The sequence below is a fragment of the Atractosteus spatula genome, chromosome 13, assembly GCF_055471065.1.
Source record: "Atractosteus spatula isolate fAtrSpa1 chromosome 13, fAtrSpa1.hap1, whole genome shotgun sequence".
NCBI lineage: Eukaryota > Metazoa > Chordata > Actinopteri > Semionotiformes > Lepisosteidae > Atractosteus > Atractosteus spatula.
In genome coordinates, this window is record NC_142718.1 from 17,009,072 (window position 1) to 17,511,405 (window position 502,334).

The window sequence follows — 502,334 nt, forward strand, 5'->3', positions numbered from 1 at the left end:
GCTGACCAGCTGCACTCAATGCAGGCAATTTCCTGCAAACTAGGTCTTTCTGGCCTAAACATACATTCTGTGGCTCTCCAGGACTGGGGATTTCTGCGCTTGAACAATGTTCAGGAAAATGCTTCAAGTCAGCATGTTTCTAAAGTGTTTTGAGAATGGTGTATTATAGGGCAAGAATGAATTGTTGGCTTAAGTCAGCTGCTTCACCCTGCTACAGAAGAACACTTCTGTCCAGTAAGAGAAACATCTGTCACATCCTGTTCTACAGCTGAGCAGGTAACTATCTGTCCCAAAATGCTTCTCAAGTGTGCTATGTGGATATAATTCTGGGGAACCAATTCTGATCTTGGGGATCCACACACCTGCTAGTTTCTCATTACAGCTTAGCTCTTTACTTAAATTAATCTTTATACCAACAAATTGCTTGAATGGAGCATTGTTTAAAACGTATATGCAAAAAACCTGTTAGGGTAAATGTACCTATTAAGCCCATGAACCAATATAATTGGCACATATTTTCAAAAATCTAAAAGAAAAAACAAACATACCATATTTAGTTTTGCTAGTCTTAATAAATCTAGTGGTTTGTTGTATCCAAGTAAAAATTAAATTTTAAATTAAAAGCTGTCAGTTATATAAAAGTTAATTATAAATAAAAGTTTATGATTATGACAAAACCAAAGATGTCAGGAACTAGACTGACTTTAGGTGGCATACAGTGGCCAGTGTATTCTCACTCTAATCAAAGTGTTCAAACACAAAAAAATAACCCAGGTGATTGAAGGACAGTTTTCTCAGATGCCACTCAATCACCGCATAGTAGGGGTTAGCATGTTGAGGTATGTTGTGGTACTGAGCCACTGCAGACTGGACCAGGGGCTGATGTCAAGGACCAGTAGGTGGAAAATTAGGACCCTGTGTGGGGTTGGTGTAAGGGGTCGAGAGAGAGAGAGAGTGTTCTGTAACTGAAGTCCAAATCATTAGGCAGGTCCGTGGTCAGTAGGAGGGCCAAGATCCGTAATGCAAAGAGTAGTATCGAGTAACCAAGATCCGATCCGTAAGGCAGGTCCGTAGTCGTTAGGAAGGCAAAATCCGTAATTCAAAGAGGTGAGACAAACAAGCGGCAAGGAAGATTTAGCTCAAGCGAGTAGAACTCAATAGTGAGCATGGAAAGGTGCAGTAGAAAGGTTTAAGTCGAGTGAAAAGGGGAAAAGTTGTTGGATAATAGATTAATTGCAGTGAACAGTGCGTGTTGGAATGTGTAGGCGAGTGCATGGTTACGTGGAGACTCTGACAGCCGAGGGGGGCAGGAAGAAAACAAAAGACAGAGCTCCATGACATTTGGCTATCTGCAGTCAGTTTGTTAATTAGCCCCAAGCTGTTGGCTCTGCCTAGACCCAAGATATCACAAGAACCCCCCGCATACCTCACAGTAAGCCCTGAGCCTTGTCCAGGAAGGGGTTTTATAACCCCTTGTCAGAAAGACTCAAGCAGAGAACTGACAGAGAAGAACTACAGATAGCAGAAGAAGAAGCCTCAGGCATCACTATCATTCTCCCTATGGACTTAGAGAAATTAGGGTGGGGGTGGCATAAAGGACCACTTTGTTCATGACACCCTGGATTAAAGAGGTTCAGGTGGGCATCTGCGTCAGCATGCGTAGGCTGCAAAGGAACGATAGGTTTATTCCACGCTGAAAAGAGAAGAAAGGAAACACAACATTTTGGCTCACATCCGAGGAAGGCTCCACAGCCGAAATGTTGTGTTTTTGTTCTTCTCTCTTCAGCATGGAATAAACCTATTACTTGTTCCTGGACTAAAGAGGATTCCTAATACCATTGAAAGACTGCACAAAGTTTCCTCTCAGCAACAAAAGGGAGGAGGCAGGCCAGGTCACTGGGGCTGTTTTGGAGAACAGTGATGCTGGACTTATCATTTGGGACATTTGGCTTTGGGTAACTGTGGTTCACAAGGGTTTGTGTGTTTCGGTGTGTTTCCCTTGTGCATTCTTATGACGCAAGAAAACATTTGTCATGTCAGCAGTGATGCTCAATACCATAACTGCTAGTTTAATAGAATATAATAAAGGGACATTAGATAGGGTAACTGTCTTGTCGGGTCTGTGGGTGCACTGTTGGTTCTGGGAGATATAAAGAACCTGTTGTGGTTCCCCTTAAACTAATAGGTGGCCTGATAGTCAACTACAAAGTATCCTGCAGATTGGGGTCACTATACTATCTACACCCATGGCAATTATTTTCCAACTGCCAACCTGAAAGCTACTTTGGATCTTCAGCCTTTGGACCACCCATAAAATTACAGATTCATTTCACACATGTACTTTATGTATATTCATGTGTATACTAATGATTGTTTTTAAATCAGGAGATTGTGTTTTACCTAGGACAATGAAAAAACTGTAGGGAAAACAAACATAAAAATATGGATTTCTTACCTTTCAGTAATGTAAAGAAACCTTTAAGAAGTGGTTGTGATTGTAATCGACAAGTGTGTACATGATCATAAGAGACAGACACACAATATAAGCCTTTAATTAAACAGCAGAAAAGCCATGTCTGGGGAAATATGGTGGTGAGTAGCACCACCTAATGGAAAGAAAAGGATCCCTGTACAAGTATTTCATTTACAACTTTCAAGCTGGATGTAGCTGCATGAAGAGCATACAAGTTACATGTAAGAAAGGTACACTCACAAGAATCTAGTAACACAATCCACGCTGTACCAGTCCAAACTACTTCAGTTCCCACTTGCCATCACTTGTGATCAAATTGGAATATTGTACTTGTTCACTATGGACAGTTAATCCCCTATTTCTAGAGAAACAGCACTATTTTGTATGAGAGAAGCAGACCAGAGATTTGAAGGTAGAGACCTAGCCCAGCCTCTCATATCCAAAATTGAAATGTTTGAGAGCAGACATTGATGATACTACATTATAAAAGGAGGAGGGAGGGGTCTTTGTAACTTCAAAAAGTCACTCGTTGTAGTCAAAGGTGGAGATTAGAATCAGTGATGGTGTTGCAAAGTAGTACATTTTGCTCATATATTTGCTTAAATAATAATCTGATAAATTGCAGCATCAATCCTTTGTCCAATTGTATGAAATCTATAACTGTTGTTACATAACCATTCACGATAAAAGACCAATTTGTATATGAGAGGAAGCCATTCAGCACATCTACATAATTTGTTTCAAGATAATTCAGATGTATATCTTACCAAAAATGTTTTCAGTTTTGAACTGATAATACTAAGAGGGAACACAAAGTATTTTTCAAGGTTTTATAATCAACAGTGAAGCAAGAATAGGAGTACACAGATGGAATCTACAAGGATGTGCAAATACAAGGGAAACTTTAAATTGAAAACAGTATGTACTTTCTGACACAAAGGGTTGCATCTAGAATAAGCTATCCAGCCATGTTGTTGAAGTCAAAACCCTTTACAGTGGGATGAGATCCTTGATCAATTAGCTTCTAGAAACCAAATGAGTTAGGTGGATTGAATTGCCTCTTCTCACAAACACGATGTTCTTACATTCACAACCATCTGTTTCTGGAAAGAAAGCCTGTCTACTTTTTTATTACTGTCTCTACATTTGTGTAGAACAGTATTTCCTTGTTCTGGTAATGGCAGAGCCCTGTAACAGCCTGTACTTATCTATATTAAATATTGGGTGTTTTCCTAGACTTCTATTTTTTTAGCTTCCTGTGCAGCATTTCAAATGTTTGCTACTCCTCTTTTTATATAATAATTTCTTTGAGAAAATAATAACTTGACCAGCTGGCTAACTATACCAGAATCCAGATCATTGGCAAATTAGGAAGTGCAGTGATCCCAGTACAGATCTCTATGGTATTCTGCTAAAACATCACTCCAACTTAAGCATTCTCCCCTTAACAACACTTACAAATAATCAAGCACCTGTATTACACCATATTCAGCATGAAATCTCAAAGGTTGTTTAAGAATTCACTTACAATGTAAATCATAAAATTAAATGTGGTATGTTTAAATTTGTAGAATTTATTACTTTAGTAAACAGCATTCATCATTTACACAGGTCTACTCAGCTTGTCTTCCACGATCTCTGTATCGTTTAACACAAAAAGAAGAAGGAAGAGTGCAAATTAAATATCATCAGAAGGTGATACCAGACGGTGAAAATGATGGCTCTAGGTTCAGTGGAAATTATTATTTCTTATGATCAAATAACTGCCACGCTGCCCAAGTACTGTCCAGGGTAGTCATGAAGCTCATTAATGATGTCCTTTCTTGGGTGGGAACAAGGCGTACTCCACTCCGAGCGCAACCACAAATGCTGCAAAGCCCCACTTGAAGCCTCTGAAGAGGACATTTGTGAAGGTAACTGGTTTAGCAAAGCCACCCATGAATCTCCAAGCTTCGTTTCTACAGAAAAATGGAAATATATTAGGATACTTTTTCACATCCTAATGTTATTTACATATAATGACCGAAGGCACATGGTGGGTTAAAATCCCAGGATACTGTGCTTGTATCAAAGTACATTGGTCAAATTGCGTCAGTAAGTCCTCTGTATGTAAGTAATCTCTAGGTTGTCATTGTAATTGAGGATTTGTTGTCCATGGACTTACCTGTATCTGCTTAAATAAAAAGACTTAAAAATATCAATATTAACAGGTCATTTTGCTAAAAAGCAGCTAACCTGGTTTCGATCCAGAAATGCAACAATATTAAATGAGCTTTCTGTATCCAATTTCCAAAATGATTCCAAAAATATTAGAAAGTCTGCCTTTGTATCTGGTTTGGAGCTTATCCTTAGCTATTTTGCTGTGGATGTAGATCACAAAATTGTTAAAAAATGTATTCGCACCAGAAAAGAAGTAAATATTCCATACCGGGCCCAAGGATCTTTCAGCCCCAGCTGAGCAAGTCTCTTTTGTGTCACTTCCAGGGGGGTGCCCTCAACTTTCCACTGTCTGTAGTCTGGCATTTCCAGTTTGCCGTGTCCATGATCGTGACCCATGCCTGAAAAAATATTGCGTCTTATTTACACTCCACCGTCCGCTTAAAAGTAAAATATTTCATCTAAGTATCCCAAAATTAACATACACTATTGATATCCTACCATGGTGTTTAACTTATAAGGGGACTTCGATGACTAAAATCTCCAGGCAATCCACATTAAAAACATTGTGACAAAAGACCGCAAATTCATACAAAATACCGGCAACACAATAGTTTAAAAGTTGATCATTTTAAAAACATTATTCTTAATTATTATTCATAGCAGAACAGATGATTGTTTTGTAATATAAGTGTTCTAAAGTTATATTGGCGGATATTATTTTAAAACTCTGTTAAGACATTTTCAAACAAAGCATCGATTCCTTCATATGTTTTTGTAACAAAGAAACTATTCTTATGCAAGCTGATCTGTAGCAATAAAGCAGGACCTAGGTGTAATTGCAAACTAAAACATTCTCCTATGTATCCCTGTTTCAGCACCTCTGCACAGTTCATGCCCGTACGGACTGTTTGCAGAGAAATATTAAAATTATATTTTGCAAAAAACGATTTACAAATTAAAATACTATTAGAAATGATGAGAATATCATAAGATTATAAATTATTTTACACTAAGTAAAAAATACCATTCCTTTTACAATGGCCGATTTATTAAACCAAAATGTACTTAATGTACATTTTTAGTTCACTCAGATTCTAAATATAAACTGTTTTGTTCTTTGTTTTATACCGTGTTAAAAAGTGACCACGACTGTTTTTTAATTAAACATTGTAAAAACAAACCTTGAGTATGCTGTTTCTCGACGACCTCTACTAAGAAACAATGTCCTCACCCCTACGACAGTACGATTCCTTTAAAACTATGGCAAGCACGAAAGCCCATACTGTGAAGAAACATAAAATGCGTTTATAATCTCAGCATTTGAAACAACCGATTCGTTATTTTTAGATTATTATTTCTGGTTACGTATTATGTCTAACAAAAAGCATAAACTTCTACGCTTTCTTTTTTCCCCATTTTTAAATCATAAAGCAACAAAGCATAATGACAAACTTGTTAGTTTTTCGAGAATTGGTCTGTCACCTAGTGTTCACAAGTAGAGATGCTGCTTTTACAAAAATACACGTAGATTATAGGTTTTAAAGGAACAAGTAAAGGTTAATTCCATGTTGAAAAGAGAAGAAAGGAAACACAACGTTTCGGCTGTGGAGCCTTCTTCGTGTGTGAGTCGAAACGTTGTGCTTCCTTTCTTCTCTTTTCAGCATGGAATAAACCTTTACATTTCATTAAATACACCAACAATTTGAGATTTTGTTAAATTTTTATTGTGTTATGAGGTTCTTTATCAAAAACCAGTTTTATTTTGAGAAACCTTTGCACAACTCTGCATATAACAGAGGTGTATAGTGTCTCAAAGCTATACTTTGACCACTCCCTTCCAAACCCCCTAATTTCATCCTTTTATTGAAGAACACAATATTTGTGATAGTTTATAAATAACATTCTTCATTTTTTAGAACAATTGTGAAAATGTCTCTGGCCCTGGAGATTTAATTCTGCTATGTGTTCTTAGACCCTGTAACACTTCAGCCTTTAAACACGGAGAGATAGCTTAAAACACACAGTTGGAGATTCAGGAAAACTTCCACACACCCAATCATTGTACTGTATTTCTCTGAATAGAGAGATGCCTGATGACCATCACTTCTATTTTACTGGGATGCTGGTATTTGAATCCTGAATTTTAACTTCTATTTTATGTTGTGGATTTTCTTTTTAATTTTCTTGGAGATGGACAAATCACACTGGTTTTGCTGTTTTGGGGTTTTATTTACTACTACTTTACTGATGAATGAGACACAGTAGATTCTGTTGCTAACAAAATGCTATTAATCATATTGTATTATTTTAATTATTACCAGGCAAGTAAAATAAAAACAAATTCTTAATTACAATGAAAACCTGAAGACCCTTTTATACAGCAGACCTTTTATACTGGAGCAATTTATTGAAAGTCTTTGCACAAGGGTACAACGACAACATCCCACGTGGAATTTAAAACCTCTAGGCTCCAGGCAATTTACATAGTCTTCAACACTCCTGTAGTTCAGGTGGGTAGCTGCTTCAGCATGCGTAGGCTGCAAAGGAACAAGTAATAGGTTTATTCCATGCTGAAAAGAGAAGAAAGAAAACATAACGTTTCGGCCGCGGAGCCTTCTTCAGGTGTGAGAAAAACAGGGCAGTAAGCAAAGGTAATGTAGCAGGAGAACAAAAGCTGGGATAGAGGAGGAGCCAGGGGCGGGAGCAGGGGACAGAAAGAGAGTCCAATCAGGAGGTGTGAAGTCAGAATAGGTTAGAGAGATTAGAGTGGCCATGGCCGTCAGTGGTGAAATGAGAAACAATGGTCTTGGAGAGATCTTTAATCTTCACAGCCCTAACATGTTCTCTGAAGCGGTCTCCGAGTCTCCTTTCTGTTTCTCCAATGTAGATGGCTGGGCGTTTACTGCAAGAGATACAGTAAATAAGGTTGCTGGAGGTACAAGATGCCATCTGGGTGATCTGCAATTGCCCTGAGGGGCCTTGAATGAGTGTGGTGTTAGATGTGTACTTGCAGGTGATACAGCGAGCTCTGTTGCAAGGGAAAGTGCCTGGTGTGGATGGTTGCTGAGGGTGGTCAAGGGAGCTGTGAACAAGAAGGTTACGCAGATTAGGTGGTTGGCGATATGAGATGATGGGGCAGTCAGAAAAGAGGGCCCCAATAGAGGGATCATCCTGTAGGATGGAAAAGTTGTCATTAATAGTCCTGGGGATGGGAAGTGTGTTGGGGTGGTAGGGAAGCACCAAAGGAATGCGGTTGTTACGGTGGGAGTTTCTTATTGTGTTGAGGGTCCGAGGGGTGTTTTTGGCTCAGGCAAGGGCCCTGTCAATAACACTGCTAGGGGATCCTCTGTTGGTGAAAAAGGAGTACATTTTGAGGGCTTGGTTCTGTAAATCTGTGTCAACGCTGCATAATCGTTGTAGCCGAAGGAGCTGTGAAAAAGGAAAAGAGTTTTTAGTGTGTTTGGAGTGAAATGAGCTATACAGGAGATAGCTGTGTGAATCCGTGGGTTTGTAATAGACCGAAGTAGAGAGTCAGAGGTAGTTAATGGAGAAGTTGATGTCTAGAAACGGAAGAGTAGTGGAAGATATGTTAACTGTATATTTGAGGGATGGGTGGAAGTTGGTGAAATGATGCAGAAAGTGCTCTAGCTGGTTGTTAGAGCATGTGGCGGCACCGAAGCAGTCATCAATGTATCGCTTGTAGAGGTCAGGGACATAGCCAGTGTAGGAAGCGAAGAAGCGTTCTTCTACTCAGCTGACAAAAATATTGGCATAGCTGGGTCCCATTCTGGTGCTCATGGCAACTCCACTAACCTGTTGGTAAAAAAGGTTATTGAATGAGAATGCTTTCAGTTCCTTCACCACTCCTGGTCAAGGTTGTTATAAGCAACAGAGAATGTGCTAAAGCAAATTGACTAGCCCCTCTGTTGTTGTACATTGTCATGTTATGTCATTTACCATACAGTGTCGCAGGAGCCTACCCAGCAAGCAACGAGCACAAGTCAGGGTACACCCTGGACAAGGCGCCAGTCCATTGCAGGGAAGTGGAAGCCAGTCATACATGGGAACACTTTGGAGGCCACAGTAAAGGCCAAGGGGGGAAAATTTGGCCTGGACACCAGGATAACTACCTACTCTTATCGAGAAATGCCCGGGGATCTTTAATGACCACTGAGAGTCAGGACCTCGGTTTAACGTCTCATCCGAAAGACAACACTCACTACAGTATAGTGTCCCTGCCACTATACCGGGGCATTAGGACCCACACAGACTACAGGGTGGGCACCCCCCGCTGGTCCCACTGACACCACTTCCAGTCGCAACCATAGCTTCCCAGGAGGTCTCTGATCCAGGTAATGACCAGGTTCAACCCTGCTTAGCTTCAGTGGGTAGCCAGTTGAGAGCTGCAGGGTGATATGGCTGTTGGCTGTTACATTATTACATTGTTTTAAGATGACGTATTATATTTGCTGGACTGCGGCTCTCCAGGACCAGGGTTTGCCACGCTTGAACAATGTCCAGGAAAATGCTTCTATTTTTTTGTTGAAGCCTTAGAGATTCTACAATGACACACACATAATGCATTTTGAGTGCATATCTGAAATTAATTATTTTTGGATTCTGACCACTTAACTATTCTTTTTTATTTAGAATTTTCTATTTCACACTTTTCACTCTCGTGCTCTGTGTATTTTCGCAGTTGGTGATCAGTTGACCAATGAATGTTTGCAAATTCTGCTTTGTCCTCATTTTCCTGCTTTTTGAATTCTGATTCTGTAAAGGACAAAGTACAAATGTTTAATATTTTTCTTGACTACTCTTGACACCTTAGCTCCTCTTATAACTCAGAGCATCTCCTTTACTCATTGTGCCCACTGGTATGCTGACCAGCTGCACTCAATGAAGGCAGTTTCCCGCAAACTAGGTCTTTCTGGCCTAAACATACATTTTCAGTCTTGAAAGGAGCACTCGACCGAATAAAAGGATGCACTAGAGTCTGCTAGATCAAGCTATTTCTCCCATGTCATTGAGAACAACCATAACAATTCTAGACACTTGTTTTCCACCATGAATAAACTGCTAAAGTCAAACTGGCCCACCATATTACCCTTCCAACCCCAACTTGGCAATACATTCTTAGAGCTCTTTAGCCTCAACATTGACAACATCCGGTATCAGATTCTCTCCACAATGCTTGCTTCCACTACATGAAGCCCTCACAGCCAAAACATTGTGTTTCTTTTCTTTTCAGCATGGAATAAACCTTTAATACTATAGCGCTTTCGGGTTCTCGTGGGTTTGCACCCTCGCAGCTCCCGCCTAAGGTCTGCCCTTGAACCCGGGTCTCCGGCGTCACTCAACAGGGAACCAGCCGGCTGAGCTTAAGGGATATCTCCCCTCAGCCTGGTTGCTGAGGTCCCTGCTCTTCACAGGAAAGGGCGGTGAAGTCACCGCGCTGGCAACCGGCTCGCACAACCTGTAATGTCGGCCGTGTCCGTTACAATACCTTTATCGCTACGTGCGGACTTATCGTTTTAAGCAGTGACAGTGATTGCAAGTGTAACTGTTCATAATGGAACCATCATTGCTTTGATCTCTAAATCCCACAAAACTTGTCCTCTTGCTTGTAATGATTCTGTTCATATTTACCAAAAAAATTGCAAGATTTCATTATGACTAAATCGCAGTTGAAATCTGTACAAATTCTGCAGCACTGGACACAATCATTAAACTGAAAGTGCCAGCCAAGTTCACCAGAGCTTCTACATGCGTTCAGTGCACAACGTAACAGGTTGTACATACACTGACACAAGCATTGCTATGTTGTAATTACGAGATAAGGGGGCAATTTTTTTCCCCTTAGTGGCAGCAATGCGCTTCCATAACTTTTAAAGCCACTATATAAAATGTTTTTTTTATTCTAAAAATCTGATTCATACAAGAAAAGTATCTCCTCATCCACACTAGCATTATTATAGATCTAAAATGTTTTTGTTTGCAGTATTTTTTTAATAAATACATATGTAAAGTGCTAGAGTGTTCAAAAAATGTGACTAAAAAGGGCACAAACACAATATGTTTTTAAAATATTACTGAAGGCTGAAAGAGTAATGGAGGTGTTCAGGTAATGCAAGAGTTGCACAGGCTTCCGTGCTTCACTGAAATGTACAGTATGACACAATTATTTCTTCATTAAGGATACTTTATCACATATGCTAATTTGTTAAAATTAGTTCATAATCATGAAAAATATATTTTGGGAATAGCAACACAAGCATGCAGATCTCCCTTTAGCTCAGCTGCTTGGGTCACTGTTGAGTGATGCCGGAGGCCCGGGTTTGAGTCCCAAGCGGTGGGGGGGGGGGCGACCTAAGGTGGCAGCGGCGAGGGTGCATACCCACGTGAACCCGAGAGCGCTACAATGCATTCTCCCTCAATGCATTATGACGCGCATCTAAAAACAAGCAGGTAATCCAACTGCAGATTGGCGATTTCCGGAAACCGTCGGTTGCCGAGAGAAGGGAAATAAAAAGGCAGAGAGAAGTTCTGAATAAGCAGGCAGAGAAAAGGCTAGTTATACCGGCAGGACAATGAGCCACGGGTACGTTTCAGGTAGAACAGGGTCAGGGCTAATTCAGGAATCGGGCGTTCGGGCTTAGAAGTCAGGACCTTTTTTTTTCTAAGCTTCGTTCAAAAGAACCGAGAGATGCGATGAAAGGACAGAGCGTAACACTCTGAGAGCTCAAGTGACAGAGCATTTTCTCTATGGCAGTTCGGGTCTTTCATAGACGATCGGGTTTATTAGATGAGGACCCGGCTTGATGGAAGAAGGGGCGAATCTGTACACGACCCGAGCGTGTAATTGGATTCCCGTGAGGAATGCGTTCATTCGGGGAAGAACTGCATTCCTACCTGATTACCGTGGGATGTGAGCCTCTTTATTTCTGGGCGTGATACAATGTCTTGCTAATATTACAAAGTAATCCCTTACATAAAAATTCTAACTGTAATGGATTCATTAATTAAATTAACTTTCCCCTGCTGATACTGACCAACTTTAGCAAGGAACTCCCCGGATTCTCAACTGACATAGTACCAGGAGCTGTTGAGTCAGAACCAATAATCCTTTCATGGTGGTGATTTATATCTTCATTTGCAAAGTAAAAATAAACCGGGTTCATTAAGCATGGATAGTAGAACACATTCAAATGACATATTCATATTATGGTACATGCAAGTCAGTGCACAATACTAATGTTACAAAATAATAAACTTTATTTTATATATTGCCTTTAAAAGTGGCTTCTCAAAAAATACAAACTGAGAGGAGACAGTAGATAGGGATATTGAATAGTAACAGTAGGAAACCCAGGGGGTACGCTGAACCAGTTAAACAAAAGCTCTTCTAAAGAAGAAGGTTTTGAATCTTGATTTGAAAGATCTTAGGAAATGTGACTCACTGATATACTTAGGGATAGAATTCCAAAGCTTTGGGGTGTAGTAGGAGAAGGCCCTCTCATTTATGGAGTGTGGAAGGGCTTGGGGGACATACAGGAGACCCGAATTAGAGGGACGAAGGTTGTGAGGTGGGTGACAGTAACTCAGGTGAGTACCAAGGTGCCAAGCCATCCAGAGCCTTATAGGTGAGCATGAGGATTTTGAAGCTGACACTAAACTAAAACATGAGTAGAGATTAGGAACAAATGCTTTTTACATTTGGCTGCATAAAAGGGGAAGATAAAGAGTACACAGAAGTGACTTCTGTAATGATTATGGCAAATAGTGACTAAAAAAGAAACTACAATGAGAATTTATCTAGATTTCTCATCTTTGCATTGTATAACTGACTGAACTAGACTTAAATGGGAAAACTAAAAGATAGCTGAAGTCATTGATTCCAGTAAAATGGGGAAAAAAACCCTGAATGCAAAGATTCACAAGCCTGATGAACAGTTAAGTCACAATGTCCTGAAAATGTCCTTTTTGTGCAAATAATTTGTTGTATCAGCTGATAATTAATACTGTGACCCTTAATTCCTTATTTTAGAAATTCCCATGAACTCTTAGTCCTTTTAAAGTCAGAAAATCCTTATTTTGAAAATCAGAAAAGTGTCTATACATAACTAATGCTACTGTGCATGAGGCTATGTAAACTCCAATAGAAGTCCCTTGTGTATAGTGGAGCTTTTAATTGATTAGCAAAACATAAAAAATACTAAAACGTTTACTGAGTGGAGTTGTTGAAATATGAAGTGCACAACACTGTGAGAAAAGACACCGAGTTAAGCATGAAGAAATGCTGGAATGCCCAAAAGCCGTGTTCATCAGTCTATTACACGTGTCTTCCTTGCTGTGAAAACAAATTTACAGTGTGAAGAGAATGCTTTGAAGCTTACAGGTGAACTGATACCAGGGTAACTGGATTATTTAAACTGTACACATCAATCCACTTTTACTGATTACTATAAATTGTATTAAACAGAGCCTCAGTATAGATAAAATGCAAGAATGCAAAAGAATGACTAAAACTATTATTTATTATCTCGTCTGTCATCCATCCCATTTCTCACTGAAAATAAATCAGTAATGTAGGGAATTCCAAATAGCATTTCGGCCAAACAAAGTACACGTAACAGATTACTTTACAGCAATCGCTTTATGCCCCTAGACAAACTGCAATACTTTAAGTCACGCTAAAATACTGTCCAATTGAGTAGCGTGTTAAAGCTCTAGTAGTGGTTGTCCAATGGCTGGACACGTTAGTGAGAAGCCGCAAGCTGGCAGGAAGGAGAAGATGTTATTGTAGAGTCAATGAGACAGAAAGCGCAGACTGAAGGGGGAGCAGATGTTACAGAGCTATCATGAAATAGTAACACATGCACAGGATTGTACTTTGGGGGGTTTGTTGATGTTTTTCTGTGGCATTTTATCTTTACACACAGTTGGCATTTGTTTTGCTGTGATCACGTAGCGCTGATTGCTCAAGGACTTGTTTCCCATTACCAGGACAAACAGCACAGGCTGGACCGTGTTAAGACCAGTAATTCTGATACAGGTAGGTTTACCTACATTACATATCACACTGGCTGCTGAAGAAATCCATCGTAGGTTCGTGATCTTTATTTACTGTAATGCCACCAATGCATATATTACTTGATGTTATACATAGGCTGCTTTGCAATTGCCTGATACGTGTAAGCCTCGTAGTGCATTAATGTATGGGCAGCTACCTTCGCTGCAGTGGACAAACAGACCATGATGTGTGTGCTGTTCGTAATGCATTTCAAAGCCATGTATTTTAGTGAATTCTAGGGTGTTTAGTTTAATCGCTTGGGTCAGTACAAGGATTGTCGTTTTGATTTCAAGACTGGAATTACAATTTTACATATGAAGAAAAACCTTTAAACCCAATAATGCTTTCACAAGTAATTTTTTATTAAGTCGTATTATTTCCCCACAAACGGTAAAGGAAATAGTATTTTTTAGAACTCGGGGTTACTATTTACAACAAATGTACCCTAATTCTTTTTGAAGCACGAATATGTATGTACCTTTATATATATGCGTGTAATTGAAAAAAAAATCATCCACTTCCTGCCAAGTTATTGGCCGAAGTGTGCAGTATATTACCATTTGACATGTCTGTGATGTGGGAGGGTAAAGGGATGAGTAGTTACGTTTCCTGGGATACTGCCACATATACAGTCGGAGAGATGCAGATCACTAGCTTTAAACATGCTTATCATAGCAGCCAGAAAACACGGAAATGCACAAGATGAACTCCGTTGAACTTTCTAGAGATCATAGTTTTTTTTAATGTTGCTTTTTATCTAAGATACATCTATTTACCTCCTATGTGTGACTGAAATGCTAAATTAAATAATTCAGCATTCTCAGAATTTGAACTGATTCAATGCTCGAAAACCGATATCTTGGGAATCTTGAAAATATGAGAATGATTCTTAGCATTTTGCATCTTAATGCAAGTAGTTGAAACTTTATAGTTTACGTTGATTCAGATTGCGGTATCTCTTTTGTTGCATGCTAGATTTTGAAGTTCAATGTCATATTATCTTTGGATTCCAACTGCGAGAGCTGTTTTACGAGTTAAATATTGGTGTACTAATTATTACATTTGCTCAAGGCATCTTGGGCGAATTTGTAAAATGACTTTTTTGTAAAAGTAAGCATGACTTATAAATAACACCTGGTAAGTTAGGAGGACTAGGAATTTGCTGGGTGCTATTAATGAAAATAGCAATACGCCTGTAGTCAATAAATACAACATTGATTAATTCCTTTTAATTTTTCCTGGTCCAATAAGCAACATTATTCATGGTTTTAATTTTAAACAGTGTACTTTGTATTTTAGAGAGACAGGTGGATTTTATGTATAATGTTTGTTTCAGTTCAAGCCATGAATTCCTCACGTCTTGGCAAACAACGGGTTCTGTCATTTTTTAATATATTTGCCTCCTTTTTAATATTTGCTAAATGTTGTCACATTGAAAAAAATGCACTTAAAGAGTATAAATCAGAAGTGAAAATTCCTGGCCTTGGAGAGCCACAGTCCAGTGTGTTTTATGGGTCACTCTTAATCTGTAAATATTAATTGTCATTTCATCATTTCTTAAACCTGAGTAGGGGATTTGTGCAATTTAGAGACGTTTATTTGTTACATTGCAATTCTCAATTTTAGAGATTAAACCTGTAGCTTCCTAGTACCAGAGTCACATTCTGTGACTATATTGAATAAATTAATTTGCTGAATTGACCATAGCTTGCATGTGTTTCATGGTTTTGCAAATTGATTACTTACGGATGACATATGTTAAAGGCTTTAAAGTGAGAACCTTCAGCATATCTAGATTGTTTGGTTCTAGTTTATGTGGTTTCAAGAGCTCCTCTAGTGGATGTTAGTTTTGAAAGAAGGCTTTGTATCTGCTTCAAGATTCCCAACACCCTTTATTTAAAAGGGTACCTCCTGATCTGAATTCTAAGTACACGTTTCTGAAGTATCTTCTTGTGTTCTCTGACTCGTGGTTCATTGGTGGGTCTGAAGAAGTCCAGTGGTTTTCACATAAGGCCTGCTGAATTGTGGCTTTCCAAGACCAGGGTCTTACACTTCTGATTTACAGGATAAGACACTTCTAGTGTAGGTATATTTAATATACATGCAAATCTTTTTCTTCATTGTTATTCTAGCTGGTTAAGAAGGTTATCAATGAATAATTACATTGACAAGAACAGCTTTTTTAAATCTTTTTATTGCTTGTATTTTTTTATTTTTATAAATATAAAGCGATTATCAGAATTAAGTTTCCAGTTGCCAGTAATCCCAAAACATCAAGTGTTATAAATATGAATGAGTGTAAAGTCTGCTAATTAACATTTCCAGTTTGACAGGGGGTATAGTGCTAGGGAGAAAGGAGGGTGGAAGAAAAAAGAACATACACTTAAAAAAAATAAAATCAATATTATTACTTGGAAGTAAAAATAATACACCTTTGCCAATATCTCTCAAAGATCCCCTTCTGGTATATTAACTGATAGATAGATTTTTCCCATCTCATAAATCTGTGAAACAATAACAATTCAGTTTTCTTTGTTTGAGGTTTCACTTTGGAACCATTTACATGATATAGCTTTTTTGCTTGCTGCAAAACATGCTTTAAGCAGGCATTTATCTACACCTTCAACCTCATCAGGCAGATTACCCAGATACAGAGCTGAACAAGATTTTGGTATTTCTAGACATAATATATCTTGGATCAAAAGCTACACTTCTTCGCACTAGGACTGAATTCTGAGACCCTGTCAATATATATGAGGATGACCTGCTTCCCCATTACCACAATCTCTCCAACATCGTTGTCGCAAACTATTTTTGAGGTTATAAATAGCCGAATTTGTACTTCATTCTTCTTATTGCCAGTAGGTTTACAAAAGAAACAAATGTAACACCACTCGTGCCACTGTTCCATATGGTAAGGTTTTTTTGTGCAACTGTAATAGTGAAATTTAAAAAACAACAACAGTTTCATTCATAAAGCACTTTTCATCCAAAGGAGCACATGCACTTTTTTAATTTAATGCACTTAATTCATCCACCACTCAAGTGCTGTATTCACCTTGGTGACACATGGTAGGATTGTGTACGTCCAGAGTGGAATTTACACAGGGCAGTAGGTTTAACACCCGTGCTCTTATATGCTGTGCCATATTATCTTTAATGATGAAGTAGTGACATTTTCAGATTGAAGTCTCATTTGAAAGAAGGGACATCTTCCATCACACTTTTTCCAGTAATCATTCTGGGAAATTTGTTTGAAAATTCTGGACTACAGGGAATTGTGCCAGTCATTGGTCCACCAACAAAACTTAACAGCCTGTTTTTGGTTTGAGAGCTCTTTTAAGTATATTCACTTAGTCTTGGGGTTCAAGGTTAATGACATTCAATTTTACTGTTAATTGTTTATTACTTTCATATGTTGAATTATAATTCTTGTTGTTGGCCATAGATGAGTATAATACAGACTGTGAGAAATTAACCCCTTGTTTCCCTTATACTCACGTATTTACCAACCATGGTTTTGCTAACCAGTTTTCAGGAAGTGGTTAGTGACAGAAACCTGTATTTAATATAAGATATTTCTTATACAGTAATAGTCATGACTGTGAAACACGTATACTGCATCTGTATGTACAATGAAAAACATTTTTAATTCAGTGCATATAGAAGGAAGTACTTCCCCATGCTCACCAACCTTGAAAAATATATATTCTCTTTCTGTTTATGGTCCCTGAGTTTTGAGCACTGCTGGTTTACATCCTGGCTCTGCTGTGCAGCATATCTTGGATCTAAAGTAGTGTTTACAGTTGTTGTGGACCATGATAATATTTTATATGTCTCCATATAATTGTGAACAGTGCTGTACTGGTGTAACAGTGGGAAATGAGACATTTATAGTACATGAGGTTTGGGAGAGAAAACTAGATGTGGCCATTTTACCTCTTCCAAGCAAGCAGTAGATACATTCAGGTAGAAATTGGTTGGGAAGTGCAGATGTCCTGTCAAAATTTGTTTATTAGGGCTTTTTAGGCCACAAAAGTGGATTAGCTTTCATAGTGTGATCTCACATTAGAATTGCACTGGCCAGATGAACTTGGTTTGAAATTTACAAATTGAAGTCCAAACCAGAAAACACAATGCATTGGTGATTACCAGATATAAAAGTTACCTCTGTACTTGCATTTCAGTTTGTCAGTCCTGGAAAATGAAGAATTCACCCATGTTTTATATCAGATTGTGTTGTGATGATTTGGTGGATGTAGCAGACAGCTTAAAGCAATTTTCTCTTTTAAGATTTTGCTGCACAATAACCAAAAGCAAATTGGAAGGTGAAGCCTTGTGTTGTAATTCCACCATATTTACATAATTGTATTCAGAGCTGAGCAGTCAGCTTTTCCTTGAACAGGCGTCCATAGAATTTGAGTTTTTACTGCTCAGTTGAATAAGGCAAAAATCTGAAACTATACGATGATCAAAGTGTCTTCTAACATTTTTTTCTCTTGTAATGAGATTAAACAGGCAATGGAGTTATGATATAGATTAAAGGGAGTAGTAATTATTAGTTGGAGTTAAGGTACTTTATAGTCAGCCACATATCAATAGTAGACATGCTTGTGACCTATTTTACCATAACTCAACTATCACTGCAGTGTAATAGTAATGCTACTTGACTTGACTGACAGTATAATTCTGAGACTAGAGGACATACTGTATTTTCTCCTAGTTATCACAAATGCTTAAAATTGTGTTACATAATATATTATTTTTACTGTAATATATTTTTCACATTACATGCATTCACATTCGTTTTTTGTGAAGCTGCCATAACTGTCCACTTTTTCAGTTTGAGCTCTGCAGAAATGATGCAACCCTACTAGTCAAGTTGTAGGATTCAGTGTGAAGTATTATCTGAAGGATGGCCCTATCCATTCTATACTACTGTTCCCTCAGTGGTGGAGCTATGGGAGGTGCAGTTGTACTGGAGTACAACTATACATAGGCCCACTTTTAATATATGATAGAACACCAGGAGTTAAACACTATTTTTTTAAAAAAGTATGACACTATTATGATTTTTGTGATTCAATTAAATTCTTACACTAAGACTGAAGGCTACTGGTACAGCTGAAAAAGATATAAGAATTTATAGGAGGGAGAATATTGTAGTAGAGGCATAAATAATGCGAAGCATTTTTTTCAGTGTGAAAACAGTAAAAGTGAGTTTGCCAAATTAATGGGGGATTAATAATGGAAGACAATGAAGATAAAGTTAACATACTTTTTCAGGCGGGTGGTGTGGTGGCTCTGTGTTTAAGGATCTGCGCCTGTGGCTGGAAGGTTGCTGGATCATATCCCGCGGCCGGCAGAGGAATCCTCCTCCGTTGGGCTCCTGAGCAAGGCCTTTAACCCCAACTGCTCCAGGGGCGCCATATAAATGGCTGACCCTGCGCTCTGACCCCAAGCTTCTCTCTCCCCGTCTGTGTGTCTCATTGAGAGCAAGTTGGGGTATGCGAAAAGACAAATTCCTAATACAAGAAAATGTATATGGCCAATAAAGTGATCTTCTTATCTTATAAATTAATTAGTAAATGATCTATTGCAAACAATAGAATATATCTATAACATGGCCCCATATTATAGATCAGGCATCTATACCCGACATTACTGGGTAATTTTTGACTAACTTATGCTGAGTTTCTGGGGGGCTGAATGGTATGTTCTCAGACATACTTAAGTAAATGAGTTTTTTAACAGACCCCTAGCTAGAATATTTCAACTCTCAACTTAGAATGGAAACAGTACCCACAGTTTGGAGAATTACAAATTAACATCAATCCAAAAAAGGGGAACAAAACTAAACCAGGAAACTACAGACCAATCAGTCTTACTTCTATTACCAGTCAAGAAGTGGAATAGATAGAGGAGGAAGGAATTAAGAAATTGATCGTTAGAGCTAAATTAAAGAATACTTAGAACGTTTTATTGGTAGAGGTCTTTGAAGAAGTACATTAGATGACACTAGAACACAATATATATTTGGATTTCCTGAAAGCTTTTGATAAGATCTTTACCAAACATTGATTCTCGAATTAAAGGCTATAGGAATCCCAGGTAATGTAAAGTGCCAGTATAAGGTCTTTACACCCTTTCCAGAGTAACACATTTTGTGGCCTAACTCAAATCAAGACGCATTAAATAAGAATTTATTTTTTCCTTTATTTACATATTACACATCTTAATTGTAGGCTGTTAGGCCACATAATGTGTTTCTTTCTATGTGTTATTCTCCTATGTCTTTCGTGATTGGACAAAGGCCTGTAGGAAATGCAGTATATTGATTGTAGCAATTAAATTTGCTAATTATGAAATACATCTTGTGTATTTCATAGGTAGATTAAATAAAGCCATACCACATTACAAACCTGCCAAAAACGTAAAAGCTGGGTTCTCAAAACAATAGAAGAGAGCAGTCTGAGTTTTTCTGGGCTACACTTCTGTGGAAACTGGGGAGAAGTTGAACCACCTAGTGATGACCAGGAATTCCAACAAGTCCCTGGGCAGTGAACTTGAGTCCAGTTCAGTGAAGAGAAGCCAACTACTGTCTCAAATTGGCTTACAGCATTAGCGATGATTAAATTGCAGTAATGTCACCTTATGGTCAGTTGGAGATACTAATCTAAGGGACATCATACAATCTACTTAAAATATAACAGATGCACAAATAAAGCTTTATATTGTATAAAAAAAGCTCTTGTACACCCACTGTTCCTTTCCTGAGAGACATTACTCAAGATGTTGATTTCCAGCTTGGAAGATTCATTTCAAATAATTGAGTTGGCTCTTTTTTATTTTATTGTGGTGCTGCTAATGTCTGATGTCAGAAGACAGGGAGGGAGGTCCGTAACAATATTTGCACATGATGGTGAAGGTCTGCTACTGCGACCCCTTTTCAATGCAATATCACCTTGTATTTTTAATACTTGCATATTACGCATAGTGCTGTGCTCCTGTTTGCCAAAGCTCTTTCTGCTCCAGTGTGGTATTTTCTAATAATTTGCTAAACATATTACTGGTATTGGAACAGGTAGAGGTCTATTTCATGCTGAATGTCTTGAATGTATTTCAGATGCCCTGTGCGTATGAAGATGTAGAGATCAGAAAGATTGTGGCTGTTAGAAATGAGGAGCTTTAATGAATGTATGGTTTATATTACGTTTTTTGTTCAAGGCTACTAATACTGAGAAACTGAAAAAGGTGTGTAATTTGTGTTGTTTCCCTCCACTTGGAGCATGATCATGTGAAAATACCTTCATTTTAAATTAACCCCAAAATTGTTAGACAGAATGAGTGCTAAACTCAGAGTGGTTTGCTCTGTTCAGATCATAGTTGTGGATGCATGAGACATTGCAAAGAAAATGGAGAACCTAGACCTTATAGCTAGTGCTCAAAAATACCTTTCCTTCAGTTGGTTGAGCTTCTGAATGATGAAATAATGCTGATGTTAGTGAACACCATTTCACTGAAACTCTAGTTGTATTACAATAGCAACATAAGATCCAGAACTTCCAAATGAGTATTGATCATTCCATTGTGATGGATATTAAATTAAACAACACAGTATCACGAAGTCTCAAGGGCTGTGAAATGTATTATTTTATGCTTCTAATTGCTATTTTCTAAGATCGTCATGTAACTTTTACTGCCGTTTAGATGGCATTTTTATTGAGTAAAACATGTAGCAGTTTTTAGAAAACTAAAAGTCTGCCTGTTTTGGCTAAACAGACGCCATGGCATTTGCCCAGTATGATGGCAGGAAAAATGTAATACAGTGGCGGCAACACTTTTAGTTGCATGTAAAGATAGAAACAATGCATTTATTTAAATGGTTTAATAAACACACCAACCTCATTTTGACATGGTTTCCAAGTTGCCTCTTCTCACATAGTAGATGAACTGCATATTCATAATAATAATAATTGCTTACACTTATATAGCGCTTTTCTGGACACTCCACTCAAAGCGCTTTACAGGTAATGGGGACTCCCCTCCACCACCACCAATGTGCAACATCCACCTGGATGATGCGACGGCAGCCATAGTGCGCCAGAACGCTCACCACACATCAGCTATCAGTGGGGAGGAGAGCAGAGTAATAAAGCCAATTCATAGATGGGGATTATTAGGAGGCCATGATTGGTAAGGGCCAATGGGAAATTTGGCCAGGACGCCAGAGTTACACCCCTACACTTTTCGAGAAGTGCCCTGGGATTTTTAATGACCACAGAGAGTCAGGACCTCGGTTTTACGTCTCATCCAAAGGATGGCGCCTGTTTACAGTATAGTGTCCCCGTCACTATACTGGGGCATTAGGACCCACACAGACCACAGGGTGAGTGCCCCCTGCTGGCCCCACTAACACCTCTTCCAGCAGCAACCTTAGTTTTTCCCAGGAGGTCTCCCATCCAGGTACTGACCAGGCTCACACCTGCTTAGCTTCAGCGGGTTGTCAGTTGTAAGTTGCAGAGCGATATGGCTGCTGGCTCCCCATGAATTATTTATTTATGGGGACAAAAACAGCCCAACCTTCCATTAGGGAGTAAATAGCAAGGATTGAATGACTATATTCAAGGGGCCCTGTTTCCCTTCCCATTATTTTTTTGGTGGGGAGTGTGTTTCTCCTACACTGACTTTTTTATCCATAATTATTTATGTTTCAAATTCAAAATAGCATGGGATAGTGAGGCTAATGTCAGAATGTGGGGTCATCCATTCATTTTAAGTTTATCTTCCCATATGTCATTTGAGGGCTGGTTCAAGGGTTAGGGGAAGACAGTAATTACATATTGCCTCACCTCCACAAATTATTTTTTTGTCCACGAAATAGTTAAGAGTTTTTGGATCTTTCTAAGATAAATTGTTGTTAAGTAATCTCAGTTGTAAAAGAAGAATCATTCACATTCATGCAAACCATATAAACATAACTTTGGAAACAATGTTACATTGAATAAGTGAGTAACTATCCTTGTTTCAGAATGCTTGCACTAATGTCTGCTACTGGATCTACTTCATTTGACAGCTGAGATTAAAATTGTGTTAAAAGAGAGATAAATTCAAGTATTCTAAATTCAATAAGTAAAGAAAAAAAGTAAATGCACAATATGTCTATACTGCCTCCTTAATGTCTATCATGACATGTCTCCATAAGTAACTACTATATCATGATTACAAAAATCCCTGAACAAAGGGGATCTTTGTAGTTTACCAGTGTGATGAGAATGACGTATTCTGCCACTGAAAACAGAGACCCACTGGTGTTTTAAGATTTTGTTTCATAATCCATTTTATCCCTTAGAGAATTTAAGCATTGTTTCTGCAAAAACATGCAATTGGGAGACTTGTTCAGTAAGAACCAACATATGACAAAATTTCTGTTTGCCTTTAATTTGTAATTTAATTTAAAACATCCATAAAGAAGCTTCTTCGAAAAAGGCTGAGGCTCCTCAATGCATAGGATGAATTGTGTAGGTATTCACAATGACTGTCGCAGACACAAGAGCCCACCCCTACGACTTGCGACTCGCTACCAATTTGATTTTGTCGTAGCGAGTCGCAAGTCGTAGGGGTGGGCTCTTGAGTCTGCGACAGTCAACAGCCAATGAGCGAATGAGCGCTCAACTGGAAGTACAATGCACACAATGCCCACTGCCCACAAACAGTGAAGAACAATGGCAGCTGCAAGGAAAGAAGGAAAGCGAGTGTTTTAGACTGTGCAAATGGAGGAGAGGCTCATCAAACTTTGGAGCCAATACAGATGTCTCTTTGATGGTTCGTGTTTGTTGTTTGTTTACTTTCGTGCAGTGCTCCTCCTCTTATTCCGGTGTGCTCCACAGCCAATCAGCCTGCCAAAATGAGGCAACCTCGCGGTACTTTCGCGGTGCAATACAAGATTTGGAACCGTGATGAAAAGATGTGAGAGAATCATGTAATTTGTCACCCCCTGCGATTCATAGTTGTATAATTTGAAACCCTCTAGGACAGAAAAGGCAGCGAGATTCAGGAACTGCAGTTGTTAAAGTTGACATGCTCTCCGACTAGAAGTCATGTCGATGTCATGTAGTGTGACACCGGCTTAATTCATCAAGAACTGTGATTATGGGATATGGGCAAGTCTCCTACGAGCAATTAAGCCAGCACTTCCCTTGTTACCTCCAGGTGTGTAAGTCCTGCATTGACAATACCCTTTGCTCACTCATGGGGTTTTTTCCTTCTTGAGTCCAGCATCCTTTGTTCTTTTTGAAATATGCCCTGGTTTTGAATCTCCAATGTTTTTGACTATGGCTTTTGGATCTCTCCTGTGTTTTGTTTGCTCTCTCCTGTTGCATTGACCCTGCTTGTTTAAATCTATATTGGACAGATTCTTGTGCCATGGAACTCTGCCTGTTCTTCGACTCTACTTCAGACACTCCGTTGTACTTAAATCGGTTCCTCTCAGCTCATCTCCTTGCCTGTTTGACCATGGCTTCGGATTCTTAAAGAAACCCTTAGTTTCCCTTTTGTCTGCCTGCTTGTTTTCTTCCAGCAGAAGCTGCGTGTGGACTCTTTCTCTTGTATTCTGGCCAGCACAGCCTTCACTTCAGTGAAGTGGATTTGTCAATCTCCTAATGGACTATAACATGTCGGGTTTTTGACCCATACCAGTATACTTGTATACTTAATATAGTAAATGATCCTGCTAAAAGAGTCCTTCACATCTGAGTTAGAATTTAGACAAAGACCTGAGACAAACTGAGTTCTGCCTGCACTGCAGTGTTTTCTGGTGGTGTATATGTAGAGAAAGAACATATGTATTTAGGCTTGTCCTTTTTTAGGTGGTTTTATTGGGAAGAGTTTAGCTTTGTTTACACTGTATGAATTTTCCAGAAATCATAACCATTGTTATCTCCTGATTATTACTGGAGTATCAGTCAAAAATAAGTAAAAGTGCTTTCCTACTCAAAACATATTTTTAAGGGTCTCCTGTAGCTCTTTTGGCAGCTTCAGTTACCGAGTTGCTTCTCCTCTGTTCTTGATAAAAGGGATTTCCATGCCTTTTCCTTGAGACCCAAGAACAAGACAGCACACAGTTTGTGCATGGAATGTCTTTCTGTAATGCAGTCAAAGGAAAATTGTCTTATTGGAGAGTTAAAAATATTCAGCACAGCTCCATTCCAGATTTGTTTTTTCTTGAATTTGGGGTTCATTTTTATTACTGGTGAGGTTGGCTTGTTTCATGTACGTTTTGTGTCTAAGAATCTTTCTAATTAATACAGCAAACGAGTCTTGAACATCATTACTGTTGAAAAGTATTTTTTTATTTTCATAGAAATCAGATTAAACTTAGATGTAATTCATAGCTTTTTGCATATAATTCTTGCTTGAAATATAGTTAATATAGTTTGTGAAATTATGAGATAACTTAGGCTAAATGTCAGGGGATCATAAATTGGTTTTTATTCCCTTTTCTGTATATTTACCTTTTAAAGAACAGAGGCTTATAATTGTACATTAATTCATCTTAATAGAACATTCCAAAGACAAACCTTTATTAGTATTTGCTTATTAATTGTTATTTTGAATAAATAATGTTTGTATCCAGGATTAGCTCAGTTTGCCCTTTGTGAGAATCATCTCAACAGCTTTAATTTAAATGACTGTGTAAAGATCTTTTCAACCCGAAGTGGAAGTAAAGATTTGATATGATGTCTTGCTAGATTTTTATTAAAAAACAGTCTGAAAAAGGACTGTCTGAGAAGTTCAAACTGTACTGTATAATCAACTAAGAACCATTTTACTAACTTACTTTTACAGGCTTTTGGCAAGCATAAGTGCTTTAATAGGTTTTGAAAGCTTTTTGTTAGTTTTTAATCACTCCCTAACTTGTAGTGATACATTTCATGTTTATTTTGCAACTCTTAGAATACCTTTCCGACAGTATTTGCAGTCATAATGAGGGGAGCCCCTCTATCGACACAGTATGAGAGCATTTTCTTAGTTCTCTTTTATTAAAAATGGCTCTTTAAGAAACAGTTTCCTGTTGTGCATGCTGTAACAAAGTGAATTAAACTAAAGAGACTTGCTAAGTTTGTTAAAATAGGGTGGAGTATTGTACTTTAGTTCTAAAGATAAGTCATGACCTGCTAAAAGTTTCTCTGTTGTTGTACAATAATAGCTGGCACTAACTCCACAGCTTTGTATTCAGTGGCTTATCAAGCGTAACTAATCCTTACAATATCCTGAGATTGTTCAGTTTTAGAACAGAATGCTCTTCTAGTGCATCTTTTTTCTTTTTTCAGTTTACTAAGAGGTCAAATAAGGGGTGTGCAAACTTACACTGAACCTCAGTAATATATTTTTATATAACTTAGCATTTAGTTCCATATTGAAATGTGTTATTTTCAATATATATATTCATATAAATGATATGTAAAAGAAATGGTATTGGTGTGTGAAACTTTTTATATAATGTTTCTAATTTTCAGTTTTGGAATGTAATGCAATCTCAGTTTAGTAGTGTTGCAGTGTCTAATATGTTTAATTGTTAGCTGAAGAAGATATATTTTTCTTTTCTGTTGGAGTCGAGCAATTATTTTGTTGCTTTTACATCTGCCTACTTTAGGTTGTGTGACATCACTAACAGAGAAGAAAAAAATATTGAAAAGTAACCTTTATTTCCAGCCTTCTATAAATTCACACCATTGTCATATACTAAAACAAAATCTTAATAAAGATTAAATGAATGAATTAAGTGAATAAAAGGATATGTCCAAATATCCCTAGATTTGTTTGTGTAAGGGGCTTGTTGTGTTATTAATGGTGGGAGAATCTAAATATTGTATCCGTGCAGGATAGAAAATAAAGAAAATGGTAAAATAATATCTTAAGTTGCTAAATCACATTCTGTCTCAACGTATCAGGAAAAGGTTTTGATTAATTTTCTTGCAAAACTGGCTGATGTCGAATGCCTTGCATGTGAAGGTGAGTTCACAGACCTCCAGGGGAATTCTCTTACAAAGAGATTCTTCCAGGAGAAGGGATACTTGCGTTTTTGGCTTGTGAAAGGGTCAAGCATTGCTCCTCAGTTGACCCTACATGCCTCAACAGAGATCATTCTGGCAGTGACATACTTAGCAGAGACTGCATTTAATGCACTTGTGTCCATCAAGACAAAGGCACGCAACAGACTTCATTTTCTCAGTGATGTCTGACTGGCAGTCACCAATCTGACACCAAATATTCCATTATTATTATTAAAGGAAGTAATTAAGAGCGATTCTTAACAGTGGGACTGAGGTAAGACAGCTTAAATGTTCCTTTTTATTTAATATAAGAAAAAGGCCTACTAAACATTATTGTTTGGGTTTGAAGGTACTGTGCATTTTTACAGGGGGAAGAGGTTGCATTTTTTGGCGTGCGTGTTCAAAGGGGCTGTTACCTTAAAAAGGTTGGGAACCCCTGATCTAATTCATTTTCGTAGGGGAGCTGGAGTCTATTGGCAAGCACCGGACACAAAGCAGTGTACACCCTGGAAGAGACTCCGTTACGTTGCAGGGAACACACAGACACGCACACACTCACACCAGGGCCAATTTTCCCAGAAGCCAATTACCATACCAGTGAGTATCTGGACTGTGGGAAGATACCAGAGCAATCAGAGGAAACCCACACAATCATAGGGAGAATATACAAACTCCATGTAGAGCATCCAGAATTGAACCCTGTGTCCCAGCATTGTGAGGCAGTGATGCTAACCACTGTCCCTAGGATCATTGTCAGTCCTGTTACTGAAAAGAAATTCCCCCAATAAGTAAGAATGGTTTACACCAAAAAATGAATTCTCCTGGATATGGTATCATCTCATAGGAAGAAGAAAGAAAGCAGGCCCCTGGTTAAGACTAATTTTAATATGATTATTTCAAAACAAATATTTTAATGAGTAATATTAAAATAGGTGTCAGAATTATTGAATCTCCTGTTTCTAGTATTTAGTCCAGTCTCCTCTGGCATAGATAACAGAACAAAGCCTTTTACTGTAATATTTAATAAAACTGGGGAACACATTGTGAGGGATCTTTGACCATTGCTCTAATGCAGAAATTTTCCAGATCCTTGATGATCCTTAATGTGCTTATGGGCTGCCCTCTTCAATTCAGACCACGGTTTGTCTGGAGATTAAGATGGCTGTTGCAAAACAAAAAAAACTGATTTTGTTTTAAGTCAAACATTCCTTTGTTAATATTAAAGTGTGTTTAGGGTCATTGTCATGCTGAAAGGTCCAAACAGGTTTTTGGCCAGAATATGCTGATAATTAGTAGAGTTTGTGATGCCATTGATCTTAACAAGGGCTTCTGGGCCAGTGGCAGCAAAACAGCCCCACAAAATCAATAATCCATTGCCATATTGCACAGCGGGTATGAGGTTCTTTTCTTTGTATGCACTCCTCTTCTAACACCAAACGTACTGATGGTGTGAATGACCAAAAGTTTAATTTTGGTTTCATCTTACCATTGCATGCAGTTCCAATCAAAGTCCCAGTGGTGTTGCGCAAACCAGCTTTTTTCTGGCAGCCCTTCCAAATAGCCTGTTAGCATGGATGTACCGTCTAGCTGTTGATTAGGAGACTTGGTGAACCCAAGATGCAACCAGACATTGCAGTTCTCTAGCTGTGACCTTTGGATTCTTTTTTACCTCCCTCACTATTTTTCCCTACTGTGTGTGGGGCCAAGAAGCACTTGTGTCCTCTTTCTGGTAAGTTAACTGTTTTAGTAGTTTTGAACTTCCTGAATATTGCCCTAATAGTGCTAAGTGCTATATTTAACTCTATATTATATAGCTATATTTTTTAATATCCATTACCTGATTTGTAAAGACCAAGAACTGTTTGTCTCTTGTAAATTTGTCACTTTGCCTTTCCCCATGGCAATGGATTACATAAGGTTTTTTTAATGTGTGTTACCTCTTTTTTCATACCATGGGAAAACATTTATACCAAGTCCAAAAAAAACGTTCCTTGGGACTGAGTTGTATTTAAATAAGCGGGATTTCATTCTAGATTTCATGGAGTGGGGATGCAATAATTTTGACCCCTATGTTTTTGAGAAAACATGTTTTGTATTACCCATGTAATATATCCATCTTGGGCATAAAATATAGCTCATTATCTGTGCTGTTTATTTTATAAAGCTTTTTTTGTTCTTTAACAAGGGTGCCAATAATTCTTGAGCCCACTGAAAATGACATTTGAACTTTTGGAACATGGGGGATTAGCTACAAGACATCTAATTGTAAAGGTCAATGACTTAATATGACACGGTAACCCTTGGCAGCCCCAGAAATCAGAAATTCTTTTGTTTTTAATCATACTCTACTGAAAGCTGTCTTAGGTGCAGGAACTAAACTTTTGTGTGAGGTTGCAGTAAGGGATGTGTTTTTTACTGTCATGGAGTTGGGTGTTGTTTCTGGCATATTTGGAGGTGAATGCTTCTCACTGATAATTCTGTTTCTCCCCTGGGTGGGAATAATTTTTCTACTAAATACTCCCACCAAGTCAACTGCTGTACCTGTTCCTCTCAATTCGAGGTTCTGTCAACCAATGATGAAGATATTCAGGCAAGTAAAGCTGAGGCAGTTATCTTTCTTCATTAAGAGAGACTGAGCATATGAATAGACCCATTAAGATTAGATTCGGTTAATGTATTTAAAACCACAGGATGGTTGCAGTACTCTTTGCATATGGTGCATTTTAATTGTTCAGAGTTCCTGTAAACATGAATTTAGTTTCTTTGCTCGGGTTTATTTTTTTTTGTATCTGAAATTGAATCCGTACTGTTACTCTGCTGCAGATACAGTATGTAGTCACTACTGGGAGACTGATAGCTATTCTATCCATCCATTTTCTAACTGCTTTATCTAGTATATGGTCACAAGTCATACCTACCAGTATGTCTTGGTACTGTGGAAGGATACCAGTGCAGCCAGAAGAAAGCCAGACAATCTCGAGGAGAACATACAAACTCCAGGCAGTTAGCGCCCCAGGCCCGGAGATTAACAACACCCATTTTTTAATAACTTTTACCACATGTTTTTATTTTTGATTGTGGTTAGAATTCTGGGAAAGACATTTTCACTTACCACAGCCAAGAGTGATGTGCAGTGTAGTTTGCTTGTCTCTTAGTTGTGGACTGGCAGTACCTCCATTTTGGGCTCAAAGCTGTGGTAATATTCCAGTGTGCCTGTTCTCTGGACTCATTTAGTCACTCTTTTAACTGATTTTAACCCATTTCTCTACTGACCATTCACAGGCTTGCATTTCATCAGAACCAAATGGCAGATAGAGGTCATTTGTTTGTGTCTTAATGAGACATAGTAGATGCCCAAACATTTAGAACTGAACAGCACAGCTACAATCAATAATTGACTACTATTTACTGTGTCAACAGATACAAATTTAGCTAGTTGTTTTTTTGTGTGTGTGTGAAACATTAAAAATATCCTTGACCTCAAATGACAGTGTTCTGATTTACATGGGAGTGTGGAGTGCAGTTATAATGCTAAATGTAGTTTTTTGAGACTTGGATTTTTGGGTGGGTGGGGGTGATTGAAAACTGACTTGGATTGAGAGTGAGAGCAATAATGATCAGATTAAAATGAGACACTTCATGTCACTAGATTAGGACTCAGTGAAGTGCAGTGAAGTTTGTTTTTTGTTAGCGACTAGCTGCCTCTGTATAAAATAAGCAAAGGAGAAGTGGCCACATAGGAAAACTCATTGGCTGCCCATTTTTTAAAAGTTGGTTTTAGTAACACCATAAGATACTTGCTGTTTTATAATTAAATCTTGGAAGAATTTTGTCACCAAACTGAAACATGAACATCTTCTGAATGTGCCTGATTTTCAGACTACTGTTGTGCCTTCTTTATCCATCTGCGTTCAGTGGATGGTTTATTTATTTCTAGAATAAATACATTGTAGCCGTGTTCTGTATATGTTCTGTATATGAGCGTCTTAAATGAAATTTCACAGAACGACTTTGAAGAGGGACCCAAAAGAGACAGTTCTACTTGAGTTATCTAGTGTACTGTTTCATTTGTTGTTGCTAAGATTTATGTAGATAATAGAAATGCAAGTATAGGCAAAAATCAGACCTTTTAAAGGAATTGCACTGATTCTTTAAAAAAAATCTGTGTGATTCATGGTCCTGGTTTCGCTATTATGGTGTAGCCTAATTTAATTTCCCTTGATCCTTGTCAAAAGAACCAAGCATGATGTGAAAACATCAATTGAACAGAAAACAACAAATGAAAAGTCTGCATCAAGGCTTTATGGTTCAGCTGCAGTACTGCTTATATGCAGTCCCTTAGGGAAATGGTCATTCTTTAAGAGAATAGTGGCATAAAATATTAAAGAGCTGAAAACCCAGGTTTGCATAACTATAAAACATAATAGAGTCAGAGCTGTATAAATTCAAAAATTGTTCATCACTGACCTCTTGGAATTATGGGATTAAACTTTGTGTTAAATGCGTTCAAATAAAGAGCAAAATTATCTTAGTACTGTGTGTACTATTTTTCATTTGAAATGTTGGCATAGAATTCAAAAGCCTAAAACTATTCCAATGGCAGGAGACAACTAAAGGAAACTTCAGCATACTATTTAAAATGATTATCTTAGTATACAATATGAATGTCCCTCTACATTTTAATGAAGGGATAACTGGCTATAATGATCGTGGCTTTTTTGTATCACAATGATTTAATCGAATGGAAATCTGGTGTGAAAAAATCTGAAACATGAACTTAACCAAACTGCTATTCAGGTTGTATTCGCTCATTTTATAATGTCCTCAAAGCCAATGAGAACATCAACACAGCAGATTTCTTCCGAATGAAGCACAAACAAGAGGACACACATTAGGAACTATGTGGAAGTGCATTTAAAAGAGGGACCAGGAGGCACGCCTTTACTCAAGGAGTTGTGAGAGTGTCGATATACTGGCTTTTTCAAGAACCGGCTCTAGGATCAATTAAACTTACTACCAGACATGATAGATGGACTGAATGGCCTCCTCTTGTCTGTAATCTTACTTTTGTTATAGTGTAATAACTGCAAAACATCAGCAGAATTCAACACTGAAATGTTTTTCTCAGTGCAGCTTCCTGTGAGTCCTTCCGTAAATACGAGCTCCTGTACTGATGCTTGTCCGCTGTCATGTCAGTGGCATCACTTAATATCTCCATGGAAACATCCGATTTTTGCTATGAACGACACAGGGCAAAGGATTTCGCACAAGTCACAAGGCACATTTTTTATCCACTTTTGTACTTACATTTGTAGACAAAATGCTGCTGTGCAGCTGACTGCATATCCTTATTGGTGGAAGCTGTTTGGAAATGTGTATAAAGAATAGAAAGGAATACTGTATTTATAAAGAAAATTCAACAAGCTGGCAGTGTTTCTAGACAAGATAACTGATAAATGTTTATATTATAAATATAATATTTATAAATGTTGGCTGCTGGCCAGCTGTTTTTAAAGGATACAAAGGAATACTGTATTTATAAAGGTTATTCACTCAACTGCTGATCAGTATTATAAAATATTGATCAGTAGTTGAGTAAAATATTGATAATATATACATTAAAAGCTATTCCAACAGTTAGGTACATCTGTCATATAAAATGTTTACAGCCATTCAAGTTAAATGTTGTACAGTATGTATAAAAACAGTGGAATAGTTGCTTCAACTTCTGTACTTAATATAATCTAATTGCATGAAGTGCTCATAAAAGTCTGTCGTTTCAAGCTGTTGTATCCAATTTATCACAACTTTCAATCAAAAGCATAGAGGACTTGGGAAAAAAAAACGTAATTTTTTTTAGGAAATTTTACAAAGTTGCAAAGTTTTTTAGGAACTCCATAATGAATTAGCTACTACAAAAAATAACAGTTATATATTCAACCAAATCAGCCTAAATTAGATACAGATAATCCCAAAAATCTAACATCAAGAATAATTATTAAATGACAGTCTAATCTATTTAAATCTAAAAATATATGAAAATAATATTTGTAAGACATGATCTGATGTGCTTGCAGTGCTGGGGTCATGGGTAGGGCACACATACTGTATATGGATTCACTCACACTTCCAGGAGGCATTTCAGCCATGTAATCTAGAAAGCAGGTTTTTGGACTGTGGGAGGAAACTGTAGTGAAAACTCACAGGGCCTCTGAGAGCACGTGCAAATTCTACACATAAGGTGTGCCAGGGTGAAATTAAAACTTAAGAGCAATATCCACCATGTTGCCGTGTTATATTATTTAACAATTATAAAATATATTTAAAAAAAAACTTTTTTTTAATGGTTAGTCTGAAGTTGAAACAAAGTCTGCTGCCATCCTGTAATGCAGGACTGGCAAACTCAGGATTTTCAACTCCACTGTTAACAAGCTAAGTCAGCTGGTAACTGGATAAATGGTACCAGTTTAACAGCTTCTCTGAGTTCTTCTTGTGCTGATTCTTTAAAAAGACCTTGAAAACCTACAGATACAGTGGCCCTCCGGGAAAAGACCCCTGCTGTAGTGTATGCTTGGGCTGAAACTGTTTTTTTTTTAGTGTGTGCACTTGTAGGTACACAGTACCTGTAGCGATGACTGAAAGAGCTTTCCGAAGTCTGCCCAACCAGCTTAACTAGAGCCTCATCTAAAATGACTAAGAAATCATAAGGAAGGTTTATTATATTTCTGAGATGAGAGAAAGAAATATATATTTTCTCTCCCTTCTACATATATTTTTCTCCTTGATCCTACAGCATTCCCTTGGGATTCTTTAGTCTCTAAACTTTGTCAATTTGAACATGTAAAAGGTAATCATAGGAATAGTTTGGTTTTGAAGTCCCATCATAAAGACAACACTTTCTAGACCAGGAGTGTTAACTCATCTGCTATTGTGGGCCACATTTGACTTACAGTAAATGTACTTCTAGTGAGCTGTGCTTACCACTAATATTTGATCATACATAGTATTATAGGTAGTGTTTTGTTTTTCTGGTGTTTATTGATAAGCACTCATTCTGTCTTCACTAGATGCCAGTTTAGCAAAACATTACTCATTACACCATGGGATGGTGTTTAGATTTCCTAAACTAATTATTTAAAATATTTTTTATTATTGTTCACTACATAAATGTTTTGAAATAAATCCTTCTACAATTCAATTCAAGCTTTATTGTCCCATAGGGGAAATTTGTTTTACGGCACAGTCAAATACAGCACAATGACTAACACACATCATCAAAAGGGAAGAGAATACAGCAGTGTTACAGGAGAAAAGAAACAAGAGACAAGGTAGTTACTTTGTATTGTTTAAGAGTGTGATTGCAGTGGGAATGAAAGATTTCCTGAGTCTGTTGGTTTTACACCTGGGGGCACAGAGGCGTCTCCCAGATGGGAGAAGTGTGAATTCGCAATGGAGGGGGTGAGACACACACTCCCTGATGTTTTTGGCTTTCTTAGTCACCCTCTGTTTGTAAAGGATGCTTAAGCTGATTTGATTATTCCCGATTATTCTGACACTTATATTCACTAATTTACCCAGCCTATTACAGTTACCGGTACTTATGTTGCCAAACCAACGAGTGAAGCAGTATGTTAAGACACGTTCAATTAATGATTTGTAGAAAAGTGTAATTTTTATCTACCTTAGAGAAGCTGAGTTTTCTAAGAAAGAAGAGTCTCTGTTGGCCTTTTTATAGATCGTGTCACAACATTTGTCCCATTTTAGCTTTTTGTCAATGACCAGTCCCAAGTACTTATAGTCATCGACAATTTCAACAGGCTGACCATCAATTGTAGTGGGTTGAGGGGGTGTGGTGTTTTTCCTAAAATCAATAACCAGTTCCTTTGTTTTTGAAACATTTAACTTGGAGAACTCGTTGCACCAGTTAGTAAAATCATTTAGAATGGGCCCATGATGGTATTCTGTGTCCTTTAATAAACTGACCAGGGCTGTGTCATCAGCAAACTTAATGAGATGTCTATCTGTGTGTTTGCTTATGCAATCATTGGTGTACAAAATGTACAGCAGAGGGGACAAGACAGAGCCCTGTGGTGATTCAATTGATGTTTAGCGAATGTCAGATAAGCACTTCCCCAATCTGACCTGTTGAGACCTATTAGTTAGGAAGTCTAGTGCCCACCTCATCAAGTTCTTATTCAGATTGAAGTACTTTGATTTTGATTTTTAAGAACTTTATTTTCTTTTCACAAATAAATACAGGGAATCACAAAATAGAAAGCTTTACATTAATATACACACTTAAAACAGTATATATGATCACGTCTCATTAAGTTTTGGCACAGTAACAGTTACATAGCAACAATTTATCTTGTTCCGGTGCAAATCCCATTCTTTACTTTAACATGATAATGTTAGACAGCTTCTTGAGATACTGTCCTATGCCCTCTATTTCCTATAGATTTTCTGCTTCCTCCCTCCCTTCTCTCCACAGATCTCTGAGGTAATAGTTCTCTCGGGTAATGGACAGGGCCAGGCTACCTGCTGCCTTGACTGGGACCTTGATGCCTTTGAACACCCCCATGTTCCTCACTTTCCAAAGGGCGTCTTTCCCACTGTTCACCACGGCCCAAATCCTGACAATCACGTCAGAAGGAAGTTTGACAGGAGAGATGCCGTATATAACGAAAGCAGCAGTCAGGGATAAGTGGGGTGAAAGGGCTTGCAACCAGTCTTCAAACGGGGCCCAGAAAGCCTTAGCAAAAAAGCAGGACAACAGGAGATGGGTCGCAGTCTCCTCCTCACCGAAGCCCACCCTAACACAGCGAGGGCTGGCGGTGAGGCCCCTGCAGTACAAGAAGATTTGCACCGGTAAGCACTGGTGGACGACACTCCAGGCTAAGTCTCTGTGAACGTTGCACAGAAACTTAGTTTCCACACCTTCCTTCTTTGGGCTGATGTTAAAATGCCCACAGGGGTCTGCTTATTGTTCTGAGGTGCAACAAAGTCTTCCAGTTTTGGGACGCTGACATCTCGGAAGGGAATGTGGCCAATTGGGTGAGATCTTAGAAAACTTTTAACTGTCCCATAAATAGCAGGGCATTTCTCAGAGAGTGGGACATCCAGCTTGGGTCTGATACCCCACACTCTGAACACCTCCCTGCCCAAAACCTGGCAAAATAAGTCCAGGTGCTGTTGCAAAGCCTCTCAGAACAGAGGCCAGGAAAATGCACAGCAGCTTTATAGCAATACCTGGGACAGACTTCCTCCCTAAGGGTAGCGGCCTGTACATTATTTCCCTCCTGAATCTTTCCTGCTTCCCACCCCATAGAAATTGAAACATCAATCTCCTCAGCACCGCCGCAACACGGTGTGGGAATGGGAAGGTAGAAGCCAGAAAATTCAAGACAGGCAAGAGCTCGACTTTGATGACCAGCACCTTCCTTGTCATGGTGAGGTCTCGGTCCTTCCATTGCATCAGATTTTTATTTAAGATTGGCAGTTTGTTCTGCCAATTCACTGTTTCCATCTCTTCTCCAAAATACACCCCCAGGACCTTAATTCTCTTCTCTTGCAGCGTGAGATAATGTTCTTCTTTTGGCTCCCTCCAGTTCTGATAAAAAATGTCACTCTTTGATTTATTAATTTTTGCAGAGGAAGCCAAAGAGAACCGATCACAGCACTGCAAAGCTCTGCTAACTGAGGCATTGTCAGAGAGGAGCAGGGTGATGTAATCCATGTACAGAGACGTCTTTACCTCTCCTCCCTCACTTCCTTTTAATTGCCTTATCCTGTTGCAAGGCACAGGCTAAGGGCTCCATAGCCAAAACAAATAACAAGGGGGATAATTGGCAGCCCTGCCTCACCCCAGAACAGACTTCAAAGGGGCGTGATCTATAGCCATTAACCATTATTCTGCTGTTGCTACCTGTGTACAGCAGGTTAATCCATTTTCTCATGATGGGGCCAGACTTCATGTGCTCAAGTACTGATGTTAAATACTGACAGTTTAGGTGGTCAAAGGCCTTTTCTAGGTCTACACCTAAAATGCACAGAGGAAGGGAGCGGTCCTCTGAGTACAGACAGACATCCCTCAACAAGGCCAGGTTGTCACTCATCAGGTGTCCTGCTATCCTACAAGTCTGTTCTTTCCCTACTAGTGAGGCCACTACATTTTGTAGGCGCAGGAAAAGGGCTTTGGACAGGATCTTAGTGTCCACGCCTAACAGGCTGAGGGGTCTCCAATTCTTTATATAATTTTTCGCTCCTTTCTTAAACAAGAGAGAAATAGTGCCTTCTCTTAAGGAGTCAGGCAGCAATCCTGTCTTGAAGCTTTCCTCATATAGGTGCAGTAGCGGATCCTTAAGCAGATCCCAAAAGGTGCAATAAAATTCTTTTGGGAGTCTGCCAGCACCTGGAGTTTTTCCCTTCTGTAAGCTCTCCATAGCCTGTCTCAGCTCTTCTACTGTCAAATCCCTCTCAAGTACTTCCCTATCTTCTTCACTAAAAACGTTTTCTAGCTTTGAGGTAAAAAAATGAATTTCTTCATCCTTTACCTCTAGATCTGTACAGTCTTGAGTAGAAGGCCTCGATGCAGGAGAGGATAGCACTAGGGTCTGTTCTCTCTCTTCCTTCCTCATCAACTACACTTTCCATGACAGACTTGGAGCCTATATGTATGTATACATATGTATGTAGAGCATGTTGAACGTTTCAGGGGAGGGGTAGAGAGGTTCCAGCTGTCCCTATCACCATGCTCTCCTTCCTCCTCGTTCGGGGAGAAAACAGAGTCATTTTTCCTTTTCCTCAAGTCCAAATCCTGAGAGCACTGAGGGGTATGGGGTGCAGTCGACGCACCAGTCTCCTCTTCCCCCTCACCCACCAGCTGCTGCAGATCCTCCATGATGGACTGGATGTAGGAGAGGAGGGCATCTGTAGCATTTGCAGAGTCTGAGAATAGCAGCTCTGCTGAATCCTGGGCCTCCTCGCTGGACCCGCTCCACCAGGGAACCCCACACTGGCCCTCGTTCTGAGGAACAGGAGTGGGGGAGGGGTCCTCACTTTTCTCTGAGGTTTTTAAACCCTCGTGCTTGTCTGGTGCAGACTACGGTTGTGGGCTCGTGGTGGATTTCTCTTTCACCGGCCCCGGAGCCACAGCAGGACTGATCCTGGCTGGAGGCTGAGAGTCTTTGTCCAACAAGGGTTCTTTGTTTGATTTGTCTTTTGCTTTGGCTTTTTGGGCCGGTTTGGCTGAAACGAGCACTGCCTCATCCTTTTACATTTTGAGTTTATTGGCATAGGCGTGAGGGCAGTCCTTAAAAACGTGTCCTTCCGAGCCACATAAATTGCACTTTGGAGGCATTAAACAGTCAGAGGCTAAATGTCCCTGTTTGCCACAGGTCTTCCAGCATTTCACAGTGCAGGACGATGCCAGGTGTCCCACAGCACCACAGCGCCGACACACCTTTGGCTGTCCCACATAAAAAACATAGCCATTGCAGGCCCCCAGCCGGATTGTAGAGGGCAGGTGCCTTAAGCCTCCATTTACATTGTCTAGTAGCAAGCGAACCTCGAATTTCCTTGCTCCTGTTTTTGTACCGTCAACATCTCTAACCTCAGTTCCATGATGGACTGTGCAGTACTGGTTAAGCCAGGTGCGAATGTCCTCCGTCGTTGCCAGTTCCAAGAACATAACAACATGCACTGTTTTCCTCTCTCTCTGTGTCAGAGGCTGCAAGTCTGTCAAGGGCAGGAACTTTCCCTCTTTTTGCCTCAAACACCTCCACACATTGTTCAAATAGAGGGTAGGTGGCAAATACAATCTCACATGTTTTCTGACCTGGGAGAGTGAAGATGAAATCCAAGTGCCGAGGTTCAAAGCCAAGTTCCTTCTGTAACACTTTTCTGCTGAACTGCATACGGTCCATGAAGAGGTGATCCAAAAGCTCAAAACGTAGAGCATTCTTGCGGAATCCAAAGGCTGCCATTTCCTGGCCCTAGATGGCCCTCTGATTGACCAAGTGAATGCACAGCACTGCCTATGCACAGACATTTGCATTTCCATGTGGTATGAATGTGATTCACAGTGACCTGTATTTTAAGGGGAATAAAACTACATTGTTATTTGCATGTATGATAGAAACTCAGTATGTACTGTTTGCTAAAGCTCCTTTTAAGCAAATTATCTTTTTGGGGATGTGCAAGAGGTATTACTTTTAACAGATCAGGTGGGTAGCTGCCTCAGCATGCGTAGGCTGAAAAGGAACAAGTAATAGGTTTATTCCATGCTGAAAAAAAAGAAGAAAGAGAACAACGTTTCGGCCATGACACCTGACACCTGGTGACACCTGAAGAAGGCTCCACAGCCAAAACGTTGTGTTTTCTTTCTTCTTTTTTTCAGCATGGAATAAACCTATTACTTGATCCTTTATTTTTAACAGATAGCAACAGTCTACTTTTCATGCACTGATGAAGTACAATTTTATAAGCTCTCCTTGTGTAAAATAGAATCACAGACATTAGCATAGAAATACGGTTTTGAACTGATAATTTTTTGCAGGATTAAAACAATATGAACATAGTCAATATGGGAGGACATTTAGTTCCCATTTTATGTATGTCATGCATTTATGTATTTCTCTTATTCTTGACACTGTAAGACAAAGCATTACTTCCCATTTTTATGGCTTAGAACAAAAAAAAGTATTGGTCCAAACATTTGTAGGATGTAGGTTGTTAGCAACAAGGAACATATGAACAATATGTTAAAAAAGTTTTTATTCTGAGAGATTTCACTTTGCCACTGAAACCCATAGTGGTAACACTTTAGTTTATGGGTTGCAAATTTCCTACATGTATAACAAGCTATTAAAACTAAACTGGCAATTAATAAAACGCTTATACAGGGAAATTAAGAAGAATGGAAGAGTTTGTAAGTAGAATGAATTTTTCCTATTAAAAAGAGTTTAGTTCCTTACTACATTCCTAGATGAGCGCCTTAAAATTATTTTACCTCTGACAAAGCAAATAAACCAACACATTCAGTAACAATCAAAATGCACAGCATAATGCAAAATATTAGAAAAATTCCAATCATTACAGAGATTAAAATTACAGTCATCCACTGTAATTTTAAACTTAGGTTTCAGTAAAAATTTATATAAAAAATTGTACTTTGACATTCCAAGGACACAGGCTCACAAAGTCAGAGATGTGTTTCGTTTGCACAGAGATCATTTACCATTTGGTTATAGAGACTGTTAATCTTTTACAATGGTTCAGGTTACTATGTATTTCTCAGTGGAATTTGCAGTCCCTAATCTAAAGTAAAACCTGCATGCTCTAGGTTTTACCTGCCATGCAGTTTCTCCAGCAGCTATTGCTTTTATAATTGAGTATAGAAAGCTCGAACTGAAAAGTGAAAAGGATAGATCATTTCCTTCTTTTATGAACTGCTTCCGCACTCTGCCTCTTCCAGTTGGTTCTAGACACCTGTTGTTTTAATGAGGTTTAGTACCTCTTTCCATTATTGACTTCATAATATTCCAAGATAAGGCACCTGTGGAACTAAGATATTTCTAAATTGTCAATTCTCGCAAATGGCACAGCCAGTCATGCATATTCTCAGACTACAGGCACCTGCTAATATTTTAAAAGCATTTTAAAATGTTAATTCTCATTTGCAGAAAATGGACATTCATGCATGCTATAAATGAAGACTTTTCTTCTCCTAGATCAGTGGGGAAGACCACACATTGCTGTTGTTTTGGGACATCAATTTCAATCACTGCTTGTTTGAGCAGCATCTGTCAAGAACAAATCTTAGGAGAAACATCTTTCCTGGTTGTGTTAAACATATATGGTCTTACCCTAGCAACCCTGACTTAGCCATAGCTTAAGACAAGCCATTTTGAATGGTACAGGTGTTGTGAACAAAATTCCATATGTATGTAGAGCTTGTTGAATGTTGTACTTTAATACTTTATCACCATTTTGAAGGTGTATTTTAATATGCGTCCATTTTTTAACTGCTTAATACAGTAGAAGGTCACAGGGGAGCCAGAGCCTAACCTAGTAAGCAATGAGCGCAAGGCGGGATACACCCTGTAAGGGACACCAGTCCATTGCAGGGCACATTTTTATTAACTACTGAATTAAAACAAAAGTGTTCTCGCAAAAAGTGTTCTGGCTAATTAATTTTACATGGGAAAAGCTGAAGTAAGGAGGGAGTTTAACAGCTTGGTTTTATGTCTGGAAGCAGAGATAGTTCTCAGTTCTTAGAAAACTAATAAAATTAGAGTTCAAATTTTAAGTAGATGGGAAGAAAAAATGCACATTGTAATTAAGGGCATGAAAAGTGCTAGTGATCATAAACAACAAATATACTCAAAATAAATTTGAAAGAAAAGACAACATAGCATATGTTTTAGATGTTTACTGATCAGAAAACAGGAGACACTCCAAACTGACTGCTTAAGAGCAACATGCAACTGCAGTTTCATGACTACTGAGACTAAATACTTGAAGCAGTCAAGTGCAGGTGTTGTAGATTGAAAGTCTTGTCTTAAACACCAGCAGCTGGCATTCGCGGGATCGGGATAAAATAATTCCAAACAAAAATTGTTATATGCTGGCACTTACAGATTAATAAAAACCTGGAACCTTGGAAAAGTAGAGTACATATGTATGTTGCAATTATCAAGTACAGTTTTCACAGACTTGTACCAAAATAGCTTTGGCAAAAATGAAGAATGTAAGTGCATTTTTTATGAATAATGAATCCATATTGAGGTAAGCTTAGCAATGTTTATATATTGTACTGCTGTTATTTGTCGGGTGTTTTCTCTAAACAAAGTTAAATTAGGTGTTAAACTAGTTGGAAAAAGATGTGATATAATGGAATTGTCAGTTAAAATGGACAGATAATTAGAATAGTGAAACAGGATAGTGACCTAGATGTAAACATAAGTAGTTCAATTCATTACTCACAACCTGACAAACAAGAATTAAAAAGATTTGATAAGAATATTTGGAAACCACTCTTGCTTCCTATAATAAAACTAACTTATAGGACTGGATTAATGTATTGAAAGGCATTCTAAAGAAGGAAATGGTGAATCTATGACTCTCTTCCCAAAGTGAATTAGTAAAAACTAACAAGAAAAGGGTGGGCTCACAATGTTAGCCATGTGGGTGTCAGGAATATGATGAAAACAAATTTAGGGACATTTTCCATCATGTATCCTGTTTTGGAAAACTACTCTAATTGCTCAAGGGGGGATTCTAACCTGAAAGTGCTTCTTATGTGCACTTGCTGGAATGTGTGTGAGGGGATAGCAAGGCAGGTGGTTATTTAAAGTCTTAAAGGCTCTTCAGTAATCGATGGAAATGAAACATCTGTCCTTCCTCTGAGACCCATCAATAGATTGTATTTTGGAATTTTAATGTGTGTAAGCTTAGAAGATAATAACATGTGTGCTGTAAACACATATGTCAATAATACAGTGCTTTTCTTCAGTTAAAGGAGTTACTTTATTACTTGTCAGTAGCACTTGGTCACACTTGGTCTGCAAAAGATGACTAAAGTTAGTCCTCTGTTCTTTTTTCTGCTGAAAAGAGAGGCATGTGTAGGTGCCAGGGGTAGAAAACAACATCAATCTGCTAAAGTTCAGTGCTCTGTGAAAGAAGGTAGGTTACTTTATTAGCTGTATTTCATGTACTACATCATGGTTAAGTTTAACCAAGATACAGAGATCGTTTCTGACTTTTAGAACATTGGAGCACAGACACAGATTTTACAAAAACAATAAACATTGACAATTGTCTTAAGCCTACCAGGGTTTTGATTAGGCACTTGTGTGATTATCATGTCTCAGCACATAGCTACATTATGTTGTGAGGAAGTGTAGGCTGACTCTTCTGACCTGCCTACCTTCAAGCCACTTGACTTTTAACATAATTTCTTTTCAGAATGTCTGAGCATTTTTTACTTGGAGGTTGTGTGCTAAAATGTGTAAATAAAGGTCAAATAAATCTTAGTTTAATGTGTCATGATTTTAGGCTACAAAATGTATTACTTTGAAAAGGGTGTGTAGCCTTCCTATAGACGGAGTACATGTACAGTTTGTATAAATTATTTGAATAACATGATCTGTAATCGGTTCATAACACAGTCTAACTTGCTGTGTACAGTTTGTTCCCTGGCAAAGTAGTTTGAGGGATTTCTCAGCTCTCTTAGCACACCAGATGGCCTGTCACACCAGGCTTATAGAGCATAAGGGCTAAAGGGTTCTACTGATGGGAAGAAACAGTGTAAATGAACTTATGAAAGTGCTACAAGTTACTGAGATCTGATCTGTTTGCATTTGTTTTGTGTGCACAAATTTATAGTTGCCCAAGATTTCAATCTCATTTGAGAAGCATTTTAAAAATCTTAAAACAACCTTATATCTAATAAAATCATATAATTTTTGCAAGAGACATATGCAATGTGTGTAGACACTATTTACTTTGTGATGTGGCTCTGAAGGGTGTACAGAGAATGTTAATTTCAAAGTAGATGTGTAATGTAGTCACAGAACAAAATTAGTCATTTGTGAAACTTATTTCAAATAAGCAAGATTAAGAACGTGAAAGTTGGAGTCTGTTCAAGAGTCTGTTATTTAATACAATAATAGCTCTTTAGCTGACTTATTTTTAAAAAATCTTAATTGACATAACCTGGCACTTAGACAGGATACTTTTAAAAGCAGGTTGCAAATTTAACAACTAGGCCCAAACCCATTTCAGCGGGGAGGATGGTGACAGAGTATAGACAGGAGGCAAGTTTGCAGCTTCATAAAGGCATAGGGTTTATTGCCCTTGTAATTACAGAGGTGTGCTAATCATCATGGAGAGATAAGGAGAGAGAAGGGGAGCCCAGTTTCTCATAGCTTGCCATGATGTGCTAAGGGGGCAGCCCTTTTACAGCTGTGAGCTATGACTCAAGTGTTGCCTGACTAGGACAACGGCACAGTCCATAACTTGAGGAAGAGCAGAACACTACAGTATGTTTTAATTCTAGTATGTAAAGGTCAACAGTACTGACATCCTCAGTCTACTCAGGTATTATATGCCTTTTCAGTCTTACATAGTAATAGGGAGAATGCACATAGGACTCATAAACCTGCATTATGCAAGCAGGTTTTTTGACTGGTGGTTCTGTGGCAGGCAGAGGTTATGTACTTGATCTTTGTGCTTTCTACAGACATGGCTTCCTTATAGATCAAGGGCCCTCCTTACTCACTTCCAAAAGAGGTGTTGAAATCTTGAAAGATCTCAACACTATGCATGGTCACAAGTTTGATTTAAGGTGTTACAAGGATTTGAAGGTGATAAATTTGATTAAACAAGGCTCTTTTACATTACAAAATAAATAAAATACAAAATAAATAAAACATGTGGACAGTAGCTGTTAGAAGTGTGCAAGTCTTCCCTACAACCAAAAACTGAACAAATTAACAAAAACTTAATTGTGTCCTGCATCCTGTTTTCACAAACTTGTGTTCAACCAAAGCCTTCCAAAAGAGATCAAATATCAGGAGATAAAAACAAAATAAAAATAAATAATTTGGATTTTTAGAGTAAGGCTCCACAATCATCACAATGGTTTGCACACAGGAATAAAAAAACTACTTTACATGAACAATGAAAGGATTAACACCATCTGTAGACTCTTGCCTTCCGAAATTCGGTCTTCATCGTCTCCTTTTTTCACAGTCACTTCTCAGGCATTCTGGTGCGGTTAGCAACAAACTAAAAACAGGTTCCTCATTAACTAGGACATTGAACAGGGTAATTTCCATCTGAAACTCTTCTGTAAAGCTGTAAGACGTGATATTTCTAATTATTTGTGCATTATAGCGCTGAACCTCTATTCTTTTGAATGCTCATTTAGATGTATACATACCGATTTAACTTGTCATAAAAAACAGCTCCAAGATCATCCTTTCTTGCACCTTCTGGGAATAATCTTAAGATGGATTCTGAAGTATCTAAAGTAATACTTCTTGCATCCAGTTAAGAGTTCTTCATTTCAAGTTTGTGATTATTTTAATCATGCAAAAAGTAACACTTGGAAAGCATTTGCATCCTTTCACGTTCATTAGTCGGGGGTCTCAGTCCAAACAAACCTTGGCTTATCCTCTGTACTGACCATTGATCCCCAGTATGCTGGCACAATACGTCTCCCTTACTGAGGCTCAGAAAAAATGTGCATCCTCCCAGTTAAATGTGAAGTCCTCTAAATTGTCCTGCTTACGATTTAATACTGTTAATTCATTATACCACTGAAGTATGGGAATCTGAAACTAAGGAAAAAGAGAACTGTTTTTAATGCTAAAGACAGTAGCTGAGGTTGATTGACTTACAATCAGTCCAGGCCAGCATAGATCAGAACCCGGCCAAGGGCTTCACTCACTTGAACGTGCCTAATGATGGGAAATTGTATGCTTTTCCCAGAGAAACTGTTTTCTAAATCTACAATGAACAAAGCAGAATCATGACCAGGTCACATTCAAGCACTTGGAGTCCTTGCACTGGCTTCCTCTCAGGTTTCAAGTTGATTTCAAAATCCTCATGCTCACCTACAGTATAAGCATATGGCTTGGCACCTCAGTAACTAACTGACTCCCCACCTCACAACTTTTGTTCGTCAAACTTTCCCCCCTGCCCAGCCCTAGACATACTGTAAAACCTTTCTTGTTAGTGTCTGTGTCTGCTCCAGTTTATTCTATGTATTTTCTGCTGCACCTCTAACTGCTCTTGTTCCTTATGTGCTTATTTTGTAATTTGCTATCCTTATAACTGTTTTTTACACCTACTGTAAAATGCTTTCATGAGAGAAAATGTTGTAGCTGCCCATTTCTTTGCCAAACAGAAATGAGTCACAATCTTGTGATATTCAAGCAATTTCACAACTTGATTTTATTAAAACCCTACCAATAAATTAATATAAGTTTTATAACATTTTGTTGTAATATCATAATATCTGCCACTGGGATCTGGTTTTGTTCGACCTGTGGCAGTTAAGAATGAGTGGACTACATCTTTATAGAAAACTTAATCATGACAGATAGCCTTATTGTTTATTTTTCTCTGAGAAACTCCATTAATTTTTTTCATTTGGTCTAAACCTCTACATCCATTGTTTCATTAAGATATTATGTCAACAGCACCATGTTTGGAGTATGCTACAGACGACCAAATTCAGATGTTAAATAGAATTAAGCATTGTATAGCAAAATCAGGAACATGTAAAAGTGTAAGGAAAAACACTTTATAAAATTATTCAAAAGAACAGGACCTAGTAAAAGAAAAGAATAAGTCAAAGTGCAAGTACATGTTAAAAATATCAGACCAAAAGATAAAAATTGTCAGTGTTTGCACTAATTCAACAGCAAAAGAACAGTAAAGAATGAAGTAAAATGTACCTGGCATTGTAGAAAGCATATAGATGATAAAAAAATACAATACATTTAGGTGTTAATTGAATTCACTCAGGTGTTTAACAAAACTTGAACAAAACCAGATGAAGAAAAGAGAGTAATCATTATTAAATATTAGCATAAGCTGTAGTTTTACAGGTACTTCACACATTAAAAATAGTTAAATAATCCCCTCTACGACATGCTTGTCAGAATGAAGAGTACGTTCAGTAACAGGCTGATCCAACCACAGTGTGACGGGGAGCGCTACAGAAGGTCATTCTTGCCTTCTGCCATAAGACTTTAAAACCCATCCACTATGTGTCTGGGCAGGGGCAACATTGACATGTTTTTGGACTAAACATAAATTCTCTATAGCTAATTTTTCTGTTTACAACTGATGTGCAATATATTTATACTGTGCAATACATCTTCTTGTGTACTGTACATTCTTGGTTGTTTTTGTTTCTTCTCTACTGTGTGCAATACAGTATACTCCATTTTTTACTGCACTTCTCACTGACTTTACTTACTGTATTGTATTGTTGTATTATTGTATCATTTCATTACACTGTGCTGTGTTGACTGTGCCTGGCTGCTGTTGCACTGCAATTTCCCTCATGGGATTAATAAAGAATCTATCTATTTAAATGGATCGCCAGGACCTGAGGAATCTCTACCTGTTGTACTTACTCTTTTACAAGGAGATGTTATTCATAGGCTGTCAACAAAACATTTATAACAGTCAGTCAAGACAGGAGCCACACCCATTGAATGGAAATTTGCTAATGAAATGCTATAAAAAGGGGAACAAACATGAGCTAAGTAATTATAGAGTATTCTGACGATAACCAGAACCATAAAACAATGCTGTTACCAGTATGCTTTAACAGTATATAGATGGTATAGATTGAGTGGCCTGCTATGGCGGTGCAGTGTCTCTGTGGCTAAGGATCTGCGCCTGTGGATGGAAGGTTGCCGGTTTGTATCCCATGGCCGGCAGAGGAATCCTCCTCCGTTGAGCCCCCAAGGCCCTTAACCCCAGCTGCTCTAGGGGAGCTGTATAAATGGCTGACCCTGCGCTCTGACCCCAAGCTTCTCTCCCTGTCTGTTTGTCTCATGGAGAGCAAGTTGGGTATGCGAAAAGACAAATTCCTAATACAAGAAATTGTATATGGCCAATAAAGTGATCTTATCTTATGTTGGGTTTATGTGTGATGTAATGCTTTGAGATTAGATCAAACATTTCCAGTTGTCTGACCATATATTTGCAGTATCGCTAAGGTGATAATTTTCTCTTCTGTCTTTTGTTGCAAACCCCATCCCGGATATGAGATGATTTTTTTCAGTTCAAGCTGCCTTTGTGGAGAGACTGTGATATTGTTAACCCATGAATATTTTCTCCTGTTCAGCCACAGATCTCACTCTTTTCAAAGTTGCCATTGGCTTCTTCATAGTGGCACCACTAACAAGTTTCTCCTTTGCCTTGCTGCTCAGTTTGTAGGGACACCTTGATCTCTTGGCAGTGTTTGAGTGCCTTTAATGTCTAATGAATCACTTCACCACACTCAAAGAGATATTAAGGGTCTTTGAAATGCCTTTATACAGTATGTTTGCCCTGAGCACTTTCTTTCTACAACATCCATCCATCCATTTTCAAACCACTTCTTCCAATTCAGGGTCACGGAGGAGCTAGAGCCTGTCCTAGCAAGTAAAGAATGCAAGGCAGAGTACACCCTGGACAGGACACCAGTCCATCTCAGGGCAGACACACTCGCACCCAGGGCAAGTTTTCCCAGAAGCCAATTAACCTACCAGTGTGTTTTTGAACTGTGGGAGGAAACTAAAGCACCTGGAGGAAACCACACTAACATGGAGAGAACATAGAAACTCCAGACAGATTGCACCCAGATCTGGAATCTCCATGCTAATCCCTGCGCCACCATGCCACCTTCTTTCTACATCATATCCCTGAATTTCCTTCGTGTTCCTCGTTGAATTTTTGTAAGTTTCCTTCAGCCTGGTAGTGAATTCCATGCAGAGATGGGTATATTTATTCTAAAGTAATATCTATGTTAAATAACAGTTTATATAGGAACAAGTTCAAGGCACTTTAATTCCGGACTTGGCAAATACCTGACATTTAATCAAATTTAATAATGTAATACTTTACATTTAGACAAATGTAAAGTATTATATGCATGTCGATTCAGGATGAATGCTTTTAGTGTTCCTTCTAGATTTTATTTTGTACCTTATTTTTCAGTAAATCCTGCAGCTGAAGGGTTTTTGTTAAGTTTCATTTGTTAGTTTTTTTGTACTTTCATAAAGCCTTCTTGTAGCTATGACCTTGTTTTAAGAAATAAAGTACATTCTTTCACAATGGGATCACATTTCTATGGGATAATCAGTAATACCAAATATTTAAACAGATGAATTCCTTGTGTATAGGATTTTCCAGATATAATCTGTTGTGATCCATGGGTTGCCCTGTTCAGCCAGAAAGTTGGTTGCATATAAAAAAAGTTTGCATTTCTCAGGTGTTGATTCTAGAGTGATCTTTGATATGTTGATATGTTTAAATATTTTAAATATAAAAAAATAAAAATTGAATAAAACTTGATGTTCAACTCACAAGCCAAGTCTTCACCTCGACCCAACCTCGACCCAACGAGATAAACTTATTTTCTCAAATTTGTTCTTGCTCTCTGGACAAAGAATATCTACGGTTTCTATCATACGCTCCTTCAAAAGCTCCCCTTCAGAGAGCGGCTTGCTTTGTTTAGCAATTTTATATGCAGGCAGGTAGCTTGCCTTTGTGCTGGCCCCTTGGATAGTAGAAGGGTGGAAAAATACATCTTGCTGAGCCTGTAAACTAGCGGCTAGTTTGGAAGCTCTATTAGCCCACTCTTCGCGTGACATATTGCTAGCATAGTTAGCATGTTTGGTAGAAAAATGCCAACTGAGATTGTATTCTTTGAACACTGTGACACTTTCCTTACAAATTAAACATGTAGCCTTTGTTCCAACCTCTGTGAAAAAGTATTTTGCAGTCCATTCTTTGTTGAACACTCGGCATTCACTGTCAACTTTCTACTTTTTCACTTCGCTCATGTTGGCACAGGTTCCCTCACAGTACGATGGACCCACTCTAACTGGTGAATCAAATTGGTAAAGCAGGGGTTCCAAAAGTTTTTGGGTCCTGTCAAGTTTTCCACATGGCTCCCCTGGGTCAAAAATAAGTTCTATGGAAGTGTGATATTTTACAAAAGATTATACATTTTAAAAGGAAATGATGGGTCAAAAAAACAAAGTTGATCCAATTTTCTAAACCTTGATCAAAATAGTAAAAATACTTGACAACACATTTTATTGAAATTATTTGAATGTGCAAACAATATGAAAAAAAGTCAACGTCTTTGTAAAATGCAAATAAAATGACTAAAAAATGTAAAAATCAAACATCAATGATTTTTAGAAAAGGGGGAGAAATACAATGTCTTTTTGTTTTAACCTCTTAATGGGTAGGTGGGCTTATTTAATAAATTGTTAACATAATTCACAAAAAAATACTGGGTAATATTTTTGAAATGGTAACCTGCATCTCCTCAACATTCTCTTGATCTGTACTTGGATTTGATAACTGCAAGTGCTGAAAACCCAGCTTCACAAAGGCAGGATATTGCAAAGGGAAGCAGAATGCACAGAGCTCTGTTGCTTATTCCTTGGTACTCCAATAGTATGAGGTTTTTTGCATTGTGCTACTCGGTACGCTACTTTGTATGAGGAAAAAATAACTTTGCTGGGGAGTGTAGTTTTGTTAGAAAAAGCAGCTTTCTGTTCATTCATTAAACTTGCACGAAAAATACTCACGAGGGTTACTTATCAAACTACTGTGAACAGTTTCCAAATTACGTTTCAATTTATTGGGGCGCATGCTCTCAGCAGCCAACACTTTAAGGCAGACACCACACTGAGGACATTCTTCAGTGTCCACAATTGTGCATGTGAAACCGAGTTTCAAGAAACTGTCGTCATACTTTCTGTGTTTGCGTTTCCGTTTCTCTTTAGAACTAGGCTCCATGTCCTTCACGTTTTTTACTCATATTTAAAAACCTCTCAATTGCGATCGCGTAACAAAAAACTCACAAAATGACCACTTTTCATAGAAACATGAAACACCGAAGCCACGGTCAACTGGTACGCTGCTTACAGACTGCCGACTCTTGTGGCCAGTGTCGTGTGACACTAGCTAGATAGCGCACGGCTCGTACATTGTGAGTGCACGAACAGCGGATTTTGCCCGTATTAACATTTTTGACTGGCGATAGGTGGCGCGATGCACAGTTTGGAATCACTGTGGTAAAACATTCGTGTGCCATCTAACGGCACGAATAATGAGATGTAAGAAAAAACGGCACCGAAGTGGAATATGGCGAATATTGACTTAATTTATGTTTTACCTCAAGGGCGTAGTTTGCGCACAGGTGCTGTAGAGAGTAATTTGTCCATTTAATTAGTCAGAAGCCTAGACTCTCAGTGAACCTTCCAGCCATCCATGTGCTTAAAGGGATGTTTGCTGTCGGTGAGAAACAAACTTCTCTCCAATTGGCCCTGTGAGGCTGTGCTCCCTGTGATGTGTTAAAAGCTAAGTAGATCAAAGGAGAAGTCTGCCTAAAACTCCTTATTCTCCCCTGTTTGCAGTTTCAGACTTCATAATGGGGGGCTGAGATGAGAAACACATAGTTATTCCAAATCAGGTGGGTGTAACAAAAATGACAGATCTATTTTAAATGGAGCTTATTTTCATATTATTTTTTTAAAGTTTACATATATGTTTGGAGTAGCTCATATGTTTTAGAGACGGTTTATAGAATGTTAGCAGAGAGCATTCTTATTTTCCACTTATTCTTACTTAGTTTGGTATCATGGTATGGTATACCAGTGTGAGTATTAAGAGTAAAAGGAAATTGGCCAGAATTGTTAATATTGCTTGTAAAATAATTGGTCAGCCACACAAACAGCTTAAAGATCTCTCTTTTACTACAGTTGAAAAGAAAGCTCAGCTCATTGTTGAAGACCCCTCCCACCTGCTTTATTACCATTTCCAACTGCTACCTTCAGGAAGGTGTTTTAGAATGCCTGTGGCCAAGAAAAATGTCTCCAAGAAATCCTTTTTTCCCTGTGCCATCAGTATATTAAACACAGCTAAATGACTTTCCAGTATGGCGCTATTGGATTATGTGTAATGGTAATGAAACATGGGCGAGATGCACGTATACAGTATGTATTGTCTAGGATTGCTGCTTGTTTTTAATTTGTACTTATCTTATGTTGAGTGTTGTTTTTATGTAGTTTTGAATGCCAAAGACATGATACCAAAGACAAACTTCCACCCTTTAGATGGACAATAAAGTATATCTTATCTTATGTTCAAATAAGGAGGCAATAGGCCATTTTTCCTTCACTTATCCTTAGCACAAGCATTTTGCTTTTTCTGTGGCTTATCAGTAAAAGATGCGAAGCACACTGTGTAGAGCTTTGGTAATGAGTTAAGTTGAGCAGCACCAGTAGCGTTTGGTAAACCATATGTAGTTATGTTACTGGAGGCATTGTAAAACATAGAATGGTGAATGTCGCAAATTATTTAATAGCAGATGAGTGTTTACAGTTTTTATTTTCCAAATATGTTCACAGTATACATGCAGTAGCCTTGTTCTTATACTTATGCTTGGTGTATGGGTAATTGTTTGATCTGACCGTTGGCTTTAAGAGTGCAGTTTTATCGAAGTTGTTTTCTGCCAGTGCATTTTTGCACTATTGTAGGCTGTTGGTCAAGTCATTAATACTCCGCCTGCAGTGGAAGCCTGCTTTGCTCACTCTCCTAGGAGATATGTTAATGTAGTGATTAAAATAATTGTTCTGTGGGTTGCAGAACACAGAGAGCAGTCACGGTATGTGTCTTAATGCATCAGCATGAACATGCTTACACAGCTAATACAAAGTGAAACTCTTATATTACTACGGCCAGCAGCCATATCACTCTGCAACTCACAACTAGCAACGCACTGAAGCTAAGCAGGTGTGAGCCTGGTCAGTACCTGGATGGAGACCTGGGAAAAACTAAGGTTGCTGCTGGAAGAGGTGTTAGTGGGGCCAGCAGGGGGCACTCACCCTGTGGTCTGTGTGCATCAGCATGAACATGCTTACACAGCTGGAAGAGGTGTTAGTGGGGCCAGCAGGGGGCACTCACCCTGTGGTCTGTGTGGGTCCTAATGGCCCAGTATAGTGACGGGAACACTATACTGTAAACAGGCGCCGTCCTTCGTCCTTTCGTCCTTCCTGACTCTCTGTGGTCATTAAAAATCCCAGGGCGTTTCTCGAAAAGAGTAGGGGTGTAACCCCGACGTCCTGGCCACATTTCTCATTGGCCCTTACTAATCATGACCCTCCAAATAATCCCCATCTATAAATTGGCATCTCCTCCCCACTGATTGCTGATGTGTGCTGAGCGTTCTGGCGCACTATGGCTGCTGTTGCATCATCCAGGTGGATGCTGCACATTGGTGGTGGTGGAGGGGAGTCCCCATTACCTCTAAAGCACTTTTAGTGGAGTGTCCATAAAAGGGCTATATAAGTGAAAGCAATTATTATAATTATTACATGCTTGAAGTCAGACCGTTCCTTGCAGTAATAATGTCTAAACTATGCTTCCATGCTAGATTGTAATATATTATTATCTCTGCTAATAAAGTTCAATTTGATAAAAATGACTCAATGTGATGTTAAAATTAAAAATATTCATTTTTATATGACTTTAATCTCCTGTTTTAAGAATACATGCAACAGATGGGGTTCCTGGTTCTCTGTAGGTATGTAGCTGGCAGTTGAGTCAGTCGGTGAATGTGCAGGAACTAGGTTATTTTGACATGCTTTGCCCAAGGGAAAAAAGATGTTATTTAATGTACGTGACCCTGCTTTATGTTTTTTTTTACTTTTCAGAGACCTACTTGACCATTCTTCATGCTATGTTTATGAGAGATTTTTTAAGGTGACTATATAATGACATTCAGATCAAACTTTTGAGTTTGTTTTATGCCACTGTATTCCACACATGCAAAAAATTGAAATGTCTCTAGGTCTATTGTTTTCAGCCATTTAAGGCACTTTTGGTATCCTCCCAGTTTAAATTGCTCATTGAATAATTCACATTCACAAGCTTTTATTCCAGTATTGTAGTTTGTCTATTCAGTAAGTCTGTATTATTATTTAGTTTGTATTACTTTAATTTTGTTTTTTGTGTTGAGCTATTTTGGTTTTTGTACAGTTAATAGAGTTTTGTTTTGAACATTAGTCACATTTAATAATAGGATCAGCAAAATAAATTAATAAATAATTTTAATCACCCTCAAGTGAAAATGAGCAGTTCCATGTCAAATATGCACTGTTTGGAAATATTTCTTTTTCTTTAGATGAAAGTTGATTAAACTTGAAAGTGCATGAAAGTACAGTGGACATCATTATACTTACTATGGCATGCTAGTAATGAATAATGAGACAATATTCTGTCTTAGACATCTGGACTGGAGTCTTTTTCAAGCAGTGCTATATATTTTTTAGGTGTGGCACAATTATTTTAAAACAGATCAGATCAAATACAAAAAAGATATGGGTCGTTAACATATGTGTGGTAGATCAATGGTCCAGAACTCCAGTTGATTGAACTAATTGGCTCAAGTGGATATATTTACCCCTTTTAGCAAACTTTATATGCTGAAATGGTTATCTAAAGTGCTTGCGTGTCATTGACATGCGTTTCTATTGCAGAACATTGTAGATGTGTATACATTAACTTTCCTATTGACTAGACATACTGTATGACCATTAAAGGGGAAGTGCAATGCTATTTTTACATTTTGGGGTTATAATGAATTGGCAATGATGAGTGCATTTCAAACCACAATGAAACTACTAAGTACTTGGTAATGTGTATAACCTCCAATTTATATCACAAAAGAGCAAAAAATGTCCAGGTTTGCATAGTGCTATATTGCCGTCATTGCCTGCAATTCAGAACAATGTTTTTAGGTACTTTAAGTATTGCAGACAAGGAACAACCTGCCAATCAACTAAAATACACTCATATTTATTTTCAAGTTTTGAGAAAGTGCTTTATAATTTACATTGGTGGTTATTTTATGTTAAATCACACATAAAAGACAAATTTTAGCAGGACTTATATTTCTGGAGGACGTGCTGCTCCACAGCCTGTGCTGTCGTCTGACCAGCTTATTTGAATGAGTGCATTTGAATTCAACATATCGACTTTCAGATAGTTTTGCCAACAAATACTACTTATTTTTTAACTCAGCATGGAGATCACGTTCAAACATTTCTGTGGTAAACTGTCTGCTGTGTAACCTGTACTTATATGATCGTACATCGCGCTGAATCTTGTCAAGATACTTGTTGATGGGACCAACATCAGTGAGTGCCCATGTTTATTATTCATCTCTTGGCTAGTTAAACATCCCTTAGAAAAGCAAACAGTTTGAATTTTTTCTGATCCAATCCTCTGTTTTGTGTGCAACCACTATGTTAGGAGACCATCTTTCAATGACTAGTGAGCAGGAGGGGATGCTTTCACATCACAATTTGCACGAACTCTCACAATTGCCCACAAACAGTGTCTTGTCTTCCTGTGACAACGTGGTGACAAAACTGTACTTTCACGAAGTTCATGATTTTGTACTAATTTCAAATTTGTAAAATTTTGAAGCAACATCAATTAATTGATTTTTTTACCAAGATTTAATTATGGGTCTGAAAAATTGGGACTGCAGTTCTCTTTTAAGGAACCAGGAGTGCTACATTTCAAGCCTGGAGTTAAGCACCATAAGTGAGGCTTATTCAAAAGCTTCATTCAACATATGATTAAAAAAATGTTTCAATATCATCTTAATTATTCCCTTTTTGGTGGGATGCCATTTAAATGCTCCAGATGTCTTTATAATTTTCTCCCTTTTGAATAAATGTGATGGAAAGTTTGTGCCCTGAGACAATTCCATCTGTTTTCTAGAACTGTAGAAGCTGTGGACCTGGTGAATGTTTTTAAAACAAAAAGGTTAAAAGACAAAGCAGGCATTTTACCTACTCTTTGCTCTTTGAGTCTATGGTAGTTTATCATTAAAAGTGCCTCCAGATAGTGTCAATGACTGAGATTTTGTTCCACACATCCGCCCCCATTGTCTTACCAGCTGCTGTTTATTCTTGTGGAGGTTTTTATTTGTTTGCATGTTGTCATAGTTTCATCAGATGCCTTCTTAGACTGTTGGGCTTTAAGAAGCTTTTTTTTTGGCAAAGTGGAGGTTTTTGTTCCATTTGACTTTAGAGGGTCCCAGAATCAATTATATAAATTGAATGTCATTATCAGGAGTGCAAACTGAGCTCTAGAATTTCGGGATAGCAGGTGACGCACAAAGGTTTAGCACCACTGCACAACAACTATGACACTGAATTGCCACAGATAGCACTAAGTTGTTTTGAGAATGAATTGCTGGGGTCTGGTTAGTCGCCAACAGAACTTTGTATTGTCACAAGATAGTGTTAGTCCTTTCCTTTTGAAATAGTCACATTCTTGTGTGCTTTGTAAAGCTGTGTTGCTGTAAGGTCTTGAAAAACACTTTGTACTGTAGTTTGAAAAGCTAAAATGACAAAGTCCAAAGGAAACACTTGAACTCCTGTTTATTATACTGCTTTCCTAAGGGAGTATTAACTACAGGTGGTTAACAAGTGACCAACCAAATCAAACTGGATACTGGACTTTCAACCAAACAGGTTAGATGGGACAAATTGCACCAACTCATATGTAACCTTTTTTGGTGTTCTTAAATATGAGCGCTGCTTAAACTGAACAGGATTCAGTTTAATGGAACACATCTAATCAAAGTCGGCATTCTCAGAAAAAGTAATGATTACCTATCTTAGATCTAAGCATGGCATTATACACTGAAATAAACTGGTGCATTAAATATTTCAAAACTCAATGATTGAGTTGTAAGTAGGTAAACAATTTTTGCTCTTGACAATGCTGTTTCATTGGGAGTTACACACCTTGAGGAACTGAAGAAGGAGATTAATTGTTTGAAGACAAAGAGATACTAATTTTTCTAAAATACGTACGTTCCCTCTTGTGAGAATAGGAAGCTTTTAGGTAGTTCTACATGCAGTTCTGCATACATAATTCTACATGCATACAGTTGTCCATTGGATTATTATTAACACTTCAGCACATGGTGTACTCAGCAGTTTGCAAGATGAAAAAATAGCAAGGAAATATTGTTTCTGTGGCAACATACCGATTTTGCAGTGGCAGTTTAATAGTCTAAATGCTCACAGGAGCTGTACTGCATTTTTATTGTGGGTGGGAATTGGAGAAGAGTAAATATTGAAGAGGAAAAAAACAATTTCCAACTGTGGTTAATTCTTTACCTTGCCAAGTTGAGTATTGAGTGAATTCTTTAGTTGAAAGGTGAGGAAAAGTCTGACTTGTTATTCCTGGAAAGTATTAAACCAGTCAAATCTGAGATTTGTGGTTCTCTACCTGTGACATTTGTCCCAAACTTGAGGTCTGGGCTTTGACTGGGCCACTCCAAGACGTTAACCTTTTTGGTTTTAAGCCACACCAGTGTGGCTTTTGCTGTATGTTTCCGGTCATACAGCTGGACTTAAAAAGTCCCAGTGCTCTTGCGGATTGAAGCACGTTTTCCTCCAGGATTTTTCTACTTAGCTCCATCCATTTTTCCTTCTATCTTTATGAGTTTTCCAGTCCCTGCCGCAAAGAGAAGCATCCCCAAAGCATGATGCTGCCACCACCATGCTTCACTGTATGGATGGTGTTCTCAGTGTGATGTGCTGTTAGGTTTGCACCAAACATAAACTTCAATTGTGGTCTCATCAGATCATAGAATCTTCCTCCAAATTGTCGAGTCTCTCACATGCCTTTGGGCAAACTCCAGCTGAGATGTGATATGAGTTTTTTTCAACACAATAAAATGTGAAAAAGTCCAAGGGGGGTGCAGACTTTCTGTAGGCACTGTAGTAATTTGCAGACTTGAATCTCATTCAGCACCTGTGCACTGCTGTACATTATGATTCAGAGTTCAGTTTCAACCATGTTAAATCTAAAAAAGTTCCACATAAGGTACAGTCAGACAGAGATGAGCTTTTTGAGGAAAATAGTGGATACATGTTAAAGAAAATGAAACATCTCACAAACAAGTCATTCCCCCTTCGTTGCTCATTACATTGTGTTGTGTTTCATTTCATTATCCTGCTGAAAATCTACAGACCTCTTATGCTTTCTAAGGACAATAAGAATAAATGGTCAGTAAAGAATTATGAAATTTCAGCTGTAATACTATTTATTCAATTAGCTTTACCTTGTGTTTACTATAGTGCTGAACATGCAGTATAGATATCTTCAGGTCATCAAACCTGGCAGCCATATCACCCTGCAACTCAAAACTTGCAACCTGCCGAAGCTATGCAGGTGTGAGCCTGGTTAGTACCCAGATGGGAGATCTCCTGGGAAAAAACTAAAAATTGCTGCTGGAAGAGGTGTTAGTGGGGCCAGCAGGGGCATTCACCCTGCGGTGAGTGTGGGTCCTAATACCCCAGTATAATGACAGGGACACTATGCTGTAAGAAAGGCACTGTCCTTTGGATGAGACGTAAAAACTGAGGACAAAACTCACTGTGGTCATTAAAAATCCCAGGGCGTTTCTCTGAGAGATTAGGGGTGTTACCCCAGCGTCCTGGCCAAATTTCCCACTGGCCTTTACCAGTCATGGCCTCCTAATAATCCCCATCTATGAATTGACTTCATTACTCTGTTCTTTTCCTCAATAGCTGATGTGTGGTGAGCGTTCTGGCGCACTATGTCTGCCGTCGCATCATCCAGGTGGATGCTGCACATTGGTGGTGGTGGAGGAGTGTCCCCATTACCTGTAAAGTGCTTTGAGTGGAGTGTCCAGAAAGACACTATATAAGTGCAAGTATTATTATTATAAAACCTCAAGTGCTGGCATGTTGGCTTATTTTTTTACCAACGATGGGGATTAGCAAGATATTTTCTATTGTACAACCTTCATTTTGAAATATGCAATTGTTAGTGAGCACAGCTCACTGTTGGCGCATCTGCATCAGTGCTGGGGTCAGAAAACTGATTTGCCTACATCTGAACCAGATGCAACGTGACACAGTTTCTCATTGACTTTATTTGAAGCTCTTAGGTCCCTGCAGTTTTTGTCACAGTGAAACATGTAGATAGTGTCTGACTCAAGGTCACGCAACTATCACTCAGTGAATTGGCTTTCGGAATGTACTGATGAACATAACCCAGCCTAAAATTAGCAGCATTTAGAATGATGATTTATTTTGACCACTTGAAGAGCAGAGTGCCAGTTATGCTCAAGTAAAACCAATTCTTTTTCAAGTTATTCTCCAATGCTTTTCTCTTGGGTTAGTATTATTTTCATGCTCATCTGCCTCATGATTTAAAGAACTGTGTAAACACCTTTGGTCAATTAGTCAGTGCCATTATCAGGACAAAGAAGTATGTAGTTGTGGTTATTTGCAGTATGTTTGAGAGCGTGGCTTAAGTATGTGTGCAACATTAACAAAATGCTGTAGTACATTAGAGGGAAAAGATCTCTTGTACGTCACTACATACATTGTTACTGTGCATTTACAGTAATAGAAAGTAAAATGTATACAAATGTATGTGTCATTACTAACAATGTGGCTCAATTTGCTATAGTTTGCTAGCTGCGCTAAAGCTGCTGTATGGGTTATCTATTTCTGTATGTTTAGATAAAGTGAATTTTATATTGTATTTGTATTACGTTGCTAATGTACTCAGTGACTTACTGGGTAGCACTGGCAGTGTTGGGGCCCTGCTTTAATTCTGTACCCCCAGGCAGCATGCCAGATGACCCTGGAAATTTGTTGTTTGATCAACTAAAAAATTGGGACAGGTTTTCATATTTTCTATTTTAATAAAATTAGTTTGTGTCAAATACGCAGCCTACGTACTTAGCTATGACAATACAGCGCGCGCTAATACTTGATTGGACACAAGAGTTACTATGTAATTTTATTCCATCATATAGGAATGCGTGCTACGAACCTAAGTGACCAGTTGTATTAAAAGAAGTTATCTTTAGCAAATAGAGAGGTAGGAGAATGTGTGTGATTTTGGAACACTGCCAATCTTGTAAACACAGGAAAGCGTGATAGATAACAGAAAAATATTTCAGGACTGTTCTAGGTTAATTTGAGAAAAATACATTGGGCATCTCTGTGTTTCGCTCCCATGCGCATGAAAAAAAAACTTCTTTTAACTTCTGAGACTGACTCCTGACTGTCTTTTAAGGAGAAACAGGGAAAAGATTACCAATGAAAATGAATACCTCACAAAAATCAAGTATTATGTCATGGCTGAAAGGAATACACATCAAGAGTACTGAACTTTCTGTTTTGTAAGCCGCTACCAACAAGAACTACATGAGAGCACATATTTCAGCTTCTGAATAAATTTATCGAAGAGAATGGCATCGACTAGATAAAATGCCTCGGAGTTTGTACAGACGGTTCTAGAGCGATGACAGGCCGTCACAACTGTGTAGTTGCACGAATTAGAGAGGTTGCTCCAGAAATGAAGTGGACGTACTGCAGCATCCACCGCGAGGACTTGGCAGTCAAGAAAATGCCTGAGGATTTCAAATCTGTTAGACTCTACTGTCAAAGTTATGAATTGTATTAATGCTCAACCAATGAATTCACGTCTGTTCAGTGTGCTTTGTAATCAAATGGGCAGCGAACATGTGCAGCTTTTGCTACATGCTGAAGTAAGATGGTTATCAAGGGGCAAAGTGCTTAAGAGGCTCTTTGAACTGCACTCAAAGGTACAGATGTTTTTGCATGACCAGCAATCTCTCTTGGCAAGTCTATTTGATGATCCAAGGTACCTGGCTGATATATTCTCACATTTGAATGAGCTGAATATGGGGCTGCAGGGGCTCTCTTTAACAATTTTTGACATGTCTGACAAGATCACTATGAAGAAAAAGCTGCAGCTTTTTGTTAATAAAATCAACGCAAGTGATGTCTCTGCTTTCCCAACTTTGGAGAACTATCTGCACACATATGGTGTGGCACTTGATGCTGCTGTTTGTGATGTGATTGCAGTGCACCTCTTGTCTTTGGAAGAACAGTTCTCAGAGTATTTTCCAGTTGAAGCCACACCAGAGTGGATCAGGAACCCCTTTACTGTTGATGTTGTAGGAATACTCAAGGATCTGACCTGTGCTGAACAAGTTGCTCGAGTTATCATCTGATGCGACTTTGATGTCAGAATTGAAACACCAGTCACTGTTGGATTTCTGGATCCAAAGACTGAAAGCCCTCTCATTAAAGGCTCTGCGGTTTTTGATGCCTTTTGCTACTACCTACCTTTGTGAGAAAGGCTTCTCTGCTCTCACTGCAGTCAAGACAAAGTACCGCAACAAAATGGATGCTGAGCCAGATCTGCGTTTGAAGCTCACTGCCCTCATCCCTGACATTGCAAGGCTTTATTTGACTATCAGGCTCACCCCTCTCACTGAAATGGTAATTGCTCAGTGCTATTTTAATTATTTGTGTGCGTGCACGCGCTCATATTGGTCATTGAGATTTTCTGTGGTTCCCATGGGAAGATGACTTGTAGGTGGTCCTTGGATACTTTGGTTTGATCAGGGGTGGTACTTGGTCCAAAAAGTTTGAGAACCACTGTACTAGATCAATATGTACACTTGCTGAGCTGGATGAGGTTGCTTCTACACTTGGTGAGTAGAACATAATTTTTATAGACAAAATACTCTTGTAATATCAATGCCATGGTGCAAGCATTAATACTAGGTAATGGAAGATACTCAGAATGAAATTGTTTTGAACTTGTTTATTGAAAAAGTATACCCGTGTCATTTAAACTTTTTTGATTTGTTAATAGGTTTGACATTGTCATAATTGCCCCAGCATGTCTCTGAAGTTTCTTTTCTATCTGAAGTTTTATATATCACTTCCAAATTACACCTCTGTCTATTAAGGTACATAGTTTGTTTCTCTGAAATGATTAATGGGCTTTAAAAACCTCTCTTTTGAAATCGTTTTGAAATTTTAAAATCTCTTTACTACTTTTTGAAGAATGCATTTCTTGTATTGAGCCTGGACATCAACTTAACACATCTCTATCTGTAGATTAGGTGTGATTTAGAGAATAGTGGGAGCTGTGAAGTGACATCTCATGAGCTGATCTGTAAAGAAACTGCAGTGCTAACAAAGTACCTTTCATGTTATAGTGTGTCAGAAAATGTGTTTGTTTGTATGTATGTGTATGTATGTGATGCCAAATCCCATTAAGAATAACAGTGGGCAATACCCCATGGACAATAAGATTACATCTTATTTAAAATGAGTAAAAAAATAGTTCAGTCAGATTCTTGAACAATTTTATATCTTTTCTGTTTAGGATTAACTTATCTGTTTAGGGTGTAGACGTCCAGGGCAAACAACAGCCCTATAGCTATGGACATGAACAAATGAGGAATTGCTTTCTGTGTATTTCAATTGTTTTGTATCTCATCTCCTTCAAATTGCACATGTTTAAAACCATGGGTTTTTATAGCCATGGGAATATAAAACTTTGGGGTTTATATTCAAGTTTATTTTTGTTTTTGTCACAGATGTTGTACCAACTGATGCTGGTTTTATGATTTCATGCTATTAATATGATTAATAAATATTTAACAGCTACTTCAATTAACAAAGTTTTTTGTACATTATTGAAATCAGCTACAGCTTGTTTGTTAATTTATTTATAAATGGCAGACAAAATCTTTGTTTCCATAATATTTTTAATGTAGTTAACAACTCGTAGCAAGCAGATTCTTTGCAAAATTGTTAGTGTTCTTTGCCTAAGGTGTGGCTGACATAATTGAATCCCTTTTCCCTATAATGGATACTTTTGCTTTAAGTCCTGTATGTGAGGATTCCACGTGGCATTCTGCCTGGCTGTTCCCTAAGGCTCAGCCTTCACACAGATACACTTCATTCATTGTTAATGGGTATTGAAGCCTTGGGGGTGAGTAAATGTTGCCTATTTTCTTTGTTCTGTTGGGTGGAAGAAACCATTTCTTGCTTTATTTGTTTTCCATGTCCAATGAGATTTTTCAGCATAATTGTATCGTTGCCCAAATGGCTATGGAAAGTGGCGTAAATAATTTAATTAAAAGGTAGAAGAAGATAGGAATGTTTTATTTGCTACAAACATTTTTAAACCACCAACTGCACATTATATAATAGTAATGTATGACTGGGGTAAACAATATCAAACTCAGTTCAGTTTATTGTCATATGCACAAGTGCAATGAAATGCTTATTTCTATGTATGCTCCAATACAAAGACATTAAGGAAACACCAAAAACATAAATTCAGAACAGTGGCAGCAACAACAACAAGTTAAATAACATACATCTTAGAAAAACATCACTGTGAGCCAGTGGTGGGGGTAGAGTCCAGTAATCTGACAGCTTGCGGGAAGAAACTGTCTCTGAATCTGGAAGTTTGTACCTTTATGCTCCTATAAAGCTTACCAGAGGGGAGTGGGGAGAAAAATGAGAAACCAGGATGACTGGTATCCTTCGCAATACTTTTAGCCTTCCTGAGATAGTAAGTTGTAAAAATGTCTGAAATAGAGGGGAGATGCACTCCAATGATAGACTGGACTGACCTGATCACCCCATGTAATGCCTTCCAGTTAGACACCGAGCTGCTGCCAAACCAGACTGTAATACCACACATGAACACACTCTGAATAGCGCACCTGTAAATGTGGTAAGTACAGTTGAACATAGACCAAATTTGTTCAACTGTGTGAGGAAGTAAAGGCGCTGTTGTGCCTTCTTTGTAGCTCCAGTTACATGCTGGGACCATGTTAAATTATTTGCGATGAAGGTACCCAGGAATTTGAAGCTGCTAAGCATCTCAACAGCCACCCTATTAATGTGAATAGGGGTGTGGACCGCATCCTGCTTTCTAAAATCGATGACCAGCTCTTTGGTTTTGCTTGGAGAGATTATTTTAATGCACCACTCCACCAGGTTCCTGACCTCACCCCTGTAGGCTGTCTCATCATTAGCAGTGATTTGGCCAATGATGGTAGTGTCATGAGCATATTTGTAGATGGAATTAAAGCTGTGTCTGGCCACACGATCGTGGGTAAACAAGGAAAACAGCAGCGGGCTAAGCACACAGCCCCAAGGGGCATGTACTGTATATTGATGGTCAGCAAGGAAGAAAGCTTTCCATCGACCCTCGCAGTCTGTGGTCTGCCAGTCAGGAAACCCACAATCCACCTGCATAGAGAGGTTTTGATGCCCAGGTCATTAAGCTTCTTGACTAGTCTGGAAGAAAATATTGTGTTAAATGCAAAGCTGTAATCAGTGAATAGCATTCTGACGTGTGTGTCTTTATCATACAAATGAGCCGGGGCAGTGTGAAGAGCCAGGGAAATAGAGTCATCAGTGGACCTGTTTTGCAGGTATGCAAACTGCAGGGGTCTAAGCACTCAGGTACCATTGTGTTAATGTGCCTCATGACCAGCCTTTCAAAGCATTTCATTAGGGTGGATGTGAGTGCTACTGGTCTGTAATCATTAAAACAGATCGCAGTATTTTTCTTTGGCACTGGAATAAGGCTAGTTTTCTTAAAACACATGGGAACGCAAGATTGTAAAAGTGAAAGATTAAAAATATCTGTAAAAACCATGGACAACTGGTGCGGGCCGGTCACCTTCCGTGTGTTCACCCATCTAAAGGTTGGCCTGACTTCAGCCTCCATGACAGACACGGCTGTATCAGCAGAAGCCGCGACGGTTCTGTGTTTCCGTTCCCAAACTGAGCGTAATAGGCGTTCAGCTCATCCAGGAGAGAGCAATCGCTTTCAGTGGATGTAACACTGCTTATTTTGGCTTTATGGTTTGCTACTGTCTGAATATCCCACCACATTTGGTGCACATCGGCAAAGGCAGCTTGTATTTCTATCTTGTTACGGTACTGCCTTTTAGCGTCCCTGATAGCTCTCCACAGGTCATACCTTGCCTTCTTATAAAGGTCCAGATTGCCAGAGTAAAAGGCCTTCGATTGTACCCACAGCTTATTTTGGAAATCGATCTTAAACCATGGTTTCTGGTTAAGGGAAAACTGAACTGTCTTTGTGGGCATCAGTCATCCACACATTTCTTAATAAAATCGGTGACGAGCTTGTGCAGGTTCGCTGATGAACTTTAAAACACAGCCCAGTTCACAGATTCAAGGCAGTCCCGCAGCACTTCATCTGCTCCTCTATCCAATGTTGTACTGTTCTTGTGGATACATTCTCCTGCATAAGCTTCTGCTTGTGAGCCGGCAGGAGAAGCACCAACAAATCAGATCAGACTGTCCGAAATGCGGGCGAGGGATGGAGCAATAGGCATCTTTGATAGAAGTGTAGCAGTGATCAAGAGTATTCGCAACCCTTGTTGGGCAGGAGAAATGCTGGTAATAATTTGGAAGAACTTTCTGCAGGTTGACCTGATGAAAATCCTCTGCAACAGCAGATACAGCATCAGGGTAAGCAGTTTCATAGCTGTTAATGGTGGCATATAATTCAGTGAGTGCTGTTTTCACGTCCGACTGGGTTGGAATATACACCGCAGACATAATGACAGATGAAAGTTCTCTAGATAGGTAGAAAGGATGACATTTTACAATAAGATATTCCAGGTCTGGAGAGCAAAATCTCTTCAGAATTTTCAAGGCTTAACACCAAGAGTTGTTTATTATTAGACATATACCACCGCCTTTTTTCTTACCAGCCGAACCAGACCAATCCATGCGATAGGTGGAGAATCCGTCAAACTGAACGGCTGAGTCAGATGTACTGGGGATCAGCCAGGTCCCGATGAGACAGAATACAGCAATTTCTGATGTCCCTCTGATGGCTTAACTTTCCCCTTAGCTCATCCATCTTGCTCTCCATGGACTGCATGTTGGCCAAGAGGACACTCAGGAGTGTAGTCCGGTAGCCACGGCGCTTCACTTTCACTTGAAGTCCTCCCTGTCTACAGCACTTCGCCGGCTCTGTTCAGAGTCAGGTGGGGGGTCTGTACGCAATGGCACCCAAGATAGTTAATTTAGATTCAAATAGGATATATCTGTGTTTAAATCAATGATTCTTGATCCAATGTCCACAAACACTTGTTGGTCATAAATAATTGCTGAAAAGACAGACTGGATACACAAAGCTCACCATACGAAAACGACAAAGATGTACAGATGAGGAGTAACACGCAACATGTTGGCACTCTCCGGCCTATGCAGGGTAAATAATAAAAGTGAACAGTTGAAGAGCAGTATAAGTGTCAGTGTAAGTAAAAAGTCACATTGGAGCTTTTGCGATGCTTAACCAGTAAAGACAATCACTCAAAGGGCACATTGAATAGCCTTTCATGTCACTAGCCATTTGTTATCCGGGCTTCTGTGGTGTGTATTGGCTTAGTGCCAGTGTGGTTAGGTCGGCTTTTGTTAGCCAAGGTTCACTTGGCACAACAACTCCTGGGAGCTGCTTGATGCAAGATTATAGTGATGTCATCTCAATACATGGCACTCAACACAAACTCTCCTGTAGTGCACTGCGGAGCCTGCAGCCTATCAGATGAAGAACAGCTCGCATTTCCACAGGTCCTTATTGTAAATTAGTAAATAAGTTGCAGTTTTTAAGCCTGTCCATATATAATTACTCCAAACCTAGTAGGCATGAAATAGAATCAAATTGACAATTGTTTTTTTTTTAAATATTCCTTAATTTAAGATGTAACAGCACAGCTGAAAAAATTGTAGTGGTGCAGCAGAAAAAAATAAAGGTGTCATGGGTAAATAAAGCTGTTTTTTTTTTACTTCAAATATGTATAGAATCAGGAGGACAGAGGCTTCTATTTAATCTGCTGTGAAGGGTCAAATCCAGCTGGTCAGACCTAATTTCAGTCACTGTAATTTGAGTATGGCTCAAATTATCAAGCAGCACCACACAGCTAAAACAGAATTATTACAGTTTATTTAAAGATAAAAGTACCTATTTGTTTTACTGCTTTCTTCATATGCCTTGTACATGTTTGTAATAAAAGGAGCAGTCACTTACCTTTTATTACAGAAACTGTACTGCTCTGCTAGGTAACAAGTTGTAGATTCCAGTCTAAAGTGCTGGAGAAGTTTGTCTTGTGAAAGGTGATTAAGCTTCAGTCCCTTCATCTACCTGTTAATGATTTTATCTCACTGGAAGTCATGCTGAAACCTTACTTACTGTCTTACTTAATTACAACCTGGCAGTCAGTAAGATCAGTAGTTTCTCTGTGTGATATTCCTGAATAAAAAAAGTATGTTGGCTACAGGAACTAGTGTTATAAGAGAAAGCCAAGGTCTGTCCAGTCAATGCCTTTGTTATTGGGAAAATTACAGCAGAAGTAAATAATTCATCCTAAAAAGAAACTGGTATGTGTTGGCACTCAGATAATTCTGTCTAGGACATCTCAACATTGCTCCTTGAGAATTTGGAGTTTTTTGTCATTACTAATCCTATTCCCATTACAAAGACCATGTACCCACAGCTGAAATCTTTGATTCTTTTGGGAAAACTGTTCCTTTCCATTATTTAATTCCATTCACTGATATACCTCTTTTACATGTAATTCTAATTACGTTAATGTGGAAGTCAACAACACTGGCTGCTAGGGGAAAATTTAGTAATGAACTTTAAATCATGATTATTTTGTGCTCTTGCTAGAGACCCACAGTAATGGAGGTTTTATAGAATTTTATATTGTTTAATTCTTTGGACACAGCAGTAACAATGGCTTAATCTCAGCAATTTACTCTTTTCTTCAGACAATTCATTTATTAAGGGATACAACTAGACTAGGAGATCTTAAGATCTTTAGATCTTTAGAACTAGACTAGCAGCTTTCTAGAACTTGGGTTGGAAGCCCTTGCATATACTAAACAAGTCTTAAATAGGAGAAGGGTGTGCATTTCTGTAAACAAGGATTTGTACTCCAGTGTACCCAGATTACTCAACAGCCCAGTCTCATGTTGTTTAACACTATGTAAATTCAGACAGGCTGCTATTTACTCAACACACCTTTCTAACAGCAAAGCTACCTATTTATTCATATTTCCTAACTTTGCTCCGTAATGATCCCCATCAGTAACGAGCTGGCTTGTCTTTAATTCAGTTTTGCAAAATGCTTTGGCCTTCACTGCCACAGCAAGCTGGCATTTGCATCTGATCTGCTGTGTTAACTAAGAAATAACCTTAAAAGCAGACATGGGTAGTAGAGAAAATATGGCCACTCAGAGGAGGTTTGTATTATTAAAACCCCCCAGACACATTTTGTGTGTGTACTGCAAAAGCCAGTGACTGCTCTGTTAAACACTGTTTATATAAGAGGCTCTCTCTACTTCACTGTCTAGACAAAACATTACTAACATTACTGAAGCACACAGTGTTTGACTCCTGGCCTAGTGTGTTGCCTAGGTTTGTATTACTCTATCACATTAGATGTGTCTTATGGGAACTTACCTGTCTGCTTTTTTAGGAACCAGCACTTCTGTTTACTAGTTACAGAATCACTGCACGGCTCAAGCTCAAGTTGTCTGTGGAGATTGTAAGATCTACTTTAATTGTCTAGTCTAGTAAAACTGCATCTCCTTTGCCAAATCTGCTTAAATACATTAAGCATACTTTAAATGACCTTAAAACACCTTTAAAAATACAACTAAAAGTTCCTAATTTAGTTAATATTTTGCTATGAATATGTTTTTGAACAAGAACAAGAATACCTAGATGCCCTCCAGGTACTGAGTCTATTGTACAGACTTTTAATGATACCCTTGGCTTTGACATTTTTCTTCTTTTCAATATGACAGGAAGGACACATAAGCATAGTTTTACACTACTCTCATACAATCTGTAGGTAAAGCTTTTTGCAGAAAAATGACTAATCTTTGATTTCCAAATAACAGTAATTCATTCTATGGTATAAGCAATTTTAAAACAAACTTTTATTTTACTGTACCCTTGCAAAATGTGCTAGGTTGCAGCTAGACCCGGGGTATATATAATACAAAATCTTTTTAAATGCCTTCAAATGCAGATTGTGCATAATCTGAATTACATGTGGAAACTTCAAAACCAATTTTAAATAATTTTTAATATTTAGAAAAGGTTGTATTCACCACTAAAGAAACCCTTGTTTGTCAAGATGAGATCTCATAACGTTTTATCAGTTGCTTGCATTTAACCTGATCAAACTTACCTGTTCATGATCTTCTTAACCAGTGAGGTATGAATGAATGAAAGTTTGGCAAATGAAGACAGATAATTTCATTGTAGTACCAGTTTCTAACTATTGTAGCTATTTTTATATTACATATCAGTTAATTATTATTAACTATATGACAATATGTGTATAAACTGTGCTCCTTGTATCTCACCTTGGATAAATGCCTCTGCTAATTTAATGATATATTAATTTGTACTAATGTTTGTATACATCAATTAATGCCTTTTCTGTGGAAGTGTATTTGAAGAACATTTGGGTTAGGAAACAATTTTGCATTTAGTTATTTATCTTTCGGACTGAATGTGTCACATTTGAATTTGAAATTAATAATTTCTTAAATTTTATTTCCTTCAAAATTAATGTGTGTCCATGCTTGGTTTGTGCCTTAAATTAAGAATTAGACTAGTATATTTTTGTTGTCTCTACTTGTCTAATAAAAGTAAGATGAAAATACAGGTTTTATATTTGATGCAAGAAATATCTAATGATCAAGTATTTCAGAATAATGATGTTTAAATATCTTCAGCATTTATTTTATATTATCAGTTTACCAGCCAGTAAACAAAAAAAAAAACATCCAAGAATAATCGGCCTTTAAGATTGTCCAAGCTGAGAACTGTTTCACTAAAGAACCTGGAATTGAACCTTGTTTTTGTTAATATGAGGAAAAGTTTTTTTAGTATTGCACAGAACATTTTGCCCATCTACTCAACATTCTTCATCTCAAAGAATTGTGTGGACATGTTTACATACATTTCATGTATGTCAGAGAATATGGATTCATCTGGTTGTAGTACTTCAGCCTGCAGTATTTCAACCTGCTGATAAACTGAAAGAGTATTTGTTGTGTTGTAAATTCTGTACTTATTATAGTGCATCATGTTCCTTTAGTAAAGCAGTAAACAGCACTTGATGAAATCAATAGTTTGCTTTATTTAGGCTTTGTTTTCCCCACCTTCATACAGTCCTTGGGTTCACCCAAATGTTTGTGTTTGCTTAAACAGTGTAAAAAAGGAATATAATAACTTTTTTGTCTTCTTCATACACAATTGTGGTAGATTGTATTTAGACAAGTGTTTTAATTGTAAAATACTGTGCCACAGGCCTAGTACTTATAACATTTTATTTTGTTCTGATTAAACCCACAAATATATTAATGGTCAGTTCAATTCATTCAGTGACATTGAGAGGAAACAACTCTGGATTAATTTATCTTTTATATTCTGAAATGTAACTTGTAACATTTTAGTTTGTGCTGTTGTAGTTTCAAAAGTGATTTTTTTTAGGTTTCAATCATAGTGTTACTAACATCTTCACATTAAGATCATGGATGTGTTGGTCTTTTTTGTGTTTTTAAGTTTTCAAATTGAAGCCATTCAGCATAAAGTCACATTTTTCCATAATGAAATAATATTTATTTTAAAACAAAAATGGAAATTACAGTACATTAACTTGTGCTTTTCAGTTAAGTAGTTGGTAAGTATTTCTGCACACTTCAGGTTCTTAGCTGGTATTATAACTAATACTAATTTATCTGTCATGCTTAAGTTTACTGGGGAATGGCTACCATTGCTGCCTCACAGTGCTGAAGCCCTGGGTTCAATTCCTGGGGTGCTATCTGTGTGGAGTTTGTTTGTTCTCCCTGTGTTTGCATGGGCTTTCTCTGGGTACTCCTGTTTCTTACCACAGTCCAAAGACGTACTGGTACTGTATGTTAATTGGCTTCTGGGAAAAATACCCTGGGAGTTGAGTGTCCTTTGATGGACTGGTGTCCTGTACAGGCTGTATGCTGCCTCGTGCCCACTGCTTGCTGGGTTAGGGGTCAGCTCGCCTGTGACCCTGTATTTGACTAAGCTGGTAAAAAATAGATGGATGGATGTTAAAGTTAATTACTTTAAGTTGCATATGTATTATATTTATGTGGACTTTATGTCCACATAAATTTGAGTTTGAATTCCCAGTATGTTGACAGGATTTGTTTAATACATGGAAGTTGGACCTCCATGACTTTGATACTAGGTGAAGGTTATGGTTGATCTTATGATGATGATGTGAGAGGTTTGCTGGAATAATCTGTGAAAAATTTGTCTGGATTTGTCTGGAGATGCCCAGAATTTTGTATCATGCTCATGGACAGCTTTCCCACGAGCAACAGTGTAAAACCATATTAAAGGTGCTTACTCTGTAGGTACTATTTGAAATGTTAATAATATTCATTTTATAGTACACATTTGTCTCTGTTTATTCACAAAACAAGTGTTGCAAAATTTATAACCAGATCATGGCTGGAATTCAGCTCTAACATCTGCTGGGATAATGTAATTACTGAAGTACCACATGGATCCATACTAGAACTACTGCTATTCCATATTTCTATATTTAATTAATCTAGATTCCAGTAGAGTTTATAAACTAGTCAAATTTACAGATGATACCAAATAAGGAGAATTGGTAAGCATTATAGAAGCTGCAAATGAAATTAAGCAGATTGAAATAATTCAATACTGGGCACACACATGACAGATGGTTTTTAATGTATACAAATGTATGATTTTGCATGCAGGTAGCAAAAACATAAACTATAAATTCAATTTGTTATTATTAAATATTTTGCCCAGGAAAGGTGACCCGTCCTGCCCCATAGAGGGAGCGGGTTGTTGCTGGCCAGAGGCCCTGAGAGGCTGATGGGAAAGGAAATCTTGCCTTTGGGTCGTGGCTAGTCTGGGGGATCCGGGGTCAGAAACAGACTCCACCCAGTTTTTTGGGGGGGTTATAGTATGAGTCTTCGAGATTTATCTTGAGATTCTTATGTTTGATAATGTGTCTGTATGAAAGGTGATTGTTGTTTTTATACATGGCAATTAAAAAAAACTATAAATGCAAAATGGAAAGTGCTGAACTAGAAGAGGCTACTTAAAAAAAGGTTTTATTTTGATATTTAATTTACATTTTCTAGATATTGTGGGAAAGCAATTAAAAAGACAAACAATATGTTAAGATCTTTAATTAAAAGTAAAATTTGCTAATACTTAAATTAAGAAAAAATTGTATAATTGTATAATGCCCTAGTAAGGCCTTCTGAATATTGTGTACAATTTTAGCCACCACATTATAGATATTCCTGCTCAGAAATGAGCTCAGAGAAGAGCAATTGGATACATTCCAGGGCATAATGGAATTTCCTAAACTTACAGACTGAAGGAACAGAACATTCCCTTGAACAAGGAAGATTGGAAGGGAACTTGATACAAGTATTCAAAATCCTCAAGGGCATTGATAAAGTCAAGTCGGTAGTACTCTTTAGATTAAACTAGGAAGCATAAACCAGAGGAAAGGAGTGAACACTATGTGGAGGTGCATTTGAAATGGAGAGCAAGAGCTGCCTCTTTACTTAAAGAGCTGTGGAAGTATACTCAGCCCCTTTGTTGAAGCCTGGCTACCTTAAAAAATCAGCTGGATGAGATGCTTGCATCAATTACTGCTACTAACAAATGGACTAGATGGGCAGCGTGATCTCCTCTCATTTGTAACTGTTATTAAAATTTCTTATAAATCTGGATCTCACAGCTTCAAGGGACTCAAATAAGCACTGAACATGTATAGAAATCTAATATGTCCTACATTTCAAGTCTTCAGACTTATTGGCATGGCCTAATTGGACAAAGAAAATAATAAACCATAGTTTATTCTATGCTGCATATAATTCCCGTTTTTATGGAACTACTGTATAAAGTAATGGAGCTTTGTAAATATTCCTCCATGCAACACTGAAAGGATGTGTTTTTTCACCTTTTCTCTAATCAGCACCCATTCTGGGTAGATGGTGTGCATTCTCACCCAGAACTAATAAATGATCAAAATCAGACATTTTTCCTATTAAATAAAAAACCAAAAGGGGCTAATATTAACACCTGTACTTGTACATGTACTTAAAACATTTCCATAGAGCAAATGTTACTACACGCATTGAGCCCTGCCCTGCATGTACTGATCACTTTATGATGACACTAGGAAAATGAGGTGACAAGTTAAGACTTTATGCCTATAGTTAAGACTATTAAGTCCTAAAGAACAGCTCAAAGCCATGAAAAGAGAAATGTTTTTGTTTCATGGCTCAAAGCGATGAAAAGAGAAATGTCTGAGTCTGATCATTTTTTAAATTCTGGGTGTCACTGAGGTTATTGTCATTGGTTATTGCTCTTCCAAGACAATGTTGACATTGTAGAAAATCTTACTGTCAGCACTCTAGAGCAGATAAGCCTCTTACTAAAATAATGAGAATTTGTGACTGTTTCTCCAATCTTTGGAGAACAAAGGCTGACTGGTTTATGGATTTAGCTCATTGTGAGGACAACAGGCTCAGGCAAGATGGCACCTCTGGCCTAAACTACATTACCCTAAAAAACCGTAGGGAATATCCTGCTGCCCTCAGTCACCTGTCGGGTTGCTAGAAGACAGTTGGTCAGGTAATGATTGAAAGCCAGGAAGAAGGGGCTTCCAAGAGAGAAGAAAGCATGCTGTGTGGGGAGGGAGCAGAAGAGAAAGAATCCTGTGTGGGAAGAAAGCGATTCTGAGGAAGATATTCCCGGAACTGAAGGATTCTGTGTGGAACTGAATATGTTTGACATGAGTTTGGGAAAGATAGTGTTTTGAGGCCAGTATGCAGTTTAGGCTGATTGGTAATTATAGATTGAGTTGTAGAAGTTAAGTTATATGTCAAAAAGAAAATAGTGTTTTGTTTATATAATTTTCCTGCAATGCAAATAAAACACTTTTTTGTACCTTATGGTTACATTTGTGTATGTCCTGAAACCCACCTATTATAAAGATTCCCTTAGTTGAGTTGCAATATTTAAGAATTTTTAATAGGTGTTTACAGTCAGATATAATAGTTTCACAAGACTGCAGTTCTATTTATAATCATTTAAATGAGCACGCACTTCATAGTCCTTTATCTCTTGAATGGGATATGGAATATATGCGGTTAATGACCAACCAATCTTAGAAAGGCATTTCAAAAGTACTACATTATCCCCATGAATCTTTGCACACTTTTGTTTTTACTAAATTTGACTAAAATTGCTTCCACTTACAGAGTATCCAATGAAGAATGCTGTCATTTCATTTGAAAATATTCTTTCCTTGTTTGACCAGTCAAGGGTTATTTAATGTTTCTCTTGTAAATTTATGGAAATACCAAAATATCACTTCTTTTTTATCCATTTTAATCCCTCCCTAATCGATCCTTTAATCCCAGTACAATGGGTCCTTGAGAGTTGGTCCTTGAACTGGTTCCCATAAGAAATAATACGAATTCCATTTGTGGAAAACGAAGTCCTCAGTACATACAAATAATAAACTGAGGCTCACTCATTAGTATCGTGGGACATATTGCTTAAGGCTACTAGATGCAGTGAGTGTGGTTTTGTTCATATTAACATCCAACTATTTCTCTGTAATTTTGTGGCTTTTTTGTTAATAAACCTTTAAATGGTTGAGAAAGGAATAGTGACAAAGACTTATAAATTCTTAAAAAAGAGGCCCGTAAACTTTGAAATGAAAGTGAACATCGCTTTCAGTGAAATGGTGTTGACTTAGAATGTTTTAAGTTGAGAAGTAGAACATAACATTTATAACACTCGAAGAAGGCTCCACAGCCAAAAATGTTGTTTCTTTTCTTCTTTTTAGCATGGACATGTTCCACAATAACATTCATAAGGACAGAGTGTATTTAGCTGTTTCCTAAAGTAAAATAAAAAAAATCCTGAAAGATATGTGGGATTCAGTAAAGCGATTTGCCATGAACTGTAAATCATTGCCAATAGCAGCTTTGTCAAAACCATGTTGTATTGCAACTTTTAATCAAATGAAAGCAAAGACAAAAATAAGGTCAGTTATGTGATGTGTGTAAAAACAGTGAACCCTTGGAAGAGACATGTTTGTGTAACTACAGTATGATGATGCAAGCAACACTTCACAAAGAAAAGGGGACGTTAGTTATTCAAACAGTTTTAAGAGAATGTTGTCCTGTCTCCTTGTACTACAGCATACTTCAATGCCAAAACTTAATGGATTATAGAACTTTTATATTCAAGCCCTCTGTTAGGTACATGACATTTTACTTAATCCATTTATCATTGGGTCTGAATCTGAAAACACTGCAAAAGACTGAAGATGAGAAAAACAGGTTTAGGAATTACAGAAAAGTTTGTCGTTTGTAATTTTCAATAGCAAGTGTTCATATGATCATGTGAACTTTAGGTGTCACCACAAAATATATTTGTCATTAGTTTAAAACGAGGTACAAAGCTGTTTTCAAAATCAAAACAAAAGACTTCATTAAAGGAACAAAATGAATGAGGATGGCTGTTTGTTGTCAAATCATACCCATTATTTTTAGCAGGTTTTCAAGTTGAAAATTAAACTGTAGTCAGTGCATCAGGTTGCTTGTACCTGAGAGGGAAAAGAAATTGAGTTGTGGTATAAACAGCTACCTAGAAATGGAAGCCTCAAGAACATGATACTTCACACCAACTCTTGAATGAGGTTGGTGTAAAATATTCTTTGCCAGATATAAAGATCATTTATATTGCCATTGTCTTTCAAGGACATTTCAGTACATATGAGTCACCAAGTAGTCATTGCTGTGCATTGCTTTTTGTGTTGTTAAATCATTTGAAGCTGAATTACAAAGAATGCTTGAAATGAAGCAAATTATTATGATGTTACAGAAAATTTTCATCTTGCATTTGTGGTTGTCTGTAGTTCTTGTCAAACAAAACAAATTGTCATACAAGGTTTGCCAGAGACTAAGATATGCTTAGACAGCATTTATTTGCAGAATTTCTTTTTCTGGAAAAAAGTAGCTTGCAATTTTGTAGAAGCTGTGACAGCATGGTTTTTTGCCTTTTGCCTTTTCTCCTCTTAAGAATTTAATGCCTCTTTTTTCTTTAATCATGAGCCCCCATTCCTTGCATTTTTAAGTTACTTTTTTGGAAGGTAATTAAAATGCTATTTACTGAGCTAGTTGTGCCAGGATTCTGCAGTGGGATTAGAATGGAGAGTCTACCTGCAAAAGTTAAAGTTCCTTAGAATATTTCCAAGAAGTATTATGACTGTGAGGGAGTCTTTTGTTAATTTAGCAGAAAAAAAATAAGGCACTTGTTCTCGTGCCTTGTTACTTAACAGCATTTCCGAGCAAAATAAAGGAAACAGAATTTGATTATTAAAGTATTTCCAAAGTTGCATAGTATGATATTGCATGAATGTGTACCACTTTCTTTTTAAAGATGTTTAACGTATTTACAGATTCAATTTGCAGTTTTACAAGTAGACATGGAAAGGGTGTGTTCACATTCCCTTACTGCTGCGAAACCAACCACTGTAGTGGCCTTTGTATGTAAGTTGCTTCATGCTTTTTTTAGGGGTTGAATGAGTTTCCTTTCTTGCAGGTTTCCCATTTGGTATAAATAGTGACCATCCTTCCTGGTTCCTGACAGTTAGCCACATCATGTTAGAAAGTCGTCTTCAGCGAGTTCAGAACAGTAACAGCTCCAACAGCTGAAGTATAACGCCTCTTGTCATCGTCTCTGCCTATCCCACTCAACACAGGATAGTGAGTTCTGTGGCAAGATGCTGGGGTCTGAAAGAGGTGTGGTAGAGGAATGGCTTTCAGAATTCAAGGTAAGTCTCGTTCATTTTTCATGACCATATGTTAAATAGCAATGATTTATAACCATGCTTAGAAAGTAAAGATAGCTGATACAGCAGTATCCATTCTTAATTAATTCATACTTCTTACTCATAAGTGAAGTTCTTTCATTCATGACTTAAAATAAAAGTATTAAAATGTGGTTTAGGTTGGAATGGGGAGCTGTGTCAGCATGTGATGGCTGCAAAGGAACAAGTAAAAATCAGTTTCTTGCAGGAAACTAGAAAGAAGAAATAACATTTTGGCTGTTGAGTTTTTTCAAAAAAGTTTAGGTTGATATTTATCATTTTAAAGACCGCAAAATATTCACTTATTAGGTTAATGACTCCACAGGATGTGCACTCCAACTTGCCTTACAGTTGGGTATATGGTCACTAACTTAGATGAGGACTTCTGGGGCTGAAACCAAAATGTTTTAGAGCCAAGATTACAGAATCTAAGTTGTACTATTTGTGGATGGTGGTATACAGTAGATTGAAATGCTTCAAAAGCAATGCTGAGGTTAGGTTACGTTTGTAGATCGGATCCTCATCTAGATAAATGATGTGCCATTTGATTAACCAAGAAATTTGTCTAAGTGCATTTGTGAGTGATCTATTTTTTCCCAATGTGCATTTCTAACATACATTCCTTGACTCAAGAAACATGCAACCAGAGTACCTCAAGTAGGACTGCACTAGCAAGACACATTTTCTATCTCTTTAGTCTTTTGTAAAGTTCAGAATACTGGTTTGCAAAACTAAGTCTAAATTACCTAAAGTAATTGATATTCATATGAGTATCATATGAGTAATTTATATTAATATAAGATATGAATGATTGATATGAATATAGATAGATACTTTATTGATCCCATGAGGGAAATTGCTGTGCAACAGCAGCTCAACACAGTTAACACAGCACAGTGCAATGAACACAATTACTCATATCAAAGTTGCATGTTATCTTGAGACAATTTGGTATGCAGTACCAATCTGTTTTTCTCCTATTGTGTTATAGGCTTTACCTGAAAACCAGATACCTAGTTATGCAGCAACACTTCATCGAAAGAAAACACTAGTCCCTGCTCTCTATAGAGTTATCCAGGATTCCCATAATGAGGTAAGTGGGGAGTACTTGAACTGATTTAATAAAAATAATGTAGCTGACAGGAGAATTCCACAGAAACTTTATAATGCTGCAAGCATATTGTTTGCAGTTTTCAAAATGGTATCATACCCATATGCTTAAACTTGCCATTTGAAGTTTAAATTGTGGGTTACATGATTACAAAAGTACAGATAACACTTAAAAAAAGCTTATGATTTGTGATGTAAGGTGTCTAAATAGGGCACCAGCTTTTCTCTCAACAACGGTGTAGGAGGATGCATCTACTGAGATGGGAATCTCCAGGCTAGATGATTTAGGATTCATTTTATAAATGCAGATTTTTAAACAAAATTAGAGGTTCTGGTTTCTTGGCTATATGGTTCACACGTTCATATGGTTGACCTTGGGTTACATCACTAACTTAGACGAGGACTTCTTAATTGCTGGAACCAAAATGTTGGGATTAAATAGCTAGGATTCTCACACCTTCCTGCAAAAAACGAATCCAACATTTTTCTGATCACCTGCAATTAGCTGAACTATTTGCCTCTCCACAAGTCTACATTAAATCCCATTAAATCTCCTAACATCTCAAGATGAATAACTTGATGGGTGAGAAGGTTGGAGAAGCATCTTTGAACTCCTGCATTCACCCTCTTTAGGTCCAGGGGTACCTATAGGGTTCCCTGTGAGCCAACCATACATACATTGGGTGATGCTGAATTTATCATGTAAATTGTAATCGCTAATACTCTTTTGAAAAATATAATGGTTATTATTGTGGCCTCTACCAATGATTTATTCAGTAGCACTGAGGATTGCAAAAACTGTACTCTGAATCAGCCTTTTCCAATTGATGTGCCTTACACTAGTTACAGTACTGCCATTTGGAGAACCAGCGCATTTCTTACTGAGTGAGTACTTGGGCACCTGGTAAATCCCAGGGATTGCTGGTCTATTGACAGGGCAGCAATTCTAATGATTAAGCAGAAATTACTTGGCCAGCTGTGTACCACTGCAATGGAACTGCACTCACAGTTGTCTATTGAGAGTCCAGACCTGAACCAAGAAAAACTGGGCTGCAGGGTTGAAAACTGCTGAGTATTTTAACTGGTTGTGCGGATTCAAATAAATATTGAATGCAGATTGTAAGGAAATGTAAAATTATCTAAGAATTGTAAAAAGTATTATTTAATTAGTTCATGTATTCAATAAGACATCATATTATTTAATACAATAAGGGTAATAATAATAATAATAGTAATAATAACAATAAAAAACAATAATAGTATCAGGTTATTATTAATAAATATTAAGAATTGCAAAGGATACAGCAGTTAGAAAATGGATGGATGTTTTCACTGGTGCTGCTCATTTTATATTTTAGTTGGAATTTTTAGTTTAAAATAAAGGGGAATTAAGACCTTTTCTTATCATCATTAAAACATTAAGACAGCTTTATATTATTATATTATATTTAAATTGTGAGAGGGAACTAGCATTGTTTTGTTGGACTTAAATTTATAGGTTTTTGATTTCATTTAGCTTTTTAATTAGCTCCAGTTGTACTGAAGTGTAAAAATTAATCTCAAATTAATAATCATAATCTGGCAGATACTTTTTTTAAAGGGCTAACAGAGGCTAATGGGTGAACTGTGTACAAACAATGTTACTGTAGAGTCACCGTATTCCTTTTGGGTAATAATATTGACATTCACAGTCAATAATCATTTAACAGATACTTATATTCAGTTATTTGGAGAGACTAATTGGCATTTCAGCCAGTGAAGAAAATAAATAGGGCATTACATTAGACTAAATCACAAAAAGGGGGCCTGCTGAAAAGTCAGTTCTGTATTCCAGTATTTATCAAGTTCATAGACACTGATTAGTGCCAGTCTTTTGACCTCAGAGATGATCTGTCAAGGACTCAGTTTTGAAATTCACATGAGGCAAGATTCAAACTGCAAGGTTGTGGTTTTATATTGTATTTGATGGATGGGGTCATAAGTGCGTTTAAGCAACAAGAGCAATGCAAAGCCTTACCATTTAGATTTTTTTGTTTACACAACTGCCTCTTTACTTGAACACTAGTGTCGTTGCAGAAAAATAATTCCAAGACAAGCCATTAATGGTCTTTACCTGTACACCTCTCGTTATGTGTGTATAGCACTGCCAGCTCTTAACTCTTTGTCTGCCCCCCCTAACAACAATCAAGTTTCTTCTTAAATTGTTGCTTTCGTCCAAAGCTGTTCCAATCCAATCCATCCAATCCAATTCTCAAAAGTAGCAGTTTTTTCACACAGCTTTAATTTTAAAATCACTACAATTCTTTGTTCAATTCTACAAAAGTTTTCCAAGTGATTATCCATCAAGACGGACTTGCAGATTAAAGTTTTTAATGACCTTGTCCATAACTGTCCAGTTCTTTTGATATTTTTCCTTGGGAACACTGATCTGAATCTGAATAATAAAAATTACCAAGGAAGTTATGGGAACTTGACTGGAAATCTTAATATTGTTCTTGATTGAAAACAGTGACTCAGTAATATTATATTATATTAATAATATTAATAATAACACTATTAATAATACTGTATATCTAGTATTGATTTACTATATGCATACCTTCTGTGCTGATTATGAGCCTTGTCATATGAAGTTGTAATGTAATCATTTAATAAAAAATGAAAATTACCATAGTCTGTCTGCCTACAGAACAAAGAAAAGAAAGCTTGTTGTAGCGCCCTCGTCAGGTGACGAGGAGGAGGTGGAGGAGGAGGTTTTTCTGTTATCCCTTAATGTGTAATCACCCTGAATCTGCATACGTGTCCCGTTTACCTCCCTAGTGTATGTGCCAACCTTGAGTTCGACTTTGTCTCTGTTGCCCATAGCTGGGTGACGGAGGCGTAATAAAAGGTGTCTGTGGGCCAAACAAGAGCATTGTCTTGTTTCTTTTCCTGCCCGAACCCGAATTCACAGTATATGGTATATACTGATATACTGGTATGAAAAAGCCAAGGTGGATACTATGAAGGTATACTAAATGTTGTTGTGTAATGGGAATTAACAGCAGGAAAACTATCTACCATTTGAATGCACTCTTGCTATGACCAGCATGAAGCATTCAATGTCTTTCCTATTTTTTCCTATTTTTCTACTTAGAGTTAAAATATGGTTCTCTAAACTAAAGATTTTTATCATTCTGAGCAGTGAAATAAAATAAATATCAGACTTAAGCATGGAGTTGTGATCTTCAGGGACAAAAAAAATGCTGTTATTATGTAAGGCAGTGTACAGCAGACTACATTCTGTTGAATTGCAGGGAAGCAAATGCACAAACTGTTCTTGCATTTAATCTGGCTCTGGGTTGGTGGTGGGTGTTTGCATAGGATTGCCTTAGGAGCTGAGTTTTTTTAGCAACTGTGTGGCAAAGTTATTACAACACTTTGATTTTAAAGCACTTGGGAAATGGATTGATTACAGTGAAGTGTTACTAACTTTGTTCTGGATACCATTACAATATCTAAGATTTATTAGGAACGTACTGCACTGTATAATTAATGGAGTTGATTACAAAAGTTCAGGAGGGATGAAAACAACAAAGTTCAATCTGCCTCATCTATCAGTAATTGTAATCAATCCTGATGTCATGTACTTACCTAACTATTATAGGTACTATACATAATTTCTTCTCTCCCTCACATACATCTTTTGCATGGACTGTGCTTTGAATCTGCATCCTACCTATTTCACCACTGCTATTGCTTCACCTGCAATTGATTTTCAAATCTGAAACTCTGATGAAGAGCTTTTTGGTCTTGGCCAGGAATCCCTGGGTCCTCACACTGAGATTATATCTGTAAGTTTTCCATCTGCTGCTACGCCCTCTGTCTGTCACTTCTAAACCCCTAATGTTTTAGTACTTGGTTCTTTGTATCAAGCTTCCATGTCTCACTGTAGATCGATATGTGGAGTTGTCAAACCATTATTTGCAAAACATCAATCCTGTTCACTCCAGCTAATTCTCCTATAGATCCCAGCTGCTCTAGACAAACACAATCTCACAGCAAAATCTGCAAATTGTCTCCTCTCCATTCCGAAAGCTCTCCTGCCATCACCAATTGGACTGTAACAAAACTTCAACAAATTTTTCACAAATGTGGAATTGCATTTTAAAGAAATACTTCAAAGAAAGAACTGTTTTCTTTATATTTTTCCAAGAATCAAGTTCCAGTCTTCCAACAATCCTCCATGCCTTCTCATGAAGTTACTTGAGATGCTACAGTCCAGTCAGGTGCAAAGACCTCTGAGCTGCCATTGCTTCCACCTGCTTAGTCTCTCCTTGTGTCTCACACATCTACCTTTGTTACCTTTTCAATTTGTGTTTTCTTCTTCTCAGTTAAAACTAGCTCTTGTATTTTTTTCTCATTTTTACCCTGTTCGGACTTTTTCAAATTCTCAATCCTCTAAGTCTGAGGCCCCATGTTTGCTTCCTTCCTCCATGCGACTTAACTCAATTTCCATTCTTTCTTCTACCTCTGTCCACACTGTCCTATTCAGCCCTTAACCATCACTTTTAGTGTCTTTGGTTTCGTGTCTTTGGGTCATACTCACCCCAGCCTTTTGTTGTTTCACAATACTCTGATCCAATGTCCTCGACACAGCAATTTTCCAAGACCATCTTCCTAGGCTTTCTGTTGCAGCTCACCCCAATAATGATTTCTCTAACTTTACAGCCATTTCCCTTCCTACTTCTCGATTCTTTGATGTTTACTCCTGTTGCCGTCTCTCTCAGGTAGCAAACCTGACAAGGTGCAGATGTTATTCTTGTCCATCTTCTGTCTTACTCCACTGACTACTTCCAAGGCAGAACTGTTGCCTATGGTGCTTTTACTGTCACACTTAAATCTGCCTACCAGCATTTCTTTACTAGTATCACATTTTCTGAGTTGCGTCTCACTTTTATTTTTTTCCAGAGATATGTGTTTTGTATTTCCTGACCATCGCCAAGAACTGTATGCATATTATATTGGATCAATCTGTATGTTTTGGGGCTCACTTTTTTTTAAAGAAAACCACAAACAATTTTTGTGACAAAGTTGCTGCCCGTTTACTCCAGAGGAACCAAAGTTTTTACGCACGCAAAAACTGATTTGAGGCCTTTTCTCTACAAGAAGAAAATTTAAGTTGGTTTCTATGTTCAGTTATATCTGTCAGCCTCCTTTTTTATTCCTACCATTTTTACTGACCTTTAAATATTTCAATAATAATAATAATAATATATGAATTCATTGTAGTAGAGCACCTGAAAACTCTTAACATGCGTAACGTTTTGGGAAGTAGTTTGAAACTGGACAGTGCTTTGCAGAAAGCCTTTTGAGATGAGAGGAATTTGATGATTGGATAATTTTCTTATTGTTATAGGTTTGCAGCACCCAACAGTGTACAGCTTTTATGACAGTGAATATTTTTTAATATTGTATTTCTTTACTAATTCCTTTGTTTTATTTGGGTATTTCTAGCTCTGTATTTGACAGAAAGCCAAAATGTATCATATTTCCATTAACAATGCTGTATACTTGTGTTTCTGAAATCACATTCTCATTTGTTGAATCTTTAATCAGTCTTAGTGCTCTACATCTATAGTGCTCAAATCTTGTAAAAAATATTTTACAGTTCCCAGTACAAACTTTGCATTATAAGCATGAAAAGGCTTACTTGCTTTGATTTGTGTCTTTCAAGGGCTTATAAATGCAGTATGTCTCTTCCTTGGTCTGGAATCTAGCTCCCAAGTCGTACTTAACTCCTACTTACTGTCTTGATGTGAAGGTTCCTGAACATGCTCTGTTTGACTATTTAATTCAATAAATGGATTTCCTTCCAAAGAAACAACTATTTTGAAAATTAACCCTTCATTCTGTATTAACGTCCCGGTTTCTGTTAGTTTTTTAAATCAAGTCCATACGACAGAGTGACTTCAGTGGTTTATATGATGAACATCTTATTTTGCCAAAATAATACTGGTATGTAACCATAAAGTTAGAAAGCAGGCTATGAATCTGACTTGAACCATTAGTTTGGGGTTTCCCAACCGCAGTATTAAGGTTTTGGTAGTTGAAACTGAAGTTTTCAGTTAAATACTGCTAAATAAAATGCTGTTATAGCTAATTATTGTTAAGTCTAAGTAAGCAAATTGGTTTCTGCCATTTTTCTGCTTCTTGAAATTGTGTGCATTTTCTTCTCTAGCTGTTGGAGCCTGTGTGTCACCAACTGTTTGAGCTCTACCGCAGTTCTGAGGACAAGCTAAAGAGGTTCACGCTACAGTTCCTGCCTGAGTTGGTGTGGGTTTATCTCCGAGTCACTGCCAGCCGAGACAGACAGAGCAACGGCTGCATTGAGGCGCTGCTGCTCGGCATCTACAACCTGGTAGGCACCTTGCTCTTTTGGGGGACAATAGCAAGAGAGAAGTGGCCTATTTATGTTGATGCATTAGGGCTTCATTGACACTGAGAAGCAAAGGAGGTGAATGAGACTGAAGTTGAATGAGCACAGAAATAAAAGCACTATGTCAGGGGGTTCTCCTAGCATGCTCTCTCCAATGAGAGTTAAAATGCCTTTCTCTGAGTAAACAGATTTAGTGCTTAACTTTAAATCTATAAAAATCATGAAGCTACTTTTTGGTAACTCATCTGCCTTATTTCTTTAAATTATATTTGATCATATAGTTAATCTTCTGTTTTCATTCTTTACAGAAATTTCCTGAAACTGTGAATAAAGAAGAGAAAACATCACTTTTCTCTCTAATTAAAGCTTTAGGTCTTAGCGTTGTTGCATTTGTTTTCACAGGTGGAAATATCAGCAGGGTTTCTAACATGAGTAATAACATTACTCATGAAACTAGTATGCTGTGGATCTTGTTGCTTTGTGTGGGATGTTCAAGGTTATACAAGGACACTTAGAATATATAGCAGCATGCCTTGTTCTCTTTTAGCACAGATGAGGTCTTGAACTATGCCTCCATGCTGATATGTTTCCAAGGAAATAAATTTCCCACTAAGGAAAATTCCCACATTGTAGAATTTTCTCTAATAGATCGAGTTGAACTGAGGTTTACTTCAGCCGACCAGGAAGCATTTTACTTGTGCAGTTCAATGTTTGCATTGTCATGACTGCGTCAACTAATGGATTAAAGGCTTAGTAAAACCCCTTTTTAATGTAACTGGGGCTTGTACAACTTTTGTGTAGAATTCTTGTTTTTTTTTAATTTGTAGAATTTGAAAAGCAAAGGAAAATTCCAAAAGGGAGTGGTGTAGAACTAGATTTATCGAAAACATTTTCTCAAAATAAGTTTGCTCTACACCAAATCCAGATAAAATCAAGATACATTTTGCAAGGGAAAACATACAAACTCAGAAGTGTGAAAAGGCCATGTTGAGCTTAACTGTTGGGCTACTATTTTATTAACAATGTATCAAGTCTACTTTCAGCCTGCAGCACACACAATGGGCTCTGCTTGGCTGCCTCTGGTGTGTGCTCAGAATTACTGCTAATGTGACCAGCCAGCTTGAAATGGATACATACACATGAACTTTATTGTAAAACATGGTTTAATGGTATTCTTACATCTCATGGCATCTAAGTAATTGCTGTAGTAAATTTAGGCATTTCAAGATTTTACTCTACTCCTGGTGACTTCCAACTCATTATTAGAATAGCCACCATTGGTGTACTGTTTATTTGCTACTGAAAAGGGTGGTTTAGGTGAAAAACTAAATGTAGTAACTCATCATGGACTCATCAGACTTTTTACGGTCTTTTAATACCTGTCTTCTTTTTATAGAGATTAATTGTTTTACGGAGCATCTCTTCATGAAGTAATTGTTGTCTCTTGTTAATCATATGTTGGCCTTGGAGTAAGCCTTGTTCTTAGGCATTTTGTAGACAGACATTTTGTGTTCACTGCAAGGACACTGTAGAAACCACTCAGACAAAAATCAAACCACAAAATTAAAATATCGAGGGAATCATTTTCCATAGATTGTAAAAAGAACTATTTGTTCCGCTTTTCATTTTTCATCAGGTTAGTTATAAGGAATGGAATACTACAGGATTCTCACATTTCCATTATTTTTGTTTTCTTTGAGATCCCTCCTTGTTTGTAATAGTTACAGTGGAATTTCACAATTTTTGTAGTAAAATCTATAATTGTCCTTAATTCAACAATCCCAAGGTCCTTTTAAAGAAAAGTACCCTTAAAAAAAGGCCATTCATTTTGAGAGCACAAAAAGAAAAAGTGTATAAAAGTGTATTTTCCTGTTTTGCTGTGCATTCAATCATTCTCAAAGGATTTTTAGAATCTGAGTACAGCCTCAGTCAGTCTCTTGTCTTACATGTCATGTTTAAGAGAGAGAGAGACCCTTTCATTTTGTATTTAGAACCCACATAAAGATTGCTATACTGTATATAGTAAAACAGTATTTTTTAAAAGGTTTATCCCTTTTTCTCCCTTAAAACAACTTTGCTGTCCACCAGCATAAGTCAATTCAAATGGCTAACTAGAGATGTTGAAGGTTTTCATTAAGGAAATGAGGTCAACAATCTGAGATGTGAGTGTACATTCATTACCTTCAATACATACAGCAGGGTTTTATACATTTGCAAGAGTTTGGTGAAGAGAAATGTTGCAAATTGACAAATTCCCATATAACCAGGTCAACCCCAATCTGCCTTTCCAGCTAATTCCCTGTTCCACTGTATTGAAAGGGGCAATAAAACTGTCAGTTAGCCTATTTCAATTCATCTCACAATCCTAGTCTGTTGCACAGATAACTTGAAAGTTGCACTTGACCTTCAGCTTGGTTTTATCCCACTCTGGATGGATATACCTACTAAAGTGTCATCTTATGAGGCATCTACACAGTTATTGTTCTGATCTTGAAACAGGAAGGATTTGTTTTGAATTAAGGGCATGAATCATTTTACAGAAAGGCTTCTTTCACACCCATGTTTCTTGACAAAGATACTGTATTTCCATGGATTTCTTTATTTTAGATGAAAATATCTCTATAGGATACTATATATGCTGTGGTAGCTAGCTGTGTTTAATGATTTATTTAAGATCATGCTATAAGGTAAAAAATTATACAGCAGGAGACCTCTCCTCTCAGCTCATCTTAGCTCCTCTCATACTATTACTGTACTATCCAGTACTGTAGAATGCGACACTTGGATGCTCCCACCTTTAGGCCCAGCTGCTGAGGTTGATAAGAGAGAGCTGAGTTGGTCCTGTACAGCCTTCAGCAGCTGTTCTTTTCTCTCTGAAAACACACAACACGCAGATGCCAGCAGCAGGCCTACCTAGAGATCCCATCTGGCCTTGTAATTCTAGGATGCTATGAGGTGCTTTTAAATTAATCAATAAAACATAAGAGCAAAGTTATGTTTTCTAAAAAGTTGGTACCAAGTATTTACATGATATCCAAAAAAGGAATTAAAATTATTTTCTTCTTGTTTCAAATTTGCTAAGTTTCTTGATTTAAAAATACCACAATTTACACTAGCTTTCCTTGAGCAAATTACGTGCCATTGATCATCACCAAACAGGGCATGAAGGGTGGTAACTACCCACCACTTTTTCACTATTAGCTTATGTTTTTTGTGAATTTCGTCTTTTAAAATGTTTGGCCTAATTGACACCACTTTATAGGACAAAAAAATGGAATGTAAATCATAACAGTTCTGAACAGATCAGAATATTGTATAATATTATGCATATTCTTAATACATCTCTGTAATGCTGTAATGTACAATATAACTGCCAATTTCAAAAGTCTCCTAAGCTTGAAAGGACGCCTTTCTCTGTTAAAAGAAGGAGATGTATTTCTGCGAGTGATACACTACAAATTCTATGAGTAAACAAAGCTTTTGGCTTCAACCAATACACAGGGCAAAAATAAGTCACAAGCAATACAGTATTCAGCAAATTTCCACAATAATCAATATGATCTTTAAATATGTCAAAATGTGTTCTTGTTACATGTCAGATTGTAGATCTGCTGGCTGAAAAAAAAATGAATAACAAAATTTAACTGTCTGTAATTAAGTACAGTAAACACAGGAAATATGTTATTTCAAAAGACAATTTAAGCTCTCTTTCTCTCTGTTGAAGATAGTGTTCTGTTACCGTAGACATGAGGACATCAGCATTTTTTCTTCATTGATTACAGTTTAATAGCATTTGTTGATGCTAGACTGACACTTTCCCTTACTTGTCAGAGTCAGAACTGTGTACTAAGAAAATTCCTGTGAAGTATAAATTAGATCTCAGTCTGCCCAAACACACACTACACTGTAGAGCTGTAAATTATAGTCTGTGCAAACATGTAATACATATATACAGTTTTAAAGACTGATTTGAAAAGGACTCAGTGTGCTATGCTAAATAAACTTTAAGTGCATTACATGTTGCTTATGGCACAATTCTAAAAGGTTGAACATTTCAATATTCAAGGGTGGCACGGTAGCAGAGTGGTTAGCGTTGCTGCCTCACAGTGCTGGGGCCCTGGGCTCAATTCTTGGAGTGCTATTTGCGTGGACTTTGCATGTTTTCCCCATATTTATGTGGGTTTCCTCCGGGTGCTAGTTTTCTCCAACAGTCCAAAGACTGGTATGTAATATATATGCTGGTATGTAGATTGGCCCTGGTGTGAGTGCGTCTGTCTACGTATGTTCGTGATGGACTGCCTTCCCATCCAGAGAGTATCCCACCTTGTGCCCAATGCTTTCTCAGATAGGCTCCGGGCCATCTTGACCCTGAATTAGATAAGCAGTTTTCAGTGGGACATATCCAGCATTGCAATATTACCACTTAACCACATTGTTGCTGGGGTCTGTTAATTTAGCTTCCAACAAAAGTTATACTATATAAGCATTGGGAGCCCCTTGCAGTGTGTCTGTTCTGTGGGGCAGACTCAGCGTGCTTTGCTGTCCTTATTGAGCTCATTAAAACGGCACAAGACTTTGTTCTGCTCCTCTGATGAAGAATTTCCCACAACAGCAGTTATTGGAAATGATGTAGTGCCGTTTCAGTATTCGGCAATTTTAATCAATATGAAAGGAATTAACATGGATTCATTTAGAGAGAGTTCAGTTGTTATTGTGTGGTGTCTCAGTACTAGGTGTTGTCTTTAAAATGTTAAATAAACTAAACTATCTAAATTGTCTACCGTAAATACATTTCTAAACAATAATCGAAGTAATTGTTTTTATATCCAACACATTGTGTTATTCTCTAAAAATTGTGTGCTGTTGAACTCCTAACATTGATCCTACTGTAAAATACAATTCTCTAAATTTCCTACAAATCTTTCATTCATCTGATCTGTTTATTCATCTGATTATTACATGAGCTGACAATTAAACGCAGTGCAAAGTAGTTTTATTTTCAAGACAAAATCAACAAACCAATCCAAACCCTGTCTGATCACTAATCTAGAAAAGCAAGCCCAGGCTTTATCTTTCTCAAATTCCAGACCAACTTGTCATCCGGTTTCCCACTTTCACATCCATTTTCACTCTCTCTTACCTTTGCTTGTTAAGTCTTGCTCATTCTCTTGGTCGGCTCCTTCTGTCCCTGGTGCATGGCTTCAGGTGAATCTATCCTCTGTCACATATGGAACCCTTTCTCTGATCTGCAAACTCACCAAAATCCTCCAAATCCACTCTGCCTCCTACATGATTTGTTTTCGCTCATTCAATTCGCTCACTCTATCTCACTCATTCACTATTGGCTCTTTCTTCCACTGGTGCAAAGCATGCTAGCGGGTCTGCCCACCTTCTCCAGATGGCAAATGGCAGATGTGGAACCCTGGAAGTCTCCTTTCTTGACTTTAAATCAGTACCTGACAAGATGTCTTCCCCAGATAGTCGGGTGACAGGGAATGGCAAGACAATCACTACAGCTTCTCTGAGGAATTTAATTTATACTGTATTTTATGTACACAAATACATTTGGTAGGGAATCGGTAGTTCTGGACTTGGAAAGCCGGTATTTCTACAGGTGCACTAGGGCTCTTCAAACACCAGCACCCAAAGAGCAGGGAGAAGTTGTTAAATTTGTCCCATTAAGCCAATAATTAGTTATTTTATGTTGTTAGGAAACTGAGTTGGTATTTAATCCTGTAGACAAACTGGCCCTTTTTTATTATAAAATGGAATTAGCAATTATTTTTGTTTTGCCCCCACCAAACTCAAGTAGCCTGCGTCTATTTCATATCTTGGATCAGAGCTACAATACCATAACCATAGGCAGGGAAGAATGAGGAACTATGATCCTCCCACCTTCAGGCCACTTGTCTTTTGATGTCTCACAGGTTATGTACTGTAGCCCTGTCCCGGTTGTTCAGTGCTGATTAGAGGTATGTCGCTTGCTGACAGCACCACATGACTGCAAGTACCCAGGAGGCTATAGGGGTTGCTATGTCACTCTGACAGACTAACCCCACCTCACTATTGGCTGCTCTCAACCAATTGTGCTCTGTGCCTCATGAGGAATCCCACTCAGTTAGGTGATATGATCCAGGTTCAAACCTCATATCAATCTGCTCAGTCTGAGTGAATTCCTTTACCAGAAGAGCCACTTAGAAGGCACCATTGATTGATTAGAATGACGTCAATGCAGTGGTACCGGTCAATCCCTAGGAAACAGTGTACAGTAGTTTATTTTTTCTATTACCCATAGGCATTCTTATGAAAATTTAAAGAATGTTAATTTTTAAGTAGTGCTTGTACATGTGCTGCCTACATGAGTTTCCCTCACCTTCACTGCATGTGACTGTATAATGCTGTGATAATTCCATAGCTTGCCTCAGTGAAGAACATTACTGTAAGAAGATGGGGGGTTGAGACAAGATGGACATCCTTGTTTGAACCTGTTTTCACGGAAAACTTTGGGAAATGAGTTGCTGTCCTCCAGTCTCCTGACCAATATAGGGAAGACAGTTGGTCTGCCTAAGATTCCTGCAGTCTATCATGTTGTACTTTATCACAATCAAAAGCTTTCTAAAAGATTAAATATATCACATTATAACGCCATAGAGTTATATATTGCTGTTGTTTCTTGCTCAATGGTTAGTTAGGAACAGTGTACCTGTTCTGAATCTATACTTTCTGTTTCTTAGAGTACATTTTTTAATTAGATGCTCTTCTGATTTTGCTTTTGTATTTATTTTTTTAACGTTGGATGTAATTGAGGTATTCCTGAATGGCTTATGATTACCTGGTTCTGTTCCGTGTTTGTGAATGGGTCTTACGCTTGGAACTTTTTAGTCGGTACGCACATGTCCTCATCTAAGTCACTTGAAATGACTAGTAAGTAGTTGTTTGAAGTTACCTTAGACCCTTCATTCTCTAATAAAATAATTTAGAACTGACAGGATTGTCTTTTTACTAGTGGCATGTTACTTGTTGCATTTCCTCCTTTATGAATGCATGTGTAATATATACCATTTTTACACATCTTCTGGAATAGACCCATTTGTATCCCTAGGATACTTTATACAAAAATCTAATAATATTAAAATTAATCTCCCATCTCTTTATGAATGCCAAGTCTCTGTAACTTCTACGTTATAATAATGTAATAAAGTAATACAACCAAAAGTGTTAGGAACGACTACATCCATCCGTAATCAGAAAGTCTCTTATTCCTAATAGGCCTAGTGTTGCAGCACCCCAGAGCCTGTCTGGAAAGCATGGGGCAGTCTGCACTGGATACCAGAACAGAAATTCTATTCTCTAGAGCTTAGATAGACATTTTGAGCTTAGATATGAAAAAGAACTGTAGCAGTATCCCATTGTACACACTGCAGTAGACAGACTATAATGAATGGCTTGGTAGTTACAATATGGAGTGGGGTAATACATTCAACAAAGTAGTACATGAATGCTGAAGTGATAAAAGCACCACATTTAACTTTGCCAGTTGTTAAATAGTTATTTACAATGTTAACTTTTAATTACAATGCTTTGTACGTTATATCAATTGCACTTTGGTGTAATTATGTTTATGTTTGTGTTTATTGTTTTAGAGGTCATTTCAGCTTATTTATATTTTATTTCTCTTTAGTATGCTCACGATGTGTTTCATATGCTCTAAAGATGCAAAGTGTATGATTCTCTCATCATACACATTTGTGCAGAATCATATTTTGTGGTTGTTCTACGCATGTTCAAAAGAAGGGCTTGTCTCATTTTGGCATTGCCAATAGATTATGTGAAATTTTTTGGAGCAAAATCTTGAAATACAATTTTTAAGTTTTGACCTTTTGTTCATATAAAGTGATATTTGCAGGGAAACATTGTAATTGATAATAATTGCTTACATGTATATAGCACTTTTCTGGACACTCCTCCACCACCACCAATGTGCAGCCCAACCTGGATGATGCAACAGCAGTCATAGTGCACTAGTATGCTCCCCACACATCAGCTATCAGTGCGTAGGAGAACAGAGTGATGAAGCCAATTAATAGATGGAGGAGATAGGAGGCCATGATTGATAAAGGCCAATGGGAAATTTAGCCAGGATGCTGGGGTTACACCCTTACTCTTTTCGAGAAACACCCTGGGATTTTTAATGACCACAGAGAGTCAGGATCTCGGTCTGACGTTGCATCCGAAGGACAGCGCCTTTTTACAATATCGTGTCCCTGTCACTATAGTGGGGCATTAGCACCCACACCGACTGCAGGGTGAGTGACCCCTACTGGCCCCTCTAATACCTCTTTCAGTAGCAACCTTAGTTTTTCCTAGGAGGTCTCCCATCAAGGTACTGATCAGGTTCATACATGCTTAGCTTCAGTGGTTTGCCAGTTGTGAACTGCAGGTTGATACAGCTGCTGGTACCCCTGTTTCAAACAGTTTGATGTGTGGGGTTTAACTAGCTCAGACTTAAGAACAAACTGTACTAAAGAGACACCTAACATTTATTATTATTTTAACATATTCTCTCGGAATGAAGTGACAATCTTTATATATCAAAAATCAGGTGTTGGCTTATAGTACACCCTACATCCTGTAAATTCTGAAGGCTAAGCAAATCCTGTCTCCTATGTCAAATCCTGAATTACACAGTATCAACTATACTGTGTAGTGGGACTCTTGCTTCTCTGGTTTTGAACTTTAGGATGTTCTGTGTGATAATCTCTAGCATTAGCACACTCCCCTGCGAGACCCATACCTGTGATTAATAACAGCTCTTGTTAAGACAAAGAAAGCTTTGTTACCAGTCATTTTAAATGGTGTATATGGAACTTTAATGTAATCCCATTAAGGCCACTTCCACTTGCACAATGTTGAAAGGACACAGTTCACTAAATACAGGGTAGTGCAAAGGATTAGTGTATTGGGACAGAGTGTCTTAAAGAGAGATGTGTTTTCGGTGTGTGTGTTAATGCTTTTTCAAACCATCTGAGAACACTGTCATTGGCAGAATGCAAACAAAGTGCCAATACAGCAAACTGCATTTTATGTTTTTAAATCTGAAATTACCAATTGTTTTTAATTTATGGCCACCTAGCTTGGAATCACCAGTTGTTAATCAATTGTGCATGTCTGCCTGTCCCAAATGTTTGTCACTTGCGTACTGCCTCTTGGGAGAAGTTGAAGGAGTGGTAAGAAAAATTCAGTGTTCACATTATATGCAAGCCCATGAAGTTGCTGCTTTATCCCATTTTTGATGCTGTGAGTGGCAGAGCTCTTAAGGAGCGGTATGTCCTCAAAGCATCATACCATTTATGTAATATTTCCCCCCTACCCTTATTAGCAAGATCGACTATTGGGGCTATTGGCTGTGGAGTGGCAGCTGCATCAATTACCAAAGCAAAAGGCAGCTGTGTGCTCGTCAGTAGAACATATAAGCCAGACAGAGAGGGAAAAATACGAAGTACTGAGGAGAAGCCTGAAACCAGAACTCATGCCTATGCTGTGGTCAGGTCAGAGCTGACAAGGAAGTCGGCAGGACAGAGATAGGTATATGAAGCACAGAGTATTTGTGAGATTGGTACGAGTTAGTCCAGTTCCGTGAAATGCTGTGAAGACTGTGCCTGTGAGCCCTGTAAAAGCTGCATCCATGTGATATTGTATATATGGAGGAGATATGAGGCCATGATTGATAAAGGCCAATGGGAAATTTAGCCAGGATGCTGGGGTTACACCCTTACTCTTTTCGAGAAACACCCTGGGATTTTTAATGACCACAGAGAGTCAGGATCTCGGTCTGACTGTGCCTGTGAGCCCTGTAAAAGCTGCATCCATGTGATATTGTGAAGACTTTGTCTGTGAGCCCTGTGAAGATTGCACTTTTCAGCCCAGTAAAAGCTGCATCCAAATGATATTGTGAAAACTGCACCTTTTAGCCCAGTAAAAGCTGTATCCTTGTGATACTGTTAAGACTACACCTGTGAGCCCGAAGGCTGCATCTGTGCAATGTGCCATTTTGCATCCGTAAAACTCTGTGAAGGCTGCACTTGTGAGCCCTGCTGTGAGTCACGGCAGACACCCCACATGGCATCACACAAACTAAAGTTATTTGAGTACCAAGACAAGATGTCATTGTAAAATAATCACTTTTTCGGACATTACGGTGATAAATATAATTTTTCCTAGTGAGATTCTGTGTTAAGCCATGCAGGATGTACAAGGTCAAGCTACTAGGTATAATACTCTTGGTTTTGTCTGCATTTTGTGTTTGTGTAATGTGTACAACTCTGCTTCTGCCAGAATTTGCTCACAATCGCTCACATACTCAGAGTATAAACAGCTTCACTCTCTGAACAGCAACTAACTCCACTACACCAAAATGCCAGTTCTCTGCAGTGGCAGAATTCTACAGTGGTGGACATCACTTCTGTATCTGACATCATTTTCCTGCGCTGAGTCCTGTTACACTTGGAGTTACTGTACACATTATGATGATGTCAAGGCTATGAAGTTTAATATAACAAATATACAGAACATTAAGAAGAATCCAGGAAGAAAAAAAAATACCTTTAAGTAGATTTTGGGATTTATGGAAATGGAGTTATTTCACACAGTAATTTAGCTCTTTTTATTATTTAGAAGAATATATATTTTATTTTGAGACTGACATCTCTCTTTTTCCCCTCTGCAGGAAATTGTGGACAAAGATGGAAATGGTAAACTGTTGTCATTCACCATACCTTCGCTATCAAAACCATCTATATATCATGAGGTGAGTCTATGCCTGTTTCTTATCATAGTTAAGGTTTTGGGGATTGGGGATTATACTGTATAATTTGTCTTTGGAAGTGGTGACAGGAACAACATATTGCCAGCTGTACAATAACAGTACCACAGTACTTTAGCAAGTTTTGACATTTTGTGTCTCATATTGGCAGTCTCAGACTGCATTGCTCAGTTTATCCCTACAGTTTCCAAGTTTCTGTATATGTTGACCACATACCCAACTTGTTTGCACACTGCAGTCAAGCTGACAAACACACAGCGAGCAGCAGAGTGGATAACGAACCTGATCTTAGCCAAACATGCCTATTATCCACTGTGTTGTGGGTACATGATGTTACACTAAGCAGATGTGGAGAGGAACTGGAGAGAAAGATAAGGAGAGCACCATTTTACATCTTACGGGGGATACACCACAGCAGCGTTACCTCTTTCTACCATAATCTTGTTAAATTTCAGTTGTCAAGGAAGGCTGAATCTCGCAGTAGAGATCTTCAACAAAATCCAGGTTGCTGCTCCCTCTTGAGCAGAAATCCCAAACCAATACCCCAATTTGGTGACTGGGGGACCATGTATTGTAAGATGTTTGTTATTTTGAATGAGATTTTAAACTGAGGTCCTAACTATTTTGATTACAGAGTAGGGATGTTAACCATGGTGTCTTGAATTAGTTTCTCCCTGGGCTTGTGCTGTCTGCTCTATTTAAGCTTCCTTCTTTATTCAACTGAAGCAATTTCTCACTCTTCTGTCTAATGTGCTGTGTAGTTGTGCTGTTACCACAATGGCTACTATGCATCACCCACATGGGTGCTGCACACTAGTGGGGAAGGAAGTGGGTCTACTAAAATATGTAAAGAACTCTGGATCCTTTGGGATAAAAAGTGCTATATAAATACAGTAGACCATTGTCCAATGTGGAAGTTACATTCATCCAAAGCGATGCATTAGGCAAATTCACGTTGGAGAAATGTAACATCTTACAGTATATAATAATAATGTGAATGCAGTCTGTTAAAGTCACTTAATAATACCAATACATATGGACTGTACATTGTATGTTATAGCCAAATCACCCTATCTTTATATTATTGACAATCACCCTAACTTTACTGAACAATGAATGAAATGCAAATATAATTTCCCCTCCATTGTTAGGAGGCAGTGGGTAGAGCTGCACCATCTTCACCCCAGCGACACTCTCCCCTATCAGTGGATACTGAAGGGAGGGCATTTACTTCAGCCCTGTGTAGAGTACAAATCTACTGGAGACCTTTTTTCGAGCAGAAGAAGAGTTTATTGCATATTTGGCCTAAGAGAAGCACCTTCCTTGAAATTAGGAAGATGGTTCTGACAAGAAAATTTACAACTGACCTTTTATACACTTACTTGATAAGGAAGACAAACAACTTAAGTCTCAAAAAGGAAAACTTCAATTGTATTTGATTTCTATTGGTTAAGCAAACTTCTACGACAATTGCTCAAAAGATTCCCACTTGCCTGCAATCATAAGATGTCTACGTAACTGAGCTATGTCAGTGTTTTCTGATGGCAGGTACAGTTGTGATTGGTCTTCAACACAAAAACAATTCTTTTGAATTGTTAAAACAATCATTCTTTGTGTCTGCAGGCTCCTAGTCTTATCAATAGCCGATACATTAATGTTGAAGCTTGTGTTTTGCTGAACGGGGTGTACAGAGAAAGAATTTAACCCTTCACCTGTGACACACTCTCCCCCCCCACCCTGGTAAAACTCTCTCACTTGGACGGAGGCTTCCCTGCTGGCATCCCAGGTGCAAAACCCAAAACCTGTGCACCATCACCACCCTCCTTCTCTGGAGCTTCCAGTTAGAATGGAAATAGCATCCCTTTGTCATCTGTAGCTTGATCTGCCTTGCCTCCTGGGACTTGAGCATTGTTATTTCCTATTCCTTCTCCTTCAGAGACAGGGAAGTCCTTCATTGAGCTCCCTCAGGGATCTAGGTGGTTGCTGGCTTCTCAGGGAATATGTCAACTTTTCTCTCAGATCGAGGTTGCAAATGGCAAAATCCCTCTGGACAGTGCATGTCGATGACTGTTGATGACAGGGGCCTCCTCAGACTCCTGTTGTTTTTTTTATCACATAGGACCCATCATTACTGCTCACACTCTGCTTGCAAAGTTAGTCAAGCCTCCTCTGCCACTTTTAAATACTCCCCCAGACCTAGAGTCTCCATGACAATCTGACTGAAAAATTCTTGTGCACTTGGTCTGAACTATTGTAACCAGTGTTCTACATCTGTGGGCAGGATAATATGAACAACAGTGACTCTCCGTGCAGTGACTAGCACACCCCTCACTAGAACAGTAAACAGGACAGACACTGTCTTTTCCTGCCGGCAGGATAATCTGAGAGACAAGCAACCTCAGGGTTTCCCTCATACTCGTCAGCCACTAAGGCACTAGATTAACTGCTGCTTTGTTACTTAATATGCAGCCTTAACAGAGTTCAGCTTCTTCACATTCTTTGCAAAGACAAAGAGGTTATTGATATTCTCTTGCTCTGTTACCTCTCTTAGTTGGAGTATGTCTCTCCTTCCCTGTGACTATTTTGCAGCAGGGTTTTGGTAGAGAGAACCCTCTTCTCCAACTGTTTTTTTCTCAGCAAGTAAATGCTTCATCTGGGCTTGCAAAGTGGTCATCCGGACCCCCAGTCCTTCACTTCTGCCTCTGCACTAACTATCCTGGAAAGAAGTCCAAGGAGGGTGGGTATCTCCTGGTTGGCTTTTTTTAGCTCTGTTTTAAGGCCGTGGACACTGCTGCTAGACTGTTCCAGCTCACTGCCCAACTCCTTCAATTGGCTTTCCAGTGAACCTCAGGCTCACTGGTGAAAAGCTGGCTGGGCTGCATCTTGGAGACTGATGGCCCTGGACTCCAGACTCAGCTGTTCATTATCCAGAAAAGCCTAACTGTTTACTCAACTAACAATATATAAGTGTTTGATAACCGTAGTTTCATTGAGAATGAACGGTTAGTTTTTATAAGTAAGTTCACTTACTGATGACACTGAAGCAGTGTCAAGGAAAATAACTTGACCTTCTTATGTAGGTATAACACAGGAATAAGTGTCTTATATGTGCAGACTGATAGATACAAAACAACAAAGATAAAAGTTCCTATTCTTAACTAAAACGTGTAAACTAGCTATGATTGTTCATATTTACCTATTCTTTTTGTATGTTTTATTTTCCTGCACCAGCCGGTGAAGTGTTTCTGTTAAATTGACCTTGTAGAGTAATATTCCTATCTTTTTTGTTTATTCCTGACTCAGTTAAATTGAGATTTTTTAACTACAAATCACTTTCAACGAATTTTAAATAAAAAAAAGTTATTTCTTGTTTCTTCTACATTCAGTCCTGGATCAAAATAATACAAGTAATATGAATAATAACAGAAAAGATACAATAAATACATTGCGTAGTTTAATGTATACTATATGCTTAACTGAATTAATTACTCATTATTGGTATTACAAATTTTGTCTCCAGCTGAATGTTTGATCTTGCTATGTTTATTTTTTTCAATATGGGTAGGAAATCCTGTTCGGGATCAAAAGCTTAGGAAATGAAAATTGTTTTTTCTACCTAGCTTCATAGAAAATCCTGTCTCATTGCAAAGACTCACAGATAAGAAAAGGTGTCCCCTATGCCTTCTGTTAGGTGTCCCCTATGCCTTCTGTTAGGTTTCAACATAAAGGGATCTGAACATCAAATATCTCTTACTGTGACAATTAGTGATTATACCTTTAACTGTTTAAACTTTTGGAGTCCTTGTCACTACATTCAGTTCAAAGTTTTTCAAACATAGTTTCTAACAACTCCAGCATATAGAGGTTTATGCAGTCTTTCCTCTTCTCACAGCTAGATCTAATCTTAAAGGCTGTTGATGGATGAGGAATAAGCTCCAGTAGTGAAGGGGCATTCCCTCACTTGAAGCTGAAATATTACCTGACAAACTGAGAATCTGCTGCGTTAGCCTTACCTAAGATTGTCAGGTTCAATTCCAAGAGGTTTATTGCATTCTGATGACTTTAATATTGCATGCAGCCAACACAAAGATGAGTAATTAATTTGAACTTGAAATGTGTGAATATTGTGTCATTTCTCTTTTTGCTTTCAGACAGGTGACTCCACATTATTGCAAGTGTACAAGCCTGCTCTCTAAAGTATAACACATGCTCATGTTTTTTTTCCTAATTGCTTTTAAGATAGAATAAATAAGAAGCTACTGTAGTATTTGTATGGCATTTGTGATTTTGTACTTGGTGATACTAGTGGAAACTTCAGACACTTAATTCATGATTCTAGCTATCATACTTCTAAATAATCAGCCTCTGTAGGAATTACTTCAATTTTTAACATTGTCTAAAGAGAGACAGAATGAAAATAGTTTAGAACTATTACATCAGGTGAGGAATTAAATGGAAGCTCTTAAACAGTACTGAAACACTTTAAACATGCAACACATTGATTTTGATGTTCACAATGCAAAAGTGACTGATTTACTCATTATAGTATTTTTGCAGATTTAAAAAGTCCACAGATTCACCAGTTTCAATCAAATATTTTGAGGGAAACTTTGCTTTGGGAAAAAATGTGCTGGCAGGAACTTTGCAACATAAATTCTGACTAATTACTGGACTCCAGTACTGCTGCCAGCTGATAGAACTGATCCTTGTTTTAGAACCTGTCATCCACCACAAACTGGAGTACTGGCCAACCAAGAATGATAATAAATTTACCAATAACTTGGATAATTTCCCCAAGACCAAAACTATTTACAGTGTTTTCAGCAAGTTCTGCCTGCAGTGGGTCATAAACGATAAAGGCTGCAGCCAGGAGATTGACATGAACAACAGATCCCTGCCTGATGAGCTGAACCATTTCTAGGCTGCTTTGATGCTCTGAACACGGACACTGCTGAGAAGACCACAAGTGTACAGGGCGAGTTTGTTCTGAAACTCTCAGAGCAGGATGTGCAGAAGACTCTGAGCAGGGTGAAAGTCCGTAAGGCTGCAGGGCCTGATGGGATACCACCCCGCGTCATTAGGACATGTGCACCCCAGCTGAACACAGTGTTTACGGACATCTTTAACTCCTCCCTGTCACAGTCCATTGTCCCCACCTGCTTAAAAAAACACTTATTGTTCCACTCCCCAATAATAATAATAATAATAATAATAATAATAATAATAATAATAATTGCTTACACTTATATAGCGCTTTTCTGGACACTCCACTCAAAGCGCTTTACAGGTAATGGGGACCCTCCACCACCACCAATATGCAGCACCCAATTGGATGAAAAAGGCAAAAGTGATGTGCCAAATGATTACCGCCCAGTAGCATTAACATCTGTGGTGATGAAATGCCTGGAGAAGCTGGTGTTGTCATACATCAACTCCTCCATCACAGAGTCCCTGGACCCCTTGCAGTTCACCTAGCAGGAAGACAGATCAGTGGATGATGCTGTCTCCCTAGCTCTACATAAGATAAGAAAAGATTTTTTTATTCTCCCCTGAGAGAATTTTTTTAAGGACACATAGCACTCCTGTACATTTAAATAGAATGCAAACAAAAAAAGAAGAAAAGAAAAACATTGCACATTATTCTATTACAAAAAATAAGAAAAACATTACACATCACTCAACATGTAACATTTATAACACATCACAAAACATATTGCACTCAAGTGGGTTGTAAGAGTCAAAATTGTGTTTATCCTCGACATTAGCATTGACAGCTTTAACGGATAGTGGAACAAAGGAATGTTTGTTTCTGTTTGGCTTACATTTCGGAACCCTAAAACGTTTGCCAGAAGGAAGAAGTTGATATTCAGAATTGAGGATGTGGGAAGGATCTGATATAATTTTTCCCGCCTGTTTGATTATGGATTTTTCAAAGATTGTCTGCAGGGAAGGATGTTTTTTCACTCCCATGACCTTCAAAGCTGTCTGGATGAGGCGGGTAATTTGCAATTTTAAATGAACTGATAGATTACCAAACCACTCTGTAATGTCATATCTGATAATGCTCTCGATTACAGCATGCTAAAAGAGTAGCATTACTTCCTGTCGAACCCCAAACACCAGTTAGTTTTTGCAGGAAATATAAGCGCCGCTGAACTTTGGAGTTCAACATGAGTAGTTCAGCACAGGTTACTGTCTATGTGTACACCTGAGTACTTATATGAATCAATTACCTGAGTGATAAGTTTGTTGTGGTGAGTCATCACCAACTGCTCTGGGATCAAAAACGATTTCTTTTGTTTTTTTAACATTCAGAATTAGGCTAATGTCATCACACCATTGCACAAACCTTTGGATTTCTGACATGTATACAGATGAGCTGCTACCTCTATGCATTAAGCCAAGCACAACTGTATCATTTGAGAATTTGAAACTGAAGTTGTTTTGACTACGGCTTGTACAATCATTTGTATAAAGTGTGAACAGAACTGGAGAGCTCACACTGCCCTGAGGGGCACCTGTGCTAATAGATTGTGACTTGGAAAGAGTTTTGTTGACCCTGACATACTGTGTGCGATTTGTTAAAAATGAATGGTACCATCTTATAATGTTATGGTTAACAGACATTTGCCTCAGCTTGCTTATCAATAGATGGGGCTGCAGCGTATTAAATGCAGAGCTGAAGTCCACAAACAGCATCAGAGCATAGGCATTGGGGTCCTCTAGGTGTTTTAGAACAAGATGCATAACGCTGTTAATCGGTGCCCCGTCTGTGTTTATATGCAAATTGATATGGATCCAGTACAGTGTTCACTTCTGAGCACAGCATGGATACCATAGTCCTCTCAAAGCATTTGATAACAACAGAGGTCAGTGCTACCGGCCTGTAGTCATTGTTATCTGAAGGACAGGGCTTTTTGGGTATTGGCACGATTATTGCTTTTTTCCACAGTGCTGGAAGAGAGTGAGAGTTAAAGGACTTCTGAAAGATGGGGCACCATGCTGGTGTTAATTCCTCTGCGCAGTTTTTTAAAAGAGAGGCAGTGATGCCATGGGGGCCTGTTGCCTTTTTCGCACATATGCACTTGAAAGATTGTGTGGTCATCTGCGGACTTATTACAAACCTACCAGCACTACTGTCAGCTGTAATAGTATCTAATATACTATCACATGCACCAAAGAAGTCATGTTTTATCTGAGTCTCACACCTCAGATAGAAGTCGTTCAGCTCGTTTGCTTTAGCCAGCTCATCCAAAGTATGGAATTCATGTTTGTGACTGTTTTCATTGTTTGCCACAACCTCCTGGAGTTCATTGTTTCAGAGTCACTCTCCAATGTCTCCTTGTGTTGATTCCTTGCATTCCTGAGTTTTAGTTTAAGCTCTTTTTGCAGTAATGTCACTTGCACTTCTTGATTCTGATTTTTAAAAGCGAGTCTTTTACGGTTGATGCAGTCTATCACATCCTTAGTTATATATGGTTTATTATTTGGGGTCCACTGTTATGCTTTGCTTGGCTATGACACTGTCCACACAGAAATTAATGTAGTCTGTAAAAATCTCTGTTGCCTCATTAACCTCCAGACTATGAAATATCTCCCAGTCTGTGCAAAGAAAACACCCTTTCATCTCAATACTATCATCAGTCTATACATTTACAGTCTTACTGACAGGTTTGCTGCTCTTCAGAGCTGTCCAGTAAGTGGGGATGAGGTGAACAGTGATCAGAGTTAGACACAGGTGGTTTGGCTTGGCGGTATAGGCTTGTTTTATATTACCTAGCATTTGTCTAGAACTCTGTTCTCTCTCATCCCACATTTGATATACTGTTCAAGCCCAGGCAATGCCATCTCCATTTTACAGTGATTAAAATAACCCAAAATAAACACGGGAGCTTCCGAAGTCTGCTGGAGTTGCTCATGTACACAATCGGCTACCTGAGAAGGAGCAGCCGCTGCATTTCCAATGGGAGGAAGATAAACAGCACATATAATAATGTTACCGAATTCTCTTGGAAGGTAGAAAGGCCTGAGACTCAGGAACAAAAGCTCAACATTTTTATTGCAGATAATCTTCCTCACAGAGTATTGTCTGCACCACTTATCATTCACAAAGACACAAATACCACCACCTCTGCTTTTCCCAGATGTTTCAATTCTATCTGAGCGAACATGGGAAAACACTTCAATTTCCACAAGAGAGTCGGGGAAGTCTTGTTGAAGCCAGGTCTCAGTAAAGATCATCATACCAGACTCACGGTACTCGAAGCACGCTCTGGTATTGATCCGAAGCTCATCCATCTTGTTCCTTAGGGAACACGTGTTGCTCATGATCATGGAGGGCAAGGGTGGTCTGCTCCCTCTTCTCCTGAGCCACTGCCAGACGCCTCTTTTGCCTCTTCTCCGCGGTTGGTGGTTTCCCCATGCACGAATGTCCTCGGGCACATCTTTGATGAAACTGCAGGGGCTAGCCGCTTCGCGGGATGGCCGTAGTGATAAAAGCACATCCCTTGTATAAGAAAGCAGTGTGCGACTGTTGTTCCTTATGTGATCCGGCATGAGAAGGCATGTAGTTAGAAAGTCGGAGAGAATCAGTGTTGCAAATAGTACTGTGTAGTTTACTAAAATAGACATTCTACAACACTTAAAAAAAAAGCAAATGTAAACAAGAGCCAAAAGAAAAAAGAAAAATAGCAAAACAAAAATAACAAAAAATAACTAACTAATGAGTAACGAAAAAAAAAACTAAAGAAAGTACAGGAGCACAGGTGTCCGTGTCGCAGCAGGGCACTGCCATTGGACAAAAAAAGCCTTGGAACACCTGGCCACTAAGAACTCATATGTGAGAATGCTGTTTGTGGACTACAGTTCAGCATTCAATTCCATCATACCCAGTGAACAGGTGACAAAGCTCAGGGGCACCATGCCACAGGACTGTGTAACTCTGTCTGCAACTGGCTGCTGGACTTCCTAAGCGAGAGACCACAGGTGGTGTGGATAGGTAAAACATCAACACTACTCACCCCGAGCACTAGCACCCCACAAGGCTGCTGTCTGAGTCCGAGGTTGTACTCCCTGTTCACTCACAACTGCACAGTAAGACACAGGAACAACCACATCATTAAATGTGTGGATGACACCACTATAATAGGCCTGATCAGCAATGGTGACGAGTCTACTTACAGGGATGAAGTTGTCCAGCTGCTGAGGAGGTGCTGCCATAGCAATATCCTGGACTTGAACGTGAATAAAACAAAAGAGCTAATAGTGGACTTTCGGAGACACACGCGGCACACTCATAGCCCACTCAGTATTGAACAGAAGTGGGAACAGTCACCAGCTTTAGGTTTTTGGGAATTCACATTTCTGATGACCTAACCTGAACTGTGAACACGGACTCTACCTTGAAGAAGGCTCAGCAGCGCCTCTATTTCCTGAGGTGCCTCAGATGATGGGGGATGCCAGTACCTGTGTTGGTGAACTTCTACCGCTGCGTCATCGAGAGCGTCCTCACCAATGGGATCACTATCTGGTACGGAAACACCAGAAAATTGTGAATGTGGCCCAGAAGATCATCAGCTGTGGTCTCACAGAGATTAAACAGCTCTATGAGAATTCTGGCCATCACAGAGGACAGTTACCACCCCGGGCATGAGCTTCACCCCACTGCCCTCAGGCAAGAGATACGAGAGCATACGGACACTTGCCACTAGATAATATTATTAATACTATTAAAAACATATATAGCTAATTTTAGACACTCCACTTTAAAGTGCTTTACAGGTAATGGGGACTCCCCTCCATCACCACCAATGTGCAGCACTCCCCTACTGGCTGCAAGAGCCATAGTGCGCCAGTACGCTCACCACACATCAGCAATCACTGGGGAGGAGAACAGACTGATAAAGCCAATCCTTAGATGGGGATTATTAGGAGGCCATGATTGGTAAGGGCCAGTGGGAACTTTGGCCAGGACGCCAGGGTTACACCCCTACTCTTTTCGAGAAACGCCCTGGGATTTTAAATGACCACAGAGAGTCAGGACCTTGGTTTTTACGTCTCATCTGAAGGACGTTGCTTTTTTATAGTATAGTGTCCCCTGTCATAATACTGGGCATTAGGACTCACATAGACCACAGGATGAGCGCCCCCCTACTGACCCCACTAGCACCTCTTCCAGCAGCAACCTTAGCTTTCCAAAGTCTCCCATCCAGCTACTGACTAGGCTCACACCTGCTGAGCTTTAGTAGGTCGCCAGTTGTAAGTTGCAAGGTGACATGGCTGCTGGGTAGGTTGCATTGGTAGGTTGCTTTAAATAACTAGTGTATACCAGGCAAGGTATTTAAGGGTCATCAAACCCTGAACCCTGTCCTTGAAACATAGGGAACGACGGTGGGCTACACCACTCCATCTCAGGATACAAGCACGCCAACCCACCAATAAGCTGGCATGTGTTTGAAGATGGGAAGAAACCTGAGCAACCGGAAAAAAACAGGTTAAGACGGAGAGAAGACTGAAACTCCACATAAAAAGCACGCTAGTCAGTAATTCAACTTGGGACCCAAGGCCTGTGAGATCACAGATGCTACCATACTGCTGTTTAACTTTAATAAGAACTGGATTCATGTGTTTATTGGAACTAGTTTAAATTTTCAGCTTTCCATTGATGTGCACACTCTACCAGCAGCTGTGTGTGAGTCTGCAATAGTTAAAACTACAATTTTGGTTTTTACTGTGTCATCAATCTCGCAAATGCACTTCCAAGCTCATGTTGAGCTTTGGCAATTTATTGGCTTAATTGCAAGCTTGGGAGCATTCCCTGTGAAACATCGGGGGAGTGGAGGTGCATAGAATTTTTCTCAGACTTTGGCTCAGCTCCAGGTTGGAAGTTTTACAGTATCTTAAGATTGCATTAGCACACACTTGAATTCTCCTTCCTAAATTAGTTCCACCTTTTTACAGCCTTTCAATATTGCTTGAAAACCTCTGATCTCTAAGTAAATTAACCAAGACCCCTAAAAAAACATGGCAACCAATTATGAAAACAACAGTGTTCCTTTACTTGCTGTGGTGTGCTCCAAGTTTTCTCATGCACCAGTGCATGTGACTACTGCAAATTAATTTGCACTAAATTGGCATGCTGACAAAAGGGAAAGTGCCTGCCTTTTGTGCCTTACCTTAAACTTAAAAGCGCCTTGCCATCACTACAGAACCAATCGACTTGGCATCATGCCCAGACATACCTCAGAATTACAGCTTGATGTGACAGAGTGGAGATGCTGACCCATAATGGCTGATTATACATGCCATCCAATTTACTGATGAATGAAATAGATTCCCATCTACTGTATATGTAAAGTGCTTTGAGATTCTTCGGGATAAATGGTTTTCAGTAAATGCAAGAAATTACTTATTTAATCATATAGGGTCATTATCTGCTTGGCGAAATGTAATCCCTACCTGTGACTGCTCAATGCGATGAAATTTTAAATCCACAAAATAGGGTTTGTAGCTCAGGATGGTCACTTGATCACTGTTTTTTTCCTCTTGTATCCAGAAAACCTAGTGAAAATATAATTAACAGATAACAAATGGAGGTAAACTGCTTAAAGCAAGATGGGTTCCTGACTGTCATTTTGTTATCAGACTTATCATTATCTCTGTGTTAGGAAATGCTGTGGTGTTTAAATTAATGTAAAATTTGGTGGGCTTCTTCACACTGAAACCTTCTGCAAACTTGCACTTCAAATTGCATTCCTTTGTATAACATGCTTCACAAAATGCAGCAGCCAATAGTGCAAACTGTTCTTCTTCACGATACTGTTTGTGCAGTGAACTCCAGTCCTGGTAGAGATTCTACATTCCCCCATAGTTTATCTGCATTTCACTTGCAAATGTGAGTATGTAGGGATTTGCTTGGAAGGCTTCAAAATTGATTGCAGTTTTTTTAATTAGTGTTTAGTTTTATTATCGTGAGGTAATGTTGCCTATGTGGGTCCTCTCATTCTCCCTCTCCAGAAGTAAAACAAAAATGGCTCAACCACAAAGCACTTTAGTGCAAGATGATTCTGGACACTACAAAAGTAGTACTTTTTATAGTTCTTTTACTATTCAAAGACAACATAACAAGACAAAAAAAAACACTACAACATAACTCTCTTTCTCTAATCTGTGCTGGTGGGGCTCATTTTCTACTAGAAGCTCCCCCCCTGACTATACCAAAAAGAGGTTACAACAATTAACACACCTGTACATAATAAACATACTGAGGCACACAGTTCACAAACATAGATATTAACAGTATGTCCTCCTTACATTTTACTTATGTGGTTTCTACTGTACTTGTGGATAATGCACATGTGCGCTCTGACATTATAAAGCCAAGCTGAATGCCTGCGGCTCAGCTTGGGTCCTTTACAAGAAAGACGGAAGCAGCTCTGCACTCCCAGACCCATGTGACAAACAAATAGAAGGTACAGCACCCCACATACAAACACATAAGTAAAATAAAAAAATGTTTAAAGTTTTGTCTATGGGAGTGTTTTGTTTGCTAAGAAGTTTAAACAGGTAGGGAACGAAAATGAAGGATAATGCATGTAATGTATACAATCATCTATGAATGCATACTAGCTTATGTGTGTTCACCCACAGTATGTTGGCTAATAATACTGGAGAAATTAATGGATACATGTAGTGAAATGTATGTGTTAGTCCTGCCTGGAATGAGTGACAGAGCACTATGTCACAATTACATACTTCAGTTTTATAAACTTTAACCATTTTGAACTTATATGACTTCGGATCAAGGACGGTTTAGAGACATTAGTGCTCTTGGAAAAGTACCTTTTAATGTCCACAGACAGGAGCTAGGTTCGGTAGATTATCTAAAAGATTTTACAATAATAATAATAATAATAGCTTACATTTATATAGCGCTTCTCTGGATACTCCACTCAAAGCGCTTTACAGGTAATGGGGACTCCCCTCCACCACCACCAATGTGCAGCATCAACCTGGATGATGCGACGGCAGCCATAGTGCGCCAGAACGCTCACCACACATCAGCTATCAGTGGAGAGGAGAGCAGAGTAATGAAGCCAATTCATAGATGGGGATTATTAGGAGGCCATAATTGGTAAGGGCCAGTGGGAAATTTGGTCAGGACACCGGGGTTACACCCCTACTCTTTTTGAGAAACGCCCTGGGATTTTTAATAATCACAGAGAGTCAGGGCCGCGGTTTTTACGTCTCATCCAAAGGACAACGCCTTTCTTACAGCATAGTGTCCCTGTCATTGGGGCATTAGGACCCACACTCACTGCAGGGTGAATGCCCCTGCTGGCCCCACTAACACCTCTTCCAGCAGCAACTTTAGTTTTTTCCCAGGAGGTCTCCCATCTGGGTACTGACCAGGCTCACACCTACATAGCTTCGGCAGGTTGCAAGTTTTGAGTTGCAGGGTGATATGGCTGCCAGGTTTGATGACCTGAAGATATCTATACTGCATGTTCAGCACTATAGTAAACACAAGGTAAAGCTAATTGAATAAATAGTAGTACAGCTGAAATTTTGTAATTCTTTACTGACCATTTATTCTTATTGTCCTAAAAAAGCATAAGAGGTCTGGAGATTTTCAGCAGGATAATGAAATGAAACACAACACAATGTAATGAGTAACGAAGGGGGAATGACTTGTTTGTGAGATGTTTCATTTTCTTTAACATGTGTCCACTATTTTCCTCAAAAAGCTCATCTCTGTCTGACTGTACCTTATGTGGAACTTTTTTAGATTTAACATGGTTGAAACTGAACTCTGAATCATAATGTACAGCAGTGCACAGGTGCTGAATGAGATTCAAGTCTGCAAATTACTACAGTGACTATCGAAAGTCAACACCCCCCTTGGACTTTTTCAGATTTTATTGTGTTGAAAAAAACTCACATCTCTGCTGGAGTTTGCCCAAAGGCATGTGAGAGACTCAACAATTTGGAGAAAGATTCTATGGTCTGATACTTTACTAGAAAGTAATTTGTGGGACCTATACTACAGGTGTGGGATTGACATAGTGCCTAGTCCACTTTTTCTACACTTGTAAATGTTTGAGGAAGGGACATCTTTGCTGCCAACAGTGCTTTAAAAGAATGCATGCATTTTTGAAGAAAAGTTTAATTTTTTTTTGCTTTTTTTTTTGCTTTATGTACCCAAGAAATATGTGCACTAGATAAATGTGTATTATTTCAGAGAATGAATCTTGAAGGTAACATCTGTACTGTAGTCAGCCTGCAGCCGTTTGAAGTAATTTCATTTCTCAAGAACTGATGCTATTTGCATTTGGTATGTCTGTCAAAGAGATAAGTACTGAAAGAAACCTGAAATTAGCCACTGTTTCTGGCACTTGCATACCTCTTTTCTTCTTCTTTGTGTTTCTATAATCTCTCAGTTATATCTGTATTTATCTTGTTATATAAATTCAGCTCAACATAGCATTCATTGCGCTTAAATCCCATGTGTCTGTGATTTATGACAGTGAATCGTGATGAAAATATAGTAAAAAATAGAGTGGTATGTACAGTATTGTATTTGATTCAAAAAGCCAACATTTCAAAGCACATTCATTTTAGCAGCTTTGATTTCTCTCGTCAGCTACACACAAAAAACAAAGCTGCTTTGTTGTATGTACAGTTCCTTAATGTACCTTAAACATAACGTTTTAAAAAATGTTATGATGTATGGATGAAAATACTCATCCATGGTAAAAGTATTCAGTATACATGGAATGAGAGATGAGAAAATATTAGGGTTGGGGGCTTGAAGGCCATCTTGGACTCTGCTTTATATAACAGAAATAGGAGTAAGCTCTGTCTACTTGAGCGACAGGTTTGTGAAGGACTTTGACTTCTGCAGAGAGGTATTGGCATACATGTGACAGTTTCAGTTTTTAAAAAGAGAAATCCAGCCATATTTTTATTTACAAGCTGCAGCATGTTTAAAAGTTTTGCATTGATTATCATGTTTTGTGATTATTAAGCTTTTCTTGAGATAGTTATACAGTAACAGTAACTCATAGCAGACAAGTGGGTATTTGTGGGTATTTTTGTGAATAAGCAACATTTGAAAGGCTGATTTATAGATTTCACCACTAGAGGCCATGCTTCCTTTAAAATGTTTTTGGAGATCCTTTACATACTGTGTGTTACTGATATTGGTGTAAGTTATACACCAATCTGTATCACTTAAAATCACTCAATTACAGCACCACTTAAACGTCTAGTGTCCTACAGGCTGTGTCAGTGCATGCTGTGCTGGACATGTAGTGTTGTATTGAATGTAATGGGCTAAATTATTTGAATAACTTTAGGCACTTGCACATTCAGTACCTCAGACTTTTAACAATATAAATGCCTCTCAGTTTATCATATCTAAAATGCATCCTTACCATTAATCTGAATTCTAAATGTGATTTATCTCATAGTGGAATGGAGTAGATAGGGATCTCTAGCTGTGTCAGTTATTGGCAACTATGGCATCATATATGACAAAGCACTGTAATGTGCCGTAAAAAAGAAATGTCAGTGTTGGGCCCGTGCTGACGCCTGCTCTGAGCTGTTGTGTTGTGTGTTTCTGTGTCTCACCAGCCCTCCAGTCTGGGATCGATGGCTTTAACAGAGGGGGCCCTGAGCCAGCATGACCTCATCAGGGTGGTTTACAGTGACCTCCACCCCCAGAGAGAGACCTTCACTGCACAGAACAGGTATGGGTGTGGCTCAAGCTTTCTTTTAGCTGTCTTTTCATGTCCTGAAACTGTTTACACTCTATACTAAAGGATTTTAAAATTATCAACATGAATATTACAAGATATAACATTGATTTGTAACTGACTACAATTGTAATGAGAAATAACTGTGTTTAATTTTTTACCAAGATTTGAATGTGAAATGTGAGTTTGTTCTAATTTCTGTTTCTGGTTTACAATTTTTAAACCTAATCTAGTTTGATTCTCTGGCACATACACTAAAAACTTTTTTAATTTGATCATTTATTGTTTTCCGTTTATGTTTTGCTTAATCTGTTTTAAAATTGACATTTTATTATATACTATATTTTGAACTTGTTCCCCTTTTCCCCCTTTTTAGATGTTAATTGTGTATAGGAATAAATATTCTAATCTCTGACTTTCTAATAAATACTTTAAATCAGAAATTGTAATTCAAAATGTAACCTTAATGAAAAGGTTTAACATAATTTTCATGGTGGTTCTTCTATCTTAAACATCGTTAGTATGACAGTGGGTGCATTATTATACTGTAGATTTATAACTCTTGTGAAATTTTGTGATATTTAATTATTTAATTAATCAAGTCTAAATATTGATCTAGGGTTTTCTTATTTAGGAAAGGATCTGACAGTTATCAAAATTGTGTGTATTCTATTTTTCAATGTAAATCAATGAGAAGGAGGTTTGTACCAGAAATGATCAAGTATAAAGGAAGGCTGAAGTAATTTTTCTTTTTACTTTCTAGCAATATCTATTTTTTTAATTATGCTAAGGCTGTTTATGAAATTTAATTATACTGGTACTCTTCATAGCTTATTTACAAATACCATTTTGTAATTATCAGTCATTGGCTTAAAGGAACGATATAATTTTTTTGCTTACTATTTATGATACGGTCACTTCATTCTTCTATGGAGAATTGTGTGTTAATGAACTTCGACACTCTTAACTGTAATTTAACAAACAGTTAGCAGCAACTTCTCAACTGGCAGCGCAGTCCTTGCTTGTACTCACTTCAGTAGCAGATCTGGTTCCGAGGTCAAACAACCTTTGACATTTAGGTTCCGATAACCTACATCAACTATAACAATCATATTAAGTTAAATGTTTTTAACCACCTGTTTTGGCCTATCTGTTTTTATTTTCTAAATTGTCATGGTGACTTGCTGTTGTCAGTTTGTGAACCTTACAAGAATAGATGTTTTATGTCTACTGTTTTGTTTTATGATACATTTGAAATTTATATATTTAACTAGGAATATTAGCGAAAGAAAACTTCTTTTATGTAATTTATATGATTAGGGCATTTAGTTTTTTTCTACTGCCAGACCAGTAATGCACAACTCCAGTCCTAGAGGGCCAGAAGGTTTATTGTTTTATTTCCACTTGATATTTCAGTTACCGAATTGAACACTCTTTGTTTAATTAGACCAGCTGAAGCCATTGCTTATTTAGAAGCTTAATTTTTAAAAAGACGTCCTGGACAGCATCCTTTGAGGACCAGAGGCCCCTGATGTTGGCACTTTAACTCTTATAATCATTAGGTTATCAGCATAATTTATGTGATAAATTATATAATTAGATAAATTTGATGATTTTATTGGTGCAGATCAAGAAAAGGATACAATTAAAGTGTAAAAAAATAAAAATAAACATTAACTTCAGTGACGCAATATCAACCTGATGTACTGGACACCAGAGACCGACTTAATTTAAATTAAGTTAAATAACTTAATTTAACTTAATTTGCAAAACCTCCAGATTATCATTTGTCATAATACAGTTGTTTAAGAGTCATGAAGTTAAGAGTCCATGGAACACGCAAAAAGATTGAGGACTTTATAAATGAATTCCCATCACCGGTCCAGCAAATGCACAGCACAGTATGATTCAAACAGATCATAAATTTCTCAGGCAGTCTCAAGGGCTTTGATGACGAACATAAATCCAAAGTGGATAAACAAAAATGCTGTGCTAAACAAAACAGCAATAGTTTCCAATCCAATTTGTTTGGATGGGTTTTGGAATTAAGCCGATAACTTACTTACAGGCTTAACAATGTGTATCTGTTGTTTCCAGTTCCATGGAAGCTGAATATTTAAGAATTTGTTCATATGGGCAGGTTTTAACACAGCCACATCAATCCATAAGATATGTCTTAAATTTAAGACCAAAATATAATATTGGATGCTTTCTTTCACTAGACATTCAAATGGCATTTATGTGTACCTTACAAACTGCTTTTACTTATTTTCTTGCTTTGTACTGTTCTTATTTAGATTACTGCAACTTAATTAATACGTTTATGGCTTATTTCTGATTTGCAGTATTTTTAATTTCTTCGGAGACACTGTTTATGTTCCTCATGATAATCTGAATTTATTGAACAATATTTAAATTTATTGAACTATTTAATTATACTATATGATGGACATGAATTGAAATTGCTGACTCCGGGGAAAAGAATGCAAGGAGCACAAAGTAAAAGAACCGTGTGATTGTTTCAATAGACATATACTGTTATTACTGTTAATTTACATACTTATCCACATGTAACCTAATCGTATAATAATTAAATAGTAGTAATTAAATGACTAATTGAGATGATTAACATACTGTAATGGATTGATCGTTTAATAGGCAGCTTTAGAAATGTTTATAATCACCTCTTTGCTCTGGAGGACAGAAATACAGGTATGGTGTATTTTGGATGGTGCTAACACATTAATTATTTAATTATTAATGCTAACACATTCATTATTTAATTAGACCTGGATGTCAACATAAAGTGGGATATTGAGTTTTCATTGATCACCATCAGTATTTTTTTAACAGCTAGACAAAACAGTAATGAAACCAATGATATTAACGAGGTTGACATGGGTATGAGCTGTAGTGGTTTATAAGTCCCTGAAACTGATTAGCAATGAATTTACTCTCATTTCCTATGCTACCTCTTACAAGCAATAATATTGACATACCATCAATAACTAAATATCCAAACTTCTCAAATGGTTAAAATTCACACCACTGTTTACTAACTTTGTAAAAGTTAAAACATTCATCTATGCATTATATTGCTACTAAAACACAGACTTTTTGAGTGAAAATCCTTGGGTTGTTTGAAACCCTGACATTTTGTATGGAAAACCCATGTTTTTGGAAGACATTAACCTGTCCATTTGAAACCATTCTTTATAAATCTGTGTACATATTCATATATGTATGCACTTAAAGAGACCTCCACATCACAGAATATTTCTTATACATTTTGCATTTGGTATAGTGAATGGGTAGCTATTACTTTTCAATGCATTCATTACAGGAAAGTAGAATTTAAGTGCTATACTTACAGTGAAAATAGTAAATATTGAGACAGTGAAGTGAAATTTGTAAGTTTTGCTGTGTACTAATAACATTTGTATTAAAGATCCAAAAATTAATTAGAGCCAAAAGTATACAATTTCTTTTCTTTTAGAATTAAATGAGTATTTACTCACATACCACTTACTTGCTGTAACTTCTTCAAGGCTGCAACCCATCGACATCACCAGACTCTTAATATGTTCGCTTGAGATGCTTTGCCAAGCCTTAACTGCAGCCATTTTCAGCTGTTACTTGTTTGTGAGGTTTTCTGACTTTAGTCTCCTCTTCAACAAATAAAAGAAAACATAAATAGGGTTCAGATCAGGAGATTGACTTGATACTACCTCTTCTTCCCGATGAACTTGGTTAAGCGTTTAGCATGTTTTGGGTCGTTTCCTTGCTGCAGGGTGAATTTCTGCCAATTGAGTTTGGAGGCATTTTTTGGACATTGGCAGATGAGGTATTTTTGTACACTTCAAAATTCATCTTCTTTCTGCCATCATCAGTTACATCATCAGTAAAGACCGCTGAGCTAGCTGCAGAGGCAGCCATGCATGTCCAAGTCATGACACTACCTCCACCATACTTGACAGATGAGGTAGTGTGCTTAGTATCATTTGCAGTTCATCTCTTTCTCCACACTTTTGCCTTTTCATTACCTTGATAAAGGTTTATCTTTGTCATGTCTGTCCATAAAGCTTTGTTCCAGAACTATTGTGGCTAATCTTTATACTGTACATATTTGTACATTCTAATGTGGCCTTTCTGTTTTATAGAGCTGATGAGAGGTTTGCATCTTGCAGTGTAGCCCTTGTAATTCTCGTGTCAAAGTCTTCTACGCACAGTAAATTGAGATACTGTCACCCTTGTACTCTGGAGATTGTCTGCCTGCAATTTTTTTTAGAAGTACTATACTTGATGTTAAAAAGCTACCACTGTTTGAGAGGGAAATTTGTTTGAACAGATGTTTGAAGACATGAAATAAATATATTTGTCTTCTATTTTTTAGTATTTTAACATACATATATATACACATCTACAGACATATTCAGAAGTATGAATACATCTTATTTTTTTAAAGTATTGGATTAGATGAAGGTTGTGATTTCCAAAAGTTACTTTGGTTTGGATTGAATTTTTTAACTTGTAAGATATTGTAAGAAACATTATCATGTTATCATGTTTCTGAATTTGTTTCCGAATGAGATCAGTTCAGTGTTTTCAAAAGTATGTCAAGCTGAGCAATTCTGTTCAATTTCCATGACTCAAACAAGAAAGTCTTTTGTAAGAAGTTTTGTTAACTTTATTTTATTTTAAAATCTGGGTTTCGCCAAATGTGTGCAAATTAAATGGCTTTTATTTAAAAAAATATTCAAAGCTCTAATGATTATTCTGTATTCAACTGCTGTCATCTTTCTTGGATGACCTGGTTTTAGTCCATTGCTTACTTTCTTTTTCAAGACATTCCATATTGTTGATTTTGTGATACCCTATCTCTTGCAATGGTTCCAGTAGAATTTTCTTTGCTCTCATCTTCACACTTGCTTGCTTTTCCATCATAGACAACTCTCTAAACTTTATCTTGGTTTATACAGTACACAATATATATTATACAGTACACGCAGTATATACCGTCACAGCTCTTTTATGTTTTCACAGTTAATGCAAAATGGACTACCTGAGCAGTTAAAAACAACTATCACCCATTTGCCCCCACCCATAAACTCAGCTGAAGTGGGGGATTGAACATAACAAATGACATTGTTCTAAACTGGGTAAACATATATGCAAAATAGTGCTCCTAAACTAAAGCTGAAATTCAAATATTTTGATCTTATATACATATTTTATATACATATTAATGTAGAGCAAAATGACAAATTTTACTTCACTGCCCCAATTTGTGGTATGGATAATACAGAATCCCACACATTGCAACTTGGCGCCATTGGCTCCTCAGTCAAGCACATAGTCCAAATGTCTGAACCTGTGATTCCTCTCTTCCTAAATGAAATTACTACTGAAGCAGCACTTCATCACAATACTTCATTTCACAATAACAAGAAGAGCTTACTTAGAGGGATCAAAAAAGAAACTTTGCCATAAACACTTGGCCACCACAGGCCAGTTATTGCAGAGGAAAACTTTCTGACACCTTAAAACCCCCAAGGATTGAAACCAGTAGGTAATTTCTCTTTCCAATGTAGACAGCTACTGTTTTTATAGGATTTTCCAACAGTTTATGAGCTGTTTAATTCTGTTATATCCAAACACTGAAAGGAATTCATGAAGTTCAGATTCAAAAGTAAGATCTGAATGCAAAAATGTTTAACAGTTGGTCAAATGAAATGTGTAATATGTCAAAACATTAACTTGCAAACAGTGTTGAATTCTTGTTTTATTTGACTCTTGTAGATTTGAAGTGTTGTGTTTCCTGATGTTGTGCTACAACTCTGCAGCAGTTTATATGCCTTGCTCTTCCTACCAGTCTGCTTGCAGGATGTGTTCACGGTAAGACTCATGTCTCATTTAAGGCATCCTATATTATCTATCATCTAAGAGAACCCCAGGAGAAATCCAAGCATGACACGAAAGTACACTATATGTAGATTTTCTAAATCATTTGATTCTGTTTTAAAATTAAGATGCACTCACTTTTGTGTTTTGTTTATAGCACTTTCAGTATGCTCTTTTACCAACAAATTTATTACAGATGTGGAAAACATTTGTTTTATTCCTAAGCTAATGAGAAACTTCACCAAAATAGTATTCTCTCAAAATGTATCATACAAATGTTACCAAAGGTGCACTTTTTAAAAAATCTGTCACTATCAATGTCAAGTGGGTTGGAATACCTCATTCTTTTGATGGTCTAAGTAACAAATAATTTATTGAGTCAGCTGTGTCAATATCTACAGTATTTGATATGTATTACAAAACAATCAAGGTTAAGATTAAAATGTCTTTTAAATCTTGTGAATCTTGCTCCTCTTTCCCGTGTTGTTGTTCTCTGATTCTGACAGTACTAAACAAGACTTTAATTCCATGAAGCCTGAAGTTTTAATTATAATAATTTAACAGAATACAGTACATGAGCTCACTGAGGTCATGGTACCATTTAATATGATTTCCTAATGGGCGTTTGTTTGGCCTTTTATTGATGGGCTTTGGATAAGGAGTTAAAACAGTGGAACATTTTCAAGAGCACAGAAACATAAATTTGATGGTCACCTCTCATATGTGTTTAAAAGTCAATTCTATTACAACAACTCATGTATATTTTAAACCACTGTGAATCTGACCTGACACTGACTGCCATGATCTCATGTTCTGAATCAGATTGTATCCTTCTTGGTGAAAAAGTATGATCTGATGGAAAGTGCAACTGAAGGTTAACCATCCAACGGTGGTGTGTTCAAAATATTCAAGTAAAAGTTTCTAATTATTACAATTTTTTTTTGCAGGAAACAGTTTTATTTCTGTTTCAACCTGTTGCCTTGTGGCCAGTAGTATGTTCCTAGGGGACAATGGGAAAAAAATAAAAAAGTAGAATATTTATAAGTCATCATGTTGTTAGAGTTTAAATTACATTATATTAATAAATAATAAATTAAGTAATAGTTCTCAAACTGGGTGCAAATACATGCATATCTCATAGCATTCACAATGATTTGTATTGCTTTTTTTAGTTATTTATCTTCTAGTGAGTCTCTCATTTGAAAAGTTTAGAGAAGAGTAATTCATTTTTTGTAAAAGAACACTGAATTAACCTTGAAACACTCACAGCCTGGAGAGGAAAAATCATCTGGAGATCAGCCTTGCCTCATTCTCACCTTAGGGAGACTTTGAACTGTAGTCATTTCCTAAAAACTCTGTTCTCTTCTAATGAACACTTCCACTATAACTGAAGGAAGTGCAGTGTGGAAACCAGAGATCTTTGAAACTTCAACATTGAGTAAATTATAGGAAACTGGCCCTTCAGAATATTATTTTAGATAGAATTTTTCTAAAGAGGAAAATTCAGCCTACTGGATCTCTAGATTTATCTAATGGATCTGTACTATTAAGAGAAAATTGGGGGCATTCAATTTTTGGAAAACCAAGCATGTACATACTGTATATGTAGATTAAACTGTTATGTCGCACACAGCGTCCATTTGGGGTTTACGACGCTGTTGCACTTTGGGTTTAATAAAGAGGGTTACGTCTTTGTCACTTGGGTGCTTTTGCTGGTTTGCCATTCTATGTCAGTTACGAGTTATGTACAATAAAGAGCAGACGTCTGTGAAATCTGTCCGTCTCAGTCCCTGGTTTTCTGCGGTGTAACATGATAAAATGATAAAATTTGTCTGAGGTCAAGAAATATGAAAGGAAACAATTAGCTTTGGTGGATTTCCAAACTTAGTCTCTTATCTGACTTTGAATATTTATCCTATAGATAAGCATGTTCTTTTTTTTAAACTAATCCATCAGGAATTGCTTCGGTTTTAAGTTCTTAATTTCTGTTTTATTTTTTTAAATGAAAGTGCAGTGCTGTGGTATTGTAGCTGCTTTATCACACCAAGGTGGGCTTCAATTATACAGCTGCAGTTAATCCAATTACCTGCTTGCATCTAGCAGATATGCTGTTCAGCTCAAGTGATACAGATATAAAAAAAGAGGACCACATCTGGCAGAGTGTTTGGTTTTTCGGGACAAGTTCTTAAATATTTTAATTAAGTTTGAGTTTTGAACTTGGGCAAGGTGAGCTTATGAACTGATTTCTTTTAAGTCCATTTTATTCAATATCTTTTATGGTACAAACCACATAAACGTTGTACCAAGCTTTGGGGTGTAAGCCTTATGGAGGCCTTCCATTTACATGACGTTACTTCCGTGTAAAACTATGGAATGTGCCTTGTATTATTATTTGAATGCAGGAGGGTGCAAAAAAGAAAGCAAAGATACATAACAAGTGAGCTAACTTGTCTTGTTTGTTGTCATCTTTGGTTCACAACAGATTAAGATAAACACAATAATGTCACCTGTTGTTTTTTCTGCTTTATTGTGATAGCCAAAGACAGCCGTGTGCCGCCAGGTCAATTAAGTAATTAAGTACAGATGTAGACATCTAGAATGTGTAACATGTCTTCTGGTACTGTATACTTTTGAAAGCACTTCAGTATCACGGACAGCACCACGTCACAACATTTTTATTTTATCAGATAATCTGATGCAGAACTGCACTACTTTTTTAAAACCTCCAGGTGCTATGTGTCTAATATACTGTACAGTAAATCTTATTTTAATAATAAATATTTTAGTATTTTACAGTAAATGGTTATTATTATTATTATTATTATTATTAGTGTTGCTGTACAGTATTTTCCTGAGCTAGTCATACTGTATGGTAACACTAACAATTTTTACTCACAGTATGTTAAATATTAACTCATGCTTGTGATAAATTAACTCATTTTAGTAAGGGTCTCCCAGAAGAAATGTTCAGCATAATATATTAAATAAGGAAAAACCTGTTGATAAATTTGGGAAATTAACTGTTAGTCTAGTAACAACAACTAACCTAATTCACACGACTAACCTAATCTTTTACTGGAAAAAGGTTGAGATTAATGCTTCATTACGTTCGTCAATCTGGAGTTGTGCAGCTGGAGTGCCTTAGTAAATTCCAGTGTTTTTTCACAATTTACATAAAGGATCCGCTACTGTTTTAAATGGTTCAGAAGGTTCCTCACAGATAACATGAGTATAAGAGAAATTTGAAAGCATTAACAATAACTAATTTTTAGTCATTCTTCGGAGAATGGCTTTGATACAGAAGCAAAGGTTCACTGAGAATGAGTTTTCTGTTAACTGAAATAAACCACTGGCTTTCCAAGGAACTGCATTCATACAGTTACATTTGAAAAATATAAAAATTACAGTTAAAAAGAAGGTGGCAACAATTGCAAATTCTAAGGGTGACCTTTAAAACCTATGTATGACCATTCATATTCCTTTCGTATTTTTGTGGATACTGTTATCAATTAAATCTAATTAAAATATCTACAGGTTAATACAAGATGTCAGAAATATTATAAAAATATATTTAAATGAGAAACTTTAAATAAAGTGGTGGTCAGTATGTCACAAAAAGGTGTTGGGGACTGGTCACTTTTGTGTTGAAACAAAAAAAACTTTTACAGTACCATGTAATGTCTATTAATTCAAGAGCCTGTTTGTTAAACAACACTGAATTAGTACTTTGCGCATTAAGCCTAGAATGCTTTAGTCTAAACTCACTTGGAATGTTATGTTGGGATCTCTATACCACAAAGATATTGCTGCACTGGATGTTGTACAAAAGACCAATTCCAGGTCTGAAGAGCGTGTCATACATGGATGAAGAGGACTGTACCTTTTTAGTAGCATTGAACAATGAAGATTGGGATTGGATTCAAGCTTCAGAATCCTGCAAGTCTTCAATCAAGTTAATTCAGTTTAGCATTAAAGAAAGAAGAGACTTTAGAGGAGAAGCACTTCTGAAGTCTGGAACCAGATTTTTGAAGCTGACTCCACAGGATCCTGTTTTAAACAGCTTGATAGAGACTTCGGTAACTTTGTCAGCTCTATTAATTCTACATATCTCTCTAATTCTCAATGGGAATTGTGATTTACTGACACACTATGTACATCATCATGTAAATTTGGATGCTTTGTATGTGGAAAAAATAAACATTGTGAATTGCATTGTCTTTTTCCTTCATTGTTTTTTGTGAGAAAATCATTAATAAACATAATGTAAACAAACAGCTTGATGGGATTCTTGTATTATTAATCTGCTAGCAATAAAATGAACAAGATGGTCAAAATGGCTTCATTTTGCTTGTAATCTTTCTAATGTCCTTCTAATGTTCTCAAACAGGCCTACTCAAATTGTGGCCTTTAGAGTTCAGTCAATTGTATGATGTTGTTTATCCATATTAGCAATTATTGAATTGATTGTCAGCAGAATCAATGTAACAGTTGCTGGATGGAACTGGTAACAAGTAACAGTGCTGTTGGAGCAAAGTGATACTGTACCTTGAAAGGGCTACTAGGACACAGGCTGTGTAACACTGTAAAAAATGTAACTGTGTTTATGTAATCTTCTCTCCAGACACAAACACCAACCTTGCCTATTTGCACTGCAATGTATTCCTGAATAGCTTTTTTTTTCCTACTAGGTTATGTGTATGCGGGTTTCCAAGACAACACCAAAAGCAGTGGAAGGAGCCCTGTGGTCGGGTTGTTCTGGACCCTGAATTTATGGTGCAAATGCTGACGTCGGTATATCATGCCATGTAAGTGCCTGCAGTCTATATTTAAGTTTCTGATGACTTTCCACTGTATAAATGTGCAAGTTGCTCCATGCTCGAGTTTTTACAAGGACAATAATAATGCTGTTATGGGATTTGGCGCACTGGCCTTCGTGGTCCATAGCAATATTGTTTTCCAATGCAAATTAAAGATAACTGTGTTCTTTTCCTAGAGGGGATTCACATGGCTCACATGTAAAGCAATTCTAGTTCCTGTTTGCAGTTGGATAACTGAGTCATAAATTTTAGACATAAACCAGATACTCTTGTGTAGTTTGCTTACCTCTCTTGTGAAAGTAAAGAGATAAAACTGATTGAAAATCTTTTGTGAGGTAAGTTAGGAATGATTGTAAGTATTATGATGTCAAATTCTTAGTAGTATATCTCAGAATGAGGCAGATCTAGTATAAGGCTACAAATATAGCTGTGTTGCTTTTTGGTTGCTCTCAGTCTATAATAGCACTAAAAGTAAATTTGGTTTGTGTGGTTAACTAAGCATTAGGTTTAAACCAGTGGTACCCCATCCTTGTCTTGGGTGACCAGAGAGCTGTTTTCAATTTTCACACACAGACACACAGACACACAGACACACAGAGATACATTTTTATATTCTCTTTCAACTCTTAAACCAACAAATGAGATTTGTAACTGATGTCAATCCTCCACGAACACATCCCTGCCTGATGAGCTGACCATTTTTATGCCCGCTTTGATGCTCTAAACAAAGACACTGCTGAGAAGACCCCAAGTATACATGGCGACTTTGTTCTGAAACTCTCAGAGCAGGACATGCAGAAAACTCTAAGTAGGGTAAAAATTCTGATGTGATACCACCCCGCATCCTCAGGATATGTGCAGCCCAGCTGACCACAGTGTTTACGGACATCTTTAGCTCCTTCCTGTCACAGTCCATTGTCCCCACCTGCTTAAAAAAAAACCTACTATTGTTCAACTCCCCAAAAAGGCAAAAGTGACTTGCATTTGAGTAGCATTAACATATGTGGTAATGAAATGCCTGGAGAAGCTGGTGTTGTCACACATCAACTCCTCCATCACAGAGTCCCTGGACCCCTTGCAGTTCGCCTACCAGGACAACAGAGCAGTGGATGATGCTGTCTCCCTAGCTCTACATACAGCCTTGTACCACCTAGACACTTAGAACTCATATGTGAGAATGCTGTTTGTGGACTACAGTTCAGCATTTAATTCCATTATACCCAGCCAACTGATGACAATGCTCAGGGGATTAGGTCTGTGCAGCTCTGTCTGAAACTGGTTGCTGGACTCCCTAGTCGAGAGAACACAGGTGGTGCGGATAGGTAATAAAACATCAACACCACTCACCCTGAGCACTGGAACCCCACAAGGCTGCTGTCTGAGTCCAAGGTTGTACTCCCAATTCACTCACGACTGCACAGCAAGACACAGCAACAACCGCATCATTAAATTTGCAGACAACATCACTATAATAGGCCTGATCAGCGATGATGACGAGTCTACTTACAGAGATGAAGTCGTACAGCTGCTGAGGAGGTGGTGCCATAGCAATAACCTGGACTTGAACGTGAGTAAAGCAAAAGAACTAATAGTGGACTTTCGGAGACATGGGCCGCACACTCACAGCCCACTCAGTATTGATGGAACGGAAGTGTAAACAGTCACCAGCTTAAGGTTTTTGGGAATTCACATTTCTAATGACCTAACCTGGACTGTGAACACGGACTCTATCTTGGAGAAGGCTCAGCAGCATCTCTATTTCCTGAGTTGCCTCAAGTGATGGAGGATGCCAGTACCTGTGTTGGTGAACTTCTACCGCTGCACCATCAAGAGCGTCCTCACCAATGGGATCGCCGTGTGGTACAGAAACACCTCTTCTCGAGAGAGAAAGGCACTGCAGAAAATGGTGAATGTGGCCCAGAAGATCATCGGCCGTGGTCTCACAGAGATTAAACAGCTCTATGAGGACCACTGCTGTGGTAGAATTCTGGCCATCACAGAGGACAGTCACCACCCCGGGCATGAGCTCTTCACCCCACTGCCCTCAGGCAAGAGATACAAGAGCATACAGACACTTGCCACTAGATTCTTCAATAGCTTCTACCCACAGCACATTTGGCCATGCCCCTTGGACCACACCTACACCATCTACCTCATTGTAATTTTATTCATTGCACATCTGCAGGCATTGTTTACATGTCTGCATTGTTTACATTCAAACTGTTTACTTCTTACTGTCTACTGTTTCTTAGTATATTGTCTTGAAGCACTGTCTGCACTTTGTGTTTTACACTTTTTTTAACAATCGAGAGACTTTCTGTAAATAAGAATTCCATTGTACCAGTACATGTACCAGTTACATATGGCAATAAAGTTCAAGTTCCAGCTCACCAGTTTCTGAGATTCACAACTTCCATCACTCAGGTACAGTATACTGCCTGAAATATAACTAATTGAACCTTTGCTGAAGGAAAAAATATTTTCTGTGGAAGTAATTCCTGTTTTTGTCTTTTCATCTCACATTCACCAGCTATTGAGAGTTGTTTGTTTAGAAAGAGGATTCGGAAAGCTGAGAAAAGACTGGTAAAAGATTAGGTTTATTCCATGCTGAAAAAAAGAAGAAAGAAAACACAACATTTCATCCGTGAACGTTGTGTTTTCTTTCTTCTTTTTTTCAGCATGGAATAAACCTATTACTTGTTCCTTTGCAGCCTACACATGCTGACGCAGCTACCCACCTGGTAAAAGATTACCTGTTATAGTGTAACATCACAGGGAGAAGGTCAGGTAGCTGTGACTTAAGGACCAGACATAAGTAATATAAACATTCAGACATTTTTAATACATTTTATGTTTGAAGATGGAGAATGTTGTATTATATTATGTTGTATATAACTGTTTAACTACTCTGCAAATTCAATTTAAAGTATTTTTGAGCTCTGGATGAAGAGGCAATTTAATTCCTCGATGTGCAGCCAATGCAGATTACATCAAGCTAGTCATTTCTGCTGTGTGGCGATCTCAAGCATACAGAATTCAAAGCTTTAAGTCCTGTGTGCATGTAATAGGTTGTTTTATTCGAGAATAATGTATTTTATTTCCTCAGACCTGAACATCATCAAGTATGTATTTTAACTGAAACCTAAGGCTGCAGCACTAGCTAAATCAGATTTGCTGTAAAAGACAAGTCTGAAAACATGGGAATGCACAGCAATTCTACAATAAACACACTACTTTTAGTAAAAGAGAGCCTTCAAGTAGAGCCTATTCATTTTCTGTCTTTTCATATAAAACATATTGCAGTTAGGCAGCCATAGCCTAAACTGCTGTTTGAGTAAAGATTTTTTTTATGGTCTGAAATAATCATATTAATGTTAACAATGACAGCCACAAATGAAATGATTATGAATTAATTGACAAGGAAGTGCTTTATGTTTTGTGCTATGGTAATCACATCACTGCTTTAACAATGTAAGATTCTTCCCCTTTGTCTTAAATCAGATAGTCAAGTAAGAGACTCCAGGCTGTGTAATTATCTATAGCGCTGGTTCTGGGTTCAAGTACTCCCAGACTACTCACCATCCTCCTAATACAAATGGAATAACACACTGCTGTGAACAAAATGTTTGGAGTTGCAGAATTTTGTAGTAGTTTGTAGTATTAGTAAACCAAGCTGCTTCATAATGTAATTACTGTGGAGATTAATTACTCCACAGCAAGTAAGACAGGGGTATAGCATTTCTGAAGTATCTTTGTTGGCATGTGTTGGGTTTTGATCTTCAAATTCACAACTTTAGAAAGAACCTTATATATCTTGTCCACATCATGAAACATTCACACTTTAGAATAGCGGTTAGATATAGATTTCTGAGGAGAATAAGCCTCTGGATCAGTCACACGTTGATTATTTAAGGATTAAGCTAGATCACGTTGATCTGAATGTTTTGATTTGATCATTCATTATCCAGTGAATGAATGGCATTATTAATTAATTCCAGATTCATAAAATTGACAGTCGTCTGTAACACTTCCAGTCATGTAGTAATGTAATTAGCTGCATTTTTGGTGTCATAAACTATTCATACAGTTCTGACTTTTATATAATAACCTCTTTTACCTTTAAAGGTTAAACCAATCTACTGTGTGTTTTCTGTCAGTCTGTATTTTTTAAGCTTTTCTTTTGATTGTTGTTATTTTGTATTTTTGAAAGTATTGAAACAGATTACATTTTTGTTTTAATCCCAGTTTTCAGTCTGGAGCTTTATTAATGTTCAGAAGGAAATGAAGTACAATACATTTTTATCTTATTGTAATCATTTATTGCCGTGAGAGGCTATTTTTGAGGGAAATCTAAAATGACCATCATTACTATGTTTTTCTTTTGTGATTGATTTTTTAATTAAAATTCGTATCCCATTATTATGTCGCTGCAGAAGATCAGAGCAACAGTTATGTAAAATAATTTTGTGACTGTGATTGTGATTGCATGCTGAAATTCATTTTCATTTATACAGTAAGTAAGGAAAGTTATTCCAATTGTCCAGTGAAAATAGGTAACCCAGCATATCTGGCTGTAATGAAATGCTCATCAGAAGTCGAACTCATCAAAAGCCGAGAAGGTGGGAACCATTCATTATAATTATTTTGAATTGATTTAATTTTTCTTGGCAACAAGGGTGTGAATATAGTGGTAAAACCACTCAAGCACTGCGAGGCAGCAATGGTAACCACTACAGCTGCCCTTTTAATTACATTATATTATTATACATTATATTATTATTACATTTTATGTAACAAATTATGGGTATAAATAAATACCGTATAGTGGAAGAACATTTACAGTCCCCTCTTCATTCCTTTATTATGAGCAAATATTTGTTCATATATGCAAAATGTATATTCAATTTATTTTTATATAGCGCCTTTCACAACAAGGTTGCCCCAGGGCACTTAACAAAGCTGTGTGAAAATAAATGACATTACAATACAGAAAGAGAAAAAGAAAAAGGCAGAAGACAATGGAGGAGAGGAACCAAAAACCCCTCTGTAAGGACTGCGAGAGGTTAACTGGCTTCCCGACCCCTCTGGGCATGCTAAGATTATACGATTCTAAAAAATCTGTTTTTTATTAATATGTGGAATAAGCAGAAGACCTGTGTTCTGTGATCTAAGTGAGGGACTTGGATTGTATACATTATTCAGCTCCATTAAATAGACAGGTGCCTGATCTCTGAGAGCCTTATAAGTAAACAAAAGAATTTTGAAGTCTGCCCTGTACCTAACAGGAAGCCAATGGAGAGAGCTACGTATAGGCATTATGTGGTCGTATTTTCTACTGCTGGTAACAATTCTAGCTACTGCGTTTTGAATTAGCTGTAAGTTTTTGAAGGTGCTATAGGTGCTCCCTGATAGTAGGGCATTACAGTAATCTATTCTGCTGTATGCAAAAGCATGTATTTGTCTCTCTGTGTCTTGAGTGGAAAGAAAATACCTTAGTTTTGCAATGTTTTTTAACTGTAGGAAGCACGGCTTCGATACTGCATTAACATGAGAGTTAAATGAGAGCCTTGTGTCTAAGATGACACCTAAGTTATGTGCCGAATCTTTGAGGCAAAATTTTTAACCCTCAGAGTTGAGTGATGAGGTTATAGCAGTCCTATCCACACTGTTGCCTCCGAACAACAGAACTTCAGTTTTATCAGAGTTGAGTGACAAAAAGTTTTCACACATACAAGACATTACTTCATTAAGTAGTTCAGGTGGGTAGCTGCGTCAGCATGCGTAGGCTGCAAAGGAACAAGTAATAGGTTTATTCCATGCTGAAAAGAAGAAGAAAGAGAACACAACGTTTCGGCCGGAAACCTTGGAGCCTTCTTCAGGTGTGAGGAAAACAGGGCAGTAAGCAAAGGAAGAAGTAACTTAGCAGCAACCTTTAATGGTCAACACTCCATTTTAATTTTTGCTTTGCTCAACTTTTTTAAGCTAAAACATGTAATCTAATTTTGTTCTACTAAGAAGTAAATATGTCGCATAGAATGTGAAGCACTACTTAGTGTTTTGCAGTGTTGCCTCTCCAATGTGGGATTTATTCTCCATTAGCTGTGATGTGAGTACTGTTCTCAAGTGCCTTCTGTTCCATCTCATTTCTCAGAGCCACAAAAAAGTAGATCTGATGCCATCAAACAGATATTACATTCTTCCTCCTGTGTTGGTAGCCTCTTATCTTTGGTTTTACTCACTATTCAGGCAGCCGGTTAGCACTGTAGATTACACTGACCGAGGTTACACCTTTTCTCATTTCAGTTACAATGGAGAATGGGATCTGGGGAGAGAGGCGTTGGATGACATCATCTACAGGGCACAACTGGAACTTTACTCTCAGCCTCTCTTGGTAAGAAGTCTCTGCTTTTGAGGTTTATGATACTGTCCCTACCTCATCTTTAACAAGGTTAAAGTATTTTACAAACCTAAGTGACCTAGAGGGCTGGGTCTTATTCTGGATTCCCCCAGGAAGGGCACTTGTTTGTTGCAGATTAATCCCCCATTTTATCCCATTAACTCATTTAAATGATGATCTCAACATCATCATCATTCATCCAACAAAGTGAAGTCACTGTCATCTCCAATTACTTTGCCATTTCAATCACTGTTTAAATGCAAATTGTCTGCCTAAAATACCAAGAACCAGAAGAAAAAAGTGTGAGATTGGCAATGACAAAAGGGCATTGTTAGCAGAATGCACATGCTGACAGTCCTTGTCTATAATCGAATCAAAGCAGGAGCAGCTGGCACCACTAGCAATTAAACTGCTTGGAAGTCTGTTGAAGTGCCTCAAAGCAAGAGAATCTGTTAAAGTTATATATGGGTGTGATGATGTGGGGTAATCTTATTGAGTGGGGAAGAAATGTCTGACACAGTGATAAACATACACAAGACCTCCACGAGTTGAGTTTCTTGTAATTGTTGCAACTGATCAGAGAAACATTTCCTTCAGATAATAAGCCTCATGAGCTAAAAACAGACCATTTACGTGTGGTTTAACCACAAGATCCTTTTCCTTTCCATTCCTTTATCAAGCAGAAATTGTGGTGGATGGGTGTGAAATGTCCCAGCCATTGGTTCCTGTTTAGCAATTGAAGCCTCCTGCTGTTTCCTATTAGGCAGTTGTTGCCTTGTGGTTACCCTGCTATATACAGTAGGTGTCTTAGAGACATGCTGACCACTGCTATCACGGTATTAAATGGAAAATGGAACTTTCCATTTTTCCTCCTTCACTGAAGAAAAGTACAGTAAAGAGAAACCCATTTAATTTTCTGAACCATAACTGATTTTTTTTAAGGGATATAGGGGTTGTTATGTTGCCAGGCACCTCTGGGATTATAGTTTTGTCAATAATCTGTAATAGACTGTGGAACTTGTAATTTGTCTTCTGGTGAGCTCTTAAAACCATGGGTAGCGCCAGCCTTAGCTTTTTCAGGGCCCTAGGCAAGACCATGGAAAGATGGAAAGGGGCCCCCCTAGATCACGATTTGCGTATGCGCTACTATTATCAACTCCCAAGACAACCTTATTTTACTATTTGGAACAATAAAGTAAATTAATTAAATAACTAGAAAACTGTTATTAACCAGCTTTGAATAACACATAATAAATAACTTATAAACAAGAACATGAGGCACACATTTTACAATGATGACATATTTAAACATTGAAAGAAATTGAAAAGAGCATTAATAACAATAATGATAAACAGGATCTCTGTTACTTTCAAAGTTTAGCAAATCATAACTTAGGAATTATTGCATTGAAACCTTTGTAGAAAGGAATTGCAGAAATAAATGTGAAATTAAGAAAAAAACAAGTGCACTCAATAACAAGGGAGGAGATATCACTTAGGTTGGGCTGATTGAAAGTTTTATAAAAATTGTTCTATAAATCATTTGCTTAGTAATCCATTTGACCTCAGGATTCTGTTAACTAACTTGAGCTCTGAAAATCTCCTCTCTGCCTCTCTGCTCCTGTTGCTGTCACTGGGAGAGAGATTTCAATCTGAAGGGCTAAAGGTTAAGCTCACAATACCTGTATTTAATGAAATGCAGGACAAACCGAAAGGAAAAAAAACGTGTTTTAATGCCGATTATGCACAGTATAATTGCTGAACAGTCTTTGGTTCTGTACATTTGCTTTCATGTTTTTGTTTGGCTAGGTGACCCACACGCCTAACATGTACGGTTTTGGAAAACTTAAATCTGTTAGCTTCTAGTAAAAACACCTCAAAAGTAGTCTAAGTCTGTAGTTTGAAAATGCAACATCTACTGTTCGCTAGGTACATGGATGTGACAGACTCAAAACCAAATTAAATACACTATTATGTACTATATAATACATTATTATGTACGTTGTGCATTATTACAGTGACTTGACTTGGCATACCTCTGTTTTGAGGTCACTTATTTCGGTCTTCTTTTCTGTGCTTCAGAAACATTATGTACTCGATTATGATTGGTCATTTTCTTTGACCGGGCTTCTACTGGGATAAGCAGGAACATAAAGAGCTGCTATAGGTTCACATTTCAACGTGCCAATTAAAAATGTTGTGTTGCACATTGAGGGGGCCCCCTGGTGGCCTTGGGGCCCTAGGTGATTGCCTAGTTCACCTATGCCTAGTGGCGGCCCTGACCATGAGTTTGTCATAGGAGTGTGTGCACAGTCCTGCTTCCACCTGTGCTGGTGAATAATGTTGACCAGTAATTGTTGATTCCAGGCTGGGTGGGAGGATAGAATAGGAAAATAATCGCCAGTTGCATTTATTTTCAAAAAGCATTATTTTTCCAATTTCTTCTGCTTTGTACTTAGAAGCTTTATTGTGGTAATACATTATCAAGGAAAACATGCCAGCTTGCTAAAGGCCATGAGTTAACCTAAATAACCACACAACCACACAAGCAGTTCAGAGTGTGGCTCAGGATATGTTTAATGAATGTGCCTGATGTTGCATGCTTGCTTATTGTTAGTGCCCCATATACCCAATCATCTTATCTCATGCAATTAGATGGAATGAATGGACCAATATGTTGATGGCCTTTGCTCTGACCTATCTTCTGTCTTCAGGTGGCCAACGCAATGAAGAGTTCCTTGCCTGCCACTGCGCCTGATGTTTCCCAGGGCCGCAAGGTCCTGCAGGTGGAGGTGACACCCACCGTGACACGAATATCCCGCACCGCCATCACCACGGCCTCCATCCGCCGGCACCGCTGGAAGAGAGAGGGTAAGACCTTCCCATGGGGTTCCCGGGGGGCAACCCTATACCTCTCAGCATGGCTTTTCTGCTTGTTTTCAGTTTACTGGATGGGACAACCATAAGGGTGAACTAAACCAGTGATGTTGTCCTCAGTCCTGTCTACAGTGTTGTAGGAAACTGTGAGAGTGAAGTATTCCATGATGTGCTTTCAGAAAATGCCTATGGAAAATGACATAGGCATTTTCACAATATTCTTTCAATGAAGAAATACAAATAAAATATGATGTTAAAAATGAGTAAATTCATTTGCTCCACAGTTGTTTCTAGATGTTCACAATTTCAATATGGAAATAGGGTCTGCGTGGTTCAGAATTTTCCTTTTTGTTTCCAATAGCTACTAAAACTACAGTATGAGATCTGTTCTAGAATACAATGATTTTGATCTCATTTCTAGAATTAGACTAAGGAAACCATATCTTTAACAATATATACTTGATATAAAGTACAACAATTCTAACATTTTCTCGTCTAGACAGCAAGTAGTGGATTCCCTATTCAAATAATGAGACCAATTAAGTGGAGGCCTATTTGTATTCAAAGCCGAGTCCAGCAGCCTTCCAGGAATTCAGTTTGACTCCCCTGTACGAGATTTGCAATTTGTCAACAGGATCAAGTAGTGTTTGTACAGCATATTACTGGCTAAGCACATGATGTTTTAGTTTTACATGTGACTTTCAATGTCTTTGTCTTCACTTCAATGCCTTTGGGAATTCAGATGTCCTTTCTTCTGTAATCAGAAAAAAGAAAGCTATAAAAGTGACCTTAAAACATGGTTTCAATAGCATTGTGTGATTTACGTGCATTTCTGCCAGTTTCCAGTTTTTATCATCAGATTTTTTGCTTCTGCCTTCAATCTTTGATCTTTATTCTACAGTTGCAAGAACCTGGATTACCTGGATTTCTGCATTAATTACTCATAAAAATGTGGTCTGATCTTCAACTAAGGCACAGTAACAGACAAACACAATCTGCTTAAACTAATAACACAAGAATTGTACTTCTTCTTGTCAATATTAAACATTGTTTAAACATTCACGGCCCAGGCTGGAAAAAGTATGTGAACCTTTGCATTTAGTAACTGGTAGAACCTCCTTTAGCAGCAATAACCTCCACCAAACATTTCCTGTAGCTGCTGACAAGACTTGCACAATGGTTAAGAGGAATTTTAGACCATTCCTCTTTACAAAACTGTTTCAGTTTATTGATATTTCTGGGATTCCTTGCGTGAACAGCTCTCTTCAGGTCAGGCCACAGCATCTCAATTGGGTTGAGGTCTGGACTCTGACTTGGCCATTCCAGAACACAAATTTTCTTCTTTTTAAGCCATTCTGTTGTTGATTTACTCCTGTGTTTTGGGTCATTGTCTTGTTGCATCATCCAACTTCTATTAAGCTTCAGGTGACAGACCGCTACCCTGACATTCTCCTGTAAAATTTCTTGATACAATTTTGAATTCATTGTTCCCTCTATGATAGCAAGATGTCCAGGCCCTGAGGCAGCAAAGCAGCCCCAAGCCATGATGCTCCCTCCACCATGCTTCATGGCTGGGACGAGGTTTTGGTGTCAGTGTACAATGCTTTTTTTCCTCTAAACATAGCGTTGCACGTTTCTGCCAAAGAGTTCAACTTTTCTTTCACCCGTCCACAGAACATTGTACCAGAAGCATTGTGGAACATCCAGGTGGTCTTTTGCAAACTTGAGACGTGCAGCAATGTTTTTTTGGAGAGCAGTTGTTTCCTCCGTGGTGTCCTTCCATTTACACCATTCAACAGTACTGAATTTCCTCCATTTGTAGACAATTTGTCTTACTGTGGATTGATGAACACCCAGGCCTTTAATAATGCTTTTTTAGCCTTTTCCAGCTTTATGCATCTCTACAATTCTTCTTCTAAGCTCCTCTGATATTTCTTTTGATCGGGGCATGGTTCACATGAACAGCTCTTTCTTGAGAAGAGCAGACTTTGTCAGTAACCAACCTGTGTGTGCCTTTTTATAGAGCAGGGCACCTCCAACCCACACCTTTAATCTCATCTCTTTAATTGGAACACCTGACTCCAATAAGCTTTTGGAGAAGTCATTAGCCTAGAGGTTCACATACTTTTTCCAACCTAGACTGTGAATGTTTAAACGATGTGTTCAGTACTGACAAGAAGAAGTACAATTGTTTCTGTGTTATTAGTTTAAGCAGATTGCGTTTGTCTATTACTGTGACTTAGTTGAAGATCAGACCACATTTTTATGCGTAATTAATGCAGAAATCCAAAGGGTTCACAAACTTTTTCTTGCAACTGATGTTCAAAGCTAAGGAAATAAAAAACTTCAATTTTTAAGGTTTGCTCTTAAACTAGAAGCTATTCCTGATTTCTGTACTATTGTACCATGAACAAAACATATTTCAATCTCTTTCATCCACAAAGATATACAATAAAGAAGTGAGCTATACTTTTAAAAATCACAATTTAGGAATAGATTCATTAAAAACTTAATAGGGCTGAAAAAATCAAATATACCAGTATACCCCGTTGATCAATTATTTTAATTGGCATTAAATATTTGAATACTAAAAGTAGTAAATATTTTAACTTAATAACGTTGTTGCCTGAAGGTAAGCGAAGCTAGACTTGGTGAGCTCTTAGGAAAGCTGATTTTCAATACTCCTGTCATTGGTTTTGGTGAGCCATTCCCTCTGGATCACAACTTCAAAACCAGTGCCCCAGTATGATGACCAATAATGTTATACTGTAGGAGGAACTACCCTTTGAATGAAATGTTAAACCGGGGTTCCGAGTACGTGACCATTAAAAACCCACTGCACTGTTTGTAAGAATTTGTAAACGGGTATAACCCTGGTCTCCTTGCTTAATTACCCTGGGCTTGCACAATCTGGTTTACCTAAACATCCATCTTAATATGATTAGTGAAGCAGTTTCTCACTTCTCCACCTGATCTGCTGTGTAGTGGGGCTGCGTAACTGCAGCCATGCCACCCATCCAGATGCTGTACTTAAGTATTAGACAAAGGAGTCTTCCCACCTATATATGAAGTGCTTTAGGATTCTTTGGAATAAAAAGCTCTATAGGAATGCAAACAATTGCTTTTATAAAAATTACGTTTGAAAAAATTAAAAAAGACTTGAGGCCTGTGACCGCTTTTCTCTTTGCCCACCCCCAGCAACCACCCAGAAACACAGGATCCCAGGAATTAGAAGTGTCAATCCTGTTTCAGTATGTTACTGTATATTGTACAATTCATTTCAGCACTATAAAATGAGGTACAAGACATCATGCATTATCATGGTTAAGGTCAGAGTGTTCTTTTAAGCCTACAGAAAAATGGTAATTGACTTCCATATGTTGGGTGATGTCTATAAAAAAATCCATTAAAATCTGAATTTACTACTTTCTACTGTAAAGACCATTGTGATGACATTTAAGGGTATTGGTGTAGTGACCACCCTTCCGGGAATAGGATGCAAGTGTGATACAGTATATCATCACCACGTGCTCTGAAACAAGTGTTTTGAGAAGTAACTGTAAATCCAAAGGCAACAGTTAAGAGATCTCCAGTACACACTGGTATCCTTAGTTGTCGAAAACTACCATTTGATGTCATCTTTTCTGAGGGCTTACCACAAAAAAGTGCCAAACATAATTTTGAATGTTTCTCGAAACAATCCCTTATGCTCAGATTCAATAAAATGTTTAGACATGCTTATCAACATTATGTTTGGTGCAAAAAAGATATGGTAAAAGATATCAGTATTGTGAAAATCCTAATGTTCATGTAATGTGATGTAATGGGGGGAGCTTTGTTATGTTTTGGTGTTGTTTTAAAGAAGCTCAAGCTTGGTTGAAAATGGGCATTACAGCCTAACAGTGATCCAAAGCATACATCTGAACTGACAAAGGAATGATTAACTGTGCACCAAATTAATTATCTTTAATGGCCACCTCAGTCATTTGACCTCAATCCAGTTGAACATTTGTGATTATAACTTATGAAATACAGCTCACTAACAGAAACCGAAGTATCTAAAGGTCTGAAGGAAAGAGGAATTAGGAGTGTTCATAAATCTCCTTTCTGATGTTGCAGAACCTTATAGAACACTACGGATATGAATAAATTTGAAGCCCACTGTAAAAAGATTTAGGGGATGAGTATGTGGTATGTGTGGTATAAACATCAGCCCCAGGAAGGTAGGATGAATTGTACAGTTGTGGTGTTATGGGGGTAGTTGATACCACACTGGGCGTGGAAAGGCTCTCAATCTCCCCTGTCATGCCCCTTTATAAGCTCTTTTGTGTTCCTTTACTTTCTTACACACGGACTCTCCTCCGAGAGTGGTGATCACACTGACCCCCTCATCGGGGTAATAGGACATGTGACTCCACATTCCTTTACTTCTGGGCCCTTTACCTTTGGAGTCTCAAGTTCACCAAGTCAATCCTGTTGTCCTCACTGCTAGGAACCTCCTGCTCCCAGTCCCCAAGACAGAGCCTCCTGCTCCTACTCCATTAGGCCACTGTTTCACACACAACCAGTGCCTCAGACTCCCAGGTCCACCTCCAGCCCTGGCATCCTCTCCTGATGCCACCAGATTGGGTTACACAAACGCACGCTACCTACATCACCGAGTCTCTTCCGCACTACACACCGTGCCGAAACCCAACACACTGTCCCTCTCTAACACACACAACCTTTCTGGTGTCTCACTCTCATGCCCTTAGGTTGTGAACTCACAGCTGCCAGCGCACCTCACTCTGTGCCCAGCCGCCACTGCACGATCTCCAAGAGGGTGATAGATAGACCCCACTCCCTTCCCTGATACCAATGTATTGCCAGGGAGAGGGTCCCTCTACCACACAACCCGCTCTGGTCCACACACTAACTCACAAATCAAATCACAACTCACTCATACAGCAGACATGACAGCCCTGCTCTCACACCCTAGCAGGATGCTGTCCCTTCAAAATTTCAATGATCTCATAAAGCTCCATTTCTTCTGTCAGTCTCCTTGCAGACTGACGTTTTCACTCTTTTCCTCGCAGGCTATTCCTCTCACAATCCCCTCCGCAACTGTCGTTCTTCTCCACCCCCCTCCCCGGGGTTACTACAGCGGTTAATCAAGTCTTTGCTCACTCATTCTGCACATAGCGGCACACCCTCCTAACATCGCCCTGACTAGTAACGTCTCACACCTGCTACTGTCATGCTTCAGGCCGGGTCTCTCACACCAGAGCCTCTGCATTTGTTCTCTCACCACTGCAGCCACAGCAAGGCAGAGGTCCTGCTGAATCTTTCCCCCTTTAAATCACTTCTACACCTGCCGTTCATTCACTCAATCACGTCAGGTGTGGTTTCCACGGCAACATGTTTTCCTTAATCCGGGGCTCCGCCCCCCACCAGACACTCCCTGCATTGTACCACACAGTCTAAAGAAGATCTTCAGATCCCAGTTGGAGTAAATTATCGAGTACTACAGTACTAGTTACCTCCAACATTATTGGCACCCATAATAAAGATAAGCAAAAACACACAATACAGGAAATGAGCTAATTTGTAATTTGGAATATGCTTTACTAATGATTCAATGGAATCAACCAAAATTACACATTTCTCAGATTATTAAGTTTATTTCTACAAAATTAAGTGGCACAGTTATTGGCAACCCTTTTTTTCAACTTTTGCACCCTCTCCTTTAAAGATAACAGCACTGAGCCTTTTTCTATGTTTTATGAGATCACATTGGGAGGAATATTATACAGTACTATTCCTCTGTAAAGAATCTTTCCAGATCCTTGATATTCTTCAGTCTGCATTTATGGACTGCCATCTTCAATTTAACCAACAGCTTTTCAATGGAGTTCAAGTCTGGAGACTGAGAAGGCTATCGCAAAATATTGATTTTGTGGTCAATTAACCATTTCTTTATCCATTTTGATGTGTGCTTGGGGTCAGAGCCAGCCAGGTTTTTGAAATGCCCTGGTGCTTGACAAAGTTCATGATGCTGATCACCTTAGCAAGGGTCCCATAACCACTGGAATCTTAACAACCTCATAACATAATGATCCACCAACTTTTTACAGTAGATATGATGTTCTTTTCTGTATATGCCTTGTTATTTCAACATTAAACCCACCAGTGGTATGTGTGGCCAAAGAGCTATTTTCATCCCATCAGACCATAGATGGTTCCAATCTGAGTGTCAATGCCATTTAGCAAACTCCAAGCACTGACAATACATTTATTGGTCGCTCTCACCAAAACATTTTTTTTTCTGGCAGTCCTTCCAAATGGCCTAATGGCATGGAGGTAGTAGCCTTTTATTGTAGATTTGGAGACTTGGTGACCCAAAGATGAACCAAGTTCTGTAATTCTCTGACTGTAGCCATTGAATATTCTTTGCCTCCTGATCCATTCTCCTCATTGTGCATGAGGCAAGATACACTTGCGTCCTCTAACAGGCATGTTTACTACTGTTCCAGTTTTTAAACTTCTTAATTATTGCTCTAATAGTGCTAAGTATTTTGTTTATTTTTGTACCCATTGCCTGATTTATGAAGGTCAACAACTTGGTGATTACCTTACTTCTATACCCCACTGAAACACGAAGCTGTGAAAGGCCACAATGTAGTTCCTTAGGGTTGAGATCAAAATAAAAAGCAGAATGTTAGCAGTATATCAAACAGATATTAATTTAAATGTAAGAATCCATAGGGGTGGCAATAATTTGAAGACCTATCCTTTTGAGGAATAAACATTTTTAATAGCCAAAACCTTTTTCGCTGAGCAATTTCATTAGAATGCAAGAATATAGTTTTGCAATATTTTTTAGCATAAAACATAGCTCATTACATGAATTATTTTGTACAACTTTTTTGTCCATGTTTATCAAGGGCAAATAATTTTGGAGGTGACTATATGTATATTAGAATGTTTGCTTCAAGCATCAAAACAGGGTTGGAAAAGCTCAGTGTCATGATGTTATTAGTGTTTTTAGAGAAACATTCCAATTTAAGCTACAGAAAAGAAGATTTTTTAACATAGTAAGCATTTTGGGGTTTAATGTATAAAGATTAGCCTTTTGTGTTTTCAATATTTTGCATGTACAGTGAAGATTGTTTAGCATCCAGGTCGTGTGCAATGGAGTTAGTTGTTTATGAGTTGTTAAAGTTCATTTTATAGTTTGTATTTTGTAATTCGTGGTTATTATAGTTCTCTGCAATGTCTGAGTTAAAAAATGTCCCTTCTTTTTATTGATAATTACTTCATTTTTCCACCTTTAGAGAGACAATTTATTACAAATTATCTAAAACCCAAACCTTTCGTTTGATAAAAAAAATATGTGCCTGTTTCTAAGAACATTAATTGGAAAAGTGACTGTGCATAACTTTTGCAAGTGTGTATCCTCTCATATTTTCCAACTCAGACACACTGTTAGCGACAAGCTGCAATAAGTGTTATACATAGCAGGTCAGATTCACCATTTACCAGCATCTTTTCTTTTCACTCAGTCTCTTACTGTGTCCACATTGTTTTTGTCATTGTGCATTGTTGTGTTCTCTCTTTGTCTCTTTCTCTTTCACTGGTTTTACATTGCCTAACCCTGTCGTTCCTTGGTCTAAGCTGCAGTGGACATGAGTGGCTGGAAAACTGATAAAAGCTAAAACGAAAAACACAAATAGCTCAAGCACTAAGAATGCCCTATTTTTTCCGGTTCTATGTGTTGACTCCCAGATTGTTTTGACTTCTCAAATGAAGCAGACATGAGCAACCCCACCACCCCCGTCCGCCACGCTTCCTTGGAACCAAGAGCCAATCAAGAGCAAGGGAGGGAGGGGCCAGCGGTGCAGTGCGGCACTCCCCCGGTCACGCCTGAGGGTAGGCCAGAGCTGAGGAGGCAGAGATCAGAGAGGGAGTTGAAGGAGGACGGGCCTTCCCCTTCCAGGAACTCTCAAAGCCTCCCTAGGGTCTCCTTGCACTCTCCCAGAGTGTACTAACTCATCCAATAGCCAACCAAAATTTACAATGCAGCCCCCCCTCCCCCAGGTCCCCATGTCCCTAGCGCCAGGTCAGGTAGTATGAAATTGTTTATTTTGTGGGCAGGGGTGGGGCTGGCAGCACTGGGGAGGGGCCTGAAAATGCATGGCCCTGCATCCACTGATAAAGTACGTTCCCAGCTTAAATGGCATGCCCTGTTTTTTTACAAAGAGCTGTGTGAATTGCTTGGCAGAGGTGTCTGCATTCACTGAGCATGACCTCCTTGAAAGATCGATCTCAACAGAACAGGTTTTCAAAGGGTTGCACAGCTTCCACAGCTGAATTTTGAACTCCCTTTTTACAAAACTGTCCTTGCTTCATTTTCTCAACACATTTTTAAGGAGTTGGAACTTTTAAGTAAGGAACTGCTATTTAGTATTACTGCTTGCTTGTCAGTTTTAATACATTTAGAAGCTAACATGTTAATAGTGACAGTCATATTTTTTTATTTTATCCTGAGTAGTTCAACCAGTATAGGTACCATCTTTTACCATAGGTTGAGCACTGTGATGTAGTTGTTGAGCCTGTGTCACATTACTAGCCAGCTATGACCAAGATTTCCTGCTGCTGTGTTAGGGCTGAGTTCAGTCAGCCAGGACTAGCCCCATGTCAATTAGTGATCAGGCTTGCAGTGATGTCAGAAAGGGATAGGTCGTTCAGTCATTGCTGTCAAAAGATGAATGACTCAATAGGTGGGTAGGAAAAGCTTGACTGCCCCCCCTTATTCCTCCTGTGTGTGAGTTTGAGAGTTTTTGTTGTGAGCACTGAGACAGTTTAAGGACACATATGATTGCATATTAGATGGGTATATAATATAAAGTAATTGGCATTTATAAATTGAAACAAATGTCTAATCAAAGGCATTGAAACAAAGGTGCTCAGCAAGCAAATCTACTGTTACAAGATAAAATAACTGTTTAAGCCCCGATGTCTTCCAAACTAATCTTATAGTCCAAAACACCAAATTGTTGTTAATAAATACATGAATGCAGCTCTTGACCTCTCTCTAAGTAAAAGCTACACAAGACATATAAGCTTTTTATTTTCATAATTTCCCATAATTTCATGTTTATCAAATGTGATACATCATTCCGAATAGTTTTTTGTCATATTAATTAGCTAATACATTTAATACATTAAGCATGACTTTAAAAGGAGCACCATGTCTGATAATGTCACAAACTCAGGCAATGATGGATTGCAATAACTGAAATGGGAATTAATCAAATTCATGTATTAATATTCATTTAATATTAATATTAATTAGATTGCTTTGCGTCAGAGCCTTGACAGATAGAGATAATTTTCTTACACAGTGGACAGGATGTAAGATAGTGTGGTATTTCTGTGAACGTACAGTATATACAGAGGTACATGGTTTTAACTCACTGGTTTGATCTTAGTCAGTCAGGCTTTATTTGATTTCCAAAGATTTTTGCCTCTCAGTTAAATTTCCCTCTACCATGTGAGCCCTGAACAGAAAGAAAAATATTTTCTATTTTCATTCACTTCAGATTTGATAAATTAAATGGTGTTAAAAAATTAACAGAAATATATTCTGTATGAGACATTTAACAGTTTTCTAGGTGTAATGAAGGGGTTTCACCATCACAACTCACAAATGTGCATCAAATGACATCAGCTATTCAAAATCAATTTTCAGTTGTCTGCAATATTAAGTCATTGTTTGAAGTAAAGGCTCTGAACACCTTTCTATCAGAATCCTAATTTTTTGTTACATCTGTTTTTTCATGGATATATCCTCCTTTCTGCTCCTTAAATCTCTGTCCAGGAGGAATTTTCATATATCTTAAAACATGTGGGATTTTTTCCTTATTCTGCTTCACCAAGATTTTCAATTGCAAGATGGTTCTTGAGTGTAAGAGTGTATAGCATTCAAGAGAGAGGTTGTGTGTTGATTGTAGTCATAGACATGTCTAGTTAACTGCCCCATTTGAACTGGTTATTCCAAAGCCAGTGTCTCAGTGTCTTAACAGATCCCTTATAAGTCCACAAAATAATTTCTTTAAGAGACCATTATTTGAATTTTTCATATCACAAAAAAGTACAAATTTACAGCATAACTAAAAACAAACTTCCTGTGTTTTTCAAGTGGTAGAGAATGAGAAATATGAATAAAATAAACCATATAATTTTATTATTTTGCAGATATCAATGTAGAAATATAAATGAAATGTAGTACACAGCATACAGTATATGCATAGCATAACATAGCATTAATACTCCATATTTTAATAGATACTAGTATAAATACCACTTTCCTCCATCTCGACAGATTGTTCATATAACCCTACCTTATTAATCGCTTATTAAAAACTGTGTGCAGATTAGAATTTGTCTTTACACACAACACACAACATATGTTAAATCTTTGTGTCCTAAATCAAGCAAATTATCACACCACAGTGAGGAGATTGGGCTTCAACAAAGCCCAGAAGCTGCATTTGTAAAGTGTTTAAACAATAGCAAGGTGGAATCACTTGTTGATTTCACTGAAATATACCATTTACATGGATGTGAGTTACTGCATTTGTGGTGGTCAGATGGTAATGATGACGGCTCAGCTGATTGTATCAAAAGTTGAGATTTCTGTTCCCCCACAGAGCTCACCATTGGGAAAATGTTTGGCTAATTACTGGAGTAGCATCTCATTCCACCTTGTTCTCACAATTTCTGCAACAGTTTTTCAACTGAGCGTGAAATTGTTTTAGCTGCTTATGGTGTTGTTTATCAGTCTTTTTGGAGAAGAGAGACATGCTCAGTGAGTAAAAATGACCCTTATTCCACTGCAGTAAGTGATTGCTAGAATGCATGTGCATGTGCATGTATAAGAGAAAAACCATAGAATTTCAGCATGAATTAACTAAAATTATTTAGCTGCTCCCAAACTTGTATGTGATTTTGGTCTACTAGCATTTTTATTTTAAAACACAAAAATCAATGTTTTTGTTTTTGTTTGTTTGCTGCATTACCTCAATTTGCTCAGCAGTGAAGTAAAATTGTGTGTATAGCATTTCTCATATATTATTTTTTTTAACATGAATAGTATAAAATTCTACTTGAAGTTACTTACCTCCCAGTGATATTTCTGTAGCATTTAGTTAATTTAGTTACAGTATTTAAACATTAAATGCCAGAATAGAAATTCTACCTGCTAAAGAATAAGTTAACCAAACTTATTCTCAACATAGAATTTAACATCTTGATAGTTGAAAATAATTTTTAATGCACTGCCATTGAAAACACTAACTGTCTATAGGTATCCATAGCACTTCTATTTTTGGGGGGTGATGCTTTTATCCAAAGTGACTTACATTTTCACCCATTTATAGAGTGGAGTATTTTGCTGGCGCAATTCAGGTAAGGAATTATGCTCAAGGTAGAACAGTAGTGTCTTACCTGGGATTTAAACTCACAACCTTCCAGTTGCAAGTAAAGAACCCTAAGTAGTACTACACACTGCTCCCTGAGCTACTGCCTAATCTGTGGCAGGTAGTGTAGCCATATTCCTGAACTGTAGCATCAGAAAGACAACAAAGTTTGTGCAAAACCACTCTTTTATTTTTTAACAAAATTTTGAATGTCTACTGCTTGGACCTATGCACCTTTCTATCTGAGGCAAATCTATCTGACTGAGATCTCGGACTTCAGTGTTTTTACAGTTTGGTCATCATAAGTCTTAAAATAATTTGGCTGTTCCTTAAACTAAATAGGGTGATTATGTTCCCCCTGGTCCCATTTGTATTTGTGTCAAATTTCATTGATCCATTCTGCTTCATGTTTTGCCAGTGAAGTTTTTGAATTGGCCAGATACCTTTAAATAATTTTTCTAATGATCAACTGCATAGAAGCATTGAACACTGCTGCTCTTTAATCTAGTTCTTTCCACATGTTTGTTGTATCAGTAATATTTATGTTTCTTTCTGAGAGAAATATTTAAGTTTCTTTCTTTCTGCGTTTTTCTAATACTCTGCATCTAGGCCTGAATTATCACTAAGTATCAGTAATTCATTGAAAACCTTAGGTCCTCTGCATAAACCTTGAAAAACATGGCTATTGAGTTGCTACTGCATTTATGGATAATATTTTTATTTTTTATAAAATAAAAACTAAATCGTGTTTTACATTTTTATTATAAAGTGTGCTGGCTTTAAAGAAAGAAATAAGGCCTGTATAATATATATATATATTCCTCTGCACTTTACACAGTCCATGTAAAGGCTCACATTTTTGTGTAGGAGGAACATTCAGAGGAAATGATTTGGTATTCCCCTTTGGGGAGATGATTTTGGTACAAGGTTGACTCCTTGGGAGTCTTATTTGGTACTGGATTTACAGGGATCTCTGTGTGTCCATGTACACCAAACCTTATGCCTCAGCAGAGTATAAGGCTCCTCTTGGTTCACAGGGAGTCATGAGAGATGCTAATGAGAGATGCCAGTGAAGACATGTCCGAATTTGGCAGATGTGGTCACAGAGCCTTGAGGTTGAACCCTCAAATCAAATCAAAGTTTATTTATCAAATGCACAACAATACAGCGTGCAGCAGTAGTTGCTGGCAATTAAATGTCTTTTCTGCGAGCTCACAAGAATCACAAAAATCACAAAAACACAAAAATCACAAAATTAAGGTTACAATCACAAAATTAAGGTTACAAAAAATAAGATTACATAATAAAAGATGTAATAGAAATTGAATAAAGCTCAATATGAGTAGAGCTGCTATGTGTCCATGGTGCATGCAATATATACAAGTAGTGCAGTTATGCTGAATACAGTGAAAACTGTGTGTCCATGTAGCCATTATAGGTGATTTGCTAAAGAAGCTGCAGGTTGGCTATTTAGCAGTCTTATTACCTGGAGGTAGAAGCTGTTCCGTAGTCTGTTGGACTTGGACCGAATGCTTCAGTACCGTTTACCGGATGGTAGGAGGGAAAACAGTATGTGACTGGGATGACTGGGGTCCTTGAAAATGGACCTGGCCTTCTTAAGGCATCTAGCTGAGTAGATATCCTGGATGTTTGGTAGCTCACAGCCGGTAATGTGTTGCGCTGACTTCTCCACCCTCTCCACCCTCCACCCGGGCGGAGCAGTTCCCATACCAGGCAGTGATGCAACCAGTCAGGATGCTCACAGTAGTGCACCTGTAGAAGTTGGCCTAGATATGCGATGGCATGCCAAACGTCTTTAGCCTGCGGAGAAAGAATAGGTGCTGCCGTGCTGTTTTGACCACGGTGTTGGTGTGGTGGGTCCAGGTTAAGTCTTCTGAGATGTTAACTCCTAGGAACTTAAAACTGCTGACCTTCTCCACAGCAGTCCCATTGATGTAGTTAGGTGTGTGATCTCCTCCCCGGTGTTTCCTATAGTCCACAATCATCTCCTTAGTCTTACTGATGTTCAGAGAGAGGTTGTTCTCCTGGCACCATGCTGCCAGGGTTTAAACCTCCTCCCTGTACGCAGACTCCTCACCATCTGTGATCAGGCCGATGACTGTTGTATTGTCCGCAAACTTAATGATGGAGTTTGAGTCATGCCTGGTGACACAATGATGGGTAAATAAGGAGTAGACGACAGGGCTAAGCACACAGCCTTGGGGGGCTCCAGTGTTTAGAGTCAGGGTAGAGGATATAATGGTGCCCGCCCTCACCACCTGCGGACATTCTGTCAAGACGTCCAGGATCCAGTTACAGAGGGAGGTGTTCAGTCCCAGGTCCTGGAGCTTGATGACAAGCTTTGAGGGCACTATGGTATTGAATGCTGAGCTGTAATCTACAAACAGCATTCTCACATATTTGGTATAGAGTTCAACCCTCTGGGATATTTTTGTGTGACACCCATAACATGACCCTCCACCTCACAACAGTTTTGCAAAATGACACTCTGGTCTAAAATATAGCTATTTCTATTGCCAAATGTAGTGTGTTTGTAGTGGAAAGTGCTGACTAAATAAACTTTGCATTATAAAAACAGCAGCAAATATTTACCTCACTGTAGTGTACCATTGCAACTACACTGTCACCTATGGAACCAAATGAGAAAAGCCAACAGTCTTCCAAGCTCCTCAGTTGAATTTGGGGTTGCACCAATTAATATGAAATTTAATTTGGCTATTTGTAACATAAGGAAGAAAAAAAGAGGAGACAGGGTTATCTTTTCTGTGTAGGTTTTCTTAACTGTTTGACAGGAGAGAGTGGTGCTACAGGTGTTTCAGAGGTTTTGATTGTGCACAGGCCTAAACTATTTCACATATACAGTCACCTCCAAAATTACTGGCACCCTTTAAAAATGTCCTCATAGAATAAACATCACAGGTAATGAGCTATAATGCAGTTTTTCCACATTTGGAATATACTAAATAATGGAAATAAAAAGTACTCATATTTTGAAGTTACTAAAAAATTTAAAAGAATTATACATGTTATTAATTTCAATACTAAATACCTATATGTTTCAAATATAAATAATGTTTTAAAATCAAAACTTTAATATTTTAGTTTCTAAAGCAACATCAGAGATCTAACATATTTAACATATTTTGAAAGATAGTTGGTGCCTGAATTGTATGTCTTCTCTACATTTATAGTATTGGTACCATTCAGAAACTTGTAACCAAGGCAACCAAGGCACTGCAATGTATAACCTTATGTAATGGGCACTAAACCTGGATTTGAAAGTGGAAGAGAGTAATATGGTCTGATGAGTTGTCCTTTACTCTTTTTTCTATATCTGGGCAGGTTTAGTTTAGAAAGCCAAAAAAAAACCCACATTGCCTGTTCCCAAATGTTATACATGGTTGTGGATTATTATATTACTGTTATGATATAGGAACCCCTCTCATTTTTTAAATTATTTTTGTTTATTTCCAAAACAACTACCATGAATTTACACCATACCTGTAATTTACAATAGGTATTATGTTTTTTTCTGCATACACATTCTTCTTTCAATGCCAAACCCCAAGTGCCAATTATTAAACTGCATGCGCTTATGTTTGATGGCTGTTCTCAATAAAGGTTTTTTTTTTCTGGCAGCTCTTCCAAATACCTGCACCATGAGTCTCTAAGAGGAACTTCATTAAACTTCTTAATAGTTAATAAGTAAGAAATTAATCAATGTAAGTTGTCTTTAATGGAATGAGCTGAATCAACTGAACAAAAGCCATTCTACCAATCTAAGGCAACATGAATTAAAAAAGTTGAATATTTTTTTCATGCTGTTCTGCCCTCTAGGCTATACCATTTATAACATTGAACATTCTTATCATGCCTTTTACAACAACCTTTGATAGCAATGAGTGTGAAAGACTCTTGTAGGATACAACAAAAATTATTGTTTTTCTATAAATTACCAGCTTAAACCAAAATATAAACTGAAAGCCACACAAAAAAAAATTTGTTTTTCCTCTGTCATTGTTTGTTTATCTCTGTCAAGATACAATTAGGCTGCAATAACAATAAGTAACAAAAATCACATACAAAAGCTGTAACTGATTGAATCACATACTGAGGAACAGGGATACACCCTGGATGGGATGCCAGTCCATCGCAGGGCACACAGACACACTCACACCAAGGTCAATTTTCCCAGAAGCCAATAAACCATCAATATGTCTTTGGACCTTGGGAGAAAATCAGAGCACCTAGGAAACATGGGGAGAGTGTACAAACTCTACAGACATACAGTACTAGAGCACCCCAGGTCCAGAAATGAATCCCAATGTTAACCACTGCCCTACTGAGTGAGAATCTTGGACAAATTAGTACATCATTTTTAAAAAGAGCTATTTCTGACAAGGCAGTGCCAGTGATTAATTTACGTTCAGCAATTTACATACAGTACACTTCAGTTAATTTAATGCATCATTTACTAAGTAAATGGTAAGTAAATATTCATTAGTGAATAAACAAACTGCAGTTCAACATAAAAAAGCTTTACCCATGTGTTATGAACTGCAATGACCTGTTCTTAATCACCTACAGTGCAGGCAATGGTGCAGACCGTTTCTTTTCCTTTTGTTTGCATTCCATGGATGCTTCCTCAAGATCTTTTTGGCTTAGCAAGGCAGAACTCTGCTTGGGGAGCTACTGCAAAAGAGTCCTCGGAGCACTACTGACTGGAATGATTCACCTATAACTAAAACCTCTGAGAGTAGAGTTAACAGTCTGTTGTCACAACAATATTGTCTCTTTATCACAATGAACTAGGAGAAGTCCTAACAGATGCTTCAGGGTGCCATATAGTATCCCATCAGAGGATATGCCCATTATGGTGGTGATAGCATTATGTTATGGTGAACATTCCTCTTTTTAGGAGGACTATTCAAAGCAGAAAGCATCTGTAGAGGAATGCCATAACAAGAAGAAAACTAATATCCTTGAGAGACACAGTCAATGTCCTGACAGGAATACAATAGAAAGTCTGTGTTAAGATTTTAAAAATTGCTGGCCATCAATGATCCCCAATCAACTTGACAGAATTTGAGCAAGTCTTTAAAGATAAATGAGTGAATATTACAGTCCTGATGTGCAAAGGTGGTAGAGACTTATTCAAAAATACTCTCAAATGTAATTATTGCCAAGTATTGAATAAAGGAAGGTGAATACTTAATGCAACCCACATACTGTATTATAGTTTTTTCTTTACTTTTTTGCTGACATTTAACTTTCACCCAGAAGAGTATTCAGTTTGAGCATTGACCTTTTGAATAAACGTATTCACCATACTATATCGTGTGTACCTTATTTATAATTTAACAAAATAGGATATCATTGAAAGGGGGTGAATACTTTTGCAAGGCACATTATATGTCATTATGGAGTCTGCTCAATGCAAGTGATTGAACTGTATGATTTGTGTCAGTATATCAAAAACATGACAGGAGCCAGGGATTTCCACCTATGGATTATTTTACTTTTCTTCTAGAATTGCACAGTTTTATTCCAGGATTAAACACACCTTTTTCCAAATAGATGTCAAATAGTTCAAATAATGTTGATTGTTGATACATTCATATATCAGGTGAACAGCATTCATTATGGATGATATGATATGATAATATGGTAAATGGACCACTTGAATGTACCAAAATCTAAAATCAACAACAATTAACTCACGTCACTGTAAAGTCTTTTCACATGTGCTTAGAGTAAAATGAACCCAAGGACAGTGTCCTGAATATATACTAAAGCACATAATATTCTATGTGATCTGAATTATAATAAATGCTTGTTTTTAAGCAAGCAAACCCAATTTTATTTTTGGTACCTGAAAGCTTTACTTCATTTCAAAAGCTACAAAACAAGATAATCCAAAGAAATGAAATAACACAATTGTTGATCAGACTAATGTAATTAAGCCCCATTTCTAATAGAAAGAGGGTGATAAGCCATCATTCTGGGACAATTGCCTTTAATCTTTTATGGTTTTAGTGTAATAAAAAGCAAAATTTACTGCGCCTGATTCACAGCTTTAGAATTCACAGTGAAGCCAGTAGGTGTGTTTTTTTTAAACTTCCCATATTAATAATTTGTATTGTATTGTAATGTGTTTATTACAAATATATTAGTCATCCTGATTGTAAGTGTTCAACAGTCTGCGAAGTTTCTGGAAAAAATGAGTACTGAGTACTGAGACTGATTTGTGACCCTAAATATTTTTCCATTGGTAGTTTCATAAAAGTGCGTATCTCCTTGGAGTTTGTATGTTCTCCCTTATTCATGTGAGTTTCTTCTGGGTGCTCCAGTTTCCTCCCACAGTCCAAAGACATACTGGTAGGTTAATAGGCCTCTGGGAAAAGTGGCCCTGTTGTGAGTGTGTGTCTGTGTATGTGTGTGCCCTGTAGTGAACTGTCCTCCTTCCAACGTGTACCCTGCCTTGCACTCTTTGCTTACCGGGAATGGCTCTGGCTCCCCCGTGACCTCGCATTGGAAAAATGCATCTATGGTCAGCATTGCTCAGAATGTTGGCTTGCCAGCAAATTGAAATTTATCGGTATGTTCTTTTTCCATCAGCTAGAAAACCTCTCCTGCCTGGCCTTGCTCTGATTGTATTCTGTCATGCAAGAGATTCCCAGTCAAGTCGGCTACCAGTAGACCTCAGTTCTGGATCTCAGGGAGATGAGACTGGAACTAAGATCAGCTAAGCAAGCTGTCTCTTTGGCTGTGGTTGGCTAACTGAATGGATGATGATTTTTTTAACTGTTTGCCTCTCCTGTCTTTTCTTTTCTTCATTAGATGCAGAGGGCATGAGTGGGGGTGAGGATTCTATCAACTTAAATGACCCGGATGAAGGCTTCTCTTCAGGGGCTTCCAACAGCAGCCAGCCTAGTGGCACCAAGCAGGGGGCTGTGGGCTCTGGGGGCTGGCCACCAATCCAGAGGAACAGCACAAAAAAGGGGATGGTGGGGCGACTGACCAGGGAGAGAGAGATGGTAGGAGCAGCCTCCTCCATCAAGCATGGGGATCTCTCAGTTGACCCTCAGGTGGTCCTTCGGAGACATCACCAGAGGCAACAGTCCCCTCCTCCAGCTTCCCCTCCTGCAGTTTCCATAGATGCCATTGAGCTGAGCCCCATGAAGAAGCATCTCAGTCTGCCAGCCAGCCAGAGTTTGGTCAGGACTGCCAGTGCCACCTCTAGCAAGTCCTTTGACTACATGAATGGAAGCCGGGTGACAAGAGGTGGCAGTGTGCTAGAGGGCATGGGTAACCTCACAGCTGGCAGCACTCACCGCTACTCCACAATAAGCTTGCAGGAGGAGAGGCTGGTAGGCCGGGGAGAGGATACCAAGGAGCTACTATCCCCTGGCGCCCCCCTAACCAAGCAGTCACGCTCCCCTAGCTTCAATATGCAAATTATATCACAGGTTTAAGTGGGGTGGAGACCATCGAGTCATCAAACCTCCACTCCAGCTCACATTAACCATCCTACTTTTTACAGTTACCTAGCAACAACTCCTCAAGAGAGATCACCTGTCACCCAGCCACCCACACCAGTGGCTCTTCCATTGCTAATAACTAAAAAATATATTTCTCAAGATATACTGGGATGTCTGGAATATGTTGTTTTAAATATTCATCGGGAATAAGAAAATATTAAGCAGTTATGTGCACAATCATAAGAAACGGGTTGGTGAAAGACTAATCATTGTGGTGGTTGTATATAGAACTTCATAGGCATGTCCCTTAGCCAATGAAATAAATGGAGATGGAAAAAGTCAGACCAGTCATGAGAATGCCCTCTCCACCTCATGTACCCTTTGACCAAATGGTACATTCCATGTATATTTTGCAGACAAAAGCAAAGACAGATCTATTGTTAACCATGTGAAATATTTCATTGTTGTTGGTCTGACGTAATTTATTCCAGAGATTCATTATAGTATATATTTTGTATTGAATCAGCAATAAGACTTCCATTGTATGTTGACAATGAAGTGATTCACTGTAGTTGCCCGTGTGCAGACTTCCTCATGCCTTCCTTTTTATCCTTGGGGTGACGTGCAATTTTTACTTTGAAATGATTATTTATAGGGGTATTGTAGGCCAGTGTGTCTCATAATCTCACTTCCCAAAGACAGTGGTGTGAATATGATCATTAAGAAATAGATTAAGATGATCAAAAATCAGACCAAGGAGAGACACTGGTTTTTAGTTACTCACTAAGAATGTGATTATTCTTTGTATATATAAATGTGTTTTACTAGTTTGTGATTTTTTAAGGGTTGTTACTATAATCAAAAACAAATTCAACAAAAGAACCTGGAAGTGCAACTGGAGTTTTTGGCCTGCTATAATATCTGGAATCATTGAAATGTGTTAATACAATAAGTGCTTCAAAGAGAAGTCCAGTTCAGTATGCACCAAAATGATGTGTAGGTTTCCTGAAATTGAGGAAATTTTCTGTAATTGAGGAAAATTTTCTGTAATTGAGCAAAACAGAGAGCTTTAGACAGTGCGGCCCCAAGGACACAAAATTAAATAAGGGATAAATAAATGAAATCCCTCAATTAGTATTCAGTTTTTGCTGCTAATAAAATACGAGTATAGTGAAGGTGTGGGATGAAGCAAAGTACTGTAAAGAGTAATTATGCAATGCAATCAAAGGGAAACACAAAAGCAGCCAAATGAAATGTGAAAAAGCTTACCAGCCTTGCCATTTGAGATGAGATATTAAGTGCACACATCCATGTATCTGATGGGGAACTGAAATACAGGGTATCAATTTATAATTATCCTCCCATTATCTATAAATTAAAAAGTAATGAATACCAGAATGGTGTCCATCCTGTTCTCTATATCTGCCTTTTTGCCTCATTACTTTACTATTGTGTGACTGCCTGGTGTAAAATTTCAATGTGTTCCTTCAGAGAGGTGGATGTATCCCATAGTACAAACTTAGGTTCAAACTGCAGGTAACTGCTTGTATATTGTTATTGGAGACAATAAGCACAATCCTAAATTATCAGTGGTACTAAGCAAACATGTCCAATTACACAACTGGACCAAAGCTGAGTATAAACATTTCCTTTAGTCTATTGGTTCACTTACTGTATATTATCCCTTTCACATCCTGTATTTTGAGGTCAGCACTAGTTAGTAACAGATATTAATTTCTTATTTCTTTACATGGCAAATTTCTTTTACTTTGAATTAAATCATAACCTGACTCATCTACCATTATTTTTAGGTTCCTTTTCTCAGATAAATGAAACACATTATTGAAATGAAACATTTTACCAACCAATTGTTTTCATAACATTGCTGTCAAAATTCAATTCTTTGATAAAGTTACTGCAGTAAGTCAAATAATTTCGACAATTGAGACAAATATGACCTACAATATAAGAATAAGAAGCAGATTAATATCTTGTACTTTTAATGTTATAAATGATTGCAACAATCTTAGGAATTGATCAGAGATTCTGCATTTCTGCATCCAAAAAGTATTAATTAATTAATAGATTATTAGCTAATTTGGCTAATGTTTGATCTAATGACTTACGCTTTGATGAAGATCTTTACAAATTTCTTTGGGAACGGTTTTACAGGAAACCATGTTCTTAATTTTAAAGCTAAAAATATAGTGCTTTGGCAGATAGCAAGGGTGAAACGTTTAAAAAATGCCATGCATTTACACTGTATGACTATATTTTCCCTTCTGTTTTATTTTAAATTTATTTCACTAAAGTCATCAATCCATAATTTTGTTATTGTTTCAATATTCTGTGATTTTTAGTTACAGCAGTTTGATGTAAGTTTATATGGTGAGCAAATCTAAATGGCAGAAGGAAATGGTATTTTTGTACATTTGCATTTTACTGGTTAATTATTTTGCTATTTTAAGACGGTTATCATTTTTGTTTTAAGGTAATCAGACCAGCAGCTTCTCTTTTGCAATAGGTGATAAAAAGTTTTAGAAAGGCATTTTGTAAATTCCACTGTGTAAAAGGCTGTAGTTGAGTGTCTACAGGCATTGTGCAATCACTGTGCAGTATTTAAAATGCAATTTGTCTATTCATCTACACATTCCGTCTACCTCATTACACATATTCTAGAATGATATATGATTTTACCTCACAAGCTCGCAACATTTTCTGTATGATTCTAAACATTAAAAGAAATATTTTCCCTTTTTCTCATTTTGAAAATAATTAATATGGAAACGTCAGACAAATGTGCTGTCTTAAATTAGACAAATGAAATATCACTTTGGTGCATGTCTGCTTGGAAAATACATTCTGAATACATATATTAATCTATAACGTGAACTGCCAGCTTAAAAAAAGTAAAAAAAATGTTAAAAAAGTAAAAAAAAGTCTGGAATACTGGAAAAATTAAAATATGCAAAACATATATTATCATAAGCTACTAGTCATGTGAGCAGTTATTTCTTTGACTGAAATTCTATTCCGCTGATAGGTTGTTTCTGTGTTAATTGTATGACAGGGCATGTTCTTTATTTTCAGTACCTACTGAAATGCCTGGGGGACTTCCAACTGGAAAACAGGTTGGGCTGTATACTAAATAAACTTCTGGTTCAAATTTGGGCTGTAACATTAGCTGAGGATTTCCCAGGTAGCAACATAAAATTTACTAAATTGTGGGCAATCATGTAAAGCCTTTAAAGTTTCAAATCTTGGCTTGGTTGTGGCACGGTGACACTGTTATTAGCAACGTAAAATTGACTGAGTACTCCCCATTGTGGCCCTGTGTGGGTTTCCATTGGTAACTCCACAACACCGCCTATTTTTGGAGGATGTGTGTATGCATCTCTCCCATGCTAGTTTGCATGTATTAGTGGTATTCCATGTGGAATAAAAATGAATAAATGAAAACTAAGGGTATGAAAAAAGGCCGGCACGGTTGTGCTGTTGTTACAGTTGCTGCCTTGTGCTGAGGCCCTGGGTTCAATTCCTACAGCTATCTGGGTGGAGTTTCTATGTTTCCCTTTGTTTGTGTGGGCACCCTCCGGGTGCTCAGGTTTCCTCACACAATGCGGTGGCTCTGTGGCTAAGGATCTGCGCCTGTGGCTGGAAGGTTGCCGGTTCTTATCCTGCGGTTGGCAGAGGAATCCTACTCCGTTGGGTCCCTGAGCAAGGCCCTTAACCCCAGCTGCTCCAGGGGTGCTGTATAAATTGCTGACCCTGCGCTTCTCTCCCTGTCTGTGTGTCTCATGGAGAGCAAGCTGGGGTATGTGAAAAGACAAATTCCTAATGCAAGAAATTGTATATTGCCAATAAAGTGATCTTATCCTCTCTACAATCCAAAGACATACTGGTAGGTTAATTGGCTTCAAGGAAAATTGGCAGTATTGTGTTAGTGTGTTGGTGTTTTTTTCTGTGTGTGTGCCCTGTGATGGATTGGTGTCCTGTCCAGGGTGTATCCCACCTTGCTCCATTGAATGCCAGGAAAGGCTCCAACTCCACCATAACCCTGGATAAAGTGGTTGGAAAATGGATAGATGGATTCTGAAAAGAAAAATAATGCCCAAACTAAATTGAAACTGTCATATGGAATGTGTCACATACATACAGTATGCATTAATCCTTTAAGTTTCATTCACGAGAATAGGATTTAAACAAAAATAACTGAGTTGTTCAGCTGACACTTCAATGATCTAAATAAATATTTTCCCATGAACATGACTCAAAAACCCAGTTGAGTACACAGGCAAAAGATTTTAGAGACGTTGTTCATTGTGAGAACCACAATGTACCATTGTCCTCCTAAGATCAACAAGTTCATGACTGTTATTGTACACCTGGTTATTTGATAGAAAAGCAAGTCCATGCAGAAGTTTCTATTGTTTATATTGTTTATATAGTTTATATTGAAGCCCTGGCTTGTCAACAGAGTGACAAACATTGAGTCAGGCTTTGTTTCAGAAAACACAGGTAAAAAAGCCCAGGAAATTCTAGTTATAATGGAAGTCATAAATGTTTAAACATTAAAGTCTTGGAGGTTTTTTAATGCAAGAGAAGATATGTAGACCAACATACGAAAAATTAAATTTTAAAATTAAATTGTACTCATATAAAATTAGATAATTGTATTTCCAGATTTAAAGTGACCCTCATTGTAATTTAACCCTCTAATTGTAATAAAAATCCTCAGAATTTAATGTATATGTTCCCACATTCTAAATTGTGAATGATGGTACGGTAAAATGTTAAATTTAAGGTCTTGCCCAAAGCAATTGTTTGATGCATGCTCTTTCCTGTTCACTGGATAGCTCTTTAATTTTCTACCAATGGATGTCAGCTAAAAGGACATAAATAAATCGAATTTACCCAGCTGGTGGTTTTAGTCTGAATGGCCTTTACCTTTCTTTACCTCTGTTTTGAGTCATGTGAAATAATTTATGATCATAGTACAGATAAGAGTGTGGAAAATTGAGTAGCAACAGCTAGAGGAAAGACAAGAAGGTCATAGTATGTATGTGCTCTTCAGTTTCTCCATCACAACTGATCAGTCGTGAAAATCCTGTTTTTTATTTTTATTGATCAGTATGAAGAACACCTTGAAAAATAATTACTTTGTGTGATCTTTCTTGATTCAGAGGAAATAATTTTGAAGGTAACAGCGGTTTTTCATTCATTTCATTAAATCTAACTGGTTATCCTCAACAATACACTGTCAACATAACCAGTTCAGTTAGTGTTCACCTACTTTTAGAAATAAAATCCTTTGAATGCAAGAAAGCTATTTGATTTGGCAGTAATCTCTCTAAGCACCAGCATACAGTAGCTGCACAATCAGTTAACTTATAAAATATGAAAGGTTGTTGCAATACAGCTTGATTTATTACTTGATGTTTATCCAAGTCCTTCACATTTGCAGCTTATTTGTATTTGTATGTAGGCAATTGACCCACCATACTGTTCAAAAGTCTTTGAAACATTGTCAATATACAAACAAGTACTAGTCCCAATTTTTTAAAAAGGTTTTTGGTCTCTGAAGGGCCAGTTGTATCCAAAGACACAGTGGCAAACTTATGTTACTTAACATTAGGAAACACAGGTAAGCTCTTATTCCTAAAATGAGGGGCATGTAATAATTTGACAGAATTAGGATTCCTGACACAGCAAATATGTGCAGTGTTCAATTATGAAATACAAAATAATACAAGCTTTATGCATGTACAATAACTGATTTTGTATGACTGCTAGTCTATTCAGATTATTTGTTTTCTGTGTGGTTTCACCGGTGGCAGGACATCAGTGTCAATAGCATAATATACCTGCTTTAAATTTCCTTATTGCATGTTGTTAGGTTTGGCCACTCAGTGATGCAGTGTGGTTCAATACGTGAATATTCCAGGAACAGGTGTCACTATAGCTGTACTACACAGAAAAAAAACTTGCTGTAGCATTTTTACAAGATCATCATTGTAGATTAAAAGTCCAATGTCTACTCAAGTAAAAAGTTGAAGTTAATTATCAACATTTTACAAAGAGTTTTAAGTGTTGACATGCTGATATATTTTGTTTGCAAAATGTTGTGTCCTAGGTTATAGGTTTGAGGAGCTTGTGAAGAAATGGAAATATATTGAGTAAGAAAGTAATATTTAGAATATTTCACTTGTAATTGACTTTCAATAAGCAACAAATTAAAAAAATGATCAATGTCATGATTGATTAGTAGGTAAGTTGTTTTTTTCTGCTAATTCTGGAATATTATGTTGTTTTTTTTTCCCTTCATCTTGCTAAAGGAATGTTTAATACTGTTTTAATCCTGAAAAGGTTTTAGGACCTTAAGATGGACAATTATAATAGGAACTTTTTTCACAGTTTTGAAGGAGACTGTATCACTTCCCTGTCAGACACTTTTTAATGTTTCAAAGCATACTCTCTTAAAGCTCTATAGTGTATGTTTCACTAACATTCTCTTCTACTGTTGTAACTGGCGTAAGAATAACCAATTTGTGAATTGTGGACAATATTAGAGCAGCAGGAATTAATTTGTTACTGTAAGTCTCCATCCTCATAAATTGTGGAAGGATCAGCAGTAAATGGTTTAAAGTCTCATAGTCAGCACTCTGTGACCCTTTGAAATACCTGTTGTCACAAACAAAAGGAAACAATTACATTGATTTGTCAGCTTTAGACACTTTTAATGTGTTGAAACTCTTGGTGCTGGAATATTTTCCAATTACTAAGATATTTTTGAAGTAGTATTTTTTTTTTAAATTTCTGTAATGTAAGTCTGAAACAAACCATCTACAGCCTCCATGTAAGACTGTAGTTTGTGTGGGTAGTCAAAAAGTGATGGACAATATGGGGATTGTAAAATGCAAAGTAATTTCATTTTATAGCGTTTAACAAGGCATCAGTAAGCTAGCTTAGGAAACCCTCTTGGAGGCATTCTATTCCTTGAGGTTTTATCACACACTATGATCACCAAAAAAGAGTTGCTTTTCTGCACTTAGTGGATGGATATAGTCACAGTGGGATTTGTGCTTATGGTTGTTCTGTCAAAATTGAAAAGTGAAACAGCAGTAAGAACATTGTTCTAAAGTAACATTAGCTGTTTTACTATTTGAAATATGGAAGACTGTTTCTAACTGGTAGCAAAACTTATTTGCCAGGCATCTGGTCCTAGGCTATAGGAAGGACATCAGCCTCAACTGTACCTTCTTTATTTTTTCTGTTATTTAAATCAAGCTTTCTGTGCAGCTTCCACAAACTGCCTGTTAATAGCATCAACTTCGGGTGGCACAGTGGTCAGCATTGCTGCCTTGCAGCGCTGGGGCCCTGGGTTCAATTCCTGGGGTTCTGTCTGTGTAGACTTTGCATGTTCTCTCCATGTTTGCATGGGGTTTTGCTGGGTGCTCCAGTTTCCTCCCATAGTCCCAAGACATATTAGATAGATTAATTGGCTTTTGGGAAAATGGGTTCTAGTGTGAACATGTACTTGTCTGTGTCTGTCTGTACTCTATGATGTCTGTGCCCTATGATGAACTGGCATCCCATCCAGGGTGTATCCTGCCTTGTGCCTGTTGCTTGCTGGGATAGGCTCCGGTTCCCCAACAGCCCTGTATTGGATAAAGAGGTTAGAAAATGGCTGGATAGATAGCATCAACTTTGATTCAGGCAAAAGTCACTCCAAAGACTGTTGTAAAGCAGTCCCATGTTAGTTCTGCCACCAGAACACTCAAATCTTTACAAGCCAAAAGCTTTGATATTAAGTTAATTTATCAAAAAAGGTGGGGGGAATTCATTTATTTTAGTCATTGTCAAAGTATTACAAATTGGTGATCTGGAGACATTTCCAAAGCTTAGAACCTTTGTATAATGTTTACAATAGATTATAGTTGGAATTTATTTAGATATTCATCCAAATAGTTCTCTTAGTTTCTATAATAGATAAAAATGTCTGTCCTTGGGTCTTCATTCAGACAGCTAAATTCTAGTCATGAAATCTAGTCATGTTAGCAGCTTGTCAAGAATTGTAGCAATATGCAACTAGAAAAATACTACTGCCCTGCTACAGCTTACTTTTTATCTAAAATCTCTGTCATATCTAATGGTGTGTTGCTCAATAGGCCTCACCAACATTTTCCAATAACAAGGTCATGTGTACTATATGTAAAAATAATACATATTGATATGTATAACTGTTAAATTACTGGAACTAAAGTGAAGACAGCAAAGCCAAATATTTTGAGCATAAAGGAGTTGTTATTGTACAGTATTTGTACCAATATTAATTTTGCAGTAAAAATATATACTTGGAAGTGCTGTTATTCAATGCAGAACTGCCATTCTATTTTACAAAATAGGAAAATCAGAATCACACTGTATAAAAACTCAATTAGTTATTCCCTAACTGAGAGGCGCTTAATTAAGTAGCCAATAACATTTCTTAGAATATGAAGTCCAAAGCAAAGGAGAATAATTGTGAACAACTGAACAATTGTTTTATTGGAAAATTGCTTATGGTCCACCTCTTCCTGCTCTACTGTACAATATAAAATCAATTAGTATAAGAACATTTAAAATAAATGTAAATGTGAATTCTTAAGTACCATTGTTTGTTTGTTTTTTTGCTTTTAAAAAGGCAGAACAATCACCATGGGATGCCAGTTTTTCCTTGTTTTAGCAGCAACACTGTGGTATTCTTAGAATACCTAACTCAATTGCCAATCTCACAATTCTGTAGGCTTCTATAGTTACTTCAAGCATAATATAATATTCAGAATATTTGGTCAGTGCTTTAGTTGGTAAGTGTTTTAAGTATTAGCTGTAAGCTGCAGTTTAGTGGGGATGTATGTTGACATTTTCCTTTTCTAAATGATTTAAGGTGAACTCAGCCAGGTTATGGCAATGTCCTTTGTGTACCAAAAACTAAAGATACAATTCAAAAAGGAAGTCTTTGATGCCCTGTTATTCTGCTAATAAGCACCAAACCTCATCACCAATCATGGCACACCACAATCAAGTCCTTCAACCTCATAAAAGATCCGATAAAAGAGTAATTTATCGTTTTTCTAGTCTCAAATAGCTGATAGATGATACCAGCACATTTGAGATTTGAGTTAAACTTGAGATGTATTTGCATGCAGCAGTTTGAATTCTGCAGGAATGCTTTATGTTTAATTCTTCCTTCTTCATCTGACAATCGTACCTTTGGCCCACATTCATGTCCATTTTCTATTTTGTGTAAGGTTTCAAAATATCAACACACTTGACGAGCTCTATGCAAAACTTGTATTTTTCTGTTATCTATGTGTATACGTATTCATATGTAGAAATCAGAATGTTCTGTCACAAAGCCAAGTGATGCAGAGTGTTCACAGCATTGTACTGCTGTTATAGTATTAAAGACTTCAGCGTCAAATCATGAATGCCTTTACTTCCCCAATGGTAATTCAGAAGACATAGTTCTGCTTTAAATGTGTATTTCCTTTATTTGGGGCCAGTGTAAAGATGTCCTTACAGTAATGTCCATTGTGAAAGACTCAATTGGCAGTAACTCTGGGTGTCTGTTTTTTGAGGTCACTGGACTTGTGCATGTGAGCCATTCTCTTTGTAGCTGTTTCTGAACAATGGTTTGACATGAAGAAACCGTGAACTATTGTACCATTGATGTTGTAAATATCTGTCTGAGAATTGAAAAGAAAATAAATATTTTAAATCCTTGTAAATAAAAGATGTAAAAACAAAATCAAGAGCAGTTTGCAATGCAGAGAGAGAAATATCTATATGTAATATGTTAAATAAATATTGTGCTGTTTCTGAACAAATCTGATTTTTGTTTGTCTTTAATTTGCTGTGAAGGTGATTGGTCCTTAGTATGTTTCAATGCAGTTATTTAAGACTCTAAAAGGAACTTTATATATACTTCGAATCCTATAGAATATCTTTGGCACGCTGTAAGAAACTAAAAAAAATTGCAGAACTATTGTACTTCACTAATTAATAAATCAGAAATTGTTTCTGCGGTACTCAAAATAACCACTTTTTACTAGTGATACAGTGTGTGGCACTAAGTTTGCGAGAGTACCCTTTGATGGTTTCCTGCACATTAAATCCACTGAACATATCCCTTGCTATTATTATAAAGAGAATATCATCCCCAATCAAAAGTTTCTAATTTTTTGTTGGTGAGAAAATTCATTGTAGTGGCCCCACTGAATGTAGCTCCTATCCAGTCAAACAGTCATCCAAATAACTTAGAGAAAGCAAGCTGATATCTCGTTCAAATAATTTATTTCAATTGAAAGTGTGGAATTATATTGCCGTCCTAAAAGCTACAGAGCACACAGATTAGAATTGCCACACTTGGGCACTAACCTTATGTTAAACAAAACTTCCTGTATCAATTCTATATTCGTTCTTGTGATAATACTTAACACAGGAAAGTATCTAAATAACAACATAGAGGGAGCCAATAGAAATGTAAGTCTAAACATGCATTATTACCATAAGAAGAAAACGTACTAAAAACTTGGATAGATAAAATGAGCCGACAAATTAATTAAATTAAATTTTAGGATAGGTCAGCTCTACTGAGAATGTGCAAAAAAACGAAGCCTTTTTACATGCACTTAATCTCATATGCATTTAATAAGTCAATTTATTTTCATTCAGATAAGAATAATAAGGTGGCAAATTTATTGAAGATAATTATCTAAGATTTAAAGACTTTTTTCAAAGTGACGTATTTGAATATTTGAACTTTTTTTAATTCCATCATTTCTTTGTCAAGCCCAGGCTGGCAGGAGACCACAGCACTGCCACGAGCACTCACATTCCTCCCATGGAGTCCCATTAGTACAGTGCACCCTTCTCCCTTTCAACCGTGTACTCAACCAACTAATTGAACACCCTGTTGAAAGCCTGAAACACCACTGAAACAGTGCTTTGACATTAAGCTACTTAGGTAGTGTTGCAATCAGCCCTGTTCTGAAAAGCCTGCTGTTCTTTCAATGTGAAGATCGTGAGTCTGGAACAGGGCCAGCCCTAGGCATAGGCAAACTAGGCAACTGCCTAGGGCCCCAAGGCCAGCAGCGGCCCCCCTCAGTGTGCAACAAAACAATTTTAATCGGCACGCTGAAATGTGAACCTATAGCTGCTTTTTCTGCTGCTGCTGTAGATAATCCTAATAGATACCCGGTTGAAGAAAAATGACCAATCATAATCAGGTACATAATCTTTGTGAAGCGCAGAGAAGGATAAGCAATCTCAAAACAGAGGTATGCCTAATCAAGTTGTGAGTCTGTCAAATCCATGTAACTAGGGAATGGTAGACATCTTCAGGGGGCGGATTAACGATTAACGATTAGCAGATCATAGGCTGTAGCCTAGGGGTCCCTGATTGGCCAGTTATTTTTTAAACGGACCTGTGGGCCTGATCAGAGGCCTCTGATTGGCTGGAGTATTTTTTTTAAACAGACCTGTGGGCCCCCATTGGTCCATAAAAAATGTTGAATAATTTGTGAACAAATTATTGGTTAGATGCAATGGGTTCGCTGTTCAAATTTATTTTGGCGGATTCATCGGGTGATCTCTGGTGCAAGTTTACGGTAGCAAGCCTCAAAACGTGTGATAGAAAATATGATAGTGGGCCATAAAACGAAAAGCACGGCGGTTAAAAGAGCAGTGTGAGCAGGATCTACTTAAAAAGAGCCCCAGATTGACTGGTTATTTAAAGTTTGCTGAGCCAGATGCTGATCCTGAGTTTACGGCTAATGTTGCAGCTAGTGCTACAACAACTGCGGTTGAAAAGTTAGGTGCATCTAGCTCAAGCCTGGGCGAAGTCCATATCAACACCGCTCATGAGGAGGAGCCAGCTCCCGCAACGGAATCAAAGGAACATGAGTCGGTGGCGTTTCAGATGACTCTGCCTCTTTCTCCACAAGACCAACGACCCATGTCCGAGCCGCCGCCATGGCTGTTGCACCTGCTGCCCTGGAGCTAATAGAGGCCGTAACAGCAGCTCCCGCTTCCTATATGTGACCTAGTGGTGAATAGCGGCCTGTTATGCCAAATCCACTAGATGGCGCTACCTCTTAGCTCACGGTGTATCTTAGTTCCTGTCAGTTGATTTCAGCGTTCTGCGCATGGGCAGTAGGGACTAAGAAGCAGTGAGTTACCGTTAAAAAGAACCTGAAATTACTACAGAGAGTTGTAATGGTAAATACTGTGTTGTTTCCCTATTTACACCCTAAATGAGTATAAAGGGGAATTTCATAGGATTGAGTCAAGATTAGCAAGATGGATATTAGATTTTAACCGAGTGCACTAAGGCCGTAGCCAGTTTCTAGACATCTACTCGGGCTAGGGATATCTGTTTATTGGTTTGTAAGTAATGGGTTTCACATGCTCCTTGTATTTTCTGTTCCTTCATTCTTTACAGAGACTTATGTTAAGCACCGTTTGTTAAGTGTATGCAATTGTAAGTATTATACTTATTATTGTCGTAATGTAGTTCTCAATGAGGGTAGAGCTGAGAGGTGACCTGCGCAGCCTGTGAGCGGCCTATTTCTGCACGCGCTGTGTGGTGAGTTGTTTAAACTTCAACTGTAATGTAATTTATTTTTTTTTGTTCAGTGTAGATGCGTTTCTGTAACGGTCAGACGGAATGTAAAAAACTGTAAAACTAAACATGTTTTTTTTGTTTTCCCCTCATGGTAGAAAGAACCACTACCGTATTTTGTGTAGATAAATTATCGTTATATGTCATTTCTTTTCTTTTTTTAAACTAAGATTAAATCAGACCACATACTCACCTAGAAATAAAGAACCCCAAAAATATGTGTCCTGTGCTGATTATTCTTTGCCAGGCTACACAATTTTGGTACCAGGAGTGGGGTTTCTGATAGTCTGGTGGTTCTAACTCTCATAGTAAAGCAGTGAAGTGCATAAAATACAGTAGTGGTGAAGACAGCTGTCCAAGGAGGCTAATAACGGATGGAGAAGGCCGGGTCCAGAGGTTCAGTGGCCAGTGTGCTGGGAACCAGACGACACCAACGGCCAGTGGTATTCTAAGACTGATGTTTGCACAGAGACTGTGTTTGTGAACAGTTCCCAAAATGTCAGGTGATGAGAGGGATGATGTTGCAGCAGTTGATGGTCATGTAGTTACGGAGAATGGTAATGGTGACAACCTCCATGACTTGAGGTCTCAAGTAGAAGACCTAGCTAGAAAACATGACCAAGCCATGGCCACTATTGCTGCACTGGGTCCTGAACCAAAACGTTCATATGTGTATGTACCTAGAGAACGTAATGTACAGCCTTTTAGTGGTGATATAACTAAAGATGGTTGCTCTGTTGAACAAGTAATCAGAGCCAGAGAACAGACCCCTGCTGAGCAGTATGACCTTGTGTTATCATTGTTGAAGGGTCCGGCCCTAGAAGAAGTATGTTTACATATGGGTGGTGAATCTAGACAGGTCAGTGATATATTCAGTTACCTCAGACATGCTTTCAGGGAGAAGCGCAGTGTTTCCCAACTGTTGCAAGCCTTTTATGGCTGTAAGCAAAGGGAGGGAGAAGATCTTTGCGATTACTCTCACTCTCTCTCTTGCATGCTCGGCGCTGTGTTAAAGGTATCACCTGATGCAGTGTCGGATGAGAAGCGAGCTATCCGAGATCAGTTCATAGAGGGGGTTAGGGATTTATCTCTGCGGAGGGAGCTTCGCAAGTTTATCAGAGATAAACCGGAGTCTACTCTCATCGACGTACGGGATGAAGCAGTTATGTGGACTTTGGAAGACAAGCCCTGTAGTTCCAAAGCATTTAAAAGCTGTAACACAGATCGATTGACACAATGCTCTGCTATTGGTGCTCACAGAGAGAAAGCGCTCACTTTAGAAGATGTCCTTAAAGTAGTAGTAGAGCAGGGTAAAGCTATTGAGGAGTTGACTAATGCTGTCAGAGACCTCACTATGCAGAGGGAGAGAAGCAGTAATGAAAATGAAAGCAAACATAAAGTTAAACCCAAGTTTACGGAGGATGGCAAGCCTATCTGCTTTAAGTGTAAAGAGGTGGGGCACATAGAAAAACACTGTGCTCAGAAGCACCTCCCATCATCAAATATCCCTGTAGTGCAGGAAAACGAGAGCCCCTGGTTGTGACGAGCCAGGCGATTCGGAGGAAAACCATAGGCTCAAGCAAACCTGACTGTGATTGTGCAAAGTTACTGGAACATGCTGTGGGCAAATGTCCTACTGTAGACCTGATGATTGGGGGAGTCACTCTGTCATGTCTATTAGATACTGGTAGCCAGGTCAGTACTATTTCAGAGAGTTTCTTCAGAGAACACTTATCGGGGGAGGACGAAGACATGCTGTCGATATCAGGGTGGCTTGAGTTAACCACTGCAAATGGTTTAGAAATACCTTACCTAGGATATCTTGAATTGGATGTGGAGACGATGGGGATGACGATATTAGACTGTGGGTTTTTAGTGGTAAAGGAGCCAAAAGATTATCATTCCTCTGTCCCAGGCCTCATAGTCATGAATATTATCAGCAAATGCAGACAGCTGGTCTGTGCTGAGTTTGATTCTGCACTGGGTGGCGAGCTGGATTCTGATTGGAGGGAAACGTTTCAGCGGATGCATAAAGTGAACCTAACCTAACCTATGCTTGTGTCCCCTCACAGTCATATGGTGCAAGTACAAGTCATAAACTTCTCACAGGAAGATGTTTGGCTCAGGCCAAGAACCAAGTTAGGTATTCTGTCCCCAGTCGAGCAGATGGACAGTATCCAGCAGTCTGAGGTACATTTTCAGCGTGTATCTGCTAGTGTTGAGCAAGTTACTGTAAGCAAAAAGACATCACTGCCCTCGGAAAACAGTTTACAACAGATACTAGATAAACTTGATGTGGGTGGGACCCCCAAACAACAAGCAAAGTTGGGTGCTTTACTAGCCAGTTATGCTGAGGTATTTGCCCTTGAAGATGAAGATCTTGGTTATACTAACAAGGTCCAGCATGAGATCCACCTAGTGGATGACATACCATGCACCCAGCCACATCACCGGATTCCGCCAAACCAGTACAAAGAGGTTAGGGAGCACATAACCTAACTTTTGAGGAAAGGGGTAATACAGAAGAGCACCAGCTCTTATGCTTCGCCAGTAGTTCTTGTCAGGAAAACAGATGGAACCCTCAGATTGTGTGTGGATTATAGGAAGCTTAATGCAAAGACCAAGTGTGATGCTTTCCTGTTACCACGCATTGATGAAAGTTTTGACGCACTCTGTTCTTCTCGACGATCGATCTAGCCAGTGGTTACCATCAAGTCGCTATGCATGAAAGGGACAGACAAAAAACTGCATTTACAACCCCCTTTGGGTTGTACGAGTACCTGAGGATGCCTTTTGGGGTCTGTAATGGTCCTGCTATGTTCCAAAGATTGATGCAAGCTACCATGCATGACCTTGTGTTCCAGATCTTGCTAGTCTACCTTGATGATATCTTGGAGTTCTCTCTGGATTTTGGTGGCCATCTAGAAAGGCTAGAGACAGTGCTGAAGCAACTGGGCTGAAGGTTAAGCTTGAAAAGTGCCATTTCCTCCAGTCAGAAGTGTGGTTCCTTGGCCATCAAATATCTGCAGATGGCATAGGTACGGACCCAGACAAGGTAGCAGCAGTAAGACAGTGGAAGGTACCCAGCACAGTCAAAGAGCTGTGGTAATTTATAGGCTTTTGCAGTTATTATAGGAGGTTTATAGAGGGCTTCTCCAAAATCACTGGCCCTCTCCACGATGTAGTCAACTCCTGTTTAAGAGAAGGCAATCCAACTACATCCAAGCAACTTTTCAACAGTTCATGGACCCCAGCGTGTCAAGGTGCTTTTGAAAAGCTTAAGGATAAATTGACCAGTGCTCCGCTGTTAGGCTATGCTGACTTCACCCGCCCTTTCATTGTGGAAACTGATGCAAGTAGCCTTGGCTTAGGTGCAGTTATCTCCCAACAGCAAGGAGATAGTAAAAGGGTGATCGCGTATGCTAGTAGGCGTCTTTGCAGTGCCAAAAAGAACGATAGGAACTACAGTAGCATGAAGTTAGAACTACTAGCCCTTAAGTGGGCTGTGGCAGAAAAATTTAGAGGTTATCTCCTGGGATCTAAATTCGTCGTTATAACGGACAACAACCCTTTGTGTCATCTTTCCACAGCAAACCTAGGTGCAAAAGAGCAAAGATGGGTGGCTCAGCTATCTGTTTTTGATTTTGAAATAAAGTACCGCCCAGGACGCTGCAACACTGCTGCTGATGCCCTCTCTAGGCAGCCATTTGCAGGGGAGCCTGAACCTGACCCTGATGATGTCGAATATGATGATTGTGTGGCTATCTGTAATGTTGTCAGCAGAGGCACACCCCTGGAGCCAGATTTGGTGGCAGCCAGTATGAAATGCTGCAAAATAAGACAGATCCGTGTTTTGGAAGCGGGAGTGGATTGTGATAACTTGAACAAGTCACAGAGTAACACCCAAACTTTCCCAGGGTATACAAAGAAGGAGCTCTGTCGGTTTCAAGATGTTGATCTCTCTCTCAGTGCTTTCCGGATGTTCTGGAATAAGCAGAGAAAACCAGGGAATAAGGAGAGATCAAAGTTGCCTAAATCTACCTTGTCTTTGTTGAAACAGTGGCATCGGGTGCAAGAGCGTGATGGGGTATTGTACAAGGTGATCGAAGATCCTCATGTTGGTGAATGTTTCCAACTCCTCCTGCCTGATTGTATGAAAGATCAAATACTGGAAAGTGTACATGACCAGATGGGTCATCAAGGAATTGAACGCACTCAGAATCTGTTGAGACAGAGATGCTTTTGGGTGGGCATGTATAATGATGTGGAACAGTGGGGTTTCTGATTGGCTGATGGTCCACCAGGAATGGTTGAACGAAGCACATGCCCGAGCTAAAGAGTACGCAGAACAAAAAGCTGCGGAAAAGAGTTGCATTGCAAGAACACAAAGTGTTCTGTCCCCCAGTCAGTGTAGGTCAGCTGGTTTATCTGAGACCCAGACCGTTGGGCAGAAATAAGATACAGGATGCTTGGAGACCTACTGTGTATAGGGTGGTAGAGGTGCAGGGTACAACACACGCAGTGGAACCATTGGAAGGTGGTCCTTTAAAGTGGGTACACAGGGTTAATTTAAGGCCATGTGTGGGCCCTGTCCCAGCCCCCAGGTGTGTTAGAAACCGGTCCCCCACAGGAACCTCTGTTAGTACCCTTTCAGAGTCTCCGCCAGAGTTTGTAGTTTTGGTGGAGGTTTCGCTTCCAAGATTAACTCAGGAGGTGTTCCCTGAGTCATTAGATGTTGCTAGTGCTGAGGATCCCTGTGGTAGTGAATCAGAAGTGTTCTCTGAGCCTCTTAGGTTTGAACCTGCTCCTGAATCTACAGGTGCTGTACAGGTTAGGACTGAGGCTGGCACCGAGCCTTCTAGGGCTGAGCCTACTACCAGCTTCTCTCCTAGTGACCGTGTAGTAAATGTACCTACTCCTGTTCCACGCAGAAGTCGTAGAGCCAATGCTGGGGTGCACACTAATCCTTTTCATGAACCCAAGTCTGTCTGTAATGCGATTGCCTTAACTCCAGAAGTCTTTTCCCAGATGATAACAAACTTAAGTGCTGTCCTTTTTAGGGAGGCAGTCAAGGGGGTGAAGGGTTGATAGTCATCGGGACGTTGACTATGCAGCAGGGGAGAATGTGACCTAGTGGTGAATAGCGGCCTGTTATGCCAAATCCACTAGATGGCGCTACCTCACGGTGTATCTTAGTTCCTGTCAGTTGATTTCAGCGTTCTGCGCATGGGCAGTAGAGACTAAGAAGCAGTGAATTACCGTTAAAAAGAACCCAAAGTTACTACAGAGAGTTGTAACAGTAAATACTGTGTTGTTTCCCTATTTACACCCTAAATGAGTATAAAGGGGTATTTCAAAGGATTGAGACAAGATTAGCAAGATGGATATTAGATTTTAACCGAGTGCACTGAGGCCGTAGCCAGTTTCTAGACATCTACTCGGGCTAGGGATATCTGTTTATTGATTTGTAAGTAATGGGTTTCACATGCTCCTTGTATTTTCTGTTCCTTCATTCTTTACAGAGACTTATGTTTAGCACCGTTTGTTAAGTGTATGCAATTGTAAGTATTATACTAATTATTGTCATAATGTAGTTCTCAGTGAGGGTAGAGCTGAGAAGTGACCTGCGCAGCCTGTGAGTGGCCTATTTCTGCACACGCTGCGTGGTGAGTTGTTTAAACTTCAACTGTAATGTAATTTATTTAATTTTTGTTCAGTGTAGATGTGTTTCTGTAACAGTCAGATGGAATGTAAAAAACTGTGAAACTAAACATGTTTTTTTTTTGTTTTCCCCTCATGGTAGAAAGAACCACTACCGTATTTTGTGTAGATAAAAATATCGTTATATATCATTTCTTTTATTTTTTTATTTTAGAACAGATCAGACCACATACTCACCTAGAAATAAAGAACCCCAAAAATATATTTGTGTCCTGTGCTGATTATTCACAGGACACATATAGCTTGGAACCAGCATGCTGGGGTAAAATAGATGAACAGATGTGGGCATACTGGGCCAAATTGGGTCCGAAATCGTGTCAAAACCAAGATGCGGATGTTACAGCATCGGAAAGACAACATCAACACCAAAAGAAGTATTTCTCTAAAACTCTCTTCAAAAGAAAACTCGGAAATGGTGAGTGTGTGTCAAGAGAATGGCTGCTGTATTCCCCTTAGAAAGGTGCAGTGTTTTTTTCCGCATGTAAATTATTTGGGGACAGTGGTGATCAGTCCAGACTGACCGTAGGCTATATACCGCACTCTTGGCTGAACACGAAGTGTCGGAGAGCCATAGAAAGGCTATGGTTGCATAAGTTATGCGCTGTGCTGATAATGGTCTTTAAAAGGGTGGCTGCAGGGTTTGATCCCGTCCTGAAAGTCCATATAGAAAAATATCTAATCTTCCATGCAGTGTATTGACTGTAATGGACTTGCACGAGAGGGGAGTGTCCTGCTATTCTTGAAATAATGCGTTCAAACAGGGTGGTCATTGGCAGTGGCGGATTAAGGTGATCAGAGGCCCCTAGGCTACACGTTGTGTAGCCCCCCCATCCCATTACTAGAAAAAAAAGCGAGAGAAAATACTGTAATAATTCAGTGACGCGTTTGGAGTAAGTCTGCTACCGCCGATTCAAACGGAATGTAACGCGGCACACGCAGGGAACACACACGTACACAGGGAGCCCAAATACACACACACTACAATAGCCTGTAACGAAAGTACAGCAATACAACCAATAAATCAGATTCACAGCCAACCTGCGAGCTGACAACAGAAATCATGTTCATGCTTACTTTGAAACCAACGGTACACAACAACAAGATCAGAACAGCAGAGACCAATGAACACTGTCCATAGACTAAATAAAATCCTACTCCTGGACCGGCACCAGTGCTTTACACGTGTCAGTCTTCATTTCATCAACTCCATACAACTTTAAGTTACATCTACGTCGGTATCTTTCAACTTCAACTTCATTGAAGAGCATTACTTTTCTTTTCTTGCTCTGCATTTATCTAAGAGCTTTTGAAGTCACAAAAGTGATGAAAAAGACATTCAAGGCATGAAAACTCACATTTTTCTCCTCAGCCACTAAACACTACCACCTGCTTGAGCGCCATCTTGAGCAAGCCCGGATGACACAAGCTAAGAAGTCCATCACAGGTTTGATGATGTCCTTCCTTGATTTGATAATGGATTAAGTTTGAGTGCGTCATTAGTGTTATTATCAGTTGTCCTGCCTCATAGAAAAATCTAGTTTTTCGTTTCGTAAAACCAGCTAAATTAGTGTTTATGCCTCTCTGTACATTACAGTGTGTTGCCCCTTATTTTTGTCATTCGCAGTTGATGATCATTGAATGCACAGGAAAACAAACGGTAACAATAAGAATCCAATTTTCCCAGAAAAATGGGTTTCACAAAATGATCTGTAAATGTTCCGCTGTTAGAAATTTACACACACAAAGCAAGTCCAACGCTTAAAGTCGAAAAAACTACAAATCCCTAGATCTTGTGACGGTTTCTCGGGTTTTTTTAAATTTATAAATAAGCGCACGGAGTCATGGGAATTTGAGTTTCTAAAATTCTTACTGCAGATTGGCAGAGAAGGACAGCTATAACCTTTACCCTCTACCTTCATTTAAATACTAATATGTGGCGGGTAATCTCGGTGTGCACGTAGGAAGTCGTGTCTTAAACCTTTCATGCTTCTTGGAACCTTTAGCGTCAGGTTTGGGTCTTCCATCTTGAAGTGAATGCATTTCTGAGGAGCTTGAACTACAAGTTTTTAGCGCTTTTACTTTGACCGGGGTTAGTATGAAAGTTAGCATGTACTTGACGTGTGTCTTAAATGTACAAACATTTCCTGCACTAAGTGCCTATATAAGGGGTACTTAAATATTCCTTTCAGTGCTCTCTGCTGGTAAACGTTTCACTTAGGGAAATTTTAGATAGATGATCCAGCATGATTGTGACAATTGATGGCTTTGTTCTTAAATTTTAATGAATTATTTATTCTACTATTACTTTCAATATCATTGTCCTTATTATATTAATTATTTGTTGTCTTTCAATTGATGCTGTACCTTACGTCTGTGAAGTGAAACATGAGTCCAAATAAACGGTCGAAGGAGGCTAATTTAATGGAGGTCCGATTTGTGGGAGACGAAGATGTTTTGGACCACATTGTTGATAAACAGGAAGGTAAGTGATGGAAGACGTGAGCAACGCCTCTAAAAAGTAATTTGGTATGGCCCTGTTGTTTACCAGCTTGATTTTAAAAACACTCAGCGTTTCCAGCCATTTGTTCAAAATGTAGTTTTCATGTGAAATAACACTGGCGATATGCTACGTCGTGATTAGCTAGCTGTTGCGAAAGTCCCTTTATACAGATCAGTCTTGCTGGCAAGCATTTATATTTTAGATGTTTATGTTCTATTTTTATTTCGTTCAATGTTGTATATTTCACTTTCTTGCTTAAATGTCTTCCAAACCCTCCATTTATTAGCATAGCCGTACGAATTGTCAGCTGCTTAATTACTTTTTTGTGCCTAGGTGACTTTTTCAGTGTTTAAGTTGTTCAGGCAGGTTATCAGAAGATTAATTATTTAGTGTCTTTATTGCACAGCAGCTAAAATTGACCAATAGTAAAATGCGCAGTTATTAAAATGTTACTTTTACTTATGAAGGAACAAGTAAGGGTTTATTCCATGCTGAAAAGAGAAGAAAGGAAACAACGTTTCAGCTGTGGTGCGTTCTTCGGGTGTTCACGACGATGCAGTAGTTAAGAAGTAGTATATTGTGTTAACGCAACATTTTTTCTAGGCTTCAAAGCACCAAGGCATGCTGCCCAGAAGCTGGTGACCCTCAGGGGTGAGAAAGGAAAGCAGGTGGAGGAGGAAACGGAAGAGGACGTTTTCAATCAGCAGGATTATGTGGAAGTCTTGGGCACTGGTGCTGAAGGTAAACCTTGTTAATGACTGCAAGTTTATTCATGGTTTTTATAGCGGCTTATATTTATGCATTTTTGCTTTGATATGAATTTAACTTCCAATGTTCCCCACCCAGGTCCTGGGGCATCACGGTCTCATATATGTGTTACTTGATCTGTTCTGTTTCCTCTTTGGGAAATTTTTTTTAAATTGTGATGCCTGAGATATAACCAGCTGGACTTCTGAAAGATAAATAGTAATTTTATGTTTGAGAGATTGTTATTCCCATCGGACTCTTTACTTTTTTGCTGATCTTATAGCTGTTCAGTCCGATATAAGGGTATGTACGTCGTGGGGAGACTGCTGCAAGTTCTGCCTGCATCTTTTTGTCTAATTTAGGGTATCCTTATCCTGGTCTTAAAGAATGACCTTATTTATCTGCTTGCTTTTTTATAATTGTATTTACATTTTTTCAGTCAGTCTTAAAATGTAAAAAATACCCTGTTCCAAGGTTGTTTGCAACACCTGAAGCAAACAGAACTTTACACAGCTTCTACTCAACTCCCCTATCATTATTTCTAACTAGTTAAGCAAAAACATTGTTTAGTTTGGGATTCAGGGGCTTAGTGTAGAAAGCAATAGTCTGGTAATAGTCAAAGAAGTGTTAAACTGGATAGAGTAATTGCATTTTGTACTGTGAGTAGGGATGGGCGATATGGCCAAAAACATTATCATGATAAAAAATTTCATATCAGTCGATATCGATAATTATCACGATAAATGTCAAATCATTATTTCTTTCAAGTTTAAAGGCAGATTTTTTTCCTGAGTGAAAGTTGAAGAAACCAGACAGTTAATTGGTAAATTAAACAACTCTTTATTTTAAGAACACAACAAACACTTGCCAAACAGCAGAAACATTAAACAAATCTGAGGTAGAGAGTATTCAAGTCTTTTTTATGTCAAAATATGCATGAGTAAAATTTACAAAATAAGTCTTAATAGAAAAATGAAATACTGCAGTGTGATAAAACACACAAAGAAGATGGCTCAGACAGACTGCAAAGTTTAAAGTGCTTTAAAGGATCATATCAGAAGTAGTGGCGAAGAATGGCACCGTTTGCAGCTGCCGCTCTACCATCTCCCTACACTCTGCATACAGCCGAGGAAGTGCAGTCAGTGCAAAATGTTTCCAACCAGGTAGCTCGTATCTGGGGTCAAGGACTCTGATAAGCTTCTTGAATCCCTCATTTTCGACAGTGCTAATGGGAAGCATGTCTTTTGCAATGCAATATGCAACTGCATTTGTGATGTCTTCATGTCTTTTCGTTTTTTTGTCGTAAGGCACGGTGCTCGAAAATGATGCTACTATGGTTTGCTGCTGTGTAGTCACACTGAATACTGGCCCGGTGCTTATAGATGGTCCCCTTCCACTAACAACAGTAGTTTGTGACTGTATTTTTTTTACTTTCTGCGTGTTCTAACGGGTGATGTTGTTTTAAATGGTGAAATAGGTTCGTGGTGTTGCCTGTCTTTGCTGGCACGGATCTGCGGCACAGTTTGCAGTGCACGCTGCTCTGTTTTATGTCTGATCATAAAAAGCCAAAATATCTCCAAAATACCGAAGTTGAATGACCTTTTCTGTCGACGATGTCATCGTCTTTCGAGCTGGTCGTTGGCAGCACTACATTTGCTTCAGTGTCGCTCATTTCTCCACTCTAACTACAATCCTGTCAGCCACCACCGTGTGGATAAGCAGCCCCACGTTAGCTGCCCGGTCTGCAACACGCATACGCATATCATGCGCAAAGCATAAACATATATATCGAACATTTATCAACCTTTTGTTAAAATTATATCGAGGAAAATTATATCGCGATAATTATCGTTATCGAATTATCGCCCAGCCCTAACTGTGAGTGTTTTAAACTTTGGACTTAATCTACTGATGAGAGAGTCCTTGTATGAGCCTGAAAACTACCATGCATACTACAGTGATTTGTTTTTTTTTAGCTGATTGCACATCATTCTTCTTTATTAGTTGAATACTTATGTTATCAACCATGCTGCTTAAAATTGTAGTAGTTCAGGTGGGTAGCTGCGTCAGCATGCGTAGGCTGCAAAGGAACAAGTAATAGGTTTATTCCATGCTGAAAAAAAGAAGAAAAAACGCAACTTTTCGGCCGTGGAGCCTACACATTATTTTGACAGGAAAAAGAACTGTATACATTAAAAGCTAGGTCTCTGGAAGAGATTATCAGAAGGATGATCTTGCATCATACAAAAGGAAATAATTTAGCACTCTAGTTGGTTGCTTTCTTAAGTTTTCCGTAGAGTGCATCTAAATTGAGGTTGATAAAAGGTAGCAGTCACTTCTAAAAACACTTTAGAAAGATTCTGTTAGCAGTGTTTCTAGAGTATAACATCTGACTCTTCTTTGAATAAAAATTGAGTTATATATGCATTATGTTTAACTATGTTATGAATGCTTTTACAGATGAGGTAGGAAATGGATCTTCTGGCACTGGTGGTGCTGATGTGTTCACCTTTCAGGCTTGTAAGAGGTCCAACCAAATGGCGCAGATGGGTAAGTTTGGAAATTTATAACAAATTTGGAGATGTCGTGTGTACAGTATATAGGAAGTATATTATCCTTTCAACCTTGACCATAGGGATAGAATCAAGTCTTAGTATAATAGATTAGTTTAAATATGTTATGGTACATGTCATTTTATTTGTGTTTAAGCTGAATCAGTGTTACTTCCCATATAGACCATAGTCTGTTCCTTAAATAATGTCAAATTTGCTTCTTAAAAGTAAAAAAAAAACCAACACTTTTTAACATGTAATTCAGTGGGGAAGGGATTTAGTCTTACATGTTGACTAAAGCCCTGTCAACCAATTTTCTGTTATTTTTTAACAACTTGTTTTTCAATTAAAACAATCCTCTTACAAGAATGTTTCTAAGTAGACCAAAAATGACAAATGTTAAAAAAGACATTCTTAGCAGTTTCGTACATTTCAGATTTGACAAGATGCAAGCTCTTCTATGCGTCAGCTTCAGTTACTTTATTTTGTGTAAATTTTACACAGATTAAGGATTTAAAGTAATTTTCTATTGTTATGTGAACTGTAACTGAAGGTCAAAAATTAGTCAAACAAGAAAACATCAGTAAAAGGGGAGACTGATGTCTTTTGCTCTTTGTGATAATTAGTCCATTCTAAAGGCTTATTTCCTCTACCTTTTCAGTTGTACAGTCTTTTATTAAACTTGCATGTTTGTGATCCTCAGATAAGTTTTCAGAAAGTAAAATGGAATTAAATGTGATAAAGCAAAGGCTTAACAAGCTGATTAACAGTGTGTAAGACAGTGCTATTAAAAAAAACAGGTAGAACTGTTGTATTTAGCCTTTTGGGCAATACGTTTTAATTAGCCATTTCATTACAGAGCAGAAAATCTAATTGTACACTTTAAGGCTAGCTTTTCACTTTCAGAGGAACATATGACTTGCACTTTTAAAACAGTTAAACTTGAAGTCCTGTTACATTTAGATTACTTTTTTATAACTTAATACTTTTTATTTGGTCTTCAAAACAATATATATTAAAGATATAATTTTGAAGTATTCATATTTCAATCAAGGCTGTATTAAGAACAGAAATAAAACATGCAATTTATATAGGCTTGTTCAATGTTTCTATTTAATGGAAATAATTAGAAACTCTTTTCTACTAGATCTCAAAATCACCCTCTTATTTCTAATACTGGCATTAAACTAAAGTGTCAATACTTCTCTACATGTATTCAGTAATGATGGTTTTTATTTTACTTAAAGACAACACCCCTTCTCTCCATGATCTCATTTCTCAGTAGAAAACAGAAGTATTGATCATATCATCAAATACACCATCCCTTATTTTACATTTCTTTTCACTTGGATATGATTTTCCATTTAGGAACAGAAGTACATTGTAGCTGATAAATGTTGCAACTTGATCTTTGTCTGTTCTCAGAATTCCCAGTAGGAAACTCTTTGTTATGTGATGTCCAAAGAATTTTGTCTAACGTGTGTATGCCAACATTTTGCAATTTGGGTGGGTTATATAAGGTTCTGACAAAATGCACATTGCACTCAGTGACAACTTTGTCTTGTTTTTTGTTTTTAAGGACTTCTGAACTAAACTAGTATTTTGTTTTTCATTTTTTTATGTCATGTTAAGCGTCTCAAATCATTCACATTAATATTTGTGGACTGTTGAAACCATGCTAAAATTCTGGTAAATGAGATTAATAAAATAAATTATTAGGTGCTGGCCTTGTACCTGAAAAATGTTTTATGAAGCTAAGCCATAGAGCCCCCAATATGTGAAAATTGCAATTTGCTCATATAGCTATTATATAGGAAAAAAAGGACTTGTAATGATAGATGAAATATATAGGTCATAATATCCTCTGTTTTCCTGTGTTCTGCAGTTGCATGCATGAGTGTAGAGGTCTGGATAAATCTGTAGTTCTATACAGTCTTACTTTGTGCTTAAAAATGCAGCAAAAACAAGGAAATACTGGCATCTGGTGTCTTTTTCTATGTCTTGCCATACTTCAAAAGTAACTTGCATTTGTATAGGAGCAATCTGAGTGACCTTGCTTAAGAGTACAACGGCAGTGCCCCACGTGAAATCTGGACCCACAGCCTGCCAATTCTGTTAACGTGCAATAGCAGCATTTCACAGCACAAGCTATTATCAGTTGACAGTAGAATGGGCAGTGTGGTGGCTCTGGGGCTAAGGAGCTGCGCCTGTGGCTGGAAGGTTGCTGGTTTGTATCGCATAGCCGGCAGAGGAATCCTCCTCCGCTGGGCTCCTGAGCAAGGCCCTTAACCCCAGCTGCTCCAGGGGTGCTGTATAAATGGCTGACCCTACGTTCTGACCCCAAGCTTCTCTCCCTGTCTGTGTGTATCCTGGAGAGCTAGTTGGGGTATGTGGGGGAAAAAAAAAAGACAAGAAATTGTATATGGCCAATAAAGTAATCTTGTCTTAGAATTACTGTGTTACGCCCATTTTGAAATAATTGAGTGGTATATTCGTGCTTAGTGCTTAAATGACCTATTGAGGCCAGATTCGGATAAATGTGTGTGCTGCTGTATGGGTTTCAAAGGAGAAAGTCTCATAGCTGTCCAGGCAGCACTAAGGGTTACTTGTGTGATAGACTGAAACTTTCTAGCCTAGCTTCAACACACACGAACGGACCATTTGCAGAGCCAGAAACGACTTTAAAGACACTTCCTGTAGGGGATGTCACTATGGGAATTATGGATCCTTAGTATAATATTTTCATCTATGATGAATCATTCTAAATCCTAAAAATAAGAAGTGAAAGAAAACCTGTGTAAATGTTTAAAAATTTGACATTTTTGCGCAAAAATGTCAATAATTAATTATTCACATCTGCTGCCTTTGCTTATTTGGTGCTTTAAGTATTCTTTATAGTAGTAAATGTATTGTCAGTGAAGTTAAATGCTTTATACAACATTTTAATTATTTTACAGCAGTATTCCTTCCTTTAAAAGGCACTTATTAGGTATTACCCCATCTATAGATCCTATTCCCTTTCAAGCTTTCAAAAATAAGGATGTTTTATTACTAACCAGAATTATTTTAAATACTGTCTTGTAATTGTTATTATTATGCCCCACATGCTTCTCTATACTTTTGAAAAGAACAGTTTGGATGTGTCCTTCAACCACTAGCGATAAGTTGTGTGACCATTTATGCAATATATCACTTGGTAGATTGCAGGAGTGCAAAAAGATTTAAGTAAGCTATGGGATTCATTTTTAACCTATTTTTTTGCCAGATAACGTACAGTGCTGTGTTGAATTACAAATGATGTATACACATTTTTAAAATTAATTTTAATCCATACCTAAATTCTCTGAATTGAACGTTTATAGGGAATACTTGGCATAAGCACATTTGGTACTTACAGCTTCAAGTTTGTTTGGACAAATCTGTACCCACTTTGCATGCTGGAATAGTCATGGCTAGAGGGTCACAGTCTAACAAAATGTATAGGTCACTTTAAAGTCCTCCAATTTTAAGGACATAGAACAGTGTACCACTCAAGCAGGTAAATCGTTTAAAGAATGGATCAGATAGTCTTTAGAATGAGAATACAGATTTTCAAAGAGCGTTTTTCTTTTATTTTGCTAAAAAATACTGTATTAGCTGTAAAACTGAATGAATTGTGTTTTCACAGTTTTAAGACTGGACTACGCTGCAAACAAAGGAATATTTAATACATGTAGGAAAATGCAGCTATATCCTTCACTTCAAATTAGCTTCTTAGCTAATTTTTACAAAGTATTGCTGGAGAGGATATCCAGTGTCAGCCTTGTTTTTGGATTAATAGAAACAATTTAGTATAAACCTAAAATAGCCTTATTTGTATTACATTTTCATAGGATTACAGCATTACTTGAATATAATAAATCATTAAATAGAATATATCTTCAGGTGATTTTATATGTTCCTTTTCATGTGTTTTTTGCACCCAAGCTTGAGAGGTTATAATGGGGCACATTGAGAGAGAAGAGCTCCTAGGTTCCATATCAACAGAGTGCTGCACAGCATTCCAAACCAAGATGCAGATGAGCACTGTAGAGTACTGCATGGCAAAGATCCTCTACTGGTACCCCATACCTAAGTACCCGGAGGTAGTTGGGTCCCTAACCAAGTGTGTCCACAGGCTGCTGGGAAGGTGAAGATTGCTGCTAGCTGGCTGGTCTCCAAACATAGCCACACATGTACAATTTCAAAAGTCAGCTTAAAAATGTTGACAGAACCATATCGGCATCATTTGAGGTATCACATCTTTATTTGGTATGTGTGCATACTATCTTGCCCAATCAGGACACTTCCTTCAGTGGAGGTGAAGAATGCACTGCGTTTCTCCTGCACATCGAAAACTTACCTGGATCCTGTTTCCACCCATGTTCCTAACAGTTTCTGCCTTGCTACCACTCTCTTCCTCCTTATTAAGCCATCTCTGGTTTTCAGTGGGGGTCAGCAGATACGTATGCAGAATGTAGACACACAGAACAGTAATTGTTCTCATGTTTAAGTCTCGGGTTTATTTTGTCATGGATTCTGTTCAATTTTGAGGCCATAACACCATTTATGAAGGCTTTTTCAACATCTGTTCTTACCTTTGAAGAATTAACGATGTCTGTAATTAACAATTCTGTTATTATGGGCTTGCAAGGTATGCTTTCAAGCTGAAAGTTCTCTTGGATCCATTCCAGGTGCATTTTCAGAGTGTTTGGCCTCATCTGCCTCCCAAGAGTGGAGTCTGTAGCCATCCCATTATTACTGATTCTTCCAGAGTCCCCAGTATGAATAACGCGGAACCAGTGGTCAACATCAACAAACACCAAGAGCACAATTGTCATTAAAGTACTGACTGCCAGAGGAAGAAGAAGCTTGGATAGTGAGGTTTGCCATCTGTAGTCCTGAAGCAGTTTGAGAAATTGGATTTTTCCTGACATCTTTCAACTTCTCCTTTGTTGGCATGGGAACGTATGCCATCAGCAGCCTCTTATTTGTACTACATCATATGTACAACTGTTTGATGTCCTAGTCCATAGATGAAGGCTAGGCTGGTAATTTTAGAAAAAAAAAATTATACTTTATTTTGTGTTCATGACTATTTTCATATTTTAATTTACAGCAGAAGAGTGCAAGCAAAACTGGAAATATTTAAGTCATGATTTTGTATGGCAAAAGAAAAAACATACACCTAGAGGATCTGCAGAGAGCAGCCAAAAATATGCAAATGTTATGTCCTTCTTGATGCCTCAAATTCAATTCAGAAGGTTAGTATACAATATTTAAGATTCAATTTTAAATAGTTTAAGGATTTGTGAAAATGTCTATTCATTATTATCTTCTGATTAACTTTATTTTATAAAAACAATTGTATGTAGTTTTGTGAGAAAATAATTAATATAATTATGTTTTGGTAATATTCTAGCTCAAAGAGCACTTTGGATATCGAGAACCCTCCACCCAACCCAGTGAATCTAAGCCAAGCTGTGGATGATGAAAATGTGGAGGAGGACTTATGTTTTGCAATAAGAGGCAGGTCTCCATCCCTGCAGCCTAAGGGACCTGAACAAAAGACCAGATCCACTTTAGGCACCTCACTTCCTGGGGTACCAGGACAGAGCATTAAGCCTGGAGCTCCTATCCCACACCCCGAAGAACCTGGACAGGCTTTGAGGCCCAGAGCAACAACCCCACCACCTGAACACTCTGGACAGGCTTTGAGGTCCAGATCAACAACCCCACCACCTGAACACTCTGGACAGGCTTTGAGGTCCAGATCAACAACCCCACCACCTGAACACTCTGGACAGGCTTTGAGGTCCAGATCAACAACCCCACCACCTGAACACTCTGGACAGGCTTTGAGGCCAAGAGCAGCAACCCCACCACCTGAACACACTGGACAGGCTTTGAGGTCAAGAGCAGCAACCTCACCACCTGAACACTCTGGACAGGCTTTGAGGTCCAGCGTTTCCATCTCACTTCCCCCTGCAGGAGCAGAAGGGAGAAAAAAAAGTAGTAGCGCAGGGTTGGAGAAGCTCCTCAGCATTATAAGTGATAATACACTATCTGCACAACCAGTTCCTGGGCCACAGGATGAAATGTATCACTTTGCCCTCAGTCTTGTGCCTGTCTTAGCAAGATTAAATCCCAGGAGCCTGACACAGGCCAAAATAAGAATCCTCAGTTTATTGGATGATTTGGAGCAGGAACAACATCAACCTCCCCCTACACAAGATCACAGTCACACTGACAGGCACAGTCAGCAGTTACATCCTTCTTGCCAAAACTTTTGCCCTATGCAACATCTCCCTTTGGTTATCCAGAAACCAAGTGCCCGGACTGAACACAAGCTGTGAGAAGCCAGATAATTTTGCACTCTACTCCTAACTTTTTTTTTTTTACTTTTCTGCTTTCTGTGCATTTCTACTTTTGTAAATATCTACTGTATTTTCTAGCAGTTTGGTTTTGTGGTTTGCTAATTTTCTTTTAATTAAAAGAAATCAAACTTCTTTTTGATCTCATTGTGGTTTTTATACAACAAAAACTAGCAGAATAATTTTTTTTATAAATGTGGTAAATATAGGAAATTTAGAGACCTAACAAAAGCTTGCTATTATATTATCAATGTGATGTCAAGCTTTTGTTTGGTCTCTATAGTTGATTCTTAGTTGGCTCTGTGGCTAAGGATCTGCACCTGTGGCTGGAAGGTTGCTGGTTCAAATCCTGCAGCTGGCAGAGGCATCCTACTCCGTTGGGCCCCTGAGCAAGGCCCTTAACCCCAGCTGCTCCAGGAGCGCTGTACAATGGCTGACCCTGTACTCTGACCCCAAGCTTCTCTCCCTGTCTGTCTGTCTCATGGAGAGCAAGCTGGGTTATGCGAAAAGACAAATTCCTAATGCAAGAAATTGTATAGGGTTAATTAAAGTGATGTTATGTTATGCTCTGCATTGATCAAAAATAGGTCGTGATCTCTATGCCCTGCACTCATGCAGACGTAGCCAATTGATTCGTTATCTAGGTGCAGTTCAGTAACCTGGTGCTAAAAAATGTTCTTTACTTAGTTGTTTGAAAAGGTGAAGCTAATACCTCTTTCTTTCTCCTGAGCAAGAGAGAGTGCAAGGGCTTTCCTTCTGTGTATAACTTGCACTGTCCAAGCATAAAACCAGGCTAAATATTAATTAACAAATGTAAGGCCAACAAGTGGCGTAACTTTTATATGGATGCACAGCACGCCTATTTTGAATTTTTAAAGAAGACAAAAATTAGTAAGGGAATAGGTATACAGTATTAACTATTAAAACAGTCTCAGAATTAGTGTTTCCAGCTATATTCCCAGCTGTACAAAAACTGCATGAGCAAACCTTGACAGAACTCTGAATTGCTGGCCATAGGTAGATTTAAGATATCATGTATGTTTAGATTGAGAACTAACAGGTTAAAATGGATAAAAACATTAAAGAGAAGATCACAATCAAATTGTAATGCAATTAGTTGAGTACCACATGAATCTGATTTAGGACTATTACCTTTTCTAATTTATATCTATGACCATGAATCTTGTATAGTTTTTAGGGGGCAAATGCTAATTTGTGCTAAGATTTGTTGAAGAATCTTATGCAAAACACTTGTTAATTTAAGCATCTTTTTCACCTTTTTGACTATGGGGAAGTATTAAAAAAAATCTTAAGACGCATAGTTAAAAGTGTACAAGTTAAATCAACAGATGTTTTGTTACAATGGTACAAAGCAACAGATTATGACTGCATGTTACCTGAAATTTAAAGAGTAATTTCACTATCTTGCAGAGACCTCTGAATATTTCATGAACTTGTCGCTTGTCTTTACCGCTGCTTTTTCTTTTTCCCACGTTCTTGGTGTATGAATACATATGTTCTGATTCATTCTTTAATGTCAACACAGAATGAAGATGGTGACTAATTGGGACTTAGTGAGGATTGTTATGCTGTAATTGGTTTCACTGTATTCCCAGCCTCGGAATTGGCTCGAACACCTGGGAAGAGTGTTAAATTCACCACACCAGACTCCCCTGAAGAGGGCATCAGCCCTTCCAGGACAAACACAAGTGAGACTTTTTTTTACAATTATATAATAAATACAATTAAATTACAATTGCCCCTTTATTGCAATTTCTTAATTAAGATGGGAACTATTTTGAGGTGTATCCCCTTTTCTGTTTCTGAACCGTTTCTTCCTAATGAAGAAAAGAACAATTTATTTTAGCAGTTATATTTTATATTTTAAAAACCCACGTTCTGTAGTTTTGTTACTTTTTCAAAATCTGAAATGCCAGTTTTATGGAGGATATTGTTCTTGAAAGGTTTAACAAGTAGAGAGTGAACAGTAAATGAAATCCAATAGATAAAAGATGCCATTTTCAAGTTAGCTTGCCAATTTGAGGAAAATTTGTTGAATGAGCATTCAAAATTTCAAACATATGACGCATTGAATACCAAACGTTAATGGAAACTCTTTTGGTAATACTTCTAAAAGTCATTTTATGTTTTCAGAACATGAAAATCAAAACAAGACCCCATCAAAGGTAAGTTGAATCAAGATTTTAAGAAACAAATGACACAGTAAGTGCATTGCAATTAAAAGAATGTTTTGACATGTACTCTTTTTTTAGGGTAAAAATGTGCAGTTTATCTCAACCACGCCACACAGACTGCGAAAGCGCCTGTCAGGTATGTTAAATGTTTGTTTATTTTTCATAATTGTGAATTAAGAAATGAGAAAACCATTGAGCACCATTCTGTCTCATCAGCACCCAATTTGAAGTCAGACAGTGACAGTGAGTACTCCCCCTCAAATTCTGAAGAAGATGATGAAGAGGGGAGAGAAAAGTCTGATAATGTGGATATGGAGCCAAAGACACCAAGGAAGGCATTGGCAGCAGCTCTCCACAAGACACCAGCCAAGAAAAATAAAAAAGGACCTGAAGTAAGTTATTTAGAGATAAAATATTTAGAAAATATTTAGAGACTCCTATCTAATTGTGCAATTCATATCACAGCATGTACAGCAACTAAAAATAATTGTCCTGTGCTGGACATTGTTCAACATCAAAAAATACTTTTTCATAGGTAGTGATGATGCTTATACTGCAAATGTCACTGATGACGTTTATAGGCCACGGTTTCTCAATCTCTGGAATACCATTTGTCTTCTGTTTTTCTTTTCTACCCAAGCTCTTTGTTACATAGTTGGTTTAATTATTTAATTAACTTCCTAAGTGTTATTGTTATACAGAGCAATGAACTATAAAAGACCTTAAGAAAAATCCTATATATTGTATGTCTAAGAAACTAGTTAATCTTTGGTTGGGCTAAGAACCAGAAAGCACTGGGTCCTTCAGGAGTTGAGTTGAGTAGGTTCTGGATATGAGATGAAAGCAGTGTACAAGTGTTTTAAAGCTCAAGTAAATATCTCTTCTTTAGAAACAGTGGAGGATGTTGTCACTTCAAACTCTTGATTAACCAAGATCTTGGCTTCCCTATACCATAGTATTAAAAAAGTGTTGAACACCTAGGTTGTGTAACCAAAGTTGTGTTACAACAAGATGTTAGCAACTTGGAGACTTAAAAATGACTTTTCAAAACTACATTTTCAAGTGATATTGAAGATATACATGTACAGGTATTTACATTTTTAATTATTGGTATTGGTGAGCAAATAATTAAAGAATTGAAACATATATCAATTGTATATTTTGAAATGTATTTCCAAATACTAATATAAATTAAATCAGTGTACACATTGTACAGTTTATTCTTTTCCTGATATTAACCATCATTTTGACAGTGAGATCAGATGAAAATGAAGTAGGGTTTGAAATCTTCTATCAGTTGGAAATACATAGGCGTTTTTCATTACCTGCATCAATTACAGTCTAGTTCTTAACAGTGTATCTAATTATAATGCTCACAGCTATGAGCCTATGAGCATGAGTATGAGAGTCTTCATGTAAATTGGGGTGTGAGAATAGCTAGTGCCTACCCACCCACTGACTTCACCACATGTTACTTCCTTGAAGTGAATCTACATTTTTCTTCATCAGTTTTTGTATGACTGTTTGTTTTCTGTACTTGAAATTAAGGTGATGATGTTAATTAGGGTGTTTTCATGTTTTCAGCCCAACCTGGTAGAAGAGTACTTTGAAGCACACAGCAGTTCAAAGGTGTTAACTTCTGATAGAACCCTCCAGAAACTGCAAACTCCCAAATTAGACCAGGTATGTTTTATTACTTTTATTGTGTAATGTTTGATTCTGATTGCTTCATTCTTTGAAGAAAATAGGATTGATAAAGACCAGTTCTTTGGACAGTTGTTTTGTGGTGCTTGCTTCTTTTAGCAGTTGTCCACAAAAAAATACTGAAGAGAAACTTTCAAAGTGTGTTGTAGTGCAAACTTTTATCCACTTTTGCCTCTCCAAAATAGTTTATTTTTGAAATCCAAATAATTCCAGTGAAAAACATTTAACTTTTTGTTTTCCTCATATTTACAGTACCTAGGAACAAGTAATAGGTTTATTCCATGCTGAAAGAGAAGAAAATGCAACATTTCAGCTGTGGAGCCTTCTTCAGGTGTAAGGCTATTCCTTTGCAGCCTAGGCATGCTGACCCAGCTGCCCACCTGAAGTCCTTCACAGTACCTAGCTTTATTATATTTGCATCATCATTCTTTTTTAATCAGTATATTATGACCTTTTGGAGCAAAAAGCTTTGAAACCCAACTTTGAATAAATTTCAGAAACATTTAGGAGAGTTTTAAAACATTTCATCACTTGATCTTTAGCTTTGTAAATATCTGTGTCAGTATCTTTTGAATGTTGAAGTAACAAAATCTAAAATTCTTTATTTAAATTACCTTTGCTTCAAATTCTTTCATATTTATATAAAGAAGTAGTTTTATAATTTCACATTTTCCTTATTCTTAGGAAACATTATGCAGGCTTTTGGAGGGGAAGACCTTTAACTTCTCTGCTGAGATCAACCAGTTGAACATGGAGCATGAAAAGCACTTCACCAAATGGATGCTTCAGTTGCAGTATGTCTTTTAAAATTCTAAGATGCAAGGCTTTTCTTTTTAGATAAAAAATGTACAGTAACTCAGTTTCATACTGATGAACCTCAGGTAGCGTTGTCTTTTATTTAACCTTTTAAATGCATTTATAACCTTGCTAGAATCTTCTTTCAAATAAAGATTTCAAAGCAGTACCAATGAATAGATTCTCCACCCCAAAAATACTTCAGTATTTTGACTTCTGAAGGATACCGTTAAAAGATTATCGAAGAGCCTGAATGGAGACTAGCCGGCAGCCATATCACCCTGCAACTCACAACTGGCAATCCACTGATGCTAAGCAGGTGTGAGCCTGGTCAGCACCTGGATGAGAGATCTGAGAAAAATTAAGATTGCTACTGGAAGAGGTATTAGAGGGGCCAGTAGGGGGTGCTCACCCCGCGGTCTGTGTGGATCCTAATGCCCCAGTATGACACTATACTGTGAAAAGGCACCATTTCTTGAAAAGGGTAGGGGTGTTACCCTGGCATCCTGGCCAAATTTCACATTGGCCTTTACCAATCATGACCTAATAATCCTCTTCTATGAATTAGCTTCATCACTCTGTTCTCCTCTTCACTGATAGCTGATGTGTGGGGAGCGTACTGGCACACTATGGCTGCTGTCCACACTATGGATGCTGCACATTGGTGGTTGTGGAGGAGAGTCCCCATTACTTATAAAGCACTTTGTGTGGAGTGTCCAGAAAAGCGCTACATAAGTGTAAGGAATTATTAACTAAAAGTGGAAGATGCTTCTTTACACAAATTGTGGGTGTCCGGACCAAATTATCCTTCCCGTTTCCTAAGTGTCTCCGGTATCTTTCAAAAATCTTGGTGGATCTTGGAAGCATTAGGTTCTGGAAGCAAAGTGAGCAAGACAGGCTGATTGCACTCTCTTGCTTATACTATGTTCAGTGAAAGCAGCTATTGTTGTTCTTGTTTGGGATAATTATAAAACTGTCTGTTAGCAGTATTAGTGTCTTTTGTATATTGAGAGCCATTTAAAGACCTCAAAACATTATTGGAACTAATAGCATTTGTTGCATTTTTTACACATTTCAGTATGTTAACTAGATTACTAGCCTATGGGCTCTTTAGATAAACTCATTCACTCCTAAGGCAGAATTTATTCATTCAAAGCTGAAACATATTTGACTTATCTGAGCTTAATACAATAAAAGTGAAAATAAACCAGGCAAGAATATTAATATGGAAATATACAACTAAAAGGAAATTTTGGTAACTGAAAATAAAACACAACAGTTTTCCATGTTCTTGATCAACATTTTCTGTATCAAAGTCGTTAACTTGGGCACTTACTGTGGTTATTGTGGAAAAGTTTTGATATGCTTGTTCAAACTATATAAAGTGTAGATACTTTATAAAAAGCTATAATATTTAACCTTTTCTAAGAATACTGTTCTTGCTGTCATTGTTGTAAAAAATTGTACTGTTTTAATACCACTTAATAGGAATTATTAATATAGAATCATGTAACTAAAAAAAATTTGGAAGGTGAAAATATCTTTTGTGGTAGTTATAGTTGTAATGGACAATGAAACACTCGTAATCTGTTAATGTTGCATGTTGCAAGTCAATTGGTGCTTTGGTACAGTGGTGCTTGCTTGCTACTCAGAAGGTCCAAGTACCTGTGAGAAACTCACATTTCTGATCATTTTATATATCACAGTATGTCAAATATTAAAATAAGATTAATAATGAAGTAAGAATGTATATGACCTTTAGACTACCATTTCTAGAATGCTCAGAAAGAGCAAGGGAAATTAATTATTTTTTATGCTCCAGTGGCAAAAAAGTTTGTGAACCCTTTGGAATTACCTGGATTTCTGCATTAATTACTCATAAAAATGTGGTCTGACCTTCAACTTAGTCACATTAATAGACAAACACAATCTGGTTAAACTAATAACACACAAACAATTGAATATTGAACACATTGTTTAAACATTCACAGTCCAGGCTGGAAAAAGTATGTGAACCCTTGTATTTAGTAACTGGTAGAACCTTCTTTAGCAGCAATAACCTCCACCAAACATGTCCTGTAGATGTTGATGAGACTTGCACAATGTTTAGGAGGAATTTTAGACCATTCCTCCTTACAAAACTGTTTCAGTTTATTGATATTTCTGGGATTCCTTGCGTTTCTTCTGTTTAAGCCATTCTGTTGTTGATTTACTCCTGTGTTTCGGGTCATTGTCTTGTTGCATCATCCAACTTCTATTAAGCTTCAGGTGACGGACCGTTACCCTGACATTCTCCTGTGAGATTTCTTGATACAATTTTGAGTTCATTGTTCCCTCTATGATAGCAAGCTGTCCAGGCCCTGAGGCAGAAAAGCAGCCCCAAACCACGATGCTCCCTCCACCATACTTTTTTTCCTCAAAACAGCATTGCGCGTTTCTGCCAAAGAGTTCAACTTTTGTCTCACCCATACACAGAAGCATTGTGGAACATCCAGGTTGTATTTTTGCAAACTTGAGACGTGCAGCAATGTTTTTTGGGAGAGCAGTGGTTTCCTCTTTGGTGTCCTTCCATTTACTCCATTCTTGTTCAGTGTTTTTCTTATAGTGGACACATGAACAGAGACTTTGCAAGTTCAAGAGATTTCTGCTGGTCCTTTGCTGTTACCCTAGGGTTCTTTTCACCTCCTTCAGCATTGCAGGCTGCGCTCTTGCCGTGATCTTTGCAGGACGCCCACTCCTAGGGAGAGGAGCAACACAACTGAATTTCCTCCATTTGTAGACAATTTGTCTTACTGTGGATTGATGAACACCCAGGCCTTTAGAAATGCTTTTGTAGCCTTTTCCAGCTTTATGCATCTCTACAATTCTACTTCCAAGGTCCTCTGATATTTCTTTTGATCGGGGCATGGTTCACATGAACAGCTCTTTCTTGAGAAGACCAGACTCTTTCAGTAACCAACCTTTGTGTGCCTTTTTTATAGAGATTCAGGGCAGGGCACCTCCTACCCACACCTCCAATCTGATCTCATTGATTGGTACATTGGAAGAAGTACAATTGTTTGTGTGTTATTAGTTTAAGCAGATTGTGTTTGTCTATTATTGTGACTTAGTTGAAGATCAGACCACATTTTTATGAGTAATTAATGCAGAAATCCAGGTAATTCCAAAGGATTCACAAACGATTTCTTGCAACTGTATGTATATATGATGTTTTTATTAATTCTATGTATCACAGTATGTTAAATATTCATTTTACATTCATGATCATAGCAGTACTGGGGACTTATCAGATGTTAAATTGAGGAAGGGTTATATTAACTGCAGACCCAACCTTCAGCCCCTGGACAGATTGAGAAAGATGTTATATCCTTTTAAAAGGGTGCAGTGTCAGAGAGTTCAGCACATTTGCAAGTTGATAGGCCGTGAAACGCAACAGCCACAAGTCCTGCACCTGTTTTGATGTTGGTGGTTTTATAATAAATCGTATATAATAAAATAAATAATAATTCCAACAAGATTAACTACAGAAAGAACATCTTCTTTTTCTGTTCCAAGTAAATGAGACAAATAGAAAGTTAACTAAGTCAGGATTTCGGAGTTTAATAAGCTAACACATTGGTCTAAAATATTTCGCTTAACAAAACATTCAAAGAAACAGACCTTAAAGTTAGATTGAATGTCACAGAGGTATCAGAACTGTTGAGTTTCCCTGAGAAGGGGGTTGAACAGTTGTAAACGTGTTAACAGAAACTCATTTGCTAGCACAACCAAGAGCAAAGTAACTTTCTGCTCAATGACAAAAAAGCTACAATACATTTAACCATCATGTGATGGTATGGTCTGTTTAAAATGGAACATATTTCATTCATAGTGTGTACTGTACTTTTAAAATATTGGCCACGTGAATCAAATATGTGAACAAAGACTACAATTCTCAATGTGCCATTCACGCAAATCACATGAATTCATATCCACAAATATGCCGAAGTTTATGATCATAAACTGTGTAAATATACAGTAGATACAGTAAGTACAGTATGATACTGTATGGTTTTAAAGCCAGTACCGTATGTGTGAAATATATTTTTCATAATCAAAATTTAAAGTAAAATTGTTTCATGATTATTTGTTGCTGAAATTTGTATTAAGACAAAATATAAGGTATCTTAATGTAATGTGGATGTAAACCTGAAAGAGGCACATTGAGTTCACAACAAACTATTTCACAGTTCACAAACTATTTTTACATATCAGACTGAGTAATTTTGTTCTTGTAAAATAGCCCTATTTTATCAGATAAGGGAGATCACTTTATTGGACATATACAATTTCTTGTATTAGGAATTTGTCTTTCACATACCCCAACTTGCTCTCCACGAGACACACAGAAAGGGAGAGAAGCTTGGGTCAGCCATTAATACAGCACCCCTGAAGGGGTTGCTCAGGGGCCCAACAGAGGAGGATTCCTTTGCCGGGTGCAGGATACGAACCGGCAACCTTCCAGCCAAAGGTGCAGATCCTTAGCCACAGAGCCACCGCACCGCAACTTTATAAATGAATATTTAACCAACTGTATACAGTAACATATACAGTATAAAATTAATAAAAGTCTAAACAGTATGCAACTTAAATTCTATAATTTAAAAAAGAAGACTACGGAGCTCCATATTGACCGGAATTAGAAACCTGTTTTTTGAATTTGGTGCTTTCGGATCAGCCCAAATGCTTCCACACGCCACATTAAGCATTCACTTAATGGCAGTTTTACAAAGCAGTACAGTCCTGCAACAGATTTTTTTTAAAAAGCGTGGTTCGGTATGGTATGTACACCGCATTCAGCTGCATTATTCATTGTGCATTCTCTATGGCTAGATCTGTATTCTTATCTTAATTGTTGCTCTTGGTAGGTTGGGCTTCAGCATTGTCCTGTATGGCCTGGGTTCCAAGAAGGCTTTGCTGGAGAAGTTTCGCACCTGCATGTTGATGAACTCTGTTCACCTTGTCATCAATGGTTTCTTTCCCAGCATCACCCTCAAATCGGTGAACTTCTTGACTTTCCTACTTGACAGTATTGCTAACAAATTGAAAGTACTGATAGCTCAAAATGTTTTTGACAATTGCAGAATTTTTATGATGACTGCTTTTTGTGTCTAGGACTGTTTTTTCCGTTTGGTATGTAGTTCAAAGCATTTTTTTCTAAATTATGATGCTGTCTGTTTTTTTAGAACTGATGCACATAAAAAGTACAGTGAAAACAAAACTAGTCCTTTGAGTCTAGTGCACTTATTGATCCCACACATTCCTTTTTTGTCATTTTTTTTCATGATCCTTCTGGCAGATTCTGAATTCTATCACTGAGGATGTTTTAGGTTATCAAGGCAGTTTCCGCACCCCACTGGCCCAGACAGACTTCATTGTTAAAGCCCTGAAGGAAGGGAAGGAAGGTATATGCGAAGGTATTTTGGGCCATCTATCATATGAAGAGGATATGATTGCAATAGTTTCTGTTTTGTGTATTACCTTAATGTAAACTTAGAAGAACACAGATTTGTGATTCAGAACATCTGAACTCTCAAGGGAACTTTCTACCTCTATGGTCTAAGATGTACTCTGAGGAGTGGATTTAATAACTTTAGACTTCAGAAACAAGTCAAGGCCAATCCTTTCTGTGCAGAATCTGTTGAAAAGTATAAAGGAGGCAAAACCATGACAAACTGTAATAATGGTTATGAGGATAGTAAAACTTTAAAACAAGATTTTTAAACTAAATGTGCTTGCAGACATGCAATAACTGTCATTAAATTCACGTTGGCTCAAAATGTTAATAGGAGGGGTAGCATGAGCATTTTTAAATATCAGTGTTACTTAGAGTGTTACAAGGCATACAAAAAATGTCAAATGTCATATATTGGTAAAGCTTAAGATGTTGGATATTAACACTACACCTTCTAATACAGCTGTCTTGTTGACTACTGTACTCATTTTAAAAGTTTAAACACGTCACCTGATCAACTAGTTGATGCAGCCATGAGGTTTAGCATTGATCAATGTTGTTTTCCCTAGAGGTTGATTTTCATCTCTACTTGATTATCCACAACATTGATGGCCTGATGCTGAGAGGAGAGAAGACGCAGCAAACTCTGGCACAGCTGGCAGCCATTCCCAACCTGCACCTCATTGCTTCCATCGACCACATCAATGCACCCCTCAGTAAGTCAGCATTTGTCAAATTCAGTCAAATTGACTGTATTGTTATTACTCATTTTCATTCAGTTGCATAACCTTGTATATGATTTCATAGAAATGTTCTATTTGTGATTAATGTACTATGTTGATCGCGTAATAAAAGTATAATTTGATTGAAACTTTTAAAGGATGCAGTTGCATCATGTGTTTTTTGTACTACTTTACTGTTGGTCATTTCTTTGAATTCCTCAATGTGAAATGTGGAAGACATTCCCAAGTGTGTTTCAGTTAGTAAAAGTGCTTACCTGGAGCACAGGGGGGAGAATTACTTGTCAGTTTGCTAGGACATTCAGCATGCTGCATAGCAAGGACCCTCCAGCAAGGTTCGCCAGGTATATTTGTGCTCAAAGTACCAGTTCTCCTGACAGGCTCCTTGGGACTCCTGGTGTGTCAAATGTTGACTTGTTAAGCTCCTGGGACTGTATGGTCCTTGTTTTGGATAGAAATTGATATTCCAGTTTATTAGAAACCGGTGTTGCGCAACAGACAGTTTCAAATGACCCATTAGTAAAAAGTAAACTGTGAGGAAATGGGACTGTGTTTAACAACTTCTCTATGGTATGTCAAATCCTAATGTAAAGTGGATTCACAACATTTCTCACACATGCGTTTGAGAATTCTGTACAGACTTGTGTAGTTAATGAGGCATTTAAAATGTGAAGAACTATCTCAAAAAGCAACAGATCTGATGAGGACCAACATATACAACCTAAAAACAAGTACTGTATTACTGTGTTATTACTTTCCTATCTTGCTGGCAGATCAATTTTCTTTCACTTTCCTGTGTTAAGAGCTGTTAATCACTTCTTCAAGACCCCTCGCTAGATTATTTGTAGGTTTTGTCAAGGTCATGGTGTCCTTTTTTTTCCACAGTATGGGACCAGTCGAAGATGAGCCTTTTTAACTGGCTGTGGTATGAGACTCCCACCTACCTGCCCTATGTGGAGGAGACCTCTTATGAGAACTCTCTGCTGGTGCAGCAGTCTGGAGCCATTGCTCTCAGCTCCTTGACTCATGTCATGCGCAGCCTGACACCCAATGCCAGGTAATGGTCCTCACTGGTGCATCAAGCCCCTACCAACAGGTCGTATCACTTTCACTGCAGGGTCCCCATCACACCCACAACAAGGAATTCCTTTACACACCGACCATTCCACTTTCATTGCGCACTGTGAACTTAACCACATGATAAACTGCTTAGTGGTTTAACCCCCAAAGTCAAGTCTCGGCAAATTATCTTGGTCATTTGTTCAGTAATTCTTATTTTGTTCAATTACGACATTTAGGTGGATGTGACAAACATTCAGCAACAGATCTTTTTTACAAAACTAAAAATTACAAAACCTAAAACAGTTTGTTATATTGTTTTTAATATAATTATTCAATATTTTAAATACTTATTTTGTTTATTTTTTGTTTTAGACCATATAATACAATGGCAAGTAACTCCTTGATATTGGGTGAGCTAATCAGAATACAGATACAATATAGGTATATAATATAATCGGTCCTTTCAGACCTGAAATGTTTTTTAACTTTTTTTTGCTTATGCAGCTTCCTGGTGTACTTCATTTTATATAACTTAAGTCCATGTAAATCTTTGCAGTCCCTTGTGGTTTATTTATGGCCTTCTAAGTGCAGACTGGTCTTTCTCATTACTTCTAGAGGGATCTTCAGACTGTTGGCTGAGTTTCAGCTAGAAAACAAAGACAACCCCTCATACACAGGTACGATTCTGTTAGAAAATATTATTAGCACTGCACAGTCCTCTAGGCCAGGTCTTTTGTGTCTGAAACATTTATTTAAATCTGTTACTGCTTCACGCCTTAACATAGTGTGAAACCACTACGGATAGAAATTCAGTTGGCTCAGCTGAGCACTGAAAAGTGCTTGCAGTCCTCTAGGTCCAGACTTGTGCAGTTATGTTACTAATGAATTCAGATTGGGAGTCTGGTGAGTAAAATAATACAATTTTGTTTATGATCACTTTTGACATATGACCATTGACATATCTGCAGATGTATCCACTGCTTATTTTGTGCAAAATGTTGTGAAGCCAGATCTACTTTTCCTTTGATAAACTATTGAAACAGAACATCTACAGTTTGGCCTCATCAGTAAGCTTGAAGAAGAGCCAAGGAAATCAGACACCACCGTGACGTGATTTGTGTTCCAATTTTCATAAACAAACTGAGCTGTAATTAAATGGCATTTATATTCTGTCAGGGGCAAAAAATGTTCCTGTTTTTGCCAATGAAAAAACTTTTTTTTAAATACTTTTAAATAATTTTTAGAAAATTTTACTGGTGTTGCATGCGATAATGGATATCCATACTAAATTATACAAATATATTGTGCAAGAATACCATGGCCTGAGATATTCCAGAAATTAGATGTACCATGTTATAACTTTCCTTTAAAACTTTCCTTTTGACCTATGTATATTGGGGGTCTAGGCCTTTCCTTCCAAGATTTCTACCAGCGCTGTCGTGAGGCTTTCCTGGTTAATAGTGATATCACACTGAGGACGCAGTTGACAGAGTTCAAGGACCACAAGCTCATCAGGACCAAGAAGGTGAGAGGGATTCTACTGAGCTATCTACTGCGTATCTACTGCATTGACTGCTTTGCCTATTGTACTGACCTGCAACACTGATTACAATGCATACTGTTATATGAACAAGTGCAATCCCTACCCCCACCATTCCAGTTTATTTTGAATTTTATTATTTAAGGGAAACTTTTACTCAAACTAGGGATTGTTCAAAAGCTCTAAAAATGTATTTCTGGAAAATGTATGAGCATTATCACTTATATTAACTGTACACTTATACCTAAGTATACTTTGCTACTTTGAATTTCTGATGCTAAGCAGAACCATGGGGTAACAAGCAAAGGCAATTCAAAAGGAACACTGCACGTTGGACTCCTCCTATGTTTGAGTTGACTAACAGTCTCTATCTTGCTACTTGGCAAATGTGTGGGCCATCAATGAGAATTGTGCCAGTGTAAGGCTGCTTTGCCCTAATTCCATAGAGTCTTATAAAACACTTTGCACTAGTTTTCAAAGCAAAACAACTTTAAGATCTGACATTGTTTTAACAAGAGCTTCCAGTAGGGTTAGGCTACAAAGGAGCAGGTAAAGGTTCATTCTATGCTGAAAGGAATGGTTAAGAAAAGAAACACAATGTTTTGGCTGTGAAGCCTTCTTCAGGTGTGACGGAGAAAGGGAAAGTTGCAAAGAAATAAGGTGTAGGAGAGGACAGAGTAGGTAAGAAGGCCAGGGAGCAGTAGTTTACTTTTGGTAGTTGGTGGTTTGATCCTGTGGAAGACGGTTGGTGGAAGTATTCGTTGTCTGGAAGTTTCATTGATACACACGTCCTTTTTGCAACACCCCCTTTGTCTGCTGGTCTGATGACAATTCTTAGTTTATTGTTTTAACAGTGAACGCTCTTAAAGAGCTGTACAGGTTATTACATGTTTCTTGTATAAAGTTGCAGCACCAGGAGTCATCAACCCTTGTTCTGGAGAAACCCAATCAAATTAGATTTACGGGTCATCAGAAATCACTGTTTTTTAAAAGATTAGCAAAAGTCATTGATCAATTGGGGCCGAGTGGTGGCTCTGTGGCTAAGGATCTGTGCCTGTGGCTGGAAGGTTGCCGGTTCAAATCCCGCGGCCGGCAGAGGAATCCTAATCCGTTGGGTTCCTGAGCAAGGCCCTTAACCCCAACTCCTCCAGGGGCGCTCTACAATGGCTGACCCTGCGCTCTGACCTTAACCTTCTCTCCCTGTCTTTGTGTCTCATGTAGAGTAAGCTGGGGTATGTGAAAAGACAAATTCCTAATGCAAGAAATTGTATATGGCCAATAAAGTGATCTTGTCTTAGAATTACTGTGTTATGCCCGTTTTGAAATAATTGAGTGGTATATTCGTGCTTAGTGCTTAAATTACCTATTGAGGCCAGACTCGGATAAATGTGTGTACTGCTGTATGGGTTTCAAAGGAGAAAGTCTCATAGCTGTCCAGGCAGCACTGAGCTGGGGTATGTGAAAAGACAAATTCCTAATGCAAGAAATTGTATATGGCCAATAAAGCTATCTTATCTTAATGGAATACAAATGGAATTCTTTTCTTTTAAAGGTAATTGAAATTGTGATTTTTGTTACAAATTACCTCCAAATTTATAAATTTATCAAATCACCTATTTAATTGATCACAACAAATTGTTCAAAATTTTCTGAAATTCATAATTTAATAGCTATGTGTAATTCTATCTGGACTGGGGCTCTGCAGGACCAGTGTTGGAGACCCCTATTTTAAACTGTCATCTAAACTTGATTAACTCAGATCTGCCTAGAAAAATATCTCCCAATGAAACTTGTATTGACAGACTGATGTAATGTATTATTTTCTTCAGGGTGTGGATGGCGTAGAATACCTGATCATTCCCATCGACACTGGAACCCTGACTGACTTTCTTGAGAAGGAGGATACAGACTGAGAAGACGAGACAGTTTCTCTCCCAGGAGTCCATACTGCTTTGCATTACCCATCCAAAGACATTTACTATCTTGCTGACCAGAATAGGATGTTTCTGCTTTATTCATCCTTAAGCCACATGAAAGTAAATTACACTGATGTGAAAACTTTGCATATTTTGTTTATTAAAGCAAAATGGTTCATTCTGAATCAATGAAATGATAGCTCTGTCTTGAGACAGATGCCACAGCTGCTGAACATTGAGTTTGTGATGCTGCGCTTTTTGCACAGTAGTATGATCTCATTATTTTTTCCTCACCTGTATTTCAATGTGTAAGTGCTGTCCATGATGATGGAATGTTTAAATGTGTAAATTGCAACGCAATGTTTAAATTTGCAGGACTAGCGTCCCTTGTAGATTTTCAGACCACTTATGAAGTACCAGTCATTTTTCTGTGCTTATTGGCAGCTGAAAAATGACCGTTGAACCATGACCAGTCAGAATAGAAATGTTTTTTAACTGCATAGAGCAGTTATGATCAGCACTTTTGAAGGCATAGTCATTGCATGATGATGAGACTAAAGTTTCCTAATTTAACCATGACTGATATGTAAAAATAAATTGTATTAAAATTATTTTCATCTTGATGTGTGAAATTGTTTAATGCAAATACAGTGTTTTGTGGTCAACTTTATAATTTATCTTTATAATTCCCTATCTTACAGGATGATCCCTCCACTGGTATCCTCTTTTCTGACTGTCCCATCATCTCATATCACCGACCACCTAAACTGAGTAGTCTTCTTGTTCACAGCTTCTTTGACCACTCACAGCAATTATCCATGCCAGGCACTTTCCCTTGCAACAGGACTCACTGCATCACCTATAAATATATATCCAATACCACAGACATTCAAGGCCCCTCTGTATGTTTCCTGATCATTCAGATGACATCTAGTATTTCCAGCATCTTTTTTTTGCATCTCTTGCTGAAAATGCCAAGCAATTTACATTGGTGAGACAGGAAGGAGAATGGGAGACAGTTTCAGGGGCTTTGAGAATCAAAGATCTCTCCAAACCCACAGTTTCACATTTCACCTCTAACAGCCATGATCATACTGATCTTCCCATCTGCATCCTCACAGAGGGGTTTCAGAATGCAGAAAGACATCCAGAACCAAAATTATCCTGAAACTAGGATCACACCTTTCCCTTTCTCTCAAAAACAGATTCATTTCCTTCTAATCCCCTGTATTCAATTGCAGGTTTTGACTTCACACCTCTCTTCACCTCTCTCGACTTCATACCACCTGAGTGTCAATACTCCTTTTGTTCTCCTGTGCTTTATCAACTGCTGGTTTTCCTCTCTCCCCCACACCTAAAGAAAGCTTCATCAGATGTTCCTCATCTTTACAGCTTCTCACCCATACATCCCTAGGTCATATGAGCAGTACAGTATTTTGCATTTTATTTTAACCAAGTTCACTTTTTTATACAATTTATAACACAATTCTTGGCTTTTTTTCAAGATGTTCAGGGATTTTTCAATATGTAAAAATCACTAAAATCAAACCAATTCGGGCTTCAGAGCTAGATACCATTGTTCTAATGATAGGGTCTATTGTGGCTGAAGAGATATTGTGAAGCTCCTGAGTTAAGGAAACATTTCTTGTTCATTCAGTGGCAATTGTAAGAAAATCAATCCTTGTGTAACGTTCAATGTACTTTGAGCCCTTGATTCTTCATTTCTATTCCCAAATTAAGCAAATGAATGTCTAGTAAGCCAGAGGAGCAAAGGAGTAGTGTGTGTGTAACAATTCCTATTATTTTCATAATTTACAGAATCTATTTTTTTTTTTAATGACATCTTATTACACAAATTCCAAGTGTGTCCTCTAGTGTATATCTTATCTCCAGTGCATTGCTAATGGGTATAAAATTAGTACTGATTCAATAACTTTCACATCACAAAAATTCCTTGACTAGGTGTGTGTGGTACAGGATGGTAGTGAATGAGTTTCAAATTAAACTTTCATTATTTATAGCATTTCACAAATAAAGTTAAAATACTGTGCTGTCTAATCTTTTATTATATATTGTTGAGAGCATATAGCTATAATTTTGCTGAGAATGTTTACACTCTGTATCTGTAAGTGGTCCATTCTGGATTTTATCAGTTGCTGTTCACACTGACGCTTTGTTTTTTTTAATCACAGCTTCATCTCTTACTGTTGGGTCTAGCAGGCACCCAGTCAACTAGAGGGATGATCCACTGGCACCTCATCCCCCACATAGCTCTGGGATACCTCTGCCCAAACAGTAAGTGGCACAATTTCTATGTGCTGCCATGGCCTTCAACAGATAAAGTGACTGTGGAACATGGATGGAGTCTATTATAGCTGATAAGATTCAAACACAGGATCAACCCTGTTATTGTTTATTCCAGTTACACTATAGCTTCTTTGAGTGAAAGAAACATTAAATGTGATTTTACTGAATAAAACTGAGAACTGTTCTTTTTCTACATGAAACAACATAATAGCATTATGTGAACCTTGTAGGATCTGTCCTAAATTCATTCCTGACCTGAGTACATTCTAAATCTAGTCTTTGCAGAGATACAGACAGATGTTGAATGTGACATTTCAGGAATAATTGAAAGGCAGGGTTAACCTTAATCAGAAATAACCACTGTGCCACGTGTGGAAGTATTTTGGTACAGGTTCTACTGCATATGCAAGGATCATTTCTAAACACCCATTCATGGTAAGGGAGCACTCTCACCGCTGGTCAGTTTGTTGAGGTGGTGAATTTTAAGTTCCTGGGCACAACCATCTCCAACACTCTAAAATGGGAGAGCAACAGACACTATGGTCACGAAAGCTCACCAGAGGCTGTTCTTTCTGAGACAGTTAAAAACGTTTGGAGTGTCATAGTAAGCAATGACCCTCTTTTACAGATTTGTCATTAAGAGTGTTTTGACCTTCTCCATCACTGTGTGGTATGGCAACACTTCTGTCCAGGACAAGAAGCAGCTAGACAGAGTAGTGTATACTCTCCTCCAAAGCTGTAGGCTGCCACCTTCCCTCTGATGGACTTACTCTACCCATCTAGATTGGAACATAATGCTCTGAAGATCCTTGCCAACCCTTACCACTTCTTTTTACGTTCCACCCCTCTGGAGACACCTTAGAGCTATGAAGACAAGGATTACTAGGTTCTGAGATACATAAAACTCTGCACTTCAGTTTTGAAGTTTTTTTTTTGCACGTCTCAACGATATTCTGCCTTTCACTGTTAATTACTGGCGTGTGTCTAGTATGTTACCTGAAAATGTGTTGTGCTGCCTATTATTAGCTTTATGTTGTATATTTATAGTGTATGTCTTTTAATTATTGCACGATCTCACCAAACTAAATTTTATGCAACTAGTTGTTATGGCGATAAAGTATTTAGTAAAGTTTGGTATGGTAGCAATAGAAAGAAACCTAAACTATTACTCATTTACCACAGATTTAAGATTCTATGTTCTTGTCCTTTAAATTTTACATCTAAAAGGAGAGGTCATACAACATTTGTTCAGCTTTCAATGCATAAATGCAGATTTTGGATACAGCAACAATTTATGAAAATTAGATCATAATGAACCACTGCAGTACAGTAGTTAGGAACTCAAAGCAAAAAATGACATCAATCCTTTATTCATAAACAATGCAAATATGCATCAGTCTTTGACATATTACATTCTGATTACAAGAACAACCAAAATTCTCATACACCTTTGTGTAGGAAATACTCCAAAATGTACCTGCAATGGGTTCCTTTCATTTTAAAGACAGGGTTTAAAGCCAAGTATGTTCAATTTTACAAATGCCACTCCACACTCTTTTAGGGAGCCCAATGCAGTTGTATAACATAGTGCTGTAACATGTAAACAAGAACATTTTAATACAGGTGATATTTAAGGTACACAAAAATATTCTATTCATATACGATACCATTATTTTTATATACAATACTCTTTATTTGGTACTCATGTATTTATATATAATACTGGACTTGTAATTTATGGGACAAGTGACTTATAATTCCAACATTGCTGGGAAGAAAATTAATTTTCATAAAAATATATACTATGATTAAAACATGGTAATAGTACCTTTTTTCTCTAAAATTACAGAACACACAGAACCCCCAGTATCTAATTCAAATATGAGAATGTTCGTCTGCCTTCCACAGGTATTAGTACAGTACACCCTTATTTTCCTTATCTATATTGCAAACTTAATATGTCTTGAAATAAATCATGCTGTTACAAAATACTCATACTCAAAACCATTTTTCATATTCAGACAACTAATTCAATTAACTTTGATTTGAAGGAAGTGAGCATTCAAAATAAAACTGAAATTGTGAAATTGAGTTACACATTAACATATTAATGTTCTGACAAGGTCAATGTAAAATGACAACACATGCAAACAAAATAAATCATGAATTTAAAAAGTCATTACTAAACCTTTACACCAAACTAGACCAGAATTGTGAAATCAAGTTTGAGTTAATCTGATGGAAAAAAAAAGTATAATATTTCTAGCAATAATCCTGCACAAACTGTGGAGTTAAAAAAAATACACTTTTTGTGGTGGGTTTCAGAAACCAACAGACAGTGCCTAGAAAAGACTACAGAGAAAACTAGTGATTGATTGTTGTAGCAGACTGAAAAACAAATCTGCTACACTTCAGAGATGAAAAGAATACGATTTCAGCTGTCTCTACTTGCTACATTTTTGTCTTTATTAGGCTAAGTGCTAATGTGCCTGTACAAAGTGCAAACATGTGGAACAGAAGTGGAAATGAAACCACAACAGAAAGTTATTTTTTCTCTACTCCATTTTCTTAGTGTAACACAACATACAAACACAATATGATGTGACAATAAGTGTATTGTCTTTTATATTTGACAAGTGCATTCATATTTAAGCAACATTAGATTTTCCAAACACAGTCTTGCTTTGTCCCTCTGGCAAGCAGATCTCAGGTCTGCTTCAATGCTGGATGAAACTGGTCTTCACCGACGAAGTGTCTTTTCTCTGCAGAAAGCGTATTCTACTCTCAGTTGTCTTTTGAACAATCTGCAGCTCTTCAGAATTCAAGTCCTTCAGGAGGAGCAGAACAGCGTCTAGTGCGTGACTCTACACAGGAAGATTTTATTGGTTAAAGGATGGGCTCCCACAACAAAAATATTTTGGAAACAAGTTAAAAAAATTAAGACCTTTGTTAAATACACCGTTAATTTTTATGCAGTTTTTTAACCTCTAAAGATTTAGAAATTAGGAATTGTTATACAAAAAGACTACCATTACTTCTGATATGTTCTCCTACATTGAATATGTTCTAATTTGCCCGATTTTAAACAGTGTAAGATTGGAATCCATTTACCTACTGTTTTTAAAACCAAAAAGTTACTCCTCTTTGATGGACTTTAAGGAATTATGCATAGATCTTAATGCAAATTCAAATATCAAAATATATAACTGAAAACTCTTAAGTTTACCCATGGAGTAATACAAGGAAAGCACCTTATATTACCTCCTTTTAGATATGAATTTGTAGATACGAATTTTGTTAAATGAAACCAATTAAAACTGACTGCACCTTAAAAAAAAGGAAGTTGTTGCTACATGTTTTCCCAAAATGTCATAAATGCCCCTGTTGAAATCTATTTGTTCTTCTTAGGTTAAGTAATATTTCTTCCTGTTACTGTCCCTGCTGTTCAAGATACAAGCGTATCCTCTCACTTAGATCTAAGCCAGCTTTTGCAAACAAGAACGGACCAAATTCAAGGATTAGCACAGTCAACATACCTTTTTGCCCAACGAAGATCCTGATTCTCTTGGAGAGGAGAGAGATGGGAATTTATCTCTAGACAGAGGTTTCATTCCAAGCTGCTCTCGGATTTTACTAGAAAAAAATTAAAGTCCCTGGTGAGTATGTCAAGTTGGCTACGATCCTTATTTGTATTTAACATTTACAAGTAGATCATAATGAGTGCTAAATAACAACCTTAGAAAATAGATATCAATTTTGTTATCAGGAGCACGTGACACTACAAAACACTAAAAAAGTACATTTCGAAATGCTTGTGAGTATGTAGTGTCCAACACTAAATGGTATTGCTGGATTCCACTTCAACACAATCCATATAAACCAGGAGAAACCAAGTTATACAGTATACTGTTCAGGGATGTAAAGATTTTAGTGAGACTAGTTTACAAATAAGAATAAACAGTACTATGCTTATTTCTCAGACTCTTTATTTAGTATTTCCAAACCTCTGAACACCAAGATTGTGCATAGTGGTAGTATAGTGAAACTATACAGAAAATAAATTAAGCATCAGTTAAAATAAAAAAAAAAGTTACAATAAAATTTAGAGAGAAAGCAGTGGAAGCAAAAGAATGATCCTCAATTATTTTAGTGTCCAAATACTGACATTAAGTGGCTAAAGTTAAGTCTCTTGTGCAGAACTTTCTATTATTTATTCTATTTATTTATTCTACATGCCCTAATCCAGGGTGCCTTAAAAATATCCAATAATACAAAAGTCAGATCCAAAGAAAATGTTGAAATAGGCACATTAGAAGAGCAATGCCTGAACTGTGCAGAGCAAAATGAAAACCATGTCTATCACAAATTACAGTGCAGCCATTGGGCAGAGTGTAGTATCGGTTGGTGATAAAAGTTCCACCATCACAGGTGCTGTCTATACTGTGGAAACAGAGTCAAGAATGAATGGGCCCTGAATGTGGGGGAACAGAAGGAGGAGCAGATAGGCTGGTGGAGGAGGAGCAGAGTACAGTGAAGGGAGTATGGTACAGGCAATGAGGGACTTGATATAGACTGGTGTACTGTGGTTATAAAACTGTGGTTGGCAAGAATGAGAAAATTAAATGTATGTGTGCATTTATTAGGAGGCTATGAAGAGACCAGACTAACAGTGTGGCATAAGAAAAACGAGGTACAGGAATGAATAAGAGTGGCAGAATTTTGACGAAGCTCGAGAGGACAATATCGATGGCAAGGAAGACAGTCAGGAGGAAGTCGCAACAGACCAGGCTTTTAGCATGCATCCAGAAGGAGATGGGTGACAACCATTAAAACAAGAAACAAGAAAGAGTATCATAGGGAGAAAAAGAGTAGAAGATCTCATTATCTGCATAGAAGTGGTATGAAAAGCTGTGGGAGATCAGTGGTAAGGAGAGAACAGCGGGGAATACACAATAGAGCTTTGGGAACCCCAGTGGACCAGAAGGCATAGTAAATGAAAATGTTAAAATAGCAGAACTACATCTAAGCGATGCCAGAGTTTCACAGGTTAGCAAGTCCTAAAGTGCAAGTGTCAAAAGTAGCAGAAAGTCACAGAGGATTAAAACAAATGAGAGGGAAGCAGCACAAACAAACAAAAAGAGAAAAGCAGTTTCAGTAAAGTTGTGAGTCCTGAGAGAGGTGGGTCAACAGCTTACAGCATGCTGCCTGTTTGAGGGTTTTAGAGAAAAGGGGAGACAAATAATAGTTCTGAAGAAGGATCAAGTTGGGTTTCTTTTTAACAGAGGTACAATTCAGACCTGATTAAAGGAATAAGGAAAAGAGGATTTGAGGAGAGAAGTGACACAAAAATGAGGAAATCAGGGACAGCTGCCAGGAAGAGACAGTGAGGAATCTTGAATGTTGGAGGTAGGTTTATGATCAGGAGCAAGGAGGAGATGTCAGTATCAGAGTGATCTAAAAAAGGAGAAAGGGGGAATGTCATTGGAAGACTGAGAGGGTAGACAGCAGCTGGTGAATATCTTTTTTCAATTGATCTTGACAGTGAAGAACTAAGCAAAGTCAGCTGGGACAGAGAAATGGGGATAAGGACTGAGAACAGTTAAGAGATGAAGAGAAGGAGAGTAACAGATCTTCTTAAAAGAACCTACTGAACCTAATTTAGATCTCCATTTTTTCACAGCTGATCACAGTTTGGCCAAATGGAGCACAGAAGAGAGCCAAGATTGGGGAGGAGAAAAATAGGTAAGGTGAGACGAGAGCGCACATGGGTAATTGCTGAAAGGAGAATGGACGTGGAAGAATCTGTTACGTTTAGATACTAGATGCAAAGTAGGTGAGTGTGGAAGAAGTGAAAGTAGTGAAATAAAAGTTATAGTGGGAGTTGGTAGAGAAGGAAGAAATGGGAGAAGGAGATGAAATGGTGATCAGAACAGTTAAAATGGGTGACAGATATAGCAGAGGTGGAGCTGTCCTTGGAAAAGTGAAGATAAATTTTATAGACAACTTTGTGAGTAGGGAGAGCAGGTGAAAGTTTCAGAAGTACAGACTAGGGATCAGCACATCTGACTGGTTGTAATTAGAACGTCAGCCATCAAAATTACTGGGGGAGGAAGAGGGGAAAGTGGAAAGAAGAAGGTGCTGTCATGCTGACCAGAAGGATGGGGACAGTGGGATAATATGTAAGCAGTGGAGAGTGATGCTGGAATAGTGGAGTTGTCAGGAAAGATCTTTGTTTCAATGAGAGCAAGACAATGCGGTGAAAGATAGGGGACAAAAGCAGATAAAGTCCACTTTATTCAGTGCTGACATGCACTTCTAGAGAAAGCCTGAAATTATACAAGGCCTAGACATGGGAAACAGAGCTAAGGAGTTCATATTGGAAAAGACAGAAACAAGTTGGCTGGATGAAGTGTGTAAAAATGTGTGAAGGAGCAAGTGAGAAGAAGGGAATAGAGCTTGTTAAGAAGCAGTAGAAGCTGTAAGTGTCTGGCCAGGCTAGGCTCCACCCACTTCTCTATGGCCAGTGGCAGAGAGACTCTCTGGAATTTGAACCTTTAGGAGTTCATGGTTGGGGTTGTGCAATTGCTGACACTACAAGCCCCACCCATTGACCCACTGAATTTAAGCTACATTTGTTTTAATTTAAGCTACATGTGAGTGGTTCATTAACTGCACGGTATCCAATTTTTAATTTATATGGCAATCTTGTCAGTCAGCAGTTCCACAAGTAATAATAGTCAGTTCAGTTTAGTCAGTTGTCCAAAGGACAACACCACATACAGCACAATATCTCCCATGTCCCTAACTGAAGTGTTTGGCTTGAAAATTCTGTTGCAGAAAGAGGACTGCCTGCCATTGATACACTAAAGCCACACCACTTACAACAGCAACCTGGTTTTCACTCAAAGTGTTGCATCTCAAAAGACCCAACCATGCTTCTTAGATCTGTAAAGATTAGACAAGAAGTTGGTAATGCTGCTATTGATAAATGCAGCACGATATAACTGCTGCATATAGTGCAGTGTATCACTCTGCAACTCACAACTGGAACCTACTGAACCTAAGCAGGTGTAAGCCTGGCCCAGTACCTGGAAAGGCCAGTACATTTCTCTTGGGTAAGCTAAGGGTGGTGCTGTAACCAGTAGTGATGGGGACTACTGGTTACATCCTTCAGATGAGATATAAAACTGAGGTCTTGACTCTCTATGGTCTTTAAAATCCAAGGGCATTTCTCGAAAAGAGTAGAGGTGTTACCTTGGTGTCTTGACCAAATTTCCCCCTGGCCTTTAGCAATTGCGGCCTCCCAATAATCTCCCATCTATGAATCGGCACTACTCACTTCCCACCGATAGCTGATGTGTGGTAAGCATACTGTGGCAGCCGTTGCATAATCCATGTGATGCTGGAAGTCCCCAGAAAAGCACTATGTAAGTTTTAGGATTGTTATGATTTCTACCGTATGTAACTATGTAAACACAGTTGTGAACAGTCACAGGGTCTCTTTTGTTATTCCATGTGGATTCTCAATAAAAGAAATCAGATGCAGAATTGCTTTGTCTAAATGACAAACCTCTGAATGTTTTGCCATTTCATGTTTTAGATTATCTATAAAACCCGGAGGGCTAAGATCCTCAGGGATCAGACTCAACAGTGCTGGCTTAAATAGCCCCTGTTCTTACTTGGTCTCTTCCATGCTGTAGTTAAGTGGGTCACTCTCTGTGTCTGCAGCATGGTCTGCTGGAATAAGCTCCTGGTGAGCCTCAGCCACCCCATTGGTGTTGCTGTGGCTTGCAGGTGGGGCTGTGATCTCCTCTCCCTCTTCCAGAGCTTGGGCCAGCTCCTCCTCCGTCACTACTAAGACCCAGAGAAACATGTCATGACACCACAATTTCCTCTGTACATCTCAACAAACAGAATCCCTAAGACAAGTTACTGAAAAAACAAAGGGCACTAAAAGTTAAAAACACACTTTCAACTAATATCATAAATAGTAACCATATGTAATGCATATACTCAAGCAACCTGTAGCACAGCTACTGTATTTATAGGTTTCGTTTTGTCTTGTGCTTGGATAAGGTGTCAGAAGAACAATATTATAATACTTGTAAACGGATTTGCTTTTGCCGTTTAATGATGAAGTTAGTCCACAAGAATTGTTGGAAAGTACTTTATGATAGCAGCATGGGTTTGAAATATAGCCACAAATTCCTCTTTACATTAAAGTTCAATTTATTCCATTTCTCAGATACTCTGTTTGCCAAACTTCCTAGAGTTATTTTGAGTTCTATACAGAATATGGTTTATAATTACTGAAGTGAAAGCATTGTAAGTGGGTAGGCTGACACAGAAACTTCAGTAGAGGGAAATAAACCCCCCTTCTAACTATGATTCTGTCTAATGTTTGATCATTGAAATGCAACTTGAAATTAACTGCATTTCAAACAAGGAAGACAGGTCTGTCTAAGGGCCAACATCTGTTGGTACCAAAATATTATTGTCTGAGTGTGTGTTTTCCTGACATTGAACTGTTTAGCATTTCCCTGCATCCCTTCAATCGCCCTTAAGGCTTCCTCCTACTCTTTAACGCAATTATTCACATCAACCCTAAAGCTAATGTGGAAAAACATCTTCATATTTTATGAAACTAGACACTGCATCCTCAGATGTTCCAAAAACAAATTTTGGGAGATTTTAACAGTTGCTTTCTAAAAGTTAGACTTTGTTCTTATTATCAGTATGCGATTTATCCCACGTGGATGAAGAAAATTATCAATTAACGCTATCATTGCAATTCTAAATGTCAACTTTGTCAACTGTACACAGCTTCCACTTGAAACTGAGAGTTACAAGGTACAGTTGCAAGAAAAAGTTTGTGAACCCTTTGGAATTACCTGGATTTCTGCATTAATTACTCATAAAAATGTGGTCTGATCTTCAACTATGTCAAAATAATAGACAAACACAATCAGTTTAAACTAATAACACACAAACAACTGTACTTCTTCTTGTCAATATTGAACATCATTTCAACATTCACGGTGCAGGCTGGTCCAGTAGTCGCAGAGAAGCCGGAGCCTCTACCGGCAAGCAACAGGTACAAGGTGGAATATACACTGGACGGGATACCAGTCCATCACAGGGCAGACATGCCACACTTGCATGGCAAGTTGTGACATTAGCCAATTAGCCTACCAGTTAGCTAAGTGTTTGGACTGAGGGAGGAAACTGGAGAACCCAGAAAAAACCCACATGAACACAGGAAGTTTCATATCCAGGCAGACAGCTCTCAAGGTCCTGTATTGGACACAGTGTAACTTTATGTATTATTTCATGTAGGTAGCTGAATCAGCATGCGTAGGGTGCAAAGGAACAGCCAAAATGTTGTTTCTTTTCTTCTGTTTTCAGCATGGAATAAACCTTTACTTGTTCCTTTATGTATTATTGTATGTTTTGTAAGTCACGTTGGATTAGGGCATCTGCTAAACAAATAAATAATTGGTAACTGAGAATTTAACTGCAAAACAAAGTATGATAGTCTCCTGTTTAGTACTTTCATGACAAAACAACCTACAAAGTTCACTGCACTGTTTATGTAGACTCTGGAGCTTGTTAATTATGTCATAAATTTGTTCTCTGGGATGTGAGAATATCAATGCAAGATCTTTCCAGATATTATCCATTCATTTTATAATCTATGTTAAATCAGTACCTGATTCTAATATTGTGTATTCAAATCACTTAGTCACTAAGAAGGTCATTGAGAAAGACTTAGATCAAGCTTGTATGATACCGATTAAAACAATAATGCATTAACAGACAATGTAAACAACCCAAAAACTGGCAACTACAATAAATTAAAAAATTATCCATCATTTATTTTCAACTCATCTCTGTAGATGTAATGTCAATCATTCCAAAATCTGTTGTACACCTCTGATGGCAGTGATTTATTAGTGATAATCTAAAGAAAATTGACTATTTCAGGCATTCAATAAGAAGAGATCCTACACTCTCAAACTGTGCTTTTTATGCATGTGATAAAAGACATCCCACTACACCGCAAGTCAGTTTGTGTTAAAATATACTAAAATATGAAATCACTTTCTGCTTTTATATTGCATGTGAAATATTAACCATTTAACCACAAAACCTGTTTTTTAAATAAGGCGCTTGTCCAAATGAGGTTTGTGTGGTACCACCGGTAGTCTCACCTTGGTTGTCTAGTTTGTGAAGACCGGGCAGGATGCGCAGCACCGTGAGGCGGTACTTCTGTGGGTCCTCCCCACAGCAGGGGTTCTCAGACAGCCAGAGCACCCGAAGACAAGGCAGGGAAGTCAGATAGTGCAGTTCTGCAAGGTTTTCTATGAGGTTTTTCCTTAGATATAGCTCGCTCAGTCTGCGGCACTGGCTAAAGTTCTTCAGTGTATCTATTTTATTTGCACTGTATTTAAAAAATAAATAAATTAATACACAGTGTTTAAACAACCACTTGTGGAGTTTTAATAAATTCGGCTTACAGCCAATCAGAAGCAATTTAAGGTGATTGTTTTTTTTGTTCAATGTCACTAAATAGTCATAAAACACGCTGCAATACAAGAAATTGAACTAAAAGAATCAATAATATGATATATTTTAATATCATTCACTCTTTGAAGGTCAGATGGAAAAAGCAGATCAATCTAAAATAAAGGGTTTTTAAATTGCTTTGTACATTATTTTAAGAAGATTTAAAACAAGTTACATAAGAGGACCTACCTGAGAGTCAAGACTTCAATATTAGGAATTTCAGCAAAGATGGAGATCTGAAAAAAGGAAGGTATTCAAAACATCTGGATGTCTCTTTAAGTTGTACAAAAATCTGGAAAAATCTTCACTGTAATAGGATATGATATAATAAAATAATACAGATATATACTTACATCTGTGAGATTACACCCCCTAAAAAGAAACAAAGTGGGTAGTAAATTAAAAAAAAATTAGAACTAAAATAAATCACACTATTACTATTATTACTGTAACTGTTAAGTCCAGGGATTTACTAATCATGTACAGACACAAATACGTAAGCTCTTTTGAAGTATAATAATGGTATATATTATGTAATATTAATGATATAAAATTATGTAAATTTATTTCAAAACATAAGACTTAATATCTGCTTCAGTTGTCTGCATTAACTTCATTAAAATATTTTTCATTCCAGAGTAATTAAAAATGTTTTATTTGAGGTTTAAGACATTGATGGTCAAAATCACTATGTACAATAAGAATCTCTCTAGAAGCTGTATATCCCCTTTTTTTCTGTGCTTCACTGTGAGAAAGCGTAGGCTAATAAGAATTTTAAAAACACACAGATACTCCTATATTTTATGTACAATAATTTGCAGCAGCAGACTACATTTCAGTTTAGTCAGAGGGATATCTGATGTCTGCATAAAATGCCTTGCAAAAATATTTAGACCCTGTGTCCCAAACTATACTTTTAAGTTTAACATACATTACAGTAATTTTCAGCAAAAACTAAAGACAAAATACTAAAACACAATTATTGCTTTTAAATAACTATTTAGACCTCTGAACTTTTGGCAGCAATTGCATCTAAAAAATGTATTATGGGTAAGTCTCTACCAACTTTTTACACAGACTTTTGTGCAATTTTTATACATTCTTTTTGGCAGATTCGTTCAGGCTCTGCCAAGTCACTTAGGGATCTCTTTCAGCTGACATTTTCAAGTCTTTCCACGGATTGTTAAATACGAACTTTGACAGGGCCACTCAAGGACATTTTCTTATTAAGCTGCTCAGGTGTACCTTTGACCTTGCACTTCAGGTTGGTTGTCCTGCTGGCAGGTGAATTTATGCCACAATTTTACATCTTCACCAGATTGAAACATGTTTTCCTCTAGTATTTGCCTATCCTTTTCTCCATCAATTCCCCTTAAATTCAACAAGCTTTTCAGCCCCTGCTGCAGAGAAGTATTTAAATTCATGATGCTGTCTCCACCATGCTTGACAATAGAGATTGTGTTGACTGGGGAATCTGGTGAGTTGGGGGAGATGGACTGTTTTGCATATAGACCAAAAGTTCCAACTTTATCTCTCATCTGACAACAATTTTATTTTTGCCAAAAGTATTACTGAATGTTGTGTTACAAGCTCATTGAGAGAAATAGTTTTCTATACGCTGTCATATACAGTAGGCCAGATCTATGGAGTGTCCCACGGACATTTTCTCTTACCCGAGCCACTAAATTCTGTAACACGTTCAAAGTCAATGTTGGCTTCACTGTGTCATCCCTAACCACTTTCTTCCTTGGTAAGACCAGTTTGCAGAGACAGCTTGATTTAAGCAGTGTCAAGGTGGTATGATACACCTACTGTACATGCTCAAATGCTCTTCTCTTGAACTGTGCCTTTATATGGATCTCTGAGTTGTTTTAAAAATGTTCTTGCGTCTTTATGGTTGACTCCTTTGAAATTCACTACATGATTGAGGGACCTCACAAAAGTCTCTGATTCTGAAATCATGTGAACCACTATTAATGCACACCCAATTATGTGGCTCATTAAGCCACACAATATGCACCTAAATTAATTCAGGTTTGCCACAACAAAGAGTTTAAATAGTTAATGCAATCATGACCTTTCAATTTTCTTGCATATTATATATTTACTAATTTCATTTTGTTATTGTTACTTTTTATGTGTGGAGTACATTTTATATATAACATCTGTTACTTCAAAGTGTCATGACTTCATGTTTTAAGGCAATTAAATCTGTACAAACTGTGCAAGGGTCTGAATACATCTGCAAGGCACTGTATTTATCATTCATTGTTTTTATCAACTCATAAATACAATAAGACGTACAATTTATACCTACCTACAATCCCAACTCCCAGACACACACAAAATACATATTACCCACATGGTCTCCAAATTAACATTACGTTTGACTCCTATAATTTTTTGCGTATGAGTATCTACATAATAATCTTTATAACTTAAGCATGTATTATCTATACGAACGCACAATTTCTAAATTTCTTATTTTGAACTCTGAACGTAACTTTAAACAGGATTTGCTGCACAGCTATGACATCCGCACTTAACACCAATTAGAAGAAAAACTAGATAAAATAGTTTTATACTTACCAGCAATTTAGTTTCTTAACGCTATCGAGGTCCGAGGCCTTGGCTTTCGCAAGAACTAATTTGGGGGTTAGTTTCATGTTAGCAGTTAGTTAAAAGTGTGGCCTGATGAGTTTGCTGTCGGCTTTCAGATTCTATACACAACGCAAGCGTCCATTACTGAACAGTGCAGGGTGGTATTAGGGCGCATGCGTCCTGCTCCGCGTCTATGGCAACTGCCTGGATACAGTTCAGTGTTGCAGGTTGAGGAAGGCAAGAGAGAATCTGAAGAAGAATGAGAAGAGCATCTATTCGTTTTAAAGAGATCACGTTCAACAAACATCCCGATTCTGAGAATTCCCGACTGAGAATTTTGAGTACTTGAATTAGATCTTTGACTAAACTAAAGAGCCGTAACTTTAAGACAATAGCTTTAAGACCGGCCTTTTCTAAATCCATATTGCCTATCCCGAAGAATCATATAATAATAATAATAATAATAATAATAATTGCTTATGTAATGGAGCGGAAAGGGCGGAAATGCAAAGAACTGTTACACTTACACTTACTGTATATAGCGGTTTTCTGGAAACTCCACTCAAAGCGCTTTGCAGGTAATGGGGACTCCCCTCCACCACCAACAATGTGCAGCATCCACCTGCATATATAACAGATAATCCTTCTTTCCAGATAATCATTCCCATTGCTTTACATGAAATGGATATAACTAATGACTTATTGATCTATAAATACTTTGATAGTTTTTTCTCCTTTTATTGGAGGGGTGTAACATTAGCCACGTTCCACTGTTATGTTCCATGTAGATATCAACCCTGTCTTTAGTGTTTGAGGGCACAGGAAGGTCATCTAAGATGCCTAAGTGAGTAGTCAATATGACGACGTGTTGCATGTTGCTCCTCATCTGTACATCTTTTTCAGTTCCGTGTTGTGGGCTTTTTGTATCCAGTCTGTTTTTTCAGCAATTATTTTTGATCGACAAGTGCTTGTGGACATTGGATCGAGAACCAAATAAGCATTTCATTGCCCTTGTGCACATGGGCGATTTAATGCACGGGCTTACCTGGGCTTCAGCCCAGGGGCCCCAAATCATCCTGGGGCCTCTCATTTGCTAGGGTTTTAAAGGTATTTTAGTATTTTTTTTTTACATATGTCACATACTGTATCCATGGCTGTTGATTGTCCAGATTTATTCAGGGATCCACCCTAACGCTGATTGGCCGCTGTATCAGATGCACTTTTGACTGTTTATGGAATGTTACATTAGAGGTATTTAGCAAAATGTTGGCATTCAGGAAATTTGAAAGCAAGGCACAAAAACGGAAAGCGCTAAGAGAGAGAGAGACACATGTTGATAAAAAAAGATCCCCAAAATAACTGGATTTGTAACTCTACCTCCATCTAACCAAGAAAAGTGTTTCTTTGCAATATGTGGAATACCATACTTTTGCGATTTCAGAGGGTAAGCACTGTGCTTCAGGCAGTTGAACTTGACCTGTGCAACGCTATGGACTTAGTGTGTTCACTGAGAGACTATGTGGCAGGCCTCCGCAGTGGTGAGTTCGATAACTTTGGGATAGCTGCAAGAAATATATCTCCAACAGTATCTGAAGTTTATAAAGCAGGCAAACAACGAGTGAGGAAACGAAAAAGCCACAGCCATACGACAGAGGAGGGACACTGTTCCGAAGAACTGACATAAATAAGCACTTTTAAGAAGATGGCAATAAGTGTTTTTTAACATATCCTTACATTTGCCTATACATTAAATATGCCTATACATAGCCTATACATTAAATATGCTTTTAGCCATTGGTTCCTCTGATTGTTTATCTCGCAAGTCCATGTTGGGAGTGCCTACCCCTTCATTTTCATGCTTGTTATGACCTATGTAATTTGGCCATGTCGGGAGGGAGCTGAATTGTTGCTTCATGCTGCTTTTACTGATTTGGAAAAGGGCCACAAGTAGACCCGTAGCCCCAGGGCCTATGACCAGGTTAAATCGCCTCTGCTTGTGCATATGACAAATAAACTGAACTGAACTGATTGCTAGAAGTAGAATTTTATCATTCTAAGTAATGCTTCTACCTCTTCTAATACCAGTAATACTTCCGCTCCTTCTGTGATAGTATCATTTAATATACAACATTGTACCTACAAGTTTCTTAGTGTAGCGCCCTCGCCTGGCGTTGCGGCCGAAGAGATTGGGGTGCGCGGCGAGGGGCAGGACGGGAGTAGTGGTGGCCAGGGCGGGGACTAGGACAGCCGCTGGCCAGTGCAGCTGACCAATGGCGGAACCAGTGTACACGGTTGCGATATCGCCCGGATTCATGTAGTTTCCCTGGTTTTGCACCCTTCTTATACATGTACCCAATTACCACCCTATGTGAAACTGTGTAACTGTACCCGAATTGACCTCAGTGTGGTGTAGGCTGTTGTCGCTCTTTCTCTCTCTCTGTTGTGGTTGCTGTACCGGATAAATGTCCGATTAATAAAGAGCGCTGTGTTCTCAGTTAACAAGAGCCTGAGTCCCAGTCTCCATCCTCGCCGAACTCGTCGCGCTACATAAGTATGATCTATGAGATATTTTGCTCAAACATTTGCTAAAAGAGGAAAAAATCCATTAGCAATTTAGAGGAGATTGATAAGTGATAGTTTAATGAGTTTTAACAGGACCTGTGTCCACTTCAAGATGTACCAACAGTATTGTTTTACATTGGGGAAACAAAGATGCAACCTAGTAAAATATTTTATAATACACCTTTGAGACTCTCATACTCTGTTCAGAGGGGTTTCCGAACTATAGGGGAATGTTTAGTCTATTGACACACAGAGTTTTAAAAAGGGAAATAAATCCAAGAAATATATAAAATAAAGTTGTAATAGGGGCTAAAATAAATAGTAAATTTTAGTATTATAAAAGTAGAAGAACAGTAAAGGATTACATTATTTTTTTCTCAGTTATGTGATGTTTTTCTGAAAAGTGACAGGAAGATGGTCTTGGTGCGAAAGATAAAACTGTGTAGATTCCAGTTGCGAACCTTTCTGATAATAAAAGGACACGTTTTAATTATTTTCCACAAAAAAATAATTATTTTATGAGAAAGTCGTTTTAAAATTAGACAATGCCATTATGAGGAATTGAAAACTTGCAGAACTTGTGTAAATAACAATGTTTATGCAATAACATAAATTCCCCGAATCTGATCATAAGAATACTTATTGTGGAAGTGTTACAAAACAATGTAACGCTGCAATAACACAGAATTTCGCTTATTTATAATATACGGAAATTTGATTACAGGAAAAATAACATCCTCCAGTAATTCTTGAATAAAATTGAATAAAACCACAACCGCTCAAAATTTTAAAGCTAGCTGTATTTTTTAATACTTAACAAGGCATTTGTTTTGTTCGTAACTTTCTTCTATATTGCTGCAGTCTATAGATGTTCATTCAAGAAGGTCCTCCTCCCGGTTTAGCTTGAAGTCTCAGGGTGAAACAGCTTCCATGCGAAAACGTTATTTTATTGTCAACAGTTCCATTGTTCGGTTTTGCAAGCCAATTTCTAATGTTTTTACATACGTTACTCTTCTATTGTCCTAAACTATTCAGAGAGGAAAGTACTAAAGTGGTAATTACAGTACTCTACAATTATTAAATTGGGGGGGGGGGGGGGGGGGGATTTTAACTGTTTTGATTAACTTAATCTTAATATTGATTTATGAAAACGTAATAAATAGCAGACATCAGATATATTCTACAATGAAAATCTAAAAAATCAGAGAATGTTAAGCAGGATAGGGTACTGATTTTAGATTGTCATATCTGTTTAAGGCAGAGTGAAAAAGATTGTCCACAGCTGTAATATGATCTTGTAAATACCTGTCTTGTTCTAAAATATCCAATTTGGGAGTCACCTGGCAACAGTTCCTGTGACAACTTCAGGTGTGTAGAATACAGATACATCTGCTGTACAAAAAATTCTCTAGTAAAATTGAGCCGTAATATTTGTGCGTTGTCTTTTAATATTGTTTTCCCGATATTACAAAGCAAACAAAATGCCGAAAGAATTGAATATGTTTTCCAAGTTACACACGAAATGATCTTACAGTATTTAAGATAAAAAACGATAAAATAAACGAGGCACAAGCGGAAATAAGCGGGATCTGCGTGGGAAAACAAAAGGTAAATCAAAATGACATACCGTACTCATTCCCTTCTTTTTCGGTTTCATACAGTATCTTTCTCAGCTTTGTCATAGGAAACATCCTGGAAAACAGTTATTTATTATGTCATTAATTATTAATTAAGGGAGTAATTAACAGCTTGAGAGATTTCTATGCATATCCCATGTTCTTATTTTGTTTTGCCGAGACAATTATACACTTGTTTAGGACTGCCGTTCTGTCCGTTCCAAGGTATACTACTGTATGTCTCCCGCATTTGAAGTGACGCAATCTGGTGGTTGATTACCTATAGAGGAATTGAGACGCTAAATAGAGGAATTGACAAGCTGAGAGAGTCAGCTAAATGTTTTTGGTGTATTTAACTGATCATTTTTAGAAAGAATCTAGAACAAGGGTAGTCACCCTTGACATTTTCTTTACATACTGTACGTTTACGATTCTTTGAACTTTCCGATAAATTAATTGCTAAACTGAGCTTTAATTGCTTATTAATGCAAGTGCTTAAGATCACCTAGATAAGGATTAGGTGGAGCAAAGGTTTCTTGTGGAATGTAATAGAGATGCTAATGTCGAACTACAACGTGTTTATCCCATGTTTAGTAGATCCTTGATCCCTGTGTGTTGAAATCCCAATGAAACTGAGCACAATTTATCAAATACAAATAAAATGTTTAGTTTGGTAGCTAGATATGTATAGTATATGATAACTAACCAGTGATGTTTCATTAAGAAAAAAGTGCCAGAGGCCAGAGTTATCCTAGTTGCTATTCAACAGCACCTGGGATTTTAGATTTTGAATAAATACTGATGTCCACTGTTTATTTTAAAGATATTATTTGAAACACAAGGCCTTTGTCTTATAAATGGTCAATAATTGTAATATTTGGAATTACTAACATACCTTAATTTCAAATATAATCTATAAAAACAAAATTCACATGGACAAATAAGTCTGTCAACCTTATCATGACTAATTGAACAATTATGTCATGTTTATGCTTAGATACTCTAATCCATTAATGGTGAAAATTTAATGTATATGTGTTTAGGTCTCATTTTAAAACGGCACTCCTCTGTACTCCTACATAAACACAAACATAAGACACAGACATATTTACATCAGAATACAAAAGCAAAGCAAACAGGACGAAGAATCAGTTTGTGCTTCAGGTAAACGTATCATAAGATTTAAAGATTTATTCAATCAGACATTCTTGTTTTATTTTCTGTTAAACTTCACTTAATCTTATTCTTAATCTTAATCTTATTTAGAATATTATGTACGATTTTTATCACATTATTCTAAAAAATATTTCTGCTCAGGAATCATTCCACAGAACAACAGCTTGATATATAATCTGTATTTAATCCTGAAAAGAAAAGAAAACATTGGGGGAGGTTATTGAAGTAATTAAAATCCTCAAGGGCATTGATAGAGTCAACTCAGTGAACTTCTTCAGTATCAGCAATGAAACATGAATGAGAGAACACAAGCAGAATTTAAAGGGAAGTGGTTCAGCAAAACAGAGCCTCTTCTTTCTGCAAAGGGTTGTGGAAGCATACTTCCACAACCTTACCTACAGTAGGTATAAGAAACAAGATACCTAGATATGTTGCAGAATCCAAAAGCCTAGCTTCTATCAAGATACTGATGGATAACATCCTTAGATCACCTACTGTACAGTAGTTTATTCCTACCATGTGGTCTTGAGTGGAATGGCCTCCTCTGCTTGTAACCTTTCTTATGGTCTTGGGTAATTTGGACATTAAGATCAAATTCCAGCAGATGCTCTATGATTCATTTAACAGCTTTAGAAGACAACTTTGGGAAAAAGGATTGTGCTGTTTTTTCTCATCTAAACTCTTAGAGATACTCTTGACAGGGCTATGTTTTGTTGTTTTGTATGTTCACCCTTCTAGAGGAAGGCATCCAGATTAAGTGATCCTTCTTCTTAATCTTAAGTCTGATTGTTGGAGTTACATCTCATGCTTTGTCTTTAAATCCTCATGTAACCAACAATAAAATTACATTAGTCAAGCATAAATAAATACTTAATAAGCAAAAAAACATAGATGCTTTTCTGTTCTCCTTTCTCTGAGAACAAGTCTCTGGCTCCCCTTCCTCCTTTGTTCTGTCTGACTAGTCTGTAATGCTTGCACTGACATTTTCTTCCATCCTGCTGTTTTAACAGTTTAAAACTTTGCAGCTGAAGAGAACTAGGTGCAGCTTGGGTTTTGGTGTGATATTTTTTCTGCTTTGTAATAACATACCTTTGCCACCTTTATATTCTCCATGCTCTTCTTTTTCTTTGAACACGTGACAGCGCAATAGATATAAACAGAGTACATGGAATGGTATGTTTTCTTGTTCAGAAGAATTTTTATAAAGTTCCTCATAAAAGATGCAGTAGATATTCAAGGTAATGGTACTTCAGAGTTCCTGCCTGTCTGACATGTGTGCACTGAATATCTGCACTGCTCCCCACATTTTTTCAAGGATTTACTGTCCGGTTGTGTCTACAAGTCTTTCACTGCAAAATGTAGGTTCAAATAGGAATCTTGGGTATAGATTCCATACTGGCTACATACTGTATCTAAGAAGAAGGAAGGTTGGTGTGTAAGAAGGTTGGTGTGTTGTTTTGTAGAGTTTTAGAAAATGCACTGAATTTGTAAAGAGCTCTCAGCAGGGTTTATACTTTTTTCATATATCACAGTCAAGTATTCTAACTACTGTACTTGAAAATTAATTAAACATCTTTATTTTTGTATTGAAGAGGATGAATAGAAACAGAACCAGGTCTAATATATTCTTTGTGTCAGGGATCCAGCAGGTAGTTCTCTGAGGATCCTGTGCATAGCAGTGAACTCTGCGGGATGCAGAGGCAAACAATCCAAAATCGTAATCGATAGGAGAAGCTAGAGATCAGTTACCAGAAAGGGCTGAGACAAACCAAGAAGACAATCCAAAGGGGAAATCCGAAAGGCGAGATCAAAAGGGAAAAGTTAAGTCCAAAAACTGAGGAAGCCAACAAGAAAATAATGCACACTAGAAAACTCTAAGAAGGTTTTTCAATAGTGAGCAGGGTTTGGTGCATGAGGGAACTTTAAATACTGAAGGGAGAGGAACGTGGTTGGATAATTGGTTCAGGAGTGAGAATCTGGTGCCTGTGAGAATGAGATGGATTCAGTTAGAAATGAGCGTGAAACAGTGGGTTTGGGAATGTAATAGGGTTTGCGAGGGCGAGGGCGGGATGTGACACTTTGGACTTATGCTTTATGAATAGTAAAGGTATAATGAATTAGTAAAGGAATAAGTAATAGGTTTATTCAATGCTGAAAAAAAGAAGAAAGAAAACACAACATTTCGGCCGTGGAGCCTTCTTCAGGTGTGAAAAAGACAAGGCAGTAAGCAAAGGTAATGTAGTGGGAGAACAAAGGCTGGGAGAGAGGAGGAGCGAGAGGCGGGAGCAGGGGACAGAAAGAGAGGCCAATCAAGATGTGTGAAGTCAGAATAGGTATAGAGAGGTGTGAAATGAAACTTTCAATGAAGAGAAAAAATAGAGAAAAGTAGTCTGTTGTTAAGAGAAGGGGGGCGGTGTGATCCTAGCTGCAGGATAATTTTGGTTTCTGTAGTCTTAGAGTTCGGAAAACCATCTTTGAGAACACAGACGGAGAGATTAGGGTGGTAATGGCCGTCAGAGGTGAAATGAGAAACAATGGTCTTGGAGAGATCTTTAATCTTCACAGCCCTAACATGTTCTCTGAAGCGGTCTCCGAGTCTCCTTTCTGTTTCTTCAATGTAGATGGCTGGGCATTTACTGCAAGAGATACAGTAAATGGAGTTTATAATGAAAGTCGGGAGGAATGAAGGCAGCCGCGCTCATTCGACACAGCTGCTGCAATTCTCACTAATCCTGACGTAAGCAACCGGTCTCCATAAATATCAAACGTCACCCTCTCCTCTTCCTCGTTCATTTTCTGCATGGTTCGTTTTGCCTAGCTCGAATCCGTGCTCCCTTCTCATGGATCTACAAATCCACGGCTCCGATGAAGACCTTTTCTGCAGCGCAGGAGACTCTCCTACCCTTCTGTCTCTACCTCCGGCGTCCAACACGGCTCAAGCTCCGCCAGCTTGGTGCCTTCGGCCCCGGTTTCTTTTCTTTTGGCCCATGCTGCTGTCTCCATGGCCCGAAGGCCAGGTAGTAAACGACCCCCAGCTCAGCCAGCAGGCGGCCCTTACCCTCCCCCACCCCCTGGCGTCCAAGACGACTCGGCAGCCTCCTCAGTCCTTAACGCAGCCTTCGCCCCTGCTTCAATTCCTCAACAGTCTTCGGCTTCCATATCCCAAGCCATCGAGCTTCAGGCCCCAGATCCGTCAAACCCCTCCTACCACAATCTGCTTTCCGCTCTTCTTCTCTCCTCATCTTCTCCCTTCCCCGGTGTCCAACACGGCATCCGTCATCCCATGCCTTCGGCCCCAGATTCCAATCTCCCCTTTACTAAGGACTTTCCTCTCCGAACAGCCGTTCCTCTCCCAGCTCCTCCTAACACACTAAAGTTTAGTCCTCCTCCCATTCCCTTTTCACTCCGGCAGCAAATTCTGAGGTGCGGACGTCAATCTAGCTCACCTTCTCTCTTCCTCCACTTACAACTCCGATTCTAGAACAGTCCGCCTTACCTTCGGACGTAGGAGTAGCCCAAAACATTTTCGGTACCTTAGCCGAAGCTCTCGGCTGGATCCCCTCGAATAACTATAAGCTTCCTTTTCTCGTCCACCTTCTCAACGATTTCCTTACCATAGACTTTCCTCACACCCCACCTGCAAGAGCCTCCACCACACTTCTTTCTGTTTTTAGGAAACCTGGGGTACCCCTTGCCATGGACAAAACAACTGGCCCCTCTCATATAGTCGACTGCGGCTCGATTTCCGTTACTCTCAAATCTTCTGACCCTCACTCTGCTTCAGTCCTTCGAATTTCCGACTTCTGCTTGGCTTTCAGCATTTTCCGCGACATCACGTGCTCTGCCTCTCCCCAACGTCGTCAGGAACTCAACGATTACATGCACAGCATCCCCGATCTATCTGTCCTTTTCGAGGGCTCCCTGTTCTACGATTACCATAAGCAGTTCTTGGCCGAGGCCGCTGCCCGCCTACTCCAACGGAACCAGCGCACCTACTGGGGAGCCCTCGACATTGAGCTTTACTGCCGCACTTTCACCGGTGTCCAAGCTCTTTCCTGCGACTTCTATTCCTCTTGGACACATTCATCAAATCTTTGCCCAGATACTGTCTGCAAGCCCAACCCTGACTCCGCCCCTTCTCCCCCACAGAATCTATTCTCCTGCCAGGTCTTCTTCAAACCTTCCCGGTCCAAAGATGTTCGCGGTCGCCCCATCGTGATGATCAGAGGCCAACAAATTTCCAACATCTTCAATTCCTCTACACGTACCTCTCCCCTTCGTCGCTTCCTTCACATTTGCAGCTTCTGCGGGGAAGCTCATGCTCGCTCTGCCTGCCCCCGCCGGCCCTTCCATGCTTGCTCCACCTTCAGCATTCCCAAAAGACTACTGGCTTTTCCGTCTACCCCAATCGACATCCCCGCTCTTGCTTTCGGCCTGCTCCGTCACCCCGACCCCTCTTCCACCCACATCATACTCGACGGCCTTTCCTTCGGATTCTCACCAGGCCCGTGCACACTTCCTTCTTCCTTCGTCTTTTGCAAAAATTTGCAATCTGCCATCGCCGATCCCCAGTCCGTTGATTCCTTGCTAGCATCCAAAGTCGAGAATGGTTTCATGATTGGCCCACTTGACTCTTCCCCATTCCCTGCACACCACATCAATCCCATTGGTATAGCGGTCCGTCTGGGCGCCTGGCTCGCTAAGGCCAACATCTCCAGTGCCGTTAAAGTTATGCCTCCTGACCCAGACCTCTGGCACCTCTTCGGAGTTCATTGGCGGAACAAGTTCTTCGCAGTCCGCCTTACCTTCGGACGTAGGAGTAGCCCAAAACATTTTCGGTACCTTAGCCGAAGCTCTCGGCTGGATCCCCTCGAATAACTATAAGCTTCCTTTTCTCGTCCACCTTCTCAACGATTTCCTTACCATAGACTTTCCTCACACCCCACCTGCAAGAGCCTCCACCACACTTCTTTCCGTTTTTAGGAAACCAGGGGTACCCTTTGCCATGGACAAAACAACTGGCCCCTCTCATATAATCCAATTCCTCGGGATCACCCTCAATTCCATCAATTTCTCTGCTTCCCTGCCTCGCGACAAAATCGACAGGATCCAGATGTATATCTCTATCTATTCTTCCGCCAAATTTTGCACAAAGAGGGAACTTCTCTCTCCGCTCGGCCACCTCAATTACGCCATGCGTATCATCCCTCAAGGACGGTCTACCTTCTCGACCTCGCCTCTTCCGTGCCCTCTCTTTACCACCACGTAAGCCCTTCAGCCAACTGCAAATCCGAGCTCAGGCTTTGGCAGCTTCTCTTGGCCAACTTGAATGGCATATCTCTTTTCTACGATGACCTCCTCTCTGACACTGAGGATATCCAGCTTTTCACAGACGCAGCCCCCTCAGTCGGTTTCGGAGGCTATTACAAAGGCCAATGGTTTGCGGCCCCTTGGCCTCCTGATTTCTCTCCAATCCCTCTCGCCAACCAGTCATCGGCCTTGTTAGAAATATTTCCAGTTGTCGTTGCTGCTTCTCTTTGGGGCCACAATTGGAAACAAAAACCGTCCTCATCCATTCGGCCATCAAAGGAAGGTCTTCATCCCAATCCATCATGAAATTCCTCTGCCGCCTTACATGGATTTCTCTCACACATCAATTCATCCACGTAGCTGCTCACATTCCAGGCCACCTTAATGAGATAGCTGACTCTCTCTCTCGCTTTCAATTCAGGAACTTGGCACCAGATGCAAGACCGAACCCGTGCACAGTACCTCCCTATTCGGAACTCACGTTCCTCTGCATCATCCTTTCCATCGCTATCTCCAGCTGGCCCAGCAAACTATCCTCTTAGGGATCGCCCCTCGAACTCTCAATTCTTACTGCACTGCCCGGAAGGGCTTCCAATCCTTCCACCTCTCCGCGAACATAAAATTCCGTTCTTTCGACATTCTCACCGTATCATCCTTCGTTTGCTATCGTAGAAACTCACTCAAGGTACGAGCATCCACCACCAAAGTATACCTGTGCGGCATCCACTCCTTTTCGGCACGATCTGTCCATCCCTTATCCACCCTCAAATTACTCTCCTTAAAGGCTTTCAGTGGCTTGAAAACCACTTCCGAACCTACGCGCACCACTTACCTCAGACATCCTTGAATCCTGCATCAATGTTGTCAGGTCAGGTTACCACTCACCCTGGGTCGACCGCCCTCTTGAATCTTTATTCTCGTTAGCCTTCTTTATCTTCCTAAGGTGCTCCGAAATTACCGCTAATTCCACATCCTTCGATCCTTCTCCTCAAACCTGCTTATCCAACATCTCCATCTTATCTTCCGAGACACTGACCTTCTATCTCAAGAAAAGCAAAACCAACCAACTCAGATCCGCCACTCTCATCTATTATTTCAAACTCTGTTCCTACATAAGCCCTTACGAGCCTCTATCCCATTACGCACATCTTCGCACCTCTGCCGGAGCTTCGCCTACTGCCCCTCTGTTCGCAAATGAGAAGGGCTCATATCATGATACCCTCCTAAACAATTCTCCGGGCACTCCTTTAGATCAGGGGCCGCATCTTCCGCCGCTCGCCAAGGCATACCCGAGTATCTCATCAAGCAACTCGGCCGTTGATCCTCCGAGGCTTACCATGCATACATTAAAACTAACCCCGGTATCCTCAAGCAGGCACTTTCTCTCCTCAGCTGAATTGGCCCAATAATCTTTTGTTTTCGTTTTTCTGCACTAGTGACTGGGGGTCCCGCTTGGTTCTTTTGGGGGTCCTATCCTCCCCGTCCAACGGCCGGGAGGTTGGCCCTCAGCCAAGCGGGTTACGCCAAATCTCCACATCACAATAAACGATCCTAATTTCTCCCAAGCTTTCGGCTGCTGTCATTCCTCGTGAAATAAGGTTGCTGGAGATACAAGTTGCCATCTGGGTGATCTGGAATTGTCCTGAGGGGCCTTGAATGAGTGTAGTGTAAGATGTGTACTTGCAGGTGACACAGCGAGCTCTGTTGCAAGGGAAAGTGCCTGGTGTGGATGGTTGCTGAGGGCGGTCAAGTGAGCTGTGAACAAGAAGGTTGCGCAGATTAGGTGGTCGGCAATATGAGATGATAGGGCGATCAGAAAAAAGGGCCCCAATGGAGCGATTATCCTGTAGGATGGAAAAGTTGTCATTAATAGTTCTGGGGATAGGAAGTGTGTTGGGGTGGTAGGGAAGCACCAAAGGAATGCGGTTGTTACGGCAGGAGTTCCTGACTGAGTTGATGGTCCAAGGGTTGTTTTTGGCTCGGACAAGGGCCCTGTCAATAACACTGCTGGGGTATCCTCTGTTGATAAAAAAGGAATACATTTTTAGGGCTTGGTTCTGAAAGTCGATGTTGTCGCTGCATAATCATTGTAGCCGAAGGAACTGTGAAAAAGGGAGAGAGTTTTTAGTGTGTTTGGGGTGAAATGAGCTATACAGCAGATAGCTGTGTGAATCTTTGGGTTTGTAATAAACCGAAGTGGAAAGTTGGGGGAGTTGATGGAGAAGTTGATGTCTAGAAACGGAAGAGTAGTGGAAGATATGTTAACCATATATTTGAGGGATGGGTGGAAGTTGGTGAAATGATGCAGAAAGCACTCAAGCTGGTCGTTGGAGCATGTGGCAGCACCGACGCAGTCATCAATGTATCGCTTGTAGAGGTCAGGGACATAGCCAGTATAGGAAGCAAAGAAGCGTTCTTGTGCATTCAGTGTGAGAACCAATTCTGCAAGGCGTACCAGGGTGTGGGTGGGTGGATCAAGCACTGTGCGTTCGTCCAGCGTGTGCTTGAGGGCTGTAAGGCTGTCATTATGGGGAATGACGGTGTAAAGAAATGTGATGTCCATGGTAAAAATGTAGCATTCAGGGCCCTGAAATTGGAAATCATTAAAAAGTTGGACCGCGTGGTTGCTGTCCTTGATGTATGAGGGAAGACCTTCAACCAGCGGTCTCATGAGGCTGTCGAGAAAGGCCGAGATGTAAGTAGTCGGACAGTTGCATGCTGATACGATGGGGCGGCCAGGGGTGTCCGGTTTGTGGATTTTGGGGAGGAGGTAAATTTGAGATTCCTGCGCATGTTCAGTGATGAGCCAGTTTACCTCCTGGGAGAACTCCTTACTGTTGATATGAAGGGAGATGGTGGATACCACTTCCTTTTGATAGTCAGTGGTAGGGTCCCGTTGGAGAGGGAGGTAGGCAGAAGTGTCAGTTAGTTGTCTAGAGGCTTCAAAGATATATAGGTCTTTACGTCACACCACAACAACGCCTCCTTTGTCCGCTGGTTTGATGACAATATCATCTCTGTTGCAGAGAGACTGTAGTGCCTGAATTTGGGTGAGGTTGGGCCTGTGTTTACTGGGTATAGAGAGTGTTTTGGGAGCTTGATTGGTGCATTGGTTAATGAAATAATCGACTGGTGGAAAACGGCCAGAGGGGGGAGTGCAACAGCTCTGTTTGAGATTAATGTTGTTAATGACATCAATAACCGGATTGTTGTCAGCTGCCTGTGAAGAGGAATTGTCAGCAAAATGTGCTCTTGAGACGGATCCTGCAGTAAAAGCGGTTGAGGTCGACTCTGGTCTGGGGGATGTCTAGCTTCCTGGGAACTGGTACAAAACTGAGGCCTTTGCTGAGGAGGGATCGCTCATCCTGTGAAAGGGAAAGGTCAGAAGGTATAGTGACAACAAGGTTAGGATTGGTGAAGGTGTTTGGGGTGTTGATGGTTTTCTTCTGTAGAAGATGACTGAGTTTTTTGTCCTTCTCTGTAGTGAGAAACTGGTAGAGTTTAGAGTTGAGAGATCTAATAAGGTTAGTTATGAAGGGAAGATGATGTGGAGCTGTCTGCCGTAGAAATTCCTTAGCCTATTTGATATTGTTGTCGGAAAGGATAATCTGTTTTTTGAGGGAGAAAATGGTAGAAAGCATTAGTTTCCTGGAAAATTGTTTTAGAAGTCTCTGAGTGTTACTCTGATTGGTATCAGAATCAAAAGAAAAGGTATTAAATTTCAGGCGAAATCCTTTAGGGATAATATTACAGTATGTCGATGACATCTGTAAAGGAATAGAAGGTGGTTAGAAAGCCTGGTCTTGGAACAGATAGCTGTGAAGAGACAGAATGCTGGTTTTGTGAGAGAAGCGGGCAAGTGGCCCAGGGAGGAAGAAAAGGTATGACGAAGACTAATTCACTATTAATGAATTAGTAGTAACTTGTTCATTCCAACTGTGCATTAAGAGAACGAATTAAGTTATTTAGTAAACAAACAATAGTTGTAGTGTGAAATAATACTATAGAATATAATACTATTAGTTCTAGTATAATATTTTAGTAGAATATAATTGGTGTGGGACTCTCCAAACATAAGTCTCTTCATACTAAAACCAGCACTCAAGAAGTTGGTCACAGATATATTTTTTTAATATTTCATACTTTTTATATATATATTTAATTACCCAAGGACCTGTTGCATCAGAGTTAACTAGACTATTCACTTCACTCAGCCTCTTTTGTAACTTTTAACATTGATGCTTAACACTGTTTTCTAATAATCATTTGTACTGTAGGTTGATGAGAATGTTTTGAGAAGTTCAGAAGGAGACATTCTTCCATCAGAAACGAATATAATATTTCATACTTGGCCAGAGATGTTGCCTGGATCAGAAAACAAAATCCACCCAGAGGAACCAGATGGTAAGGTGGTCCTAACTGCCTTTGAAAAGGTAGGAGTTGAGTGAATACCAGTCATTACAAACAGGTGCTTTGTTACTTCTACAGTAGGCCTACAAATTCCCGTTTTGGTTGAAATCATAAAAAGTAATGAAAATATACATTTCAAAAATCAGGTTGAAAAATGTGCCACTCACCATATTCTGATAAAAATAATTATGATTAATCATGTTCTGAATTAAATCAGAGCTTTGATCACCAGCACTCACAAATTAACAGCAGAGTGACTTGACTTTTGTTTGCCAACCCAAAGGAATGACACCATTGTGTAGCATAAAATAATTAGACAATGGAAAATGTCAGCCAGATCAGGCCAAGTCAAATGTACATTTTTCATGTTTGTCAGGCAAAGCAAATTGTATCTGAAGTTACACTCTCTGAATATCCCTCATTTCTTATGTTTGAATTGAGGGCATTTCAGTGTTTAGCATTGCTGCCTTGCAGTGCTGGAGCCCTGGGTTCAATTACAGACCTGGGGTGAGATTTGAAATTATATTATTCAGCTTACATTAAGGAACATTTATGTTTAACAGCTTCCTGCTCCTTAGATTCTTCCTCACAGTGGAAATATCCTTCTCTAATGCCAGAGACAGCCATAGTTGTTGGGGGACCTAGGCAAGATCTTTGGAAGGGGCCCCTGCAGATCACGATTTATGCATACACTGCTGTTATCAGCTCCCAACACAACCTTATCTTGCTATTTATAACAATTAAATAAATAATTATATGACTAGAAAATGTATTAACAAGTTTCAAACACATAGTATATAACTTATAAACAAGAACAAGAAGCACACATTTTACAAAGACAGTGTATTTTAGCATACAATGAAAATAATAAATAGGAACATCAATAACAATAAATAATAAACAGGATCCCTGTTTCATCAAAATTATAGCAAATCATAACTTACCAATTTGTGCATTGAAACCTTTATAGAAAGGAATGGTAGAAATAAATATGAAATAATAAAACAAGTGCACTCAATAACAACCCAACAGATCCATAGATGACGCAATCTCCATTGCCATACATACTGCCCTATCCCATCTGGATAAAAAGAACACATACGCAAGACTACTATTCACCGACTTCAGCTCAGCTTTTAACACTATCATTCCAGAGAAACTAGTCAAGAAACTCAGTGCACTGGGTCTCAACACCACCCTCTGCAACTGGATTCAGGACTTTCTGACAGGCAGACCTCAGGCTGTCAGGCTTGGAAACCACACCTCCGGCACACTAACTCTGAACACTGGGGTCCCCCAGGGGTGTGTGCTTAGTAAATTACTCTACTCCCTCTACACCCACGACTGTAAGGCCAAACACAACACCAACCCCATCATCAAGTTTGCCGATGACACCACAGTTGTAGGTCTGATCACAGACAATGATGAGAGGACCTACAGGGAGGAGGTCAATCTCCTTACAACATGGTGTGAAGACAACAACCTCACCCTCAATGTCAGCAAAACCAAGGAGCTGATCGTTGATTTCAGGAAACTGCAAAACCGACATGCCCCTACCACATCAACAGGACTGAAGTGGAAAGGGTCAGTAACTTCAAATTCCTTGGCGTCCATATAACTGAGGACCTCACATGGTCTCTCAACGCCACCTGTCTGATCAAGAAAGCGCAACAGCGCCTGTACTTCCTAAGACGGTTGAAGAAGGCTTAGATATGTCCCCAGATCCTCACTAACTTTTACAGATGCACTACAGAAAGCACACTGACAGGTTGCATCACAGTGTGGTATGGCAACTGCAGTATTGCTGACCGCAAAGCCCTACAGCGGGTGGTGAAAACTGCCCAGTCTATCACTGGGGCTGCCCTCCCATCTATACAGGACATTTATGACAGACAGTGCTTGAGAAGACCCCACACCCCCCAGGTACAGACTGTATGGAAAACCATCTACCATCTGGAAAACGGTACCGGAGCATTACCAGACTCAGAGACAGTTTTTATCCCCACACTATCAAACTATTAACTCCCAGCCTCTATCACTCTCACCTCACCTCTCACCTATGATCTGAACCTCACAGTGCCTTCTTTCTTACCAAAAACTCACACACATTGAAATCTACCTCTACCTTACATGCCAAAAAGCTCACTCCCTATAATTTCTATCCTTTTATTTCATTCTGTTGATGCATGTTTTTGCACATCTGATGTTGTTTTGCACATTACCTGTTACAATTTTGTTGTTTTGCACATTGCCTGTTGTTGTTTTGCACATTGCCTGTTGTTTTTGCACACTGCCTGTTGTCTCTGTCTTTCTTTTATTATACAATTGTATTGTTGTTTCTTTGTACTACCTATCGTCTGAGAGCTAACTAAATAGCATTTCGTTATACCATATACAGTACCTGTATATGAGTATAATTGCAATAAACTTGAACTTGAATAAACTTGAACAGGTGAGGTGAGATCAGTAAGGCCGAGCAGATGGAAAAGTTTTATAAAAATGTTCTATAACTCAATTCACCTATATTTCTTGGAGGAAAAATCATCAATTACATCTTCATACAACAGTAGTCGACCCACTGCATGACTGATGCTCATGACAGCCAGTCCACTGAGATGGTCTTGTGCCATCGTTGACCTCAGGTGTGTTTTAATCCACTTGAAATCTGAAAAGCTCCTCTCTGATCCTGCTGCTGTCACTGGGAGAGAGAGACCGCAATCTGAAGAACTACCCATGCGTTAGGTTCACAATATCCCATTTAATGACATTTTTAGCCAGGCGACCCACACGGCATGTGTACAATTGTGATAAATGTGAATTACTTAACTTCTAGTAAAATACCTCAGGCAGTCTATTTGTCTAGCTTGAAAATGTGTGCATGTCTACCTATCACTAGTTACGTTGATCTGACAGACTCAAAACCTAATGACATACAAATTATTACATTGTTATGCGTACTATGCATTATTACAATGACCTAATTTGGCATACCTCTGTTTTGAGATCACGTAGCCCACTTTTCTTTTCTGTGCTTCAAAAACATTATGTACTTGATTCTCAAAATATCGATGATAAAATTGGTCATTTTTGACTAGGCTTCCATTAGGATCATCCACAGCAGCAACAGAACAATGCCCTATAGTAATTTTTTGGCATTTTTGCTGATTACAAATACTGTATGTTGAGTTGCACATTGAGGGGGCCCGTGGCAGCCTCGGGGCCCTAGACAGACAGACAGGTTTTCCTATGCCTAGGGCCGGCCCTGTCTAATGCCAGTAACAGCAGGTTTACATCCTCTGCATTGGAAGCACTCTGGACTGGTATCACATAAGCCTCAGGCCATTTGGTGAAGTAGTTCATGGCCACCTGGACGTATCCATTACCAGACTCTGAGTGTGGAAAAGGGCCCAAAACATCCATCCCTACCTGCTCCACGGGTGTCCCCACCTGAAAGAAGGGCATGAGATTGGTCCTGGGGGCCCTTCTGTGCCACACAAGTGTTGCACATCTGGAAATACTGTTCCACATCCTGACAGCCCCAGAAAAACTGCTCCTGGAGGCAACACACCTCAGCACCTGGTTACGGAGGACACGCAGAACCACCAGCTGCTAGTAAGCTACCAACCCCTATACAGGAGCCCCTCGCAGAATGTCAATTTACCCTACTGGCTACAAAAGGCTTTTGTGCCATGGGGGTGAGGAAACAGTTCTTCCCAATTGGGTTGGCATCCCCCAGTCTTCCAGAGAAAAACTGGCCACAACTCAGGATCTGCAGCCTGCTGCTTCTGCAATTCCTCTGGAACCAACCCCAATAATCCCAAAGGTATTCACCTGCTCCCCCCGAGCCCCAGCACTGTACTGTTCCTCCAAAGGGGGCAATGTTGACATGGGTCATGTACACAAGGCTGACATGGGCAGCAATGAAACAGCTCCAGACCCTGGTGGCTCTCCCTGTCCTGCACCTGGTTCCTCTGCACTCCTTTCCTGAGTTCCAATACCTCAACCTGTCTGTGTGCATCCCAGACGATCCTGGTGGACACGCAGTCCCTGCCCCTGAAGCTGGGCCACTCCTCCTGGACTGTGATGACCTAGCTCTTGGATCCATTACATCATTCGACCTGTACAGTGTCTGGTTGTAACAGATATTTCTTAAACATGCTGCATCATAGTGCATGTGGTGGGAAAGAATAATTTAAAATAATTAATCCAGATGCTGAAGACACCCACAGCAACAGCAATTAAGTTAGGTAGCCTTATCTGACAGTGGTAAAAGGACTGAGATGGAGCCCTAAGATGGCGCATATTCCAAGTAAAAATCTAAAATATTGCATAGATCGTGAAAATCTAATAAAAAAATTAAGAAAAATTAATTAATTAAGAAAAAACATTTTTATTGCTAACAAAATCTATTCAAATCAAAACTGGCAAAGTACAGGTCAAGCTCAACAAACACATAACCAGTATGGCAACCTGAACTGGCCAATACACATCACAAGTGCTTTTATTTGATGTCTTTGTTGTGCTGAATTTTTCTTGAACTGTAAATCAGAGATTATTGTTAAATTAGACTACTGTTTTTAAGAGTTTCCGTGGCTTGTTTTGATGTTCGGCAACTTGCTTGATGGAGAAAGAATTCACCCATATTCAGCAGTGTTTCTTATGCTACAGTGTAGCTCTCTGTCTGAAGTGACATCATCTCATGTAGCAGTGTAGGTTGAAGCAGGACGCTGCAGCTCAGCTGCCTCTGTAAGTCTCTGCAGGGATCTTTGTATAAACTGAAGGAGAGTCAGTTTCCCCCATCTATTTAAAATGATAGAAGAGGATGTTATTGAGCCCAGGTCTGTGCAAAGTCTTGCAGTCAGCAGCACCAAAAGCTATAAGTTCCTTGCCCTTTCTCCTTCCTTTCAGCGGTGCTCCATCAAATCATGGATTAAACAAAACATCAAGAAGAAGGAATGCATATACTATGTTGAAGCTTCCAGGTAAATATTTCCCTTTTGAATTCCTTGTTATCTACTCTTTCTGCCTTCTGAGCGATATGCATAATAAGATAACTAGTGAGCATTTCCACTAACCTTGAGTAATAAAAATGGGGCGGGCAGTCAGGAGGAACATCAGCATTAGCAGACATGCTGTTTCTATACACTACAAAAGAAGATATTGTTTTTGACTCTTAAAGCTCTTACTGTGTGGCACAAACATTGTTATTGTGATTGTCTGTGGTGGAGAAAAAAATGCATGGATGGATACTTCCTCATAAAGAAACATAATTATTTTACTCCACATTAAGTCATGGTGGAGAATAGCCTCCATTCTTAGTAAAGCAGATATTGTAACATATCACATTTATATCCCGTAAGGTAGATGTGCACTAAACCCATTCAGAGATGTGTAGAGAATTGTTATCTCATTTCCTCTTGTCATTTTAGACACTGTATGGCATTTCAATCTCCAGTGAAACTGAAACAGAGGGAAGAAATTGAATGAGATAAAATACAGAACTGCTGTATTGATTTTGTTTTATGCTTACTACTAGCATGCAGTGTCCTTGCTTAAGCCTCACACGAAAGATATTTGACATATTGGTTTCCACACATACTGTATGAATGCAGAAAACATGGAGTCAAAATATAATTTTATTTTTGGTTCTAATTTATCAACAAAACATGTAAATCTGAGAAACAAAGGTTGTGCACACAGGTAAATTCTTAGTCTTTATGTTTAATGTTTTAATGTTTATTTTAATGTCTAGACTTCAAATCAAGTCATGATTCAATCAAGAGAATTAAGTGATTTTACTACTTTGAGCACTTCACCCATTATTCAGAAGCACTACAACAGAGTACATTCCTATCTTTTATGACAACATGAAATACTTATGAATTGGAAAAACAGGTACAAAACACGACACCTCAGTAAATATAAAATCATCAAGCAGACTAAAATGTTTTTAAAAATTAATCTGCATTTTATCAGATATCTACTGACATGTAGTTGCTAGGATTAATGAAAAGAGATTAAGTTCCATATTTTGTTGTTTAGTAAAAAAATTAAAATATAATCTAACTTTTTAAAATCCGTGTCTGTCTGTGTCTGTGTTTCCCTCTTACATGTTTTTAATCTCTTAATGCATCTTTACGTTTCATCTTTTGATGGTGCTCCTGTGCAAGGTCTGGAATGGCATGCTCACTGTTGTAGATTAATGAAAAGCGAGTGAATTGATAACATTTCTCTTTCAGTAAAGCAATCTGTAAGTGTGGCTATCAGAAAACTTCACATTCAGGAGAAGCTTTGAAGCCTGATGAGTTTCTGGGCGAGTTGTGGGATCCAAGGAAACATGTTCATGAGGTTCCAACCGATGCGTTTGGAGACATTACATTCCCTGGCCTCGGGCAGAAAGTCGGCAAGGTATAGCTGTTCTATAGGAAGCCAAGATTGGTAAAGACCGGGGGGGAGAACACTGCTGTAACATCCCCACTCTTTTTGAGAAATGCCCTAAGATTTTAAATGACCAAAGAAAGTAAGAACTTCGGTTTTACATCTCATTCAAAGCATGGCGCATTTTTACAGTATAGTGTCACCATCTCTATACTGGGCATTAGGACTTACACAGACCACCAGTTGAGCACTGTCTACTGGTCCCGCTAACACCTCTTCCAGGAGTAACCTTAGTTTTCCCACGTCTAACATCCAGGTACTGACCAGTCTCACACCTGCTTAACTTCAGAATGTTACCAGTTGTGAGTTGCAGGGTGATATGGCTGCTTGCATTCAGTCCACTGATATTGTTTTCAACAGGATTCATCCTTCAGCCAAATAAGACTGATGCCAGAAGTATCTTTAAAATGTAAATCTTTCCATTTATTATTCATCCTTTGTCTATCTTAATAGATCACAAGGACAAGGTTTTTGTACTCCAGGCATGGTCATTTTTTATGATTGTGTAATTCTTCAGATTAGTCTTAATCATCAAATTGTCTTTTTGTGTCCTGCAATTATGCTAATCTTACACATTGTTTTGTGTTCTTAATATAAAATCAGATCACTTTAAAACAAAGTTGTTGAAAATTGTCAAAACATGCACATTTCTGATTATCAATCGATAACTATGCAACTATTCATCCATCATAAAGCACATGCAAGACCACACATTGGATAGTTCACCAGTCCATCAAAGAGTGCTTGCACACACACAAAGGTGTACTGTGCTACCCATAAAGTATAATCAATTTAGACTGAAGTGTAATCAATTTAATCAAGTAACCTCATTTGTGTTGCTGGGTACATTTAAAAAACACATCCTTCATACATACAAACATACATAAAAAAAGCCATATCCCTCGTACATGTAGCATAAAAACAGAACTTTAAAAAATAAAAGAACTGGAAGTCAAGTCCACAAACTATGAAAAGCTTTGGACCCCACCTTTACAAAACGGAATCAGAATCAGGGATCAGTATTAGTCCTATTAGGATTTTGATTGATCACTCTTTTAATATAGCAAGAGACTAACAGGATTTCATGTTGAAATAAAACTTTTTTTTTAGTTAGTTTTTACTCATGCTTTCTGTAAAATAAATTATTTTTGGATTATATGAAAAACCCGACATCTAAGGTGAGAACATGCAAACTCAGGACCTAAGAGCTTGCAGCACTGCTGTGCGATGTTTAACCTAGAATAGGTACAGTAAATGTAAATCTGTTGTGTGAAAATAAAGTGTGACATGACCTAGATTTTTCAGATTTCTTCAAATTATATAGTTTTGAGTTAGCAATCTCACTAACTCCAACTCCCTGTTTTGTATGTCTAGTATGTGCGAGTCTCGTCAGACAGCTCAACAGAAACTCTCTACCAGTTGATGACGGAGTACTGGGGCCTCAGCCCTCCTAATCTTCTCATCTCCATTACTGGAGGAGCTAAGAACTTCTACATGAAATCTAGGTTGAAGGTGATGTTCCGCAGAGGGCTAATTAAAGTAGCCCACACCACAGGTGCATTATTTCTCATCTGGACCTTTTTTATAATATTGACAATTATTTAATTTTGTTTTTGTCATAAAAGGCCAACTTTACATACATGAAGTAATTTTGATTTTTCAGAAAATAGTGAAGTTCAAATATTATGCAATAAGATAAAAATTATTTTCCTATAATATCATTATAATAACAATGCCAGATTTGTATTTTGTGTTTATCAGTGTGAATAAATGTCATTGAGTGGCTCTGATTTTTTAAAATTATGTAGTAAAGGAACAAGTAAAGTTTACTTTTACACTGAATTAACAGTGACAGAACGTAGAAAGAAGAAATAATGTTTTGACATGAATCTTCTGTAGGCATGGGAAAGGCTCAACAGCAGAAACATTATATTTCTGTAACATTTACTTGTTCCTTTCCCACTAACACAAACCAATGCAACTCACTACTCAAACTAGGTATACAGTTTATTACTATTTTTCTCACTGCAAAACTAATTGAGAAATCTCTGTATATGTAAAGGAAAGTACATGTACTCTCCTTTTACAACCAGCTTGATTTTTATTGAAAACTGCAGTAATAGTTAAGCTATTTTCATTTGACAATTAGAATGTTAAATGGACCTACATAATCAGATGGAAAATTGTAATAAAAAATCTAATAAAAACAGATGTTCTCAGCACATGGAATTTGTCATTTTAAATAAAGAAATGAGGAAGGGATTAAATATTTCACCAGTATCTACAAGCCATTAAGTGGTTAATTGACTTTTGTCCTTCTTGCTAAAGGCCTCTGGGGATTAACTAATGCCCACTCTTTCATGTGTTCTTGCTTAGTGCATGATATGTATTGGATTTCTCTAACTTTTAATTTATTATTTAAGAGCTCTTGAGCAGAATGATAGCTCTGACAATGTTCTCCTGCAGGTGCCTGGATCGTGACAGGGGGCACTCACGCTGGGGTGATGAAGCATGTGGGGAAAGCAGTCAGAGACTACTCCATGAGCACCAGCTCCAAGGATGGCCAGATTGTTGCTATTGGCATAGCAACATGGGGCACAGTGCATAATCGCCAAAACCTGATCGACCCCGAGGTGAGTCTTGGGTGAAAGAAATTGAGGGTTCTTGCTGTTCTTATTGCTTACAGACCCTCAGTGTTATTCAGTATAGATGTGACAACTGTCAACGTGCAAACCCACATTAAGTCCATCACTGTCACTTTATTTTTTTTGCATTGTAAGCGAACAGTTTCTTCTTTCAAACCCCCTCTTCGGGATCCTAGTTCTTTCATGGTGCTCCCTGCATGGATATCTTCATTCTTATTTGCTCTTCACTTAGCTCTGCTCACAAAATCAACTTATCTTCTCATGAGCCCTTCACTCTTTCTCTAAATCATTCCATGAGACTCACTCAGTGTTGCCCAATCTCAATCTTCACTAAAATTACCTCAGTTCTTCACTCTTACTTTAACAAGCACACCATCATGACTAACAGGGATTCATTTTTCTTCTTACAAATTATCTTGTACAGTAAAGGAAGCCTCTCTGTAATCAATGTTTGCAATCCACATAGAGCCCATCCTGAGAGCTCCGTACCATATCATGTTTCAGAATAGGACTGTGTCATTCTGCAGGTTTTTCCAATTAACAAATGCAAATGGATTTTTCACAAAGCCACTGGTTAATCTCACTATTTCACAGGGGGTTTTTAACATCTTGGCCTGAGGCTGCAAAAAATATTTTCAAGAATCTCCATTAATGAATAAAGAATGCCTTCAACAAAAGCAGTATGTTGTCCATGGATCTGTCCACAATAGCTAAAGGACAAGAAAACAGACTTGAGGTTTCAAGATGAAGGATTCTGTCTGATTCCTAAAGTAAGCTTTGTGTATTGGATTTCCAACTACTGATTCACTCAGTTTCTTAATCTGTTCTCTCAGCTTTTTTTCACAAACCATCCAAATAGGAATTGCACACAATGTGCATGCAATCAAGCCAAAATGATCCAGCAATGCCCTAGCCTTCTTAATATCTTGTGCACAATAAACTAAGAATATGTTAGTCACAGAACATTCCGTACTAATGTATTACAAATAACATCCCACCATCAGTGGTACCCCCTCTCCAGATTCCTACCTTTTAAAATATACAGTTATGCTAGAAGCACTGTGCATCAACTATTTAACTGCATCAGCACCACTCCAAGCACCCACTATCACATCCTTGCCAGCATAGAGTAGATCTATGCAGTAGAGATCTCTAGGCATTAGGCAGGACAAGGTCCAGTAAGGACACAGTGCCAGGGTAGAGAATGCATAGGCTTTCAACACAGTGCCAGGAACCTGGTTAGCAGCAGTGAGGCCAGTCAACCATATGTGCTACTGCTATTGGAGCTATAATTTAGCAATAGCAATAAAATATCTGGGTAACACAGTGGCAATGGCACAGTGGTTAGCATTGCTACCTTGCAGCGCTGGGGCCCTTGGGGTGATATCTTCTCGGAGTCCTCATGTTCACATGGGTTTTGTCTCAGCACTTTAGTTTTTTCCCATGCTCCAAAAAACATACTGATAGGTTATTTCGATTCTGGGAAAATTGGCCCCGATGTGTGTGTTTCTATGTGTGCACTGCAATACACTGGCATCTTGTCCAGGGTAAATCCTGCCTTGCTCCCATTGCATGCCAGGATAGGCTCTGACACCCCCACAACACTATATTGTATTGAGCATGTTGTGTCAAACAAATGACAGCAATTCAGGTGTCCATGTAGCAGAAGTTGTCTTTATTTCATATGCATATGGGAGCCTAGCTCTTGCAGAGAGTGGTCTTTTTATGCAGTAAAGTCTGTAAAACTTGTCCATAAAAGGGATTAGACCTTGGCTGTGCACTTGAAGAAGCAGTTAAGCAGGTTCTTCATTATTTTTGTAACACTGCCAGGAACATATTGTCATGCCCTGTACTCCTAGAGGGCGCTCTAGTTCCTAGTTCCCTGTGATTATTCATGTCTTTCCAGTGTGTCTTGTTGTGTAGCCTATTTACTTCCTGTGTCTGCTCTGCTCCACGCTCAGCATTGAGGGTATGGATGTCCTGAGACCCACCTAGCACCAGGTCGCCCCACGTCCATTGCCTGAGGGCTTAGGTTTCTATACAGACATCACCCGACCCCCTGAGCCTGGGCTAACCTCCATGTTGTCCCTTTTACCACTACAGAAAGGGTTTCTATTGCTCTCCTGGCCATTCCATGGCTTGCCCTTCCGACATCCGTGACACATATGGCAGTTATGCCTTGCAATTACAACAGACATGACAGTTCAGCATATACATACAAAAGTGGAACTATGTACTTTCACAACTGCTGGAGTGGAAATTTACAAGACACAAGTGTTTAAAGTCTTATAAAAAGACTTATCAGACAAGGAATTAAGAACAATTCCCTTAAGCAGTTAGAAAATGGATGAATGGATTAAGTTCTTTTATTTGCCCTGTGTCTCTGTCTCTTATGTGTTGACAAGCTGAATAACGTATACCATTTTATATACCCCGATGTAAAAGGTTAAAAATTGGTCAGGCATTTCACTTTCATATTCCAGTATAAACCATATTTTACCACAGTGAATAACACCGTCCTTCTTTTTCACAGGGAAAATTCTCGGGCTATTACCCCTTGGATGAGACAAGCCAGGGCCGACTTTCCTGTCTGGATATCAACCACTCCCACTTCATCCTAGTGGATGATGGCACTCACGGGAAGTATGGAGTGGAGATTGCCTTGAGGAGCAAGCTGGAGAAATTAATCTCGGAGCAGCCACTTGGGAACCGAGGTGACTGAGCCTAGACACCCTGTACAGCCTGCTCAACTCGGATTATTTGTTTTTTATCATCTGTTATTGTCTTTACCTATTCAATCATTTCATATACAATTTTATATAATGAAAATTCACTCATTCCTTCTTTTTATCTTGTATTCTATTTCCATGGAAGATGGATCAGTTACAATCCCTGCTGTGTGTGTCGTACTGGAAGGAGGACCTGGGACACTTAATGTGAGTTTGCTGTTTGTGAGATCATAGCTCAGACCAGTCGAACATTTAGTTTATACACCTTATGTACCAATGTGCAGTAAGTGCTACACTATGTGTAGAGTGTATCAGTAAGTGATGTGTATCACCCTGTCTATCACTTACTGCACATTAACCAATTAATGTAAATGAGAAAAAAAGCAAAAATAAGTACCAAGTGAAAGGAGGGCAACCCATGAAGTATTTTTCTAAGTATGTCCTGTTTTTTTATTGCTCCCCAGACAAATATATGCAGAGATATAAAAACACATATAAAGAAATAATGGAGAGAACTATCAAATGAGATAAATGTCATAAATGTCATAATGTACATTGGAAAGTGTTCAAATAATAAATTATTAGTGTTCAGGTTTTTCACAGATATAGTTATGTATACAGTATAGGATATATAAGATTGTTTTGCACTTATCATAAACTACAAGAAGGTATGAAGGTTCTTTTGTGGGTATATGATAAAATCATATAGAACGTTGCATTTTTCCTAAAGCAGAGCACATGGATTGCATGGCAATAGCAATTCAGACCCAAAGTGAAGTATTCAAATGTTTTCAGTAAATAACGTGGACAAAGGAAACTCAATTTTTATTTTTAAAAAAATGTGCTGAAAAACATAAAAAAGTTTTGTGCCAGTGAAGAATGTTTTTTTCTGACACGCTTCTTCCTTTTGTTATTTCCACCCTGCAGACAATCTACAATGCTGTGATTAATGGCACCCCTTGTGTCATCCTGGGGGGTTCTGGGAGGATTGCTGATGTCATTGCACAACTAGCCAACCTCCCTGTGTCTCAGGTCACCGTCTCTCTCATCAAGAAACAACTGAAGAGATTCTTCTCTAAAGAATATGACACCTTCTCTGAACTTAAAATCATAGAATGGACTAAGAAGGTAAAAAAAGGGTTCTTAAAGAGAGAGAAATGTCAGACCTGTGGTACTTCAAAAATAAGTAACACTGTGAAAAGACAGACAATGTACATAGAGAATTTAGTTCTAGTTCTAGTTCTAGGATATTATACCCACAACCAGACTGCAGCTTTGAGGCCCATTGGTTTGGGTTTTATTTCAGCCTTCAGCACTTAGCTGTGTGGAGTCTGCATATTTATCCAAATTTTGTTTATGTTTTTGTCAAACAATGCAGTTTTCTCCCACCTCTTAAAGACATGCACATTAGGTTTGACTTCCTATTCTAAGGTTTAACCTCAGGATATACACTATCTCTATGAGGAAGATGGTTCCTCGTTCATTACCCAATCATGAGCAGAGAATTTTTATATTTGAACCCTACAATTGAAAAAAAATATGTTGAGACAAAAGAGTAGGTGAGAGCTACACTAATGAACAGCCAGCCAGCCAGCAATTTCAATTGTAGAATAAGTTGATTTTATTATCTTTTGTAAAGGCCTACAAAATCACGGTTTGATAAATACAGACCTGAATAGTTTTCACCTCTGACAAGACACAATTTAAGGATTTTAAAAAATATATACCTCTTATTGGGTTGGCACAAAAGTAACAGACTGTGATCCAATACAATGTGCTGTTCCGCTTTTCTTCTTGGATCATCCCCAAGATGCTACATCTAATTACAAGGAATAAGAGTCTGCTAATGGATAGGTGAATTACTCCTTAGTTTCACATATAATTTTAAGGCTCCCAACGTTATTGTCTAATGGTTTTCTCCAACAATATTTTTACCGTAGTTTGCAATTAATTGAATCTACGTAATCTATCAGTGCTTTATTTCTCAAAATTTTAATCAATGTTTATATTTTTTTTAAGCTCATCTGAATAATGTTGAGGTTTTGATTTAGGTGCATATATTTGTAAATCAAGTATCTGGTGATAATCAAACTGTACTGTGTTCTTAGATTCAAGACATTATCAGAATGCAGCAGCTTCTGACTGTTTTCCGCATAGATGAAGAAGGACGCAGTGATGTGGATGTTGCCATTCTTAAGGCACTTTTGAAAGGTACCAGTTCTGTTTCTCAGAATGCATGTTGACAGAATGCATTCTGTGAAAAGTTTGTTTTTCAATTTATACATAACATACCTGAAAAGCAATACTCTGCTCACATGTATCTTGTAACCTCAGGGCACATATAGTGCCATTCCCTAGACAGACTCTGCTATACCTAAAGATCAGGTCTTGTGCTGCATAGACATTTTTTACTGTCCAGATTTCAGGGGTGTGATATCATGCCTGTTCTATGTTCGATACCACAGAGCCCTGTTATACATACAGATAGTTAGGCATCTTAAACACCAGAAAAACATACATACAAACATGTATAGAATATACAGTGTTTCATTTTTATAGTATAAAAATACTATAAAATACTATTAGCTATACTTTAGAAACAGTCCAGACAATCCTCAAATTATGATCATGACAATATTGTTACAATTTATGGGTGTGTCAGAAAGAATAGAAAGTAAGAAATACAAAAATTTAAACAAAGAACTAAAAGCCAAATGTCACATATAATCAATCCAATGGAGTAGGTATAATTTGAGACACATAAATTCTCTGGCCCAGCTCTGGTGGAAAAGTAACAAATCAGAAGCAAATTAGGACAAATATTGATTAACAAGCCAAAGGCACAAAACTAAAAGCGTTACAAACATACAGTACAGCATAAAACCTACACTAATTACAAAATAGGACATTTCATGAGGTCTACATTCAACAGACTTAGACCCAGAATGCAAACCCTGTAAACTGATATCCTATATAATGCCTAAACAGGCTAGCAAGAGAAATACACTTCCGTTATGTCCAAAATAAAAAATATAGCACTAAACCATCCTTCCTATAAGATGCATGTCCAAAAGTGAATGGGAATTATTTCCCTATTCTAAAATGCATCACCAACTAGGAGAGAACATTTTAGTTGTTTAGAGCTGGGGTCCTTAACCTGGGGGTAGTCCCGGGGGGGTCGTGCAATAGGCAACTGAGACAGAATCAACCAAAGGTTAACACACACACTAGAGTGGTAAACAGGACATAAACACAGGTCCAGGGTGGTTACACATCAAAGGACAAAAACAGAGGTAAACAATTAACTATTATATACACCTGCAGGTTAAGACTATTTGCATTAGCCAGGTAACTTGGTAAAAACTATTTACATTAGCCAGGTAACTTGGTTAAGACTATTTACATTAGCAGGGTGATTTAGTGGTCACTCTGTGAGCCCACAGACCATCCTCCGGCTACAACTCCCAGCCTGCTCTGTGGTGCGCCCGGCGAGGGCACTACTTTGATTTCTATTGGGTGGGCCATGATTGCATTTATATTTGTAGCACTTTTTTCTTTTCTGCAAGGTAGTCGTGATTAGCCTAGCAGTGGAGCATTTTTTAATAGGTGGCACTGTTAGAGTGAGAGCTAAAGATAAAGTGGAGAAACGCACAGCAGAAAACTCTGAACCGAAAAAAAAGGGAGAAAATGACTAAAAGTACCTAAAGTACGGATTTACACAGACAAGTGATGGAGAGGATGCATGACCGCTATTTGTGGTTTGTTGCGAAGTGTTGGCTAAGGAAAACCTCAAGCCCTCTAAACTGCTATGCCACTTGCAGACCAGACACTCAACCTTGCAGTATAACCTACAGGAGCTAAGAGGCAAACAATCTACCCTCCAAAAAAAAACACCACTGTAAACCAGAAGGCACTTCAGGCATCTTTCATCGTAGCTAACTGGATTGCCAAAACTGGGAAGCCACACAAGTTAGGTGAGACTTTTTTCTTACCGAGGGCTAAGGAAACGGTTTCAATCATGTGTAGGAAAAGCGCTGCAGAGCAGCTAGCATTAATACCAGTGTCAATGATACCGTGTCTAACCGCATTGGGCATATGGCAAGAAACGTGGAAGAGCAGGCGATCGCTAAGATAAAATCTAGTGTGTATTTTTCTTTACAACTTGACGAAGCCACTGATATCTTCGGAGATGCACAAATTCTTGTTTACACCAGATTTAAGAGGGAGAAATTAATGAGGATTTTTTTTTCTGTCGTCCTCTACCCGAGCGTGCCACTGGCGATCAACTTTTCATTTTGCTGGGCACATACATATGTAGTTCAGGTGGGTAGCTGCGTCAGCATGCGTAGGCTGCAAAGGAACAAGTAATAGGTTTATTCCATGCTGAAAAAAAGAAGAAAGGGAACACAACGTTTCGGCCATGGAGCCTTCTTACCGAGCGCTAAGGAAACAGTTTCAATCATGTGTGGGAAAAGGGCTGCAGAACAGCTAACATTAATACGTACAATGTACATGAGCATGAAATCAACTGGAACAGGTGTGTGGGAATCTGCTCAGACGGTACATGACTATGATTGACAAACACAGTAGGCTAGTTACGAAAGTTGCTACATTCGCTTTGTGGAATTATTGTATGATTCATAGACAAGCCTTCGCGGCTAAGAAAATGTGGTAATAAAAAATCCCAGGGTGTTTCTCGAAAAGAGTAGGGTTGTTACTCTGGCGTCGTAGCCAAATTTCCCATTGGCCTTTGCCATTATAGCCTCCTAATAATCCCCATCTATGAATTGGGTTCATCACTCTGTTGTCCTCCAGACTGATAGCTGGTGTGTGGTGGGCATACAGGAGCACTCTGGCTGCTATCATATCTTCTGCCCATCGTTTTACAATTTTATGACCTCTTAAGTCATAACAAATGAATCTCTAAGAAAATCATTTTGCATATGTCCAAAAAAACAGAACAGCTATTGAGTTGTTCACATGTGAATATCTGACAAAAATCTGACAAAATTCAAAAATACAGAATGTCTTGAAAAAGAAAGAAGCTACTGTTGGTATAAAGAATCAGTGAAGACCAGTGAACAGTGAACATCGACAATGTAAATTATAGTTAAACACTTCAACTGGGGAATTCAGAGTAGAACCCCCTAAGCTGAAGTCTTAGGCAATTAGGAAACAAATAGAGAAAAAATGACTCCTAATGAACAGGCCCCTGTACCATAAAGGCCTATACCTTTTGTTCGCTATCATTCTTATTTATTCTACAATATTACACAATATCTAAAGTGAAAGTATGAAAACTGAAATATATAACATAATATATAGCTTATTTCGAACAGACAAAGTAAACAGGAATCTTTAAGAAAATTAGAAAAAAAGAAAGCAGAGGAGTCTTATTGAGTCCTGATGTGGCTTTTGCCAAACATGAGGTATGAGTCATTTTAATCCAGACTTATTACTAAAAAAATATTTTGAGAAAGACAGACTGACCACCACTATTAAGCAGCCATTGTCGATGTTGCCAGAAGCCTGACATGTAGGTTTCGAAGCTTTTGTGCTGTACACTGGTCTTACTGTACAGTGTTGATTTGGCAACAGAAGCCTGCAGGTAGTTTGAGACGCAGGGCCATACCAATTCCGGGGATATCTCAATCAGATTTACTAATCTTGTGCAGTGGTAGTGACACGTTATAGCACAGGACATTGTCAATTATGTCTAGAATTTATCTGAATATCACAACCACAGAAATCATATTGTCAACTGTTGTGCACCTAAAAACCTGGAATTACCTGGACACTGACATTCCTGCCCATTGCATCCCGATGGCTGTTGCCCAAATTATTATTTTTTTAATTTACTGTAACCATTATACTGTAAATTGGAACAGTAAATTGTGAGAGTGCTTTGACGACTTTTAGGAATCAATCAAACATAATTTACAGTCATACACATGGATTCCTCATATATAATATACACAATTTATTGATATTACACCAAAACATGCATAATAAAGCTACAAATGTAATAGAATATATTTGTGAATTGATCTTCTGTGATAATACAGATTGATTGTTCACTGAGGGACTACCAAGAGTTAATAACATCAGTTAAAATACTATATACTTATTAAAAGTTTGGTATTGATCAGTTTAATATACTATTGGATTTAGTAAAATTCTAGTCATCTGGTGAGGTACAACAATGGAATACCTGTGTTGTTGGGATTATTGGTTAGTACCTTTGACCCTATTGTTGTTGCCTTCAACGTGGTATTGGTTTAAGCACAGCATATTCGTCACTATTATTTTCATCCAAAACATGGTGTCAGAAGCAGTCTAATCCTCACTGTACAGTCATTTTAAACCACAGTGAAATCAGCATAAGAATAAGATGTAGGCAATATTATATATATAATATAATATAGGCAATAAGTATTAGTGGTAATCTAACTGTAAATGTGGATAACTTCAGGCCAAATTTGAAGATTTCATGCTAGTGACAGGGCTGACAGACAGACCAGCAGAGGTGACTCTAAGGAGACTTATGGACAATGAATGCCTCCACATTTATAAACATTAGCTGAACTTAATAGAAGACCTGAAAAATTTGAAAAATAATTGCAAAGTGTGGTCTGCAGACCACCAGTGGTCTGGGAGCTTGCGCCAGGTGGTCCGTGGGCTGACCTAATAATTTGTCTTAAAAAAGGTATACGCTGTTTAAGTCAGAGGAAAGAATATTGTAGTGTTCGCTAGGAAGGGGTTCCCCCTAGGTGCACTGTTAAGAACTGCAAACTGTAAAAAGTGGGAGGAGGGACTTGCGTGTTGATTCTAGGTATCGGGGTTTCACCAGCCGTTAAGGGGACTGTGTGTGTCAGTAATGGGGCAAGCATCAGTCTAGTCGAAGCCTTGGCTGGCTTGAGGGTCTGCCGAAAGGGCAAAGTTTCCATTCATTCTCCTTGGCTGTACCCTTCTGTTGCCTTTGTGTTTTAATGAAGCTTGAGTTATGGTGGACCACCATCCTCCCCATCAGTGCCTATCGCTTGTTTTAGTTTTACGCACCATGAATAAAACGATGTCACACATGGAAAACGAGACAGTCAGTTTGGCAGCGATTTTTTTAAGCAGAACAAGTGACATGGCTGACATTGTCTACAGATGGAACCAGGAACAATTTGATATTGTGTCCCTCAGCCAGGCTGAGTAACTGAAAGTAGTCACAGGCCACATCATTTGGCAAAGCATTCACTCAGTGGTGAGTGCCAGCAGATGCTGAAATCTGTTCCAGTTTTGTATGGGTAGCCAGAGGAAAAGACTCTCCTAATCAGAGACTATTAGTCATTCAGAGATTAAATCAAAATAGCGTCCTGTACAAAGGACCTTGGGTCATAATACTGAAAATGCAAAGGTACAAATAAAGGTTTATTCCATGCTGAAAAGAAAAGAACAGAGACACAATGTTTTGGCTAGGGAGCCTTCTTCAGGTGTCCTTTGCAGCCTATGCATGCTGATTCAGCTACCTACTTGAACTTCGTGCTGAAAATGCTGTGACATGAGATGCTCCCAAGAATCAAGCCACATTGGTGGGGAAGCTAAAGGCAAACCAGAGAGGCCAAACATGCAAGCAGAAATAAAAAGACTTCAAAGATGTCAAAGGTAGCGCAGCAGTTCATTGGCATTGACAACAATCTCCCGCCTGGTAGCCTCATCTTGCTGAAGATAACCAAGAGTTCAGCAAGCAATGAATAATCGCACTGTCAACTGAAAGAAACCATGATGTCTCATTACATTTCCATGCGCCCTTTGGAGATCGTCAGTATGCATCTGCTTAGTGATGCAGAGATTTCATACTCATAAACGATTGGTACTCTTACTTTCAGAAAGTTGTGCCTCTTCCAGCCCTCACAGTGGAAACCACTACTGCATATTGTAAGGCTCAGTTTGTTCGGATGCTGTTGTTTGGGTATTTTTGAAAAACACAGAGTGAATGCAGATAGTAATAGACATTTTAAACTTCAAAAGAGTCAGGTGAGATCCGAATGTGATTATATGCTTACTAGTGAAAATTTCAGTCAATACATTCAATATTTTTTACTCTTCTTCATATTACATTTTACTTTTAGTAAGACGATTCCTAATGTATAGAACATCACAAAGAGATGTTCAGTAAATATTATTATTCTGAATTTGTGTTTACAGTATGTGCATTTAGACCCTTTTCTCTCCACAATAGTTGGTCAATATAACAAGTAAAAATGTAAGCAGAAACACAATATAAACTGCTCACAGTTATAAAATGGATAGGCTTTCTTTACTTCCATTCAGATGATGTTATTGGCATTATTGCAGAATAAAAACGAATTAACAGGAAAATAGAACTAGTGAGATTCTGTTAATCATATACTGTACTAATGATTGGTAGGTTGTAGAGAAATTTCTTATTTACTTTCACTTGCTGCCTGTATTCAAACATGTACAGTAGATACCTGTTTTGATCCAGGTTGTTCCATTTCTTCCCAAACCCCAGCTTCCAAAGCCAGTGATTCTCTAGGTCACGGGAACTGGGAAAGGCAGCTTGAGTTGGCTGTGGCCTGGAACCGTGTGGACATCGCCGAGAGTGAAATCTTCACTGAGGATAGGCAGTGGAAAGTCAGTTCACCTCTTCTCTTCTTACTCCAGGACTGGAAAAGAAAAACATTGCTTTCTGGTTATTTCAATTTGGCATTAATGCTGTGTTAAAGAGATCCGATGAAGCACACGAGAGGCAATTATTTTGGTTTTGTTGCAGCTCATTCCACCTTACACCATGTTTGAATCCACCTCAAAAATAAATGTCAGCCTTCATTTACTGATATCTTTTCACCAATCACTTAAGTATTTTTAAATAGCACCACTGTTTATTAGTGTAGTTTATCCGTTGTCTGTTGTTTTTATTTAGAGTATATTAAATGACTTTTCCAATACAAACCAAGGTGATGGAGAGGCTTCTTAAAGAGAAATACGAGGAAAGGCAACAAGGGAGAGAATTCACATTGAGAAAAAGTGGTGAACTGAACTGATGCAATACTGAAACACAGTCTTGTTTTGTCATATTAAGATGTTCGGAAGGAGTTGTTTGCGATAATTACATGGGAATTAAAAAGTATAGTAAAAAACAAAATCATATGGTTGTAACCTTTCTTAATAAAACAGATCTTCACAAAACCTAAAGAGAAAATGGTGTATTTCCAAACCTGTTTGTTAATATACAGTACTGACAAACTGAATAGCACTTTACAACAAATCACTATTTCATTAATAGACTTGTCTGCCAAAAATGTGGTTATGACACAGTCTGCCTTTTTTGGGAGGGAGAGCTTAAGAACAAAGAAGAAACATAACTCCTTTAAGAAGAAAGACTTCAAAACTACAGTACTAATCTGTGCATCTTCTGTTTCTTTCCCACAGTCTAGTGATCTGCATCAGGCCACGCTGTCTGCTCTCATTGGGAACAGGACAGATTTTGTTATGCTTCTTTTGGAGAACGGGGTCAGCCTGAAGGAGTTCCTGACTGAGGACATCCTGCTGGAGCTTTACAACAACCTTCTGCCTGGTAGCCTCATATTGCGCAAGATAGCCAAAAGGCTGAAGGAGGAAAAGGGGAAGAAGGGGCTGGACCTCAAGGGCAAGCAAAGGATCACACTGAGCCACGTGTCTGAAGAGCTGCGTCTGCTCCTAGGCAGCTACACACAGCCCCTCTACCCATTACCTGCTCCTCGCCGCCGGTTTGAAATACCCAACCATGACATCCGCATTATGGTAAGCACAGTCAACAACTTCAGATGAGGGGAGCACATAGAGATGCTTGACCTTCAGCTTTTTCCCATTATTGTGCCTTGGGGCAACCTTGTTGTGAAAGGCGCTTTATAAAAATAAATTGAATTGAATAAATTAAAATTGAATTATTGATTCCCTCCAGAAGTATTCTATGAAACACTATGAAACACACTCCTAAATCAATAGTATTGATTATTTCACTTCCCGCTCACATTCAGGCAGAAACCACTGCTCACTGCTGTCTTTATTGGCAGTTTTAACATCACTGGTTTTACTTATGATTTACACACATTTTCTTTACTTTCACTTCTATTGTTTCTGATTTTGTCATGCTTTCACTGTCATGCTTTCACTGTATTTTACTGTTGTATAATAATATATTCTGTTTATCAAAGTAAATAAATACAATGGTAGCATCATGGTAGGTTTTGTGATATTATCAAAGACTAGTATTTTTCCAACCAGTGTAAGAATTAGTAGTAATATCCAAAAACCTGCCCTGTTATTAATGGCTAAGAGAAACTTTAAACTGTTTGTAATATATGTTATAATGACATGTTGTACTGTACTTCTTCAGGTGTGAAAAAGGCTCCACAGCTGAAATGAAGCAATTCTATTATTTTCCTTTTAGCATTAAATGAACCTTTACTTGTTATGAAGAGACATTAATTGATATTTGTTTTTTATACTATAGTTGTCAGTAGCAGTATGTAGACTTTAAAGTACATTCCAAAATACAGCTTAATATTACTCAGAAAAATGGGCTGTGTTCAAGCAGAAAGTACATTTGTGTAATTATAAAGTCACTAAACCCATCACCTCCAGCAGTAAGCTGGGAGCCATACATAAATAACTTTTTAATTGTGAGATATGTATTACATGAGAAAAACTAGCCACGTAAATTTGCAGCAGATATTGAGCTTAGTGGATTTTCAAACAGCATTGGTTTTAATGTATTCTTTGATACATGTGTCATTTAAGATCATATGGGGCTGTTAGTAAGAGTAGGAGTGTTATGACTGTTTCCAGGCTTGCTTAAATTTCACCCTGAATTTAAAAGTTAAAGTAATTTCTCACCTGTTCCGTTTTGTAGTGGGGATAATCACCGATTGCATTTTAGCCGGGTGGGTGCTGAACTTATGAGGTGAATGATGTGGATCCCCTTATTCTATAATTATGACAAATGAGTGATCTGACAAATGATAGTGACAAAGGAGCATGGGTGTGGTAACAAAGGCCTTCAAAATTGCTGCTGTTATCCCTGTGCCAAAAAAATATGGCTCTGGACAACCTAAATAATTTTAGTTCTATATCCAACTTACCCTTTCTTGCAAAAAATTTAGAATATGTTATAATTCAGTTAAATAACGGTCTCTTTGCAAATAACCTCTTCAAACCCTTCTAATTGTCACGACCACCAGCCAGTGGAGATCATCTCACAAACGAACCAACCAGTACCAGCAGCGGGTTAATAATAACAAGTGCCGCCGCACGTGTTAATCCATCAGCACACGCTCTACCGTGCGGCGAGCAGCACTATTTAAACCATCCTAACCTGCTTCCCGTTGCTCGGTATTGAGTCTACTCGTTAAGAGCTCTACCTGGCGTTTTCTATACCCCGTATTATTCTGGATTCTGGACTTCCCTTTAGCCTTTCGACTTTGGATCTCGCCTCTCGTCTCGGATTGTTTGCCACCAGTGTACTTCCCGGATTTTGACCTACCTTACTCCTTTTGATCACGACCTCGCCTCTTGCTTCGGATTGTTTGCTTCAATCGTACTTCCTGGATTCTGAATCACCCTTTTCCACTGGACCACGAACTTGCATTACGTATTGGATTTTTCGCCTGTCTTGTCATCTACCCACTCCGGCGTCAGCACAGGATCCGTATACCTTTTCATTGAGGACTCCTGACACTAATCTGGTTTCTAATAACTTCACAGCACAGAAACTGGCCTGGTTAAAGTTGCTAATGATCTTCTTATGGCTTTTGACTCGAGTTCTGTTTCTATCCTTTATTCTTGTTGACCTTAGTGCTGCTTTTGACACTGTTAATAATGATATTTTACTTTCTCATCTTGAAACTTTTGGAGTTACTGACACTGCTCTTAAATGGTTCATGTCTTACCTCACTGATCGCTGTCAATTTGTTTCTCTTGGGGACTTTAGCAGTGAAATTGGACTCATGAAGTCTATTTTAATGTTCAACCTTGGTCAACTATTTAGTTCACGTGGTCTAATTTATTATTTCTACTCTGATGATACTCAGATCTACATTGATACCAAATCTGACATTGACGTTACACTGTCTAATTGCGTCTCTGACATAAAAATGTGGATGGCTCATAATTTCCTTAAACCGCGACAAGACTCAAGTCATGCTTCTTGGTACACCCTGTCAACTATGTAAAGCCAACACAGTAACCCTATCTGTAAATGGTTTCAATCAAAATTGAAGAACCAGGGAGTGATATGCCTCATGAGTATTTTTCACGCAAGAAAAATACTCAAAAGAAATGAATGAACTGAAAGAAATGAATGAACTGAAAAGAAATGAATGAACTGAAAGCTGCTTTTTCTAAACACTATGATCCCCAGCAAAGCTCTTCTTTCATCATACAAAGTTACATACCGAGTAGCAAAAAGCCTCATACTATTGCAGAATTGTTTTACCGGCTGCTATTGATATGGTCCCTATTTTGGTGAGGGAGTCTGCTGCTAAACAACTCTTAAACATGCCTTTGGCAGATAATACGATTAGTCATCGAATACATAATATGGCTGAGGAAATAAATGAGCAGATGACTGAAAAACTGAAAGGTAAGGATTTCAGTATTCAATTGGATGAAGCAACTGACAACAACAATGACACCCATTTGATGCCCATTATGTGCGGTGCATAAATGAAGACAACATATTTTTTGAAGATCTTCTGTTCTGCATAGATGTTAAATCTGGTACCAAAGCTACCAATTTGTTTGAGATCATCGATACTGTCAAACAATATTGACTGGACCAACTGTGTTGGCGTGTACATGGATGGTGGTCACTTGATGTCAGGTCGTTATGGACTACAAGCACTCATATGTAACAAAGCTCCTGAAGCTGTGTGGACGCACCGCATCATCCACAGGGAAGCGCTAGCATCCTAGCACCTAAGTCCTGCTCTAAATTAAGTTCTATAAACATTAATCAAAGTGTTAGGATCGTCTTCGTGATGACAGAACTCTTTGGTGTCTGAACCTTCCGTCCTTCCTCTCACAAATGAAACGTGAGGGAACTTTATTCATATCTAGTAGAAGAAAATCACCCCGGTGCTGAAAACTTCCTTGACAGTGACTTTGTTTTAAAGTTGGCATACCTTTGTGACATTTTTGAAAAACTGAACTCGCTGAACATGTGCCTGCAGGGTGATGAGACCCACATCTTACAACTGTCAGATAGAGTTTCGGCCTTCTAAAGGAAACTACTCCTCTGGAAGAAAAAGATAGATGAAGAGGATACTGCTTCCCTCTGCTGCAGCAGTTTGTGGAACAAAACTAAGTTCAGTTGAATGAGGAATTAAAGTCTGTGTTTGTGGAGCATTTATCACAACTCCACATTCACTTTGAGAAGTATTTTTCAAAAGATGTTGAACGGTACAACTGGGTCAGAGGTCCCTTCAACGCAGAGTTTACTTTACTACTGCAGAGGAGGAGCAATTTATTGATCATTCATCAGACGCCACATTGAAGGCCAAGTTTCTTTTGGTGTCACTGCATGAATTTGGAGCTTAGTGAAGCAGGTGTACCCAGAAATAAGCAACAAAGCTCTGTGAATTCTGCTTCCCTTTGCAATTTCCTGCCATTGTGAAGCTGGGTTTTCAGCACTTGCGGTTATTAAATCCATGTTAACGTTACCATTTCAAAAATACTACCCAGTATTTTTGGTGAATTATGTTAACATAATTTATTAAACAAGCCCATCTACCCATTAATAGGAATAAAAAATTTCTCCCCCTTTTTTAAAAAAACATTGATGTTAAATTTTTACTTTTTCTAAGTCATTTTATTTGCATTTTACAAAGATGTTGACTTTTTTTATTTTTTCAAATTGTTTTCACATTCAAATAATTTCAATAAAATGTGTTGTCAAGTATTTTTTACTATTTTAATCACGCTCTTTGATTTTGAAAATGATTCAAAATAATAAAAATTAAATCAACTCTGTTTTTTTTTTGACCCATCATTTCCTTTTCAAATTTAGCTTCTGTAACATATCATCTTTTGTAAAATATCGCACTGCCATAGAAATTATTTTTGAGACAGGGGAGGCATGTAGAAAATTTGACAGGTCAAGGGATGCACGGACCCAAAAGGTTTGGGAACCCCTGCTTTACCAATTTGATTTACCAGTTAGAGTGGGTCCATCGTACTGTGAGGGAACCTGTGCCAACATGAGCGAAGTGAAAAAGCAGAAAGTTGACAGTGAATGCCGAGTGTTCAACAAAGAATCGACTGCAAAATACTTTTTCACAGAGGTCGGAACAAAGGCTACATGTTTAATTTGTAAGGAAAGTGTCACAGTGTTCAAAGAATACAATCTCAGTTGGCATTTTTCTACCAAACATGCTAACTATGCTAGCAATCTGTCACAGGAAGAGTGGGCTAATAGAGCTTCCAAACTAGCCGCTAGTTTACAGGCTCAGCAAAATGTATTTTTCCGCCCTTCTACTATCCAAGAGGCCAGCACAAAGGCAAGCTACCTGCCTGCATATAAAATTGTTAAACAAAGCAAGCCGCTCTCTGAAGGGGAGCTTTTGAAGGAGCGTATAATAGAAACCGTAGATATTCTTTGTCCAGAGAGCAAGAACAAATTTGAGAAAATAAGTTTATCACGTAGAATAGTTACTCATCGGGTCGAGGTAATCGGTGAAGACTTATGAGTTGAATGCCAAGTTTTTACTCAATTTTTATTTTTTTATATTTTAAATATTTATTTTTTTTCTCTCAGGTTATTGTTAACATTGAACTTATAAGCCTATGTCGGATTTTAAACTTATATGGGGCATAGGCTATCTGTAACAGCAGCCTAAAGTGACCCGCTATACAGTTTCAAAATGTTATGTGGCCCTTCGGCCAAAAAAGTTTGCCCACCCCTGAACTAGCCCGTTAAGTGCTGATCTATCCCTGTCGGTGAGCTTTGATTTACAACCACTGTTCCCTTGTTTTTATGTCATCAATTATTTTAACACTGTACCCCTTGATATATTAAATACTTTTACTGTTTCTGTCACTGATACACCTGCAATTCAGGCACCAACTATTTGAGCTCTTTCATAATCTGTTAGATCTCTCATGTTGCTTTAGGCACTTGCAAATTTATTTAGTTGACTTCCACATTAAGGTGTCATTTATAGCAGGAAAATATTGGTAATTAGTATTAAAATCAATATGAAACGTGAATCCTTTGAATTGCTAGTGTTACTTCAAAATACAAGTCCTTTTTGTTAGGTGTTTCCATTATTTTCTCCACTGCCTGTACAGTAGTCCATTGGTAACAAATTTCATTGACAAAGGGTGTTAGTGACCAGCAGCTTTTTTTCCTATTCACCTACATTCATTCTATAATAACCTCAGCAACTTATTTCTGATATTGTTTCAACTTATTTCTGAAGCAATATCAAACTAACTTTGTTTGAAAATTACTTGACATTAAAGGTGCCATAAGTGTAGGAAACGTTTACTTTCCGAACTGAATCCATTACAGCTACACAGTAGGTTCCCTGCATAAATAACTTGTACAGTTACTTATGTAGGTACTGTAATGTGAGATCGTGTCTCTGTTTTTAAAAACAGTGAATATGTAGCAGTTTACATGCATTTAATTATTTGGACATGAATAGAATAACTCCTGTTATTTCTAATTACAGTTTGATTCCAAAGCCCAAACTGAGCTGCAGGACATCGCCTCCACAGCAGAGGGGAAAACATTGAAAACACTAGAGGATCCAGCTAGAGACCTCTTCCTTTGGGCTATTTTGCAGAACAGGAAAGAGCTGGCTGAAATTGCATGGGAACAGGTAAAAAAGTCAGGAGGAAGATCGGAAAGGAATCTTGTTTGGTTAAAATGAAATCCCCAAAGATTCATTTTCTTTTAAAAAAAGATAAAGTGGCTTTTGACCTTGAAAGCTCTTTTGTTTTGTTACAGATATGGAGGTTAAGGAAATTAGAAAATATTTTAACGACCGCGGGTACGGAATGGAGCAGGCATGGGACTCAGGAAATGGGGCCGAACAAGACATTTATTAACTTAAACCGGGGAAAGGTACACACACAGGGACAGGGGTTACAGCGCTGCACCTTCACTAACACACACACACGAAGGGAAGAGGCTGTCTCCCTGTCTCCCAATGAAAAAATTAAATGATACATGTTACACATACAACATCTCAGAAGTCTACATTCTGACCAACCAGAAAAACACAGACTGCTAATCCAGTGCTCAAAAATCCTACATGATACATAACAGACTAACAAGAGAAAAACCTGCATCATAAATAAAACAGAATACAACCCAAAGCTAAAGCTTTCTTCCTGTAAATCAGGATACTCCAAAGTGAATGGAACCCTATCTCCATAGTCTAAAAAGCACCACTAACCGGGAGAGAAGTTTTTAACCTGGGAATTCCTTATAAAGGAAATCAGAGTTTCCTAAAATAACATATGGCAAACTCTCTTAAACAAGGTCCTCTCACCTGGCATGCTTCTTATTTCTGTCTCTTCTTTTTCTCTCCACCTGTCCTTCATGTGTCTCTACTTTCTTCTTCTGTGACTGTCTTTTATCCTGGGTTTCTCACTCATGATGACTGTTAAGGAAGTCAAGTAGGGTAAACCAGAAGATTTTTTTTGATCTATTGTCTCTCTGGTCACTGACCACTCAGTTCAGACCTCTGTTCCCTATCCATTGTTTCTAGATCTTAAGACATTTCAATAGCCATAACAGTATAAGAATCATTTAAAGGAAGGCAAAAATGACATTTGGTAAACTAAAATATCTGACATATGGCCAGTGTATTAATGATCCAAGGTAACATACCTAAAATAAACTTAATTTAAAATATGTATAATAAGTATGACTGGATTTGAGAGACAGGGGAATTACTTAATACCTTACATTGCTCTTAATTTGTTTGAAAAACATTGCAGACATGTAAAAGAAAAGCACAAGCATCCTTTTGAAAAATCTAGATTTCAACTTGGAGAACTGTAGAAAAAAGTGTTTCTATTGCAAGCATTCTTGCATGACATAAACCAAACAAAAAGATGTTCCTTCATGTGAAATTACTGTTCTTCTGAGCAGTTGCAAAAGGGGGTAAATTTTACTTTCACACAAAGGTGTTTTTCATCATGACATTTTCCCTAATCAGGTGGTTCTTTTAAAATGAGAACAGGAGGTACAGTACTCCTTTACACAGAAAGTTGTGGATGTATTTAACAAGCTACAGTGTACACAGCACTGTGTTTTTCAAGCTGATGAATTCAAATGTAGATAAAATTCAAGATTGTAGACGTCCAGCAGGTGACATTTAACCTACACAAGTGAAAAGATTTACATGCAGGCTTTAAAAGCATAAATTAGATATACAAATTGGAAAACACCAAGCTAGAAGAAGTTATCTACTATAGATATAATGACTTGGGTGTTTATGTTGACACATTGCTTAAGTCCAAACAGTGTGGAGAAGCAATAAAGAAGGCAAAAAAATGTGAAGCTGTATAGTTATAAGCGTAGAATTCAGATCAAGGGATTTCATGTTAAAATTGTATAATGCACTAGTCAGGGCTCATTTACAATGTGCACAGTTTTGTTTAAGATCTGTGACACAGTGCAGGTATGACTTCGCTATCACCTCTTTGACAGCTGTATGGAAAAATGGTAACAACATCATTGCCAACAGCTGCTCCCATTCAAAGGAGCAGCAATATAAGATGTTCATGCAGATATCACGTCCCTATTTGTGCTAGAATCTCACCAACAGGATACAAATTAAGGTGCTTTACATCTCTCACAGTAATTCACCAAACAATCCTTCAAGGTCGTCCTTAAATAATGGGGTCCTATTATAAGCAATCCCACATCAATAATCTATCTCCTCCTCGAGATATTGAAAGATACATCCGTGATAGACACAGCAAAGAAAAAACCAACTCAATCACACATGTTATTAAGAAGATTGAAATCAGTCCAGAGACTAGCACCCAGATATATTCTGTAACTGCAAGGAATGTCCTACACCAGTAGTTCCTAACTTTTTGGACCAAGTTCCACCCCTAATCAAGCCAAAGCATTCAAATACCACCTACTGTACAAGTCATCTTCTCATAGGAACCACAGAAAGTCTCAATGACCAACATGAGTGCGTGGCCACACACATATAATAAAAATAGCACTGAGCAATTACCATCTCAGTGAGAGGGGTGAGCCTGTTTAATCCAGCAAAGCCTTGCAATGTCAGGGATGAGGGCAGTGAGCTTCAAACGCAGATCTGGCTCAGCATCCATTTTGTTGCGGTAAATTGTCTTGATTGCAGTGAGAGCAGAGAAGCCTTTCTCACAAAGGCCGGTAGTAGGAAAAGGCATAAAAAATCGCAGAGCCTTTAATGAGAGGGCTGGGTATACACTCTGTCTATGGATCCAGAAATCCAACAGTGATTGGCATTTCAATTCTGACATCAAAGTCACATCAGATGAGAACTCGAGCAACTTCTCTTGTTCAGCACTGGTCAGAACCTTGGGTATTCCTACAACATCAACAGTAAAGGGGTTCCTGATCCATTCTCTGGGAACTGTTCTTTCAATGACAAGAGGTGCACTGCAATCGCATCACAAACAGCAGCTTCAAGTGCCACACCATATGTGTGCAGATAGTTCTCCAAAGTTGGGAAAGCAGAGAGATCACTTGTGTTGATTTTATTAACAAAAAGCTGCAGCTTTTTCTTCATAGCGGTGATCTTGTTGGATGTCAACAATTGTTAAAGAGAGCCCCTGCAGTCCTATATTCAGCTCATTCAAATGTGAGAATATATCAGCCAGTTAGGCTAATTTTACCAGCCATATTACAAAGCACAGTGAACAGAAGTAAATTCATTGGTCGAGCCTTGATACAATTCACAACTTTGACAGCAGAGTCTAACACAGATTTTAAATCCTCAGGCATTTTCTTGACTGCCAAGATCTCATGGTGGATGCTGCAGTGTGTCCACTTCATATCTGGAGCAACCCCTCTAATTCGTGCAACTACAGCGCTGTGTTGGCTTGTCATCGTTTAAGCACCATCTTTACAAACTCAGACACATTTTTTGCAGTCGATGCCATTCTCTTCGATAAATTCATTCAGAAGCTGAAATATGTGCTCTCCTGTAGTTCCTGTTGGTAGCGGCTTACAGAACATAAAGTTCTCATGGGACATGCCCTCAATCTTATATCTAACGTAAATGAGCAAATTGGCCAAATCAACAACATCTAGACTCATCTAATTGCAGTGAAAAGCATCTGCTAATCTTAACGCGCTCTATTGGTGTTCTTTTGACATCATCTGCCATATCAAAAATTCTACGAGTCACTGTGTCATTTGAAAGGGGCAGCTGGTCGAGCTCCACACATAATACGTCATCTCTTTTGCCAACAGTAAACAAAGTTCTTCACTAATAGTGTGGGGCTTACCTGTTTTAGCAATCTGCAAGCTTGCATTTTTCTCCATTTCCCCTTAAAAGACAGTCAGGAGTTCGTCTCAGAAGTTAAAATAAGTTTTTATTTCATGCGCATGGGAGAAAAACACAGAGATGCTAGGTGTATTTTTCTCAAATTAACCTAGAACAGTCCTTAAATACTTTTCTGTTATCTATCATGCTTTCCTGTGCTTACAAAATCACGCACATTCTCCTACCTCCCTAGTTGCTAAAGATAACCTCTTTTAATACAATTGGTCAGTTAGGTTCGTAGCAAGCATCCCTATACAATGGTATATACATAGTAGCTCTTGTGTCCACTCAAGTATTTTATTAAATTAGAAAATATGAAAACCCATCCCAATTTTTCAGCGCACACAACTAATTTCCAGGGTCATCTGGCATACCACCTGGGGGCACTCCGCGTACTAACAGTGGTATGCGTACCACAGTTTGAGAACAACTGAACTTTTTAAATCTTGAACAGTGAATACTAAGAGTGAACCTGATACAAACATTTAAAATTTTCAAAGGCATTGATAAAGTCAACCCAGAGGACTTTTTCAAAGAATTAGCAGTGAACAAAAAAATAAGTGTAAGTCTGTTAAAAGTGGAACAGGAACCAAAGGGCACAAGTGGAAACTGTGTGGATGTGCTTTTAAGATCAAGAATAGGAGGCACCTATTTACTAAAAGGGTTGTAGGAGTATGTAATAAGCTATGTAGCTACTGTATGTGGTTGAAGCCAATACTTTGCTTCATTCAAGAAGTGGCTAGTTGAGATCCTTGGGTGAAATGGCCACCTCTCATTTGTAACTTTTCTTATGATCTGATTTCGTTCAAGAATGAGATCCTTGAATTAATAGAAAAAATAGATGGGCTGAATGTCTTCCTTCCATTAGTAACTTTTCTTATGTTTTTACACGAATCTGCCTCTTCAAGACAGTTTGTGTTGAAAATGTTTCCTTCCCACACTAACCATTGGCTGTATGCTTTCAGTGCAGAGACAACATAGCTGCAGCCCTCGCAGCTAGTAAGATCCTAAAGATACTAGCAGAAGAAGAGGAAGGAGACGAGTCAGATGAAATGAAGAAACTAGCGGATCATTATGAGCACCGAGCAATTGGTAGTATTTCATTTTGAACCCTACTTTATAGTAGACTGCAAATGAATGGAAATGGTAAAATAGGTGTCATGGATGGTGACCCCAAATAATAATATAGCAAAGTGGCTTCTCAAAGTGTACAGTGTATGGTAAGAAAAAAAGCACACAATGAGGGGAGATAGCAGAATTATACAATTAAAATAAGGGTTTGGAATACAGTAGGAAAGCAAAGGGGCAGACACAGAACCAGTTAAATTAAATCCCATCTAAAAAAGAAGGTTTTGAGTAATGAAGGTGCTCAGGGAAGGTAACTCTCATAGCAAGAGAAGGCTCTGTAATCCATAGTATGTAGATGGGTTTGGGAGTAGACAGGAGACCAGACTTAGATGAACAAAGGTTGAAAGGTGGGAAGTACGACGAGAGTAATTCAGACAGGTACTGAGATACCAAGTGTTACAATTTGTACCTAATGTGAACACAATCATTATAATCATGATGACAATCACACATCCTTAAACAAGAAGCTATAATACATAATTGATTCCACTGCTTAAAACTTAAAGTAAGCTAATGATAATTTAGGTATAGCATGACAATTGTGCTACTGCATGATTGTCACGTAAAGTACATGATAATGTACTATCTCATAATTACGACATAACACATGATTTTTTCCCTTGATGGCAGCCATGCACTGTAATTTTCTTATTCATATAATAAAACAAAAAAGTTCATAACATATATAAACAGTTCTGATAATACATCAATTATGTATTTAAATCGATAGTTAGTATAGTAACATCAGGTACAGTGAATCATTTAGAGTAATTCACTTTCCCCAAAGTTGCTAACTGAAGGAAGTGGATAACTGTTTATAGCTGTTCATAAAATGGCTGTCCGCAGATGCAGATGTAATGATGCACTGTTCAATTGCACCCTGTCTTTCCTAGAGCCTCCCACCTCGATCGCTGCTCCAGTCAAAGCGTCTTTCTTGCCCTGATCAAGGGCCATCTAAATCAAGGGTGTCAAACTCATTTTTAAGGAGGGCCAAACTAAAAACATTTAATCATGTCGCGGGCCACACATGCAGAGATAAATACTGATTAGAATTTTATTATATATATTTCCACATATGCAAGTGAATGTGGCCTATACAAACAAAATATTGCTTCAGTATTCCTCTGTTTAAGAATACGGTTGAGCATTTCATAAAAGAAAATGTGTTCAAGATTAAACATTTAGGTAATTTTTGGCAATGTAACTATATTGCACAAAATGAATTGAAATAAATACATGAATTGAAATAAATAAAAACAAACACAAATAAGGATAGGTCTACATCACAAACTGTTAGCCTACTGTCGCTTTGCCAAGCCAGAAACCTGAGCTCTTTTCTTTGATGCAAGAGAGTCTAATCTGGGCATAAAATCCTGAATGGCAATGAATGGCAAGTTAATATGCAATAAATTCGGTCACTTTCTCTGAAAGCTGCTCTTGTAGATTGTCAGCAATCTCGTCCACTCGAGTAGCCATCATATTTCTAGTGAGACTGATGTTTGCAAAAGCAGACCCTGTCTCTGGACACACTACTTCACTGACTTTTAACAGGCACCGCTTTAGAAAACCGCTCTCACAGAATGGTCTCCCTGATTTAGCTATTTCTTCAGTCGTGATAAAACTCGCCTTCACCACAGTTCCGTGTTACTAGCAAGATGATATCGTTTTTTCTACTACTAGATTCATGGTGACATCTGTGTAAACATAGCTAATCTAATTAGTTTTACACTGAGGGGAGGGGAGGATGTTAATACTCAGTTGTTGTGTGATGCGATTGGAGCTAAGGGCTCATGGGAATTGGAGTTCCTGCTGTCGCGGGACTCATAGAATAGACCGGGAAAAGTCTTGCAAGGGCTGGATTAAAGCAGCTTGCGGGCTGTGAGCTTGACACGTGCTCTAAACACAGACTCTGGGCAATTACCACACCATTCAGGGGTAACGTGGGATTGCATTGATTGGCCAATAACACCCAATTTTTAACACATATTCATCCCTGTCTTCTTGGGTGTTACTGGCCAATCGATGCAACTTAACATCCATACAGCCCTTGAATCCTTGTGCCCAAACATCCATCCTTCTCACTCTGTCATAATAGCTCAAGAACTTAATTGACCCCAGTTACCAAAACCCTGTGTCCAACCTCACTGTTCTCCAAAAACAACTCCATTTATGTACCTCCTTCTGCCACAGTAAAATATCGGTTTAGCCCTAAGCTTCCTCTTGAATCCTGAAAACTGACCTGAACAATGTAGTGCCTTATGCTGCCCCACTCTACCTAGTTTTCTCCAAGTCCAGCATCAGGTTGGGGGTATGTGACTGACTACCCAGCTTGAGTAGTCAGCCAAGTAAAAAAAAAAACACTGTACTATCAGAACAGGAACAAAATAAGTGTAGGAAACCAAAAACAGTGCAAGCTTTCTGCTTTTCTTTTAAAACAGCAGGCCAGAACAAAACTCAATCAACAATAAGTACATCATCCAGGTTATACACTATAAGCCCCACCCCTGATGGACAGGTTTACCTCCATTTTAAGGGGTCGGTCAGCAGACTAATGTTATAATGGACACAATGTGGTGGAACAGACAGACACAAGACAACATTGAGGATCTGCAACATGTAACCCACAACAAAATACGACAGTTCCCATAATACAAAAATTACATAGCAATAGATTCTACAAAAAGAACTATATACAAATGTCCTATGACAGGCCACAAGTCCATGCCCTTCGTCATGGGGGAGCAAGACATCAGAGCCTTCATCTACTGCTCTGTATTGTGTCTCTGGGGTCCATATTCTCTCCTGAGGTCCAATACTGCACTCTTTGTCCCCGTCAAATCCGTTGAAATTCTGAAGCCCCCCTAGCCAGAGCTCAGGTCTTCTCCTTATGGGGGTGGAAGTGTCCCTTTGCTGTCTTGGGTGTGGGTAGAGCTAATCCATTGGGGCTCATTGATCACCTGTTGGTATGTATATGGTCAGGTGTAATCATGTCTTCTTTGTCTGAGGCCCAGTTAGATGTGTCTCACAATCCCGAATATCACCTCTGAACTGTGCAGTGATTAACAAGTGTCTGCACAAGGAAGAGCTTTGATCAATGGGAGGAAACTAAAAGAACAAAGCGAGAAATGCAAAAGCCCTTAGGGAAGCAGTGGTCATTCAATGCAAACTTGAATTGCTTGACACCTTTTGTGTGATACCCAAATTTTGTTTCTCTGTGACATAAGCTTTGTTATAAACATAGCTTTAGCTTAAAGATCTGATTTGACTTAATCAGCTTTATGCACAACAGTTCTTTTTACAAAGTGCACATAATGTACATTAGAACAAGTAAAGGTTTATTCCATGCTGAAAAGAGAAGAAACGTTTCAGCTGTGGAGCCTTTGTCGGTTGTGTGTACTGTACACTGTACTGTAATGTAGTACTGTACATTAGGCTGGAAATTTCTAAAGCTAGCAAGTGATTAAATAAGGAACATGGCCACTTTTGGTTTATTTATTTTACCATTTAAAAAAAAACAATGTATGTTTAATACGTTTTTATTTTAGAGTGATTTCCATAAAACAATGGCTAAATCTGAGTTTTCAGGCTTTGATTTCAACACATGTTTGACTTTATCAGGTGAAAATAACATTGTTGCAAATTGGTAAGCCTTTTGTTAACTTTTGGGAAATCATGCCTAACCTGTATAGACCTCCTTTGCCATATCCTCAGGACTCTACAAAGATTATGTAAACATCTTCTAAGACACAGTCTGGTTAATGTTTGCGAACCCATGCTGCAGGTGTGTTCACGGAGTGCTATGGCAGAGATGAGCTCCGAGCCCAGAAGCTGCTCACCCGCTTGTCGAAGTCTTGGGGCCGGACCACTTGTCTGCGCCTGGCCCTGGAGGCAGACAACAAGATCTTTGTGGCTCAAACAGGTGTCCAGGTAGGAGCTACAGTACCTGCGTTTTTAGCTGCTATAAAGAAAAGAGTAATGCATAGTAATGCAACAATCCTTAAATTTTGAGGTAATCTGTCCCAATCCGTGTGCTAGTTTCTTCATCATGTAGTTGATCATTCAGTTTTAATTCTACAGAGCTCTTTTATGGTGAGCTAAATCACAAAAAGCTTTACCATAAGTCACTTGGAGGAAAACATGCTATATGTATATACTGTAATAATATACATTGTGAGTGATATCACATTACTTTATACAGAACAGGCATAAACTTGGCGCCAACTTGAACTAGATAAACATATTTTTATAAATTACTGGGAATCAGAATATTAGCCCTGTAATCATCCTGATTTTATATCGTAATTATATTGTATGACATTACAACTGCAATTGATTAACTCCTACCACATAAAAAAACTGAAAAGTAAACAATCACCACATTTACTTTGCATGTCACTGTAGACCTGAAATACACTTAAATATAAATTAATATATTTGATTATGTTTTCAGAATTAATTTTAAAATATTAAATTTAAAAAAAATATTTTGTACAGTTTATTAACTGTAATTTACGTATAAAATATATAAATTAAATTACATTTCTCTTCTCTGTGTGGGCATAAAGTTATGTGCCAAGATTGAAATGTCAACCCACTCTGCTGTCACAAATCATAAAGTCAGCACTCAATGTCAGATATGTACTGGAATATACTGTAAGCATGAAGTCTCTCTAAAAACAAAAGATCTGGGCTTGTAATTTGCAGTTGGCAAATAAGTGGGCCAGATCAGCTGTGCTGTGTTAGATGCCTGTTTTAAAGAGCGGTGAAGAGAGAGTTGGTTCTTGGTAGCGTAATGTGAATCTCTTCTCATCCAGGCCTTCCTGACCACCATCTGGTGGGGGGAGCTTACAGTGGACACAAAGCTGTGGAGGGTGTTGCTGTGCATGCTGTTCTTCCCGCTCATCTACACTGGTCTCGTCACATTCAGGTTCCTGTGAATGCCCTCTATTTATATCATATTTACGGTTGTTCTTTAGTGTGTCTTCAGACAAATACTGTTATTTCTATCCATTTAAATAATAGTATTGTAATGCCACTAAGGCTTTTTGAAGTCCTCGACTAGCCACTTAAATATTTAAGCAAAATTAAATTGATTTGTCTGAACTATGAACCCAGAAAAAATATAGTACAGCAGACTTAAAAGTAAATACTGCATTGTCATGTCATATTAAAACAAATGTTGAGTTTCAGAGTGGCAATATAGTGCATCAGGAAAACTATTGTCATAAGCCTAACTTTATTATGTAATATCATTATAGTCATATTGTAATTTTCCTTGGTTTACTCCTTGTGCTTGAGTTTAAGAGTGTTTATTACTTAAGTGTTTATACACCTTATAGTGTTTACTAAGGTGTTTTATACAGTCAGCCTGTGCCAACCACCAACACTAGAAAGACCTGCAACACCAGTCTTATTGGTTTACAACAGTTAACCGAAGGGGAATTTAAACCTAAAAATGGGTACATCACAAAAGGTTTAATCTGGCAAATCAGTGACATGTGGCAAAGTTTTTTCTGATGCACCCTACAGCACATTTTTTCACCAACAGACGTGATGAAGAAATCCAGAAGGAGATACAGAGAAACAAAGAGATTGACGGTCTAGAAACCATGGCTTTTGGACATCCTGAGACAAAGCTGTCGACAAACTTCCGGTAACCATTTTAACTTTCTCAGTGTTTGGTGCATAAATTAGTTCAGGAAGAAACTAGCCAAAAAAAGGTATTACCTTTTGACACTACCGCAAACCAATAGTGCTGATAACCACATGTCCTGAATGCTGTATACTCATAGGGTGGTCTCTGGAGCCTATTTTACATAATAATGATATCATATTTTTCTATAATGGATGTGTATAATTTTATTTCTTTGTTTAATGTGGTCATTTGCTAGGATTGTACATAACATTTACAATGATTTTTAGAAAATGAAAAGCAAATTTAGATCTTTTCTTTTAAATTGAAAAACATTTCTGTCACAATTCGTTACTGCTTTATAACAGGTTGTTCTAATAATGCATAATTTATTCATAAATCATTGTATTGTTGTTTCAGCTTTTTTTCTTCCATACTGCTATAGTAACAACAGTTAGAAGATTACCCTACTGCCAAGTATTGTGTGTAAATTCTGATTGGAGGAATTTTTTAAGGTCTTCCTGCTGAAAATGGATACATCACGGGTGGAACAAATGGATTGTGTCAGCTTTCCCTTGTGACTGTGAACTCTGCTCTTTTCATCACAGCAGGCGCCAGGAACAGGTGATCCTGGTGCCTTTGAGCTTCATCAGACGCTTTAAGAACTTCTTCACCTCCCCAGTGGTCACTTTCTACTGGAATGTTGTGTCCTACTTTGGTTTCCTTTGGCTCTTTGCCTATGTTCTGATGATGGACTTTCAGGTCAGCCCCTCATGGACAGAGATCCTACTGTATGTCTGGCTGGCCTCACTGTTGTTTGAGGAGATCCGACAGGTGAGCTCGATTCAGCACATGCTAAAACAACACATAAACAATGTTCACGTGGGCACTTTCTGGCAAGCTTTTTTTGGAAGATGTTTCAAGTTCTACTTTCACTGGAATTGATACCAGGAAAAAAGATTCTACAAAAAACAACAACAACAGAGTCTTGAAAATTTAACATGAATGCATAAGCTAACAGTGTAGTTCAGGTTATTTATAATACCCCAAGCAACTAACTGATGATAATAAGCCAGTTTAATATGTTCAAAAACAAAACAATAATGAGGCAAAACAATAAAATTGTTAGAATAATATTCCTTGTTTTTTATGTATTCTATGATAATATATACTTTGTAGACACTATTCTGTTATTTTCAATTTGTGTTATCTTATCATCTTAAGATATTATCATTAATATCATCTTATCATTATCTTATCTTATCATCCCAGGGCGTTTTTCAAAAAGTGTAGGGGTGTAACCCCGGCATCCTGGCCAAATTTCCCATTGGCCCTTACCAATCATGGCCTCCTAATAATCCCCCTCTATGAATTGGCTACATTACTCTGCTCTCCTCCCCACTGATAGCTGATATGTGGTGTTCTGGCGCACTATGGCTGCCGTCGCATCATCCAGGTGGATGCTGCACATTGGTGGTGGTGGAGGGGAGTCCCCATTATCTGTAAAGCGCTTTGAGTGGAGTGTCCAGAAAAGAGCAATATAAGTGTAAGCAATTATTATCATTATCTACAGGGGGAAATGAAGAGAGTAGTGCTGCCACTATTGTGACTAACAGTTCTAAATAAAGTTTATCTCCTTTAAAAGCCAGTTCTATCAACTGGTAAAACTGTTGTGTGCCTACACCTTCTCCCAAGAACCAATAATGATACTGTAGTACTTTACATATTATACTTTACATAGATGTTCAATGTGAAAAGAAACATGAGTTGAGATGAGTTGCATGTTCTGGAGGTTGGAAGCATATTGTCTGCATCTCTCCTGTGCCAATAGAATGGTTGTATCAGAGCGATAGTTAATTATTGGCAATTCTAAATTGGGAGGACATAAAATAAAAATGCATATTGATTTTAGCTTTTAAAACATACAATTTCATATTGATATTATTATAGTGCAGAGTCTAACTATAAATAGAAGTTTGTGAAACTGTATGAAATGTTGATGCTGAGCTACTGATCCTTTCCTAATTATGGAATAAAAGTCAAATTCGAATAACCGCTTTATCAAAAATGCACCAAATGTGTCACTGATTAATTCAAATACCTCATACTAGTTATAATTGTAAAGTTTAAACATTGAAGCTGGATAAGCTCTACAAAAAAGGCTAATACAATTTGAGTTCAAATAAAAAATAAGCCCACAAATACATTCTGTGATACACTGGCTATGTATTTGTTAATTTGTCTTGTTTTGTATTTGTTTGGACAGCTGTTTCATGATCCAGATGGTTTTGGAGTACAAAAGAAGGCGCACATGTATTTCAATGACACGTGGAATAAGGTTGACATGCTGTCAATTTTCATTTTTATAGCAGGACTTGCATGCAGGTTTGTCTATATGTTTTTTTTTGCCATGAAATAAAACTGGAAGAATTACACTATGCACGGTGCCTTTTGTAATACATGTTTCAGAACAATGTTCCAGGTGAACCAATGACTGTAAAAATTATAAAAGAGTGGGGCAGAATTGGTTTATCTCTGAAAAGATACAATTTTAGGTTATTCAGATTTTATGGCACTGAGATTAAAACTCTTTCTTTTAAGCAAGTATATTGATAAAGCTTAACATGAAACTGAAGTTTTATATCTTTTTGGTGAATCCATCACCTTATGTTGTTGGTGACATACAGTAATATCAGTCACCATGGCATTACGTGTAACATCTCAATTTGAGAGATGAACGTGCACCTGAACTCAAACAAAGTAATTTAAATTCTGGTACATTTTTTTCAGGTTGACCACGACAGCCTTTTATGATGGAAGAATTATACTCTGCTTTGGTTTTATCATTTTTTGCCTGAGACTAATGGCCATCTTTGCAGTAAGCAAGACCCTGGGCCCGAAGATCATCATAGTCAAGCGAATGGTACGGACAACAAAAACACAGCCAAGCAACCTGCTGACTAGCATTTATTAAGTTTATTTTAATTTTTGTTTAAAGCTTTAGTGTTGTTAATTTCAGATTTTGTATTCATCTCCGTTGTTTTCCACTCCCATTACACTGTCCATATTAAAATGTGCAAAACTAAAATTTCAATCTTAATAACACACCTTTTCTGGTCCTAAATAGTAGTTAAAATACATACATTACTCACTAAAGGTTTGGTATTATTTTATAGTCCAATAATTACACATATTTTTTACCTTCATAATACTGCTACAGCTCCAGCTATGAAAGTGGCTGTTGAGGTGTCTGGGGATCTAGAAGCAATGGCCATCTTCTAATTTCTAATTACCATAAAGAGTAATATACATAAAAGAATAACCTTGGCTCCAGTTTGATGAATGTGAATGTGAATATTTCCAGTTTTTGAGGTTTCAAATTGAGTAAAAACAATATACGGAGGACATGGTGTTTACTCAGCTGTCTTGTTAAAAAGATGGATATAGAAACAGACAAAGGAACTAAAGAGACAGAAGGAGAGAGGAAATTCTAATTAGGTTTTTGAAGTATTTGCTAAGTGGATACTGAGAGAATGTGAAAATGTCACACTTACGATACCTCAGTCTGGAATCAAAGAGAGCAAAGACCTGTGAGGCAGAAGTACAGTACTAACCACCACACCATGTCAATATCCATATTATTCCTTACCAGAATACTGGAGAATGATATATTCCATGGGAGAGACCCAACCATTCTGAAGTATTAGGGTTGTGGTTGTGTCCCATAGCTTGTTCTTGATAGCTATTATGTAGTAGCAGATTGGGACTTTTGCTCACTGTCCTGTGCTGTTGCAAAGAAAACTAATTCAAATGACAACACAAGAGATAGTCTTAAGGGTTTTCAAACAAAGGTTGGCAACAAAACATCAACAGGAAGCATAATTCAGACTACAAAAGGTTACTGAACCACAGTCTCCATCTCAGACTCTGGCAAATGCTTTTGACTCTGTTGTTGAGAGCCCCTGTGCAGCAGGTTTAATATGTCACCGCTATCACCAATTTATAAATACCTGGATCAATTTGATTGTGATTTGGTATATTAAGCAGACAGTTTGTTAAATTAAGTAATTTAGAAATTCTCTGGATCCAAAATGAGAGGAAGCTTCAATGGCCAGAGTTCTCTTAATCGAAGGAATTTCTTCCTTCATATATCAGGAATTCCAGGTGTTCCTAATTTCCAGAAACAGGTAATCTATGATAATATTTGGATTATTATTTGGAAGAGTCTCTAGGTAAAGAGTTGGAGATTCTGCTATTCTGCTATTCTGTAATATTTTGGTAGAGCTACTGTATATACAGTATTTTATTCTAGTACAAGATAAACCACGCCGAATGTATATTTGAATATATGTAGACAGAAAATGATGTTGTAAAGCTATTAAAACTGTGGAGTGGCAATAAGACCTTAAATATAAGAAAATGAATTAACTGAAAACCCAGGGATCTAGGGGAGATTTTGATGCATGCAGAGCAACACCAAACCCTTATTGTCCCAGGCGTATCGGATGCTGGGTCACCTTAAGCCATTTATATCCTTTTGTCCTTCTTATGCTCTTCCCCCAGATGAAAGATATTTTTTTCTTCCTTTTCCTGCTGGGAGTCTGGGTAGTGGCTTATGGAGTGGCCATGCAGTCCATCCTCATTCATAATGAGACTCAGTTGAACTGGATATTCCGGGGTGCTGTTTATGAGCCCTACTTGACCATATTTGGAAATATACCATCCAGGATTGACAGTAAGTTCATGGAACAGAGACCCCTGCTGGCAAGAAGCTACAGAGCTTACCCATCTGCAAGGGGAACTAGGGGAACCTAGGGGAACCAAGCTCTGTTCCCCTAGGGCTACAGTTATTCTGGTTTAATTCCAGCCAAGGTCACAGCCAGCTAATCTACTTATCTAATTAACTGGGAGCATTTAATATTTAACATGCTCAAAAACTTCAGTCTGTAGAGAATCTTGACACCATTTTATAAAAAAGTGGTCCTGAATACAAAGGAATATAAAGGTGGTCATAAGCCATGACTGGGGCTTGCTTAATGGTGAATGGGGATTTCTTTCCTGAACAAAACAGACAGTGTCGAAATAATGTATGTGTGGTACTGTATATCACAATATATCAAGTCATCATAATACTTGACAAAGCATTGGAGGGTCACACAAACTTTCTGAACTGAGACACTGATGCATAAAATTGCATAGCTTATCAACTCAATCACTAATACAATAGCATTTCTTACAATATCTAAGATGCTTAATGTGAAAACAGAATAATGCTATTACTCTGTAACAGTATTACTGATAGAAACAAAAACAATCTAGTAAAGGAGCAGCAAATACTGTATATTTTTCCATAGTTTCTTACCTGTATCAGAGAGAATAATATCAGTGAGAAATCTGAAGGAGTAATATAGAAAATCAAACTCATGCAGCCTACGCCTGTCATTTATAGTAAGTACAGTAACTGCTTCTAGATTACCATGTTCTTTGTGAGCCCTGTTTTGAGCAGTGTGAATAAAAAGTAAAAGTAAAAAAGTAAAGGATAATTGCAAAAAAACTTAAAAAGAACATACAGTATTCAGATTAAATATCCATGCTGGAAAAACAAACAGTAGGTAGTGCAGCCCACCAAGAAGTTTTCCAACCCTGCTATAAAGGTACTGCAGGGACCTTTGTCCTTTGTAGGCCTAAGTGATCATTACTCTGAATGGAAAACTGACTCCGACTCCACAACATATGAGCACTGAAAATTGTTTTCCACTTGCTGTGACAGAGAGTTGTTTTTTCTGTTGTTTTTTGCAGGTGTTAAATTTGACAACAGTACATGCAGTTTAAATGGTGATGACCCTCTAATGCCTAAGTGCCCAGTCCTGAACGCTGACGGCACTCCTGCCTTCCCAGATTGGCTGACTATCGTTCTGCTGTGTGTCTACCTCCTCTTTGCCAACATCCTGCTCCTCAATCTGCTGATAGCCATGTTCAAGTAAGGCCTTTGATCTTGATGCTTCTGATTTTGAGATTCTTATTTTATCAGGAATATATTCCTTTTCATGTGTGTGCAGTTATTCTGTGCAAGAGATTATAAGGGAGGCACATGCTAATTGTGTAATTAAAATTCCCTTAATTATTTTTACAGCCTAAATTCTATAATTATAATACCTATAGCCTAAAAGTTATCAAATGGGATGGTTTAGATGGGTTTCTTTACATTTCATTATAAATTGAAATCCATATCAGGGTTTGGTGCTGTCTATAAAATCAGAATTGGAGGACAAAATATGCAGTAGTGTTTCTTTGAATAAATGCAAAAAGACCTATTTTTCTCTTTTAGTGTTGAAAGAAGAGGTTCTACAAATGGAAAATTTTTAAAGCAATATTTTAATCAAATGTAAAAGTTTGATTTTGTTTTGTACAAGACAATGTACTCAGGCTGCAGCAGCTTGGTCTTATTATGAAGTTTATATTATTTTTCATCTAGTCCAAATTAATAAATCTAATAAAAACATATCTGATCTATTTAACAAATCTGTCAAACGTTAGGAGGCGTTCTCTCCAGAATGAACTTTTCAGTTATAATCATTAAAAAAGAAAATAAGTGTTCACCATTCATTATGGAGTTCTCTCCATCATATTCTGCAATGGATAATTTACAATTCTCACAATGGATAATTTAACTTGGAATAATATCATCCAAGAAGACTTAATCATGAGCATGCTCATATTAATAATAACAGATGCCCAGGCAACTGCGAATATGTAAGCAAATTTCCCTTGCTCACTCCCTGTTACCCTTGAACTTTCATAGCTACACATTTCAAGAGGTCCAGGATCACACAGACAACATTTGGAAGTTCCAGCGCTACCAGCTGATTGAGGAGTATCACAGTCGCCCCTCCGCTCCCCCACCCTTCATCATCTTTAGTCACATCTTCTTCTTCATCAGGCGTATCATCCTTCGAAGACCCTCACAGAGGCACAAAATGTTCCGTGAGTCCTGAGGTCACAGCCTGCAGGGCCTGGTTATTGTTCGAGCACTTGCCCTTGTTTTATTGCACAAACCGGCATGTACTGTTTTATCACAAGTATACAACCTAACTGGTTCTAACCAGTTCCTAACTGGAATTCCTAACTGGAATTCTTGCTGCACTTGAGTTTCTTGTTATTTCCCTGAACTAAATATAAAATAATATTTTATTTGTTATTTAATATTAAGTCTATATAAATAGGTAAAAACAGGTTGTGAGATATGTTAGCTTCCATCCATCTCTTTTCTAACAACGTCTTTCAATTCAAGGTCATGGGAGAACCAGAGCCTGTCCTGGCAAGCAACAGCTGTCCATCACAGGGCAGACACACAGACACACACTCTCACCTAGGACCAGTTGTCCTAGTATGAGTTTGAACTGTGGGAGGAAACTGGAGCACCCTGAGAAAACCCAAACAAAAACATATAAACTCCAGGCAAATAGCTCCAGGGCCCCAGCAATGTGGGGCAACAATTTTAACCACTGCACCACTGTACTGCCCTCGTTTACTTTCAGGCTTTGCAATTTTTCAGTTCTAAAAACCTGTGTTTTTATAAAAGGCTAATTATGTATTCTTAGCTGAGATTGTCTCAACACTACAGGCAGGCTGGGATGGATCTTAATATGTGCTAATAATTAGGAAGATTCTTCTGTGTGTACTAAACTAGTGGATCCATAAATAATTAATACAACTATCATTCAGAGAAGGAACTGTCTATTTAAAATGTGAAACCAAGCTGTCTAATTGAGGTTGTTCAAAACTTTTGTGATATCGATTGATACTGTAAAAATATGTCTTGACTGTGAGAAATGAAGCAAACGCTGGATAACTTTTTTATCAGAATTCATTACATTTTAAGGGGTATTAAAACATACAATAACTAGGGATTGACACCAATCTAATGCTGGGATTACCCCACTCTCTGTGTTATGCTCTATTAGACACTGAATTGTCAGCGATGGAGGAGGCAGAGTTGCTGTCCTGGGAGACTTTCATGAAGGAGAACTATCTGGCCACCCAAAAGCAAGAGAGGAACCAAAGCACTGAGTACAAGATCCATGATACAGCAGAGAAGTATGACACCTGACCTAGCACACACATTGACATAGTAGTCAACTACACCACAACACTAAACTCCTGAGACACTGTTTCAGTTGTAGCCATCCCCCAGAATACTGCTAAATTCACTGATGCTCTTTAGTTCCAATATTGTTTAGTTCCAATATTGTTATACAGTATCTTCTCCAGGTTATGTGGGATATCACAATAGGCTGTATGTCTGAATGAATAACCTTTAAATACAATTTAACGCACGTTATCTGTCTTGTTTGAAAGCTGAGCATTCAGGTCATAGTAAAGATGCATTTTCACTAGGTGGAAGGTCTTAAGTTTTTAATAGAACAAGTTGTGCATGTTGCAGCAGAGCTTCAAAACATGCCCTTCCATGTAGTAATGTGTGTTGCTTAAATAAAACATCTCAAATCTGTGTAAACTGACTCAGTTCACAGTATAATATTCCAACAGATGGATGACTTCCTGTCATTTTATAACCTTTCCTATATTTGAAGATTAACTTGTAAGAATGTGAAGAACGGGAAGAGAAATTATATGAATGTTGCTTAAACATTTGTAGAAAAATGCAGTAGTGTACTGGCTGTATCATTTGGAATCATTCAGCTTGCTCTTTAAAAGAGATACACATGCTTGATATACTGTAGCCAAAGCAAGTGACATGAAAAGAAAAAAATGTTGCCTGGTCAACTCCAAGGAAGCAGTTTAGTTACAACGTGCTCTATGATTTGCTAGTTTTGCCCAGCTCATGTTATCTATTGAAACTTCATATTTAATATCACTCAGTTTTCCAGAAGTGTTTATGGTTCATGTACAGTACCTTACTGGAACAGAAAACACAAGCCTGGATGCCCTTTGAGCTGATGTGCCAGTAAAATTAATTTACCTGTAAACTGACATATTTACAGTACACTTTTGATTATTTATAGCTATACTAAACTAGTAGAGTAAACTAGTGAACTAGGGATAAACAGGAGAACGCACACAGCAGGCCTGATGCATTATTTTTGGTGATTTCCCACAGGGTCGGTGTGGTGGTAGATCTGCTGGAAGGGGAACATAACAGGGAGTCAGCATCCTTGGTGAAGAGACTGGCTAAACTGGAAGAACAGGTTTTTATTTTGTCACTTCCATTTTGTTAATTAGGGCATTGTTTCCATTTTTATCATAATAGAAAATGTATATAGGGAAGGGAAGGAATCTTAGTAAAACTTTAATTTAGTTGTCATTCATTAATTGGCTATACTTTGCGGTTGAAGAAAATTGTCTTCCATGAACCTGAAAGTGACAGATAAGACCAATATGGGACCCCCTCTGGCAGACTGAGCAGGAGATATTTGGTCTTGTACTGTACAATTCCAGTCCCAGTGAGCTCTAATCGATGCTCTTGCTTTGCAGAAGCCACCTTTTTTAACATCCTGCCCAAGAGAAATGAGTAGTATAGATCTTGAAAAGTGCTGCTCAGTCAAAGTTACAGTTGCCACAATGCAGTTCAGTTTGGTGACTCTCCAGTAATCATATCTCACATTAGTGCTCTTAGACATCTCTAACCTGCTCTCACTGCCATTAGATGGTCACTGAAGGAGACCAAGATGTTTGGAGATCTCATGCTACTATATGACTAAAATTTCACAATTTGGATAGTATTATGCATGTGTTACTCATATGCTAGTGCACTGAATAAGCTGAATTTCAGCAATGAAGTACTAATCAAGGACATGGTCACCCATGTAGTAAGGTGTTACTATAATCTTTAAAGTGCGTCTTTAAAAATATAACTAAGGTTATTTCCATTGATCCTTTCCAGCAGGTCTCCTTGCCTTCAAAGATGTGCTTGGTGTTTTCTACTACTATTTTATTACTGCTTTGTATGTAAAATTAAAGCTTAAGGCTTTAGTTTCCATTGTCAACAATCCAGCAGTATTCATGTGCGCTGACGTTCACACAAAATATGCAAGAGAGAAAACTACTTACTGTACATTAAAGAAATCGGGTGACCAGTACCTCCTGTCACTTTATAAAGCTCCTCCTGTCAATGTTGAGGGAAATTAAGATGCATAAAAAGCTTTAGCGTCAGTTGTGGTATTTAAATAAATTAGAATACAGAATTAATTCAAACTAATCACCACTAATCACCACATAAATTACATAAATTAAGTCATTCAAGGTGGGCATTTATTTCATCATTATGGATAAGACCACATACTGTACAGTATCTAACCACATAGCCTGGTATTATTGTGAACATAGATTTATTTTCTCTATTTTCCAACAGAAAAAAAAAACATTCTGTTGTCCTTTTTATGTAATTAAACCTGAATTGCTATTATTCCAATTAAACAACATTCTCATTATAATGCTGTCTTGTAAACAGAAATAATATTTTTTTAAAATCACTGCCATTACATTCTAAATTATAAAACCTACTGTAAGTATGTCAACTTGTAAACACTTTTATAACTAACATCACAAAGATAATTGGTAATTTATCTGGGAGAATAAAAAGGACACTTAGATTAAATAGTCAATATTGTGTTGCTAAAAAGAAATAACTATTTATTTAATACAATTACAAATCAGTTTAAATCACAAGAGATGTTATAAATCTTACAGTTTTATTATGTAGTGCTTGTGTTTTTTGTTGTACAGGTATCACAGTCAACCAAAGCTTTACAATGGATAATGAATGCTTTAAAATCAAATAGTCTGGAGACCAAAGAAGATGCCACATTTCTTTGTAAGTATTGCTTGTTCTAGTTGAAGCCATTTTTTAATTATTTCCTTAAAAACTTTGAAGGAAGTTAGTATGGGGTTTAGGGGATACTCTATAACTGGGGTTCTTAACCTGTGGGTCGCGCAATAAGCAACAGAAACAGGACTGACCAAAGTTACCGCCCACACTAGGGCTGTAAATGGGATACGTACAGTACGCAGGTTCAGGGTGGTTACACATCAATGGACAATAAAAGAGGTAAACAATTAACTATTATATACATCTGCACGGTTAAGACTATTTACATTAACAGGGTGACTTAGTAGTCACTGCGAGCCCACAGACCATCCCCTGGATACAACTCCCAGCCTGCTTTGCGGTGCGCCCGTCAAGGGTGCTACATTTATTTGTATTGGGTTTGCCATGATTGCATGTATGTAGTATTTGTAGCACTTTTTTGCACAAGTTAGTCGTGATTAGGTGTACAGTAGGTGGCACTGGAAGAGTGAGAGCTAAGGATAATGTGAAGAAATCGAAAAAAAACAAGAAAATGAGAAAATACTACGAAAAGTACCTGAAGTACAGATTTACAGACAAGTGATGGCGAGGATGCATGACTGCTATGTGTGGTTTGTGGCGAAGTGTTGACTAAGGAAAGCCTCAAGCCCTCCAAACTGCTACGCCACTTGGTATAAACCTGTTGAGTTTTTTAATGAAAGCTACAGGAGCTAAGAGGCCAACAATCTACCCTCCAAAGAGCCAACACTTTGAACTAGAAGGCACTTCAGCCTGAAGTTCAGGCATATTTTTGAAGAGGAAGAAATTAATGAGGATTTTTTTTTCTGTCGTTCTCTTCCTGAGCGTGCCACTGGTGATCGACTTTTCGTTTTGCTGGACATACATATGTACATGAGCATGAAATTGACTGGAACAAGTGTGTGGGAATCTGCTCAGACGGTGCCCGAGCTATGACTGGCAAACACAGTGGGCTAGTCAGGAAAGTACAGGCCGTTGCTCCGTTCGCTTTGTAGAAGAAATTGTATGATTCATAGACAAGCCCTCGCGGCTAAGGAAATGCCCCCCAAACTCATCAAGTAATGGATGAAACTGTTCGCACTGTAAATTCCATCAAGGCCAGTGCAACAAGCTCATGACTTTTAAATATTATTCCAAAAATGAAGCATAGGATGACTGGAGAGGCAACCTTTTGCTACTACGCACCCAAACTGTGGAACAGTATTCCTAAAAATATTAGGGAGGCTGGCTCTGGATATTTTTAAAAAGCAGCTCAAAACTTATTTTTTTACTCTTGCCTTTACTTGATTTTTCTTATATAATTTCAGTGCTATTTGTATTGTGTGTGCATGGTTCTTTTAGTTTGTTATTGTTGCTTATTTTAAGTTGCTTAAAGCGTTAACTTACTTTCTTGTAACAAGCACTTTGAGTTGCAAAAAATGTGTGAAAGGTGCTATATAAATAACAATTATTAGGATTATTATTGTTGTTATTAAATGATTAGTCTTACAATTTATTCAATGTGACAATTTTTAAATCTGGGGGATGACATTTTTTTAATCCCAAAAAAGGGTCGCACTCTCAAAAAGGTTAAGAACCCCTGCTCTAAACAATTTCCAACCATTTTATTTGCAATCACATTTCGTCTGGGTGGTCTGCAGCACTTTTTCCAGGACTCTATTAACAAAACATTGAAAAAAAGTCACTGTAATGAATATATTAAAGCAGAGGTTCCCAACCTATTACAGCTCGCAGCCCACATGACCAACCATAAAAACTTCCACGGCCCATAGAAGGACCAGGCCGTCCTCACCGTTGGAAATGGGCTAGCGCTATACCTCAGCAGTAGCCTAATGGACACCAGTAATCAGAGAAAATACACATACTGTATACAAGCTACAAAACTGGTTTTACAAAGACCTTTTATTGATTACAGAAGGAGTCCAGTCAGCACCTCACAATAAATAAATTAATTAAAATTAAAATAAGAAAAATATTGTAAAAACTAAGGCACCAGTATATCTCTTTCTTAATTATATCTCTCGTACTTAACATTAGTCTTGTCAAAAACAAAACTGAACGAGTGGAATCAAAAGGAATTGAATATTTTTCCATAAGTGCGGGGTAGCCTTCTGTGCCAGTGAACTTATGATAACGTTGAGAAACAAAAATATGCACAATAACTATCAGACCAATTATAAAACAGAAGTACATGTTAATTCCCAATCCGTTACACTATATTCAACACGTAAATTTTCCAATGGACGCAGGAATGCACAGTCACTCAGTAGCCTGCAACTAGCCCGGCAGTAAATGTTGTACAGTATCTTCACATGAAGCAAAGAATGGCACGGAGGCAGGTGTGGAACAATGAACTATATATTAAAGTAAAGGTTGGTTGTACAGAACATTACACTACCGATCCAACATCTTACTCTCACGCTAGCTCTCTTCAACTGTTTTCAAGATCCCCAGTTCTTCCCGGTTTTCTCCTTCGCTTTCTGGTGCCAAAACTTTAACAGCCGGGTGACTCCTACAACTTAGGAAAATGGGGTGGAGCCATCTGATAGACTATTACTTGTAATTCCAATATTACTTATACATTTATTTATATATATATATCACTTTACTACACTCCCCCTACCTCAAGCTTACAAATGTCGTTTCTCAATAAATGTTCACAGTATGGAATAACAGAACTTTTTTTTTTACACACAAGAACAAAATTCCTAGTCTAGGAAGTTCAGGGTAGACTACCTGACTTCCGTGAGATCAGGGCGCATTCTTGCCCTTTCCAGAACACGATCTCACTCCTATCTAACAGTCTTTCAAGCAGTTGGGAGAATGTCTCTCTTGTGTGGAGCATCATACAGGCAGTGCGGCAGGTAAGTCTCCACTCTCCGGGGACGCCTTCTCTGGTTCCTGCGGTGGCACAGCAGGACTGCATTCTGTATCGGAACTCTCCTGAGGCCCAATAAGTCCTTCTGGAAGAGGCTTTCTTCTTGGCATTCTCCATCTCCCTCTGAGGATCTATCCGGTGATGGACTTGGATCTGAATAACGTTTTCTGATTTGATCAACATGTCCCTGCATTCTCTGTCCATTTCCTGAGATCACTGTATATGACACAGGGCCTGAGCACGTCTCTATGGAAGCAGGTATCCATTTCAGCCCCTAACTGATGTTTTGCATGAACACGGGATCTCCTTGTGAAAAACTTCTCAATTTAGCTGTTATGTCATGATCCAATTTTTGCTTCATTTACTTCCGTTCTATTTTAGTCTTAAGGTCTGGCTTGTATAAATCAAATGCGGATCTTAATCTTCTGGACATCAGCATTACTGCAGGTGATAATCCTGTTGTTACTTGAGGCATGATACGGTAACTGTACAAGAACCTCAAAACTCTTGTCTCCATAGTGTCTCCTTGCATTTTTCTCATCTCCTACTTGAAGGTCTGGACAGCTCGTTCTGCCAACCCATTAGAAGAGGGATGGAAGGGTGCAGTGGTTACATGGTGGATTCCATTTTGTTTAATGAATTTAGTAAACTCTGAACTTGTGAAACATGCGCCATTGTCTGACACCATCATCTGAAGTAATCCATGGGTACTGAAGCTTCGTCTCAGCTTTTCAATCGTCGTCTGTGAGGTGGAAGTCTTCATGGGGTAGACATCCATCCACTTTGAATGGGCATCAATGATCACTAGAAACATATGTCCAAGCAATGGTCCTGCATAGGCCATATGAATCCGAGACCATGGCTGTTCAGGCCATTCCCAGGGGTATAATGGTGCATTCGGTGGCACTTTCCTATTTTGCTGATATTCGCTGCATCTATTAACTTATCTCTTTATATCTTGCTCTATCCATGGCCACCACAAGTAAAAACGGGCTAAGCCTTTCATCTTAGACATCCCTGGATGCGACTGATGCAACATTTTTAAAAGAATAGACTTTCCCTGCAGAGGGATTACTATTCTCGCTCCCCACAGGATACATCTATCACCCACACTCAGAGCCAGTCATCATGAATAGTACGGTGTGAGTTGGGGATCTGTTACATGAGTCCATCCTCGTAAGATGTATTCGTGCACTTGCGACAGTATGACATCCTTTGCTGTCCACTTCTTGATTTGTGCCATGTTAACTGGTGCATCATCCATCATGTCCAACATTAGAACTTGGCCTTGTAACTCTTCGTCCTCGCCTTTTTCTGGAACTGGAGGTCTACTAAATGAATCTGCATTGCTGTGGTCTTTGCCCAGTTTGTTGGCAAAACTGCCCGTCGTTGAATCTTGAGTGAACCATCTGAAGAACTGGTTTCATTTAGTTAAATAAAGAAATTAGAGGTTTGTGGTCTGTACAAATGGTGAATGTTCAACCATATAAGTACTTGTGGAATCTTTGAATTCCAAAAATAACTGCTTGTCCTTCTTTATCCAGCTGCGAGTATCTTTTCTCAGCAGGTGTTAGTGTTCTGGACAAAAATACAAGTGGTTTCTCAGTTCCATCTTCCATTTTGTGTGACAACACTGCGCCAATCCCATATGGTGAGGCATCACATGATAGAATCAACTCTCTGTCTGCAGAATAATGAACCAACACTTTTGCTGACTGGAGTAGTTCTTTAGATTTCTTGAAAGCCCTATCTTGTCTTGAGGTCCACTTCCACTCGGCATTCTTTCTAAGCAGCTCATGCAGTGGTGCTAGCAGTGTGGAGAGATTTGGAAGAAAGCGATTGTAATATTTGAGTAACCCTAGGTAAGCCTTGAGCTCTGTAACATTTGTGGATGATGGGGCCTCACCTGTAGCTTTAACTTTAGTTTCTAGAGGATGCAGCCCCTTGGTGTCCACTTTGTGTCCTAAATAATGGACTTCCTTCTCCAGCAGTGTGCATTTGCTTCTTTTTAGACGCAATCCAGCTTCCTTCAGCCTACTGAGCACTTCATCCAGGTTCTGTAGATGCTCTTCTTCATTTGCTCCTGTTTCAAGAATATTGTCCAAATATACTGCAACCTTCGGTATGCCCTGCAACAAGCCTTCCATCATACTTTGGAATATTGCAGGTGCAGAGGATACCCCAAAAGGCAGTCGGTTATAAGTGAACATTCCCTTATGCGTGGGTATTGTCAGGTATTTCTTGGATCCTTCATCCATAACTATTTGTTTATACGCATGACTCATGTCCAACTTTGAAAATTGCTGACCCCCTGACAAAACTGCAAATAAGTCTCCACTCTTGGTATCGGGTACTGCTCTAGCGAAGAGACTCTATTGACAGTCAGTTTATAATCTCCACAAAGTCTAATTGAACCATCTGGCTTCAGAATGGGTACTATGGGTGCTGCCCACTCCGAACGTTTAACAGGAGTAATAATTCCTTCTTTCAATTACCTGTTGATTTCAGCTTCTACTCTGGGGCGCATTGCGAAAGGAACTGATCTGCGGCGGTAAAACCTTGGAGTAGTGTCGGGTGCGACATGAATTGTAGCCTTGACCCCTTTTAGAGTTCCCAATTCGTCTTTAAATACTTCCTCGTTCTTTGCTAGAACTTGTTGTAAAGTCAACCTCTCAGCTTTCACATATTTAATTTCTCCCCAGTTCAGCTTTATTTCATCCAACCAGCTTCTTCCTAGCAGGTTTGGACCTGAACCTTCTACTACAAAGAGTGGTAGTATTTTCAGTTGCGCGTTGTATTGCACTTGCACTTCAGCTGCACCCAGCACCTTAATGCTCTCCCCAGTGCATGTTTTCAATCTGAGAGATGTGCTTTTTAATGCGATCCTTTCAGCACCTTTCCAGTTTTCTTTGAAATTTGTCTGATTCATTAACGTGACACTGCAACCCATGTCTAGTTCAAATGTCATCTATTTACTGTTAATTTTCAAATCTACCATCAGTGGTTTCACGTTCGCATTTCTATCGTGCACATTGTACATGGAAAAGGCTTGCGCTGCACCCTCTGCCCTGTCTGTGTCTGCAGTTATGTGGTGCGAGTGGTTTCCCGAAGTTTCACTGCGCGCGCTATTCTTTTGCCTTTGCTCTTGGTTTGTCTTTGCGTTGTTTCTGCTTATTTTGGCATGCCTTTGCCATGTGACCTATCTTCCCACACACGTAACATTTTCCTTGCTTAAATCTGCACTCATACGCTGCATGTTTTCCTGTACAGCAGTAGCATTCATTATTCGGAGATGCTGTCCAGCTCTCGCGCTTCTTTTGGTATACTGCAGGCGGGTTGCTCCGCCCCCTTATACTGTTGCAGGCCGTAGTGGTAGTTTTAACTCGCAAATCCTGCACATTCTTGTTAGTCGCTTCCATGACCTACGCTATCTTTAGTGCATTTTCAAACTTTAAATCAGTCTCTGACAATAGCTTCCTTTGAGTCCGGTTATCATCTATCCCTGAGCATTTGTGAGAGTGTATTGCCGTAGTTGCAATCCTGCGCTAATTTATGCAGCTCTGTCACATACTCAGCTATGGTTTCATTCGGCCTCCTTGTGTGTGAATCAAATTTAAATCTTTGCATAATTTCACTTGGTTTGGGGTTAAAGTGATCTTTTAGTAGTATAACTAGATCTTCATACGATTTGCTTCCTCGCTTATTGGGACTTACCAAATTCCTCATTAAACTGTACAGTACGTCTGTGCACCAACCATGCTGATGAGAACTGCTCTTTTCTTATCGCCGTTTTCTATTCCGTTAGCAATAAAGAAATGCTCCAGTATCTCACAGTACTCCTCCCATGTTTGAACATTCTGATCAAACGCAGCGAGCGAGCCTATTGTCCCAGCCATTCTTCTTTCGTTTTCAACCCCCTTTTTCATCCACAAACTGTCCTACCAGATTCTGCCGTCCGCCTTGTCCGGAGAATGTCGTCAGTAGAAACTGCTGTTTTTGTCTGAAATGCTTGGATTCACGCTTTAACTTTCATCCTTGTCGCCAAAATATGTTGTATCTTCTCATGAAGCAAAGAATGGCACGGAGGCAGGTGTGGAACAATTAACTATATATTAAAGTAAAGGTTGGTTGTACAGAACATTACACTACCGATCCAACATCTTTCTCTCACGCTAGCTCTCTTCAACTGACCTCAAGCTCCCCAGTTCTTTCTGATTTTCTCCTTTGCTCTCTGGCGCCAAAACTATAACAGCTTCCTACAACTTAGGAAAATGGGGTAGAGCCATCTGATAGACTATTACTTGTAATTCCGATATTACTTATACAGTACATTTATTTATATATATATCACTTTACTACAGTAAACACGCACACCTTCTTTCTGGCTCACTTAGTGAGAAGGCTGGTTCTCTTTGACACATACTGAATGCTGGATGTTGGGCTGCAGAAACATATTTTGTTTGGCTTTAAAGCCTTGTTTGATAACACTTCGGAACACACAGCACACAGCGGCAGCGGCTCGTTCTTAGTTCCCATTTTCTCTTTTTTAGTTTGGGTTTGGATTTTGGGTTATCGGTATAAGACACTGAAGCGGTTTCTTTGCTTGTGGATGGGCCTTCCTCTTTGTCCTCGTAGGAGAACCAATCGCAAGCCACTTATCCATGACATGAAGGGTAATTAGGCAGTTATACTACATTCTGCATTAGCTTTCTTGTCATGTCACATATAATAACTCTTAATGGCGGTCACGTCATCCCAGCATGCTAAGCCATAATATACACAAATGTTTATATTATGTTATTTATATTATATATAATGTTATATATTTATGACTGTTTTACAATTACAGCCAGGGCCGGCGCAACCTATACTTGGGCCTGGGTGCAAGTAAATACAAAATCCCCTCCGGCTTCCTTCTGCCTCCTCCAGTGCACACAGAACAAGAGAGCAGAATTCAAACGGGCTAACATATTGAACTTGATATGTAGTAACGAGCTATTTAAAAGTTTACAACTTGACTCGTTGGGCTTTCGTCGCAGCAAACTTAGCGATGATATCACTGAAATCTACCTGCCCTGTGGTGCTATTCTCCATAGACAGCAAAGCCAGAGCTGACAGTCTGTCCTGTGTCATGTGGACCTTAGACACGTTTTGATCAATTTAATTTTGCTAAACGAGCGTTCAATACTGGTAACAGCAACTGGAATTGTTAAAAACACTTGACATGCTATCACTGTGTCTGGAAACGCGGATTTCATATCTTTATTGATCAAATACTGCAGTACTTCAAATGGAGTGTTAACTTCATTGGGGCGCAGATGAGACAGAAACTTTAATTAGATTTGCCAAATCTCCACCATGTCTCCTAAAAACAAGGCAAGTTCATTGCAGCTTCAGTTGAATTATCTCCGGTATTTTTAATGTCAAACAAAATGCCAAAAAGACAGCTGAATTTGCTCACAAAAGAAAAACATCCTTCTGTCTCACTGATGACAGTGTCCAGTAAGCAATTGATAAAGTCCACCTCTCTAATGGTCTTTTCTGTTTGTTGAGTTACATTTCTGGATCACTTTCAAGTAGCACACTAACGAACATGGCTTAGCTAAATGTAAGCTTGTCTGTTGCTCAGTCTTGCAGGGGAATGGGTCGCGTTATCCGTTTCTACATATTTTGGAATGAACGCGCCAATGACCGATTACAAATAATCCGCACAGCCGCGTTTTCCAATAGATCATTGTGTTTTAATTTTTAATATGCCAAATTAATATTGCTATTGGAAAATACACCGCGTTCCCCGCCCCAGACATATGAACTCTCGTTCGTTTATTTTACGGATGGTCTTTTCTAAAATAAAAAACGTCATTTTAATGATGTTAGCAACGCCCCCCCCCACCTTACATCTGGGCCTGGGTGCACTTGCACCTATTGCACCTCCCATAGCACCGGCATTGATTACAACAATCATTTCACAGCCCCCCCTGCAGTACAGTACCTCTGGCGGGCCGCGGCCCACAGGTTGAAAACCACTGTATTAAAGCGGATTTTAAATCTGCATGAAAGCATTATATGGTTATTCTGATTCATTCCAGGTGGGGGAGTACAAACTGATTTCAGGAGAGTTGTGCATTGATTTTCCATTATGTCTGTTGCCACATACCTGTACCAACTGACAATAACAACTTGAGTTACCAGTAATTTATATTAAACCTTCACATTGTTGAACACAATTCTATTTTTATCACATAAGATTGCATCAGAATTGCTTCATAATCTTTATCAGATTTCAATTGTTAGACACCATTCTTGCTTATTATTTATTGCAGTAATTGAGACAGAGACAATACAATAACTGTTAAAAATGGCCACATGATGCTCAGCCCTATTACTACTAACATGCCACTGACTCAATTTTGTTAAATTTACTTCAAAGTGAAAGGAAAGCAATGGATATATTTGTGAATTATATCTTCACTAAAGTGATTTTTTTAAGGAAGTACCCCAGTATAACAGTTACTATTTATGAATAAATCAACTACTTAATGTCCCTTGTTTTGTGGAATTCTAGTTCAGAGACCAGACCAAGCACCATAGTCCAGCAACACCACTTGCAGAAGTTATGTGTTCTACTTATAATTCTCCTTACCCAGTACTGACTAGGCTCAGTTCTTTTTTTATAAGGTATTTTGAGACCCTAAGAGAAAGAAAATGATAAATCATTTCAAGGAATAATATTAATAAAAATTATTGCCTTATTACCTTTTGAATAATATTACAATAGCAGAAAAGATGTTCAAAACCAATTAACCAATTAACAGGGGTCTCTGCACATAATTAGCAAAACTCAGCAGATAAGTACTCAATGTATACGAATGTAGGTAAAATTACTTTTGAGTAGAGAACTCAACCACAACTAAATTGAAACCAATAAGTTCTTCACAGCATCGCTCACTGTCCACTTTTGGCAATTTGTTTGAATCTGAAAAGAAAGTGATAACTCATTGGGACACCTGCACCTATTATTCCAGCATTTTTTGTTCTAATGTCAGCTCTAATACTCTGAAACATCTTGCATGCAATGTATTTCTGCATGCCAGAAATTACATTCTGGCAAAGAATCAGAGTTAGAATTGTTTAATTAAAGATGAGCATTACTCTTTTTTTATTGGAGTTTAGCAACTAATCACATTTCCTAAATGAACAGCACTAATCTAGAACTCAAACTAAAATAATTTTATGTAATTATAAACACTGCGTTAACTTCAGTTTCTCCATTTCTGGAAATGTGGTTATCCAACTACTAGGCCCTTCATCTCCAGTTCACTATAGCTGCAAAGCCAGGAAAGTGTTAAGTGCTATCTTGCCTTTTTTATTCACAATAGTAGTTTTGTTTTCGAACTTTTAAATTTATTTTTTATCTTCATGCTTTTTTAATCTTCATTGCTTTAGGAAGATAAATAATACTGTTTGCCTTTGCTGCTACAGGTTACAGATCAATGAGCTAAAAGTTGGTCACTGTTAGATGGGGAGAGTTAGTGCTAATTAGAATGAGTATTTTTTAGCTAATTAGCCTCATAATGACAACATCATTAACATTAGCAGTTTTACTATCTTCAAGCCTGATACCAATGTGGTCTGTTGAGTATCTCCCAGGAAGACCAGGTTGCAGCTGCATGAGTTAGCGGAACAGAAGGTGGCACTCTTACCTTTTAACCAGAATTTCTACAACTAAATCCTCAGTATGGAGAAAACAGAGGTCCCAACAACTTGGTCATTCAAGATCTGGTTCTAATATCTGGGACTTCCCCTTAATTCAATTGATGAAGCTATTACTCATTTTTCTATTGATCTTCTGTGTAATGGGACTGCTGGTGCAGGAAGTATGCCTTTATATACAGTATGTATATATTAAAACATACGGTGGTTAATGTGACAACTGGTAATAGCACAATTTGAATAGCCTTTTCTGTGTTTATATGCTAGAGAAAATTACGCAATTTACAATTTAATTCTACTGCTTTATTATTGGACTTCCAAGGGAATGTGTATATTAGGGGAGTTTATGGTTCAGAAATGTAAAGAGTATATAGAAACATATCTACCAAATTGCATTATGCTTCTGTTCTAATTGGTTAAGTATAGAGTACATCCTAACTGCTCTTTATTTCTGGATTTTTCATTATAATCTATAAACACCTTATGTGTATTCACTTATTTTTATTATGAAGCTAGTAAGACAATTTTAGGAGTGACTTTTTACCTGTTCTCACTAAAACAGGATTAGTTTAAACTTAAGGATAAAATCTAAAAAACTTTACATAGGCAGAATTTTCATTATCTCTTTAGTTGATTTGGCCTGTATACAGAGACTTTCTGAATCAATAAAAATCAATACATGAAGGTTAAAAATAACCTTTGTTTTGGAACTGCATGCCAGAAAATAAACATAAAAGGCCTTTTCAGCATCATTGAGCAGAGGCACTGAAGCTGAAAGACTGAACCTGGATGAGGAAACAGAAAAAGAGAAGCCTCAGTGCCATGTCAATGCCACACATCTTCCTTACCCTGGCACCAGCATCACCCGTTTCCCAGTTCCAGAGGAGTATGTGCCCTGGGAGGTGAGTATGCTGATATTGTAATAAAGCTTTTAATGCATGGAAATATCAAAACTAATGGTGATGATATGATTTTAAAAAAAATCAAGTTTGTTGGATGTATGTGCAGGAAATATTTTTATTTACAAAAAAGAAAGAGCTTGAAGAGAGACTTGCAGTCATGGCCGTGACTCATAATCACTGCAGTGTGCATTGTGTTCCATCAAGTGCTCTTAAAACATTTTTTTTAGGCCATGATGTTTTTATGAAGAAATAAAGTATTTTAAAATTGTAAACTGTATTTGCAGGTCATGTTGTCCTTCAATTACATTGAATTTTAAAACTGTCAGCACTAGCACTAAGACACATTCATATGAATTGGTTTCAAACAAATTATTGAGCTATGTATTCCCCTAGCCCTACAAAAACGTTTCCTTTATGTAATTTTCTCTTTCGTCTCAATGAGATACAGTATTTCTAAAATGTCATGAAAAAATACTGGAAGTACGGGGTATTACATTGCAGAGTAAAATAACTCCCACCAATGGCAGCACTACTCAGTCAATGCTAAATGTGCCTTTCTATTTTTTCTAATTGTGAATTAAATCTGTGGTTTTTGTTGTAGTTTTGATCTAAAAGTAAAAAAAAAGCAAAGATCAAAATAAAAAATACACACTGTTTGTTTTGCAGGTGGCATTTCCTGCTTACAACCCAGTTGTTTTCAATGCAAGGGAAAACTCAGTGCCATCAGAAAACAATACAGGGTCTTCCCAAGGGTGAGCTACGTGTTATGTATGTTAAGCCATACACAAAGCAAAAGCCACTTTAGAACCTATGCTGTGCATGTTAGTCCATGCAACCCAGCTGGGTGGCACAGGTGGGCAGTGAGGCATTAGAGACACAATAGCAAGAGTGTCACAGTCTAGGGGAAGTGGCTGGCGTGCTCCACAATGCACTCTGTTTCACAGGGACTGATACAGAGAGGAGAATCGGGAACAGGGCAGGGCTGGTCGGTCTGCACCTGGAGCTGGACAGGACAGGGCAGTTCAGGGCTGAACTGGGCATGAGCTCTCACAGTGGTGTCCTCCAAAAATGGCTGAATTAGTTTCTGTCAGGGTGGTTTTCAGGAGGCACTTCAAGAACTGAGCCAAACTAAGTGTACTTTCAGGACGGTCTTTTTTGAAGACCATGCTGATGTGGACACACTCTGTTGAGGCGGTCTGTAGTGGGGGCACCAGAGACTGGGCTGAGCAATGCGTGCTGTCAGTGCACCCTAATTCTGGGCTGAGCTGTGTCAGGGCTGTGCTGTCAGGGTGGTCCTGCAGAGGACATGCTAGGGACTGGGCTGAACTGTGCACCCACTGAGGACCGGAACCAGAGTTCCAGGGGGGGTCAGGACATAGGGCAGGCAGAGAGGCTGGCAGCCTGAGGCAGAGTCCAAAAGGTAAAGAGGGGGCTGGAGTGCATGTGAGGATAGGAAGGACCACCAGGGCCAGTATCTGTGCTGAACTCCTGTGCGTGGGGCTGAGCTGCTAGGACCCTGGCTGGCAACAGCACCTCGCGAGGACTGTGTGTCTGATGTAGCAGCAGATATCACTGCCAGCACACACACCAGGCTGGATCAGAAGTACCATACCCATTGTGGGGAACAATGCAGTGTGACATGAGCACCAGGGGCATGAACCCCTGAACAGAAGTGTCCATGCCAACAGTGGGCAGCCACCACACTGCCTGAGCAAGAGAACCACCGCACAGCAGGTTAGAGCAGTGGAGGCCAGCCAGGAACAGGATAAGGGTGGATTCCCGGTTGGTAAGGATACAGGCAGGCAATGGGGAAAATCCAGAAAGGTGGGGATACAGGGTCAGATGGGCTATAGAAAGAATAAAGGTAGACAGGCAACAGGGATGGCTGGTAGTCCGTAAGTGATGCAATGTCAGATTGCCAAGGAGAAACTAAGCAGCAGATCTTAAATCATTTGGAGCACCTGCTGCAGGCTGACTTCTCATTACATAAAAGTTCTCTTTATCCCCATAACCAGTGCAGAACAGGTAGAAGCCTTTTAAAAGATATTTGTTTTTCAATCAAAATAAAATTGCAATAATAATTATATGTCTAAGGGCATTATGTGTTACTTTATCCATTGCAGGCTCATAAATCAATAAATCAATGGAAACTTTTTGTTCATTTTACCCTAAATCATTTCCCTCTTGTTTTTACAGATTGATCACTTCTTCTCCTGTCAATTACAAGTAAGCTTTAAATATGAACTTGTGCATTTTTAAAATTAGTTTCTTAATTTAATAGTAAAATATACTTTTATCTTTGTGTGAATGACTGTTTTCAGGAATCCAGTGGGAAGGACGGGTTTGGAAGGAAGTGGGTCATTGAATCAATTAGGCCCTAACAAGGCCTTGGACCCTGTCATTACGAGGTAAGATGAGTATCATCACCAAGGCTTCGCATAGATGGACATTGGGGGAACACAGCATGTAAGAACATAAAAAGCTTGTGAAGGAAATCACTCTTCTTACCTAGTGATATCAAGCTGTCCTTGTCAGTTTAAGCCAGTGGCGACAGGCTTAAGGAAAATTTAGTGAGAAAATAAGTGCAATCATTCCCATGCAGGTATAACAGCAAGATTTGTTACATTTAGGTTCCTCTGCAAATATGTACAGAACAGAGAAAAATGTGTTTCTTGATAATAGTCTCCTGGTTAGACAAGTCTTTCAATTAGACCAGCATGTACAGTAAGAGTTATTGCTGAAATGAGTACTAAAGGTTCAGTGCTGACCTGTTGACTTACAATACAATACCGTACAATTATATTGTGATGGTATTTTGTAGCAATTAGGAAATAGTTTAATTCTGGACATGAGAGGGAAGAAGCACATTTCACTCTCCCAACAAATAAGTTTGGCTACCACTGTCGAGTTTCTGAGGAGCCAGTTTTTTCCATTAGGAAAGGAGGTGAGAGCTCCCAGAGGGACAAAGCAACTTGGTTAAGCTACTGGTTCAGCTAAGGAAACCCCATTAGGGTTTTGAGAAAAGGGGAAACTGGGCAGGTAAAGTGCATTATGGACAAGATTAGGGTGGGAAGGTGATTTTATTAGGCCAGGGTTGGTATGGACTTTGCTCTAGCTATGTGATTCCCCCATATGGTTATAGTCTGCTTAGGGATATATAAATGGTGAAAGCCTCCAACTAAAGGGTGGTTAAAGTGTATAGCTCCACCACCACTACGGTACAGTTTAAGTAGAATAGTGGTGGAGCCACACATACATTAGATTTTAGTTTTAAGTTATGAGAAAATAAATATAGACATTTCCTTTGGCAACAATAGTGTTTCAAGATGATTGTGAACTATAAAATAAGCTAGTCTTTACAAAATTGATATTTGCTTGTTGTTTACTTTTTGATAAACACTAGCTAATAGTTGTGGCCTATAAAACATCTGTCCATACCAGGGTGACTGCTCAAGTGGATACTCTTATCTGCCTTGCATAGTATGACCTGTTATTACCTGTTATCAATTTTTTTAGTACTCACCTTGTTCTATGATATAATCAAGTTGTTTAAAGTTTGCAGACAGATTGATGATGATAATAATAATGATGATGGTGATGATGATGAAAAATTACTGCTTGTCATTTCAGGTGGAAAGTGGATAGTGAAGGGTCTATCCTGGAATTCATAGCTGTCAGGAATAAAAAAGATGAGATATGGGCCTTTCCAGGGGTAGGTTATATTGTACAGCTTTATCCTCACATGTGTACTATACAACATGATGCATCTAGTTTCCATAGAAATAGTGCAAAACAAAGATACAGAGCTGGAGAAAGAAAACATTCCAGAAGCTGTAAAAGTTTTTTACCAGATGTATACGCAGGGGTCACTGTGTTTCTGAGAGCTGAGAGAGACCTTGTCAACTACCTCTACCGTACTTTCCATGGTGCCTGGCCAATTGTACATTGCCACCTGTGGAATCTCAGCCACAGTTGACGTGGCATGACCCAGGTTTAAGCCTGTAATTATGGAGCTTCACTTGTGCAAGCCATTTGAACCAATTGGGAGGTCTTTATGTAAACCTCTTTTCAGGGAGCAAGTTGGATCCTGTAATCAAGATATCTGTATAATGCATTGTTCTTCTCATGAGATGTTAGGCAGAAATTCTGACTTCTTGGTCACTTATGATCCCATGTCACAAGAATAGGGATGCCAACCCTGGTGTCCTTGCTAATTTTCACTCTAGGCTTCTACAAGGTAGCTTTCCTAAAGTTCCTTCTTGAATCAATTCCTCACTTCCCCTCCTGATCTGTGTAGTGGGGCTGAATGTTATGTGCCACCCAACTGGGCAGATGTAATGAGTTCCATTCTATGTGTTAATATTGATATATTGCTTTGGATGAAAAGCATTATATAAATGTAAAGAATTACTGTTGTTATTAGTATTAGTATTAGTATTATTTAAATCAGAGCTAAATATGGAATGGTATTATTCCATGCTGAAAACAGAGGAAAAGAAACACATTTCGGCTGTGGAGCCTTCTTCAGGTGTGGAGCTAAATATTCTGCCTACTGGAACTGTGATTCCGCAAGGGGCTACATACTGCAACAGTGCTTAAGGTTTGGGTCAGTTTAAAGTCAGGGATTTCCCAGCGTGGTGTACAACAGCAACAGCAATCACTTTTGCGGTCAGTTACTGGTTTATTAGTCAGAGCTATATAATTGCTTCATCCTTAGATTTGAGGTCTAGGTTTAGGCTTGATCAACATGGTGCTGAGTAAATAAAACTTTGTTTTCTTGGAAGAGTTCTTTTGAAAGGGTGTTGAGGGTATATGCTGTTTTAATCTTTTTTTTTATGCAGGTACTAGGGATATTAAGTGTTTTCATTTCTTTAAAAAATGTCAATTCCAGAAAACGTAGAAACACATACATTTGTAAGAGAGCTATTACACTATGAAAGTGATATTCAATTTAAAATATTAAATTTTTAACAGAAACTGTAACCCTTAATCTTATCCTAGCCCAGAGTGAGAAAGAGCACTATCAGCAGAAACAAGTTGATAAATGGGAGACTTGCAAATGACACCGTCTGAACTGCAAGTAAACTCACCAGACTGCAATGCACTGAAATGAAATCTGGTTTTCTAACAGGGAATTCTGCAGCCAGGTGAAACCTTACCAGAGAGGTTGAAAGAAGTAGTGGGAAAGAAATTGCAGGAGAAGATTGAGAGTATGCTGCATTGTGGTATCAAGGTAAATGGAAATCTACTTAAGGGAGGTTTTAGATGAGAACAACTTTGCATCTGCAGTCTGAAAGCAGTCACTTTTTAGAGTGCATTTAAACCTACAGTACAACTTTTTTACTACCATTTTCTACCAATACTAAATCACTTTTGTGCATGTGAGCTTGTGGATTTCCATTATTGAATGGTTTTGCCTTGAGACATAACAAATTGATACTTTGTTCTGTTGTTACCATATAACGTCTCATCTAGTTGGAGTAATTATGTCTTCTTCACAAGTTGTACAGGCAAACTGACACATTTCTATCTCTATAAGGAGCAAGACAAAATTTTCATTGTCTTTGAATATAACCTTGAACTAAGTTCATTCAGGAAGTATCCTGAGTTTCAATATGACACAACCGCTCTCTATAGTAATATATATAGTCCTATAGTAATCTAACACAGTCAAACATTAAAAATAAAGTGCAAAAAGCATGATTTGAAAAGTGTAAAAGTTTCAGTTGCATCTTAGTAGTCTTTATTGCTCCCTAATTAAATAATTCAGTGTAGTTTTTCTTTTCCATACAAGTTTATCTTTAGATCATTTCTCCTGGTTTTTAAATCATATTCCTGTCCAGTTCTTGTTCATATTCACAATAAATATTATTACAGCATAATATGATGATTGGATTAAGCTTTAACTTATATCCCATTTTAGATAAATGAAAATGAGAAATAACTCAGAGCAACAACAGCAATACACAGAATTATCTGTACTTTTGCAAGAAGATGCTTAAAAGATGTCTTTTCTTCATGATGGAGTTAGAGTAGATTTACTCTACTTTGTTGGACATAAGCATGATGGTCAACATTCATGTATTTTGCCATTAACAGGTGTATCAAGGTTATGTGGATGACTGTAGAAACACAGACAATGCCTGGGTGGAAACGACTGCTATCAACATACATTTCAATAAAAGTGACTCAACACTGGATGATTTAATTGGAATGACGGTAAGGGCTTATGCAACAATGGCTGGTGGGGGGGGGGGGGAGTCATTGCAATGAACACACATGATAGTAAAATGATTTTCTAGGACTTCTTGTGAATTTTGTTGAATGGTAGGTCATGAAATCAGAGACTCAGTTAATTGCATCTTATTCCTGATTTCAGATGCTGTCCATGTAAGTACAATAATTCTATAAGTAAATATCTAAGTAAGCTCTTCTAGTTTTGGGATATACTTATGGTAACAGAAGTCTCTAGAAGACTAAATGGTTGAAGTGATGTTATGGAAGCTGCACACTTTATGTTATGGTTTTATTATGTGATTAGTATCAGTATTATGTGATTATGTGTAGAGGTAAAAAGTTTTGGTACTCTTGAACATACAGTTCTACACCATTAGGATGCGTGTCTAACTGATCACAGAAGGAGGAAGTATACTTTACTATAATATTGTTTTTTTAACATGAGTGAACATTGCATGTTATCCACATAGAAAATGTACACTTGTATTTGTAAGGATAAAAATAAACATGGATGTAATGTAAGTGATCTGTAATGATCACTGCCAAATTACTAGCAGACATTTCTCACTATAGAGGTTTTATGTGGTGTCATTCAACCTACTCTTTAAAGTAGCATATTCTGTTAATGTTCTGTTACCACAGACTTTTAAACAAGACCAAATTTTCAATGATTTGAAAATATTTCAGTATTTTTCTCATTTTATCAAAGTTCACATTTAAGTAAATGAGACCATTGTTTTCATTAGGTGTATTCCAAACATGAATAAAATTAACTGTGTACTTTCCCTTTAGAGTTTTAGAGACAGCTCTTCAGGTCTGCTTGTCGAGTGGGAGGATGTATCTGACAGAACTGCTCTGTGTGCATACCAGAAGGACATTCTACGGATGGTCGCTGAGCTTCACAATGTCCAGCTCTGATAAAGAACATGCAGAGGAAATTTTAGACCAAAGACAATGGGAGCACATTACCATCTCTAAAGCAAGGCCTTTATTCTTGGAATAAGAGCCTGAAGAGTGACAAAGCCCAACATTCTCCAATGATCTCTGTTGATTAAACTAATTCATCTGCTACCAGGATGGAGGTTTTTGGCTTTAACGGTGCTAGATTATATCAGTCTAGTACCCTAAAGTCATAACACTCCATTAGAGTCAACCAGAGCATCTTGTACTGATTTTAAAACATACAGTATATATATAGACTGAAAAAAGCATAAGTATACCGTAGCCTCTACATTTTTTCATACCCTTGACAAACAGTTTCTATATTTTTTCTATATTATATGTTGCACAAAGTTAAAAGGCTTTACCAAAAACAAAATAAATCACACTTGGGCCATGTCTAGACATATCCAACAGTACTCTGCCTAAGCATATGCTGACTCCCAGCCACGTTCACTTGGGCTACTCAAGACTGGTCCAACCAATTTTACTGATCTGCTGATTAAAACCATGTGTACCTTTAAACATATCATTTATATTATTATTATTCAGTTTTGTACAACAGAAGAACTACCTACCTATTGTAAGTTTGATTGGGGAGCTTTGTAAGTGTGCATTGGCTGCAAAGGGACAAGTAAAGTTAATTTGCACACTCCATCCCAAGTAGAAAGAAAAAAACTGGTTAAGAAGGCTCAACAGCCAAATGGTTGTGTTTCTTCTTTCTCATTTTTAGTGTGGAATTGACCTTTACTTGAGCTGTTTACAAATACAGGGTCGTTGTAGCCGTCCACCTATCAGCCACTAGTGGCAACCCCATTTGTCACTGCATACCTCGACAGGGCAATCCATAACAAGGGTCCAGCATTTTGTGTGAAACACAACAAGTTTCACTGTTGTGTATTTAGAGAGTATTTTGTGTAATTATTTTTTACAGTTATTTATGTGCTCAGAACTTCTTTCACACACTTTTATCACATTTTAATTAATATTATGTTTATAGACATCTTCATTTTCTTTGCCAAATCAACATTTTTTGCTATTCATTGGGAGTATGAATTCATTTGGAGGCTACTGTAGAATTAAGGCTAATACACAGATGGTCAGTCCCTGGTTGTGCCTGTGTGAATTTGTGCATTTGTTAAAAATGGCAACACAAAGTACTTTATCAGAAAGCAGAAATATAAGAGGGTTCTCTCCTGTGATAAGCTAAACTAAAGGATAAAGTATTTAAAATATTCTAATTTAGGCCTTATGTCTTGTTTCTGATTAATGTTTTTTTTTGGTGCAAATAAGGGCCTTTTGGAATGATATGAGAGTGAGAAGCACACATTTTGCAGGCTTATAATATATTTTAAAATTAAAATGATTTATTAAATTTAATAATAATAATAATAATATTTTTTTTATTGCATTTTAAATTAAATCTTTCTCAAATATTGAATTCTATTCCTAGTGTCATGCTACACATGGGCTGCTTTTGCATTGATACCACAGATCAAATGGTGATGTTAGACCTATGAATAACCTGTTAATTAAACATTACTTTCAAATTATGCAAGACTCAAAGTTTATATTCTGTATTTTCTTTTAAAAATAAAGTTCCATTTTCCTGTGGTTATATCTTCACTGTGGATTGGGTTTTGTGCATGTCCCTTGCAGTGATGCAGCATTTTACATGTGCACCTGCACATCACTTCAGTATTTGAAGCATTAGACTATGATGGAGTGCCTAACAGTTTCTAGAACAAGATAGTTCCTGAGCTCTACATTTTTTAGTATAGCCCCCCTGACGTCTATGTACATGATCAGCTTCTCCTCCAAAACTGCTACATTTCTGAGGCTGCCATTAGGTAGCCTCTCTAAGGCCAGGCCTTAGTGGACACTTTATAGCTTTCATCATTTTCTTGAACCAGAAAGCTGAGACTCCACATGTTAAACAAAAATGATTCAGGATTGTGGGGTAGGAGATCCAGCTGCTTGAAGTCACACAGTCACAAAAGCAGCTACAGCAACATAGGACATTTGGATATACATGTATGTACTGTCAGGGTGCAGGTTTGTACCTTTGGCCAGCATTTATCTGCTCTTCTCCTTGATTGCTGGCCTCAATTTTTTCCATCACTAGTTCCCTGCAATAGCTTATATAGCAATATACTTAAGGCCAATTGCACTGAAAAGACTTCAAAGAAAGTGATACATGCATTTGGAATCCTATAAGCAACATGTCTAGCTTATTAGACAATTACACGTTTGTTTTACTGCAGTTACCAAGAATTTTTCCCCCTTACTTGGTTTTACTTTAGGTGCTTTAAAAGTCCGTTATTACTTTTTTTTTTTTACCACAGGTGATGTAGTGAACTTCAATAAAAAAGTTTCGTCCAGGGTCAATGCGAAGTAAATTGCAATTGGTACTATTTAAAAAATAAGTATAGTCATCTGGCGTACTGTACTATTACAGGAACAATATTCAGGGGGTATACTTCATATTCGTTTTGATATATTGAGAGAAGCAATAAAATACCTTTTTTTCTTTGCGGCGTTAAGAACTGGGCACATGAATGTGGTGAATTTGATCTGCTATCTTGCTTAGCGGCTCACAACGAGCTACAACCAGCAGTTATCAGATTTAAGTCTCTGCGCAGAACTCGTACACGCAGGCAACCGTACACACCGGTGTGCACGCACACTAACTATGCGTAACAACAAACTGTACGAGTTCAAAGTATTGAGAAGTCGCAAAAGTAGTAGTGATTTGAAAACTTTCAATTATTTTTCATGGGATTTATACAACTCGCATTGAATCTTTGTATGTCATAAGCTATTGTATTGCCGAGGGCTTGTGTTTTCCATAGACATAACGCGAATAATAATAATAATGGTAAGTTTCGGGGTTATTCAGTTCGGCTATTCTTATTGGTCCTGGCTGCTGACCTGTATTGCTAACGTAGTATCGGTTCCACACCCTCCCTCTGTTTTCTTCCGGTTGCGCGTTCCGTTGTTTATTAATGTTTATATCCTACTTATTACTCAACAGACCTGCACTGGACTTTCTTTTGATTTGAAGAATGTTTTTCTAGTTAATAAAAGTCAAGAAAAGCGTATTGTTAATTTTCTATAATACGGGGTTAATTACTTTACTACAATTGTATATCCATAACAATATTCGTATGTTTTTTATTGTTATATTTAATTTATGTAACCGAAGTAATGAAAATGTACGCTTTTAACTGAATTAAGTGTATCAATAATATTTACAATAAAATATACTTCTATGCTATCGCACATGAATGTTCAGTGTACATTTATACTGTGTTACCTTGAGGAGGTGGATAGTAGTACTATTTGGTGGATATCATACATGTACATTGCACTCCGCATAGAAAATTCTGATAGGTGATGTTTTGGATTGATGAGATTAGTTGCAACATTTATGTTACTAAATTAAGGTAGTAGACTAGGAGTGCACAATACATTTTTTAACGTCCAAAGACACTTTTTACTACTGTTGTAAAAATCCACATATTAATCCAACATTCTGTCGAATGTTTTCTGAAGGTGGTTTTATTTGAAGAATATCCCAATCAAGCATGAATGTCAATTTTACTGGACGTCAGCATCCAGGTTTCAGTGAGCAATGTGAAACTGGCAACATTCAGTCAGGTGCGCCGAGGTTACAGGTGTTCGATATGCCAACGAGGAAGTGACGTTTCCGCTCACGAGATCCAGATCAAACACAGAAGGAGCGAGAAAGGATCTGATCTTTCTCTAGAAATTGAGAAGGTACAAACTTTTGAATTAAACAAAATTTCTTTTACTTGCTTTATGAGCAAAACGGAGATCCCATTGTTTATCTTTATGGATTGTAATCTGACGTGATGCCGTCATTATTTAAATGTTAGGCATGCGTGACTGGTTTGTTTATGCGTTACAGCCCATAGTGATACTGTACGTAACTATTGCAGGCACGATGTTATTTTAATTTGCAGTGGATATTTTGTAAAGACAACTCGGAGTAGTGCAATCAAATTTAGCGTTTTATTATTGGTTGTATATGTGTCCGTACTTGTGTAATGTGTCGGGGAACATTATAAATTGACAAATCAAGAGTTCGATATATAAATTTTGTCTTTTGAGGGTGAAACAGCATCGATTAGATCTGCTTTATGCGTACAGTATGCGGGTGTCTGGGTAATGTTGGGCACACTTGGCCTTAACAGTGTGTTCTTCCGTTCGTAATTACAGTATATTATTCTGTCTCTTTTCTGCTGTTCATGCTTATTAGTAAAATAAGGAACGAAAACCACCAATAAATACGTTTGCTAATCCGAGCCGACGTGTTGATATGTTGTCTTTGTATCAAGTTTTGTGATGGGATAGCAGATTTTGTTTTATTTTGTAATATATTTTTTGATTTCATGAACTTGAATGTAGAGTGACATTTGCTTGCTCAGGGAAACGTACAGGCTTATTACAGGTTCTGTAATTTGCTTTGCAGTTAATTATTAACACATGTTTAATAACTGGCTGCTTACCAGAATTTAACAGAAGATTAGAGACTAAAATGCAACACAAACACAACCTGAGACGGACAAGGACAGGGTTGACTGGGTTGACTAGCGCTGATAATGTGCAAATCATTATAGTCTAGAGCACCCAAGTACTTTTACTTTAGTTGTAACATAACAGGACATTGTTTATAACACATGTACAGGTATACATGTTTTGCGTTTTGCATGTCCATAAAGCTCCATTTCTAAACTATTGCTTCAATATAATATCAACAGACTATTCCCGTGCGGGACTATTCCCATGTATTTTGAGAAGCATCTCTGGCTGTTCATTGATGAACGGTATTTCATCAACATATCAAGGCAGTGAAGTCTCAGAGAAGTGCAGGATTTTATATTCAGCACTGTGTGTTTTCTGCAGATTTTAAAATGAATGTCTTGCTGCAGCAGCAGTAGGAGGTGGTGTAACGTCAGTCCTAATGGAATTTCTCTGCATGGAAAGGCTCAGCCTTTTGTATGGAATCAGGTGCCTAGAGGCATTAACATTCTCCTTTTGTTGGAAATAAACTGTTCTAAATGCTGTTCCATATCTCATAGTATTTTATTGTGAGGTAATGCTTTGACACATTTTGATTCTCCTCAATGAGGATAGTCAAATAATTTTATGAGTGGTCAGTCTAAAAGAATGATGTTTTTTGTGTCATGTACTTATTTTGTCAGCCTGGTATAAGGTTTTTTGAGGACTTAATAGTGTCGTAGTAAGCAACATAGACTTAGTCTGTTGGCCTGTAATATGCAATTTGTAACTTTTACATTTCCATATGGAGGGCATTGAGTTTCCACTGTCTTGCAGAAGAAATGCATGAACAATTTTTGGCTACCTCCAAAAAGCCTTCTGATCCCAGTAATCTCTAGTTTTCATTTCAGCTGAGCTCTCATTTGCTTAAATGACACTTTCTATTATCTATTAATTTAAAAACATTTGTATTTTTCTCTGCTCTCTAAAGTACTATATACTTCACAAAACTTTGTTACCTGCTAAATGGCCCCATATATCCAAAACAACAAAAAACCAGTTAAATTTCCATTTCCATTAGGGCCACGTCCTGTCCTGATGGCTTTCAACATTACGCTATTGTATTTAAACTAAAATTTATTTCAAGGTTCCCACCTGTGATTATACAAAGCTTACTGTGCTATACAAAGGAAACGCATGTCAATCAAAAGATATCTAAATATTATTTCCTTGCATTTAATGTTTTTTTTCATTCCAAATAATCCAAAGCAGCTTTACTGGAGAAGACCCCCTTTATTTTTTTAGGCAACTCAAGCAGCCCCACTCCTCAGCAGAGTAGAGTTGAATTTTGCCAGGACACCTGGGTTAAGACCCTTACAGATGTGGCATGGCAGAGCTTCTGCATTTTCATGTGGAATGGTATTTGATAACTGCACTACACATATGATTTGATCAAATGCAAAGGAACAAGTAAAGGTTTATTCCATTCTGAAAAGAGAAAAAAAGAAAAACAAGGTTTCGATTGTGGAGCCTTCATCGGCTGACACCCGAAGATGGCTCCACAGCCGAAACTTTGTGTGTTTTTCAGCATGGAACCTTTACTTGTTCCTTTGCAGCCTAATTGTTTTGAGATTTAGTGTGGAAGGTGAAGAAGTATGGAAGAGCAAAACTCAAGTCAGACGAGCAGGCAAAGATTATGAGTATGGAACAGTGAACATGTATTAAAGACATATTCATGTCCCAGCACCATTTAGAAGAGTGACTGCTAATGTGTCTGCACAAGTGTTAGGAAATGCATGTAGGGAATCGGACCCACAAGCCAAATAAGATGTGTCAATGCAAAAGAACAGCCATGGTGGTCTGAAACCATTGAAACCAAGGTGTAGCATAGTAGGAGCTATGGAGTGAGATACTGCTACAGATTCATTGTGTGTGATAAACATAATTGGAGTGTTGTGGGACATCAAGATCATCACAGTATGTTGTGTCTGTACTTAAGTCAGGTTGTGTACAATAATGTACCAATGTATTTTTATAGTGAGTGCCTGTCTACAAAAACAATGGTTCACCATGTGACAAAGCAGGGATTGTAAGATAATATAGATGTAAAACAGTAGTTATAAAATGCTAAAGAATACATTTGAAGGTCTGACCTCGGTCACACAGAACACACTAAGAAGAACTAGGTGGAAAAGAAAATTACCAGAAATACCACCTTCTTTAACAGTACTGGACCTACTTTGTAGGATGCACTGCACAGTTTTCCTCCTGCTACCCATTAAGAGTGATGGAAAGTCCCTTCTTGGCTTGCAGTAGTTATTAAGGGCATGTGTTAGGTCTACACGCTGTTAAATACATTGTGAACAGCTGGCTTTTGTTTGATAACTCAATATTTTGTTAATAAAGTATAAACTAAAGTTCATCAGAGCTTTAAGACACCTTAATCTGCTGGGAAAAGTCTCTGGCCCATGTATGACCTATTCTTTCAGGGGCAGAGTAAAAAATTAACTTACTAGTACTCTCTATCCCTTCTTATAAAAATATGGTTGCCTGTCATTATTCATTGTCAGGAAGTCCTGACTGTCAGTTTCTTTCTTCTTCAATTGTTTTATTTTTCTAAAAAAGAAACCTTTAGGGGTACTTCAGGGAGTGAAAATTACTTGGTGAGACTACTCTCTTCTGAAAAATATCAGTGCTGTGTTCAAAGGTTCAGAGTTTAAAGGTTTCTTTCCTACCAGGTTATTCAATGGTGGTTCAAAACCTTTAAACGTTTATTAGATTACTTTCACAGTAATCAATGATGTAATAGTAATCATACTTGGATTTTAAAACGCACTTTACATTCTCAAGGATCCAGAATTAGATCCATTTCATCCACCAGTGAAGAACAGCATCCATTATAGGGCAACAGCCCCACTACACAGAATATTAGGGGATGAAGTGAGAAATGAATTAGTTGAATTAAGTTGGAAATTTAGTTAAACCGAATTTTTCAAACACATAGTGGAATGTAGCTAAGACATCAAGGTTAACATTCCTACTGTTTTGAACTCTAACTAAGTAGACAGAACTTAGTTTTAATGTGTAATTTGAAGGACAGTTGTAGTCATTTCAATTACAGAGGTCATTTCAGTACAAATACTTTTTAATTTTTCATTTCAAATACTTTATTTGTGATGGGTGCAGCTCTGCTCTACAGTATACCTGGGGTGATTAGATCATGGTTGTTTGTAGGCTACAAGCCACACAACACCACTCTAGATAGCACCAAACTCTACTGTGTCAAAAGCCTGGATCTTCTGTACAGACAGAAGTATACACTGACTAGTTGCTCTCTAGAGTAATTACAAGCTCTACTATACTTAACAATGTTACTTGATTTGAAGTCAGTAAATGCAATACACGTATTTTAAAATATACCCAGAGGAACCTTGAGCTCAGATCAAATTCTGCCCCTGCTCTACCTCATAGCAGCACCCACTTATCTGGTTTATGATTATCCTAGTGCAGTGGTTCTCAAACTGTGGTACGCGGAGCATCGCCAGCTGGTACGCCATATGACCCTGGAACTTTGTTGTGTGCACTGAGAAATTGGGACAGGTTTTCATATTTTCTATTTTAATACGTGTCGAATATGCAGCCCACGTACTACAATACAGAGCGCGCTAATACTTGAGTGGACACGAGCTACAATGTAATTCTGTTCCATTCTATAGGAATGTGTGCTAAGAACTAAGTAACCAATTGTATTTTAAAAAGTTATCTCAAGCAAATAGGGAGGTAGAGAATATGCGTGATCTTTGAATGATGCCAATGTTGTAAGCACAGGAAAGCATAGAAATGCGTACTACGAACGCTGGCAATCTTGTAAGCACTGTTCTAGGTTAATTTGAGAAAAATACACCGAGCGTCTCTGTGTTTCGCTCCCATGCACATGAAATCATTTCTTTTAACTTCTGAGACGGACTCCTGAAATGGAAACGGGGAAAATTGCAAGCTTGCGTATTGCTAAAGCAGGTAAGCACCACACTATGTTTGAAGAACCTTATTTACCGTTGGCAAAAGAGCTGACACGTACTATGTGTGGAGAAAAAGCTGCTAAGCAGCTTGACCTGCTGCCCCCTCCGAAAGACACAGCCACTCATAGAATTATTGATAATGGCGGATGATATCAAAAGTACGCTGATAGAGCGCGTTAAGATGAGCAGATGCTTTTCACTGCAATTAGATGAGTCAGTATGTCGTCGATTTGGCCAATTTGCTCGTTTACATTAGATACGAGTTTGAGGGCATGTCCCATGGGGACTTTCTGTTCTGTAAGCTGCTACCAACAGGAACTACAGAAGAGCACATATTTCAGTTTCTGAATAAATTTATCGAAGAGAATGACATCGGCTGGATAAAATGTGTTGGAGTTTGTATAGACGGTGCTAGAGCAATGACAAGCCGCCACAGCGGTGAAGTTGCACGAATAAGAGAGGTTGCTCCAGAAATGAATGGACGCATTGCAACATCCACTGCGGGAACTTTGCCGTCAAGAAAATGCCTGACGAATTAAGATCTGTTAGACTCTGTTGTGAATTGTATCAAGGCTCGAAAAATGAATTCACATCTGCTTTGCTCGACTAAACAGGCTCACCCCTCTCACTGAAATAGTGCCTTTTTATTGTTTATTTTTAATTGTTGTTGTTCCTGTTGTCATTCTGTAAATCGCTTTGAGAAGCCACGTTTAATGGCGCTTTATCAAATAAAGTTTTTATTTTTATTATATGTGTGTGAGAGTGTATGTGCACGTGTGCTTATGTTGGTCATTGAGATTTTCTGGGGTTCCTATGAGAAGATGATTTGTAGGTGGTACTTGGATGCTTTGGTTTGATCTGGGGTGGTACTTGGTCCAAAAAGTTTTACATTAGGTCAGAACCACTGACCTAATGTATTTGACAAGCATTGTCAACATTGATTGCTAATTTCATGAACCCCCCTCTGTCCTATAAACCTATGCAGATTAATGGCTTTATTAGGTTAAAAAATTAATAATTTTTTGTGATTCATACAATATGGAAATGCACACAAGCCTGTCATACCTAACATGTGTGGCTGGGGAAGGTCTTTTTTCTTTGTTTTTGTTCATTTAGTTTTATTTTAGGCAGTTAATTAAAGTAACAAGTAAAGTTTTATTCCATGCTGAAAAGAGGAGAAAAGAATGTTTCAGCTGTGGAGCCTTCTTTGGGTATGATTTAAGTAAATGGTTCGTTAAAGTAAACATATGAGTTGCTAACAATTCGGGGGCAAATCAGCTTATTTGTCTTGTTTAGTTGCTTATAGATTCTGGAATTGTCTGGCCTCCTCTACACGTATCTCAGGCAGTTGATTCTAGCCCTGTAACTAAATTTGTAGAAAAATTTCAGATCCAAAAGTATTGTATCTTAATTTCCTCTTTTTCCCCATGATTAATTTTTGTTTCTATTCATTATAATATTTCTTTGGTTGACTTTAAGAGCCTTGGGATTGTACTTGTATAAAAACTCTTTTCCACTCATTTCAGATGTGAAAGTAATTTGTTAATTCTACATTGAGTTTTCTTTTTAGGCCACAATATCCTATTAGTAATGCTAATAGGCCAAGGTTACAGAAGTACTGTGCAGTATAGCTTATCTGTTATGGAAAATGACTTATGTTTGTAAACTATGCATGTTTAATTTTATTTACATGGTAAAATGAGCAAGTTTATTTTTCTTCATAAAGTATTTTGTAAAGAATGTGAATAATGTACATTATATGAATGTTTTCATTATATGATAAAAAAATTTAAACAATTAGATGGACAGCATTAAATTATCCAAATGATCAAATGTTCAAACTAAATGTGTGCTAGATCTTCAAAGGTCAAAATGTATCCTTTGTTCTAAGCATAAAAAGGCATGGTATGGAGGTCTAGTGTGTGTTTATTGTTGACTGTAATTTGAACTTTCTAAGGGGGCGGTTTTTATTGGCCCAAAGGATAGTGCGATTGGGTGTGGTGGTATTTACATACAGTAGCACTTGCCAAAGACACCTTCCAAAAGGGACAGTATTAGTAGGTTTTGACTTTGTCCTACCAGTGAAATGCAGACATGCAGCTGTCTTAGTTTAGGAATTATAGTGGAAACAAAAAGGTGATTGGCCTGTTCATGTAGAGCTTGTCCAGCTCTGGATCGTTCATGATCAATTAGCTGCTGCCAACCAAACAAGCATTCGATTTTTCTATGCCATCATTACACTACAGTTGCAAAGAGCCATTGCTCAATGTACAAATGAACTAGCAAGCAAAAGTAAATGATCTGTTAATTTGAATGACTGAACAAAATAAACAGATTAAAATATATCCAAAAAATTAGCTCCCTTCAAAAAGATTTGAACAGTGCCAGAAAAGTTTAACTTTTTGAAGGGGATTTATAGATTCAAAACTAGTGTTAAACTAGTATAGTAGGAAGCCTGTGTGGCACTGGTAGAGTCTGTTTGCACACAAAGAGTTTTTTGGCACTGTCCATGATGTGTGAATGAAGCAGTGGAATAAGAATGCTTTGAAGTTGCCTACATAGAAGACCTTGTTTTCTGTCATCTGCAGCTAGCACATTCAGAACCCCACTTGTTATATCACCTTTAACCAATTTGTAGGGGTGTTCCCCTCATTTCCTGGTCAAATTTCCCCCTGGCCTTCCCCCCCCACCCCGATACCTGATGTGTGATGAGCATACTGATGCGCTTTGGTTGCTGTTGCATCATCTATGTGGGGGCAACACATTGCTGGTGGTGGAGGGGAGTCCCTGTTACCTGTAAAGTGCTTTGAGTTGAGTGTTTATATAAAAACACATGTAAGTGTAATTATAAGTTGTTAATAATTTCACTTACCTTTGCAGTTCACATTCTTTTCCTTTGTTTTATTTTCATACACACTTTGAAAAACGTTTTCTCCTTCTGTATGATGTTATACTTGTTTAAGGAAAAATATGTAAATTGGCCAGTATGTATTTAGTTAACAAACTTCACAAAGATCCAAACTTTGAGCCTTGTGTTTCAGAGTTGTTTTCATGTTGGATCTTTCCATACAGGGACAACTGTTTTCATTTGTGAAGTAATGATCAAGTATCTTTTACATAATAGAAACTAAAGACCTGATAAAAAATGAGAAAACTGTTATGTGCAAAAATTGAAAAAGACTGAGCATCTGAATAACAGGTATGACTTTAAGGCATAAATGGACAAAACCGCCAGGCTCTATCTCAGAAATCCTGGCTGAGAAAAGCAATCCAGTGTTTTCCTAATAAACACCTTTGGCTAATTATTGTTTTTATCTATGTGCATTTATAGTGTCTGTAATGTGGCAATGCATTATTATAATAACCAAAATAACGTGTTATGCTGTGGAGCAAAAAGTATGATAAATGTTTTCTGTAATTCTGTTAATTACTTAGTGAAAGAGACTGCTTTGTTCTGTTCTGACTGGACCCATCTGCAGCCCTTAGGTATCTCTAGCCATGCAGGTTTACTTATGTGATAAGAGCGCTACAGAATTTACTTCCTGGAGTGTCGAAACAAGGTTTTGCTGCTTCCCTGGGGCACTGCTGAGACTGCTCTTTGTGTGCCTTTGGAATGTGGTTGAGACAGTTGTGTTTATAGAACTATGCATTAAGTTACATATATTCGAACTGTCAGTGTAAGAAAAGAAGAATGTAGTCTAGATTGTCCTGAACAATAAAGTTTATATACTGAATCAACAAAATGAAATGTCTCTTTGCTACATCATTCATTTATCAGGCACTTAAGAAGACTGCTTTTCTCCATGGATTGATTTTCAATGATGCTCTGAAATGGTCTTTCAGTCTTGAGCCCCTCAAGCATTTGCTTTTAGCCAAGAATGTTTATATTTCAGATTGATTTAGATTTCTCCCTGCTGCTACTTCGCAAAATGTGCTGAAGGCAAAGCATGTATTTTAAGGAGTAGTATCTTGTGGAAATGGCAAAGTTAATTTTAATGAAAGAAAATGACTAAGGACAAAACAGCCAGAGCAGGATTTAGTTTCTCGTTGTTTAGTAAAATTCCCACACTGTATTGAAGTTCTTTTAAATCTTTTCAGCCGAAAGCAAAGGTTACAAAAAATAGGAGGTGACAGGCCAATTCTCCTTATAGTAGAGTTTATAGTATATTTATAGAGCTTATAGTTTTCTGTAATGACTCAAGTGAACTGGTTTCACATAATAGCTCAGTGGTTTGTGCTGTATGACTGTATGGTATTGCAGAGAATTGTCTCCATTCTTAACCCTTAACCTGTTGGCTTGCTGAGTCTAAAGTGTTAGTTATGACTCTTTGGTTCTCTGTGTACAGCGAACATTTCAGTTCTGGTGTTAGCCATTCGTTCCTTTCACTCTTTGTATACAACTGTCTATTTCAGTTGTTCCAAAGACATTAACTGCTTTCTACAATGCCAAATAAATCTAATTTAACATTTGTAGTATTCTTCTTTTATGTGGCTATTTATATTTTATATACATCTGTTATTATAATTAATATTAATGATTGTTCACAAACATTTACAAGGCTTTACATGGATTGTGAATATAGTCAGGTCTAAGTGATTTGTATAAGTAATCCTAATCTCTGCAATTCATCTACTTAACCCATGCGAATAGCAATCTAGATGTGTCCTCCTTTGTAAACATGCAACTTAGTATTACAAAATAGAACAGATGTCTAAAATATTAGTCGTCAATATGATAGTGTTAAGCTGTTCATAGTTTGCTGTAAAGAGGCCCTTATATCATTTAAATATATGACTTTATGTGTTTATGGTGCCCTTGCATTTAGTCGTTTAGTATCTTCTTGGTGTGGTAATTTAGAATGTCTTGGATAAGTCTTACATTAAAGCAAGCTAACTAGTGCATTTGTGAAAATGCAGTTTCCATTGTACAATATATTACAGCATGTGCACAGTGGCATAAGAGATAATGACTGAATTATTTTGTTTGAAACGCTAGTGTGGCAAGATTTACAGCCTTCAGGAAAGTTAGCTTTGATTGTAGAAGCAGTTTGTCTCGTTCGCAGGATCCACTTTTTCACAGAGAGCTAAGAGGATACTGGCCAACTAGCCCTTTCCTACCACCAGTGTTTCTCAGAAAATTTTGTGCCTCCCCGTGTAAAATCCCAGTCACAACTGGCTAGTGACATGATCCAGGTTTAATCTTGCTAGGTCTGGGCCTTGGAGCTCAAACTGCACTTCAGATGAACACCTTTACTGGTGAAGCCACTCAGGACTCCTCGACTTTGTAATCTGAACTAATCACTTCACCCTGCAACTCACAACTGGCAACCAACTGAAGCTAAGCAGGTGTGAGCCTGGTCAGTACCTGGATGGGAGACCTCCTGGGAAAAACTAAGGTTCCTGCTGGAAGAGGTGTTAGTGGGGCAAGCAGGGGGTGCTCACCCTGCGGTCCATGTGGGTCCTAATACCCCAGTAAAGTGACGGGGACACTAAACTGTAAAAAGGCGCCATCCTTTGTATGAGGCTCTGTGGTCATTAAAAATCCCAGGGTGTTTCTCGAAAAGAGTAGGGGTGTAACCCCGGCGTTCCTGGCCAAATTTCCCATTGGCCTTTACCAATGTCATGGCCTCCTAATAATCCCCATCTATAAATTGACTTCATTACTCTGTTCTCCTCCCCACTAATAGCTGATGTGTGGTGAGTGTTCTGGCACACTATGGCTGCTGTTGCATCATCCAGGTGGATGCTGCACATTGATGGTGGTGGAAGGGAGTCCCTATTACCTGTAAAGCACTTTGAGTGGAGTGTCCAGAAAAGCACTATATAAGTGTAAGCAATTATTATAATTATTAATTATTTTCAGTTGTTCATTAGAATTGCAGAAATTAGATTAAACTACCTCATAATTTTTTTTAAATTACCTTTCATAGTCATAATTGGATTGAATTAGTTTTTATGGGGGAATCTGATTTATCAGTGTTCACTCATAATCCTGTAGATTACAGCTTCCAAACATTGGTTCCTCAGCCAAGCACAGACCCCAAACGTCTGAACCTGTGGTTCTTCTTGCACTGAGCAGGATTACTAAAGCAACAACCCGTAATCAGTAGGGTAAACCTAACCTGTCTCCCAACGGTCTAACCCCAGCTCATATACCTTATAAGTGGATGCATGTATTAGTGTGTGATGTTACTACTACCACTCTGGTTCTGCACTTCAGGTTACTGCCTAGGTGTTGTCTTTGTGAGGAATTTAGGCTCCATTTCTTAATTCTTCTCAACAGGAGCAGCAGCCTAGTTTTCAGCTGTTGTGGCTAGGGGCCATTCCACATCTGAATCTCTGGCTGCCACACACTACATGCTCCACAATCACTTTAACTTGGTGACTTACAGTTGGTTATGGTTCCAACGTGCTTGATCAGGCATTATATACAGTTCATATACAAAAGTTATTTTTATCCTTTTCTAAGACTATGTAGTAAGAACACCACTTGCTGTTATTGTAAGAAAATTATACTGATTTAATACCACTTAATAGTAATATTAATATAAAGTCACATAACTGGGCAGTTAAAATATCAAAAGTGGATGTTCTGGAAACACTTTGACATTTGTTTGTTTTTTTAAAAAACTTTTATTGTCCCTATAGTGGCAATGGACAATGGAACACTCATGGACTGTAATGTAGCACGCTGAACCCAGGTGGCTCAAAGCCCGATCTGTCTTTTGGTTTGTTTCTTACATACTGTAGCTGAAATATAAATAGTTCACTATTATAGCTTGTTGTAAATGTGATGTGCCTCTTTCAGGTTCATTCATCCAAATGGAGAAAATCTGTATTTTGTCTTAATCCAAATTTCAGCATCCAGTAATCAGCCAACAATTTAACTTTAAATTTAAAGCTTTAAAACATATATTGTATTATACAGTACTGCGCAGTCCAAAGACTTACTGGGAGGTTGTTTCTGGCAAAATTGGCTCCGGCGTGAGTGTGTGTATCTGGATGAATAATTATAAGTGACAGTTTCGTGATTAAGGATTTCTTCACGGAATTCTTTAAGTTAAGCAAGGGAGTGAAGTAGGGTTATCTTTTCAATTGCCAGTAACCGGACAACAGCTCATCAATATGTTGAAACCGTACAGTACCATGACGGTGAAGACAGACCTGTTATACCTTTAAGTGAGCCAGTGACTGCTCTTTACTACGCTGTGACAATGTTGTGTGGCTCTGCGGGAATTATTCTGTAAACTGAAGAGTTATAGAGGAGACGCGTTGTATATCGCCTCTTTTTATATTTGTAAAAATTTCCAATTTAAATGCAATATGGAATATATTATTAATAATGAATGACCATGGACGACCTGTAAACTGAAGAGTTATAGAGAAGACACGTTGAGCGATCCTTTTGACTATATTTTTTACATAGCCGGATGTATAGAAATAGTTTTTTATTATTATAGCTTGTTGCAAACGCGTTGCGCCTCTTTCAGGTTACATCTTAAATTTTGATTAAGAAAAATATTTCAAACATACTGTGCTGTAGTGATTATGAAACACTGTAGTGGTTTTGAAACCATACGCATCATACTGTATATACTGTATATTTATACAGTAAATGAACACACTGCCGTTTATTTACGTGCGCGCTGTTTCGGCATATCTGTGAATCTGACTTCTTGGGATTTGAGTGTGTGGAACAGCAGGAGCTGAGACCAAGCGGGGTGGGGTATTTTGATTTACTATGAATGAGTCCCTGAGGCATATAGTCCAAGTTTCAGAATTATAAAAAATAAACCTTTGATGAGTTTGCATGAGAGAAAAGGGTAACTTTTCAGAAGTCGTGTACTGCTCAAAGTAGGTGAATTTGACAAACAGCTAAAGTTGCTTGAAGAATTTAAAATCTGTCTGATTGTCCATTAGCTCTCATGTAATTGAGCTGAAAGTCACCTTGCTCTTACAAACATGTCTACTAGCAGAGTTTGTGTTAACACACTGCACCCTTTTGAATGGATTTTTATCACCTTGGTCTGTTTGGGGGTGGGGGTTGTCACCTGCCTCAATTTAACATCTGATACGTCCCCAATAAACTGAGAGACTAAAACCTGCTATGTATTAAACATCTGCCTTGCGACATTTCTCAGACTGCTCCAAAGTCGGGCGCAGAGTAAAATCCTCTAAACTGAAAGTCACGATGGACACCACAGTTACACATAATACAGACTGTAGTACCATAATACCTGTAATACAAAGGACCACTACAAACTGAAGCAACCCCCAAGTGCAGCACGCGTGAACCAAGGAAAAAATATCCGCTCCGCAAAACAAATCAAAGATCCTCAACAAGCCCCCAAGTATACATCCCCACTATAGTTATGGCAAAGTGAAAATGGGAAGCTGATTTTTTAAACATTGTTTTAAAGAAAATCAAAAATAAGAAATGGTGAAATGTCCCTGCCTAATTTAGACATTGCATGACTTTAAAAGCTTAAACTTTAAGCAGTACAACCTCCATTGTATTAACAGTTACAACAGATACAAATCTTAACACAAATACAAAACCATTTTAAACAGAAGCTGTTAACTCTACTTCACACCTGCATGTCAAGATCACGGTGTACCCAGCAGCTGGTTTGGATTACACTATGAAAGAGTCCTTGAGGCATACCATCCCAAAAAAATCAAACCTTTGTTTGGATGAGAGAAACTTTCTTTATAGTTTCTGAGAAACTATCTTTTGAGAAGTCGTGTACCGCTTGCAAAGAATCTGATTTTAACAAACCTTAAGGACCTAATTTTGCTTGAAGAATGTAAAATCTGTCTGCCTGACTGTATTACAGCTGTGTTTCATTGAACTGTTCGGACACTTACAGAGATATCCAATCTAAATTTAAGGTCTGTTTCTTTCACTTTTTTGTCTGTTTTGTTATGTGAAATGTTTTTGACACTTGTTAAACTCTGAGATCCTGACTGATCTGACTTTATATTTGCCCGTTAAGCTGAAACAGAAAAAGAAGACGTTCTGTAGTTAATCTTATTGGAATGTGATTTATTATGTTATTTGTTAATTATTATTGTTAATAATAATTTATTTTTATTATAATATTTATCATAAAACCACTAACATCGACACAGGTGCTGCTGCTGTTCATAGCCTCTCGTTAATTTAAAATGTGCTGAATTCTGCCACACGGCACCCCTTTGAATTTTTAACACCTTTATCACCTTTGTCTGTCCGGATGGCTGGGGTCCCGCTATGAGAACATAAATGTTAATTGAACATTTAAATACTGTAATATATCAAATTAAAAGCCTGATACAACCAGCTAAATACATATTGTATATCTATATCAATAAACTTGTATTGTTAATGGCATTTAGAAACTTACTGGTAGCAAATTCTTCAAAAATTAAGAAGCTTCATATTTCGGAAATGTCATGATTGTTACACAAGGAAGTGAAACATGACAATTTGTTACAGTTATGATCAGGAGAAAAAAAGTCACAAAGAAAATAGAAACAGTTGTAGAGTTCTCCAAAGCCTTCACAGTCAAGAACCGAGAGTTCAAGTAGAGAGCTGCATCAGCGTGCATAGGCTGCAAAGAAACAAGTAAAGTTTTATTCCATGCTGAAAAGGGAACAAAAGAAATGCAATGTTTCAGGTGTGAAGAATAGAGAGTCCCAATTCAATTGCAGCCTAAACCGTCCCCTACACCACCCCCCCCCCTCCCCCGCTGTGATTAGGTATTACACATAGAAAGCACTGAAAGCACTCCAAGTAACAACTTGTTAAAAGTTCAGGTGGGTAGCTGCGTCAGCATGCGTAGGCTGCAAAGGAACAAGTAATAGGTTTATTCCATGCTGAAAAAAAGAAGAAAGAGAACACAACGTTTCGGCCGTGGAGCCTTCTTCAGGTGTGAGAGAGACAGGGCAGTAGGCAAAGGTAAAGTAGCGGGAGAACAAAGGTTGGGAGGGAGGAGGAGTGAGAGGCGGGAGCAGGGGACAGAAAGAGAGGCCAATCAAGAGGTGTGAAGTCAGAATGGGTGCAGAGAGGTGTGAAATGAAACTTCCAATGAATGGAGAAAATTTAAAAGAACAGTAGTCTGTCGTTAAGGGAAGGGAGAAGGTGTGATCCTAGCTGCAGAATAATTTTAGTTTCGGTGGTCTTTCTGATGTATGAGTTTGGAAAACCGTCTTTGAGAACACAGACGGAGAGATTAGAGTGGTCGTGGCCGTCAGAGGTGAAATGAGAAACAAGGGCTTAGAGAGATCTTTAATCTTTACAGCCCTGACGTGTTCTCTGAAACGGTCTCCGAGTCTCCTTCCTGTTTCTCCAATGTAGATGGCTGGGCATTTACTGCAAGAGATACAGTAAATAAGGTTGCTGGAGGTACAAGATGCTGTCTGGGTGATCCGGAATTGTCCTGAGGGGCCTTGAATGAGTCTGGTGGTGGCTGTGTATTTGCAGGTGATACAGCGAGCTCTGTTGCAAGGGAAAGTGCCTGGTGTGGATGGTTGTTGAGGGCGGTCAAGGGAGCTGTGAACAAGGAGGTTACGCAGATTAGGTGGTCGGCGATATGAGATGATAGGGCGATCAGAAAAGAGGGCCCCAATGAAGGGATCATCCTGTAGGATGGAAAAGTTGTGGTTAATGGTCCTGGGGATAGGAAGTGTGTTAGGGTGGTAAGGAAGCACCAGAGGAATGCGGTTGTTACGGCGGGAGTTCCTGATCGGGTTGATGGTCCGGGGGGTGTTTTTGGCTCGGGCAAGGGTCCTGTCAATCACACTGCTGGGGTATCCTCTGTTGATGAAAAATGAGTACATTTCGAGGGCTTGGTTCTCGAAGTCGATGTCGTCGCTGCATAATCGTCGTAACCTAAGGAACTGTGAAAAAGGAAGAGAGTTTTTCGTGTGGTTGGGGTGAAATGAGCTGTACAGGAGGTAGCTGTGTGAATCCGTGGGTTTGTAATAAACTGAAGAGGACAGTCGGGGGTAGTTGATAGACAAGTGGATGTCTAGAAACGGAAGAGTAGTGGAAGATATGTTAATCGTATATTTGAGGGACGGGTGGAAGTTGGTGAAATGGTGCAGGAAGAACTCAAGCTGATCGTTGGAGCATGTGGCGGCACCGACGCAGTCATCAATATATCGTTTGTAGAGGTCAGGGACATAGCCAGTGTAGGAAGCGAAGAAGCGTTCTTCTACCCAGCCGACAAAAATGTTGGCATAGCTGGGTCCCATTCTGGTGCCCATGGCAACTCCACTGACCTGTTGGTAAAAAAGATTATTGAAAGAGAATGCGTTCAGTGTGAGGACCAATTCTGCAAGGCGTACCAGGGTGTGGGTGGGTGGATCAAGCACTGTGCGTTTGTCCAGCATGTGCTTGAGTGCTGTAAGGCCGTCATTATGGGGAATGACGGTGTACAGAGATGTGATGTCCATGGTAAAAATGTAGCATTCGGTACCCTGAAATTGGAAATCATTAAAAAGTTGGAGCGCATGGTTGGTGTCTTTGGTGTATGAGGGAAGATCTTCAACCAGCGGTCTCATGAGGCTGTCGAGAAAGGCTGAGATGTAAGTAGTTGGACAGTTACATGCTGATAGGATGGGGCGTCCAGGGGTGTCCGGTTTGTGGATTTTGGGGAGGAGGTAAAATTGAGATACCTGTGGATGTTCCATGATGAGCCGGTTTGCCTCCTGGGGGAGCTCATTACTGCTGATAAGAAGAGAAATGGTGGATACCACTTCCTTTTGGTAGTCAGTGGTAGGGTCCTGTTGGAGAGGGAGGTAGGCAGAAGTGTCAGTTAGTTGTCTAGAGGCTTCAAAGATATATAGATCCTTACGCCACACCACAACAGCGCCTCCTTTGTCCGCTGGTTTGATGACGATATCATCCCTGTTGCGGAGAGACTGGAGCGCCTGATTTTCTCCTTGGGTGAGGTTAGACCTATGTTTACTGGGTATAGAGAGTGCCTTGGGAGCTTGATTAGTGCATTGGTTGATGAAATAATCAACTGGTGGAAAACGGCCAGAGTAGCATAGTACTGGTAGAGTTTAGAGTTGAGAGATCTAACATTAATCCCAAACAGAGCTGTTGGACTCCCTCCTCTGGCCGTTTTCCACCAGTTGATTATTTCATCAACCAATGCACTAATCAAGCTCCCAAGGCACTCTCTATACCCAGTAAACATAGGTCTAACCTCACCCAAGGAGAAAATCAGGTGCTCCAGTCTCTCCGCAACAGGGATGATATCGTCATCAAACCAGCAGACAAAGGAGGCGCTGTTGTGGTGTGGCGTAAGGATCTATACATCTTTGAAGCCTCTAGACAACTAACTGACACTTCTGCCTACCTCCCTCTCCAACAGGACCCTACCACTGACTACCAAAAGGAAGTGGTATCCGCCATTTCTCTTCTTATCAGCAGTAATGAGCTCCCCCAGGAGGCAAACCGGCTCATCATGGAACATCCACAGGTATCTCAATTTTACCTCCTCCCCAAAATCCACAAACCGGACACCCCTGGACGCCCCATCGTATCAGTATGTAACTGTCCAACTACTTACATCTCAGCCTTTCTCGACAGCCTCATGAGACCGCTGGTTGAAGATCTTCCCTCATACATCAAAGACACCAACCACGCGCTCCAACTTTTTAATGATTTCCAATTTCAGGGTACCGAATGCTACATTTTTACCATGGACATCACATCTCTGTACACCGTCATTCCCCATAATGACGGCCTTACAGCACTCAAGCACATGCTGGACAAACGCACAGTGCTTGATCCACCCACCCACACCCTGGTACGCCTTGCAGAATTGGTCCTCACACTGAACGCATTCTCTTTCAATAATCTTTTTTACCAACAGGTCAGTGGAGTTGCCATGGGCACCGGAATGGGACCCAGCTATGCCAACATTTTTGTCGGCTGGGTAGAAGAACGCTTCTTCGCTTCCTACACTGGCTATGTCCCTGACCTCTACAAACGATATATTGATGACTGCGTCGGTGCCGCCACATGCTCCAACGATCAGCTTGAGTTCTTCCTGCACCATTTCACCAACTTCCACCCGTCCCTCAAATATACGATTAACATATCTTCCACTACTCTTCCGTTTCTAGACATCCACTTGTCTATCAACTACCCCCGACTGTCCTCTTCAGTTTATTACAAACCCACGGATTCACACAGCTACCTCCTGTACAGCTCATTTCACCCCAACCACACGAAAAACTCTCTTCCTTTTTCACAGTTCCTTAGGTTACGACGATTATGCAGCGACGACATCGACTTCGAGAACCAAGCCCTCGAAATGTACTCATTTTTCATCAACAGAGGATACCCCAGCAGTGTGATTGACAGGGCCCTTGCCCGAGCCAAAAACACCCCCCGGACCATCAACCCGATCAGGAACTCCCGCCGTAACAACCGCATTCCTCTGGTGCTTCCTTACCACCCTAACACACTTCCTATCCCCAGGACCATTAACCACAACTTTTCCATCCTACAGGATGATCCCTCCATTGGGGCCCTCTTTTCTGATCGCCCTATCATCTCATATCGCCGACCACCTAATCTGCGTAACCTCCTTGTTCACAGCTCCCTTGACCGCCCTCAACAACCATCCACACCAGGCACTTTCCCTTGCAACAGAGCTCGCTGTATCACCTGCAAATACACAGCCACCACCAGACTCATTCAAGGCCCCTCAGGACAATTCCGGATCACCCAGACAGCATCTTGTACCTCCAGCAACCTTATTTACTGTATCTCTTGCAGTAAATGCCCAGCCATCTACATTGGAGAAACAGGAAGGAGACTCGGAGACCGTTTCAGAGAACACGTCAGGGCTGTAAAGATTAAAGATCTCTCCAAGCCCTTGTTTCTCATTTCACCTCTGATGGCCACGACCACTCTAATCTCTCTGTCTGTGTTCTCAAAGACGGTTTTCCAAACTCATACATCAGAAAGACCACCGAAACTAAAATTATTCTGCAGCTAGGATCACACCTTCTCCCTTCCCTTAACGACAGACTACTGTTCTTTTAAATTTTCTCCATTCATTGGAAGTTTCATTTCACACCTCTCTGCACCCATTCTGACTTCACACCTCTTGATTGGCCTCTCTTTCTGTCCCCTGCTCCCGCCTCTCACTCCTCCTCCCTCCCAACCTTTGTTCTCCCGCTACTTTACCTTTGCCTACTGCCCTGTCTCTCTCACACCTGAAGAAGGCTTCACGGCCGAAACGTTGTGTTCTCTTTCTTCTTTTTTTCAGCATGGAATAAACCTATTACTTGTTCCTTTGCAAGTTGTTAAAAGTATAACTTGCTTTTTGGCTGCGATTAAACATAGACCTTTTCACACACTTCAATGCATGTATCAGTGGCCTTTTTAATGCCACTTTAATATTCTAGATTAGAATTATAAAATATATATATATACGATTTTGTTTTAAGGCTTGTTTTTAACCCCTGCCATTGACAGTATCCATGTTTGCAAACTTTTTCATGTTCATTATGAATATTATTAATAATATCTTCCGTATTTCATTTAAATTGGAATGTTTTTACAAGTATAAATTCACCAGTCCATCCATGCTTTATATGGTCAGGTGTTTCGCGTACAGAGGAATAGTAATTCTCGCATTATGAACTCGCTTACACCTGGCATCTGCTTTATTCAAAATAAGGTTTCTGAAAATGGACCAGGTACTAGATGTCTATATAAAAGTTAGATAAAATAAATTTTTCACAAATTGGGATCTTTAAAATGCCTATGGTTCAAAGGCTCTGTGTAATTTGTTTTTTGAAGTTATTGACATCTGAAGCATCCTGTCTCAAAAATAGGTGTTTTAATAAGAAAGCAAAGGTTGTGAAAACAGAATTCATAGAAAAGGTTAAAACATTATATCTTTTAATAAAGTATACTGTATAAACTCAATATAGTCAGAACGAACACGTCAAAACTTTTCCAAGATAACCACAATAAGTGACCGAGTGAAAGATTTTGATGTTTAAAATGTTTATGAAGAAAGTGGAATACTGTTGTGTATTATTTATTTAAACTACCAATTCCAGCCATATGCAGTTTGTATAATATATTTATATTCCTAAATTAATATCGTTTATGACGTTATGCTCCTGTTATTATTATGCTCAGCTACCAAAATTTCCCTTTAGTTGTAAAATTCTATTTTAAGCAGATTTAAGTATGCACAGTAGAGAGATTAAATAAAGTGATCGTTTCACTAACAACTAATGCACCTCAAGTGCCACCCCAACCTGCAGTATGGGGTTTACCACGCATTTTGAATGGTTACATTGGTACCTTCTTCAGCACTTATCAACACTTTTCAGAATATGCAGTCAATCAAGTGTACTTTTTTGCTCTTTTGTTGAAGACTCTTTGTTAAAAATTATTCTGGTCACTATTTTGATTTCTTTTCAAGATGGCAAATTTTTCAAATGTTTTGATAAGTACTAAACATACAATTAGTAAAGTCTAAATAGTACATAGTTTAATCATAGCACAACTTCCCTAAACTTCCCCTGTGGTCTGTGTGGGTCCTAATTCCCCATTATGGTGACGGGGAAACTATCATATAAAAAGGCGCCGTCCTTTGGATGAGATGTAAAACCGAGAGTAAAAACTCTCAGTGGTCATTACAAATCCCAGGGCATTTCTCGAAAAGAGTAGGGGTGTTACCCCGGCATCCTGGACAAAATTCCCATTGGCCTTTGCCAATCATGGTCTGCTTTTATTTTTTCTAATAATCCCCATCTATGAATTGGCCTCATCACTTGGTTCTCCTCCCCGCTGATAGCTGGTGTGTGGTGAGTACACTGGTGCACTACGGCTGCCGTCGCATCATCCAAGATGCACACTGATGGTGATGGAGGAAGTCCCCATTGCCTGTGAAGCACTTTAAGTGATGTGTCCAGAAAAGCACTATGTAAGTGTTGTTATTATTATTATAAGTATTATTATTGGAGAAATGGTGACATTAATAGGAAAAAATGAAGAAGATAATCCTCCAAAAACCACACTAGTAAGAGCCATTTTGCACTCTGAGTGCATTACTGGAGAGCTTTTGTTTTTCCATCTTTTATTTAACCAGATGGTTTAAAATAGAGAAAACATCCTCACTTACAGTTAACACCTTAAGAAGACCCATATATATATATCTCATTCCATGTGTTCAGAAGTTTTTCTTTTACTGATAAAACTTAAATACTCTGGAACTTGTTTCATACCTAAAACTGTAGAAAGTTATTTAAATCTTTGTTCTGTACTAATTTACGTACCATTATATCTTCTGGGTTCATCTATTACAACTTCATGCCTTCATAAAAACAAACCATGATGGCCTTTTTGAAAGATATTAATATTTTCGGAATATGAAAGATGAATAGTGATTGATTCCTAACAGACCTCAGAGACAATCTACTGGGCAATGCAGAGAATTATGCACCAGAATTATGTTTGTAACATATCAGATCTTATAGTGTTACAGGAATCCTTGGTAGGTAAAAACAAATGCCCACTTCATTCATATAGTGTACAGAAAATGTTTTTTTAAAGGCTTTTCCAATATTTCATATATTTGAAACCGAAAATGTGTTAGATCCTAATATAAGTCCTAATAATAGTTAACCTGGTGAAACAAATGACACAAAACACTCTACCTTTATTTATCCTCAAATTATGCAACATTCAATATCCATGTGAGACAAAGTATGTGAACTTTTAGATTCAGTAACTGGTGGCTCCTCCTTGAGCAGCAGTGATTGAAACTAACTATTTCCTATAACTGTTGATCAGTTTCTCACCACCAGTTTTGGCCCATTCCTTCTTACAGAAGTCTTTCAGCTGTGACATTTCAGGGCTACCTTGCATGGACAATTTACTTCAGGTTCTGCCTCAACATTTTGATGATTTTAGATGTTCTGCAGTCATTCTTTTGTAGATCTGATTATATATTTAGAATGATTGTGTTTCTGCAAGACCCACTTTCTATTAAGCTTTGGGTCACTTCGGGTCACAGAAGGTTTGATATTCTCTTTTAGAATCTTCTGATACAATGCAGAAGTCATGGTTGTGTCAATGACGGCAAGCCGTTGAGGTACTAGGGCAGTAAAGCTGCCCTAAACTAAAACACTACCACCACCATGCTTGATGGTTGGAAAGAGGACCTTCTGTTTGAACCCAATGTTTGGTTTTCACCAAAAATAACATTTCTCCTTAAGGCCGAAGAGTTCTCTTTGATATGTCTGTCCAGATAATATTGTTTCAGAACACTTGTGGATCATCTATTGTATATCTATGTATCTATTTTATATATTGTTTATATCTATTGTTTTTCTGTATATCTACATCTGCTGTGCTCTCGTTGGGCGAACAGGTAGCAGTGTTCTTTTTTGAAGAGCAGTTTTCTCATAATAAGGGAACAAGTAAAGTATATTTCATGCTGAAAAGAGAAGAAAAGAAACACAACATTTTGGCTGTGGAGCCTTCTTCAGGTGTGATACCTCCACAGCCAAATTGTTGTGTTTCTTCTCTTTTCAGCATGGAATAAACCTCTACTTGTTCCATTGTAGCCTGTGCATGCTGATGCAGCTACCTACTTGAATTCCTACTCATAATAAGATTCATAAACAGTCAAATCAGCTAAGATGAGAGTGGCCTGCAGTTCCTTGGATCTTACTCTTGGGTCCTTTGTAACTTCCTTGATGATCTTACCATTTGTTATTGGATAAATATAGGTAGGATGACCACTTCTGGATACAGTGCCTGTAATCTTGAAAACAGTAGCACAGATACAAGTAGGGAATACCCCCTGTTGTACAATAACAATTTACAAGAAACTGGATAAGAAATTGAACAAGCTTTTTAAGTAAAGAAAAATTCACCCTGCATTAGAAGGCATTATGGTATAGTCCCTTGTTTTTCTGTGTGTCTTGTGAACCGAAAATAGTCATCTGAACCACTGAGTCTGGTGACATTAAACAGCCGTGAAAGGCCAGAGTTCTAATAGTAGCACCGTGATTGTTGTGTGCAGTTCTCATAAAATGGAGATAAAGGACATGTCAGATTAATCTTATACTGCAAATGCACAAGACATATTTTTGGATTTTAAATGGAAAAGGTTATAGGGAGTTGTAGGTGTATTACATATAAAATTCCATCCTACATTTACATGGATGGAGTCAGTTGTGCAGTAGTTGACCACAAAAAGGATAGTGTGCTTTTATCAGGTTTTAGCATCTATTGCACTTAGGGACAGACTAATTTCAGTAGTTTTGAAGATCAAGATTGTCAACTACACAGCCAGTCAGGATTTGCCCAATAATAACCATTTCCAGTGTTAATTGTGACATTCTTTTGTGATTTTTAACAGTTATTTTAATCTTAAAATCATTATCAGAATTCCACTTACTTTTAGAAAATAAGTTACTGCAATCATGCTCCTTTACTAGAAGAACAGGGGACAAGGCAGGATACTACTCTGTTACAAAGCACACAGACATGGAAGAACAATGTAGAGATGCTGATAGGTCTCATCGGAATGGCTTTGAAAAATTCATGTGGACATGGGGAGAATGTGCAAACCCTACATGGAAGACACCTGTTTGGAATTGAACACGAGACTCAAGAGACAGCTGTGCTAACAGCCATGCCACTGTACCATCCTCAGTTCGACTTTCCCATTTCTTATCTCCCAAGTGTGGTGTGTTTAGGTTATCTGTAAAGAGATGGCCATCTGTTATTGATTCTGTTGTTTGTGGAGATAAATATTATAGATGTGAGATGTTCATGTCCATGAGATGTTCATGATCTGTATAAATTATTACAGTGCTCTCGTATAGAAAGAGGAAGAACTGCAACTTTGTGGATTGTGACATTTGTAGATTGAAATATCTCCAAAGCACTTGGATAAATTCTGAATTGTCTATTTCTTGTTACTGTTTTAATTTAAGACTACAAAATATTTGGCCAAATAGCCACTTCCACTTCTGGAACAACACAATGTTCTTTTGAGTGCTTCTTCAGATTATGTTTCAAAGCTAGCGGAGGTTTCTGCTCAGCACAAATTAGAACAGACAGCTTTGACTCTGAGGAGGAGTAATTTAATCTTCAATACAGAGACCACAAAATGTATTTTTGTTACTCTCAGCACTGTAGTTTCTTTGTAGTAGCACACTTTTAAGGTCTTATTCTGTTTTAGCTCTGCTTTTCCTCTGCATGCCTATTCAAAGACGTCTATATCCTGTATGGATGGTGGTCGTTAAGAATGTCCAAAGTAATCATTTAAAAACTTGGATAAAAAAAGAAGCCAGTATGTGAAAAGGGTGGGGCATCTGTCTGAAGTATTATTCATATTCACTTATGGATCAGTGATTCATAACTAAATATATGTTTATCAAAAGTAAAAATGAAACTTGTTGCTTTCCAATCTCTTTTAAGGACAAGGTGACAACAGTTGAATTTGACACCCTCTAAGTGGCAGATTACTTTTCTGCCCTCTTAAAATAGAGTACCAGTCAAAAGTTTGTGTACACCTGCTTGAAACCAGGTTTTTCATAATTATCTGTGCTTTAAACTGTATAAACGTGTCTATAAACACTTAATATTTAATTACATGATATGTGTACTTATAATCTTAAGTGAACTGCATTGAAAATGTTAATTTTGAAGTCCAGGTTAGTTAAAAGTCAGAAATGTGTATAACATGGTGTTAGAACACTAAAAGAAGTTTAAAATTGTCTTTGTTATTTGTTCTCACAGTTAACTAGCATGTTACCTCATTTACCTTTTGTCACCAATAATTGGTAAACAGGTGAGGGTCCACGATTACTATAAATATAGGGAGCATGGGCAGAAGTTTGTAATTCCTGAATGAACATGGCACAGTTTGCTCAGTTAAGCAAGGAAAAAAAGACTGTCTATAATTACTTTAGGAAATGAAGGTCAATCATTAAGGCAATTTGCAAGGACATTGCAAGTATCAGTAACTCCTGTGGCCAAGACTATCAAACCATATGAAGAAACTGGCACTCATGAGGACCGTAAAAGGTCAGGCAGGCCAAAGGTGGCCTCAAAATCAGAGAATACCTTCATTAGAGTCACAAGTCTGTGAACCCGGTGACTAACTGCCCCTGAAATACAAGCTGAGCTCAATGCAACTAGAAATACAGATGTTTCAACATCAACTGTTCAGAGGAGTTCAGAGGAGTTTGCGTGAAGCTGGCCTCAAAGTCTTTTCCTCTTATTCTGCACTCTTAACAATGGTTTCTTTGCAGCAATTCTTCCTTGTAGGCCATATATAATATATAATAATGTATTATATTATACATTATTACATTATTATTTGGCAGATTGCTTTATCATGAGTAAGCTAATTTTAATATTCCAACTTACAACATTTTGTTTAGTTAAACTTTCATTTCACTTGACGTGATTGGTGATGCTCATAGTAAGTTACTAAACATATATCTGTGTATGTCAAAGTTTTCATAAAAATGATCAGATCAAGAAGATTGTTGGATTTTTTACAGCAGTTTTTCAGTCAGTATTAGGAAACCCAGATTCATGGTCATAAAGCCGCAAGACATTTAATTAGCACTCTGCCCCTTTTAAACAGGGAAACTCATTCACTGAAAACCTGTAAAATGCTCAGACCATTTTTTTAGCAGAAAGCCAATCAGTATTCAAATGGTATTGCACCAGTAGTTCTCCGTTATTGTCTCGTGACAAGGTGTCATTTTCAGACTGCAGTTCTATAGTTTAGATGGCACTGCAATGTCTATAATTAACAGAGCCGGCAGCAACTCATGTAGATCAGATTAATGCGCACGAGTGGATGATGAGAAGTGTTTAGTGGATTCTGAGGTCAGATTGTTTAGAACCTAGAGAGGACTGATTCGCCTGGCTTTGTCAGTTCACCCTACCCTTCCCCTAGCCCAAAACATTCTGTAATAAAATAGAGCAGTACCACTAATGAGCTTCTATATAAGGACATCTCCCATGGTTTTCCTGATGAGATGGTTGGGGAATCTGATGTTGTGGCTCCAGTAATTCCTTAGGTATGATCTTTTACTTGTAATTGGATACATAAAGCCTTTTAGAGCTGATGGCATTCCTGTGCCTCAGAAAGCCATATTATAGATGTAGACCCATAAATTGTTTACTGTTGTTCGGAATTCTGACCATTGACTTTTTTATTCTTTTAATGGTTCTGTATAGTTGTTTTTAAATTGATAGATAATGCCTCAAAACGATAACAATACCATTATTACATACTGTTAACTCCCTTAATCCTGCGCATTAGGGATTCCCAAAGCAGTTTGTAATCTAAGAATCTCTTCATGTGCCATCGTCTAGTCTCATCTGTCATCTGAAGGCTCCTATTTCCAGCTGTCAAATTCATTGCATTGGGATTTTCACATTCCACTGCTTCTGGGCCAGATATGAAGCAGGGTAAAATATGCACACATGTTCTGCTCTTATAAGCAGAATGTTAGGATCTCCCAAGTCGATCCTCTTGGTAAAAAATAAAGTTAGCCCATAATGCAGGGTGATCCTTACAGCTTAAAGAAGCAACTTAATCAAACCCCGTAGGCCCAAGAGTGGCCCTAATATCAGATCAAATCAAAGTTTATTTATCAAATGCACAACAATACAGCGTGCAGCAGTAGTTGCTGGCAATGAAATGTCTTTTCTGCAAGCTCACAAGAATCACAAAAATTGTAATAGTAATAAAATTATTTATGAAAATAAGGTTTCATAATAATAGATGTAATATTGATTGTAAAATGTAAACTCAATATGAGTAGAGCTGCTATGTGTTCATGGTGTATGCAATATATACAAGTAGTGCGGTTATGCTGAATATGCTGAATGTAGCCATCACAACAGGTGATTTGCTAAAGGAGCTGCAGGTTGGCTATTTAGCAGACTTATTGCCTGGAGGTAGAAGCTGTTCAGTAGTCTGTTGGACTTGGACCAAATGCTTTATCGGACGGTAGGAGGGAAAACAGTTTGTGACTGGGATGACTGGGGTCATTGAGAATGGACCTGGCCTTCTTCAGATATCTAGCTGAGTAGATATCCTGGATGTTTGGTAGCTCACAGCCGCTAATGAGCTGCGCTGACTTCACCACCCTCTACAGTACTTTGCGATCCCGGGCGGTGCAGTTCCCATACCAGGCAGTGATGCAACCTGTCAGGATGCTCTCAATAGTGCACCTGTAGAAGTTGGCCTGGATATGTGATGGCATGCCAAACCTCTTAAGCCTACGGAGAAAGAAAAGGCACTGCCGTGCTGTTTTGACCACGGTGTTGGTGTGGTGGGTCCAGGTTAAGTCCTCTGAGATGTTAACTCCCAGGAACTGAAAACTGCTGACCCTCTCCACTGCAGTCCCATTGATGTAGATAGGTGAGTGATCTCCTCCCTGGTGTTTTCTATAGTCCACAATCATCTCCTTAGTCTTTCTGATGTTTAGAGAGAGGTTGTAATACAGCCTACAACAGATACTGGGAGTTTTTACAATTAAAACAAGTTTATGTGTCAGTTTGCCTGGGTCACAGCTGACCTTGAGATTGATGGTTTGGATTGAGGCTGTGTAGCTGTTCATCCAAGGTTGGTAGAACAAAGGAATATAGCTAAACTGAGTGAGAGCCAGTGGGGCAGATTTTACAACAATCAAATTAATTGTTAGAAAGTTTTTTTCTTTTCTTTGCAGTGTGCAGTGGAGCAACTTGATTGTTTACAAAGTGTGCAGAAGTTAGAAGCATGATTTTAAGATTCATGTTATCTGCTCTGAATGTTCCTATGACTGTGATATCAAGCTACAAGACTGCAGAAAAACAGAACATTTTACCCTTCCATTCATTCATTAAACCTAAATCAGAAGGTAATTGTTTATTAAGAGATAATGTAATTATGGCTTTGGGCTGAGTTAAAAAATCTAAAATGCAAAATATTTTTGAACCCATAATATGTAAGCATTTTTCTGTAATTTTTTTGTAATTGTATGTAATGTAGCATTTTGTATTTTTTTCTAATCCTGCAGGTGTACTTAAGCATTTATGTAAAGGTTGTTTACTTTCAAGTTTTACATTGAATATCCCATAAACTAATGCTGCCTACTCACTAACACTAACTTTGCATCTCCATGTGTTTTTTTTGGCACAATCAGTGAATGGCAGTACCTTGAGTTAGATAGCATAAACATTTTATTTAAAAACAAATGTATCTTTTTAGTGAACTGCTATATTTGAGAAACAACGTGTTCAAATGTGCAAATTCTTCCCCAAATTTGATTTGCTGCAAACTAATGCAGAACGAAAAGCAGTGGAAAATGCAAGACTTGGTAAAGCTCTGGATGTGATTTTTTGGTGTGCAAGATTCACTCATACTAAGACCTGTGGTCCTTTGAGCTCATCTGTGCTTTTTTGAAGTCAAATTAGCAATAGCTCTTGTAACTAGAGTCACAAATCTAAAAGAGCATGGCCATTGGTCTTTCCTGAGAAGTTGTTGATGTGTGGAAGCTGCTGTCAGTAAACACTGTTAAGCATTGGCTGCAATTCAGAATTGTATCTTATTAATTTAAGGACATACGAGCTGTGTTGCTGTTCCAATGCTTCTAAAATAATAATGAAGTCTTGAAACAGACCTCTGTTGGTGTGCTTTACACAATGGTCTCAGTCGGGGTTTCAGCTGGGGAATGTTGTCTGCAGTCAGATTGTTACAGATTTCAGCTTTGTGTGAGCTCTGACAGCCTCCAGCATACTGCGCTGAAGGACAAACCTTGCCACAAGAATGTGCCAGGTCAGGAAGATGGTACCATGGAGACATGGCTTAATGATACATTAACTCAGGTTGGTGAGCTAAGGTACGCTATTCTCTGTTGGATGTGAGTTTGAGTGAATAATGAATGGCCAAGTTTGTCTTTCCTGTCGAGTTCTCATTCTCTAGTTTTGTTGCTTGTTTATTGAAAAATGTGATGCAGTCTCTATATTATATTTTAAATATGGGGCCTCTAGGTCTAAGTGTTGATGTTTTTCTACTTTCTTACCATATTACACTTCACTTAAGGTATGTTTATAATTTCAGAAGGTTTTCCTTCTAAAATAAACATCCTCATAAAAGATTCATTCTTAAATTGTAGGTAGTAAGTAATGTAGGTAATCCATGTATGTAGAGAAGTGATTAATGGATAGAAAACAGATGATAGATAAGGGGTCGATGCTCGAATCGAGGTGATTAATTATTGGAGTACAGCTGGGATCTTTATTAGGACCATTTTTCTTCTTAATTTATGTCAGTGACTTAGATTCTGATATAGCTTGTTAATTAGTCGTGTTCTTAGGCAATAACAAAGGACAAGAATTAACAAACATTGAAGGAGCTGCAAAGGAAGACAAAAAAGCCATCAATAAATTAATGATTGGGAAAAACCTGTCAGATGACATTTAAAGTAGACAAATGCAGTGTTACATGCAGGTAAACAAAAACTCTATGGCAATCTGAAAGTCACCTGGTTGCTTCAGTTTAACATTGATTTAATCTATTTTTGCTTTGTTTCATATCATGTTTTGTTTATTATTAATTTACTTTTATTTCTGCTTATAGTTAAAAACAAACCATGAAGGGTTCTGAAGGGACCCAGTGGGACTTCCACAATAAACCCGCACTTAATGTAGATCTTGAATGTTCATTACTAAAAATTGTTAGTACATAGCTTTGATAGTCTATATACAGAAGTTGGAAACTGTCTATAGAGTTAGAAATTGTCCTGTATGTTTCTGAGGTTTAGAAGTAGAAAGTAGAAAAATATTAAAGCAGTCATCTGACCTTTGGTATTGGATTGATAAGAATAAGCCCAGCAAAGGCTTGAAGAGCCAGCAGAAGAACTGAGACTCCTAGGTGGATAGTGAGGTGTAACATGTGTAGCGGCGAGGCTTAATAATAAGGCAGAATTAAGTGTTTCTGAGCTTCCCAAATGAGGCCCCATTTCTCTGTTCATCTCTGTGGTGCAGCCACAGAGAAACTATTCATGCAAGATGATTTAAGGTTTCCTAGGACAGCTCCCAAAGGGGGATGCACTTAGCTAAGTCTGGCTATCATGATCAATGGTCATCCACTGGCGCCTATCAGTCTAGGGAGTGCCGGATGGACATCTGGACTGCATTACTAAGTGTCAGGACTAAGTGACTCATATCTCACCTTGATCAACCAATCAGGGACTGGTAGGGCTGAGTAACCCACGTGGGACTCTGATGCCCATGGAACTTTCAGCCAATCAACGAGCTGAAGTTCCTCCAGGTAAAAACAGGCAACACAGAGAGCCTGAGAGATTCAACAAGTAAGATTCAACAAGTAAGATTCAACAAGATTCAGATTGAGATTCAGATTCAGTAAGATTCTGGAGAGGATTCTGTGGACTGTTCTAAAGGGAATTCAAAGGAGAATTCCAGGGCAGGACGGCCCAGGAGCAGAAGGCTCCCAAGGGCAGGACATTCTCGCAGCGCGCCTCCTGACCATCCTGAGACTCAGCCCGGACAACCACGGAACGGCCAGTGTGTCCGAGTGCCAGAACTTTCCTTTGTTCTAAGAGTCTAGAGTGGAGGTTGCCAGAGAGTAACCGGCAGCAGGCCTCGTGAACAGGTCAGAACTGTGGACAGCTGAATCACCATTCAGAACTAGCTCTTCATCAGGAACGAACCAGTCCTCTTCCTGACTTGCTGGGACCCACAGTCATCTTTTCTCCTGTGCACAAACTTTGCTAGTTAAAGCCAACACTAACTAGCCGGTCAGTGAGCATCAGCAGCGCACCGTCGCAAGCCGCACAGCACAGCCTGGCACGGAGCCAGAGAGCGCGGATTGGACAGCAACAGCCTGCAACTGTTTCTTTGTGCCCGCAGGAGATCTGAATCCCCAGAAATTGGATGAGTATTCAACTTCAATGCATTACAGCTCGAGAATTCAATTGCTATCCCAACCAGTTGATATCAATTTAATTCCTAAGGGTTATGTACTTGTTTTGAGTATCTAATGTAGAAGTTGTAACCAAGTTCACTTTACGAAACGGTCTTAATGAATGATATACTGAACGTATGTCCTCTTGATGTGTAACACTTCGTAACTGATTGAATATATACCTTTTGTATTCTGATAACCCTCTCGATAAGATCTGTTAGGTTTATATGCATATTCTATGTATTAATAAATTTATCCTCGTGTATTAGTACCTGTGTGTGCGCGTTGTTTGAGTTATGTCGCGTGGTTGGATTCTAAAGCCATCAAAAGAATCAACTTTGTGATTTACTGCTACAATTGATAATTGTCTCAGTAAATGCCCAAACCCTACAGAACTGGTGCCTTCAGAGAGCCACTATGATTACATATTTGGCGTCCCTGAACGGCTATGAAACACTACATTTATGGCGTCCCTGGGTGGGCGTGGCAAGACTGAAATGAATCAACCAAGCGGAATAATTCATATAAAACGCCGCGGGTTTCATACACGACAATACAGTGTGCTGAAAGCCGAAAAAAAAAAGTTCCCCTTGCTCTTTAAGCAGTGCTTGAGTGTTTTGTGATCTTTTGCAATCTACCAGGTTGATTGCATACCTGATCTTGTGGTTTTCTGTGGTAAAACTGTGATTTCGTACTTAAAAGTAATACTCTTTAAGTTTAACGATGGTTGCTAAAAGGTCTGAATTCGAGTCGCTATTAAGCACTCTCTCTAGCAGCGACAAGTCTGACCACGATCTCTTCCATATCTCCGTCAGCGGAGAAGCTAGAAGAATAAATCTCCATTCTCTGAGAGAGCTAGCGAAGGACATAGAGAGATTTGACCCCGCAGTGTCAGAGAATAATATCGAGAGTTATATTCAAGACCTCAGGTATAACCTGCAGTTCCTGCCAAACGCCACAGAACAGGAGAAAGTGTTTCTGGTCAGGAAAACTACCAGCAGAGCTGTACATGAGTGGATGGCTAGGCAGATGAAAGAAGTCTGTAATGACTTTGAGCAGCTATGTCAAGCACTTATCGAAGAATACAGTGCGTTTATTGACCCGACTGCTGCGATAGCCGCCGCTCTTAACATTAAGCACGAGAGAGCAGAGTCCCCTCGCGAATATTACGAGAGACTTAGACGAACTTATTTTGCAGGGCGAAATTATGAGGGTTGCGAAGAGAACACACATTTCAAGGGTTTATTCATTGCGAATCTCCACCCGTCAGTCAGAAAGATGATCTTAATGCATACAGATGCACAGACCATGAAAATGACTGATATTAAGAGATTCGCGCAGAAAGCCTGGGAGTATGATGTCCAAAGTCGCTCTGAGCAAAAAGCTGCTAAAGCGACTGTGTTCGCCGTCAGAGCCAGCAGGGTTAATTCCCCCCTGCTCGAAGGAGCACAGGCTCCTGAGCTGGCTAAGCCCCGTTCCAAAGCACTCACACAGGACCGCACCCAGCGTCCTAAGTGCCATGAGAACACCGGGGAAGGGAAAGGGCTAGAAAAGGCTGAACAAAAGGATTCAGTAGCCGCCCGCCTGGCCAGGCTTGAACAAGCTTTATTAGGACAGGGACAACCGCTCCCCAAGGCTGCCGGAAGCGTGAATGAGCTGATACTCTCCACTGGAGGAGGCGGAGACCCGCCCCCTCTCCCTCCCTCAGTCTATCTGATTGAGCGGAAGGGTTCCTGCCTGGATGAGGTCGGCCACTCCCAAGCGAGTGCTGACTCCACCCCTGAAGTCACAGAGCAGGCAGTAAAACACAGAGGAAAAGCACGAAGCTTTTACCTCAAGGCTGCCATGGGAGATGTCTTACCCAGTGAGACACTGATTGACACTGAGGTTGAAAGGTGTTTGATGTCACACGGCAAGCTCAAACGGGTAGAAAAAGAAAAGGGTATGCGACTCAGAGTGGAACCTTTGGTGGATCACCAGAAAGGCAAAGTGTGGAAACAGGTCAAGCCTCCTAAGCCTTCTGTACAGAAGGAAAGGGGGGCCAAGAGGCAGACTGTGCTTACACAGTGCCCACCGAACACAGAAGCCTATGCGGAGATTCCTTCTGTTCCCTCTGGACAAGAAATAAAAATATTTTCTTGTTCCCCGGATATACAGGGAAGTCGTGCCCTGGCCAAGGTCCCAACAGCCTCCATGCCACAGGAGCGGTGCTCCGAGCAGCCGCCTGATCCACCAGGTAAAGCACACACCTTTTACATCCCTAAAGAGGAGCAGATCTCCCCACCTGGCGATGAAAAGGAGCTTTCCCTGTGCACCCTGGCACCCAAGAGGGGTCAGGACCACCACCCTGCAGTGGTGGAAGGGATCCAGATGGCAGGAGAGCAGGTTGGTGATGCAGCCCTCGCCCTTAGCCCTGAGAGGTCCTCTATTAGTGAGGATCTGCTTGAGCAGCTGTCACAGGGCCACCGCCAGGTGCCCCTGGTGCAACATTCACAGGTTAGACAGGAGGTCCAGCTGGACGCTGAGACTACTGCGCTGTGGACACACCTGATCCCAGATGCCGATTCCCTCTGCTGTGACCCAGGGAACCTGCAGTCAGGTAACATTATTTCTCACAACTACCAGGTAGTGAGTGAGACTGACCTGATTGTTCCTGCCTCAACGGCAGGGTTGCCAACACACCCAGTCCCCCAGAAGGGACAGGGAATGAAAGCCGAGCCGGTTTTCTTACAGCCACCAGCTCAGTCTGTCAGTCTGAGTCTGACCAACAGTGGTTCAGCCAGACTGGAGCTGGATGGTCAAGTCACCCGCCTGCCAGTGCAGGACATCGCAAAGAGGGGTGTCAGAATCCCCGCCTGCACTGACATGGGCCTGGTGGGTGATAGCGAGTTCGAAGACAGTGAACTAGCTATCCCCGTGCTGGGGCAGCTCCCTGAACCCCTAGCGAGGGAAGGGGGGAGCGAGCAGGTGTCCTACACCCACGCCCAGCGAACGATTGTAAACATGCCAATAGAGGGATTCCTCAATCAGGAAGTGTGCAGGGTGGACCTGAACAGTGAGAATGGGATAACAATCCCAGATCACTCAGGTGCTCCAGATGACCACTCAGCCGAGGGTCAGGTATGCTCCACCGCTGCACCGCCCCCTGCAGGGTTCCTAGAGCACAGGCATGAACAAATCGAAAAAGCAGATGCCCTGGAAAAGGAGGAGCAGCATCAGCAGCTGTGTCAGATCTCCCCAGATTTCCAGGATGTTGGTGCCCAAGATGCCACATGGCATACTGAGAAAGACACCATGTACACGCTGCGCCAGCTTAGAAAGGCAACAGTCACTCAGAAGGAGATGACTGGGATCAGCCACCCGAAAAGACTTTTGGGAAGACTGATTGCTGCCGCCACTGTTGCACGTTTGCTTTTTCTGGTAGGTTTGTGTGCTGCTGGCACTCTCATCCTGACTGCCCCAAGAAGGCAGGTGTCAGAGATACCAGAGGGTAGTGACAGACTGTATCGACAGCATCAAAAGTTGGAAAGCTTAGGGAAAACCCTACAGGCAATTTCCTATGCAACAGGGTTAAACCTTATTCCCCAACCAGTGGACATGATTGTTGGTGTTATACAGTGGGTTTATGCTTGTGTGCAACAGGCCAGAATGTTGACACAAGACCTGTTAAGGGAGCTTAGTGCCACTGTAGCCAGTCTAACCACGGCACAATTCCCAACCCACTTGATTCCACTCTTCTCAGTAGAGGAGTGTGTGACATTAACCCCATCGTTCATAGCTCACCCAGAAGGCAAACCAAGATTGAATTCGGTTCCAAATCTTGAGATGGGTATGGCTACCAAAGCTATCCATTGGCTGTGTCTAAACGATTCACCAATGAAGGGTGTAAAGCTACTAACGAGCAGAGGAAGGTTAATGAACCCCATGAAGAGCAGGTGGGAAGTAAATGGCTGGTCAGCACACCACGTTTAACTGACACTGTGACTTGTGACAGGCATGATGCAGCTACCTAATAAAACAGTTCCTTTAAGTTCCTGAGGAGGCCATAGTACAGCATGGTAACTTAACACTGTACGGTCTAGAACCAGACAACATAAGACCAAACTTGAGGTCATGGATGCCTTCAGGTGCCACACTAAGGAATTGGATAGAAATCCAAGAAACAGTAAGCCCTGAAGAGGTACAGGTAGTTAGTTTGCTTTAATGGAACAAACCTCCAAACCACCCTAGCAGATACCCAACACAGGTGTTGTGGTTTATCGGGGGGCTGGGAACAGGAACTGGTGTTATTGTAACACTGCTGCCGGGTAGCTGGATCATGACTGACAGTGTACTCTGAATGATGTACTCTTACATCAAGATGTACTCCGGGTAGCATGAATGAGTCAAAGGTAGCATGCCAAAAGAAAGGAAGTGACTTCTCCCCAAATATCTACCACAGAGGTATCAGATATTGACAGTGAACTTCCTGATGTGTAATTCCTAGACTTAGATAATGTCTCCTACCGTTTTTATACATACTCCAGATGTTATTCATCCTGTTTGTATCCAATGCTGGTTCCGGTATGAATTCTCGAGGAGTAATGTAGACATTTAAGATTAATGTTCTAATGGCAAGGGACATCACTTAACTCTGTTTTGTTTTGAAGGCAACAACGCCTCAGGACCTCGTGACCTTCAAAAAGGGGGGATATGTAGCGGCGAGGCTTAATAATAAGGCAGAATTAAGTGTTTCTGAGCTTCCCAAATGAGGCCCCATTTCTCTGTTCATCTCTGTGGTGCAGCCACAGAGAAACTATTCATGCAAGATGATTTAAGGTTTCCTAGGACAGCTCCCAAAGGGGGATGCACTTAGCTAAGTCTGGCTATCATGATCAATGGTCATCCACTGGCGCCTATCAGTCTAGGGAGTGCCGGATGGACATCTGGACTGCATTACTAAGTGTCAGGACTAAGTGACTCATATCTCACCTTGATCAACCAATCAGGGACTGGTAGGGCTGAGTAACCCACGTGGGACTCTGATGCCCATGGAACTTTCAGCCAATCAACGAGCTGAAGTTCCTCCAGGTAAAAACAGGCAACACAGAGAGCCTGAGAGATTCAACAAGTAAGATTCAACAAGTAAGATTCAACAAGATTCAGATTGAGATTCAGATTCAGTAAGATTCTGGAGAGGATTCTGTGGACTGTTCTAAAGGGAATTCAAAGGAGAATTCCAGGGCAGGACGGCCCAGGAGCAGAAGGCTCCCAAGGGCAGGACATTCTCGCAGCGCGCCTCCTGACCATCCTGAGACTCAGCCCGGACAACCACGGAACGGCCAGTGTGTCCGAGTGCCAGAACTTTCCTTTGTTCTAAGAGTCTAGAGTGGAGGTTGCCAGAGAGTAACCGGCAGCAGGCCTCGTGAACAGGTCAGAACTGTGGACAGCTGAATCACCATTCAGAACTAGCTCTTCATCAGGAACGAACCAGTCCTCTTCCTGACTTGCTGGGACCCACAGTCATCTTTTCTCCTGTGCACAAACTTTGCTAGTTAAAGCCAACACTAACTAGCCGGTCAGTGAGCATCAGCAGCGCACCGTCGCAAGCCGCACAGCACAGCCTGGCACGGAGCCAGAGAGCGCGGATTGGACAGCAACAGCCTGCAACTGTTTCTTTGTGCCCGCAGGAGATCTGAATCCCCAGAAATTGGATGAGTATTCAACTTCAATGCATTACAGCTCGAGAATTCAATTGCTATCCCAACCAGTTGATATCAATTTAATTCCTAAGGGTTATGTACTTGTTTTGAGTATCTAATGTAGAAGTTGTAACCAAGTTCACTTTACGAAACGGTCTTAATGAATGATATACTGAACGTATGTCCTCTTGATGTGTAACACTTCGTAACTGATTGAATATATACCTTTTGTATTCTGATAACCCTCTCGATAAGATCTGTTAGGTTTATATGCATATTCTATGTATTAATAAATTTATCCTCGTGTATTAGTACCTGTGTGTGCGCGTTGTTTGAGTTATGTCGCGTGGTTGGATTCTAAAGCCATCAAAAGAATCAACTTTGTGATTTACTGCTACAATTGATAATTGTCTCAGTAAATGCCCAAACCCTACAGAACTGGTGCCTTCAGAGAGCCACTATGATTACATATTTGGCGTCCCTGAACGGCTATGAAACACTACACATGCTTCCAGGCTAGGGCAGTCTGCCTTTTAGTTCAAGCAGAAAACATTTCTTGTGTTATCTCAATACTCTATGATTCCTTTTTAGTGTTTTTGAATTAAATTGTATAATACATTTCATAAGAAGCTGTGTTTCTGTGATTCTTATCTTTAGAATATATTCTTGATCAATATTCCCCATAGTGCTTTGAGAGGGAGAATGAATATTGTAGTGAAAATTCAAATGAACAAAAGAGCAGATTCATGTTAAATTGTGATAAAAAGAAAAGCAGAACCATTTAATGTTTTTAAGTTATAGTGTTTGATCTTGAGCCCTGGCAACTTTTTGGTTTATCTGTAGTTTTCTCAGAAATCAGTTATTTATCTATACTTCCTTTACCATATTTTTTAAGGTTTATTTAGAATTAAGAGGGTCTTTAGAATTAAGAGGGATATTTTATTTACAGTATGCACTTCAGCATTTAACTAAAAAATTCAATATATGAAACTATTACTGTCATCTCCAATAGTAGCTTGTGTACAATTTGTGTTCAGTCTTCGTTAGTACAGATGAAGCTGAGATATATTCCTTAGACATTAATATTTGTTTAGATTTTTCCTCAAATTTTCCTTTTTCCAGTTTGGATTTCAAAATTGCTTTGATATATAATGCTCAGATACAGATATCTTTTCTTTCATGGAAAGAACTAGGGAATAAGTAAAGGTTTATTCCATGTTGAAAAAAGAAGAAAAGAAACACAGCATTTTGCCTGTGGAGCCTTCTTCAGGGTGTGGGTCCACAATCAAAACGTTGTTTCTTTTCTTCTCTTTTCAGCATAGAATGAACATTTACTTGTTCTTTGCAGCCTATGCCTGCTGATAAAGCTACCTACTTGAAGTACTTTACAAAAAACAAACCACCTTGGGTTTTTTGGTTTAACATACCCCATATCACAAGTCCTCTTCTTTAACCCTTAGGTTTAATTGTCTAATGTTGTCTTCTTGAAAATTATTTCATGACCTCTTTGGCTGTCTGAATGTTAAGTGTTGAATTTCTTAACTGTCTTTCTGCTGATCTTATCATGTTTTTTAGCTACTGTGTCACTGTGTAGTGGAAACCCAGCTGCAAAGCTTAGAAATGAATCTTAAACGTTCCATTCTTTAGGGGTTTGGCTTTTTATTGTTACTGTACTTATGTCTATTGTCTTAATAAAATCAAGTTAGAAGTACTTGTCCTAACAGAGTTATATGGAATTAGTAAGACTAGATACTGTATTTTATAAGTACTGGTATAAACTTGAAAGTTAAATATAATTAAAAGATATAATGAAGACTTAATTTTAAATTTATATTGAAGAACATACAGTATTTCTGTTGGATCCTGATTCACTCAGTAGTTTTTTTCTCATATATATTTTTACAAGCAATATTGATTTACAATAAAAACTGATTTAGGTAGTTATTGGCTATTCCAAAATGAAGAGGGAAAAATATTACTTTCTAAATAACAGTAAAATCCCATAAAAAATGTTCTATTAATTCCTATGAGTATAAAAGAAATGCATTTATTTTAAGCATTGAAATATTTTGATGTATTTAATTGACATACAACATGATGCATCTTCTCATTTGGTGCTATGCATGAATGCTACAAAAACATTTTTATACCCTGTCTTTAAAAACTAAGCACAAAACTTAAATGAAATGCCTGTTAACATGTTCTACTCTGACTTTTGTTAACCAAACCACTTTTCTGTCTCAGTAGGGTCATTTACCCTGTGGGCTTAGATTTAATATTTCCTTTGCTAAAGCAGCCACATGCTCATCAAATCTTCTTCAGAACAGAGGGGAGCATCTGTTCCAGGCCATGTTTCTCATATTGATCTGGCTCAGCGTTGACTGGCTAATGGACCTCGGCTTTCTAGGTTGAGTCTTGGCCATCTGCTCAGGGTCTAATAGCAGTGGGGTAGCGTGCCCATGTAGACAAAATCATCTAATGTGAATCCTACAGTAAAATCATGTCTGAGCCTTTGCTGTTTTAGTCTGTGCTCTTGATAAGGTTGTGAAATTCAGTGGCATGACCAACCCTGATTCCTATGGATATATTGTATTTGGTTTTATTCCATCACAACTGCTTTTCCCAATAGATTGAGGTTTTTGTTGCTGAAGCCATATTTTTGAGTATAGCTTTACTCAAAAGGTTTATTATACTTTGAGTATTGCAGTTTCACTTGAAGCAGAAAAAACATTTCACTCAATTTTTTTTTCAGGTGCCATAGTATATAGGGATACTATAAAGCATCAGATTTGGAGTAAGCCAAATTAAACATGCACTGTTAGTGTAGCTTAGGGCTGTAATTGACTTTATAGTTACTTGCTTTGTCTTTATTCTTTACCCTTGTGTCTTCAGTTGCATATTTCTAAATAGGGTTTTACCTTTTATAAGTGTCTTGGTCACTGTATATTAACCCAGAATCAAGATTTTGGTAACTTGGGACAGAAACTTTTTTCCTATTTCATTGACTCAAATACAGGGTAGGCAAATATTTTACAATGATATGCAAGGAAATCCATTTCCAGATATGGTGTGCACTTGCTGCCTTCTTTTATAAACACATTGCTCCTATCTATTTTAACTTACTAAGTACTTTTTAATCTTTAGTGTTGGTCTAAAGTTTGACTCCAGCCTATTGGCATACCTATGCTGTACCATATCATCTTTAAAAAATCAACAGTAATGATCAGGAATACTTCTAGTTATTTTTATAGGAGGCATAAATTCATTCTTTCTAGGACAAGTAGTATCACTCCAGTACATTTCTTTTACCTTTAAAACTTTAAATTGTCATTATCACCTACAGCTTAGTTTTTCAGTATAGTGTCAGTGGGACGGAGTTGAGGTATTCTCCTTAAGCTTTACTGTTTTCTATCACAAAAGTGTTCTAATTGTAAGATTCTAAAAAGAATAATTAAGTATTAAACTTATGCAAATGTATTCAAGATTATATGTAAAAAATTTAAAAAAAAACACTTTAAAAAGAAAGTGCTAAATAATTGAAGTAATGAACTACTAACACCGCAGTTTAGACTGTTCACACAGGACATTAAGTAGTAAGCAAGATTTCTTATCTCCACTTACTGGTATGGCCAATCCGATTAGATGGCAATCATAGGACACTGATTAGGGTTTCTGCAGTTTTGTATCCTCATGATCATTCAAACCCTCAGACTCTGACCGTCTCTCTTCAGCAGGTGAAGAGAGGTACAGACAGACCATTCCCTTGAACTATCCTTCATCTCTTCCTGTCTCACACAGGAGATAAATGCCATGACCATCACCTTCAGGAAAGGTAAATTCATTAATTTTTTTGATTGAATATATGGATCTAGTATAAGCTTTAGTCTGACATTCTGTTTAGAATTCAGTAGGTATAATATTGTGGCTACCATTATATCAAGTGCTGGTGAAACCAGTGGACTTATGCTAAATATGATAGAAAGGCAGAGCTAGCGATACAAATAAAGAAGAAAGAAAAGGTAACCATATTAAACAATTCATAATGTCAAATGCTGACATTTTTAAGTACTCCATGACTATTTTTGAATTGCTTGACATTTTATTCAGTTCAGCTGTGCCAAACTGGGGGCTTAAACTAACAAAAGGGCTTGAAAAAAGAAACCACACACTATACAAAACAAATGTAGTATAGTATAAAGTTCACAAAGGGGTTAGTCTACATATAAGTTGCATCATCTCAAAAAGTGAATAAAGGAGACCTCTTATGGTCTCTTTCCTTTTATCACCTTTGTTGAAGCTATTAATAAGGTTGTGTTTGTTTCAGATATAGAAGAATGTTGGAAATGAGAAAGAAAGCCCAAAGTTGGTGCTGTAATTGTAACAATAAAACTGAATTAATTATGCAGACTGTAGCCTTTAAGAAAACACAGTTGGAATGCATATTTAATTAACCCTCTCCCTTTGCTACATAAATTTAATTCCTGTTTCTGTGACTATATGGGAATGTCTTCAAAGGGTAGTAGGAACACATTCAAGCAGACATAATTCAGCTGAATTTCTTAAATTGTAATTACTGAATTACTGACTAATATTGTAATAGGTAAATTTTGCTCAAGAGAATTCATAACTCATTTTTATCTGACACGCTGTATTTGGTTGTAAGATTTTTAATGTCTGTTAGTTTCTCTTGTTCTGTATCCCGTTCAATCTGAATTACATCTTTTGATAGAATTTCCTCTGCTTTGTAAAATAGCAGAACAATTTTACAAAGGAGAGGACTTACATGGCCACTGTACCTTTATTTCAGAACTATTTTTTAAGTTGAAGATAGAAACCTCTGAAATGGCAAAAAATTAATTAATATTAATAATTACTCTATTCTATATTGTCAGCATGGCTGTAATTTAAATACTTTTATGGATTTATGTCAGTTTTCATGTCTAGACTTTCTGGGATATAAATTACTGTCACAAGTGAATGTTAATTGTTAAATTAGTGTGAGTTCTCTGAACTGCAGGATTCTGTTGTGTACAGACTGCTTTTTTATTTCCTAGAGATTATGAGATTTCAATAAAATGGAAAACTTTGAATCGGGTTTTCCCTAATGATCAGCATGTTCCTTTTCTTTTTCCGTCATCTTGTTATTGACCCACCACTATTTTTTGGGATTCTGTGCTGCTTAAAGCATGTTTTGTAATAAATCCAAAACTAGGTTGATCATTAATGCTGAATGTTATGTCATGTTAAGTTGGTTATGCAAAGATGTTTTTTCTGTCTAAATAGTTCTGAAGTGTTTGCAGTGTCAAGACCCGTGAAGCATTTCCTGTACACTATTAACATACAGCAAATCACTGCCTGTGGCCAAATTAAAGTGCTTTCATCAAGCATTAGGATTGAGGGTTCAGAAAACCCTCAGGCTGACTCAGCCTTATGTAACCACATAAAGGCTGAAAGAGGGCTTTTTAGTGTCTAGGTTCCAAGATTGACACAGCGATCAGCATACCTGCAACATTGCACAGCACAATAAAATATCATTCTAAGTCATGTACGCATGATGTTCAACAAAACCCCCATACTAATGATATTATATACTATCTTTGACATGAACACTAACGAGATCTGAGTTGATTTAATTAGATTCTAGTTTCTTCATTAGCTGCTGATCATCATTGCAACTTGCCAAGAACACAGACAGTGGCCACAGTTTCTTAGTGAAACTTTCCCTAATCACATTTTTTGTCACTGGATATTTTTACATATCTTTTGGAACAAAGTCATGGCTCCAAGACTGTTGACTTTGTCTCTGTCTTTTGTACCATTGTAGACCATAAGAGGTCCAGTGAAAGATGAAGTTTAATGGAAATATTTTGATTTCACTGTTATGAATGTTGGGTTTTTTTAGGAATCAGTGGTAGTTAGTGGCTTCTGTATTTAGCCAGCAGGATTATGATTTGCTGAAAGACATTTTTTTCTTTTTATGTCAGTGGATAGGGTTTCCACCTTGAATCCTTAAAGTACAGTGTACAGTGGATTGTTATTCACACCTTTTATTTTGCTACTATGTAATGAGTTAGAACTTCAGTTTAAAGGCTCTAACCTCTTTAGGATTCCCTTAGGTTGTCTGTTTATTTAATTAAATATACAGTATTTTTTGTATTTTATTTATCGGTGCTCATAAATTATTTTTAAAAAAGTTTATAGAGGTAGCTGTTGCAGGTAAAGCTTGTGGACAAGGAAAACTCTGCAGTCTTAGAATGTCAGCATTGCAAAAACTTACCAATAAATCTGGTGCTGTGGTGGTAGGTTTGGTTGAAAATATTAACATTTAATTCTGATTGAAATCAAGTAGTTGGATTTACTGAAAAGCTGTACTGAAAAGGTGTGTGTGATAGAAGAGATAAAATAATTAAGGCAGATGATCCCACATTAAACGATTAGACGTACAGTAGCACCTAAACTTTCACTTGGCAATCAGAAAATGCCATTTTGCAAGTTGATAAAATATAACTCTACAAGTTTGAATTTAAATCTAGTTCTGGCGTTACTACTACTGAATTCAATACAGTATTCAAAAGATGTGACACCTTCTTGTAATTTAGTACTGTAATGTCTTGTTTATATCTGCAATTCAAATTGAGTTGAATAGTTCACTTTGAGCTTGGCATATGGCCATAGTCAATCTACCATTGCCATTCTCAGGGTGTAAGTGCAGTACATTGTATAGCAGGTGTTTACAGCCTAACACATTGGGTGTCTGGCTTCAGTACTTAATAAATTAGAAAGACATACTGTAATTGTTCTAAGGCTGGTGTATAGTTTGTACATGACTGTGCAGCCATAACAATTTACATGCTCCTTGAAAATTTGATGTGCTTGAGTGAGTGATGAAATAGGGTGAGTTAGGAAAAGTCCTGTACAAATATGCGAAACAATTGATGATGCAATTTAAAAAAATAGATTTGGCACCGGAATCAAATTAATCTGATCTTACTTTAAGTAATTTATCAAATTTGGACTCCGTAATAATCGTCGTCTACTTTCCCGAATCTTAAAATCTAATAATTTCATTCAAACCCAGTACTGAAATAGTTTCAAAGAAGTCATGTGAGTTTGAAAAAGAGGATTTTTTTAGCTTGTGCAAATTGAATTCTAGCACTTTGACCCCTTAATCCCTGGTCTGTTTTTCCAAAAATGATAAAGTACACTTGAAAAGACCAAAAAATGACACTTTCACAAACAAATCAAAATACACAGAGGCAGAGGCTCCACACACTAACACACAGAGACAACAAACAAGCACCAGTGGTGTCCTCTGAACTCTATGACCACTCATTTAGTGGGAAGCCAGTCTGCTGATACAGTAAGACCATTGGTTGTCTCTCTCCCCTCCTCCTTCCCCCTCCTCTCTCACTGCACATGCCAGTGTCCCTGGAGCTGAATCCTCAAACAGTCTGCTTCATTCATGAAACTGTGACGTCAGCACAGCAAGCCCTTTCTGCTGCGCCTTTTGCAGTGGGTCTGCAGGATCGAGTGGGTGGAATTTCCTCTGCATCGTCCTTTCATCTCCTCCTTCTCCATCCTCCTGTGTTATTTTTTTTCTTCTATACTGTGCTGAAGAAGGAGGACCATGCAAAGGAGCTCTGTCTGCTGTAAGTAGCCAGCAGTCCCGTTGCTCAAACCTGCTTTGATTTATCAGCAGACTACATTGTTTGTGTGGCATTGTGTTTTTGCTGATTGCGTTTTACCATATTAACCCGAACGATATGCATGATTTGATCTAGTTGATTTTTGATGCCCTTAGATGAAGGACAGGCTGTGACAGAAAGAGCATTATTCAAGCGCTCCTGCAAAGCAGATGTTTTTCGGGAGACAGGCTCTTGAAGAGATGCAAAGATGTTTAAACCTTTTGTTGGAGAAACAAATAGCAGTATGGGGGACATTATGAACTGCTTTCTCCTCTCTGTCTCCAGATTTGACTGATATCTTTATCCATTTGTAATAAGCCTGCATTGTTGCCAGGTTCTAAGCTGGATTTACATAATGGGGGCAGGACTTTGTGCAGCATCTGTGGTCTTTTTGGTGTACAGACGAATGCAGACAGAGGATCAGCTGAAATTAATGGCTCAGGTGACAGACAGGCTGCAATTATTCTTTGATATTGCTACAGCAGGGGGAGAACACTCAGTCGTGGATTTGCTTTGTTTTGTCTTTTTTCTTCCGTTGCTGGGCTCTTCAGTAAAACCAATGAATAATAACTATTTCTAATATATCGACATTTATCAGCATTCATGGAAGTTTTATATATCATGTCTATATATTCTCTGGTACCAAATACTTTTTTTCTGTTGCACGTTTTGGTTTAGGTGAGCTAGGATATTCTGTGTGGAACGGCAAGTTTATTTATTGATTTTGTTTTGTGGAACTTGGTCTGTAATGCTAAGCCAAATGAAGAAGTCTACAGTAGTCTTTGCAGTCGATTTGTTTTTGGCCCAGCCCTACAGAAATGCCAATTTTAGACTTGAGTTCCTTATTATACAGTATGTCATGTGCTCCTCTGATCCTTTGTGTGGATGGTAATTATAATCATCTTGTGGAAGACTTCTTGCAATATGGTATTTTATGTTTTTCTGTATGACATCTGATGTTCCTGTAGTGGCAATATTTGTGTTTACAAGCAGGACAGTCTTGCCTTCAGCAGTTTAAGATTTTACAATGTCCTTTGCTACAGATCTGAAATCTTAACATTTTAAAGGTTTAGCCAGTTTGGCAAACACATAGATGTGGCCCTCTCATTTGTACTGGTGAGTCATATTATTGAAAATAAAATGGTTCAGTAGAGTTATCCTGAAACTTACAAGAAAAAAAGGCAATTTGTTGGCAATTTGGGATTTTGCATGTTCCAAAACAGGCAATTTTTGCAATACTGGAAGAAGGGGTCTGTCAGTTTTTGCAATACTGAAAGAACGTTAAATAAATTGTAAGATCCAAACACACATACCGGGTTTAACAGGAGCACAAACTGCAGGGAATTTAAGTAGTGTTTGAGTGTGTTGTTTTTCTGAGGCATACCTTTTTGAATTATTTGTGCTGTGGCGACAGCTGATCATTGTTGAGTGCTTGCTTTACTATATAGGCTTCAGCAGGTAACGCATAACGCCAGCAAATGACAAGGCATTGAGGTCCCCGCATTCTCATTCGTGATTCTCTCGATGCGCCCCCTTTCTGTTCCAATAGAGCAGAGGGCCGAGTGGGTTTTATGAATGAAGTTGATTTTGTTTCATGATTCCAAGGTCTTGTGTACAGAAGGAGGTTGTTAGTGTGTGCATATAAATATGAAATGTCAAGGTGTCTCGTCTGAAATTTAGTTAGATTCTGACTTCTACAGCTTAAGGTTTTTTTCCATTCCAATCTTACAGAATCTCTCACTCAGTTTTGGGTAATTAAGAATTTTAATTATGACAGTCAACATATCAACCATTTTTGCTTCTTTGTATGTCTGTGACACACTCCTCACTCACCTTTTCCACAAGAGTTTACTGACAGTCAAAGCTCCGACTTTTTATTTCAGGCAAACCTTTATCATACTCTATGCTATGTACTATGGGACTAAAGGTAAAACAAATACTTTTTTCAATGTATCACTTTGTATTAGCAAAAATAAAAGCTCCTGTGGTTTCAAATGTTCTGTGCAGACCCCTGATGTATACCATAAACAATGGGTATTCTTCCACTCTATACCATTGTAAAAAACATGAGGATGCTACTAAAAGGCAGACATTTACATTACTCTCTGTCGTTCATACTGATGCTGTGTTTACCAAGGGTTTTCTCTAGGTACTCCAGTTTTCTCCAAGGTTAATTGGTTGTGCTAACTTGCCTTTTCCAATGGACTGGGATCTCTTCCTCATTAATCCACACTGTCTGGAGTAGGTTGGCCAAAAGGCTGACACAAATATTGCTTGGATGATGTTCAGGTGAAGAAGTAACTTCCTGTACCAAACTTATTTTGTTTCTTTTAATTACATTGTTTGCACCCCAAAAGAATATTAATATAGACATCCCTTGATTTATGAATGTGATTTTTCTATTAAAACTTTTTATATATATGGTGAAAACGTGTAAATCTAAAATTAAATCACGATTAAATCTCTGACCTGTTCCCAGGTCCCACAATAATATATCCCAACCTCCCCACATTTTAGAATTGTATAGTCATTAAAATAAGAACAATAATGCGTATTAATGATGATTATATTTGAACCCTAGTTAACATAATAATGAACTCTTGAATTATCAAATAGTGTTAATATTGTTCAGGATATTAGTTACTATAATGAACTGTGTAAATATCTTATACAATAAAAAACTTTGCAATAACAGACTTCTGATTTAACAGACAGGATCTGCTAAATTTTATCTGTAAAATCAGAAATACTGGACCTTCCTATCAATAATGGAAAAAGTACAATACCTCGTGGTAGCTAGTACAACAACATACTTGGTTTATTCTTAGAAATAGGACAAAACAGAACAAATAAAAGTATAAATGAGTTGTAAAATATATTTAATGTAAAATAAAGTATGTGTACTAAACAGTGATTACATCACAGTTTGACATTTTTTGGATAAAAGAGTGTATGTAACATGATTCAGTTGTCTAATGCTGCAAGGCAGCATGTTTGAAATTCAGGAATATCAATGGTCAGTTGCTTATACGGGTGTTTGTGTTTTTTCATTGACTGTGTTGACTGCAATTGTTAAAAACTAAATCAAAATATATTTTAATGACAAATTTATGGGGCTAGCAATCATGATTTCACAATTGTAATTGTGTGCATTTGCAATGCATAATTTTACGGACATTTGGCAATAAGGGACACACTATTTCCTACTATTAATGTTTTAAACCAACAGTTTACTGTCATTTTATAAAATATGTTAATGTTCAACCTGGCACTGTTAAGCACATCATGACACAGACATACTGTACTTGTTTCACCGGGACCTTTCTTTTTTCTCTCTAAATTTAGAATTGCCAGTTGTTTTTTTTTAACCAGTAATTTGGATTTGCGGCTTACGAACCCATGGACTACACAGATAGGAATAAGGGAGTCTAGGCAGAGTCCTCTGGCCCGCCAGCCATTGAGGCACTCACTTTTAACATTTTACATGCAACACAGCCCCATACCAAAGGTTCAGCACTGACTGGACGAGAAACGCATCCCTCACCGATAGTGCCTCATGCAAGCATCCAGGAGGCCACAGGTGTTGCTGAAAGCCAAGGGAGCCTTGAATGACTAATCCTATCCTACTCTCACAAGTGCTTGTGTTTCACAATTGGCTGAGCATTGCCACTTGGGGGTTGGGGACTGAGTCCCAGTTAGTCAGTGGTGTAACTCAGGCTCAGGACTGTGATAATAGATCTCAGTTTTATATCCTTTGAGCCATTCAGGAAGCCCCAGCATCTTTCTCTCAAATCTATTGCTTTTTACCTTTCTCCTGCAGAAAAGGAAGAATCACTGCCATCACTGTCATCAGAGTCATCTTTTCACTTCCATGTCCTTTACTGTCTACAAGTTGTTGTCATGTAGAACAACAAGAATTTGTTTAAAATTTAGCTTTCAGATTGTCATTCAAGTTTTTAAATTTGAAAGAAAAATTGTAATGAAGTTAAACTAAAAGACACTAGTGTTTTAGAGGCCTGGAATTTATCACTGCAGGAAGATAGGTCTTTAATCTGTCCTTTGTCCAACAAGTACTGAAAGGTCATGTGTCTGCTTTGCTGACAGCTCTGGACATTTTTCCTTGTGTCTTCGTTATGAGCCAATGAAAGACTTAATTGGTGTCAAGACTGAAAACTAGACCTAAACAACTAGGTGATTTTTTTCCCAGCTGAAAGAAAACGTAAGCCTTTTTTAACTTGAAAAACCAAAATATGTTACAGTATGTTATAATATATGTTCTACAGATGCAGCCATTCAAAATGCGCGGGCGATACCGCATTATTTTCCGGTACGCTGTACGCAGTCTACCGCAAGCTACCGGTAAATACCGCGAGTTACCGGTAAATACCGCTAGCAAAATAATAGTATCCGGAATTTCCGCAAGGTGGAGCTAATAAAGCTCAACCTCTCATGTTTGAGCTGTAGCCATCAAAGTCTTTAACGAAGATATTAATAATAGTATTAATAATAAATGACCTTGGACAAGCTGTAAACTCAAAGTATTGCCCTGGTCCACATTCTTTTTTTCATTGACCGTCTTTGTAAAAGTAACGCCACAGCATTTCGCAATCACGCATTTTTTTCCAATCATGCAAAGTACAGTGATTCACCATGCCTTTCACATGCTCATAAGAGATTGATTTAGGGACATAAACATATTACCGTATGCAAACTGTACTGTATACAGTATGTATATGTATATTTAATGTCTTAACTGTGCCCGTTTAAGTATTGAATATTCATATCTAATTTTACCACTGAAGGGAAATCTTAGTAGCTGAGCATAAAAACAATAGGAGCATACTGTAACGCGTGTGAAGGCCATAAACGATATTAATTTTGGAACATAAACATACAGTATATGGCTGGTCTCGGTACTTTAAAGAAAACATACACGAAACATGGTTTCATTATGACCAGAATCTTGAGATATTTTTAACTTGATTTACAGTATTTGAGAGGTATGTCTTAACACCGATACTACAGTGCTTAAGTACTACTCACGTATATGTTTCTAGGTTTATATTATGCATTTCATACGGTCAAATTACTTTTGAGCAACTAATAAGAAGCGCGAAACGGTATGCATTTTACTTTCGTTTCGTGCTGGGACCCGTGGATTGATTAGAGATATCAAGTACATACAAGTCATTTTTTAAATGTTGTAGTTCGTCTTGAAAAAATGTTACGAGTACATCATCTATCAACAATTACACAGGTTCTGTTTCCATATTGCGGATTTTGGTTACGTAATATTATTTTCTAGATTTCACGTTGTGAATATATGATTTGGGCAAACAGAACCGCAAAGAAGTACATTATGGGTTGTTGTTTTTTTTTGCAGTTTTATCTAGAACAAGCGATGCTTAAACCTTTGTCTGATTCTTGTGAAACTATCCACACGACAGTTACAGTACCTAGGAGTTGACTTCAGTGATGTCACTGATGGGATGTTTCTAAAAATCCATCCTCTGTAAAACGTCTTCTCTAGTTGTCCTGCATATGTATTCGCTAATGAAGCTGTGTGTTCTGAGCCTGGATCTCTACATTTCTGTATGAACCACCTTAGAGGGCTAAAGACAGCTTGTGTTTAAATTGAGTGTAAGGCAATTTATGCTTCTAAAGTCATGGTCAGCATTTTTGTACTGTGCTGTAAACTTGTTCTGTGCCTAGTCACATTATTTTATAGCGTTTTCATAGCGTTATCAAATCTGGTGGCGCTGTGTTAGTTTCCTGACTCCCATGTCACATGGTCTGTGATTGTAACCTGTAATACCGGTTTAATTCGTCACAGCCAGCACTCCGGTTGTAAAGTAGAAGCAGGCGAGATTTCCAGCGAAAAACACCTCCCCCTTCTTCAGGTGTGAGGGTCTTCTGCTCAGAATGAAACGCTAAAATGTAATGTAGGCTCTGAATGGGTTCTGACTTGCTTTAACAAAATATGTTTACAAATCCTTTCACCTGGCATTTTCGTAGTTAGAAATTATGGAACGCTCTGTTAAAAGCAAGGGAGTTTTTATGTCCGTTGCAGTTCTTTTGCAACATGAATATAATTATATCGTTATTAATTTCTTGAGATACGCGATTCCATATTATATTCCCTTTTAATCAAATTCTAAAAGTATGCTTGTTGACTCCGGTATCGCGTTAGTTAAAGACTTCGATGCTTAAAATGTTTAGGAGAAATGGAATACTGGTGTGTATGTTTTCTTTAAAGTACCGAGACCAGCCATATACTGTATGTTTAAGTTCCAAAATTAATATCGTTTATGGACTTCACACGCGTTGCAGTATGCTCCTATTCTTTTTATGCTCAGGCACTAAGTAAAAGGAGATGCTTCATATTGCTTGACTAATTTTAAAAACTAAGTTAGAAATGCAGACGCTCCCTCGGTGCGCTGCTCTGGTGCGCCGGCTCTTACACAGTGCCTGTCTGCCGTAAGCGTTACAATATACATACCCAACACTGCTTGTACCCATCTGTCATGCAAATAAAACACCTTGAATTGAATTGAATTGAGGGGAGAGGGGGGAATACTAAAGCCAATACTGGCTCAATACCCTCGATGGGCTTTGACGTGCTAATGCGTTGGTTTAACAGTCCGGGTGTGGCAGGCTTCCAATGTCAACTCGACTCGATTGGAAGACAATGAACGTATTTTGTGATATTTAGAAATATAAATTTGTTTGGTGCGAGTGAGGTTTTATTTAATCTCTGACCAAGGGAAACGTTTCATTTTTTCAAAGAAATGTTTGTTAAAAAATAAAGTCATAGTTCTATGGGATTCAATCACAGACCATGTGACATGGGAGTCAGGAAACTACTGTAACACACAGCGCCACCGGATTTAATAACGCAATAAAAACGCTATAAAATAATGTGACTAGGCACAGAAAAAGTTTACAGCACAGTACAATAATAAATGCTGACCATGACTTTAGAAGCATAAATTACCTTACACTCAATTTAAACACAAGCTGTCTTTCTGTATGAACCTCTAAGCTGGTTCATACAGAAAATGTAGAAATGCATTAGCCTGATTATGATTAAAAAACACATAATTAAACACGCGTTTGCGATTTAAATCAGAACACGATTTAAATCAATATAAATGTTTATATTGTAACGCATACTGTCCAGCCTCCATTTCTCTATAAAAATTTACTCTGTTGCACACACACACACAATAGAAGGAGGAACCGCTGTCAGAAGGGAAGATATGTTCAAAATATCGCAAATATCGTTCATGTTGCGATATTTTGAAATATAAAAGTCAATTTATTGTCCATAATATCGCTATTCTATTTTTTCGAAGAAATGTTTGTTAAAAGAAAAGTCCGGCACCAGCTGGATTCGATCACACAACCTCCCAGTTGCTAGTCACGCACCTAGACCAGTCGGCTAGAAGACAGCTCGCATGAACAGGCAGGCGAAAAAGCCCTACACAGCCCTGTCGCAGCACACGAATACCGTTATTAAATTCTTTAGATACGCGATTCCATATTATATTCCCTTTTAATCAAATTCTAAAAGTATGCTTGTTGACTCCGGTATCATGTTAGTTAAAGACTTCAAAGCTTAAAATGTTTAGGGAGAAATGGAATACTGGTGTGTATTTTTTTCTTTAAAGTACCAAGACCAGCTACAGTATATACTGTATGTTTATGTTCCAAAATTAATATCGTTTATGGCCTTCACACGCGTTACAGTATGCTCCTATTCTTTTTATGCTCAGCTACTAAGATTTCCCTTCAGTGGTAAAATTCAATATCTACAACGGGCACAGCAAAGACGTTTTTACTGTAAGTCTTTCTACGACAGACCAACGGACCACGAGTGCCCCTGTCGGTCAACCAATCACGTACTGCGGTGCCACGCGTCATCTTGCGTCATACTGAGCGACGTCACCTGCGGTACGTGTCTGTGACGCGCACTTTGAATGGCTGCATCTGTATGTTAATCAAAGAAAGATCATTTAAAAATTAAAAGATTAAAGAAACCATGCATTTATAGACTTATTTTGACCCTAATATCATAGATCTTTCTTACATTGCAATGTGGAATTTATATCCTGTTAATTGTTTCAGAATAGCGGTTAAGAAAGGCTGTAAAAACTAAACTTCCATGGAACTACACCCAGAACTTTAAAGTTAACTTTTTCTCAGTCTTTCTGTAGTAATATGTAGTTAGGCTGAAACAATGACAAAAGCTTAATGCATTATTACATGGACTTATTTGGATTTTTATTGTAAATCATACTTAATATACTGCTTATGAAATAGACCCTACAGAGTATCACTAATTGTATCAGTAGATATCATCTTTATTAAGCTTAGAGCTGGGGATTAAGACCAATTTATGAAAAAATAAATTGCATTACATTCTGCTTTTTTTAAGGGCATAGTAACCCTTGAGAAATACTAAAATTATCCATTTAGTTATTATGATGAAGAAACTAAAATTGTTTTGTAGAAATTTGTAGAATCCTTGTAATATAACAATTTAAATCCACTGGCTTCTGTCTACAGCTGCGCCAGTTTGACACAGCAAATAACTAATCGCTATTGTTGTATACAGTCCCCTTTTCTTTTCCTCCTTTGACCTTTTCTGCACATGACAGTAGCTAAATTGTGAATACAGGAAAGGTGAGGAAAGAGCAGCTTGAGATTGCATCCCTGTTTGTCTCTATCATGCAGAGGAGCCGTTGATTAATACTGAGGGTGTTAATGAGAAGAACAAGCCTTCAGTGAACTGTAGGGATACAAGTATCTTGGTTCCCGTCTTTTTCACACTCAGTGTAGTAGGCTGTGGCCTACAGAAGGGCTTGAAAATGTCAAATGCCCTGAAGCATATGCCTGCCGAAAGCAGAGACTGGGGGCAGACATACAACAGAAGGCACTGGATAATTCTGTGCCAGAGAGGCATAGAGAGAATGCTCTCTGTGATAAAATGGAAGCTAAATTGCCTCATTGTTCAGGCAGCAGATGTTTTCTCAAAGTCAGCGCCCTACTGCTCATGACAGGTTTCTGCTAATGAGGCCATGAGTGACATTGCCACTTATTCTACAGTTGCTCTCTACATTTTCGTTCTAGACAAGAAAAAAAATCTGTCCTAGAGAAAGCCTTATCTTTGTAGGAAATTACGATGACCTTTGTGCAACATCATACATTAGTGTTGTAATTTGAAGGGAAGAAATGCTTTATTTATGTGCCTTGGAAAATGAGTACTTATTGTACACACTATAGCTGTGTGAAAAGAAAAATGTTTGTCTTGTAAACAAGACAAATCATTGTGCTAGAACTGAAAATAAAGTTTATTATTTTATTCATGCAGTTTGTTTACTGAGCATATTTTTGTGGTTTAGACATTGCTCCAATTTTGTTTTAGGCCTTTTTCAATACATTTCTTCATCCAGGGCATTGTTCTTAGTACAAATGGCATACTCTCACTGCTGAAACAGTCCTGTTTGAACTTATAGTTTCATATATTTAACCTCTTTTGCTGAAGGCTGTTAAACTGATCTGTAAAGAAATGTTTTAAGAAATAGGCTATGTGAGGGGAACATTTTTGTAAGCCTGTGTGAAATAATTTGTTAGGTTAACCCTCTGTGAAGCAGAACACCAGATTCACAAGCATTCCTCTGGCTAATAACAATTAGTCACTTAGCAGTTGCTTTTTGAACAGTGACTTACTGTACAGAGTCTATGAAAAAGAGTAAAATATGAGCAACTGCTCTTACAGAATTACTTACCCTGCTTAATGTCTCATCTAAAAGACATTACACAAGGAGGTTCACGATAAAACTAAGATCTAGGTATGAACTGGGAACCGTGTGGTGACAAGCTTAACCATGGGATCTCCTTGTGTCTAAAATTACATACAATTTAGAACTCAGTTTCCATTCTTTCACAGTATGTCTGATCTTAAACATTAGACATTAAACAGTGTTAAGAGAGTTTTGTATTTATGCAGATGAGCAACTTCGACTCTATGGTTCTGCAGTGTTGGTACTCTTCCAGTGCAAGACAGCCTGATTTTAACCATATTCCTGTAACATAGAAGTACTTCTGTTTGAAACACTACAGTTTGATGATTACAAAAAAGGGATATGTTTCAAAAACAGCCACAATCACATAGTTCCCAGAGAGCTACAAAATGTCATAAAAGGAAGAATAAGAAAGATAATGTGAAAATATTTTCTGATCTTTTGTAAGTAGAGAATAATTTGTTGACTGAGTAACTGTTCTTGGTCAGGTAGTGAATTTCAAGCAAAGATTCAACCATGAAAACCTAAGAGCTGAATAAGCACTGAATAAGAGAAAGACATAAACGCATTTCAAAGACTTGTAATCTTTCTTTGAGCATGGTGAAGTGGAAAGCACCCAGTCACTGTCTGAATCAAATTGTCTCTTCAGACTGAACAGTTGGGCAAGGAAGAAATTGTTAGGGGTGATGCAGAGTTCAGGGGCCAAGATGGGATAAAATGTCAACAATATCCTTGTCACTCCACCAAGGTCTTGTCTCAAACCCCTTATGGGGTTTACAACATAGTACCTAAGTGATGCGGACATATGGCAAAGGGGTTTGTGGAGTGATGACACAAATTTGAAACTTTGTGGTCTAAATGCAAAGCACTACATCTGAACCCAACACAGTGCATTGCACAGACATCGTCATCCCTACTGTCAGGCATGGTGGTGGCAGCATTTTGTTATAGCTTTTTTCTTATTAGCAGAGACTGGAAAGCTTAACAAGATGTAGATGGAGCAAAGTAGTGGTAGGTCTTAGGGGAACACCTGCTTCAGACCCTAAAACTGGCTCAAAAATTTACCTTTCAGCAGGATAGTGATCCAAATCACAAAGCCAGAATTATACTTCAGGGCCTTTAGAATAAGAAAGTGAATGTCCTTGAGTGCCCTAGTCAAAGTCCTAACTTTAATGCTATTGACAATCTATGGAAAGACTTGGAAAGTACTATCCCTAAGCTGTTATTATGCAACTTAACAAAGCCTAAGCAAATCTGTAGAAAATTCACTAATCCTTTGTGCAAAGTTGGTGCTTTCCCATAAAGACTTTTTTTTCCCATAAAGTGCTTTAACCAAAGCTAAAACTGTCATTTATCCTCAGTATCCTCTTCAGTTTGAACATTGTGGTTCGAATAAAATATTAAGTTTTAAAAATGCATCATTAACAGTATGCTTGAGTATACAAAGTTTTATAACTTCTCTAATAGAACAGCGTTGGAAGGGTCTGAAACCTTTTGCAAAGCACTGTATATCAGTTGTGTTATCAAGCTGTGACTACAATTCTTTATGTATGCCACTGTATTTAGTAGGTTATAAATGGCAGATTTTCCTGTGCTTGGCTAAGACTCCTATGAGTTTGCAGTTTTAACAGCAGGAGCTGTGTAAGGTTTCCATTAGGTGGAAAATGCTGTTTATGCTCTGGCTATGTAGTGTGGTGAAAAAAAAGTGATGCTAGAGCATGTTTAATAGGTCTTGTGAACATATTTTGCATACTTCTTTGGCTGCAATGAGGCCTGTAATAGAGAAATTAACTGATTCACCATCGGCAGTTAAATAAATAGGGTGTTAAAAAATTGTTACCAGTTATTAATTTAGAAATAAAATAAGAGTGTTGGTTTCTTGTGCTTAGGGGTTTATTCGGGGTTGACTTTTTTTTGCTAGCCTTTCTGTCCCTCAGTCTATATATTATCGGATCAAGCCTCCTTTACTCTGTCTCCCTCCTTCTCTTTGTACTGTCCTGGATCTTTGTTCTCCCACAGGAGTTATCAGATTTAGAGCACGGCTCAAGTGGATATTGATTGTTTTCAAATCAGGCCTTGTAGGCATGTGAAATTTTAGCCAACTTGGAGCGCCTGGTTTACTTATTGAACACACCTCCTCACACACCTGCCTCAGTGGCTCTACTCATACACACCTTTAGTTTTTAATAAAATGTATTTTTTATTAAGTGTTTACAGCTGTGATGCCTACTTACTATTGGGAATTCCAAGTTACAGGATGTGGCCCCTTTTAATTACGATTAAATTGTGATTAATTGGATTATTATATCTGAATTTTCTCCCTATTTTATTACATTTCATAAATTACATTACAAAAATAGTGTTCGCATGACTATTTTAAAATATTTCAGGTTAGATTGCCATTTACTTTGCCTAGACACTGCAAAATAAAAATACAAAACTCAGTGTTAATCATAGGGTTATGTGTTAGGAAAGCTCCTTAGTCTTACCCAGTACTCTGAAGCCTGTTGTCAAAAGAACTTGTATGATGAACCTTTGTAGCACTAAAACACTTCAGCAATTGCATTTTATAAATGTAGGAATGACTAGTCCAACGTTTTCCATTATTGTTACTTTCACAAGTAGAAACCCAGAAACACAACTACTCACATGTGCACAGGAATAAAAAATACAGCCTACAAAAGCAATCTTTTGTAAAGAATTAAAAACATGCAATTTCAGGGCTGTTCTAAGCCTTATTCCAGGAAGTGAATAATCCTCTTGTAGTATAATTCATTGCAATACTTTTTGGTACATCAGCAGCAGTACCCATAAAAGCTTCATGTGCTTCTTCATTGGAAAAGAGAACCATCAGAAAATGAATGTACTATTTTTTTTTTATATCGGCCTCCCTACACATTGCTATTAGTTCCACTTCACGACATCTTAGATTTGAATGTCTATTAGACATCTATGCTTTACAGTAAACCTACAGGCGTTTCTTCTAGGATAAGGAAAAGCCATTTAATTTTTACTTTGTCGTGTGATGCACAGTAATCTGCTGCTTCTAAATCACCATATAGTTTTTCCACATAATATATAACCAACATACTGGTATTTCAAACAATGTACCTACAAGAACCAGTATTCTGATAATATCCAAAAATGTGAAGAATTGTTTTCTTTTTATATTACTAATGACTAAATGAGCATACTGTAAGCTTTGCTTGCAGTTTGCCTAGTCATGAAAACGACAATAAAGGCTGCACTTCTGTTAGACAAGATATATATATATATCTAATGAGGGTCTAATATTACTTGACACCTTAAAATTTTGTGCTGTATATTGAAAATATCAAAACGTAAGTCTTTGAAGTATCATCTGTGTTTGTAATGACGGTGATATAAGCCTTAATTATTTGTTAACAGTCTGAATGATTTATGCTGAAAATTACATCATATAGTTTAGTAGCAGCATCCATTGTTTGCAGGCCAAAAGAGAGAAGAGATAAGATCACTTTATTGGCCATATACAATTTCTTGTATTACGAATTTATCTTTTCACAACTTGCTCTCCATGAGACACATAGACAGGGAGAGAAGCTTGGGGTCAAAGCACAGGGTCAGCCATTTATATGGCACCCCTGGAGCAGTTGGGGTTAAGGGCCTTGCTCAGGGGCCCAACGAAGTAGGATTCCTCTGCCAGCTGTGGGATATGAACTGGCAACCTTCGAGCCACAGGCGCAGATCCTTAGCCACAGAGACACTGCACCGTCCTTGTCTATCTTGTCCTACGTAGTTTGCTAAAATACAGTACTGATAAGTGCAGCAGTAATAATTGGATAGTTCAGTTTGAATACAATCATCATTGCCATGTTATTCTTAATAAAATATATCAGTGTGGCTTACAGTATAACAGGGACAGAAAATACTTAAAGTACAGGATAAATGTGAAGTGTCTGGGCACCTAGAAATATTCTCATTTTGTAGCGTTCATGTGTCTTTCAAAGTTGTACCCTTCTTTTTCCACTCTCATTTTTGCTTTCCATGATATGTACAGTGCCTTGCGAAAGTATTCGGCCCCCTTGAACTTTTCAACCTTTTGCCACATTTCAGGCTTCAAACATAAAGATATAAATTTTTTATTTTATGTGAAGAATCACCAACAAGTGGGACACAATTGTGAAGTGGAACGAAATCTATTGGATTTTTGAAACTTTTTTAACTAATAAAAAAATGAAAAGTGGGGCGTGCAAAATTATTCGGCCCCTTTACTTTCAGTGCAGCAAACTCACTCCAGAAGTTCAGCGAGGATCTCTGAATGATCCAATGTTGTCCTAAATGACTGATGGTGATAAATAGAATCCACCTGTGTGTAATCAAGTCTCTGTATAAATGCACCTGCTCTGTGATAGTCTCAAGGTTCTGTTGAAAGCGCAGAGAGCATCATGAAGACCAAGGAACACACCAGGCAGGTCCGTAATACTGTTGTGGAGAAGTTTAAAGCCGGATTTGGATACAAAAAGATTTCCCAAGCTTCAAACATCCCAAGGAGCACTGTGCAAGCGATCATCTTGAAATGGAAGGAGTATCAGACCACTGCAAATCTACCAAGACCTGGCCGTCCCTCTAAACTTTCAGCTCAGACAAGGAGAAGACTGATCAGAGATGCAGCCAAGAGGCCCATGATCACTCTGGATGAACTGCAGAGAACTACAGCTGAGGTGGGAGAGTCTGTCCATAGGACAACAATCAGTCTTACACTGCACAAATCTGGCCTTTATGGAAGAGTGGCAAGAAGAAAGCCATTTCTCAAAGATATCCATAAAAAGTCTCGTCTAAAGTTTGCCACAAGCCACCTGGGAGACACCCCAAACATGTGGAAGAAGGTGCTCTGGTCAGATGAAACCAAAATCGAACTTTTTGGCCACAATGCAAAACGATATGTTTGGCGTAAAAGCAACACAGCTCATCACCCTCAACACACCATCCCCACTGTCAAACATGGTGGTGGCAGCATCATGGTTTGGGCCTGCTTTTCTTCAGCAGGGACAGGGAAGATGGTTAAAATTGAGGGGAAGATGGATGCAGCCAAATACAGGACCATTCTGGATGAAAACCTGTTGGAGTCTGCAAAAGACCTGAAACTGGGACGGAGATTTATCTTCCAACAAGACAATGATCCCAAACATACAGCAAAATCTACAAAGGAATGGTTCACAAATAAACGTATCCAGGTGTTTGAATGGCCAAGTCAAAGTCCAGACCTGAATCCAATCGAGAATCTGTGGAAAGAGCTGAAAACTGCTGTTCACAAACGCTCTCCATCCAACCTCACTGAGCTCGAGCTGTTTTGCAAGGAAGAATGGGCAAGAATTTCAGTCTCTCGATGTGCAAAACTGATAGAGACATACCCCAAGCGACTTGCAGCTGTAATCGCAGCAAAAGGTGGCTCTACAAAGTATTAACGCAAGGGGGCCGAATAATTTTGCACGCCCCACTTTTCATTTTTTTATTAGTTAAAAAAGTTTCAAAAATCCAATAGATTTCGTTCCACTTCACAATTGTGTCCCACTTGTTGGTGATTCTTCACATAAAATAAAAAAATTATATCTTTATGTTTGAAGCCTGAAATGTGGCAAAAGGTTGAAAAGTTCAAGGGGGCCGAATACTTTCGCAAGGCACTGTACTTTAATTCAGTAAGGAGGCCAACAAATGTTGAAGGGGAGAATGATGTCCTTCAGCACTTCTGATGTCTGTCTTCAGACACCAGCTGAGACCTATTGAACTGTAAATGATACCAGTGGACCCAGGTTTTTCTGATAAGGTCCAGCCATTATTAATGGACTAAAAGCCACTGAGAGCATCAATAATTCACTATGGACTCTGATTAATGTTAGCCCTTCTGCCCTCTCATTACCAGACCTCGGAATGCTACTGTTCCGATCACTTACATTTCTGTCTGACTGAAGGGACTTAATTAGGAGTGCAGCTGATAAAATCCAGGCAGGGGGATATGGAAGGAAGGGGAGTTGATGGGCATCCATTACCAGTGTTTACTGTCTAAAATGCTTAACTAATTGGTTTCATTCCACAAATTGTTCACGGATGGGCCTGACACCTACCTTCCATGTGGGACTGTACTTTTCTCAACTGTCCACTTTTTCACATAAGACTTCAGGTGAGACCACCACCTTCATAAAGAAATACATCAATACCCAGTAAATGTGAAATATTAATCTTCTTCTTATTAAATACATTATATAATTGTTATTTTGATATTAGGTCCAGTGTATATTTTAATAAAATTAGTTATTTGAAGTCCTACAGTGGCTGCACTAGATGCATTGTGCTCAGTTTGTATAATAGCTCAAGTCTGTTGCTTGTACCCACAGACTTCAGGGTTGCATTTTCGTACATATCTTAAGTAATGTGTTCGAAAATAAAAGAACCTTCATATGTGAAGCTTTCTGTTTAGAAAATCAATATTGTGAAATGAATTTGCTATAATGGAGTTTTTTGTTGTACTTCTTGAGGCCTTAGGCTGGTGAAAGGTTACAGCAAGTAACCACTACACCCTGGTGTATCTTTGAGCAGTTTTCCATCACAAACTCTAGGACCCAGGGGAGAGGAAGCACCTTGCCTGCAAAGTTGTCTGGTCTCTTCAGTCTCCTTCCCTCAAGACTGACCAGCCACATTCCCCCACCCAGCTGTCTGACTGAAACCTATCTTCATCAAGAACTTCCAGGGTGGAATTACAGAGTAACATAAACACAAATAAGTTCTCCTGTCTCGCACGTAGAGAGAAATGATTTATAGTGTTACCTGAGAGAGCTGTCTCTCCTTCCTCCTTATCTTTCAACATCAAATCATTGCAGCCCCATAGAGAAACAGTGCTGCATAATTCATGGGCTCCTGGCAGCTTTGTGGCTCTCACCAGTCTTATGTTACCAGTCCAGAGGAGTAGCAAAGTGGGTTCAATGTATTGTACACAAGGCTAAAGGTCAGAAAACAACCATTGTTCTCTCTTGCAAGTGGACTTTGTATCCCTTGATTACTGGAAGTAGAAGACTTGTCAAGGCTAAACATTTGAACAAAGACATTTTCCATTTGTCTTAAAAAGTGTCCTTAAGGTATTATGACAAACAAGGTAGAAGGTAAAGAACATTTTTTTTTAAATACACTTCAGAGCTTTAGCTTAGTAGCTTTAGTAAAGAACAGTTGTTGTTTTTCATTGTTATGTGTAGTGCAAGTTCACTTTGTTAAGGAAAAGAAAAAACAGTTGTGAGAACAAGTTCAGTTCACTGAGGTCAGTTGTGAGAAAAGGTTTGTGAACCCTTAGGAATTATATGGATTTCTGCATGAATGGCTCCTAAAATGTGATCTGATCTTCATCTAAGTCATCATAATAAATAAAGACAGTCTTATTTAACAAACAACACACACAACATTTTACATTACCATATCTTTATTGAACAAATGGTTTAAACAATCAAGGTCATTGGTGGAGAAAGTACAGTATGTGAACCCTTATATTTAGTAACTAGTGGAACCTCTTTTATTGGCAATAACCTCAACCAAACACATTCTGTAGCTGCTAATCAGACCTGTGTAGCAGTTAGGAGGTATTTTGGCCCATTCCTCTATACAAAACTGTTTCAGTTCATGTATATTTTTGGGATGTCTTGCTTCAACGGCCTGCATCAGATCACGCCACAACATTTCAATGGGATTGAGGTCAGGACTCTGACTTAGCCATTCTAAAATACGGAATTTCTTCTGTTTGAGCCACTCTGTTGTTGATTTACTCCTGTGTTTTGGATCATTGTCATGTTGCATGACCCAACTTCTTTTGAGTTTTAGATCATGGACCGATGCCCTGAAAAAATATTAAAATGTGGGGATTGAATACTTAAGCAAACAGCATATTTCAATTTATTTTTCTGAAGAATATTTTCTAACATCAAACAATGTCACATTAAAAGAATTCATTTTGAGTTTCAGTGCTTAGAAATAAAAATATCACAGAGAACTACATTTTAATGTATGGTTTGTAATTCAGTAAAATGAAAGAATTGGACAAGGGTCTGAATACTTTTGCAAGGCACTGTACGTAGAAACTTATGATAATTGTAGCTTCTTTTAATTGTGCTATGTAAGAGTCCCTTTTATTTTTCAGTCTTTCTGAACAATTAATAATGTTTTGCCCTACTGAATTCTTGAAATATTCTGCATTTATACCTTGTGAAATAATAATGATAATGCAGTTTTAAATCTAAAGAGGCATGATGGCACAGTGGTAATCTGGGTGTACCTAAATGCCAGGAGATCTAGGAGCGAAATACAAGAAAAATAAGATACTGAGCTACCGGGTGATTGTGATAGAATTAAAATCACAGATGCAGTAGATATAAAAAGTCTACACACCCTGTTTGTTGTAGGTTTTTTAATTTCAATTATTTTTCCTAATAATTATCTGTTTGTTTTTCTCTTGAATTTTGTTGGTTGCAAGGTCACATTAAAGATGGAAAAATGTCTGACATGATTTATCTTAATTTCTGGCTTTACATCACAAAAACCTGCAATTTCAATAAGGGTGTATAGACTTTTTATATCCAATGTACATGGCATGGCAAGAGTGAGTGATAATTAATTGTACAGTGTTAATGGATGCACACTGTTCTGGAGAGACACAAAAGGCCATTCAAACATTATAACCTAAGCTAGATCAATTAAAGATCTCAGAAACTATATGAGTTAGACTTGCAAAAAAATTAACACACGTAGTGTAAGGAGTAGGTATGCTACATTCACGCATCAATTACAAAAGTTTAATATAATGAAATCAGCAATGTATGAGCAATGACAGAAGTAGTTATGATGTGAAATTTTCATTTTCCTCTGAAAACCATTAGGGATATCAGCAGATAAGAACTGTAATGGTAGACATGGGTAACAATTGTTTTCTTATTCAGTTGTCTCAACACATACTAGAGGGAATGACTGTATTAATCTAGTGTTTGAATATAAAATACAGTAAGGACAATAAAGTTGTAGGTCAATTCCATATGGTACTTCTGTGAACCATGATGTCCCAGGTTGGGACCAGCCTGTTCAGGGCCACCTTAATAATGTATACAGATGAAAATTAATATCAGAAGTAGCAGCAACCTGTTATGTTCTGTGTATATAATTATATGCTTCCTATTATGTATACTATAAGATACAACACATCTAGCTATGTAATCATACAGCTACAACCAACTCAACCAAACATGGTGTCAATCTGTCTGCATTATAAAGTCTACCTACCCAGTCTTCCTTGAAGCAGATTCTGTTATTGAATCCTTCTTTCTACACTATCTTGATGGACAGAATGGCCAGTTCATATAGCCTCTCTTGAAACACTGATGTCCTTAAGTCGTAATCGATCAATTTGAACTTTGTTCCCTGAAGCCACTGTGACTTGGTTTGTGTATGGGTTTGTTTAGGAAGAAATCATTGACATATTTTAGAAATCAAAAGACCTGAAGTACAGGTTTGATTCGTTCTGGGATCTCATTACTCCCAAGGTTGGAGAAAACTTCTACACATGAATATTGTGAAACTGTTCATTAGACAGCCCGAATCCATCCACTGCCTTTTAAGGTCATTTTCATTCATTTCACAGTGTTTTGTCTTATCAAAGTTAAAACCTGACATTTTCAGCAAACATTTGCACATGTTCAAATCTTAAGTGATATAAGAGCTTGATCCGGGATAATAAGAAAATCTTCTCAATTCTCTCGTGTTTAATCCATTGTTCTTTGAATCTAGTGAAAATGTCAATTTCAGGTTTTGCTTTTGTTGCCATGATTTTTGCAGTCGTCTTAAATTGTAATATCGCCAGAATTATATAGTGGCAGAATTGTCGACATGCTGTGAAAAAACCTGTTATATACACAAGAAATTGAAATTAACATAAAACAAATTATTCTGAGTCGGAGATCAAAAGGTCAGCATTTACTTTTAGGATATATTTTTCAACCAAAGCATACTGTATGTTGTGTTCAGTCCCCCAAAATCTAGGTGAGGTGACCATAAGTAATGGGACACTTATCCTGAAGCAAATTAAAGAAGTGAAAAAGTCAGTATTTTGTTGCAAATCCCTTGCATGCAATAACTGCATCTAGCTTCCATCCCATTAACATCACCAGATTCTTTGTATCTTTACTTGAGATGGTTTGCTTTAACTGCAGCCTCTTTAGGTTGTTGCTTGTTGGTTGGGCGTTCTGCCTTAAGTCTTCTTTTGAACAAATTAAATGCATGCTCTATTGGATTCAGATCTGTTGCTTGACATAGCCAGTTTAAAATGTTCCATTTTTTCCATCTGATGAACTCCTGTGTGTTAAGCATGCAATATGTTTTGGGTCATTGTCCTGCTGCATAATGAACTCCAGCCCAATAAATGAAGTGCCATTTTTTCTTACATTTGCAGATAAGATCTGTTTATCTGTGAACTAATCCTACTGCTGCCATCTTCAGTTAAGTCATCAACAAAATCCATTGAGCCTGTTCCGGAAGCAGCTATACATGCCCAAGACCAGTATAGATTTAGACACTCCCTCCACCATGTTTTACTGAAGAGGTAGTATACGTCTGGTCATTGGCTGTTCCTGGTTTTCTCCACACTTTAGCATTTCCATCACTTTGATAGATGTTTATTTTGGTTTCGTCAGTCCATAAACCAAAACCATGTTCCAGAACTCATTTTGCTCATCACAATATTTTTTGGCAAATTCCAATTGAGCTGTTCTAATATTGCTGCTGATAAGTGGCTGACATCTTGCAGTACAGCCTCTGAATTTTTCTGGTGAACTCTCCCGTGGATTGTGGTACTCGAGATTTGCACACTCTGATCCCCACACTCTGGAGAATATTTTTGACTTCACTAACAGTAATTTTGTTTTTTTTCTTTACTCTTAGAAATATTTTTCTGTCATCCACTACATTTATCTTTTTTGGACTTCCTTCATTTCTTTCCCTTTTCCAGATTGTTGATTTTGCAATGTCAAGAGTCTTAACAATTTTTCTGATGGTCATTTTCTTTCCTCTCATTTTCAGAAGGGCCTTTTCTGTCATAATGAGTTCTCTGATTTGTATGTTGGTTTTTGCTGACAAATTCAAGTGAAAGACTTCAGAAACAGTTTCAAAAGATCTCACCATGCCTAGATCTTTTTGTATGTGTGTGAAATTTATGCAACGTGCAACACCCAGGCAATTAGAAACACCTGTAAACCCGTTTGTCCCCATTTGTGCTCATCTAAAATGTGGGGGGGTTGAACAAAAAACAGTGCTCTTGTTGTATAATTGTAAAACATTTATGCATAAAAATACCCATAGTTAAAAGGGGATATTCTCTCCTTTTGTATCATATTCATCTTGTGATTTGAAATCCAAATTTCATGAGCGTACAGCTCATTTGAACTCTTAACAATAATTTGGAGAGCACTGTACATGTTTTTTTACTTGACACTATTCTTGGTTGTTCTTATCATAGTGATGGTTTGTTTACGTTTTAAGGATAAGCTAGAAAAGAACACGAGAAATCGCAGCATCTAAGCGTGCTCATTATGTCCCCACTGCGTTAGAGTTCTACAGAAGCACAGTATCCCTGTGAAATACTAAAGACTTAACTTCCCTTCACTTTTCTACTTCTTAGTGTTTTATTCAAGTTAATTTAAATAATATAATTTGTACCACTGGTAAAAGATTAATTTTCAAATTACAGGCAGTAAGCATTCAGTGAAATACAGGCAGTTGGTTTATGAACTGGTGAATGAGTACAGGTAAGGTGTGAATCCTCAAACTGGAGTAATGTACAATAATTAGCAATAATTAATTAGTAGAGTCAAACAGGGATACTATGAGACCTGCTACTCTTCTAAATTCAGATTCACCTATATTCCTGTAAAATTAGTAAATTGGTGAACTTCACAGATGACACTAAATTGTCACTAAATTGGACTTGCAAAGCTACAAAACAAATTCCATCCATTGCAGTGGTAACAGGCTGAGCAGGGCAGACTAATCTGCCCTTTTCCCAGCAATAGTCTCCAGCTCCTCTTAAGAGACTCCAGGCACTCCCATGCCAGCTGAGAAATATAATCCCTCTAACATGTCCTGGGTCTGCCAGGGGGTAGTAGCCCTACAGAGAAACCGTTTTTTAAAAATGTCTCAGCCCAAAATTGCTATGTGGAGTTATGTGGGCACACCACCCGCAAGACAAAGGATAAGGGCCGAGTGCACTGCCAGTTAGGTAACAGGCATGAGCTGGATGGATCTTGATGCACTAAAAAGAAGAAATTCGAAGAGAGAATTCAAGACTGGACAACACCTGTCATTACTAAGATCTCATTTAGAATATTGTGTACTGTACAATTTGGGTCAAAAAAATATATTGCTGCTCTTCACAAGCACCCAGATATATCCTGATCTCAAGGAATGCCCTATGCTGATACACTAAAACAACTTAGTCTTGAACAGAACATTAAAATGGAAGCCAATTCAAATATTCAAAATTGGTATAGAGACTATAGACTTCTTCAGAATCAATTGTTAAACCCACACCAGAGGACAAAGATGGAAACACAAGGGAAGTACATTTAAAACTCAAAACATTTAGGCATTTCTTGACACAAATGCTTGTGGGAGTTTGGAATAAACTGTCCTATTGAAAAAACTGATAGCCTGACTTCTTTCAAGAAATGAATGGACAAGATTTTCACATCAGTTAGTTACTACTTACTAAACAATTTAGATAAGAGTTACTTTTATAAGCCATCCATCCTCCTTATAATGCAGGCCTAACTTTATTAATACCCATAAAAAAACAATTCTTATATTTAAAAGCTGTTCAACAAACATTATAAGTTATATCATGAAAATAGTATTAACCTATATTTATATTTGCACTTCTGCATATATTTGTTTCTGTTTTGTGCTGTGCTACAGACTGTTTCAAATGCTTAGCTTTCATATCTCCTAATACACACCAGATATTGTAATATACATAGTGTCTATTTTAAGATTTTAGAAGAGTTCCAGGAATCTGGTGACATAATAGAAGATATCCAGTAATTACTAAAGCTCTCCGTCATGGCATATAAGTATGATCTGTCCTATTGTAGTAAACAGGATTTTTAAATCTGAATATAGCTACAGGCAGTGATCATACTTTTACTTATTTGGTTTTAGCAAACAAAGAGTGCAGGGATTTTGTCATAAATTATTTTCATGTATTGTTTCTAAACAATGGAATACATTTCATGAGTGGTAGTATTCTGAATTAGTAAATGTTACATTTTTACTCGTAGTGAAAGCTACCTACTGTACATGTTTGTGAATGTTAACATTCACTGTGATAAACTCACATTGTGCTAACTGTTGCATGGTTCATTTTTGTTGGTGGGTGTTGTTTTTGCTGTTGATGTTTTTATTGTAAGCTGCTCTGTCATGGCGATTGTCTTATCAGCTTGTTTTCTGATGACAATTTTAAACTTTAAATATGTTTATGTGGGTGTGGCAAAATAGTGTGTATAATAATTACTGTAAAAGGGTGCTTTCTGCGTTATATGCTGTAATAGTTACTCCTTTGTATAAATCGTGTTCTTTTGCTTGTGTCTTATTTCAAGTTATTTTTTAACATCAAATTACAAGCCATCATACTTGATGTATAGTGATCTGTAAGAGATTGTGAGTTGCATGTTATGGCATTCTGACTTGAAAAACTTAACAGTTCTATCAAAGTGCAGGCCTTTTGCCATCTTTTTCAATTTTAAAACTGAATGTTGTGAGATCTAGCTAATTGCTGCAGTGCTTTGTTCATTTTGAAACCTTTCACTGTACTCTAGGATGTTGATCAGTTTGCTATCTGTTTTAACTCTGCAGGGTACTTGAAGCTGTCCAAAGCCACAAGTGCGCATTAGGAATCCAGTTCTCTCTTCTCGCCCTTGACATCCCATGCACACCCACAGCACCATGGGAAGCCCCCCTGAGGTGCTGGCTTGGTCCTCCTCTCCCAGCCTCCTAGTGGGCAAGCTAAAGGATGAGTTGTTGAGTACAGGGAATCCCCCAAACAAGATGACTGCCGCCCCCCCTTCCCCTCCTCCTCCACAGATCATTGAGGACCTGCCCCCCCTGCAGCAGCCATTGGAGGAGGAACTGGTGCTCGGCAGCAGCCCCCCAAACACAGTCCTTACCAGTGTGAGTGAGGACTCATCCCGCGAACAGCGCCACTTTGACAACAGTGTGTTGCAGCTGCAGGAGAATGAGGAAGTGGACACAACAGCCCCGCAGGGGCAGGGCTGTGGCAGCGGTGGAGGGGATGGCGGTGGGTGTCCTGCCGATCATAGTGGCAGTAGTGGTGTCCAGACTCACGCTCATGACGATATCAAGATGCATTTTCAACGGACGGGGAGTGGCAGTGGGGGCTTCTTGGAGGGCCTCTTTGGATGCCTTCGGCCAGTTTGGAACATTATTGGGAAAGCCTACTCTACTGATTACAAACTGCAGCAGCAAGGTGAGTTTTTGCCAATATAACATTCATAGTAGGTCATTAGGTGGATTTAATCTTTGAAGTCATTTAGAGTGCCTCTGCAAGATTTGAATCTCCAGTCTTTTAACTCTGTGTTATTGCAGCAGTAGACATTCTGTCAATAAAAGAGATCCAGAAATGACTAATGTTGCACACAAATGAAAAACACCTTAGTAAAGTTCTGTAATGCTTCATTTTAATTGGCTTGTCTAAAGTATAAATCCCTTGAGGCATCAAATGCTATAAAATGTTTGGTAAGTTGTCGGATGTTCTTGTTGAAAACTATACTTTGATTTTAAAGTCACCAAATAAGACTTAAAAATGTGCTCGATTGAAAACATTGTATCCACCATAGGCTTTCCAATGATTTTTGGTTATCTAGTTACCAGATTTTGATAACACAACATGTGAAACTTTTTTTTAAGTCAGATTGGTGAATTTAATTAAGTGTATATTGCATGTATAATTGAGCTTTCATGCTTTCAGATTTACATAAAAACTCACATCATTCCAGGGCCAAAATTCTACTTGGACCAACATTTTATGTCTTTTAAAACAATATATCTTTGTAAAAGATTCTATTTTGAAGCTAAATTCTTTTTTTCCAGTCAGCATACAGCCTTCATAATTTTATCACAGACACAAATCACCTATAAAACTGCCCGCTTCATGTTTGTTGATGTGTATCTTTGTAGATATTAGAAAGCCCAGATCTTGATGGGAAATGCACTAAAACAGAGCTGTCGAAACAGCTCCCCCTGTGGTCAATAGGGAGTCTGATGTGTGTGTTGTCCCCACAGACACATGGGAAGTGCCCTTTGAAGAGATCTCGGAGCTGCAGTGGCTGGGGAGTGGCGCGCAAGGGGCTGTGTTCCTGGGTAAGTTCCACTCCGAAGAGGTGGCCATCAAGAAGGTGCGCGAGCAAAAGGAGACGGACATTAAACACTTGCGGAAGCTGAAACACCCCAACATCATTGCCTTCAAGTACGTAACACCTCCCATTCATCTTCTTTGCACTCTGGGTAATTCGGACATAAATGTACCCCCAAACTGATTCTGATAATCACTTTTTTCCTCCTTTATTATGCTGAAATTGTTCTATGTATCATTTTCATTTCCATGCAGAAGTGATGCTTTATAAACAGAAAAGGTCCATCAGCACAATTTAAAGTTAACACAAAAAACATACTCCATTTAAGTTTCATATATGTGCCATACTTTTAGTTTCTGTGTATCCACTGTATTAAAAATAAATCCATTTGCAGTTGATTTGAAAGTGTAGCTGCAGTAACTGTACCTGCTTTCCCTCCTGCTCAAACAGAAACAGAAAGTCTCAAGAAGGTCAAAGAAAAAAGATTTACAGTCTTCGAGTAAAATGCCAAACTAATCAATTGAAACTAAACAATAAAGCAGTTGCCCATGCTTTCAGGCTGATTTTAAATGTGTGATTCTTGCGCTGTATAAAGACTGTAATAGTAAATTATTATATCTACATGAAGATATTTTGTAGCACAAAACTAGATAACGTTTTGGAATGGTGTGGTGAGCAGTCTTGCCCGTGTAGTGTTTAAAAGATATAATACATTTAACAGTTCCATAATGTCTTTCTAATCCATTAATGGCTTATGAGATTCATGTGACCGTACGTTTTGTTGCCTCATTTTGAATTGTGATGACAATATGGAGCTGCACATATCTGGAATTTTGTGATGTAAACTGAAGATTTTACACTTTACCGTGTACATTTTACTTTCATTATAGTCTAAATAGCACTCATCGATGCAGATTCTTTCAACCCTGAAATTAGCATTGCTGTACCCCTTTAATCATGTCCTTCTTAAGAGCAACCTTCACTCCAGTTTTTTAAAAAAATGTGCGATCATGTTGTTTTTTTAGCATTTGGTATTTGCTGCACCTACAGCCTTCTCCTTCAGGGCTTACGGGCCTTACAGACCACAGAGTTGTGTGTAAATGTCTCGGAGAAGTCTTAATTATAGTTTATTCATTCCAGCAAGTGTATTGGATGTTGAAATGTTCTATTTAGTTTACACAATGTGTGATCTGTGTTGCCTGTGAACTTGGTGTATATATTTGCAGGGGCGTATGCACACAGGCTCCGTGCTATTGCATTATCATGGAGTACTGTGCTCATGGGCAGCTGTATGAGGTGCTGCGAGCAGGACGCAAAATCACCCCAAGGCTGCTAGTGGACTGGGCCTCAGGGATAGCCAGCGGCATGAACTACCTACATCTTCACAAAATCATACACAGAGACCTCAAATCCCCAAAGTAAGTCCATCGTACCCTAGCAGACAGTCACACACACATACAGTACACAACAAGGGCCAATTTTCTCTGAAGCTAATTAACCTACCTGTATGTTTTTGGACTGGGAGGAAACTGGAGCACCTGGAGAAAACCCAAGCGAACATAGAGAGAACATACAAACTCCACACAGGTCTGCAATTGAACCCGTTGCCTAAGTGCTGTGTGGCAGCAATGCTAAACACTGTGCCGCCTGCCTGGTCACATTCTGTTTATAAATGATGGGTAGGTATCCTTTCCTGTTCAGCAGGAAATCTTTCAAGATTAGTCAATGTTTACTTCATGCTAATAATGGCTTTGGATTTTTCTCAAGATGGTCATCTAAAATAGAATTGGTTTCAGCACATTTTCTGCCAAGTAATGTCTACAAATCCATAGGAGTGGCATATATCTGGAAAAACTAACCAAGGCTCATTGAAGGTTATGCATTTTCACAGCTCTTTGGCAACCCCCACAATACTGAGCTTTGTAAGAAGAAGCAGTAACATGCCTCTGTTGTTCCATTATTTTGCAAGATTTACAGCTAATCTTTCATAATATAAGTAATTATGAGTTAAGTGTACGGTATGTAGTACTAGTTATATTTAGGTCTCACAATAGATTAGAATGGAATATACTCCTGCTTTAGCAGGTTTGTAAAGACCACTTGTTCGGTTCTTAGTATCAATTCTGGTTATTACAAGAGGCTTGATAATACAGTTTTTATTGAACTGCATTTGTCTTCACTTCTTGCATGTTGAATGAATAGTTATCCCAGTTAGGTTGAAATTAAAGAGAATGCAATGGTAAATGGTAAAATTTCAGATTTTTGCAAATAAATAAAACTTCGAAAGATGCTATGTTATCAGGAGAGATGTTATTTGTTTTGTAGCTAGTATACTGAGATTTTATCAAACAGACATGACATGAGTAAATTTATGATGCCATCAACAGTGTTGATCAACAGAGGTTCTACCTTGGAAGTCACATTAATGTAAGTAGCATGTGTGGCCACTGTTGCAAACAATGCAGGGTGTGCAGCTGCAGTTCTGTATATGCTTTGCACCACGTTGCCATATTGTGGGATTCTTTCCCATTACTCTCATAGGGCCTGGACAAACATATGCTCATTCCCTGGTCTCTAAATCTGTATCTCACACATAGTCCCACCTAATCTCATTAATGTTCAATAGTGAGCCCATGGAAAGAGCAGCAAGTGAGGAACTTGATCAATGTGCCATACAGTCAAGTTGCCCTGAATCACTGCAAGTGGAATTTTGTATCAACTAGGTTGGTGGTTTCCACACACCTGCTGTTTTTCATTCCATCCCACCTTAATAAGATAATTGAAGCCTTACTTGATCTAAGAAGTTGCTTCAATTGTATATTTGGATTTTATTTTACTTACAAAATACAATGCTTAAATCTTCCAACATGTTTAAAGCTGGGAACAAACAATTCCAATTAATACTATTATTAAATGAGTGATAGGTTCAGCATTCACTTCGGCTGGAACAAAAACCAATATGTGTGTGGGTCACCAGGACCAAGATTGGGAATCACTCAACTAGATATTCCTGCCTAGACCAAACACACTTGGACCTCCCCATCAATTGGTCTTTTGTATAATGATTAGTGTACTGTCCTACACATCTACATTACAGTCACTTCTATTAGGGATGTGTCTTCACAAAACCTTGATTCATCATTAATGAGGACTTGACTCCACTATGAGTCCGCCTAAGGTGTAGACCACTTATTCTGCTGTGTTGATGAATCTTGACAAGCTCTTTTATTTTTTATTTTTTATTTATTTTTTATTTATAGCTCTTTTAAATTTATGTGGTCACCTGGCCTGCATGTTTAATCCTCAGAATTGAACTGCTGATGTGTGGGTTGGTGCAACCTGGTGTTTCCGGTGCAGAGGAGTTAGCTGCATAAAAATTCAAATGTCACAGTAAGATATTTACATAAGTCATTTTTGGACTGTGTTCGGCTGTTACATCTTGCCAATAGATATTGCTGGTTGAAAAATGCACAGGATGGCAAGTGGCAGTGCATTCACATAGTCCAGTCTCCAAAATCCCTATGACATGAAGTTTTTTTTTTCTTGATAAGTAGGGTTTTGTGCTTTTTCTTGATTTTTACCAGGTTAAAAATTCAACAGTTTAAATTGCTTTAAATCACTTTGTGCCCAATTATCTCTACTCACTATTGAGGTAATTAAGATGTGTTTGGTTTTTAATTCTTTTAGAAGTATCGCTTTTGGCAATACAAAGTTATTTAAGTTTATCATAGTCAGTCATGACTGATTAGTTAATCATAATTACTCCAAAATCAATAGCTTTAATATATACCATTTCCACCCACAATCACTGTTTACAAGTGTCAGTAAAACCTGCAGTATACTAGCCCAACCTAGTTTATTCTTTATAATTACCATTCTTATTTTAATTAATTTGAATTTGATTTACCAGACTGGCCAGGTTGTGCCTTTTGTGCTTCTACAGCATTCTGAAGAGAGTAGCACATCTCAGTGTTAGCAGACATTGCTTATTCTGCATTCCCTGAGCCGCAAACACCTGTTGCTTAATCAATGCCTCTAAAACATGTGCTTGCTCAGTAAGAAAGACCTTCTTTGTCAGTAAAATAATTACAACATACTGAGTTTTTTTCAGGCCAGAATTTTTTTGTTTAACAAGAAAAAGAGATGCTGTGATTTATAGTCTCCATTATAAAATTGATTTTTCCCCAGTTATGTAATCTATTGAAAACATCAATGCACACAATTAAAAATATAACGCGTATTCAAAATTCTTAAATAATATTTCCCTAATATTCTTATTTAAATGATAGAGTGGCTCTGATTCTTAAATTTCTATTTTAAATATCATTTTGAATATTGTTAGTCCTACTTGCAGTGGGGTTCCTTGTGTTATATAAATATCCTCAATATTTTTCAAAATTCTAGTTTTTTATTTGGCATATTCAAGTGAATATTACATTTTCATTTTGTCTATATAAATTAACGTTTTGAAAATTGTATCATGTTACATTGAAAAATGTGGACAAATATAGATATTGATGGCATGGTGGTGCACTGGTCCGCATTGCTGCCTAGCAGTGCTGGAGTCCTGGGTTCCATTACTGGGCTGTTCGCTGCAGGGAATTTCTCTGTTCTCCCTGTGTTCATGTGGGTCTTCACCAGATGCTCCCGTTTCCTCCCACAAAGACATACTGGTAGGTTCATTAGCTTCTAGGAGAACTGGCCCTTGTGTAAGTGTGTGTGTGTGTGTGTGTGTTAGTGTAAGTGAGTGTGAGTGTAAGAGTGTGAGTGTAAGAGTGTAAAAGTGTGAGTGTGAGTATAACAGTAAGTGTGTGAGTGTAAGAGTAAGTGTGTGTGTGAGTGTAAGTGAGTGTATGAGTGTGTGTGAGTGTATATGTGTGTATGCTATGTGACAAACTGGCAATCTGTTCAGGGTGTATCCCGCCTTGAGTCCATTGTTTCCGGAATAGACTCAGGTTCCCTTGCAACCCTGTATTGGATGAAGCATTTAAATAAAGGTACAGTATGAGGTGCTATAACAGAGGAAAGAACATGATGGTCTTATGGGATTTCCATGGGATTGACAAGGCTGCCATTTTGTCTGAATCTATTATAGTACTTGCTAACTGATCCATAGATCTTGGTCATTCTTTGAAAGAAGCCAGGGTATCAGATTCACCAACATGTTTATAGCACAAAATTCATGAAAAGGCTACACAAAGAAGTACAGTATGATTTATATTGGTTAGGCACATTTTCAGTTGTAATAATTGATTCTTCCTATTGAGATTTTGTTTCCTGTTACGAAGCACAGATACATTTGTGAAGGCTAAATGTTATTATTTCTATGTGTAAAGCAGCAGTTGTCTAGCAGTCATCCTGGGCATCTTGGATCAGGTTTCATCCCCTGCAGCAGCTGTCTGAAACCACTACAACAGAAGTGGCACTTGTGTCAGGAATGGATGCTGATGTATTTTGGAACACATACTGTAGATTTGAGGATCTGAATTACTGGAAATCCCTTTCAGAAGACATTCATGAAAATCTCCTGTAGAATTAGTTTGTGTGTTTGAGTTTTCTTTAGGGCTCTTTCACTGCCACAGTGGCCACAAAACCATATACACTTTCAAGATGTGTGCTCTGTTGTCTCAAAGATGTACAGTAACACTCCCTGAGGTTAGGTGTCAACTGCAGGACAGATACATCTACCAGACTACCATGTGCAGATGCAGCCATTCAGAATGGGGGCTGGATAATGCAGTACATTGTGGTGCCTGCACTGCAGGTTACCGCACATTTTTAAAAATTCTGAGTTGTCGGACTGCGCTACTTTGTAAAACCACCTGGTGAAGCCCTGAAAGCTAAATTTGGCCTGTGGAAGCATTTGAGCTGTTGCCAGAAAATGCCCGGTTTTGAATGCCAGTTAATGCTGAGGGACAATTTTTTTCCAGTTATAGAATTTAAGTTGTATACTGTTTAGACTTTTTATATTTTAAACTGTATATTATAGTATTTTAAATATTAAATTCATTAAAAAAGAGAGTAGGGCTATTTTACAAAAACAACATTACTTTAAATTTCGATTGTGAAAAATATATTTCACATATACTGTTCTGTAATGGCTTTAAAGCCATACAGTCTCATATGTGATATATACGAAATGTACATACAGTAGATGGTAGTGGTAGCTAAATATAAAAAATAGAAAGTACACACAGTATTCTACCGTCTTCATGAGCATGTTATGCATCATAGTCTTTAACTCTGTAACTTGCGGTGGTTATTTTGGAAAAGTTTTGATGTGCTTGTTCTAACTATATAAAGTTTATATACTTCATAAAAAACTATAATGTTTTATCCTTTTCAAAGAATACATAATAAGAACACTTGCTGTTATTGTAAAAAAAGGTGTAATGCTGATTACACTATCTGTGCAGCTATCTTGCTGGCACAAAACAATCCCTCCCGGGCTCTTTTTGAGCATCACGAGTTTCATTCATGTTGTTACATTATTATTTATATTAACATTATTATTAATATTTCATATGTACAGTTATCGTAAATGTGAATTTAGTTTGCATATTATTTTATTTGTGAGAGAATTGCAATTATATATGTTGTTGTATTAACAGTTACAACAGTTATTTCACACCTGAAAACTTGGGTTTTTTTATTATAGTGGGAGTGTGAAGATTGAGTGAGCACTGGGGTGCACAGTGTGATTAACACGGTGAGATTACTGAGACGGATAATTTTAGTGAATATATTGATAAATGTCTGGACTTTGGATTTCACGAAGCAAGATAAAATTGTATCTAGCAGTGAATTAGCTATGTGACATTGCTCCCCGTGAAGTTTTCAGGAAAGGGGATTATTTGACAGCGTCCCCACCGTGTTGTGCCCATAGAGTGCTAGTTTTAATATAACAGTGTATTACTCTGATCTCTATCTTCCAAGTACGTTTTTTAAACGTTTGTAATTGATATTATTACAAATACACTTTATATTGTTATTCAGTTTGTATCTACATGTTAGTTGGTGGGCAAACGTTCGAGGTGAAAATTCTTCCATGAGGAGGGTACCTTTAAAGCGGAGAAGTTGGCACTTTTGGCACTCCATCTATTTAAAGCCCTGGCCAAATACTCATACATTACTGTACATACAGTTAAAATTCAAACTGAACTAAAAACTACACATCCCAGTTAACATGGCAGTGCTTGTGATCATTGAGTTTAACCAACAAAACAGGGCAAAAAATCACCCACATGACTTTGAAGCTACGTTTCACAAGCTTAACCTCTCAGCATCAATGCGAAATTTAAACGATAGGCTACCTCAAACTGTGAGCTACTTGGCTCCGTATGTCACTTAAGATTTATAGTTGAAATCTGAGCTTAAATATAGAGTTAAAAACTTGACAAACAGAGGAATGTTGGAAATGTGTAATTTTTCTGGAGCAGAAATACAAATAGAAAATAAAAGCTTTTTGACATCTCTAATTTTGCTCATGGTCTCCAAAATGAACAAGAAAAACATTTTCAGAGAGAAACTACTTAGAATAAGTAATTAGAAATTTGAGCAATCTAATTTCTTATTCATTTGATCAGTGAAATTTCACATGCAGAAGATTGCACCAGAGACAACACTAGCTCTTCTTGCCTTAGAAGTTCAAGGAAAGGGTGAATTAAGCCATGTCAAGTGCAATAATTTGGTCATCAGTAATAACAGTTTAAAATGTGCATAGATTAATATAAAAATTCTGGAAACTTTACAATTAAAGAGCTATGCACAACAAGTAACAAAAGATAGAGAAAACCTAAGCTTTTCAAGGCTGAAGCTAAAATTCAGTCTAAATGATTAAGAGAAATCACAATTTATGACATTAAAGATTTAGAGATGTAAATAAATGGTTTAAATGTAAAAATACAAAAATGCATATGAGCAAAAAGTAATTTAGAAATGGAGCAGGTGTTACTTTGAAATGAGCAAACAGAAAAAAAGTAAATCATGACAAGACATTGTGCAGAAGAGGAATGCAGGAACAGCTGCAAAAGCTTAGATATCCAAAAAATATCACAGAAAGCTGCGTTACAAAAGAACATGTGAAAACTGTTGAATGTTTACATAGATACTGAAATGAGGTTAAACAGTTAATCTAAATGTATTAAATGTAAACATATTTTAGATTTTATGTAGTTCCTTGCATTGAACTGTTTGTTGGATGCACATAAATAAAAGAAATAGGCAAACATACAATAGCTGTAAGATATTTATATTTAGAGGCAATTTGTTTAAATAAACTAGTTATGGATACTGATGTGCCAGAGAGGTGGAACGGCTGTTTCCTTAAGCCAGCACTTTAAAATTTATCCTCAGTAACTGCATCTCATAGCGGGTATCTTTTTTTAAAATCTTTCCACATGTAATTAGGAAGTACAATAAACTCCTGTTTTGTTTAACAGTGAAATTATTTACGGTGCTTGATTAATTTAAAAAAAAAAAGTTTAAAGGCAGACACACTCGGTGCTATAAGCACTCCAAGCTGCAGAAAGGTCTTTCAGTGCCGCCTCTTCTCTGATGGAGCTCAGTAGGTGGTTTGCTATTTTCACAGCAACTTGCTGATCTGCTTCACACCACAGGAAGACTCGAAAATGTGATTTTTTCTGTATGAAACGTGTATTGTGTTAACGAAATTAAAGTGGTACAGCTTACACTAAGCTTACACAAAGATTCTAAATTGATTACAAGGAAGAAATAATTTTATGCAGCTCCATGAAGTTGGCCCCCCTACAGACAGCACAAACGATGAAAACCACCTCATTCATTAGTACTACGTTTGTGCCAGTTTGTGCCGTTAAAAGTCGCGTTTGTGCTGCTTTCGTTTCCGGGATATTGTGGAATATATGTAATATATGTTTTTTCGGGGTCGTGACGTCACTCAGCCCCCCTTTGAAAGTAACTTCCCAGCTGCTTTTGTTCCTGCGATATAGTGCCTTGTTTTTCAGGTGATCACATGACCATGAACGGTGACTTTGACCTCCGGTGAACCCGTCTGCCGAGTTCAAGCGCTCTGTTACTGGTGCGAGAGTAACAGTTCTGCAATTTTGTTTCTCTGTTTGCCCGGTTGGGGGGGCGGTAGTTGATTTTGCTTTTAATACCAGTATCTTCTGTGCGTTTTTGTGATCAGGAAAATTAAAATGGTCACCAATATCATACCCTAATCAGAACAGTTGCGGATATAGCCTTAAAAGGCGAACATTAGCAAGCAACTGCATGTTCTTACAAAGAGGCTTTAACTAGCACGTCTCGATATTTCGGGAACGAAAGCAGCACAAACGCTTCTTTCAATGGCACAAACGCAGTACTAATGAATGAGACCAGTCCGGTTCCCCTATGACATTGTAGGGGGGCTGGGCAAGGTCACCCCCCTAAAAAGAAGACGTTATATCTCAGGAACGAAAGCAGCTGGGAAGTTACTTTTAATGGCACAAACCGGCATAAACACAGCACTAACGAATAAGACTGGTCTGGTTCCCCTACGATGTTGTAGGGGGGCTGAGTGATGTCACGACCCGGAAAAAACAAAGCGCTATATCTCGGAAATGAAAGCAGCACAAACACTACTTTCAACGGCACAAACGTAGTACTAACAGATGAGGTGGGTTTCATAGTTTGTGCTGTCTGTAGGGAGGCCAACTTCACGGAGCTATTTTTTGCACATAGAAAGTGTTTTTTAACTAAACTTGTTTTTTAAAGCTAAAGTCATGCAAGTCTAAGTTAGGCAGGGACACGTCATTATTTCTTATTTTGGATTTTCTTTTAAAAAATAAAAGAATCAGTTGCCCATCGTGCCGTACAGTATTATGTTACATTTTTTTACATTTTCGAGAGACTTCAAAACACTTCAACTGATGCATAAAAAATGAAGCATAATGTGTGCTGTGGTGAAAAAGCAATTGAGCACAGAACATCTTTCTTCTTGTCAAAATAATTTCATATGTAACTTATTGTATCTGAGTAAAAACAGAAAATACAAAGAGTGTTTCTCAAATTAAAGACAGGTTGAACCCAATATTTTTGTGTTATTCTGGTCAGGTGTTTCGCATACATGCATATACTGTAGCTTTTGAATAGTAATCCTCGCGTTATGAACTCCCTTACACCTGGGATCCATTTTATTCAAACTAAGGTTTCTAAAAATGCTTCCAAATACTAGATGTTGTTAAAATAAAAGTTGTGAAAATTTTCATAAATCACGATCTTTAAAATGCCTGTGGTTTGAAGGCTCTGTGTCATTTGTTTGCAAAGCTATTGAGATCTGAAACGTTGTGTCTCATAAGAAGGCTTTTTAATAAGAAAGCAAAGGTTATGAAAACTGGAGAAAATGAATTATCCTGAACAAAATACAAGTTTGAAATTATGATTTATTATTAATAAATTAATATTGTTAATAATAATCATACATTATTTAGTTCAGTTTCAGTGGTCTTTTTAATACCATTTTGTTATTCTCGATTATAATTTTAATATATGCGCTTTCGTTGTAAGGCTTGTTGTAAAGGTTTGTGTTAAATTGCCCTACTGGGATGAATAAAGTATTTTGAATTTAATTGAATTACACTGGTTGAACTGGTTTTTACTCCCACTGTTGATAGTATTCATGTTTGCTCTTTCATGTTTTTAATAATATCATTTAGCATTGGACACGTTGCGATATATAAAAATAATAAAAAAGTCAATATAGTGTGCATAATATTTACTATTTATTTTTTAAAAAAGGAGTCTTTGTTAGAAGAAAAAAACAACTACCAGCCATATACAGTATGTTAAATATATTTATATTCCTAAATTAATATTGTTTATGACGTTCAGAGACATTATGCTCCTGTTATTTTTATGCTCAGCTATCTAAATTTCCCTTTAGTTGTAAAATTCCATATTAATATTCTATATTAAGTGTATTAAAACATGCACAGTAGAGAGATTAAATGAAGTAATCCTTTCACTTACATGTAATACACCACAAGTGCCACCTGTTGATCATCTTTGGCCAGTGAATCACATGCTGCAGTAGAGTTTAGCCCCTGTAGTGCATTATGGGGTTTTGATGTACATTCTGAATGGCTACATCTGTATTCTTACTAGGTAACTTGTTGGAGAATGTGAATGGCTGCTACCCAATCCAGTCTGAGGACACCCCAGCCCAGCTAACTCTGCCTATCTGTTCCTAAGTGTGACTGGCTAATTCTTTACCACTGCTACAAAACACATTACTTGACTACCCGACTTACCTGACTTCCTCTTTATGATCTCTATTTGATCTCAAAAACATGTTTTACTGACTTAAGAAGGTTTTTGGAAGCTTTTTCTTCTAAAAACAATTAACCGTTTTCTTTCCAAATGTCTGTGTTGAATTTCATCTGTAAAGAGCTGAACTCTTATTATTAAACAAATAATTATCACCAAACCAGGAGCAAACACAATTCTCTGGATAGAATCACTAATGGCCATTTGGCTGTAATCATGCAATGGAGTCTTTCACTACTAAGTAGTCGGCAAGCCTTTTTGAACTGAACATCTCTGAAATATACCTGCAGGACAACCAGAATTGAAGAAAGTAATGCTACGGCAGTGATTCTGCTGCAACAAAAGGTCATTCTATCTGGGAACTGCTAACAGTGATTTTAATTGTTTTGATCTAAGTGATGACCTCCTCTGTTCTTTTTGATGTCAGTGTATTGGTCACCCACAATGATACTGTGAAGATCTCAGACTTTGGAACTTCTAAGGAGCTCAGTGACAAGAGTACCAAGATGTCCTTCGCTGGAACAGTTGCCTGGATGGCTCCTGAAGTGATCCGCAATGAACCTGTGTCTGAGAAGGTGGACATTTGGTAAGTATGAATGACTCAGGACTGATAAATTGACAACCCTACAACGCAACCATTAGCACCAAATAAAGTTTTAGTTCAGGTGAAAGTCATTCATTATTAGTAAAGTAGTATTGAATGCTTGAATGCATGAATGCATTGTTAAGTCTCCATTGTGAATGAGATGTCTCCTTAAATATACCTTCCCAAAGCACCTCTTATCACTGCTGGAGAATCCAATCCATGTTTTCCTAAATGTAAGTGGACTGTCATACCAAATTCTTCTAAAAAATGTAAGATGTAGTCTGATGAAAACTGACATTTTTTTTGCTGTATTTTACTTCCTTTCATTCAGACCATTTTTTCTTTTATGACATTTTTCTAAGTTCGTACTGACATAATGACAAGTTGCTATGAGTGATCTATTTAAAAATAACAATCTGTGTGGGTCACATTAAGTTTTCAGTGGTTCAGTCTCATTTTTTTGTTAATGATTGATTTAAGTATCTTAGCTCTACTGATCATGTTTCAGACATTTACTGTATATATGGAACCTTGAAGCGTTATTATGATTTATTTAAAATGTGTTATCTCCCACACAACCTTAATATGACCCCTGTAAAACCCTGTTTAAAAATGCCACACTAATGTTAAATACAAAATTGATTGGCATCTTCAAAACATGTTATGTTAATATAATTTTCTACTGTGTACAGGTCATTTGGAGTAGTGCTATGGGAGCTGCTGACAGGAGAGATCCCCTACAAAGACGTAGATTCCTCTGCTATCATCTGGGGAGTGGGCAGCAACAGCCTTCACCTCCCTGTCCCTTCAACCTGTCCTGATGGCTTCAAGATCTTAATGAAACAGACATGGTAAGAGGCAGGGATCAGCACAGTGCGTCTCGGATCCCCTTGAAAATTAGATGATGTATCTCAAGGGGTTTTATCCTATTAATAAACTTAGCAAAAATGCCAATTATACCGGAGAAACTGAATGTCTGTCCAGTAACCAAATAGAAATCTAAATATTTTATCTCAACCAGTTAATAAAGGCACACACTTGGAACAGAGGTTGAGCTTGAAAACCTCGATGTTGCTGATTTGAATTTTAATCATGTCAATAGCTGATTGTAACCAGGATTTCCCAAGAGGCAGAGTTTCATTGGCTGAGCATTGAGAGTGCAGAGTTGGGATTAGTCAGACAGTGTTTTTTAGCTTTCCAGGAAATAGCACTGACTTGGGAGAACAGCTGCAGGAGATAAATCTCATATTGGGCACTGGGAAGTTTGCAGTTTATCAAATGATGAATAGCTTTTCAGATGGGCATGTTGGAGGTGCATGCCTCATTGTCTCTTTCTCTCCTGTGTGGTAAGGGTGCCATGGATTCTTCAAAAATCAATTTGATTCAATTCCAAATTGGCTGGGTATATAATTAAACTAAAGACAGTTAATTTTTTTACATATAGTAAAATAGTGGAGATCAGGAGCTTAGGCTGAGTGGGCAGTACCTGACTAGTATATGAATCAGGTGGGTAGCTGCGTAAGCATGCGTAGGCTGCAAAGGAACAAGTAATAGGTTTATTCCATGCTGAAAAAAAGAAGAAAGAAAACACAATGTTTCGGCCGTGGAGCCTTCTTCAGGTGGCCTGCTTGAAACCCTGTCTTTATAGTGCCTACACAAACTTTCATTTATTATGGATTATGGTTTCAGTTACCCTTAGCCCTTTCTTTCAGGTTTTACAGAATAGCTTTAATTTTTAATCTAATCACTTAATTCCTATTCAATTCATCAGTCTCCAGAATTTTGCAGACGATAATACCATCTCCTTACTATTCCCTTATTTTTGTGGACAGTAGCCATCAAAACAAAATACAGAATTTTGTAAAAAATCTATAAAAGGGTCTTTCAAGATGGCAATTTTTAATTTAGTGCGACTTTCCTGACTTCATAAGTATTGGAATAAATATTTAATTTAATAATTGAGCCATTTTCAAAAGATTACATTCTAAATTAGTATAAGAATATACCATTTGGAATAGTTTTAAAGGAATCGGAAAGCTTGGGTATTTAGTTTGATCCAGGAGTGACATGTATTAGTGTACATGCTGCCACAACATAGCACAAGAGTACAGTGATGTTTATGTAGTGCACTGAGGGAGTGCAAAGATGGTAAAAGTGCTGTTCTCTTTCTCACTCTCTCACCCTCTTTGTTCTGCTGCAGGCAGGGAAAACCTAGAAACAGGCCCTCCTTCAGGCAGATCCTCCTGCACCTGGACATTGCCTCAGCTGACGTGCTGGGTACACCTCAGGAGACCTACTTCAAATCCCAGGTCAGCCCACAGACCCCCTTATAGCTTAAAACCTGTCTTTGGCCATAGGATGTCAATTCCTGAGTGGCGCTTTTCATTTCTACATTTAACTACCATCATAAATAAGTCCATGGATGTGAAAAACACTTGAGACTTGGTACTTGTCAGTGTCTGATGAACCAAAATGGTTAAAGTATTCTTATTTCTGCTTTAAGGCTCAGAGCACCTTGCCTGTTTTAGGTACATAGTCAGCTTCTTTACCTGGTATAAAACAATCCAAGCTTAGTAGTCAACTTGTGCTACTTTTTAGTTCTAAGTTAAAAATACTGATTCCATTCTCAACAGCCCATTAACCTTCTTATATTTCATTACTACTTAATACTAAATGCATATTGTAGTGCTAGCCTTCACAAGATGCTGTAGTAATGTAAAGAAAAGCCTCAACCAGTGTAAAGGTACCTGTCTAGTTTGCTGACAAGCCAACATGGAAATGACTGAGGCTGCTACTCTTGTGTGAGCTTCCCCTCTCTCATTAACCTTAAACTCCCTCTAAACCATTCAATACTCCTAGACCGTTCACTTCTTAACATGGGAGTTTTCCACTACTGTGGTCGCACTACAAGACTCATCTTCTCTGAAGTTCCTGACACATTCCGCTCAAGCAGAGCAGACATGGACAAATGACTCAGCGCGTGCCTTCTGTTGCTCAGACAGAACTGTACTCTGTAGCATTGCTCAGTCCTCTCCAGGATTGTGGCTGGAATCCTCACCTTACCAGCTTTAGATTTTTCTTCCGCTGTATCACTGCGAGAGCCAACTTCTCACTGTCCCCCTGACAAAGATAATCTAACCCGCTCGCCCCTCACTGACATATCTGCCAGGCAGCTAAAATCCCAAAGGCTCACATCTCACCACACCATACAGTAAAATTTATATTTTACTGTAACACCCAAAACAGTTACTTGGATCAGCCAGTTATTTATTATAATTATTTGAAGTTTCCATGACGCAAGCTTACATGAACACAACAGTCAGAATTATGCCGGCATCACACTACACGACTTTTCCTAGGATTTTCAGTCGTAACCTTCATTTACAGAATCGTAAGAAAATCACAGTGAATTGTAGATAGTCGCAGCACATGCCCCTTACCGTCAGTTGTGCAGTGACACCCCCAGCGACCCAGCGCTCTTAACAGCCCCTATGACTCTCTGTGGCATGCTACGATCAAACAGGTTTGATTTTCTCGTAGCGAGTCGCAAGTCATAGGGGTGGGCTCTTAACAGCCAATGAGCGCTCAACCGGAAGTACAATGCGGCTGCAAGGAAAGAAGGAAAGCGAGTATTTTGGACTGTAAATATAGGAGAGGCTTATCGACCTTTGGAGCCAGCACAGATGTCTGTTCGATGTTTCGTGTTTGTTTACTTTCATGCAGTGCTCCTCCTCTTATTCCGATGTGCTCCACGTTGATTGGCTGCCAAAATGAGGAGACCTCACAGTACTTTCACGGTGCAATGCGAGATTTGGAACTGTGATGAAAAGTCATTAGGGAATTGTGTAGTCATCCCCTGCGATTCCTAGTCATATAATTTGACACCCTCTAGGACAGAAAAGGCAGCAAGATTCAGCAACTGCAGTCGTTATATTTGACATGCTCTCCAACTAGAAGTCATATCGAGTCCTGTAGTGTTACAAAGGCCTTACCTTGGCTTAAGGACTCATCCTTAGTCCTGTAGTTCTTACTTTGTAATTTAAGTCTTTTTAAATTTTCAGCACAGTGAATAAAAGAGTTTTCAGCTGAGAAATTCCTAAAATAATAGGATGCAATGCAGTGGCTGTATTTCCCCTCATATTGCTTATCAAGTATGTGCTTCGATTTGGCATTGTTTGTAGGATTTGTACAAATCTTGGCATTGCTTGTGTGATGTGATGTTGCAGGCGGGGTGGAGAGAGGAGGTGAAGAAACACTTTGAGAAGATCAAAAGTGAGGGAACATGCATCCACCGACTAGATGAGGAGCTGATCCGCCGCAGGAGAGATGAACTGAGGTGTGGGACATGTTTTTGCACTATTCCATAGTCCTGGAATATCCCTTGAAATCCCTTCAATAACTGGCCTCTTACTTAAAACACCTGGAAAATTTATTAAGACTAGAGGAAGAAAAAATAAACTACCTGAAAGTAAGATGGCAAAATTAGTGTTAACTCTAGTATGTACAGAGTTAAATGTACAGTGGTGTAAAAAAAAAAGGAAGTACATCCCATGAAAGGTTTGTCTTTTTTTACTTTTTTGGACAAAAGGATATTTGATCGTCATTTCAACAATACTGATAGATAAAGGTGATCCAATTTTAAAAAATAACATTGAAAAATCGTATTTTGCACACATTTGTACTATTTAAATCAACTGAAATGCAAATGCCTTGTGTGTAAAAAGTTTGTACACCCCTATCTTTATCCTTGCATCAAATGCCTAAAATTAGAATCACGTGCACTAAAACAGCTGCAAATAATTAGAACATCACTAGAGAGTAACTTGGAGGGCACTGCCTTATATAAACATCAGAAACCTGTGGTCTGGTTTGGTCTTAGCAATTGAGGTATGTGGCTACATCATGCCAAGATCAAAAAAGCTCTCTGAGGCCCTCCGAAGAAAGACTGTTGATGCCTATGAGTCTGGGAAGGGTTTTAAAGCCATTTCCAAGCAATTTGTAGTCAATCACTCCACTGTCACAAAGATCATCTACAAATGGAGAAAATGTCAAACCACTGGCAATCTAGGCCAGGTCATCTCACCAAATTCAGCCCAAGAGCTGACTGAAAGATGCTGCAGGAGATCCCCAAGAACCCCAGGATAACATCAAGGGATTTAAAGGCAAGTCTTGCCTCAGTCAATGGCAAAGTACATGAGTCAATCATCCGAAAGAGACTACACAACTTTGCCCTATATGCGAGGTCAGTAAGGAAGAAGCCTCTGCTCTCAAAAATGAATATAGATGCACGAGTGAAGTTTGCTAGACAACACCTAGGTGAAGATGAGGACTATAGAAACAATGTGCTCTGGAAGGATTAGAAAAAAGGTAGAGCTGTTTGGCCACAATGCCAGACGTCATGTTTGGCAAAAACCAAAAACTGCCTTTGACCAAAGGAATCTCATACCAACTGTAAAGCATGGTGGTGGAAGCATTATGGTTTGGGGCTGCTCTTCTGCCTCAGGGCCTGACCAGTTTGCAATCATAGAGTCAACCATTAATTCCACATTGTACCAGAGAGTACTTGAGGAGAATGTGAGGCTGTCTTTCAAAAGCTGAAGCTGCACCATAAGTGGACCTTGCAACAAGACAATGACCCAAAACACTCAAGCAAATCCACAAAAGAATGGCTCAAAAAGAAGAAATGGAGGGTTATGGAATGGCCAAGCCAAAGCCCAGATCTTAACCTCACAGAAATGTTATGGGGGGACTTGAAGAGGGCAGTACATGCAAGAAAGCGCTCGAACACCACACAGTTGAAGGAGTTCTGTAAGGAGGAGTGGGCAAGAATTTCTCCAAGTCGATGTAGGAGACTGATAGATAATTACAAGAAACACCTACAAGAAGTGATTTCTGCCAAAGGGGACATCACCAGCTATTGAAGCTATGGGGTGTACTTATTTTTTTCCTCAGCAGACATGTGCATTTCTGACTTTTTATTGTTGAATAAATGATTGCACATAATAATTTTCATTGTTATTTGTTACTTGTTATTGTTATTTGTTATTGATGATCATATTTATCTATCAATATTGTTGAAATGAAGATCAAATATCCATACATGCAAATATTTTGGAAAACACACACCTTTTCATGGGATGTACTTACTTTTTCACAGCACTGTACATTAAGTTCAGCCTTAATGTCAAATACAAATTCTAAGTCGTTACTTTATATCACATCGGTTTATGGATTTTCACTGCCTTTGGCAAACAAAATGCAACTAAGTCAGACCTAACCTAAGTCAGATTGTTCTTCATTAATATAAGGAAGCGCTTGTCTTCTTCTATATTTAAAGCATGGTATGATCTTTGGTTTCATTTTTCAGTTTTGTTAATTAAAAATTTGTTTTGAATCAGGTGCCTAATCCTGCTGTACCTCTGGTAGTTATAAATGCCAGAGAAATGCTTTACAAATATTCAGAGAAACCATGTGAAAAGCAAAGCTAGGTATAGTTTCTCCAAAAGTGTGTGGTCAATTTTAGTAGCATAAAGTTGAAAAGCCCTGGTGCTGGAGAGCCACAATTCAAAATGTTTTATAGGTCACTCTCAAATCATCACTTTCTAAACGCTTATTACTTGTGAGTTAGATTAGAGATAAGTAAAAATAAATATACTAACTGTAGCTCTCAGGGATTACAATGAGACATTACCAACTTTGTTGAAATTTCTGAATTTATCAAAACTTCCTTTGAAGTCTTTACAGGGTACAAGGACAGAGAAAATATGCTTTGTAGCTGCAAGGTTCGTCAAATACTGTTTATCCTGTATTAATTCCCTTGGCTCCTCTTGCTCTCCGTCTTTCTCAGGCATGCGTTGGATATCCGAGAACACTATGAAAAGAAACTGGAGAGGGCCAACAACCTGTACATGGAGCTCAGTGCCATCATGCTGCAGTTGGAGGTCCGGGAGAAGGAACTTATCAAGTAGGTGCCTCCTCTCCTACTTGGCACTAAAGCTGTGAAATGTCCTGCCTGAGAATCTAATATAAGCCCCTGTAGCATCTCTCCAACATGTCAGACTTCAGCCCTTTTTAAGATTGTAGAACCTTATTTATGCAGGGTTTTGACCACATTTGTACAAATAAAAATACTTTTAGAAAATATAACATTCTGAAATATTATCGTAATGTTTTTTTTTCTGAGAAAGAAGGCATGTATAAAATAGAAGAAGTAGTAATGATTTATTAATTAGAACCTTAGTGTCTCCTGGTTTCCCTGTGCCTTTGAGCTGTCAAGTATTAGATCTTAATATTGATATTTTATATTTTTATATTAAATATTAAATATTTTATTCTTTTTCCAAACTAAAGTTAATGAGATTCTTTCATAGATAACTCATGATCATTAATGGAAAAGTTCTGAAAAAAGGGCGAGTGACTAAGTTTTTAAACAACTAAAGACTTTTCTTCAGGTAGAACTAATGTTAATGACTCTGTCCTCATATAATGGAGTTCTGTATACCTATGATAGGGCTTTGTTCATGTTCAGTTACTTTTTCCAATAAACCTTTTTTAATTACAGTATGCTTAAAGCCAGAGGTGTTAATTTGTCTTAATATAGTTCATGCAAACCAGGGAAAACTGCACTAAGTCAGATGTTCTGTAAATTAGTCCTGTTTCCCAGAAAATCAATTCATTTCTGTGCTTTCTGATAGCACACGGCTGTTAGTACAGTTGCAAGCGGTACTGATAACTGATAAATAGGCTAAACAACCAAACAACCACACACACAAGTGTTGCTGAGGCCTTTTTAAAACGATACCACCTATTAATATTAATTTCAAGAAAGACATGTTAGCATCAAAATTCAGACAGATTTTTTTAAAAAACGTTTGCCCTGTAGGTCTAAACCTGTTTAAAATCTCCAGTGAATGGTAGTTAGATTGGATGTACAGTTCGTGATCCTACAGTTATATTAAATCCACTGCCATGCCCTGCCAGGAGGGAGCAGGCTGTGGAGAAGAAGTATCCCGGGACGTACAAGCGCCACCCGGTGAGGCCCATGGTCCGGCCCAACGCTGTGGAGAAGCTCATCAAGAAGAAAGGCAGCATGGCACACAAGCCAGGGGTGCAGGCGGCCAAGCGGTGAGTGCTTCCACTGCCCCAGCTGAACCAGAAAAAGAAAAGAGACATTGTTTTAATGAGTTACTTAAACAGATTCTAGAAAAACTTCATATTATCAAGGTTTTGAACTCACTCCAATACATTTTCTTTCTGTAGTTAACATATTTACGAGTTTTCTGTACTCTTGATATCCATCTCATCCTATTTACAAGATGTCTTTTTTGGACTACTGTATTTTAGGTTGGTGTGATGTTTTCCTCTTGTGTGCTCTTTAATCCCTTTCAAAAAAACTCTTATAATAACATAAGAAGCGCTTTTGTTTCTCAGTTCATTGTGATATCATGGGTCGTTTTTTTTACTTGTTCTTCAAGTTGGATCAAAGTGTACACCAAAGAAACATCCTGTTGCCACAAAGCAGAAACCAAAGACCAGTCAGTTAATCATTCAGGCTTTATTTTAGGTAGTCCCTTTTCTTGATGAGCACATTTCCAAAGTGCATTGCAAAGTCATTCGCTTGTAATAGAGGATAAGGATGTAGTGGCACAGTGTAGTGAAAATTCATATTCAATCAAAAATAACTTATACATAGGCATAGACGAACTAGTCAACCACCTAGGTCCCCAAGGCCACCTGGGGGCCCCCTCAATGGCATAAACACAGCATACTTTATATTGGCACGTTCAAATGTGAACCTATAGCAACTCTTTCTGCTATATTCTGTAGGTTATCCTAATGGAAGCCCAGTCAAAAAATAATGACCTATCATAATCAAGTACGTAATGTTTCGGAAGCTCAGAAAAGAAGAGAGGGATAAGCAATCTCAAAACAGAGGTACATCGAATCAAGTCATTGTAGTAATGTACAATGTGCGTAATAATGTAATCATTTGTTTTTCATTTGGTTTTGAGTCAGATCCACGTAGCTAGTGAACGCTAGACATTTTACATTTTCAAACTAGAGACGTAGACTACTTTTGAGGTGTTTTTATTAGAAGTTAACGGATTCAAGTTTTCCACAAATGTACACCTGCTGTGTGGGTCACCTGGCTAAATATCAGTGCCATCCAGCCAACCAAAAATGTGAAAGCAAATGTACAGAACCAAAGATTGTTAATCAATTATATGTAGTCTGCATTAAAACACATTGTTTTTTTCCTTGCGGTTTCACAACCCGAGTCTCTTCAGATTGCAATCTCTCTCCAAGTGACAGTGGCAGGAGCAGAGAGGAGCTGTTCAGAGCTCAAGATGATTAAAACATACCTGAGGTTGAAAATGTAGTTAAATTGATTTATAGAACATTTTTTATAAAACTTTCCCATATGCCCAGCCTTACTGAGGTCATCTCCCTTGTTATTGAGTGAAGTTTTTTCTTACTTAATTTCACACTTATTTCTACAAAGGTTTCATTGCAGTAATTCAAGTTATTATTTGATAAAATTTAGAAGTAACAGAGATCTTGTTTATCATTGTTTATTGTTATTAATGCACCTTTTTATTACTTTCAATGTTAAAATACTTCATCTTTGAAAAATGTGTGCCTTGTTTATAAGTTATTTATTAATGTGTTCTTCAAAGCTGGTTAATACAAGTTTTCTAGTTCTATAATTAATTTTATTGATATAAATATTAAAATAGGGTTATGTTGGGAGCTTATTATAATAGTGTCTGTGCAAATCGTGATCTGGAGGGCCCCCTTTCCAATGTCTTGCTTAGGGCCCCCAAAACACTGGGGCCGGCCCTGATTACTTGTCCTAACGTTTGCAAGATTGTTTGATGACCAGAAGGAAGGAAACATGTAAGACTTAGCTATTTTAAACTACCTCTACTTACTCCAGGTCTTCTACAGGTTTTTGCGCTGGGACCCTTTACTGGAAACAGCATTTTCATGTTGCCTTAACATTTGACTTAACGTTTACATGTTGCCTCATGATCAGATCATTCACTATTATTGAATTGGGTTTCTCTGCCATGGTCTTAACACTCATATTAGTAAGAAAAACAAATGAAATACTACCCCTGCTGTTTTGCACTCTACAAGTGTTTGACAATAAGAAACGAATGCAGCATATTTTTCTTCAGATCAGCCGTGACAAACTGGTATTATCTTCATAGGCTCCCAGCATTGGCTTCACAAAGTTGGTAACTTTGGTGTTGTTTTTGATAGTGCAGAAGTCAAAGCCTCTGTGGAATTCAGAATCCTTGTATCATTTGTAGTGCCTCAAGCATCACAAGGGTATATTTCTTCCACCTGTGAAAATTTGCTCGGTGAAGACTCTTGCTGAATATTTGATACATGCCTTTATTTCATCATGATTACACTGCTCTTGTAAAGTACTAAATAGGCTTCAGTATTTCCAATATTTTCTGTTTTGGTTGCGGAAGTGCTCAGCACAGAGCCCCAATACGTTTTAAACTGCACTGACTACCAGTGAAATTTAAAGTGAACCTTAAGGTCCTTCTGCTTACATGTTAGGAACTGAGTAGTCTAGCTCTGGATTAAGGACTGTACAGCTGTTAATCTGAGATCGGCCTTTTTAATCTGCCAAAGACTAGGCTCCATACAAAAGTGTGATGGAGCCTTCTTATGTGTACCACCGCATCTGTGGAGTTTACTGCCCAGATCCATTAGAGTCCCTGAATTTGTTGATACTTTCAAAGCTAATATCAAAATCTGTGTCTGATGAACTTCGATTAAGATGTTATGAACTAAAAGCTTTTAATATATAATTTAGTTTAACTCTAGATTTCACTCATTATGCTTTGTTTTTCCTTTTTTTTGCTTTTGTGTTCATACTGAAAGGCATTAAATATTTTTAGTGTTTTTTAAAGTTCTATTATTATTATTATTATTATTATTATTATTATTATTATTATTATTATTATTATTATTATGTGTTCTAACAATTACGTGCTGCTGCTTTGGCTATCCCAGTCACACACAGTTGTTTTCTGATACAGATTTCCTCCTCGATTTATTCCCACAGACCGGACCTGCTGCGCTCAGATGGTATCCCCAGCGTGGAGGTTCTGCCTTCCCCCTCACCGCTCTCGGGGAGCCCCAAAGTGTCCACCCCTCCTGGGAAGGCCAGGTACCGCAGCAAGCCCCGGCACCGGCGGGGCAACAGCAAAGGCAGCCACAGCGAATTCTCAGGTATCCTGAAGAACGTAGCAGCTGCACCAGAGGAACAGCAACCCTTGCAACACTACCACCAACACCATCACCACCACGCCCGAGAAGACGCTGTGGCCAATTGCGCCAACAACCTGCGTTACTTTGGCCCTGCTGCAGCCTTGCGCAGCCCACAAACTGACCACCTGCAACGGCGTGTCTCAGGCTCCAGTCCTGACCTCATCTCCACCGCTATGGAGGCTGACTCCCGTGAGCGTGCGACCCCTGACAGATCTGGCCCAGGCTCCCTGTGCCCATGCTGCCAAGCCCACCCTTTCCCAGGTTGCCCCCACTGCCAGGAGACTGCTGGAGAAAGATTTCCTGCCCCCAGCCATCCCAAACGTCCCTCCTACTCCCTGCTTAGCACCTACGAATCACACCCCCAACAGGCTGAGCATGGTCTTCCAGCCTCCAAGGACAAAGATGGGGTACCCCATGACAACTCCCCCCACGACATCACCCCACCTGGTTTACCACGATCTCTACGGCCTCTCAGGAAGGTAAGAAACAGGTTCAGTGTTAAAGGTAGACAGCTGTGACTGGACATGAAATGATAATCAAATACAGATTTTGTTAGGGAATGGGTTTAGGTATATCCTAGAGCTTAATTGTTGTATGTGTTAATATACAGTAAAAAAGGAGATTATGCTCTTTTGATCTTTAGAAGGCATGTTGTAACAGTGTTTCACACTAGACTAGTCCTGATTAAGGCTATAATGCCAGTTATGAAGTGTAGATACATAGCAAGACTTGGCATCCATCATTACTATCAGAAAGTCACTCATTCCTGGTTAGAGCAACAAAGGCAAGACTACATCCTGGATGGGATACCAGTCCATCACAAGGCACACCCACTGACACACAACTGTGCGTGCTGTCACACAATTTAGAGAGCACAGTTAATTTAGGCACCATGTCTTTGGAAAGTGGGAGGAAACCAGAGCACCCAGAGACACTATAAGGCTAACTAATAATCAGGGCACCATGCCACTCACATCTTGGTATTGAAGTAGAAATTATTTGGTAACACTTCATTTAAGTACAGAGGGGATTATTATTTCTATTTTAAGACCAAGTGTTCTATTGAGGTTCGGAGTGTTTTTAATGACTTTTTTAGGGTGTTTAATTAACCACTACTACAAGCTATGAGAGGACTGAGAGTCTGCAGTTGAATAACTGTTTCTGCTATTATTTAGGATGGTGATGATTCGTCTGAAGAGGAGGAAGGAGAGGTGGACAGTGAAGTGGAATTTCCAAGGAGACAGAGGTAAAAGATGGCTTTTACATTGTTAAATAGTGAACACAGTGTATCCATTGTAATGCAGAATGCACCCATGTTAATTACTGAAATATTTTGTTTACACAAAGCAAAGCATTGAGAAGTGAATTTCACCTCCAACCTTTAACTTCACGGCATTCGTCACCCATTAGCTCTTAGAGCCCCAAATGTTTTGTCTCCTCTCGTTTAGTTCTAGTTTTGCTATGTTGGAAGCCACACATTTTAAACTTAAGGCTTTGGCTTAGGGTTAGTGTTCCAGTAGGTCAGGGTAGAAGGAGAGTGGAAGTCACTCTCCTTCATATCACACTTAACACTTATGTTTTGGAGGAGATCTATGTATTGCATATGTATATATATTGGATACAATTTGGTTAAAAATAAGGAAAATCAATGAGCTTTTGAAAAAAACATAATTGTTCAGACACGAATAAAGACAACCTCTAAGTCATGGGTTCCCAATCCTGGTCCTGGACCCACATAGCTGCTGGTTTTTGTTCCAGCTGTGCCCTCAGTTACACAATCAAACTCTTCATTGACTTAATGAAATACAATGAAGTACAAAGAAGAAACAAACTCATGACTAATCAAATTCTAAACCTGAAAAAATGATAATGCATAATGCCATGTATCGCTTGCTAAGTATAACAATACCAGCTTAAGTGCTGGACCACCAAGCCTCCAAAATCAACTAATTAATAGATCTGTAGTACAGCTGAAAAGCTCCCTGCAGGCATGTCTTGCCTTTCAATTAGCAGTTGTTTCAAAGCAAGCCCCCTCCACCCTCTCTCACAGGCCACATCGCTGCATGAGCAGCTTTCAGTCATACTCCACCTTCAGCTCGGAGAACCTGTCGGTGTCAGATGGTGAAGAGGGCAACACCAGCGATCACTCTCACAGTGGGCCTCTGGAGCAGCTCAGCAACAGCCAGGAAGAACGACTGGACGAACTGCTTTCACAAACTCCTGAAATCCCCATTGACATCTCCACCCAGTCCGATGGCCTCTCGGACAAGGAGTGTGCAGTCCGCCGCGTGAAGACCCAGATCTCCCTGGGCAAGCTCTGTACCGACGAGCACAGCTATGAGGTCTGCTTCTCTTTTATTTTTTATGGAAGTACCGCGAACCATTCTCACATTAGTGTGGGTTGTTCTAGCAGGCCATTTTGATTGTTTTTCTCATCATTCTGTTTTGCTCTGTCCTTTCACAGATTAGACTATTCTTCTCCCAAGTATTTTTGACAGTAGGCACAGACCTTGTTTTCTTGATTGCAAAATTGTACGTGAATGCAAATATGAACAGATATTGTCTCGCAATATTACATGATGTAATACACATAATGTAAAATCATTATGTGTGAACACAAACATTTGGTCTTATGAAGTTGTTTTTTGCAATAATTTAAGAGATTGTATTTTCTCAATCTCAGAAATGTGGTAGGGGCTCGACTCCTTCAGCCTTCAGGTGAAGTCAACAGCTAGACTTTACTAGCATACCATTTTATCACAGTATTTTATTGGAAAATACACCCATATTGTAGGTAAGAAACGTTGTTAGCCATGTCTTACATTTTAGTTTCATTTCCTGATGTTCTTCTCAGTGTATTTTTCCTGATTTTTTTCCAGTGGATTGGAGGAAAATCCTTCCTAATAACTACTTCCTTTATGCCTACATTCTTGATAGTATTATATTAGACTAAATTATGTGTATTTGGTGGTTATTTTTGTATTCATCACCATCACTCTTAAGTAGCATGCAGTGATGATGCGATTGGTAACCTCTATGTCTTGCTTTACATTCCTTCTGCTGTTGGTATTTCAGTATTAGTACTTAAATATCTGGTCTTTTGATGGTTTGATGTTCTCTCTTGGGTTCCTCTGTTGGCTCCAGTCCTTTTGGTTCCTTTTCAGATTTTCCTTGTATTCTCAGATTTTATAATCATGTTTTGATGCTTTTGTAGATTGGCCTACCAGTGACCATTGGTAAATCCATATCCATATTGGTAATCAATGTCTCTATAGACGTCCATTGCCATAGAAACATTTTCAGTAGCTAGGAGCCTCCCCAACAAGCCACTGATTCGTCAGGTTGTTTCCGTGATCTGTTTGTTTCAAATTAAAAATGCATGTTTAATTCCAATCGTTTACCCAACCCTGAACAACTAGATCTTCACTTGTCTTTTCGGGGAGCTTGTCTACTCCTTGAATGTTTTTTGTCACCTCTGGTACAGAGAGAATTACTGCTGTTGACTTAAGGCCCTTGATGCAAATCATTTTTATCTAAGAACAGATACATTTATATATAGCAATGAGCATTGTCACAATTTTCGTATCATTTTTTATGATTTTCAGGCCAGGGCTGGATTTTGGTGTTCATAGGCCCTAGGCACTTTCACTCCGAAATGTCCAAAAAGAGGGGTGAACGCCAATTGTATTGCATCGATTGACATGATGCACTTTAACCTATTCTAATGCTAAACATGTGATTGATAGAGCGAGTCGAGCGACCATTACTTCGATACTTCTAGTTTCTAGAACAGATAGATAGCGTATGATTATTGATTTGGAGCACCTAGAGTCGATTGCAAGCATGTTGTTTCAGCTCGTTTTACGTTAGTCACTAGTGTTTCCCTTCTTCGTAGGCCCTAAAGATTTTATAGGCCCTAGGCACTGTGCCTATAGTGCCTAATGGGAAGTCCGGCACTGTTTCAGGGTATAACATGTTATTTAATGTTATTCTTTGTATAGACTCAATACATGGTCACTAATCACTACATACTATATACAGGCCTTTTGTACCTAGATATTGATGAAGTGCCATAAGAAGTGGCCAATTTTATTTTTAATGTGTTCTACAGATCGAAATAACTCTTTTCTCCAAACTAACTCTTTCTGTTTGACCTTTGTGTCTATATAGGCAGTGTATTATTTGGAATTTTATGGTTCATGTTTCTCATTGACAGTGTTCTTTTCAAAGTGTGACTTCAGTAAGCATATTACATAAAAATGCTTCTTGGAGCTGCTTGTGACTTATATAGTTTCTGGGTAACCAAACAGTGATAAATATTTTGGCTTGTTTGCATTGTTTCCGTTTATCTGAGCCAAGTGGTATAGCCAATGGAGAGTTAGTTATTTTGCCATATTTATTACCACATTTCTATTTTGTCATGTCTGTGAGGAATTTGTGCATGTTTTCTGCATAGAACCATTAAAAAGGGTACAGAGTAGAGATGCTTTTTTGCCTATCGTGTGCATGTGGTTGTTGTTAGGGCAGTTATTTCTGAATCACTGATATTTAGTGTTTCTGTTGCTTTGTTTTCCTCTGTATAGTAAACTTGCACATCCTGCCTTGCATTCCAGCATGGATACATAATTAACCATTCATCTGACGTGTGTGTTTGCAGAATCCCCTGCACTACGGAGAGTCAGACTGTGATTCCTCAGAGGCAGAGTGCTCCGATGCCACAGTGCGGAACAACAAGCCCTGTGGCACCTCCACCTGGTGAACCCTGACAAACACTGGCAGATGATGCTCTGCTTTCAGGAGACCTTTGAACAAAACCGCAATAACAGAATCACACAGCAGAAACACTAAAACAACCTTTGAACCCCAGCTCCCTCATTGTACCCCATCCCCAAAAACCAGCCTTTCCAGATCACCAATCCTGGGAAGCTACCATTTCCAGTTACCTATGGCAGGGATTATATTTGTTGAATAATGTAGCTAGTGTAACATTGATAATTTATTTTTGTTTGAGGTTTCAAAAAAACAACTTTGTATTGTAAAGCTTGGAGTATATTTGCTGAGAGTGAGAAACCGGAAGACTCAATGTGGATCATAGATCTGACTGTCAGTGCCTGTGCTGGGGCCATCAGGGGTTGTTACTGAACTGGTTCTGCTGAGAAGTACCCACGCAGAATTTTGCTACAACACTGTTTGTGTCCGTAGAGGGAGAAACTGAGGAGATATTTGCAAAACTCCTAAACTTTACTCAACCAAACAGCATAACATGGTGCAGGCCATTCCAGTATCAATTGAAGGTTTGTCTTTTTAAAGGGGTTCTCTTTCAGCCAGTTTTTGTTCTCTGACTAGAAATCATCTGGCTGTGTTTTTCTTTTTTAAGTTTACAGAAACAAGCCCCTTTCCTACACTTTTCCAGAAATAAGAAGTAAAAAAAGCTCAAACACCAGCATGAATATTTGCTCTTCCCCCAAAGCCATCCAATTTATCCATCAAGCATGTCTGCTCAGCCTGCAGTATGAGACTACCTAATGAGCATGACCTATATTTCCAGTGGTTGTGACTAGTAAAACCAGATACAGCATAAACCAGCATATGAACTCAGCCCAATCCAAATGTTTGTTTTTTTCATTGTACGTTTCTTTTTTAAAATTTTAATTTTGAAGTTCCTGAACAAGAACCAAACCAGTGTTGTTTCCCTAGTCTATTTTGTTCAGTCTGCTAACAGAATTTTACAATGTCTTCAAAACAACTCTTTATTTCCTATTTTCTTTGACCAGCCCTTTGTCTCAATGCTTTCCAATGTGAGTGAAAGTGTGACTTATGTACACTGGAGAATGAAGCCACCAGCTCCAGGCTTACTGCAGCATTTTTACAGTAGCATAAAAGGACATTTCTGTGCAACAGGCAACTAGTTGTTTTCAAGGTGCAGTATCCCTTTTACTTTGCTTCAGGTCAAGGTGCTCCTTTCTATTTTTGATTCTCAAACTGTGATTTTGTCCGACGTGCTGAACAATTGAAGAGTTTATATTGTGATCTTTTCTGGTGTTTCCATAACAGACAATTAATAGATTACATTATTTTCTTATCTGTGAGGAGTGGAGTAATTATGGGAGTTGCTGAAGGATAAACATTTATGTAAACCTTGAAGGTATTTTCTTGTAGTTTTCCAGTGTTAGACATGGGATTTAAAATATATGGGATAAATGTGCTTTATTTTTGCAGCAGTTTAAAAATATCAAAAATAGTAAGGAGAAAATATTGGGAAATATATCTGGAGGAAAAAAAATCAAGGCAGGTGAACTGCCCTTTGTTGGTGAGTGATAGAGAGCAATACTGGCCGATGGCTGTCATAGGAAGGTCACTTCCATGTGCTCAGGATTGTCTAGCAGGCTAGACAGTATCTTTCATTATAAAACTTGGCGGGTTTGGAGATTTATGTATATCGTCTTAATATAAAACAAGTTTAAATTTTCATATAAAAATGTGATTTACACTGCCTGCTTTGCTAAATGCAGTAGAGTACAGGATTTACTGTTTTATAGTTAGGTGCTGTCAAATGTTGTGTACTCTCTGAAGTACGAACTGTTCTTATCCACTAGGTGGAGATAACAAACCAAGGTACAGTATAGTTATTAACAACAGCAACGGCAGCACATGACTTGTTTTATTTTTATAGCTCCAAATATGTAGTTTATCGAGCCTTGAAGAACATTCTTAACCAAGGACTTAGTTTTATGTGCTCTGTTTAATAAAGTAGCTGTTTTATAATTTATTTTTCCTCTGTGTAAAAAGGGATACTGCATCTTATAATGTTATATTTGTGCTTAGCTGCTACTCTTTTTAGGTAAATACTGTACATAGTCTAGTGGGAATCAACCACTCAGTGTTGAAATGAATTTTGATTGCAATTCTTCAAAACATATTTACAGGTGAAATTATGAAAGGGCTAATCTGGATTGAACTGGGCTGTGTGTGTCTTTCAATAAAAATCACAAAACTGAAAGGCGATGGTGCACTTTTGGGAGACTGATGACATTATCCTGCATTATCTAAAGACAACTGTATTGAACAGGAGGAGATCCTATCACACCATTTACCTATAGGTTTTATCTGCTGCGTTGTGTGTGAACAAAACACTTGTTTGGCATTATAAATGGTGCCATAAATGTTTTAACACATTGCATACAATTTAATTGAGGTACCTTTCCATAGCTTGCAGAATTCATTACCTCTCTAAGGACAGTATTTAACATAGAAAAGTTACTACTTCTATGTTTATGATGAAAGTAAAGTGATCATTGCAGTGATCTTCTGGTGTGGTTGGACCATCAAAGGCTGCTCAGGTTCTTCTAACGAAAATGATTGGAAAAGAAAGTGATAAATTAATTCAACGGTGCACTTTAATTAATAATATCCCACAGCAGTTCTGTTGCATCCACTAGGCTTCTCACTTGGTCCAATTCAGCTTGTTGTATTAAAGAACCTGAAGTGAATTGCGGCCTCTCTGTATCTCTCCCTATGTTTACAATGTCTTTAAAGAACTTACAGAACGAGTTATTACTGTAAATCAGCACAATGGTGAAGAGTGAAGGACAGTGTGGTATGCCATGTCAAATCTTGTAAATTATTCCATTTTAAAATCTTAATTTAATTTTATTTAATTTTTTGTAGCTGGCCTACATGAAGATCACTTAATTTATGATGTAAACCTGTTGTGTCTGTAGATCAGAAGTTCTGTTTGTTTTTGGCAATTTTAAACAGAAGCTGCTTTAGTTGCATCCTGCTAATGTTTTTAAGTCCAAATACTGTGTCAGTGAATGATTAAATGATGGATCTTAATTGGGTGTGGAAAGGGCTGTTGGCATAGTTTTTTTTTCACTAATCAATCTGGGTTTTACAAATGAAAGTCAGTAAGTGCTAATCCTACATTTTATTTAATCTTTTTCTTAGACTGGGCAGGGACTGAAAAGCTATGCACAGATAGTCCAGACAATATGTACATGTTTGTAAATCTTGGTCATAACAGTCTCTTCAGACTGCAATATGTAATGGCACAAATTGTACCCAATACAACTTGAAGTGGTGGAATTTCCCTACGATAATTTTCTTCCAAAACACAAAAAAAGATTCTCATAGTTGATTACTTTCCTGCAGTCTCTATTGTGTTTTATTACTGTCTTTTGTGGTGGCTACTGTCCCAATAAGGATGCCAGCTTAATTTGTTTTTACTGACCGTAGAATATACACATCTTAAAATTGAAGTATGGGAGGGGTTCCAATTTGTGTGAAAATAAATTTGTTAATTTATTGCAGAGTGGTAATTGTGCACTTAAAACAAACAACAAAAGACATTGAAATAAAATTAAGTTCAGTTTAAAACAGTTTAAACTCAGAAGTTTAAATCATTATACTCTACTGTATAAGAAAAATTATTTCAGGTTTTTCGTCTACATTTATGTTATTTATGGACTGATGAGCAGAGATACAATTAGGCCTTTTTTATAGATTGTTAATAAAGAGGTAGGTTGTTGTCAGCTTTGTAGTCCACCTGGAATGTATATTTGAGATACTAACTTCAGATGGATGGTGGTAAACCTGGTGTTTCGCTTGTAATTTTGTCCTCAAGACCTTATCAGTTGAGTCTCTCAGGACCCTAATTGGACTACATCTGTCTGCCATTGGACCTGAACTTTCCAGATAATAGAAGTCTGGTTGGATCTTGATCAGATTGCAGTGGGATGATGAAACTAATCTAAGATGCCCTTAGTTGTTCACCAACCACTATGTGTTCCTTTGGAGCCTTCTATAAATGCCAACAGCTCTTTTTACCCTGTGGAAGCTCATATGAAAATTGTATTTCCCCATGGGAGTGTCTCGGGTCTCTCTTTCCTCTGTATCCATTCATCAACTGTTTTAATGGCTTCCTGATCAACCAAACTTGACCATGTCCTGTATTAACCATTGTACAGTATTGGGAATAAGAAGGAATATCAAAGCAAACAACTGCATGGAATAAAAGCCGATGTACTGTACCAACTACATGTCTTGAGCTTGAGTCATTTGTCTAAAAGCCAGTCATCAAATATAATAATACTTACATTAAAAAATGCTGTTTTAAATTTTAATAAATTAAGATGCAAATTGTACAATTAACTTGGTTTATAATAGTAGTAGTATTAGGTCATTCAACACGTTGGCATTCATGGTTTTCATCCATCACATTCATTCTATGCTGTTTTTGCCACTATATGTGAAGAAGAGAAAGAGAAATAAATCTATTTCCAAATTAAAATGGAAAAATCAGTTGGCTTTCTCAATTTTTATTAAGGTATGGACTAATGAGGTCCATTTATAATTTCAGAATGACTAAACGTAGTTTGATCGGCACCACTGTGCCTATTCTCAGACTGAGCGGCGAATGACCTACTTGTGTGGATCTGGTACTGGAGCAGCTGAAGGTCACCAGTTTGCATTCAGACTTTATATGAGTTATAAATGATATCTAAATTATTGTATGTCATTTAATATAATTATTCAATACTAAGTATAAAATTTACTTACCTAATAGTAAATCATTTCTGCAGTAATCAACAATGAAAAGTCTTGAGCGTTATCTTTTTTTTCCCCTGTTTTGGATTGATAGGTTCACAACATCATGTTTAATATGTTGTATATCATGATTTTGCTTTATGTTCTTGTTACAGCTTACTGGTGTTTTGGCAATATACTGTCTGCAGTGCAGTGCATTTCATATTCCCTGTCTTGCTTTAAACTCTGAAATGGCATTTTACACCCATTAGTAACATATACTGTATGTACTGTGCTACTGAGGTTGATTTAATAATATGCTTCAATTTCTTCATATCACCGTTCCAGAGTTTGACAAATAGCAGTGCATATAACTCCAGCTAGTAAGATCCTCCTAGAAATGTGGGGGTAATATTGTTATAATTGACTTTTATCAGGAATCCTCATCAGTATTAATATAATGTAAATTTGAGAGAAGTGACAGAACTGTCAGTTCTTGGTGTTCTGTAAAAAGAAGCACAAAAACATATTATACTTTTTTACCCTTCTGTTACATAGATCTAACATCTTTGATGGTTCAAGAAAGTCAAGCAATCCAGGTCATTCTGTGCATGGTAAGATGAAAACACGCAAAGTGAGTTCCAGGAAGCATGGTCGAGGGAACAAGAAGGGAGTCAAGCCTGAACCAAATGCTAAGATCGAGCACTGTAATGCAGCCATAGTTGGAAAAAATACCCTGCTCTGAGCAAGGTAGGTGTTATTAACTATGTGCTAGTGGTATTGACAACTTGCCCAACCACATTGCCACGGGAAAGGGCAGATTGGAAGATTGATTATGTGATTGATCACCAGACATTGTGGTACGGGGGCTGGAAACAGTACTTTACCATGAGCATTACACTTAGCAGTAAAAGTAATATGTTTTGGGATGCCTGTTAGAATACATACCCATGGACCAATCAAAACATCGGAAATTACAGGGTGCCTGTACAAGTGCCTTTTAAAATAGAATAGTATGCACTTTGCAGAAGATACAGTGCCAAAAAGGATGGAGAACACCAGGTTGGTCCATATTCTTGTATATTTTATCTAAAATGTAATTTGATTTTCATGAAAGTCTTAATTGGATGTTTTAATTAAAACTATCCAACAGTAAATATCCTTGTGTGATTAAATATGCTGTCACCTCCTTGAGTAGCAACTTATATGTTTCTTGTAACTGTGTTTCAATTTCTTGCATGAGAATTTAGGACCATTCTTCCTAAAATAACTGCTTCAAGTTGGTGACATTTGAGGGTTTCCTTGCAAGAACACTTTGTTACAGGTCCTGTTGTACAGTTTCAATGGGTTAGGATTACTTGTCCAAGCCAAAATGCAAAATTGCTTCTTCAGCCATTCTGTGATGTATTTGCTTGTGTGTTGAGGATCATTTTCTTGTTGCATGACTCACATTTGTAGCTTAGCTGATTGAATCAATGGCCTTACATTGTCCTCCAGAATTTTCTGATGCAGCAAAGAATTCATGGGTTTGTCGAGGATGAGGAAGACAGCAAAGCACCCCACAACCATCATATCCCCACCACCATGCTTGATGGATGAGTGTTTGGTTTTCGCCACACAAAACATTTCTAACTGGTAAAAAAAACAAAACACTTTGATCTGTGAGTTTACTGAACATTCTTCGAGTTATCTTGTGGATCATCTAGGTATACTTGGCAAACTTGAGATGGGCAGAAGTGTTCTTTATAGAGGGTCATTTCCTGATGGTTGAGGCATTAACACTGAAAAGAGCAATATTAAATATTTTTTTATTTATAGACTGATCGTGGATGGAAGGAGACCCAGATCTTTAAATACTGGCTTGTAAACCTTGATGAGCATCAACTATTCTGATGAGATTGATGAGCATCAACTATTCTGGTTCTGAGGTCTTATGAAATCTCATTTGATCAAGACATGACATTTTTCCACTAACATGTACTGTATGGTAAAGGAAAAATTAACACATTTTCTGACCATTCTATGGGACATGGCAATCCAGACTCCTTTATTTTTTTACTTGTCACCCAGTTATTTAACCTCCCGATTCTTTTAATTGTGTTAAGTAAACTAGGGGTTCACTTATTATTTCGCATACACTTATTTTATTTGCTCAGTTTTTACCTCATAAACCATTTCATCTCAATAAAACATTGACAACACCAATAACGGTTACTTGCTGTGTTGGAAAACATCAACATTCATATATCAGAATCAATCAGTATTTAATGAAATTTGATATGTTCAAAACACTTTCAAAGATGAATTATTGGGAATAAAAATCACTTGTTTAAGTGCTCCTATTGCTTAAACCAGTGGAAAGTGCAATTTCTGTGCATTTCTGGCTCTAATAATTGTACTTAGTCATGACCAGGACGACCCTGTCAGACAGTGTCAGCAGCAGATTAATACATCCTGGATGAACATAATATCTTGCTGAGGTTTTCTGTGTCATACATGTCTGTCACCTTATTTTTTCAATTTGATTTGTCTCTAAAGAAAAACTCTTGGAAGCAATATCAGGTTTTTGTTGTGGATTTCCTAACCCAGTCAGACCATACCCGAACTCCAGAGTGGTGGTAAATGTAATTTTTATAACTCCATTCAATATCTAGAATTTATTCTCGTTAATTCCAGTTCCATTCAATCCAATTCCAATTCCATTCCCATTCCAATTAGTGACATACAGTAAACCTGCAGTGTAATGGACTAATGGGGGGGAGGGGTTTTGCTTATTGCTGGATGTCCGTTAAAACATGTACAACATTTTATTTCAGCCCAAAAACACTCTTATATGAGAAAAAAATATACCTGGATCTTTTGACTTACTGTATTTTTTTAACAATTGTGATCAAAACAGTGAATGAAAATTGTTCTTCTGTACTTTTATAATAAATATACAAGCTCTTTATTGCATGTGTTGCTTAAGCAAATGAAACACAACCAACACCCAAAGTATGCAAATGACCTAGCTCTATAGGGGACCATTAATATTCCTTAATTTTTAGCCTATGTACAGTAGTATTAATCTTAACACTATTTTGTAACTTGTACATTTTACAGAGATCTTGATATATTATTAGCATTTTAGTGTTTTTTTTAATTATTTTAAAAACTTAACTGAAGCATACAAAACAATTTACCTTCTCCTATAGAGTACAATTGATATCCATGGAATCACTGTACAGTACATGAACCTTTAATAATAATAATAATAATAATAATTATAATAATTGCTTACACTTATATATCACTTTTCTGGACACTCCACTCAAGGCGCTTTACAGGTAATGGGGACTCCCCTCCACCACCACCAATGTGCAGCATCCACCTGGATGATGCGACAGCAGCCATGGTGCGCCAGAACACTCACCACACACCAGCTATCATTGGGGAGGAGAGCAGAGTAATGAAGCCAATTCTTTAGAATATTTTACATTAAATGTATTTTACAACTCATTTATATTTTTGTTTCCACTAGTTTGCTCTATTTTTAAGAATAAAACTTTGCCCATTATTGTGGGGAAAGTCCAGTATTTCTGATTTTATAGACAAAATTCCCCTTTAGCAAATTTTTCCATTAAATCTAAAGTCCTTTAAAGCGAATTCTGTTAAACTCACTCAAAATGTATAGTGTGCATACCATCAAAAATCACCCTACAGTTGCCAACAACACAGGATAAGGTATTTGCAGGCAAGTTGGACTCTGAAACCAAAATTGTACATATCTATCTATACTTGTTGAAAAAGACATCATGTACAAGTTCAGTCCACTTACCCACTTTTGGAATGCAAAGGTCGGTACTAAATCTTGCATCACTGGTAATAATTTTGGTAAGAAAGTGAACACCATGCCAAAAGATGGTGTAACAGATGGTGGCTCCTAAATGCATGGAAATTTTAGCTTTTTTACCCAACTACACCATCTAGTAATTTTAAGGATTTTAAGCCTTATGGAAGCCTTTTCTGTCTGCAACAGGTTTCTTTTTATCTCCCAGAACCATAAGTGCACCCACAACCCAGACAAGATACTCATCCTTCAGAATAGTCAATTTATTAAAGTCTATTAATCTTCCCATCACACAAATGTATCTCCAAAACACAACAATTTCTGTAAGTGACTACACGACACACAGAACACATAACACAACAACTTATCCACCAGAGGCTCTGTTTCACAGAGCATACAAGAACCCCATGGACCCCATTTACCAAAAGCAAATATCCCAGAAGAGCAGTCCAGCAGTTCTGTTCTCCCAAACTCCTCTCCTCTAACGCTGCAATCCCTGTCTCTGTGAGGTCTCTCAGTTGGCTTTTTGAACCTCCCCTAACCATGGCTCAGGACTCTCTGAGGTTCTCGGAGAGGTGGAAGTGTCCTTTTGATGTCTTGGGTGTGGGCACAGCTAACTTCTCAGGGCTCCTTGATTAAGTGTATATAGATGGCCAGGTGTAATGATGCACTGAGTATTTGAACCATGTCCTAGACCCCTCTCAGACTGAAGCCCAGTTAGTCCTGTCTGGCAATCCTTATACTTATAAAGCACTTTTCTGGACTCTCACTCAAAACACTTTACAGGCAATGTAGACCCCCCTCTACAACCACCAATGTGTAGCACCCACATGGATGATGTGCCAGCACCCATAGTACACCAGTATGCTCACACATTATTAGGAGGCCATGATCGGTAAAGGCCAATAAGAAATTTGGACAGAACACACAGGGGTAGCACCCTTGCTCTCTTTAAGAAACACCCTGGGATTTTTAATGACCACAGAAAGTCAGGACCTTGGTTTTATGTTTCATCCAAAGGATGGCACCTTTTTACAGTATAGTGTCCACATCACTATACTGTGACATTAGGACCCACACAGACCACAGAGTGAGTGCACCCTACCAGCCCCTATAATACCTCCTCCAGCAGCATCCTTAGTTTTTCCCATGAGGTCTCCCATCCAGGTACTGACCAGGCTCATACCTGCTTAGCTTCCATGGGTTGCCAGTTGTGAGGTGCAGAGGGATATTGCTGCTGATGAATCCAACAGAGCAATCCCTCTTAACTGTGTGAATATGTCACCTCTGAACTGTGTGGAAACTTAACAAGTGTCTGAGCAAGAACCTTTGATCAATGAGAAGCCCCAGAACAAGGAAAGACAAATGCACCAACCTTATAGAGACACTGGACATTCTATGCAAATTTCAGGCCAAAAACGTCCTTAACACCTGTTACACTCATTTTCCACTTTGTTACAATAGATGTTTATACTTATTGGATGATGAATTGAATGCCAGGGTACAAGTGGGAGCCATGTCAGCATGCAACTGCAGGGGAACAAGTACAGTAGAAGTTCCACACTAAAAAGCAGAAAGAAATAAAAACCATGTTCCAGCCATGGGGGCATGAAGAAAAGAACTCACATCACTCTACAGCTGAAAGACTACTGTTTTTCTTACTTTTATGACCCATTGAATGTTGACTTTTTAGTCTCTGACATTAAAAACTGATAGGAAAAAACAATATGAGAAGTATGTAGTCACTATGGTTGAGCATTTAAACTGAAAGGTGTTTCTCCTTCAAGAAAATGTTTTACAGGTTATGAAATACAGACAGAAGAATAAGTAAAGCAGACTAACAAATTATAGAATATGAATTACAAACCAGGCAAGCTTCCATCAAGAATGCTCCACAGTCAGAACAAGCAAAAAGCTTCCAACCAATATACAGGTGTGGAGTGCTCCTGTTGAAGACTTAAATAGACTAATATGTAAATAACTGAGACTCCTCCTCCATACTTTTTCTGATAAGTACTGTATGTTAGGATATCTAAGCATTTATGCAGATGATGTTTAATACCTATTTTGCCTTTACTGTACTTTATTTTTACAAGCATTGGTTGCAAATAGTTAAAATTTCATTTGTCTTTTGTTCTTCTTCATGTTGCCTTGTTTTTGTTGTATCAGGTCACTAAATTAAGATTGCCCAATACTAAAAAAAAACTAAATCTGTTGAGCAATGTAGACACTTAGAAAAAATATTTTTAAGATCTACAGTACACCAGTAATGGCACAAATTCCAAAATCACTGCTAGTTCTGTTTGGACACATTTCAAAGTATTAGTAACAGTATGTGAAGCATTAACATGACTTGGTAAGAATCAAAAGCCTTAACCACTATTTTTAAAATATTTTTTGATAAAAATGTATGATGAAACCTGATTTGTAATTCAATTTCATGGAAAAGAACTGGTTCTTGATCTGAGGGATTTTAGGATTGTAAAATGGCATTTTTATATGAAAGTAAATATTCCAATACAAAACATATTTTTGTACTGTATATTAGTGCAATACATAAATTTCCTAAAATGTAGTTTTAATTATTTGAGTTTGGAATATCAAGATAACGTTTTTACCCTATTTTCGGTATTCTTGCTCTGTCATAGAAAAGAACTATCATCACAGATTTATTGTGTCAATTCGGATATGTATTAGCAAAGGTATTTATGATAGTAAAATTTAATTTCGGGATTATACTCTATAGCTATTTTCTTTCTGTCCCATTATAGTCCTATGGGCATTCCGTCATCTGGTGTAGCATATTTCCACGAATGTTTTAGTAAAGCACAGTAATGCACATCTGTTTCATTATTTTATAATTTGCTTGTTCTATTTTTGATGTTATTTTTTAAAAAAAACATTCGGTCTCCTCACTCCCCCCCTCCCCCCAGGGAAGGGATGAAAAGCTTTTAGGTGAAAAAGGAACCAATCTTTTCCAGTGCTCCGGAACATACAATCCTGAAAGAGGGCGGAGTTGTTTAGCTTCAGAGGGGGAGACTTTAGCAATTACAGCAAAGGTCACTTGGTTGTGCGTCCTGCTGAGAATAGCAAGAAGCTGCTGTATTTCTGCAAAAAAAAATTGGTTGCATTTTTTTATCTTCGCTGTTTTAGGATTCCAGTCGTTCCTTTATCATCATGGACCTGGAGAAGCTGCGAATGACCGGGGCTGGAAAAGCCATTGCCGTGCTAACTAGTGGGGGAGATGCTCAAGGTAGACAAATCTGCGTTGTTTAGCAAGCTATTTGAAAAACAAATAATAGATTCCAGCTCCTGTGATAAGTCGGTACAAATTCATCAGCTCAGGACATATATATTTCCGTTGCTAATGATAAAATAATGAATCACATTTAATAGGTAAAAAATGATATGCTTTTTATTCATTACCATAACATTTAAAACATCTGTACGCAATCATTTTATGAATCAGTTTATAACATAACATAACATCACTTTATTAGCCAAAAAACAATGTCTTGCATTAGGAATTCGTCTTTTCGCATACTCCAGCTTGCTCTCCATGAGACACACAATCGATACAATTGATCGTACGTGTAGTTGTATTTTGCAGAACTTAAGGCTGCATTTTAATTTATGTTTTATAATTTTGGAATTTTATGTGTGCATACATTATTTAGCAAGTATTAGCTTTTTGTTAGTTTATTTAGTGTGCACATGCGTTTGTGACATAAAATATTTTTGGGAAGTGCACATTTATATTGGGTTTAGCTATGTCGGCCTGCACTTTACAGTACGTACACTTTTTATTGTCTCCTTTAAAACTTATTTTTTTTTAAATTGATGAGATATCGTACACCCCTCGGCTCCATTTAATCCATTTAACTCTCATGGTGTACTACATCCCCTGCGCAGTGGTGTGACGTACAGCACGGGCGAGTTCCGCTGTACGTGCCCACAGTCAGGACTTTTGCAGAATGTAAAATGGAGGGTGGGGTGGGGTGGGGGACATAGGATTCTCAGATTGGCAAACACTAGATTTTAGATGTAAAATTCTAAATTATGAAAGACAGAGAAAAGGAGGAATAAACAGATACAGAAATTAGTAATATATACTTTATATTGTGCAATTTTACTGGGTTACTGTCTGGATTGCCACATGCCATCTTTGGATTGTCTCTTTATGATTATTTTATCTGTGCATAAGTCAAACCGTCTGTTCATTTGAATTATCTCAGTAAAGAATACATCAATGCATAGACCTAATTAACTTTAAAGTGTCTTTTATTGGCATTAAACCACTTCACTGAGCTATTCCTTGGTACAGTGGATACAAGACTTTGTATGTGATCCAGAGTATGGAGCACATTAGCTTCTCCTATCCAGTTCACAGGTATTTAATAGTTAATGAAAGCTTTGCTCTTTTTATCTGTGGGCAAGAAAAGAACAAGTTATTGCTTGTTTGTGCTAAAGGCTCTGATCTGATCAAATTCATGCTGTAAGAGGTCTGTTACAGCTGTCATTTCCACTAAAAAAAACTAAGTGAGCTTCACATTCAGATTTTCTCTAGACAGTTTGGTACATCAGCTGTTTTGTTCTTGCATCCTTCACTTCCTTTAGAAGTTGTCCATTTTGTCTTGCATTTACCAGTCTAACCTCTACTGGTTGCTAGGAAACAGTTGCCCTGAAAAGTGCCTTACAGAGGCACAGATGCAGGCATTCAGCTCCTTTCTTTTTTTCATTGGTAGATTTAATATTTGGATGTTGAAATGCTGTGTGGAATCAAAAGAAGAGTTTGTGAAGTGTTGAATGTTACCATAGAGTTTTTCTGCATGCTGGTATGAATATATTTAAAACTAAATATGCACTGTGTGATGCTGTTTGGAGTGGATCACAGCAATGTGCTTGTGTAGGTGTCTTCCTGGGCAACAGACAAAACCCCAACACAAGCCATAAAGTTCAGAATTTATTTTGAGGTTTTTTTTTTACATCATTGAGGAAAGCACTTGCCACCATCAAAACAAAATAAGCAAAATGAAAATTTAGCCCTTTGTTGAACTCCTGGCTAACTCATATTCATATAGCTCTTTACTACCAAGCCGGGCAGTAGTGGTTACTCACACAGTCTACATGGCAGTCCCAAACAGGGTGTGGCGCCTCCTGGTCATAGTCCCACACAGAGTACATCGTTTGGTTGGCTGCAATTCACTCCCTTCCACTCACCACACTGTACTGCCAATGGTCGTCTAATAAAGACTGTGTGAGGGCACACAGCGTCTCCCTGCTCTGGATTGCCAGCAGCGCCCATAACATGGCTGACAGCTCCAGCTGGCCAGCTTGGCAAGGGTGGAAAAAAGAACTGAGTGCGATACTTTCTGTGGGACACATATCTCACAAAACTATTAAACTATAGGGTTTATCCTGCACGTCTGATATCGGAATGGCTTAACTACAGCATTCTTCTGAATAATTTTTGTGATTGTCTTAGGATGTCTGGGCTCCCAGCCTAAGCTGTTGGATATGGCACTTGTCGGTTTTGAAATGATTTATCTTATTAACGTGATTGTTAAAGCTTCTAGTCATCTCATGTTCACACTTGGTGTACAGAATGCTCTCTCTGGAGTAGGAGTATCTTTACTGTTTCTTAATACTATTACATTTAAATGACATCACTGCCCTCCCTCCACACTTTGTTCCCCTCTTTTAAATGTTTTATGCAACATACTTAGCACCTTATTTTTCAGTAATTGATTCTTTGGATGTACAGTATTTAGTGCTTTTCATCCCAGTCGATCCCAGTGGCCTTTATATATAGGAGTCGACTGACTTTATTCACCGACCAGGTGACACAAAATTATGTACCAGCATCCCCACTATACAGCAGAGGAGACAGAGAAATTAATTAAGGGGGGAGGGCTTAGGGAACTGAGTGAGACTTTTGCTGGTTCTTGTAACACTAGTAGTTATTATTAACAATTATTGGGAAAAAAAGGTAAATGCATCTCATGCAGTCATTCTTGTGGCCAGAGGGGAAGTTTTTTGAAGACCAAACATCTTCAGATACAGACATAACGTATCTTTTTGTCATTGCAGGGATGAATGCAGCAGTCCGAGCTGTAACACGGATGGGAATATTTGTAGGAGCCAAGGTCTATCTCATTTATGAGGTATGTGTTTTTTGTTAAGTGATGTAAAGGTCTTTTCATGGTTTATAGACTTCTATAGAGGCTTCATCATTGGTGCAAGAAACCCATGTTTGAGTTTTCTTGAGTCTGACATTATTGCACCCATTGGGGTTATGCTAATATTTGTATTGTTAGAGTTTAAAGCTTAATATGTTATTCTTAATGTTATTGTTTAGATGATATTATACAAAAATGTTTCACTTTGTATTTTTTTAAATTAATATGAATAAAGTTTTGCAAAATATAATTTATATTTATTTCCATGATTAATATGGACTATATGCTTTTAAAAGGCATCACAGGCCTAAAGGTATTCCTTAGTATATTGTAATAAGTCTAATAGCTCTGAAAAATAAAATTCCTCCTTTGCCCATTTCACAGTAGTTTAAATCTTGATTTTTCTTACTTTTTATTTTATGAACTTAGGTTTCCAAGACTTTGGTTTATTTCTATGTCTTTGTTTCCCCTCTGGTTCTTTTAATGGCAGTCTTTAATATGCCACTTTGTCTGATTTGTATACATTTGTACTTAACTGGAGTCACATGCTGTACTTATTGTTTTATATGCTACTCATGCCTTGACTTCACAGATCTATTAACTGGCATTCACACAAATTGTCTCTGTCGCACTGCAGGGTTACCAGGGGCTGGTGGATGGGGGTGACAACATTAAGTTGGCGAACTGGCAGAGTGTTTCCAACATCATACAGCTGGTAAGCCAGACATTCTCATGCGAGGACTGTAGTTGAATCAGAGTAAGACAGAAGCCCATCAGTTTGAATTTTGAACTTACTGTGGTGAGCACCGTGATGAGGGCTTGTCTCACACTGTCGAATCTGTAGTAAAAATTAGTATAGGCTCTTTCCTGCCACCTCGCAATTAAATAGCTGTCTGAAGATGGCCCAAACAGCCCATAGTCCTTGTTCTCAAGAACTCTCTAGAATATTGCCAACTTTATTGGATTTTTTAAAAGAGTTGTCTATTATGTATATGCAGAGTTATATACAGTAAATCCTTCCACTTTTCTAGTACCTGCTGAGTGGACTGCCAAACCAGACCATTTAAATGAGCAGAAAAACATCAGCACGTTGTGAAGAAAGGATTAAAGCACCATGGGAATACAATCATACCACATTGACCATCAGATAAATGTCAATGTGGTATGACCTCTGCAAGATATCAGTGATATCCAGGCTTGTTATATCCCTTTATCTGTTTTTTTATAAAGGATTATAAACTAACACAATGACAATGAGACTTCTAATAAAGCTTAATCTTAGGCATTTCAGCTAAAAAACACAGTGTCTGGCAGATACCATGCAGAACTAATTGGTCAGTTTAACTATAGCTAGTCTGAGATTTCTGCACAGCTCTTGAAATTCCGATGGCCATTCTTTATAGACTCTTAATATCCATACATTCATCCATTTTCTAACTGCAGAGGAGTCAGAGCCTATCCCGGCAATCAACAAGCACAAGGCAGGATACACCCTGGTCTGGATGCCATGCCATCACAGGTCACACACATACACAGACTAGCACACTCTCACACCAGGGCCAGTGTTACCAGAACCCAGTTAACCTACCAGTATGTCTTTAGACTGTGAGAGAAATGGGCACCCAGAGGAAAACCATGTGAATATGGGGAGAAAATACCAAATCCACACAGATAGCGTCCCAGGTCTGGAAGTGAACCCAGGGCCCCAGTGTTACTTGATCACCACTGTTTTCCTGATGTGGCGACCTCAATCATTCCATTGACTTGCAGAATGGGTTGGAAAATCAGGGAAGTAGGAAAAAATGACTTCTACAGTAAATCTTATACCAATTTTCATTATACACCCATGAGACTGATTAATAAGGCAGAATGAGATCCAGGTTAGTTGCCATCCCTGTATTAGTTTCTTTACTGAGGAAGGACAGATTTATATTTGTGATGCCCTAGGATAAGATTAGATTTATTATAGGCTATGGCAGGATGTCAGAATGTCAGGATGAAGTGAGTCGGGAAGGGAGATTAAAGAGCAACTGTACTGGATTAGAAGCTCTGCACTTTTCTTGCTGTTCATCACCATGATGTTATACAAAGACTTCATGTGACGGAATGCACAATTTGGGAGCATTTGAACATGATGCCTTTCTAATGTTTATGTAATCGGTAACAAGTTAACCAGGGTTTAAAAGCTAACTCGAGCTCAGCCAATTCTGACTGCTTTTAGTCAGACTTCATAATGAAATGAGCACATCAGGAATACTTTGTCCTGTAGAAAGGGGTTATAAACAATTTTTCCTTTTTAAGCTTGATGTCTTTGACTTGAATAATTACAAGGCAGCATAACAGATGTTGTTTTGTTTTTTTCTGTTAAGGTCAGGTCCTTACAAATTTTGCTGTACTGACAAAGTTATTTTGATCTATTTGAAGACTTGCTTTCTTTGTCAAGATAATGTCCATGCAGAACATAGTCTCTGCATCTCTGTGTTTCCAGTTGTCATGCATTTATTTCTGTATGACTAGTGTTTTTTAGCTCTTCCTCATTCTGTCTCTCCTTTTCTCTTTTTCTCCCCTGCCTTGTCTAGTACTGTTAAGGTTGATTATGAGCTGGTAAGGATCCTTTTGCTGCATGTGATTCTGACTGACAAACAGTTGAGCTTTATGTCATAATTGCTAAGGTTTATTCTCAGAATACAAATGGACTGCTTACTAAGGTAGTGTTAAACCTTTCACTACCTGGAGTTTTGTTTCAATTGCAGCTAGAGGAATTTGAATTCTTTCAGTCTTAGATGTAGTTCTGTTCCTCATAACGTTTCATTCTTCTCATAAGCTTTGTGTGAGGAACACTCCAGTTCCCTGGCTGCAGTCTGTCACTATTTCACTTTTGGACAATGTATATTTGGACATTGGACAATTTAGTACCCCAAATAACACTCTTATCATAAATATACTGGGCATAAAAACATATCTATGCATTTATGTTTTAGAAAAATATATGCATTTTGATATTTTGATTTTGGATTAAATCATCTTGTTAATGAGAGAGTTGATTGTGCACAGTTGATTAAATTTAACCTGTTGAATCTCAAGCCTTCTTTGAATCAATAAAGAAAAACAAAGGAAGGTGATAATATGTGATAATCTTGCTTATCAAGAAAACATCTTAGTGCCTTAGATATTTTGGAGCACCACCTCTGTTGGATTTACCAGTAGTTTCACTGCTCTAGCAGTAAAACCAGGAGTTGTGTGGACTGCCTTGATTTTGGCACTGGCAACATTCAAGCAGGACATTGCCTCTCCTCATGCTGCTGGTGTAACAGTGGCTTTCTTTTGAGATGAGAATGTAACAGTTATGTTGCTGATGCCCTACTCACCAGACTTGAGTCCATCGAACATTTGAGGGATAAGATGGGATGATCTGAGGCAAAAGACAGCATCTTTAACCTTGTGCAAAGCATGTATCGCAGATATACATCTCAGATTGCTTCTACTGGTGGCCACGCTTATGACTAACCCATGACTCCAAAGCCCCTGTTGATCAGTACTATTGATGACAAATGCTAATCAGCATAATGAATTTACCAACGCTGTGACTTTTTTAATAAAGAGACAGCATGCCTGCTACAAAACATTTCCTGATGATAGATAGCATTTTGAATGTTTTGCAGTTATGATTGACAAGCATTTTTGATACTCAGTGCAGTTTTGTTTTAACTGAATAACAGTTTGGAAGAGACTACTAGTCAGAAAATACAGGAAATCTTTAAACATCCTATCTTTTGCTTCAGATACTGACATTTCCTCCTGACTAACTGGTGCAGGGAGTCAGTCTCATTCTAGCTCGCTTTTCTTTTCCTTTTTAGAGTCGTCCTTCATATAGTTAGATAACCAGCCTAGATTCTCTGGCACTAACTCATTGTTGCTTTTCAAGGGGGTGTACGTCTTTAGAATAAAATTGCCCGTTGGCTCGGTTCTTTCTAAAGGCGGAGAAAGGCTTGTCATACGAGGTTATGATCAGTTGTTTTTGCTCAAGATCCTCAGCTGGCTCTCGTAGGTTTGACAGTTATGCATTTACAGTGCGCTTTGCAATTAATTACATGTACAACTAAAGTGAATTTGGTTTCCCATATTTTGTTATGAGTTTCCTGATTGTATGGTTTAAAATAGCATTTTCCTTCATAGAACACTCCAAAGTAAAACTCATTTAAATGTTATGTATTGCAGAACTACCTTGAAATGTTGTATGTAAGGGCATATTTTCACTGATAAGTCAGTATGTGTTCTCATGAAGCTGATTTTCTTTACAGTGGTTGTGTCATTGAAAGTACAAATTCATTGAACAGGGATAAAGTTCCTGTTGCAACAGTGTGAACATGTCTGTGGGTTAAAGTTACTGGTAAAGTTATAGGCTTGTAAGGCACAACAATTGCTTCTTTAATGGGATTTCTGATTATAAACAACCTTAATTGCAAAATGGCTTTTCAAGTGGTCTCCTTCATTTTCAGTTTGGTTATTCTTTCAGTATCATTGCTGACAATGTTAATTCTAGACAAACATGAGTGCATTTTGTATCAGATTGTCTTTTTGCTGATTGTTTGCGAGTGGTAGCTCATCTTGTATGGTAGAGTCCGCAGCCCTGCTCCTGGGGATCCCAAGTCCATTTTGCCTTTACAGGTCATCTTGAATGTTTTGTTTTTAACGATGTGAAACACTTTTATGTTATTCAGCAATTAAGGAAGCATTTTGTTCATTTCAAATGAACTCTGCATTACGTAATTTAAACATGCAACTTCTTATATTATCACTGATTAAATTGTTCCATTTAATTAAATCAGATCTTAAGAAACTGGTGATTTAGTGGCAATCATTAAAACCTGCTGGGGTTGTTAGCGGCTCTCTAGGACCAGATTTGAAAATCCCTGTTATACTATGTCTATGTACTATAATACTGAAAACTATTATATCTAGACATTATATCTAGAAAATGGCACCACACTGGCATTATATACTTATTAATGAACACAGTTACCAATGTTTCATACTCTATAGAGAAAACAATACAGGCTTTCTTTCTGTCAGGGCAGTATGTTATTCTGATTGTCTGAAGATACTTGAAGCTATCAACAAAAGGTACTGAAACCAAGGTGTACATTGAAAAGTAAACAGAGGGCAATGAAAAACATCATTTAATTTACAGGTCTTTATCAAAATTGTCCTAGTTTAAGTGATATTTATGATCTAATATTGAAAGGAAGGACTGTTTTGAATCAGCCGTTTGTGATGCTACATCCCTGCTTTACATTCATGTTACATGTACATAGACATAGATTCTAACACATAATGATCTATCAAAGTTTGGACCTGAGTAGTCGCAGTAGAAACAGTGCTGTTATCCACCACAACTTAACATAACCAACTATGAGCCAAGGATGACTTGATCTGTGGCACACATTCGCTTTCACTGGCAAACTGTACTTAACTACAAATCTTCAGGGTTGTTTGCAGAACCTGCTGTTTTTGTACACTGTAGATTTTTTTCCTAGAAATTCTAGTGGTAAATAAAGAAGTAGAATACATTTTATATTGTTTGTAAATAATTGTGAGTATCTGCAAGGTGGAGATATTAACTTTCCATTCCCTTATCATTGTGAATGGAATGTTAGCAGTCTCATGGCTGCTGTTTAATTGATGTAGGGGTTTGTTACTTGGAAGTATTTCATACTTTAGTGTTACTCACTTTGACAAAATGTTTTTAATGTCCCATAGAAATAGCATTACCCCTAACAAGATTCTTTTCTATACGTTTTTAATACAAACCATCAGATTTTACTAATATAGCAACTTTTAATTAACTTGAAATAAAACCCTCTTGAAGAACAACTGCTGTCCTAAGCGCTCAACTTGTTCTTGAGTTCTATTTCCCTTTCCCTGACTGTTTTTTGCTTATCTGCCCAGGGAGGCACTGTCATTGGCAGTGCCCGCTGCAAAGCATTCACCACCCGGGAAGGGAGGCTGGCAGCTGCCTTCAACCTGGTGCAGCGTGGTATCACCAACCTGTGTGTGTGTGGGGGAGACGGCAGCCTCACAGGAGCCAACATCTTCAGGACCGAGTGGAGCGGGCTGCTGGCAGATCTGGTGAAGTCTGGTGAGGTGGATCTGACATTCATCAGTGGGCCTAATGCAATGATTGAGGAGGGTACAACAGATGTGTCTACAAAGAACAGTGACTCCTAATCACACAGGCACACAGGTGCTACTGGGGCTCTGCCTATGACTAATTTGGATATTTGTAATTCCGGCACAAGATTACAACTAGAAACTGTTGTTTTTTTTTTGGTTGAAAATGTAAAAGAGAAAACACAATATAAACTTTTTGTTCTGTGTTTCAGCACTTTCATAGTTGTGCTCTTGGGATCAAAAAACAGAATTGGATGTGGTTTACTGGATCACGAAGAGATGTTGGAAGTGTGTCAGGAACATGATGTGTTACTTTTGATCTGCTGCTTGTGCAGCACATGTGTTTACTTGGCTGAAAGAGTGCGACTGCAGTTCACCACCAGTGTTGCTTTACATGTGCAGTGATGGGAAAGATTAAAGAAAGACAGAGAGGGCTTGTAGTGATGCTGAACTGATTTTATGAATAACAAAAGATGTTTAAGGACTGTTCAGACAAACTTGATTGCTTTCATTCGAGTGGCTATGGGGTTAATGTGTCAAAATTAAACCAAGATGGTGTCTGACTGCCGTTTTGTTCCTGAACATCAAACTACAAATGTCACAGGAACAACTATACAGATTGACTTGAGAATGATAGGGTTTCTTTACACAAAAGACAGTTTTAGATTTGAAGTACATATGACGAAGTAATACTTTTATATTCCAAGTGTGTCATATACTATAGTTTCGGAAGTAATCTAAACCAGTTGGAAAAGCATTGCAAGTAGTCTAGTCTTGAAGAGATGAAAGCAGGAACTATTCTGGGGGGAAAAAGTGGGTTAAATTGCTAGGATATGCAGTGGTTATCAAAATTGTTCACCATCCTACTCTTTAATGTTAAAGTGAAATCAAAATTCAACAGATCTTCCTAAATTAATTATAAATAGAAAATTACTTTTTGTGTAAGTATTCTCCCTCTTTGAGACAGTATTTGGTTGTGGCATGCAGAAATTATAACCAAGTCTTCTTGAATACATTTCTACCAAATCTGCACATTTGAACACTGCAATTTTTGCCCATTTTTGTTTGCAAAATTGCTAAAGCTCTCATAGGTTAAATGGAAACTGTTGCAGCAATTTTCATCTCCTGCCACAGATTCTTGATTGGATTGAGGTCTGGGCTTTGACTGGGCCACTCCAGAACACTGACTTTTTTCTTTTTACACCATTCCAGTGTGGCTTTGACGGTATGTTCTGGGCTATTTTCCTGCTGGAAGATGAATCTTTTCAGATCTGGCTTTTCTTTTGATCTCACTTCTTAATTGAACCAATTAATTGGATAAGGAGTTAAATCATCTGTATTTTCCAGGTCTTAAATAGTTGCTAATTTAAAGTTAATGTCAATCTACAGAACCTCAAGCTATTATTATACTCAGCTACTATTTGCAATAGTTCAGGTGGGTAGCTGCGTCAGCATGCGTAGTCTGCAAAGGAACGAGTAATAGGTGTATTCCATACTGAAAAGTGAACAGAGAAAATGCAACATTTTAGCTTTGAAGCCTTCTTCAGGTGTCACACAGGTCTTCACACCTGAAGAAGGCTTCACAGCCGAAACGTTGTTTTCTCTCTTCTCTTTTCAGCATGGAATAAACCTATTACTATTTGCAATGTTCTACACACCTGCATTTTTTTGCAATTACTTTTCTGCAACCTAAATATTTGTAGGTTTCAGAGGCCCCATCAAAACCCTAGACACAACTCTTGGCAAATTTGCATGCTTCTTCTCATTAGTAGATATGACTGGGCATATTTCATCATGTTTATGTCTGTTGGCAGGTAGGATCACAGAAGCCATGGCACAACAGTACAAACACCTGAACATTGTGGGGTTGGTGGGCTCCATTGACAATGACTTCTGCGGAACTGACATGACCATTGGGGCCGACTCTGCCTTACACAGGATCATGGAGGTCATTGATGCCATCACTACCACAGCGCAGAGGTCAGACGGTCATTTGAAAAAATCAAAGCCTATCTTTTAATGTTATGCAGCTGTATTCCAAAGCATTTTTAATTGTAATATACTTATTGTATTCATCTGAAATTTTAATAATGATGGTTTCATATAATTGGAGTGTGTTCCTTCAGACACATTTGAATGTAAGTTCATCTTTGTGACCCACACCTGCAAGTCTGAACTCCAGGAAACGTATTTTTTTGGTGTCTTTATGATGAACTTATCATTTTTTTTTCTGTAAAGGTGGTACATGGTATTTCTTGATGATGTGTTTTAGGATCGGTTCTACTCCTTTTATTATGGAGTGTAAGTACTGATATTTTAATCAAATCCAAATGTTCATTAGCTTTCTTTTCTTTAATTTCCTTATTTCAGACTTCATCATTAAATCCAATTTAAATGAATGTAGTTTAAATGCAGCCAATACTAAATGAAACACTTTGAAAACCAACAGTATAAATTACTTTGAATATAAGTTTGTTTTATAATTACACAGTTTAATTAGAATTTAGAATAATCTATAGACCCAATTATTATAAATGTATTCCAATTAAACTTTTAGTTAGACCCGTGCAGGTTCCACTGATTTTCATTTTTTGTCAGTTTTTCTCAACATTATTAAGCAAATAATCTCGGTCCCCCTCTGTTGTACTCTTTGACAAAAGCAGGCCGTTTCTCAATTTCCACAGTAATGGAACTGCTCCTCAGCTTGTTTTGTAGCTCAGTGTGTAATGTAATTGCTAGATGGTGAGTTGTTGGTTACTGCCATTTTGTGACAGAATGAAGAGAGATGCTTTACTGTTGTGCTTTCAGAATTATTTCCTGGTTGTTTTGTTCTCTGATTACCTTTAAAAATGTCCAGACTTTCTCTCCAGTTAGCACAGCAGTTAAGTGTCATTTCTGAAATTTTCCTCCTAGCTATTCATTGGTTGAGTTTCTCCCGTGCACTCATTTAAGATAAGCACTTAGGAAAAAATAGCTGAATTGACTCATGGAATTCATTTTTCCATACAAAAACATTGGCTGGATGACAAGCTTGTCATAAGGTGATTAATGTAATGTACCTCCTATTTTTACTACTTGTGCTTGAGAAATAAAGCTTATATTTCACTCTTTACAAGCTGTCATCTGTCATCCATCTTTTCCACTCTCCTTCCCACACAACGTAATATTTTGTGTAGGACACAGGATAAATAAACTAAGTGTTTTCTCTCACTATCTTTGAAAAATTCAATTTTAACTTTAAATCTATATTTAAACAATTAAGTTACAGTAACCAGACATTTCCTGTTCATTTCCTGATATTGTTGATTTGTCTTGTAGTCACCAGCGCACCTTTGTCCTGGAAGTCATGGGGCGGCACTGCGGGTGAGTCTTTATCGGGGCCTCCATGTCTGTTCTTATCCTGTGAACATTGAACAGGTCTATAAAGCTGTGGACATAGAAAAAAAGTAACTACCCTTTGTCAGTAAAACCAAGTGTTTAAGTGCTTTAGAAACAACTAGTGTTTAAGATATAGCGTAATCAAAAATGTTCATTTTAGATACAAAAGAGAATTGAGGATACCTCCGGCTCTAGATAGCTAATTTCAGTAAAGCTTGGTAACTTAACTAAGCCCAAGCATGAAGAAATCCCAAATATTTTTTGATGAATTTTGGAAGGAAATCTCATCAGTAGCTCTGTTGCGAGTGTGTGTTTGTGTCTGTGTGTGCCCTGCGATGGACTGGCATTATTAATTAAGGGATGGATGGATTTCTTGGGTTAATCATGGGTTTTAAAAGCTATTCATCCGAACTCTAAAATGAACCCTTGTTGTCCATAGTGCCTCTTGGGACACATCTTCTTAATATGCAGTACAATAATGCAAAAGAGACAAGTATACACAAATTAAAAAGGTAAACAAATAATAAAAGTAAATTTTTGAAAATTTAGTACTGGCTTGCGTGACCCGATAAGGGCTAGAAGATCACAGTTTAGGAGCTACAGAAAAGACAGCACTATCTCCTGTAGTGTTTCATAGCTGTTCAGGGACGCCAAATATGTAATGTAGTGGCTCTCTGAAGGCACCAGTTCTGTAGGGTTTGGGCATTTACTGAGACAATTATTAATTGTAGCAGTAAATCACAAAGTTGATTCTTTTGATGGCTTTAGAGACAATGAGACATAACTCAAACAACGCACACACACAGGTACTAATACACGAGGATACATTTATTAATACATAGAATATGCCTTAAACCTAACAGATCTTATCGAGAGGGTTATCAGAATACAAAAGATATATATTCAATCAGTTACAAAGAGTTACATATATCAAGAGGACATACGTTCGGTATATCATTCATTTAGACCGTTTCGTAAATGAACTTGGTTATAACTTCTACATTAGATACTCAAAACAAGTACATAACTCTTAGGAATTAAATTGATATCAACTGGTTGGGATAACAATTGAATTCTCGAGCTGTAATGCATTGAAGTTGAATACTCATCCAATTTCTGGGGATTCAGATCTCCTGCGGGCACAAAGAAACAGTTGCAGGATGTTGCTGTCCAATCCGCGCTGTCTGGCTCGGTGCCAGGCTGTGCTGTGCGGCTTGCGACGGTGCGCTGCAGATGCTCACTGGCCTGCTAGTTAGTGTTGGCTTTAACTAGCACAGTTTGTGCACAGGAGAAAGGATGACTGTGGGTCCCAGCAGGTTAGGAAGAGGACCGGTTCGTTCCTGATGAAGAGCTAGTTCTGAATAGTGATTCAGCTTTCCACAGTTCCGACCTGTTCACGAGGCCTGCTGCTGGTTACTCTCTGGCAACCTCCACTCTAGACTCTTAGAACAAAGGAAAGTTCTGGCACTCGGACACACTGGCCGTTCCGTGGTTGTCCGGGCTGAGTCTCAGGATGGTCAGGAGGCGCGCTGCGAGAATGTCCTGCCCTTGGGAGCCTTCTGCTCCTGGGCCGTCCTGCCCTGGAATTCTCCTTTGAATTCCCTTTAGAACAGTCCACCGAATTCTCTCCAGAATCTTACTTGAATCTTCCCTTCTGAATCTCACTGAATCTTTCAGGCTCTCTGTGTTGCCTGTTTTTACCTGGAGGAACTTCAGCTCGCTGATTGGCTGAAAGTTCCATGGGCATCAGAGTCCCACGTGGGTTACTCGGCCCTACCAGTCCCTGATTGGTTGATCACGGTGAGATATGAGTCACTTACTCTTGACACTTAGGAATGCAGTCCAGATGTCCATTCGGCACTCCCTAGACTGATAGGCGCCAATGGATGACCATTGATCATGATAGCCAGGCTTAGCTAAGTGCACCCCCCTTTGGGAGCTGTCCTAGGAAACCTTATCAGCCTGCATGAATAGTTTCTCTGTGGCTGCACCACAGAGATGAACAGAGAAATGGGGCCTCATTTGGGAAGGCTCAGAACACTTAATTCTTCCTTATTAATAAGCCTCGCCGCTACACTCCCAATGTTCACACAGTTGTCTTAGAAACTGAAAGAAGACCAGGGCCTAAAGAGCGTAAACATTTAAGTTTATAGAGATTTAATCATGCCAAACCATGTAAACCATTACAGGGGAGCTGCAATATTGTGAATCTTATTCTGACATCCACACTGAACTACATTTTAGTTTTGAATAAAATATTCCCGAAATCTGTCCATCAAATTACAAGCCCTCCATTTATTACAGTTTGCTTATACAGATGCAGCCATTCAAAATGCGCGGGCGATACCGCATTATTTTGCGGTACGCTGTACGCAGTCTACCGCAAGCTACCGGTAAATACCGCGAGTTACCGTAAATTCTCCTATAATACGACAAGCAAAATAATAGTATCCGGAATTTCCGCAAGGTGGAGCTAATAAAGCTCAACCTCTCATGTTTGAGCTGTGGCCATCAAAGTCTTTAACGAAGATATTACTAATAGTATTAATAATGAATGACCTTGGACAAGCTGTAAGTGTAAACTCAAAGTATTGCCCTGGTCAACATTCTTTTTTTCATTGACCATCTTTGTAAAAGTAACACCACAGCATTTCGCAATCACGCATTTGTTTCCAATCATGCAAAGTACAGTGATTCACCATGCCTTTCACATGCTCATAAAAGAGATTGATTTAGGAACATAAACATATTACCGTATGCAAACTGTACTGTATACAGTATGTATATGTATATTTAATGTCTTAACTGTGCCCGTTTAAGTATTGACTATTCATATCTAATTTTACCACTGAAGGGAAATCTTAGTAGCTGAGCATAAAAAGAATAGGAGCATACTGCAACGCGTGTGAAGGCCATAAACGATATTAATTTTGGAACATAAACATACAGTATATGGCTGGTCTCGGTACTTTAAAGAAAACATACACGAAACATGGTTTCATTATGACCAGAATCTGTCTTGAGATATTTTTAACTTGATTTACAGTATTTGAGAGGTATGTCTTAACACCGATACTACAGTGCTTAAGTACTGCTCACGTATATGTTTCTAGGTTTATATTATGCATTTCATAAGGTCAAATTACTTTTGAGCAACTAATAAGAAGCGCGAAACGGTATGCGTTTTAGTTTCGTTTCGTGCTGGGACCCGTGGATTGATTAGAGATATCAAGTACATACAAGTCATTTTTTAAATGTTGTAGTTCGTTTTGAAAAAATGTTACGAGTACATCATCTATCAACAATTACACAGGTTCTGTTTCCATATTGCGGATTTTGGTTACGTAATATTATTTTCTAGATTTCACGTTGTGAATATATGATTTGGGCAAACAGAGCCGCAAAGAAGTACATTATGGGTTGTTGTTTTTTTTATGCAGTTTTATCTAGAACAAGCGATGCTTAAACCTTTGTCTGATTCTTGTGAAACTATCCACACGACAGTTACAGTACCTAGGAGTTGACTTCAGTGATGTCACTGATGGGATGTTTCTAAAAATCCATCCTCTGTAAAACGTCTTCTCTAGTTGTCCTGCATATGTATTCGCTAATGAAGCTGTGTGTTCTGAGCCTGGATCTCTACATTTCTGTATGAACCAGCTTAGAGGGCTAAAGACAGCTTGTGTTTAAATTGAGTGTAAGGCAATTTATGCTTCTAAAGTCATGGTCAGCATTTATTATTGAACTGTGCTGTAAACTTGTTCTGTGCCAAGTCACATTATTTTATAGCGTTTTTATAGCGTTATCAAATCCGGTGGAGTTTCCTGACTCCCATGTCACATGGTCTGTGATTGAAACTTGTAAAACCGGTTTAATTCGTCACAGCCAGCACTCCGGTTGTAAAGTAGAAGCAGGCGAGATTTCCAGCGAAAAACACCTCCCCCTTCTTCAGGTGTGAGGGTCTTCTGCTCAGAATGAAACGCTAAAATGTAATGTAGGCTCTGAATGGGTTCAATTGTGATTTGGGCTTGATTAAGGTCGCTGCCTTTCATCTAAAACCCTACTTGAATCCTTCTAAACTAAAAATCAGTGTTTGTGAGTTCTAAATAAAGATGTATCCAGGCAACAGTGAAACGGGCGGACAGTCTGGGGAGATCGCCCGTTTTCCATGTAAATAGTTCCCTGGTTCCGCACCCCTTGGTGTTTCTCTCGCTCTCTCTCGGGTCACCTGATCATTAGCTCGAAAGATTTGAGTGCTTTGTGTATATTCTAATGGTAGTGGGGGCAGGGTGTGTGGGAACAGGTTTGGTTGAAATTGCATTGGAGATCTGTTCTTCACACCTGAAACATTTTCTCTGAAAGCATTTTCTTCGCAGTTTAACCGATCTTGTTACAGCATGTTACAGTTTACTATTATTAACCATATTAATTTTAAGTGCTTAATGTAAAATCTTGTAAAAATATATTTTCATTGTTCAAATATACATTAAGTCTGACTATCATATAATAAGTTAAATACAAAACTAAAGAAAAAATAGGGTTAAATATAATTCAAAATATTTTGCTAACAATGTTAACTGTTTATGAATAATAAAATGTATTAGCTAAGGAGTAGGATGGCACAGTTGTTAGTATGTTTTTTGTTTTGTTTCTTTTTCATAAATACAACAGTAGTACCTGATGTCTCAGTGGCTTTCAAAATTAAATTATGCATGCAAACCTGTGAACTAGAAAGATAACTAAGATATCCATCCATTTATAATGGTGGCAAAGTGGTTAGCATTGCTATCTTGCAGCACTGGGGTCCTAGGTTCAATTCCTGCCATCCTGTGTGTGTGGGGTTTACATGTTCTCTCTGGGTTACATGGTTTTTCTCCATATGTGTGATATGACTCCCTCTCGCACTCCAAAACATACTGGTAAGTTAATTGGTTTATGGGAAAACTGGCCCTGGTGTGTGTGTGTTTGTGTCTGTCTGTCCTGTGATGGACTGGCGCTATGTCCAGGGTGTATTCTGCCTTGTGTCCGTTGCTTCCTTAAAATCTAAAATATGAGCTCTACTTGCCACTTACAGTACCAACAGTACCAGCTAACTTTAGTAGTGACATTTTCATGGATCTTTTTAACAATAAAATTTACAACATCAGACTTCAGACACAATTAAACAGGCCTCAAAAAAGTCTGGTACAAACATTTTCAGCATGGAATAAACCGTTACTTTAATGGTATAAACCTTAAATGGATTCATATTCTCAATACGATTTGGTGCTCAGTAACATGACTTAGAAAATGACAGAAGACATACGTATCATGCTTATCCTTCTATTTTTCATAATCGTAAACTCCTTAAGGCAGTTACATTTTCTCTGTTCTGACCTGGAGTTACAGAGAAATTTAAATTCTAATAAGAGATTTGTAATGAGGAAAGTCATACCAATCACTCATACAGTACCAGGATTTGCAATTACAATACAAATACTTTCTTTCTGTATGTGTTTATTTTGCAGTTTGAGTCTATGGCATTCCTTTGGGGGTCTATACTCCAAGGCATGACTTTTTTATGTATAAACATCAGTATTTACTGCTATTAATTACTGTACGATTTATAGTTGAAATCTGAGCCTAGATATAAAGTTAGATATAAAGTTAAAATCTCGACAAAGCAATGTAGGAAATACAGAGAAAATAAATCCTTTCTGACATCTAAAATCAGTTTCGATCAAGGTCTCTAAAACGAACAAGAAAAAGAAGATTTTCGGAGGGCAATTACGCTGTGTTTATATAGAATAAGTGATTTATGAGCAATCTAATTTCTTGTTCGTTTAAAACAGTGAAATGTCAGCTGTAAAAGATCGCACCAGAAACAGCACTCTCTCTGCCTGTCATAGACGTTCAGGAAAGGCTGAATGAAGTCATGTCAAGTACAATAATTCGGAGATCAATAATAACAGTTGTAGGACAGTATATAAGGAGGATAAGGATTTTGAAGTTGACTCGAAATCTGATAGGTAACCAGTGCAAGGACTTGAAAACAGGTGTAATGCATCCCTGATAGGATTCTTGCTGTCATATTCTGAACATATTGAAGATTGCTCAGTGTGGATTTAATTTCCTCAGTGAACAGGATGTGCATTTATTAATTCTAGAAAAAAACTAGATTTCTCTAGTTCTTAGTTTCTCTAGTTCCCTTTAAAATAAACTATTATTCCACAATGCAGAGTATTACATGGCCAGTATTTACACATGATATTTGTGATTTAAAGAAATTAACACAAGCAGCTTTTGGAGATTTAAGTGTTGGCTGAGTTATTGCAGGATAAAAGACTAGAGATGTTGGCAAGAAGAAGATAGTTTGGGGAAAGCTGAGGAATACACTTATAACAAGAACACTTCCTAATGGGGTTAGGCATACTTTTGATGAAGATGATGAAGTTAACAGACTATATGTTTACATAGATACTGAAATAAGGATTGTATTTTAGATTATGTGTAGTTGCTGGCATTGAACTGTGTTGGATGCACATGAATTGAAGGAATGGGCAAACATAGCTGATGCGGATCCACAGAGCCAGCATATTAAGATGTTTATAATTAGAGGCAATTTGTTTAAATAACTAGGTATGGATACTGATGTGCAAGAGAGGTGGAAAGGCTGTTTCCTTAAGATATAAAATATTTTAATAAAATAATAAAATATTTTATTCTCAGTGAGATGCTGCCATTTCATAGTGGGTTTCTAACACTGTGTATAGTTCCATCCACACAGTGCCTTTACTTCCATTTCTAATCTCTTTATCCAGTACAGAGGATTTGGAGCCTATCCCAGTAAGCGACGGACACAAGGCAGAATACACCCTGGACATAGCGCCAGTCCATCACAGGACAGACAGACACAAACACACACACACCAGGGCCAGTTTAAATCTAACCTCAGAACCTTTCTTTTCAGAAGACTTAGTGTCTGTATCTGCTTCATTTTCTAATTTTGGTAGCACCTCTAACTGCTTGTCTTTCTTATATGCATTTACTTTGTAATCTGTGGTCCTTTTATCTGTTTTTACATCTACTGTATTGCTTTGAGATGCCACCTTTAATGGTGATATATCAAATAAAGTTTTTTATTATTGTTATAGGGAAACATGATCAGATTGTCCCTGGTGCATAAAAAAAGATCTAAAGTATACTAGTTTGTCACTCTTCTAATTCCCTTTGCTAAATGACTTTTCATACTAATCTGATCAATCTAACTGCCAGTTTTCTGTGCTTTCTCTATCCTGCTAGATTTGCAATTATTCTGAAAATTTTCATCTTGAAATAACTCATTTCTAAATACCTTTTTCACTGTTAACATCTTGCAGCAACTCTGCGACAAAATATACACTCTGACAGTTCATCCTGCTACCAACATTAAATAGAACAAATCTTAAGATTTCTATATTTATGTCTTTATTTAGTGGTTTCATTAGTGACAAAGGCTAAACTTTCTTGGAAAAATATCTTTTATGTGTTGTGGAAAAAACTGACTTGCTTTAACAAAATATGTTTACAAATCCTTTCACCTGGCATTTTCGTAGTTAGAAATTATGGAACGCTCTGTTAAAAGCAAGGGAGTTTTTATGTCCGTTGCAGTTCTTTTGCAACATGAATATAATTATATCGTTATTAATTTCTTGAGATACGCGATTCCATATTATATTCCCTTTTAATCAAATTCTAAAAGTATGCTTGTTGACTCCGGTATCGTGTTAGTTAAAGACTTCGATGCTTAAAATGTTTAGGGAGAAATGGAATACTGGTGTGTATTTTTTTCTTTAAAGTACCAAGACCAGCCATATACTGTATGTTTATGTTCCAAAATTAATATCGTTTATGGCCTTCACACGCGTTGCAGTATGCTCCTATTCTTTTTATGCTCAGGCACTAAGTAAAAGGAGATGCTTCATATTGCTTGACTAATTTTAAAAACTAAGTTAGAAATGCAGACGCTCCCTCGGTGCGCTGCTCTGGTGCGCCGGCTCTTACACAGTGCCTGTCTGCCGTAAGCGTTACAATATACATACCCAACACTGCTTGTACCCATCTGTCATGCAAATAAAACACCTTGAATTGAATTGAATTGAGGGGAGAAGGGGGGGATACTAAAGCCAATACTGGCTCAATGGGCTTTGACGTGCTAATGCATTGGTTTAACAGTCCGGGTGTGGCAGGCTTCCAATGTCAACTCGACTCGATTGGAAGACAATGAACGTATTTTAGCCCTAAATGAATTAATAGCAAACATGGTTTACATAAAATACATTTTTCCAAGAAAGTTTATAATAATACGATCTATAGTTGAAATCTGAGCCTACTTTAAAAATAAAGGAAAAGCATTTTCAGAGAGCAATCACGCTGTGTTTATGTAGAAAAAGCGATTAGGTTTATGAGCAATCTAATTACCTAATCGCTTAAAACGCTATATAAAATAAAGTTTATTTAGAGATGAATGATCAATGTGGTAGTTTAAATAATGTGAGTCAGGAAACTAACACAGCGCCACCGGATTTAATAACGCAATAAAAACGCTATAAAATAATGTGACACAGTACAGCACAGTACAATAATACTGACCATGACTTTAGAAGCATAAATTACCTTACACTCGATTTAAACACAAGCTGTCTTTCTGTATGAACCTCTAAGCTGGTTCATACAGAAACTGTAGAAATGCATTAGCCTGATTATGATTAAAAACACATAATTAAACACGCGTTTGCGATTTAAATCAGAACACGATTTAAATCAATATAAATGTTTATATTGTAACGCATACTGTCCAGCCTCCATTTCTCTATAAAAATTTACTGTTGCACACACACACACAATAGAAGCGGGAACCGCTGTCAGAAGGGAAGATATGTTCAAAATATCGCAAATATCGATCATGTTGCGATATTTTGAAATATAAAAGTCAACTGATTGTCCATAATATCGCTTACCTATTTTTTCGAAGAAATGTTTGTTAAAATAAAAGTTCAGCACCAGCTGGATTCGAACGCACAACCTACCAGTTGGTAGTCACGCACCTAGACCAGTAGGCTACAAGAGAGCTCCCATGATCAGGCAGGCGAAACAGCCCTACACAGCCCTGCCGCAGTACACGGATATAATCATACCGTTATTAAATTCTTTAGATACGCGATTCCATATTATATTCCCTTTTAATCAAATTCTAAAAGTATGCTTGTTGACTCCGGTATCACGTTAGTTAAAGACTTCGAAGCTTACAATGTTTAGGGAGAAATGGAATAACGGTGTGTATTTTTTTCTTTAAAGTACCAAGACCAGCTATATACTGTATGTTTACGTTCCAAAATTAATATCGTTTATGGCCTTCACACGCGTTACAGTATGCTCCTATTCTTTTTATGCTCAGCTACTAAGATTTCCCTTCAGGGGTAAAATTCAATATCTACAACGGGCACAGTAAAGACGTTTACAGTAAGTCTTTCTACGACAGACCAACGGACCACGAGTGCCCCTGTCGGTCAACCAATCACGCACCGCGGTATGTCGTGTCATCATTCCTGCGGTATCTGTACCGCGGTGTCTGTGCCGCGCACTTTGAATGGCTGCATCTGTACGAGTAGAAATCTACTATTCCCATTCCAAAAACCACCAGGGCAACAATCACCATTGCTTGCACAGAAACGCTCAAAGAAATTCAATTTAAACAATAGCTTGATAAGATGGGTCCTAGACTTCTTAAAAAAACAGATCTCGACAGGTCAAATTAGGGAAATGGTTATCTGACATTTGCTTCACATCTACTTGATCACTACAGGACTCTCTTGTCTCCCCTACTGTTCATTTTGTACAGTAATGATTGTAAGAACAAACACAGATCACAGATATATATCTCATTACATTTGCTGATGACACAGCCATGGTAAGCTTATTAAAGGACCCAGAAAATCATCATGGTCCCATTGTATTGCTAGGTGGTATGATGAGTTCTCTTCGAACTTTGAAAACAAAGGAACTAGTCACTGAATAAATGCAATACCCCTCCAACTTACTGTATTTAACAGTCAGACTGAGGCCATTGTCAAATACAAGTACTTTGGACTGGACTCGTAGACAAAAACCTAAGATGTGACATCATTTGTATAAAAAAACAACAGATACTTTTTTTTCTTAAGAACCTCGGCTATTTCAAGGTACAAGGAACTATTTTCACATTTTTCTATAAATCAGTTATTGAAAGCGTCTTAAATACTGTCTCGCTTGGTTTGGCAACATCAGTACCATTAGTTGTAATAGATTGGTAAAATTTGTGAAAATAATAAAGTCATTGAAACAGAAGAAAGGACAGTTACACTTAACTTTCTAATACTGGAGATGATACTTTTGTACTTTTACTTGAGTAGTTTTCTGGAAGGGATCTTTTTGTGAGTTACTTATTTTTAGAATTAACAATACTTTTACTTGAGTAACATTTGGTTACTTTTTATATCCATGGTTTTAGCTAAAATAAAAGATACCATCACAACACTGCAAACTAGAGCTTAAAATGCAATGCGCAGGTCAAAAATGACCAAGTTGTCAGTGTTCAAGTGCAAAAGGATTTGTTGCAGCAATTTTCTAACCTTTGATAATGATGAGAACTGCTCTGGCTTCATTGATAGTTGTTGATGCACTGTTGACATTCATACTTGTGTCCTGCTTTCAGGTACCTGGCTCTGGTGTCTGCTTTGGCATCTGGAGCTGACTGGCTCTTCATCCCTGAGGCACCTCCAGAAGAAGGCTGGGAGGATCATATGTGTGCCCGACTGGGAGAGGTAGGAGTGCCTGTGATTGCCACCCGCTGTTGGCAGTTCTGGTCATTGGGCCTAAAACCCTGTGTCATAGATATCTAATATATTCATGTAATTTGGAAAACAAATGAATAATTCCTTATACTTATATAGTGCTTTTCCAGACTCTTTGTTCAAAGCTCTGTACAGTTAATGGGGATTCCCCTCCACCACCACCAATGTGCAGCATCCACCTGGATGATGCGACAGCAGCCGTAGTGCGCCAGAATGCTCACCACACATCAGCTATTAGTCGGGAGGAGAGCAGAGTAATGAATCCAATTCAGAGATGGGGATTATTAGGAGGCCATGATTGGTAAAGGCCAGGGGGATGTTTGGCCAGGATACCGGGGTAACACCCTTACTCTTTTTGAGAAAGAGGATTTTTAATGATTACGGGTAGGGGCATTAGGACACATGAGCGCTTGCAACTGCTCTCACTAACGCCTCTTCCAACAGCAACCATAGCTTTCCCAGGAGGTCTCCCAGCCAGGTACTGACCAGGCTCAGACCTGCTTAGCTTCAGTGGGTTGCCAGTAGTGAGTTGCAGGGTGGTGTAGCTGCCAACAAATTGTAGGTACTGCAGCCCACAGGGATGGTGTTGTGTGACACTGGGTTAGTGTTAATACTGCATTTTTGTGGGAGCATGGGGTCATAATAGGATCTTTGAATGTGCGGGTCTTGGCAAACAGACACCAAAACACAGCCACAAGATATAAATAGTGCTCCTTATTTGCAGGATATACAATATCCAAAACCACAAAAACAAAAGCTCCTCTTTGCGATTCTAATTAAACTCCAGAATTTCTTTGCCAAAATAGAAAAACATTTCATTGAATTGCATCATATGAAAAGTTGTTCAGATCTGGGTTTAGTTCCAGATAAAACATTTTCTGTTTCTGCCAAATTTGATTTTTATTTCCTGTATAATCTCAGCAACAGCTTCACAGCAGTTTTATAATATCTTTAGAAGATTTAGATGAAGTGTTAACTTGAAATCAAAGAATATATTGGCTTAAATTCATTAGTGTATAAATAGCTATATTATCATTTGACTGTATAGTGCTTAGGACACTGTTTAGCAAATCATTAACACGGTGTCTTTCAGTAAAGTGTTTTTGAAAGCTGCAGTAACTTATGGGTACTACAGTAGGTCAATTAACAAGGAGACCTACAGTGAGAACAGAATTGTCTATTGTCTTTAATTTTTACTTTTTTTAACTGTGCACACATATTTGACATCATGTACTATGACCTTTGCTTATTAAAAATGTCTTCCATGTTTATATTGTAAGGAGTGATATCGTTGCATGCTATGTAGGCTTAAAGGATAAATTCTCCGACCAGTAGTTAATGATTAATTGTAGTACAAGGAAATAAGCACTCTGACTCATGAATGAAATGGCTGAAAAATTTATGCTTAGAGTTCACAGTGTCACACAGCATCAAACTGGTGTGTACTACTATGAGTCTAATGACCTGTGAGATAACACCCATTTGAGGCCATGACTTGTTGACTGTAACAAACAGTTTGTGAGAAGCACAAAAGATGCATCTTCATTCAGTGTTGAAGGAGGAATACTTAAATAGGTTCAGTTTCTCTGTATTCCTGATTGCCTTCCACAGAACTATTCACCTCTGAAACAGGAGGCATTGCTGCCTGTTGGTACTCCAGCTGCTTTCCACAGAGTGGAAGCAGGATTGAGCGGAGCAGGAGATCAGTGTATTTCCACATGCACTCAGTGTAACACTGTATACTTGAAGGGGAAGTTAGAACTGGACTTCAAGAAAGTCAGATTGGTGGAACAATAAAAGCTTGGTGAGACGACTGTGAACCACAGATATCAAAGTACAGAAATGTAAGTGGTATTACAAAGGTATCTGAAGCATTCAATACTCATCTTATTCTAAATAGAGGGGGACCACTGTCCTGAAGAAATTACATATTATCCGTGCACACTGGTTTTACTCGGTCATTTCATTTCTGTTTCCAGAGCCGGAGTAAAGGCTCCAGACTGAACGTTGTGATCATCGCTGAGGGAGCCATTACCAAGACTGGGGAGCCTATCTCCTCCAACTATGTTAAGGATGTGAGTGTGAGAGGCTTTGAACGTCCTGTACCAATAGGCTTTCGATACTGTTACAATACATTTATTAATGTGGATACATTTGCTGAATGAACATCGTTTCAGTTCTGCAGGGTGCAGATCAAGGGTGTTAACATTACAGTAAGCGCTGTTAAAGCTGTTTCTATTTTAGTTTGTTGGAGAAGAAATTATAAAATTAGGATGGTATCGTCATGTGACACTTTATTTGATAGGGAGAGATGTGGAGATCAGCGTCGTTATGCTTTTTAAGTAAATTATCGCCTCCTCTTATGAAGCTGAAACGTTCAGTAGTTTTAAGGTAAAATAGCACAGTGACAGATTATTGCTATTGTATCCTAATGGCTAATGTACAGTATAATAACATGTATTTCCACACTTTTTTGTAGAAATTCAGTTTGTGGGTGATTTAAATTGCCTTGCTGCAATACAAACTTGTTAAGCCAGTGATTCCAAAACTTCTTGACATAACCCACCTTTTTGGTATTTAACAAATTTGTCTCCATGAAAGCTCATGTGGCCTCATAGTGGGTAATGGATGTTTGCATTATCAATCTTACTGGAAACCAAGATATCTAGGGAAAAAAACCCTTAATAAACAAACTTTTCTACCATGTATGTAATGACGACTAGAATATTCACATTGTTCCAGCACCCATACAAAGTCAAGGTGAATAGATTTGAAGAGAAGTGAGGGAAGGAGGGGAAATGTCACCATTGTACTGTGATACAAAGAAGTTATCGTAACGCTTGCGTCGCCTCCTTGGTGTGTCTTGAGGGGCCAGTAACTGATGCGAAAACGCTTCTCTGTGCAGCTGGTGGTACAGAGACTGGGCTATGACACACGAGTGACAGTCCTGGGACATGTGCAGCGAGGAGGCACACCCTCAGCCTTTGACAGAGTACTGGTGAGTGCTGGATGCCACTGTAAAACCATCATTTCCTTCACACCTCACAACTGATTCAATTTATGTTGTCCTGTACAGAAATGTCCATTGAGATTATTGCTTTATTCAGGTGGTTGTTTAAAGGTAAAATTTCTACAGTGAAAATCCCTAAGCTAAGATTAAGTCAGAAACCTGATCTTTTCATATCCTTTTTCACTACATTTATTGTCCCTAGTTAGGTTTGCATCTTTGAAATTCAAAAAGTGATCTGTTGTATGCAGTAGTAACCCTGTGCTCAGTGCTCTGCTGTATGGAGCAGTAAGCTGTGCGTGAGTCCTGTGCTCAGTGCTCTGCTGTATGGAGCAGTAAGCTGTACGTGAGTCCTGTGCTCAGTGTTCTGCTGTATGGAGCAGTAAGCTGTACGTGAGTCCTGTGCTCAGTGCTCTATCATATGGAGCAGTAAGCTGTACGTGAGTCCTGTGTTCAGTGCTCTGCTGTATGGAGCAGTAAGCTGTACGTGAGTCCTGTGCTCAGTGCTCTATCATATGGGGCAGTAAGCTGTGCGTGAGTCCTGTGCTCAGTGCTGTATCATATGGAGCAGTAAGCTGTACGGGAGTCTTGTGTTCAGTGCTCTGCTGTATGGAGCAGTAAGCTGTACGTGAGTCCTGTGCTCAGTGCTCTGCTGTATGGAGCAGTAAGCTGTACGCGAGTCCTGTGTTCAGTGCTCTGCTGTATGGAGCAGTAAGCTGTACGTGAGTCCTGTACTCAGTGCTCTATCATATGGAGCAGTAAGCTGTGCGTGAGTCCTGTGCTCAGTGCTGTATCATATGGAGCAGTAAGCTGTACGTGAGGCCTGTGTTCAGTGCTCTGCTGTATGGAGCAGTAAGCTGTACGTGAGTCCTGTGCTCAGTGCTCTATCATATGGAGCAGTAAGCTGTGCGTGAGTCCTGTGCTCAGTGCTGTATCATATGGAGCAGTAAGCTGTACGTGAGTCCTGTGCTCAGTGCTCTATCATATGGAGCAGTAAGCTGTGCGTGAGTCCTGTGCTCAGTGCTCTATCATATGGAGCAGTAAGCTGTGCGTGAGGCCTATGCTCATTCTCTCTACAGAGCAGTAAGATGGGAGTGGAGGCTGTGGTGGCCCTGCTGGAAGCCACTCCAGAGACCCCTGCATGTGTCATCGGTCTTTCCGGCAACATGGCTATGCGACTACCGCTCATGGAATGTGTGCAGATGGTACGTCATACCCCTGAACAACTTACCCTGCAGTCATCAAGGCACACAAGCCTCAACAGTGTTTCTCAAAGTAATGCATTAAAGTATAATTACCATATTTTTAGACAACATACAAGACTTCAGCCATCTCTTAAACATGAATGGAGCTTAAGAAACAAAACACCCCCTAAATATATTTATACTGTACTGCAATCTTAATTTTTAAAATTAAGGCAATTTTTCCAGTTTTTTTGCTCTCTGTGATGTTCCCAAACCTCTGAATGGCCATCCTGCCCTGTATTTTTTTATAAACTCAATAATCCTTTTACAGTGTATATATTGATGCCAGTGATTGGGCCAGCCACTTTAAATATTAGAAGAGACAAATAACTCATAGTACTTTGAGCCAAGTTTATACAGTTAATCAAAATGTAAAATATTACAGGGAAATTAAGATGGACGGATTGAATATTGTTGATTATGTATTCACTGAATTAATTTTGTTTCAAGACCAAGGAGGTGCAAAAAGCAATGAATGAACAGAGGTTTGAGGAGACCATCCAGCTGCGTGGGAAGTGAGTAATAGTTCTGAAATTCCTGATTGTCTTAATTGACTTAAGAAGAGCAGTTTGAGCTGCCCTGTCTATTACCTGCATTTCTGTTCTTTAGTAGTTGCTACAAGTAATTAACAGGTTATTTCTTCTTTTATTAGTATTTGCTAATACAGTGGGGTCTCGACATTTGCGAGCATTCAATGCAGAGAACCGTTGCAAAGTCAAATTTGCACATAATCAAGTCCACCCAGTCGCATAATGTTCTACGGTATATAGTATGTATGATACATAAGTAATCCTTCTGTATATAATTAATTAAGTACTGATGCATTGGCTTTAAGTTAAAAATACATTAATCAACTAAAACAAATGCTCTGCTTTTCTTCCATCCAAAACTCCATTCTCTGGATTGAATCCTAAATAAGCAAATTTGTGAATGTTAAATTCACAGATGTTGAGTCCCTGCTGTATAAAATTCCAGTAAAAGTCTGGAAATCCTGGACCAAGAAAGACAGCTGAGCTATGGGTGTGGGTATGAAGTGAACTGCACTGTGAGAAGTAAGATGCAGAGCACATGCAATAAACTGCTTTTCCAAAGTAAGCCTGTTGAAACAGAAACCCGTGCCTGTTGAGGATGTGGAGTTAGTAAAACTGCCATGTTCAAGCGCAGTGAAATTAGGTCATTTTCTACATTGTCAGCATTATAGATTCCTCTTCCTTTTAGCTTGATTCTTTTTTTCTACCTAAAGCGGACAAGGATAGACATGAGACTCTTGGCTGTCATGTGTAAGCCAGCACTAAGTTACTGGTTATCAAGTTTGCTGCTGTGCAGCAGTTGGTCCTGTGACTTGCTGGACTTGCAGAACTGTCTCTGAAAGATCTGCCACTCCTCTGGCTGGTGCGTACACAGTGAAGCTGCCAGTGTGTCAGGTAGCAAGGGGCTCAACGGTGAGGCTGCTGGAAGAGTGTACACGGGTCATCATTCTCCCTGTGCTGGTTTGCAGGTTGAAGCAATGATCCGAGCCCTTTAACAAGTGGTGATTTTAATATTCCAAATTGAAAAGAAAACCTACTGCATTTTTAAAGTAATTAGACGTTATAAAGATGATTTTTAGATTTCAATAAAGTACTTCTATAAGGTACCTAGAAATTTAATGTTTTAATTATTTTCTTTGAATATAATATTGAAGCATCATTACTGGTATAACTACACTGTACCTCAGTAAATCTGACTGCACTATTTCAACCCTAATCCTAAATGTAAGAAAATTGATACAGAAATAGGACTGAGTAGTTAGCTTTTGCTAAGCCTTATTATATGCATTAATAACTCTTGTTAATGTCATAGGAGTTTTGAGAATAACTGGAACACTTACAAGCTACTGGCACATCAAAAACCTGCCCAGTCCAAGGTATGAAAAACATTTTGTTTAAAAGCTTCAGCATTGCTATGTTTTGTATTATCTTGTAAACTTCCCAGTTAAGGCAGTTATTTTTCATTTTCATGTTTTGTATTATGTTTATTCTATGAACAAATTTGGTGTAATAATTGTCAGTGAACTTCGGCTTTTAATCTGATCTGTGATCTGATATCAGTTTTTAATCAGAAAATTGTCTGTGACGATGTGGTGCGATATGCTTTTCTGAAGTTTTTAAAGTGAGGCCCTGTGGCTTTTTTGGCTTCCTCAGAGTAACTTCACCATGGCCATCCTGAACGTGGGAGCCCCAGCTGCTGGGATGAATGCAGCAGTGAGGTCAGCAGTCCGAGTGGGGCTGGCTCAAGGACACAAGATCTACACGGTCAATGACGGCTTCGAAGGGCTGGCCAATGGAGCAGTAAGGCCTCCTCCTGTCTGTGTATAACCCTTTAAACAGCCCTCCACAGCTGATCTGACTGTAATCCACTCTTCCCCACCATTTCCTGAACCGGTACTGATATCCAGGAGCTGGATTAATGTGTTGTAAAATAAACTTAATTTGTCTCCTAGCAGATCACTTTTTGTGATGTGGCTGAATATAGAGAAAATGTGTTGGTCTCCGTCAATTCCTTATCTGAGCTGCTGAAAATGCACTGTTCTCCGTGCATCAGGGTTTCTTTGAAATTCTAGATCTGAATTAAATTCTTCAAGCTTCAAGTAGTCAGACTTCAGACTTTCTTATGTTACAGTCTGAGTGTTTGGCTTTGAAGTGTGCCCAAAAATATGCTTCTTGACCTGTTGTCAATGTAGGTATCACACTTTGACCAGATAATATGTTGGCTGTCTTAAGTTGAAACATTTTTGTTGTCTGTGGTCAGGTGACAGAAGTCAACTGGCACGATGTAGCCGGCTGGACTGGTCAGGGAGGCTCTTTGCTGGGAACAAAACGGTAAGATTTTGCAGTGTGCTCTTGGTGAATTTCCTTCAGGGAGAGTAACAGAGTTAGCACCATCTGTTCTGTAGCATCAACGACACAAAGCACCGCTACTTTTAAGAAGCCAGGTACACAAGGAATGACAGCAGCCGAAAGGTTGGGAGAAATTAGAATCGTTTATTGGGATGTGAAGACTTGGCTTAACCCGCTTGGCTGAGGGCCAACCTACCGGTCGTTGGACCCCCATGTGACCAATTGGGCAGCTGCAAAGGTGGAGAGGGGGTGGAGGAGGGATGCAGAAAAACGAACGAGGAAGAAGAGAGGGTGACGTTTGGTGTATTGGTATATATGGTTGCTTACGTCAGAATTAGTGGGAATTGTAGCAGCTGTGTCGAATGAGCTCGGCTGCCTTCATTCCTCCCGAACTTTCATTAAAAACTCAATTTCTTTAGTTGAGAAAAGTGAACTGAGGTCTTAAGTGATGTGGTAGGAAAAATTTCCCTCCTCATTCAATGCAGTCTGTGCAATTAAAGCAGAAAGTAAAGAAGGATCATCTGAAATATTTTTCTGTTTTTTGCAGAACTCTTCCTTCTTCCTGCATGGAAAAGATAGTGGAAAGTATTAGTAAATACAACATCCAGGCATTGCTGGTGGTAGGAGGATTTGAGGTAACAAAACTTCAATTACTGGGTTATATTTGGATGGATTTAATATACACGGATCAAAAATGGAAAGTGGTTAGCTTATGTATGTGGAGCTGTTATCTTGGGAATTCTGAGAAAAAAGCAAAAATTCTTGAAGAGCACTTAAAGAGTGCTCATTTTGATTGTCTTCAAAGTCTATATAATTTGTGAATGGAGTGTCTCAGGTCTCTTGATTAAATCTTTTATTGTGTCAGCTGATATCTAATTAGATTAATTCAAATTAGTGTTCTAACTGCATTTACAATATGCCTTGACTATTGTATTTTATTTTAGTCCTAACTAATTCAGATCCACACAAGGATGTAATTTTGTTTTGGGACTTTGCTTATGAAACCCAACTACTAACAATCAATATAAAAGAGAACCAGACAATTTACTGGCTTGCAAAAGATGCTTGGTTTTGTACTGTGTGGTTATACTTTGTGCAAATACAGTGTAACCTGCTGTGATGAAGGTCATATTTAAGAGCAAGTGGTGAACAGTAGCACCTACAGGATTTAGTTTAAGAGAGATCAAATAAGAACTCAGAACCCACTTTATTTGTATAAATAATCCTTTAAGGCAATATTAGAATTGTGATACAATGCCACAAAAAAAGTGCTTCTGTTTCTGGAAGTGTTGTGTATTTATTTTAAATCCTGCAGGCCTACGAAGGGGTTTTACAGTTGGCTGAGGCACGAGGGCGTTACGATGAGCTCTGTATTGTGATGTGTGTCATTCCGGCCACCATCAGCAACAATGTGCCCGGTACAGACTTCAGCCTGGGCGCTGACACTGCTGTCAATGCAGCAATGGAGGTGAGAGGCAGCACCTTTATTCAGCACCAGACTCTTGACTGAGCAGTTTCTGAACTAATTAAGATGGCTAAGCTATTCTGTAAGAAAACCAAGACAGCCCCATTATATACTGAGAGACATTATATAGACAAGTAATAAGTGTTAGAAGCAGTAGCATTTGGTACATTTTTAATACTTCATACTAAACATCAGTTCAACTGAACTTGGGAATATGGAATTAATTTTCATTTGAAATACTTTGTCTAGATCATAATGTAAATGGCAAAGTTGAACCAAGGGCTATACTGGGGAATTTGTCACACATGAACAAGAAGGTTAAACTACCTTCTCTGTTGGTCTTTACGCTGTGAACCTTCCACTTAATTAATTCAGCATCTTATGTCTGATGTCTCATTTTTTTATGGTTGATGTTTTTCACAGCTTGAGCTATTACTTAAGCTTTGCCATTATGAGCTAGTTTGTGAACGGCTGTTGTATTCTCTGAATTAGTGTTGCTTGAAAGGTTGACAATTGTGAGCTACTTGCTTATCAGTTCCTTACATCACTTTTTCCTGACACCGTGCCCCTCTCTCTTCCAGAGCTGTGACAAAATCAAGCAGTCAGCCTCCGGTACCAAGAGGCGTGTGTTCATTGTAGAGACCATGGGTGGCTACTGTGGCTACTTGGCTACCACCACAGGCATTGCTGTGGGAGCAGATGCATCTTATATTTTTGAAGAGCCTTTCAACATTCATGACCTTGAGGTGAGTTTTACTTCTACTCAAACAACTACTATACAAGTTTTTTCCTGTGGGTTAAAGGAAAAATCCCAATTACTGTGGTTCCAAACCCTAGTTCTGTTGGATTGTCCATCATCTCTTCTGGTTTTTGCAAGAGAGATTGCATAACTTTCAGTATGCTGTTGAAACAGTATTTTTAAGATATTTTTGATGGATATAGAGTAACAAGAAAGTAAGAGGAAACAAGAGGTCTAAATGAGCAAGCGGATCAATTACAGTGCTTTAGTTAGGACCAAGGTTGGGACCCAGCGACTTAATCTTTTAATAAGATTTGTTACCATTCTTCAATTTCTTTCTTAGTTATCATCATTGAATGTGATGATTACACATGGCAATTTTTTTTTAATGTAATGTTTTGTGAATTTCAGTGAAACTATTAGCCACAGGAGAATATTTTGAACGTTTGTATTATAGTGACTGTTAATCTGTGTATATAACACCTTTTATTTTATTGAACTTGAAACCTGGCAATGATGTGTGCTATTCAGAAACTGCTTTACAATCCTTTAGAAAATCCTGTATCTTTACAGATAAATGTGGGGCATCTCACAGAGAAGATGAAAAATGATATTCAGAGAGGTCTTGTGTTGAGGTAACTAAATCAATGTGTAATTTGTTTTAAAATGTTAAGATTTAATATTATCTGTACCACATCTTATGTTTTTGCAGTATGTGTTACCTGTTCAGGTTATAGAAAAGAGAGGTGCCAAAGTCACTCATCATTGGAACCCTTGTGGTGCCAGTGCGCTATTTAAACTCTTATAAGCATATAAATAATTTTGAATTTTAAAATTTAGCTTCAGAGAAGCAAATGGAGGAAACATGAAAATCAAGCGGTATAAGTCAATATTTTGCAGAATTGTTCTGTTTACAAGCACAAGCAAGCAATAATATGGTAGATACTATGGATTTAACGTCCACTGACATGAGATTTTCCATTTTTATTTTTACTGGTATGTTGGCATAAGGCTGGGTTAATTTGTACAGTCATTTTGCAGTGTGGTAAGACCTACTGTACTCAGCCATGCTTTATTCTCGAGAAGGGGTAATGTCCCATAGGTGATGGTCCTTCTGGGAACAGGTATAGTTAAGAGTATATAGTCTTATATATCCACTCTACACTAATGAGTCACTTAACAGATCAGAATTTGAGGAATTGAGGAAAAGCGATTTAGTGCATGAGTACTTGAGATACTGATTTGGCTTTAACATGCTTGACTGACGGAAAGATAGCCTGGCCATAAGGATGAGGACATGGAAACTCCCCTGCCCCCTACTATAAAAAAACAAGGAGCTGCTGCAAGGGTGATGGGATGGAAAAGGAATATTTATTACCTATATTTATACATAACTGGGTGTGATGGAGGTATTACTACAGTTTATACTCCAACAAAACAAATTTAATTAAAAGCTTCGTCTCTTAAGATGGTGTTTTGCAGCAATACTCACAATGGTAAAACTGAAAATGTCAAATAACACTATATAACCCTTCTTGGATAACATATTTAGTACAGTTTGTAGTTTTTCTCACTAATTTGTTCATCAATTTATGAACAACTTAGCTTAGATTCTATGTTTTGTGCTGATGCAGTCCATACTATATTGTAAGTAGGACTTCTAGATATTTTTAAGAACCTTCTGTATTAAAATTGGACAAAAGTGTCTCTGTGTACTGATTTCTGCTAATATGCTGGACCTCCTTTCCTCCTCTATTAGGAATGAGAAATGCCACAAATTCTACACCACTGAGTTCATACACAACCTGTATTCTGCTGAGGGAAAGGGCATTTTTGACTGCAGGATGAATGTTCTGGGCCACCTGCAGCAGGTAGGGATGCTGCATAGGATGACATTGTGATTTTTGTTACGGTATCATCACGTATCAGCCTTGTGCCAAATGACAGGAAATGTACAGCTGTGGATACATTTTACACTATATTTGCAGCCATAGTGGAACAAATGTCTTTCCTGATCAAACAGCAAATACTTTCACAAATCCGACATTGTAACTAGCTCATTATGGGGATTTGTCTATGGTAATATTTTCCAAGTAATCCCTTTTAATGTGCTTTAAACTGATAGTGTTTACAGTAGAACAACACACATTAATAACATGTTTATTGTAGGAAGAAATGCATTTATTGCAACTATGCATTGAGTATATATGCATTGTCACATATCCACCTGGTAATGGCTAAGCTGCATACTTTTAAAGTCATGAAATGTTTATTTCACTTTTCAGGGAGGGTCCCCCACACCCTTTGACAGGAATTATGGCACCAAACTGGGAGTGAAGGCAGTACTTTGGATTACTGATAAACTTAAGGAAACCTACAGACAAGGTATGAAGCACCTGCCCTACTGTTTGCAGGTCTGGCACTAACAATTACAGCTTACATATATTATCAGAATATCCTATTATTATCTGTATATATTCCCAGGCCGTGTATTTGCCAATGCTCCAGACACAGCCTGTGTAATTGGAATGATGAGAAAAGTCCTGTCCTTCCGTCCCGTCACAGAGCTGAAGGCTCACACTGACTTTGAGTAAGTACAGTCTGCCTGTTAGTTCATATACTTTCAGAGTATTTTTTCTTACAGCAAGTTGGTTTCTACTTTTTTCTCTCAGTCTTATAGTCACTTTTGGTGAACAACATGTCTGTCCAATGCGTGCTGAACATGTTTTACAGAGATGCACTACTCTGTTCAAAAAGTGGCTCTAAGTTGCAGTTGGGCATTTGAGGCTGCCTGCATTTCCCGCATTGTCTTCTGTGCGTGGCTGCAGTGTTTGTAACCATGAACCAAGACATGAAAAACCGAGTTGGCAATTTCAAATTAGGTGAATATGTAACCTTAATAAAAAAACTAAAATTATAAATAATATACAACTTGAACAACTGCTTAAGAGGCACTTTATCCTAAAGAACACCAGCTTTAATACAAAACTAATGTCTGTGTTGAAACTTATTCCAGAAGAACTTTGACTTTTTTGTTCCTTTTAGACACCGCATGCCCAAGGAGCAGTGGTGGTTGAACTTGCGTTTGATGCTGAAGATGTTGGCCAAGTACCAGACAAGTTTCGATGAGTATGTTACTGGGGAGATCGAGCACGTGACTCGCAGAACCCTCAGTATAGAGACAGGCTTCTGAGATTACTGCCAGACACCTCCATGTATGGCCCAAGCCCACTTTTCTTCAATGGATGGCTTGGCTGTACCTTTTTTCCCTGCAGTCCAACAGTATTGTACATGTTGTTAGTCTCTAAATCATATAAACCTCGAGATAACTTCAAATATCTGCCATCTATATCCTGTACTTTGTAAATTGTTGTGAATTAGAATTTAAAGATTGAGTTTTGATCAACCTCCTGATTACATGTTATGTGGTAATAATGGATTAAATATATAATATGAACATGATATTTTTGCATATTGGCATTACTAGTTGTATAGTTTACTTTGAAATACTGCTACAGGTTTTTAAGCTAATTCCAGGAACATGTGAAAGGTAAAGATTGCCAATATATTTGCACCTCTTTTTTTAGGGAAACTATAACAATGGAGTAGTTATAACCATTAAAACATGGGAATATTATTGTGAAGAGTCTGTAGTGTTATAAATTGCCCTTTTTGTGTTTTGAAAATCATTAAATGCCAGTACAGTATCTAAGGGTTAAAGGGACAGTGCTTACACTCCACTTCTGAGACAACTAGTCAAATGTATCTGATCAGTGATAATTGCCTTTTTTAGTAACTGGATAGTAATACAGACATTTAGAACATTCTTAGAGTATAATTACAAACTTGAACTGGAATGTTGTTTTATTGATTTAAGACAGATTTCTGCAAACAAACTTTAACTGATTTAATAACTGTATAAATCTGTTTTAGGGTACCTGTTAATTATGTTTACTGATGACTTGCTTTAATATTGCAATAAAAAAAAATTAAATACTTATTATGACCATAGTCATTAGTACTTTTAATACTTTCTTTATATACATATTATGAAAGAACGTTTTTTAAAAGGTAATTTAAATGTGATGCAGCTGATGGAAATGGATGAATTCCACCTGTGATCTCTGTCTTCGGGTCCAATAAAGAGTCAGGTTATCAGATGTGAGTTGATTATTATATCTGTTGATATTATCTGCAAAAGCTGAACTATATTTACATTTCATAACTCCATTGCATAAATATCCACGTGAATATCTATCCATCCATTTTCTAACCACTTCTTCAAATTAACGGTTGCTGGAGAGCTAGAGCCTATCTGCCGAGAGAGATGAGCGCATAGAAAGGTACATCCTGGATGGGACGCCAGTCATTAGCAGGGCAGACACAGACACCTAGGGCCTATTTCACCAGAGTTCAATTAATCTACCAGTATGTTTTCGGACTGTGGGAGGAAACCGGAGCACCCAGAGAAAATTCATGACAGCTTTCAGATATTGCAACACTACTGTTCATTCCCCTTGTGTCAAGGGATTGTGACTACTTTTGACCCTATTTAAACCACAATTCGAGTATTTAATTTGTGAATAATTAAACATTACAGGATTCTTAACGTTAATTGCATGTCTCAGGTTAATATAACTTTAACAGTATTGGCTACTTACAATTAAAAAGACATTCCAAATTGTTTTATTATTCATTATCGTTGACTTTATATTTGTAGTGTTTGTTATTCCTACTATATCTGAAAGCTGTTCAAGAGTAAAAATGACAGAGTAAAGAGTAAAATTAACATATAAGTCACCCAACATCTTCAAGGACAACAGTGAATCACTGTGAAAAAAACCCAGTGGAAACTGAAAAAAATATTGAACAAAGCCACCTTCTACACTAAAATATTTCCTCTCAAAAGGCAAATAAAACTGATTTATTAGAATAACTTTTTATAATGAAGTACTTAAACATTAAAATCAGAATCATTAAAATAATTTGATATTCCTAATAATTAAAAACTAACTGCAATACACAAACATTTAAGCAGTTTCATATTTACTGTACTCAAATATTTGTAATACTTAAAATAATAATATTGTAAACTAAAATGGATACATAACAAGATTCAAAATCAGGTATGTTTTATAGTATCATTTTTGTACTTGTATTTAAATTCATAGAGCTGATGTATTTAAGCAATTACATGCTATATCAATCTGAACAATAGCAGTAAATTAACAACTAACATTGCCTGACTTCCGTTTAATTGCATTTGTGCTTTTCATACTTTTCATACATATTCCCACGTTTTTGTCGCATGTGACTGGCTTTACCACTACAAGACCAATTTACAGAAGGATACAAAAAATATTATCTTCTAAAATTCTTCTTTACTTTAACTTTCCCTATGCATAACACTTCAAGAAGCCCCATTTGTTCCATTTCATTTTCGGTGAGTCTAATGCATTTTCTACTTTGAGATTTTTTACTTTTTCTGTCTTTTACCAGTATAGGCTTCAACTGTAGATTTTGAGTTGAAGTCTTGTCGCCTCAGTCAACCAACATTTTCATTGAAATTTTCCAGAGTTAAACAAAAAAGGAAAGGCATCTCCACATCCAACAGGGCTCTTGGAAGAAAAGGAGAATTCAAACTTTTCTTCCTCTTCCCCTCTCTCCATGGGGTCAAACAGGAATCCTACAGATAAAAGATCATTTTTAATTGAGATCTTGTATTAATTAATATCACTTCAAGGAGAAATGATCTGCATAACTTAATTAGTGATGTGCTAGCTAACGCCAGTGTAGTTCTTGTCCTCCGTGAAATCTCCTTTGTAATTGAGTAATAATAAGCATGTTCTTCTAATTAGTTTTATTTTAACTAATCTGTTTTCAATAAGAAATCAGATCAGGAAAATGATGAATAAAGCTAAATGTAAACCCATGAAAATGAATACAATTCAGTCTCCTGACTGTGATGTGTCCAAATACATAAAGAAAGCGTAAAAAAAACAGGGCCACTCTTCTTCCTTATTAAAATTAAATTCAGAAAGAAAACCTCTAGGCACATGAAGACAATTAGGAAATAGAAAATTTCAAGCAAATACCATATGAGTTACCCTACTGTTCTGAGTAATGCAATACGAGGTACAAAAAAGAGTTTTAGAGGCAGAGAGAACTCAAGTACATTAAAAAATTGGCCATCTTTTTCAGAAGAGCAAAGTTATATAATAAGTGTAAAGGAACAAGTAATAGGTTTATTCCATGCTGAAAAAAAGAAGAAAGAGAACACAACGTTTCGGCCGTGGAGCCTTCTTCAGGTGTGAGCAAGGCTCCACGGCCGAAACGTTGTGTTCTCTTTCTTCTTTTTTTCAGCATGGAATAAACCTATTACTTGTTCCTTTGCAGCCTATGCATGCTGACGCAGCTACCCACCTGAACTAATAAGTGTAAAGTCCTGGAAAACGGGACTATAAAAATAAAGTATAGATTGTTGGAATATTGCAACAATGTTGGGGAATTTAAGGGAGAGATTGACATTTTTTTAGCATTTGTTATCTTCTTAAAACATAAAAACTTACTTTACCATTGTTCACGTTCACCATTTACTTTTAAACATTGATATTGTGGAGGATATTGTATGGATCAAAACAGAAAAAAATGCGTCTGTTGAGTTTTCTAGTTGTAACACTACAGAATATGGCAAAATAAAATGGGGGTCAATACTTTCTACACCCACTGTATTTTCACCATAACTTTTTTGTGACTTCAGTTGAGTTTTGTGGTGCCATGGGGGTAGCTGACACCACATTGGGTGTGGTTAGGCTCCCATTCTCCCCTGTCATGCCCCTTTATAAGCTTTTTTGGGTTCCTTTTCTTTATCTTACACGCACTCTCCTCCAAGAAAGGTGATCACACTGACCCCCATCGGGGTAACAGGATACATGTCTCCAATTCACATTCCTTCTGGACCCTTTGCCTTCGGAGTCTCACGTTCACCAAGTTCATCCTGTTGTCCTCGCTGCTAGGAACCTCCTGCTCCCAGACACCAACACGGAGCCTCCTGCTCCTACTCCATTAGGCCACTGTTTCACACACAACCAGTGCCTCAGACTCCCGGGTCCACCTCCAGCCCTGGCATCCTCTCCTGATGCCACCAGATTGGATTACACAAACGCACGCTACCTACAGTACATCACCGAGTCTCTTCCGCACTACACACCGTGCCGAAACCCAACACACTGTCCCTCTCTAACACACACAACCTTTCTGGTGTCTCACTCTCATGCCCTTAGGTTGTGAACTCACAGCTACACAGCTGCCAGTGCACCTCAATCTGTGCCCGCCACCACTGCACTATTTCCCAGAAGGTGTAGTTAGATAGACCCCACTCGCTTCCCTGATACCATGTATTGCCAGGGAGAGGGTCCCTCTACCACACAACCCTCTCTGGTCCACACACACTAACTCACAAATCAAATCACAACTCACTCATACAGCGGACATGACAGCCCTGCTCTCACGTCCTAGCAGGATGCTGTCCCTTTAAATATTTCAATGATCTCATAAAGCTCCGTTTCTTCTGTCAGTCTCCTTGCAGACTGACGTTTTCACTCTTTTCCTCGCAGGCTATTCCTCTCACAATCCCCTCTGGAATTGTCATTCTTCTTCAACTGTTACTACAGCGGCTAATCACACTTTGTTCACTCATACATGGCAGCACGCTCTTCTAACATCGCCCTGACTAGTAGTGTCTCACACCCGCTACTGTCATGCTTCAGCCCGTCTCTCTCACATTAGAACCTCCACATTTGTCCTCTCACCACAGCAGCAACAGCAAGACTGAGGTCCTGCTGGATCTTTCCCCCCTTTTCAGGAAGTATTCAGGCTAGTTTTTAACCTCTTCTATACCTGCCATTCATTCACTTATTCACGTCAGGTGTGGTTTCCATGGCAACGCATCTCCCCCACACCAGACACTCCCTGCATTGCACCATGGTTTGTACAGATCAATCCAAAAATTACTTAAGTTTAAACACATTATGTCACACATTATATCTTAAGGTCTCTACAGAGTGTGGGATAAAAATGTACAAGAATCCAAACCAAATGGAGCTAGCCCCAGCAGCAAAGACTCTGGAAGAAATTTGCAATAAAATACTTGGTCTCAACATGGAAGAACATCCATCCATTTACTAAACCACTTTATCCAGTACAGCGTTGCAGGGATGCTAGACCCTAACCTAGCAAGCAACAGGCGCAAGGCATTTGGATTGGATGCCAGTCCATCACAGGCCACACACAGACAAAACTTAAACACTAGCAACAAGGCCAGTTTTACAGAAGCCAATTGACCTTCCTGTATGTCTTTACCCTTTAGCAGGAACACCATGTTAGAAAAATATATTGCTATTCTGGAATCAATCCAGAGAATAGTAACCATATACATTCCGGGGCTTAAGAGCAATATATTTGCAATATGAGCAATATTTTTTTTCTAACCTGGTGACCAAATTGTCCATAATGCTCTAAATGAGGCCCTACACAAGTTTACATGCTACACAAGTTTAACATGAAATCCCTTGATTTTAACTAGATGATTTAACTATGTATTTCCGGTTCTAGAAATAACAAAGCACCAGGACAGTGGAGGAAAAAATTCAGCCAAAGGTCAACTAAACTAAATCAAGCTGGAGGATCATGGGATGACTTCCAAGACGTCTAACAAACAGAAAAGCCTTTGGCATCAACTATAGGCACAAACCTTTTAGGTAAAGTTTCCAACAACTCTCTATAACATAATTTTACCACTACTGTGCTTATCAGTAGGGATGGTGATGCACCTTGTTGGGTTTGTGTTATAATCACACTCCTCTCACTTGACTGAGAGAAGCAGACCGAGATTTTGAGGTAAAAGCAGGTGCAAGGTGGAACAAGCAGGCAGGAGGTAGTCAGTCATTGGATCATACTTGGATCATACATAGCTCTCTTTAAAGTTGTCGTTGGTTCTCCCAGTGTCTTAACCCTCCATCAACAGTTTCCTCCTTGCTCAGTTGTTGAGTTTAAAGGGATGGCCTGATCTAGGAAATGTCTAATTAATTTCTTGATGACTGAGTAGACTATGCTCACAGGGCTATTCAGACATCAATATTTTCTGCACCATTCTCCTCAATTGTGCTTTTAAAGTTCCTTAGTCTTCATGGTTGAAATTCAATACTTGACTAAGGAAACAGATAGGTGTTTTTTTCTGAAAACACGTTAAGCACTGTTATTGCATACAGAGGCCTCTCAACTAATTGTGTATTGAATATAATTGAATATTTATACAATCATGACTTTTCCATTTTTCATATTAATTATATATTTATTTTTTGTGTATCTAGACTGTAAGCTTTTATTATTATAAACAATTTATATAGTACCATTAAAAATAGCATCTCAAAGCACATTGCAGATGGTTTATAAAACAAATATAAGAAGAACAAATTTTAGAATAAACATATAAGAAACAAGCAGAAAGATGTGCAGCAGAAGATACATGGTCAATAAAGAATACAGCAGACACATTAAAATGAAAGGTTTTGAGTCTAGATTTAAACACACTTGGGGTAGGTGATTCTCTAACTAGAGCTTTAAGGTGAGAGAAAGCCCTGTAACCCATGGAATGTAAATGAACTTGGGGGACATTAAAAAGACAAGAGTCAGATGAATAAAGGTTGCAAAGTAGGGAGCAGAGAGATAAGTAGTCAGGCAGGGACTGAGGTGCCAAGCCATGTAGATAGAGCCTAACAGTGATTATTATCTATCAGACATATGCCTTGCAGAAGTATTCAGAGTTTTGCACAGTTTTCACATTTGTTGCTTATAATCCATTTTTAACGATTAAAGGTCTGAAATGCAGACTCCTTTTCTCAGTAATCTTGAAGTGACATAAGGCCTTTAGATTTGTACAATAAGTATCTGTAATTTTCTATTTTTTACCACTTTGGTGTGTATTTTTTTCTGTTGTTATGATTATATGGGAAAGGAAAGTTATTTGTATCTGTCTCAAAATTATTATAATAAAAAAGTATATTAAAATATTAGACCAAGAACATTATATTTAAGTTCACTGTAAACAAAAATGGATCATATTACTTTTTTGTTAATGACAAAACAGACATCTTCTTTTAAGTAACATATTTTTACTACTTCTTTGTATCACTAAAGCACTGAAATTACAGACTGAAATTAAATCCATGTACTTCAGTAAATTAATCTAATGTAAAATCTAATAGCATTTCCTTTAATAACAGATGAATTGACACATTTCAAATCCTCCCACATGAAAGTTATTGTTAAATTAATATTAAACAGATATACTAAAATTGCACATTTTCTTGTGTTAATGAAGTAAAAAGAATGACAGAAAATGTTTATCTAAACATACCAGGCTCTTTGTTGTCATAAGGCAAAGCTGTTTTGGTTTCCTGGAAAGTAAAATAAAATATTATTTTATGGTTTTAGTACTACTTAAATCTTGATTTGGTTCAAAGTAGTATTCTTAGAATGTGAGTAAAATACCTTTTCATTGAAATAGGAGCTGGTGAATGAAAATGGATTACCCTGAAAAAACATAAATAATAGTTGCATTTTTAAGATGATTTACCAGAGATATTTACTCCTGAATAAAAAGATAAATATTAATTTCAGTTTTAACACTAACTATTCACCATGAGAATATATCCTGTCATTTGTTCTAGTGTAATCTCTTGTCCTTTGACTAACTCACTTTTGGGTTGTGAATGAGATAACGGTTTCCTACCTCTTCATGGGAAGATCTGGTCCCAAATACATCACAGTTAAATTCAGGGAATGCTGCAGCTTCTTGTGCATTTGAATTTAGTGAGAATAAAAAGCCAGGAGACTTGGACTCCGGATCTCCAGAACAAATGGGGCTCCTGTGAAAGTTACAGGCACACCTGAAGGCTTTTCTTTTATCAAGATGTGTTCTGATATAAAATAATATTTATTTTTGTGAACAAACTTTTATTTTTGCAAACACAATAAAACAACCCTACTTCATGTGCGATTTCTACCTAAAATACAAACAGCAACAATAGAATCTCTGTGTTACAAGGTTCTGACTAAACCTCCACCATCCTCCATCAACAGCATCATGGATCCTAGCAATCAAAGTAATATAAAGATAGGCTAAGATCCCCTACTGTCAGTGATGACAATAGAGGGAATGCAGAGGCTTACAATGCATCACCTGCAACTTTATAGATGCATTCAGACCAGCCAGTCAGATCGGCTTCTGTTGGTTAGAGGTTCAAGTTAGTTATCGTGGAATAACACTACTAAATGTGAACAGGGAATATTACTATTAAGGACACTAGAAAAACTGAAAGAGACCTGTTTTTAAAGCTCAGCAATGTATTTTCAAAACAAAAAGTTTAAAAATGTATCCAGAGTGCCCCCAGGACAGAGCACAGGGTATAAACTTTATTTTACCTTCATACGCTACCACCTGTGTGTTGTCAAATATTCTCTGTGCTATTTAAATAATTTCAGAAAGCTGAAGATGAAGAGGAATTTCACCTTCCAACAAACCAAAGCACACATCAAAGTCAACCAAGGAATGGCTTCAGAAAAGGAAGATCAAAGTCTTAGAATGGCCCAGTCCTCAATCCCATAGAAAACCTGTGGAATGACCTAAAGAGGGCTGTACACAGGTGATCCTCTGGCAATTTGAAGGAGCTTAAACTTTTTTGCAAGGAACAGTGGGATAAAACTGCAAAGTCCAGGTGTGCAAACTTGATAGACACTTCTTCACAAAGACTTACTGCTGTAATAAATGCAAAAGGTGCTTCCACAAAGTATTAGTTGGGGGGGATGGGTGCACACTTATGCAACCAGGGTGTTGAAGGTTTTTTAATTTCAATTATTTTTCCTAATAATTATCTATTAGTTTTTCTCTTGAATTTTGTTGGTTGCAAGGTCACATTAAAGATGGAAAAATGTCGGACATGATTGAGCTTGATTTCTGGCTTTACATCACAAAAACCTGCAATTTCAATAAGGGTGTGCAGACTTTTTATATCCACTATATAAAATGGAAAAAAAAGTAGTTTACATAATGTAATGCTGCAGAAAGTTGAAAAGGGTTCTACAGCAGGAGACATAGTCAAAGCCCAAGTGCAGGACTTTTAGATGTTGTCTGAATGATCAGAGTTAGTAACAGATCGAATGCTGGCTGATGATTAGAGGTTGGGCCGAAGTAAAAGGTAAGCAAAAATAAAAAATAAAAACGACTCCCAGACGAAATAAAGAAAAAAGAGGCTGGCAATTCGGCACAGAAATGGGAAGAAATTAAAACAGAGAAAATATTTCAGGATCGAATAATAATCAGATAAAAAATAAGTTATAATCTTGACTAGAAGAGGAATGCGATCACTAGGTTTGTAAGGTTAAGCTCTCAAAATGGAGCGAATATTCAGCATTCTGAACAGAGTTAAAGATAGAGGTGATCAGTGTGACTGGGAACTAGATCGGGAGCCTGATTAAAAGACTGAAGGTTTCATTGAAAGACATCCTAACCTAGTTTGAATGACAAGTTGAGGGCACAAGGGAATGTTGCTGTTGTCAGGGGCAACAGCAGGGCGCGAGTCAGTCAAAGTCCATTCATTACATATAAACTAGTGTAAGACTGAAAAGTAACGATGGCTTACTGCAGTGTGAAAGTTGGTGTACTTGATGAAGCTTTCATTCTGGCTGGGGGAGTTTGTGGATAGATTGTCTCATCCTCCTTTTCACTCTGATTTGTGCAGAAGTGTATGAGCTCCTCCTCTGCTTGCTCTCTCTCATTAGTTTCATTCCACTTGTTACCACTCAACAGCTGAAGCTGGTCCTCCTGCAGGAGACATTTTTTAATTTTTTTAAAATGTTTTACTGGTAAATTATTAAGTACAAAATGTCTTTAGTTTGCTGTTTTAAACAACCCCTCCTTGACTATACAACAATTCATTATTCAATTTCAAACTTAAAAATCACGTAAAATGTAGTAGTTTTAATATTTAATTCTAAATGAGTAAATATGTTTATCAGTTACCTGTGTTTTGGTCTCAACTTGAAGTTCTTCACTTCCACTTATGAACTGGCCTGTTAAAAAATAGAAGTATGATTTAAGAAAAATACTGAACATCTAAAGCAACTTATCACTAAGAACAATAAATTTGCAAAGTTCTCAAAGTAGGAAAAGGACAAGCATTTTATAGCAAATATACTGACATTTTAATGAAAGGATATAACATTTGTAAAATACTTATGCTGATTAACATTTGCCATCAACACACAGTAATTGTTCTACAGGGGAGCTACTCTAAAAGTGACAGATTAGCAGCATAGGAGTATCGAACCAGCTACCCACTCATGATGTTAAAAGCAATAATTTGACTAATTTAAAAAAAATTCTGGATCATATACTTGGATCATTAATAGCTAACTGGCAAAAGGGCTAGAAGTGCCAAATGGCCTCCTCTTGTTTGTAACCTTTCTTTTGTATGTACTGTAACCAATGTTGGATGAAATACAAGTTGTGCATCTACAAAGCATGTGTGACACGTAAGATCAGCTATTGCTCGTTTTAGCCTTGGCTACTGCTAGTTACGGTGAAAATACAGTGCTCTCTGTAGGTGTTTAGAGGTTGAGCTGAAGCAGCTGCACATCAAGGCTCTGTGGACAGCTAAGACAACAGCCTTATTTCAGGAGCAGGGATACTGACTGCTACAAGTGCACAATAAGACTAACGAGCCCAAGAAAACAGTCTTACATAGCAGCATGGATGCTGATGGTTGCAAGTGTAGAGGGAAAGGCTGGTGAGTCACAGAAAAGCAGCTTGTGTAGAGAAAGCTGCCAAATATGAAAGAGTATTTTTTTGTTCTTTATATTTTATTTTCTTTAAAACAAAGGCATACCTTTATGTGTGCTGTTGACAATATATTCTAGCATTATTATTGTATATTATAATGTTGCTCATTATTATATTATATATGATATATACTGTCAGATTTTTTTTTTAATTTACAACATCCAAAGGTCAGATGTAAGAAAATTTTAAAAAGCACAAACCTGATGACTATTCACTATTTAGGAAGAGTACTTCAGAATTGTGAGATTATTGAACTCTAAAGCTTTACTATTTACTTACCTTTTATTTCTGAATATTGCCTCACTGAGTTGTTATTTGTATCCACAAGTGCCAATGGGGAGCCAGGTGGCATGCTAAGAAAAAAAATATTTGTTACAGACTGACATGACCATGACATGGCAAATCATGATCACTTCTGATTAGCAAAACTTTTGCATCAAATCCTTATACATTATTGTAAAAAGGTTTGTTCAGACCGATACATTTAAAACCAGATTTGATTCAAAAGACATTTACCTCTAATTTATTTTGTGATTTAACTTGGTTTTAACTTGATTATAAACCATATAATCTAGAGAGTACTTTACATTCCCAGCACCCACTATTATAGTTCTAAAGATAACAACATAAGCATTAGAGTATGATAATCCCTTATGATATTTCAATCAGCTGTTAAAGGAAGATCTTTCCATAATCTCAATACAGAAATCCTGACTCTACCTCAACAGAACCTACCTCTTCTCTTTGGACTTTTCATCAGTTGCATCCTCTTCAGTTTCTTTTGCTTCATCTTTTTCTCTGTTGTCATCCTTCTTTTCATCAGTCATCATATTCTGATTCAAGTAAAATATCATTATTACAAAAAACCTGAACACTTAATAACATTACATTGACTACAATAGTCACTTCACTATATTTACATAAGATTAATGTGTAGATTTAGACATTCTTAGTGTTGACATTAGTTTACTATACCATACACATTATTTATGTACAGCAAACATCTAAAATCTCTTTTCATGACTATCAACTCATTTTGAAGTCCAGTTAAGGGAATTTTATAAAAAAATAGTTCTTCTGATCAAAATCCACAGGGAAAAATACAGAAAATTACGAATATATAGAATAGGCAAACAAAATAAAATGACTAACAGTGTTTACAAAGGGGGATTTTTTGATAAATGTTAATAAATTGGAGGGAGATTTTAATTCTTAATCAGTGAAGGCAGAGATATCTGAATTCTGCAGCACCCCTTGTCATTTAGTTCCTTGTACTCCACCTGGAGTTTCATTTGCTGAGCAAATAGGGATGCCTCCACATGTCTGTTCTCTTCACCATACGATTCCATCTGTCCCTGAGCCTCAGCTGAACTCTGCTTCATAGAAGCACTGAGAAAAGATTATGAGTTAAGAGTAACACAAGTTGAGAAAAGTGTACAATCCATGACTCCAAACCAAACGACTAAGCATGCATAAATACAAATAAATGCATAAAAATTATTTAAATGATCTGATTTTCTTTAAATAACTTAGGATTCATTCTTATCTGTAACATAAAGCTATCGTTATATTGAAAATCACATTTTAGAGTTATCACTTGAGATTTTGGTAGAACATTTGTTAACTGGTTTAAAATCTTATATAACACTCCTTCAACCTCTATTATCACAAACAGTTTAATTTCAAGACCCACCAGATTGTACAAAGGCACCAGACAAGGTTGCACTTTATACTCTCCAATGATCTGTGTTTTTATAGATCTCTTCCATCGCTGATGGAATTCACCAGGCTCCCAACATAATAGTTATTTATTAAGATAGATACTAAATACCATATAATTAGTTTACATGCAGAAGTTATTTTACTGTATTTACCGGAACCACAAGAATAACTACTAAAGGAACTTCAACTTAACACCCACATCTGGGCAAGTGTTCTCAGAAGCCAAACCTGAGCACCCAGAGAAAAACCAAACAACTTCTATTCCAACTATTGTCTTTCATGATTCCTATATTTCCAGAAAACAAATGATTGATAACTCTTGACGAAACAACAACTTACAACTTACTTAACAACAACTTTTGTTCTTGGAAGAACAAAAAAACTTGAATAAAATTAATAACACTCCAAAAGAGAAAATCTAAGGTGTACTTTAAGCACCACATTTTCTCAATTAGTTTTTATATTATCAACTGAGCTATCTTTTGAGATGGATCCGCCTAGAGTTAACCATCTTGGTTAGACATAAAGACCACAGTTTATACCCCCATTTCACTCAACTATCTTCACCTCTCCATCTTTCATCTCTCATCCCACCTATTAAAAAACAGAAATGTTTACTGGCTCAGTTTATCGACACAGCACACTTCCATTGAAAAACGTACCTACTCTATACTGAATCAAAGTGATTGGAAGCCATTTTTGCTTGCCTTCACTTGTAGGGTGTTCATCCTCTACTTTCTTCATTCTTAATATGTAATTGATGTCATAAGTAGTGGTTTGTGATTTATATTTAGTCATTCATCTTTCCAAAATGTTCCTATGTACATATTTTCCTCTGTAAAATTTCATGTTAAATTATAGGTCTACCCCTTTGATGTTAAATGTTTTGTGTGAAGTAGAAAAAATATAATAGTTATAGTTATGGTTTTCAAGAAATTTAATATTCTACAAAAAATCTTAAGGTATTTTCAGTTTTAAATCTAATGTACAATTCATTTTCATAATGCAAGAAAGAATTAAGTACAACAAAATTTTAAAAATGTATCTAATTTAACTATCTACAGTAATTTTAACTTTACTATTAAGAATGGATTGTATCTACAGATGGTACTATCAAAGGATACAGATGTGATGCATTCTCAGAAATGGGAGGTATAGGTATGCTTCCTGAAATAAATAGTAACACAAAGTTTCAAATAGGTACAATGGAATCAGAACAAAAAATAAACGCTTCAATTATTTGTATTTTAACAAAATATTGCATATATCTTGTTTAGCTAGATTTCATTAAACCTTATTTTCTTAGATGACTGAAATAAAAAAAAATTAATAGTGACAGTAACCTTGCAGAGCCTGCAGCTCTTTTTGTTTGTCTGCTATATATTTCTCACAGACTCTCATCCTGTGCTCAATCTCCTCTCGTTCAGACTGTTTCTGTAGAAGGTTTTGCGCTAGAGGATTCTGGCAGTAGTAGGCTTTGTGCTGCTGGAACACCTCTTTGTAACTTTCGATTCTCTCACGAAACATTTTCCTTGAGAAGACAGTTATTTGTAATTATTTCAGTTGCCATTTTATTTCACAGTTAAGAAAGTTAAATGTTAAAATGTTAAGTCTTATTAGCACTTCTCTAGATTAATAGGACAATAAATACATTTAACTGACATTTTATGATTTACCATGTCTCCTATTTTCTAACCGCTTACTGCTGGTGAGGGTAGTGGGGGTAATAGTCCAAGCAGAGTAGACCAGATTTCCTTTTCCCCAGCAACAGTCTCCTGTTCCTCCTGAAGGACTCCCAGGCATTCCCATGACAGCTGAGCGATATAATCCCTCCAGCATGTCCCGAGTCTCTCCTAGGGTCTCTTCCCAGTGGGATGTGCCGGGTACACCTCTAGCGGGTGCACCTGGGGGCATCCTCACCACATGCCTAAGCCACTTTAACTGGCTCCTCTCAATCCCGAGGAGCAGCAACGCTACTCTATTTCAAGGTCCTCCTGGACTGCCAGGCTCCTCAACCTGTCACAGAGAGTAAGTCCAGCAACCCTACAGAGACACCTCATTTCCGCTGCTCATACCCACAATCTCATTCTTTCACAAAGCTGCAGCTGCATCAATTATGAATACATTACACGAATCATGTGCCCTGCAATTTAAGTGTCTCTCAGAGCTATACTTACATATCTTGTTCAATGCCTGCCTGACGCCTTTCTAATTCTGCCTGCAATGATTTCATGTAACGAAGCAGAACAGAGTTTGATGCTTTGAAACTAAAGAGTAGAAAAGTGAGACCAGGTTATTTCAAAGAACAGTATGGTAAAGACTAACTACACACCAAGGATCAAACAATTCTTAAGTCAGAGACTTCTCTAAACTTTATAAGTTTCTTACCTTTTAGAATTGTGTTTATACTGCTTAACAAGCTTCTGTCTGTGTATTAGCTCCTCTTCAAGTTTCTCTATTTTGTTCTTTATTTCTTGTATATGCAACTTTTCCTCTGCTATTTCTCTTGAGTAGACTGTAAAAAGGATAATGCACACTAAATTTATACTAAATAATATCTAAAGTTAATATTTAATACACAACAAAGTACGTTATCAATATAATTCCAACAATTACTAGATAACATTAACTATATCAGATATTTTAGTGCTTCACTGTAGTATACTTTAAATTCATGATTTTGTCATCATAAGAACAACTTTTGAACAGTTCAACAGTACAACAAATTGTGACTTATCAATAGTTGTGAATGTTATTCACAAAAATACAATATAGAACACATTTCTCAAAATAAAAAATATGAAAATATGCCATGTGTCATCTCTTATTACATTTTAAGATGTTCTAGTAGGTAAAACTCACTTTGAATCATTTGTTGTGTCTCATCCTTTCTCTGAGCTAATCCCTGTGTCTGAAAGGCTATAAAGATATGCATGATCACATTTAAGATTTGACATTTTTAAAAGTACCTATTTGACGATTTTTGTAGTGTTATACAGTCAAATACAGAATTCACAGATATCAATTTTTTACATCTGTTTCCATGACATGACAGAATGTAGTGACCTAACATTAACTACAACAGTAATGATTAATATTTAATCACTAAGACAGTTTAACAAGTTCTGATTTACCATTGTTTAAATACAGTTTACCATTCATACATTTGAAGTGGTAAACAATACATCTGCTTCTAATAATTGTACAACTAGAATAAAAAATATTAATCAATTGTAACTGGGAGACCATATTAAAATAAGGCTCTTCCATGACTCACCTAGTTGCAGTAAGAGTTTGCTCAAATTTGTTAAAGGATTTTGTTCTTCTTCCATATTTAAGCCTGAATACCAACAGAAAGAATAGACATTACAACTGTTTCCTTGTCGTACTTGTAATGATGCATTCTTGAAATTACCTGGTAGCAGGGGGAGGAAGCTGAGTGAGCAGTGCTGCGACACAAATATTTGGCTGAATTAATTGATTTCCTAAGATTATATTAGCTTCTACTGGCTGTACCGTATTGTAATGTTTTCCGCACCTGTGCAATTCACCATGCCTTATGTACAAAAATATAACTGCTAATTCAAATTTGTGACACAACTGGTTTCGCGAGTCGTTCTAAAAACAGGTTGCAAGCAAATTGCAAATTTTCAATAGCAAACACATTTTTCCCCAAAGGTGCATTCAACACAATAAAAGAAACAATATTTCAAACTTTTCCACATCATACAAAAACCTAATCTGCACAGGGCATGAAACTAGTATCTTTCTTATAAGTTTTACAAGAACCTTACTTTTTGAAAGCAAATACAATTTGAGATGGCAACTGCTGATGAAGTAAATGCTTTGTAGATTTCTGATATTATTTTAATGTCAATTGTGAGGTCAACTGATGCTCACATGACATCCATAAAATAAACAGCTTAGTCTTCACTACTCAAAACATATGAACTTATTTCACCCCTTTTAAGCCTGTTCGTTCATTTTATTAAGAAGGTTAGCTGCTGTTATCGTAAAAAAAAAACGGATTCAGATTTCGTTGTGTCCACGTTTTACAAAGGAATACGAATCACTTGAGTTTAAGAAAAAAACAGAAGAAAATTAAATCATGGAAGAAACCTTTTTTATGTAAACTGACTTTTTTTTACCTTTGTAAAGTTTTGTAAATCGACATACCACGGCTTTCCTGAGTTGCTACCTGATAAAGCTACAGTTACAGTACCAGCTCACATCATTACCCCCAGATTAATTCGTAGCTACCAAACATACTTAAAAATAATACCTACCGATATATAATCGTAAAGGTCTAAATATGATTTCGAGCAGTGGATGGTTTTTAAATATTTAATGCGTATGATACACCCGACCTTGTGGATCAAAGAGCACTCACGAGCCACCAACGGGCACCCAGCAATCGGGCTGCATAAAGCGCTCTCGCGCTTCCTGCTCGCGAATCTTCGCGTTTTACATCGCCAGTTTGTGCAGCCTTTGACACCGTGAAAATGTGAATGTATCTGTAACTCAGTTATTCCGCGTTTGCAGTAACAATAACAATAATATGGTTGTAACTGTTTTAAACACAAAAGATTCTACTCCATACGAGGCTGAAGTTTGCTTCTTATTCGTGTTTTTCGTTCCACCTTAAATGCTGCTGCTGTGATTATGTCTCCTTTCGCCTGTAGATTGCTCTCTACAGTCATTTTTAAATATACTGTAGTATGTTCGGGTTCGGCGAGGACGGACACAGTGACTCAGACACTCGTTGAGTTAAAAACGTCGCTTTATTTTTCGGCACAGCCAGCACAGCATTCCCGCGCCCGCGCACCAGCAGAGAGAGAGAGAACGAGAGAGAGAGCAACACATTGGGGTCTATTCTTGTAGCTACACAGGGATAGGGTGGCAATTGGGTACAAGTATAACAGGGGTGCAAAACCAGGGAACTATTTCAGCAGGGCGTCTGCTACGGTGGACGCGCTCTGATCCGGGTGGGCCACTTCGTAAAGTAGTCCACCGCCACCAGGACGTAGCGGCTGCCCGCCTCGGTGTGCGGAAACGGGCCCAGCACGTCCACCCCCACCGCTCCAGGGGCGCCCCAACCTGATGTTGTTGGAGGAGCGCCCAGGGAGGACCCTACTGGGCCACGCAAACCCTGCACATCCGGCAGAACTGCTCCACGTCCCGGTGACAGAGACCCCAGTAGAAGTGGCAATGGAGTTGCTGCAGGGTTTTCGAGGAGCCGAAGTGCCCCACGCCCGGCTGGGCATGCACCGCTTGGAGAACCGCGACGCTGAGCGACCCCGGCACAACAAGCTGCCAACTGACCTCGCCACTGGAGGGTACCTGCTACCCCCGGCGCAGGACTCCGTCCCTCACCTACAAGGCCTCCCCCAGTGCGCAGAGAGCCTTCACGGACTTGTGGTAAGGGTTGAGCTCTTCCCATGCGGGCCGGGTCCCCGCCGCCTTCCAGCGGAGCACCAGCCCAATGTCAGGGTCTGTCTCCTGCTGCTGTGCCAGGTCCACCAGGCTGACAGGCCGCGGCGCTTGCTTCCCCCTCGCCGCGGGCATCCTCCTCACCCTGCTCCTGCCGGGCACAATAGCGGCAGTCCACTGCCTCGCAGGTTCTCCACGAAAGAACGTCTGTGTTCACTACCGTGAAGTCGTACTCCTGCAGGATCTCAATCTACCTCACCATTTGACCCTCCGGCTCCTTGAAATTGAGCAGCCAGGTGAGGGACGCATGGTCCGTCCGCAGTTTAAACCGGGTGCCGAACAGATAGGGCTTGAAGTGGCGGACCGCCGAGACTACAACCAGCAGCTCCCTCCGGGTGACACAATAATTTCTCTCGGCCTTATTGAGCGCCCGGCTAAAGTACACAACGACCCTCTCTCCGTCTGGCCCCTCCTGCGCTAGCACTGCACCCACCCCCGTATCACTGGCGTCTGTATCTAGCACACAGGGCAACGTCGGATGCGGGAAGGCCAGGACAGGGGCCCCCTACAAGTGCCTCCCACAACCCCCTTGAAGGCCGCATCACAGTCCGCGTCCCACACAAAACGCCGGCCTTTATCCGTGAGGCGGTGCAGCGGGACAGCGAGGCTGGTGAAGTCCTGGACGAACCTCCAGTAATAAGACGCCAACCCCAGGAAACTGCTCTGTCATGGTGCGGGGCACCGGCCAGTTGCGCACCGCGGCGACCTTCCCCGGGTCCATGGCCACCCCTCGCGGCCCGACCACATGCCGCAGGAAAGTGACCTTCCGCCACAGGAGCTCGCATTTTCAGAGGTTGAGCCTCAGTCCGGCCTGCCGAATGCAAGCCAACACTAACCGGGGGTTCGCCAGGGGCTGCTCGAAATCATGCACGGGCACGCACGAGTAAATCGTTTAAGTACACCACGCACTTGCTCTGAGGAACCGATGCCAGCACTCGCTCTATCAACCGCTCAAACGTCGCCGGGCCATTACACAGTCCAAAAGGCATGACTGTAAACTGCCAGAGCCCTTGGCTGATGAAGAAGGCTGTCTTCGGGCGAGCCTTGGGGGCGAGCAGAACTTGCCAGTAACCGCAGCAGAAATTCAGAGCGAGCTGAACCAGGTCGACCCGGAAATGTAGTCCAGCGCATCATCCATCTGGGGCAGAGGATAGGTGTCCTTACGGGTGACCTCGTTCAGCTTCTTGTAATTCACACAAAACCTCCACGAGCCGTCCTTCTTCCAGACTAAAACGACCGGGGAAGACCACGGACTCGCGGAAGGCTCGATCACTACTGCCACGGCCATCTCCCGAACCTTCTGCTCCATGGCTGCCCACTTGACGTAGACCATCTGCCGGGGCGGAACGCGAATGGGCCGCGCATCCCCGGTGTCGATCTCGTGCTGTCTGAGAACCGAGCCTCAAAAAGTTGCCATAGAACCTCCCCATTATATCGGCTCGGTCGCACCGGTGCTGGCTGGTGCAGGAGTGGTGGGCTGGACCCTGCTGGACTGGCGTCTCCTTCCCGCCTGGTGCGTTGGCCAGGTCTGGTGTCTCCCTGGCGGCCGCTGCTTTAGGGAGTTGCTCTGCTGCTGGGGGAAACGACGCTTCTCCAAGTCCGACATCAACGGTTGCACCTTGGTGTCAGAATTGTGAGACGATTTTATAATCAGGAGGGAGGACCACAACAATACAGCAAAAAGTGCAATCACCATTTGCCAATGTATTCTCTCATGCCATGTTCAGAGGGTCATATTTAAAAACCAGTACAGCAAAATTTCCTGAAGTTCAGGATTTTGATAATCTATTTCATTGTCTCTCACATCTCAGTGTCAGAATTTTTTATAACCAGGAGGAAGGATCATTGCAATAAGCAGAAAGTGCGATCACCCTTTGGACGTCCTCGATTTACCATATATTCTCATATGCCATGTTCAAAATGTCTTGGAGGCCCATTCTCCAAATGCCTTGAAGGCCCATTTAAAACTGCTGAATTAAAATGAAAGATTTTGAGACTTTTAATGCTCAGAAGGCAAGGTCGTGGTAAATATGCAGAAAGTGCCAGTGAATTCACGTTTTGCCTTTGTCTTATTTACTCGTTGTCTAACATGCTAGATTGTGTTATTGTGAGTTTTGATAATTGGTTTTCGATTTTCTGAAATGTGTTTCATACAAAAATGCAGTTTGGACAGTCACTATTTACTTACATATTCCCCTTTACTGAGGATATGTGCAGTAATCCATCCGGATTAGTACATTTAAAAAAACTGTAGAGAGCCATCTACAGGCGTAAGAAGACATAACAGCACAGCAGCAGCATTTAAGGTGGAACGAAAAACGCGAATAAGAAGCTGGTGAATAAGAAGCCAACTTCAGCCTCGTTTACTCCATGATAGTAGCATCTTTATTCAGAGCACAAAATTTTAAACAGTTCTTGTGTAACCACTACTGTACTTCATGTATATTATGGAACAAGTAATAGGTTTATTCCATGATGAAAAGAGAAGAAAGAAAACACAACGTTTCGGCCGTGGAGCCTTCTACATGTATATTATGTTGCTATATTATAATGTTGGAGATATGTTAGAGACTGCTGGCAATATTAGATGAAGAATATAAAATAACATAGTACTTAAGAACAGTGATAAAAAGAAGATTATCTGAGTCATCTTAATTAATAATTTGCTTAATAGCAACTAATGGATCCGATTATCTCATTTAGCCAGTGTATGTTTTCATTATCTGTTGCCTCTTAGTCCTCAATTGTAAACAAAACAAAATAGTCACATTAACAAATTGGCAAATGAGAAAAAAAACAACTAAGAATGACAAAATAATTTTTAAAATAAAAATATATATTCTAAGTAATTCAAAGTAAACCGTAATTATGTAACTTTAAATTGCAGGAATCCGATTCGTGGCATTTTAGAGTAAGGGAATTCGGATGTATCATGGGAATTGTATGCGACAGTACTGAAGGGAAACGTAGTTTTGTAAACGGTCATTGTGGAGCACAGAGAATTATATAATTATCGATGCTTGTTGCCGATCAATTTTGCAGAAAATAAAATAACATGGGTTAAAATAGATTCGACACAGTCGAGTAGTTAGTAATTAAATTAAACTTAGCATGCAGTCTCAGGTCCTAATAATTAGGCAAAGACAGTTTGGGAGGATAATTAATGTGGTATTATTGTATATGAAGATGGTAATTATTCTTAAGGCATTAAAAGAATTGTAGCATTTTCTGTTTTCACATTTCCTCATTTTTTAATCCTAAAAGTTGTTTAGTGATACCTCACAAATGAAGATGCAGAATGAATAAATATATTATATACACATAGTTTCGTATAGTTAACGAAATGCAGTTTTATGCATTCACTTTTCAATCAGTGCTTATATTGGCATGATTGAAAAACCAAGCTAGCAGCTATAATTCTATATTAAGTATCGGGAGGGAAATATATTAATAACTAATCACATATTTGGTTAGAATATGTTTATAGAGAAACATTTGAATGAGATAACCCTCCAACATCCCACAATGCCATTCTCTGTCTACTATAGCGCGACTGCGCAGTAAGAACTTCCTTCTTTTGGACCTAAACCCCTTCCTACGATGGTGAGTGAGAGAGGAGCTGAAGAAAGTATTATGTTTAATCCCAAACCATCCTCTTTGATTATACTCTAATACTAGTTTTTGAATTAAGAGTGTATCGTACAGACATTGAATTACGTGCTTTTATGGCCATTAGTCTAAATCTTTGCCTAGTTGCAAGAAAATATATATTGTGGTGTTTGTACTCCGTAGCAATGGCTGCCTGCATCTTGCCGGGAGAAAGTAGTAGTGGTGACTTGAAAGCTTACTGTCGCTTACGTAATTTAAATAAAACTGAAAACCCAAATCCCAAACGGGAAATATTTTCATTTGCGCTCTTTTTCTAGTTTTGTAAATAAAGGATGTTACCCTGAATATTCTGAACTTGTATTTACGTTCTCCGTGCAGAAAATAGTTTGTAGATGAAGGGTGGTGGAATGTGTACTATCAAGATCTCTTAATAGAGAGAATGACTTGAGTTATATAAAAATATACTGCATGAACAGCTCAACAGTACTCATATACAGCAAGATTGTTGACAGTGTGGTTGATAAGAGTAGGAATGTATTTCCTGATCAAGATCCCTCTTAACACTGTTGGCTTCTGAGATACTTTGTGAATTGAGTAATGTGCTGTGCTTTATCATGGGTATACCTTAAGATGAAGTGTCTCATCTGTGGATTTTCATTCTCAGTTCTTAACTAGCATAACCAGCTGGTTAGTGGCTTAACTGGACCAGTTTAATATTCTTTCCCAGCTCTTCAGGGGCTTCTGATTTAGATAACTAGGAAACCAGTAGAGACACCATCCCACTGGGACCTAAAGCACAGTCTAGTGCCATACCAGACAAGTTAAACAATTTTACAAGAACATAACCATTCACAGGTTCCAGTTGTTGCTTACAGACTTTAACTGGATGTAGGTGCAACTAAAATGCTTTAAAATGTTTACACAGGCCAAACGCACCAAGAAGGTTGGGATTGTTGGCAAGTACGGCACCCGTTATGGTGCCTCCCTCAGGAAGATGGTGAAGAAGATAGAAATCACCCAGCATGCCAAGTACACATGCTCCTTCTGTGGCAAGGTAAGCCCAACAAGTTGAGGGCATGATCCAGTTTCACAGAGGGACCATTTACGGGATTTGCTTGTCCTCTTACTTTCAGGTTATACTGTAATGGAGAAATACTGCAGTGCATTCCCTGAGGTGTCAGAGTGTATATATGAATATACTGTCTTTTCTGCTCTTAGATTTAAAGTGTTCAAAAACAAGTAACTAGGGGAAATCATGATTAACTTTATAATATAATAAAATATGATGTGATGATCATAAAGAGTCACAAAAGCAAAGCTTTACTTCTTTTTGTTAACCTTTTTGAAGGAAATAGGTTTGATAGCATCTTCAGTAGTAGGTGTTTATTAGGGGACACGAATATTATTGAAAATAACAATACATTTGAAAATCTGCATGGTTTGACTATTGCTCCCTTCACTAAAAATACCTGGTTTGCTAAAATTTACAGACCAAGATGAAGAGAAAGGCTGTTGGCATCTGGAACTGTGGGTCCTGCATGAAAACTGTTGCTGGAGGTGCTTGGACATACAAGTAAGTCACACACAGCAGTATTTGAGAAAATGATGTGCCACAGCCATGTGGTTTTCATATCTCGTGGTTTTTGTTTTGTAACTCAACTTTTTTGTAAACGTAGAAGAATATTTGGAAGCTTAACAAACATGCAGACTGCTAGTGTCTTATTTAAGATGGAGAGGTTTGGACACATTCTCAGAAATTTGACACGTATTTTTTCAGAGGCAATAAAGAGTGATTTGTTTTAAGGAACAGTTTTATATGGACCTGGACATTTATAAACTGCACTGAATTTTTTGTATATTACAGTTTGCCACTGAGTAGGTAGTGTCAAACAAATGACAAAGTTCAGGTGTCTGTGAAGCAGACGTTTCTTTATTCATATGCATATGGAAGTCCGGCTTGCAACCACCAGACTTAAAAAATAAGTAGCTGAAGATGGTCCTTTATACCTTAAAACACAAAGAGTTACTATGACATATTCTAAACAAATGATAAAACAGCAACACTTGCCAATTAATTATATCTAAGTTGCAGACTAGACAACAGTTAGTTCTTTTCATATTCTAGGCGTACAGCCAGCTTACCAAATACATGCCCCTTATCTTACTGACCAAGGACAGGCAGCATCTTTATATACATTTGAGCACAAAGCCTACGTCAAGCCACTAGACTGCATAGTTTGCAAAAACAATAAAATTATATCTCACTTCCCGGGCATCTCTCTTATCTCTTCATTCTTCAGTAGTGACACGGTATGTTCTTACTCACAACTGACTATAATCAAATCCAAATGAGGGTAGAACAGAGCAGCACTCATTACATTTGCTAATGTCTTGTCAGATGTGAATTTTTCTGTGTGTGTAAAAATCACAAGGGTCTGTGATATTGTGTATCTGATGGTATATCTTTACTTTTCCAGCACAACATCAGCAGTCACAGTGAAGTCTGCTATCAGAAGACTGAAGGAGCTCAAGGATCAGTAAACTTCAGTGAGCCGCTAATCTAACATCAGTTTTTTTACTGTTTCCAAGAAATCTGATATGGACTCTTAATCAGTCTTGTACATTTTGGTAAACATCACACAATAAAGGAGACCACATATGTGGGATTTGCCTTTAAGTTTTTGTCCTTTTTTCCTAATCTTAAAACTCAGCCTTCTTGTCCATTGTGAAGTCTGGAAGAAATATACAGATTTGTCCACTTGCTGCTGTTAGGAATATGTATAATGACAGATGGTTTTGGTGGAGGGTGTCTGTCACTCTCGTTCTCAACCAAATGGTACAGGACTAGTTGCTTTTGAGCCAAGTCCTAACATTTGAAACTAAACAGCTTTCTACATCAAGGACTTCATGGTAGGATTTTTATCACAGTGCAGTTCCTGTGCTGACTTTTTCTCAAGTTACGTTATCTAGTGATATGGTAAAAAGCTTATGAATGGACTGGTTAATAAGGTTTGAAATGGGTGCTTTAATCCCAAGATCTTTAATTACTACTGAACAGCTTTAATAACTTTTTTGTTATTTTTAAATGTTGAGTGGGGACACAGTGGTTAGCATTGATTCTGTGGCCTAGGGTTCATTTCTGGAGTTTCATGTGTGGAGTTTGTATGTTCTCTCTTTGTGTGGGTTTTCTCCATGCACTGCGGTTTCATCCCAAAGTCAAAAAAACATACTGGTAGGTTAATTGGCTTATGAGAAAAAGTAGCCCTGGTTCCGAGTGTCTGCGTCTGCCCTGCAGTGGATAGGCAACCTGTCCAGGCTATATCCAGACTTGCGCCTGTTGTTTGCAAGGATAGGCTTCAGCAACCCTGTATTGTTTATAATGGTTAGAAGATGGATAGATGCCAAGTATTTTTAAATATAGGATATTTGAAATACTAAGGCTTAATTGTTGAGACTTGATTTTGTTTACTGTTACAGTGTAAAGAAAAAGAAAGGAAAATCTTTATAGTAGTATGAACATTTTCACAGGTGCTTGTGCTTTCTTAATCACACTGTTGGGGAAAATCTGTTTTGCATTTTTTTTCGTTTGATTTCAACAGCTGAGCCATTGTGTTCAGTTTAACTGACTCTAACTATTTTTTAGTTTTAGTAGTTTTTCTAATATACCAAGCCATCTGTAGAGTGCACTGCACAGTGCATGCAACTTGTTGCAGATGTCATTTCCTCTATCCTATAATGAACACGGAGTACCAAAAGCACTTATTCCTTGAGTTAGAACCCTTGGTTCTTGCAGTGAAAGCTAAATTGTGCTGTACTTTAATTGATTTTTTCTAAGCCTTTTTCTGCTAGAGCTTGTGTAGTTACTGTTAATTGTTCCATATAATCCAAATTCATTTTCTGCCCTTTTCTAGTTATGATGGACTCTAGTTATAAACAGGACTTATCAATCTATATCTTTGGTCTAAATATGGTAGTTTTGGAATAGGTCACTTTGTCAAAGCACACACACTTTAGTTACTGTTGGTCTGCACCTTTCCTACTTTTTTCCAGGTTGTGAAATAAATGGATATCAATATGCAGTGTTTTAGATGTTATTCTGTTTATAGGGTGTTTTGGGTTTTACCCTATATACAGTGTAACATCTAGAATTTGAGTTAATTACATACAACATTAAATGTTTGCATTTGACATATGGGAAGATTACCATTAATGTTTCATGAAGACATTAAATCTTGTTGGGAGCAGTTCTTTATGCTGCCAACATGTACTAAGTGTTTTTAATAATGAAGCTAAAGTAGTCGACTAATTCGATAGGAGGTTTAAAAAGCATCACAGGTTATATTTGGTAGATGGCATTAGTATGTGGTTATCAAGGTAGTAAACCGAGGGGAAACCAGTACAGAAATATTGAAAACGTGACATGGTGTGCCAAATAAGAACATTGGATTTGGAAATAATTGGTAAGCTTTGATCTATTGAACTGTCAAGGAAGTATTAAATTGACAACTTGAGCTGTGCACATGAAAAATACCCGTAGAACCAAAACTGAGCTCATGTTTTCCTAAACTGAAACCAGGGGGGCAATTTCATGAAGCACTTTAACTTTTTAAGTATTTTCTAAAAAAAAGCTGGATTGGGTTAAGGTTTGAGATTAGACTGTTAAGAGTTCAGATTTGCTCTAGTTGTTTGGTTACAGCAATTTAGGTTCAATCAATCTGACTGCGTGTTCTTGCCAATCTTCAGAAGGCAGGAGGGTAGAGCATCAAGTCCTTCGTTTGCACACGAAAAACCACAGTGAAAGGACATGCATCTTATTCAATTAAATTCCAGCGACCATGAGTTATGGCTCTTCTCCTGAGGAGATCAGATCTGTTCTAATGGCAAGGTGTAATACTGTAGCTACTGGAAAAGCCACAGAAGATGCCTGGCAAGAATCGTGGATAAAGGGAATGCATGTTAATTATGTAATGAAGTATCTCAAGATATGACAAAATATGGCATTGAGGTGGAGCTCCTGTTTAAACTGTTGGCTAGTTTTACAATATTGTTTTTATGCAGCAGTAATTTATGCAAGCAGCTGAACTAAAATGGACGGACCTGGCAGCAGATCAAGATCATCCCAAGTGGTGTGTGGACACCTGAAGAAGGCTCCACGGCCGAAACATTGTGTTTTCTTTCTTCTTTTTTTCAACATGGAATAAACCTTATACTTAACTAGTGTCAATATTTCCACTTGCTAGAACTTCAACCAAGCAATGTTTAGTTGTGCTGGGTGTGGGAACTTCTGGTCAAAAGAGTCTTCTGGCTTACCTTGGATAGTTAAATTCTGGGTAAATTATTTAGTGTCAATCAATAGCTCAGAAAGACACAATATAAGATCAGATAAAAAGAAGAGAAAAGCAAAGGCAAACCACACCTCTTGTAGCCACACACTACAAGCTACAAGCCACTACAAGCCACACACAAACCACACACTCCTCCTGATGCCTCTCCCTCTGAGAGGCATCAGGAGGAACTGGAACTTGAAGTTTACACCAGGTGAAAAGCCCTACTTATGATCATGCCGACAAAACCCGATTGGAACTAAGTGAACCTTGCTTGGAAGAGCAGCTATTCTGTGTTTTTAGGGAACTTTGATTTCCTTAGTCAATAATACCTATGTTAAAGACGGCCTTTCCTACTTGGGGGTGCATTTTTAGAATAGGTAGAAAGGCTCCCATTTATTTCGTAGCAACCAGGTTTGCAGAGAGATTTAACTGCATTCTGTTTTATTCAGAAGGCAGTTTATTGCTTCTTTGGCCTCTATGGGGATTGCGTAAGAGTCTAATACTTGCTAACAGTCTGGAGTTTTCTGGGTGATAAGAACATTAGGTCTCTGGGATGCCTTGTGTGCTGTATGTTTTTGTTCTGTGTAGTGTAATGTTATTGTCATTGTTAAACACTTGTTTAACCAACTATGTCTGGATTATAACTTTTCATCAAAGCTGTGCCAGAGAAATTCACATGCCTCTATACCACCTGCTCAGGATTATTCTGGAGAAATCACTTACAAATTGGGGTTATGAATAATTATTTTACTTATTGACTTAACTGCTCAGTCAGTTCCTGATATTCAATTTTCGTAGCCCCCTTTGTATTATTATAATTTGTAACAATACAATTAGAAAAAAGTATATCCTAAAAAAATTATCACCATTTGAATGATGTTCTGGTACGATGTCTCTTGTAACTGCCATTCTGTTGTCAGGATGACTTGGATGGAAGGTGAATTGCATAAGGTGTGTGGGCGGGTGGGCACAGGATTATTTCCTTGAGGGCGGCTATGTTATGCAGCAGAGCATATGCAACAATGACGTCACATGCCCTGCCTTCGGCTACCCTCAAGACACTGAAATTTTGACTTCAAGATTACAGATGTTATCCTAGTGTGGACTCTTGGCTGTTTGATCTTGTGAGGGTAGGGGGTCATTAATTACGTGTTGCATGTTTAGGTTCTGTCCCAAATAAGAAGCCCAGAAAAATTGACCTGAAACTAAATTAACGATTAACAAAATTCATTAACAACACATTGTAATAAAGATAAATGATTTTTTTTGTTCAGTCCAAACATATACCATAGAATAACGTGGACTCTAAAAATCCGTTGTAAAAATACACGTTGCTGATGTGACATCATGCATCACAGATCATCTTATAACAAATGAAACACTGAAGATGAAAACTACATTATGACCTGCTAAGATTAGGTAACACTCATTGTATACACACACATTTAAAAACTTCTTTTCATAGAAATGGTTGATAGTTACTATAGTGTCTTTTCTGTAATCCATGTTCATATTTTTATGCTAGATTTTTGTTTCACCTTTACATTGATACTGTGAATTAATTTCCTGTTTGGTCCTGTAAAGGTTTTAATGACTGTAGTCCAGAGCACCTATTACATTAGGAAATCCTAAAAGAAAATGTTTTAAACCCGGTACATACCTATAGGGAACAGATAATATTGTATAAGAGCATATTACCTATTTCATGAAAGCCCTGTTTGATATTCACTATTGCATGACCCAGAAATGTAGTGAATGCATACAAAAACCGAATGAGTACAATCTCAACTTTCTTTAGTGGACGACACAATGTCGCTTTCATGAAGCATCCCAATTCGTCAATACAGTAAAAAACGGTAAATTAGTTTCTGTTAACGCGGAGTTACAACGAGTAGTATTAACAATGTTTGAGTTTAAGAGATTATGAGTGTTAAGTATACCCTGTCTACTGAAACAGTATCTTTCAAATACATTTTATCAGCTAACGGTAAAGGATTATGGTGATACCTAAACTTTAATTTTCTCCGCAAAAGCTTGTAAAATTAAGTGGATCCATTAACAAACGTGACGCTATTTTTGTAGGGTACACAAGAGTCTGAGGTTTTAATTACAAAGGCAAGCTGAACTGCACGGAGCAGTTTAGGAATAGGTGTGTTGCTATAGTTATTTAACCGGATACAATTCGATCTTGCTTTGTGAAACAGAATCGACTGAGTAATACAAGTTTATTATTAACCAAAATAAAGGCATCAGTAATGTTGTTGGCGTGGTCAATTCATGAAATTGTTTTGGTATTTTGGTACCAATAAGTTATTCCTAAAACAATCTTTGGTAAAGAGGATATATAGGGTATCCGACTACTTTCCGACTACTTAATGTCCTCTCATTACTAATTCTCTGTTCATCTAGGGATCTATTTATTTGCAGAATACAGTTTAAATTATGTTAAAGGTGAAATTTACAGCCCTAAAACAGCTGCACGATTGTATTCTTGTACAAGGTGGGCTGAACTATTTGCACAGCCTATGAATTATTTTTTTTTAATTAGTTGGGGGTAATTTCTGTAATTGCTTTAGTCACAAGTTTCCCGTCTTTGGCTTAATACGACTTGAAAAGTCTACAACCTATCATACCTTTTTTGACTATACTGACGGAAAAAAGTGTGTGCCAATTATACTGAAGTTCCACCAGTGCACAGTGTAATCCACAGGGGAAAGTAAGGTTGAAACATTTTCTCAATTTCAAAATCCTTTTAAATGTTTTAAGTGGTAGTACCGATCTCCTAAAAAAAAAGCCTCAAATTTAAAAGGAAAATAGTCACGTGATTGAATGAACTTGATACAGACATGGCTGCCTCCAGTGTGTTCAAGTTGGGACTCTTCAATCATAAAGTGGCTATTGTAACCGGCGGTGGCACGGGCATTGGAAAGGCGATCACTTCGGAGCTAGTCCATTTGGGTATGTGTCACAGCGCAAAAGAAATGTAACACTTCTATAATTAATCGCGGATATGCCGAATCATCTTTGTATTTACTCTTTTAAACATCAGGCAGAAGCAGTTGAACTTTCACCGAGAAACGTTTTGCACAGATCTACTGCTTATTCTTTAACAGAAGTTCCTTGTCTTGAAATGGTGTACTTTCTCTTTTAATTTACCAGTTTTAACAGATGTCTGAATGAATTAATTGTGAGCTTCGTGCGCTGTTCTATTTCATTTCATTCGAAATTTAATTTCATTTCTCCCGAATGTTTTAAGCTTTATTACATAAAAATGAAATTGGAAGTAAATAGTTTCAAGAACTAGAAGATAAAAAAGCTGCATTGATATTATTCCATAGTTGACAAACTACGCTATTATGCTCTTTGGCATATTGATGAAAAATTAAGTACACCTCCTTAATATTGTAGCGCTCTCGGGCTCACGTGGGAATGCGCCCTCGCTTCGGGTCGGCCCCCCCACCGCTGGGGACTCAAACCCGGGCCTCCGGCGTCACTTAACATAGACCCAGCCAGTTGAGCTAAAGGGAGATCTCCCTGTTATTCACAGGGAAGCGCGGTGACTTTACCGCGCTGGTAAGCCGGCTCGAACAACCTGCAATTGTGGCCGTATGTGTTACGATATTTATGGTTTGGCATATTTACAGAACACATACAGTATTTGACCTTTACCTTGTCCAAAAAGGTAGATACAATAAACTTCATTTGACATATAACACAATACATTTTTATCATTATTTAATTATATTAGCATTAAATTTATTTGTTATTTTAAAACAGCATTTTTGTGTAACTTAAATTAAATTAGTAACTAAATAACATTATTAAAGAAATATCTGATAAAAACACAGCTTAAAAATATAGATAGAACCCTCTTTATACAGAAGAGCCCTCCCTCACACTAGCAATAGCCAAACTAAATCTATTCAGTCATTATGTATACATGAGTGGCTAGTCCTGGCTCCAGAAAGTCTTAGTCTAGCAGGTTGACAGTTCACCCTTAAATCAGCATTTTCTGTTGTTTTTAGTTTTGTTCACTGATGAAGGTGGGATGCTCAATTAAGCAGTCTAAAAATCAATTGACATAGAATTACCAACAATGTGTAGCTCACAAAGACCACAGCTGGTCATCCCTAACTTAATTGAAAAAAATAACTGATCAAAACAAATCAAAGCTCACACGCATTCCGACTCTGTACAAATTGATGATTCAAGGATGACCTACAAGATCTTTGATTTTCCAAGATCAGGGATGGCCATCCCTACATTACATCATCAACATTTAATGAGATGGTTAAAATTGGGGTGCACAGCATCTATCTTGGAGGATAATTGAGTCTAAATAAGTCAGATTATCTAGTTTTTTTGGTCTTCTTAAAGCACCAGCCCCTGAAGAGCTGGGGGAAGCTGTTAAAATGGTCTGATTAAGCCAATAATGAGCTGCTTCAGGTCTTTTGAGTGCAGTTGGACCACAAACCTGTGGACACCCTAGGATTGGGGACCCTGATTTTAAAAAAGAAGGTATAAAACCTACTGGACTGTGGCCCCCCAGGACTGGAAGTGGGAATCCATGGGTTAAAATGTGTTTGGTGGATAGAATTCCTAAACATGCCTTCTCAGTTAGTTCTTCATGACTTTCAATTTACACAACCCAAGACTTTATAGTTACAAGAAGAGTAATAAACACTCAAGCTAGTTTGATGTTGGATTAAGCAGGAACAAATGTTTAAAACTACCAAGAATTTGGTAAGAAACATGCTGGTTTGTATGCTATTTGGAAACTAAAACTAAGAAGATCATTTAAAATACTAACAAATAAAAAATTCACAGTACAATATTTGCTGTAGTACCACACAAACTAGATGCATATTTACACATGCATGTTTTGATGCAGTATAACAGCAGTATGATTATCAATTAAACTTTTATATTACAGATGAGACACATGTTCTTGACTTTACTCCAGTCAATAAAGACCTGTCACAAGATGCGGTTCAGAATGATGCTTTTAAGGGGGAGCTTGTGTAAGAAAGTGTAAATATTAATCAATTTCTTATTGTGTACCTGTTTGGTTTATCTGCATTACAGAGATGTTAATATATGTTGTGAAATGTTTATTTCCTTTTCACACTTACTCATGGTTATGCTAGTCCTGCAGGATGAAGGGAGTGAATTTTGATGCATTCCCTTTCTGAGTTGTGGGCCTCATGCACTCTACAGACCACGTCTGAGCAAATCTGTGGTGCCGGAGAGTCTCTTTATGGTATCTGTGGAGACACTGATAGCTGTGAAGGCCTTAAAAATAATTGGGTGGCAATGCATTTCAGTTATACTTCCACCTCACATGGTTTTGTGCCCTAGGCTGTTTTCACTCTGGGCCTGCTCTAGTTATGGCCCTATCCTTTGCTCTTCCTTTCAGGATGCAGTGTGGTCATTTCATCCAGGAAATTGGAGCACTTAGAAGCCGCAGCGAAAGAACTAACAGAGAGAATTCCTGTCTCCAGTCCTGCTAGTGTGACGCCCATTCAGTGCAACATCCGCAGTGAGGCAGAGGTAAGTAGGGATGACTATACAGTGTACAAAGCTGGAGACGGAGAAAAGTTATACATACCTGACATGAGAGATTTCTGAGCGCACAGCAGTTACAGTACGTGGCCAGTGTGCACATGCTTTTATCAATGCTAAATGTAGCAAAGAGGTCACTTTAAAAACAGAAAGCCATGTTACCTATGTTCAGATAGATAGAAACTTTATTAATCCTTTGAGGGAAATTGCAGAATTCAGTGGGTGTAGAAGGTATTGATGCCCATTGTATTCTGCCATGATACAACCTAAAACCACAATAGACTTGCATATTGTTTTCCCTTTTGGCCCATACAACATCCTCTACAATATCAAAGTGTTTAAAAGTTTGAAGCTAGAAATATTTAAAAAGAAAAACTGTAAAAATCTTCAGAATTTGCACCATATGTTGATTGGAATCCACCTGTGTGCAATTAAAGTAGTTAACCATTCAGATTAATCACAACTGTCTTTGTGTTAAATACAGTTGTCTGTGTTGGTTCCCACTGTTGGATATCGTATACAAAACAATATGAAGACAAAGGAGCTTCTGAAACAACTAAGGAACAGTCATGGACAATACAAACCAGGCAAGAGACATAAATGAGTATGAGTATGAGTATCTCACAGGGCACTGTTAAATCTTCAACGACCAGGTCATCTTTCGAAACTCAGTAGCTGGGCAAGAAGGATATTGGTCAGAGAAGCAAGGAAGAAGCTGAAAACAACCTCAAAACCTACAATGTCCCATTATTGAGGTGGGAGAAACTGTGAGTGAGTCAACAATAGGTCAGGTACTCTAGAAATCTAGGCTCTATGATGGGCAAGAGGAAGCCATATTTGAAAAAATCTCACAGGAAGTTTCATCTTGAATATGCAAAACGACATGTAGGAGCCTCTGGAATTATGTGAAAAAATGTATTGGTCTGATGAGACAAAAAATTAATTGTTTGGCCTTCATTCCAAGCGTTATATCTGGTGAAAAAAGAACACTGCTCATCACTCATGAAACACCATCCCCATATTGGAGCTTGGCGGTGGCAGCATTAAGTTGTGGAGTGGCTTTCATTGACAGGGACTGGTAGGCTCTTCAAAAGAAAGGGTAGAATGGAGAATGGATGTAGCAAAATATAGGCCGAATATGGTGCAAAACCTGGAACAGTCTGCAAAAGGTCTGAAACTGGGACGGAGGTTCATATTTCAACAGGACAATGAAGCCAAACACAAAGACAAAGCATCCTCCGAGTGACTTAAAAAGTAGGTAGAAGTCCTCAAGTGGCTCAGTCAAAGTCTAGATTTAATTCCCATAAAAAATGGGAATTAATTTTTTTTTTAAAAAAATATTTAAAAAAAAAAATAACCTGCAACAGCGGGAGCAATTTTGCAAGGTAGCGTGGGTGAAAATTAAACCCACAAGCTGTGAGAAGCTGGTTACAAAATACAGCAAAAGAGAGGCTGTAATTGCTTGCAAAAGGGGGAGCAACTAATAATGCTTAAGGGCTCAGGGGGATGAATACTTGTCCAAGCACGATTTTTTAGTTTTGTATTTTTCATAAAAATTTTCTTTTAGAAAAAATGATTATGCCCCATGTGTTGTTCATCGTACAAAAACAGTCCTGTTCAGTTGTATTGCAATTATACAACAACGCAATGTGGTGGAGGTCCAAGGGGGGTCAATACTTTCTACACCCACAGCATATTGGAAACTTGTTTATTTTAGCGGATGTAGGTGTTCTACTAAATTCAGTTTGAAGAAATATAGACATAAATAGCAAGTATGATAAAGTGTATCTAGATTTTACTTTAGCTATTTAGATATAGATCACCCGGTTAGCTTTTTTTGATAAATTGTTGTGCTTTTATTTTGGAAAATAGATTGGACCATCAAATAATGAAAAAAAAAATAAAAACCCTTAGAAACATTGCTGCAACCGTGGCTGTTGTCTGATATGCAGGTAAAGAATTTAGTGGCCTCGACACTGAGTCTGCATGGCCGGATAGACTTCCTGGTCAACAATGGAGGAGGGCAGTTCTCAAGTCCGGTGGAACTCATTAACGCCAAAGGCTGGAATGCAGTCATTGACACTAACCTCACTGGGACATTCTACTGCTGTCGGGAAGGTATGGATTGAGCTGTTTCCAGCTGCTGTTTCTTTTAGTACTGCATGAAACATTAAAGTCACACTCCAACACAAGTGAATCTGAAATGTATTTGGTGGATGTATTTGTTTTATTACAATGAGAAGGCAAATTGAAAATTTTGGCAGATGATTATGATAAGTAGGATAAGGTACATTTTGGACAGGATAGTTCATTTTGTGATGTTGAAATTATACTGTAGAATGATAAGTGCCTTTTGTCTTTTGTCAGCTGATAGACCATTAGCCGATAGCTTTTAAAGTTTTCTACACTGAGAGAGGGATGATGTGGAAGGGACATTTTCAGATGTTTTGTTCCCTTTTCTGCCAGTATGCCCTTTATTCTATGCGGTGAACTGTCTTATCCTTTAGGCCCTGGTCTCTGTTTTGTTCATGTAGCTCACAAGGAAGGCAGCTGCTGTGTGTCTTCATAATCATGGCTATCTTTTGATTATGTGTTTGTGACTGACTGTCCCCTGATTAATATATATATATATGTGGTAATGTTACAGCTATAGGGGACTAGGAAGTGTCTCTACGAGTTTAAAGTTAGTAACATCTAGCAATGTAACCATTACCAGCTTCACAGCAGTGAGAATGTTTGTTGAGAGTAAAGGGTACGCTGATCAAAAAAAAATTGAAAGTTTACCTTGGTGTACCTTGTTAAGTTGTGGGTAAATGATTGGCAATGAGCAGTACGGAAACCACCATATAAGATCACATTTAGACAACAGAAAGCAGAGAAGAGGAGAAGAAAGGAGATCAGATCACAAGAGAGATCACAGGACGAGTTGGAACTTGAAGCTTGTGCCAGGCGAGAGCCCCTACTTCTCTGAAACGCCTTGTTTGTACATTCTGTAAATATAGTAGCTTGTGTGTATGTAACGTAGTACTGGCATCTTGTCCAGAGTGTGTGGCTGCCCAAATGACCCTTAATTGGATAAAGCAGTTAGAAAATGGATGAATTTAAGTTACTGCATATAAAATTCAATTCAATTTATTTTATTTTTATAAAGCGCCTTTCACAACAAGGTTGCCCCCAGGCACTTAACAAAGCAAGTGACCATACGTGTTTTGAATACAGAACAGAAAAAAACAAAAGACAACGGAGAAGAGGAACCAAAAACTCCTTCGTAAGGAGAAAAAAAACCTCTAGGGGCCTAAGGTCAACTGGCTGCCCAACCCCTTTGGGCATGCTAACATGATACAATTTAAAAAAAATGGAAAAAATGAATAAAGGTATTAATCCATCCATCATATCTTCTGTATGTCAGTATTCCATGCAGATCTCTGTAGACCAGCAAAATCTTCCTAAACAATAGCTATTTCCACAATGTCCCTCTTGGATCTATGGCAGTGATGCAGCATCCAACTCAGATGGTGCCCAGCCCGGGCACCATCCAGACATGTGGGGAAGAGAATAGGATAGTTTGGTCAGAACAGATGTATCTACCTGGTGGGGAAACACAGAGACACACAATGGCATGTACAGCAGCACCAGCAGCCATGGTTGCAGTAGGCTATGATGTAAGGTGTGAGTAGGCTAGGCTGAAGTAATAGGTTTTCAGTCTGGATTTGAATACTGAGATTGACTTGGCATCCCGAACATTGGGTGCGAGACTGTTCCATAAGCTAGGGGCCCTGTAACTAAAGGCTTTACTGCCAACTGTTTTTTTGATTAATGCGTGGAATATGAAGAAGACCTACATTCTGTGATCTAAGTGGGTGACTTGGATTGTATACGTTAAAAAATTCCACTAGATAGACAGGTGCCTCCAAGAGCCTTATACTGTAAGTAAATAGAAGGATTTTGAAGTCCGCCCTGTACCTGACAGGAAGCCAAAGAGGTAGAGCTAAGTATAGGTGTTATATGGTCCTACATTCTGCTCCTAGTAACAATTCTAGCTGCTGCATTCTGTAAGGTGTTGAAAGAGAGATGGGTTCTCTCTGATAGTAGGGCATTGCAGTAGTCTAACCTGCTGTATACAAGAGCATCTATTAATTTCTCTGTCTTGAGTAGAGAGAAACTGCCTTAGTTTTGCAATATTTCTTAACTGTAGGAAGCATGTTTTTGATACTGTTTTAACATGAGAGTTAAACGAGAGCCTTGTGTCTAATATGACACCTAGGTTACATGCTGATTCTTTGAGGAAATTTTTAAATCCTATGAGTTAATGCTGAAGTTACAGTGGTGTGAAAAAGTGTTTGCCCCCTTCCTGATTTCTTATTTTTTTGCATGTTTGTCACACTGAAATGTTTCAGATCATCAAACAAATTGAAATATTAGACAAAGATAACACAAGGAAACACTAAATGCAGTTTTTAAATGAAGGTTTTTATTATTAAGGGAAAAAAAATCGAAACCTACATGGCCCTGTGTTAAAAAGTGATTGCCCCCTAAACCTAATAACTGGTTGGGCCACCCTTAGCAGCAACAACTGCAATCAAGCGTTTGCGATAACTGGCAATGAGTCTTTTACAGTGCTGTGGAGGAATTTTGGCCCACTCATCTTTGCACAATTGTTGTAATTCAGCCACATTGGAGGGTTTTCGAGCCTTAACCGCTTTTTTAAGGTTATGCCACAACATCTCAATCTGATTCAGGTCAGGACTTTGACTAGGCCACTCCAAAGTCTTCATTTTGTTTTTCTTAAGCCATTCATAGGTGGACTTGCTGGTGTGTTTTGGATCGTTGTCCTGCTGCAGAACCCAAGTGCGCTTCAGCTTGAGGTCACGAACAGATGGCCGGACATTCTCCTTCAGGATTTTTTGGTAGACAGCAGAATTCATGGTTCCATTTACCACGGCAAGTCTTCCAGGTCCTGAAGCAGCAAAACAGCCCCAGACCATCACACTACCACCACCATATTTTACTGTTGGTATGATGTTCCTTTTCTGAAATGCTGTTACTTTTACGCAAGATGTAATGGGACACACACCTTCCAGAAAGTTCAACTTTTGTCTCGTCAGTCCACAGAGTATTTTCCCAAAAGTCTTGGGGATCATCAAGATGTTTTCTGGCAAAACTGAGACGAGCCTTTATGTTCTTTTTGCTCAGCAGTGGTTTTCGTCTTGGAACTCTGCCATGCAGGCCATTTTTGCCCAGTCTCTTTCTTATGGTGGAGTCATGAACACTGACCTTAACTGAGGCAAGTGAAGCCTGCAGTTCTTTGGATGTTGTTGTGGGGTTTTTTGTGACCTCTTGGATGAGTCGTCGCTGAGCTCTTGGGGTAATTTTGGTCGGCCGGCCACTCCTGGAAAGGTTCACCACTGTTCCATGTTTTCATCATTTGTGGATAATGGCTCTCACTGTGGTTCGCTGGAGTCCCAAAGCTTTAGAAATGGCTTTATAACCTTTTCCAGACTGATAAATCTCAATAACTCTGTTTCTCATTTGTTCCTGAATTTCTTTGGATCGCAGCATGATGTCTAGCTTTTGAGGATCTTTTGGTCTACTTCACTTTGTCAGGCAGGTCCTATTTAAGTGATTTCTTGATTGAGAACAGGTGTGGCAGTAATCAGGCCTGGGTGTGGCTAGAGAAATTGAACTCAGCTTTCCAAAGATCTGATAAACCACAGCTGATTTATGTTTTAACAGGGGGGGGCAATCACTTTTTCACACAGGGCCATGTAGGTTTGGATTTTTTTTTTCCCTTAATAATAAAAATCTTCATTTAAAAACTGCATTTTGTGTTTACTTGTGTTATCTTTGTCTAATAGTTCAATTTGTTTGATGATCTGAAACATTTCAGTGTGACAAACATGCAAAAAAATAAGAAATCAGGAAGGGGGCAAACACTTTTTCACACCACTGTATAGTGCTCCTATCAGTATTGTTGCCTCCAAACAACTGAACCAGAGTAACAAAACGTTTTCACATATCAAAGTCTTTACTTCGTTAATGCAATTAACTAAAGTGATAATAGACAAGTTGTCGTTTATTGTGTTTATTGTGTAAACAAAATGTATATTTGAGTGTCATCAGCATATGAATGAAAGTTAATATTATGTTTTCATATTATCCTACCTAGCGGCAGCATGTACAGCGAGAACAATATTGGTCCCAGCACTGATCCCTGTGGTACCCCAAATTGAACTGGTGACATTGACGAAGCAGTACAACTGTTAGATATTTGAACATAATGAAAATGATTACTTAAATATGAAGTAAACTACTTAAATCTATAAAACAGAAAGATTGCATGAAAGTATTAATTGTTGAAGTCCTGCATCTGGTCTCTAAGGTATGTGCTCTCTGGAATAAAATATTTTTTTTGCTTTCAGTTTTGATAGTTGTCTTTCATCATTCACCTGTTGGTTATACTCCAGATACAAGCTGCAAGTTCATTGGATGGAAATATAATTGTTGCTTAAAGGAAAAGAAAACATGGAAAAAGTCTAAAACAGGATCTCACTGGGCTGGGTAGTTGATCATAAAGTAACAGATAATGCTAATTCTGCCACTTGCCTCCAGAAACAGACAGCTGTCGAACCTGAAGGAGCACCTTCATGCATTGTCATTTGTATATTTGTGTAGTGTACAATGCCTGGATGAAGGAGCATGGAGGCGCCATTGTTAACATCATCGCTGACATGTGGAAGGGCTTTCCTGGAATGGCGTAAGTTCAGGAGTGTTTAGCTTTAGCTAAATAATGAATGGGTATTAGACAAATAAATCAGAGCACCTCTGCCTTTACTCAGTAGAGTTATTTTTTTCATACCTGGATTGTTTGAGTATTTGGCTTAAACTACATTTGTCCAGCTCTGATTTTGAACACTGCCTGGCAAACTGTCAACCGAGGCCAAAGACAGTCCTCATTTATGAGTTTTTCTACACTTTCACAGATTTTAAAGCTTTTGCTTGTGTTTTTATTGTTTCATTTTTTCCATTTTACTTCTCATTATCATGGGAATTTGAGACATTTTAAAATAAGCTCACTAATTTGCAAGTGCATTCATGATTTTTTTCCATGTTGCCTTGTCAACAGCTTTCCTCAATTCATGCTTTTGTGGGTGTGTTATTTTTAGGTGTAATCTTGTTAATACAAATTAAATGTTTTAAAGCATTTTAGCAAAACTACTTTAATATTTCCTGGAACTAATCTAGGATTTTGGGCTTTGTGTTGAAGCGTGACATTTTCAAATCATCTTTCCAGAGAAGTATCATTCTTTGTGGCAAAGAATGTTACACGGTATTTTTTCTTACATGTTGGTACAATAAGAGGGGAAAAGTACTCTCGGCAAGAGAATTTACTCTAACATATCTTTGGCACTGTCAATGAGCACCCCACATCCTCTTCACTGTACTTGATAATGGACTCCGTAGCACTTTAAGCTGTGCTGTTTTTATGTCTCTACCTCTATAGTCATACTGGAGCAGCCAGGGCTGCAGTAGACAACCTAACCAAGAGCTTGGCTATTGAATGGGCATCCTCTGGAGTGCGAGTCAATTCTGTGGCACCGGTTAGTGAGTTAGCAAGAATGGCTGACTCTGTGGTTACCATGGAGAAAATGTACTGCATTTACATGATTGATTTAGTTCTGTATATTTAGTTAATGTACATATTTGCTTATTTTCAGTAAAATAAAGATGCGGTGTTCAAAATAGTAATAAATAAATGTTTTTAACAATGGTATTGTACAGAGTTGCATGATCTGTAAGTAATTTGTGACATTTATCAATCTGCAATACTGAATAGATGTATTTGAATTCTCATCTTTTCTCAAGAATTAAAAGTGCATTTGAAGTCTATTCTTTACCGCTTTTCATTCGCTTGCATCAGTGTGAGAAAAAAAACTACAGTGCAAACCATTTAGGTTTAAGTATTTTGTAAAAATGTTACTGTCATAGAGTGAAAGAATTCAAAGATGTTGGCTGATTAATATTTTGGATTTTCTACTTGCAGGGGACCATCATTTCTAAAACAGCCATGGCTAACTACAAAGAGATAGGGCCACAGCTTTTTAAGATGTCTGTTGACTTCTGTCCTGCGAAAAGGTTGGGAGTCCCAGAAGAGGTGTGTAAGGTGATCCTTGTATAAAAATACAGCACAACTCATAAAAATGAATCAATCTTACACTACTTTAAAAAGGTCTTTCTTTTGATATCGTTTCCCCTACCTCTTAGGCTTTATGAATGAAGATTGATCTTGCATATTCAATCATGAGCCAATGTTTTTCTCTGTCTTGTATTTAGGCCCCTGCAGAATTTGGAAATGAAGCAGAACATTATGCTTTTGATTCCAAAATACGACGAGCCTCTAGAAAAATTCAGTAATCAACACATCGGCTATTGACTTTTTATAATGTAATTAATGGCATTGGTTTGAAAAAGCTTAAATGCAGTATTTGGTCGTAGTTAATTTGGAAAATTGCATCTGTCATAGCAGTAACATGAGACTGATTCACACAAGTGGCTGCACTGCTGGTGTTTCCCCCCAATGAAGCTAATCTGCTTTAAAGTTACATTTCCAAAGAAAGTGACTACAGATGTTATTGAGATTGATTATATGTTTTGAGATATTCATAGTTAATGTGAGAATGCAGCAAGATCTGAGTATCAATCAGCAATTAGGGTACAGCAGGAAAGATTGCTGCTTCTCAGTGGCATGTTTTATTTTCTGTGTATAGATCTCCCCTGCAGTCTGCTTCCTGCTGTCCCCAGCAGCCTCTTTCATTTCTGGAGAGACCGTCAAAGTAGATGCTGGTCAGAGTTTATACAGCTCAGTGTGGAAAGTCCCAGGTACTTCTCTTAATGAGAGATTTATTTTCCCCAATTCTGTCTGGAGTTTTTGATTTGCTTTCTAGAGAGAGATTTTTTTAGAATTACTTTTGTTTGTGTGCATGTGCATCACCTGTTTGCAAAGTGAATGCTTTTACAGTTTTGTTTACAGTTCTATATGAACAACAACAGTAAATAAAAAATGCAGAAAGTGTTACACTCAACAGAGAGTAAGATATAGTGCCTTGCAAAAATGAGCCATATCTTTGAGTGATGTCCCATTTTTTTAATTACAAATGAGGTATACACATTTTTAAGGTGAATATTTTTAAATAAGATGTGGAATTGAAATTGGAACTCAAACTGAACACTTATGAGTGATAGGAGTTAAATGTCATCAGTAACTGAATTTTTGATTGCATATTAAGTATTTTCCCACTTTGCTGTACAGTTCATTGTCTAATGTGATTGTAATACTTATCTTACTAAATTTGCAAATTTAACCAGGATTTTTTAAGAGCAGGAGAAGGCTTATTATTACCTATGTATCATAACCCTCAAAGAGTCAAGTAATATAGTGCAGATTTTTCTCAAAACCCTTTTTTTAACATTTTCTCACATTGTATAATCCGAGGCGAATAATCAATCACAAGGATGCTGATTTATGAATTATGGATTAATAGCAAACCAAAAAACATACGACTTCCTTTAGCCAGATGACGAGATTAATATGGTCTCACCAACAATATAACTTTAGGCTAAAAACTGTAAAAGCTGTGAATTCCACAAAATCACAAGTGTGAAGGTGATCACATAAGCACAAGTAATCACTGTAGCAAACCAATGGCTTGTTTTGCTTTGACTGTCCTGGTAAAATGGACACGTTACCAGGACAGTCAGTTTCTGACTTGTGTCAGAATTAAATTTGTGCAGGAACTGGGAATGTGGCAGCACTGGCAAAAGACGGTAAAAACTGTGGCCCAGGTAAATTAAAAAAGTTATTTACTCCCCCCATAACAAAAACATTTGACCCTTTACAATTCTGGTTTCTTCTAGAATTGTAAAGGGTACAACTCTGTAAGTATTAAAATGTCTTACATTATTACATCTAACAGAGATGTTAGATTTTAACATTACATATTAAAAGTTTAATATGCACACCAATATTCTGTAGGAATGGACTGAAGATTTGTACATTTTGCAGTTCCAACACAAAAAAAGTTGTTCTAAAGGGCTTTTGGGGTATGATGGCAAGCAAAATTGTGGCGGAGAAATCAGCACAACATATTCTTAACTTTCTGAGGCTACATCAGGCAGCGGCTTCATTAGCAACAGTTGTTTAGCAAAGGCAGGTAAGTATCTTGCTTCCATAAGAAGATGGTCTTGTGACTTTCAGCTGCTTTGCTGAAGTATTGCATGATGTACAGTATACTTCGGTTATATACTGATAACATTAAAAATCTTTAAACTATGAGTGAGAAAGCCAGAGTGTGATTGGGGTCCTGTAAGTGCCTGATTTTCTCCTGTGTTTACAATGAGCAGATCACAACGCCTGGCCCCCAGCTCCAGAGGGCGAGAACACGGACACACTGAGAGAGATTATGAAAAGCAAGTCCAAGTTGTAACAGTCTACTTAAAACATCTCTGCCTAGTGTTTCCTCCTGAAAGCCAATTCAAGAAGATTATAATGAAAGTTCAGGAGGGATGACAACAGCCAAGTTCAATCAGCCTCAGCTGTCAGTAATTTGTAATCATTTCTGACATCATTTCCTCACCTAAAAATTATAAATACTATACATTCTCTCCCTTTCTTTCCCTCGCATATGTCTTTTGCATCCCTATACCCCATCTCCACCTCTGCAGTTCTCCCTCGGTCAGTCCTCACTCTGCATGGAGGTCCTAGCCTCCTTATCCTATGGCCAGGAGGTTAGCTCTCAGACAAGCGAGTTAGGCCGAATATATAATGACTATAACACTCAATAAATCTTTCAATGTGCTTAATTCTTGAGTGTTATTACTTCTAATGAATATATCTTACACATGCAAATTTCTCATTCTTATTTTTTTCCCTCAGTAATCTCAAATACTTAAAAAATATATGAAATAAATGAAATGAAATAGCATTACATTGCATGAAGTTGTCGTCTTATTAAACTGAAATAATCAGGCTTTGCAAATCAAACAGCTAGCCCTTGACTCACATATGCTAAGCACAGTAACATACTGAGAAAATGAAAAACAGGAGCACACGATACAAACGGGAAAGGAGGAACAAAAGGGAACCAGAAGGTAGACCACCGGATGCACTTGAATGGGTTCTCCAGGATAAGATAACAAATAGTAAAAACAACTGTTAGAATGAATAGCCTTTTGTAAAATGAGACAACTTTGTGACTTAAAAAAGGTGTACATGAGTAGCCGTGTCTGCTTTTGAATTTTGAGGTGTTAGTTTAACGGGACCTTGTCACTGATATTCTCTCTCTCTAGAGAGCGAATAAAGCTGGTTCTCAAGTTTCTGATTCTTGGTGTGGATTCTAAAGCCATTAGAAAATAGTAGTATCTAATGAAATACAAAAGTGTAAAGATATTGTACATAAAATGTTTTATGTCAAGGGTATTATATACCCATGTCCTAGAATAGAAATATGCTTTGCAGGCAGGTAAAGACATAACACATTACACAATACCACAATAATATACACTTACCTCTGTATGGTGCCTCAGTCAAGTTTTTTATTTTAACCAAACATCCAACCTTGAAGATTAAGGAGCTTTAAAGGCAACTCAGGGATGAAGTTGTATTAAGACACAGATCAGGAGAAGGGCATAAAACATTTGAAAGAATCTTAATATCTCTTTGATTATGGTGAATGCAATCAGAATTGTCACGATCGCTAATCCCTCCTCTTAAGGGCGCTCCAGCCCTTCCTTGTTGCCTCCCATTGTCTGCACCTGTTCCCTATTCCCGCTCCCCCTTAAAAGCCAGACGCGGACCTCACTCCTGGTTCCTCATTGATTTCCGCATCGTGAGAGCCCGGGGGTCCTGCCGCGTCTGGCTCCGTTCTGGTTTTAACTTTCTGTTCCTGATCCCCTGCCCCGCCGGTCCCGACCCGGCTCATGGTTTTAACCCCTGGATGGATTTCCTGGCTTTGGACTCTACTCTCCCGTTTGGATTCCCCGTTTGGACTTTGGCTTTGTTTGTTCGCCCGGACTCACTTCCCCAGGACACCAGCTCACCTTGGACACGCCCCCCTGTATCATGACCCTTTCCTGCATGACTTTCTCCCTCGTGTACTGTATCTTCACTATTCCGGATCGCGTCGTCAGCATAGGGCCTGGAAGGAACTGCTATGTGACAAGAATGAAGCATTCCTTTCAAACGAAGCAGCCTGACAGGGAGGAAAGTGGTTAAGGATGCCACTGTGAGGCCCATGATGACTTTAAAAGAGTTACAGAGTTCAGTGACTGAGATAGGAGAATAACAATGGGACAACAATATCACAGTCACTCCATGAAGTTGGCCTGTGTGAAACTGAACAGTAAAACGTCTCAAATCCCACAAGGAGACTGTATGTAAAAAAAAAGTGTAAATATATGGTCTAAATGCAAAAAATTAAATCTGACACAAACACAAGATAGTACATCACTTAGTCAAGACCATCTTTTTTGTCAAGCACAGTGATGACAGTGATAATTATGTTACAATTCTGCTCCTCATTGGCAGAGACTGGGAAGCATCTCAAGACGTAGATGGAGCAAAGGATAGGCAAATCATAGAGGAAAACCAGCTTCAGACCTAAAACTCTGTCAAAAAACACCTTTCAGCAGGTCAATGTTCCAAAGCATAAGGGCAATGCTACACTGGAGTGGCTTAAGAATAACAAAACAAAAATAACTTGAGTGACCCAGTCAGAGTTCTGCCTTGAATCCTATTGGTCCATAAGTGATACCCAAATCATTTTAGAAAGTTTGTGCACATCTGCAAAGACAAATGGGTAGACGTTGTCCAAGCTGGTGTGCAAAGTTGGTACAGACTAACCCAAAAAGACAGAGGTACTTTCACCAAATATGGAATCAACATTTTTCAGTGTTTTCTCTTTAGTTTCTGCTGACATTTACTGTAACTTAAAAATATTTATCTTACTCTTTATTTAGTTTGAGCATTTTGGTTTTTAATAAAATATTGGGTCATAAAAATGAGTATGCATTATTTTGTAATTTCACAAAAATAGAACACCAAAGGATTGGTACTTTTGCAAGGTACTGTATCATATAATTTTATCATATAAAATGACTAAGAATCCTTTATTACTGAGGTAAAAAATTAGATGTTAGAGAATTCATGTTTAATGTATTGGAAGTAATTCTTATGTAAGGGATTTGAATTTGTTGTATGTTGTGTAAAGAGAGCAAGGGCAGTGTGTAGCTTTAAAATGTACATTTGAAATGGAACTTCATCATTTCTTATAAAATCAAAAATATTATTTGTGTTTTAAATCAGTACAATAATTCTGAATGCATAATTGGAAACACTGAAAGAAAAGTTTCTTGATCATGGTTAGTACCTCTATTACCTTTGTAGGGGTTTTGTGCATTTACTGGGACAATTATTAATTGTAGCAGTAAGTCACAAAATGATTCTTTGATGGCTGTTAGAAAACCGATCTTGCTGGATAACTCAGCAACGCACACACACGGATACTAATACTCGACAGTACATTTATTAATACATAAAATGTGCATATAAACATACCAGATCTTAAGAGTGAGGGTTAGCAGAATACAAAAGGTATATATTCAATAACGAAGAGTCATACACCAAGAGAGACATACATTCAGTATACCATTCATTTATACCATTTCGTAAATGAACTTTGATTACAACTTCTACACTAGATACTCAAAGGCACGTACATCACTCATAAGAATTAAATTGATATCAACTGGGTTGAGGTAACAATTGAATTCTCGAGCTGTAATGCAGAATGTTGAATACTCATCCAGCCTGTGTGGATTCAGATCTCCAGCGGACACAAAGGAACAACGACAGGCTGTTGCTGCGTCCAATCGGCGTCCTCTGGCCCGGTGCCAGGCAGTGCTGGTTCGGCATGAGGTGTGGGAGAAGGAGGGAGAGATTTCTGTTGCGGCGCGCTGGCAGTGGGCTCTCTTAAGACCGACTAGTTAGTCCTGGCTTAACTAGCAGAGATTGTGCACACGGAAAGTGACTGCCGGTCCAAGCAAGTCACACTCTTTAGACGGGACGAAGACCGGTTCATTCCCGATGTAGCGCTAGTCCTGAATCCTGAGATTCAGCTGTCGACAGTTCTGACCGTAGTTCACTCGTTGATCAGGCGAGCGTTCGCGGTGGGGTACCGGCGATTTACGAGGCTTGCTGCTGGGCTAACCTCGGGCAGATCGTTTGGTTACGTGCGGGCGACCTCCGGTCTCGACTCTTAGAACAAAGTAAAGTCCTGGCACTCGGACACACTGGCCGTCACGTGATTGTCCATCTGAGTCTGAGAATGTCCTGGAAGGGCACTTTCTGGGCCCTGTGTTGCCTGTTTTATCTGGAGGAACTACGGTCATTCATTGTTTGAATGTTCCGTGGGCATTCGAGACCCACGTGGGGTTTACCTGCCCTACCAGTTCCTGATTGGCTGATCGAGGTGGAGGATGAGTAACCATGCTCTCTGACATTAGAGTTGTAAACAACCTGGGATGAGACTCTCCCTTGGAATCTCCCAGACAGTAAGGCGCCAGAGATGACCATTTATTAGGGTGGCTGGAGAATCTCAGCCTTGGGAGTTGTTCCTTATCAGGAAACTCCATCAGATAGAAAAACACCTCAAATCTGAACCAAATGGAATGGCCTCTCTGTATCCAGCACCACTGAAATGAAGGAGAGAGGGACTGGCAAGGGAGCAGCAAACTTAATACTTGTATTATTAACAAGCCTTGCCGTTACACCTGAAATAGAGCCAAAGGTGTGAGTAAATAGTGGTGCTAGTCATTCAAGCAATTGAAAACATAAATAATGGGTTGCCCTGAAATGTTTATGTCCTGTAACTGTCAGTCATCAATGTGTTGATGACAATGTGGCTGTATGTTAATATATCCAATATACAGTATGTATGATCCAAATAAGGTCAAAATTCAACTGAAATAAAGTACAGAATGCAGAGTGTTCTAAAATCCATAGCTGTTTATGGCATTGTAGAATGAGTGCAGTTCCAGCAGTTTATGTTTCTTGTGAAACAACTAAATTACTGTAAACCACAGTTTATTGAGAAAATTTTAGAACTGTATTATTATATAATAATAATTGCTTACACTTATATAGCGTTTTTCTGGACACTCCACTCAAAGCGCTTTACAGGTAATGGGGACTCTCCTTCACCACTACCAATGTGCAGCATCCACCTGGATGATGTGATAGCAGCCATAGTGCACCAGAATGCTCACTACACATCAGCTATCAGTGGGGAGGAGAGCAGATTAATGAAGCCAATTCATAGATGGGGATTATTAGGAGGCCATGATTGGTAAGGGCCAATGGAAAATTTGACCAGGACACCAGGGTTACACCCCAACTCTTTTTGAGAAACACCCAGGGATTTTTAATATCCACAGTCAGGACCTCAGTTTTACATCTCATCCAAATTACAGCAACTTTTTACAGTATAGCATCCTCATCATTATACTGGGGCATTAGGATCCACCTAGACAACAGGGTGAGCACCCCCTGCTGCCCTCACTAACACATCTTCCAGCAGCAACCTTAGTTTTTCCCAGGAGGTCTCTCACCCAGGTACTGACCAGGCTCACACGTGCTAAGCATCAGTGGGTTACTAATTGTGAGTTGCAGAGTGATAATAATAATAATAATAATAATAATAATAATTACTTACACTTATATAGCACTTTTCTGGACACTCCACTCAAAGCGCTTTACAGGTAATGAGGACTCCCCTCCACCACCACCAATGTGCAGCCTCACCTGGATGATGCGACGGCAGCCATAGTGCGCCAGAACGCTCACCACACATCAGCTATCAGTGGGGAGGAGAGCAGAGTAATGAAGCCAATTCATAGAGGGGGATTATTAGGAGGCCATGATTAGCAAGGGCCAATGGGAAATTTGGCCAGGATGCCGGGGTATATGATATACAGTGGTGTGAAAAAGTGTTTGCCCCCTTCCTGATTTCTTATTTTTTTGCATGTTTGTCACACTGAAATGTTTCAGATCATCAAACAAATTGAAATATTAGACAAAGATAACACAAGTAAACACAAAATGCAGTTTTTAAATGAAGGTTTTTATTATTAAGGGAAAAAAAAAATCCAAACCTACATGGCCCTGTGTGAAAAAGTCATTGCCCCCTAAACCTAATAACTGGTTGGGCCACCCTTAGCAGCAACAACTGCAATCAAGCGTTTGCGATAACTGGCAATGAGTTTTTTTACAGCGCTGTGGAGGAATTTTGGCCCACTCATCTTTGCAGAATTGTTGTAATTCAGCCACATTGCAGGGTTTTCGAGCCTTAACCGCTTTTTTAAGGTCATGCCACAACATCTCAATCGGATTCAGGTCAGGACTTTGACTAGGCCACTCCAAAGTCTTCATTTTGGACTTGACAGAGGTGGACTTGCTGTGTTTTGGATCGTTGTCCTGCTGCAGAACCCAAGTGCGCTTCAGCTTGAGGTCACGAACAGATGGCCAGACATTCTCCTTCAGGATTTTTTGGTAGACAGCAGAATTCATGGTTCCATTTACCACGGCAAGTCTTCCAGGTCCTGAAGCAGCAAAACAGCCCCAGACCATCACACTACCACCACCATATTTTACTGTTGGTATGATGTTCCTTTTCTGAAATGCTGTGTTACTTTTACGCCAGATGTAATGGGACACACACCTTCCAAAAAGATCAACTTTTGTCTCGTCAGTCCACAGAGTATTTTCCCCAAAAGTCTTGGGGATCATCAAGATGTTTTCTGGCAAAACTGAGACGAGCCTTTATGTTCTTTTTGCTCAGCAGTGGTTTTCGTCTTGGAACTCTGCCATGCAGGCCATTTTTGCCCAGTCTCTTTCTTATGGTGGAGTCATGAACACTGACCTTAACTGAGGCAAGTGGGTTTTTTTCTGACCTCTTGGATGAGTCGTCGCTGCGCTCTTGGGGTAATTTTGGCCGGCCGGCCACTCCTGGGACGGTTCACCACTGTTCCATGATTTCGCCATTTGTGGATAATGGCTCTCACTGTGGTTCGCTGGAGTCCCAAAGCTTTAGAAATGGCTTTATAACCTTTTCCAGACTGATAAATCTCAATTACTCTGTTTCTCATTTGTTCCTGAATTTGTTTGGATCGCAGCATGATGTCTAGCTTTTGAGGATCTTTTGGTCTACTTCACTTTGTCAGGCAGGTCCTATTTAAGTGATTTCTTGATTGAGAACAGGTGTGGCAGTAATCAGGCCTGGGTGTGGCTAGAGAAATTGAACTGAGCTTTCCAAAGATGTGATAAACCACAGTTGATTTATGTTTTAACAGGGGGGGCAATCACTTTTTCACACAGGGCCATGTAGGTTTGGATTTTTTTTCCCTTAATAATAAAAACCTTCATTTAAAAACTGCATTTTGTGTTTACTTGTGTTATCTTTGTCTAATATTTCAATTTGTTTGATGATCTGAAACATTTCAGTGTGACAAACATGCAAAAAAATAAGAAATCAGGAAGGGGGCAAACACTTTTTCACACCACTGTATGATATGACTTCTGGCATAAATTAAGTGTAACTGTGAAATGAATACATATTTAACCACATGAGCCTCAAGGCGATATTTTTTTCATTTAATAAAATACATTTATAATGAATACTACAAAATACGTAACTCTAGTCATAATACTATTGCATAGGTGCAACGGACAGACTCGCGATCTTAAACGTTGCAATATACTGTATGCCTTGATTTGATCAAATACCTAAGGAGAGCACAATATAATTAGAATAATTGTATTTGTCATTTGAAACGGCCTTCTGGTGCATTATCTAGATAAAAACAACGATTTTGGATACCAAGTTTATGTTTGAATGCCACCTGCTTCTTGCACTTAAATTCCAATTATGGGAGACTGCGTTTATAAATAACAGCTTTCAAAAGACTCGATTTTTTTCTAATCTCCAGGCAGACACATCCCCGAGCCTCGTTATGGAGTACATAATTTTTTGCACAAGATCTGCGTAACTACCCGATTGGGCAGCACCAGGGGTCGGAGAGTATGGGGGGCGGGCTGAACACGACCCTGATATCCGACTCTCGGGCTCCTTTGTGCGGCTACTTACACAAGCTTGGTTCGGAGGCGGAGAGTATTCTGGGTGTTGCTGCATTTCGTGAACTGTTTGCGGTCATAATTAAATGAGAGTGACAATACAGCTGTCAGACCTGATTTAATAGGGTGCCTCGCATTCTTTTTAAGGTAAGATGCTACGCTTTAAGTAAAAATGAAAAAAAATGTATTGTTTTTCATCTACCCGAAACAAAAGAGTGGATGTTGGGGTGTGTGAGAATGCTTTTGAGGGGGGGATCAGATGCTGAGAGTGCTTTAATGTTGTCTCAGATAATCTTTTAATTCCCTGTTTATCCCCGTATAAATAATTAATGTAGCCTCCACTAATTAAAGGAGGAATACGTAACGAATTGCTTATGTATTTTAATTCTCACCATATATGAGAATATTGCGTTTGTCAGATCGTTGGGACTGTATGTCGGGGTTTTCTAACATAACCTAAAAAAAGACATTTCTATGTATTGGTCAGATTCCCACTACTGTACCTTCAATAATGAATTAGTTGGAAGAGGCTTGGGCCCATCTACTAGTTAATGGTCTCAGAATATATTGCTGTATAATGAATGATAATTAATATGTTGGTTTTTGGGTTAGGCAGAATATTACGCTATTTTAAACAGCAAGAAAATCTCACATACTCCCATAATACCTTGTAATAAGTGAAGGGATGCGTCGAGATGCTGTTCGTCACGTTAACAGTCAACAGAAACCTAAAACGAAATGTGTATTTTGGAGTAGCTTCGGATTACATGAAGTGCGATATTAAATATTAAAGATTGGATATATCTGGTGATTTCAGTCACTTCACAGGAGACGGCACAACAAGAAAGGATGCGGAAAGCGGTCTAGTGTGCAGTGGACCCAGGGGGGAAGATAGGTTATGTAGAATGAGTAGTTGTTAGGTAGAAGAGGAAGAGTTCCCAGTTCTCTTTATTTTTTCTGCACTCTTGTTTCTGTAACTACGAAAGGGGAAAACCTGAAGGGTTTTGAAAGTGGATCATCTTAAAACTGCTGAACACATACTTTAAAGTGTTTTTTGGAAAAATTGCACTTTCACAAAGATTATAATATAGTTTAAAGCTGCTCTAAACTATTTTGTTAAAATAATACGTTCTTAGCTTTTGACAGAAAATTGGCAATGTCTTTGTTTTCCAGAACATGGAAATGCTTCTCGTAGAATTGCAATACTGTTTGGAATTCCTCTGCATCTCTTTTGGGCATTCAAATTGATGAATCAAATTATGAGGATGGAAAGACGCAGAAGGGGAAGAAACACCCCCTATATGTTGGTTGCTCAGGATTTTTGGTGCTAGTGAGTTTTTACTTGTCTTGCAGAACATTGTAAATCACTAAATATGTGAAATAGAAAATTAATTGATTACTTTAAATAACCTTGCATCTGTAGATATGAGAATATGAAGTAATATTTAATAAAGTGGTTTTCTCCTTCAGATTCAAATTGTGTGCAAGCCTGTGGATTGTAAGAGCTGAAATTAATTGAATAAGTTTTATTGCCTTTCAGTGCTGTGTGGAAAGGGCTCCTTATGAATGTCTCTTATTGTACATTGTGATACAGCATGTCTGTGAATGGGCCAGTAATCCAGTTGTGCAGCTGTGCACTTTGTGGTCTAGCAGGATGGAGCCTGCTGCTGTCCACTACACTGCTTGAGAAGTTGGAAAGGCCATGAGGGCAGACATGTCCCAGGGGGAGCTCAGCATGGAGCAAATGAGTCGTCGGGGTGCTGAGAGTCCCAGACTGGCCTCCCTGCGGAGATCGGAGGCCTCAGGGTCCCTTCCGGAGGAAGAAGATACTGGCACAGGGAGGAGGAAGAGGAGAAAGAAGGAGCCCCGGCCAGAATCCATCATTGTGTACCGTTCAGAGGTGGAGAAGGAGGCAAGGGAGGGCCAGGGAGCAGAGGAGGGGGCGGAGAAGAACTCAGAGGAGGGGGCAAAATTTCTTAGCACTCCTAGTGGAGAAGGTAAGAACAGTATTTTCCTGGAGCCTGTGGCTTGAGAACTACATGGAGGTTAGGAATATTCCCATTTAAGATGGCATACTTCAGCAGCTCTTCGTAGAACTTATAATGCTTTTTGAAAGAGTAATAAGGGAGGGCAGGTGGGAGCACCAGACTATGTTAATGCAGTAATGTCTTCGTAAAATATCTTTTATCTTTGGGAATGTTGGAGAGTATATGTAGATGTCATCATTTTGTTCATCCTAAACAGAGTAAATATAACTTTTGCTCACCCTCATATTTATTTGTCTTGTGTTTTTTGTATTTGTAAATTGCATTGCAATTGTTGAGAAGTTTATTCAAAATGGGCACCAACTATTGCAAACATTCCAATACTACAGTATTTCATTTTTTCCCTTTATTTCCTATCTGCAGTCAACTCTTATAAAATGGTTCTTCCTGCCAAAAGTTTGAGTCATTACTGTGCTCAACTGCTGTTTGCCACTAATTGGTTCTCTTTCTATCTCACTTGCAAGCAGAACATTATGCCTGGCAGCTACACGATTTACCACAGATTATCTCTCAGAACTATTAGAATTCTTAATTTATTTCAGTCATATTCTCCTTTTTACCAAACATCGTCAATGAAACACCAATTTTAATGTCTTATTAATGTTTTACATTATGGCCTTTTGCATTTCTAGATAGTTGGAGTTTGGATTTATTGATGAATTCCTGTTGTGATTTTGCTTATAGGCTGAATTGTAAATGGATACTTTTCTGTGTCTTGTATACATGCTTGTATTATTTGGAAGAACTAACATGAACAAGTTCACAATATGTGCAGATGGGTGGAGAGAAAATAGTACTTGGCTTCTTTTCTGTTGGTTGACTTGGTAATTGTTACATACTGAAGAGGCAATAAAAGGCACATAGGTCATTACTATTTCTAACAGTAATTCTAACATGACCTACCAGTTGAGAAATGGTCGCTGGGTGGACATTAAAACAATGCAACATCTTCACACCCAATGGTATTTCATTAAATCCATGCTGTTTATCAGAATTTAGAAACAACTGACCATTTTTTTCACATACCAAAATATCTGATATTCTTATATTCAGACAGAGAGTGAAGATTTATTGCATAATTTCCAGGTGTGTCATTAGTTTATCTTTCCATATAGATGAGGCTGAAGAAACTAGAACCAAACTTTGACAAAACACTCGAGAAAATTCCCTCATCTAAAATATTTTGTTTTCCATGCACCCTCCGTGGGTATTTTTTTCTGACACAATTTGTTAATAAAAATTAAAAGATATTTTTCTCATTTAGTACTTAGAAAACAGTAACACCTTTATTTTTCTCTCTTCAATGTCATCTTTCTTATTTTTCTCAGAATTAAATGGAAAATATGTAACTACATGTAACTATATTGCTTGGTTGTGAAGACTTAGAAAAGCCATGGTCTTTCTCAGTGTTACTACATATGAGAATGGCTTGAGAAGTTCCCAATCTACACAGAAGAGACTTACTGGAGTCTAAATGGCGATAAATGGTCTGCTCTGTCTCAACAGGAGGCTGGAGCGTGCCACCTGACAGCCGCTATGTCACTTTGACGGGCACCATCACCCGTGGGAAGAAGAAAGGTCAGATGGTGGACATCCATGTCACGCTGACTGAGAAGGAGCTTCAGGAGCTGGCCCGCTCCAAGGAGACTGCGAGGGGCGAAGGGGAGAACGAGGGTGGTCAGGGCTCCAAGCGCTCCTGTAGGGTGGGAGTTGGGCAAGGCCCTCACGTAGTACTGTGGAGCCTGTCCTGTGCCCCCGTGGTCTTTCTGCTATCCTTTGTCACTTCCTTTTACTACGGCACCATAACCTGGTACAACGTGTTCCTGGTCTACAATGAGGAGCGGACGTTCTGGCACAAGATCATCGTCTGCCCTTTTCTCATTATCTTCTACCCCATCCTCATCATGGTGGTTTCCCTGTCCTTGGGGCTTTACACGGCCATCACACAAGTGTCCTGGGCCTTTGGTGAGTGGTGGGTGGCTGTACGGGATCTAGAGAAGGGCTTCTGTGGATGGGCTTGTGGAAAGCTTGGCTTGGAGGACTGCTCCCCTTACAGCATTGTAGAATTGCTGGATTCAGACAATGTTTCAGGCAGCCTGCAGGGGAAGGTTCCTGCACAGGGTCTTCAGACCTCTTCTGTATGATAGAGCTGAGCTTTGGAGCACAGCCTGAACATCTTCTGTTTTGTGTTCACAATGAACCCAAGCCAGATAGCTGGCTTTCACTTTGAATGTCATCCCAGTTCTACTAGCACTCCGCCAGGCTCTCAGGCTACCTGTATCACAGTTGAACTGAAATGGGTGGTCTACCATCTTTATATGAATTAGACATTGTAACTGAAAGCAATTCCCAATCAACATGACTGTATTTTTCATCCACAAGCAGAATCCAAATGCATTTTAAGTTCACATCTCTGCTTGGAGTTGATTTGTGTTGTTATTGAAACATAGTGTACAAGGGAGAATGATGTCAATGAGAGTTGAAAGCCACAAGGTGGTGTCATGGAAGTGCTTCAGGGTACTAATGACTACATAGGTTGTTATTTTTCAACCGCACATAGAAGCTGCATAGTCTTTTCCTAGTGATTCAACCTTGATTTTTAGCCTCTTCATTAAAAAAAAATTACGGATGAAATGGGCCTTTGATTCAGTTAACAATTTATGCCATTTGGTGTCCTTCACACATCTCATTCCTTCTCACATTGACTGGCCATAAGGAGACATGGGCAAATGAGGAAGAAATCACAGTTACCAAATTTATATAGATGACTTTTTTGGTGCTGTGAAACTGAGTACTTGCATTTCAGAATACAGATAAATTCCAATTAGAAAACAAAACTAATGTGTTTATATACAGTATTTATATCTAGACTTTCAGCTAGGAAACTGAAGTGCTAGGAAAGATTTATTGGTTCTCCATCATAAGTAAAACATATCACTTTTAGTTTTTTTGTTGAAGATACCCTTTCACAATAACAATATTACCTTTGCTTTGAGTGTCTTGGAATGATACAATAATACCTGTTACAAGCTAACAATATTTAAAGAGTTGTAAAAATACAACAAATTGGTCATATTCAGAAACTTCTGTTTTAACATGAACTACAATTATGTGTCATTACTCATTGTCACCTTAGCAAGGAGTAGTTGAACAGTTCTAGAGAAATTAGTAGAAAGCTTTTTAAAGTAGTAAAAATACAGACACTATGTTTTCATGATGAAAACACTTACGAGATCTCTTTTCAAAAGGTTTTTCTCATATATATCGATGCCATTGAATTCTATCCTTCAGGAGCCTGGATAACATTTCAAATTTCATTAGGACTACTCTACATATTTAACACACTTGCAGATTGTAAATAACATGTTTTTGTATATATTGAAGGGGGAAATGCTTTTGAGAGCACATTCCTTGGGAGTTTTTTTCATGGAAGTTTTTTTACATTTTATGGAAGTTATTTATTAATGTACATTATAATGAAACATTGATTATTTTTTGCTTGCTTTCTCCATTGTGAAAGTCAATTAGTCAATTCCTGATGAGCTTCATAAGGAGTGAGTTCAAAGAGAGGCTTTTCATATTTTGTCCTGTGCTGTAGCACAAAACAAGTAAAGAACAGGATTACAGCACAAAGTACTTATGTGAATGGAGGATATCCCTCTAATTTATGTGAATAAATGCAAATGCAACTGTACATTCACTTTACATAAGGGTTGCTTGAGGGTTGCACATTCTGACACAGTGGTCACTTGCACTTTGGTTTTTATAACCACAAATAATGGCACCTCTCACCCTAAAACCCCACCTACCATGTTATTTAAACCCAAAGCTTTTTTTCATAGTGTGTTGTGGTTTTAACTTTCCCTTTCTGTTTTTGATTCTGTTTGGTAAAATTCTTGTGTGGATATTATTTAATAAAATGTTCCATTATAAGTCATTTTGATTATCAATCACTGCCCTTAGCAGACAAAGATGTTACCTTTTGTGAGATTTTTGTGTTCTATGTTTTTGATAAAAAAGTGGACTTGTTTTCTTTTGAAGCCTGGATATTCCTTCCAATTTCACAAGATACGCAGACTGAGCTGAGAGGCTTATCTTGGATCAGACCTTGATTACTATGTTGCACCAGATTTTAAGACTTGCTCGTGTGAGTTTCACTCCCCTCAGCCTGCTGTTAACGTACAGTGGGCCAATTTAATGTTTCACCTAGGAAGAGAGAGAAGTTCTTTATCTTTAATGTAGTCACTGCACAAATGAGTGCCAGTATGGGACACCTGTGATTTATATGCTTGTCAGCAGTTGGTGTCTTGAAAGGTATGAAGTGAATTTGTTTTCCTAACCCCAGAAAACACCATTCCTTGCCTTTTGTTCTTGAACAAAAGCTTTGGTGGATAGTTCCTCACAGTGCTTCAAGAACTTCAATAAATGTTTGCTCACTTGACATTTTACAGACTCTCTTTGAAGTTGTATTTTCAGATAAATGTGCTTTCAAAGGAAAGAAAGGAAGTGGCCACAAATAATAAATATATTGAATATTAAATCATATACTAAATAATTATATATATTAAATTATAGATTTAATATTACATCTTTCAAATCTGTTTCCAAAATGTTGTACAACTGTGCTTTTGCAACATTAAGAATTGAATAATTTTAAAGCTTAAAATCAGTTTTTAAGAATGAACTTGATTTTAGATTGGTTATTGTTTTAATACTTCAACTTATAAATAGCTATTGAGATCAATCAGTATATTCATACGGTTGTTATAGTGAAATAAGACAAAGAAGTTCTGACATTTAAGTTATTCCTGGCTTTCGTTATTACAGCAAGCCAGAACAAACAGGATTGGAAAAATCTAAAAGTTTGCTGGGTTAAGTCATATTAACTCAAAATCCTATATTTGGAGAGGTTATTCAAAAGGAAACAGGCGGCCTTGCAATGAAAGTGTGTTCAGGAGCTCTAGTAATTGTAGCTATTACAGTATATAGTAAAATTCCCTGGAGAGGAAACAGTTTACCAGACATCATCTTCCAAAGCAATCTGATATCAGATATTTAAAATGAAGAGATAAATGGGGCCTTTCTTTTTAAATGCTAATAGGAGCTCTGATTATTGATCTTCAGTCCTCTGGAGAACTATGTTATCTTTTTAGGTACCTAAACTTAAAAATTCTGGAGAAGTTGGTATGAACAAACAACGATTAGTGTTGCTAGAAGTTCATGTTCATAGATAGAGAAAGAGAGATATTCTTTTTCTCAGCACAAATTATTTGCTCATCACCATTTGAATTCCAGACTGACTGACGATATTTGTTTTTACAGTATTTATTGTTTTCTCATTACTTCAATTTTATGTTACATCTCTTTTTTTCCCCATTTAAATTTCAGGATCGTAAATGAGGTGCTTGAAGTAAACAGAGTGAAAGGTTCCTTAATCAAAATGCGTTTGGAAAACCAGAGGCACATTAGGCCTGATATAAGGGGTTTGCCATCAAGCTATGACTGTAGTGTGAAAGATATTATACAAACATTTTAAGCATGAATTCACTTCCCATTATCAATTGGACTCATTTGAAAGATACCAAATAAGGCAGACTGGATTTGGACTTTGGCTTCAAATAGTCACAAAAAATGATACCCATAATAAGCAAATTTGAAACTACAGTAGGTTTTCTATCGGTGTGGATAGTAGTATGTCAGAACCCCTCAGAAAGGTGTACCTCTGAAAGGAGGCTGTTTCCTCTTTTTTTGAGGAGATACAGAAAACAGATTTATCCAATGAATATGCAATCAAGGAGTGGCAAAAGTGACTCCTCATTGCATCACTTTGATGGGTATTTAACAAATTTGCTGTGCTACTGCTCAAAATGAGCTGTATTGCATGTAAGATGGGAATCTCATGATAGGATTTCTGCATTATTAGTGAATATTCTAACAAAGTACTGTTGTCACCCTGACAGGGATATATTTTAGATGAACAATTGTGCTCAGTGAGAAATTAAGAATGCAGGGAAACTGCAGTAATTCTTTACCTACCCCTTTTAAAAAGCATTTTGACCAGTTAATATTTGTACCATATACCATAATGAAACTGAAGAAATTTACAAAACCTGTCTCTTTCATTGTGTGTGTATACTCTTGATGCATTTTATTGCTCATATGACAATGCTGAATCTCAAGCTGTCCTGCTTGGATAGTTGCGCCTTGACAACAACGGTGCAAATCTAGTGCAGTAAGATATTGTAGCGTCTATGCGATGCTTGGTATAGCAAATGTACTGTATTGTTTTCACTATGCACGGCTGTGGTAAACTGCACACTGATTCAGTCTGCTTTTTAAACAGCGGAGGGCTGCCCATGCCCTGCCCAGTCTGTTCATTTGAACTACTGTACTACAACGTGAGTGTACTTTTATTGATAAAAATGGATAATAAAGCTAAGTTTAAGCCCACAGTGATATTGTTTTTCTTCACCCTATTTGTAAATAGCACAAAAATTTAATTCATGCAATAATCTTTCACTGAGAAGAGTATGAAGTGTCCACGATTCTGCCTATTCACAGTTTCTGCTTGTTCTCACACAGTTTCTGATGGAGCTGCACGTCCCATTTTCATCCATAAATGATTCTTACCCAATCAGTTTGCTCATGCTTTTTTCAATTAAAACTTTATAACAACTTTCATAGCCAAATCCCTCAAAAAGCTTTACAGTGTTAAAAATATTAAAAGAAGGGAAGCATGGTGGTGTGGAGGGTAGCATTGCTGCCACACAGCTCTGGGGCCCTGGGTTGAATTCCAGGGGTGTTATCTGCATGGAACTTCTACAGTATGTTGCCCCCCGTCTTCACAGAGGTTGTCAGGTGATCAGGTTTCATACCACTGTCCAAAGACAAACTGGAAGGTAAATTGGCTGCTGGGAAATCTGGCCCTGGTGTGAGTGCTTGTGTGTCTGTGTTTGTAACTATGTACCCTGTGGGTATATCCTACCTTGTGCCCATTGCTTTCCAGGCACCAGCAACCCTGCCTCCACAAATTGGATTAAGTGGTTAGAAAATGAATGGATCAAAAATGAAAAGTGAAAATTTACCTAGAACTTAAAACTAATTAAGACTTAAGTAATTGAGAATATGTGAACAAATAACTAGTAAGCTTGGTTGAGGAATTCCAGAGTTTGAGTGCTTAACATAAAATTCCTGTCACTTTCTGTAGTAATGGGACACCTAGCAAACTGGCTCAATTGTGAAATTATAGGGGTGAAGGAGAGC

At 38.3% G+C, this 502,334-nt stretch overlaps 11 protein-coding genes and 1 pseudogene across 20 annotated transcripts; 8 read left to right on the forward strand and 4 right to left on the reverse strand.

Annotated features, from left to right (window-relative positions):
- Positions 1–2,536: 2,536 nt before the first annotated feature.
- Positions 2,537–5,898, reverse strand: LOC148821801 (NADH dehydrogenase [ubiquinone] 1 beta subcomplex subunit 3-like). Its single transcript, XM_088930415.1, has 3 exons — positions 5,815–5,898; positions 4,902–5,031; positions 2,537–4,431 (listed from the first exon to the last, which is right to left on the reverse strand). The coding sequence occupies exons 2-3, from the start codon at positions 5,027–5,029 to the stop codon at positions 4,281–4,283; spliced, it is 279 nt and encodes a 92-aa protein (XP_088786541.1). The 5' UTR covers positions 5,030–5,031; positions 5,815–5,898; the 3' UTR covers positions 2,537–4,280.
- Positions 5,899–13,432: 7,534 nt separating this feature from the next.
- LOC148821802 (hyccin 2-like) lies at positions 13,433–159,342 on the forward strand. 2 transcript variants are annotated; one of them, XM_088930727.1, is made up of 11 exons: positions 13,433–13,688; positions 76,148–76,379; positions 77,407–77,508; positions 83,746–83,925; positions 94,670–94,750; positions 110,399–110,514; positions 116,320–116,415; positions 121,110–121,226; positions 127,542–127,629; positions 130,350–130,506; positions 148,833–159,342. In XM_088930727.1, exons 2-11 carry the CDS (start codon positions 76,329–76,331, stop codon positions 149,465–149,467), a joined length of 1,623 nt encoding a protein of 540 aa, XP_088786853.1. In that variant the 5' UTR covers positions 13,433–13,688; positions 76,148–76,328; the 3' UTR covers positions 149,468–159,342. The 2 variants fall into 2 exon arrangements, with proteins under 2 accessions (XP_088786853.1, XP_088786854.1); XM_088930728.1 differs by lacking the exon at positions 116,320–116,415 and having other exon boundaries at positions 13,438–13,688.
- A 10,468-nt stretch (positions 159,343–169,810) lies between these two features.
- Positions 169,811–197,974, forward strand: orc2 (origin recognition complex, subunit 2). Of its 3 annotated transcripts, none has more exons than XM_088930564.1 (17): positions 169,811–169,947; positions 170,238–170,340; positions 170,962–171,099; positions 173,566–173,655; positions 181,666–181,758; positions 182,204–182,235; positions 182,323–182,380; positions 182,461–182,636; positions 183,829–183,927; positions 184,633–184,742; positions 189,651–189,783; positions 190,082–190,199; positions 190,807–190,953; positions 191,863–192,034; positions 192,655–192,716; positions 193,446–193,564; positions 195,409–197,974. In XM_088930564.1, exons 2-17 carry the CDS (start codon positions 170,244–170,246, stop codon positions 195,490–195,492), a joined length of 1,728 nt encoding a protein of 575 aa, XP_088786690.1. In that variant the 5' UTR covers positions 169,811–169,947; positions 170,238–170,243; the 3' UTR covers positions 195,493–197,974. The 3 variants fall into 3 exon arrangements, with proteins under 3 accessions (XP_088786690.1, XP_088786691.1, XP_088786692.1); XM_088930565.1 differs by having other exon boundaries at positions 190,082–190,187; XM_088930566.1 differs by lacking the exons at positions 181,666–181,758; positions 182,204–182,235; positions 182,323–182,380; ... (8 more) ...; positions 193,446–193,564; positions 195,409–197,974 and adding exons at positions 178,795–178,939; positions 179,098–180,052.
- Positions 197,975–199,159: 1,185 nt separating this feature from the next.
- cfap410 (cilia and flagella associated protein 410) lies at positions 199,160–211,122 on the reverse strand. 2 transcript variants are annotated; one of them, XM_088931108.1, is made up of 7 exons: positions 210,958–211,122; positions 208,722–208,740; positions 208,558–208,604; positions 208,014–208,243; positions 205,482–205,656; positions 201,339–201,435; positions 199,160–200,666 (listed from the first exon to the last, which is right to left on the reverse strand). In XM_088931108.1, the coding sequence occupies exons 1-7, from the start codon at positions 211,032–211,034 to the stop codon at positions 200,520–200,522; spliced, it is 792 nt and encodes a 263-aa protein (XP_088787234.1). In that variant the 5' UTR covers positions 211,035–211,122; the 3' UTR covers positions 199,160–200,519. The 2 variants fall into 2 exon arrangements, with proteins under 2 accessions (XP_088787234.1, XP_088787235.1); XM_088931109.1 differs by having other exon boundaries at positions 205,482–205,653; positions 210,958–211,116.
- On the reverse strand, positions 211,111–225,274 carry LOC148821805 (uncharacterized; annotated as a pseudogene).
- Positions 225,275–225,929: 655 nt separating this feature from the next.
- trpm2 (transient receptor potential cation channel, subfamily M, member 2) lies at positions 225,930–294,999 on the forward strand. The gene is given in 33 exon segments (XM_088931110.1): positions 225,930–226,066; positions 230,952–231,025; positions 232,283–232,451; positions 233,856–234,036; positions 234,948–235,114; positions 237,660–237,840; positions 238,001–238,062; positions 238,783–238,983; positions 239,964–240,066; positions 246,380–246,501; positions 247,300–247,650; positions 253,581–253,730; positions 258,377–258,503; positions 262,321–262,466; positions 263,354–263,466; positions 264,088–264,192; positions 264,780–265,005; positions 266,438–266,633; positions 266,952–267,094; positions 268,735–268,906; positions 269,971–270,151; positions 270,974–271,155; positions 272,136–272,268; positions 273,290–273,377; positions 274,915–275,002; positions 286,353–286,507; positions 287,174–287,259; positions 288,704–288,733; positions 288,829–288,915; positions 290,138–290,219; positions 291,639–291,740; positions 292,607–292,726; positions 293,537–294,999. Coding segments are annotated over 33 exon segments (4,524 nt in total). The 5' UTR covers positions 225,930–225,991; the 3' UTR covers positions 293,663–294,999.
- Positions 295,000–297,399: 2,400 nt separating this feature from the next.
- map3k13 (mitogen-activated protein kinase kinase kinase 13) lies at positions 297,400–398,998 on the forward strand. Its single transcript, XM_088931237.1, has 15 exons — positions 297,400–297,463; positions 337,621–337,721; positions 365,289–365,919; positions 366,735–366,918; positions 368,032–368,223; positions 378,519–378,677; positions 379,370–379,528; positions 380,878–380,986; positions 382,904–383,013; positions 385,525–385,641; positions 386,658–386,801; positions 389,764–390,448; positions 391,145–391,215; positions 392,020–392,311; positions 394,627–398,998. Exons 3-15 carry the CDS (start codon positions 365,361–365,363, stop codon positions 394,726–394,728), a joined length of 2,883 nt encoding a protein of 960 aa, XP_088787363.1. The 5' UTR covers positions 297,400–297,463; positions 337,621–337,721; positions 365,289–365,360; the 3' UTR covers positions 394,729–398,998.
- A 7,288-nt stretch (positions 398,999–406,286) lies between these two features.
- Positions 406,287–443,236, forward strand: pfklb (phosphofructokinase, liver b). Of its 2 annotated transcripts, none has more exons than XM_088930482.1 (22): positions 406,287–406,576; positions 409,414–409,487; positions 410,140–410,217; positions 415,452–415,641; positions 417,488–417,653; positions 418,992–419,036; positions 429,763–429,871; positions 431,881–431,976; positions 432,807–432,899; positions 433,988–434,113; positions 434,603–434,667; positions 435,995–436,058; positions 436,336–436,482; positions 436,943–437,013; positions 437,579–437,666; positions 438,347–438,499; positions 439,078–439,242; positions 439,809–439,870; positions 440,995–441,106; positions 441,521–441,620; positions 441,720–441,825; positions 442,281–443,236. In XM_088930482.1, the coding sequence occupies exons 1-22, from the start codon at positions 406,501–406,503 to the stop codon at positions 442,426–442,428; spliced, it is 2,334 nt and encodes a 777-aa protein (XP_088786608.1). In that variant the 5' UTR covers positions 406,287–406,500; the 3' UTR covers positions 442,429–443,236. The 2 variants fall into 2 exon arrangements, with proteins under 2 accessions (XP_088786608.1, XP_088786609.1); XM_088930483.1 differs by lacking the exon at positions 406,287–406,576 and adding an exon at positions 406,691–406,719.
- A 1,557-nt stretch (positions 443,237–444,793) lies between these two features.
- On the reverse strand, positions 444,794–458,189 carry LOC148821809 (uncharacterized). Its single transcript, XM_088929863.1, has 15 exons — positions 458,135–458,189; positions 457,720–457,776; positions 457,246–457,372; positions 457,035–457,124; positions 456,201–456,388; positions 455,982–456,024; positions 454,416–454,524; positions 453,871–453,968; positions 453,415–453,488; positions 452,317–452,366; positions 451,937–452,118; positions 450,028–450,163; positions 449,787–449,828; positions 449,653–449,692; positions 444,794–444,921 (listed from the first exon to the last, which is right to left on the reverse strand). The coding sequence occupies exons 1-15, from the start codon at positions 458,187–458,189 to the stop codon at positions 444,794–444,796; spliced, it is 1,419 nt and encodes a 472-aa protein (XP_088785989.1).
- Positions 458,190–463,903: 5,714 nt separating this feature from the next.
- Positions 463,904–466,633, forward strand: rpl37a (ribosomal protein L37a). Its single transcript, XM_088930019.1, has 4 exons — positions 463,904–463,950; positions 464,882–465,010; positions 465,447–465,529; positions 466,434–466,633. Exons 1-4 carry the CDS (start codon positions 463,948–463,950, stop codon positions 466,495–466,497), a joined length of 279 nt encoding a protein of 92 aa, XP_088786145.1. The 5' UTR covers positions 463,904–463,947; the 3' UTR covers positions 466,498–466,633.
- Positions 466,634–472,059: 5,426 nt separating this feature from the next.
- pecr (peroxisomal trans-2-enoyl-CoA reductase) lies at positions 472,060–485,824 on the forward strand. Of its 2 annotated transcripts, none has more exons than XM_088931124.1 (8): positions 472,060–472,241; positions 474,700–474,833; positions 476,798–476,963; positions 481,518–481,599; positions 482,347–482,443; positions 482,887–483,006; positions 483,611–483,722; positions 485,244–485,824. In XM_088931124.1, exons 1-8 carry the CDS (start codon positions 472,130–472,132, stop codon positions 485,324–485,326), a joined length of 906 nt encoding a protein of 301 aa, XP_088787250.1. In that variant the 5' UTR covers positions 472,060–472,129; the 3' UTR covers positions 485,327–485,824. The 2 variants fall into 2 exon arrangements, with proteins under 2 accessions (XP_088787250.1, XP_088787251.1); XM_088931125.1 differs by having other exon boundaries at positions 482,887–482,997.
- Positions 485,825–492,998: 7,174 nt separating this feature from the next.
- Positions 492,999–501,521, forward strand: tmem169b (transmembrane protein 169b). 4 transcript variants are annotated; one of them, XM_088931275.1, is made up of 3 exons: positions 492,999–493,173; positions 494,200–495,023; positions 496,578–501,521. In XM_088931275.1, the coding sequence occupies exons 2-3, from the start codon at positions 494,729–494,731 to the stop codon at positions 497,213–497,215; spliced, it is 933 nt and encodes a 310-aa protein (XP_088787401.1). In that variant the 5' UTR covers positions 492,999–493,173; positions 494,200–494,728; the 3' UTR covers positions 497,216–501,521. The 4 variants fall into 4 exon arrangements, with proteins under 4 accessions (XP_088787401.1, XP_088787402.1, XP_088787403.1 ...); XM_088931276.1 differs by having other exon boundaries at positions 493,028–493,173; positions 494,657–495,023; XM_088931277.1 differs by having other exon boundaries at positions 493,056–493,173; positions 494,680–495,023.
- Positions 501,522–502,334: the final 813 nt, after the last annotated feature.

Bases quoted from the DNA above. Each gene is read 5' to 3' on its own strand.
- LOC148821801 (XM_088930415.1), bottom strand. From the start codon at position 5,029: ATGGGTCACGATCATGGACACGGCAAACTGGAAATGCCAGACTACAGA. The intron at 4,432-4,901 runs GTATGGAATATT...ATTTTTCTGTAG, and splicing joins CTGAAAGATCCTTGGGCCCG to AAACGAAGCTTGGAGATTCA.
- LOC148821802 (XM_088930727.1), top strand. From the start codon at position 76,329: ATGCTGGGGTCTGAAAGAGGTGTGGTAGAGGAATGGCTTTCAGAATTC. The intron at 77,509-83,745 runs GTAAGTGGGGAG...TTTCTTCTCTAG, and splicing joins TCCAGGATTCCCATAATGAG to CTGTTGGAGCCTGTGTGTCA. The intron at 83,926-94,669 runs GTAGGCACCTTG...TCCCCTCTGCAG, and splicing joins TGCTCGGCATCTACAACCTG to GAAATTGTGGACAAAGATGG.
- orc2 (XM_088930564.1), top strand. From the start codon at position 170,244: ATGAGTCCAAATAAACGGTCGAAGGAGGCTAATTTAATGGAGGTCCGA. The intron at 182,381-182,460 runs GTATGTTAAATG...CTGTCTCATCAG, and splicing joins ACTGCGAAAGCGCCTGTCAG to CACCCAATTTGAAGTCAGAC. The intron at 192,717-193,445 runs GTACGATTCTGT...TTGGGGGTCTAG, and splicing joins AGACAACCCCTCATACACAG to GCCTTTCCTTCCAAGATTTC.
- cfap410 (XM_088931108.1), bottom strand. From the start codon at position 211,034: ATGAAACTAACCCCCAAATTAGTTCTTGCGAAAGCCAAGGCCTCGGAC. The intron at 205,657-208,013 runs GTGAGACTACCG...TCTGGGTCTTAG, and splicing joins TCACAAACTAGACAACCAAG to TAGTGACGGAGGAGGAGCTG. The intron at 201,436-205,481 runs GTAAGAACAGGG...ATTTTTTTCTAG, and splicing joins TACAGCATGGAAGAGACCAA to TAAAATCCGAGAGCAGCTTG.
- map3k13 (XM_088931237.1), top strand. From the start codon at position 365,361: ATGCACACCCACAGCACCATGGGAAGCCCCCCTGAGGTGCTGGCTTGG. The intron at 368,224-378,518 runs GTAAGTCCATCG...TTTTGATGTCAG, and splicing joins AGAGACCTCAAATCCCCAAA to TGTATTGGTCACCCACAATG. The intron at 379,529-380,877 runs GTAAGAGGCAGG...GTTCTGCTGCAG, and splicing joins ATCTTAATGAAACAGACATG to GCAGGGAAAACCTAGAAACA.
- pfklb (XM_088930482.1), top strand. From the start codon at position 406,501: ATGGACCTGGAGAAGCTGCGAATGACCGGGGCTGGAAAAGCCATTGCC. The intron at 406,577-409,413 runs GTAGACAAATCT...TTGTCATTGCAG, and splicing joins TAGTGGGGGAGATGCTCAAG to GGATGAATGCAGCAGTCCGA. The intron at 437,014-437,578 runs GTAAGATTTTGC...TGTTTTTTGCAG, and splicing joins TCTTTGCTGGGAACAAAACG to AACTCTTCCTTCTTCCTGCA.
- LOC148821809 (XM_088929863.1), bottom strand. From the start codon at position 458,189: ATGGAAGAAGAACAAAATCCTTTAACAAATTTGAGCAAACTCTTACTG. The intron at 457,373-457,719 runs GTGAGTTTTACC...TCCTTTTTACAG, and splicing joins GACACAACAAATGATTCAAA to TCTACTCAAGAGAAATAGCA. The intron at 449,829-450,027 runs GTAGGAAACCGT...ATGTTTTTTCAG, and splicing joins CCAGATCTTCCCATGAAGAG to GGTAATCCATTTTCATTCAC.
- rpl37a (XM_088930019.1), top strand. The intron at 465,011-465,446 runs GTAAGCCCAACA...TAAAATTTACAG, and splicing joins CATGCTCCTTCTGTGGCAAG to ACCAAGATGAAGAGAAAGGC. The intron at 465,530-466,433 runs GTAAGTCACACA...TTACTTTTCCAG, and splicing joins GGAGGTGCTTGGACATACAA to CACAACATCAGCAGTCACAG.
- pecr (XM_088931124.1), top strand. From the start codon at position 472,130: ATGGCTGCCTCCAGTGTGTTCAAGTTGGGACTCTTCAATCATAAAGTG. The intron at 472,242-474,699 runs GTATGTGTCACA...TCTTCCTTTCAG, and splicing joins TTCGGAGCTAGTCCATTTGG to GATGCAGTGTGGTCATTTCA. The intron at 483,007-483,610 runs GTGATCCTTGTA...TTCTGTGTATAG, and splicing joins TCCCAGAAGAGGTGTGTAAG to ATCTCCCCTGCAGTCTGCTT.
- tmem169b (XM_088931275.1), top strand. From the start codon at position 494,729: ATGAGGGCAGACATGTCCCAGGGGGAGCTCAGCATGGAGCAAATGAGT. The intron at 495,024-496,577 runs GTAAGAACAGTA...CTGTCTCAACAG, and splicing joins TAGCACTCCTAGTGGAGAAG to GAGGCTGGAGCGTGCCACCT.